This window comes from Bubalus kerabau, chromosome 9 (assembly GCF_029407905.1).
Source record: "Bubalus kerabau isolate K-KA32 ecotype Philippines breed swamp buffalo chromosome 9, PCC_UOA_SB_1v2, whole genome shotgun sequence".
Classification (NCBI taxonomy): domain Eukaryota; kingdom Metazoa; phylum Chordata; class Mammalia; order Artiodactyla; family Bovidae; genus Bubalus; species Bubalus kerabau.
The window spans coordinates 109,562,643-110,134,621 of record NC_073632.1 but is presented as its reverse complement, the minus strand read 5'-3'; the positions used below and the strand labels follow the sequence as shown (position 1 = coordinate 110,134,621).

Here is a 571,979-nt window from a genome sequence, read left to right as displayed (position 1 = left end):
AGAGGGGGACAGGGAGGGGGCGTGGGGTTCGGGTTAGGGTGGCGGGGGCAGGCTGTACGAGGCTCCAGGAAAGCCGGCGGGTCTAGGGGGAGCAGGGAGGTGAGGCAGCCTCCTCAGGGATGCTGGAGCGTCTGGAATCCTCTCCTCCTGGCCGCTGACTTCGGAGCTCCTCAAGAAGGAAGAGACCCCATCACCCAGACACACACACTGGTGCCCTGCGAGGGTCGCAGATGCCGGTCACAGCCACTATTTTAAAAACAACTTCGCTAGAACCAACATTCACTCTCTTTCTAAAGCCTGGTGTCTCTAAAGTGGGGGAGGAGAGGAAGGTTTTCAAGGTTGTGGGTTGACCCCATGAGAAGAGAGACTTCTTTGCAAAAATTTTATATGGTGCCCCAACTTTTAAAGTTCTAACCCTGAGCATGATATTCTAGATCAGCCTTATTCTTACCAAAGCTTCTAAGCAAAAATAGGGACAGGACAAAACTGTAAAGCTACGTTACAGTCCTCCCGGAACACAGGGTGGGGCAGAAATACACTGAAATGGTAACAGCGGGGGCTCAGGAGGTAGAGACACAGAAGAGTAACTTTGTTTCTGCGTCTTTGCCTTTCCACGTGCTTAGTAAGGAGATAGGTGGTTGTACAACTAACCCGTCTCCGAGAACAGGAAAGGGCCAGCTGCAGTAACTGGCGCAGCATCACTCAGGTGAACCGCCGGGAAAGTACACCTGCTAGATGGCTGCTGGCACTCGCCTCGCTCTGAGGGCCCCTGCGGGCACAGCTTTTCACACCGGTTTCCTTCATGCTGTTTTCCTTCAAATCAGATCCAGGAAATGGTGAAAGGAGTTGTTGCATACGACCCCCGGTTCAGAACAGGGAAAGCCATGCAAGATTATTATGACCAAGGAAAGAGCTCCAAGTAGCATTAAAGCTACCTTCCAGTGGGACTGGCTTTTCTCAGACTTACTTTGAAACTCTTCATCGAGGGCATGACTAATTTTACCAGAACGGATAGAATTAGGTCACAGAGTGGGGAAGACAGAAAGACCCCCGTTTCACATCAAGAGGGCGCAGGGGGCTTTACTGGTGGTCCAGCGGTAAAGAATCCAGTGCAGGGGACACGCGTTCCATCCCTGATCCAGGAAGATCCCACGTGACTCAGAGCAACTAAGTCCAAGAGCCACAGCTCCCGCGGCTGGGTGCCCCTGAGGCCGAGCCCCACGGCGAGAGAAGCAAGGAGACGCTCAAGCACAGCTAGAGAGAGAGACTGAGCGGCAGTGAAGACCCAGGATGGCCAAGGAAATAAAATTTTTAAAAAAATAGATGGCTGACATTTGCACACCATTCTCAAAGAAAAACAGAGCGGGAAGGCTCTGTGCCGGCCTCAGTGCTGGCCCCTGCAGACCCCCATCCGAGGCCAGGGAGCCCCCCACCTCACGGCTGGGGGGCAGAGGCCACCGCCAGCCAGATAGGGGAGGAAGGGTGTGAACGGTGCAGCCTGTGTTAGAGAGTCCGGAAAGCGACAGAAAGGCCGAAGGAGGCCAAGCCGCTTCATGGCATTTCATTTAATTACACACACAAGACCATGACTTTCCGTTTCCTAAACCTCTGTTTATCTGCCAGAAGCAAACCTGAAAACCACACATCCTTTTGTGCGGGGACCTCCACGCGAATAATTCTGGTGTCAGATAAACCCACAAGTAACATCGACAGCCTCCTTCCTCGAGCCTGTAAGGACCTCCAGCCTTAGTTCCCGACGGTGCCCGCTGGGGCGCGGTGGGGGCCGAGCAAGGAGTCTGGGGCCACCACTGATTCATCGCGCTCCTCAGTGACCCAGATTCAAGCCTCCGTTCTCAGTTTGTCTGACGGGAACCGCCAGGCTGACTTATAACGCCAGGCTGACTTATAACGCTGCTACAGAAATGAGAAAGTCCCGGGTTGTGATGCGCCGGCTGCTCCCCGGTTCTCACAGCACCAGTCACCAAGACGGCCGGCGGCCACCACGGCCTCCTCTGCCTTGACCAGCCTTCAGGTCCAAGATTCCTCTGCTGGTGAGAGGGGCTTCCAAGCACGTGGGCTGAGTGTCCTGATGACCTCTCCAGACCCTGACCGAACAAACCCCGGGTGGTCCCGCAGCTCCTGACAGCCCCGGCATGGCTGGGCAGGAAAAACCAGAGGGCGCACGCAGTCTGCAACCGGTCATCCCTTCACCCCGAGGATTTCCGGCGCTTGGTGTGATGAAGGGGAGACGGAGCACGGGGAGGAAGTGCCTGTGATTCCATCCAGGAGAAGGACGCTGAGGAAGGTCATGCAGAGGCCTGGCCCCACCCCAACCCTGGGGACCCCCGATGGCGGCGGGCGACCCTGCCCCGCGTCTGCCTCCCCAGGACCCTCCCTGGTCCCATGTGCCTGCGCCCCCCAGGCCCACGGCCGCTGCTCCCTGTCTCAGCACTGCTCCGCTGTGTCCCTCCTCACCTTCCGCCCAGACCGCTCCCTCCTCGACACCCCCATCTCTTCTTTGTTACCTGGTCTCTTTCTCAGGCCTCCAGCTCCTCACTCGACTCCCAAAGCTCCTGTAAAAAGCACAAAGGACTGTGCATCCTAGACCTTGGTCCTCCCCAGTAAAGCCTCCTCTTTGGATCCTGTGGCCTCGTCTGCCGCCGTGAGCCCCGCAGGCCGAGTGGACCTGATGAAGGAACACGACGGTGTCTGACTCACCTTGCTCTTGGGGGAAGGTAATTCTGAATTCTCTTTCAACTGAGGTCGATCAGTTTCAGGACTAAGTGTTCTAAAATTTCAGATCTGATTTATAAGGTTCTTGCTCTAACGCTCCTTCTAGTAAAATCTCCGTCGTCCAGCCCTGCCTCTGAATTCCTTTGTGGTCACCCCTGTGGATGTGATTTTCTCCTCTGCAGGGGTCACACAGATGCCTGGGGCTGTCTGCTGTGCGTTATATGGCCCCAAAGTTTAGCACACTGAGTTGTCCTCTGTGTGTTCTAGGGTGTTCCCACCCAACCTCATCCTCTCCCCTGCCTCGTTCCTCCCAGGGTCTCACTCAGCAGTGACCTTCCCACTTGGAAACATTTTGCTTCTCTGAGCTCTGCCCTGGAAAACCAAACAGTGTTACTTATCAGAACAGCACCTAAAATAAGAGTCAGCGCATCTTGGTGTGCCCCTGAGGGTCTCCCCTGGGAGAAAAGCTGTGGGGGATGGGCTCTGTGGTATCTATTTTAGCTGCAGAGGCTCTTTTTTGTTAATTTCCTCTTTCTCAGTTTGTCTTAGAGGATTGATGCTATTCGATAAGCGACCTCCAGGTAAGTGAGGGCTCAGGAGGTTTGATGTGTTTGATAAGAGAAGACCGAGCCAAAGATTAAGGCAAATGCCTCGGTGTTGTCATATGAACGGAATGGCAGTATTTTTTAATGACTTAAATGCATGAACCCACAGCAGAGTGAAACTCATCACCACCTATTTGTCACTTTCACTTGAAAGATGGTTGTGTCATGAGAACGTCTTCCCGTGAAGGGCAGCACTGTGCAGCCCCTTGAAGCAGACCCACGAGCACGTCCGCCCATAGGCGCACACCCACCGCGGGCCCTGCTCTCCTGTGGAGCTGGCTCCAGGCCGCCTGGCCTTCTGCCCGTCTCCCTGCCCCGTCCCTAAGCGCCCCCTCTGTGTGGGAGCAGCTCTGCCCCGTCCCCTCACCTAGACACCACCCTGAGCTCTAGGGCAGTTCCTACCATGGGTCACCCAGTCCAGCACCCTCCCCTCCACCAGGCCTGCGCCCCATCTGCATTTTGACCCACCAGCACCCCATTCTGTGCATGATGCAGCCCAGCACGGGTGCAAAGAGTAAGTTAAGGAGACCGCATCTGGTTTGGGTCTGTAGAGTCTGTTTCTCCTTCACAGTCAAGGCTTAACTGTGAGATTGCTCATTCAAAGGTGGCGGTGGCTTATTAGGTTCTTTGCCAGTGTTTCCACAGCCTTTTCACAAGGGCTGGTCAGCATCAGCAGGTCCCAGAGGCTTGAAGGGACTCCGCTCCCTCCACGCTAGCTAGATGGAGTGGCTTTTTCTAACTCTTTAATCACACCTGCTCCCAGGACTGCAGTTAGAATACAACGTAAGATTGCTGCTGCTGCTAAGTCGCTTCAGTCATGTCTGACTCTGTGCGACCCCATAGATGGCAGCCCGTTAGGCTCCCCTGTCCCTGGGATTCTGCAGGCAAGAACACTGGAGTGAGATTACATAAGCAATAACGGTGAGATCTCTGGAACAGCGGCCAGCACGTCGTGGACTCAACAGTCAGTGTCTCTCCTTCTCTCCCCAGGGCGTGACTAAGAGGTCTAAGTGAGGACCAGTGTCTGACGGGATGATACAGAGTTTCTCAACACCGTTTTACCTTCAACACACTAACCAGTTGAGACAATAGGGATACAACGTTTTCTAAATTCCGAGATGAAATAAAAACTTACCGGCAGAGGAGTAGCTTCTTATTCCACAAATGAAGGGCCGCAGAGCTGTCCCTCGTGAAGCTCGGGTCTCTTAAACCTTCAGACTCCTCTTCGCCAGGGTAAACCCCCGGGCTTTGTACTGACGGAAGCGGCCCGGAGGCTGAATTTTTAGTGCCTGCTCCTCGGGTGTCCTGGCGCTCATTCTGTGCCCACGTGCTGGGCGGTGTGGTAAGCGCCTCACCACAAACTTTATTCCTCCAGTACATACCTCAGGTCATAGAAAGGCAGAAAATAAGACGGGGGAAGAAAGGCAAGCTTATGCAACTAGGTCACTTAATAATTTCAATTTTAGAGAAAAATTTTTTTTTCTTGTTTCAGAATTATTGGTCTGTGGAATATTTTTTATTCTTCTTGGAAATTACAAATTAATCAGAATGATTATAAAGTTCTCTGAAAAGTTCCACATAATACCTAATGAACTTTATAGACAACTACTCACATTCTGGACTGTAAAGAACAAAAAGCATAAAAAAAAAAAAAAAACCACATGACTATGATATGATAAATAGAGAATCAGCACATTGCAAATAAAGTGGGTCAGTGATCAGCTCCAAAAGAAGGCGTAACCCAGCTGTAAAGGAGGAATGCCATCATGGTCTACAGTTTGCAGCCGTGATGTCGTAACCTGACCTATGAGCATCTGTACCCCCAGAGCAACTGTTCAGTCTGGGGACAGTCCTGTAATTTGAGGGGAATCTGGGGTACCTTCTCTGAAACCTAGAATAGAATGAGTCGAGCCACAAACCCCTCTGTGGAAAGTCCTAAACTGGCCCTTGAGAGAAACACTGGTGACCCTGATGGGCAAGAAATGAGAACCTTCCTCCTTGGTTTGTCCAGCCGTCTGCTTTCTTTTCCACATGACTATATGTAGTATTGTTAATGTCAATTAACATGTCTAATAAAAGTAGAAGCAACTTTTCATATTTATCCTTTTGCTTAATCCTGACAAATGACTTTGGCAAAGCATTTTCCTGAGGGAAAGAAACAAGCACGCAAGGATGTTTTCGTAGTTTTCTCCAGAGCCTATAAATCAGGAGCAGTGGATTTGAAAATTAAACCACAATTCATTTATGCTTTCAGCAAATACTTACTGAGCTCCATTATGTGCTGAGAAGCTTTCTAGGCCAAAGTGTTGTAGCTGTGACTGAAACAGATAAAATCCTTCACTTTATGGGGTTTACATTCCAGTCGTGAGACATGGGCATGAACAAAATAAATAAATAAAACGGTATACAATACAGTAGATGGTGATAAGTGCCTTGGGGAAAATCAGGCAGACGGGTCAGCTAGTGATCACCCATCAGGAAAGGTGTCCCTGGGAGAGGGGCGTTTCAGGACACGTTGTCCCCGATGCAAACAGACGTCCACCCGACACGTTCAGGGGAAACCTAGGAGGCGGTGTGACGGGAGTGAGCCTGGGAAGTGGGGGGAGTGTTGGGGTCCAAGTGGCCGAGGGGGCCAGGTTCTGGAGCCTTCCAGTCTGCTGCCATGACCTCACCTTCTCCTCGGGGGTGATGGGAAACTTCCGGAAGGTTTTGAGTGACACTACGTGTTAAGGGCTGTCTGACTTACACTTCAAGAAGATGACTCTGGGGGCAATGCGAAATGTAGATGAAGGGAACCTAGATGGAATTAGGAGGAACATCCCACTAAGATATGTTGTGCCTATATCGGAGATATAGTCAGTAAGATTTACTGACAGACTGGATGTAGGATTTGAAAGAAATAGAAGCACAGAAGGTGAGTCCAGGCTGCCTGACCTCAACAGCAGAACCATTGTTGCCCTTCTGTCACTAAGTCATGTCCAGCCCCAAGGACGGCAGCGCGCCAGGCCTCCCTGTCCATCACCAACTCCAGGAGCTTGCTCAGACTCGTGTCCATCGAGTCGGTGATGCCATCCAGCCATCTCATCCTCTGTCTTCCCCTTCTCCTCCTGCCTTCAACCTTTCCCATCATCGGGGTCTTTTCCAATGAGTCAGTTCTTCGAATCAGGTGGCCAGAGTATTGGAGTTTCCGTTTCAGCATCAGTCCTTCCAATGAACACCCAGGACTGATTTCCTTTAGGATGGACTGGTTGGATCTCCTTGCAGTCCAAGGGACTCTCAAGAGTCTTCCCCAGCACCACAGTTTGAAAGCATCAATTGTTCAGCACTCAACCTTCTTTATGGATTTGTTGCTGTTCAGTCGCTCAGTCATGTCCGACTCTTTGTGACCTCATGGACTGCAGCCCAGCAGGCCTCCCTGTCCTTCACCATCTCCCAGAGTTTGCTCAAACTCATATCCATTGAGTGGGTGATACCATCCAACCATCTCATCCTCTATCACGCTCTTCTCCTCCTGCCCTCAATCTTCTCCAGCATCATGGTCTTTTCCAAAGACTTGGCTCTTTGCATCAGGTGGCCAAAGTACTGGTGCTTCCGCTTCAGCATCAGTCCTTCCAATGAATATTCAGAGTTGATTTCCTTTAGGGTTGACTGGTTTGATCCCCTTTCTGTCCAAGGAACGCTCAAGAGTCTTCTCCAATACCACAGTTCAAAAGCATCCATGGTTGGATTTGATTATATAAAATTGCAGAAGAAGCAGGTTGAGGGTGGAGGAGAATGTCAGGAAACTCATTAGGAGCTTGAGAAGTGAGAGATGCCTATTAGACTATTCCAGCGGAAACATCAATACAACAAATAATTGCTTACCTGAATATAAAGCTCCGAGGACAGCGCTGGCTGGAGAGGTAAATTTAGGAGCCATGAGCTCTTGGGTGGATGAGATCACCAAGGGAGAGGGCACAGATGGATAAGAGAAGAGGTCCGGGGCCTGAGACCTGGAGGCCAAACACACAGGTATTTCAAGAAGGGGAAATGAATCAGCTGTGTCAACCCTGCCAGCAGACCAAGCAGTACCGAACAGAGAGGAGTGAGCACTAGATTCAGCACCGATCGCTGCAAGCGTGACAGTGTTTGTTGAGCTGTTCAGTTCAGTTCAGTTCAGTTCAGTCGCTCAGTCGTGTCCGACTCTTTTCAACCCCATGAATCACAGCACGCCAGGCCTCCCTGTCCATAACCAACTCCCGGAGTTCACTCAGACTCATGTCCATCGAGTCAGTGATGCCATCCAGCCATCTCATCCTCTGTCGTCCCCTTCTCCTCCTGCCCCCAATCCCTCCCAGCATCAGAGTCTTTTCCAATGAGTCAACTCTTCGCATGAGGTGGCCAAAGTACTGGAGTTTCAGCTTTAACATCATTCCTTCCAAAGAAATCCCAGGGCTGATCTCCTTCAGAATGGACTGGTTGCTTCTCCTTGCAGTCCAAGGGACTCTCAAGAGTCTTCTCCAACACCACAGTTCAAAAGCATCAATTCTTCGGCGCTCAGCTTTCTTCATAGTCCAACTCTCACATCGATACATGACCACAGGAAAAACCATAGCCTCGGCTAGACGGACCTTGTTGGCAAAGTAAGGTCTCTGAGCGGTAGGGGAGCCTAACTGGAAGAGAGTGGGAGACAGGAGAGAATGCAAACCCTCGCTTCAGGGAGCTTGCCCAAGGGGAACGAGAGAAATGGGCAGGAGCTGGAGATGACGCTGGAATCCAAACATCTATTGTTAAGATGGGAGAGATGAGCGGTCATTACATACTGGTGGGCATGATTCACTGAGGAGGGAGATGTCATTGCTGCAAGGAGGAGAAGGGAGGAGCACTCCCCTCCACTTTGTGTGGACAGAGGAGGCTGGGGGCCGGCAAGGGACTTCCTCAGCAGCGCCCACGAGCACCACACGCAGGCGATGTGGCCGTGGGCACTCATGCCGGTTCTTTTCTGATTGTTCCTTTGTTCACAGTGCAAAAGGAAACCAGGTCGTCGGCTGAGACTGAAGATGGAAAAAGAGGCATCAGAGCTTTGACAAGAGAGGAAGACGAGTGAACAGCCATCCAGGGGCAAGGAGAACAGACGGGGTAGAGAATGACGTGACCGCCAGACAGCACATGTGAGCAGCCGTGAATTTCAAGTGAGACCAGTAACGACACGTCCTTTTCTAGGCACAGTCATCGTGTGGGCACAAGAGCTGCAGAGAGCCGAGCTCAGCCGGAGCTGTGGTTCAGCCAGCTGAGTAAGACAGAGGGCCAGTGGGCTGTGCAATAGAAGCGTCCCATCGCCTTCTAACCATCTAAGATCACTCCAGCCTGACATGGTCCAGGGATGGCCCTAGACAGATTCCTTGAAATGGAGCCTAGTGGTCACCATCGAGTTTCAGACATAGGTTTGCTGAACCACACGGTTGACATTGGTCTCTGTGCTCAGTGTCTCTGACATTGGTACCCAGGAGACATTCTGGTGGGTTGTTAATTGCCCTCTTTGATGTCAAGTGCAAATTTAACAACGTGGTTAATTAAAACCCTCGTATCCTTTAAAAATTGATGGTGGTTTTTAACATCTAAAACCTATTTAAATTGTATTTTTCTCTATAAACTAACTTTGCCCCTGCAAATCTCAGGGCAATAAATTATTGACTTTGGCCACCATCAAGAGAAGCCACACTATCTTTTCTATCACGACTTACTCTTCTCGTGTGCCTTTTAGGTTCAAAGGGCTTCTACGTTCTAACAGCTTCCCTGATAGCTCAGGTGGTAAAGAATCAGCCTGCAATGTGGGAGACCTGGGTTCTATCCCTGGGTTGGGAAGATGCACTGGAGAAGGGAGAGGCTACCCACTCCAGTATTCTGGCCTGGAGAATTCCATGGACTATATACAGTCCATGGGGTCACAAAGAATCAGACACAATAGAGTGACTTTCATTTTCACTACGCCATGTGTGAGAGGCCACACAGAGTGGGGCCTTCCTCCCTGGGGTGAGGAATTTCAACCCAGATGCCTGGGTGCCCAGGAACATCGCGGAGAACACAGCCCTTCTGATGGCGGAAGACTCGCCTCCCACCCTCCGACTCCTTTGTGTCTTTTCAAAGCCATGCAGCTGCCTGCGCTCTGAGTGCCCTTGGCCATGAAAGCACCCATGGAGAGGACCCGGGTGCTCTCTGAAGGGCTGTAAGGAACTCAAGCTGCTATGAGAAGCGACTTCCTAACTCCAGAGCCGTCCTCAGGGGGCCCTCAGAGACCCTCTGCCTGGCTCCTGGGCGCGCACCTGGCTGCCTCCATACTGGGCAGGTCCATGGGCCCGCCCACTGGAAGGGAGTCGGTCAGCCTCAGAGCCCACATCAGGGCCCAGGGAGAGGGCGGTGCTTCCCCGTGCCCCTGCAGCCCTGAGTTCTCATTCTGAACTCTCTTTCTCAGGACAGTTAAGGGTGGCAACTTCCACTGCACTCAGGAGCCCTGAGCATCACCACTTCATCCAGGACCCCCGGGAATCTGCCCCACCCCTTCCCGGGAACAGCCACCTCTCAGCATCAAGCCCAGCTCACAGGGTGACACGTCCCTCTCAAACGTTACACTTCCTGGACAACCTCGCCCACCCAGCCCGGGCCAGCTGCCCCATCCAGGGTCCGGCACAAACTCCTCCAGCTCCAGGTGAAGGTCCCACGGCACGTCTGTCTTTCAGCCATATCTCCTAAAAACTCTCCCCAGAGAATCAATAACCCTCCCACCAAGCAGGAAGCAAGGAGTCCTACTAAGATAGACTGCAAGCTCAGGCGTTCCTCTCAGGAAGCATCCAATTCTGCAGAGACATCCTGTGACACACACCTGTCTGCATGACACCCACACTCATGAAGCTCAGAAGGTCCTGCATTCGCATTCCTCACATCCTTCCAGAAGTAACGGCGTGGGTTCACTGATGAACCCGCTGGTGGGGAGGCTGTTTCAATGCATGTTCAAGTCTCCTTCTCTTTAAAACCAAAATTCACTCAAACTTCAAAATTTTTCATCAGGGTAAAATGATGCATGTTAGAACTGGGACAGCCTGCACAGGTGGTAACTGGGTTATCTATTAGGCACTTGCTGTATGCACACGGTTTATACGTCATCTCTAGTGCTCAGTCTCCTGAGAGGTCCCCATGACTGTGCTCCTTTACTGATGAGCACACACTGATTCAGAAAAAACAGACCTTTTGTTCTGATTCCCACTCCACCCCCTCCAAGAGGACTGAGAATTGTACAGCGTAGGAATATCCCTTCCAAGGAGGTCTCAAGGTCATCTTTCACTATCATAAACTTGTAAGTTATCTTTTGACAATATCTGCCATTGCTGAAAAAAAATTAGTAAGAGCCAAAAAAGACATTCAGCTTGAAAGAAGACAGCAAGACTGGTACGTTTAAGAATCACATTTCATCACCAATAAAACATTCATTCAGCCAGAGGACGAAGAGATGCTCTAGCAAGTGACATGATTTCCCCCACGTTCTTGTATGACTGACTTTACATTCACTACTTCTCCCCACCAGGCTGTAGAACACCTCCACTAGAATCAGAGGGTGCTCCTAAGGAGCCCCAGACCAAGGCAGAACTTAGGAGATACATAAACATTGTCACAACTTCATTTTGGGATAAACGTATCCTTCTGCCTTAATAAATATTTTTTTAATACTTTCGAAACATACTTTACAATTAAATGTTTTCTTCTTGTTTGTTGAAATACACAATTTCAAGGATGCCAGTGGGATCCTAGCACAGTACACAGAAAAGCCACTTGGAAATAAGGCTTTTTGCATGTTTGTGAAAAACCAGTGCTAATCACAAATTCATTTATTCTGAAAGAGTAAAGTAGATCTACTTTCTCCCCGCTAGAGCAAAACAGAACAATATTGTAGAATTGGTGATATTTTAATAAGAACCATCAACTATTATAGAAAAAAAAAGTACATTTGAATTGGGAAGGTGAGTATGTGAAGCCAGATGCCAGGAGTTCGGAGATTCAGTGTGAATACGCTAACAAAGATTTATTCATGGCAATTACTTCCGTTAATACATACCGAGATCCAATTATTTAGAAATATTGCCTGCTGGCATCTAATATCACGTATTGGATTGCCAGAGTTATTAATTAAAAGCAGAGTTTCAATTGTTAGAAAGAAGGGCTGAATCTTTTTTTTCTTTTTTTTTTTTTTAATTTCAGGGCTGAACCTTTCATCCGCTTGCTTTCTCTCCCACCTTCCTAAGAAAAGGTGCCGGTTTGAGGTCTTGACTCTGAGTAAGCTGACCACTCCCACACTTAACCTTATTATTTCTTGTAATTAAATTTCTAAGCAGCGGTCACATTAGGGCATTCAATAGGAGCTGTCAAGAACAAGGTTTTCAGTGGTTTTGCTTGTTTCTGTATGTTAGTGCTTCAGAACCAGTGTATGTCAAATATTAAAATTTTAAAAAATAAAAATAAAAGGTTAATCAAGGTAATGTCTGACATTAAACGGACAGTGATGATAAAAATAAAATATTGATTCCACTGGCTGTACCATTCAGCCAACAAACGTATGTCTCTCATCTCCTATTCTCATTAAATAATTTCTTCCAAACCCTCTTTTATGTTTCTCTCGTTTACGAACATACTATTTTACCATTTTCCTTATCATCATCATGTCTTACCTCTCTAAGTGGGCAGAAAATGTGAAGAAACTTTCTGTGGCCAATTTGCGCTCTTAGGAAGCAGTGGCAGGGGATGGATGGAATGCCAAGGCAGGGAGACTCAGAACCTGTGCACTTCACCCAGATCCATGCCCACCTTCTAATCCTCGAGTGTTACCACTTGCCTGTAAGGTCGTTCAGAGCAAAACGGGTCAGCTCCAGAGTCACAGGCCGCGCTCACGTCCCCAGTCTCCTTCACCTTCAGTTAGCATCTCAGTCTTCCCCTTGACACTCATGACTGCAGATTGAGGACTGTTCCTGGGTCTGGGTTTCTCTGGTGTTCCCTCGTGTCCACACACAGATGCTCAGATGACTGCAGACTGTGGACTGTTCCTGGATCTGGGTTTCTCTGGTGTTTCCTCCTGTCCACATAGACGCTCAGATGACTGCAGACTGTGGACTGTTCCTGGATCTGGGTTTCTCTGGTGTTCCCTCCTGTCCACATAGATGCTCAGATGACTGTAGATTGAGGACTGTTCCTGGGTTTGGGTTTCTCTGGTGTTCCCTCGTGTCCACACACAGATGCTCAGATGACTGCAGACTGTGGACTGTTCCTGGATCTGGGTTCTCTGGTGTTCCCTCCTGTCCACATAGACGCTCAGATGACTGTAGATTGAGGACTGTTCCTGGGTTTGGTTTTCTCCAGTGTTCCCCCCTGTTCACATAGACGCTCAGACGACTGTAGATATTGGACTGTTTCTGGGTCTGGGTTTCTCTGGTGTTCCCTCCTGTCTACACACAGAGGCTCAGATGACTGTAGATTGTGGACTGTTCCTGGGTTTGGTTTTCTCTGGTGTTTCCTTGTGTCCACACAGATGCTCAGATGACTGCAGATTGAGGACTGTTCCTGGGTCTGGGTTTCTCTGCTGTTCCCTTGTGTCCACACACAGACGCTCAGATGACTGTAGATTGAGGACTGTTCCTGGGTTTGGGTTTCTCTGCTGTTCCCTTGTGTCCACACACAGACGCTCAGATGACTGCAGACTGCGGACTGTTCCTGGATCTGGGTATCTCCGGTGTTCCCTTGTGTCCACACACAGACGCTCAGATGACTGTAGATTGAGGACTGTTCCTGGATCTGGGTTTCTCTGGTGTTCCCTCCTGTCCACATAGATGCTCAGATGACTGTAGATTGAGGACTGTTCCTGGATCTGGGTTTCTCCAGTGTTCCCTCCTGTCCACATAGACGCTCAGATGACTGTAGATTGAGGACTGTTCCTGGATCTGGGTTTCTCCGGTGTTCCCTCCTGTCCACATAGACGCTCAGATGACTGTAGATTGAGGACTGTTCCTGGATCTGGGTTTCTCTGGTGTTCCCTCCTGTCCACATAGATGCTCAGATGACTGTAGACTGTGGACTGTTCCTGGGTTTGGTTTTCTCCGGTGTTTCCTCGTGTCCACACAGATGCTCAGATGACTGTAGACTGTGGACTGTTACTGGGTCTGGGTTTCTCCGGTGTTTCCTCATGTCCACACACAGATGCTCAGATGACTGTAGACTGTGGACTGTTCTGGGTTTGGGTTTCTCTGGTGTTCCCCTGTGTCCACACCGAGACGCTCAGATGACTTAGTTTTCAGTTCAGGTTGAGAACTATTTTGCGTTTGGGTTTCTCTGGGTTCCCTCGTGTCCAAACACAGGACATGCATTTCTGGCAGAAGCATCACAGAGATGACGCTGTGCCTCCCCCGAACAGGTGCCCCATCCCTTGGCTTGTACTCACTGTGATCATGTGATGGAGGTGGTATCAGCCAGACTTCCCCACTGCCAGGTCATTCTTTGCCCTTTTGTAATGAGTGAGAATTTTATGAGGGGACACTCTGAGACTGTAAGAGTCTACCCTCATCAGACCCTGAGCCGGTTCCCACGTACACGGGTATTTCCTGGATTACTTTTTACTGTGAGGGCCCCCGATGGTCACGCTGCCATCCACCTGTCTGCTGTTCTTCCTCCAGAAGCATTCTCATCTCCCTGTTTATTTATGTCGGAACAGGCTCATGGATTCCTATTTTATTCAGTGGGTTGTTGAATAACCTATTATTATTTTCATTAATAGTAACATCATTACATTGTAAAGCAATCTTCCTCCAATTAAAGAATAAAAATAATAACATATTTGTTTTCATGTAAAAGTCTCTTCAGGTTTGACCAACTTGAGCCCTTGCAAGCTGAGCCTATACCCTTTTGACATTATATCATTGTTTGAGCATTTCTTCACTTTCTGTTCTCAGCCCATTCTGCAACTTCCCAACTCCAGCCCTGGGATCTGCCATTTCTCCAAGCTTGGCTTCTTGTGGTGGAGAATGCTACCTGGAAACTAACACATGGGCTTGCAACACCACTGCCTTTCCTGGTGGCTCAGATGATAAAGAATCTGCCTGCAGTGCAGGAGACCTGGGTTCGATCCCTGGGTTGGAAAGATCCCCTGGAGAAGGGAATGTCAACCCACTCCAGTATTCTTGCCTGGGAAATCGCATGGGCAGAGGAGCCTGTCAGGCTACAGTCCATGGAGTCGCAAAGAGTTGGATATGACTGAGCACAGACCCATGCACAACACTCACATCTACGTCTATCTGCATATGTTGAAACCATGACTGCCACCAATATCTTCAATTTTAAATCAGCACTGAATGGTTCATTCTAGTCTTCTCTCTTTCCACATTCATAAATTCCTTATTCGACCTGTGAAACGGGGATTCCAATAATGTCAGGTTGTTCACCAGTTTGATCTGTCCTCTCTCTGTGTGACAAGCCTCCCATCACCACTGCTGCTCTCCTGAGCAGCTACCCTCACCGTGCTTTGGTTCTGATACTCCACTCTGGGTTGCCATCCACACCCCACATAGACACCTTCCTTAACCCATTTGAGTTCTGTACCAGGTGTCCACAGACACAACTCCCTACGGCTCTTGAATACTAACTCAGACATAAGTGACTCTGTACAGATTGCTGTGCACAGTTGCACAGGATGTACACTGCACAACTCCAGGGATCACAGTCTCTGTTTTTCAACCTGCCACCTTGGACCATAGTTTCCTTTCCAGGCTTCTTGACTTTCTTCAGATATTTACTAACATAGCAGCACTTATGAAGAGATATCTAAAACAGTGAACTTATGAGCTGTTTTGTTCTCAACCATCTGATAAAATTTTTAAATTAATAAAATTGTCCTCAAATCTTTTTCTTTCACTTACTTGGCCAATACTTACCAGGTAGCTGCTTTCCACTAAAATATGAGTTTTTTAATTAAGATTTATTAGGCTTTTTCCAAGTCCAGACTTGGCATGCTTCATTCATTCCCTGGAATTAAAACGTCTTCCAGGGTCAAGAGCTTCAGTTTCTGGGGTATTTCCCTGACCGTACAAAAGTGGGAGAAATGGCTTTTGTCCACAACTAGTCATTCTGGTTGTTACCAGTAAAAGTCATTGTCTACATACTTTCTCTAAGCAGCCAGTAAACAAAGTCTGTTCTTCTTTTTTTTTTTTTTTTTTTCACAAAAGCTTTTGTCTCTTATTTACTTTCCAAGTCACCCCACTCACTTCCTGGGGGTCGTGGTTTTAACCAACCAAACCCCTGCATGCTGGTTGCCACCACTGACGGGAGGGCCCTACACCACAGGCCCTTCTGGGTCGTCCTTCTCCCAGGCTGGCTTCCTCTGCCCACACTGCTCTTGGTGGCAGACGCAGAGCCCATCCCAGCTGCCCGAGTCTCTGTGTCGCAGCCCCGTTTGCAGGACACGTCTAGGATGGTAACTGCTTCCCCCCAGCCCCGCGACCTGCTCACAGGTTCATTCTCTGTTTCTGAACTGGCTGCACCTGCAGCCTCTGCAGGAGGAGTGGAGGCAGCACACTTACCCGGGGCTCAAGGGGGAGGGTGCGGTCACGGCATTTTTAGTTCTAACCATTTTTCTTTATTTTGGCAGACTCTTGTAGGTTTTCTCTGTCTAATATCATGTTATCTGCAAGTGGAAACAATTTTACTTCCTCTTTTCTGATTTGGATGTCTTCTCTTTCTTTTTCTTGCCTAATTGCTCTGACCAGGGCTTCCAGTACCATGTTGAATAAAAGTGGTGAGAATGGACATCCTTTGTGCTCCTGGTCTTTGAGATAAAGCTTTCAGTGTTTCACCCGTGAGTACGATGTTAGCTGTAGGCTTTTCATACCTGGCCTTTATTATTGAGATACATTACCTCTGTACCTAGTTCGATGAGAATTTTTGTTGTAAAAGTATGTTGAATTTTGTCAAATGTTTGCTCTGCATCAATTGAGGTAACAATATTATCTTTATCATTCATTTCTGCTAATGTGATGATTCACAGTAATTAACCTGTCAATGTTTAGCCATTGTTGCATTACTGAAAAAAATCCCACTTGATCATGGTGTGTAATCTATTCAAAGTATTCTTTAAATGAATTTGCTTGTATTTTACTGAGGATTTTTGCATCTATGTTAAGCAAGGATATTGGCCTGTGATTCTTTTCTTGTAATGCCTTTTTCTGGTTTTGGTATCAGGGTAATGTTGGCCTCATAAAATCAATTTGGAAGCATTTCTTCCTGTTTCTATTTTTTTGGAAGAGTTTGAGGAGGATTGGTGTTAATTCTTCTCTGAATGTCTGGTAGAATTCATCAATGAAGCTATCTGATCTTTGTAGTCTCTATTTAATTCGAGTCTGGTCTGATCTTTATTTCCTTCCTTCTACTAAAATTTGGGCTTAGTTTATTCAGCTTGAGATGTAAAGTTCCTTGAGGTGTAAAGTTCTTTGAGGTGTAAATTTAGTTGTTTACTTTTTTCTTTTTTTAATATTTTAAGTTATGAAAGTATGGTAACACATTTACAGGAGACTTGGAAAACACAGAACAAAGTTACATATAATTTCACTACATATTACGATTTTTAAAAATTTATTTATTTTTAATTGGAGGATAATTGCCTTATAATGTTGTATTAGTTTCTGCCATATATCAACATGAATTGGCCAGAGGTATACATATTTTTTCCAGTGGTCATGTATGGATGTGAGAGTTGGACTATAAAGAAAGCTGAGCACTGAAGAATTGATGCTTTTGAACTGTGGTGTTGGAGAAGACTCTTGAGAGTCCCTTGGACTGCAAGGAGATCCAACCCGTCCATTCTGAAGATCAGCCTGAATGTTTATTGGAGGGACTGATGTTGAAACTGAAACTCCAATACTTTGGCCACCTGATGCGAAGAGCTAACTCATTTGAAAACACCCTGGTGCTGGGAAAGATTGAGGGCAGGAGGAGAAGGGGACGACAGAGGATGAGATGGTTGGATGGCATCACCGACTCAATGGACATGGGTTTGGGTGGACTCTGGGAGTTGGTGATGGACAGGGAGGCCTGGTGTGCTGAGGTTCATGGGGTTGCAAAGAGTCGGACACGACTGAGGGACTGAACTGAACTGATACATACGTCCCCTCCCTCTGGAACCTCCCTCCCACCTCCCACCCCAGCCTACCCCTCTAGGTTGTCACAGAGCACCGGATCTGAATTCCCTGCATCAGGCAGCAGATCCCCACCAGCTGTCTGTCTTACGAGCGGCGGTGCACGGCTCGCGTGCCGCTTCCTCAGGCGGCCCCGCCCTCTCCTCCCGCCCTCCGGGTCCGCAGGCCTGTCGTCTGTGTCCGCGCCTCCACTGGTGCCCTGCACGTAGGCACATCAGTACCATCTTTCTAGATTCCACATATATGTGTGTGTTAATGTATAACACTTGTCTTTCTCTTTCTGATTTACTTCACTCATGTAATAGGCTCTAGGTCCATCCACCTCGTTAGAACTGAGTCAAATGCAGTCCTTTTTATGGCTGGGTAATATTCCATCATGTATATGTACCACAGCTTTCTTATCCATTTGTCTGTTGATAGACATCTGGGTACAATTATTTTTAAAGTAGATAAATTAAGATTTTTAGTTGGAGTTTCAATATCAAGGGCTCAAAAATTAATAGAATAAATATACAGAGAAGTAGAAGGATATAACAAACCTGAGACGCACTATGAACCAATTCGACATAATTAAGATTTATACAATTTTCATGCAGCAGTAGGATACAAATTCTATTCGAGTTCCCATAGACTATAAACTAGGAGACACTGAAACATATCCAGGGACATAAAGCTAGGTGCAAAAAGCTCATGGTCTAAAGACTGAAATCATACAGAGTCTGTTCTCTTATTGCTGCGAAATTATGTCTTTTTTCTTAATGCACATTCTTATTGCTATAAACTCCCCTCTTAGAACTACGCTTGCAAATCATGGGCATTTTAGAATGCTGTGCTTCCATTTTCATTTTTCTCTAAACACTTTAAAATGTCTTTTTTTAATTCTCCTTTGACCCATTTCTTGCTCAGTAGCCTGCTATTTAATCTCCATATATTTGTGAATCCTCCATTTTCTTCTTGTAATTGATTTATGGTTTCATTTCACTGTGGTTGGAGAAGACACTTGATGCAACTTCAATCTGCTTATCTTGCTGGCTTTTCTTGTTGATTTATCTGTCCTGAAGCACGCTCCGTGCATACTTGAGAAGAATGTGCATTCTGTTGCCGTTGGATGAGGTGTTCTAGTGATATATATGTCCTTTGGGTCCACTAGGTCTAATGTGTAGTTTAAGTACAATATTTATTGATTGATTTTCTGTCTGGGTGATCTATTTGTTGTTAAAAGTGAGGCATCGCTAATATTAATATTATTAGTATTGCATGCTATTATTGTATTGTTCTCCATTTCTCCTTTCAGATCTGTTAATATCTGCTTTATATATTTAGTTGTTCCAATGTCAGATGCATAAATATTTACAACTGTTATATCCTCTTGATAAACTGACTCCTTTATCATTATATAATGACTTTTTTATCTCACTGAAGTCTTTGGATTGATGTCTATTTTTTCTGACATATGCATACATAAAACCCTCTAAGTTTCCATTCGCTTGTAATATCTTTTTCTGTCCCTTCACTTTCACCCTACTTCTGTCCTTAAAGCCAAGATGAGTCTCTTGGAAGCAACATAGAGTTGGACGTTATTTTTTTTAATCCATTCAGTCACTCTGTCTTTTGATTGAAGAATTTAATCCATTTATATTTAAAGTAATCATTAATGAATATGGACTTACTGCTGTCATTCGTTAATTATTTCATGGTTGTTTTTTATTCCCTTGTGTCTTTACTCCTCTCTTGATCTCTGTGCTCAGCCCAGGTGAACAGCCAGGTGAGTCCTTGCTCACCCGTTAAGAATTGCTTCTCTGTTCACTATAGTTCTGTGGGTCTCAAGGGCACAGGTCCTGTTGACTTTCAAAGGTAGTTGATTTGGGGGCCTGGCCCTCCGGTGGGAGTGTTGAAAGCTGGGGCACTAGATGTGGAATCTAAACCTTTTGCTCCTCGTGGGGAAGGTGGGAGGTGGGAGCTCCCTCCAGAGCATATGGCCCAGGACCAAAGGCCAGAGGCTCTTGCCTTTCCTCCAAAATTAGAAGTGGGCATGTTCTCATTTACCTAAAGAATAGGCGTCCCTTAACCAGTCTCTGTACCTGTTTCCAAGGGAACTGCCCCCCAAGTAGCTGTGTGTCTGCTATGCCTACGAGAGGACAGGAGTCGGGAGTCTCCAACGTTTCCGCCTGCTCTGGCTCCTGCTCTGTTGTCCTCTCTACCCGCTCCTGTGCTAGGGGCGCCAGGAAACGCTCCTGCGCAGGCGCATCAGGAAACGCTCCTGCGCTGGGGCGCCAGGAAACTCTCCTGCGCTGGGGCGCCAGGAATCGCTCCTGTGCTGGGGCTCCAGGAAACGCTCCTGTGCTGGGGCTCCAGGAATCGCTCCTGTGCTGGGGCTCCAGGAAACGCTCCTGTGCTGGGGCGCCAGGAAACGCTCCTGTGCCGGTGCGTCAGGAAACACCTCCCACTCTGCAGACCTTGATCTTACTTCGTGCACATCCTGATTTTCTCAAATAGACCTTGATGTTAGCAAAACGTTTGAATATCCTTCTGAATGAACTGGTCAAACGTAGGCTGAACGCATACCACTCTCAGGCAGATTGTTGGCTGATTGAATCACCACGTACACCTAGAAAGAGGGAATCGTTTTTTTCAGTGTGGAAACAATTGATTAGTGACATGTTACAGGGGTACACTGATCTTTCACTCAGCATTATTTTCAATCAATGACTTGGATCGGGTAGGAAAGAAACACACCGAATTTGCTGAATTGTAAGATCTGAGATGCGTAACTGCGAGTGTAGATAATGCTCAAGACTTTATATTATTTCATGTGGTTGGAATTCCACACTGAAAGCAACAAGACACAGAGGAAAATGATGAACACGTGGGCTGCAGGCCACAGTCCTCAGTGGTATCTGGTAGCGATACGACGTGAGTCACATATGTAATTTAAATCTATCTAGTAGTCACCCTTAAAAAGGTCAAAGGAAACTGGGAAAAGCAATCTTAAAACGTTTTAACTCAAGGGACTTCCCTAGTGGTCCAGTGGTTAGGGCTCTGCCGTCCACTGCATTGAGTGTGTCAGCTCAATCCCTGGTTGAGAAACGAAGCTCTCACATGCCTTGTGGCCAAAAAACCAAACTATAAAAGAGAAGCGATAGTGTAACAAATTCAACAAAGCCTTAAAAAATGGCCCACATCAAAAAAATATTTTAAAAAATTTACAACTCAGTATATCCAAAATATAATTATCCCAACATGTAACCAATATAAAAATTAATGGAATATTTTATCATTTTTGTACTAAGTCTTGAAAAGCATATGTTCATTGGGTATTTATAGCACATCTCGATTCAGACTAACCACACTTCAGATGTTCCACTGCAAGTCAAGAAACCAATGTATGTAAAAGTTATCAAATAAATGTAACTGCTCATGTAAAGCAATTATCCTCCAATTAAAAATTGTTATTCAGTCGCTAAGTCGTGTCCAACTCTTTGAGACCCTATGGACTGCAGCACACCAGGCTTCTCTGTCCTTCACTATCTCCCAGAATTTGTTCAAACTCATGTCCATTGAGTCAGTGATGCCATCCAGTCGTCTCGTCCTCAGTCACCCCTTCTCCTCCCGCCTTCGATCTTTCCCAGCATCTGCGTTTTTTTCAATGAGTCAGCTCTTTGAATCAGGTGGCCAAAGTACTGGAGCTTCAGCTTCAGCATCAGTCCTTCCAATGAATATTAAGGGTTGATTTCCTTTAGGATGGACTGATTTGACCTCCTTGCTGCCCAAGGGACTCTCAAGAGTCTTCTCCAATACCAGTTTGAAAGCATCAATTCTTCAGCACTCAGCCTTCTTTACTATCCAACTCTCTGTTGGATAGTAACTCTCTCACCAAATTTACTATCCAACATCTGTACATGACTACTGGAAAAAACATAGCTTTGGCTAGACGGACCTTAAAAATAAATAAATTTTTAAAAATAATGATAAAAAATCATGAAAATCTGAAATCTAAAAAAATACATGAAAGTCACTCAGTCATGTCCAACTCTTTGCAACCCCAGGGACTGTACAGTCTGTGGAATTCTCCAGGCCAGAATACTAGAGTGGGAAGCCGTTCCCTCCTCCAGGGGAATTTTCCCAACCCAGGGGTCGAACTCAGGTCTCCCACGTTGCCGGCAGATTCTTTACCAGCTGAGCCACAAGGTCAGCCCAAGGGAAAACACATGTGACCGATCGCATGTTTAATGTAAGCCACTATGATAGGTCATCCAATCCTGGGTGATGCTAGTCAGACGGTGTGTTAACTACGTCTTGCCAAAATAACACTAAAACCTCAGCACTGGAGCCTCAGTGGGCTGCAACACTGCCCGTTTATTGCTCCCAGGCCTGCAGGTGAGCCAGGCGGCTCCTGACCGGCCAGACAGCCGAGGTGCCTAAGCCACTCGTGCACCGGCCAGGAGGTCAGCCACGCTGACCAGTGCAGAATGGCCTCGGCCGGGACAGCCCGTCCGTATGTATGCCGCGTGTTCTCTCGTCCTCCCCAGCGAGGCCCAAGCCGCCCCCTCGGAGAGGGGCACTGCCAACAGGGCATCTCAGGCGCTGGGCTCAGAACCGCACTCCGTCCCTTCGCCTCGTGCGCCAAGGCAGGCTCACCGGCCAGGAAGCCGAGTCTGCCTTCTGGTGGGGAGTGTGTGAGACCACATCACATCACATCACTCCAGGGAAGCTGGAGCCTGATCTCTGGGGGTGCTGATGCCATCAGGCCCCATCGGGCGCTGCATCACGGGTGTGTGTGCCGAGCAGACAGGGGTCACTCCTTCCAGGCCTGGGCACTGTGTCTTAGAAGTGCCCGGTGGTGCGGTCAGGAAGGGCACATTGGGCTGGGCCCTTCCGTCAGGACTTACGGGAACGCTCTGTGTTCAGTTCCAAAGAGAGAAGACTGAGGACGACCCGAGAGCTGCCTTCAAACTGTAAAGGGCAAACCTGGGGAAGGCAGTCTTGTTCTCAGTTCCCCAAAGAGTTTCTGAGGGTTAATTCTATGCCAGGAACCGGGCCGGATGCAGAGACAGAAGTAGAAGAAGGGAAGTTTCCGTAGATACCGGCTCACCCAGGAGAACTTTCTAATGAATAGAAAGAATCATTACAGTCGGATAACTCGCCTGCCGCAGGTGAGCGCTGAAGCTGGAGGCCGCGTCAGGGGAGTCCCGTCCCGGTGCAGGCCCCATGGCTGCTGTGGGAGGGGCCCTCGGCTCTCAGCTCTCGAGGTCAGCCACGCGTTTTGGCTGTTTGATTCGCAGGGACCCTGCGGAACATGCTTCGTGCCCATACACACATGCAGAGGGCTCCAACCAGAGACGGAGTTGTTAGAGGCAGCCCCACGTTGCACGGTGTCTGGTCCTTTGTTCTGTGGTAGGAAAGGGTGAAAAGGCACCGGAGGTCACATGGGACGACGAGACAAACTGGAGGTGAGGTGGCTGCGGGTGCTGACCCGTGCAGTTCGCCCAGCCCCCAGACTGCAGCCCCGAGACACCGTCGCACGTGCTGGGCTCCCGGCACAGTCACCGTGCTCCTGCGGCCGTGGAGGGCTTTGCGGGAGCAGCAAGAGCATTGCGCCAACCTGCTCCTGTTTCCTGCAGATGCAAACGCCGGGAACCTGGGAGGAATTCACAGGACCTGCTGCGGATCCAAGGTGACTACGGCGGATGCCAGAGGAGGAACCAAGCTGGAGATGGTCACTTCACGTTGGACCGTCTCCTTCTGTCTCAGCAGAAAGAGTAAGGAGCCCTGAAGCAGACCTCCTTGGTTCTTGGAAGCCATGTAAATGCAGGCCACGCTGGCAAGCTCGGGAGACCTTGCCAGGGTGGCTCACCAAGGCTTCTCTTGGACTCTGGGTTTCCAGAACTCTGAAGCTCTGGGGAGAAGGGGCAGAAATCGGTCTCAGGCAGGGGCGCCCCTCACCGAGGAGTGGCTACAGCCTCACAGCCCCCCACCAGACGAGTCCACAGGTCCCCACCTGCTCAGTGCCCTGGGGACAGTCAAGCCTGCAGGAGCTCAGGGAGTGCCCCACGCTCGGTGAGGGCATCGCATCCTTTGACGAGCCCTCTGGCTTGGGCGCAGTCCTAGACCAACACGGCAGGGCACCAGCTCTGCCCCACCTTGAGGCCCACTCTCCAAGGCACAGAAGCAGTGACAACAGAAAATGCCCCTGCCCTTCCTGGGGAGGAGATGTATCCAAGCCCCCTTTTCTCCTCAGCAGCATCTCTGGGAGCAGGACAGGCCATCACAGATGAGCTCCCAGGGTTCTCCCAGGGTGGGCAGGGAGGGTCAGGGGCAGCAGTGGACGCTGGGCTTCCTGACAGCGTCCGGGAGACTGACCGGGACGTAGCTCTGACTATTAACCAGCATGCAGATGGCAGACCCTTAAGCGTTTGTCAGCAGCCCCCCAGGATTAAAGGAACCCTGATGAGTAGGTCTGCCCACTCCTGTGGAGTGAACGATCCCACTCTGGCCAGTGTCCAGCAGCCAAGCTGATGTCACTGAACGTGGGCCCGGGAAGAGAGCTGCAGCGCCTCCAGGTCAGCCGGGTGCAAGGCCACTGCCCACGGGGACTCAGAGAGCAACAGGCAGGAAGAGGACGCCCTGGGCGACTTCACGGACACGAGCTCAGGGGAAAACGATCAGCTGGGACTCAGCGACAGCTGGTGGGTCAGCAGTCAGGCAGAGGGGCATGGGGCAGAGACGGACAGGAAAGGACTCCGGGAACCTTTAGAGGGTGGGAACAGTTTCTGTTCTCATCGTGGTTGTGAATACGCTGGTGTAAATTTGCCAAAACTCACTGAAACGGCCCCGACCATGAATGCTTTCTGTTGTGTATAAATCTGTTGTTGTTGTTCAGTCACCAGGACGTGATGGACTCTATGTGACCCCATGGACGGCAGCACACCAGGCCTCCCTGTCCCTCACCGTCTCCCGGAGTTTCTCCAGGCTCGTGTCCGTTGAATCCGTGATGCTATCCAACCATCTCATCCTCTGTCGCCCTCAGAAGGTGTGTAAATTATACCTCAAAGTTGGCTTTTTAAAACATGATGCCCCTCCCAAGCAGGAAAGGTGTGTGCGGGCTGATTCCAAGGTCTGGGCCAGGGGTGGGGTTGAGACCTAATGCCCGTCGTTCCGAGGCCGGAACGTCTGTCAGAGCGACTTAGCAAACTTGTCCCAGGCTCTCCCTGCCAGTTTCCAGTATTATTACTTCTAAGATCTGCTGATGAAAGACTTTATCTTTTTGGGCTCCAAAATCACTGCAGATGGTGACTGCAGCCATGAAATTAAAAGACGCTTGCTCCTTGGAAGAAAAGCTATGACCAACCTAGACAGCATATTAAAAAGCAGAGACATTACTTTGCCAACAAAGGTCTGTCTAGTCAAAGCTATGGTTTTTCCAGTAGTCATGTATGGATGTGAGAGTTGGACCATAGAGAAAGCTGAGCGCCAAAGAATTGATGCTTTTGAACTGTGGTGTTGGACAAGACTCTTGAGAGTGCCTTGGACTGCAAGGAGATCCAACCAGTCCATCCTAAAGGAAATCAATGCTAAATATTCATTAGAAGGACTGATGCTGAAGCTGAAACTCCAATACTTTGGCCACCTGATGTGAAGAACTGACTCATTAGAAAAGACCCTGATGCTGGGAAAGATTGAAGGCAGGAGGAGAAGGGGACGACAGAGGATGAGATGGTTGGATGGTACCACCAACTCAATGGGCATGAGTTTGAGTAAGCTCCAGGAGTTAGTGATGGACAGGGACGCCTGGCATGCTGCAGTCCGTGGGGTGTCAGAGTTGGACACGATGGAGTGACTGAACTGAACTGAACTGAAGGTCTGCTGGAATGATGAGAGGAGAGATGGGTCAGGCTCCTGTACTGGGCCCCTCAACTGCCCTCCCTGGACATCAGGCTGCCCTGGGAGGGGCCTCCGTGACTCACCTGGACCTCACCTCAGCTCTGTCTCTGCCCTGAAGCCCTGCGTTAGTGTCCTGGGGATGTCCAAAGTTCCACAAACCCAAGGACTTAATCTACAGGTATCTAACCTCTCACGGTTGGGGAGATCAGAAGTGCAGGATGGGATCGGGGCTGGGTCCTCTGTAGGTCTGAATACAAACCACCTCAGGGCCCTTCCCAGCTGTGGGCGGTGCTTGCAGCCCCTGGGGGGCTTTGTCCTACAGACGCACCACTCTGCTCTCTGTCTGACCTTCGCATCACCTCTCTGCACCTGAATCCTCTCCTCTTACAGGGGTGTTGATGCGGGGTAGGGCGGGCACCTATCTCACCCTCACGCCAAGATGATCTGAGGCCCTTAACTTGGTTATTAATCTGTACAGACAGGGGCTTTCCAGATGGCACTAGTCGTAAAGAGCCTGCCTGCCAATGCAGGAGACACGAGAGACGAGGGTTCAATCCCTCGGCCAGAAACATCCCCTGAAGAGGGCATGGCAACCCACCCCAGAGAATCCTATGGACAGAGGAGCCTGGCAGGCTGCAACCATAGGGCTGCAAAGAGTCAGGCACGACTGAAACAACTTAGCATGCACGCTGCAGAGACCATGTCCAGATGAGGTCACGTGCTAAGGTTCCGGCGGACCTGAGTTTGGGCGAGACTATATTCAACTAACTACACCGTGAAAGTCTGTCTCCAGCCCAGACCCTTCTCTGGAACCCCAGACACCAGACCTGCACTCAGAACTTTCACAAGGATCTCAAGTAGTTCCTGTCTAAAATTAAACTGTTTGCCTTCCATAAAGTTGCTCATCCACAAGCTCATTTCAGCACCAGGCAACCAAACCCCTTCAACTCCTGTGGCTCAGGCCACAGACCTTGGTTCAGTTCCGTTCAGTCGCTCAGTCATTCTCGTCTCTTTGCCACCCCATGGACTGCAGCACGCCAGGCCTCCTTGTCCATTGCCAACTCCAGGAACTTGCTCAAACTTATATCCATCGAGTTGGTGATGCCATCCAACCGTCTCATCCTCACCCATGGAATCCTCCAGGCAGGAATACTGGAGTGGGTTGCCATTTCCTTGTTCAGAGGCTCTTCCTGACCCAGGGAGAGAACCCAGGTCTCCTGCATTGCAGGTGGATTCTTTACCATCTGAGCTTCGGGGAAATCACAGACCTTGGAGGCGCCCCAATTCTCTCTTGCTCCCCAACAAGCACATCAGCGAATCCCCTTGGCTCTGTCCTCGGGATTAACCTGAACCCTGTATCCCGAATCCCATGGCCTGACTCCTTCCCTGCCGACCACTGATCACCAGGACCTCCACTTGCATCTTCCAGGTGGCCCTGCCCCACTCCTGTCTCCACTCGGCAGGCCCAGTGGGACTTTGACGACTGTTCAAATCAGGTCTGGATTCTGTTTGAAACCCTCCAGGGTGCCCCCGGCCCCAGCCTGCATCCTGACCGGAACCTACAGGGCTCACACGGGCCCCCACCCCCGCCTCCCCCTCCAGGCTTTACCTCCCCGCATTGTTAACACCCAGGACCCTGACATCTGGCCTTTTCCTGGAGTTTGCTCAGCACATTCCTCAGCCTTTGTCCTCAGACTTCTCTGCAAGGATGTGCCCCTCCAGACAACTTGGGGCGGGCGCTCTCCACTGAGGTGCCCACTCCAGGGAGAGACCACCTGCCTCCCTGACCACCCACAGGGCTCTCGCCATGGCTCCAGCCCTGCTTCCTCTCCCCACAGGCCGCGTTTCCTGTCTGTGACCACCAGCGTGCTCGCCCCGCAGAGACGGAGCTGCTGTTTGGCTCCCGTGAACGCCTCCCCAGCGGGCAGGTGCTCCAGAAAGGCCTACGGGCCTGGTGAGTGAACGAGCAAGGGTAGTGACGGGCGTGGAAAATCTGAGGAGTGTGGGCTTCCAAAGCTTATCTCCTCAGGCATCCATCTTCAGACCTGATCATCATCTGCCTCTCGCCGCTGTACAGACGGGGGGACTCACCGCAATCTGGGGCGTGACAACCTTGTGATTTGTCATCTCTAAAGGGGAAGAGGTTTCGACTTGAAAGAGAAATAAAAGCAGGCAGCCTTTATGTGGGACACTCACCCGAAGCACACGGGGCCCGGCCACTTCCCTCAGGCCTTCTCCATCTGGACCCCTCGCCTACCACCCTGCCGGAGGGGATGCCAAAGCATCCTACCGGATGGAGCTCCTTGCTCCGATGGGACACACGGATGCTCTGGCCAGTGGACAAACACCCCTCGAGGGGATGTTTGGAGCCTCACACTGGGCTATGCTGCAGATGCATTCGTGTGTATTCCCGGCTGCGCTGGGCCTCCGCCGCAGCCTGCGGGCTTTCTCTGGCTGCAGTGAGCAGGCGCTCCCGGCTAACGGCCGCGTGCGGGCGTCTCATCGCTGGTTTCTCTCCTCGCAGAGCGTGGGCACCAGGCACGTGGCCTTCAGCAGGTGCGGCTCCTGGGGTAGTTGTGGCTCATAGACTAGCTCTCCCCGGGCCGGGCACTGAACCTGTGTCTCCTACCTTCGCAGGTGATTCTTTCCCACTGGGCCACCAGGGAAGCCCGGGCTGCACGACCCATGCTTTTGCATTGCCTTTTAAGCCTGAAATTCTCCCCTGGTCAAACTATCAAAGACTACGAGCCTAGGACGTGAGAGAAGGTAAAGGACCAGCGGAACCCTGGAGGATGGGACTGCAGTGAGCGGGGCCACTGGAGGCAGAGACGCCAGGGCACAGGCTTTTTTTTTTTATTTATTTTTTACTGAAGGATAATCATCTTACAGAATTTTGCTGTTTTCTGTCAAACCTCAACACGAATCAGCCATAGGTATACATATATCCCCTCCCTTTTGAACCTCCCTCCCATCTGCCCGGACGAGAATGTAATAGAGCTTACTAGACCGTGGATTTAGACCAGTATCTGAAGCTGGGCTCAGCTGGGAGCCCTGTGTAAGTCACGTCATCTCCCTGAGTGTGTGACGGAGGGCGGGGCAGCCGCCTTGCTGGAGAGCATTTGACAAGTGGTGCATTTTATCAAGGGAAGGGCTCAGGGGAGGAGGGACAGGTAGGTGATGCCCAGGCTATCGTAAGAGATGGATGGCAGGTCTAGTCTTCTGCTGGTCCAACCTGTCCCGGGACTGTAAAAGCCTCCCACTGAGCCCCCGAACCTCAGCCCCTGGCCGGCCGACCACGCCTCCTGGGAACCCCCCCTGGTAGAAGGTTCGGAGGAAGACGACTCAGCCAGGTGTGAGGGCTGCAGAGATGTCTGTCCCTGCTTTACATACAGGAACCCCCAAGGTGGAGGAAGTGGGCTTGGAGGACCAGAAAAGAAGGGAAAAACAAAACAGCCGCAGAGGCGGGGTGGCCGCTCCCCTTCCTGTCACCTGGAGGAAATAAAGGCTAATTAAGGAGACGCCGGAGTTTCCACGCTTCTGATTCCTTTATTGCATGTTGTTCAGTCACTCAGTTGTGTCCGACTCTTTGTGACCCTGTGGACAGCAGCACGCCAGGCCTCCCTGTCCGTCACCGTCTCCCGGAGCGTGCGTCCCGGGAGAGGAAGGAAGACCCTCCCCTGCCAGTCCCAACCCTGCTCCCACCCGAGGTCCAGGTGGGGGACCCACCCCGCCGTCCTGTCCGAGCGGCTCCCCCTCAGCAGCGCAGCTGCAACGCTGTCCTCCCCCTGAGGACTGGGAGGCCAGTCCTGCTTCTTGCTGATTTGACCCATCTTTGATGGCAGCTCCATCCTCCTCTTCGCCTTCAGACCAAAGCCACAGCCGACTCAGGAACCCTGGCCCCAGGGAACACGCCGCACATGAGCCCAGGCCACCCTGGGTCCCCGGGGAGACCCCGCTGACCTGTGACCTCTGCCTGCAGAGGGAAGGCAGGGCTCACGTGACCCAGCGCCTTGTATTCTGAGCCCCAGGGAGCCCCACACCGAGAGGCTGGCCCACAATTTCTGTGGCCTCCAAGATCCTGGAGTGGGAGGTCAGGCATTTACCGAGGACGCCCCGCTGTCCCCAGGGGTTCTGATTTCTGCTCACTGACCGCTGCAAGAACACAGCTCCTCGCGGGAAGGAGGGGGCTTTGTGGAATTCGCCCCAGCTGCAGCCTCTCAGCAGCGAGGACCTCCACTTACCCGATTGAATCTGGCCCACCCGCCTCGGCTCTGTGACCGAGGACGCGGCACCTCCTCCCCCCGAGGGTCGCCTCCGTGGGCTGCGGGGGGCGTGGGCCAGGAGGGGCCCCGTGAAATGGGCGGCCGCGCCTCGGGCGGTCTGCAGCGCCCGCAGCACCAGGCGCTTAGGGACAGTGCCCAGGAAGCTCCATCCTCAGCGCTCCCAGGTGCTGCTGCTGTCGGTGAGCCCAGACCCGCTGAACTAAAGAGCAAGCTTTCTCCCCTTCAAAATTTAAGCTTCAGATTAGCCCGTGTGTCCTATGCTTCTTCATGTACAACAATGGTCCCTGATACTAGCAACTAATCTGAACTAATTAATCTGAGCTGACCAATCTGAAATTGCTTCTTTAAACTGTTTTTAATTCCAAAATATTGTCTTAGAAGTTTATTTATGATAAGTCCAGGTGGATTTTTTCCTTCAGTTTTGGAGTTTATTTTTGTATTTACACTGTTGGGAGTTCCCTGAACTTGGTGGACCTGGAGTTTATCTTGCCCTATTTTTGGAAAATTCTTAGCCACTATCTGTTTAGATACTTGAGAGTTCCTTGGACAGCAAGATCAAACCGGTCACTCCTAAAGGAAATCAACCCTGAATATTCATTGGAAGGACTGAAGCTGAAGCTGTAATACTTGGGCCACCTGATGCGAAGAGCTGACTCATTGGGAAAGACCCTGATGCTGGGAAAGATTGAAGGCAGGGGGAGAAGGGGACAACAGAGGATGAGATGGTTGGATGGCATCACCGACTCAATGAACATGGTCTGAGCAGACTCCCGGAGCTGGTGATGGACAGGGAAGCCTGGCGTGCTGCAGTCCACGAGTTCGCAAAGAATCGGACGTGACAGCGATGAACAACGATGACAATCTGTTCAGATATTTGTTCTGCTCTATTCTTTCACTTTTATTCTAGGAATCCAATTGAATGTGTTAGATTATATGATGTTGTCCCAAGGATCTTAGGTTCTGTGTTGTGGTTTTTTTCAGCCTTTTATTCTTTTTCTGTGTATCATTTTTTATGATTTCTGATCTACCTGCAAGTTCATTAGCTTTCCTCAGCTGAGACTAGTCTACTGACAAGCCCGCTAAAAGAACCCTTTCCTGTCACTTACCATGGTTGTTTTCAAGTCCCGATCTCAGCCTTCCAACATCTGGGTCCTAGTCCCGGTCCTGCTGATTGCTTTATCTGCTGGCAATGATTTGGTTTTGTTTTGCTTTGCTTTTTAAAGTATCAGCTTTGGATTGACTGCTGAAAATTATGCATAAAGAAATAGTAGAGACCACAGTAAGTAGCTTTTATGTTCATAAAACAATCATTTAACATGTGCTTCCAGGAGCAAGGAGGTCATCTGTCTAATCAGGGCTTGAGCTGGGTTTCAGGGTGTCTGTCTTCAGTCGTGACTTTCAATGCCCCACAGTGGGCAAAGTGCCGCTGGGTTCTTCTCCGTGTTCCTGCCCATCTTCTCGTTCCAAAGTTTCTCTCTTCTGCAGAAACAGGCAGCTGCTGTTGCTCAGCTCCTGGCGGTGGAATGAGGGATTCTCTGCTGCCCCAAGGCTTGTGTCAGCCTATGAATCTGGGCTTTTACGCAAGGTTTTCAAAGCACTCCTGCCCCTCTTCCCACGGAAGCCCCGCTCTGCCTCGTGGCCGGGGTTTGTCCCGGATGGGAGACAGTTTCCTGTTCTGTCCCGAGCTGCAGTGGGTCATTGTTTGTCCTTGGTTGAGAGGCTGGACTGCTCTTCTGTCTGTAGCCTAAGGCTTTTACTAACTGGCAGGAAAGGGTAACGGGGGGAGGAGAGAGAGCTGTGTCTGCCTCCCAGAGCCCGAGGGCCCCATGGAGGACCGTCCACAGAGGAGCTCGCCCCAGAGTCCTGCCCCCAGACACCCCTGCCATCTCCTGGGGAGGCTGCAGAGAAGAGCCCCTGGTGAGGGTGCTAGGGAACCTGCCTGTGTCCCAGGCCCCGCTGTTTGCACCTGACCCCCAGCCCATCCTTGGCCTTCAGCTTCCTTACCGCCAGCCTCTCTTCGCCATGGTCTGGCAGCCGCCTCTCCCCTCCTCTGCCAAGTCTGGCGTGGTTCGTGCCAGCTCACCCCGCCCAACGGGCTCTCCTCTCTGTGGGGCTCAGCTGCAGAGCTGTCCTGCACATGGAGCTCTTCGACGGCTTGAGAAGTGCTGTGACTTTATAAACGACCCGGGGTCTCCTTGCTGCTCCGGTGGGAATGAGCCCCTCCTGAGGCTTCCTGTGTTGTGAGAGGAAGTGGATTCTAACAGCTGGCATTTACTATAGCACACCGTGTGATTCCAGAGGCTGAGACACACACATTCAGCCACTTCACATGTGAAGAACAGGTCCAATTTCCCCCACTTAGGGCTCCAGGCAAAATGCAGAACAGCCCTAACCAGACTGAGGCGGCAACGCACCCCATCAAAGCCCAGTGGAGCTCTGGGCACCTAGAGTCACCTGACAAGAGTGAGCAGAGGCTAGGGTCCAGACGGGCAGAAGGTGAGACTGGGGACTGACTCTCCAGGGCAGGGCCGAAGGCATGGGAAAAAGCCAAGAGAGCAGATGGGGAGGTAGATACATACGCCACTCCATGACGTGAATACACACACACACACACAGACACACACACACACTGTGCTTATGCTCAGCTGATCAATCGTGTCTGACTCTCTGACCCCATGGACTGTAGCCCCCCAGGCTCCTCTGGTCCGTGGGATTCTCCAGGCCAGAATACTAGAATAGGTTGCCCTTCCCTCCTCCAGGGGATCTTCCCGACCCAGGAATCGAATCCACGTCTCCTGCACTGGTAGGTGGATTCTTTACCACTGCACCACCTGGGAAGCCCCTATATATACATATATGTATGTATGTATGTTATGCACATACATGCAATGGAATGCTATTTGGCCATAAAAAAAGACAGAAATTTTGCCATTTGCAGCAGTATGAATGCACTTGGAGGGTATTATGCTGGGGAAATAGCTGAAACAGAGAAAGACAAATATTAATACCATATGATATCATATTATGTGGAATCTAAAAAAACTACAACAAACTAGTGAATATTTATTTTAAAAAGAAGCAGATCCACAGCTGTAGAGAACAAACCAATGACTGCCAGTGGGAAGAGGGGAACAGGGAGGCGCAAAGTAGGAGCAGGGGATTAAGACATTTAAAAATATTTGCATAAAGCGGGAAAACAAAACAGAGAGCAACACCCCAGAGCAGAGGGTTAGAGGAAGGGCACGTCCTCAGGCTGGACTCCCTCTCACTGCTTCTGCAGGCAGGCACAGCCCCTGCCTTACTCAGGCGGGACCCTGAGCCAGGACGCAGTCAGGACGGCAGCGCAGGAGGCTCCAGACACGCCCCAGCAGCAGAGACAAGGGCATCTCATGTGGGTGTCTCGGGCCATCTCTGTCCCACAAGCAGTCCTGGCTGCGTCTTTAGTGATCAAAGCGAGGAAGAAAGCAGGCCATTTCCCCTCCCAGCAGAAGATCCACGCTCAAGGCTCGTGAAGCAGTCTGTATCGAGTAGCTGTGTAACGGCCTGTTCTTAACTGAGAGTCCAGAAGACCAGTGTTTCTCATTCTGAACGTCCAGCGCTTCTCAGCCTCTAGTGAGCACGTAAATCCCCTGAAGTCTTGCGAGGCACAGACACGGGTGCGGCGGCCCCGCGTGGGCCCGAGAGTCAGCACTCCTGATGCGTCTGGCTGACACGGCCTGACAGCGTACAGGGACCACTCGCTGGGCAACGTTCCGGAACACGGACCCGGAGCTGATCCGGACCCCCCGGGCACGCCGGGAGGGGCGGCCGCCCACAGCTCTCACCACGCATTAAGCTCTGGCAGGGGCAGGAGGGCGTAATTAGAAACCCCACAGGTTGACTGAGATGATGTCTCAACGTGAGGACCTGAAACTGAGCCTTTTGAGAAGGGGCTCGCTGCCACGGCTGGGACTTCCCCGGGTTTCCAGGACAGCGGGAACGCGCTGCAAGAGCTCTGAGGGCAGCTCCATCAGGCGTTTATCAAGCACCCACTCCAGAGCCAGACACCAAGCTAAGCACTTTTAGCTATGTTACTACCCCAGGGTTCATTTTTTACTTACTTCTCTGCACCAATGCACCCTGAATAAGTGAATGTATTACCATAAGCCTGGGGCATAATTCAAACCCACTGTTCATTATTCAAACCTACTCCTCCAAGCCAGGCTTCAACAGTATGTGAACCAAGAACTTCCAGATGTTCAAGCTGAATTTAGAAAAGGCAGAGGAACCAGAAATCAAATGGCCAACATCTGATGGATCATCGGAAAAGAGAATTCCAGAAAAACATCTCTTTCAGTTTCATTGACTACCCTAAAAGCTTTGACTGTGTGGATCACAACAGACTGTGGAAAATTCTTAAAGAGATGGGAATAGCAGACCACCTTGCCTGTCTCCTGAGAAACCTGTATTCAGGTCAAGAAGCAACACGTAGAACCGGACATGGAACAACAGACTGGTTCAAGATTGGGAAAGGAGTACATCAAGGCTGTACATTATCACCCTGCTTATTTAACTTATATGCAGAGTACATCATGTGAAATGCTGGGCTGGATGAAGCACAAGCTGGGATTAAGATTGCCAGGAGAAATATCAATAACCTCAGATATGTAGATGACACCATCCTTATGGCAGAAAGTGAAGAGGAACTAAAGAGCCTCTTGATGAAGATGAGAGTGAAAAAGCTGGCTTAAAACTCAACTTTCAAAAAACAAAGATCATGGCATCCAGTCCCATCACTTCATGGCATGTGGAGGGGAAACAATGGAATCAGTGAAAGACTTTATTTTCCTGGGCTCCAAAATCACTGCAGATGGTGACTGCAGCCATGAAATCAAAAGATGCTTGCTCCTTGGAAGAAAAGCTATGACCAACCTAGACAGCATATTGAAAGGCAGAGACATTACTTTGCCAAAAATGGTCCATCTAGTCAAAGCTCTGATTTTTCCAGTAGTCAGGTGTGGATGTGAGAGTTAGACCATAAAGAAAGCTGAGCGCCAAAGAATTGATACTTTTGAACTGTAGCGTTGGAGAAGACTCTTGAGAGTGTCTTGGACTGCAAGGAGATCCAACCAGTCCATCCTAAAGGAAATCAATCCTAAATATTCATTGGAAGAACTGATGCTAAAATTGAAGCTCCAATACTCTGGCCACCTGATGTGAAGAGCTGACTCATTAGAAAAGATCCTGATTCTGGGAAAGATTGAGGCCAGGAGAAGAAGGGGATGGCAGAAGATGAGATGGTTGGATGGCATCACCAACTCAATGGACATGAGTTTGAGCAAGCTCCGGGAGACAGTGAAGGACAGGGAGGCCTGGCGTGCTGCGGTCCATGGGGTCACAAAGAGTCGGACACAACTGAGTGACTGAACAACAACTATTCATAACCCTCAATCTGCTTTGTCTGCACACATAACCCTTCCCCTAACGCCTGGAACCTACCCTGCCAGCAGGAGGGCACGCCCTCGTCACCCCGTTACTCACGATGCCCAAGGGCTTCTGCTGCGTGCGTGCCTCTGTTACGTGACATCTCACCAGGGGACACAGTTTATGCTAAAACCAACATAACATACGCTGCTACCAGTGAGGTCTCCCAGGTTCCCACTTCCTTGAAGACGCGCACACAGGGGACACGTGATGTATTTAAGGAAGATCTTAAGAAAGACCAACTCCCCAACAGAACGCATGAGGTCTTACTTAGTCATAGATCTCTCAGCATGAAAAGGGAAAGTGAAAGCCGCTCAGTTGTGTTTGACTCTTTGCAACCCCAATGATTATATGGTCCATGGAGTTCTCCAGGCCAGAATACTGGAATGGGTAGCCTTTCCCTTCTCCAGTGAATCTTCCCAACCTAGGAATTGAACTGGGGTCTCCTGTATTGCAAGTGGGTTCTATACCAACTCAGCTATCAGGGAAGCCCGATAAACATGAAAGTTGTCACCAAAAAAATGTTCCTGCTGATGCTTTAAATGGGGATGTGGTTCACATGAACCTGATGTCTTTTCCTTAGAAATTTTGTTATCAGAACTCCAGTGACAAAAATTATCTATTAAACACTTAACTTCTATTGTTGTTCAGTTGTATCCAACTCTCTGCAACCCCATGGACTGCAGCATGCCAGGCTTCCCTGTCCTTCACTGCCTCCCGGAGCTTGCTCAAACTCGTGTCCATTGAGTTGGTGATGCCATCCAACCATCTCATCCTCTGTCGTCCCCTTTTCTTCTTGCCCTCAATCTTTCCCAGCATCAGGGTCTTTCCCAATGAGTCAGCTCTTCACATCAGGTGGCTGAAGTATTAGGTGATTATAATATAATAATATTATACTCATCTATTTCTATTTCTGTCCAACTCTGTCCAACATCCATGCATCTCTTTCTGCTTTATTGACTATGCCAAAGCCATTGACTGTATGGATCACAATAAACTGTGGAAAATTCTTCAAGAGATGGGAATACCCGACCACCTGACTTGCCTCTTGAGAAATCTGTATGCAGGTCAGGAAGCAACAGTTAGAACTGGACATGGAACAGCATACTGGTTCCAAATAGGGAAAGGAGTACATCAAGGCTGTATATTGTCACCCTGCTTATTTAACTCATATGCAGAGTACATCATGAGAAACGCTGGCCTGGAAGAAGCACAAGCTGGACTCAAGATTGCCAGGAGAAACATCAATAACCTCAGATATGCAGATGACACCACCTTTATGGCAGGCAGAAAGTGAAAAAGAACTAAAGAGCCTCTTGATGAAAATGAAAGAGTGAAAAAGCTGGCTTAATATTCAACACTCGGAAAACTAAGATCATGGCATCTGGTCCCATCACTTCATGGCAAATAGATGGGGAAACAGTGGAAACAGTGTCAGACTTTATTTTGGGGGGCTCCAAAATCACTGCAGATGGTGATTGCAGCCATGAAATTAAAAGATGTTTGTTCCTTGGAAGAAAAGTTATGACCAACCTAGACAGCATATTAAAAAGCAGAGATATTCCTTTGCCAACAAGGTCCGTCTAGTCAAGGCTATGGTTTTTCCAGTGGTCATGTATGGATGTGAGAGTTGGACCATAAAGAAAGATGAGCACTGAAGAATTGATACTTTTGAACTATGGTGTTGGAGAAGACTCTTGAGAGTCCCTTGGACTGCAAGGAGATCCAATCAGTCCATCCTAAAGGAAATCAGCCCTGAATATTCATTGGAAGGACTGATGTTGAAGCTGAAACTCCAATACTCTGGCTACCTGATGCAAAGAAGTGACTCATTTGAAAAGACCCTGATGCTGGGAAAGATTGAAGGCGGGAGGGGAAGGGAACGACAGAGGATGAGATGGCTGGATGGCATCACTGACTCGATGGACGTGAGTTTGGGTAAACTCCGGGAGTTGGTGATGGACAGGGAGGCCTGGCGTGCTGCAGTCCATGGGGTCGCAAAGAGTAGGACACGACTGAGTGACTGAACTGATATAATAATATAATAATTTCTATTAGGAGCAATGATATGCAGGTTTTCCTTTTAGATAAAACCACAGGCTCTGAGTCTATAGGGTGTCAAATCCATCTTTATCTGACTATGAGTTCCTAGAGAAAGCTGTTCCTATAAATCACTTGAGATTCGACTCTGAAATGGTAGGTCTTATCTGGAGTTTTCCTCTGGGAAATGGAGAGCACCACGTTCCCTCCCCCCACAGGGCATTGTGGCTGGGTGGGCAGCGTCCTTCACGGGTCAGACGGGACTGGCTGCTCGGACGCTCTGCTCGGGCTCACGGCGGCTCACGTGGCCAGAGCAGATGCCAAGTCTCCACCAAGCTGGTGTCAGGGCAAGCCTTGCCTCAGTTAGCGCGCGGAGGCTGGAGATCCGTGGCACTTCCAGACGAGACTTTTAAGGTCTGGTGTGCAGGTTCTCCAAACTGGGGGGAGGCGGTCAGCTCCCTCCCTGAGTGGGGGTGCTGTGGGGCAGGCCTGGGACGGACACGGGTCTGGGAAAAACAAGAGACACAGCAGAATCTTGCCTACCCTGCGTGATCCGGCTGGTTGACCATAGTGACAGGTTTCGAAAACTTGAAAGGCAAGCAAAGATTTCCCTAAAGAGAAGCGGTATGAACTTTTACGTTCTTAGAACCGTTCTTCAAGGGGCGTGTTTCGATGGCGCTAAAAACAGGGCCGTTTCAGTCCTCTTGCCTTTTGAAGAGAGTGGGCTCCACTTCTCAGAGCGTGTGGGAGGCTGCCCTCTCACTTCCGGGCCTCACGTCTGGGTGCCGACCTCTGCACCAGCAGTGTGCTGGAAACACTTCGCATGGGTCCTGCGCTGAGATCCGCACACACCTGGGAGGAGGAAGAGTCACAAAGGAGAACAGACAGGAGCCCCACGGTTACCCAGCCAGGAAGCGATGGAACGAGATCGGACCCCAGGACTCCTGTATGCGCTTAGTAAACGGAGTCCTCGCAGCATAAAGCCCTAACTCCAGCCCCACACCGTGTCTGGAAGATGCACTGCCCAGAGCTGCTGGCTTCACGGCGGCAACCCCAGAGACCTCCGTTACCACCCACACACGCTGCTTGGGGACACTGAGCCCAGGAAACAGAGGTGAGGAGGAAGATGATGATTAGTATTGAGACCCTAACCGGGCGCTGCATGCCGCTTTCCCGCTTAGCATTCCCAACCTTTCTGCCAGCGAGGTGCTGCCCTGATTTTACAGATGCACAGACTGAGGCTCGGGGGGAGATTAATCTTGGCCCTAATACATGCCGTGCATATGAGGATTAGATTTCAGCTCAAATGTGCCCTTCAAGTGACCCATGCTCTTCCCCTGTGCGACCATACCAAGAGGTCTCAGAATGGGACTACAGGCAAGGCAAGCCTTTTTGGGGTTGCTGGAAAGATCCGGAGCCTAGCCAGCTGTCCATGAGGAATATGGCGGTGGGACACTAGGGAGGAGAATCACTAGAGAGAGAGTTGGAAGGAAGCTGCCTGCTTTGTCATTCTGTCCAAGGCCAGGCCTAGGCTGGAGCAAAGCTGCTTTGTCTCCTTCTCAGATCTGACTGAAGTCAGAGTGTTTAGGTATTTTTAAGGAGAAATTAGAAATTTAACTGCTTTTCTGGATAAACTGGCGAAGTTTTATTTACCCAGGTGGCTCAGTGGTAAAGAATCTGCCTGCCAATGTAGGAGATGCAGGTTGCACCCCTGGGTTGGGAAGATTCCCTGGAGGGGGAAATGGCACCCCCCTCCAACAGTCTTGCCTGGAGAATTCCATGGACAGAGGAGCCTGGCGGGCTCTAGTCCACGGGGTCACAGAGTCGGATATGACTTAGCAACTAAACAACAACTAGTTTTCCCACCAATTCTGTTCTCCCTGTCTTTCTGAACACAAGGTCACTCAGCTGGAGAATAAACTTTCAAAAATGGGGGCTCAAATTGATTTTTATCGTGGTTACTTTTAACTAAGAATCAAGAAATCATTTAGTTTGGACAAAACCTAAACCCTTGCTCAGTTTTAGCATCCACATTCACAGGAGGCGTCGGTCGGTCGTTTCCGTATCCGTATGTTGTGAGAGCTTCGTCTGGCTCCCGTGTCAGCAAATTGGCCTCACGGGGTGAGCTGGAAAGTGTTCTTGCCTCTTTTCTTTCTTTAGAAGTTTGTGAAGAATTGTTATTAATTTTAAAACGATGCGGTAGAATTCAGTGGTGAAGCCACCTGACGATTTTTCTCTTGAGTACTCTTTTAAATTAATAATTCATTCCCTTCATTTTTTACAGGTCTATTCAGACTTTCTATTCTTGAGTCAGTCTTGTGAATGTTTTTCTAGGAAACCTCCCACTTAATTGAGGTCACCTAATTTGTTGGCATACAGTTGTTCATAATGTTTGCTTACAATCCTTTTTTTCCCTATAAATCAGAAGTAATGTCCTTTCTTGCATTTCTGATCTAATAATTTGAATATTCTCTTTTCCTTTGTCAACCTAGCTAAATTTGTCAATTTGGTTTTTTTTTAGCACTTAAAGTTGCGTGGAGAAAGCTAGTGGCCACAGAGGTGCCTTTACCCCGGCCTGTATGTTATTATGCCTCTGTGTACATCACATACACTAAAACCCCAACAGACTTTATTTTTTGTTTTTAATCATAAACATTTTAAAACCTCAAAAAGACTAGTCTATTATATTACTTATACAACTGCCTTTTCTGACATTTCTTTTACTCCTGGTTTTTCATGTTTTCCTCCGGTATCCTGTATCTTTTTTGTCTGAAAAGCTTCCTTCAGCGAGTGTTTCAGAGCAGGTCTCCTGCCAGCACATCTTGTTTGTCCTTCATCTGAGGTGATCTTCCTTTCGCCTTTCTTCCTGAAAGACACTGTCGCTGTGTGTGGCATCGCTTCTATTGAGATCTGCGCGCATGTGAACCTCTGATCCACGACAAGGACTGCTTTCTGTGGCTGCTCTCGAGGCTTCTTTCGTGTAGTTCTCAGTAGTTTGATCCTCACGTGTCTAGAATATGAATTTGGTGTGAGGTGCAGGCTGTCCTGTCTGAAGTTTCCTGAGGTTCTTGAACCTGTAGGTGTCCACGTTCTGCCAGGTTTGGTCAGCTTTTGCCATTCTTTCTTCAAATGTTTCCGTGCTCTTTCTCGTCTCTCTGGTCTGCCCGTGATACAGATTGTGCTGACGTCCCCAGTCCCCGACTTTGTTCCTGGTTTTCGGTGTCTTTTCTCTGTCGTTCAAACCAGACAATTTTGTAGGACTGTTTGCGAGTTCAGTGACTGCCTCTGTTATCCTTGTTCTGCTACTGAACGCATTCAGTGAGTCTTTTGTTTCCTTTTTTGAAGTTTTCAGCTCTGACTTTCATTTACTTTTCCTTGGTGCCTCTCTTTCCTTGCTGATAATTTCCATCTTTCCACTCAAGAAGCATTATTATAGTGGCCACTTTGACGTCTTAGTCTGAACATTAAGATTACTAACTAGTGGATCTATACTTTAGACGTTTTCTATGTTAAAGTTTCCATATCTTTTTTATAAAGGTAAACTTAATTAACAAGAGCCCTCCACCTCTGAATCATCTTACCAAGTGGGTTTTTACCTCAAACAAGTTTGGCTGAATAAAGGTCGATGGACAAGGACACCTACACCGTGACTGCTGTTACATAACTGAACACACGCTCGGCGTGTAAATAATTTCTAAAACCACAGAGGCCAAACCACAGTGGAAAATTCAGCTACTCTGGAGAGAAATAGCAAAATTATCTTCTGCAAAGTTTCCTATTCAGGTATGCATTCGAAGGTGGCCTATATTTCTAATGCTTCTTAAAGTTCACACAATTAAAGAGCTAGTCTCTATGAAAAAAAAAAATTGTACATTTTTGTAAAGAGTTTGCCTCTTTGGCTCTGGATTCAATATCACAGACAGGCTTTAAATACTAATGAGATATTTAAAATATTTACAGGAGTATAGATTTCACTTCTTTTTCAATACACAAACATAGACCTCTGAGAATTTTGAAGATTTTTTTTTAATCAACTCATTTTTTGAGAATTACTTAGGGTGAGGAGTGGCCATCACTGGTAAAAACAACCTGATACCTTAATACACCCCTCCCTCCCTGCCTTTCGTATTCTAGTAACCTCAGAACTGGAGCAGGGAAAATGTGCTGGAAGCCAGCAGCTTAGGAGACTAATGTGTCCACCCCACAGCAGTCGAGGACATTTCTTCCCAGGAAGCTTCCGTGGCCAGTTGATCCAGAAACGTCAGTCACCAATAGAAAAGAGAACTCTGAGTGGTGGTCACGGCCGACACGTGAACCCCAGCTGACCATCCATCCGCTTCCGAGGAGAGGCCAGAGGCCAGCGGCACAGTGAGCACAGCTCTTCCACCGTGCAGTCACCGCCCCCCGACGTCCAGCCCTCCCAGCCCTCGCCCTCCCTGCCCTGCCCCCTCCCTCTCCTCTTCACACCTTCTCCTGACCCGCTTCTCTTTCCACTTTCTCCCTCGTCTCTCCCCTGCTCCCCCTTACTTGACCACAATGAATCAACTGGATATGTATTTCTCTGTTCTTAGAAAGTTGGCCATTTTACAGACTTTTAAATTTTGCAAAATAATGTTTGTAAATAAGCAGAAATAATGTTTGCTTTAACACTCTATTTCCAAGTTTTCTGCATCCTCCATTTGCTCAGAAAAAAAAATTTTTTTACACGTTCTCTGCTGTTTCTGAGGAGATCCATTGCCAAATATTTTTATAAGCCCATGGCAATTGTTTTTACCTTTTTCAAAGAAATGGAAATAGCGGCAGACCTCCTGCTCCAGCGGTAAGACTTCAAAACGCACAATGGGTGAGTGACCCAGTTTGACTGGGTGCCGCTGCCGGCGTATCACACAGACAGTGCTGCTTATCACACAGACACGAACAGGAAAACGCGACTCAGGTTTAGGTGGGTGGGCTTTTTAAGCAGAAGCCTGCTTTTAACACATTGATTTCAGTAATTCTTCTCAGTAACTCTGAGCAAGACTCGCTAGGCTAGTGTGCACCCCTGATGTGCCCTCAGAGCACGTCAGCTGATGGCAGAGATGGCCCCTCTGCTTTCTTTACAAAGCGTGGCTTTCCTGTGCCGGGTGGTTACACCTTCTGGGCAGCATGCTGACCCCAACAACAGAGGCGTCCAGGCCAGCAGCTCCCCACAAGGGAGGTGTTAAAGGAAAATTGTTCAAATTTCAGAACTTGATTGTATATTAGGGGGGGTGGGGGAAGCGGCTTTCCACTGCCCCCTCCTCAGCCCACTGATACAGAGTACAACCAAATAAAATTACTGAAGCTTCCACTCATGAAAGACATTTCAAAACCATCACAGGTCAGAGGGTTGGCATTCATCTTCCTGTAGAAACATGTGTCCAGAGGCGTAGGGAGCAAGGGACCAAGCTCCAAAAGTCTCCTCACCACCCAACTCTCTGTTTCAACGCTGCCGCCTGCTCCGAGCCTTTGCAGCACACGCCCCAGACCACTTCATCATATTTTGGACATTTCATGGTTTCTTGAACAATCACAGACAGCTATACAAGGTTGCCACCTACGCTATATTTAAATTTGAGTGGAGGAGTCCGAGTTGTGAGAACTAAGTACAGAGCACAGTGTGTGACCGTGTCAGCTCAGCAGAAGCTAGCGCGCCCTGAGCCATTCTGCGACACTGCCCCGGAACAAGCGCCTGGTAACGAACGGGCTGAGCAGGACACGCTGCCGGCTAGCAGAGGCGGGCAGCGGTGCCGTTCGCTGCAGAGTCGCCCAGCGGAAGCTCGTAGAGCCCCCTCTAGCAACAGTTCCGGGGACTCTGTCCACTCAGAGGCACAGCTCCCTGTTCATATGCTTTTTCTGAATCCCCACCTCACTTTATGGCCATGGGTGATCTAAAAGACATAAAATGATATAAAGTAAAAATTATAATAGGTAATTCTTGGATTTGTAACAGGCACAGAGGTAATAACAGTAACAGAACAAAAACAAGGGGGGAGGTAATAAAACTATACAGGAGAGCTATCTCAATGGAAATAATTTAGGATAAACCCAAAAAAGAAGCTTATAAGTTAAGAAGTACATTTAAGCCCTAGAGCAACCACTTAAGAAAATAACTTTCAAAAGATACTGACAATGCATAGGAAGGTTGTTGGGTAGATCCTAAGAGTAATTCATCACAGGAAGAATTTTCTTTTTATTGTATCTATATAAGAGGATGGATGTTTCCTAAATCTACTGTGGTAATCATTATTCTATGATACATGACATAAATCAAACCATCATGCTGATCACCTGAGACTCACATAGTGACGTGTGTGGAAAAGACACCCACACACACAGTGAGCAAACAAGGAGTTAAATTATTATACTAGGAAAGAATCACTTGATGCAAGAGAAAGCAAAAGAAAGAACAGAAAAACAAAAAGCTCGTGACATATAAAAAACAAAAAAGGGCAACTTGTAGCCATAAATCAAATTATATCATAATACTAAATGTGAACGGATTAAATAACTCAAGCAAAAGTTAGAGGTTACTTAGATTCAGAGATACAAACAGGCTGAAAGGAAAAGGTATATCATGCAAACAGCCATAAGAACAAGAAAGTTTATACTGGTATCAGGCAAAATGATTTTAAAACAAACAAAGACAAAGTGCAAGAGATGAAGGACATTTTATGATGAAAGGGCATCCATTCCGGAAGATGTACAACCACCTCACAGAAGAATTCTGGCTCACAGGCGATTGGACCGAATGAGAGAACGGAAGGAAGAAACGGATAACTAAACAGTGATAGCTGGAGATTTCAAGACCCTGTTTCCAGTAATGGACAGAAAACCTAAGATCAAGGGAACAAAAAACCTGAACAGCACCATTAACCAACTAGCCCTAAAGGACGGAGGCACAGCGGCAGCAGGACACACCTTCCTAGGGGGGCACGGGCCACGCTCCGAACGCGAGCCCAAACCACAGTGCAGGACGGCCCCGCGTCCACCCGAGCGGCTACGTTTAGACGGAGAGATACTGATGAGCGCTGGAGAGCATGTGGAGAAACCACTGGCAGGGACGTCAAACGGTGCAGCTACTTAGAATACAGTTTAGCAGTTCCTCAAAATACGAAGCGTGGGCTTATTATACGACCCAGAAATTCCACTTCCACGTATGTCCTCAGGAGAAAACATATGTCCTCACGAAAACTTGCGTGTGCATAGTGTGTGAATACTCCTAGCGGTATTATTCGTAACAGCCACAAGTGGGAACAACTCAAATGTCCATCAACTTACAAACTAACATATCAGACATGGTATATCCATCTATCCATACAGCAGAATATTATTTCACAATAAAAAGAAGGTAGGTAGATGCTACCACATGGACAAACCTTGAGAACATTATGCTAAGTGAAATGAGTCAATCACGCACACAAAAAATTAACATATTGTTTAATTCCACTTATTAAAAAAAAAGGCCCAGAGTAGGCAACTCTAGAGACAGGAAGTGAGTTGTCTTGGGGGAAGGCTGGAGGGGTGCGTAAAAGGGCACATGACTGCCAGTGGGTGTGAGGGTCTTTTTGGCGGGGATGGAAATGTTTCTGAGCTGATCATGGTGGCGGTGGTGCAGCTCCGTGAGTGGATGGCTGACGTGCACGGTGTGTAAGCGTCCCGACCCCGGGGAGGGCCAGGACCTGCATTACGGCGTGTTCTGGCCTGAGGTGCACACCCCACCCTTCCTCTGGCCCAAAGTTTGTCTCAGCTGTTCCAGCCCACTGCTTGCCAGCTTCTTCTTGGCTGAGTTATGCCAGTGACTGGGCATCAGACTGTAGGCTTCAGAGAAAATATTTTTCTATTTTGCATGGTTAGGGCTCTCTGAACAATTTTTACTGGGACCTTGGACAAAGTGCCTTAGAAGTTAATGCATAGAGATTTGCCTTTCTTGTGGTCTGTGCTTATATTTCAAAAGAGTTTGAGACCCAGGAGCCATGAAGATATTCCAGGGGTCTCTCCTCCTGGAGACATTTAATTACATTCCAAAGAACAAGAACTCAGGAGTCTTTCCCCCTTTCTTCCTGAGAATTTATTTATATTGAGGGAATCAAATTCCTTTCCCTCTCTCAGGGGAGAGGTCCATGTTCATAAAGCATGCAGATCCTCATTTGGGGGGTTTCTCACCTACAACTCCCGAGTGGCAAAAAGGAATTGGAGAATTCTTCAGGTTGTCCCCTAAAGATTTAGAAAAAGAGATTAGGGTTCCTGAGGAGGCAGGAAGCAGTGGCTTGGGAAAAGCAAGGAGAAAAGCATGTCCTTTCCACCTGATCACACAGATGACGAGAAAGAACAGAACTTTCTTACTCATCCTTGACTGACATCTCCTGTTTTTTCTGGTATTCTAGGATGTAAATTTGCATAAATGTATTTGTTCCAATTAGTTTTGCTGAGTAGGCATTTAATTTAAAAAATGAGGCTTACATTTAGTTATTCAAAAACAAGCAATTATGATATTGGAAAGTTTGTAAGATTAATTACAGTTCACACAGTCATTTGATTTCCTTTACCTATTATTAAGCTTTTTCTCGCTAAAATTATTTCATGATATTCTAATTATGAATCTGATGTATTTTAGATTTGCTTAGCTCTTTGCACTGTTGCCATTTTATTGGCATTTGATTACTGGAATGATGCCATATTTTTCCTTTTATTTGCTTTAAAAAAAAAAAGCAGAGGTACATTTTTGCACAATTAAAAAGTCGGTGTTAATTAAACTGAACCTATATCTTTTTTAAGAAAGGGGGCCAAAGATGCAATGCTGCAAAAATCTGGACGGCTGTCTACCTTCTCCTTAGAAAAATTTAAGCGCAGTTTGGTCCTAAGGGTTTAAAGGGTCAAATACAGCTTCTGAAAACAACAAAATATATATATAAAATACTAGTAGAATCAGGCAGGAAAACTCCACAGACGATAGGGCTTCCCTGGTGGCTCAGCTAGTAAAGAATCCGCCTGCAATGTGGGACACCTGGGTTCGACCCCTGAGTTGGGAAGAGCCCCTGGAGAAGGGAATGGATACCCACTCCAGTATTCCGGTCTAGAGAATCCCACGGATTGTATAGTCCATGGTGTTGCAAAGAGTTGGACATGACTGAGCAACTTGTACTTCACTTCACCTACAATACAGCCCCCCAAAATGGGTTTGGTGATGGCAATTTGGCCCTGAGCACACCAATGCAGGAAGAGGAGAGCTAGAATAAAGGAAACCAAGCTGGTAACTGTCCTCAGAAACCATTGGTCCCTGCCCAGGAAACACACGTGCACTTCCAGGACGACATGGCAGACATGGGTGTGGAAAGACTGCGGGCGTGTCCACTCCCGCCCTGGCCCCTCAGAGCCCCGCAGACATGGGTGTGGAAAGACTGCGGGCGTGTCCACTCCCGCCCTGGCCCCTCAGAGCCCCGCAGACATGGGTGTGGAAAGACTGCGGGCGTGTCCACTCCCGCCCTGGCCCCTCAGAGCCCCGCAGACATGGGTGTGGAAAGACTGCGGGTGTGTCCACTCCTGCCCTGGCCCCTCAGAGTCCCGGCTAGGCCACTACACAGAGTTCAACCAAACCTTCAGTGCAAAGTTACTACCTGACCTGTCCGCAGCGAGCAGTCCCACTTCTCAGTCTGCACAACCTGCTCTCTGAAGTACACCCCGGTTCTGCTGGTGTATAGAAGCCATACATTCTGCACGTCTTGTCTGAAAGGCTGAGGTCCCACTCTGCAACTTACACAGTCTTACCTGTAAGGGAGGAATGTGCCATTTCCCCCGAGCTGCTGGGTGCATCACACAGAGAACGGTTGTCTCTGACGGAAGGACACAGCAGTGAGAAAAAGTACCTGCCTTACGGAGCTTATGTCTCCTGGGAGAACCCTCTGTGAGAACCGAGAAGGTTGTGGTCACAAACAACTGCTACTATGAATTGCAGTTATTTTAGTAACAGTTCCCAATGCAGGTTATTTTTTTAAGAGGCAAGGTAAAAACAAATGAGAATACATCTATTGTTCCTTAAATTTCTCTGATATGTACTGAACAGTCTTGCTGGCAGAGAGACTTTAGGGGAGGGTTCTTTATAAAGTTTAATACAAGTTTAATACAATCTGATTTCTGACGAAGGAATAAAGGCAATTCAGTGTAGAAGGGGCAGTTCTTTCTCCAATGGTGCTGAACCACTAAACAGCCACACGTAAACAGGTAAATCTAGCCACAGATCTCACACCTTTCATAAAAATAAGCTCAAAACGCATCACAGAGCTACATGTAAATCGCAGGATCTCAAATCGTGTAAAGAAAAACTGGAGAAAAATCTAGATGAACGTTGCGTTTGGTGATGAGTCTTTAGATATAAAACCAAAAGCACAACCCATACAAATAAAAGAAAAATCTCATAATCTGAACTTAATTCAAATTTAAAACATCTTTTCTGAGAAAGACTCATAGAATAAAACGGCAAGCCACAAGTGGGGAGAAAATATTTGCAAAATACCTGATAAAGGACTTGAATCCATTAACATCCAATTTGGTCACGCAAGGGCCACTTTTTACAGACTGCGGTGGTCCCTTGTGCTAAGTGCCCAGGGTGGTGACCGACTGAGTTCTCAGCAGTGTTTCTGGCTCAGCCCCCAACCCCCACCCCTGCATGCAGAGAAGTGCCTTCAGTCCCCCTGCAGTCCAGCAGGTCCCCAGTGGGGTCCGGTCAACAGGAGATGCTGTGGGTGCTGCGGCGTGGGTGGGTGCAGGACACCTGCTGAGGCACCGAGCCAAGACAGAGCCGCCAGCAGCCTGCAGCCACCGAGGAGCGGACCCACTACTGGGTGCCTGGAAGCCGGGCTGACCTGCCCCACGGGAGATGGCCACCCAGGGCCACGGTGGACTTAACATCAGTGAAAAATCAACCTGCAATGGGCTTAGACACAAGATATTACATCATCAACTTACTGATCCGGGCGCAGCACAGAATCAGCTGACACATGGTAAGGCGGGGCATTCTCCCCTCAGTTGTTCACTTCAGTTCAGTTGCTCAGTTGTGTCCGACTCTTTGCGACCCCATGAATCGCAGCACATCAGGCCTTCCTGTCCATCACCAACTCCCGGAGTTCACCCAAATTCATGTCCATTGAGTCGGTGATGCCATCCAGCCATCTCATCCTCTGTCGTCCCCTTCTCCTCCTGCCCCTAATCCCTCCCAGCATCAGAATCCTTTCCAATGAGTCAACTCTTCGCATGAGGTGGCCAAAGTATAAGAGTTTCAGTTTTAGCATCAGTCCTTCCAAAGAACACCCAGGACTGATCTCCTTTAGAATGGACTGGTTGGATCTCCTTGCAGTCCATGGGACTCTTAAGAGTCTTCTCCAACACCACAGTTCAATAGCATCAATTCTTCGGTGCTCAGCTTTCTTCACAGTCCAACTTTCACATCCATACATGACCACTGGAAAAACCATAGCCTTGACTAGACGGACCTTTGTTGGCTAAGTAATGTCTCTGCTTTTCAATATGCTGTCTAGGTTGGTCATAACTTTCCTTCCAAGGAGTAAGCGTCTTTTAATTTCATGGCTGCAATCACCATCTGCAGTGATTTTGGAGCCCAAAAAAATAAAGTCTGACACTGTTTCCCCATCTATTTGCCATGAAGTGATAGGACCAGATGGCATGATCTTAGTTTTCTGAATGTTGAGCTTTAAGCCAACTTTTTCACTCTCCACTTTCACTTTCATCAAGAGGCTTTTGAGTTCCTCTTCACTTTCTGCCATAAGGGTGGTGTCATCTGCATATCTGAGGTTATTGAGATTTCTCCCAGCAATCTTGATTCCAGCTTGTGCTTCTTCCAGCCCAGCGTTTCTCATGATGTACTCTGCATAGAAGTTAAATAAGCAGGGTGATAATATACAGCCTTGACGTACTCCTTTTCCTATTTGGAACCAGTCTGTTGTTTCATGTCCAGTTCTAACTGTTGCTTCCTGACCTGTATACAGGCTTCTTAAGAGGCAGGTTGGGTGGTCTGGTATGCCCATCTCTTTCAGAATTTCCCACAGTTTATTGTGATCCACACAGTCACAGTAAAATAAAGCAGAAATAGATGTTTTTCTGGAACTCTCTTGCTTTTTCGATGATCCAGCGGATGTTGGCAATTTGATCTCTGGTTCTTCTGCCTTTTCTAAAACCAGCTTGAACATTTGGAAGTTCATGGTTCAGGTATTGCTGAAGCCTAGCTTGGAGAATTTTGAGCATTACTTTACTAGCGTGTGAGATGAGTGCAATTGTGCGGTAGTTTGAGCATTCTTTTTCCCCTCAAGAGGACCGGAAGTGCAGGTCCGAGAGGAGCGCCTGTGCGGCCACCAGCCACGCTCTCACCTTTGTCCAGCGGGCTGCTGAGCTTACCACCACGAACTCTGGACACCGGCCCAGGGCGGAGGGCAGGAGGCCCTGCCGCCGGGGCTCCGCGTGGGAGGGGCCAGGGCCAGGCGCTTGGGGCTGGCGTCTGGGTCGGGGGTGCTGCGGGAGCACCTGGGGCCCCTTCTCTACCTGCCTCCCTAGGTTCCTGCCTGTCTTTTACCCGTGATTCTCCCCTCTGGGTCTTTCTAAGAAACTGCATCTCTGTCTAAGTTGGGGAGAGGCTGAGTCTGCAGCTTGTAACCAGGACGCGCGGCATCCAACGACAGAGGCCAAGGCAGCGGCGGACGGCAGCGGGCCGGGGGCCTCCGCGCCGTGAAGCCCCTGCAGCAGGCTGGAGCCGGAGGGGCACTGGGCTCAGCATTTGATGAGCGCCTGCAGGCCGCACGCCCACCGCCCGCAGGCTGGCGGGGACCCAGAAGGAGACAGGCGGCATCGGACACGTAGACCCCCGTCACAGGTCCTCAGGACCCCGAGTCTCGCGGGGAAACTCGCAGTGGGCCTCAGCTGTCGGAGCTTCCGAATCTGCTCACGTTTCAGACGCCGACGTCCTCTCAATGACCAGTGCTGCCTGGTAACAGATTTAAACTGTTTTTCCATCTCCACTGTTTTCATAAGACTCCTAGCCTACGGACTAAGGCAGGGCCTTGTTTAGTGGCCTGTAACGTTTGGGAGTACCTTTTTAGCGAAGGGACACCGAAATTACTTATGCAAAACTAGCTATAAATATACATACTCTGAATAGAAACAAAATCACAGCAAATTACAAAATTTAACAATCTGATGAATACCACAAACATCACAAAATATAGGAAAATATTTTCATTGACTGCTTGACGTATTTTCACATTTTTCCTACATTACTTTCACAGCATACTTGCTGATATCACCTCTTCATATCAGAATGACTTTTTAAAATCTCTCTCTATGGAGATGATAAAATAATTCTACTCTAGGATGACTGATCAAAGTGTTTTTTCAACTACTAATGTATTTTAAGAGTTTCATTGATGAGTTACAATTCATTTTGGAAATGACATGCGTGTTGAGACCTGCCATCTTTTGGAAACCGTTTTCAAGTTCTTTTTTACGTAGGAGTTTGGAATTTATAGCATTTCAGTGCTCTCAACTATATTCATTCACCAGTTTTTCATTAATGGTCTTGTCATAAACGGCATATCACAGTATTCTATGGTCTTCAATAATGTCAAATCAGTAGTGAATCTAAATAGTTTTAGTGTGTTTATGATTCACTCCTCTTCATTAATTGGATTATCAAACAATACAATAGCCTAGTGATTTATTTGTATTCAAAATCTAATTCATGAATTACCACTTTGGTATAATCTGAAAAAGTATTTTGTTACAGTAAGTACCTTTTAATGTCAGGATAACTTCTGATGTTTCATCCTCAGGTTCGTCATGCAGACCTTAGCAGCAGGACTGAATACAGAGGCTCGCCCTGTAAATTTGAGCTTGAGCCCCAGCCCTGGACAGCTCAGCTTGTACTGCACTAGGAGCGGACAGCTTTTCGCCCTGTGCTTCTCTTGGGAAGGGAATCCCAGTGCTTTGGGGTTACAGTCCCATCTGATGTGGGTCTTTATGGCACACCATGACTTTGCAGTCCTGGTGGTTTTCGTTCCGCTACCACTCCAGGGCTCCTGCGAGTGGTGGTGAAGCCAGTTAAACCCACGTCAGGGCACCACAGACGGGGACCTGAGGAAAGGGCAGACCGTGAACGCGCCCCCCTGGAGTAGCTCACGGGGTGGGAGTGACCTCTAAACCAGGCCACGGAGGAGGCATGGAAATTCACCTGCCGTCACCCAAGATCCTCTCTTCTCCTCTCCCTCAACATCCAAGTTCAACCACGTCCTGTGACTCTTACCTTCCCAGTTAATAATCACAGTTTCATGTTTACTGAGTACTTAGGATTTGCCAAGGATGCTGCCGCGCTCTCTGCAAGTGCCACCCTGCTTACACAGCAGCTGTCCTGTGAGGTCAGGAGGCAGGCGCTTGCCCCGCGCAGGGGAGCACACTGAGCGCTGGTAGCCGGCAACCCGCCCGCCAGCACTCAGCCAGGAAGGAGGCGCCCAGGGTCCGGACCTGTGTGGTGGCTTCAACGAGGGCCTTCAACCCCGCCCCACCGCCCCCCGGTACTGCAGCCCCCGGCATCGCGCATGCGCACGTGACCTTGCCGGGGACACATTCCTCAGGGGGGCCTTCTGCTCACTCCAAGTCCGGCCATCCTGGGCAGACCCCATCAGCCCGCCAGTTTCCAGGGAACCCAAGATCATCTCAAGCTCCATCCTTCTGGTGGTCCCGCGGGACGCTGTCTCAGGGCCCAGGAGCAGGACGCCCCTGTGGCAGCCCTTAGCATGCAGCAGCACAGACGTGTTTCCCAGTCTCCGTCACTGACTGCAGAGACCTGTGCATGCCTGGCACCCAGCACGATCGGTATCTACAGGAATACTGGTTGGTTTCCCCTGCAACAGGGCATGCAGGGAGTACACACTGGTATACTGAGCAAACGCTGACTTCCTCTAACTGGGCCTTGAGACAGGAGAAAGGGTAGGAGAGGCCCTGGTGTGTGCGATGGGGAAGCGGAGTCGGGGAAGGTGGTGCTCCCAGCCAAAGCACCAACACGCTGGGGCTGCAGGAGCTCCTGCCATCAAGGCCCAACACCAGACTCAGTGTGGTGGGTGCAGCACAGCACTCTCCCTACCAAAAATTTAAACTTACAGTCAGATAAAAACATTTACACCACATGGATTGAGAGGAGGGAGAGAGAGATGCTAAATGCTTCAAGTGAAAAGGGTACTCATTCAAGAAAACATCCCATTTTAGAAGAGCTACCACTCGGTTTTACAAACTACTTAAAAGAAAGGTTAGTATCCATATCCAGTAGCTAACTGATAAAACAAACTGGCCTTTGCAGGAACTCAGTGTTTGAAAATTAACATTCACAGGAAAACTAACTTCACCATCAAATCTGAAGATTTCATAAACTGCCGAAACAACGAGCTCGGGTTAACCTATCAGAAACGAGCCCCATAGGCGAGGTGGGGTCCCACCTCTGCCATCCTGATGCTCCCCGTCCCTCTTCCTCTCCACCCGCCCTGAGCTGCAGGCCAGGGACCCCCCGGCCCTCTCTTCTTCCCATTTCTGGGGAAGCAGGCTGACTTTACCCAGCGCCACCATCTGCAGAGGCGAAGCCGTGGCAAGGGCACCGCGTGCTCCACAAGGTGGGGCGGGCCCCCAGGTCCTCTCCCACTGCCGGGAGCAGCGCACACCACCCCGGGGGCACGAGACCGAGACTCCAGGCCCACTCACACCTGGCCGTGGGAGCTATTTCCTACAGGCAGAAGGCTCCTTTTTTTCAATCAGGGTGGAAAGTCTATATTCAAAATTCACCTTGCCTCCTCACTTTGCAGTCATTGCTCTATTACTTCCAGCATGCAGTCAGGCAAATCATTCTCGCTCCTTTCAAATGATCTCGGCAGAGCCTTTTCTCCACACTAATCAGGGTCCATGTGGCCATGGGCCTGGCCCCACTCACACACACTCACGAGTCTCTGAACAGAAGCACACTTCTGCCAACGTCTCCTGCCTCAGCTGCAGCCCTGTGGACGGACACGACCGTCCTGCTTCTTCCTTGGTCGCCTCTGCTACACATGCAAAGAGCTCTTTGTCTTTCAGGCTACTCCTCTTTTTGTTGGAGTTATCCCATCATTCAGCCGAATGATTTGACCCAACAAGCTTTTAATCAAAAATCATTGATTGTTCCTTTTCCACACCAGTTTTTTAGGTACAAATGGTCTCAAATCTCCAATCGAGTTTTTACCATTTCTTTGTTCTTTGAATTGTGTCCCCTATGATGAGCCGTTTTGTCAGTTCATCTCAGCCTCTGTCCCACACTGCTCATTTCCTCCCCGCCAGGGACCCGGGTCCAGTGTGGATGGTCCGTGGAGGCGCTGCCCTCCCTTCCTCTGCGCTGCTTCCCCAGACAGGCCCCTTCCTTCAGCGGGGGCCGGCATGCACACGTGTCAGCTGAGGTGGTGGAGGCGTAGGGAGAGACCAGGTGGGGCCCAGCAAGCCCCGGGCCGGACCCTGCAGGGTGAGCGTTGCCCGGCAGGGTGCACGCCCCTCCAGCGAGCACTGTCCTCCATGCCTGTTCTCCTGGCACGGCCAGCGGGCAGTCAGTCAGGCCACCTCGAGCCCTGCTTCTCTTCTGCCAGTGTCCACGCTGAGCCACAGACAGAACGGCTGTCTGTTTCTTTCGAGAGCACCTTGGAGGCGGGAGGGGCAGCCAGGGCCCACTGTCCAGGAGACCACCTCTACTGAACATGAGCACACTCCTCAGATTTGAGGCTGGCCGCCCCTGCAGGTCTGGGGGAAGGACAGCTGCCCCCCCCAAACCACGCAGTGCTGTCCTCGGGCAGCAGCTGCCCAACCACACACTGCCCGCTCCGCCCCTGCTCCGAGCTGGGAGAGCCTGCTCCTGCCACCCTGGCCTCGTACTGAGCACAGTCTGCAGACTCAACGCGGCTCCAGGGACCGCGGGTGCATGCTGATTAGCAGGCCAGCTCCCACGGAGCTTACAGACGCCCACTCAGCACAGCTCAGGCAGCACTGAGGCGGCACCCAGGGCAGACAGGAAGTGACAGGGCAGCAGGGAAAATGGCCTCCCCTCCAAGCGGGAGCTTCTCTGAGACCAGGACAGAGACAAGGCAGCGGGGCAGGGCTCCGGGGGAACGAGGCAAGGACCCCCCGAAGCAGGACCACCGGGCAGCCGGCAGCGGCACACAGGCTCGGGCGGCAGGTGCCGGGGCGAGAACAGGGTGAAGCGGCCAGAGGTGGGAGGGGGCCAGATCGGGACAAGGGCCACGTGGGGATGGGGTGCCTGGCCACTGTCACTGCAGAATATGCAAGTGTGAGCTCGCACTTTCATCATCAGTGAAGCAAGACTTTTATTGGCATCTGACAAAAAACACTTGAAAAACTCCATTGTAAAATACAAGTTTTATGGTAAAAATGCTATTTCCTGGCTTAGTATTTCAATGTGTATTTCTTGCTGTTTAGTCACTACGTTGGGCCCAATCATTCTGCGACCCCACGGACTGTAGCCCACCAGGCTCCTCTATCCATGGAATTCTCCCATGTATTTCTTAACAAAAAGAAAATGCTAATCACAAGCAAAACTTTCTGTCTAAACAAGGAACACACACGGAAACAAGCTTTTTCAGAGCGGAGTTTGAAGCTACTAAATCTCCTGGCTCAGACAGACGCAGCGCGTGATGACAGTCTCCTACTTAGCATCTTTCTCCCCATCCCCCCAGAAGATCAGACTCTAGGGGTAACAGAAAAATGACGAATCCCACGTGGTCCATCCAGACGCCTCCCAGAGGGTGAGAGACACACCCTAATGCCCATTCCACTGAAATGCTTTTAAATCATTTAATGATTTAATAAATGACTTTAATCATTTAAATCACAGAAATCTACCTCCTATCGAACAATACAAAAAATACATCGCATATCTGAAAGATTCCAGAGGGCCAGAACAGAATTATTATCTTTACAGAAAGTGACTGTTTACAGAGGTGACATCCAAGAGACACATTTTATAAAGCACACCGGGGGACTTCTAACAGCAGACTGATCTTCATGCAGCACTATTTTCCTCACAGGGACCGCGGTGAGCCAGGCAGCGCCCACAGCTGGGGGTTGACAGAGGGGCTCCCAGGCCGCCCTGGCCCTCATTCTGCCTTGCTTCCTCTTGGGGTTCATGGCTCAGCTTCTCTGAAATTTTATAAAATCAGATTCTAATGTCGTATAACCTAAATACTTACATTATCATCTCCCTTCGCATCTCAGAGCCCAGTAAGCACGTGTGAAGTCTGTAGACTCATGAAATGAAAACCTGGTATACAAAACCACAAAGTCTATTCATGTCTTGAGATCAGTAAGTTCTAATTTGCTCCTTTTATTAACAAAGGCGACTCTTAATAAAAAGTTTGAATTGAAATTAAAAAGTACAGAATTTAACCGTCGGTCACAGCTGTGCTTACCAACAAGCATACCTCACCTCCCGCAGCTCTTTTTAACACTCAGGACCACGGGTGTCAGCACCTGTACAGACAGCAGCACAGCGGGCAGACACACACCAGACTGCCCCAAACTCCATCCCCGGCTCGACCCTGAAGGGCCCCAGTGAGACTGCAGTGTGTAAAACTGGTCATCTGGGTCTGGTCTTAGGCCATGACCACCGTTCCAGTCCAATGTGGATTTAAATTAACCAGCTTACAGATCTGAAATGAAAGCACTGCTTCATGGTTTCAGATGCATTTTGGTATTTAATATGTTTCAAAGCATCGTTACAAATAATAAATTATAACTGCAATGACGAGAACCTGTGAACAAAACTGCTTACATGGAACCAGGGTGGTGACCTCAAATGCATCAGGGACAATTCCACGAATTGATTCCACAAATAAAAAATCACAAGCACCTCCAGATTTCAATCTTTAAAATAAGCAAAACTAAGGACACACACGAGGATTTTAATATAACCTTAATGGTCTAACAGACCTCCCAAACGGAAGGAAATGCAAAGCCGAGTCAACCTATCAAGTGTAACTTACAGTGACGGGCTCCAGGCTGCAGATCTTCCGGGCCACAGGCCAGCCCCCTGCGGAACCACCCACCGCCGCACCCTCTGACTGCAGGCGCCCCTCCTGCTGCCGCCTCGCCCGAGCCCCGGCGCCGGCAGCACGCGGAGCCGGGAACCAACAGCTTTACTGGCGCGTGGCGATGCGCTGATACCGGCACCGCACCGGCTCCCTCCTTGTGGTGAATGTGCGCCTCATCAGCTCTCATAGGGAAACATGCACCTACACCAAACTAGGAATATTAAATCTTCCACACATGGGCTCAAATAGGAATTATTGTGTTTAGTATAATGAAAGGTTAATTTTTAAAAATATCTGTAATCTTTTGCAACACAAGGCACCACCAGGGAGCAGACATTCCAGCAAAGAGTGATTGTCTGGAGGAAAAAAGGAACTGATCAGAGTCCTGTCCTTTGCTGACCAGCGCGCTTGCCTCTCGCGGGCCTAGGCGACGTCTTCCAGGTAATCGGCGACGTCACTGAGCTGGGACACGGTCAGGTCCTGCGTCAGGTCGTCCAGCTGGTCGTTCAGAAGAAAGAAGAGAATCAGTGTCAGCAAGAAAACAGTCGTAAATGATTCGTAGCATACTGCTGTAACTTAAAATAGCATCTTACACTGACTCACTTGTCCTGGCGTGGAAACACATACATTACCACACGTAAGATACAAGCCAGTGGGAATCTGCTCTATGACCAGGGAGCACAGCTCAGGCTCCGTGATGACCTACAGGGGTGGGAGCGGGGGGGAGGCGGGAGCGAGGGGACATATTTATACCTACAGCTGATTCACAGCAGAAAACAACACTGTAAAGCAATTATCCTCCAAGTATATATATATTTTTTAAAGTCCTCTTCCTCACTTTCTTCTTCCTGTTTTGAAATTGGCAACGATAACAGAAGCTGAGCAGCCGGGTGAACTCGACATTAACAAGATGACTGACTGCTAAAATCACCCATTTGTAGTTCTTTTGGTAACTTTAAAGCAGTCTTTTCAGGACTCGTTAGGATGACATAAGGTGAAACGGTAAGAGAACTTAGTACATGGCATCAGGAACCAGAGAAGGCGCCTCACATACTATCACTCAACCTTCAGAACAGCCCTGTAAGGGCGGCATTAACACCCCCATCTCAGGAATGAAGAAACGGAGGGTCACAGGCTAGAGCTTGCAGAAGCAAACACACAGCAAAGAACAAGAAGGCAGGCCCAGAGTCGTTACACAGTGCAGCCTGGTTGAAGGCCTTTCCCCGTGGTAGTGGGTGACAGCCAGTCCTACCTCACTCTGCAAAGCAAGCTCCACCTCCAGTGGGAGCCACCCTGACCGAGAGGCAGCCGCCCTCAGGTCACCGTGGGCACCCGATCCTGAGATGCCACCTGGCATCTCACACCCGGCACACACCTGAGCACTCTGCTCTCTGCCGACAGACAGCTCAGGTGTGCATCTGCAAAACCAAGTCCTGACTTTACCCCCGAGTGCCTGTTAGCGCGGTCTCTTCCCCTGGCCTGCTCAGGGCTCGCCGACACCCTGCAGCCAGGCTCTGCTTCAGCTCCAGCACTCACGGGACTCCTCTGCGGCCACCTCCTCCCCCAGGGACTTCTCTGACGAGGACCCCTTGCCTACACTGTCTACACCCTGAGGCAGTGGGCTCTGACTCCAGTCCTGACCCACTGGAGCGGCCCTACACCCACAGCAATGAAGTCCCAGTAATAACACGCAGGCATTTCACAAGCAAAACGGGCCATAACTGAAAACATTCATGACAGGTGTTGTTCTCAGATCTGGAGCAGGAAACCCCACCATAAACCTTTGCTAATTTTCAACTGCTCTTCTCCCAGCCTCTGAAGCTTCCCAGCGACTCGAGGCAACAGGCACAGACGGCGGGCCCCGGGGGAGGGGCGGCCTCGTACCTTATCACTGGTGTTGGCATCATCCACGTCCACAGAGAGGTCCTCCTCGATCTCTTCCCCAATACTCAGCTCACTCTTCTCTGAGCGATGGCTGGTACTAATTTCAGGGAAAAATAAAAATAAGAACTCTGATTACAAGCATTGAGAAAGAGTAACTACCATTCTTTCATGTTTCGGGTGTCTTAATTCTTTAAATAAAATACAATAAAATATTACATGTCATTCATTCCATACATCCCATCTCACTTGATCCTAAGCTGCCTTAGCAGCGGCAGCAGGCCCAGTCCCACCCATTTAACAGATGAGAAAACTAAGGTCACAGTGGTGACTGTAGTCACACGGCTTCAAAGAAGAAAACCCGGATTTTTAACTTTCATCTCTCAGAATACTGTACGTTACAAAGTAAACATGAGTCCTAAACTGGAAGAAAAACTATCAATTGCATAAAATCCGCACACTGATTTAAAATTCCTAATCATATCTACAACAAATATTACTTCCCAATTATTAACCAAGTCATAGATTATGTTTTTTTTACATTTATAAAAAAGTTATTTGAAACAAAATATCAAGAACTGTCATCTCAATCAGAAAAACAATCTGAGAGGGCACTCTGTTGACGCCAATTGTAGACAATTCCCACCAGTGAGATGGGAAAAGGGCCAGAGCCCCGACAACCGTGCCCACACTGCTCCTGCGGCCTGAGTCACCCTCCAACGCTGCTTCCTCTTCTGATTCTCATTAAGCTCCCTGAACATGAGGAAGATGTTCTTATTCTAAAGTGACATCAAAAACATGCTTCAAAGTCTAGGGCCAGTTCTTGATTAACTCTCTTTAACTCACGTGCAATCAACACAAAAAAGAGCAGACAGACACTAAATAAGCACAAATGTGATTCTGTCATACTGTCCTGTTCGGACATTGTTGACAATTTATATATTTCTTGTCCAACCATTTTTCTTACCTATTAAAATCATCAACATAGTCATCTTCTTCTCCAGTCCCTGATAAGTTTAAGAAAACATACATATGTATTTATAATAAACACACCTCATAATATCTACAATTAGACATACATGTTTCCTTCAAAAACTACCCCACGGCAGACAGAGTGAAGAGTGAAAACCCAGCTAACACAGTGGGGACAGCTGGGCTGCACTTGGATTTGGGGAAACTAACCACCCCCTCACTCGCCTCCAGCTTCCGCAGCCAATTCCAGGACAAAACAGCCACCACATACTGTGCTGGAGCCGGCCATCAGCTGCTGACCTCCTGGTTCTACGGACAGCTCACCCCCAGGCCAAATCTGCCACAACCTGTTCCGTGCAGCCTGTGAGCTGAGAGTGACTTCTACAGTTTTCAGTGACTGTAAAACACCAACTCTTGACACACTCTACACGTGGCCACAAGGCCTAAAGCGCCTGCTCTGTCCCACCGCAGAGTTTGCCGGCTTGTGCTTTAAACGTGCCCAGTGCCCGTCTGTGAACCCGAGCACCTTTGTCTAATATAAGGAGCTCCGGATAGGCTGACTGGCCCTTCACTGAAGATTTTAGTCTAAAAAACAATCACCTGAAAGCAATCAATACTGAAACTGGAAATTCAGTTACCTAATCCAAGTGATCCAATTTTATCATTGACCAATTTAAGATCTTTTAGAATTGTGTTTCCCCTTTTACCTGTGAACAGGAAAAAATATGCACATTAAATTGTCTGTTACAATACAACAGTCTCTAAACCATGTCAACTTTTTTTTTTTTTCAGGGTCTGTTGACACATGATAACTGAACACTAATAAATTACGAATTGACTATAAATTACGAATAAATTATGAATTACACTGCATTATTCATTATACAATACAATATGCTTACATTATGTATCACACACCCATTTTAACCACACACTACCATAGTATACAGACCTTTTGTAGCCATACTATATTCTTTTTTGGAACTTGGAAATCGAAACCATTTTTACCTGCTTCAATTTAATGGCTATTTTGCTTACTAAGCTCATCTCCTCGCCGGTTTCGCTTTTCAGCCCTTGTTCTCAATGCCCTCTCTCAGTCACTACTCCTGAATCAGTGTCAAGAGCGGCACGATCATGGCATTCTGGACTCCTTCCCTGGGGGTGACAAGGCCACAGGAAAGGAGAAAAGGAGGGGAACTGGCGTGGCAGTCTGACAGACACGTGGTGAGTTTACTAGATGCTGCGAGAAGCCACAGACCGCCTCCTGTGCGTGCCCTGGGGAATCCATCTACAGTGGAGCCGCGCCTCACGAAAGCTCAGCAGCACTCCGTGCGTGCTCAGTCGTGTCTGACTCTGTGCCACCCCGTGGACTGTAGCCCGCGAGGCTCCTGAGTCCAGGGGCTTCTCCAGGCATGAATGCTGGAGTGGGTTGCCATTTCCTTCTCCAGGGGTTCTTCCTGATCCAGGGATCGAACCTGCATCTGTTACGTCACCTGCATTGGCAAGCACGTTCTTTACCTCTAGCGCCACCTGGGGAGCTTAGGCGCACTACAAGATTGTGCAAAATCCCAGAGCAATTTCTTAATAAAGATCTACTCAGAGGCACACTTATGCTCTAAACACTGGCAGTTAAACCCTGTATCTACTCTGATGCAGCACACAAAGCCCATCTATCTGCACTCCAACTGCACGTTTGAGGCTGTGCCTTTAAATCCTGGGTCTCATCGCCATCTGTGCGCAGCAAGGCCACTCCAATTCGAGCTAACAATCCCCATCTTGGCTACATACAAAAACATACAGCTGATCCAGATCTCCAAAGGCAGAGGAGTATTTTAACATTCTTACAACGATTACTGTGGTATGTACAGAATCTCTAACACAAACTTTAAAAAATTAATTGTACTTAAATCCTACATAAGTCATTTTAAATGTCCAGCAAAAGAGAGATGGCTTAAAATTATGTCTATTTATTATATAAGACAGCTAAAAACTCAATTTTCTGAAAGTATTTTCATGGCACAGGAAAAGCAGAATACAAAACAGTACAGAAGATATGACCAGACTCAAATTTTAACAGTAACAAAATATTAACAGAAAATATCACTGAGTAGCAAAATTATAGGCTATTCTTATGATTTTACATATATTTTCTGAAAAAATAAATGATCATACACAATTAGAGGAAAAATATCAGCAGCCTACCAAGTACATGTCTTCAATCAGCAAATCTAGAACTTTCACTCACTTTCAGACTCTTTCAATGAAGGGGCTCCAGCAAGGGAGCTGAGTCCACTTTTTAGGGGGGGTGCATCAGAGAGCGACGCAAGGCTTCCTGCTTGCTTACTGGGTTCACTTCTCCTGACGGGAAACAAGCACACAGTTAACGCGGTTCTTACACGCTGCCCGTAACGCATAAGCACCTTGAATCCATCTCATAGGCAATGCAGGGGCTGGGAACTAAAGAATATACATGTCACAGGTTGAAGCCAAAATCTATACCTGCAAGGCAAAGCAGACCAAGAATCACTGCAAATTCATGCAAGGCATTATCGCCTATCTCCAGAATTTTCTCCCCTAAACGCACCTGCCCCTCTCACCAGCCTCACCGTCTGTGCTTTCACTGGGAGCCGCTTCAGGGGCCCAGAGATGCAGGCAAGGAACAGCCCAGGAGCCAACGAGCACAGCACGACACTCCAGTCATGGCCCTGCCGGCCGGGCCATGGACGACCCCGCCAGCTGACCCCTGCTCAGAGCCAGGACTGCCCGCCTCCCGGGGACGTCTGACAACACGCCTGGCCCGCCTGCTCGCACTCACACCACGGCCTCTCACCCCTCCAGCACTCCAGGAGTCCCGTCCCTCTCTGACCTCGTTTCCAATTTCCCTCTTTAACATTTGGTTCTTCTCAGCAACATACAGGCGTGCTGCTGTCTCCCACCTTGACGCTTCTCACCCCATGTCCCCTCCAGCCGCCGCCGCATGCTCCGCGCCCCCTACAGTCAACTCAGCAGGAAACCAGTTGCCCCCACAGCCCCACCCTCGGGCTCTTAAGCCCAGCCTGACCTGCCCCGGCCCGGCCACCCTCGAGCAGACTGCCCGGGAAGGTCCCGAGCGGCCTGCAGGCGCTGAGCGCGGTGTGGCGCTCAGCCGCCTGCCCTGGCCTGTCTCCCCGTCCCCCGGGTTCCCTTTCCGCCGCAGCGCCCTTCCTCAGGGGCCCTTCAGCTCCCCCACTGGGCCTTTAGCTCAGAGGGATGAGTCTTTCCTGTCTCCTCCAGCCCAGACCTCTGCCTTCACACCCACACTCACACCCGAAAACACACTTCTTCGTGTCGGCAACCTTCTTAAATTAGCGGGTGGGAAGTGCGGTCTGGACGGTCACACGGCCCCGTGCAGCCAGCCTTGCTCTCTCCACCCTTCACCTCCGTGACGGCAGTGCCAGCCTTCCAGTCCCTCAGCCCGGAGCCCCTGGAGGTGCCCTGACGCTGCTCTGCCTCCCGCACACTTACCAGCAAACCCCTTTGGATCCACATTCAGAACACATCCCTAACCAACTTTCCTCAGCACTTCCACCTGGCTCACCCCACAGCTTCCGTCTGCAGACGCAGCAGCCAGATCCCGCCACAGCGCAGGTCTGTCCCGGTCACTGCTGCTCAGACCCCGGGCTTCCGGGACCCTCACAGCGGGGCCAGGCCTGGCCGTGTCGCTTCCCCGGCTCACGTCCACCTCCGACAGGCACCTTGGCCCAGGGCCTCGGGCCCGCCACACCGTGACCCGCGCGGCCTCCTCTCCCCTCCGCGAGCCCACCCTGGGGCTGAGGCCAGCTCCGACACCTCGAGGCCCAGCGGCCTCCACACTCGCACTCCTGCCCTCACGGCTCAGCTCCCGAAGGCGGCTGCGCCCCGACACGGCGCCTGACGGGCCCTCGCTGATGCTGCCATCCGAGTGTGAGTTCCCAGAGGCAGAGCCTGCCTGCCTCATCACTGCTGTGCCTGGCACGTGGCCGGCACGCACCACACACCTACCTGCTGAAATCGTTAATGTCCAGGTCTTTCAAAACCTGGACTCTTTAAGCCCTAAAAGGCTTTAAGGACACAAAATCAGACTTATGAATTCAATAATTACAGACCATTGGTGCTCATTTTCTTAAACACAAAATAAAACATGTAGAAACTCCATTTCTAAGCCTCGGGTCTGATAACATAAAAGCACAGGTTACTCACCAACCGTACGCTGCTTCTGGTTTAGGAACGGGGTCATCAAAGAAAGAATCCCCTTCCAGGTCATCATCTTCTGGACCGGGACCCGCTTTGGCATTGACATCGAGACTGTTGTTGCTCAACAAGGACCCGATCTTAGTTTCATGGGCCAGTAAGTGAAGACCACTTCTGCTCTTCGGTTCTGATGATGAGATACTGGTGTCGCTGTGACTAGCATCATTGCTGGCCTTCTAGAAGACAGAGGAAGAGACAAAAGTTCTTGGTGACATGAGAGTTAGTTTATAACTAACTTCTGAAGGGGAAAATGTCAAACCTGTTTATACCATTCCTCTCCTCCCCTGCTCCATGTACCATTCCTCTCCTCCCCCACTCCGTGGAATACCTTTACCCAGCCCATTCATGAACAAACTCTCCCATTTCCTCCTGCATTATGTATCACTGCTTCACAAATTACTTTAATATGTTTTCAAATGGCAAATGGAGAGCATAATGAAGAGGCAAGGAAGAGCATCATCATCAGCATATCACATAAATGAACCCAGGAGAAACACAGAGAACATATCAGGAAAATGCACAATTTTCTACTCAGTGCCAAATACCAAGGGCATCAAGATCAAAGTTTTGTGAGTGAAATCACTCTTCATTCAGACTTTCAGTGACTCCCTAATCCACACCTTCCTTGTACACCCATGGACGCATGTATATGTATGTTACTATGTGAAAGTTAAAGTGTTAGTCACTCAGCCACGTCTGACTCTGCGACTCCATGGACTGCAGCTCACCAGGCTCCTGTGTCCGTGGAATTATCCAGGCAGGAATACTGGAGTGGATGGCCATTCCATTCTCCAGGGGATCTTCCCCACTCAGAGATGGAACTCGAGAGTCCGCACTGCAGGCAGATTCTTTACCATCTCAGCCACAAGCAGAGTCCCAGGTTTCCACAGCCTTAAAGCCACGCACGACTCTGCCAAGCATTCATTCTTACTCTTGTCCTACTGACCTGGTGACGTTAGCACAAAACGTGCTTCTTGTTTTCAGTCAGCCTATCCTTCGCAACCAAATTTTATTCTATCCTTGGTCAGATTTCTTTTTGCCTTTAGACGTGTCTATGTCAACAACAATAAAAATAATAATGAAACCAAAAAGCCAGGTTAGCAATAATAAAAGGAGCTATCATTTATGGAAAGCCTTCAAATGTCTCCCACGGTTGCCTGATTTTAATCCTCAAAGTAACTCTATGGTATGCGGACAGGTTCTGTCTTCCCTGCCGACAAGGAAAGGGAGATGCAGAGGCATCTCAGTCACTTGCCCAGGCCTCTGGGGGGCTCAGGGGCCTGCTATCAGAGTCTGATTCCAGAGGTTACGCGAAAGGCCTATGCTCTCTGTTCAGCCGAGTCACAGGAAACTGCAGTTCTTATGGGTCAGATTCAGCCCTCCCACTGCAGAGAGCAGCACTGAGTAAGCTCCAGGTGTGTGAGCAGAGTGCTCTCCTGAAGCACGAATACGCAACACAGTCTCCGCTCTGTGTGTGCTCAGTCATGCCCAACACTGCAACCCCATGGATCCCATGTAACCTGCCAGGCTCCTCTGTCCATGGAATTCTCCAGGCGGGAATCTGGAGTGGGCTGCCATTCTCTTCTCCAGGGGATCTTCCTGACCCAGGGATTGAACCCGGGGTCTCCTGCATTGCAGGCAGATTCTTTACCATCTGAGCCACCAGGGAAGGCCCCGTACTCTACTACTAACTATGTAATTTTAAGAAATTTAACGTTTTCAGGCATGAATTCTCTCAAAAACTGAACCAGAGTAGTCTTTTCCAAGCCAAGTTACCACAAGGAGTGAAGAAAAAAAGGGATAAGCGGTTGGGGAAAAGCTGCTGACTACTGAAGCAGGGTAGTAACAGCATGTGTTATAACTGATTCCACGAGACACCAGGATGACTGCACTTTTAACACGGGTGTGGCAGGGGACTGAGCAGTAACATACTCGCTGACATTTTCACACTCACTAGAAGGCATGATTAGGCAACAGCAGGTAAGACACACGCTATGCATTCCATATGTTATTAATGTAGAGAAATAAGTGGTTGTATAAAGAGATGTCTGGAGAGATAAACACCAAGTTATCTCCCTTTCAGACAACATAGGATATTTTCAAAGAAGCACACAATTTTTCAAATTTCCTCACAACCTTCCTGAGGTTTTCCTGTTATTATTAGTTACAGAGACACACCAACCACTTATTTATTTCTTAATAAGATTTATGCCCATTATAATTTCTGATTTACAAATGTTTTAAAAGATTTGTGTATTTTCAAAGGAATATACATTAGGAAATAAATACCCTGAATTATTCTGCTATTTAAACACATTTATGACTATAGATACTGAGATAGTATCTCCTTCAAAACACCCCTGAGAAAACTCAAAAGGATGCCTGACCTGAAACAGACAAACACAAACGTAAAGCACATTACAAAAAACAATCGTCATTTCAAAGTCTCACATCATCAACATAACTTAAGTTCATACAATGAATTATCTGAACTGAGTAACTAATATGTCCATGATTATTTTTGACAGGTTTTAGCAACATTCTTGCTATGAAACAAAAGACTAGTTTTAGGAAGACAACTTTCATGGCATAGCACATTATGATGTTCAACATAATACAAACATACTTTTAAAAAATAAATTATAGTTCTATTTATCTATGGAGTAAAAATTAAACTTCAAAAACACTGAAACTTCTTTGGAAGTGTTCCCAACATCAATTTCTAAATCACACAGGAATGTGTCATTACTTTATACCTGGCTCTTTTTTTTTTTTTTTTACCAAAGACCATTATCTAACTGGGTTACTAATGAATTCATTAAACTTAATTCCACCTATTTTTTACTACTAAACAAAAAAAGAAATCCACATTAACAGGAGAAACATTAATCAAAACATTTTTTAGATTAAAACAAAAGTACTGCAAAAGTGTGACCAGAAAAAAAATCCTCTGACAATGGTTTAGAATTCACAGCAGGACCACCCTAGAGGCCCTGGAGTTATTATGAGTTTAATTGTGTTCCCACAGAAGGTTCAGTTCAGTTCAATCGCTCAGTCGTGTCCGACTCTTTGCGACGCCGTGTACTGCAGCGCACCAGGCCTCCCTGTCCATCAGCAGCTCCCGGAGTTCATGAAACCCACGTCCATCGAGTCGGTGATGCCATCCAACCATCTCATCCTCTGTCGTCCCCTTCTCCTCCTGCGTTCAATCTTTCCCAGCATCAGGGTCTTTTCCAATGAGTCAGCTTTTCGCATCAGGTGGCCAAAGTATTAGAGCTTCAGCTTCAGCATCAACCGTTTCAATGAATATTCAAGACTGATTTCCTTTGCGATGGACTGGTTGGATCTCCTTGCAGTCCAAGGGACTCTCAAGGGTCTTCTCCAACACCACAGTTCAAAAGTATCAATTCTTCTGTGCTCAGCTTTATAGTCCAACTCTCACATCCATACATGACCACTGGAAAAACCATAGCCTCGACTAGGTGGACCTTTGTTGGCAAAGTAATGTCTCTGCTTTTTAATACGCTCTCTAGGTTGGTCATAACTTTCTTTCCAAGGAGTAACTGTCTTTTAATTTCATGGCTGCAGTCACCATCTGCAGTGATTTTGGAGCCCAAAAAAATAGTCAGCCACTGTTTCCCCATCTATTTCCTATGAAGTGATGGGACCAGATGCCATGATCTCAGTTTTCTGAATGCTGAGCTTTAAGCCAACTTTTTCACTCTCCTCTTTCACTTTCATCAAGAGGCTCTTTAGTTCTTCTTCACTTCCTGCCGTAAGGGTGGTGTCATCTGCATATCTGAAGCTATTGATATTTCTCTCAGCAATCTTGATTCCAGCTTGTGCTTCTTCTAGCCCAGAGTTTTTCATGATGTACTCTGCATATAAATTAAATAAGCAGGGTGACAATATACAGCCTTGACGGACTCCTTTCCTGATTTGTAACCAGTCTGTTGGTCCATGTCCAGTTCTAACTGTTGCTTCCGGACCTGCATATAGGTTTCTCAAGAGGCAGGTCAAGTGGTCTGGTATTCCCATCTTTTTCAGAATTTTCCAGTTTATTGTGATCCACACAGTCTAAACGCTTTGGCATAGTCAATAAAGCAGCAATAGATGTTTTTCTGGAATTCTTGCTTTTTCCATGATCCAGCGGATGTTGGCAATTTGATCTCTGATTCCTCTGCCTTTTCTAAACCCAGCTTGAACATCTGGAAGTTCACGGTTCACATATTGCTGAGGCTTGGAAAATTTTGAGCATTACTTTACTAGCGTGTGAGATGAGTGCAACTGTGCAGTAGTTTGAGCATTCTTTGGCATTGCCTTTCTTTGGGATTGGAATGAAAACCAACCTTTTCCAGTCCTGTGGCCACTGCCGAGTTTTCCAAATTTATTTGCTGGCATATTGAGTGCAGCACTTTCACAGCATCATCTTCCAAGATTTGAAATAGCTCAACTGGAGTTCCCCAGGGACGGGGGAGCCTGGTGGGCTGCTGTTCATGGGGCCGCGCAGTCGGACATGCCTGCAGCAGCAGCAGCTGGAACCCCGTCACCCCACTGGCTTTGTGCATAGCGATGCTTCCTAAGGCCCACCTGACTTCACATTCCAGGATGTCTGGTCTAGGTGAGCGATCACACCATCGTGATTATCTGGGTCGTGAAGATCTTTTTTGTACAGTTCTTCTGTGTATTCTTGCCACCTCTTTTTAATATCTTCTGTTTCTGTTAGGTCCATACCATTTCTGTCCTTTATTGAGCCCATCTTTGCATGAAATGTTCCCTTGGTATCTCTAATTTTCTTGAAGACATCTCTAGTCTTTCCCATTCTATTGTTTTCTTCTATTTCTCTGCACCGATTGCTGAGGAAAGCTTTCTTATCTCTCCTTGCTATTCTTTGGAACTCTATTCAAATGGGTATATTTTTCCTTTTCTCCTTTGCTTTTTGCTTCTCTTCTTTTCACAGCTATTTGTAAGGCCTCCTCAGACAGCCATTTTGCTTTTATGCACTTCTTTTTCTTGGGGATGGTCTTGATCCCTGTCTCCTGTACCATGTCACGAACCTCTGTCCATAGTTCATCAGGCACTCTATCTATCAGATCTAGTCCCTTAAATCTATTTCTCACTTCCACTGTATAATCATAAGGGATTTGATTTAGGTCATACCTGAACGGTCTAGTGGTTTTCCCCACTTTCTTCAATTTCAGTCTGAATTTGGCAATAAGGAGTTCATGGTCTGAGCCACAGTCAGCTTCTGGTCTTGTTTTTGCTGACTATATAGAGCTTCTCCATCTTTGGCTGCAAAGAATATAATCTGATTTTGGTATTGACCATCTGGTGATGTCCATGTGTAGAATCTTCTCTTGCGTTGTGGGAAGAGGGTATTTGCTATGACCAGTGCATTCTCTTGGCAAAACTCTATTAGCCTTTGCCCTGCTTCATTCTGTACTCCAAGGCCAAATTTGCCTGTTACTCCAGGTGTTTCTTGACTTCCTACTTTTGAATTTAGTTCCCTATAATGAAAAGGACATCTTTTGGGGGTGTTAGTTCTAGAAGGTCTTGTAGGTCTTCATAGAACTGTTCAACTTCAGCTTCTTTAGCGTTACTAGTCGGGGCACAGACTTGGATTACCATGATACTGAATGGTTTGCGCTGGAAATGAACAAAGATCATTCTGTCGCTTTTGAGACTGTATCTGAGTACTGCATTTCAGACTCTTTTGTTGACTATGATGGCTACTCCACTTCTTCTAAGGGATTCCTGCCCACAGTAGTAGATATAATGGTCATCTGAGTTAAATTCACCCATTCAGTCTGCTGATTCCTAGAATGTTGACGTTCACTCTTGCCATCTCCTGTCTGAGCATTTCCAATTTGCCTTGATTCATGGACCCAGCATTCCAGGTTCCTATGCAATATTGCTCTTTACAGCATCAGACCTTGCTTCTATCATCAGTCACATCTACAACTGGGTGTTGTTTTTGCTTTGGCTCTATCCCTTCATTCCTTCTGGAGTTATTTTTCCACTGATTCTCCACTGTCCCCCAAAAAGGGACACTGTAAGCCTAAAGCACAGGCCTCGAGAATGTGCCCTCATTCACAAACAGGGTCACTACAGATGTAACCAGCTATGAGGGGGCCATGGAGGAGGAGGGTCGGCCCCTAACACAATACCCCTGGTGTCCTGATGAGAGAGGACAGGTGAACACAGGGAGACGGCCCATGAACACGACAGCAGAGACATGGGTGACGTGTCTACACGCCAAAGGGCATGCAGGAGGGCCAGGAGCCATGAGAAGCTGCCGAGAGGCAGGCAAGGACTCTCCTTCCCACCTCAGAAGGAGCCAATCCTGAGACACCCTGATCTCAGCCTCCAGCCTCCAGCCTCCAGAGCCGGGGACAATGCATGTCCACTGCTCTGAGCTACCACGTCTGAGGGACTTTGTTAGAGCAGCCCTGGGAACTAAGAGGTATTTATAATAAACATCTGAAACATAACGAAGCTGTGTCTTTTCTTAACAGAGAGGCCTACTGCCCAGCACCACGGCAGTCACGAAGTGCCCTTCGTGAATGTCAGGACTCATACACTTGAAGGTAAACTACAGCAAAACTGAAAGAAAACTCCAGTGGATGATCCATTTTCTCTAACACTTACACAGTCAAGACTTTAATCCTTTCTACATTAACAGAGAATTAGCACCATAGAGAAGTTTCACAGAGAAATTACTGTTTTCCCAGTAGCTGAAAACTCAATTATTAGACTGTCTTAAAAACCTGGAAGAAAACAAACTTACTCTTCTACACTAAAGGCTTAATCTGCACTGTTCTTAAGAGAGAAACATAAAAGCCAAAGGAATATCCCAGCTCTGCAAAAGCATTTCAAAGTATCTGTCCAGTTTTAATTCCCCTCTGTGCCAGGCCTCCGCTCCCCTCCCCTACTCTCGCGTCTCCTGCTCCTGCGCCAGCAGGCGGACTCTTCACCACTGAGCCACCTGGGAAGGCACACAACTTAAGGCTGGGCTTATCCCAGAATTCCAAAAATAAGGAACAAATTAAGAAATGTCATTTATTAAGAACTTGAGGCCAAAAAAAAAAAAAAAAAAACTCAACAAAAATTAGTTTTAAAACACCTGAAAACAATTATCAACAGAAAGGATAACCTTTGATGCACCATTTAATGTGATGATTGAAACTGCTTAATGTTGAAAACAAACCATCCATCTAACATCTTACTCAGTTTTTTCATCTGAATGGTAAAAACCTTTGTGGAGCCTACCAAGTCTGTTGTGATTTTTTATATATTTTCCAGACAACTAGCACCATGCTTGGTACAACAAAACAGTTTACAATTAAACAGATTATTACAAATGCATTGCAAATGTTAATACACATTGAAAATGTCTGAGTAAAGAAACACCTTCTCATCCAGTATTTTTGCACCTTGTATTTCTCCTCTACTATCCATCCTTCACTGTCTTACAATAACAAAACCAGGAATGTAACTTTTATTTCTACTAAATTAGTCCAAAACCTTAGATTTTGCTATGTATATTAACAGGTTTACAACAGTAGTAAGTACAAACTAGTTATCCATATAACTGATTTTTTAAAGTTTATTTCTGATATGAATATAGCTTCTCTGAAAATAGCCAAGTTTCTGAATGAGTAATGAATACTTATGCCTTACCACAGGCAAAGCAAACAGTAAGGCAGGGCAGCTTTTTCTGCTGGGCGCCCGGGGCTTGGGCTCTTCACGGCCGGGGTGGCACTCCCCGATGAAGGTGCCACTGCCTCCGGTGTGAAGGGCTCCCCCTGGAGCCCGGCTGCGGGCCACCCCAGACCAGAGGCAGCTCACTATCTTGGTTGTTAGGATGTGGAGAGTGTCGGGCTACTTCAGGGTACTGGGCACCTGCTGTGTGCACAGGGCAGAGCAGAAAGGCGGGGACGGGAGAGGAACAGGCTCGTCTCTCAGGCTGGAAGCAGGCAACATGGGGACAGCACAGGCTCCTCGTAAAAGCGACTCAGAGACGTGAGCAGGAGGGAGAGGGGAAAACTGTTTCCAAGTGACTGAGCAAGTGCTCTGGGCTCAGGAGTACAATCACGAAACAAGAGGGGCGAACTTGCAGCCTGCAACTCCAGCGTCCGGGCAGACAGACTCTCCAGTCACCCCTCAGAGCACGCGAGCCCTGCTTGGAGCAGAGGAAGCGGGACATCTGGGCCCCAAGGCTGCGACCAGCGCACAAAGTGAAGCACGTCTCCCGGGGGCTCTGGTTCTACATATCAACTTCTTTCAAATGTTCTAGCGTCTTTAAAACTCATGACACCAACAAGAGTTTAAAATGCAATACTACAAAATATACTTTAAAAAAAGGGTGAGAAGTTGATTTAGGACATCTATGAAAAAATTCCAATTTATACTTTCAATTATTTTCCTTAAGGTCTGTCTCACCTCTGCCATTTGACCATAAGCTGCTTCAGGGAGGATCTGTGTTAAATTCGTCTTGCTCTCAGCACTTAACACTGAAGACTTTCACTATGTAAATATACTCCAATACATTTTAAAACATCTTCTCATGTAATAGTGCACAAAGAGCAGTATGAACAAATATAATAACAGGAACTTACCATGGAAACCACTAGAACTAAAGCCAGCTAACATAGCAAACACAATTTTTCAAAATGCTTAAATTTTGGAAGTCTTGAACTCAGTGAAAAAAATCTGTACATAAACTAAGACTCAACAAGGATTAGCGACTCTCACAGAACTAAACATTAAATAACTTGATTTTATTCTAAATAAGTGTAAGAACTACATTAGCAATTGATAATTACTCCTGAGAATTCTAATATTTAAATATTATAAGCAGCACATCTACAAACTTATTCAAAGTCTGAGACCTTTTGGGGAGGAAAAAAAGCAGCCCCTTAGGCAGTGACACAGTGGGTCCCCGAGTCCACTGTGGGCAGGCGCTTGGAGGGCCAGGGCTTAGAGAAAGGCTAACGGACGCACAGGGCTGACAGCTGTCCAACACGAGTCGAGTGTCCTGAAGGATACCAGGGCTGGCCTTTCGGTTACCAATTGCTGCTGCTGCTGCTAAGTCGCTTCAGTCATGTCCGACTGTGTGCGACCCCACAGATGGCAGCCCACCAGGCTCCACAGTCCCTGGGATCCTCCAGGCAAGAACACTGGAATGGGTTGCCATTTCCTTCTCCAATGCATGAAAGTGAAAAGTCAAAGTGAAGTTGCTCAGCAGTGTCAGACTCTTTGCGACCCCATGGACTGCAGCCCACCAGGCTCCTCCGTCCATGGGATTTTTCCAGGCAAGAGTACTGGAGTGGGGTGCCATTGCCTTCTCCTCGGTTACCAACTAGAGCTTATCCAAAAAGTAGTCTGATGTTCTAATTACCTCAGATAAAAATCAGAAGGTTAAGAAAACACAGGTGACCATCCACTTAAGAGAAAAGTAAAGTAAGAGGAAGGTATTTTCAACTTTTTCTGTTGCCAACAAATTAAGGAATTTTCGAGGCCAAACTGAGAGCAGAGTTTTAAAATACAATAATATGATTTTCACTGGGTAAAAACTGGAAGTCAAACTACTTTTTATTTTATGTCGCCATGACTTTGGCATATTCTGCTCGTAGATAAAGAAAGCGGTATTTCAAAAGGAAACACAGCCCTAGGCCAGGGGGAACTGGGCACCCGGGGAGGCCCGCAGGGGCTGGCGGTGTGCCCGGCCAGCCGCTCTCCTCCCCGCCCTCCCGCGTGTTACCTTGGCACCAGGCTGCTGCCCGCTTGTCTTCTTGTTACCTTGTCCTTTATACCTTGGTATCTGAGCATGAGAATGAAATGACATTTTACCACAAAATAGAAACCTTTAAAAGTAAACTAATTCATACCAAACTAAAAAAGATTCCTATCAGAAAATGTCTTAAAATTGGAAAGTCTAATATATTCTAAACATTTTTTTAGCCTTTTCTTGACACTCTTCCTAAACTCACGCTACAGTTCATGTCCAGCAGTCACAGGGTCACACACAGGGCCCACAACCTCACCCCACCCCGCTCCCCGCGTGAGACTCACTCCTTCCCACTCTGGCCAGAGGCACCCCGAGAAAGCCAGCCTTCCATCCTCGCAGCTTCCTTTAGGAACCGCCTTTCTCGGGGGGAAGCAGAGTGAGCTCGTCCGGGCCAGGCTGGCCCTGGGCCTGGCCACAGCTTCCCAGGACTCCTAGAGCTCTCCAGGCTGATGAGGTGCCCTTCTTAGAGCCCCAGACATTCAGAGACCTCAGAGAGAGAAGGAAGCTGACCAGAAAGGGGTGGGCGAAGTACTGGGATCCTGAATCACGACCCTGTAGGACTAGAGAGGAACTGCATTTTAATTGCCAACAGAATGCCTTGTCTCCAAACAGCCCCACTAGAGATGAGCTACGGTGTCCGAAGTGCCCACTGCCCCCACAGGCCTAGGTGCTGACGGAGAGCCCCAGGCAAAGCTGAAGACCGTCAGAGGGTTGATGGGGACCACTGGAAACAATCAAGTGTCTCCAGGTTCACCTTAAAAATTACCATCACTTCTCTGTACTTACAGCAACATTTCCTGACTTAAAAGTTAAGTCTCATGATCATTCTCATGATCGAGCTTAAAACATTTTTATGTAGAGAGAATAGAAATACGTAACAGACATTAATATTTCATCCTGAAGACATACAATATGTGGAAAGTCCATATTGCTAACATGCTTTAAGAAAAAATATCTAAAAAGAGAACTTCCAAATAACTCAGTGCTACAGGTACTACTAAGTATTTAGGAATATGCATTAATTTAAATACCACTAAAGCCAGATATTGTCACAGAAAGCAAAGCTTTTTTCTCCTGTGGCTCTCTGTGTGGCACTTCATCTGAAGACAGCATCAGACTGACTCACAACCTCACTCTCCCTGCACAGAAGTTCCAGCCTGATGAGCATCGTAGGAGAATCCTTCCTAGACCAACACCTGCCCACCCCCCTACCAGGAAAGGCTAACTGGACCTCAGGAAGCAGGACAGCTACCAACAGCATGATGGCCTCATTTCTGGTTGGGAATAATGCACAACATTCCTCTGACTCCCAAATTTAAAAAATAAAAAGGAGCCACAAAATCAAAGAACCAGCAACAAACAACTGGAAGCATTCACGGGTGCCTACTCCCAGGCCTCTGGAAAAGAAAGGAACCTAGCAGTGTAACCGCTGCTCTCTCGACGATCACCTGATTCAGAAAGACACAGCAACGGAGCCGTCGGGGCGGGGGGACGCGCTCCACCAGAGGCGCTCACGCGGCACCAGCAGACCCACGCCCCGTGGACAGCACCCGCGGGCTCGCCCACCGCGCGCAGCGCCACCCGGTGCAGGGGAGGACACCCTTCCTGACCGTCACCCTTCCATCCACCCCACTAGGATGGGCAGCCCTGATTCTAAATTCCAGCAGCAGTCCCACTCCATTTCTTCTCCATTATCCAAATCCCTGAAGTCAGAAGGCCTTAACTTGAACTCACACACACACACACACAACTCATACACACGTGCACGCAGACACACACAACTCATACGCATGCACACACAGAGACACACACACCTCATGTGCATGTGCGCGCACACACACACTTCATACACATGCACGCACGCAGACACACAACTCATACATACATGCGTGTGCAGACACACATGCACACACACGCACACACACAACACACATACTACTCATACACACGTGCACGTACAGACAACACACAACTCACACACGTACAGACACACCCCTCATACACACACACGTGCAGCGACACACACGACTCATACACATACGCATGCACACCACACAAAGATAACCAGAGTACATAAACGTTCTTTTAAGCTCTCAAAATAGCTCATCAGTATAAAAAAATCATCATAATGCACAATTCCAAATCTGAGCACCTGTCTACAGTATTTAACCAACACTTTTATATTCTGGAACTTAATATTCTGAAATTATAGGAATTTAAAAGTGAAAAATAAGTAAACTTCTTCTGTCAATTGGACAAAATGTTCACAGTATGAAATGAATGCAAATATCCTACAATTCTGTCATTTAACAGCACATTTCTATGGTACAATACTCAAAACACTATCAACAAAGCAAAAGAATTAATTTAAAAAATTTTTTATTAGAAAAAGTAAATTTAGTATTTTAAAAATGCATAGTACTAAGATACAAATCTCATGTGGCTCGGCATATAAATCACTGATGAAACAATTTAAGAACATATTTACATGGCATTTCCTACTGACTTGTATAATGGTCCCAAAGGGGCTTATTAAAGTTTCAGAAGATTCCCATAAATAAAGACTTCAACCAAAGATAAAAAGCACCTTCAACAACAACAACACTCGTACCAAGACTAGAGACAGGAGCCTTGGCCCGCTCACCTTACTGGGAGGAGTGTGTGCACCTGTTTTTCCTTCCGGTGACTTTGGTGGAGAATGTACATCAGACAGGTCCAGTGCGCCCTGAAATATTACATGGTTGAAAATTAAGACACATTTAAAAACAAAGCATAAAATACTAGTTATACCTCAACAGAATTTAAACACTTAAAACCACTACACAATGTTGCCATTTTTATTTCTTCCTATTAATATAAACATCCTTAGATTTTCTCCAAATTTTACCACAACCACAAATAAACAGACTTAGGATTCTAATTACCTGCTGAGTGTTTCCCTCAAGCACTTGAACAGGCTCCTCAGGCCACAGGTATTAATAAATACGCCCCTAGCGTTCTTTCCAAGTGAAGCTTCTCACTTTGCTTTCCCTGCTCACCACAAAAACACTGTCCTCTGAGTCTCAAAGATCATCTCTTTCTTCCCTCCCTGGACTTCTTTACTTCATTTGGTCTCAAAAAAAAAAAACACAAACCCTCATAAAAACAAGTAACTATTTCAAAAATGCGGGATGAGGCCCTCAGTTACAGGGGCTGCCAGGAGTGAGAGAGGAAGGAGAGAGAAGGTGCAGGGCAACACTGCAGAGCTGGGTGGGGGAGAGGATCACTTCAGGCGAAAAGAAGAGAAAAAGGACAGGGCAAGGAAGCAAAGGCCACTCTGGGGTGCGCTCTGTCTGGAGCTTCCAGATTCAAAACCAGGCATGGGGCTAGAAAGCCAGGTTGGGACCACATCATGCAGGATCTTATAGCTGAGGAAGTGAGAGTTGCTCAGGCGTGTCTGACTCTTTGAGACCTCATGGACTCCCCTGTCCAAGGAACGTCCAGGCAAGAATACTGGAGTGGGTAGCTGTTCCCTTCTCCAGGGGATCTTCCCAACCCAGGGATCGAACCCAGGTATCCCGCATTGCAGGCAGATTCTTTACCAGCTGAGCCACCAGGGAAGCCCACCGCTGAGGAACCTGGAGATTATTCAGTGTCATTCCATACTCACTGCAACGTTTAAAGAGGGAAGAAATAGACAAAGGGCTGAATTTTAGAATTAATTCAGCAATCATGAACAGAAAAGACTGAAAAGATGTGGCTCCAGCAACCTGGTTTTAAGGAAGGTTTAAAACGCACGTTCTGAGGCTTCCCAGGTGGCGTTAGTGGTAAGGAACCTGCCTGCATTTCAGGAGGGATAAGAGGCATAGGTCCCATCCCTGGGTTGGGAGGATCCCCTGGAGGAGGGCAGGGCAGCCCACTCCAGTCCTCTTGCTGGAGAACCCCATGGACAGAGGACCCAGCAGTCTATGGTCCACAGGGTCGCAGAGGCGACTGAAGCAACTTCGCATGCACACACACAGAATCACTTGGGGTGAAAGCCTCTCTGAGTTCAGTGGGCTAATCCACAGCTAGTTTTCTTCTCCAGCATCAAAAGTCAAAATGAGGTCAATTAAATCTACAATTTTTTATTTCATTATAAAAATCACAGAATGTTTGCCCTCTAAGTGATAAGGACTAGTAAATGACAAAAGGGCCCATGCAGACACCGTGAGCTCCCTACTTCAAGTATCAATCCACTGCGTGTGTGTGCGTGTACATACACGAACTACTAAAATGAGACACCCGGGCATGAAGGGTGGAAAACCAGCACAAAGCAGAGAGACACGTCCAGCCTAACGGGTCTGCATCCTGAGGGAGGAAACGATCACATTCTGGAGCTACTGAGACCCCAGGCCGGGTCCACGTGACAGACCTCACCTACGAACCAGGCAAACTGAGTGGGAAGCTTTGGACCCATCTGTGAAGAGTCACAGACTGAAAACGCATTTACTGAGTCTCGATTCCAAATCAAACCTACTGGACAGGAAAACTACTGTGTCTGTGTTTGAGGCAGACATCCTGCCAAGGAGGGCATAGAGAGCTCCCAGGAAGCAGCCTTTCTTTCAGGAGCTACTGCCAAACCCCCAGGGCCCAGGAGGCACAGCGACAACTCTCACTGACAAACGGGGCCAGGGCGAGCCGAGCCACAGGGACAGAACCTATGCAGACTGAGACGGGACGTGCAGGAGGGGCCGGGCGGGTGTGGGGTGGGGACCACAGGGACAGAACCTATGCAAACTGAGACGGGACGTGCAGGAGGGGCCGGGCGGGTGTGGGGTGGGGGGACGTGCAGGAGGGGCCGGGCGGGGGTGGGCTGGGGACCACTTCTGGTCTGGTGCAGCTTTCACTGTCAGAAGTAAAGACAACAAAGTCAGTTTTCTTTCACAAAGATTCAAACGTGCCAGTGAGTTAACCAGGTGAAAGGCTGGAAATTCTGGTCTCAAGCCTGTGAAAACGATTGGACTGGGCTTGGGAATCCTGTGTTCAGTCCTAACAGCAAAGGATGGAACAGGAACAGTGGTCATGGCCTGCCCGGCATGGCTCCCAGAGCTCCGTGATGCGGCAGCCTCTAGTCCTCGATGCGACCACCGACACACCCGAGTCTCTCCATCTCACAGGTGCTGGGCCTGAGGCACGTGGAGGGTAAGTGGCCAAAGAGGGTCACACACAGGGTGGAGCAGAGCCTGGGTGTCACCCAAGCAGTCTGGCCCCCGAGTCCAGGTCACTACTAGGATGCTAAGGCAGGGAGCGCAGACCAGAGAGACAGAGGGCAGCCACCACTGCGCGAGGGGAATCCCAGAGCAGAGAGCAACAGACACAAGGGGCAAGCGGAGAGACAGCAATCTGGGCCCCAGAAGCCGAAAGACGTGTCACCTCCACCCACAGACTGAGGCCCAGGAGACAGCAGGGACCAAGGCCACCTTTTCATTCACTAGAAGCTAGCACAACGGCCTCATGGAGTAAGTTCACACCAAAAAGTGCTCGAATATTACAAATGACTGAGCCCCAGTGCATGAGCTGCAGTGAGGGCTCACCGCCTTCTCCAATGCCCTTCCCACACTCTCCCCCAGCCTCACACTGAGATGGAGCTCAACAAAATTCCAACCTGAAACAACTACTGCTCTCTAACTAAAAACTGCTGCCCCTAAAAAGTGCAGAGCTGACCATGGACTACAGTGCCCGTCCTCCATGACGGCTGTGTGTGAGCTCGGCGGCTCAGTAGTGTCTCTTTGCGACCCCATGAACTGCAGCCCGCCAGGCTCCTCTGTGCGTGAGATTCTCCAGGCAAGAAAACTGGACTGGGTTGCCACTGCCTTCTCCAGGGGATCCTTCCGACCCAGGATTGGGACCCGCGTCTCCTCCCTCTCCTGCGCTGTAGGTGGATCCGGGCCAGCACGGCAGCCCTAATTGCAATGTGCACTGCCTTATGTGAGCACACCGTGACTAGCTCCCAACTCCTCTAGAACAGACGGCTTGCTTATATTTTATCTTTTAATTAAACAATCTATTTAGTATGCCTTTGATGCTATAGGTACTCAGTCACGCTTTAATGATTTTCAAAGATTCTAATGGGAAACACACTCTGAGACTCCGAATGGAGTAACGGCAGCCCATAGCCTCCCAGGCTCCTACCTGCCCACCTCTATGCAACAAGATACCTGAGACAATTACAGTGCTGTCTGTCTGTGAAACAGCATCTTGATGGGAAATGATTGTAAAGGAAACCAGACCATTAATCTCATTAGCATGATTTCTAAAAAGAAAGGCTAAGAATCAGAAATACAATGGCTAATTTAAACTATCAAATTGTTTAGAAACTGCAAAATCAACAGTTCAAAGTTTTAAGCCTAGTTTTAAAAAGACTTTAAGTTCAAAAAATTTTTAACAAGCCTACAGTTCAGCCCGTCTATGTTTAGAAGCAATAATAAAAATAACGACCAGCGATCCGTTGGGTGTCCTCAGTCTCCCACATGCACCAACTCGTGCATGTGAGCCTCCCGGTGCCTGAGTGGACGTCCACCATCCCCGTCCACAGAGGAGGAGCCGGGCAGGGAGTCGCGTGAACAAGGCAGAACTCGGCTGGTGGGGGAGCCGGCAGGGGCTCCACACACCTGGTCTGAACCCCGCGCTTTGAGGGTCCCTCCCCAGAAAAGGCACAGCAGCAGCCTCAGAGCTTCTGTGTCTACAGTTTTCATCAAATCGTGCATTTATACAATCTCTGAGTATGTCTGGTTTGATTTGAAGGAATGGCCTCTTTTTATTTCAAGCTGACTGACTCAACACGTGTCAACTAATCCGCACGGCCGCCCTAGATATGCAATGACTGGAAAACAGGAACAGATAACAAAGGACAGGACCGTACTCACTTCCCCACTGGTCAGCCCTTTTTCTTTTTGTTGACAGCGTCTGATCACTTCTAATAATAAGGGTCCACCCACAGTACCTTCGGCTTCAATAATTCCTAAATCTCGGGCTAAATTCTCTCGACCTTCAAGACCTTGAAACTGGGCAAGAAATAAGATGTAAGAAAGTAAAACAGAAATGCACAAAAATATAGCAAAACTATTTTCAGAGGTGAAAGAAAACTATTTTCCAACTTAAAGGCATCTCTAAACTCAAAGACACCATTTTTCTAATGAATGAAATCTCCATTTTTAAGATTACACATCTCCATGTTTAAAGTCCCCACTAGCAGGCGCAGGCTAACACCAGAACACACTCACTTTGCAAGAACAATTCTGGCAAGTTTTGTGAAGCAGGGACATTGGTGCCAGCTGTCTAACAGCTCAGATGGCTTTTAAGAAACTAAGACATATCAACTATAAAAACAATCTTTATGCAAGACACTCTACATTGTCAAATTTTGTTAATTTTCAACTTGTAATGAACGCATCTGTGTCAAAGGCAGCTTCAAGGACAGACATTAAAAAGCATCATTCTTACTGTGCTAGTTTCAGGTTGAAAAACTGCCAAGGTAAAGTCAAGATTAAAAAACTGAAGAAATTCGGCAACGAGACTGGCCACCAGCCGGCCTGCAAAGAGCAAAAGAGAAAGTGGGAGAGGATCTTTAGGAACCGAAGCCTCATCATCGACACTGGAAGTAAGATAGCTAAAGGGAATAAAGTTTCTCAAGGTTTTAAATTACAATTTCTTCTCTCTGAATAATACAATTAAGGGATAAATGTCTCAGTCTCCCTCATTAGGATTGTCAGTCTGAAACAATAAGACAATATGATGTTCCATAAATGGATTAGACTAATTTGCTTATAACTTTTTACAGTAAGTCAGCTTTCTGTAATAAAACTGTCTTTAACCAATAATGTTCCATAGCCAAGGATGTTCAATAGCAAATCAACAGCTGTCCAATCATATACAATTTAAAACGAGAACTTCTAATATTTGAAATTTCAAAAAATAATCTGAAATTCCTGACTTCTCTCAAATGGAGTCAGGATTCGAAAATTCAGAGACAGACAAAATAAACAACAAACATCTTACCGTCCTTTGTATTTAAAAACTTTTTCAGGCTCTCATTGACTAAAGGAGTTTTGTTCTGTTAAAAAAACGAAATATCATTAAACGTTACATGTTCGTCCCCACTACAAAATGTAGACCAAAGTTTAATTTTTTTGCAAGATATTAAGTAAAATACTGTTACACAAAAAATTATGGTTAAATCCATTCTGTAACTACTGAATATTACAGGAACGGTTTTTTTGTTAAGGTGAGGACTGAGACAGGTAAGGGAGTAGTTAGGAGATTGCTCCTGACAGCAGCAAAAGAAATTTTTAGGTGTAATTTAGGTGTAATAGTAATGGATTTTAAATGTTAATGAATTAAAGGATCCCTGGAGCATAAAGGACTATGAAACCATTTCTTCAAGTGTTTCCAATTTCCCCTAAGGAAAGGGATCTATGAGATTTAGTACTGACTTCAGAGTTCCTGTGATAACTTTCTTTAGGTTACTCCAAAAGTCTAAAGCATACATGAAAAGAGAACGACCTTAACTCTCCCCTAACAGTAAAGAAGCATAATCTTTAGTTCAAAATTATCCCTGGCTATACACTACTATAAACAGCATCTCAGAATGGCTTTTAAGTAATTAGAACTTAAACATAAATGAATATGGTCGTTAAAGTTTGTAGATTTCATACCTCTACTTTTTCTTGCTCCTCTAGTGCTAAAAACACAGCTGCTCGGAGTTCAGCCTTTAAAAAGCGGGGTGGAGAGGAGGAAAAGAACAAAAATTATCTCCAGACAATTTTCATGGCAAGAAGCACAAACACCCAAATTTCCAAACTCAAAACGAAAACCAGCAAGATGACAATGCTTAGGAGGCAGGTGCAGAGAGAGGTCAGAGGGCACCCTGACACCCTCTGAAGAAAATGACCCAGGCTCTCAAGTCCACTGTTCGTGCCCCTGGCACTGTCTCTCTCGGCACCCATCTCTCTGGTTTAAGCTGGGACCTCCAGTCCTTAATCATGCCCACCAGTCGTGTGAATGAATGAGAAACACACTCCAAGAAACAAGCCGTTGGACACCCGCATCCCGCTTGTTACAGAAAGCTGGAGGGGCTGGCCAAGGAGTGGGGAGCAACTCGACCACCGGACTGTGGGCGACTGTACGATCGGAGGCGGGGCGGGGACCGGGGGGAGCAGTGGACAAATGAGCCCCAAACGTGCAGTGGGGATCAGAGGGGACAGTGAGCAACTGGACCCCAAACGTGCAGTGGGGACCAGAGGGGGCTGCGGAGACTGGACCCCAAACGTGCAGTGGGGACCAGAGGGGGCTGCGGAGACTGGACCCCGGACGCCGAGGTCGGCCTCCTCCGACTAAAGCCGGCTGGGCCCCTTCGTCCGCTCACTGCCGCACCGCCCGGGGCTCCCCGTGACTGACCCCGGACCCCTGCGCGGGCCGCCCCCGAGGTGGCCGGCGGCTCGGACCCCAGCCCGGGCGGCCCCTCCATCGCGCCCCGCGCCCCTTTGTGACGCCCGCGTGCACACGGGCCCTGCGGCCCGCGAGCGCGGCCCGCCGCCCGCCCGTCAGCTCCTAGTCCCCCGCCTCACCTTGATGCGGTTCAGGACCCCGCTGTTCTCCAGCGTCTGCACCAGCAGGTCCCGCAGCTCCGTGTCCTCCTCCGCCACCACCGCGGCCGCCGTCGCCGCCATCTTGCTTCTCCAAGACAACCGCCCAAGCCGCGCCAACGGCCGCGGTCGCCTCAGCCCGCAGGGCGCGCGGCCGAGACCACACCCCCGGCGTCGGCGCGCAGCCCGCCGTCACGTCGGGGCGGGGCCTCGGGGGCGCGGGGAGGCGGGGCGGGGGGGGCCGCGGGCGGGGCGGGGTGGGAGGGGCGCCGCGGTCCGCAGTGGCCAGAGGCTTGGTGGGGCCCGGGTGGAAAGTGGGGTTAGGCCGGGAGGCAGGCGGAAATAGCGGCGTTTGGAAGGTGTCAGGTGCACGCTGCTGTGGAAGACGGGCTGAAGTCCTGGGTCCCCCAGTGGCTTCCCAAGGTGCGGCCGAAGTGTGCGTGCAGGGCAGCTGTGCGTGCACGCTCGCCGGGAGCGCACACCTCCCCGCGCCGTGCACTGCAGGGTGTGTGGACGTGCAAACGCGGCGTTGCTGTGTTTTCCACCCTGCGTGTTCACACAGCTCTTATGTCACGTGTGGAGGAAGGTGATCCCAAACCACTAGCACTTCCAGGGGAAAGCTGTAGATTCTAGGATCTCCCGACGCCCGCTCGACGAGTCTGCAGCCCATTCTCACAGTCGATTTTCTCCAGGAGCCGGGGCTCCAACGCGCTGGCCTGCAGGTGACCATCTGGGTTACAAATGAGTGAGAAAGGAAAAGGCACGGTTTCCTGGCAGGTCTGTTCAAACTGACATATGCCTTTCCAGACAGCCTTACACGTGGGTATGTTACAGACACACAGTACTTTTTTCACTTCCCTAATTTGGATGCTATGCTTACTACTTTTTAATTTACTAACTTCACTCAATAAATCCTGATCATTTTTTTGACGGGTACATATATATTCTGCCTCTCTCTTTTAACTCCTATGTAATATTCTTTTTAAGGATGTTTCACAGCTATTCTTTGTAATAGGCTCTGATTTATTTGCATTTGTTTTGTCTGTTATGAAAGTTACTCATACCAGTGGTTTAAAATCAAAAGAAAGCGGAAAATGCTAAAAGTATCTGCATCCTCCCTACTCACCTAGGTCTCACCTGTTACCATACCCTAGTGAAAGTGAAAGTCACTCGGTTGTGTCTGACTCTTTGTGACCCCATGGACTATACAGTCCATGGAGTTCTCCAGGCCAGAATACTAAAGCGGGTAGCCTTTCCTTTCTCCAGGGGATCTTCTCAACGCAGGAATCGAACCCAGGTCTCCCCCAGCTATTAATACAATTAAGTTTGTTTTTAGTTCTTTTTTAGTTCTTCTGGTTCTTTTTAAGTCTAAATAACATATATCCTGACCCATCAACCATAAAAAACATCTTTTCAAAGAATAAAAATTTATCTTTTAAAAATTACATACTTTTAACAGTGGAAGATTTTGTGAGTTTTAAATTATTTACCTAAGTCATTATTTATAAATTTACATATTACCTATTGGCTCCCTGCAAAGGGAGATGAGGAAGTTAGTGTATCTATAGTCTCTTGCACCCATGTTATTAGTTCAAGTTTTATTTTTATACTATCAAGAACTTGCATTCCCTTCTGTACTTATAATTACATTTCAGACTTGGTCCGTAATTGATGGAAAACAGTCAGCAGCATTCACAGTATTCAGGGCGCGTCAGGTCTGTAGGCAGAGCCCATATGCCCTCAGCTGAACCTTTTCTGCCCCCGGGCCAGCCTCCAGCTTTGGCTTTTTTCGCCACCAGAGCCTGGTCTACCTGCTTTGGGGGAAGACCTGGGGTGCCAGGGGATTTGTACCTCCTGAGAGCGTCTGCAATCGCAGACAGTGAGTAGGTGAGGACCCCCAGCTCTGTCACCCCTGGGGCAGCAGGTTCATCTCAGGTGTGCCCACTAGCTTCCAGTGTTCGGGTTCAAGTTCTAGTTAAATGGAAACAGGCTTTATGAGGTCCAGTTTCCCTGCTCACACTGGTGTTTCCTGGGATCCCCTCCCAAGACCCTCAAACCAAGACAGTCCCCCCAGACTGAGTCATGTGAAGCAGACACAGGGATGGGGTCTGGAATTTGGTTCCTAATCAGTCAGATGGCAGCAAGGACCCACTGTGGTGGTAAGCGGGGTGGTGGTAACCCTGGAAAGGTGCCACAGCTTTGTGGCTGTGACCAAGCGGGAAGTGGGTGCATGTTGGGGGTGCGACTTGTGCAATCCCTCCAACATTTGGGGAAGTGGGGGTGATAGTAATTTTAAAGATTGTGGAGTCAGTTTTTTTTTTTTTTTTAATGATAGAAAAATGCTGAAGGAAGAATATGACAGCCAACCCTCAGCCCAGAGTGTGTGCCCATGAGATCACTGTGGTGGCTTGAAGCCCACTGTGGTGGGAAACACTGCGGAAACGGGCGAGTGCTCTAAGTTAGAGCTCGGGGGGAGCAGCTGTCCAGCACTTCCGAGCACGTCCCCTCACTTCACTGGGTTTCCTGAGTCTGAGGATTTATTGTGGTTGTTGTCGTAAAGCTGCAAAGTCGTGTCCCACTCTTTGCAACCCAGTGGACTGCAGCACGCCAGGCTGCCCTGTCCCTCACCATCTCCCAGAGTTTTCTCAAACTCTTGTCCGTTGAGTCGGTGATGCCATCCAACCATCTCATCCTCTGCTGCCCGCTTCTCCTCCTCCTTTTCCTGAGGATTTCTACCACTTGTTAATTCTCTAGGCCTCCTGGCCTTGCTAAGCCTCCGTTTCCTCAGCTATGGAGCATTAACCTACCTCACAGATTTCTGTCATTTAAAATACTGTAGACGAAGATCTGACCTGTTGGCAGGGGCGAGATGAACGAGGGCAGAGGGGGCTTTCAGGCAGGCAGGCAGTCGGCCACAATGCACATCTTTATTTGGCCCTGGCTAGGTCAGCCCTTGGGGTTCTTGTTTCAGCTGAGCTGTGCTTCTCCATTTTGATTCTTTGAGCAGCTTTGCAAGGTAACTTTCTAAATTACCTTCAATTTCGATTACTACTCTAACAAAAAAGTTAATATAACTCCTCACTTGCTCCCAGAGAGTCATTTATTCAGTGGGGGAATTTGCCTTAAAATGCACGTGTGTTTCCTATTGTAAAGTCCACAGAGTGAAAGTTCTGTTAAAATATTCATTTCCTTCAGCACTTTAATGCTGAGAATGTCTCTATTTATAATTTGTGAATGTGGGATTTTTAATAATGCTGTTGTTCAGTCGCTAAGTTGTGCCGACTTTTTGCGACCCCATGAACTACAGTACTCCAGGCTTCACTGCTTCAAGTTCATTTTCATAATTGAAGGAAACATACTATTACGTTTTTAAATATCCCAAATAAGCCTTAAATTAAGGTCAAAGAAATGGGAAATGCATTCTTACTTGACTTGGGAGCTAAGAGAGCTATTCATGTGTTAATTTTCATATCCCCAAAATTGATGGATAAAAGGCTAAAAAATATTTGAAATGATAAAAAAGATTCCCTTAGATGTGGTAATTATGTGCTCACATTTAGCTTGTTCTTGTACTTACTCATTTAGCCTCCATGTTTTATTTAAGAAAACCAGTGCACAGTTGATGAATTTGCATTGTTTAATTCACCTCCTTATAAGAGTTATTCAATTTATCATTATTTTTCACAGCTTTATTGAGAAATAATTCACATGTCATACCCTCATCCATTTAAATCATACAAGTCAATGCTTTTAGTACATTTGCAGAGTTGTGCAACATCCCCACCTCCTAATTTTAGAATATTTCTGTCCTCCCTGAAGGAAACCCCTTATCCATTAGCAGTCACTCTCCACCCTACCCCACAGCCCCAGGCAACCGCTAATCTACTTCAGGCTTCTGAATTTAGCCTATTCTGGTCAATTTGTACAGACGGAGTCATCTTTTGTAACAGGCTTGTTGCTCTTAGCGTGATGTTCTCAAGGTTCATCCATGCTGTGGCTTGAATCTGTACTCCACTTCCTATTACTGTTAATATGCAGTAATATTGCCTTGTATGGTCATAACTCATTTATCTCTTCATCAGTCAGGGGACGTTGAGATTGCTTCCTAGTTCGGGCTATTATGAAAAACACCACTATAAACACTCATGTATAAGTCTTTGTGTGAGCATATATTATTCACTGTATTTCTTACTGACACCTAAAAGTAAAGACAATGTGACCAAAAAAGTGAGAAAGGACCTTGGGCTCAGAAGTGCAGAGGTGAGGGTACAGAGGGACTTCCCTGGTGGTTCACTGGTTAAAACTTTGGGCTTCCACTGCAGGAGGCACGGGTTCAATCCCTGGTCACGGAAGTTCCACCTGCAGCGATACAGCCAAAACAAACAAACAAACAAACAAACTGAGCCTGCAGAAAAGAAGGACTTGAGAGATGTGAATATGTTATAGAAACAAACCCCTTAATTAGATTCTGATAATAAATTCAGGAGGCTGGACTAGGGGAAATGCCTTCTGACTTCCTACTTGCAAATTCTTGGCATAGAAAGTCCCTGTTTCTTTAATATTAAAACATTGAAAATGTATATTGGCTCATGGGGATCCTCTTTCCGTCTGCACTTGGGAGCATTCATGCTTTCTTTCTCAGGGTCAGCCATCCTGTGCTTGAAAGAGTTGGGATAGTTTAGACAGAGGTGGGGGGTGAGTACGGTGCTTCGTGACCTGTCAGCTCTCATAAATGGTTCATAGATTGTGCAAAAGACACTGACATTCTGGGAAAGGAAAACCCAGGCTTCCCTCCTGGCATGTTCGTCACGTTACTGAAGTGACTTCATTCGGTATTTCAATGAGGATTTAGTAACCGGTTTTGCGTCATAGTTAAAAGTATGGACTTTTAAGTCACGTCGAGTTCAAATCTCTTACTAGTTGAGCTAACTGGGGCGTTCCTTAATCTCTCTGTGCCTTGATCTCTGATTTGTAAACAGGGTCAAAGTCTTCATGTGTGGGCATATGTGTAGTTAGAAGGATTGCTTAGATCATACTGAAGGTCTGAAACACAGAAATCACGATAAGAATATGAACTATTATTAGTGGTTATATACAGCCTCATGGCATTTTTATTTCCATGATTTATTATTGTTTAGCCACGAAGTCATGTCTGACTCTTTGTGACCCCATGGACTTAGCCCACCAGGCTCCTCCTTCCGTGGGATTTCCCAGGCAAGAATACTGGAGTGGGTTCCCATTTCCTTCTGCAGGGGTTCTTCCCAGCCCAGGGATCGGACCCACGTCTCCTGCATTAGCAGGTGGATTCTATAGCACGGAGCCACCAGGGAGGCCCCCTTGTCCCTGATCCCCTGAGCTAATTTTTGTGTTTGTTTTAGCTCATTTTATGAATGAGACAAGTAATACTCAAGAGAAGGTAAGCAGCTTGCCCACAGTCATATGTCAGCAAAGATGAACGATTAAAGTATACCTGGTTTGCACGATATTTTATGAAAATACTCCTCTCGATGTTTACATAACAGAACTTAAGTAAATCAAATGGAATTAAAGAAATAGAAGGAAAATAGTTGGATGAAGAAGACAAGAGAGCGCAGGGAATAGGAAAGGTGCTCTACCACTCACAGCCACTAGGGGGAGGCGTGCGCCAGAACAACCTGCGAGGATCCCGTTTCCACGTTCATTAATCACTCAAAGATATGATAGCTAAGCCTATCACGGGGAGTTAATGGACTCCCCACTTAGCTGATGGCTTCTAATTAGATATCCTTCAGTACTGAGAACAATAGGAAAGTGGTTTTCTTCTACCCCAGGACTTCTCTCAGGTTTTTTAATTTAGCTTTATAATGCTTAGCCCTCTTTATGAATTTAATTATCTTGTTGCTAAGTGCGTGTCTGCGCATAAGTGGTTGATACAAAAAGCCATCGCTATGGTACCCAATCAGTGTACAGTACATTCAAACCTTGGAAACTTGCATTCTTTGTGTTTCAGAAGCCTCTTGAAGAATTGAGATTTTTAAAAATTACTGTTAATTGTTGTTACTATTGTGATTCATTATTTTAACCCATTAGTTAAATACCTTTGATGCCGAAGTTCAGAATTTGATCACTATATCAGAGCTAAGATTAACTAATTAAAACCATTAGATGTAACTGAAGGAAACAGAATTTAATACTATTATAGAAATTAGGTGTCACTAATGGTAAAGAGAAATCTGTATGCAGGGCAAGAAGCAAAAGTTAAAACTGGACATGGAACAACGGACTGGTTCCAAACTGGGAAAGGAGTACATCAAGGCTGCATATATTGTCACCCTGCTTATTTAACTTACATGCAGAGCACATCATGCAAAATGCCAGGCTGGATGAAACACAAGCAGGAATCAAGATTGCAGGGAGAAATATCAATAACCTCAGATATGCAGAAAGTGAAGAGGAACTAGAGAGCCTCTTGATGAAAGTGAAAGAGTAGAGTGGAAAAGCTGGCTTAAAACTCAACATCATGGCATCTGTTCCCATCACTTCATGGCAAACAGATGGGTAAATAGTGGAAACAGTGAGAGACTTTCGTGAGCTCCAAAATCACTGCAGATGGTGACTGCAACCCTGAAATTAATAGACACATGCTCCTTGGAAGAAAAGCTATGACCAACCCAGACAGCATACTAAAAAGCAGAGACATTACTTTATCGACAAAGGCCATATAGTCAAAACTATGGTTTTTCCAGTAGTCATATATGGATGTGAGAATTGGACATAAAGAAAGCTGAGTGCTGAAGAATTGATGCTTTTGAACTGTGGTGCTGGAGAAGACTCTTGAGAGTCCCTTGGACGGCAAGGAGATCAAACCAGTCCATCCTAAAGGAAATCAGTCCTGAATATTCATTGGAAGGACTGGTGCTGAAGCTGAAACTCCAATACTTTGGCCACCTGATGCAAAGAACTGACTCATTGGAAAAGACCCAGATGCTGGGAAAAGATTGAAGGCAGGAGGAGAAGGGGATGACGGAGGATGGGATGGTTGGATGGCATCACTGACTGGATGGACATGAGTTTGAGCAAGCTGTGGGAGATGGTGATGGACAGGGAGGCCTGGTGTGCAGCAGTCCATGGGATCACAGAGTTGGACACGACTGAGCGACTGAACTGAACTGAGTGTTAAAGAACCCACCTACCAATGCAGGAGACATAAGAGATCCTGGTTCAATTCCTGGGTCAGGAAGATCCCCTGGAGGAGGAAAGGGCCACCCACTCCAGTATTCTTACTTGGAGAATCCCATGGACAGAGAAGCCCAGCAGGTTACAGTCTGTGGGGTCACAAAGGGTCAGACGTGACTGAGTGTATGTGTGTGTGTGCGCGCACACACTGATAGGATTATAAGTCCAAAATGGATGTGAATTTACTCTCTAAACGTGGGTGAGAGAGAGAATTAGGCTGATTAAATTGGTGAATCTAAAAATTACACAAGAAGAATAACGTATAACAACATACAAAGATCAGGATATATTCACTGAAAGAAATCCTAGCCCCTTAAAATATCTTTCATATATATGTGTGTCTATATACATACACCAGCCTCTTCTTTTCGCTTTTGCCTTTTCTTATACTTCTGACGCTAAAATAGTGGTTCTCAGCTGGCGGTTTTGCCCTCCTCGGGGACATCTGCAAACATTCTGGTTGATGGGAAGAGGGCTCCCCGCTCCTGGGGTCCCGTGGGTGGAGGCCAGGGATGCTGCGAGACATCCTTTAGTGCCCAGAGCACCCCACAGCAAAGTGTTGTCAGGCTCAGAGCATCAGTCAAAGCCGTGTTGAGAAATCTCATCGTAGAACAACACCCTGACCTCAGTATGATATGAGTGCGAGTGACCGACCTTGTGGCCCACCCTTTATAAGGCTTTCGGTCCAGGTTAAATTCCTTTCGCCTCTTAACACAAGACCTCTTTCTCACCTGCTGAAGCCACTGCCAGCTCTTAGTAGCTTTGTGTTCAGAACCCAATGAAACTTTGCCCAATGAAACTCTAAAGCCAAAAGGAAGCAAAATAATTTTGCTTTTGACAGAAAAATGCATGTGGAACAAGTCATTTTTAAAATAGAAAGCTATCACACATTCATTTTATTATAAGAAATTTTGAGGGAAATGTTAAATCTTTAAGAAAGGCCACTTCAAGTTGCTCTGAGAGCCTTAGACGGAAGATGTACTTCCTCTGTGACCTTGGTAAGTCAGCCATGTATCTGAGACTTAACAGCCCACAGCACATGAAGTGCTAGAGGGTTCTGGTTTCGGTTTTCAACTTAAAACTTACAGAATGTGACAGACCTATTTACCCAGATTTACCAATGGTCACCATCTTGTATTAACTGTATCATTGATCTATCACCTATCAGGGTATATCTATATATTGATCAGTTCATTGATCTGTTCGGAACCATTTGAGAGTGAATGGCAGACACTGGGTCCCTTTACCCTCAAACATTTCACTGTGGACTTCCTGAGAATAAGAACTTTGCCCCACACAGTAGAGAGATTCTGATCAGGAAACTGACCGTTGTTACCATACGACTGTCGGCTGGCTTGCTGGTGGGGTGAGGGGTGGGCCGCCCTAATCCCCAACGTTTGCCGATTTCCGTGGTGTATGGCTCACAGAGGCTGACTTTAAGTTACCAACAGCAACAACCAGTTTTCAGGATTCCTCCGAGTTCCACGATGAGCCGTGAGCAAGGCAGGCCCCTCCTCTACCGTTGACGGTCAAACTTTCCAGCTGCTCCGAACATATCCCCAACAGCAGACATTGTTCCCAGCTCAGGATTCAGTCCGCAGTCATCACTGCTCAAGTCCCCTCGTTCTCCCATTATCCAGAGTGGCTCCAGCCTTTCTGGTCGGTCATGACATTGCTGTGTTTGAAGAGTACCGGTTAGGTCTTCTGTAGAACGTCCTTTAATTAGAATTCATGACGTCTTAGGTTTAGATTATGTTTTATGCATTTTTGGCAAGAACACCACGTAATTCGTCATGTTAAAAGCGTGTAGTGTCAGATTGTCCCATTCCTGGTGATGCAGAGTTTGGTCACTTGGTGCGGTGGTCTGAGTGTTCGTGTCTTCCCCCCAGATTCATACATTGTAATCCTGACCTCCACCGTGATGGGGTTGCGGGTGGGCCTTTGGGAGGTAATGGGAGCCATGCCTTACGGGAGCCCTGAGGGAGCTCTCCAGTTCTCTTCCCGCCCTGCGCGGATGGCTGGGAGACACTCGCAGTCCACCAGGCGTGCAAGAGGATCTCACCGGGCGCTGACCCTGCTGCCCTCGTCCCGAGAAAGGCAACGACGTTGATGAGCAGCCAGTCGATGGGACTTTGTCGCAGCTGCCTGACCTGACCAGGGCTCTTGGTTTAGTGGTGTTTATGAGCTTCTCCATTGTCAAACTATTGTGTTTGCCCTTGTAACTAATAAGCATTTTATGAGGCTACACAGTACAAATGTCTTCATTCAACTTTTTAAAATGTATGTATTTTTAGTTGGAGGATCACTGCTTTATGATAATCGTTGGTTTCTGCCACACGTCAACGTGGATCATCCGTGGGTGGACGCACACCCGCTCCTCCGGAGCCTCTGGCCCGCTAGGTTCTCGCGGAGCACCAGGGCTGCACTCGCTGTCACAGAGCGAGTCCCCCGGCTGTCTGTTTCACGTGTGGTAACGTGTGCTCTTCTTTCCGTTCGTCCCACCCTGTCCTTCCCCCCACCCCCACATCCACAAGTCTGGTCTCTGTGTCTGCATCTCCACTGCGGCCCTGCAGATACATTCATCACATTCATTCTAGATTCCAGATAGATGCGCTAATATACAATCCTTGTTTTTCTCTTTCTGACTTACTTCACTCTGTATAAGAGGCTCTAGGTTCGTCCACCTCATTAGAACTGGCTCAAATGCGTTTCCTTTTTATGGCTGAGCAACATTCCATTGTATGTAGGTACCACGGCTTCTTTATCCATCACTTCATTACACGTTTCCTAATCCTAGCATCTGGGCGCCATCCTCCAGAATGGCCCCACGGACCCCACCTCCGGCCCTAATGTCATCCTCCCACACTGAGCAGGAAGGATGTGGGCGTGCAGCCGAGGTGCTGGGGGCCCGGGACGTTTGACCTTGGGGCTGGGCTCTAGAGGAGGGCGCTGTCTCCTACCTTCCTCTCTGGGGTCTCTGGCTCCACAGAAGCCAGAAAGTCGTGCCCCCAAAATAGGTGAGAATGATAATCTGATATTTTTAAAGAAATGAACGTGAAAATTAGGGGAAACCACACCACCTCACGTGTAGGGTGCCAGAGGAGGAGCTCTCATGCACACACCACTCAAGGGCAACACAGGCTCCAACAGGAAGAGACGCTCCTGCCATCTCCCTCAGGCATCGGTGAGGAAGGAGGAAGAGTTCTCCCCTTGCCTGGCAACAGCTCAGCCAATGAGAGACTCGCACGACTCAGCCAATGAGAGGCTCGCACGACTCAGCCAATGAGCAGCCACTCTCCTCCAGCTAACTTCCTCCTGGGGACTTTTTGTCTACTCCAGTCCCCACTTCCCTTTCCCTCGAAAAGCGATCTCTCTCCTTTGCTTTCCTGGGCTTGCATGTGGTTCACCATAGCTGCCTGTCTCAAATAGCAAGTCTTTGCTGCTCTTGAATAAACTGGTTTTGTTGGTAAAATAATTGGCTGTTTTATTGTTTTAGATTAACAGCAGACATAAAGAATGGCATAAGATATAGAAAGCAACATGTGTCAGATTTAGAAAACTCAGAAAGGAAGTGACAAACTCAGTGAAGAATTAAACATTTGTATGTGTTAAAAAAAAAAAAAAAAAACCCGAGAGCAAATGAACAGAACTAATTATGCATTAAGAGAAAGAAGTGATAAAAAATAGATACTAAAAGATATGTAAGGTGGCCAGGATAGTGGGTACCCGAAGTCATCCACAAACTAAACCCCCAGGGCCTGTGTATGTTTCCTTGTCTAGCAAAGGTGATGAAACTAGAAATCTCGCAACATCCTGAATCAGCTGGGTGAGTTTAATCTGATCACTAGGCTTCCCAGGTGGTTCAGTGATAAACAATCTGCCTGCAACGCAGGAGATGTGGGTTTGATCCCTGGGTCGGGAAGATCCCCTGGAGGAGGAAATGGCAACCAACTCCAGGATTCTTGCCTGGAGAATTCCATGGACAGAGGAGCCTGGTGGGCTACACAGTCCATGGAGTCACAAAAGACATGGTCACAACTTCACTCTGAGTAGCTGAGCACAGTCTAATCACACAGATCCTTAAAAGTGGAGAATTTTTCCTGGCTGTAGTGAGAAAGATGCGAGTATGGCAGAAGTGAGAAGTAAACAGAAGTCAGGAGAACAGGTGCACAGAAGGGTGAAGAAGATACCTATTTATCCTGGAACAGAATGATAAGGTGATTCCAGAAAGCCTAACATAATAACCATCCAATATGCTGATAGGCTTGGCCATTTGGAAACAGCAGTTGGTCTTGTTTTTAAACATAATTCTTTTGGTGAGCCTAAGAAGAAATGACAGAAGACTACTAAATTCTTAACTCTAGGAAAAGCAGACATTGGACAAGAAAGAAAGAAGAAACAGAATCATGGTATGCAACTTGCCTCACAGGGAAAATACTTGTATTTTTGTATAAAGTAAATTAGCATTGCTTTTATTTTTACTGCATGGCAGAGAAGAGGAAAATTTGGGAAGATGATTAAATAAGCCATTAAATCTTTATCTTTCATTATTGGGTGACCATGGAGAACATCTTAGAGTGACCCAGAGACAGATGTAAGTATAAACACAGTCAGAATGAGGAAGATAACGATCTGCGGAAACAGCAAGAGAAGTTGAAAGAGGCAATTTCTGGAAACTATTCATGAGTCACTTAGGAAAAAATTAAAAATAACTTTAAAAAATTATAAGTAAAAGAAATCTTAAAGATGAGTATTTTTATTAGACAAAATATGTTGTAAGTTAAAGTTTTCATTTTACTTTAAAAGTATTTTGTATTAAATGAAGCTATTGCAATGCAAGAAATAAGTGTTATACTTTTCAATTTGCTAACTTCTTACGTTTAGTATATATTCTATAGGAAATTTCATGTGGCAGACACTGACCTCCAAATGTTACTTTTTTTAGAGTATTAGTCTGGCACATAATCATTCATTTCATGCAGCTCAAAAGATTTTAATTTGGGGGGTTGATTTAACATTTTTGTATAGGCTACCCAGGCAGCTCAGTGGTAAAGAATCCACCTGCTAATCAGGAGATGCAGGTTCGATCCCTGGGTCAGAAGATCCCCTGGAGGAGGAAATGGCAACCCACGCCAGTATTCTTGCATGGGAAACCCCATGGACAGAGGAATCTGGTGGGCTACAGTCCATAGGTCACAAAGAGTCGGACCTGACTTAGCGACTAAACAAGGCAAGAAGAGATTATTCTTCTACTTTGGGTGAGAAGTCTATGCCTGATCTTCAGCACTGTGCCCAGTATTCTAGGAGAGCTAAGACGTGTGAATTTAATTATGTTGACAAAAAAAAAATACAAAAGATAAAATTTCGTATTTCTAGATTTTAATTTTTAATTGTATTTCTGTTTACTAAAGTAGCATGTGGTAATTATAAAACATTCAAAAATAAATAAAATAATTTTTTCAGAGTTTTCACTAGGCTTTTTCTCAATACATGTATATTATGTATACAAATATATGTTTACACCTATATTTAAAACATTATTATTTAAGGCAAAGCATTCTTAATAAGAGAACCTCTGGAATATCATTTATATTTGGTCAACCCCACTATAAAGGGACATAAGGTTGCAAAGGAAAAACTTAATTTGCCTGAACCTGGGTTTGATATTTATGGCTTCTGATATTAGATCAAGGGCTACATGCTACATACACCTAGATGCAGATAGACTTCATGGGGTCCTACGTTTTCCCAAACCTAAAACTAATTGCCAACTGTTGGGTTTTCTTGAGCTAGTTTGCTATTGCCAAAACTGAATTTCAAATTTCTCTCTTAGATCCAAACCTCTATGTGTTTACTCAACAATAACAACCCCCACCCAAGTTTATGGGAATAACTGGATGACATGGCTTTCAAGGCCTTAAAAGAAAGTTTGATGAACCTACCCACCCTTCAGTTCAGTCCAGTTCAGTTCAGTTCAGTTGCTCAGTCGTGTCTGACGCTTTGCAACTCCATGGACTGCAGCATGCCAGGCTTTCCTGTCCATCATCAACTCCTGGAGCTTGTTCAAACTCATGTCCATTGAGTCGGTGATGCCATCCAGCCATCTCATCCTCTGTCGCCCCCTTCTCTTCCTGCCTTCAATCTTTCCCAGCATCAGGGTCTTTTCCAATGAGTCTGTTCTTTACATCAGGTGACCAAAGTATTGAAGCTTCAACATCAGTCCTTCCAATGAGTATTCAGGATTGATTTCCTTTAGGATTGACGGATTTGATCTCCTTGCAGTCCAAGGGACTCTCAAGAGTCTTCTCCAACACCACAGTTCAAAAGCATCAATTCTTTGGTGCTCAGCTTTCTTTATGGTCCAACTCTCACATCCATACATGACTACTGGAAAAACCATAGCTTTGAGTATACAGACCTTTGTCAGCAAAGTAATGCCTCTGCTTTTTAAAATGTTGTCTAGGTTGGTCATAGCTTTTCTTTCAAGGAGCAAGTGTCTTTTAATTTCATGGCTGCAGTCAGCATCTACTGTGATTTTGGACCCCAAAAAAATAGAGTCTGTCACTGTTTCCATTGTTTCCCATCTATTTGCCATCAAGTGATGGGACCAGATGTCATGATCTTAGTTTTTCTAATTTTGGGTTTTAAGCCAGCTTTTTCACTCTCCTCTTTCAGTTTCATCAAGAAGCTCTTTAGTTCCTCTTTGTTTTCTGTCATAAGGGTAGGGTCATCTGTATATCTGAGGTTACTGATATTTCTCCCAGCAATCTTGATTCCAGTTTGTGCCTCATCCAGCCCAGCATTTCTCATGATGTACTCTGCATATAAGTTAAATAAGCAGGGTGACAATACACAGCCTTGACGTACTCCTTTCCCAATTTTGAACCAGTCAGTCCATTGTTCTATGCCGGGTTCTAACTGTTGCTTCTTGACCTGCATACAGATTTCTCAGGAAGCAGGTCAGGTGGTCTGGTAGTCCCATTTCTTTCAGAATTTTCCACAGTTTGTTGTCATCCACACAGTCAATTATCACATTCCTTATTGCACATGAAAAGGAAGGGAATGCCCTTGGGTAATTACTGAGAACACGGGGACCATCACTTGACTCAGAATATTATTACAGCCTCAAACTAGAGCCTCTGGAACGGAAATATCTCCTTGCCTTACAGCCACCGTTGCCTTCACCTTGTGGTAAAGGCCACTGAAAAAACCCCAGTGGATTCCCTTTAACCATTGTTGTACCCCATGTCGCAGAAGCCCTCTTGAATTCTCACCCTACTCAACATTTTTCAGCCCTCACCTCTTAAGGAGTCATATTGTTAACTACCCCACATATGATTCTTTGTCAAAGTAACCTTAACCGAGCTACTTCTCTCCCCTCCTACACGGACAAAGTACCTCATGAGCATTCAGTGCTAATAGACTACCTCCTGAGTCCTTGTGATAATGCACAGGAAATTCACCCGAGTGCCAGTTAGCGTCCCCTCGCTCTGGATGGCTCTTACTTAAAGGTGATAAAGGCAGATTCTGTGGTCTATGTGTTGTTACAGGTGCTGTTGATGTTGTTTGTGGCAAGAGCAAGTGCCTGTGGCTGCTTCAGCCTCACAAGCTGAATTGTACTTTAGCCAAGGACAAAACTGCAACGTCTACACTGATAAAAGTAGTACTTTTGAAGTAGGTCATGATTTCGGATGGTGTGAAAGGCATGTGGCTCCTTACTTAAGTGGCAGTGAAGTTAAAGATGGCCCCTATGTAGAGGAATTATTAAGTACGATACTTTAACCTACCACTTGAGGTATTATTAAGATTCCAGGGCATTCTACACCTCACCGTCCGGAAGCTAGAGGACATCTCCTTGTTAATATTTCTGCAAGGAATGCTTCCCTTAAAAGGACACAGACGCCAAACCTCAGTCATGACCTAAAAGGCTGCTTCTCCAAATGACAACTTAGGAAAACTGGCTAGAGAAGACCCATAAGTGGCCTTAGGAAAGGAAAAATAAGATTGGAAATTAAATAGTTGTTCATTTGCTAAAGAAAGGTCTGGTTTGGACCAAATAAAGCAGTCCTACCAGAGACTCTAAAATTCTCACTCCTCACCACTGGGCATGCATCAAAGCATTGGCCTACTGGCAAAGTGGTGTCTGTTATAATCTAGGTGGGGAAACATTAAAAAGGTCTTGAAAACTACCTCCCCGCCCTGTCCCACTTGTCCAAAGTACAATGCAAGGGAAGCCATTCACACTGCCCCTGGACGTTTAAAACTGCCTAATGACCATTCAAGGGCTGGCGAGTGGGTCTCATACGACTTCTTTTGTCTCTTGGATATAAGTGTGTTTAGTCATAGTCTGTGTTTTCACACTGGACTGGAGTCTTCCCTTGCAGACAGGCTGCTGCCTCTTCTGTTGCTAAAACCCTTTCAGAAAAGATTGTCCCTACCAGGGGCCTCCTCTCAGACCAGGGGCCTCCTCTCAGACCAGGGGCCTCCTCTCAGACTATACAGTGGTGGAGGAGCCCCTTTTCCTGGACAGGTGCTTGGACAAGTCTGTGTTGTGCAGCTGGTTTTGCACCCAGCCTCAGTCCTCTGGTTTAATAGACAGTGCTAATGGCATCACTAAGACTAAATTAGCAAAGTTTGCCACTGGTCCTTCCAAATCTCAGATCCCTTCTTTTTGGAATTCATAACCTCTCAGCCTCTGAGATAGTCACAGGAACCCAGCACACTTGATGCTTCTTTTGACCCACAGATGATAAAAGGAGAGATACTTCAATATCGCAAAGGCCTAATTGCTTCTAATACCATGTTTTGGTAAAGCAGTCTTCACAGTATACTCTCAAAAAACAAAGATTTTAAGCATCACATGTTGCAACCTGGAGCTTCTGTCTGTTGGAAAAGATACCTCCAGAAGAACTCTTTTCCCCCTCACTGGAGAGGTCCCTATCAAGTATTGTTAATCAACACTTGTGCCACCAAACTTCAAAGAACAGACACTTGAGTTCATGCGGCTCACCTAAACAGAAGCACTGAACACTGCCAGAGCCGCACAGCATCAGAGGACCTGAAGGCAGAGATTCCCAGAACGGAAGCAGGCGTCTGGCGAGGCAGGCTTCCCAAGATGTGTGGACCATGCCTGTTGGAAGTTCATCTCCAAACCTCTGATGAGGACATGATGCTACAGATGACCTCCAGGGCCTATGACCTTGACGACAGACAGACTTTGATAAAAAGCGTCTGAGAGTTCTCGCTCCCTCCAGCCGTCTTTGTCACTCAGTTGTGACCTCAATACATTTCTAGTCTCTGCAACTTTCCCTCCGACCTGGGACCCGACACCCTGAAAGGTGCTTTCTGATAAAAAATTTACTCAGCGGCTAAAAATCCACTGAGACTAGAACACCTGGCTTTTGACCCGTGACGCTTTCAGAAAAAGATCTTCATCAAATGAGGGAAATGTAAAAGACTAATACTCAGAAACCTCAGTTTGTTGGTCGGGAGACGAGAAGGAGGAGCTCTTACTTCCTGCAAGGACTGATGGCTGAGCCCAAGAGGGAGAGAAAGATTCCTTCTCTTCCTGGAGAGGATTCAGCCAAGAAAAAGCCACAGGCTCTCTGTGTACTGTGCAGCTTCCCACCCCCGGCCCTGCAGCACCAGCTTCCTCCTCTCTGGAAGCTGTGCAGGGACTTGCATGTGGCTGCAACTCACATCATGGCTGCAGATCCCAAACTACAAATCTCTGCTGGTCTTGAACAAACCCGTCTTTGCTGGAGAGACTTCTGGCAGTCTATTTGTTTCAGGTCAACAGCCCCTTTCCACCTAATTTCTCTTCATTCTCAGTGTGAATTCCGCTCTCAGCCATGCTGAGCTGTCACTCAAGTGCCCTGATTACAGCATGATTTTTCAGTCCTCTCTGTCCCCTCCACTCAGAACACCCTTATGTTACCCGCCTAGAAACTTCTCCTTGGAAGATTCAGCTCAAAGGCTGTCTACTCTGAGAAGCCATCTATGTCTCATAGGGAACTCAGCCATCTCTTGTTTCTGTGTCCTCATAGCGCTTAATCCACACTTTTATTATAACCTTTACTGCATCCTACAATTATTTATTATTCATAAATAATTTACAAATGTTTGTCTCTTAGTAGGCCATGAACACTTTCAGGAAAGAGAGCACTGTCTTTTTGTATTTATTTCCCCAAAATGGATACCTGGCAGAGTAGGGAATACATTTGTTGAGCAAATAGGTGAGTGAGATGACTGCAATGTCATAACGTTTAGAATGGGTATTTTCCGATCAGCACACACAGGGGTGCATGTGCATGTATGTGTGAGCATATGCATATACGTGTGAGTGTGTGCATATATGTATGAGCGTGTGCATATATGTGTGAGCGTGTGCACATATGTATGAGCGTGTGCATATATGTGTGAGCGTGTGCATATATGTGTGAGCGTGTGCACATATGTGTGAGCATGTGCATGTGTATATCTCATAGGCAAGGTTTGGTGAGAAAAACCGGATAAAAAACGGAAAAATCTGTGAATTTTTTTCATTCTTGGTCATTTTTATAGCTTTCCTTTCTACTTCTGTTCCAGTTTGCTTAGACATTTGAGTGACTTTTAGGACAGTTACCTTGACCAACAGAGAGAAAATTGAGTTCTCTGCACCTTATGGTTTGTATCAATTTTATGTAATTTAATTAATTCAGAGCTGTATTTCCCAGCTCATCATTAGGGTTTTAAAAGCTTATATAAGGCTGCTTTTTGAAAGAGAATTACTTAGGTTAAGAAGCAAATATGGACAGAAGCATTTTAGCTGCTGTCAAAAGATACTACTTTGTGTGTGTGTGTGTGTGAACGTGTGCATAAACCTCTCATGAAGACTGACATTACTTCCAAATGAAATCACATGACTGTAGCTTCTTGAAATTTAACCAAAAAGAATGTGTTAAAAACGCAGAAGGAAAGACGCATTCTACTTAGTGATTAACTCTGCAGTTAATTTCACTGGATAAAATTAAAATATTCTGAGGCAAGATTGTGCTAATTCATAAATCAGTTGTGGGAGAACATTCTTGTGGAAGCAATTGAGCCTTTTCACCCTCAATTTAATATTTAAAAATCTGGCCACTTACATTTTTGACATTTAATTCTTGCATAGCTCACTGCTCCACACAATAAATGTTCAATACACGAAACTGATGCAGTATATATTGCTTCTCATGCTATTCTTGTTTTAAATATGAGAACGTTGCTGGACATAGTTGGAAATTCATAAAATATTTTCAACACTGCTGTATTTCTGTTAGTTTTAACTTGTTTTCTAGTCTGAAATCAAGCCATCTCCCTTTTGCAGAGAAATAGGAAGTGACTCAAACATATAGCTCGAATACAGATGTGATTAAACCTCAAAGCTTTGGCAGGAGGATGCTTTTTACAGGGCGGCTTTAGAAAGAGATCAAAGATGCAAAGCATCCACGTATTACAACACAGGAGAACCCTAGGGAACTTCATATCATCCAGATCAGCCTGCGGAATTTGTGAGAAATAGGAAGGATTCTCAGTAAAACTCTCCATAAAACTCTCAACTTTTTTACTGAGTAAAAAAACTCATTAAAACTCTCAGTAAAATGCCTCAAAAAAAAGAGGCATTATTGTCCAGGCAAATTGTTTTTCTTCCTGATTGAAGGCCAAAAGGCACTGGCTAGCTTCATCAGCTGGAATTCTAAAGAATGTGCTATGTAATCAGTTACAGAAGAGAACGTCCTTCCATTGGGAATGGATGTTGTAACACATGAGGGTTAGAAATAGCAGAGCGTCGAGGGATAGTAATGTTTATGGCTCGGAGGTCCTGGATAAGCCTCCGCCCTTAGCCTTTAGGTTTTCTCATGGTAAAATGGGAGTTTCAGGAGCTCGGGCAAGGGATAATGAGACCTTGAGCCTAGCAATCTTCTGCAGGCTGCATGCCTTGAAGGGCCTCTTTCCTTCTAGGGTGTTGGTTGATTCTTGGGAGAGATTCTGAGGGATCTGTTGGAACCTCAGTGTGAGGAGTGCAGCTAACTTTGCTGGAGGACCCTGGAAAGGCTGGTTGGAGAGCTGAAGGCACCTCTCACACTTACATTTGTGACCATCGCTTTTCCAATGTCTTGGCTCTTGCAGTAACAGCAGAAACTAGGAGGGTTTGGGTTTTGTTTAGGAGCCTTCATTTGCTGGAGTTGAAGGTCTATTAATAGAATTCTGGTGGTCTTCCTTGGTGGTGACTCACCCATAATACGGGAGGGCTGACTTGTCAGATGGACTAAATCTGGAGTGGACGAGGCCTCCTGTTCTACCTTGGTCCTTTGTACTAGAAAGGTCTTGGCTCAGCCTATTAATAAACAGAATTAAAACTACCCAGGTGGAGTCAACATCTGAAGAAAGACCAGAGTTTTCTTTAGAAACATTCTGAAGTCAATTATAATAATCATGAACAGTCCATCAGATTTTTGTGTGCAAGCTTAAACTTGGTCCCAATCTACAGGCTTTGAAAAAGTCTTAAGAATTGCTTGGCGAAGTCGCCTAGAGATTGCTTGAACTGGATCATACAGTAAGTCAGGGGGCTGGTCTCCCAATTCTAGACACCTTTCAGGATTTTCCCAATTAGCAGTTTTCATCAAATGCTGGGCCTGACCTTCACTGACAAGCATCTGAACTAGCCGATCTAAGTCAGGGAAACCTTGTTGATCAGTTTGCATGACTATATTAAATACTTCTGCGAATCTGTGAGGCTCTTCAGTTACTTTGGGAAAATATTTTGCTACTACTCATAATTCAGCTTTATCCCAGGGAATATGAAAAATTAAGAGTTTGGCCCCTGGATGCTCAGAAGGCTTAATTTTATTATATTTTTAGCTTTTTATTTTATACTGGAGTTGAGCCTATTAACAATGTTGTGATATTTTCAGATAGAGAGCAGAGGGACTCAACCATGCATATACATGTATCCCTTCTCCTCCAAACTCCCCTCCCATCCAGGCTGCCACGTAACATTGAGCAGAGCTCCCTGTGCTGGACAGTAGGTCCTTGTTGATTATCCTTTTTAAATATAGCAGTGTGTACATGACCTTCCCAAACTCCCTTTTTCCCTGTCCTTTCCCTAGGTAACCGTAAATGCATTCTTTAAGTCTGTGAGTCTGTCAGAAGGCCTCATTTTAAAGAGAAGGGTTCTGACAAGTTCAGAGGGAGGAAAATGAGAAAAGAGGAAGTCTGGTGGGAAATTCGGGTGAGGGAGTGGAGGGTGTAGTGGAGAATGTGGGCAGGAGGAAGGGAGGCAGGTGGCGTCAGAGCCTGAGGCAAAGAAGAGCCTGAGGCTCGAGGAGCCACCGTGTCTTCCTTTGTTCCCTTCAATTAATCCAGCTGGAGCCCCATTTACTTTCTGCAAGAACCACCGAGAGACAAGCTGGCTGTTCAGACTTCAGTATTTAGAAGACATTTTTCAAAAGCGCATGAAGTAAGTCTGTCACTTCAAGGGAAGCAGCTGACAACATTTGTTGCCAATGGTAAAATAAGGGTTTTCAAGTTGAAATTTTGGATAGCTGCTCTGAGTACTAGAAAGCTTCCTAATAATTGAAGAGTTTTCTGACAAAGTCAGCATGATATTAATGACAATGGCTCTTTGGGGCTGTGTAAGGAAGCATGTTGACATTTGAAAAATGTGCACGTAACCCAGGGAACCATCATTTTCCAAATGACCGGCACGCAGCACGACAAAGTCTACATGGAGCTTCCTGTTGCTGCGGCGACAAACCACCGCAGACCCAGGGGCGTATACAGCAAGCTCGTGAGCCCGCGTTTCTGCGGGTCTGAGGTCTGACATGGCCTCCCTGTGCTCCTCTCTGGAGGCTCCAGGGGAGAAACTGCATCCTTGTCTTTCCCGCCTCGAGCCAACCATGTGTGTGCTCAGTCGTGTCCAACTCGTTGCCATCCTTTGGACTGTAGCCCACCAGCCTCCTCCGTCCATGGGATTTTTCAGGCAAGAGTACTGGAGCGGGTTGCCATTTCCTTCTGCAGGGGATCTTCCCCACTCAGGGATCGAACCCGGGTCTCCTGGGTCTCCTGCGTTGCAGGTGGGCTCTCTGCCCGCTGAGCCACCAGGGAAGCCCTCTAGCCTTGAGGGGCCCACATTTCCTGGCTCATGGGCTCTTCTTCCGTCTTTGCAGCCAGCTGTGCTGGGCAGAGCCCTGTTCCTAGGGCGTCTGTCTGCCTCCCTCTCTTCTGTCCTGCCTCCCTCTCTTCTGTCCTGCCTCCTCTCTTCTGTCCTGCCTCCCTCTCTTCTGTCCTGCCTCCCTTTCAGTGTTCCCAACAGTGGCATCGGCAAGTATCCCTTTTACCACATTTCCCGGGTTCAGGGAAGTAGGGCAAGAATGCCTTCTGGGGTCATTATTCTGCCTCCCGCACGTGGACAAAAGATGCCTCCAACGTTCCAGAAAGAGCAGTGAATTCCGAGGTAGTAGAGTGCAAGAAGTTCATGGATCGAGCTTCAGGTTCCACCTTGCAGCTCACCTTTTAGAATTTTAGAATTTTTGTTCAGCTTTAAAAGGCGATTAAAATACCCCTCCCCTGTCCAGTTACATATCTACGTGGGTCTGGACTTTCTTTATCCAAGCAACTTTTCACGAGAGGCTGAATCCACGGGCAACTGTGAGGACCCAAGTTTCTTCCATTAAGCCAGGCATGAGGGAGTTTTGCAAAAATGTACAAACAGTGCCACTTTTCTCACTACATTGGTTTTGTTTTGGGAAAATGGTAATTTTAATTAAAAATATTTTTTAATACATAGTAGGTTTGCCATTATTTTAAAAATCAACACATTTTTTAATGCCCTCAGTTTTAATGTCAAATAAGGTAAATATTGGTTACTGTAACTCGTATTTACCAAAGGTCTTTATTTAAAAAGTCCTCAATAATTGTTAAAGGTATGAGGGATTCTGAGACCAGAAAGCTTAGGATCTGTTGCAGAGAAAAGAGCGTCCTTGGGGGTCTGTGAGGTGGTGTTCCTGGAGGACACTGGAAGGCCCTGGAATCATCCGTTTGCATTATTGCCAAGTTTTGGGTAACCTTCCCGACACACTTTCTGGAACTGCCAGGGAACAGGAGGAAGAAAAGCCTCCGGGGATTCCCCCCCACCCCCAGCTCCACCCTTGGCTCACCCACCAGGGAGCTGTGTCTCCTTCATCACCCGCTGAGCACCTCAGGACTCACTCTCCCTCTCTGAGAAAAGGGCATGAACAACGGCTCTGCCCACCATCAGAGCTGTTACAGAACTGAATGAGCCGATGAAAGTAAGATGCTTTCTCATCCAGAAAGCGCTGTGTAAGTATAAGATGGATTTGGAGGGTTTTTTGTTTTTTTGCCTTTTTTTTTTTTTTTTTTTTTTAGCACATATAGGGGCACATCTGTGTACAACGTGCTTTTGGGTAAATGCGACTAAAGTAATTTAGCCAGTGTCTATTAAAAGTTTGTTCTGTCACAGCACAGTGGCGACATCTCAAGATTGTAAGATCCGGCTCTGTCCCGAAGAGTTTATAATTCTTCAGTTCAGCTCAGTTCAGTTTGCGACCCCATGAATCTCAGCACCTCCCTGTCCATCACCAACTCCCGGAGTTCACTCAGACTCACATCCATCGAGTCAGTGATGCCATCCAGCCATCTCATCCTCTGTCGTCCCCTTCTCCTCCTGCCCCCAATCCCTCCCAGCATCAGAGTCTTTTCCAGTGAGTCAACTCTTCGCATGAGGTGGCCAAAGTACTGGAGTTTCAGCTTCAGCATCATTCCTTCCAAAGAAATCCCAGGGCTGATCTCCTTCAGAATGGACTGGTTGGATCTCCTTGCAGTCCAAGGACTTTCAAGAGTCTTCTCCAACACCACAGTTCAAAAGTATCAATTCTTTGGCACTCAGCCTTCTTCACAGTCCAACTCTCATATCCGTACGTGACCACAGGAAAAACCATAGCCTTGACTAGATGAACCTTTGTTGGCAAAGTAATGTCTCTGCTTTTGAATATGCTATCTAGGTTGGTCATAACTTTCCTTCCAAGGAGTAAGTGTCTTTTAATTTCATGGCTGCAGTCACCAACTGCAGTGATTTTGGAGCCCAGAAAAATAAAGTCTGACACTGTTTCCACTGTTTCCCCATCTATTTCCCATGAAGTGATGGGACCAGATGCCATGATCTTCATTTTCTGAATGTTGAGCTTTAAGCCAACTTTTTCACTCTCCTCTTTCACTTTCATCAAGAGGCTTTTTAGTTCCTCTTCACTATCTGCCATAAGGGTGGTGTGATTATAATTCTTGGAGAGGGATAAATCAATCTACAAGAGTATATTTTCAAAGGCTTTAGACTACAAGAGAAAGGAGAAATCAGGACTGGGAGACATTAGATGAAGGAGGTCGACTTTCAGGAAAAGGATTGAGTTGTGTTTTGAGGAAAAGAGAGGATCTGTGGGGCAGGAGGAGCCTCAGGTCCCAGCAGAGATACTAAAATGAAACACAGGAGGAGCTGAAGAGGAGGGGGAAGGGGTGACTTCGGGTGCGCTGAGCCCACACATCACGGCTGCCTTTGAGACCAGGGCTCTCCCAGGCTCTAATTCTACGCCTGGTCTAGCAGGAAGCAGCCTCCACTGCCTTCCTGGGACCTGCTTTTAACTCTTTCCCCTGCTGTGTTTGATGTTAACAGACCTGTAAGAAGGGTTAATAGCAATGATGTGTCAAAGGACCCCCCTTTTTAAGACCGTGATGAAAGCCACTGGAGGAGGAAATCAGGTTTACTCTGAGCAAGTTGGGACAGGTTAGCAGTCACCATCTGAATCTGGTCCAGGTAAACTGCTTTGTGATTTAATCAGCGTCCCAGGCCAAAATCAGCCCTAAGGGAGAGGCACAGTACTTTAATGACTAGCTATATTTTTAGAAAGCAAGATAGCATTTAGACTGAGTTCCCTGTTTAAGCTGTGGCCAAATAAATGCTTGGTAAAGACTCTGCCTGCCAGGGCAGGAGACCTGGGTTCAATCCCTGAGCCAGGAAGATTCCCCTGGAGAAGGAAATGACAACCCACTCCAGTATCCTTGCCTGGAAAAATCCCATGGACTGAGGAGCGTGGTGGGCTACAGCCAATGGAGTTCCAAAGAGCTGGACACGACTGAGCAACTAAACAGCAACAAGCAAAGGCCTGAAAGAGATGAAAAGGAGGCGCAAACAAGAAAGCTCTTTCACCCTGAATTTGATTCATAAATGTCAGAATGAACTGTTGATCTATTTTCTTTAATACAAACAAAAACCAAAGGGCAAACAAAAGTTACTTCTGAGCCCTGGGCACTGGAAGGCAGCGGGTCCAGTGACTAACCCAGTGGGAACAGCAGGACTGTGGCCTCAAAATTCACATTTCCCCTGAAAAGCAGCAGGGTTCCTTTTAACAGTAAAGCAGGAGTGGTGACATGTACATTACTAAGGAGATCAGCCCGGGTGTTCTTTGGAAGGAATGATGCTAAAGCTGAAACTCCAATACTTTGGCCACCTCATGCGAAGAGTTAACTCATTGGAAAAGACCCTGATGCTGGGAGGGATTGAGGGCAGGAGGAGAAGGGGACGACAGAGGATGAGATGACTGGATGGCATCACTGACTCGATGGACATGAGTTTGAGTGAACTGCGGGAGTTGGTGATGGACAGGGAGGCCTGGTGTGCTGTGATTCATGGGGTCGCAAAGAGTCGGACACGACTGAGCGACTGAACTGAACTGAACTGAATGTGGAATTTGAGGCAAACATATTATGATACAAAAAAGGACTTTTTTTTTAATGATAAAAGGGAAGTTGCATAAAGAAAACCTGAGTTTATAGAACCGAGTAACCTACAAGTATTCTGGCGGGCTACAGGCCAGCAGACTGTAGCAAAATGTCAGACACGACTGAGCGACTAATACTAACGCTGCTGCTGCTGCTGCTGCTGCTGCTGCTAAGTCGCTTCAGTCGTGTCCGACTCTGTGCGACCCCATAGACGGCAGCCCACCAGGCTCCCCCGTCCCTGGGATTCTCCAGGCAAGAACACTGCAGTGGGTTGCCATGTCCTTCTCCAGTTCATGAAAGGAAAAGTGAAAGTGAAGTCCCTCAGTCGTGTCCGACTCTTAGCGACCCCATGGACTGCAGCCCACCAGGCTCCTCCATCCATGGGGTTTTCCAGGCAAGAGTACTGGAGTGGGGTGCCGTCGCCTTTTCCGATTAACCTAAAAGTAAAGCACACAGAAATGCTAGTGTGGGGCGTGGCTGCTCTGCAGGTGGTGAGGCGGGTTCCCTTCGCTTCAAATCAGGACGTCTCCTCTGCTTGACTCCATGACTTGTTAGTGCTGACCGTGGCTCCTGACGACCTTGGACGGATCCTTCCACTATAAACTTCCCTCTCAGCTTCCCTCTGTTGTTTTAGCTTCTGTTGATGATCACTGCCTGGATTGGTTGTTTTACTTGGAGTTGCAAAATAATAATATTCCAATGCGATTATTCTCTCTTCATTTTTCGCCCCGAATTCTATAAAGGAGACTATTCCTCCTCAATTGTCTGACTACTCTGAGGTGCTTGTCAGGATGTTTCAGTGGGCAGAGCTAAGTAGCAAGGCCCGCGGGAGGCCCACGCTTCTCAGTTACCCTGGGGGAAAGAGGAATGCCATGTGGATAAGTTGGGATTTTTTTTCCTTGCAATTGACTTGTCAGTGCTTCTACATAAGGGGTAGTTATTATCTGGGATTTATAGTCACAGCAAGCCCAAGCTTGCACAAGCTTTTCTCTGTGTGGCAGCCTCCTATAGAATGCCTTGGGCCCCTGTAGCCCACCTCACTCAGAGGAGGGATGAAGGTGGGGTGCCTGGCCCTCTCCCAGGCACAGCTCAAAACCTCAGTGGCACTTGTTTGAGGTCGCACAGTAGCTTTAGGGCCACTCAATGCCTGACTTCAGAGCTCTTTCTACTATGTTCAAGCATTAGTTCTGTGAGTTATATTAGCTTCCCAGGTGCTGCTCGTGGTAAAGAACCTGCCTGTCAGTGCAAGAGATGTAAGAGGCGAGGGTCCAATCCCAGGGTTGGGAAGGTCCCCTGGAGGAGGGCATGGCAGCCCACTCCAGTACTCTTGCCTGGAGAGTCCCCATGGACAGAGGAGCCTGATGGGCTCCAGTGCATTGGGTCGCAAAGAATCGGACACGACTGAAGTGGCTTAGCACAGAACACTGTTGATCAAGACTACATACTGTTAGAAAGTCCACTACATTAACTGTTAATGAATATTCAACTATCATTTATATGGCAGAAATGCTGATCTAAAGGGAAATAGCTCAATTATGTCATAAAACTTCTGAAGTTTGCTCCATTTTTTGTTTTTCTTGCAGTTTTATTGAGATATAACTGACAATAGCCCTGAGTACATCTAAGGCATTCAGCATAATGATTTGACTCTTGTAACATTCTGAAATGATTACCATGGTGAGTTTGGTGAAGACCCATAAACTCACATAGATACAAAGTTAAAGAAAGAGAAAAACCTGTTTTTCTTGTTGTGAGAACTCAGCATTACTCTCTTAACTTTCATATATATATCAGATCAGTCACTCAGCCGTGTCCGACTCTCTGCGACCCCATGAACTACAGCACACCAGGCCTCCCTGTCCATCACCAACTCCTGGAGTTCACTCGAACTCACGTCCATCCAGTCGGTGATGCCATCCAGCCATCTCATCCTCTGTCGTCCCCTTCTCCTCCTGCCCCCAATCCCTCCCAGCATCAGAGTCTTTTCCAATGAGTCCAACGACTGAGCGACTGATCTGAGATAGATATATATATATATATATATATATATATATATAAAACCAGCGTTCACTACAACTACATTTACCATGTTGCACACTACAGCCTTACTACTTTATCTTAGGACTAGAAGTTTGTACCTTTTGACAACCTTCATTCAATCCCCCTTCCCTTTTTTTAAAAAAGATAAACAATTTTTAGAAACATCCAAGTAAACAGTCTCTCCTAATATCCACATAGGTGTGTGTCTGTGTGTGTGTTGGGGGGGAGATCTGTGCACAGGTGTGTATGTGTGTGTCAGCGAGCTCACTTTTTTCTTTCTTTTTTAGGCAGGAAGTGATACATTCCCGTATTTCACATTTAGAATATTATGTTGTTTGACTTGATTTAGCCTTATTCTCGCTTCCAAAACTTTCTTCCTTATAGCTCCAAGTATCAGAGTGAATCTTCAGGGAAAATGACACCGCGAGGGCACGTGCCCGTCTTCTTCTGCTCCTTTCCTGTTCCTGTTTTGTCATCACCACAGCTCAGAATAAAGCAGTTCCACCAAACAGGACCCACAGTAGCCGGGCTGGCCACACGTATCGGTCCCGTGAGAATCGGAGAAAGGTCAGAGGCAAAACAGTAAGTATCAGTAATTTAGGGTGTAACGGACTTTTTAAGGGAAGCGTCCCCAAAGTGTGACAGAGCTATTTCGAGTCTGAGAGTCCTAAAAGGTTACAACAGAGCCTGGGGACACGGCTTTAACACACAAGGGCTAAAACCGTGCCCACCAGCGCCAAGCTCGGGACTAAGGCAGGATTGCCAAGCCCCCCAGGAGCCCTTGGGATCCTTCCCTTCAGGGTGAACGTCCACAGGCTCTGTTGCGAAAGATAAAGCGGCCCCAAGCTCCTGATACAGCCTGGCACAGGGGGCTCATGCTAACCACTGGGGACACTTTTTAAATCATCATGCCAAGTTGCTAGAGCTTGTTCCTTTCCTGTTTCACAAATGAAGAAGCTGAGGCTTCTGGAAACCAGTTAGCTGATCAAGGTCACACAGGTCATAAGTGGAGAGTCTGAACTTGCCCTCAGACAGGCCTGCTCCCAACCCCTGGACACGCCTGACCTGGAGCTCCCCTCTTACCTGCCTTCTGCCTCCCCTTCAGCTGAGCCTACCCTGGCCTGGACTGAGGGGGTGGGGCAGGGCGTGATTTGACCACCCCGGTAAAGGTGACCTCTGACCCCACCTAGCAGGAACCCCGGGGTGTCTCCAGCCACCACGGCCCTCCGGCTCCCCAGGTCTGCTCCTGGAAGAGCCTGTGCAGCCCTCAAGGATCACACGGTCTACCGCGTGGCTCTCCATCTTCGGCACATTGCTTCAGCAGCCAAGTGCTCATGCTTGTCGGTTTCCCTCTGACAACTCCCCACCAGCAGAACTGCACCCAGTCAAACTCCTGCAGCTCCCTGGTTCCGCCCACAGCCCCCCACCCCACACCGAGGCGCAGCCCGCCCCTCCTCCCCCTCCAGTCACCTGCCTGGCTTCTCCAGGCCTTCCTTCTGCCTCCCCACTGACGGTGGGAACCTTGCCCCAGTTATTTGCTGACATTCTCACATGTTCTCCATTTGCTCTGTGCCCTCATGCCCTCCCCTGTGGGAGGTGTGTATTTCCTTCCTCCCTGTCATGGACTTGGCCATGGGACTGGCTCCAGTCCAGAGCATCTGAATAGAGGAGCAGACATCAGACACCGAGTGGCCAGAGCTGGGATGTGGCCCTGCCCCTGCTGGTTGAAGGGCAGAGGCCAGCACTGACCCTTCCTGCAGCCTGGGTCCCAGAGTGAAAATCACCTGATCCGCGGCCGGCGTGGGGCACGGCAGAGATGGGCTCTTGCGGACATAGTCAGTGAAGCCCTGAGATTTGGGAGGTGTTCGCAGTGTAACATGCGGTGTTTCTAGACGGGAACAGGACAGCGGAGGGAGTTACATCAGCGAAGCTGAGCAACAAGAGGTCCTTAGTGTTGGAGGCTGGAGCACTGATTCCAGGATGCTCGTTCACTGAAACGGCTGTGATCATCTCCTCCCCTGCCTCGTGCAGACACGCTTCTTCACAAGCCAACGCCATCTCTTAAACCACAAGATCTCTACTATTTTACACTGCACTGTGGGAGCTGAGAAACTTACCTCTCGGGTCCCCCACCTCCTGCGGCGACAGCCACCCCCACTTGCCCTGTGAGGGCTCGCCAGCTTCCACAGCTGCAGTTTGGCCTAGACCTCAGCTGTCCCTACACTATTTCATTTTCACTTTTTAAAAAAATTGAAGTATAGTTGATTCGGGCTTCCCAGACAACTTTACACATGGACATCACCAGATGGTCAATACCGAAATCAGATTAATCATATTCTTTGCAGACAAAGATGGAGAACAGTCAGCAAAAACAAGACCTGGAGCTGACTGTGGCTCAGATCATCAGCCCCTTATTGCAAAATTCAGGCTTAAATTGAAAAAAGTAGGGAAAACCACTTTCAGATATGACCTTAATCAAATCCCTTATGAGTATATAGTGGAAGTGACAAATAGATTCAAGGGATTACATATGGTAGAGAATGTCCCTGAAGAACTATGGACAGAGGTTCATAACATTGTACAGGAGGTGATGACCAAAACCATGCCAAAGAAAAAGAAGTGCAAGAAGGCAAAGTGATTGTCTGAGGAGGACTTGCAAATAGCTGTGAAAAGAAGTGAAAGGCAAAGGAGAAAAGAAAAGATATACCCATCTGAATGCAAAGACAGATAAGAAAGTTTTCTTAAGTGAACAAAGCAAAGAAATAGAGGAAAACAATAGAATGGGAAAGACTAGAGGTCTCTTCAAGAAAATTGGAGACACCAAGGGGACATTTCATGCAAAAATGGGAACACTTTATGGGGACATAAAGGACAGAAACAGTAAGAACCTAATGAAGCAGAAGAGATTAGAAAAAGAAGTGGCAAGAACACACAGAACTATACAAAAAGGATTTTAATGTCTTGGCTAACCATGATGGTGTGGTCACTCAGACTCAGACATCCTGGAATGCCAAGTCAAATGGGCCTTAGGAAGCATCTCTATGAACAAAGCTAGTGGAGGTGATGGAATTCCAGCTGAGCTATTTCAAATCCTGAAAGATGATGCTGTGAAAGTGCTGCACCCAATATGCCAGAAAATTTGGAAAACTCAGCAGTGGCCACAGGACTGGAAAAGGTTAGTTTCCATTCCAATCCCAAAGAAAGGCAATGCCAAAGAATGTTCAAACTACCACGCAATTGCACTCATCTCACACACTAGCAAGGTGTTCCTCAAAATCCTTCAAGCTAGGCTTTAGTAGTATGTGAACTGAGAACTTCCAGATGTACAAGCTGGATTTAGCATAGGCAGAGGAACCAGAGATCAAATTGCCAACATCTGTTGGATCATCGAAAAACCAAGAGAGTTCCAGAAAAACATCTATTTCTGCTTTATTGACTATGTCAAAGCTTTTGACTGTGTGGATCACAATAAACTGTGGAAAATTCTGGAAGAGATGGGAATACCAGACCCCCTGACCTGCCTCTTGAGAAACCTATATGCAGGTCAGGAAGCAACAGTTAGAACTGGACATGGAACAACAAACTGGTCCCAAATAGGAAAAGGAGTCTGTCAAGGCTGTATATTGTCACCCTGCTTATTTAACTTCTATGCAGAGTACATCATGAGAAACACTGGGCTGGAAGAAGCACAAGCTGGAATCAAGATTACTGGGAGAAATATCAATAACCTCAGATATCCAGATGATATCACCCTTATGGCAAAAAGTGAAGAGGAACTAAAAAGCCTCTTGATGAAAGTGAAAGAGGAGAGTCAAAAAGTTGGCTTAAAGCTCAACATTCAGAAAATGAAGATCATGGCATCTGGTCCCATCACTTCATGGGAAATAGATGGGGAAACAGTGGAAACAGTGTCAGACTTTATTTTTCTGGGCTCCAAAATCACTGCAGATGGTGACTGCAGCCATGAAATTAAAAGACACTTACTCCTTGGAAGGACAGTTATGACCAACCTAGATAGCATATTCAAAAGCAGAGACATTACTTTGCTGATAAATGTCCGTCTAGTTGAGGCTATGGTTTTTCCAGTAGTCATGCATCGATTTGAGAGTTGGACTGTGAAGAAAGCTGAGCACCAAAGAATTGATGCTTTTGAACTGTGGTGTTGGAGGAGACTCTTGAGAGTCCCTTGGACTGCAAGGAGATCCAACCAGTCCATTCTGAAGGAGATCAGCCCTGGGATTTCTTTGGAAGGAATGATGCTAAAGCTGAAACTCCAGTACTTTGGCCACCTCATGCAAAGAGTTGACTCATTGGAAAAGACTCTGATGCTGGGAGGGATTGGGGACAGGAGGAGAAGGGGACGACAGAAGATGAGATGGCTGGATGGCATCACTGACTCGATGGACATGAGTTTGAGAGAACTCCGGGAGTTGGTGATGGACAGGGAGGCCTGGTGTGCTGTGATTCATGGGGTCACAAAGAGTTGGACACGACTGAGCAACTGAACTGAACTGAACTGATATTAATAAACAAGAAATGTCAGCCATCAGCGATTTCCAACTCCAAATGTGAATGAAGGCTCCCCAGATTGAGATCCAGTGGGTGCTGCCAACCCCTATGGCTTCTCTGTCCTTCACCATCTCCCAGAGTTTGCTCAAACTCATGTCCATTGAGTTGGTGATGCCATCTAACTGTCGACCCCTTCTCCTCCTGCCCTCAATCTTCCCCAGCATCAGGGTCTTTTCCAATATGTTGATTCTCCGCATCAGGTGGCCAAACTATTGGAGCTTCAGTTTCAGCGTCAGTCCTTCCTATGAATATGCAGGCTTGATTTCCTTTAGGATTGTCTGGGTCAACTAAAAAATATAGTCACAACCTGAAAGTAGACAGTTAATTTATTTGGTGGGAACTTTTAGGACTCTGAGTCCAGGAGACAACATCTCAGTAGCTCTGAGAAAACTGCTCCAAGGTGGCAGGAGGGAAAGTCAGGCTATATACAAGTTTGCAACAAAGGGAGCAGGCAGTCTGAACATCCATGGGGTGGCAAAGGGTTGGATGTAACTTAGTGACTGAAAAACAACAACAGAAAGGTGGACAGCACTGAACAAGATGACGTCCCAGGTCCAGATCCAGGTTTAGGTTTGAAAACTTGCACGATTTGGAAGTCTCTCACTGAGAACCAGAACAAAAACCCACAAAGGCAAAATGAGAGACAGGGACTTGGAGCCCCATGTATTACGGAAGGCAGGTAGCTAGGTCAGATTAGAGAAATAGGGCAGGGGCCAGGTGGCAGGAAGTCATGCCTCTTGTAAACAGCGGGGGTCCTTGGGCAGACAAAGGAAAGCAAGAACCTTCAGACCCAGAGGAAACAGGGTGATAAGGGTCTGAGTAGCAGACAAAGAGAAATTGAGGGAGAAATATCCATAACCTCAGTTACGCAGATGACACCACTCTTATGGCAGAAAACTAAGAGGAACTAAAAAGCCTCTGGATGAGGGTTAAAGAGGAGAATGCAAAAACTGGCTTAAAACTGAACATTAAGAAAAAAAGATCATGACCTCTGCTCCCATGACTTTATGACAAATAGATGGGGAAACAATGGAAACAATGACAGAATTTATTTCTTGGGCTCCAAAACCACTGCAGATGGTGACTGCAGCCATGAAATTAAAAGACGCTTGCTCCTTAAAAGAAAAACTATGACCAACCTAGACAGCATATTGAAAAACAGACACATTGCTTTGATGACAAAGCTTTGTCCAGTCAGAGCTATGGTTTTTCCAGCAGTCATGTATGGATGTGAGAACTGGACCATAAAGAAGGCTGAGCGCCATAAAGAATTGACGCTTTTGAACTGTGGTGTTGTAAAAGACTCTTGAGAGTCTCTTGGACAGCAAGGAGATCAAACCAGTCAATCCTAAAGGAAATCAGTCCTGAATATTCATTGGAAGGACTGATGCTGAAGCTGAAGTTCCAAAACTTTGGCCACCTGATGTGAAGAACTGACTCATTGGAAAAGACCCTGATGCTGGGAAAGACTGAAGGCAGGACGAGAAGGGGACGACAGAGGATGAGATGGTTGGATGGCATCACTGACTCAACGGACATGAGTTTGAGCAAGCTCTGGGAGGTGGTGACAGGGAGGCATGGCGTGCTGCAGTCCTTGGGGTCGCAAAGAGTGGGGCACGACTGAGTGACTGAACAACAACAGCAAGCAGACGAAGAAAGGTGGGGAAAGGCGGGGATCACCGGAGTCCAGCAGTAACCTTTGGCTCATTGTGCTCTCATTATAATAAGACTCAGTTCAGTTCAGTTCAGTCGCTCAGCCGTGTCCGACTCTGTGACCCCATGAACCGCAGCACACCAGGCCTCCCTGTCCATCACCAACTCCCAAAGTCCACCCAAATGCCGGGAGCCGGTGAGAGACATTCCACTCGTGACAAAGGTCATGAGGAAGGAGGCTCGGCATACGCAAAGGCGGGATCGAGCCTCAGGAGTGCCCCCGGATACTCTCGAGCATCTACCCCCAAAAACCAGAGTCTGCCTACTTTATTGCTTTGTGCTCTCACCTCTGACTTTACTGGGGGCTGTCCCCCACCACCATCTCGCTCGCTCTGTCAAAGAGTTAACTTACAGCTCCAATTAATAAAGTTCCTGGGCAATTAGGAGTGTTTAAATCCAAACCCCTCAGATGGCTCTCTAACTCGCCTGACAAGTTTACCCGGACACCTACAGCTATGCATACGATTGTTTACAGTCTCCCAGCCTCGAGAGGCACGGGAAGCTTAAGATATTCAAATAGCTTAGAGCCTCTCAGAGAGTTAGAAACTGTCAGAATAAAACTAGTAAAAGACTTCATTGATGAGCCAATGCTTGTTGCCAAGTTTTCACATCCCCTGAATTGTATCCTTGAATATGTATTAATTAATATAGTTGGTATATAGAAAAAATAAGTAGTGGCCTTGGTGTTAGTAACTTTAGACCCTTAAGGTAATAAATTCTTTCCTTTGTTGTAAACCCATTACACATCCGCCCTATAGGAATGTAATTTTATCTTCGAAAGATGGCGCCAAACCTTAAAATAATTACTCTTAGAGAAAATAAGTCTTTGTTGATAAGTCCTTGTCAAGAGTCATAAAATGTTAATAGGCCTTCTGGCCAGAAGATGATGTAAATCCTAAACCATTTGTATATGATAAATTTGCAGGAAAGAAACCCTGGTTTTTTGATAAGGATCAAAAACTGCTGATTTTGCATCCCCTATTATCCTCTATGTGTAACTCAGGGTATAAAAACCCCTGTTGAAAATAAAGCTACGGGCCTTGCTCACCAACGCTTGGTCTCCCCATGTCATTCTTCCCTTTAACTTCCAGCTGAGTGTCCATATGGAGCGCGGATATCCTCTGCGACCATTTATTTGCCTGGGCTTCTAAGACCCACTCGAGAAGGTGTCTAAGGTGGGGCACCTTCCGCTATTCAAGAGGGCGCCTGCGGCCTCCGTGGTCAGAGCTAACCTGGTGTCACGGGTTATATTGATTTTCCGCATAAACCAAGCTACTCAGCTTCTTTTCTCCACTGAATTTTCCTACTGAGCTATCCTCTTTTTATTACTCTTTATATCTCTAATTAACATTTGAATAGGTCACCTAGCCGTCTCTCCTTCGAATACCCTGGATCAGCCGGGGCTGGACCTCAGCACCCAAACCCATGTCCATTGAGTCGGTGATACCATCCAACCGTTAGGGGAAGCACACTGATCGAAACCGCCCACCCTGGCCAGGCACCATAGTAACCATGTGCATGAGTTGCTTTATGACAGGAGATCCTGATAAGAAATACGGAACTAATAAGCCACCACCAACCGGAAGAGTTCCGGAAAGGTCGAAAGGAGACACCGCGTGTCCTTCCACTTCCCAGAATCCCTCTCACCAGCATCCATCTTGGCTGAGTGATGCGTGCACCACCAGGAAAGACTCTGAATTAGAGTGATTGGCCAAAGACCACCCGGAAACTAATCCCATCACCATAACACCGGAGATTGCAAGCCACGCGGCAGAGCAGTTCACCTGGGTTCCCTTACTCTACTGCTCTCCACCTGGGTGCCCTTTCCAATAAAATCTCTTGCTTTGTCAGCACGTGTCTCCTTGGACAATTCTTTTCTGAGTATTAGACAAGAGCCCAGTTTCGGGCCCTGGAAGGGGTCCCCCTTCCTGCAACACAACCATCTCATCCTCTGCCGTCACCCTCTCCTCCTGCCCTCAATCTTTCCCAGCATCAGGGTCTTTTCCAATGAGTCAGATCTTTGTATCAGGTGGCCAAAGTATTGGAGTTTCAGCTTCAGTATCAGTCCCTCCAATGATCACCCAGGACTGATCTCCTTTAGGATGGACTAGTCTTGAAGATAAGAAGACCCTTCATGCTGTGACGCCATGATACTTCTGATCTAGGCTAAATGGGGACGGAAATCCCTGCTCTCATTGGAAAAATGGAGCAGGGATGAAAATCAGGGAAGACAAGCCCCAAACTCCTCCTTCCGCAGTAACTGTACGCCCCTTCCTTTGCAAATCCCTTATAACAGGCTTCCTAAGAAGCCTGGTGTGCTGCCCCACCTCACCTGCCTGCTTGCTCTCCATCTGAGACTGTATCGTTGCTTAAATAAACTCCCATGTTACTTTCTTAACCTCTCTGCTTTGTCTCCGAATGCTTTCATGATGCAAAAAGAATCACTGGTAAGGCATGTAAGTGAGGGGCTGAGCCCTCATCAGCTTCCTGGTCTACACACCTGGGAGAGGGGGTGGGGGTGGGGGTGGAGAGCAGTGAGCAGTAAGCTCAGAGGCGATGAAGGGAGCCTTGCTGAAAATGAACCGGGCGAGGCAGTGGCAAGTTGCCAGTGGTGACGATGCTGAATTTTATCTAAGCCTGTGGTCCTGGAGCACAGCAGAGGTTAAAAAGTCCCCCTGCTGGTTCCTGGATACCCCCGCCCCCCCCCACCCCCCAACCTTACCTGGGACAAGGCCAGACAGGGATCCTCCGAATCCCCGTTCTTGGCCTCACCTTAGTTCTTTCACCGGTCACTGGGAGCAGGAAGCTTATTCACCAAACTTAATTTCAGCTTCTCTGCTTCCTTCAGCCTCACACAGAACAGGCAGGCACCCCTGTCCTGACCTCAGGCGCCTCCGGGAAGAACATTCTCTGACCGCCTGGCCTACAAAGCCACCCTCTCAGCCCACTGCCCACCGCGGTGGTTTCTAGCTGTGTTTACTCCTCTCTGTAAAGAAACCTCTCTTGCCCAACCCTGGAGAATCTTGCAGCTCCTCAAGTCAGCGCTTTTTCCTGTTACTAGACTCCCTCCCCGCTCACCACCCCCTCCCCCCCCCATCGCCCACAGGGTCCTCAAGAATAAAATTCTGTCTAAATCAGATTCTCTTCTTATCCAGCTGTGGTCAGGAAAGGCCTCCCTGAGGAGCAGAGACTTACACAGATGGACTGTGGTTTGAGGGAGAACCAGGAATCATGGGATTCAGGTTTGTTTTAAGAAATGGATCTTTTTAGCCTAAAAGAGAAGCAGGAGGACAGAATGGTGGGGTTTACTTAGGTTGTTTAGAGGAGGTGGTTGAAGGAGCCCAGAAAACGTAAGAAGTTGGAGAAATGGGGGAGACCAGAAAGACACGACGCTGCTTCAGACCACAGAGGAGCCCACGCATTCCTCCCACAGATGCTGTTTGTCAATCACCTACTGTTTGCCATCTACCGTGGCAGGCAGTGGGGACTCAGCGGTGACTAAACTAGATATGGGTGTTGACTTACAATCTACAGGGGAAGCCAGACATGAGCAGAGTAATCACACCCGCTCTATTTCAAACAGTGTGAGTGCTCTGTGGGTGAGTGGCAGGCAGCAGGACATATTACCCTGCACCTAGGCCATCATGCCAAAATCACTGCAGATGGTGATGCAGCCATGAAATTAAGATGCTTACTCCTTGGAAGGAAAGTTATGACCAACCTAGACAGCATATTAAAAAGCAGAGATGTTACTTTGTCAACAAAGGTCCACCTAGTCAAGGCTATGGTTTTTCCAGTAGTCATGTATGGATGTGAGAGTTGAACTATAAAGAAAGCTGAGCGCCGAAGAACTGATGCTTTTGAACTGTGGTGTTGGACAAGACTCTTGAGAGTCCCTTGGACTGCAAGGAGATGCAACCAGTCCATCCTAAAGGAGATCAGTCCTGGGTGTTCATTGGAAGGACTGATGTTGAAGCTGATACTCCAATACTTCGGCCACCTAATGCGAAGAGCTGACTCATTGGAAAAGACCCTGATGCTGGGAAAGACTGAAGGCAGGAGGAGAAGGGGATGACAGAGGATGAGATGGTTGGATGGCATCACCAACTCAATGGACATGCATTGGGTAAACTCTGGGAGTTGGTGATGGACAGGGAGGCCTGGTGTGCTGTGATTCATGGGGTCGCAAAGAGTTGGACACGACTGAGCGACTGAACTGAACAGAACTGAGACCATCACGTGTGGCAGAGGACCCTGAGGAAGCTGCAGTCTCACTCACAAGGTAAATACAAAAGGGCATTATCTAGGGTGGGATGTGGGGAGGGGACAGAAGGAGTGCAGCACCTTGGGAGAGACCGTGGCTGAGGAAGGACAAGGCCAGTGTTAGCAGGGCGGAGCCAGGGCCTCTGGACTAGATGTGCACCGTGAGCTAGTCCATAGAGTGGCTGAGGCCTGAGCAGACTAAGAATTCTGCTGCTCATTCAGAGATGAATGGGGAGGCCTTCTCTGGGGTCCCATGATTAAAACTCCACGCTCACAACGCAGGAAGCACAGGTTCGACCCCTGGTCAGGGAACTTCCACTTGCTGTCAAGAAAAACTGTCCTGCAAACGCTGATGGTGCTTGTGTAAGAGTGATAGGGTGACTCATTCCCCCTTTATTTCTAGGGGTTTCCGTGGACCTCCAATCCTTTGGCCACTTAATGCGAAGAGCCAACTCATTGGAAAACACCCTGATGCTAGCAAAGACTGAAGGCAGGAGGAGAGGGGGAGCACAGAGGATGAGATGGTTGGATGGCATCACCGACTCGATGGACATGAGTTTGAGCAAGCTCTGGGAGTTGGTGATGGACAGGGAGGCCTGGCGTGCTACAGCAAACAAAGATCAACCAGAAGGCCCGTGAAGTTTCCCAGGGGAGCGGCCCGGTTAGACCCACACCTAAGTGCAGAGTCAGTGTTGTCAAATTCGAGGCCTGGCGCAGTGAGGCCAAACAAACCCAAACACGGGAGTTTGGAACAGAGAAATATTTATTGCAGAACCAAGAAAGGAGTACAGGTTTTTGGCTTGGGCTCAAAAACCCCAAACTCTCCAGTGGTTTTTGGAGAAGAATTTTTACAGGCAAATGTATAGACTTCAGAGTGTGTGAGCTCTTGTCTTTGGTTGTTGGTGAGGTAACAGGCTGGTGCGCCAAGGACTGTGTGCTCAGCCTGAAGTTACCATCCTCCACCTGGGTGGGGGCCTTAATTCCTGCAGAAGATATATCAATATATATGTCTCCCTTGAGGCTGGGCTAGGACTGCTTTATCGCTGCCCTTCTCTTTCTTGACTGCTTTCCCTTTGTTCTGCACTCCCTCAGTTCCCTGGTGACTGCTTCAATCTGCCCTTTGGAGCTCAGGGAAGGTCTAGGAGGCTGGAGCTTTAGCTACAAGCAAGAAATGGAAACGTTATTGTGGCTGGGAGGGCCTCCCGCGGCCCCACATGTTTTGACCACTTCTTGGCAGCAGAGTGGAGAGAGAAGATGGACAGAGCCACAGAGGACCGGGGACCAAGCACTGTCTGCGGTTAGGAGGTCACTGGCCATCTTTGAGGATGTAGTTCCTGAGGACACAGGGGGAAGGAAGGTGGACTGAAGGCCTGAGCTGCAGGGGGCAGAGGCGGGAAGGTCGTCGTTTGGGAGTCTGCTGCCTCCTCCACCACCTCCCTGCCTCCCTCTCTCCATCGCCCACTGACTTGGGCACTGCATTGTGGATCTTCACCTCCCAGGTTCTTAGGACGAAGGACACAGGCTGTCTGGCTGGTGGTGGGTGCACAGCCACAGCCTTGATTTGCTATTTGTCTGATCTCAAGGAAGGCTGATGGTCCTGGTGGCAGGCTTAGCTCCAAAGGTCCTGCTGTTCCGTGTCCCAGAAGAGTTGCAAACGGTGGAGATCATGGGAATGGGGCAGAGACAAATGGAATCAAGTGGGGTTACCTAGGGGTGCCCTGTGCGGTCTTGGCGCTGGACAGACAGGACTCTCTGGGGGTCAGGGGCTGCCCCTAAGGGGCCCTGTGGTGGGGAGGACACGCGACACGAGTCTCTCCGCCTGCCCCAGGGTCCCAGCTACTTGAATACAACCCGGCCTCGAGGGAGCAGCCTTCTCTCAGCCCTTTCCTGCGGCCCCATGGCGCTGTCTCCGCACGCCTGTCACACACCTTGACGGACTGGCTACTGGGCCCCGAAAGCCCCGTCTCCCGCGTAGCTCGACGCGGAGACGAGGAGCCGGGGCTCCCAGGACATTAGAGAAGGTGGCTTTCAAGTCGACCTCCCGGGTCTGGGCGGAAGTGAAGCGCAAAGAGCCTAAGGGGAAGACGGACAGACCGGGGGCGGGGCGTGCCCGCTGGGCGAGGCGTGTCCTCCAGAAGGGGCGTGGCGTCGGGCTTCTCCAGGGCTTCTCGCCAGCCCGGCGCCAGCCTGTCGCCCAGGGGCGTGGCCCGGGCCGGGGGCGTGGCCGAAACGGGGGCCTGTCCCGGGCGGGGGCGTGGCGTTGGGGCATCTGGGCGGAAATGCGCGGGTTAGGGTTAGCGGGATTCGCCGGGCAGCGAGGGTCGCGGTGTTAGCCGACCGGCCGTCGTGTGCGCCTGGCGGACCTGGTGAGGCGGCAGGGCCCCAGGGTTCCGGGTGGTCGGTGGGCGGGGTGCGAGTCCACTGTGTTGCGGGGATCTGGGCTCCCGGGCCTCCGGGCCTCCGCAGGGGCCTCGGCGGTGGGCCGGCGCACGGTCAGCTTAGCGACGTCTGTTCCTTTTTCAGGGAAGCGCAGGGCCTGGCGCCGGACGCGGCCTCGCGCCCTCGGGAGACTGAGCCTTGGCGACCCCGCAGGGTCCTCCCCGGTGCGGCGGATGAATTCTCCGGCCTTCCTGGGCGCCTTGTGCCTGGCGCTGAGCTGTTTGGGCGGCGCGCATGGGCTCTGGAGGAGGTGAGCCGCCGAAGGGGCGCGGGGCGCGGGTCTGCAGAGGAACGGGGGATAGGCCGGGTGGGGGAACACGGGTGCCCGAGCTTCGGGGTGGCTCCGGGGCGGCGCGCGCGGGCTCTGGAGGACGTGAGCAGCTGGCGGGGCGAGGGGCGCGGGTCTGCGGGGGAACGGGGGTGGACCCGGGCGCCCGAACTTGGGAGCGGCTCTAGGGACGGCGGGCGCGCGCATTCCGACCAGGGTCAGTGCGATTCTGGTAAAGTGGTCGTGGTTCCTCTTTCCTAGTTTCTTTCTCTCGCCCTCCCTCCCCTCCCCCTCGTTCCCTCTTTCCATTCTTTCCTATGCAACTGACGAATTAGGGGTAAACAGGGGCTCTGGGAGAGGATTCACATTATACTTCTGTAGAGGAGACAGAGATCTGAGTACCAGATTTGAATTTTCTTCTATTTTATTTGGGTAATGATCTTGTTAATAGAAGGAGTTCATACTTCACTTGTAGGTGTGGGAAAAGTTCAGTTTTCCTTTTTAATGAACCATGGTTGTTGTTTTATCATTTACTTTAAAAGGTAACATTAAATTTCAGTTTTCCAAGAAAGTGTTATTTTCTGAAAACGGGCTGCATTAAATAACTAAGCATTGCCCTCAAGTTAAGAGCGGTTCACCAGAGAGGTAGTGTGGTGTGCGGATTGAGTGTGAACTGCTAGCTCAGATCCAGATGTGTGATCCAGAGCTGTGCACCAAGGTCGTTCAACCCAAAGTCCCCAGAGTGATGGCACCTGCCTCCTAGCGCCAATGCCAGGAGGCATCAGTTAAAGTACCGACCGTGCTCCGAGCCACTCCTGGCCTACAGCGATCAATGCAGCAGGCCCCCTCCATAGGGATCTGCAAGTTGCGGACTTCCAAAGATGCAAACGTGTTCACATATCCATTTAGGTAACTTAGTCCATGTGTCTGGCGTACTTGTCACGCACAACTGAGATACTTGGTGAGCAAGGCAAGGGTTCGAGACCACGAGGGTGACTCAGAGCCTGAGGGCCTCGCAGGTCAGCGGGGTTTTCCCAGGCCCTCTGCCTCTGCTTGGGAGGCCTTTCTCCCTACAGGGCAGTCAGCATCTCCACTGATTGGAGAGGATCTCTCTCTTACACTCACAGCACTCTTTAGCTGGGGTGGTATGTGGTAACTGTATTACAGACATTGTTGAGTCTTGAGTTTTATTGTAAACTCCATGCTGTTGGTCTAGTTTTCCTGGTGTCTGCCTACTCTTCCAGCCTCGGTTTCCCCCTTTGTGAAATAAGGTTTTCATACCTAGGGGAAAAAAGCATTTCTAACGCTTCTCCCAGCACTTATGCTCAGCATGAGCATGAGTAAGCTCACGAGTACTAATGCTCATGCTCTTGTACTGAGCATTTGCTTATTAGTTCAGTCTGAGAAAAGTTTTCAAATATTGTGAATTCTCTGCTTTTTAAACAGTACTCAATTATTTACAAAACGGTTATGTAAGAACTTATTTCTGTTTGGCTTTTGCTTCTTCTAAAATTTCATCTATCCTAATAAAATAAAATTTCATCTATCCTGAATGACATGCCTGCTTGAGTTATATGCCCTGTTGCTACTGATGTTTTCCATCTGGAAAGTGAGTATTTCCACAAGCCAGCCTTTCTGCCCCCATCTCTGTGTGTGCCAAGCCTTGCCAGCCTGGTGGAAGGGCTTCTGCTGAGGGATGTGTGAATGCTACTCCACAGCCCCTTATGGAACGTCTTAGGGTCAGATGTGTTTCATGGGGACATTGGAAGAAGTCCTTAGGCTCCCAAGTCACGCATCCTGCAGAGAACAAGATCCCAGTGGCTAGGGTGGTGCCAAGCCCTATGCAGCTCTGGGTGCTGTTCTGTGGTGCAATGAGCTATAGGAACCATTGTATTTCCAGGCTTGTGGGTGTCACACGTGCTGCTAAGGGCTCATTGGTCTGTGTCTGCACCGCCTGAGCCTCTGAGGAGAAAGGGGCTTTCTGGCCAGTCCTTCACTGCAGAGCCTTCCCGGCTGCCTGGTCTAGAATCCTAAGCCCCTCCCCGCCTGCCAGGCTTCCCAGGTGGCACGGTGGTGAACAGTCTTCCAGCCAGTGTGGGAGGTACAAGAGATGTGGGTTCGATCCCTGGGTCAGGAGGATCCCCTGGAGAAGGAAATGGCAACCCACTCCAGTCATGTCCAGTTGGACATGACTGACATGCCCCCCACCGGACAGGCCTGTTACCACTTGTTCCCGGGCCATGCTGTCTGCGTTTTCTCAGCCACCATAGTCAATGTCTCCCTCACTGGCTGCTGCGCTGCACGAGAGTAAGGACTCGGCCCCCCAGTCCTCTCAGCGACCCCCTCCCCGCCGCACCTGGGGAGCTGGCCGCCCATTCCTGCCCACAGCAGAGCCTGGGGACCCGGCTGCCCACTCCTGCCCACAGCAGTGCCTAGGGACATGGACCCCTCCCCACAGCAATGTCTGGGGACGCGGACCCCTCCCCGCAGCAGTGCCTGCAGATGTGGACCCCTCCCCGCAGCAGTGCCTGCAGATGTGGACCCCTCCCCGAAGCAGCAGCAGCAGCGCCTGGCCTGCAGCAGGCACCCTGTGTTTATTGAGTGATCCATGGATGGATTAATTTTTCTGTAACTCAAGTTACAGAGTGAGCCCCTTGTCTTTTTGCAGTGATGACCTCGAGTGGAGCAAACTAATCATGGTTCACCACTGGCCTGCGACCGTGTGCCAGGTGAGTTCTGCAGGGACCCGTGACGCCCACGGAGAGGAGGTCCCGTGCAGGCTGCTCCCCAGCGCCTCTCACTGACCTAGCCCCCGGCCTGCCCGCCCCTCGAGGCCGAGCCCTCCCAAGCGGAGACTGTGCCTCCAGGAGGCCCTGTGTGAGGGGCCAGGGTGGGCATCACAGATGCCAGAGCAGGTCTGTCCTCTGCTCAGGGGCCCTCGGGCTCATGCCCCCTTGAAAAGCTGCCCCTTGACTCCAGTTTCCCCCCACCGAAGGATCATCCAAGATGCTGGGTGAAGAGCTGGGGTAGAAAAGCCCCCGTGGGCGCTTGGCTTTGCTCTCCACTGCCTCGCGCTGCGGGAAAGCCTGCCTGCTTTGGATTGTGTTTCCTTGGGGATGGGAGCAGGGCACAGGTGGTCATCCTGCCCTCTGCCCCCTAGTCTGAGCCTTCTGACGTCAGACATTGCCGTCACCTAAACCAGGCCTGCCCTCATTTCCAGACCAGCCATACAGAGGAGCGCCTCCCACGTCAGAAGGGGTCTAAGCAGGAGGGCTTGCGGGTGAGCCGGCTCCTCACCACACCCAACGCGTACTGTTCCCTCGCTTGTCCACTGCAGGCACTGGGCCCAAGTTCTGACACCACCGCCTGGTAGTCGAGGTGTATTTCTTAATGGTTATTTATTTCGGAAAAGATCCATTTTTGCGAAACAATTTGGAGGTTCCCGTAAAGTGTTACACTGAAGATTTTTAACTCCATGATAATTATTTTACTCTGATCTTGCGTTTTTGTTGGCTCCAGATTCTCAGTACTTATTATTGCACTATTGCATTTTAATCTGGTACCTGAACAGATCTGAATACGACTGGGTGCCATGTCAGCCTCTGGTTCTCATTTTTTGATTGCATGACAAGAAAATTATTCATGGGTAACTATGAGTGCATCCATCAGATAGACTTAATTTTCAGGCACATAAAGAAAAAAAAAATAGCTGTTAAATTCTGTTTTCCAAAGTTTTGGTTCACCTTTTACAAAGAAAACATCCAGCCCCCGCCCCATGTGGTACCGTCATGAACATTGTTTATCGTAAATTACCACAGAATTTATTTTGTGTTAGGATTTCATTGATGTTTGTCGAAAGAAAGGAAGGTTGCTTAGTGTATTTAATAAACAAGAAACCCCTTGTCTCCTTAGGAAGTTGCGAGCCATTGCAAAGACCCTCCGAATTACTGGACGATACACGGATTATGGCAAGTACTTCCTGCATTTAAAACTTCAGTAGCCGCAGAACCTGGCTTCACTCTGTCCAGACGTGTATTCTGGTGATTTCTGTTAGTTTACTGAGCAGGCCAGAAGCTGGTTGAGAAACATCTTTAGCCTTTCTAACATGACCTGCCTTCTGTTGCCCTTGAGTTCTGTTTTGGTAGAATGATAACAGTCTAGTTTAAATATGCATTTAAGGGTTTTGGGTACATTTTCGATCACTGAGTTTTAATTTTCTTTTTCTTCTTTTGGAACCAATAAGTAAATGCATAAAAATAAATGTATGTACATTATACATATGTGATTTGTGTCTACAGTATACATACTTCACAGACACCCGGATTTTTCCTTCCGGTTTTGCCTGTAGTTCGCTTACGTTGGTTTTTGTGGTGTGCACGTGTATTCATGACGTTAAACTGTGTGCGTTTGTTTGCCCAGAGGGAGCGACCGGTCTCCCCCTCCCTTGAGAGGCGGGCAGTCCTGGCTCCTGCTGGCCCCAGTGTCCCTCAGGGACAGGGTCAGGGGCATGCTGGTCAAACAGGGGCCTGAGGACCGAGCCTCATCCCACCTCTGGTTTTCTGTGACTTCACTGGTGCCCTCGGCCGCCCTCCGGCTGGAGGAGCAGCACCCAGCTCTGTGGGGAACTGGGCTGGTTTCGGGGGCTGGGCCAGGCCTGTCCACCCTGGAGAAAGCAGGTTTGGTCCCTCGTGATCTAAGCCGCACGTGGAGATGGAGCGTGGACCCGTCCAGAACTGGACGCGTGAGGACAGAATCAGGCTCAAGTGGAGGGACACGTGCTCCGCGCTAGAACATTCCCGCTGCCCACCCTGAGTCGTCACCAGGCGCATCCTGAGCACGACGGGCACCTTGTATCAATGGTCCTCATCGCCTTTAAAGAGGTGGGACCTCTTGCTATGCCTGTTGAATGGAGGTTTGCAAGTAACTCAAAAAGTGTTGGTTGCTCAGTCGTGTCCAACTCTTTGCAACCCTATGGACTGTAGCCCTCCAGGCTCCTCTGTTCATGGGACTCTCCAGGCAAGAATACTGGAGGGGGTTGCCGTGGCCTTCTCCAGGGTATCTTCCCAATCCAGGGGTTGAACCTGGGTCTCCTGCATTGCAGACAGACTCTGATCACAGAACCACCAGGGAAGCGCCAGAACTTGGCCAGATATCTCCACCAACCCAGCTCTGGGTCGCCCCCTACTGGGCTGTCTATTTGCTTCCTGAGCTGGAAAGCCTGTTTGCACTGTGCCTGAAGTTTCGGACAGCTTACCGCTTTGAAGGCAACTTTAGTATTGCCCGCTTGTGCCCAAGCGTGATTCACCCCCTTTCATTCTCTCCAGACCACAACTCGAGTGTTTTCTCATACCATTTGGAACCAGCCTGCCCAAGACTAATTTCTCTTTATTTTTTCAACTCTAATTTCAAGGCCCGATAAAAGTGAAGCATGTAACCGATCCTGGCCCTTTAATCCAAAGGAGATCCAGGTACTAACTTTAATAATGTTCCCACCGCAGAGTCTCCCAAAAGATTCGCTGCTCCTCTAGGTGTGCCCTCAAAGCTGTGTCTAAAGTGTGTTCACCACGTTTATGGGTATCTAAAGCAGCCCCATGGATTGAGGATGATCTGTGTTTCAGTAAGTCCTCTGCCCTGGGCCCGATGGACTGCAGTGATGTGTGAGAGGCAGCAGGGGTGAGCAGGCCGGCCCTGGCTCTAGCCCGTGGCCCATGCTTCCTAGTCTGAGACCTCTGCCCGCTGGGCATGAACTCAGGCATGTGTGCCGCCCTGGATTGCAGGAGTGCCGTGGCCCCCAGGGTGTCCTTTCTGGCTGTGGATGGGTTTCTCAGTGGGGCCAGTGAGCAAGGAAGACAGGATGGGTCTTTCCAGGACAAAGAACTTGTATTGCAGAGTAACTCTGGGTGCTGAGGTTACGAGAGCTGGTAGCAGACACACACACACACACACACACACACACACACACACGTGAGCACAGCTTTCCACGGGGTTCTGACAACCCCTCGTGTGTGATGCCCAACTGTCAGGGACTCGTGACTCCATACCTGGACTTACCGGGCAGGGTCTGCGAGTTCCTGAGACCTCTCTGAAAACGTGGGGCAGACTTGGGATTTGCCTGAATTATGGGCCCTTCCCAGGATTGCACGGCCCCCAGAAGCACAAGGTAATTGCATACAAACCAGTCACAGGTTCTCGTGCCAGCCGTGCATCGGGCACTGTGCTGGGGGCCAGGGCAGAACCAGGTGTGATCTCCAGCCCACCCTGCCTGCAGCCGGGAGCCAGGACAGACGTCCCCTCTGGGTGCCTGGAGGGGAGGGTAGTCAGAGCTGAGGACGGTAGGCCTGGGCCCGGCTCTCCTGAGGAGGTAGTGGTGAGCTGGGATCCAGCTTAACCAGAGACAGGAGAGGCAGCAGCGTGGGCAAAGGCCCCAGGGTAGGACGGAGCTTTGGAGCAGCTGGGAGGAAGCCAGTGTGGCTGGGGGTGAGCCGTGGGCCCGGGCAGTGTTCCTCAGAGTCCTGTGTGCTGGTTAAGGCTTGTGTGTCTGAGTAAGACGCAGACGTAGTCGTTGGAAACATTCAAGCTGGAGAGAGAAGGAAGCCAGTGTCATGGCTTGATAATTTTGTGGTTTTTTTTAATGCTGAATAGTACTCCATTGTGTGGGTGGACATGATTTGTCTAGCCATTCACCCGTCAGAGCTTATATTTTCACATAGGCTTTCACGATTCCCCAGACTTCACTTTTACGTGTGTCTTAAGAAACATGTCATGCAGAATAAACTGAGTCATTTTACTCACCTGAGTGCTATTAACTCACAGAGCTCGGTTTCGTTTTGTTTTTTAATGTGTTCGTTTATCAGATCTGCCTTCTAGGTTTGAGTTGTCAAGCCTAACGTGGATTTATTATCATTGCTGTCTTTACGTGCAGGACCTTTTGCCAGACATGAAGATGTACTGGCCCGATCTGCTCCATCCGTCCAACTGCAGCCTCCGGTTCTGGTGAGTCTGAGTTCGCAGGCCCGTCTCGGGCCCCAGAGCCCAGGTATGAGGTGGGACCACGGGTGCAGGGGTGACGGAGAGCCTGGCTCCTGAGGCTGTGGAGCTGGAGCGGCCTTACATGTGCCGCACCCTCTTGGAGCAGTCCTCCAGTGGATAAAAAATGAGGGCAAGGGGAAGTGACTTTGTGAACTTGCTTTTTAATCCATTATATCTTTCACTTTGTGTGTGTCCTAAGTCACTTCGATTGTGTCTGACTCTTTGTGACTCTATGGACTGCAGCCCGCCAGGCTCCTCTGTCCATGGGATTCTCCGGGCAAGAATACTGGAGTGGGCGGCCATGCCCTCCTGCAGGGGATCTTCTGGACCCAGAGATTAAACCCGGGTGTCCTGCATCAGCAGGTGGATTCTTTACCACTGATGCCACCTGGGAAGCCCTCCCTCACTGCACGATGGCAATTTATAATTCATCTCACAGTGAATCAGGTTTTGGCCAAAGTGATTCACTTAACTTGGAAGTATATTTGTGTAGACTCTTCAGTCACTGAGTTCAGTTCAGTGGCTCAGTTGTGTCCGACTCTTTGCGATCCCGTGAACTACCGCCCGCCGGGCCTCCCTGTCCATCACCAACTCCTGGAATTCACTCAAACTCATATCCATCGAGTCGGTGATGCCATCCAGCCATCTCATCCTCTGTCGTCCCCTTCTCCTCCTGCCCCCAATCCCTCCCAGCATCAGGGTCTTTTCCAATGAGTTAACTCTTTGCATGAAGTGGCCAAAGTATTGGAGCTTCAGCTTTAGCATCTGTCCTTTCAATGAACACCCAGGACTGATCTCCTTTAGGATGGACAGGTTGGACCTCCTTGCAGTCCAAACAACTCTCAAGAGTCTTCTGGAGGAGTTAAATTTGGAGAAAAGCTTTTTGAAACAAAGCAGAGTGACAGTGACATGTGTGCTCCTGGTTCGTGGGTGTTCGCTTTGCAAGGTTCACTAGAGGGTGCGTGGCTGGGAGGTGGTTCACTCACGGCTCTGGGTCCGGACGCTGTAAAAGTTTGGGAGACGAACAGTCCACGTCTCCAGTGCTGGCTCTGAGCAACCTGAGGTCTGGAACGTGGTTTCAGAACAGACTGTGGCCTACATGAGTTGAAATAGTGAAAAACAATTAAAAAAACTTCTAGCACTTCATGGTATACTTAAAAATAAAAACTCTTTGGTGACTAAACAGAAGAGATTTCAGTATTTAGAATATTCCAGATAGAATCAGTCAGGTTTTTGCCAAAGCTTAAAAATATACCACTAAACACACACAAAGCATCTCCCCAGGTGGCACAGCGGTAAAGAACCCACCTGCCAATGCAGGAACAAAAAGAGACACAGGTGTGATCCCTGGGTCAGGAAGATCCCCTGGAGGAGGGCATGGAAACCCACTCCAGTATTCTTGCCTGGAGAATCCCATGGACAGAGGAGCCTGGTGGGCTCCAGTCCATGGGGTTGCAAAGAGTCGGACACGAATGAGCGACTGTACACACAGAGCATAACACAAAGATGGCCTTCGGTGGGTGAGTCCTTCAGCGTCTGATGAGATGATGTGGGCAGAACATGCACTCGGCTTTGTGTCTAATAAGGGCAAAATGATTCACCTTTCAGCTTAGGAGTTTAAATGACACACTTAGAAACTCGTTCTAAATGACTAAGGTAGCGTTCGTGCCTGTGGATGTGGAGATGGTGCTCATGTGGCCGGGCGCTTACCGGCTCGCTGGTTACTACCGGCTCGCTGGTTACTACCGGCTCCCTGGTTACTACCAGCTCCCTGGTTATTGCCCGTGGGTGGCTGTTGCCCAGGTCGCCTTGCTAAAAGGGGAGGATTATGTCAGAAAACTTTTCTCTTTAATCTCAAATGGGAATCGCGTATGCAAAGGAGAGGGTCCTGGTATCGGTTGGTGCTCAAGATAGTTCCCTAAGATTAAATCTGTAAACAAAACCAGCCATCCTGAAAAATACTGTGCACATGACCATCTGCAAAACAGGGGTGTTATTGGTTTCTGATTCTTGTAAGAAAAAGAAGGACTTCCCAGGAGGTTAAGTGGTAAAGAATCGGCCTGCTAATGCGCGAGATGTGGGTTTGACCCCTGGGTTGGGAAGATCCCCTGGAGGAGGAGATGGCTACCCATTCCAGTATTCTTGCCCTGCAGAATCCCATGAACAGAGGAGCCTGGTGGGCTCCCGTCCATGGGGTTGCAAAGAGTTGGACACAGCTGAGCATCTAAACAACAAGAAAAAGGATGAGAGTTTGGTCATCTCTAACATCTGTTGAGTTAACTTGCTCCAGGAACAACAGTGGACGTTTCTTGACTATTACATGCCAGGAGCTGTTTGGGCGTGTGTGACTGCTCCCGCCCCTGATTTCTCCAGCTCCTTCTGTGGGAGATTCTAGAATGACTGTCCCTGTTGTGCAGAAACTGAGGCCCCCGTAATTCAGTGCACGTTCAGCTAGTTGAAAAGAGTCTCCTTTTTCTACTTCATAGAATTTAGAAAGTTAAGAGATAATTCACTGTGGGTGCTATTGTAGATGAAGAACGTTAATTATTCATCTGTTTTTAATCTCTCCTCATGGTTTTCTCACAGCTCAGCTCATAAAGAATCCTCCTGCAATGCAGGAGACCCTGGTTTGATTCCTGGGTCAGGAAGATCTGCTAGAGAACGCATACCCACTCCAGTATTCTGTCCTGGAGAATTCCATGGACTGTACAGTCCATGGGGTCATAAAGAGTCAGACACGACTGAGCGACTTTCACTTTCACGTTTCTCTTTCATGGTTGTCCTGGGCCCGGGAGACTGGTGACTCACAGCCGTTGCCCTCACTCAGGACTGCTCCCTGGGGATGCTACTGAAGAATCAGTGCACGTTTAGGCTGTGCTTCCGTGAGACTGCATGTGGGTTCCTTCTGAGAGCTTGCATGACTGTTGTTATTAAATCTTGGTGAATTAATCGTTGATAAAGCCAATGCCCGTGTGGTTTTTCCATGCTAACCATGGTTAGCTTCTGAGTTGACAAGTTGTCAATCATTCTAAATCAATCCATCCATGTTTGGCAGTTGATTGGTTGGCAGCGCGGGGCATTGGAAGGGCCCCGAGCATGGGTTGAGGCAGGCCGGGGTCACCTGGCTCGGCGGCCACTGGCCCCTGTGAGCCTCAGTGTCCCCACTTGTAAACCAGCAATTGTGTTTCTATTTGCAGCATTGTGAGACACAAGTGACGGACATGTGAACATTGTGCAGAACTTCATTGCATGTATGTGTGCTCAGTCGTGTCTGACTCTTTTTCAACCCCACGGCCTGTAACCTGCCTATCCTCCGTCCGTGGAATTCTCCAGCAAGAATACTAGAGTGGGTTGCCATTCCCATCTCCAGGGGATCTTCCCGACCCAGGGATTGAACCCACGTCTCCTGCACTGGGAGGCGGATTCTTTACCACCGACCACCTAGTTTCAGTTCAGTTCAGTTCAGTCACTCAGTCGTGTCCGACTCTTTGCGACCCCATGAATCGCAGCACGCCAGGCCTCCCTGTCCATCACCAACTCCCGGAGTTCACTCAAACTCACGTCTATTGAGTCGCTGATGCCATCCAGCCATCTCATCCTCTGTCCTTCTCCTCCTGCCCACAATCCCTCCCAGCGTTACGGTCTTTTCCAATGAGTCATCTCTTCCCATCAGGTGGCCAAAGTGCTGGAGTTTCAGCTTCAGCATCAGTCCTTCTAATGAACACCCAGGACTGATCTCCTTTAGGATGGACTGGTTGGATCTCCTTGCAGTCCAAGGGACTCTCAAGAGTCTTCTCCAACACCACAGTTCAAAAGTATCAGTTCTTCAGCTCTCAGCTTTCTTCACCATCCAACTCTCACATCCATACATGACCACTGGAAAAGCCATAGCCTTGACTAGACAGACCTTTGTTGGCAAAGTAATATCTCTGCTTTTCAATATACTATCTAGGTTGGTTATAACTTTCCTTCCAAGGAGTAAGTGTCTTTTAATTTTATGGCTGCAGTCACCATCTGCAGTGATTTTGGAGCCCAGAAAAATAAAATCTGACACTATTTCCACTGTTTCCCCATCTATTTCCCATGAAGTGCTGGGACCAGATGCCATGATCTTCATTTTCTGAATGTTGAGCTTTAAGCCAACTTTTTCACTCTCCTCTTTCACGTTCATCAAGAGGCTTTTTAGTTCCTCTTCACTGTCTTGCATAAGGGTGGTGTCATCTGCATATCTGATGTTATTGATATTTCTTCCAGCAATCTTGATTCCAGCTTGTGCTTCTTCCAGCCCAGCATTTCTCATGATGTACTCTGCATAGAAGTTAAATAAGCAGGGTGACAATATACAGCCTTGATGTACTCCTTTTCCTATTTGGAACCAGTCTGTTGTTCCATGTCCAGTTCTAACTGTTGCTTCCTGACCTGCATATAGATTTCTCAAGAGGCAGGTCAGGTGGTCTGGAATTCCCATCTCTTTCAGAATTTTCCACAGTTTATTGTGATCCACACAGTCAAAGGCTTTGGCATAGTCACTAAAACAGAAATAGATGTTTTTCTGGAACTCTGGTTTTTTGATGATCCAGCAGATGGTGGCAATTTGATCTCTGGTTCCTCTGCCTTTTCTAAAACCAGCTTGAACATCTGGAAGTTCACGGTTCACATACTGCTGAAGCCTGGCTTGGAGAATTTTGAGCATTACTTTACTAGTGTGTGAGATGAGTGCAATTGTGCGGTAGTTTGAGCATTCTTTGCTATTGCCTTTCTTTGGGATTGGAATGAAAACTGACCTTTTCCAGTCCTGTGGCCACTGCTGAGTTTTCCAAATTTGCTGGCATATTGAGTGCAGCACTTTCACAGCATCATCTTTCAGGATTTGAAATAGCTCAACTGGAATTCCATCACCTCCACTAGCTTTGTTCATAGTGATGCTTTCTAAGGCCCACTTGACTTCACATTCCAGAATGTCTGGCTCTAGGTGAGTGATCACATCATCGTGATTATCTGAGTCGTGAAGCTCTTTTTTATACACTTCTTCTGTGTATTCTTGCCACCTCTTCTGAATATCTTCTGCTTCTGTTAGGTCCATACCATTTCTGTCCTTTATTGAGCCCATCTTTGCATGAAATATTCCCTTGGTATCTCTAATTTTCTTGAAGAGATCCCTAGTCTTTCCCATTCTGTTGTTTTCCTGTATTTCTTTGCATTGATTGCTGAGGAAGGCTTTCTTATCTCTCCTTGCTATTCTTTGAAACTCTTCATTCAGATCCTTATATCTTTCCTTTTCTCCTTTGCTTTTCGCATCTCTTCTTTTCACAGCCACCTGGTTTAATCTTCAATAAAACGCGAGCAATTATTATCAGTAGTGGTGTTTTTCTTCAGTACAAATCGCTGCTTGTTTGCGGGCATTTGGCTGGGTTGTTGCTTCCTTGCAGTCGTCTCTGTAGATGACGTCTACGCTGCAATGAGCATGGGGAACCGGCTCAGGCCGTCCTGGTGATGAGTGAGCCTGCGTTTTCTCGCCAGTGGCTGAGGTGTGGCCATCCAGCCGCGGCCGTCACGTCCCCTGCTGTCCAGCCGGGGCTCCCCCGGAGGACACCCAGAGCCGTGTCATCCTGTGAGGCCTGAACGACAGCGTTCGCTTCTTTCTCAGTTTGGTTTGCTGTTAGTCTCAAAAGTGAGTTGGAGCTTCCTGGTGGAGGAAGGCCTGAAGAAAACTGACAAGGGCTGGCGGTGCTCGACTGGGTCCGGCGGGGCCTGGGGCCCGTGCTGAGAGGAGGACATCTGTCCTTCCCACTTTGTGAAAACGACAGTCTGCCTCCTGCCCGGATGCCCTGCACGAGCAGCCGTGCAGGTGGTTTATTGGGAGGTGGTGTCATTACCTTTTAAAATGAAAAGTGAAGTTGCTCAGTCATGTCCAACTCTGCGATGCCGTGGACTATAGCCCACCAGGCTCCTCCATCCATGGGATTTTCCAGGCAAGAGTACTGGAGTGGGGTGCCATTTCCTTCTCCAACATTACCTTTTAACCAGTTTTTTTGTTTTTTTTTTAACACACCCTTACAGGAGCCACGAGTGGAAGAAGCACGGGACCTGTGCTGCTCAGCTGGATGCCCTCAATTCCCAGAGGAAGTACTTTGGCAAGAGTCTGGATCTGTATAAGGCACTGGCCCTGACCAGGTGGGAGACCCAGGCCTGTAGACTCGCCTCCTGCACCCCACTCTCCCAAGTCACCGCACACCCACACCCTAGTCCTGGGGATGAACGGGACTGCAAGTTGCCTGGCGCAGCATCCCTGACTCGGGTACCACGGTCCCAGGAACTGGGCAGCAGAGTCGTGCTGAGAAACACACAGCTCCTCCCATAAGCCTTTCCAGACTCCTGGGGGCCTGACTGCATGGAGCGGACTCAGAGACTCAAGGGGCTCATCACGCAGGTCCTGGGAGAAGTCGCCTGCACAGGAGACCCCTGGGCACCTCCCTCTTATCAGACTCCGGGGAGGAAGGCACCCCCCGTTCACCAGCGCAGACCTCACGGTCCTGGCTCACAAGCAGCGTGAGTCTAGCCGACTCTGCAGCCCAGGTTTTATTGAATCCAGCAGCAAAAGGAGAATATGTGGTTACACTGAAAGTTTTAAGGTCAAATATTTGAATAATTCGTCCCTTCAGCCAACAACTACTTACTTACTAAGGACCTCCTGGTTACTCTTCCTGAATCTGTGTGGCTTTCCATACACATGCCCAAGTGCAGAGTTGCTGAATTCTGGGACCCCTGGAGCATCAGCCAGGCCCACGGGGGTGGACAGGCTGAGTCCTGTCCTCCCCGGGGTGCATTCCCTGGGGCCTGCCGAGGAAGGGCGCTCCTGCCCACCGAGTGTCTGATGGAGACTACGTAGAACCGCTGTAGAGAAGTCATATAGTCTCCCAGCTTCTCCAAGGAAAATCCAAAATCTCTGTGCTCACAAAATTAAGGCGTCAAAACACGTCCTTTCTATTTGGCCCTGTGTTATAAACCACTGGGCTTCCCAGGCGGCACAGGGGAGGGGACCCGCCTGCCAGTACAGGAGACATGAGACGCAGGTTCAGTCCCTGGGTTGGGAAGATCCCCTGGAAGAGGGCATGGCAAGCCACTCCAGTGTTCTTGCCTGGAGAATCTCATGGACAGAGGAGCCTGGAGGGCTACACTCCATAGGGTCACAAAGAGCAGGTTAAAACCACGTGCTTTAGAAAGTGATTCAAGGCATTGAAAGTATTTTAAAATTGGTCTAATTTGGGGTTGTTAGGATCAGCCTAGGATCCAGAATCAGCTGCTAGCTGTCCTTTAGGACAGGCATGGCGGGTAGGTGGTTGTGTGGTGCCTACTCCAGCTGGCAGCAGCCACCAGGGCTGGCGCTGAGGTTCCGGTGCTGGAAAGGGGCCCAGATGACGCACTCGTGTGCCACGGTGAGGGGAGGTCGGGCGGCCTGGGTTTCACCCGTGTTCCCTGTGTCAGCAGACTTACGGCCCCAGGTAGTGAGACTGCACACTTCCCTTTAAGAGGGTCTTCATTTTTATTATGAAATGTGATAGCAACAAGAAAGGAAATCAGACCTTCATTATACAGCTTTTTTTTTTTTTTTTTGCTCTAAAATTTAGCATGCTCCAAAAATTGGGGATAGAACCATCTACCGATCACTACTACCAGGTAAGTCTTGCTTCTGGCTTCTCATCAAACGCGTATCCGCCAACTGGGGACGCCTGGCCACCACCAGCTGTCACCTCAGCCGTGATCTATGCTCTGCTTTCAAAGAACCCAAACCAGCCCCTCCCACTTGGCTATTACGTTTCTAAATAGATTTCATTTAAATTTTGTCTTCCTGTATATTTTGTGTAAACTCAAGGCTACTGAAACGTGATCTTGGAGCAGGTTTGTGGTTTCCTAGTGAGGAGTATATTCCAGGCTCTTAAGAGACTGGTATTAATAGAATGTGCAGTTGGACAGCACAGTTCTATGAACCTGAAGAAGAAAATGAAGATTTGTTTTTATGATGTAATCGTGCTTTGTTTCATGATAAAAGTGTAGAAATTGGAACCTGGCAGAGCCTGTTGGCAGGTGGCCTGTACAGAAGGGCTCACCCTGGTGTGAGCACAGTTGTGGGCGGACAGCCTGGCCCCCAGGCAGCGGTCACTACCCGCCTGGGCCTGAAGCCTCTGCTCTTGGGCCCTTAACGGCGTGAGTCAGCTGACCCTCCTCTGGAGACAGGTTTTGTATTTTTTCCATATATGAATGTGAAAACACCCGAAAGTCACTGTCTTCAGCAATTCTGAGTTCCGGTGCCTCGGCGGGTCCCAAACCCTCAGTCTGGTGACCTGGTGTGATAAGTCAGCACTTGGGTCTCCCTCTGTGGATCCGCCGTTTTCCTCTGTCCATGGAGAGTAGGGGCGGGCGGGGCAGTGCCCTTCCGGAGGGACTGCAAGCTGCCCTCTGTCCATCTGCCCAGGAGGCAGGGGATTTGCAGGACTCACATTTAAGTGCATAAGTGGAATTTTCTTGCCCAGAACGTGACGTTCAGAGAACAGACTTCAATTCCAAGCCAGAGCAACAGCCACAGTGCGTGTTTTCTGAGCTCCTTTGTGCTGGAGGCACGAGGCGGGGCATCAGAACAGGCAGGGCCTGGCCTCCCGTCTCCTGGCAGGAGAGTTTCTGCTTTTGTACCCGGCATGCAGGCCCTGGATCAGGGCCGAGAGGAGAAGGGAGACCCACATAGCGCCACTTGTGTGGACTCCAGTCTGGAGGGGGACCTATGGGGCCGCTCTGTCTCCTTCAGGGTCCGGGGCGGTTCATCCCCAGCGTCTCCGCGCTGTGTCCGTGAGCCGGGGCTCTGGGAGAGCACGGGCGGTTCATCCCCAGCGTCTCCGAGCTGTGTCCATGAGCCTGGGCGCTCTGGGAGAGCACGGGCGGTTCATCCCCAGCGTCTCCGAGCTGTGTCCATGAGCCGGGGGCGCGCTGGGAGAGCACGGGCGGTTGATCCCCAGCGTCTCCGCGCTGTGTCCATGAGCCAGGGGCGCTCTGGGAGAGCACGGGCGGTTCATCCCCAGCGTCTCCGAGCTGTGTCCATGAGCCTGGGCGCTCTGGGACAGCACGGGCGGTTCATCCCCAGCGTCTCCACGCTGTGTCCGTGAGCCGGGGCGCTCTGGGAGAGCACGGGCGGTTGATCCCCAGCGTCTCCGAGCTGTGTCCATGAGCCGGGGGCGCTCTGGGAGAGCACGGGCGGTTCATCCCCAGCGTCTCCGCGCTGTGTCCGTGAGCCGGGGCGCTCTGGGAGAGCACGGGCGGTTGATCCCCAGCGTCTCCGAGCTGTGTCCATGAGCCGGGGGCGCTCTGGGAGAGCACGGGCGGTTGATCCCCAGCGTCTCCGAGCTGTGTCCATGAGCCGGGGGCGCTCTGGGAGAGCACGGGCGGTTGATCCCCAGCGTCTCCGAGCTGTGTCCATGAGCCGGGGGCGCTCTGGGAGAGCACGGGCGGTTGATCCCCAGCGTCTCCGAGCTGTGTCCATGAGCCGGGGGTGCTCTGGGAGAGCACGGGCGGTTCATCCCCAGCGTCTCCACGCTGTGTCTGTGAGCCGGGGCTGGGAGAGCACGGGCGGTTCATCCCCAGCGCCTCGGAGCTGTGTCCATGAGCCGGGGGCGCGCTGGGAGAGCACGGGCGGTTGATCCCCAGCGTCTCCGCCAGCCGGGGGCGCTCTGGGAGAGCACGGGCGGTTCATCCCCAGCGTCTCCGAGCTGTGTCCGTGAGCTGGGCGCTCTGGGAGAGCACGGGCGGTTCATCCCCAGCGTCTCCGCGCTGTGTCCGTGAGCCGGGCGCTCTAGGAGAGCACGGGCGGTTCATCCCCAGCGTCTCCGCGCTGTATCCGTGAGCCGGGCGCTCTGGGAGAGCATGCCGCTGCCGGATGTTTGCATCCACACGCGTGTACACCAGTGTCGCTTCTGACCATGACAGAACTGTTTGTTTCTTCTTTTGACATTTCATTTCTAATGCAGTTTATCCAATTTCAGGTGTCGGACATCAGAGATGCGCTTGTCACCGTGTACAAAGTTGTGCCCAAAGTCCAGTGTTTTCTGCTAGAGAAGGTCAGATATGCTGTGCTCTGTCATCCCCTCTGTCTCTACCAAGACCACCCGTGCAGCCTTCTGAGAGCTTGTGCTCTCCGTGGAGTTCCCAGGGGCAGCGTTGTGTGTGTGTGGGGGGGAGGGCGGTGAGGGGGGAGGGTGCGTGCAGGTGTACAAATGCGTATGTCCACGTGTGTGTGTGTGTGTGTGTGCTTTGAAATAACAGGCTGTTGTTTGACACCGTGCTGGGCGGGCTGCTGTTCTGGCAGCTTCTCCCTAACGGGGGCTCCTGTTCCAGAAGGCGATGAGGCAGGGACGGGGCCTGTGGGCGTATCATGCGGCATCCACGTCGTTAGTCTCGTCAGCTGTCGTTTTCTGTCGCACTTCCAGATGAGTCGTCCTTTCCTCTGTCAGCTGTTGAAGTCTTAAATTCATCTACCGATAGGGTGCCGTTTACCTGTTTATCGATTGTGATGCAGACATGGTGTGTGTGGGTGTGACTGCACACACCTCTGTCCAAGTGTACATTTCTAAGCTGAAAGTGGGGTCTCCTCCCTGGCCACGTCCAGGCTGGCTCAGGGGCGGGGCTGGAGGGGACCACCTCCAGAATGCTCCGACTTGCATTCTGAAGCGTCTTCGCTCTTCCCTTCAGGGCCAGGAGGTGCAGCTCCTCGGGCAGGTGGAGCTGTGCTTCTCCAAGGACCTGCAGCTGCAGAACTGCTCGCATGCTGCGGAGCCGGCGGCTCGCAGGCAGGAAGCCTGGCCGAACCTGGGCCTGCATGTCTGCAATGACGGCCTGGTCCTATACCCTCCGCTCAACGAGACCAAACTCTGATGCTGCAGTTTGTAAATCTCCACTTTGAAAAGCAAGAGAAACTGACAGACGACTTCTTTTTAAAAAGCAACTCACAACCGCCTTCACCTGAGCCTGTTCTGTTTGTCGTGCTTTGCACCTCGTGTCTGGGAGTTGAGTCTTGTGGTCCCTGTAAAGGTGGGGTGAGCAGGGGGTGCACCGGAAGGGAGGGGTTATCCCCACCTCTTGGCTGCCTTGTGGTTGGAGTGAAGCTCTGGTTTCCTTTTTCTCTCCTTTGGCAATCTCTGCGACCCCCTTGGAAAATAAGGCAGGCCCGCTTGGAGCCTGGGCCAATGGTGCAGACTCAGGAGAACTCATCCCTGTGTCTCTCAGCTCTGAGGACACGTTGGGGGCTGTCAGGACCAGCCCTCAAGCAGGAGCTCAGGCTGCAAACAGATGGGGGGATGCGGTGCTGGAGGCAGTCTCTGCCTCGGGCCTCAGGGCTGTTGGCTCCTGTTCTGCGGTCACCTGCCAGTGTCTCCCTTGGGGGGCTGGTGCGGATGGCCCAGTGTCCCCTGAGGGCCCTGGTGCTGGCAGGCAAGATGCTCTGTGTGTGCGTGGGTTGGGGCGGGGGGAATCTGGGTGTGTGCCGAGTGCCAGCCCACACCCCCACGGCATAGGTGCTCCTCCCTGCAGACTGAAAGGCCCGCAGGGCAGTCAGTCCAGCAGCTCCCCCTTCCTCTCTGGGAAGGCGGCATCGGTCCTCGGGCACTGGGACTGAGGAGGCCCCCGGGGGTGGGTCCGTGTCCCCCGAGGTGCTGCCTGGAGGTGTGGCCCCTCTCGGCGATGAAGCGCGTCCAGGCTCAGGCGGCTCTGAAGACAGACACGCCCAGTGATGGGCGAAGCTTCGTCCAGAGGGAGCCGAGTGGCGCGTCAGAAACCGAGTCAGATTTTGGCGTGTCTCTTTCCCTAAGGGAGGGAGAGACACCCTGCTCTCCACGTCCAGGCTGGGGCCACATGCGGCCCCTGCCGGGCTCCCCTGCGCCCCAGGCTCACACGCGCCGCGATCCGCCCACCTCTGTCTCCTGAGTTTCCCTGTTGCTCAGTGGCCGAGGGCATCTGCTTCTCCCTCTGCTCTTTTGCGTCTGGCTCCTCAGCTAAGGGGAAGGAGGAAACGTGACAGGCTTCATCTGAGCCCAGGCCCCGACGCCTGCTCCACCGGGCCTCCCTGGGGCGGGCCTCTGGCCCTTGGAGAGACATTCAAAAGGCGGCTGTTGTTTCTTCTGACTCATTTTGCAAATACATGGCTCAAGGCTAGGGTTTCTACTTCATTATTTCCGGATGAGCTGGTAAATTTAAATAAAGCTTCATATTTGAATTGAATTTATTTTAAAGCTTTGGAGAATCAAGAAAAGCAGTGGTCTGCTGATACTCCTCGGACACCAGTCTTTCTAAAATCTGCCTGCGTGCTTTTTAAATAGGCTATAATTTTTTTAATAAAATATGTTTATTATTATACAGTCTGAGCATTTCTTGAGGGTAGGCTGAAACTTGAGCAGGATGGTGTAACAGTGAAGGGCAGCTGAAGAGTGAAATGAAGCAAAATGTTGGCGGTCCTAAGAGTTCAGACGTGGACTGAATGGGATAAAATCAGGAGCAGGCTTAGCAGTTCCTAACAGGATCATCGTCCAGTCAATGCTCGTGGCTTTTTATTAACATTTCTGTGTGGCCTCGAGTGCAGAATCAGCAGTGATGACATGGCTGATAACCTGAGTCCAATCTGGTAAGTATCAGGCGACGGGCTGTGGGTGACCAGAGAAGAATGGAAGTCTGTTCAGAGCCCGAACCTCAGAGAAGGAGCCAGGGTCTTCTGGGCAGGCATCACTGAATATGATTTTGAATGAGGACTTGAAGGAAATGAGGCTGCAATCCATGGAGGAAGAACCTTCCTGGTGATGGAAGCAACCAGAGCAGAGGCCAGGGCGGCAGCAGGCCTGTGAGAGCAGCCGGAAGGCAGGCGTGGGAGGCCCACGGGCACGGAGCAGCGCCCTCGTGCTTCACCTCCACCTGTAGAGGCAGCTGTGCCGCTGGAGTCCCTGAGCATCCGCAGGGGCGTCAGCTCCACACCAGTGTTCTTCAGCCGTCGTGTGAATGAATGATCAGACTAACGAGGGAAGAGACGCGTGTGTGTCCTAGGCCTCTGCAGCCAGAGCATCCGCAGGGGCGTCAGCTCCAGACCAGTGTTCTCCAGCCGTCGTGTGAATGAATGATCGGACTAACGAGGGAAGAGACGCGTGTGTGTCCTAGGCCTCTGCGGCCAGAGCATCCACAGGGGCGTCAGCTCCAGACCAGTGTTCTCCAGCCGTCGTGTGAATGAATGATCAGACTAACGAGGGAAGAGACGTGTGTCTCCTAGGCCTGTGCAGGGCATGTCAGCTTGCATCCTGCCCAGACAAGGACACACACGTGGTCTAATTATCTGTTTTATCCTTCTGGGTGTTTTGTGAACTCTCAACCAGGAATGAAAATTTAATCCAGGTCCTAAGGCAATTGAAATTGTACTGTAAATGTTTTTGCACAATTTAACTCTGTTGGCTAAATTCATCACTGCAGAGGACTGAAAAACCCTTCTGTGAGCATAAGAAAAAAACTTTCCCTGGAAAGCTCTGGCTCAGGAAATGAAATTAGCAGGACACAGTCCCAGGTTTTAAATAAACTTTGGTGCTTCTGTAGAAAGATAAATCTATTGTGTTGTCTGTGGGATGAGCTGTTTCCTGTAGAAGGGAGGCGGCAGTAACTAGGGTTTCCTTGTCCTGACAAAACCTTTAACAGTGAGAAATGCTGCAATTTTACATAAATTTTGTGACGGAAATTCTGTTTTTCTGAGTGACTATAATGAGTGTAGTCAAAGCTCTGGTTTTTCCAGTAGTCATGTACGGATGTGAGAGTTGGATCATAAAGAAGACTGAGCACCCAAGAACTCATGTTTCAAATTGTGGTGCTGGACAAGGCTCTTGAGAGTCCCTGGGAGTTCAGGGAGATCAAACTAGTCAGTCCTGAAGGAAATCAACCCTGAATATTCATTGAAAGGACTGACGCGAAGCTGAAGCTCCAATACTTTGGCCACCTGATGCGAAGAGCAGACTCAATGGAAAAGACCCTGATGCTGGGAAAGATTGAAGGTGGGAGGAGAAGGGGACGACGGGGCGAGATGGATGGCATCACTGACTGGGTGGACATGAGTTTGAGCAAACTCTGGGAGATAGTGAAGGACAGGGGAGGCTGTGGGCCAAGACTTAGCAACTGAGCAGCAGCATAATGAGCCTTGCACTTACTGCTGACAGGAAGGAGAGGATTCGCATCCCAGGCTCAGATGATGGGAGGTGGTTAGAGGTTGGCGTGTGTGGGTTTAGAAGCTGTGAACTGCAGCGAGCGCGCATAGGTTTGCCTGGAACGTTTCATACCCATGCAGCTGTCAAACGTTCACAGTCCCTTTTTATGGAAAAAAATTATGCAATAACTTTTCCTATTCGTTTTTGATGTTGAGTCCACAGAGAAACACAGACTCACTTTTACCAGCAAAGATGTCGACCAGCACAGTTGTGGGGGTCCAGTCACCACTTGTTCTGCTCTTCTGGCCACTGGGGTACGTCTGGCCCTCCACGCCCAGCCCCACCCCCACCCCCTCAACGAGATGTGAGCTCCTCCTGCTGCCATGGTGATATGGTTCCTGGGGTACATCAGCTCCCCCACCGCCCCCCCAGCCCAGGAGATGTGAGGTCCCCCTGCAGCCATGGTGACCTGACAGCTTGGACGTGGTACGTATTTAGTAAGTCCAAGAATCCGGGAAAGACAGCAATGGATCAAAGATGACCACGTTCATCAGTGGCCACCTAGCAGCTGAGAGCAGGAATTCAGCCCATGCCCGCCACGCTCCCCATACTCAGACATATGGTGCCCCTCAGTCAGAGGCTTGACCGCCACCTGGATTGTTTTCTCAGATGGAAAATGGCCACATCAAGAACTATTTGAGTGTTCCATCCAGGACGGGTTTGTCAGGTGGCTCGGTGGCAAAGAACCTGCTGGCCAGTGCAGAAGGTGAAAGAAAGGAGGGTTCAGTCCCTGGGGTGGGAAGATCCCCTGGAGCAGGAAATGCTGACCCACTCCAGTATTCTTGCCTGGGAAACCTCATGCACAGAGGAGCCTGGCGGGCTATAGTCCATGGGGTCGCAAGAGACGGACACAACTGAGGGACTCGGCATGCCCACATCCAGGGTGCTATGCATCTCCCTGAGAGGGTGCTCCATTTAAATCGATGAACATAATTTAATGTTGCTATAACTGGGGATCTAGTCTATGACAACACCTAGAAACCCAGTGATTTGGAAATGTGGGGGACAGTGGGGTGCCACCTCCTGCAGCTGTGAGATCTGAGATGTAGAAGATCACTGAAGTGCGGAAATCAGCTCTCGAGTGTGTGAGTAATCCACGGTCACGTTTATAGGTGTTTCTTTCACGTCCATGTCTCAACAGCACAAATACAAACATACCGTCACAGAAGCTTGATATGCACATATGCTTATCAGTTATGGCCCTTACAGTTACAAATACCAACAACAACAAAAAGGGAAGCTCTCTTTAAAATGAAGGGAGTTAATTAGCTTGAGTAACTGAAACGGCAGCTGCAGGTCTAGTTTGACCTGGGGCCCAGCTCAGTCACTGCGTTGCTGGCTGGGCTCTGTCCTCCACGTGGCCCCTTTGCCCTGAGCCTCGTGTGACAAAACATCACGTCACGCTTTCCACCGCTGGAACCAGCCTTACCTCGAAAGAAAAAGCGCCTTTCTACCATTGACATCTGCGCATGTTTCTGTATTGATCCACTTCAGTTCAGTTCAGTCGCTCAGTCGTGTCCGACTCTTTGCGGCCCCATGGACTGCAGCACGCCAGGCCTCCCTGTCCATCGCCGACTCCCGGAGTTCACCCAAACTCATGTCATCGAGTTGGTGATGCCATCCAGCCATCTCATCCTCTGTCATCCCCTTCTCCTCCCACCTTCAATCTTTCCCAGCATCAGGGTCTTTTCAAATGAGTCGGCTCTTCACATCAGGTGGCCAAAGTATTGGAACTTCAGCTTCAGTATTGATCCGTATATATTGCAAATCATGAGTTCACACCGACACTTCTGATTCCAGCTGAATGCTGGAGAGCTTACGGCAGCTTTCTCCTTTTCCAACTTTCTCTGATGTCCACAAACCCGGCTCCCGTGACCCTCAGCATCTTTGCCGGTATGATCGCTCCACCTCCCGACCCTGACGCTGCCCCCACACGAGCGCTGGCACCCCAGGCCTCGGTGGGCCTCCCATCCCCTCCCCCCTCCCAGTCCTCATCACCGGATCCCCAGCACTTCCGAGGGAAGAGCGGGGAACGAGAGGGAGGGAAGTCTTACCACCTTGGCAAGCATCGGGGTGCAGTTTTACAGTCCGTGCCCTCCGTGCATGTGCACGTTCTTGTACTGAAATTCTCACGGAAGACACAAAATGCGAGCATAAGATGGAAGAGGATGATGTGTGTTCAGTAACAAAAGTGTTCCAACGGGACGCTCAGCAGTCCTATCCCGGTTACCTGCCATGTGCTCCCGCCCAGAGGACAGTCCCCAGCTTGGCTGAGGGGTGAAGTGACCGCACGCTGTCTCAGGTGTGTCCCCAGGGAGCTGAGGTCCAGCCCAGCAACACAGCTGCGGTCAGCGAGCCCTCTGAGTCCACGGAGCGCCCCTTGCTGCGGGTGGGCGGGCGTCTCTAGTTCGGGGTTCTGTGAAGCTGTGATAACACCTGTGTAAACAGCTCGCGTTGCCGCACCTCCTGCTTTGGTGCTGACACAGCTGGCGGGACCAGGACGCTTCTCTGAGCTGGGCCTCCTCGGGCTGGACAGACAGGGCTCTGGAAGCCTCTGTGAGAGGCAGCTTGCCGCCTGAGGAAGCGGGCGGGAACCAGTTCAGGGTCCAGGGAAGGCTGGAGGAGCAGGCGGTCCCTTCTGGGAGAGCAGGAGGGAGCGAAAGTCCTTGATCCAGCAGGAGAGAGTGCCCATTGCTGCACCCACAGCTCTGCCTTAGATGCGCTCAGGCCGGCCAGAGAAGCCCGCAGCGTGTCCAGCCGAGGGTGGCTCTGTATCGGGGAGGGTCCACACCCCCCACGCATGTCTCAGCCAGTGCCGTCTCCCCCGAAGGTGTCGGGCGGCAGGCAGAGTTGGTTTTCAAGCCTCCCCCATCCCCTCTCTGAGGGACCACAGGAGCCCCCGTGAGCAGGAGGCACAGGGAGAATTTCTGGGAATGAAAAGTTCTATGTGTCAGCACAATGGACCTCAGAGCCCACTGGGTATCACCTTCTGATGGTTTTGCCCCAGTGAGATGCCAATCGGAGGAGGGGCTGCTGTATTTGTGAATCTTGAGAGAGAAAACAGGGAACCTGCAACACGCCAGAGGCCCCGTGAGGCCGTGGCCAGCCCGCCACCAAGACCCATCCTTGACTTCAGCGTCCTCCCCACCGCCAAGGCCCTGCGGGCCATTCAGTGGGCAAGGAGCAGGTGTGGAAAGAGGCCCCCGTGCCTGTGCTTCTCCACCCGGGGCACCCCAACATCCTGGGGTGGCTGCCCAGGGCTCCTTGTTGAACCACAGGACAAATGAAGCAGAAGAGGCTCCAAGCAAACAGGCCTCATCTAAATGTCTGTGTCCACCTTAACCGGCAGTGATGTTATCTATTCAGAATCTTTTACTAACTGCAGAGAGACCTGTGATCTGCCTCTTTAACCCTTTGTTTATTTAATCAATGATATTTTTGCCCTGATACATCCAGGGAATGCTTCATAGTATCCTCATGATAAAATAATCTAGTAGGCCATCGTCTTAAGGGACTGGAAAGGAACTTAAGGGACTGGTACAAGGGAAAATAAGATACGGTCCCAGACTTCTAGGAGCTTAATACATGTTTGGGTGAATAGTGCATTCAGGAGAAAAGTCCGAGCTGCACAGGCAGGGAGTGAGAAACGCCCTCCACGGTACAGACGATGAGCAAGGAGAGACCCCCGGCCGGCACGTGAGCTGGTTGGGAGGGTGCCAGAGAAGCAAGGTGGGGCCTCCATGCCCAGCTGAGAAGTGGGGCAACCACACAGAGTGGGAAGTGCACGGGGAGAGGAAGTCACCGCAGGCGGGGTGAGAGGCGTGAGCTGGCCCGGCATGGGGACCAGAGGCCTTGACTGGACACGGCTGGTCCTGGGGTTTCAGCAGGGAGTGGTGTCATCCAAGCCAGGTTTCCAGCATGAGGGCTTGCAATCCTCCTGGACACAGGCTGCAGAGATGGCTGGGTGGTGGGATGCCTGGCAGGAGGTGGGGGCTGGCAGCCTCTCAGGGACCAGGCGACACAGAGGCGAGGTGACGAGGAAGAGACGGGAGGCCCATGCCTGGGGGCTTGGGGGGCTCGGGCCAGGCGGGGCTGGACTTGGTGCTGGGGTGGATGGCTGTCCACGGTGGGGAATCTGAGCCATTCAGGGAGCCTGCGGAGCAGGGGGAGAGAGTGTGGCCACGGGCGGGCGGGTGTCCGGGGCCAGGGCGCCTTCTGTTGGGAATGACCGAGCAGCTGTGGAGCTGAGAGTTGCTGGGACGCCCAGTTAATTCCTGGGTGAGTTATCTTACCAGTGTCCCGTCTGTCCTAAAGAAAAGAACACACGAATTCAGCTGTGGGAGATGTGTGTGGCGTACACATGGAGTGCTCTACATTTCTGTGATGTGTGGGCTGTGGGCGTGTTGTTTATGGTGATGGATGTTTTCCCGGGGAGAGTCTGTCACCCTGTCCTCTGCCACTCTGCACTTCCCACCTAGTGTGGTTTTCGCTTGTTAATTCATGTATTCAACAGTGGTTCACCAAGCGGCCTGCTCGGGTGAGGGGCAGTGAGCCCAGGGCTGCAGACACACGTGAGCAGAAGCCCAGCCCCTCCGTCTTCCTGCTCCTCAGAGGAGGAGGCGGGGGCCCTCAGGAGCCGTCCCCGGCCACAGCGATGTCTCCCCGCCACCCGTCTCTCTGTGTCCACACGGCATCTCATTCCTTCAAGAGAGAGTCCCCCCTCCTATCCCTGTGGCTTCCAGAACAGAACAGAATCCAATCTCTCTCCAGACCTCCCTGAAGACTCTCAGAAGGTCAAGGCCACCGGGAGGTCCTTGGCCCCTCTGCAGCGGGGGTTATATAACGTGCTCTCACAGGGGTCCAGAGCTGAGCACTCCGAGCGGGTCACTTCCATGGAAACCCGGCTCAGCCTGGGACCTTCCCCAGCTGTGGCTGGAGCAGAGGGAGGAGGCACCAGGATGTGGAAACTTGGAGACACGAACCAGGCGTTTTCATCTCGGCACGGGGATCTGTGACCCGAGGGCAATGCCCACATCTGGCTGGGCTGAGGCTACAATGTGGCGTTTTCCCCCCAGACAGTCAGCACACTGCATCCTTGCACCGGGTCCTGGTCCTGCCCCTGCTGCTCCCTGCCGGCTGTGTGGTCACTGGGAGCCATGTGGCTGGGTAGACCAGGAGGCCTGGCTGATGCTAGGCATTGTTTCCTCGGCTGGGACCTATGGGCAGGTGTTCAGGGGCTCTGACACGCATTTGACGTTATAACCTTCAAGGAGCAAGGGAGAGACCCCACATGACACACCTGTTTCATCCTGAAATCTCACGCCGGCCGAGCGGCTCGCCCGGGACTCACCGGCATCGTGCCGCCCTGTGGGGCGCTTACGAGGGCTCCGTCAGCTGGGAGTCGTGTCTCGAGGGTGCGTCCTCCCCTCTAGCTCCTGCCGTCTGAGTAGCTTCCTCCCTGGCGGCCAGCCAGTCCCTGCTGCCAGCCTCTCAGAGCTAAGATCTCCTCTCTGATTCCTCGGGGGACTGACGGCAGGGACCCAGACATGCCCTGCAGCAACACATCACTGAGGCGTGTGCAGCGCTTTGTGACTCCACGTTTCCTGCTGCTGTTACACAGCGGGCCTCCGAGCAGCCCTCGGGGGGGAGCAGAGCAGGGCACTCGTCTCACGTTAAATGATGTGAAAACAGCTCCTGGAGGTCCTGTCGCTCCAGGGTGAGCCTCGCTCTGGTTAGAAATGCAGAGTCTCAGGCCCCACGTAGACCTGCTGGTCTGAGTCTGCATCTTCACAGGGTCCCGGGTGATGTCTCCGCTCGGTGGCAAGTGAGAAGATGCACCAGTGGGGGACCCGGAGCAGTGCGGTCTCACAGCCTGGGTGACCCCACTCCAGCCTTCCCAGGGGGGCCAGCAGTCCCCTCTCTGCCCCACACTCCTCCGGTCAGGGAGATGTAGGACTCGGTCTAGATCCAGGACCCAGACCTGCGTCCACTCACAACCACCAAGACGGCGATGAAGAGGCCGTGTCGAGCTGGCAGCGCAGACGGGGCCGGGCTGGCGAGAGCAGCAACAGGCCCAGGGCGGGGCCCGCGGTCGTGAGTGTCCAGGAGAGACAGAGAACCTGGCCCGCATCCCAGCGGCACTGTGTCCCCAACTCGCTTGCCTCGCTGCGAGGCGGACACGGGCAGGTGCGGCAGGGATGAACGGCTTGGACGGCGTCTGGCACAAGGTGGGGGCCTGGTGGCCGGGGGAGCAGCCCAGTCCTCCCCCGAGACCCCCTCCCCACGCCCTCCTGCCCCGAGTTTCCGTGCTTTCTGCATTCCCTGGACGTGTCTGTGTTCCAGCTTGGATGCGGCTGCCCACCTGCCCTGGTGGGACGAGAGTGGCAGATTACACAGCGCTCCGAGGTCTGTTACACAGCATCCCTCTGCAGAAAAGGGTGTCGTTCTACAGCCGTTTCAATACCTCCTTAACCTTCGCGATGTCAGTGCCCCACGTGACCTGTGGCCTTGTTTCCAAGGCCCGAGTGAGGATGACCTAACCTCGCGGGCAGTGAGTCTCACCAGGAGAAGGGTGGGCTGGGCGGAGCTCTGCAGACCCGCTGGAGGAGCAGTCCGTCAGCCTGACTCGGGCTGGCGCAGAGCCGCCTCTCCCGCAGGACGGTGCTGTGGGCCAGGGGAGGGGAGCCGGACCGCAAGGTCCATGGGTGCGTGAAGCAGGCCCTCCGCCTTGCAGACCTGTCTGCTCCCGTGCTCCGTCTGCTGTGTCCTGCGCTCTCCCGTGCTCCGTCTGCGGTGTCCTGGCGCTCGCTGCCGTCTGCGGTGTCCTGCGCTCGCTGCCGTCTGCGGTGTCCTGCGCTCTCCCGTGCTCCGTCTGCGGTGTCCTGCGCTCTCCCGTGCTCCGTCTGCGGTGTCCTGCGCTCGCTGCCGTCTGCGGTGTCCTGCGCTCGCTGCCGTCTGCGGTGTCCTGCGCTCGCTGCCGTCTGCGGTGTCCTGCGCTCGCTGCCGTCTGCGGTGTCCTGCGCTCGCTGGACGATCTAGCTGCTGTAACAACAAGCGCAGCATTTCAGGGGCTCTCCCGCCCCCGGCACGTTTGCTCCTCTCTCTTGGGACGTCCAGCACCATGCGTTTCTTGTTGGGCAGGTTCCCCACGGTGACTCGGGGGCCAGGCTCCTGGCGTGCTGGCTCCGGGGGCCCACTTTCACCTCATTGCTGGGCTTCACCTTTTATTTATGCCATGGACCCACTTTTGGTGGTCTGGTGAATGGGCTTTTTCTCAGAATAATGGTTTTAAATACATTTTTAAAAGTACATAGGATAACAAAGAATGTAATGTGAAAATGTAATTTCTTTTTACTTTAAAGATTTTTGTTTTGATGCAGACCATTTTTAAAGTGTATATTGAATTTGCTACAGTATTGTTTCTGTTTTCTGTTTTTTTTTTGGAGGGGGTTGGGGTTTGCAAGGCATGTGGGATCTTAGCTTCCTGACCAGGGATCAAACCTGCACACCTTGCATCAGAAGACGGAGTCTTAACCACTGCATCACCAGAGACGTCCCCCAAACGTGATTTCTATTAATACAAAATCACCATCCTGGTGCAGCTGTATTTCTTCCCTGTACTCATAACTGAAGGAAATGCTAAAGACTGGCTAGACTTTGCAAATAAAGATGTAACTTTCTTCTGGCATTTGAGTTCACAGACGCTCTTGACTTCTGACTCCGGTTCAGACCTGTGGGCAGCAGTCAGTGTGGAAGAGGCAGTGAAGGGAGAGCCTCTTCTCAGGCCTCTGCTGGGAGGGACACTGACCCTCTCACGTCCATCAGCCAGAGCCAGGGCAGGGCCACGTCCAGCAAGCGTGCGTGGGAAATCCTGTCTGTCTGACCATAAGTCTCTGGCTTCAGTATCTCGTGTCTCTTGTGTCCTGAAACACAGATGCTCAGTAATGGACCCAGCATACGCTCTCTAAACGCTGGAAGGGAAAATTAAACTGGGGGACTTGGGGCTTCCCTGGTGGTCCAGTGGCTAAGACTGTACACTCCCAATGCAAGGGGCCTGGCTTCCATCCCTGGTCATGGAACTGGATCCTGGATGCCACAACTAAGGCCCGGAGCAGCCAAACAAATAAGTAAATCCTGCAAAAAAACAAACTGGAGGACCTGCTCAGGTCTGTCCATGAATCCACCCAAAGCTGCTACTACTGCGTGATACGTGGCAAAGGTCCGCTCAGTTCTGGGCAGTTCAGTCTTCAGCGGGGACCAGCCAGAGACGCTGCGGAGGGAAAAAAGCTGTGTATTTTCTCTGCTCAGGAAACACAGACCCAGAGATGGTTCCTGTGTCCCAACTCTGGGAGCCTGTGCAACAGACCGCAGCAGGCCCAGGGAAGAGAAGGAGCGTCTTCTGGCCTTTCTAGAACATCAGTCCCCCACTGCAGGCCCCCACGACCACTGTCTGTCCCTGCTCCCTCCACACAGGGGCGATGCCAGCTCAAACTTGCTGACATTCAGGAGTCGCTGCAGAAGAATCGGGTTGGTCCTTGGGCAACAGACTGTCTTCCAGCCTGTCATCTGCTCGAGAAACACGGCCAGATGTCCAGCTCTGCCTGCGTGGGGAGGAGCTATGGTCACAGTGCCAGGGATGCAGGAAGGCTGCGGGAACCTGCCCGGGGCTGGGCTCCGGCTGTGGCTCCGTCTCGTCGCCTGCTGGGATGGCAGGTCTGGCGGTCCGCGGAGGATGGAGGGGGAGCGAGAGTGACAAGTCTTGCTTTATTCCTTTCCTGGGGCTGCCGCAGCAAGTCAACACAGTCTGGGCAGCTGAAAATATCAGCAGTTTGTTCTCTCCCAGCCCGGAGGCCGGAAGTCCACAATCAGAGCGTGGGCAGAGCCGTGGCTTTTCTCGGGGCCGTGGGGAGGACGCTTCCTGCTCCTCTGGGCATTTCTTGGCCGGCGTCCGTGTCACCCTGGTCTCTGCCTCCATCCTCACCTCACTCTGGGCCCCTCCCCAGAGTGCCTGTGTCCACATTTCTCTCTTCTTGTAAGGACAGCAGTCACTGATTAAAGTGAAAGTGAAAGTCGCTCAGTTGTGTCCGACTCTGTGACCCCATGGACTCCACAGTCCATGGAACTCTCCAGGTCAGAATACTGGAGTGGGTAGCCGTTCCCTTCTCCAGGGGATCTTCCCAACCCAGGGATCAAACTGGGTCTCCAGCATTGCAGGTGGATTCTTTACCAGCTGAGCCACCAGGAAAGTCCATAAGCTGTCACCGTTCTGAGAACCAGCCCTAAAGAAATGAGAACAAATCATTAAATCTGTAATGGAAGAATCTGTAAAAGAAGATTGCTGCTGCTGCTGCTGCTAAGTCGCTTCAGTCGTGTCCGACTCTGTGCGACCCCATAGACGGCAGCCCACAAGGCTCCCCCGTCCCTGGGATTCTCCAGGCAAGAACACTGGAGTGGGTTGCCATTGCCTTCTCCAATGCAGGAAAGTGAAAAGTCAAAGTGAAGTCGCTGAGTCTTGTCCGACTCTTAGCGACCCCATGGACTGCGGCCCACCAGGCTCCTCCATCCATGGGATTTTCCAGGCAAGAGTACTGGAGTGGGGTGCCATTGATTAGCTGTACTTAAAACCACCAGCACGATGATGGTCAGACAATCGATGACAGAGTTCAAGACCACTGCCAGAAATGAATGTGCTGTTTCTGCGTGTAGCCCCCTCCCTCTGCTTATAAAAGCTCTTTTTCTGATTGTGAGTGGCAGGGAGAAAGCCGTTGGACAGGAGTTTACCCTCCCACTATGCTGCTGGCCTCTGAAATGAAGCAAGTTTTCCTTTCCACCAGCCTTGCCTGTTTATTGGCTTTCGAGCCGCCAAGCCCCACTTTTGGTAACCGTACTCCACCCCTTCCTCCATGTTCAAATCCAGCCCTGGCCAATCGAGTGTTCATGTCCCAGCACTCTTTTTTGCCTCCCTCTTGACTTTTAAAGACCCCGTTGATTTCACTGGGCCCACCTGGATAATTCAGGAGAATTGCCCTGTTTAAGATCAGCTGGTCTTTGCCAAGGGCCCTGACATGCTCACAGGTTCAGAGACTTCCCATCGGGTGTCTTCAGGGGCACTGTTCTGTCTGCCCACATCTGCATGACAATCTTGAGATTCCCTGTGTTCTTTGTATCAGTGTTTCCTTCCTTTCCGAGGCTGAGCAGAATTTCATTATATCAAAACTGTTTGTTCACCTGTTCTGTTGATGGACAGTGGGGATTTCCCCCATTGTTGGCTATTACGAATAAAACCATTTTGATTATTGTTCAAGTCTGCTGATGGGCATATATGCTGTTTCTCTTGAGTAAATACCTAGTATTGTAACTGCTGGGCCAGAGAATAGGTATATGTTTAATTTTTTTAAATTGCAAGCCTTTTCCCAAAGTGGTTAGGCTATTTTACACTCCTGCCAATGACGTGTAAGAGTCCTGGTTGCTCCACGTTTTTGCAAACATTCAGTGGTACTTTAAAAGAAAAAAATTATTTATTTTTAATTGGAAGATACTTGCTTTACAATATTGTGTGGGTTTCTGCCACACATCAACATGAATCAGCCATAGACATATGTATGTCCCTTCCCTCTTGAACCTCCCTCCAACCTCCCAGCCTATCCCACGCCTCTGTGTTGTCATAGAGCACTTGGCTCGAGCTCTCTGCATCATACAGGCAACTCTCACTAGCTATCTGCTTCACCTGTGGTAACGTGCATGTTTCAGCACTACTTTCTCAGTTCATCCCACCCTCTCCTTCCCCACTGTATCTGCAAGTCTGTTCTGTCTGTGTCTCCACTGTTGCCCTGCAAATAGGTTCATCAGTACCGTCTTCCTGCATTAATAAATGATATTTGTCTTTCTCTTTCTGACTTGCCTTGCTTGTATAATAGCCTCTAGTTTTTTTCCCCTTATTAGAACTGAGTCAAATGTGTCCCTTTTTATGGCTGAGTAATATTCCATTGAATATATTTACCACAGCTTCTTTATCCATTCATCTGTCAATGGACATCTAGTTCTAGCAACTGTAAATAGTTGTATGATGAACACTGGGGTGTACGTATCTTTTTCAACTGTGGTTTCCTCAGGGTATATGCCCAGTAGCGGGACTGCTGGGTCCTCTAATAGTTTTAGTCCTAGAATTAACTGTCCTCTGTAGTGGCTGTATTAATTTGCATTCCCAAACAGTGCAAGAGGGTTCCATTTTTCCACCCACTCTCCAGCATTGTTTGTAGACTTTCTGATGATGGCCATCCTGACTGGTGTGAGGTGATACCTCATTGTAGTTTTGACTTGCATTTCTGTAATAATGAGCAGCGCTGAGCATCTTTTCGTGTGTTTTCCAGCCATCTGTATGTGTTCTCTGAATGTCTATTTAGGTCTTCTGATCACTTTTTGATTGAGTTGTTTGTTTTCCTGGTGTTTTGCTGAATGAGCTGCTTGTATATTTTGGAGATTAATCCTTTGTCAGTTGTTTGATTTGCTATTATTTTCTCCCATTCTGAGGGCTGTCTTTTCACCTTGTTTATAGTTTATTTTGCTGTTCAAAATCTTGTAACTATGTCCCATTTGTTTATTTTTGTTTTTATTTTCATTACTCTGGGAGGTGGGTCATAGAGGATCCTGCTGTGATTTATGTCAAAGAGTGTTCTGTCTGTTTTCCTCTAAGAGTTTTATAGTTTTCCGGGCTTATATTTAGGTCTTTAATCCATTTTGAGCTTATTTTATATATATTTTTGTATTTTTTAAAAGTTGCAGCTTGCCTAGTTATTTCCTTGATGATATGCTTTGACGAGGAGTTTTTATTTGGATTTTTCGTGGGGACCGTTTATTCACTTATTTTTGGCGGTGCCGGGTCTTTGCCGCTGTGCGCCGGCTCTCTCTAGTTGTGGTGAGCGGGCCTTATTCTTAGTTGTGGTGTGCGGGCTTCTCATCTCAGTGACCTCTCCTGCTGTGGAGCACAGGCTCGGGACGCGTGGAGTTGCGGCTCCTGGGCTCCGGAGCACGGGTCTAACAGCTGCGGCTCATGGGCTCAGTTGCCGTGCAGCGTACGGAAGCTTTTTGGACCAGGGATCAAACTCGTGTCCCCTGCACTGGCAGGCAGATTCTTAACCACTAGGCCACTAAAGTCTGAGAAGCTTTCATTTGAATAAAATCTTTTTTTTTTTAATGGTTATTTCCTTCTGTGACCTATTTAGGAGATATTTGATTACTCTTAAGTCACAAACATTTTCTCTTATATTTTCTTTTAAAAGTCTTACAGTTTTCAGTTCAGTTCAGTTCAGTTGCTCAGTCATGTCTGACTCTTTGCAACCCCATGAATTGCAGCATGCCAGGCCTCCCTGTCCATCACCAACTCCTGGAGTTCACTCAAACTCACATCTCTCATCCTCTGTCATCCCCTTCTTCTCCTGCCCCCAATCCCTCCCAGCATCAGAGTCTTTTCCAATGAGCCAACTCTTCGCATGAGGTAGTCAAAGTGCTGGAGTTTCAGCTTTAGCATCATTCCTTTCAAAGAACACCCAGGACCGATCTCCTTTAGAATGGACTGGTTGGATCTCCTTGCAGTCCAAGGGACTCTCAAGAGTCTTCTCCAACACCACAGTTCAAAAGCATCAATTCTTTGGTGCTCAGCTTTCTTCACAGTCCAACTCTCACATCCATCCATGACCACTGGAAAAACCATAGCCTTGACTAGACGGACCTTTGTTGGCAAAGTGATGTCTCTGCTTTTGAATATGCTATCTAGGTTGGTCATAACTTTCCTTCCAAGGAGTAAGCATCTTTGAATTTCATGGCTGCAATCACCATCTGAAGTGATTTTGGAGCCAAAAAAAAAAAAGTCTGACACTGTTTCCACTGTTTCCCCATCTATTTGCCATGAAGTGATGGGACCAGGTGCCATGATCTTCGTTTTCTGAATGTTGAGCTTTAAGCCAACTTTTTCACTCTCCTCTTTCACTTTCATCAAGAGGCTTTTTAGTTTCTCTTCTCTTTCTGCCATAAGGGTGGTGTCATCTGCATATCTGAGGTTATTGATATTTCTCCGGGCAATCTTGATTCCAGCTTGTGCTTCTTCCAGCCCAGCGTTTCTCATGATGTACTCTGCATATAAGTTAAATAAGCAGGGTGACAATATCCAGCCTTGACGTCCTCCTTTTCCTATTTGGAAGCAGTCTGTTGTTCCATGTCCAGTTCTAACTGTTGGTTCTTGAGCTGCATATAGGTTTCTCAAGAGGCAGGTCAGGTGGTCTGGTATTCCCATCTCTTTCAGAATTTTCCACAGTTTATTGTGATCCACACAATCAAAGGCTTTGGCATAGTCAATAAAGCAGAAATTGTGGTTTTAGGGGTGATCTAAAGCAAATCACTGCAGTGTAGGTATGAGAAGGAGTCAAGATCTCTTTTCTCACCAAATGGTCATCTAGCTATTTCAACACTATCTGCTGAAAGGATTGTCCTTTCTTGTTGTTTCTTTGGTGTCTTTGCTGAAAATCAGGTGATGAGGTCAGTGAGGCTTTGTTACTGGGGTCTCCACAGCCTCCATCAATCTGTCCACGCTTCTGCTGAATCACACTTCATCCTGTGTCTTGATTTCTGTAGTTTTTGACAAATCCTAAATATCAGGTAGTTTAACATCTCCAACTTGGTTTTCCTCTGAAGGGATTTCTTTAGATAGTGTAGGTTCTTTGAATTTCCACACAAGCGTTAGAATCTGCTTGCCAGTTTTTATTTGAAAAATCTGCTGAGACTTTGATTGTGGCTGCGTTACCGACTTGAAAATGCAGATCAGCTTGAGAAGAACTGTCATCCTGACAGGACTGAGTGTTCCAACCAGTGGCTGCGCCTCTGCATTACTTAGAATTTCTTTAATTTCTCCTGACAAACTACTGTATTTTTCAGTGTAGAGGTTTGTGCATCTTGTTCAATCTGTTCTTAAATATTTTATGTTTCTGATGGAATTGTAAATGAGGTTGTTTTAAATTTATATATATTTATATTCTTTTTCAGATTATTTTCCCTTGTAGGTTATTAAAAACTATTGAGTATAGTTCCCTGTGCTGTACAGTAGGGCCTCGTTGGTCACCCGTTTTATACAGAGGAACATGTATACGTTAATCCCAAACTCCTAATTTATCCCTGCCCCATTTCCCCTTTGGTAACCATAAGTTTGTTTTCTATGCCTGTGGATCTGTTTCTGCTTTGTATATCAGTTCATTTGTATTCTTTTTAAAGAGTCCATATATAAGTGACACGTGATACTTGTCTTTGTCTGGCTTGTTTCATTTAGTATGGCAGTCTCACAGTCTCTAGATTCATCCATGCTGCTGCAAATGCATTATTTCATTCTTTTCTTAAGGCTGAATATTTACATATATATACACATTCATTGGTTTTATTATATTTATTGCAGGATCTTCGTTCCCCTGACCAGGGATTGAACCAGTGACCCCTACAATGAATGTGTGGAGTTCTAACCACTAGACCACCAGGGAATTCCCTTCATTGGTTTTAAAACCAGAAATTCTAGCTACTGTGATCTTCCCAAATCCCAAATATCTCCTCAATTCATGGGGACCACCAGACTCTATTTGGACTCTATTTCTTGCTCTGTCACCAGGAAACTCTTCCCAGGCAGTGATATGGGGAAGTCCTAGCACTCACTTTATCTAAAATATTTCTCATCTCTCAAGTGATCAGTGGGATCAGTCAAGTGGTCAGTGGGATCTGTGTCCTGAGCTGAAATTTAATACGTCCAGTGTCCAGTCCAGGTGACCAGCCAAACAGGAGAATATGATTCATATCTATTGTTTCACATATTTAAAAAACTATAATTGTTTCATATCTTTCTATTCAAGTAACAGAGGGCAAAGCAGCCCCTGTTACTTCATCCTGGCTGAAAACAGAAGTTTCCCTGGGTTTTGATCAGTCTTTAGCTGAGCTATACTGTGACTATGGCTAAGAACCATAAAACAAGAAACTCACCATGTGTTATTTTCTTCCAAATTTTGTCTTCCTTCCAAAATCTGCCTGCGTTAGCTTGCTCTCAGAATTTTCAGGTAGTTGCTTTTATATTTTGTCTACAGTCAGTGACTGTTACTCTCAGGAGGTTGGTTTGTTGGGGGACAAACCAAAGTTTGTGTGCATACTCAGTTGCGAGTGACTATTTTCGCCCCCATGGACTGTCTCCCGCCAGGCTCCTCCGTCCATGGGATTGTCCAGGTGAGAATACAGGAGGGGGTTACCATTGCCTCCTCCAGGGGATCTTCCTGACCCAGGGATTGAACCCATGTCTCCTGCACTGGCAGGCGAATCCCTTACCACAATACCACCTGGGAAGCCTAACCAAAGTTTATCTTCTCTCAAAAAACAAAGCATTTTACTTAACCCTTAGACACTATCCCTTCAATACTGTCAACCCATGTAAAAACATCCTCATGTCTTGGCTCTTCTTGGCTGGGCCCTGGCTCAGTCCGACCTGTAAGGTTCCCAGGAAATCCATGCAGCTGTCTGGCCTGTTCTCTGACCTCTGCTAGTCCTTGGACCACCTGACACAGCCCTGGCTGAAGTGAGGCTTGAGCACCCCATGATGGAAGCAGCTTTTGATAATTATTCATTTTACTAATACGGTAAGCAAAATGCCAGGCACTCTTTAGGTGTCAGAGACAAAGTTAAAAAATCAAGGCCTCAAAGCATTTGATTCTAGGTCAAAAGAGTGAACGGGTGGGCACGGAGCATCAGGGAACACTTAGGTCATGGTAGTAAAGGTCTTGGAGAAGGAAATGGCAACCCACTCCAGTGTCCTTGCCTGGAGAATCCCAGAGACGGCGGAGCCTGGTGGGCTGCCGTCTATGGGGTCACACAAAGTCGGACACGACTGAAGTGACTCAGCAGCAGTAAAGGTCTTGTAACGAAGTCCAGTGTGGATTTAAGACAAGGACTGGGGGCAGCAGCTGGGAGCAGGGACACGCGCCCAGGGGTGCAGGCACGAGACAGGATTCGTGGCCCCCTGACCCTGCGCCCCACCACCTCCGAGCAATGCAGCCAGCCCCCGCCCAGCGGCACAGTGGGCTCGGAAGGATGCAGGAAAGCCTCAGGGAGATGTTTGAAGCAAGACTTGAAGTTTGAGTAATCATTTGCCCACAATGATAGAGGACACTAATATCTGTGAAGCTGATTGTGACGGATAACACCTCCACAAGCATTTATACATGTGATCCCCCGACAACTCGGGGAAGCTGATGCAGGCGAAAGGTTCCTGCCCTCCAAGCCCAGCTGCTGCTCCCTTCAGGAGGTGGCGGCCGGCACATGGAGGCGTGAAGACCAGCCGCCTAAGGCACCGCTTTCCCGGCCCAGCAGGACCACTGTCCCCCTTTATTCCAGACACTCCCTCACCGTCTGACCCAGGGACAGCTTTTGGGGATGGCCCTTCCTCCTGGGCCTGGGTTCGCGCTGCTCTGTAACATAAGTGGGAGGAGCTCTTGGCAGCCTGGGCCGGGAGGCTGGCTGGTCTGCCTGGTGTGAGCATGGTGTCCAGAAGGCATGGTTGCCTTGCTGGCATTTGTAAGACCACTGTTGTTCTTGCTGTGGAGGCACTGAAGCTCAGAGAAGCGGAGCCCTCCACCAGGTCACGGCATGGTCAAACAGCGGAGCCAGGGCGCGGACTTCAGGCGTGGGCTTCGACTCTGGTCTTGTCAGCCCAAACTCACGTTCTCTCCACAGTGGGTTCAGCACCTTCCCTTCACCCGCACTCAGGTCACAAATGCGCCATCTGCTCAAGGGGCTGTTGCTTTCCCAGCTTCCTGATTTCTGTATTTTATGTCTGCTCAAGGGGCTGTTGCTTTCCCAGCTTCCTGATTTCTGTATTTCATGTTCTGACTGCTTTGCACCGCTCTTCTTCCCCTGATCTGGCCCAAAGGAATATAGCTTTGTGTTTTCGTTTGGTTTAGTTTGAATCCACTTGGAAACCTTCCTTAAGGCTTCTCGGTGATGTATGTGTACATCTCGGTCCTAGGAAAGAGCGCGGTGATCTTCAGGACACGCGTTAACTTCACCTGACTCTCTGCAGCCGCCTGTCTGGGGTCCTATTTTTAAAGGTGCAATTGCCTCTTCATCACTCGGAGCATTTAGATCAGATGGTACCTGCTAAATCACCTCCAAGACTGTAAGCATAAACAAGTCTATAATTTGTCCAACTGCTAATTTTTCAATTTTTGAAAATAATTTTTGGACAGATGGTTCCTTAAAATGTAGTAGAAAACATCAAAAGTGTTATAGACATGTATTAAAATATATGGATAATGCTTCAATTTCATGTTTGAAGAGATGCCCCCCCAAATAGGGAGAAAGGCAGAAATTTTTGTTCCTAAGAAAAAAATGAGAAGGCAGATTTCATATACATGTTCATGTTAACAAAGGTGTGAGTTTGCTCATCTGTTTCAGATGTAATTGCATGAATTAGGAAATGGTGGTTGTGGAAAACCTGTACCATCCACTTTGGGATATGAAATGTAGTCTTTAAATTTTATGTGGGCAAATCTGTTAGTCTATCTCTTTGTGATTCACTCCATTTTTATGCTTAAAAAGCTATTTCCCAACCAAGTCACATATATATTCACCTATAGTTTCTTTTTGTTGTTATGATTTCCTATTTCACAATGATTTTAATTATCCCTAACTAATTTTGTGTACTTGGGAAGTGAGACTTTAACTTTTCCCCCAAACGGTTGATTTCCCCACAAGAGCCTCAAATAATCTATCCCTCTATAGTCGAAGTTCAGTATTTTTCTATCATATTTTAAGTCCCTGTATATTTTCTGCACCTACTAACTGAACTGTTCTCATCCACGGTTTATGCATATATTTTTGACCCATTCACCACTCTGCTTAATTAATGTGCCTTCAGAGTATATGTTGTATCTGATATAGCAAGGGTTGTTCTTTTTTTGTTTAAACTCTTGTTTATTTTCTTAAATTATAAATCACAACTGGCTTTTTGACTATAATCACAATACAGTTAAAATTAATTTTTGAAGAATATACCTGTGCACATTTTTCAGTTTTCCTAGTCAGGAACATAGCATATGACTTTATTGATTCATGTTAGTAAGTCCGTCTTTTTAAGGTTCCCATATCTGCTTTCATGAAAATTGGCCAAGATGGCAACTATGTTTAAGTCGTAAAGATATTTTAGGATGCTTTTAAAATCACTCACAGAAGCAAAGCTGATCTTTCCTGCGGTAAGACAGACCTGGAGCAAAAACGCTCCCCTGTGGGGAACCATTCCACAGATTAAAGTTTGTGAACATAATGGAACGTTGCATAGAAATTTCAGATGATCTTGAGGATGTAATAATGTTGGAAAGCACTTTTAATGTGCCGTGCATGACGGCAGGACGGAATGTCTGCTGTCAGCCTTCCCCATTTCCCCTCCTGCCCCCGCCACTGCCCAGACCCCTCCTGGCTGTTCTCACACATGCACGCCCAGCACATGAGCCTCAGGCCTCCACCACCCTGGCCCAGACAGCGCACGGCCCTGCCTGCCGTCTCCAAGCCTTTGCACAGCCTCCCCTCCTGCGGTACCTTCCAGACCGTTCCCTCTGGGGTTTCAGCCCCTGCCGGGCTCCCCACCCGCCCCCTCATGGCACTGATGCAGGGGCTTAGTTACGTGTCTCTTGTCACCCTGCTCCAGCTAAACTGTGACCCCGACCTGGAGCAGTGTCTCCCTTGTTCGGGTGTGGGCATCCGTGCCGCATGGAGAGGCGCCGGGCTCAGAAACGACCCTGTGAGCGAATCTGCAGCGACGGGGCCTGGGGTCGTCGTGCTGGTGATCCTCTCTTACTGGGGCTTTGTCAGCTGCCAGTAGGATAGAAAGGCTATCTCGGCTCCTGCTCGATGCAGCTTTGCACATCTGTGTTCATGCCTGAGGATCCGACAGATACAAAAGAAACTGGGAGGGGGACGGGTCCTGACCCAAAAGGCCCACAGCGCCGGCCGCTTCCTGAGGGCGGCCTCTGAAACCCTGCAAGGCCCTGCTTCTCTGGGCGAGTTCGGTGGGAAGGGTCTCGCTGCAGAAAGACAGCCCCTCCTCACACCCGACACCCCTCCCCATGCCCCCCACCCTCCCCATGCCCCCCACACTCCCCACACCTTCCCCATGACCCTCCCCACGCCCCTCGCACGCCCCACACCTTCCCCAGGCCCCTCTCGCCCTCCCTGTGGACAGGCCTGCAAAGGCTCCTGCATTCCAGCAGGTGGAATGCATACCTATGAGAGTGGTCCCCGCTGTCACACTTCTGGTCCCCCCAGCGTCTCATGAGTCTGTTCATGGGAAGGGAGAAGGCAGATAGAGAGAGGGTCAGGGAGCCATGCTGTGGGCATCACACTGGTCTCCTTGGACACGTGCCCTGCAGACTCACGCCGACGTCTCAGCCCCCCTGCTGCCCTTCGGGGGGAAGGCCTGGCTGACAGCTGCCCATCACGTCCTCCCCACCCCAGTGCGTCTACCGGACAACCACTGACACAGGATCTACAGATCCTGAAGTTGGCCTCTCTCTTCCTGCTTCTCAAAAAAGTCACTTAGAAACTATTTCTTAAGAGACAGTAAAGACTTATATTGATGAGTGATCAGCGTGTGACAATGCAGAGAAAATTCCATACGCTCCAATCAGAAAACATCTATTTTTACTGAGGAAGAAAAAAAGTCTAGCTGAGCTTTCTCAGCTGACAGAAGTGCCATCTAAAAAGGCTGCAGTAATCAGCTGCATAGAAGAAAAACCTATTCAAAACACGAGACAAAAGGCTGTTTTTAAAGAAAATCAAGCCAGACAACAACAAAAAGCTGGATGAAATAAATCAGAAGGCTATTTGGTTTGCTTTTAATAGCCCAGACTTCAGTATTTGTATATGACAGGAAGCCAAGACATGAAGACACTTGATGATGTCGCCAGCAGAAAGTGTGGATGTTCACGTGCCGCTGTTCGGCCCCCGGGTGGGTCCAGCAGGTCCCCAAAGAGGCGGGACGTGGACTGGAATAAGCACTTTGGATTTCAGCTACATTGAGGACGTGGTGTGCTGGGGATCAAATAGTATAGCTGGAAAGAGCAGCACTAAGTAATTGTCTTTCATTGTCAAGGGTGTTCAGGTTTGCCCAGCTCCACACCCGATTATGTTGTTCAATAGCCCAGAAGTCTAACTGCTGTAGGATAACGTCCAAGGCAAGACCGACTCTCCGGCCCCCACCACCCATCACAGGGAAAACGTAACTCATGCTGGGAAACCCGTCTGTAAACGGTTGTGCAGAAACAATCACATTTCTCTTCTGCAAATCGAATGCATTCTGAGGTCAAATCCCAATCACCCCAGACCCCGGGGGCAACTCCCGAGGTCTCCCCCAGTTGTTCGATGACTGAATAGCACTGGGGTCCACTCTGGTCACCCACTGCTCCGTGGATAGAAAGGATGTCTCGGGTCCCTCTGGGTCCAGCTGCTTCCCTGGGCATCTGTGCTCATCCATGGGGAACCTGGGAGCCTGGTGGGGGGTAGGTTGGGAGCAGAAGGCAGGGTGTGCTGGGGCAAATGGCTTCTTAAAGCCGTGGGTGCTTGACCCGAGCCTCTGCTTGGGCGGAGAGTCTCCATCGCCGGCTGAGTGTCCCAGCCCATTGCAGGAGCTCTGTCTGCCATCACCGGAGAGGTCGGCCTCCTGGGACTTGGGGTGGGGGAGAACACGAATCAGCTTTTCTTCAGACTTTTTTTTGTCCTTATAAGAAATACATGCTACTTCATTCCCCGCGTGAGTCTGCGAATTCAAGGTTACATTGAACTATTCTCAAGAAATACCTAGTAATACTAAAGGGACACTTGCATTAAAAAAAAGATGTCCTGCTGTGATCATTCCTTTACCAGTGCTTTCACTAAGGCATTAAATATTCACTGTGAAGAATCTGCATTTAAAACCCGGGAAAAGACCTCTTCTACCCTATAAAACTTGAGCAAAATCAATAGTCAATGCACGCATCCTGGGAGACAGATCTTGATGGGCCCTATTCATGGTTTTTACGTCCTCCTCCAAGGCCCAGATATCTCTTTGTTCAGCAGCTTCTGCTGCTGCTGCTAAGTCGCATCAGTCGTGTCCGACTCTGTGCAGAGACTTGAGCAAAGATGAAATGTGGATCCAGGGTTGTGCTTGTCTGCTGAGACGTCACGGGCTAAGCGAGGGTCCTGCCCTCGGGGAGGGGCCGCAGAGGAGTCACAGGGTTTTGCTCGGAAGATTGAAGAGCCAGTTAAAAGGAGTAGAGAGTGCCAGGCAGTCCTGGAGCTTCATTGTTTTCCAGGAAACCCATGGGTTACATGTGCACATATTCACACACAAACAATTCTGTTGATACCTGAAAAAAATCCCCTTAGCAACCAATCAATTATCATTTGTAAAGCAAGAACGTGTGTTTGGTGCTGCATTGGGTGCTTTGGTGAGCGCAGATTAACTTGACCAACTCTAGGGTTTACTAACGCTTTGCTTTATGTGAATAAACAGAAACCTTGTTCCTGAAGGAGGGACAGAGCCCTCCTGCAGCTGAGACTGAGGCTTCTGTGTCCACACACACGACACCTCCAGCCTTGACCAGGGAAGACTGTCCCTGGGTCATCATCTCGCGGACTCCGGGCCCTCCCAACCTGCAAGTGCACCCCTCTGGTTTGGGGGAACTTTACGGCATCTTTTGAGATGGGTCAGGGCACGGCTGAGCATGGCATCGGACATGCTGGTGGTGAGAGTCCTCTGGCTTTGGTAGCTTATTAGCCAAGGATATCTTTCCATGCTTCTACCTTGCAGGATTCTTTTCAGATCTCAAACACTGATGGAGAAATGGCCTTTCATTTTCAAGGCAGAAGATGCCCTTCATTTTTACTGGTCCAGTCGTCCCTTAAGCTAAACACTTCAAAGAAAATCTTTCTTCTTGTAAGACCTGTGTCAAGGTTAGCTTGTTCATTGCGTTCTGACATTTTCCTAACGAGATAAGCATATGTTAATCTTTTTAAAAAAATCAGATGTAGAAGTGAAAGTCGAGAGCACGGAGACAAACAAATCCGTGCAAACAGAGGAGCCAGAGTTGGGCTTGTGGCCCCTGGCTTTGTGTTCTTGCGATCGGAAAAGTGCGTCTCATGCTGGAAACACTCCTGCCCTTGGGCTGTGTCTCAAGGAGTCTAATTCAGTTGTGGATTCAAATGCCTCTTCTGACTACCACTTTCTCCAATAAAAGAGAATTCTGTACCACTACAGTGATTATTCTATAACCGTATGATCATGCACTTCAAATGCTTTCACCAGGACTGGACACTTGATTCCAAACATTATTTGGAAGATCCCTACGTTTTTACTGGTTGTTTATATTGTAAGAAAGTAACTATCACATTTTAATAACTTACCAAATACCATTTGTACATATGCTTAATTTTCTAACGTCAGTAAAAATTATGACTGGTTCCAATTCTTTCTGGAGGAGGAAATGGCAACCCACTCCAGTATTCTTGCCTGGAGAATCCCATGGACAGAGGACTTGGTGACTCAACCACCACCACTTCCTTCCAAAATCTAGTAAAGAGTCTGGGGCAGCATGGTCTTCTAAGTTTCACTATTTATGGCTTCTAGTCATTTTTATTGTTTCTTGCCTTCTCAACATTCAGAAAACAAAGATCATGGCATCCGGTCCCACCACTTCATGGGAAATAGATGGGGAAACAGTGGAAACAGTGTCAGACTTTATTTTTCTGGGCTCCAAAATCACTACAGATGGTGACTGCAGCCATGAAATTAAAAGATGCTTACTCCTTGGAAGGAAAGTTATGACCAACCTAGATAGCATATTCAAAAGCAGAGACATGACTTTGCCAACAAAGGTCCGTCTAGTCAAGGCTATGGTTTTTCCTGTGGTCATGTATGGATGTGAGAGTTGGACTGTAAAGAAGGCTGAGCGCCAAAGAATTGATGCTTTTGAACTGTGGTGTTGGAGAAGACTCTTGAGAGTCCCTTGGACTGCAAGGAGATCCAACTAGTCCATTCTGAAGGAGATCAGCCCTGGGATTTCTTTGGAGGGAATGATGCTGAAGCTGAAACTCCAGTACTTTGGCCACCTCATGCGAAGAGTTGACTCATTGGAAAAGACTCTGATGCTGGGGGGGATTGGGGGCAGGAGGAGAAGGGGATGACAGAGGATGAGATGGCTGGATGGCATCACTGACTCGATGGACGTGAGTCTGGGTGAACTCTGGGAGTTGGTGATGGACAGGGAGGCCCAGCGTGCTGCGATTCACGGGGTCGCAAAGAGTCGGACACGACTGAGCGACTGATCTGATCTGATCCATTCTTAACTGAGTAACTGATAGTCATTTCTTTCTTGGTAAAGTGACTCAACTATCATTAAAGCTGTGTGCTGTGCGTGCTCAATTGCTCAGTCGTTCCCTGGGGATGAGGGAAGGGAAGGAATAAACTGGGAGACTGGGATTGACATACACACACTGCTATATATAAGGTGGGTAACTAATAAGGACCTCTTGCCTGGAGAATCCCATGGATGGAGGAGCCTGGTAGGCTACAATCCATGGGGTCACTAAGAGTCGGGCACGACTGAGCGACTTCACTTTCACTTTTCACTTTCATGCATTGGAGAAGGAAATGGCAACCTACTCCAGTGTTCTTGCCTGGAGAATCCCAGGGACGGCGGAGCCTGGTGGGCTGCTGTCTATAGGGTCGCACAGAGTCGGACACAACTGAAGCAACTTAGCAGCAGCATATAGCCCAGGGGACGCTACTCAGGACTCTGTAATAGCCTACATGGGAGGGGGATCTAAAAAAGGAGTGAGTATATGTGTGTGTGTGTGTGTGTGTGTAACTGATTCATTTTGCTGTATACTTGACGCAAACACAAGACTGTAAAGCAATTATACCCCGATAAAAATGTTCAGAAAGCTTAAGTGAACAGTGATAATGACAACAGCCAACACCTGTAGGTCATCAGCCACAGGAGGACGGGCGAGGGCTTCTGAATCAGCCACAGGAGGATGGGCGAGGGGTTCTGAATCAGCCACAGGAGGACGGGCGAGGGCTTCTGAATCAGCCTCCCGGGCTGGGTCCTGACCCTCTTCGCTTCTCCTCGAGGCCGGACACTGTGTCTACAGGCTCCTTAGATGTCACACTGTCTTTTAAAAAGGCATGCCATGTGTTCAGCTTATAGATATCAACGTTGTTATTTTTGTTTTCAGAAGGAACTTGAGTTGGTCCAACAGGGAATGCTTTTTTTAAAAAAAAAAAATCTAGAAATATATTTATTTTCCTTTACCTTTCCTTCTTGAAGGCCACGGTCACTCCCGTGAATCTCAGCAGAAATGCCCGGTGATGCCGGGATCTTCCACATGAGGCCTGGCTGAGGGGCGACGGCACAGGACCCATCTTCACGTGATGTTTCGTTGCTGCGGATGCGCTCTGTGGCTAGCCTTACGAAAGTTGGAATAAATTTTGGAAGCCCAATTAAATACATCCCTGAAAATTACTTAATTGACAATTGCTGCAGAGTATGCTGAATTAGCGGAGAAGGCGATGGCACCCACTCCAGTGCTTGTGCCTGGAAAATCCCATGGGCGGAGGAGCCTGGTGGGCTGCAGTCCATGGGGTCACGAAGAGTCAGACACGACTGAACGACTTCACTTTCACTTTTCACTTATACGCATTGGAGAAGGAAATGGCAACCCACTCCAGTGTTCTTGCCTGGAGAATCCCAGGGACAGCGGAGCCTGGTGGGCTGCCGTCTATGGGGTCGCCCAGAGTCGTACACGACTGAAGTGATTTAGCAGCAGCAGCAGCAGCGTGCTGAATTAGCAGATTAGTAAGAATCCCGACAGGGAAGCCTGGTAACCAGCAGCTAGTATTTTTACAAGCCTGTGCTAACTTCTGCGAAGCGTTACTTATGGGCGAAGGGGGAAGCGGAATGAAAAGGTCCATGTCGATTTTCATCATTTTTACCATCCTCTGTGTTTGGCGTGTGCGTGTTCTTTCTTACAAATGACATTCACGCTACTGGAGTCAGCAGGTGTCTGTCCAGGGCTGTGTTTCTGTCCAGAAGGGCCGAGGCCTCTCTGGGATGAGCAGAGCTCCCGCCGTTGGGATCCCATGCACTTTCCCCAGCAGAGATGGAATGTTAGTTGGGAAGCCTGCAGTAATTTACTTTTCATAATACAGAGACGCTGTTTATTTTGTACTCAGCCAGTTTTTTCTTCCTTGTGAATAACTTCTGGTGAAAAGAAGCCGCCCTTCTGGTGCGGTGACACGGCTCTGTAGTACTGGAGATAGGACTTGGCTGGTTTGGGTTCTGAAGACCTTTCGTGTCTTTCTGGACCAAACTGCAGGATGTTAGTACATAAAGAGGGTTCTGGAAGCCTCTCTGGAGGTCTGAAGCTTATGAGTCTCCATCTGAAATGCTGTCCCCTGTGCCCCGGCCCCTCCCTGAAGAAGGAAGGTGTGGACCAGGGTCTCCTGGCACCAGTCTCCCTGGACCTCTGGGTCCCGGTGGGCGTGGACCCTCTCTGGGTCCCGGTGGCTGGGGTCCCTATCTGGGTCCCGATGGCATGAGGGCCCTCTCTGGGTCCCAGTAGCATGGGCCCTCTCTGGGTTCCGGTGCCTGGGGACCTCCGGATTCATCGTTAGACTCTCCCCGGTCCCCTGGGGGTGTGCTAGCTTCACTGCCACACAGACGACCACAGATGGGGGCCTTAGACAGTGGAAATGTCTCATCTGACCGTTCTGGGGGCTGGGGTCTGAGGTCCAGGTGTCGGCAGGGCCCCAGAGAGGGTCTGTCCCAGGCTGTTCTCTGGTCCCGCCGGTTCCCTGGCTGTGGCCGCAGGACCAAGCGTCCACGGGCCTTCTCCCCAGGCCCATATGTGTCCACATCTACCCCCCCTTTACAACTTTTAAAAAAATGTTTATTTTTACTTATTTGGCTGTATTGGGTCTTAGCTGTGGCAGGTGGGATCTAGTTCCCTGACCAGGGATCGAACTCGGGCCCCCTGCGTTGGAAGCACAGAGTCCTAGCACCTGGAGCACCAGGGAAGCCCCCCACATCTCCGCCTTTTGTAAGGATGTTGGATTAGGGCCACCCTACTCCCCCTGCGAACTCATCTTCACCCATGACAACTAGAAAGGTCCTCCTTCCGGCCAAGGTCGCATTCGCACTTCAGTGTGTGAGCCGCGTGGCGGAGGGGGCTGCGGAAAGGACACTTCAGCCTGTGACAATGGAAACGGTGCCCGTTTGTTAAAATGAAAACGGATTTGGTTTTGGTGTGTTTGGAGAAATGCGTGAAACCTGCAGAGTGAAATACCAAGGCTGGTGGTCACTTCCCTAGAAATGAGTAATTCTCTTCAATTTCCCGAATCCTCTGGTCACGGCAACCAGCCAGACAGAACAGCCCAGGGTAAACCGTCGGGTCGTTTCTCCAGGGAGTCAAGCGCGTCTTGTCATCTCAAGCACCGGGTGACTCGGCATCAGCCGCGGGCCCTCCCCTCGGGTCACAAGACACCCTTACACCCACGTTCCCAGTCTTGCTCAGAGAAGAAACCCATTTCAAGATTTGCGGGGCAGCGAGGGGTTTGGCTGGGGCTGGCTTCCGGGACTCTGAGATCAGCTCGCACGCCTCCGGTCACAGTGTCCGTGACCAAGAGTGACGGTGCCTCTGGGGACGCTCCCGCTGGTTTCCATCTGCAGGGTTTGCTTCATTACAGAACCATTTCTGCAAGGATATGCCAACGGCTTTTTCTCCTTGGAAACTGATGCTTGTGTTCTTGTTGAAAAAGTCGTACAAGTCTTCTGGGACTGAGGACACGGTTTCTTTTCCCTCTGTGTGGGCCTTTATCCTCTTAGGTATCTGGATGGGATCATCACTTCCTTTAGGCTTCCCCAGTGGCTCAGCGGTAAAGAATCCACCTGCAATACAGCAGCCACAGGAGACGTGGGTCAATCCCTGAGTCAGGAAGATCCCCTGGAGGAGGGCATGGCAACCCACTCCAGTATTCTTGCCTGGGAGAATCCCAAGGACAGAGAAATCTGGTGAGCTACAGTCCATGGGGCCGTAACGAGTCAGACACCATCCAAGTGACTTAGCATCACTTCTTTTTTGGAGAACTAGTCCGTGTCTAATTGTTTGCATTTCCTAATTTGAGATTTACAAGTGGGGTGATCTTGTCCTGGACCAATACATCTGTTTGAAAGTTGTCTTTTAAACTTTATTTTACATTTTGGTTTCCTAGGGAGTCTGTTCTTTCCTTTCCATCCAGCACGCCAGGTACCATGTCTGGGCAGGTGGCATCCATGAAGGTGATGGCGGCGGGGAGAGAATTCAGCGAGGTGGTTGGTTGTCTTTCAGGAACAATCTTTTTGTGTTTCAGAGGCAGGGGTGCAGAGTGTGGCGGGCATGGACACAGGGTCCCAGGTGCAGAACCTGGTCGCGCCCCCTCGATCCATCACTTCCCTCCTCCCTGCTCCTCTGCTTCACCTGCGAAGCCACTGAATAGACTTCAGTCTCTGTATTAGTGTCCCATTTGCATAGTTTAAAAGGAGACGTCATCTAAATGATGAGCATATTTTCAGCATTCACCCATCAGACTCCTAGCTGTGCCTGTAATACGAGCTCCTCTGTGTCTGCAGACAGCTGGTCTGACCTGTGTGGTTCCAGCCCCTCGCCCCAGGATGCAGGTGGCTGGTCCCTCACCAGACGTCCCACCCCCTGTCCTTTTCTTTCTTGTTCCTCTCCCAGGTGAAAAGACCAGCGCTTCCCTTCTGTCTGCCCCATCTCAGAATACGCATGGAAAATTCCAGAAAGTGGAGGTTTTATGAACTCCCAGTAAGGAACCCCACTTCATTTTTTCCCCCCAACCCGGCTTCCAGAGCTTGCTGTGCTCAGTCCTTCAGACGGAAAAGCCCCGACATGTGTTCAGCACTACTTTTTATACCAATGATTTCCTTTTCTTTATTACACAAAACCCATTTCGGTTCACCTGTTATTAATCTTGAATATAAAAAAATCTTGACCTATTAAAACACCGAGACATCACTTTGCTGACAAAGGTCTGTCTAGTCAAAGCTATGGGTTTTTCCAGTAGTCATGTATGGATATGAGAGTTGGACCATAAAGAAGGCTAAGCGCCAAAGAACTGATGCTTTTGAACTGTGGTGTTGGAGAAGACTCTTGAGAGTCCCTTGGACTGCAAGGAGATCCAACCAGTCCATCCAAAAGGAGATCAGTCCTGAGTGTTCATTGGAAGCACTGATGTTGAAGCTGAAACTCCAATACTTTGTCCACCTCATGAGAAGAGTCAACTCATTGGAAAAGACCCTGATGCTGGGAAAGATTGAGGGCAGGAGGAGAAGGGGATGACAGAGGATGAGATGGCTGGATGGCATCACTGACTCAATGGATATGAATCTCAGCAAACTCTTGGAGATAGTGGAGGACAGGGAGCCTGGCATGCTGCAGTCCACCGGGTCGCAAAGAGTTGGACATGGTTTAGCGACTGAGCAACAACAACCTTGACCTTTTAAGTTATGCCCCAAATTACCTTAACTGGTGAACACGTTGGAAGCCTTCACTCTGCTCCATCAATCAGTGAATGTCACCTTTGAAAACAAACAATACTGCTATTATTTTTATTTTGAATAAAAATACTTACTGGCCCCATTATGAAGAAAGATAAAGTGACTTTTGTAAATTCACACTAAGAATGGAAACTTTTCTGTTAATTCTGACTATATTTTCCCTCTGAAACATGCAGTGTCTGGAATTTGAGCTAGTTTGCGGTTATTGTTGGGGCTTCCCTAGTGGTTCAAATGGTAAACACTCTGCCTTCAGTGCAGGAGACGTGGGTTCAACCCCTGGGTCGGGGAGATCCCCTGGAAAAGGGAACGGCAACCCACTCCAGTGCTCTTGCCTGGAGAATCCCATGGACAGAGGAGCCTGGTGGGCTACAGTCCAGAATTTGCAGAGTCAGACACAACTGAGTGAGTGGTTATTGTTGGTTTTTTGTTTTTCTAATGAATTGGATTTCTTTGTGATTTTTATAATGATGAAAAGGACAAAGATATTATTGGTAAGTTTTGGAAGCAGTAAGGCATTTCTTAGATTTTTTTTCCCCAGAGATAAAGGAATTTGCTATAGAAACGAATACTTATTCCAGAAGCAACATTAAATTGTATTAGACTTTACCACCATTTCCCAAAGGAGGAAACCAAAAATCACATTAGCCTTAGAAATCTGGAGAGATGAATGTATTTCCACGTGCTGACATCTTTTATTCTAAGACAGAGACGGTGTGAGGAAAAGTACAAAGACCAAAATGAGAAAAAAAGAGAGACCCAAAGGAGGGAAATATTCCTTAGAAAATCGCACTCCTGGCTTCCCTTCTGCAGGAAACGGGGATCACAGAGCCCCAGCTGACTCAGCCGGACTTCACTTCCGGTTCTGCCACTGGGGGCCGTGTGACTCTGGGCTCGGTCCTTCTCTCTGAGCCTCAGGGTTTTCTCGTCTACCAGACGGGATGGTGAAATCCGCATCACATGGGACATTAAACAAGACGCTGTTCTCGGTGCACAGAGCGTCCTCCCTGCAACTTAGCAAACGTCTGATGTGCGTGACCGCCCCTCTCCCCAGTCCTTGTTCCGAGTCCAGCAGGATCCTTGTTCTGAGCCCCTCGCCTGGGAGTTGACCCGCCCAGCACTTCTCATCCTGTCTCCCAAGACCAGCAGGGCTGCCAGCTCCTGAGGTGCGGAGGCCGCCGGCCTGCCCCAGGACGGCCTTGGCTGGAGCAGGACTAGCCGCAAGCCGCGGCCCCGGCCCCCCCAGCCCCACCTCCTTTCCTTTTCCCTGGAGAGGGAGTGCTTCCCTGATGCTTTGGGGGGTCGGGGGTGGGGGGAACACCCAGGCCGAGGTGCTGCCCCAGTTGCCCCTCCAGCGGCAGTTCTCTAATGCAGTGTCTCTGAAACGATGGTGCAGGAGAAGCAGCTCACGAGCACCTGGCCTCTGGCCTTGGACTCCCCTAGCGTCCCCGCTGGCTGCAGGTGGTCGTAGGGGGCTCAGCGCAGTCCTTGGCGAAGGGAGGGGTGTGTGCACGCGTGTGCACGCGCGCGTGCGAGGGGAGGGAGAGGGCAGAACCTGCCGCACGGCCCCCTCCTCGCCACCCCTCCTCCCCCAGCCCTCGGTTGCTATGCGGTTTCTATGGCAGCAGCATCCTCAGACCCAACTTTCACCCGTCGTTTAGAGCCAATTAAGGTAAAATAGTGGGGGGAGGGGGAGTGGCCGCTCAGGGGAGGGGGCGAGGCAGCGAGTCCAATCTGAGGCCGAGCCGGCGCGCACTCCGGGAAAGTCGCAGCGCGCATCCCGAGGCTGCAGCCTGCCTCCTCCTCCGGCTCGCAGCGCCGGCCAGCGCGAAGCGGCCGAGCCCCTGGAGCAGCCCAGGGGTGGCGTGACGACCGTCGGGGGCGAGGACACGCCGGCGGAGCAGCCACACTGAAGACCCCCGGCTCCCTCCCCAGCCCCCGGGCCCGAGGACCGGGACCGGCGCCCGCGGCCGTCCCAGCAGGACTGCGTCCTCGCCGGCTCCCTTCCTCCAGCGCCGCCCGCCTCTGCCTGCGCTCCGACATCCTGTCTGGATCTCTGTACTGCTTGGTGCCTCCGGTCATTTGCTTCCTCCCTGTCCATACTTGATCTTGATCGGAGGGAAAGTTTTCAAACATGCCCATTGCACAGTTGCTGGAGCTATGGAAAAAGATAGAGGTGGAGCCCATGGAAATAGAGGTGAGTTCAGAGAAGGAAAGTGTGGTACTTTTTCTACAGTATCCTTAAAAACCCTAACTCTGCGGCCAGTGGGCAGTCTGTGTACTATAAAGAAATCGTATTTATTGAGCGACTACTATGTGGTAGAGTCTGGGATTTTTGATTAGTATAGGTGTGTGTGCTGTGTTTATATACACATATAAACTGTACATATGTGTGTGCACACACACCCACACAAGGCGTTGTGTGTGGTGTAAATACATGAATGAAAATGAATGAAGAAAAAAATGGCTGCTCTTCAGCCAAACTTCAGGATGCATCTTAGAGTGTGTGCCTTAAAAGAGTCTCCCTGCTTTCAGACTAAGCTACATCAGTTTATTTCCTTCAACAAGTGGCTTTAAATTATAAGCCCTCCAATTACTGCAGTGAAGGATGAAACCAGAAGGCGAAGCAAGTGATGAGCTCTGCTTTAAAACACAAGGCGTAGCGATGATGCAACCTTAACCGGGTGCGTGTTTGAATAAAGAGGAGAGACTGAAGATGAAAAGATAATGAAATGCACGTCAGCGGCCCACCCACGGGGCTGCCTGGCGGGTGGGAGGCAGGTGTGATTCTGCTTGACTTGTGCTACCCTAGGGACGCAGAGCTCTCCTTTCTTGGAATTTCGTTTGTTTAGTTTGAATTCTAGAACATCAACGTATATTTTTCCTGGAAGAGAAAGTTCCCCAAAGTTATTAAGTCTATTGAATTATTTAATATACCTGTGCTGTGTTTACAGCAACTCAAATCACATTTATAAATGGCAAATTTTAGTAACTGACCAAACCTTTACAAAATCCAGCCTTTAACTTTTGCCTTATCTCGTACATCCTGCATCGTAACTGTAAGTTCAATTCTTCCTGGTTTTCATGTTTTATAGATATATTATTTATATATATATATATATATATATATATATATACACTATGTATTGAGACAGTCACGTAATTTTGAACAGAAGGAGAGATTCTGTTTCAGAAGAGAATTTAGTTAATATTTTATATTTAATGCTTTTTTGGAAGCCACACGAACTTATTAATGCCTGGGGTGTGTATATTGGTCAGAGGAGCTTGTCAAGCCTGGCACAGATATGAAGGCCAGTTCTTCGATGGAGCACCTGAGTGGGAGGCGATGACCCCACAGGTCAAGGCTATTGATTATTCTGTCTGCACACGAGGCTGTTCTGGGCAGTGAAAAGCAACACCTTAGAAAGAACCTCTCACTCAGCAGGCTGCCAAATCAAGTTTATTTTTTCTTTTGAGAAAGGTTTCGGTTTTTAACAAGTTGAACTAAGGACTTGAATTAATGATGGACCAAAAGGCCCATTCCTATGTCTGGTTGCTTTCTGAGCCCCTCCTGGTGACCTGAACTCTGCTGGTGGTGGTGGGGGGCCCAGCTGGTGCCCCTCAACATCCGAGCCCCACGGAGGAAGCCTTTCTGTCGGGGGAGGGTTGGTCGGGGGGCTTAGAAAGGAGTGAGGAGTGGAGGAGGTTTGGAGCATGTCTTCTGGGACTCTGGACACTGTGTCGTGGCCAGTGACCCAAGCTCTGGACAGCAGCTTGTGCTTTAGATGTTTCTAAAATTGAAAATACACCAGCAATAAATATACTCACATTATTAGAAATATATATAACATGATCTTAGAAAAAGCTTACAATCTGGAATAATCTGTTGGCTGAGAGACTGCATGGCCTCGCCACCCCACAGAGAGGGCACCTTTATAGAAGTCTTTGAGGTTCATGTATATGCAACAACAAATAATAAAAATTGGATAAATTTAAAGGTCCTGAAGCAAAAGAAATTTTCTTCAGGCTTCCTGGGTGAATGTCTTGGGATTGTAAACCCTGAGGAAGTTAAGACAGAGCATTCAATCTCTGTTTATTTGGGACCCAGAAGTGAGAGCTCTTTCTACAGAAAGATTAAACCTGAAATATTAACCCTGAGATATTTCACGGTGTCAGGAAAATGTGAGATCTATTTTGGAACCCAGAGGCTGATTTTGTTTCCCAGTTTGGCACATGTTTTATGTTGTGTGATACTAAAATAACTCCCACATCAAGGAATTGGGCAAAACTAGATGGAGTCCATTTGACCTCTGAACTCCAAGTGTCACAAAATCCTTGCATAAAAGGTGTGATTTTCTATGAGAAAATTTCTATATGATGCTAGTGCTTGCGTTGTTTGCTTTTACACACATTTAACAGAACCAGATGTTGGTTTTCCGGGGGTAGTGATCAATGCTCTAGGTTTTGATTCTAGGTTTTTCCTGCCTTCATGAGTTACTTCCCCTCTAATCTCTTTTCTCATCTGCAGTGAGAGGGAACTGAACTAAGTTGGATTTGAGGGTCACTGGACTAGAGAATCTTTATAAAAATCCTTATGTAGAATCCCTATACGTCCTTATAAAAATCGACCCTGCTTCAGCACACAAACCAGGGAAAGTTCATTTGACTGTCTAAGGAAACTGTTTGTGGTTTATGAATTGTTTTGAGGTATTTGGAAGGCGTGTTTTGCCCATGAATGAGGCGTGTTAACAAGGAAACATGTGCTAGTTAAAAAACTGGGCCCTCTATAAAACCCCAGAAGATGCTGGCCCCAAGATAAGCACCAAGTATTGTGTGAACAGGAGGAGAGGGGACGACGGAGGGTGAGATGGCTGGATGGCATCACCGCCTCCATGCACATGGATTTGGGTGGACTCCGGCAGTGGGTGATGGACAGGGAGACCTGGCGTGTGGCGGTTCATGGGGTCGCAGAGAGTCGGACACGACTGAGCGACTGGACTGAGCGATTGTGTGAACAGCATGTCAGCAGGCTGGACGCACACACATCTTCAGAGCAGGACTGTTCCCCACTGCTGTCAGCGGGGGTGCCGCGCCCAGGGTGGGCTCCCGTGCGGGGGTGCGGCTGCGGAGTGGGGACTTGGGTGCGGTGGGGAAGGCAGGGCAGCACCAGCCCAGCAGGCCCAGCTGCCCCATCTGGTTTGTCCTTCAGAGGACCCAACGAGATTTTTCCTTCCGCGGTGTCATCACGCGTTAGAGAGAGGAGAAACCCTGTTTTTAAGCAATGCAGATCAAACACGACTCCTGAAGTTCCCAGCCTAGCTCGTACAGTGACGATGATCTCATGGCTGCTGGGCTGGAAATGAAACTAGAAATGGTTTGACAGCAGCCAACTCTGAGCGCCCGCCGCACGCCAGAGCCGGGGCGGACTGCTGTGAGGTCTTATTTCCCTGAATTCTGTCTGTGTCTCCAAGAGGCAGATATACTTATGTCCCTGATTTTCTGTGTGGGGAAACTGAGGTTTGGGTTAAGCAATTTGCCTGACGTCATTAAGTGGGAGGCAAAGCTCAGACACAGTCCTTTCTGTTCAAGGCCTACCCTGCAGAAACATAACACTATGATTTTATGATTTGGGACTTGGCTCTCTCTGGTTTAATTCGCTCTCTGAGCTTTGGCTCGAGACTGTGGTTTTGTTCCACTCTCACGGGCTGGCTACAAAGCCTCCCTGTGAACTGTTTCTGCCCTCACGCCTGAGACTTTTGGGGCCGTGTAAGTCCACACCCTCGCCGTACTGATCAGGGAGTTATATAAACCACCTGCTTCTCCTTTCGGTTGTGGTGTCAGACGTGCACAGTTGGCTGATCTGGTGATTTGTCATTGTGGATATAAACACTCACTGCCTTATTTGCCTCCTGTTACATAAAGGGTCTGTCTCTGGCATGAAGCCTCGTAGAGTTTCAATTAAATTCAGGTGGAGAGGGGCCCTGATGCCCTTTCCGGGTCCTAGGGCCCAGTACCGAGCATCTAGTGCGTCCTCTGCATTGATTGCCTGCACGATGCTGTTTACAAGAACACTGGCCTTAACTGCACTTCACGTGTCTCTTTTGTTGTCAGACCACCGAGGAGGACCTGCACCTAGACTCAGAGCCCGCAGAAGGCGCTGTGGGAGAAGTGACTGTGAGTGCTTTACTACTTGGGGAGGAGGGTGGGTGGAGGGAGGAAATGAAAGATTGAAATTACTGGTATTTTAGTGAAATGTGTGTATATACATACATGTACACACACACACACGTACCCGTATGGATTGTGTACATATAGTCAATAATTTCCCACAAAAGGGATACTTAGAACACAGGAAGAAAAATTACCACCCAAGGTGAGATTTAGAGTCTTCTCGTGTGGACTTTTTAAAGGAGAAATGACAAGTCATTATCAATTAAGACACGCAGGGAAAATAGAGAAGTGAGGGATCACTCTCACCTGCCAGAGGTCCGGTCACATAGCCTCTTAGAACGTCTGGGAGGTGTTGTTTGGGAGGTGTTGTTGGGGCCACGGGAGGAGGTGGATCCCTCTGCAGCCGGGAGGGAGCAGGTGGGGGAAGCCTGGGCTGAGGGTCGATTGGGTCCTGGGGCAGAGCGATGGTCCTGGGGCGATGGGGTGCTGGGCGGGGCTGGGGGCGGAGCAATGGGGTGCTGGGCGGGGTCAGGGGAGGAGCGATGGAGAGCTGGGCGGGGCCAGGGGAGGAGCGATTGGGGTGCTGGGGGGTTGGGGAGGAGTGATGGGCGCTGGGTGGGGTGGGACAGGGCAGAGTGATGGGGTGCTGGGCTGGGGCGCTGGGGGGAGCGGAGAGGAGCGATGGGGTACTGGGTGGGGCCGGGGCAGAGTGATGGGGTGCTGAAAGGTGGGGGCGGAGCCATGGGGTGCTGGGGGGTTGGGGAGGAGCAATGGGCGCTGTGTGGGGTGGGGCAGGGCGGGGCAGAGCCATGGGGCGCTGGGCTGAGGTGCTGGGGGGAGCGGAGAGGAGCAATGGGGCACTGGGTGGGGCCGGGGCGGAGTGATGGGGTGCTGGGGGCGCCTGGACTCTGACGTCCAAGGAATCTTTGGTGTATTTCCGGCAGGGAGATTGCTGAGGCCCTTCAGTCGTCAGCTTCAGAAGACAGGCTCCAGGGTGCTCACGGTGGCAGCCAAACTGGCACCACGACTGACTGTGCACCAGGATCCCCTCGAAGGGCTTGGTAACTCACAGAACCTGTTACATCACTAACTGTAGCTACTTCCTAAGGTCTCCTGGTCTCAAATTGTCTTATCCTCAGCACTTCCGCGGAGAAGGCAATGGCACCCCACTCCAGTACTCTTGCCTGGAAAATCCCATGGACGGAGGAGCCTGGTAGGCTGCAGTCCATGGGGTCGCTAAGAGTCGGACACGACTGAGCGACTGCCCTTTCACTTTTCACTTTCATGCATTGGAGAAGGAAGTGGCAACCCACTCCAGTGTTCTTGCCTGGAGAGTTCCAGGGGCGGGGGAGCCTGGTGGGCTGCCGTCTCTGGGGTCACACAGAGTCGGACACGACTGAAGCGACTTAGCAGCAGCAGTAGCAGCATTTCTGATGCAAATGTAGGTGCTAAGTTGTTGCAGGAGTACAGGAAAGTTGACTGAGCTCTTGAAGTTACTTTTGATAACAGAACATGAGGTAGAGGAATGTTTCCTGTTTCCCGGTGTCACCTTGTCCAAATGACAGAAAGGCAGCCTGCCTTTGACTCTTGGTAAATGAAGAGTGGTTAGGAGTGTCTGCCTCCTTGAAGCCCCTGTGGCTCAGATGGTAAAGCATCTGTCTACAACATGGGAGACCTGGGTTCGGTCCCTAGATTGGGAGGATTCCCTAGAGAAGGAAATGGCAACCCACTCCAGTAGTCTTGCCTAGAAAGTCCCATGGATGGAGGAGTCTGGTGCAGGCTACTGTCCATGGGGTCGCAAAGAGTTGGGCACGACTGAGTGACTTCACTTCACTGGGAGTGTCTGCAGGACACAGGCTGATGTGTGGATGCATTTGTAAAGTTTGTGGGGAAACGGAAAGACACTGGGCCCAGCCTGTCAGTGGCTGCTTCTGAGAGATGATGCTGAAAACCCCAGGCTCCAATCCAGCAGCGGGGAAGTGACTCAGGGGTCTTGAGCAGGTGTCTGACTTTTTCTGGGGCCAGGTTTCCTGCGTACGTCCTCCTCAGCCTTCAGAGCAAAAGATCCTTGGCTCAGATAAATGAAATCAGATGGCAACAGAGTTGGGCATGAGGGCTTCACACTCCTTGCCAGTCTGAACGTGTGTGATGACTAAAAAAGTCTTATTTCGGAAAAAATATCCACCTCCACAACAGTTTGTTCATTCAGTCAGTCAAGAATGTTTACTGGTGGCCTGTGGGTAAGACCTCATGCCTTGCATGGAAGGAGGAACAGATGAGCAGGACTGTCTGTGATGGTCCCAGCCTTGTTGCTCCTTTTACTGATACAGTTCTTACATGTAGAATGTTCTTCACATGTGTGTGTGTGTATGTGTGTGTGTGTATAAAGTGTAGGACATTTTATGCAAAAATTTGGGAAATTTTATGCAAAAGTCCATCTAGTCAAAACTATGGTTTTTCCAGTGGTCATGTATGTATGTGAGAGCTTGACCATAAAGAAGGCTGAGCACCAAAGAATTGACGCTTTTGAACTGTGGTGTTGGAGAAGACTCTTGAGAGTCCTTTGGACTGCAAGGAGACCCAACCAGTCCATCCTAAAGGAGATCAGTCCTGGGTGTTCACTGGAAGGACGGATGCTGAAGCTGGAAGCTCCAATACTTTGGCCACCTGATTTGAAGAGCCAACTCATTGGAAAAGACCCTGTTGCTGGGAAAGATTGAAGCTAGGAGAAGAAGGGAATGAAAGAGGATGAGATGGTTGAATGGCATCCCTGACTCTATGGACATGAATGTGAGCAAGCTCCAGGAGTTGGTGAAGGACAGAGAAGCCTGGAGTGCTGCAGTCCATGGGGTTGCAGAGTCGGACACAACTGAGTGGCTGAACAACAGCAACAAATGCATAGGTGTCTTCAGAGGTGACTCTTGTCCAGTTGTACCTCACGCTGTGGTTCCATCCAACCTCTGGAAAAAGGGCTCTGGTGAAGGTCGAGATTAAAGATTGAAATCAAGACAGGGAGTCGGCATCAGAAGCTGGGAGCGTCTGCAACCTACCTTCTCCTCAGCTCTGCCGAGGGAAGGCTTCCTGTCTCAGAGGTCTTGCGGGGGCTCTGTATAAACTCAAAGGAAGGTGACTCTTCATGAGAGTCCGTGTGACACATCAGAGGCCATCACCCTTTGTGTTCCTGGAGAAAAACAAAAGAAAAACGAAACCAAACTGCCTCAGCAGATCCCATTAGGAAATATCCCGTCAGCTGCTGTTTGAGGGGTTCCTGGAAGGGGCTTGTCAGAAAGAACATATCTGAGGCCCCAGTGAAATACACTCCGGGAGTTGGTGATGGACAGGGAGGCCTGGTGTGCTGCCTACCGCCCAAGGGGTTGCAAAGACTTGGACACAACTGAACTGAACCGAGGCCCCTGCTCTTCGGGGTTTGGTGGTCCTGTGCCTTGCTCCTTTTGGCCCGGTGTGTGTAGCAGAACTAGTGGAAATGCTGGGAAATGAGGACACCAGAGAGAGTTAGGGCTTAAGGAAGAAGCACGTGCCTCGCTGGGCTGGGCACTGTGGTACGGAGCGGGGGCCTCTGGAGGGTGAGACCAGGGGTGACCGCAGCCTCCTGACCTGCACGCAGGCCCCATCAGTCATCTGGGGGAAGGACGTGGGGACAGGGGGTGGGGCAAGTCTGGGGAGCAGGGGTCCCTCCGGGAGTATCCAGGATGAGCCTCTGAGCCGAGGTCAGCAGCAGCCCCTGTATCCCTGCTCCATCCCTGACCTCCGTGTCCAGGTGCTGCAGACACACGGGGTGGCGCTTTAGGCGAGTTTCTGATTTCACAGAATGCCCTGTGGAAAACACTAGAACGTGTATATATTTTTTAAAGTGCTTTGATTTCAGGGTTCTGTTTATTAATAACGGTCATTTTCTTGTCTGGTCGATCTTAGAAACCAGGTCCAGAGAAGCCACCCCCAGCATTATCGTGGTTTCCCCTTATTTCCTTGTGACTCTTGGGGTGTTCGCCTCTCCTGCTGAAACTGGGCTGGGTTTTCACAGCAGAGATGATTCTGGCACCTCTGAAGCAGAACAGAGCCAGGAGGGCGGCAGTCCCGCTGCCAGCCTCAGTTGGCAGGAGAGCACTCTGCAGGGAGCACAGAGACCTGCCCTGAGGGATCGGCGGGGGGATGACAGGTCTCGGCCGAGTGAGGATGCTGGAAGATGGGGCACCAGCGGCCCGGCCCCGGCATCTCCCCAGGAGCCAGGGGACCAACGGGACCACCTCCAGGCAGGTGTTCTTCGAATCCCTAGCATCTGTCAATGTGAACTCCTTCAGTGACCAGCCTCCTGATTTCCCAACAGCTGTAGCTTGGATGTCCCCAGTTCTCAGCCAGGGGCGAGGGGTGAGAAGCAGGGCAGGGGTGAAATTTCGGGAAGCCCTTCAATCTCGAAGGAGAGAACAAGCCAAGAGTGTTTTCAGAGCCCTCGGGACTAAGTCACGGTAGCAGCAGGCTCTTGCCCAGGTCAGGGTTCAGCCACCTACACCCAGGTGACCTGCAGACGTCTACAGATGGCCTCTTACCTCTTGTCCTGCCCTGGGAATCTAGACAGTTTCACTGTCCCTTAAAAAAAGACAGAAAAAACAATCCAAACTGGATTGAATAGAAGGGAGACAAGAAGAACAATGAAGGCTCAGAACTGATAAAGCAATTACAAGCCGTGCAATCACAGCTTGAAAAGATAGCTGGGAGTTTGAAAAGAGACGGATGAGTCGATCTTCCCAGCCTGCTTGTTACCTGCCATCAATGTGTCTTTACAGAACCCACCTGTCTCCGAAGCTGGAGTTGGCGATGGCACGTTGGCTATGTCACCATTCAGATTTGTCCAGAAGAAGGCAGGAACTCTCATCCTTACGGGAATTCTAGAGAAGAGCAGCATAAGCATAATGCATTTGGAAGAAAGGCTAACGTGACTAAGCCTCTGCAGTTCCCATGGGCGTTTAAATGCCTTGCGCAGTGGTAACAGTAACGTTGGCTTCAAGCGTCAGCACCTACTGGGGCAGACACGAAAGAAACGGCGAGAACTGGGGATGAACGTTGGTAGAGCGTGTTTGATGTATCGGTGGTAATTATTTGCAAGGATCGACACGAGACAAGAAGCCCAGCTCCCATCGTCAGCAGCCACGGGTCCCTTCGGTTATCACATCATCTCTGAAGCATTTGCCGCGATCTCTGTCGGACACAGAGGACAGCTTGCAGCTATTTTCGGTTTCTACGATCCTCGTCTTTCTGCTTCTGTAGCAAAGTCAGCAGGAGCGCGCTTCCGAGTACTGCCTCTCTGGGAATAAACTGATTACTTAGTTCGTGCTGACGTCGTCTAGAACCCTGGGCACGCATGGGGCCCTGTTCTGCTGTCTGAGAACAGTGGATTGGTGGGGTACACAGTCCTGCAAAGCAAATTGTTCACACCGTTCAGGGCGCAGGCTCTGGCCCTGTGAACCAGCCAGCCATCTGCAGCTTCCTGACCGCCCAGGGGGCAGGGTATTTCCTGCCAGCACAGTGACTTCACGGGTGGTCTCACCAGGAAAAGGTGCCCACTCGGTCATGTGTTGAGATGGTTGCTGAATCATGAAGCAAAAGCGAAGTCACTCAGTCGTGTCCTACTCTTTGTGACCCCATGGACTGTAGCCCACTAGGCTCCTCTGTCCATGGGATCTTCCAGAGAGTACTGGAGTGGGTTGCCACTCCCTTCTCCAGGGGATCTTCCCGACCCAGGGATTGAGCCTGGGTCTCCTGCATTGCAGGCAGACACTTTACCATCTGAGCTACCGGGGAAGTCAAAGCCGCCCTCTCCATGTGGTTGAACACACAGCAGTGGGGCTGGAGGAAGCTCTGGGGTCGCCTTAGGGTGTCCTTTAGGGCCTCCTGCGTCTGACCCCCTGAGGAATGATGGTGCACCTCTGCCTGCAGAGGAAACCCGAGGATGTGCTGAAATAAGAGCCCTGCTTTTGGTGTGTCTGACTGATGTCATCTTCCATCTTCCTAAGACCAAGAAGTGGGTGGCAAGTCTGTTATTTTCCCCGTTTTTCAGGTGGTGAAATTGAGGTATCAGAGATGATGTAATTTGCTAATTATAGCAGAGAACCAATGAAAAAGGGAATTTCAAACCAAAGCTCTTTCTGCTGACTTATTTTCTCTTCCTAAATCTCAGAGGTTAGGTGGTGGGTTTTTGGCTGATGGACTAAGGGCCCGGGGTCAAAGGCTTTGCTCCGTCCTGTCCTCTGGGTTTAAAGCAAGGTTACAGGTGCATTGGGAACCCTGCCCGCGTCTCTTTTCTGTGGCCACACTGGGGTCAGAAACTGCGTCACCATGGCCCCGTCCGTCCCCAGGGGAAGTGTGGAGCCCGCCCACCCTGCGGTGTCACTGGGCTTCTCTCTCTTTTTCTCTTTTTAAAATTCTCTCTCCTCCCTTCAATTTGTTGCTGTTGCTCATTTGCTCACTTGTGCCCGACTCTCTGCGACCCCATGGACTGCAGCACGCCAGGCTTCCCTGTCCTTCACCATCTCCCAGAGCTTGCTCAAACTCCTGTCCATTGAGTCAGGGATGCCATCCAACCATCTCATCCTCTGTGGTCCCCTTCTTCTCCTGCCCTCAATCTATCCATGAATCTGCTTTTTGCATTTGGCCACGTTGGCCAAAATATTAGACCTTCCAAATCTCTTCAAACTAGGAAAATACAAAACTTGTTCTTTTTTTGTGTGCATGAAAAGCATGGGGGAACTCGAGCCAGAGGTGCTGTTGAAAGATACACACCCTATCTCTGCTTTTTTGGCTGATATCTCTGTCATGGATGGGATGCGTTACTGACTTAATGAATCACAGAAGTTTCTTGTACTTTATTGATATCAAATGGATCGTTTAAATAATTACAGTAAGAGAGGATATATATATGGAGAGAGAGTGAATTTTCCTCCTTGATAATGCTGTACATGTGTGGGTAAGATTCAAAGTATCAGAGAGAAAATCATGTAGCTTCTTATCCTTTGGATATTTTGAAGAAATAAAAAGTCAAACAAATCCCCCAAAACGCTTACTCTTGTAACACAGATGCAGCTGGGAACTGGGTGTGGAGACACAGACTGCAATTCGTGTGAGTCATAAAAATCTCCAGGGAATCATTAAGACCATTTTTTTCTGAGATGTGGTACCAAAACAGCCCACAGTGCCAAGTGAATATTGAGTGAGCGCCTGGCTCCTTGCGGGAGACTCCTCCCCCACAGTCCCTCTTCCCGGCTCCTGGGAGGGAGGGTGGGGAGGACTCCCCCAGGGTCCGACGACCCTGAGTCAGGTCTCACCTTCCGTCTCCGGCAGAATGAACGGAGCGACGGCACGTAACGTAAGCAGAGAAGACGAAAGGATTTTGAGTCTCGATTTGAAGATGCAGACACACAGATGCCTGTTTTCACAACAACGGGATAAATACAAGGGGGTGCTTTCTAGCGTCCTCCTGGGAAGATGGGAGGTCTCAGGCGTACCCATGCGGGCAGCGCAGGCCGCCTCCGGCATCACAGCCCCCGGGATACTCACCCGGCCAGCCCCCGCCCCCACCCCGCTCCTCCCCCATCGCGGTCATCTCAGCGAGCGTCTGCTGAGCAACAGCTCTGTGTCTGGCGCCTGGCCGGCTCCAATGATTCAGGGACTCACATGAGCGAGGCAGACGAGCATCTCTGCACCTTACGCTCTAGTGTTCCTGCAAGTAAACAGCTAGCTAACGAGGCCGTTCCGCGTGGCGGCGGGGGCTGTGGAGAACCGAAGCAGACGGACAGAGCGCCGGGGTGGGAGCACGGGTTAGGGAGGACCTCACCCAGCAGGTGGGGTTGAGGTTAGGAGGTAAATGGCGTTAGAGACCAGCCCCCTACCCGAACCCGAAGGCAGATGATTCAAGGCCGAGGAGGTCTGGGCGGACAGGGGCCGAGGGAGCAGGCGGTGCTGGGAGGGGACGCGGAGGCCTGCAGGTCTCCGGACTTTATTCCAGTTTCTCTGGGACGGTACTGGTGCCTCCTGAGCAGGAAAGTGGTGCGTTGGCATTGAGGTTTTTCAAGCACACTCTCTGGTTGTTGGGTCAGGAAGCAGGGAGTTTGGGGGAAAGAGTGAGGTCAGGGAGCCGCGTTAGGAGGCGGCAGGGGCCCCGTGAGAGGTGGTGGTGTCTGGGCGCAGGGCCCACGGGTGGCACCGAGTTCCTGCTGAGCCTCCTCTGCCCGCTGTATCGCAGGCTCCTCTCTTGGGCCGCGGGGGAAGTTCCACGGATGCTGCAGCTTACACAACTGATGTTTAGTTTCCTGCAGTTTGGGGGGCTGGAAATCAGGTCAGGGTATCAGCAGGCTGGTTTCTCCAGAGGCGGGGAGGGCGAATTCCCCCAGGCCTCTGCCCCAGACCCTGTGGGCTGCCCCAGTCCTTGGGGTCCTGGGACTCGTGGACGCATCTCAGGTCTCTGCCTCAGTCTTCACGTGGCCGCTCCCTGTGGGCATCTCACTTGGCCGTCTTCTCCTGAGGACACCAATCATTTCAGATCTGGGCCCACCCTGATGACTCTTGTCCCATCTAGTGACACCCACAGAGACCCTGTTTCCACACAAGGGCACGTCTTAAGTCACTGGGGTTTGGGCTTTAACAGGTCTCTGGGCAACAAGTTTCAACCCATAATAAATATACTCGGGACACTCAGTTTCGTTGGTCTGCTGCGTCCAGTCCAAGTCTTTGCCAGAAACCCTGCTTTTTCAATCAAGACATAAACACACAAAATGCACGTGGACTGGATTTCTGTAGCTGTCTCCGCTGCTCAGACCCTGGCCAGGCCATGTGCTGAGTCCCCATCTACTGTGCTCTGCCTCCACACGCTTCCATGCAGGGGACTCTGGGTTGCTTCTGAGACTCGCTGTCCAAGGGCACCAGAGCCCCCAAGACTTGGGCCACCCTGACCTCGCAGTGCTGGGGGCGCCTAGTTTGGGAGCAGAGAACACTTTGCTGTGGTTTTGCTTGTTTAGGAGAATTGATAACCACAATACAGAATATACAGTGATATATTGATGAAAACGATGCAGAAAGTTACTGTAAACGTAACTACTGAGTCACGGGAATAAAAAATAAAGACACAAGTGAAAGAACGCTGGGACTTGGCGCTCAAGCAGCTCCGGCAGATGGCTGTGTCAGCTTCCGGTTGCTGCGGTAACAAGTGACCACAAACTTGGTGGCTGAAAGCAGCATGGATTTATTACTGTACCATTCTGGAGGTCAGAAGTCCTATAGTCTAGCTGTTGGCAGGGCCGTGTTCCATTTCCAGAATCAGTGTCCTTGCTTTTTCTCGCCTCTGCTCGTTGTGTAGTTGCTCAGTTGTGTCCGACCCTTTGCGACCCCAAGGACGGCAGGACGCCGGGCCTCCCTGGCCTTCACTGTCTCCCAGAGTTTGCTCAGACTCATGTCCGTGGAGTCAGTGATGCCATCCCACCTTCTCTTCTAGCCTCTGGAGACACCTGAGTTCCTTGGCATGTTGCCCCTCAGCAATGGCATCACTCCTTCTCTGACCTGACCCTCCCACCACCTCACAAGGACCCTTGTGATGGTATAAACCATTCATATGATCCAAGGTACTCACCCCACTTCAGGATCCTCGATTTAAACACATCTTCAAAGTCCCTTTTGCCTGGAAGGGCACATGTCTAGCTCTGGGGCTTACCTCATGGGAATCTTGGGGTACCATTGTTCTGGCCACCCTGGTGGCACCCCTGTGGGACAGCTGGCCTGGTCGCCCCCAGATCTGAAACAGAAGCCTGTGGGTCTACATAAGGGATGTAGCAATGGATGTAATGCACACTTCTAGCTTGGGTCCTGATTTGAAGAGACCAACTCTAAAACATATTTCTTGGGACAATTAGGTGATTTTGAATGTGGACTAGGTAACAATTCTGTTAATTTTTTTCCTTTTTTTGGTTAATTTTTTTGTTACTCTTTTTTGCTAAAGTGTTTTTAGGTGAAGTATGTAAACCATGCATTTCACTCAAATATTTCAATATGCCTCTCTCAAGAATAAGAATGTTTTCCTATGTAAACACATCACCCATTGTGACTGGCAGGTTGATGCTTTCATCCTGCCTTCCCCAAAACCATTGATTTAGGAAGGTCAAAAGCACTTCATTTTATAAGTTAAAAGCTACCCACCCCTCTCTCCATGTGATTTTGCTTCCTTGAAAAAATCAATCTAGCTAAATTGTACCTCTGTTGGACAGGGCATTGATTTCTACCTGTTAATTTTAACAAAGAGGGTTAGCTGCTGACCTCATAGGGGGCTTTTTAAGACAGAGCTGCCCAGCCCATGAATCAGGCCTTCCGTGTTTACCGCGTAGGAAGTTGGGGTTTGTGACCTAAAGCCTTTGCCCAAGAGTTCCTGCTCTTGCAGAATCAGCGCTGGTTTGTGTGCCTTGAAAGCAAAAGTAAAACCTAGCTCTTGATCTAACTGTGAAGTCGGACAAATTCTGCTTTTCGACCGTCATTTCTTACATGCAAGGTTTATTTAATTCTGAAGGGAGAATCACTTGGATAGATTATTGGTAAAAGGCAAGCAAGCCAAAAATCAACAGTGAAGGGCTTGGACCTTCTCATTCCACCTAAGATGTAGAAAAGCATAGAGGACATTGCCGACAATGAGGGAAAGCTAGGTAACCTGCAAAGTCCTGGCTTTCCTTGAACCCATCAGAGCGCAAGGCAGCCAGATGGACTTTACCCGAAGGATGACAAGCCCATTCCAGGACGGTGGGGGCATGATCTGCTACCTATTCTACCTACCCGGAATAGGTAGAAGATGCAGCAGCAGCCACTGTGAAAATGGGTGAAAACAAACAGCTGAGTATGGGCTCATGCGCCAGCCTGAGGTCAGGGTGCCCACTCTGCGCATGCATCCTCCCCAGGGCCTTCCCTGGAGGTGTGTGAGGGCCCGGGAGCCCGCTCTGTGCTTGCATCCTCCCCAGGGCCTTCGCTGGAGGTGTGTGAAGGTCAGGGCGCCCACTCTGCACTCGCGTCCTCCCCAGGGCCTTTGCTGGAGGTGTGTGAGGGCCCGGGAGCCCACTCTGCACTCGCGTCCTCCCCAGGGCCTTCCCTGGAGGTGTGTGAGGGTCAGGGCGCCCACTCTGCGTGCGCATCCTCCCCAGGCCTTCCCTGGAGGTATGTCAGGGTCTAGGAGCCCACTCTGTGCTTGTGTCCTCCCCAGGGCCTTCACTGGAGGTGTGTGAGGGTCCAGGCCTGCCTTCAGGGAGCCCCTCAGTGTGCACAGCACAACCCCCCACCCAGCTTCTGATGCAGGAGCCTCAGCCCCTGGGAGTGGGAAGGAAGTCCTCCTACACCCCGGCCCTGGCAGGACCTGCATGTGGGAAAACACAGAAGCAGTAGCCAGCAGCTCTGTGAGAGGGTCAGGAGCTCCTCCCTACTCCAACTTCAGTACACTGGCAATAAAAATTGGATAGAAATTAAAATTATATATCATGCATCCCAACCCTATAACACAGAGGGATAAATCTAGCAAGATATATGCAGGGTTTGTATGTGCACGCTAAGTCACTTCAGTTGTGTCCAACTCTTTGCAACCCTGTGGGCTGTACCCCGCCAGGCTCCATGGGATTTCCCAGGCAAGGATACTGGAGTTGCCATTTTTTCCTCCAAGTGTTCTTCCTGACCCAGGGATCTAACCTGCATCCTTTATGTCTCCTGCATTGGCAGGCAGATTCTTTACTACTAGGTGTCGGAAGGCCCTGAGAACAATAAAACACTGTTGAGAGATTAAATAAACCTAAAATAATGAGGGGGTATACTACATTCATGGACAAGAAGATTCCGTATTAAGGTGTTCATTTTCCAAAGTGATTTTGAGACGCAATGCAATACCAACTGAAATCCCAGGTTTTTCCTCTTTTAAATAAAATTTATTTTTTAGAGCAGTTTTAGGATCACAGCAAAAGTGAGCACAGAGTGCAGCATCCCTAAATACCTCTTCCCCCACCCACATGCACAGCGCCCCCACTATCAACACCCCCCATCAGAGGGGGACATTGTTACAGTGATGAACCTACTTGGGCATGTCACAATTACCCCAAATCCAGTTTGCATTAGGGCTCACTTTTGGTGTTTACGTTCTGTGGATTTGGAATGTAATGTGAAGTGTAAAGTGAGACATATTCATCCCTATATCACACAGAGTGTTTTCACGGCCCTGATGATCCTGTGTGCTCTGACTACCCATCCCTCCCTCTCCACTCACCCCTGGCCACTATCTATTTTTTATTGTCTCCATCAGTTCAGTTCAGTCGCTCAGTCGTGTCCAACTCTTTGCGACCCCATGAACTGCAGCACGCCAGGCCTTCCTGCCCATCACCAGCTCCCAGAGTCCACCCAAACCCATGTCCATTGAGTCGGTGATGCCATGCAGCCATCTCATCCTCTGTCGATCCCTTCTCCTCCTACCCTCAATCTTTCCCAGCATCAGAGTCTTTTCTAATGAGTCAGCTCTTCGCATCAGGTGGCCAAAGTATTGGAGTTTCAGCTTTAGCATCATTCCTTCCAATGAACACCCAGGACTGGTCTCCTTTAGGATGGACTGGTTGGATCTCCTTGCAGTCCAAGGGGCTCTCAAGAGTCTTCTCCAACACCACAGTTCAAAAGCATCAATTCTTCAGCCTTCAGCTTTCTTTATAGTCCAACTCTCATATCTAGCCTTGACTAGATGGACCTTTGTTGACAAAGTAATGTCTCTGCTTTTTAATGCTTTTTCTCTGCTTTTTAATATGTTGTCTAGGTTGGTCATAACTTTCCTTCCAAGGAGTAAGTCTCCATAGTGTTCCCTTTTCCAGAATGTCATGTAGTTGGAATCACACAGAAAGCAGCCTTTTCAGGTTGGCTTGTTTCACTCAGTAATATACATGCAAGCCTCCTCCACATCTTTGCATGACTTGATGGTTTGTTTTTGGCACTGAATAATATTCCATTGTCTGGATGGGCCACAGTTCACTTACCCATTCACCTACTGAAGGACACCTTGGATGCTTCCAAATTCTGGCCATTATGAATAAAGTTGCCATAAACATGGTGTGTGGAGTTTGTGTGGATCTAAATTTTCAACTGGGCTTCCCTGGTGGTTCAGCGATAAAGAATCCACCTACCAATGCAGGAGACGTGGATATGAACCTTAGTTCGAGAAGATCCCCTGGAGAAGGAAATGGCAACCCACTCCAGTATTCTTGCTGGAGAATCCCATGGATGGAGGAGCCTGGCGGGCTATGGTCCATGGGGTCACGAAGAGTCAGATGCGACTGCGTGCACATACACTGTCTGTCTGTCCATCTATCTATGTGTCTCTCCATCAATCTATCCATCCATCTGTTATCTATCTGTGTATCTATTATTTATCTCTCCATCCATTATCTATATATTATCTTCACTTGAGTATCTATCTACCCATCCTTTCATCCATCCACCTATTTATCTATATATCAATCTATCATCTACCGCACCACCCACAGGTAACCACATAATTATGAGGCTGTGTCTTCATGTGTATGTGTAGATGGTGGAATACAGTTTGCTTGAAATGTTTTCTGTTGCAGTTGCCATTCTCAGTTTTGGAGTTTCTCTCTATGGCCTTTAGCTACTTGACTAGGCACGGGAAGACGAGGGTGAACATCGCAGGGAAAGAGCAAAGAGAATGCGTGCTCCGAGGGGGCTCCCACCGGGAAGGATGACGCTTCTTCTGTTGGAGGAACCCCCCCACCACCGTCAGGAGACACAGAGAAAAGCAAGGGGGTCAGTTCAAGGGGTTTTGCTCTCATTTTGTGTAAAGTTGATCCCTTTTCTTCTGTCAGTGGGCGTGGCAGTGGGGGGAAGGGGAGGCGTCTACACCTCATTAACCTGAAACTAACAACCAGATCGAGGTGATGGGGAAATGACAGCAGAGAGAGAAACAAAAGATAAATATGTACCAGCCCGTCTTCCCAACTCTGAAAGGTGGGCTTGGAATTCAGCGCTGAGCTTCCTGCAAAATGCACTAGTTGCTTAGTCGTGTCCGACTCTTTGCGGCCCCATGGACTACAGCCCACCAGGCTCCTCTGTCCAGGGGATTCTCCAGGCAAGAATGTTGGAGCCGGTTGCCATTTCCTACTCCAGGGGATCTCCCCGACCCAGGGATTGAACTGGGGTCTCCTACATTGCGGGCAGATTCTTTACTGTCTGAGCCACCAGGGAAGGCTGGAGGTTGAGGCAAAAAGGGAGACACGATCAGTGATGCAATTCACAGCATCTACACATCAAAACACAGGTGTGGGCAAGAACACAGCCTTGCTCAGAGCCATGGCTGAGGGTAACTCTTCCTTCTCACGCCCATCAAGGGTGTCCTGCGTAAGGCAGCGGAGGTCATGCTCAGAGATAAACCCCCACAGTGAAGATAGTGTTGAATTCTCTATACATCCTTCCTTCAGTATCTATAGATATGATCTGAGAACGTATAGAGAAACAGAGGTCAGTGAACAGTTTCATGGGGTCAGGCCTGTAGTATTAATAATGCCAACCGAATTCAGGGGCAACTTCATATCTTGTGGAACAGTGCATGGCTGGAACACATTTCCGGCCATCTCTGAGGAATGGGACTTACCCGATAAGCTTCTGTAAGAGCCAGAGTTCCGTGCGTGCGGGAGGGTGGCAGAGTCCTCGCTGAATCGTGCACACCCGACTCGAATCCTTGACCTTCCTTTCTGAGGACGTGGGCTCAGGTTGCCCACGGTGTTAGCACCTTGCTCAGGACACAGTAACCACAGCAATATAAGTTCTATTTGTCTTTATGGAATGTTGTAATATTATATGGACTGAGCATCCTGAGTGTATCAGAGCTGTGGCGACTGTCAACAGGTCCTTGACAAAAACTAGTTTTTTCTGTTTCCGCAGAATAGACAGAAACCTTCCCATCAGGTTCTAGATCACAAAGATAAATACAGATTGACATGGAGTTGATTTGGAGCAAACAAGAGAAAAATGGGCCACACTCCACTTATTCCAGCCACTTAATAGCATTTACATCTGTTTTCCTCATTAAAACTTAAAATACCCAGCAACCTAGAACATTTGCCAAAGACAGCATCTATTTATGTCCAAAGTGTTATTATTGACTCATTGTTGTATTTGCCTTGATTCAGTCTTTCAGGTTAATTTAATTCTGTTTTCTTTGTTTTCTACTCAAGATTGTTAAAGGCAGGACAAGAGGGTGGCAGCCGCGCCCAGGGCTCTGGCCCTTCTTGCTGGAAGGCTTCCTTTGCAGGGTCTGGGGTGCCTCCCCCCACACCAAGGTGAAGTCTGACTGAGTCCAGGGCTGGGGGGTCTCTTCACCCACACTCCACCTGAAATAGGAGTTCCAGGTCACCTCCTTGTGCAAAACTCTGCCTTCTGCACGTTGCTGGCTCCCTGGACTCAGGGGTGGGGGGCCGTGCAGAAAGCAGGGGGCTCGCCTCGGCTTCTGTTCCCTGGGTCTGGGCTCCTCCCTTCCCAGGTCAGCAGGTGCGCACAGCTTCCCGGGGTCCACCCAGGTCCTCCAGCGCAGGCTTCCCCACCCACTTGGAAGTGCAGCAGGTCGGCAGGCTGCGAGGGCCCGGGGCGCGGGGACCACCAGGCAGCTATGGTGCTAACACGAGTGCTGCTCTGGTTTATCCCTGTGGAAACGGGGCAGGTTCACAGGCACACACAGGCGCACACACACACCCCCAGAGAGACTGGACTTGAAACCAGATTAAGTAAGTTCTATTTCAAGTGCGGTCAGGAAATATGTCCCTGTAGCATCTTCGGTTCAGTTCAATTCAGTCGCTCAGTCATGTCCGACTCTTTGTGACCCCATGAACTGCAGCACGCCAGGCCTCCCTATCCATCACTCCCAGAGTCCACCCAAACCCATGTCCATCGAGGCGATGATGCCATCCAGCCATCTCATCCTTTGTGGTCCCCTTCTCCTCCTGCCCTCATTCTTTCCCAGCATCAGGGTCTTTTCCAATGAGTCAACTCTTCGCATCAGGTGGACAAAATATTGGAGTTTCAGTTTCAACATCAGTCCTTCCAATGAACACCCAGGACTGGTCTCCTTTAGGATGGACTGGTTGGCTCTCCTTGCAGTCCAAGGGACTTTCAAGAGTCTTCTCCAACACCACAGTTCAAAAGCATCAATTCGTTGGTGCTCAGCTTTCTTTATAGTCCAACTCTCACATCCATACATGACCACTGGAAAAACCATAGCCTTGACTAGACACACCTTTGTTGGCAAAGTAATGTCTCTGCTTTTTAATATGCTGTCTAGGTTGGTCATAACTTTCCTTCCAAGGAGCAAGCATCTTTTAATTTCATGGCTGCAATCACCATCCGCAGTGATTTTGGAGCCCAGAAAAATAAAGTCTGACACTGTTTCCCCATCTATTTGCCATAAAGTGATGGGACCGGATGCCATGATCTTCGTTTTCTGAAGGTTGAGCTTTAAGCCAACTTTTTCACTCTCCACTTTCACCTTCATCAAGAGGCTCTTTAGTTCTTTACTTTCTGCCATAAGGGTGGTGTCATCTGCATATCTGAGGTTATTGATATTTATCCTGGCAATCTTGATTCCAGTCTTCCAGCCCAGCGTTTCTCATGATGTACTCTGCATATAACTTAAATAAGTAGGGTGACAATATACAACCTTGATGTACTCCTTTTCCTATTTGGAATCAGTCTGTTGTTCCATGTCCAGCTTTAACTGTTGCTTCCTAATCTGTACACAGGTGTCTCAAGAGGCAGGTCAGGTGGTCTGGTATGCCCATCTCAGAATTTTCCACAGTTTATTGTGATCCACACAGTCAAAGGCTTTGGCATAGTCAGTAAAGCAGAAATAGATGTTTTTCTGGAACTCTCTTGCTTTTTCGATGATCCAGCGGATGTTGGCAATTTGATCTCTGGTTCCTCTGCCTTTTCTAAAACCAGCTTGAACATCTGGAAGTTCATGGTTCACGTATTGCTGAGGCCTGGCTTGGAGAATTTTCAGCATTACTATACTAGCGTGTGAGATGAGTGCAGTTGTGCAGCAGTTTGAGCATTCTTTGGCATTGCCTTTCTTTGGGATTGGAATGAAAACTGATCTTACAGAGTGAAATTCTGGTTCTTCCTGCTGACGCAGCCCAGGGCTCCCTGGCTGGATGGGCTGTGGGCTCATCCACTTAGTGGCAGAGGCGGCCCTTGTTCCAAAGCAGGTTTTGTTTTGGCTGAAGCTGCACTTCCGTCACTGGTCCATGCACAGCACTTGTGACTTATTTATCCATTTATTTATTTTCTATAAACATTCTGTACACAACTCCCAGAGCTTCTGCACAAAAGTTTCTCCTGGATCTGTTGATGTGTGTGTGCAAGTACATGGGTGCACACACACACACACACACACTCACACACACACACACTCTACCTGAGGTGAAATTACTGGACAGCGTGTACATGAAGAATGCAGTTGTTCATCTTTAGTACAAACACCACACCATCTTCCAAGCCCCCTGTGCTGGTCTATACACCAAGAGCAAGGCACAGGAGATACTGGGGCTCTTCACACTCTCCCATACTTGGTATAGTCAGACTTCTAATTTTTTTTTGCCAATTAGATGGGTAGAAATTGCATTTCTCAGTCAAACAAAGTTCACCTCGCTCTGTATTTTTAGTGGCCACAAAAGTCTCTCTGGTGAGATGCCTCTTGTCCTCTGTGCTGTGTAGTTTCTCTTTTTATATAGAAATTTACTCAGAAAGATTTTAAGCAATTGCAAAGTCAGGGGACCAGCATAGTGGACTTCTCTGACCTTCTGCCCAGCTTCAAGAAACATGACTCGTAGGAGACCTTGTTGACGCCCCACCCCGCTCCTGAGCCCAGCTTCTTCAGGTTGTTTTGAACAGATTCACTGCCACATCATTTCCTCTACAGCTGTTCCAGGAAGTGTCTCTAAACATAAGGTCACTCTTTAAAAACACTCACACACGTGTGCATATAACCACAAGACCAGCCTAGCGAATGAAAACTTATAATTTGTAAGTATCATCAAATGTCAAGTCTTCAGCTTTTCCCGGTTATCTGGCTTTTAACAGCTTGCTTGGGTTAGGGTTCAGGTGAGGTCGCAGCTTGTGACCGGCTGACGGTCTCTTGCTGTCGTTGTTGTTCAGTCGCTCAGTCGTGTTCGACTCTTTGCCACCCCGTGGGCTGCAGCACGCCAGGCTTCCCTGTCCTCACCTTCTCCTGGAGTCTGCTCAGACTCATGTCCGTTGAGCGGGTGATGCCACCCAGCCATCTTGTGCTCTGTCGCCCCTTCTCCTCCTGCCTTCAGTCGTCCCAGCATCCTTTCTGGACTCTTAGCAGGTGTCCTCCACTCTCCCCCAGTAGCTTATCAGATACCTCCAACCTGGGGGACTCATCTTTCGGTGTCATATTTTTTTGTCTTTTTACAGTTCATGAGGGTCTCCCGGCAAGCATACTGGGTGTTTTGCATCCCCTCCTCCAGTGGATCACGTTTTGTCTGACCTCTGCACTGTGACCTGTCCGTTTTGGGTGGCCCTATGGGGCATGGCTCATAGCTTCACCGAGTTACACAAGCCCCTTCGCCACCACGAGGCAGTGATCCATGAAGGGGACCGGTCTCTCAAGTCTCACTTAATTTGTAATCTCTTTCCCATCTGTTGTTTTTCTTGTCTGCTTCTTTGCTAGAGAATCTGGATCACTTGCCCTGTTTCCAAGGTTCTGAATCTTGCTCATGATGGTGCCCTTGAACGTGTGCCTCTGTCCCCCGTATTTTCTGTAATTTGTAAGTTGGATCATGAATCTCACTGATATCCTGGTTTGATTTTCTCATCTGTTGTGAAGACCTCACAAGTGGGGGGTCTGTGTTCTTATCGCGGGTGCTTGACAACTGGTCGTCTCTCTTTTCGTGATTTTTATGCTTTATTATCAAGTACTGCCTAGATCCAGACATCCAGTAGGAAATGTAAAATAGTGAAACCTTGATCCTAGCACTTTTTTCTTCATTTACCAGCTAGAAGACTCAAAGGAAATTTAAAATTCTGCCAAGAAAAATGGCGTTAGTCACCCAGCAAAGGGGGCTGTTCTGCCTGTAGCTGTTTAAGAACCATACCTTTGGCTTAAATACACAGTTCCTTTTTTTTTTATTTTATTTTATTTTATTTTTAAATTTTACATAATTGTATTAGTTTTGCCAAATATCAAAATGAATCCGCCACAGGTATACATGTGTTCCCCATCCTGAACCCTCCTCCCTCCTCCCTCCCCATACCATCCCTCTGGGTCGTCCCAGTGCACGAGCCCCAAGCATCCAGTATCATGCATTGAATCTGGACTGGCAACTCGTTTCATACATGATATTTTACATGTTTCAATGCCATTCTCCCAAATCTTCCCACCCTCTCCCTCTCCCACAGAGTCCATAAGACTGTTCTATACATCAGTGTCTCTTTTGCTGTCTCGTACACAGGGTTATTGTTACCCTCTTTCTAAATTCCATATATGTGCGTTAGTATACTGTATTGGTGTTTTTCTTTCTGGCTTACTTCACTCTGTATAATAGGCTCCAGTTTCATCCACCTCATTAGAACTGATTCAAATGTATTCTTTTTAATGGCTGCGTAATACTCCATTGTGTATATGTACCACAGCTTTCTTATCCATTCATCTGCTGATGGACATCTAGGTTGCTTCCATGTCCTGGCTATTATAAACAGTGCTGCGATGAACATTGGGGTACACGTGTCTCTTTCCCTTCTGGTTTCCTCAGTGTGTATGCCCAGCAGTGGGATTGCTGGATCATAAGGCAGTTCTATTTCCAGTTTTTTAAGGAATCTCCACACTGTTCTCCATAGTGGCTGTACTAGTTTGCATTCCCACCAACAGGGTAAGAGGGTTCCCTTTTCTCCACACCCTCTCCAGCATTTATTGCTTGTAGACTTTTGGATTGCAGCCATTCTGACTGGTGTGAAATGGTACCTCATAGTGGTTTTGATTTGCATTTCTCTGATAATGAGTGATGTTGAGCATCTTTTCATGTGTTTGTTAGCCATCTGTATGTCTTCTTTGGAGAAATGTCTATTTAGTTCTTTGGCCCAGTTTTTGAATGGGTCATTTATTTTTCTGGAGTTGAGCTGTAGGAGTTGCTTGTATATTCTCGAGATTAGTTGTTTGTCAGTTGCTTCATTTGCTATTATCTTCTGCCATTCTGAAGGCCGTCTTTTCACCTTGCTAATAGTTTCCTTTGATGTGCAGAAGCTTTTAAGGTTAATTAGGTCCCATTTGTTTATTTTTGCTTTTATTTCCAATATTCTGGGAGGTGGGTCATAGAGGATCCTGCTGTGATGTATGTCAGAGAGTGTTTTGCCTATGTTCTCCTCTAGAAGTTTTATAGTTTCTGGTCTTACGTTTAGATCTTTAATCCATTTTGAGTTTATTTTTGATACACAGTTCCTTTTGGAAAGTTGTGAGATCTGGCGGCATGGGGCCTGCCATTCTTCCGAAAATACCCCCGAGTCCCTGCGAGCTCAGGGCTGCCTCCGGGGCGGGGACACAGGTGAGCAGGCAGACAAAGGATGCTGTTGCTCTGAGCTCCTCGTGGGCAGCTCGAAGGCGTGGTGGGGGCCGCGCTGGGACCTCCACGGGCCCAGAAAGGGAGCCCAGGACCCGGCGCGGGATGCAGGCTGGCGGCCCTGCAAGCCGTCTGTAGGGTGTGCTCCAGCTCCACAGACACGCGTCACCATCTGGGCAGAGGCTGAGCAGCAGAAGCCCACCTCTCCCGGGTCTCAGGGCCAGGGCGCCGGCAGGTGGGGCTCCAGGAGCCTCTCTGCCCAGGTGTGGGCACGGGCGTCCTCTGCATGCAGGGTGCCCGTGTCTCTCTCAGTCTGTCCTCGCCTCCTCCTCCCCTAAGGACTCCAGCCCCTCCGGATCGGACTGCTCTCACGACACCATTCGGCCTGAACCACCCATTGAAGACTCTTATTTCCAAATCCGCGCACATTCTGAGGTCTGGGGAGTTAGGACCTCGATCTGGGGACACAGTTCAGCCCCGAAGACCAGAGGAAATGTCGAGCAGGGGACAGCTATGATCCGCTTTGCTCTACAACTGACAAGTCCGAGGCCGGCCGGGAGCTCCCTGCGGCTCCACGGGGAAGGAGGTCCGGTCCGGGCGGCGGGAGACGGTGGGCCCCGGCCTGGCGGGTGCTCCGATGGACGAAGAGCGGGGCCCAGGCCGGCGCCCACGCTGTGGGCAGAGAAGGGGACAGAGGGGTGAGGTCTGTTTGCGAGGAGTCTTCCAGAGCTGCGGCTTGACCACGCCGAGTTCAAGATGCCCATCATGAGCGGGCGGAGAGCCCGGGGATGCGCCCAGAGGGAGGGCTCCGGAAGGGGAGCGTGTTGCAGACCCTCAGCGGAAACGCCTCCTCGTGGTTTGCACCCCTCCGGTCCCCTTCTGTCTGCCCCTCTGGTCTGAGCCCCGTGCCCCTCCTCTGCGCTCCAGGGCCGGTCTTGCCGCCCAGCCTGCCTCCAGACCCCGCCGTGCCCGGCCATGCGCGTGGTGGGTTTTCCTGATTCCTTCTTGAGAGAGTGCATCACCCGTGGGAAAGGGCGGCCTGTCAAGCGTTCACAGCAGCATCGCAGGCCTGCTCTCCCCTTCTGAGAAGGAGAATTTCACAGAGACCACGTGGCCTGTCTTGTCGACTCGGGGCTGATGTGACAAACCCTTTCCTGGTTTGTAGGGAAAAAAGAGACAGACAGCTTCTAAATATAAACATACCAAGTCGTTTGAAGGATTTAGGAGCCCTGCTGGGGTTGATTTGATCGTTGTCTAGCAAATCGGCCTGAATTCATCAGCTTGTCTTCAGCTGCAGAGACGTGCCATCTTGTTCCTTCCCTAGGACTTACAAATGATTTCCTTTACTTTTCACACTAGGGTGGATTCAGGGTCGTCAGCATAATAGGAGACATTCTCAGTTCACTCCAACCCAGTCTTCCTTGAATCCATGTCATGTGGCTGTCACTTGTCATTTCTAGGTGTTTCTGGTGGAAACAGGGCTTAAGAAATGCCTGTCTAGGTGTTCTGTGGTCACATCTATGCTTTAAAAAATGAAATCATTTAACGGTTTGAATAACACTGCACATGTCCTCAGTTGACACCATTTCATCTTAATCAATACATAGAACTCATACATCTTAGCTTAGCTGGCCTGTGACTACAGATAAAGTTCTCTCATTGAAGACGCTTAAATCTTAATAGCTCTGGGCCCCAGCTCCCTCTGTGATAATGTACTGTTTTGTGCTATGTCTAAAATTTATCTGTTCGTGACACTTAACTGACTTTCGCTTGCATAGAATTTAGGCAGGGAGGAGCGGCTTCAAGGAATGCTTCTAAACTAGCAATTAACAGGACTTTTAAAGCAGCAATCACTTCATTATAATTAAACAAAAATAATTTAGGGCTATCATAAGTGGCTTAATTATTTTTCGTTAAGGAGGCAATTAACTCTCTTATGACAAATACAGTTTAAAACTTCACAAGCACAATTCTTTACAACAAATCTGAGCAGTGTGGTTTCCTATAACACGTGTACAAGTCTAGGGTACAAGTCGGCTGTTATTGGAATCACGGAGCAAACCTTTCAATATATATATATATATAAGAAGGGCTCTTGTTCTCGCAGCAGAGGGAAACACAGCCCTTACAGCAGCAAAACAGAGGCCTTGCTCTGACCCTAACAGGCATGTGAATGTCCTCTGTCTTTGACCAGCCCGGGGTTTCATGCTCCTGAGGCAAAGCTCTGCTGCTCAGGCGTCTCTTTAAACCCACTGACACAGCCTGAGCATCCAAACATAGTTCCAACCAAGTCCCAACCGATCGCAGGGGCTCCAGGGGGAGGCACTGAACGCACTGTCAGGTCGGGAGGGAGGAAGGAAATCCGGAAAATCCTTCATGAGGAAAGATGACGCCTCGCGCAGTCGTTTGGGTGGCCAGTCACTGCAAGCAGCCTAACTGCCCTCTGTAGGTGACCTGCTGAATAAACCGTGGGCATCCACAGACCAGGGTGCTGCGCAGCCTGCAAAAGAATGGGAACGATCTCTGGGAAATGTTGTGGGCCTGAGCTCCAAGGCTGACTTTTTAAGTGTTTCACTAAAAGACTTTATAAAGTAGCATCTGTATATGGCATGTTATAGACATGCCTTTTGTGTAAGAAGTGAGGGAAACTTAAGATATACATGTTTCTTTAGAATATTCATAAGTATTAAGCATAAAGATAAATAGTTGCTTATTTGGTGAAAACAAACACCACCCAGATGATATGCAGCAAAAGTGAATCTAGAGTAGGGATGGGACAGGAAGGGTGAGGACTAGAGTCAGGCTTCTCAGATGCTTTCAATATAGGTAATTTTCAAATTCCTTTTAAACAGTGTGTTTATGTATCAGCAACCATAAATTCCTGACTTTGTCCAAGGACAGGGCTTTCCAGGAGGACACCGCAGAAGGCATGAGAAGACCTGCACCCCGTCCTGTTTCTGAGTCGTGTCCTCCCTGAGGGGTCAGAGGACGCTTGGAGCCGTGGATGGTTCCAGGGCTGGAGCAGGCAGAGCGCAGGTGAGCCTGGGCATTCTGTCCATGTGCTCAGATGCTGGTGGGACATGGAGCCTTTCAAAGAGGCCTTCTTAGCCAAATTCTGAAAATTGCACAACAAAACAAGCCACAGTGGCAACAGGTTATCAAACTTAGAATTTTAAAAATTGATGAATCTATTGTGACATGAAAAGGAAAAAAAAATAGTGAGCTCTTTTCCCCCAATTTTTAAAGATAGGAGTATAGTTGATTTACAATGTTATGGTAGTTTCAAGTACACAGCAAAGTGATGTGCTTTTTCAGATTCTTTTCCCTTATAGGTAGTTATAAAATGTTATAGTTCCCTGTGCTGTAGGCTCTTGATGTTTATTTTACACATGTAAAGTGTGTAAAGTGAAGTCGTGCAGTCGTGTCCGACTCTTTGCCCATGGACAAAGAATACCCCGTGGACGGTAGCCTACGAGGCTCTTCCATCCATGGACTTCTCCAGGCAAGAGTACTGGAATGGGTTGCCATTTCCTTCTCCTGGGGATCTTCCCGACCCAGGGATCAAACCCGGGTCTCCTGCGTTGCAGGCAGACGCTTTCACCGTCTGGGCCACAGCAATACGTGTCTATGTTAATCTCCAACTCCTAATTTATCCCTCCCCACCCTTCCCCTTTGGTAATCATAAGGTTGCTTTCTATGTCTGTGTGTCTGTTTTGTTTTGTAAATAAATTCTTTCGTATCATTTTTTACAGATGTCACATATAAGTGATATCATAAGGTATTTGTCTTTCTCTGTCTGGCTAACTTCACTTAATATGAACATCTCTAGGTCCATCCACGTACTGCAAATGCCATTATTTCATTCTTTTTCTGGCTGAGTAGTATTCCATTCTATATAGACACTACACGTCTTTATTCATTCATCTGTTGATGGATACTTAGGTTGCTTCCGTGTCTTGGCTATTGTAAACAGTGCTGCTCTGAACATTAGGATGTATGTATCTTTTCAAATTATGGGTTTTTTAATGCCCAAATTGGGGTTACTGGATCACATGATAGTCCGATTTTTCGTTTTTTAAGGCAGCTCCATGCTGCTGTCCGTATTGCTGCACCCGTTTGCATTCCCTTCTTTTCTTAATAGAAGGAAGTTATTTAATAAATGATAAAGGAGTGGAAGAATTAGGAAATCACCATTTCAACTTCCAGCTACTCGGGAATACAGGCAAGGCTCTCGGGTGGACACTGAAACCGTTGGGTGAGAAGCTGGGGGTAGGGCAGCCACACAAACCTCTGGTGCCCGGGACTCGGGAAGGCGGCTCAGCAGGGAGAAGCCTGGCGTGCACCTCCTTAACCAGCTGATCAAACACGGCGGCAGCGGTAACATCCTCCAGGTGTGAGGCTGAGGAAAATGCCACTGCACCACGTCTGCAGGCTCTTGCCAAGGGGTCTGGTCTGATTCCAACAAGAGCAAACAGAAGACTTGAGGTTGTGGAGGAGCCTGCAATATAACTAGCCTGGGCTCTTCAGAGATGAAAGGTGAGGGTTTTTCTAGATTTAATCGGACTAAAGAGGTGTGACAACAGAGTGCCGTATAATCGACACTTTGATCCTGGCTTAAAACAATGCTGCCAAGACATATTAGGGACAGTTAGAGAAATTTAAATATTTAGTAATATCATTACATTAATTTTAAATTTCTCAGCTTTGATAGTATTTTTGTGACCATAGAGAACAACCTGGACCTTTGAAGAATGTGCTGAAATATTGAGAAGTGAAATGTCAACTCACTTGGAAGTTACTTTTGAGAAGTTTGGCCAAAAACGTTGTATAAATTATATAGAGAGAAATGAAAGAAATATTGCAAAAAGGTAGACATTGGTGAACTCAAGCAAAGAACTCATGATATTTGTTGTCCTGTCCACCTTTCTATAGGTTTGTAGTTGTTTAATGTAGAACATTTGGAGGAATAGGTGACTGCATGCTAGACTCTCAGCAGATCTCAAAGGGGGTCACAGTAGCCAGAGGGCAGCGTAAACGTGTTTTATTTTGCTGTACCTCATCTTGGTTGTGGCATGCGGGATCTTTAGCTGTGGCATGTGGGGTGTAGCTGCCTGACCAGGACTGAACCTGTGCCCCTACACTGGGAGCTCCCCTCTGACCACAGAGCAGTGGTCTGTGCATGGCCGCCCTCTCCAGGAGTGGCCCTGAATTTTGTGGTTGGTTATTATCACAGCCCCTGGTGACGTTTTTGGTTTTGGTGCTTAAATCATGGTGCTAAGACAGAGGCACAGGAAAAGGAAGTGTGCAGCTTTTTGATGTTCAGGTTAAATTTGTGACTTTTATTAGACGCTGCTAGATGCTTTTCTCCCAACAGCTGACATATTTCATCCTATTCCTGAACAAATAAGAGGCTGCCTTCTCTGTTGGAATCCTGGGCTAGGTTACTGCAGCCCCACCCAGAGGGAGGCTGTGTGTTTGTGTTCTGGGTGTGGACCCCTGGGTGTGTGAGGCCCAGTGATCCTGACATGTGTCCCACCCAGTGTTTGTCAGAGCATCACCGCTCTGCAGAGCAGCGCCTTGTGGCTTCTTTTTTTTTTTTTAAACAATTAATCTGTCTGGGAGAGAAGTATGTGAGTATGTATGAAATTAAAGCTTTGCTTTTGTTCCCCCTTGTTGCCCATCTGATAACCTCCTGAGAGATATTTTGACTCTAATTTGCTTCGTACTTGCACTAAGTTTCACCAAGTAACACATACAAGAAATTCTGGTCTCAAATATTTTGGAATCAGACTGAGTCATTTTATACCCACTTATCGCTTATTTTCCTCAGAGAACAAGTAACGGGGGAGGCGTTCCTACCATTTTCCAATTCGGCTCACTTCAATAGTGTCTCACAGTGAGCACTGGGGTCCCTGAGAAATCGTAGACCCTGTAAGACCTGGACACGGAGACGCGGTGTGTGGCTGCGGAACGCGAAGCAGGATTTTCCATGTAATGTTGTAGGAGTCTTACCTGATTTAACATCTCAGCGCAGTCTTTCAAATATCTGTCATCCATATTCATGTTTTAAAAATCACGGCATAATTTTTACACTTTTTCGTTTTTGACATCTTCAGATGAGGCATCCATATCAGCAGCATTATTTTTTAAAAACTACTGAAAGCCCTCTTAACGGCTCGGAGCTATGGAGAAACAAGCAGTGCCCTCTGTGAGCTTCACTCTGGTTTTTATTCCCTCCTCGAGTTTGCAGAACGAATTAGTGCAGATGAGACACTGGGAAGTAGGGCCAGGTCCCTGTCCGTGGTGCTGAAGCCTCCTCACTCGCGCTATAAACTTCTGCGATATTGCCTGCATAGTCACTCAGCCATTCCGTTGAGCTTTGCTTTTTCCTGTCTCTTCCAGTCTGATTCTGTTGCCATGGATACATCTCAGACCCTCACTGCCTCCCTGAAACGCCTGTCCCAGTGGTTGAAGGGGGAGGAGAGATGGGAATGGACCATCTAAGGCAACATCAGTTCTCAGTGGGAATTTTTCCAAGCACTGCACTGTCTCCTAAATTCATTAGAATCTGTAGGTCTTAAGTTGCAGGCTAGATGATACAATTTTGGAAAAGGATATTAGTTTGAATTAGGTTTCCATAGTAGGTAGGTTGTCAGGATATTGTATGTTAGCAAATAGGAATCGAGAAAGGCTGAAAAGTGGCAAACTACCCTAGTAGCTCGGCAGTTGGAGGAAGTGTGTGTCTCTCCCCACATCACACCCAGTGAGGCGTTTGGTGGGCGGTCTTCACAGGCAGTGAGCCGGGACCAAACCTGTCAGTCAGGCAACCCCCCATACGTGGTGCGCCTGGCAGACCACAGTCAGAGGGGGAGATGGAAGTGATGGAAGTCCTGGTCTATGTGGGATGGGGCTGCAGAATCATTCATAATCTCAGGTCTCACAGTCAGAAGAAGTGAATTTTGATCACTGTCCCTTTCATAGGTCGTGCCCAAGAAAAGGCACATCTCTTGGAGCTCTCTCAGATGCTGGGCTCAGATATTTCCAGCTTTAAAGGCTTCCTCAGAAAGCACTGGCACATGTCGCCAAGATATTTTCCTTGCGCTTCAGTGAATAATAATTAGAAATTGGAAAGGAAGATATTTATCTCTGCTCTACCATGCCTTAAATAAAAGAGCTCATATGATTTTTAGATTAGATTCTTGAAATATTTTATCTGTGTTCTTTACTGGTTAGCATAGCCAACATTTGAAAATGGTTCTTGATTATAATTGGTATTACAGATAATCTTTTAAAAAAATATGATGTGGTATCCCAGTAGGGATGATCCGGGTGCAATGAGAAGGCTTAGGGATGAAGCCACTCAGTGTCTGTGGGAAGCTTTAAGCATATTCTGTGTTTATTATTCCAAGATGTGTGCACACCAGGAACACGGAGTCGATCAGTAACTATCAACCTACTGATCAGTGTTTATTTAGTGCCTGCTGTGGGCCAGGCACACCACGTCTTGGGAGCCAGAAGAGATGAGGAATGATGCTCCCTGGAGCTTTCAGAGGGGTGGGGCCCTGCCGGCACATTGACCTCAGACTCCCTGCCTCCAGACTGTGAGACAGGAGCGTGTCTTGTTTTCGGTCACCGAGTTTGTGAGCTCTGCTATGGCAGCCCTCAGAGACTAATAAATCTACAAATAGAAGACGAGGTACCACTAATCCCTATGCTTTTGAGGCACAAGGCAATTCAACTTAAATACCCACCATACATGTGTTGGTGGAAGGTGAAATATTGATAAAACTCTAGTCTATCTCCCATGTTATTACTCCATAATGTACTCTAAATTCAGCCATAATTTAATACACTTCCTTTAGAAAAATATTTCCCAAAGGGTTTTCTTTATAATGAAGGTGAGTGTTCCAGTACAGTCACAGGTTGACTTGAGCCATCTTGGGGAGAGCTGTAGGAGGTCTGTGAACAGGACCCTACATGGAAACACAGACTCTGCAGAAGTGAACAGGAAGTGAGGTCTTCAGGGTGGGCCCTGATCCAGTGTGACTGGTGTCCTTACATAGAGAGGAGAAGAGACACAGATGTACTTGTGATGATGGAGGAGGGTCTGGGTGACCATCTGCAAGCCAAGGGACAAATGCCAAGGAGAGAAAAGACACAGACGTACTTGTGATGATGGAGGAGGGTCTGGGTGACTGTCCTCAAGCCAAGGGACACCACATCTTGCCAGCCACGCCGGGAGCCAGAAGAGATGAGGAATGATGCTCCCTGGAGCTTTCAGAGGGTTGGGGCCCTGCCGGCACATTGACCTCAGACTCCCCGCCTCCAGGCTGTGAGACAGGAGGGTGTCTTGCTTTCGGTCACCGAGTTTGTGAGCTCTGCTATGGCAGCCCTCAGAGACTAATAAATCTACTACAAATACACTCAGAAAATGAATTATAGAATATAGAATAAATTCCCTTTAATCTTATCAGCGCTCAGTATAGTCAAGCCTAGTTTCAGCAGAATCACTTTCCAGGTTTGACTGGTTGTAGCAAACTGGTCGGGAGGTGATGCGGGTCTGGTCGGCAAGAGCGGGGAGGGGGCTTCTCGGGGGGGGCTCCTCGTCCCTGCTCTGAAACTCTCCACATCCCCTCAGCCCCTGGAGGGTGGAGAGCACAGAACGGGACCCAGAGAACACAGGGATGCCCGCGCCAGGGCCTCATCCTTTGGTTTCAGTCGTTTGAAAGTCCAGCCTATGAAACTGTTTTTCCTCTGAATTGTCTACAGTTATTTTCTGTAGGAAAGGAGAGTTTTTTGACATATAGGGCAGGACTCTTTATCCAGGTGCTGTTTAATTTTGAACAGGATCACTGAACTTATAACCCCCGAAACGCTTCTTGGCCTATTTCTTGGCACAGTGGTAGCGCTGAGAGGCAGAAAACACGTGATGCTGTTAAACCACTCTGCTCACTAGACGGCTCGAAAACAGGCAGCTGGGCAGGTGGGGGCTCTGAAGGTGTTGAAGTTTGTACTTTAAAATTGTTCCTAAACCGAGGGGTTGCAGCTACTGGAATGGGGCAGTGCCTCCCCGGGGGGTTCTGGGAGCAGGTCCCCTGAACTCCTCCCTGTCCACCATCGAGCACGGCGAGGGAGCCAGGTGTTAAACACACATGGCATTGGGGTTTCCCTCATGAAAAGAGATGCAGAGGATGCTGCAGGCCTGGCAGGACGTCATAGGAACTGGCGACCCCCCTCCACCACGCTGTCTTGGGGAGCTCTCTTAAAGGGCCATTTGAACTGAAGGCAGAGGGGGCTGTGGGCTTGGAGGGCAGGGGCTGCAGGTGGGTGGCCCCCTGTGAGACTCTGACACCTGCTTTCATCCCCCCCATCTTCCAAGATGCGGTGTGATGAGGGTTTATAAAACGTGTGTGTGCTCAGTCATGTCCAGCTCTGCAACCCCACAGACTGTAGCCCGCTGGGCTCCTCTGTCCATGGGGTTCTTCAGGCAAGAATACTGGAGTGGATTGCCATTTCCTCCTCCGGGAGATCTTCCTGACCCAGGGATCGGACCTGTGTCTCTTGCATTGGCAAGCAGGTTCTTTACCACTAGCACCACCTAGGAAGCCCTTGTAAGACATTCCCTCTGCACAATTCAAAGTCTACAGTGAACTGGTGACTATTGTTCAGCTTCATAATTAACATCCTGAAACAGGTACTGAAATATCAGAGATGACTTTGGAATCCCTGAGAAAGAAAGACTGCATTATGTTCCAGGCAATTTTCTTGTTAAGTGAATTTTAATCTTTGAGAGCAATTATATATATGATAATTATATATATGATAACTTGATTCAGAAGAACAATTAGCCAAGACTTTTCATTGCTTGATGATGTAATGGTAGCTTGCAGGCTGGATTCAGATTTCCAAAACTGCTATTCTGGATTTATTTTGAAAAGTCAGGGGATGCCTGCCTTTGATCCAAGGATTAAGGAGAATTTTTGAACATGTAAGCTATCTTTCTAAATTAGTAAGCATTGATTTTAGAGTAAATATTGATTCAGTACATCCTCAGAGTGTTCTGCTTTTAGGGGGTCAAAAGTTCGTGCAAACGTCCCCCAATATGAGCTTCAGGCACTGTGGGTTTTGATCTGGGGCCATTAACAGACGCCCTGGGGCCCCATCGGGGCTGTCTAGGTGCACACTGGAGACGAGGCGTCGGGAAATTCCCACGGCTGTTTCTCTCCATTTACAACGGGAGCAAGGGGAGCCTCGTACCCGCTCAGCACGCCCCATTCCCCGCGCTGGAGTGAGCCCAGCCCTCCTGGTGCGTGTGGCCCCCCCATCTGTTGCTCATCGCCGTGCACGCAGTGTGAGGCTTCCTCCCCTGAACAAGCGCCCCCACAGCTGGTGGGCACACTGGTTTATTTCACAACCAACGTCAGGTATATTTAGACATTTGTATGGAATCCCAACGGAGAGGACATCCCTGGGTGGCCACCGATAGCAGCTGGACCCCGCTGTGCCCGTCTGCAGCCCTGCCGTGCATGGAGCCCTCCCCATGACTGTGGGCACTGCCAGCATCCAGCCTCACCAGGCCGCGTACAGGGGAATCGTGTTGACCTAACTTGCACATCTATAATTAATAACAATTTAAGCTTCATCATAAGCTTGGTATCCACTTGGGTTTTCTCTTCTGAGAATCACTCGTTCATACTGTTTGCCCATTTCTGGGTTTGAATTTTTGTCTTTTTCTTTGGATTTGGTGAAATCCGTGTCCGACTCTTCGCAACCCTGTGGCCTATACATACAGTCCATGGACTTCTCCAGCCCATGATACTGGAGTGGGTAGCCTTTCCCTTCTCCAGGGGATCTTTCCAAACTAGGGATCGAACCCAGGTCTTCTGCATTGCAGGCGGATTCTTGGCCAGCTGAGCCACACGGGAAGCCCCTGTCCTTATTTATTCCTGATGTTTGTTCCTTGTAAGTTAAAAACCTGTTTCATGTTCTGATATATCCACTGTACAGTAACTCTGTCCTTTAGTGGATCAAAATAATAAAGGTGTTATTTTCAAATCCACTTTCCGTTAAGGCCTTATGGTTTGAGCCTTGGGGGATCTCTTTCGTTTAAACCTCTTTATCCATTCTGGAGTCACAGAAGTTTACTCCTTCTCTGTTCACCTTCTACAAGCTTATGGTTTAATCTTCCACTTTCAGCTCTTTGATTTTTGGTGATTCTGTCACTACCTGTAGTGATGCTAGGAATCTGACTTCACCTTTCCTTCTGTGTTGATCCAGATTTCCCAAACCACTGATGAAAGGAGAGATTAGAGCTGACCCGGAGACAGGGTTAGACATGCAACAGATTTACAGGGAGGGAGTGCAGAGACCACAGAGTGGGTGAGGAGAGAGTGGCTAAGGACTGGACATGTTCCCAGTGGAAACCAGCTGGCCATGGCCCAGTGTGCCTGCAGCAGGAGGTGAGAGCCCAGCACGAACGTGGCTGCCACGTCGGTGGAAGGTAGCCAGGGCTGAGGATGGGGGAGGGAACTGGGAGCCGGAAGTGAGCCAGTGTGGCTGGTGTGGTCAGGGTGGGCCTCGTGAATAAAGGTGGGGAGGACGAGGGCCTGGCAGTGGCTCAGCAAACAGGAGGGCGCCGGCCGTGCAGAGACAGTGCCAAACAGTGGGGTGGCCGGGAGGTGATGCAGAGCGAGTGTGGGGAGGATGTGGGGGGCGTGCAGGGGAGGGTCCTTCCAGAATCTTGGTAAGGACGGAGCTCTGAGATTCAGCTGGTGGAAACCTCTGGGGTCTCGTGACATGTACCTCGAGTGCCCACTGGTCACCCTGGCTGCTGTGTTGGACAATTCTGCACTTGTCCAAGTGAGAGCCCATGACTGCTTGGACCAGAGCAAAGGTTAGGCAGGGAAGTTGTAAGACGAGGTCCTGCTGTGGCCACACATGGAAGGCAGACAGAGCTGACGACGTTTTCTGAGATACTGGGTGTGGCTGAGGAGGAGTTTGTGGTGCTGAAACCTGAGTGAGGAGGGTTTCGGGAAGAGAAGGATCCAGGTGTCGAGGCAGTGGAGACTTAGCAGGGCCTGCTGAGCTCAGCACCATGGAGAGCGGCCGGGGCGTGACTTTCAGAGGCTGGGAGAGGGCTTGGTGATGAGACGCAGCAGAGCGGGACTGGAAAGCAGCGCAGGCCGCGGAAGAAGCGTCCTGGCTCAGTTCCGACGCTCCAGTGGGAAGAGGGGCCACGGGAACTGAGTACCCTTGCCCGGGACCCTGGGTCCCGGCCCTGCCCTGGGGTTCCTATGGGCCTGCGCACCCTCTGCTCAGTCAGGGCCTGGAGGTCGTGCTTTTGGTGGCTTCGAAGGAGGACTTCTTGTCACCGTATTTGCAGCTGGGTTAGAGACGTGTGGTTTATTTTTATGAGAACTCAGCTCGGGCAGCCTTACTTACCTGTCACGCGGTGCTGCGCTCAGTCATGTCTGGCTCTTTGCAAACCCAAGGACTGTAGCCCGCCAGGTTCCTCTGTCCGTGGGGTTCTCCAGGCAAGAATACTGGAGTGGATTGCCATTTCCTCCTCAGGGGATCTTCCTGGCCCAGGGATTGGACCCCAGCCTCCTGTGTCTCCTGCATTGGCAGGCGGGTTTTTACCACTGAGGCACCGGGGGATCCCCTACCTGTCATGGGGCCCCTGAATTAGCCTGTGAGTCCATCAGTGTCTCCACAAGAAAGGTCACATCCTGTGCGGGTGACATGGCGTCCGGTCAGTGTGGTCGTCCTGTGGGCGGGCCTGGAAGTGTTGGCTTCACACCGGTTCATATGCATTTCTGCAGAGTTCTCCTCTGGATTTTAATTTCCTCCTTGCGACCACTCCCACACTTTGAGGGTGGTGAGCCCGGGGCCTCTGGGTTCACTGACCGAGGTGGCCCTGACTGAGTAGGGGATGAGTCGACACCACAGGGCTCTCCCAAACCGCAGCTGGGGTGGCTCTCTCGGGAGAAGAGCCTTTGATGGGACCAGGGAGAAATGAAATTGCTAGACAGGATTTCTGTGCATTTCCCCGAGCAACAGAAGGAAGCCCAGTGCTAGATTCAGGAAGGGAGCCAGGCCATGGCTCGGGCCCACAGCCCACAGGCCGTGCCCCTGTGACGGTGCGCGGTGGGCCGCGCAGCTGAGGAAGCCGGTGACGCTGGGGGCCAGCCAGCGGCTCTGCGCCGACGCGTGGGGCAGGCTGGGGAGCCAGGAGGTGCCAGACACAGCTGACCCGGGGCCCAAGAATCCACTAGACTGTAAACTGGCTGCGTTTATGGCGGCCACGCTGCAGCAGGGAGGCGCATTTCTTGTTCTTGTTGATGAGGACGCGGTCTCAGGAGCACAGGGGAAGGGTCAGACCGCTGCCGGGCGGGCCGGTGCACTGTTCGCTCCTGCACATGCACTGCGTCCGTTATCTCTGATGGAAGCCTGAGGACCGGGCGCTTCTTGCCTCCCAGCCGCACATCAGCCTCCTGTCGGTGCAGATGCTCAGATCACAGACGGCCAGAGGGAGAGCAGCTTCGCCGTCCCCCACAGAGAACATCAGTGCATGGAATGCTTACATCTTTGACAGAATTTGTAAGACTAATGAGTAATAACAAAGAAGAGGATAAAACACACAAATAGAGGATCCTTACATGTAAATATAAAATTCTCCCAGTAATGCCTGGACCTTTCATCAAGCTCTGAGGGGCATAATTTATCTCAAGATGGCAAACTTTAGTGCCAGCTGCAGCTTATTCACTGGCTTACTTTCATGTCCATGTGTATCTTCCTGTTGTTGCTCAGTCATGTCCGACTTTGTGACCCCATGAATCACAGCACGCCAGGCCTCCCTGTCCATCACCAGCTCCTGGAGTTCACTCAAACCCATGTCCATTGAGTCGGTGATGCCATCGAACCATCTCATCCTCTGTCGTCCCCTTCTCCTCCTGCATTCAACCTTTCCCAGCATCAAGGGCTTTTCAAATAAGTCAGCCCTTCACACCAGACGGCCAAAGTATTGGACTTTCAGCTTCAACATCAGTCCTTCCAATGAATATTCAGGACTGATTTCCTTTAGGATGAACTGGTTGTATCTCCTTGCTGTCCAAGGGACTCTCAGGAGTCTTCTCCAACACCACAGTTCAAAAGCATCAATTCTTCGGTGCTCAGCTTTCTTTATAGTCCAGCTCTCACATCCATACACGACCACTGGAAAAACCACAGCCTTGACTAGATGGACCTTTGTTGGCACAGTGACGTCCCCGCTTTTTAATATGCTGTCTGGGTTTTAGTCGTATTTAATATTTTTCATTGTAGCGCTTAACTCTTGAAAACCAATTATGGAGATCAGAAGCATGATCAAAACCATCACCAAAATCCTCAGAGACTTCATCAACCTGAGAGAATTTCAAGAGGAAAATTCTCAGAGGCTCCTGTGTGCACAACGTGGGATCCACAAGCCCAGACTGGAAATGCCAGCAGCGGTTTCAGAGGCAGTTTTCAGCAGCCTTGTGTTTAGTCATCCTCAAACATCTTAGAAGCAATTTTCAGCCTTGTTTGCTCATCCCCATGGGAGTTTCAATGTTTGAATTTGAGAAGATGGCTTAGAAATGCAGCTGGAAAATTCAAGGATGTTTTCTAGATTTTATGCAAAGTGAAACATCCCTCGCCTCCCAGCTTCTCGCTCTGCCGTGACTGCAGCAGAGGGGAGCAGAACCCCTCCCTGCGGGTCTGAGACCCAGATCCCGGGAAAGTCCGAGTGTGGGACGTGGTTTCAAGGAAGTCCAGGCAATTCAGGAGCATTTGGCTCCTGGTGGGCCTGGCTGGATCTGTGGTTCAGGGCTCGTTGCCTGACTTGTTGGGATGACCCCTGCCCTGGGATCCACGTGACTCAGACCTTGAGGGGTCCCTGCAGTGTGGGGCTCAGGACCCAGAGGCCTTCTTTCTCTTGCTCCCTTAGCACCTCCTTTCTTTTCTGTGAGTGCTGGCGCCCAGCCCCAGTTCTCTTGGGGTTCAGGAGGGCCCAGGACCCTGTGCTGGGGCAGGGCACCGCCCCCCAACAGGAGGCTTTCCCTTCTTATCGGATTTTCACCTGTGCCCCCTCCCATGTCTCTGACCTCCAGTGTGACCAGATCCAGGGTGAAGGGCAGGCACACCCCAGCTGGTCCGGCACCTCACAGACCGACCAGGAGCGCAGGGCTTAAGGGCCCATACCTGTGATGTCACCCAAACAAAACCATGTCCAAAGCAGAAGGCTGTCACTTGGCCCTCGCGTCCACATCTCAGCGTGGTGGGGGTGCATTTGTGAACTGTGGGTGACCAGGTACTCACTGCCTTTTGTTACACTTGGGCTGCAAATGCAAACACATCTTATTAAAACCTGTCCAGGTAACACTCACCGGGTTTAAAAACAGCTTGCCCCCCATATACTTCACCAGGGGCTTCCCAGGTGGCCCCAGTGGTAAAGAAGCCGCCTGCTAATGCAGGCGACATCAGAGACCCAGGTTTGATCCCTGGGTTGGGAAGATGCCCTGGAAGAGGGCATGGTAGCCCACTCCAGTACTCTTGCCTAGAGAATCCCATGGACAGAGGAGCCTGACAGGCTACAGTCCGCGGGGTCACAAAGGGTTGGACACGACTGAGTGACTTAGCATGCCCACACACACGCTTCATCAGTGGAAGCTTGTTTCTCAAATACTTTTGATTTTCCTTTTGGAGAATATTTAGTGAAGCTGCTCAATAATTTCTGGGTCTCCTTTCTGGATATTCTTTTTTTTTTAAGGCGCTAATTAGTTTGTACAAAGCCTCAGGGTCAAAGAGACAGACTTAGTATGCAGTATTTAAGGAGTACTGGTTAAAAGGAATGACATAAAATCAATGCAGGCTTTAAAAATTGTCTCACTTGCTCTTATTTTGTCATTTTATAAACATGTTATGGACTGTCTGTCACTGGATCGCAGAGACGATCACTTTGAAAGTAGTAACTATAAGTGCATTTTAACCTTATGGTCACCCTTGAGTAAATTGTTTTGTTTTTATTAATAAGGTGGCTTGTCTGATTTTCTCTATTTCTTAGTAAAGCTTCCAACCACTAGTTGAACTTCAGTGTAATTTAGTCCAGGGAATATTCTGGCTCACTGGTGGGCTGAGTGCACCTGGAAAGTTCTCCCAATTCTTGTGCCTCAGTTTCTCCATCTGGGGGTTGGGGATGTCTGCTGTAGCCCCTCCCCACTGAGGGGTGACCTGAAAACACCCACTTCCTGCCTGGCACCTTGTGTCACTCAGCGGAGGTGGTGGCTTTGCTGTGGGACTGCCCCCATGCCCTGGTGTCAGAATTCTATTTTATTATGTAGTCTATTTTCCAGTATGTCCATGAATAAGTTAACATAAGAGTCCCTGTAACTGACCAGAAGTCATTCACTTCTCTTTTGTATTTGCTGAGGTCTAGGGAGGGATTTAAAAAAATATTTTGTAAAATCCCCCTGACCCCACGCACCCTGGCTTTTTGCAACTGCACACCTTTAAGACTATTTAATTATTCCTCCTAATCCTTTTCCTCCAATCAGTCATAAACTCTTTATATAGTTAAGTGATAGGACATAAATTTAAATGTGATTTCTCAAAATAGTAACCATTTGCATCCACATATACTCATCGATTTAAAATTATGTGTATATGTATGTGAAACATTTTTAATATAAAATATTTTTAGAGCTTAAAAGTTTCAAATAATTATAAAAATAAAATGCTTTGTCAAGGGTCATACAAACCTTTCTTTTCCCTTTACTTCCCCCTCTGCCAGCCCCTTCTATTTTATTTTTGTTTTCTCTGGGTTCTCTATGTTTTTCCTTTGGATCCATAACTATCAATTATGCTTTCCAAAAGTCGAGCATATCAGATCCTTCTGAACACTTTAAATTTCTTTAAAAGCACATGATTAGCGTCCTTTAAAGATACACAGGGAAGTTATTACCAAACTGATGCCAACAGCTCTGAGACACCTCGTGGACGGGGCAGTGCCACGGCTCACAGCGCTCTCCCTGTCTGCTTCTACAGGAACGCTGAGTTCACGAGAGGCTCGACAACGCTCCCTCTCACTCTCCTTTCCGGTGTATCTAAACTCTTGGCATTTATCCAGATCCTTTTGTAGAGTCCAAGTTTCATTCCTTCTGGATTCTTCCTGATTTGAAAGCTAAAATGAGGCATCGTATGTCAGTTGCTTTACATTGTAAATGTTCTTTGCGATTAAGGGCAAACCGAAGCCTTGCCTTTCCAGTGCCTCTCATGAAATAAAATCGTTTCCCTGGGACAGACGATGAAGTGAAAGCCAGTGGGATTTGAAATCATCTCCAGTGAAGGAATGCCCACCACACTGATACATACAAGCTCAGTTAGGCTGGTTAGCTCCTTCATACCCTCCCCAACCCCTTCTTTTAAAGACCTCATCCAGACAGGGGACCAGGGCGTGGAGAAGGACCAAGTCACAGACCTGCATCTCACCCCGGCCTGTGATCTGTGCGCCTGAGGGCAGATGCTGGCACGGACGTGTCAGAATCACAGAAGACTCTCTGCCTCGACTCCTGCTCTGTGGGCCTGATGGCCCCAGGGTTCACTGTCATCTGGGACTCAGAGAACTAACTGACTTACTCTTCTAGACTTCCCGAGGAGCTGGCCTAATTGAAACAGTGTTTTCCGGAATGTAAATAAGTTCATCTCACCAGGGACTGACTGCCAGACTGCAAGAAGCAGAACAAGTGCCTGATTTGTAACAGGGAGCCGCCCCCTCATCCCTGTGGCTGCTTCCCTGCCCCCCAAAACAGACACAGGGGTCTTCTCAGCAGGGGTGAGGGGCAGGGCCCCCAGACAGCTAATGCCTTTTTGCATCAAAGCTTTTTTAATTACAAAGGGGAAGTCCTGTAGCATTTAAACATGTTGACATTTCAAAATAAAGCTACTGTAACACTCTGAAATGTTTCCCCTGGAATCTAAATACTGTAGCAATTGGATAACCCACCAGCATTTTGCTGAAAAAATACATGAAAATGCTTTTTGCTGAACATGCATAAATTTTTGTGACTCTCTGATCCTTGAATTCGGCTTTCCCTTCCACTTGTCCCTTAGGATGTTATCCTAATGTGATAAACATGGGTATTTGATAAAAAGTTGTCCATTCATCACCTTATTGGAGAAGGGAATGGCAACCCACTCCAGTATTCTTGCCTGGAGAATCCCACGGACAGAGGACCCTGTAGGGCTACGGTCCATGGGGTCGAAGAGAGTTGGGCATGACTGAGCACATCACCTTATATATTCTTGCAGGAAAAAAAAAATCTGTTCATAAATTGAAATTGATCTTTAAATTTAATTTTATGTAACCACAAGACTAACGTTTCCTTTGAATTATTGCAATTTTTGGTATACAGTTGATTAAAACAAAATATTTTTATTTGATAATTGTTAAATATAAGAAGGTGATGGGAAAGTCAGTGTGTGAGTGACAGGGACAGCGCCCCAGGTTCATATGTGGGGTTAGTGCCCTTAAATGAGACCCCAGAGCACGCCCTCGCCCTCTTCCTACCACGTGAGGGCACAGCAAGAGGACAGCTCGCCGCAAGCCTCCTGAGCGCTCCCGTTTATGTCTCCGCAGGCGGCTCGTCTCCTCCTGGGCCCACCCCGAGCGAGACCTTCCAGTCCGAACACTGGAGGCTTCAGCCCAAGACGGGGAGTTTTAATCAACTCTTCCTTTGATTCTTGCTTCTGAAATGCTTTTTACCCTACACTGCATCTCATGAACTATCCATGAGAGTTTCTTTTTTCCCCACAGTTATTTTCATGTCTTTATTCTTTTTGTCTGAATTCTAGGGAAATTTTCTTTACTTTTTAAAAAAATTTGATTTTATGTATTTGGCTGCATCGAGCCTCAGTTGCGGTACCCGGGGTCTTTGCTGCATCATGGGAGGCTGCTGCCGCGCATGGATGCGCTGATTGTGGCCTGGGAGCTCGGTAGTTGTGGCAGGTGGGCTGAGTTGAGCTTCCCAGGTGGTTCTAGTGGTAAAGAACCTGCCTGCCAACTCAGGAGAAGTCAGAGATGTGGCTTCGATCCCTGTGTCAGGAAGATCCCGTGGAGGAGGCCATGGCAACCCACTCCAGTATTCTTGCCTGGAGAATCCCATGGACAGAGGAGTCTGGTGGGCTACAGTCCATAGAGTCAGAAAGAGTCAGACATGACTGAGCGACTTGGCGTGCACACACATGTGTGAGATCTTAGCTCCCAGACCAGAGATTGAACCCATGTCCTCTGCATTCAAGGTGGATTCTTCTTTTTTTTTTTCAGAGTGGATTCCCAGGGAAGACCCTCTTTACTCTTTAAATTTGATTTTCCAAAGCAATGAATCAGTGTTTTGCCCCCGCTGGGAAGTTAAATGTGGCAAGCACGTTCTTCTTCACATAGACTTAAAGCTCTCAGCTTATTTATTTCACTGAGCGCTCTAGCTTTGTCTCCAGTTTAGTGCTGTGTGTGTGATTAAAAATTAGAGCTTTAGAATGAAAATTAAAGACATGCGAGTGGTGTTGCTGTTTGCTCTTCGCCCTGGTGCGTTTGACGAGACCAGGCAGCTATGTGAGGTCCCCTGACTGGGGTGCCTTCTCTTGAAGCATCTCTGTGGTGACTGCGTGGTCCTGAGCACCCACTTTTACAGCTGCCCCTGTGGCTGGCACACGAGCGTGGGTCCCCGGCTCAGAAGGTCCAGGTGCCCAGCTCTGACCGGCATGCTGGGCTAGCTGGACCGCTGGAAGAGTCTGTGCCGGGAAAGCTCCTCAGGCCGGCCTGGGTGTCAGTTGCCACACGCTTGATCCATCGCTCGGTTCCTGAGGCTGTGCCCCCGGACACACGCTCAGCAGTATCACTGCTCCAGCCTCCTCCCACACTGGACGGTTTCCATAAGGTGAGGCGCAGCTAAAGTCAGGAAGTGCTAAGAGCCACGTGGAGGACAGGCTCAGGCGGGTGGGATGTGGACTCACTGGGGGGTCGCCAGAGACAGCCATGCTTAGAGAGGGGCTGGAGACCACCCCACGACCCCCGGCAACGCAAACCCTCCCGCCCCAGGGGGCGTGGGGGAGCCAGCAACCGCATCCCACGGCCACTCACGTGTTCTTATCTTGTCCTGGCCCACATGCATGCATGTTAAGACGTTTCAGTCGTGACCCCGTGGACTGCAGCCCACGAGGCTCTTCTGTCCATGGAGTTCTCCAGGCAAGCATACTGGAGTGGGTTGCCATTCCCTTCTCCAGGGGATCTTCCCCACCCAGGGGTCGAACCTGGGTCTCTTACATTTCCTGCATTTGGCAGGTGGGCTCTTTACCACTAGCGCCACCTCGGAAGCCCTGGTCCACAGTGACTAACAACAGAAATGGAGATGCTTTGCCATGGGAAGTAGAAGTTAGCAGTGACATCAGCTTTCCTCGCTGCTGAATGGATCAGGGTGACGATGGTATACATTCTGGTTTCCTCAGATCATACAAAGTGCTCATCAGGGATTATTGGGGAAGAAACTTTGCATATTTTTCTGGTCACATTGGTCAAAATTCTTTTGGTCTGAGAGCTAAAAAGCAAGACAACTTTTATGTGCTCAGTCATTAACTGATATTACTATTCTGTCAGATTATTGACCTTCTCGAACAAAGGGGAAGAGAGATAGACTTCTCTTGGCAAAATATCTAACACATTCTAGAAACACATTTGAGTGACTGAAATCTCTTATACACAAAATTGAGGGAGTAAAACCGTAAGTACTTTTTTCCCCCCTTTTTCATAAGTGCTTTTAAAAAGCAAAATGATTGGAAGCAAATTATGGTTAAGAACATAGGCTTTGGATTTCAGTTTCAATCCCGGCTCTATCAGGCATGCGATTTTGGGAAACTTCCCGACCCTCTGCCTTTGTTAGTCTCGTCATAAGAAGCATGGAGCTTGTGCCTCATGGAGTTACTGTGCGGACCGAGGGAGGCAGGCGTCTAAACTGCTGTTCTTCAGATGTTTTCTGGAACACTGTGTACAGAAGGTAATTACTTCAGAAACAGTCAACCTGTAGTAAGTAGGAGAAAAGAGCCATAGCTCCCAGAAACCAGCAGAGCAATTCCTGTTTCTCTGTCCGCAGGCCCCCAGAGTCGGGCTGAGCTGCCCAGGCAGCCTTGAGGGTGGCGCCACATGGAGTGTTGAAGAGAAAAGGCCCAGGTCCCACCCCTGAAGGGTGGGCAGGGAGAGGCTTTACATCAAACGGGAAGGTTTCAGTATTACAAGGACTGGGAGACTCTCCTGTCTTCAGAAGTGAGAGCCACCATTATGAACGAAAGGGCCTGAACTGGTCAGGGTTCTCCAGTGAGACAGACCAGCAGGGCGTGCTGTGCTAAGTCATGTCCGACTCTTTGTGACCCCATGGACTGTAGCCCACCAGGCTCCTCTGTCCATGGATTCTCCAGACAAGGATACTGGAGTGGGTTGCCATGCCCTCCTCCAGGGGATCTTCCTGACCCAGGGATCAAACCCAGGTCTCTTAGACAGACAGACAGGCTGAGTGAGAAAGGACAGATGTTTATCCTAAGGACCTGGCTCACACGGCTGGGGGAGCTGGCAGGTCTGTGATGTGTCTCAGCTGTGTAGCCCCTTTCCTCTGACCTGCAGATCAGGCCTGGAGGGACCCAGCCTGTGCTGGGGGTGGAGGGGGGTCAAGGCAGCCGGCCCTGCTCCCTGGGACTGGGAACCAGTCCCGCTTTATTCTGGTGGCCTTCTTAAATGGAGGCAGAGAGGAAGGAACGAGATGGTTAGTGTTCCCTCTGAACTGTGGTCCGCCATACTGCTTATTTAGACAGAGTTCTGGTCCTCAAAGGTTGGGAGAGGACCTTGACGTTCTGCTTGGATTCAGTTGTCATTTGGACAAGATGGCCGCAGGCCACATGTGTTACTGCCTGAGCTGGGTCCACAGCTTGGCACAGAGAGTTTCACAGTCCGGAAAAGGGTCCAGCCTGGGTTTGCTGACCACACTGGACTGATTTGCTTTGCAATGTTGAGGACACTCGAGTCTCAATTTAAGATAAGTGCGTATTTTCTGCAGGTGCAGAGAAAGGCATAAGTAGTGTGTAAAAATGTCCATAAAGTAACCCAGTGGACTCTTCAGTGTCTGGGGTTGGCTTATATTTCAAGTCTAATTACTGCGATTGTTTAAACACTCTATGGCTATTTTGATCTGGTTCCCTGTCTGTTCTGGGCGGACCCACAAAGGAATGCTCTGGCTTCCAAGGCTGTTCAGTCAGCCTGAAGTGCTGTGACAAAGACCTTTACTGGGCAGCTGGAAAAGCAGAAACTTAGTTCCTCTCCGTTCTGGAGGCTGGAAGCCCGAGATCAAGGTGTCGGCAGAATGGTTTCTTCTAAGACGTGTCTCCCAGCCTTGCAGACGGCTGGCATCTCCCTGTGTCCGCAGGCAGGCGTCCCTAGTCTCCCCTGATATGTGACTTGGGCAGCCGCGGGACCTCATTTGCCACAATCGCCTCCGTGAAGACCACATGGCCCCTGAGGTCACCTTCTAAGGTCCCAGGGCTAGAGCTTCAGTCTCCGAGGGAGCTCGATTCAGCCCACAACAGTTCGTGTTTATCAATGATGTTAGTAGGTGTGTTTTTAATCTGCATGGATGGAATCAGTGTATGCGTCCTTCTGAAACTTTTTAATTTTTGAGATTTATTCCTGTCAATTATGTAGTTCTATTGCATTCTTTTTGAGTGCTATGTAGTATTTCACGATATGAAAAATATCAGCTTATTTTTCTGTTCCTTTACCAAGAAGCCAAGTTAGATGACTTGCATTTTTTTGTTCTTTAAAGTGGTGCTCAATGTCTCATGAACATATGCTAGGATTTTTCTCCCTAGTCTAGATACCTAACAGTGAAATTTTTGACCACAAGATACGTGCATTTTCAGATTAAGTGGTATTGAGATGTCCTCTCCACAGTGGTTAATTCATTTATTTCCCCTCTGGCAGCCCATCAGACCTCCTGTTTCTCAAAATAAGCACCAGCTGCCACTGGATACAATTTTCTACTATCCTGCTGTTTGTTCAGTTCAGTTCAGTCGCTCAGTCGTGTCCAGCTCTCAGCGACCCCATGCACGCCAGGCCTCCCTGTCCATCACCAACTCCCAGAGTCCACCCAAACTCATGTTCATTGAGTCAGTGATGCCATCCAGCCATCTCATCCTCTGTCGTCCCTTTCTCCTCCTGCTCCCAATTCCTCCCAGCATCAGAGTCTTTTCCAATGAGTCAACTCTTCGCATCAGGTGGCCAAAGTACTGGAGTTTCAGCTTTAGCATCATTCCTTCCAATGAGCACCCAGGACTGGTCTCCTTTAGGATGGACTGGTTGGATCTCCTTGCAGTCCAAGGGACTCTCAAGAGTCTTCTCCAACACCACAGTTCAGAGGCATCAATTCTTCGGTGCTCAGCTTTCTTCACAGTCCAACTCTCACATCCATACATGACTACTGTTTGCAGGAGCAAAGAAATTCTAGTCCTAGATATATACGCAGGGACTCAAATACATTCATGCACATGCATGTTCATACATGTACACACATGTTCACAGCAGCACTGTTCACAATTCCCAATAGCTGGCAACAGCCGGAGTGTCCGCCCACAGAGGAATAGAAAAAGAGACTGGGAGTGTACAAACAAGGCAATCAGGTCCTGACACAGGGAAACCAGACACAAAAATCCACACATCGTCCTGTCAACCTTAGAGCAAAGAGAAGTTCTGTGTGAGCAAAAATGAGTTTGTTTGGGGAGAGGAGAGGAACTGCAGCTTGAGACAAGCCGGCCGGAGTATCCGCGGCCGCGGCCAAAGGGCCGGGGGGCGGGGGCGGGGAGGCGTGTGTGTTAGGTCTCGGGGGAAGCTGGGGAGGGTCGATCTGAACCAACGGTAATTGGAGAAGAGCTGGAGTTTCTCACTGGCTGCAAGCCCTGTCACCGTCCTTCTTTTCTCAAAGCCAGAGGTGACATCCCCAGGTGAAAAGTGTCCTCCGTCGTGAAAATGTCCAAGTGAGTCTCATACCCCCGTCTTCCCGCTGGTGACGCAAGGCTGGCGCGAGGGAGAGCGCCCCCTGCAGGGCCCCATGTGCAGTGAGCCTTCCTTTACGGATTTCTGCATTTTGACTCCCCTGATGAGAAGCTTCCAGAGGGGACATCCACAGAGACAGAGTGTAGACTGCATTGCCAGGGCCTGGGCCAGGTTGGGGCTGGGGGAGAGTGGGGAGCGGCTGCCTAACGTATACGGGGTGTTCTGCCAAAGTGATGAACTTATTTTGGGGTAGACAGTGGCGATGCTTACGCAGCACTGCATGCTGTGACCGCTCAGTCCTGTCCGGCTCTTTGTCACCCTGTGGACTGCAGCCCGCCAGGCTCCTCTGTCCATGGGATTCTCCAGGCAAGAATACTGCAGTGGGTTGCCATGCCCTCCTCCAGGGGATCTTCCCAACCCAGGGATTGCAGGCGGATTCTTTACCACTGGGCCGCCTGGGAAGCCCTACCCAACACCATGAATGTGGTAAATACCATCGAATTAGACGTTCTAAATGCTTAATCCCCTGCTATGCGCACCCTCCCCAGTGGTGGTCCACCCCTGGCCCCGCTTTTAGCCCCTGGGGGTTTTCGCCTCCTTCCTTCCTCCTCACAGTTCATTTATTCACTGAGCCACCTGTCTCCCCGTCCCCTCTGAGCGTGCGCGGTGGGACAGTCCTCAGGTGCCTTTATCTGCAGCCTAGTTGGGGGGAGATGTGCTCTGAGCTGCTCTCGTCCCAGTTATCACGGCCCAGCCCGGCCCCGGGGGCAGAGGAGAAGGAGCGGTGACCCGCTAGGAGGGGCACCCGTTCAGAACAGGAGTGGCCTCCCCTGGGACCGGCCACACATGCCTTGGCTCCTTTTATCTGGAAAGGACACAAGGCGCAGCCCCGAAACCAGCAACCACCGAAGAGGGCGGGCTTCTCGGTGGCTGAGGCTGTGACATGCCTATGAGCCCCCTGCGCTGTGCTTAGTCGCTCAGTCCTGTCCGGCTCTGAATGACCCCCTGGACTGCAGCCCGCCAGGCTCCTCTGCCCATGGGATTCTCCAGGCAAGGATACTGGAGTGGGCTGCCATGCCCTCCTCCAGGGGATCTTCCCAACCCAGGGATCGAACCTGGGTTTCCCGTGTTTCAGGTGGATTCTTTACTGTGTGAGCTACATCAGGGAAGCATTAACCCACTGGAGTCTATGAAAAGCCCGACAGCCCATGGACCTCTGGAGCTTTGGGTCTCCAGGGGAGGGGGAGAGCAGAGTCTGGAAAGGGGAGGCTGTGAAGAACAAGTCTGCCTTCCTCCAGTCGGTCTCCGCGTGAAGGCAGCGCCTTATTCCCAGGGGCGCATCAGTGAGGCCTCCGGAGCGGACTGTCCAGCGCACGTGTCCGGGGCGGGGGGCGGCCTCTCCCAGGCTGCGTCGTCTGCTGCCCCCTGGTGGGTAATTCAGGTTGGGCGGGGACGCCGCTGCAGCGCGGGCAGGAGGGCAGACTGACCATCTGCAGCCGCCCCGCGGCAGGGCCATGGGAGGTGGGGATGGCGGTGGGCGTCCACGCCGCCACCATCCGAAGACGTTTATGACTCAGTACAGCAGAGGGTCTGCTGGATAAGCCCAACAGGGTCAGGGCGCTGTTTTGGTAATCTCTAAATGTTTCCAAATGACAGACCTTTAAAGAAGACCTATGGCTTCTTTATAAGGAGTAGAATTCGGGTGGCGTCCAGTGTGGTCTTTGGGTCAAGCCGGATAGCCCTGCGTGCCAGTGTCTCTGCTGCCCTCTGCTGTCTCTGCTCTGCTCTCCCACCCTCATGAGCTGGCAGGTAGAATAAAGGACCTTTCAGTTCAGTTCAGTTCAGTTGCTCAGTAGTGTCCGACTCTTTGCAACCCCGTGGACAGCAGCACACCAGGCCTCCCTGTCCATCACCAACTCCCAGAGTTCACCCAAACTCATGTCCACTGAGTCAGTGATGCCACCCAGCCATCTCGTCCTCTGTTGTCCCCTTCTCCTCTTGCCCTCAATCTTTCCCAGCATCAGAGTCTTTTCCAATGAGTCAACTCTTCGCATCAGGTGGCCAAAGTCTTGGAATTTCAGCTTCAGTATCAGTCCTTCCAATGAATATTCAGGACTGATTTCCTTTAGGATGGACTGGTTGGATCTCCTTGCAGTCCAAGGGACTCTCAAGAGTATTCTCCAACACCACAGTTCAAAAGCATCAATTCTTCTGCGCTCAGCTTTCTTTATAGTCCAACTCTCACATCCATACATGACCACTGGAAAAACCATAGCCTTGACTAGATGGACCTTTTTTAATATGCTGTCTAGGTTGGTCATAACTTTCCTTCCAAGGAGTATGTGTCTTTTAATTTCATGGCTGCAGTCACCATCTGCACTGATTTTGGAGCCCCCCAAAATAAAGTTAGCTACTGTTTCCACTGTTTCCCCATCTATTTGCCATGAAATGATGGGACTGGATGCCATGATCTTAGTTTTCTGAATGTTGAGCTTTAAGTCAGCTTTTTAGATCTAGTCAAGCCCCTGGAGGTCGACTCCTGGGGATCACAAACGCATGGCCAGTGCTCTCAGAGCAGGGTGGGCTGTCTTGGGGCTCCTCTTTACTGCTCCACTTGGGGGACCCCTTCCTCTTCCTGCCTCATCCCCAAGCTCAACTCTGCTCGAGGCTCCTGCATGCCAGACGTCTAACATGTACAGCTCATTTCTCTGGGCTCCCCGACACCACCTCACCTCATCTTTGCAAACGCAGAAGCCCAGGTACAGTGGTTGAGTGCCTTGCCCAGCGCCTGGTGCCTGGAACCGCACTCTGGCCTGCTGTCCCACAGCCTGGGTGCCAGCCCTCGGCGGCTGCCTCTCCAGGAAGGTCAGCAGGGGCGGCTGGGGAGGGCAGGCGGGAGCGGGAGCCCCAGCTTTCTACGAGACCGGCAGCCATCACTTCTGTGCACATCTGTGAATTTAGGACACCAGTGACCCTCCAGGCAAACCCTGGCTTTCCAAGAATCAACCCCATGAACTAATTTCATTTGGGAATTAAGAGCGTATTCAATCAACTGCTTGCCTGTCTAAACTCAGCATCTAAGGACTGTGCACAAAGTCTTCCAGGAAACAGGGACTCTGGGAATGAGCCTGACCTTCTTACATTATAAAATTGGACTGTCAGCTTTATATACTTAAAGCCGGATATTGAGAAGACCTTCAAGCATCAAAGGAAGCTTCACCACCCAGACCAGAAACCCCAGCGCTGAACACAGAGCACATGCCCCTCGTGTGTGTCCGGTGGCACACGACTGCTTTCTGGGGCTTTATGAAGATATTCAAGCCACAGTTCTCCCCAAATGGTCATTGATCCTTGGCTTTAGAAAATGCTGGTATTTTATTTCAAATCCACAAAGCACAAGATATTTGCTTGCCCCAGTTTGTTTGACCAGTTTGCTCTTCATGAGATACACCTGGAGTTCAGTCTGCTCTGAGAGGGGTCTTACAGCGTCTCCCCTCTGGCTTGTTCTGCCTCGTGGGCTAGCGTGACGGCCTTGAAATCACGCGGAGGCACTGTGATGAGAGCGAGGTGGCGACGGGAGGGGCTGGGGAGTATGGAGGATGGAGAGGGGCCGACTTAGAGGCAGGACTTCCTGCCGGACCAGAGGAGCGGCCTGTCTGCCCCCTGCCCTCTCTGGCTCCTCCGCACCTGCCCCCAGCTCTCCTGCTCAGGCAGAGGCGGGATGGGGAGGGCACCCTATGCTGTCCAGCATCCCAGGGATGGGGCCGGAGTAGGAGGACCCCGGGCTTCACTCTGCAGTTGGAAAAGCCCCTGCCCCACGTGCCCGCGCTTGGGTCTGGCTGCCCGTGGAGTGGGGGGACCGACTTGGGGGCAGCCGGAGGGAGAGAAGGGGACGACGGGGGCTGATGTGTCTGCAGAATGACGAGAGTCGTCGCTTCATCTTCAGTCATCGCTGGTTTCCCTCTCCATTCTCTGAATCTTATCTGCAAACTGGAGACCAAGAAAAGGAGACGGAAAGAGGACCGATGACTCTAAAGGAGGACTATGCAAAATTTAGCAAATCTTTTTCAGGGAGAGTCCCAGATATCGCGGGCTCCGTGTGCACAGTCCCTGGGTTTCCAGATGGCCAGGCCAGGAGACTCTGCAGGGTGAATCCCGCATGAGAAGGTGTTCCTTTGGGGGTTGGCTGTGAGTTGAGAAAGGTAGTGGGTGGACGCATGGGGTTGTGGGGCTTTGGGGGCCCCCATTTGTCGCTATTAGGCATTATTTGTAAACGCACCACTTCCATGTCCTTAGGGTTCCTTTTCAAGTTGCAGAAACCAGCTCAGACTGGCTGAAGCTCAGTCTGGCTGCTCAGACTGGCAGTTTATCTCCTCCTGTCATTGAAAAGAGATGGCTTCTGGCAGCTTTGAATCCAACGGTCCTCAAACTGTCAGCAGGACGCTGACTCTGTTTCCCTCTTTGATCCCAGGCCCATTTCCGGGCCAACAAACTCCGTAGCATCTGTGGAGTGGCCCCGTGGCTCCTGCCTGGACAGGCCTTCCCTGGCCTGGGTTCCATGCCGGGCACTGCACCCGACGAATGACGGGGCCCTAGTCACACCCCTGCCCGTGGTGGGGGATTGCAGCGGTGGGGTCGCTTTCACCAGACTGCATGGAATCTGCTTCCCACAGGAGGAAAGGGGACATTTGCCAAGGAGGGAGAAACGGGGGGAGAGAGACACAGACGTTTGCCCCTAATGCCATGTGCAGCGAAGGCTGGTGTAGGAGCTGCAGAAACAAGCAGTCACGTAGAAGGAAGCGTGTTCCTGCCGTTCAATGTTCACCGTCCAGCTGGGGGTCGGAGAGCAAGGACAGGCGGACGTGGCGCAGGGCTCATGGCCTTGGCTGCTCCTGGAGGCGATGCCGGCGCTGATGGGCTGGGGTTCTGTGTCCAGATGCTCTGTGTTACCGGATCTGGGAGTCTGTAAAACTTCATCCACCATGGAGAGGCAGGGACGTAAGGGAACTAGAGATCTGGCCGGTACCTGCCCTGTCACCGGTGTGGAGACACGCCAGTGGTGCGGGTGAACTTGCGGTGCTGGTGACCGCGGATTTCTCTCGAGCTGTGGTCCCCACGGGGGCCCCCTTCCTACAGCCAGTTAAGTCGTGGTGCGGGGAATCCAGCCCCTCTGTCTTCTGGCCCGTGAGCCACAGTTACTAGTCAAGGGTGAGAGAGACGTTTGCCCACTTTCTCCAGCTCATGTTTCAGTGGATTTGAGCCTTGGAACAGAGAACAGAGGAGAAATGAGGCCTACAGCAGAAAATGACAAGCGTGCCCCCAGGATGCCGTGTGCAGAAGCAGGCAGAGCTGTGGTTTCTGTTCTCGAGACCTCAAGTCGTGGTGCTAAGTAAAGTCTTCAGGTTATGGGAGTTTTGAGTCCAGACAAGGGGAGGCAGGGAGCTGTGTGCGTCTCCAGGCTGAACCCCTATGGCCTAATGTGATTGGAATTTTAATCAGGTGTCCGTTAGCCTATTTACAGGTTAGAAGTCTTGCCTGCTGCAGCTGAATGAGCACCTTCCGTAGAGGGCCTCAAGGTCACCCTAAGACGCTGGCCGGCCCCCAGTGATAACCACAGCTGCTTAGCCGAAGGCTGTGTGTCTGGAGATTAATGAGTGACTTTTTTTTTTTTGGTTACATTTTGAGGTTGGGGATGGGACATCACTTCCTTTGGCTGAATGTAAAAGTTGCACAAAAGTTTGCAAGTTCCCTTCTTTCGGTGTTAATACTGACGGGCTTTCTGAGAGCTAGGGAAACTCCTCAAGTTATTGACAGCCATGTGGAGACTCATGTTCAGAAACAAAAAGCCGCCAGCCTTGGTGAGTGTCTGTGTAGCCGTTCTCCCCGAGCAGCGACCGCCCAGGACATCCTGTGACTTAGAGAACTTTTCTTCACTCTCTGCCCCCACAGGACAAGGGTGACCCGCCCTCACTCGAGACGAAGACAGCTGCGTCGGCCGAGGTAAGTGACACCGCCGTGGCTTGGTTTTCTCCACGTGAATATCAGTTACATTTTAAAAAAAACGTTTAACGTGAAGTCTTTTTCACTTTGGGATTACTTTACGCTGCCCGAAGGCCAGCAGAGCCAGCTGTGGTGTGCTTTTGAAAGAGCGGAAACCTCCCCGCAGTACGATTTGAATTCTCTGATGCTCTGGGTGAGACCCAGAGCTGCCTGGAGTTGTGTAATAACGTCTTTGTACAGCAGGGGTCTGTCTTGCACGTCACCCTGGGAATGTCACCCAGCGATCCAGGAAGACTGAGTTTTATTCCGAATCCAAGGCCACTGGGGAGGTGATGCGTGTGACCTCATGCACAGCACCTCTTTGAAATCTCCTTTCTCTGCCTTCACAACGAGCAGATGAGACATCAGAGCTGGGCAGGGCTGCGACGCCGGGCAGCCAGCGCTGTCCACCCCAGGGGCCAGCGGGCTGGCGGCCAGCCGGCTTCAGCATTCCACTGTGTGCGGAGTTCAGGGTCCGCTGGAAGCTTTTCCAGGAATCTGGCCTAAAATGAATCGTTTTAGGTGGAGGTAGATTTCTTGTAGGATTTTGAGCAGCTGTCTGGTTGAAATACTGACATTATAGATAAGCGATGTTATAAGATGGACTTACAGCTTTTTTGTGTCTCCCAGCAATAATAACTCGACTTGTGCCCGCGGAACAGGGGCAGATTTCATTGTCTGGCCTATAGATTCTCCACGGGCTTGGCAGGTACAATGGCCCAATCCCTGTGGGTTCCAAACAGGTCACAGGAGCCTGGGTGTGGGTCAGGCTTATTTAATTTACGTGAATGCATCAAACCATGTTCTGTTCATACTAGACAGAACTGCTCCTGGTTGTCGGCATGTTGGACTCTCATAAGAGTCCTGCTTTCCTGGCCCTATCAAGGTGGCGGGCCATCAGAACCCATGCAGTTCGGGAGCTGCTCTGAGAAGTGACGTCTTCTCGGTGACTCACTGTGGGACTGGGGCCCAGGGCCCTGCGGAGGCCCTGTGTTCCAGGACCTGTAATCTTGGAGCAGAGGAACCTGGGGCCATGAGTGGCCAGTCCTGCATTTGTTTGCTGACATAAACAATGCTTATCACTGAATGCCAACGTTTTACTTTTCGCATACTTAGGGTTTTCCTCTCTGAGTCTCACTGTATTTTTATTAACAGCCTAATCTGAAGAATTTGGTTGGAAAAAAAGTCCTCAATACCATCATCTCGTGTGAATTAGATTTCCTTACTAGACATAAAAATTGTGTAAGTAGAATGAAAAGTGAATGATCAATGATCTCTGGCTATATAAAATCTCAAGATGGTTCTAATTCTTTCAGCCTAGTGACTAGACAGATGTCTATACCGTTTCGAGTTGCACCCTCATGTCAGTAAACTCAGAAAATGAGATGTGTTGTGGTGGCAGGAAGTTGGCCTTTCATACTTTCTTCATCACCTTTTCTCAGTCTATTTTATAACCTCTTCAAGAAAAGAATTCCCTGGTGGCTCAGATGGTGAAGAATCTGCCTGCCACGTGGAAGACCCAGCTTTGATCCCCGGGTCAGGAAGATCCCCTGGAGAAGGGAACAGCCACCCACTCCAGTATTCTTGTCTGGGGAATCCCATGGACAGAGTAGTCTGGCGGGCTACAGTCCACGTGGTCTCAGAGAGTCAGACACGACTGAGCAACTTTCACTTTTCACTTTCAGCTGATGATTCTTAGCAAAACTTTTATTCGGCTTTATAGGGAAGCCCAGGGACGCACGGGGAAGTGTGTGTCTGCTGGAAAACCGAGCTCATTGTTCACACTTTATCACGCTCCACGTTTAGACCTGTACACCGAACAGCAGTGATTCTTCTCGCTCGTAGAAATGAACGAAGGCAAAGAAAAGGAGCCTGGTGGGTGACAGATGGAGTCCTGGAGTTCAGGCTCCAGACAGACGGAGGTGCGGGGCCCTTTGTGAACCGTTCCCTCAGCAGTCAGCGGCCAGGCCCATGAGGTGTGACCTGCAAGAGCCAAAGACAGGACCCGAACGCTCTTCAAGGAGGCTGTTTCTATCAGGCCTGGATTGCATCCAAAGTCGAGGCTCCCGGGAGCCTAGGAGCGGCTTTCCGGGTGGCCGGGGCCCCCCTGGGACTCTTGGCCCCTGAGTGGGTGAAAACAGTTGGCTGTGTTTTCAGATCCACTCTGGGCATGATGAGCAGGAATTCCTTCTTATATTGAGGACTGTTGTTTAGTTGCTAAGTCATATTCAGTTGCAACCCATGGAGTAGCCCGCCAGCCTTCTCTGTCCATGAAATTCTTCAGGCTAGAATAATGGAGTGGGTTACCATTCCCTTCTCCAGGGGATCTTCCCGACCCAGGGATCATACCCACGTCTCCTGCATTGGCAAGTGGGTTCTTTACCACTGCACCACCTGGGAAGCCCCATTGAAGATAGAACCCACAAATCAGAGCTCACACAGCATCCCCCAGGCACACCCCGAGAGTATGGAGAAAGCGCACGGACAGCCTGCCTTTCCCTTCTCTCCCCCTCTCCACGTGTACTCTTGATAAGACCTCCCAAAACTTTACATTAGATTGTTACCCAAACTGGGAGCATTATGGGGTGTCCTGTTTAAAACTCTAACGCGGATTCAGCTGTCGGACCGTGAGCAGGTGCCGCTCGTGACTTCGACAGGAAGCATGATATTTTACCAGGCGGGTCAGGGAAATGCTGATGGGCACAGAGCCGCTCATCCTTCATGTGTTTCACGGGATAAACCTACTCGTGGCCTCCAGCGTGATGGCCGATTGAATTTCCTCCTTTTCTATTACAGTTTCACTCTTCATTTGATTGCATAGGAAGCTCTTCATTGATTGAGTTATGGCCGAGCTGGGTCTTCCTGGCTGTTTGTTTCTCTAGTTACGACGAGGAGGGCTGCTCTCCAGCTGCGGGGCGCGGGCTTCTCACTGCGCTGGCGTCTCTGGTCAGGGAGCAGGGCCCGAGGTGTGCGGGGCTCTCGGGTTCTAGGTGTGTGGGCCTCCGTGGTTGTGGCTCCCGAGCTCAGGACTCCCGGGTTCTAGGTGTGTAGGCCTCCGTGGTTGTGGATCCCGGGCTCTAGAGCACAGTAGCTGTGGGGCACGGGCTTCGTTGTCCCGAGACACGTGGAATCTTCCTGGCCCAGGAACTGAACCCATGTCTCCTGCATTGACAAGAGGATTATAGGAAGCAATTTAAAAACAGAAGACAGAGGAGGTTAAAATTCCAGAGCAGGGAGGCTTCTTTGGGCCAGCACTCACCCTTCACGGGACAGAAGGGCGTTTAGAGTGGCTTCTGCCCCTGCAAGGGCTGTCTGGGGTCCTTCCCTCTTCTTTCTGTTTTTTTTTTTTTTTTTTTTTCATTGCTTTGGAATGAACCAAATGCCCTTTTCAGACAGTGGCGTTGTTCAGTGAGCCTCTGATTCAGGGGAACTTTACAAATAAAGAGAAGTGACTGCTCCGACGGGTGCCCTGCTGTTGCAGCCGAGGAGCGAAGCCTCTCCGGGGGCACCGGGCAGGACTTGAGGCTGGGCGAGTCCCGGGGGGAAGACGAGGCTGACGGTGGAGGGTGAGGCAGAGGCGGACCGAGCGCAGACCGCGCCCTGCGCGCACCTCCGCCAGCGGCCGGACTGCACGGGGCGTGGGTGTCGTGTCTATTTTGTGTTGATTCTTAATAATTTGAGAAACAATCCATTCTCTTGTCAGATACCTCCACATTAAATGAATTAAATAAGGGAATGACTCAAACTTAATCCTCTGAAAAGGAACTTTTCAAAGCGCCGCTGGGTGTGCGCGGAACTCAGCGGCCGTGGTGAACACTGGTCGGCATTAACCGGCCGCTCTCTTTTCCGGAGTTCCTGGCGAGCGGGGCGCCCGAGAGAGACCGCAGTGTGGCAGGCGGCCCCCAGCGGAGTCACAAAACCTGTTCTCGGACTGGAGCTTGAAGGAGGAGCCCGAGCTGGCTTCTCTTCTCCATCTTGCCTTGTGTGACCATGCTTGGATCTGCTCATCCAGGACCAGATGGATCCTCTGAGGGTTTGAAGCCTTGGAATAAGGGTGATATTTTTCTGTTTGACTGTCTTTTTCATCAGTCTTTCCTTGCCTCCGCCTTGAATCCTGAGGCACTTGATAAAGTATTCACAGAAGTACTTTGCATCTTGTTCACGGTGTTGATAAGGTGAAGGTGCTGCTGCTGCTGCTAAGTCGCTTCAGTCGTGTCCGACTCTGTGCGACCCCATAGATGGCAGCCCACCGGGTCCCCCATCCCTGGGATTCTCCAGGCAAGAACACTGGAGTGGGTTGCCATTTCCTTCTCCAATGCATGAAAATGAAAAGTCAAAGTGAAGTCGCTCAGACGTGTCCAACTCTTAGCAACTTCATGGACTGCAGACCACCAGGCTCCTCCGTCCATGGGATTTTCCAGGCAAGAGTACTGGAGTAGGGTGCCACCTTCTCCGAAGGTGAAGGCGACAGGTGACGTTAACAGATGGGTGAGGCAGAGGGGATCCCAAGTGGAAATCTGGGTTTTCAGTCTGTTTTCAGGGGCAGAAGTTCTGTGGGGCTGAGCTGCCCCCACCTTCGCTAACTCAGCTCCTGGTTAAGGCTTTTCACTCATTCCGGCCGCAGTGGATGTGTGGACATCTGTGTGGGGCCAGGGTTATCTCCCCTGCCCACCAGCAGACCTGGGGCAGATAAGGAGGGCAGGCCCAGACTGCAGAGTGGGTGCAGACATCTTCTCGAGGCCCACAGGGTCCCTATGGAAGGCTCCAGAACAGCAGGGGAGAACAGGTTCCAGAACAGCATCTAAAAAGCAGCACAGTGCAACCTCTGCACTTGTCTCCATTCCCTTCTTGAGTCAAATACAGTCTCATGCCTATATTTCTGTAATTGTTGGTCTTTCCCAGTCTGCATGTAGTGCTTCAGTGGCAACTACTCAGAGGCAAATGTGGAGCTAAGAAAATCCTTTGATCGAGGTCATAACTGTAAATTTCCTTTTGGGGTATCTGGAGAAAAATTAAGCATTAACCTTAGGGGGAAAAAGCTGACCCCAAATTTTAGCATAGCTTACTTCTCTCTCCCCAGCCAAAACAGAAAAGATTTATAGGGAAAAAAAAATCCCAAAATTCTTAGGGATTTTCATTCAGTTCTAGGATCCAAGGTGATTTTTTTTCTTCATACTTTTCTATAATTTCTAAAGAAATCTAAGCTACTAATCAATAATCACATTTTAAGAAATAGTTAAGGCTCAAGTCATCCTAAAATATTAAAATAACTGTAATCATTGGGTGATTATATTACAGATGTCTGCAATTTAATAACAGATAGATAACTCTAATGTCTTAGATTCAGAAAACTAAGATCATGGCATCTGGTCCCATCACTTCATGGGAAATAGATGGGGAAACAGTGGAAACAGTGTCAGACTTTATTTTTGGGGGGTTCCAAAATCACTGCAGATGGTGATTGCAGCCATGAAATTAAAAGACGCTTACTCCATGGAAGGAAGGTTATGACCAACCTAGATAGCATATTAAAAAGCAGAGATATTACTTTGCCAGCCAAGGTCCATCTAGTCAAGGCTATGGTTCTTCCAGTGGTCATGTATGGATGTGAGAGTTGGACTGTCAAGAAAGCTGAGCACCAAAGAATTGATGCTTTAGAACTGTGGTGTTGGAGAAGACTCTTGAGAGTCCCTTGGACTGCAAGGAGATCCAACCAGTCCATCCTAAAGGAGATCAGTCCTGGGTGTTCATTGGAAGGACTGATGCTAAAGCTGAAACTCCAATATTTTGGCCACCTCATGAGAAGAGTTGACTCATTGGAAAAGACCCTGATGCTGGGAGGGATTGGGGGCAGGAGGAGAAAGGGACGACAGAGGATGAGATGGCTGGATGGCATCACCGACTTGATGGACATGCGTTTGGGTGAACTCCGGGAGTTGGTGAAGGACAGGGAGGCCTGGCGTGCTGCGGTTCATGGGGTTGCAAACAGTTGGACACGAATGAGCGACTGAACTGAACAGAACTGAATGTCTTAGATAATTTCACCAACCGAAGGGGGCATTTAATGGCCTGTAGTGACAAGTAGCGTGAAAAGAAGTAGTCAATTCATTAACTGACAAGTCATTGCAATTTGCAATGCAGCATGAGAGATGTCACCTTAATTATACACCCAAGAAACCCAAAAGGTTTGAGATTTGTTTGGCGTTTGTAGCTCACCTTGTAAACGTCTCAGTCATAATCATGGCCACCGTGACACTGACCTCCAGGGAACTGGAGAAGCGGGAAGTGCTCTATTTTTAACAGGCCGAGGTGACGGCCAGCACCCTCGCTTCCCACTTGCTCCCTCCACGTATCAGAGCTGAGCACCTGCCCTTGGCCAGCCAGTTCCCCGGGGTCACTGTTCCTTCCTGTCATCACTGCTCTCGTAGACAAGAAACTGAAGGTAGAAAGAAACGAAGCCCTTCACTCTGGCATGCAGCAGAAGGTGATGCATAGTCCCGTGTCTTTCAAGCAAGCAGAAGGCTTTTCAATTCTCTCTTATGAGCTCCAGCTCGCTGTCGCACACCTTCTACTGCAGTTTAGGGCAGCATCTTCTAAACCATGGGAAGCTGTGGCCTTCATAGTCTACAAAACGTTAAACAAAGCTGCTATTTTTTGTTACTATTCCTACTATGAGTTGGCCTCATGTGAGACTCCATGTTAACGCGTCTGCTCCCACCCAGGACCTAAAGATGCAGTCAGGAGTGCTGTTTCATCTCCACGAGGGGGGATTAAAGTGTCAGAGGGGGAGTTGCTTGGCTGACCAATCCCACCCGGGAGCTGCCCCCGGCTCTCTGCGGCCCACGGCCTGGGAACATGGCCGGCCGGTCTAGGGACACCCCAGCCTTCACGGGGCCGGCGCCCACCGCCGCTTCCACAGGACGAGGCCTCCGTGCTCCTCTCTCGTAGACGTAATGCCGCCCTCGTACTGGGATCCCTCTCACGTGACTTCACTTGGGGCTGTCTTCCTCCCTGAGAACACAGTGGCCGTCTTGTATGCCGTCTGCGCCAGCACTGACTGGGACTGGGAGGGCAGTCGTGTGCTGGGACCAAAAGAGGGCAGACCAGGAGCCTGCAGGCCGGGGCTGAGGCCCTCCCCGTGCCCACCTGACCACTCGGTGGGCATGACCTCGGTTAGGCCAGGTCACCCGGCTGGGCGGCTGCTGAAAGGATGGGACTGTCATCCTTTATCGGAGATAAACCATCAGATCGTCTCAGCAGATTTTTTTTCCTTATATATGTTTATACATACATATAAACACACAAACATACGATGTATAAATATACACATGTGTAGCATATACATATACATTCATAAGAATATAGATGGATTTGTTACTTGTGATCTCCAGATTCTTTTCACAGACTTTTCCCTCATGTTATTAAAAGGGGCTCATTCATGATCAAGGGTTTCCACTACATTTTTCAAAATATAATGACCCTCCAGCCGGGGTGCTTAGGGAGCCCCCTGGCCCGATTTGATCCCGTGGTGCAAGACCATCACCCAAGACCCACCCCGGCTCCAAGCACCTGCTGCTCGTGAGCTGGACACATCGGATGCTTTCGGACACTTCAGCTCTGAGATGGTCTCTCTGATCCCACGGGGGGCCCAGAGGAGTGGAATTCCAGGTTTTACAGAGGAAGACAGGGCCTAATGCTGCAAAGCTGACATTATGGTGTCGCTGAAACAGGAAACGGCTGCTCTGTAGAGGTGCTGGCGGTGGTTTATTTCCTGGGCCTGATCGTCCCCGCATTTTGGCTTTGCTGCTGAAAGATAGAGGCCCGTCTGACAATTCCTTCCAAGCAGGGACCAGCAAACAGTGATAGCTCTTTTTCAAAATAATTTCTTTTAAGAATATATTTGGAAGATAAGTAAGCCAAGACTGTCATGACAATCTTCCATGGCACAAAATAAAAGGCAATTCATTGCCCCAGTCACCATGACAACATTCAGCTCACGTACTTACATATACCTGCAATGAAATTCTATCAACAATGAAAGCTTTGTATTGAAACAAGCCACTGGATCTAACATGACCGTGACTGAGCCACAGATCAAAGACCCTATCTTTTTGTTAACGTATTTCCAAAGGACTAAGCCTGAGATAATTACCTTTTAATTCCCGTGGAAGTTTGAATTGAATGGCAGTTGGGATACCCCAAAATACTGTCACGAAAAGCCTGATGGTTTTAGGTGGGGAGAGTTTAGACAGGCCCTCAGCTTCCTTCCTCCTGCCCCGTCCTCTCTCTCTCAGTACCTGGGCACGCTGCCCCCAGAGACAACAGGGAGCGAGGCTTGTCCACAAGCGCACTGTGTCAGGCGTTTCGGGGAAAGTGTGTGGTGCAGGAAAGATGACATTTTCTCATTGGGCTGTTTCCCTGCACCGCTGTGGCTTAACTTCATCTAACCTGGGCTTGATTCCTCCTCCCAGGAGACCCAAGGCAGACCTCATGCTTCGTGTCATCAGCGACCAGAGCGGGCACTGAGCAGCCACTCTGTCATCCTTGGGCTTCCCAGGTGGCGCTGGTGGTAAAGAACCCGCCTGCCAATGCAGGAGACCTAAGAGACGCGGATTTGATCCCTGGGTCAGGAAGATCCCCTGGAGGAGGGCATGGCAACCCACTGCAGTGTTCTTGCCTGGAGAATCCCATGGACAGAGGTGCCTGGAGGGCTGCAGTCCAGGCAGTCGCAGAGTCGGACACGACTGAGCAACTGAGCGCATGTCAGCATGGAGGAGCTCTGGTGGGCTGGTTTTCATGCTGTTGAGGTGCTTCTTGTTTAACTCTTGGGGTGTCTACTTTCAGGTAATACACCAGATAGATGTACCCTTAGAAGCAGATGTTTACACATTTCTTAAGCCTTTAATCTTATTCTGCACAGAAAATAATCTGAGAACGTTCTGTGCCTCAAATGAGCTCACTTTTCTTTCTCCAGATAACCACACCCAGGTGACCCTGATGTTGGCTATGCTGAATACACTCTCATGTGAGATAAGCATCTTTTTCGAGGGCTTGGATAGGATGCAGACACTGAAAATTAGTTTTCCAGTTGTAGTCCGATGTGTTTGAGATAACACTGGAGCCTCACACACCCCCACACGAAAATTCAGTAACAATTTCTAAGTTCCAATCAAGCCTGGTTGTTAAAAAGCAAAGGACTATTACAAACATCTAAACAAAATGTTAATGAAGGACCAGAGAGTCGGGTTTAATTTCCTCCTTCACCATCCCCAAACGCCAGGCAGGAGGGTTTGACGACGCCTAACCTTCTCTTTCCCCTGTTCTTGGGGGGGCCGCAGTGGCCACCGCAAGGGCCAGGGCTGGGCGGTGGGTCTTCTCGGCCGTGTGAGCTGGGTCTTCTGTTAGTGAAGAGTAACTTCACTTTCTTGTACCTCCCAAGAAAAATCGCTGATTCCTGTGAGCGATGGCAAGTAGATGTCAAGATCCAGGACTTTTCCAAGGGGTGAGATGCGGATTGATTTTAGGGAAAAGGCATACAACGGGATTTCTTTTAAATTTCTGACAATTTGACAAAAGGAGAATTCAAGACTGAAATGTGAGGGGTTGCCTAGTCCCATAAAAATAAGAGACAAAAAATTTGGTGAGAATAGGAAGAACGCCAGTTTCTATTAATTCCCCTATTTTGTGCCCACGTTCAGGGGCAAACCACTGATTGAGAGTTTTAAAAAGCGGCCTTTTCCTCTGTTGCCATGATGAGCTCAGGAAACCAGCCCTGCTTTGCTCCCAAAGTCACAGCTCAATATGTGATTCCCGCCCCCCCCCTTAGACTGCATTAATGGCCGCTGGCTCCAGAATAGGAAAGATGCACGTATCATGGCAGGTGTATGACGTGCCTTTTTCAAAATCCTGTTTTATCAGTTCTAACAGTTTTTCTAATGGAAGGTATGATTAATAAATATCACATCTTAGAATGCCCCTCCAGAGGACTGACCTAGTGGTTACTCTCCCAAAACTCTCTTCTATGTTGTTTATCTGAAATAAATATGTATGTGTATACACACTTCTGCACACTTACACATAAATATGACATTTACATGGATAAATGCATGTTAATTTATTCAAGAAAAAGAACATACAGCTCCAGAAGCCATGAAATAAATGCAAAATTGTTTTGGAAAAACAAATTTTTCTGGAATAGTAACTTCTTGAGAAACAGCAACTGTACTTCAACTATTTTCATTTATTGGAAAAGACATGTTTAGCATTTTAGAGAAGGGAAAAGATGGACAGGACTATATCATGCGGGCTGTCCCAAATCGGGCAATTTTGGTCCATTTCAGTCTTGAATTTCCTTGTTGTCTTTGATTCCTTCTTTTCATGCCCTATAATTTTATACCAATATATTTCCATATCCACATCCTTAACCATGACATCTATTATCTGTCACATAAAGCTTCCCTGGTGGCTCAGATGGTAAAGACTCTGCCTGCAATGCAGGAGACCTGGGTTCTATCCCTGGGTCAGGAAGATCCCCTGGAGAAGGAAATGGCAACCCACTCCAGTATCCTTGCCTGAAAAATCCCATGGACAGAAAAGCCTGGTGGGCTACCATCCACGGGGTCCCAAAGAGTCGGACACGACTGAGTGACTAACACTTGACTTTTAAAAAAGCTATTTGTTAGTTGGTGGATTTTTTCATATTGCATGTTTAGGTCTTCAGAGGAGGAGCCTGTTTATGTATTAAAAAGAAGCTCAAAAAGGAAACTCTTAACCCGCAAAGGTGCACCTCTGACCAGCTGCCCTGCCCTCCAAAGCGGCTCTAATGCTGGACTGGGCTTGCTTCCTGACGCCAGCCACAAAGGGCTGATTCTTCGGGGGGAAGCTGGGGACTCAGTTTGCAGAGACAGCAGAGCAGGTTTTCCTGTTTCTCAGATGGGACGTACTCCAAGCTGGCCTGCAGTAGGTGGGGAGAGAAAGTGGGTGTGCATGGGAGAGTGTGCACCTGTGGAGCTGTGTGCACCGGTACATACGTGAGTGTTGTGTACGTGCGTGTGTGTGTGTGCATGTGTGTGCCCATGTGTGTCTGTGCGTGCATGTGGAGGGATTACTCAAAGGACTAAAACCAGATAAGGTGATTCTTGCATAATCAGTGCATATAGTTGACCTGGGGCCACGTGAAAAGATAAGGCATCATTTCTAGCCCCCTAGCGGCCCCCCATATCTCCCCCTCTCAGTGTAAATGACAGACGGCCCTGGGGGGTGGGAGCAGGTGTGCTGCGGAGAGGGTCACAGCCCACCCTCGGGGCTCCTCTGACTCTTAGGGCAGTGTTGAACACTTGACTCGGTCCACGTGGACTCTGGCCGGATCCCGCGAACCGCCTGCTGGGGCTCCGAGCGCCGCGGGTGACTCTGCGGGGACTGACCGCACGGCCGGCGCTGGTCCTCCGCGCCCCTCCCGCGGTGGGCGAGTGCGGCGGGCGGAGGACCGAGGCCGGCCCGGACCGAGCCCGGCCCGCCCCGCGGGGGGCGTGGTCCCGAGAGCCGCGGGAGGAGGAGGTGGCCCGGCTGCGCAGCGCGCGATGGCCCCGGACGCGGGTCGGAGGATGCTCGGGCTGCAGCGCCAGAGGCTGCAGAAACTGTTTCTCGGAAAGGTAGGCAAGCCCTCGCGCTGGAACGGGGCGGGTTCCAGTTCCAGGAGAGAATCAGCGTTTTCTGTTTGCTGCTGGGAACCTGCTTCGGTGACAGATCTTTGCCGGGAAACGGCAAGTGGGCTCTGTTTTCCGGGACAGAATGAAATTCTGTGAAAGGGTCACAGGTCACGGGTGGACGCAAAGAGCAGGTCAGAAGCTGGAGTGAAAGCTGTTGGCGTTTTCAGTTCGTCCTGTTTCTGCGGTCGCGTTACAGCCGGAATGGATTCAACACCGCTCTTCAGTGTGTGTTCACAGTCAAGGGGAACCGGGGCCACTCAGTCGTTTTCCTGCAGTTTTAGAAATGAAGGGGAGAAAAATGTGACAAAGTTGATGTTTATCGCAAATGTAACTGAAAGGTAAAGTTTTAGGTGAAGAGAATCAGATTTAGCAGTTTGCTCTTAAAACATTTTTTTTTAGAACTTTTAAAAGTTCTAGTAAAATATGTATAACATAGAGCTTCTCTAGCGGAGAAGGCAGTGGCACCCCACTCCAGTACTGTCGCCTGGAAAATCCCATGGACGGAGGAGCCTGGTGAGCTGCAGTCCATGGGGTCGCTAAGAGTCGGACACGACTGAGCGACTTCACTTTCACTTTTCACGTTCATGCATTGGAGAAGGACATGGCAACCCACTCCGGTGTTCTTGCCTGGAGGATCCCAGGGACGGGGGAGCCTGGTGGGCTGCCGTCTATGGGGCGCACAGAGTCGGACACGACTGAAGCGACTTAGCAGCGGCAGCAGTGGTTCAGACAGTAAAAAAAACTCTGCCTGCAATTCAGGTGGTCTGGGTTCGATCCTTGGGTCGGGAAGACCCCTTGGAGAAGGGAATGTTAACCCACTCCAGTATTCTAGCCTGGAGAATCCCATAGATGGAGGAGCCTGGCGGGCTACCATCCATGGGGTTGCAGAGAGCCCTATACGACTGAGCGACTAACGCATGCGCGCACACACATGACGGGAGGCTTACCATTTTAACCACTTTCGGCAGCATTGCGTGTTTCCTCCACATTGCTGTGCAGTCGTTACCACTGCCCATCTCCAGAAGGCTTTCATCTCCCCAAACTGAAACTCTGTCCCCTTTAAATGACTCCCCAAGTCTCCTGCCCCCTGCTGAGCTTGCCCATTTTAAAGTGAAATAATGCACACACACAATAGTCCTGTGTGATAAGCATGCATCAGACTGCAGTCCAAACCGGGTCACGCAGAACAGCTCCTGCAGTCTGTCCTTTGGACTTCTTAGAGAGGTTGCTTTCAATTGTATCTCACATACTGCCTTTACAAAAGGGTTTTATAAATCACTGACATACCAGGGATATTAGGACTGTGAGTCATAGCACTTTTTTGAAGAGAATCTGTGAGTTTCCAACAATGTGCATATAATTTTGTTTAATTTGGACAAGAAATATTCTGATTCTCTTGTTTTAGTGAACATCTCTACATGTGTATGCATATGCATGATATGCAAATTTGCTGTTGATAAATGTTTTTTATTTGTAGCTCTAAATGCATGAAAATGTATGTTTCACTTTAAAGTCACTCCTAAAAGAGTATTTCTAATGATTTTACACTGGGAACGAAAGTCATCTCCTTCTACTTTTGGAATTAAGAGAACTGAGACTTTAGGGAACCAGGCACGGGTCCGCTTTCAGAAGCCTGGACAGATCCACACGTGAAAGCCGCAGCCCCCGGTCGCAGCCTCTCACCGGCTGCAGCCCTTAGGTCTGCAATGGCCTCATTGTCATTCCCGTGTGGGCTTTTGCTCTGAACCTCACATTTCTGGGAGTATTCCCTTCTTGATACCCCGTCTTATTTCCGAAGATGTCAATAAGGTTGGCAAATATTTTCAATATGAGATTTAAAAATGAGTAAGTGCCAATGTGGAGGCAAAGCAAAGAAGGTAGAAACTGGACGTGAAGGCAGAGGCGAGGTTGGAAGGCAAGGCAGGCTGGTGGCCAGCTAGAACTTGCTGGCTGCCCAGGGGGGTGGGCTCAGCGTAAGCTCAAACCACAGACAAAAGCCCATGCCCTGTTGTTCAGACAGACACTTTTCTTTCTGTCCCTGAGCCCAGAGAGAAGTCTCCCGCAGGTCCTCCTAAAGCGGGCACCACGTGGGAGCAGTGAGCAGTATACCCAAGGGCAGCCTCTGTTAAGTGCAGTGCGTTTCTCACTGATGCCTTTTGTGATGCTGTGGATTGCAGGCGGAGGCAGTCAGACCAAAATACAAAGCAGAAAATCACTTCCATCCAGAGTCTGCTTGTGTGGTCCTTGTGAACGGCCCTCTGAGAGCTGCCCTGGGCAGGGATGTTGGAAGGCATCTGGGTATCATAGCACAGTTCTCTGTGACTTTGGGTAGGAAATTCATAAGTTTCGTTAGGATTTAATTTGGGTTCCTTGACATGTACAGGAATGCAGATTCTCTATATTACAGGTTACAAGGAGGGAGTCATAACATTTGGGCGCTGGAAGAGCTCTCAGAAACCACACAGCCAGTATCCGTCACCTTTTAGATGAAGAGACCAAGGGTCTGAGGAGCTGACATGTCCAAGATCGTAAAATGGGCGAGTGGCAGAGCTGGGGCCAGACTGGAAGCTCCGGACACCCACCCGGAGCTCTGCGCTTTATCCCACGGTGGGGCGGGCTCAGCAGGGCCGCCGGAGGTGTGACTCTGTGTCCCCACCCACCTGCGTTGGCTCTGTCGAGGGGCTGCTGACTCCAGAGCGATGCCCCTCACTCCCAGCTAGCTAATGCTAATTCCATGTCACTTACTCAGGAGGGTACTTCCCTGTATACAAACCAGCACACCCAGGGACCCCTCCCTCTGTGGGGTTGTTTTTTTTTAAACTCTTTTATTGGGATATAGTTGCCTTACAAGGTCATGTCAGTTTCTGCCGTACAGCAAAGTGAACCAGCCACACATGTGCACATTCGGTTCAGTTCAGTCGCTCAGTCCTGTCCGACTCTTTGCAACCCCAAGAACCGCAGCATGCCAGGCCTCCCTGTCCATCACCAACTCCTGGAGTCCACCCAAACTCATGTCCATCGAGTCGGTGATGCCATCCAATCATCTCATCCTCTGTCGTCACCTTCTCCTCCCACCTTCAATCTTTCCCAGGATCAGGGTCTTTTCCAGTGAGTCAGTTTTTTGCATCAGGTGGCCACAGTATACATACATCCCCTCTTTTTTGGATTTCCTTCCCATTTAGGTCACACAGAGCACTGAGTGGAGTTTCCTGATCTATACAGAAGGTTCTCGTTATAAGGGCTACCCTGGTGGTTCAGCTGGTAAAGAATCTGCCTGCAGTGCAGGAGACCCGGGTTCAACCCCTGGGTTGGGAAGATCCCCTGGAGGAGGGCGTGGCAACCCACTCCAGTATCCTTGCCTGGAAAATGCCATAAACAGAGGAGCCTGGTGGGCTGCAGTCCACGGGGTTGCAAAGAGTTGGGCACGACTGAGCGACGAACACTTTAGACACACTCATTAGTTATCTCCTTTATACTATCAATAGTGTGTATATGGCAACCCTGGTCCCCAATTCACCCTGCCTGCCTCCCTCCCCCAACCCCCGGGTATCCGTAGGTGTGTTCTCTATGTCTGTGTCTCTCTTTCTGCTGTGTACATAAGATTGTCTTCAGATTCCACGTTTATGAGTTACTGTGCAGTATCTGTCTTTCTCTTTCTGACTCACTTCACCCTGTATGACAGTCTCTGGGTCCATCTACACCTCGACAAATGACCCAATTTTGTTCCCTTTCATGGCTGAGTAATTTTCTATTGAGCATATGTACCACATCTTCTTTATCCAGCGTCAGCGTTTTAACCCCTGAGAGCCCTCGGCAAGCAGTCCTGATGTTTTCTCAGTTTTGTAGATGCTGAGGCCCATTTAACAGCCACACCGCCTGCCATAATCACAGGAGCCTTGTGAAAACCACACGCACATTAACGCAGACTGAATAAGTAGCAGTCCAAGTGGGTCTCTAACGACATGATGAACTCCCGTAGCGACAGCAGTTTCTGTTTCCCTGTGATATTTTCTAATCTGTGATGTGACCTTATTATTGAAGCCACCTGAGCCTATATGTTTTGTGTTTTTACAATATGAGAAAAACCACTGTGGAAGGGTGATTAATAGTCAACCCAGAGATGGTGATTTTTATATAAGTATAGGACATTCTGTGTTTAATATAGGATGAGAGGAAAACTTCTGATGGCATTATACATGGCTGTTTGGTGATATAAAGTGTAAGCAACAAAGTTTTGACTTGCTCAGATTAGCAAGGAGAAATGTAATTGTATTGTTTTCAAAACATAAAATTGCAACAGATTTCCACCACATTTAAGAGCCATGAACATAAAGGAGTTTTAAAAAGCAGTTTGTATTAAAGATTATGTGAAGACAGCCAATCCCAAACATTTGCTGTTAGAATTGTAACAAAGGGTCTGCAGAAATATAAATGGACCATGTCAAGGGCCAAGGAGAGAGGGGGGTCTGAAAATGTGTTCAGGAAACATTCACCACTTTATTGATCCTCTCTCCCCTGTTATCAATGAGAACTTAAGTTCCCAGGAAACTGATGGCAGAGAAATTGAAGCTGCAGAGAAATTGAGGAGAGTGGGTTAAGCGTGTCAGCAGCTAGAATCTCAGGGAAGAAACTGCCAGTTCTTCCCGTGTGTGTGGCTCCAACAGCTTCAAGCCCTTAAAAACCCCCCGTTTGTGGCTTTTTGAAAACAGAGTAGAAAGAACCATGGATCCACTTTCTGTCATGCAGGGCGGTATCAGTACCAAGACGGCCCCTGCACTGGAACATATAACAGAGATTTTCATGTATATTATAGGTTCTTTACAGAGATTTATTTTGTAAGTTATGACTAAAGTTTTAGTTGCAAGAGATTTACTTTGAAATGGACTGAGAAGATCAGCAGAGTCCTGCTACAAACCGTAAGACATCTCTTTGGTTTTCCTGAGGATGACGTCATAAATATTTTCAGGGCTCTTGATTTGCACCTGCTGGGGGCTCAGGGTGCGGCCCTAGATGGGTGGGCTTACCTTTAGTAGCTTGCGGTCTGGCAGGAGAGTCAGTCCCTTTACCCTAGATAAAGGATGCTCAGAAACAGGATACAGAAGTAGCATAACTGCAGGGGAGAGGAGTTTGCTTTTAATGCCAGGTACAAGGGAAATAGCATCTTGTTTCTGCCTTCTGCGGCGACTACACCCACGGAATAAACTCCAGGAACAGGCCCCGTGTGTCAGGGCAGGTAGGCCAGGTGCAGTGGCTGGATGGAAATGTGTAGCTCCCAGCAGAACACGCACCACTCACTGCGGGGTCAGGGATGGGGCCTCGGCAACCCCCAAGTAAAGCATCCCCAGGAGCATCCAGCCGTCTGGTCCAGAGTTCACCGAGAAATGAACCAGCGCCAGCACACTGCTGTGGGAGGATGTGGGGGTGGGTAATCACAACAGACAGTAAGTGATCCCCAAGGCCAGAGGTTCCCAACCTCCAGGCTGGACTGGTACCTCCTGTCAGATCAGTGGTAACATTAGATATCACCCTGAAACCATCCCCTGCAACCCTGGTCCTTGGAAAAAGTTGTCTTCCTCCAAATCAGTCCTTGATGCCAAAACGGTTGGGGACCGCTGCTCAAGGCCGAGAATCATCGTCTCCTACAGTGGCGCCACTCACTGTGGCCCCAGCGTCCTTGAGTTAATATAAATACTTGATAACTCTTCAGTATTCTAAATCAGTGGTAGCTTTTGAAGTAGCCATCTCCTTACAGTTTTGCTATCTGCTTCATAAAATAAGATTTATGTCCCTTTGTTCTAAATTGTCTTCTTAAATGTCTCCTTCCATTCTTGAACTTGAGGTTGAGGTCTTCAAAGACAGTCTGTGCTTGAGTTTCCCTTACAACACAGTGGGTAGGCGCCAGACCCAGCACTCAGAGCCTGTGCCCGGCGGGTGGTCTGCATCCTGTGAACAGAGGGGCCTTAGGTGGTGATGGTACTGCCCAGGTTACTAGGCTAGCCCTGTCTGGAGGGTCACAGCTTATTAAGAAGTATGAATAAAACAAAAACCCACTTCAGTACTCTTGCCTGGGAAATCCCATGGACAGAGGAGCCTGGTGGGCTACAGTCCACGGGGTCTCAAAGAGTCAGACAGGATTGAGTGACTGAGCAATAAAACAAAAGCAAAGTATTTAAACTGATAGTCATCGGTTTGATCTAGATTCTCATAAAGGCACATTGATATAGCTTCTGAGCAAGATTTTTAACATATCAACACCCAGGTACAGACTAAGTGCCCTTTGACTGTACAGGAGAGAACTGGTGACCCGTGACGTGCCCAGACCCTGCCTGGTCCTGCCCTCTGCTCCTCGCGGTCTCTTTTTCATGAGAAGACAAGCTTCTGGCTTTCAGGATTCTCCTTGCTCCTTGTCTATGATTGTTTTGTAGAGTAGCGTACACTCTGCTTGTTCTATGGATTTCCAGGAGTCTGTGCATTCGTTTGGCTTTGCATAAAACCCCCAAATTGGCTGTTAGAATCCACTACTGATACAAAAGCCACTGTAACTGGCTCGAGAAAAAAAAGTAGAAATTTATGGGGCCCGCCCGTGAATTGAAAATGCAGGCGTCCTCAGATCAGAGCTCAGAGACACTCACCTCCCTCCAGGCGCCTGGCCAGGCGGATCCTTCCCAAGCTCTGCCCAGGGGCCACCGCTGTTTCAGACTCACGTCGGCACACACTCGGAAGCTGTCGGCATCTGGGGTCTGTCACCAGGTGGGGATGGGCCCTGAGGCGGCAGGCCCATGGCGGCTGCAGGCTCTCCTTTAGGGCTCGAGCGTGTGCTGAGCATCCCCTGCAGGGCAGTAGAAATGGGGACCCAGTGAGGGGAGGGAGGGATGTGAGTGACGGTCACCCCATGGGCCCCGCGTCCCCACTTCTGTAGAGACAAGGGGTTGTAATGTCCACTTTATGTTAGGTCATTCTAGACAGTGACATACCAGAGAGTCTGGGAAAGATTGAAGGCGGGAGGAGAAGGGGACGACAGAGGATGAGATGGTTGGATGGCATCACCGATGTGATGGACATGAGTTTGAGTAAACTCTGGGAGTTGGTGATGGACAGGGAGGCCTGGCGGGCCGACAGGACTGAGGGACTGAGCTGAACTGAGAGAGTCTGCCAGGCCAGGAGCCCCCAGGGTGAGGTAGCTGGAGCAGGCTGCCCAGGCAGCCCTGCTGAACGATGGCCCTGTAGAGACCCAGCACACAGCTGGGTCCACGTGTGAGGACCCTGATCGCCCGGGGCTCAGAATGTGACCGTATTTGCAGAAGCGGCCTCCACAGACGTGATTAGATGACACAGACATCGTTAGGGTGGGCCCTGATCCTGGATGAGTCGCGTCCTTATGAGAAAGGTGACCAGGGCACGGACATGCGCAGAGGAATGGAGTGCGCGGACCAGGGGGAGGGGCAAGGAGAGGGGCCGGAGAGACCGGCCCTGGAGGACTTCTGGGCCCAGCCCGTGAGAGCGGACGTCTGCTGTCTGAGCCCTTGGACTGGGTGCTGTTACTTGGTCCTCACTGACTCAGGCACTGAAGCGGGCTGAGCCGGAAGGCACAGTGGAGGTGGCGTGGGGCTGGCCCCTGTCCCCAGGGTGCTGTGTGCCGAGTCTGTGCTGGACTCCGGTCACTGAGCGCACTGCATCGACGTCCCCGCGGCCTCCCATAAGTGGGGACCACACGCTGCTGGCCGGACCCCGCCCTCCCCATGTTCGTGGCCTCGCCCTTGAGGACTGCAGAGTCCTGGCCATCGCGTGTGCCGGCCGGTCCGTCACCCGGGCGCTCTCTACCCGCTCCCTGTGCCTGTGGCTCTGGGTACCCACGGGCAGCGAGGCCGCCCTGCCCTTTCTCCTGCCTGTTGTCCTGGAGGCACGTGTTTTGAAAGGCAGGGAAACCCCCAGGGACCCTGATCACTCCAGGGGCCTCCCTGGGCACCTTGCCAATCTTGGTTGCCAAGCGGCTGTGCGTTCGCATCAGCGGCCCCCATGGCCCACGACCGGCCGGCCGGCCTGCCCTGCGGAGGGCGAGGGGCCCCAGCCGGGCCCGCAGAGACCACCGCAGCTGCAGCCGCGCGCGTCCTCAGGGACTTGGTAAAGAGGAAACTGCAGGTCAGTGGCCGGTGTTCCCTGAGCTCGGGGGTCTGCAGGCCAGGGAGCAGCCGCGTCTACTCCTGGACGGCGGGGCAGGGACCATATGGAGAAATCGGGTGTCGGGGACAGGTCCAGATGCCCAGGCTTGCGATGCTGTGACGTCTAAGGGCCCCAGTGCAACGGGCGCGCTAACAGGGCAGGAGCTTGTGGAAGGAGAGTATTCCAAGCTCTCCTGTCCTTTGAAGGTCTGCTTTCTCACTGGGGATTTCCGCCACGATTTCTGATGGGTGGTGGAGGCCAGCATGGTGTAGGCCTGGTTTGTATCGATCCCGCAGTGGGAAGGTGAGGAGGGGCAGGGAGAGAACCCCCTGCAGTGTCCGTGTACGCGGACAGTACACAAATCAGCCCGATGACCAAAACCTCATCAGATCCTCCAGCGGGTCTCGGGGTCTCCTTGCCCCGAGGGTCCCCAGGGAGCAGGACGTCCCCTGGGTGCCAGGGGCACAGTGATGCTCTCTGCAGAGTAGCAGGCCCAGCAGGGCCGCTGCTATGGCAACCGGGGGCCTCCGCCTTCTGCTGTGTGTTCAGTTATCACATGCCTTAGGACGGGGGTGCAGCGAAGCCCTGAAATTCAGGAGGCGCTTGGCTTCAGGCCTGTTCTGCGCTCCGCCTGGGCGTCTGGCCCTGTGGTTCCCCCCCGGGGACTGCTCTCCAGGTCCTCCCTGCCGGGCCGATCCTGCCCCATGGACTGAGGCTGCCCGCGGAGGGTGCTGGAAGGTCCTCGCCCGCTGTGTACCTGTGATCTGAGATGCTGCGACATCAGCTCTCCTGGGCACCTTCCTGGAGCTGGTGGCTCGGTCCTCAGACCTGCCTCCAGGTTCCTTGTGCCTCCGATGTGGGACTAATGGCATAGACCCTCACAAAAGGGTGCTTGTAGTTGGCTCAGGCTCTGGGGCCAGCCTGCCTTCTCAGAGAAATAGGCAGAAATAAAGCACAGAAAAGCTAGCATGGGTGGCACTGCACATGGATCTTTCTCGTCTTCTTTCCTTATCAGAATGGTCTTTGGGGAAATGTATCGGCTTTCCTTTACGGCAGTCCTCTGCTCCATACTAAATGTCATGGGGAGAATTCAGGGCCGTGGAGGGTCTCCGTCCGTCCCAACACTTTCTAAATGACTGGGTTGCCACTTGCTTCTCCTAGGGATCTTCCCAACCCAGGGATCGAACCAGGGTCTCCCTCATTGTAGGCAGATTCTTTAGCATCCGAGCCACCGGGAAGCCCTTTCTAAATGACAGGAGGGTTCTAATTATCCTGAATCAGTTGGGTGGTGTGCTCATTAGGAGCTGCTGAGTTATTCACTAAAGTGCCAGCTTCTGTTTGTGTTTGTGTGTTTCCTTTTTCAATTGGGAGGAAATTGAATTTAGGGACGGATAAAAGATGATTGAACATTCAGCATCCAAGCTTGGAGATAACGCTTGAGTAGCCACCACGCCAGAATAACACAGAGTATCTTTGCTTCAGATCATGTTGAAACCAACCAGTGCCTCCTTTGAAAACCTCCTCAATCCCACCCACTACCTCTTCCCCGCCAGAGGCAGTTGCTACCCTGAATCTGACACATAGTCTCCCTTTTCGTCTTCACATTTTAAACTCAAGTGAAAGCAGTCTGTGTACAGACAGCATGTCGAGCTGTTCTGTGTGTTTTCAGAGTTTCGTCAGTAGAATCACAGAGCACATGTTTTTCTGCAACTGCCCTGTTCCTTCAATGTGTTACTGATTTTTTGTTCTTTCCCTCGCTGATGGACACCCACATTATTCCCAAATTTTGGCTGGTAGACACCACTGCAGTGGCATCTTGAGTTTCTTGCAGTTACAGCCACAGAAGTGCAATTGCGGCTAGAAGTCTGTACATTTTCAGTTTTATTAGGTGTTGGTAATTGCTCTCTATTTCAATTTCTAGTAAGTGGGAGGATGTTTTCAGACTCTTTAAACATTTTGCCAAACTAGTGCATGACATATTTTGTGTTTCTCTGTTACTGCTGAGGTTGGACATTTAATGAAATATTTAGTTGACGATTTTGGTTTCCACGTGAATTGTCTCTTCATGTTGTTGTTCAGTCGCTAGTCGTGTCTGACTCTTTGCGATCCATGGGCTGCAGCACACCAGGCTTCCCTGTCCTTCACTACTTCCTGGAGCTTGCTCAAACTCATGTCCATCCAGTCGGTGATGCCATCCAACCATCTCATCCTCTGCCACCCCCTTCTCCTTTTTCCTTCAATCTTTCCCAGCATCACAGTCTTTTCCAGTGATTTGGCTCTTCCCATTAGGAGGCTGAAGTATTGAAGCTTCAGCTTCAGCATCACTCCTTCCAATGAATATTCAGGACTGATTTCCTTTAGGATAGACTGACTGGATCTCCCTGAAGTCCAAGGGACTCTCAAGAGTCTTCTCCAACACCACAGTTCAAAACCATCAATTCATTAGCACTCAGCTTTCTTTATAGTCCAACTCTCACATCCATACATGGCTACTGGAAAAACCATAGCCTTGACTAGATGGACCTTTCTTGGCAAAGTAATGTCTCTGCTTTTTAATATGCTGTCTAGGTTGGTCATAACTTTCCTTCCAAAGACTAAGTGTCTTTTAATTTCATGGCTGCAATCATCATCTGCAGTGATTTTGGAGCCCCCCCCCCCCAAAAAATAAAGTCAGCTACTGTTTCCATTGTTTTCCCATCTATTTGCCATGAAGTGATGGGATTGGATGCCATGATCTTAGTTTTCTGAATGTTGAGCTTTAAGCCAGCTTTTTCACTCTCCTCTTTCATTTTCATCAAGAGGCTCTTTAGTTCTTCTTCACTTTCTGCCATAAGGATGGTGTCACCTGCATATCTGAGGTTATTGATATTTCTCCCGGCAATCTTGATTCCAGCTTGTGCTTCATCCAGCCTGGCATTTTGCATGATGTACTCTGCATATAAGTTAAATAAGCAGGGTGACAATATACAGCCTTGACATACTCCTTTCCCAATTTTGAACCAGTCCCTTGTTCCTTGTCTGGTTCTAACTGTTGCTACCTGACCTGCATACAGGTTTCTCAGGAGGCTGGTGAGGTGATCTGGTATTCCCATCTCTTTCAGAATTTTCCACACTTTGTTGTGATCCACACAGTCAAAGGCTTTAGTGTAGTCAATGAAGCAGAGGTAAATGTTTTTCTGGAATTTTCTTTTTTTTTTTCCTATGATCCAATGGATGTTGGCAATTAGATCTCTGGTTCCTCTGCCTTTTCTAAGTCCAGCTTGAATATCTGGAAGTTCTCAGTTTGCAGACTGTTGAAGCCTAGCTTGGAGAATTTTGAGCATTATTTTGCTAGCATGTGAGATGAGTGCAATTGTGCAGTAGTTTGAACATTCTTTGGGATTGGAATGAAAACTGACCTTTTCCAGTCCTGTGGTCACTGCTGAGTTTTCCAGATTTGCTGGCATACTGATTGCGGCACTTTCACAGCATCCTCTTTTAGGATTTGAAATAGCTCAGCGGGAATTCCATCACCTCCACTAGCTTTGTTCACAGTGATGCTTTCTAAGGCCCACTTGACTTCGCATTCCAGGATGTCTGGCTCTAGTGAGTGATCACACTGTCGTGGGCTGATCTGAAGGGCAGGGCCAGTTTTCAGAGAAAAGCTCTAATAAAGATGTCTCTGATTGGAAACTGGAGTATTTTCATAAATGCGTAGGATTATGCTTCTGACTTAACAATTGTGTCCAAGTAATCCATTTAGGATCTTTATTCCTAGCGAGTTTTGTGGAGTTCGTAACTCTAAGTTTATCTGATCAAAGATTTGTTTTGCATCACAGCTTTAAGTGCCCTGTGGGTTTCGAGCTATTTAAATATGAAATAGCACCGTGAATAACATTAAGGAAAAGAGGAAATGTTAAAGTCAGTGAAGACATGAGTTTAGACAAGTTAAATCTGAGTGACTCAGTACAGACACTGAGCTTGTCATGCATTTTATAAATATCTGCAAATGCTTGTAAATTTTATTTCTGATGTTAGGATTTTTTCCCTCTCTGTTTAAAAATAACTCTTGATTTCTTCTACAGTCTCCACTGAAGCAGTATTGCTGGCGTTTGTATGAGACGGTTCACATTTCCAGAGCCTATGTGTTTTCACAAATACTTATCTAGCAAACATACAAATCAGTGTATTGGGTCTGTAATCACTCCCCTGTTGTGTGAGGTTTGTGTTGGGGCTTCCCTGGTGGCTCAGATGGTAAAGAATCTGCCTACAGTGCAGGAGATCCAGGTTCAATTCCTGGTTTGGGAAGATCCCCTGGAGGAGGGCATGGCAACCCACTCCGGTATTCTTCCCTGGAAAATTCCATGGACAGAGGAGACTGGCAGGCTACTGTCCTTGGGGTCATGAAGAGTCAGACACGACTGAGCAACTAACATCCCTCCCTGTGTGAGGCTCAGGAGTGTCACGTGGGACCGTTGGCAGGAAAGGAATGAATAACGTTTGAAGCCTCTGGGTATTTTCTTTTTGACTGATCCCATTGCTGGAATCAGACATTTCTCCTTCAGGACTTTTCTTCTGAAACCCCACAGTTGGGACCACCCAAGTTCTGGGTAAAAGTTTGCCATCTCCCTGCCTGATCCCGTTGCATCCAATTATGTTGACTTTTTTTTAACCCAAGAAGGCCATGTTCTCTTTGTGTGTCAAATGGAACCAGTACTGGTTCATATAGCTTCTAGGGCCCAGGAGACCAGCTTGGAAGACAGTTAACTATGCCAGATTATGAGGCAGCACCTGCCCAAAGGCGCCACGGAGACTCCCGTGTTAGCGCTGCTGGGACCGCTCTCTGCCCTTGGCCGTCACGGCGGAGCCCTCTGTGTCTGAGATCTGCCTTGGTCTCCTTCCAGCCCGGTATCTGACTCCGGTCTTGAGTGGCCTTGGCCTCTGGCCCTTCCCCTTCCCCTGCACAAAGTCCTCCTTCCAAGCTGGCCTCCACTGCCTCCCGGCAGTAAGAAATGTGTTTGGAAGACTGAGCTATGAAGTTTTCTGGAAGGGTTTCTAAAATGTTGGGAGACTTCCTCCCAAAACAGTAGTTTTTAGGATTGTTGATTTGTAATGTTCCTGTCAGTTTAATTATAACAATAGTGAACTGGAAACAGCCAGTATTAATACAGGGTTATATAAATGCATTCATGTATCCTGTACATCAATACACAATTGGAATATTCAACAGTAAGACAGACACTGAGATATTAATTGATAAGAAAAAGTATCCATATGTATGAAATGTGAAAGGCAAATTATGAAACAGTGATATAGCAAAAAATATATTTTTAATTTAAAATGAGTATTGTCCAAGCATGGGGCTTCCCTGGTAGCTCAGCTGGTAAAGAATCCGCCTGCAATGCAGGAGATGCAGGAGTTGCGGGTTCTATCCCTGGGTCAGGTTGATCTCCTGGAGGAGGGCATGGCAACCCACTCCAGTATTCTTGTTTGGAGAGAGGAGCCTGGTGGGCTACAGTCCATGGGGTCGCAAAGAGTTGGACACTACTGAGTGACTTAGCATAACGACCTTCCCCACTACAGGCAACCTGAATATTTTGTGCTTCTGTTTTGTATTTGCACGAATTTTACTGGACAAATGACGAGGCGTGAGAAGAAAAGGACAGGGAGAAAATTACAAGGTCTGTTCTGTTGACTGAGATGGCCGTGGTGGAAGAAATGAAATTTTAATTTGGGACTCATCTGAGAATAGTGAGCAAGCAATACACAATTACAGCGCTCTTCCTGTAGAAAATGATTTCATGTGACTCTTCAGAAGAAATCTCAGCAGATCACTGCTTTGAAATAACATCCAAAACAGAGCAGAGCAGCATGAGGCAGAGGACTGAGTAAGTTTTGAGAGCAGTGGTTTAAGCCCTGTGGTGCTGGCTGTGTAACAGCAATGCGTGCAGCTCCCTGAGTCTCACGAGCTTTCTGAAGGCAGCAGATAGTGTCACATATGCAGAGGTAGCTCCCAAATGATCTGTATGTGTTTCGTGCCACTTCAGGGGTAAGCAACTGGAAAATGGGTTGTTCTGCATTTGTTGACGGGTCTGGCTGTTTCCGGGAGTTTTACTGTGAACTTTATCATTTGGGAACCTACAGAACATATTTTTAGTAAAACAATCAGTACATTATACAGTGGGATTCAGTTTGTACCCATAAACCATACATTATACTGTCTCTATTTTTTTGGCCATGTGGCATGTGGGATCTAACTCGTCCCCCTTGCATTGGAAGGTGGATTCTTAACCACTGGACCATCAGGAAAGCCCCAACTGCCTCTTTCTTACTTAACTTCCTTGAGCTCTCTGTTGCAATGTCCCTGGAAATGCAGACCAGTCCATCATGAGGGTATTATAATCAGTTCTCTCACCTGTACAGATTCAAGGTTTTTCCCGTTTTTGGTGTTAGTATTATTTTGCTTTGCAGATCATTGCTGGACGAACATTTCCTCGTGCGTCTGTGGCGTGTGCCTAGAGGTGGGGTGGCTGGGGGCAGAGAAGAGCCATTGCCAGCCCTGGTTACGCTACCGATGGTCTCCTGTGTGGACCAGCCAAAGGGCTTCTCAGACTTCTTTCAGATTAGACGGAAATTTAATCCAAGGTCACCTTACTGTGAACCAAGACTCAGCCTGAAGCTGAAGTTGCACAAGGATAATGGCACAGAGTTTGGGAGTCTGTAAACTGAGACTGTTTTCTGTTTAAATAAGGCTCTGCTGAGTGTGCTAACCAGAAGATGGGAACTTCTCAAATCTGTGCTATTTTATCATTCTGTGTATGACAAGACATATCCCATGACATTCTGTCATGGGAAAGGTGAAGTTGTTTAATACTTCATGGGGCAAACTGATGAAATATTTAAATACCCCCGAAGGAGGAACTGCTGTATAAATAGACGATGGCTTTGCTCAGCGTGGCTCAGCGTTCGTCCCAGCATCTGGCCCGGGTGCCCGTCACCCAGCAGCACGTGCTCTCGTTGTGGCCGAGCAAATGTGAAGACGCACCACCATCGGCCGCTGCGGCCCTGCGCTCGGGCCCCGAGTACCTGTGTGTCAGTCTGTTAGGTCTCTTAACGCCTTTCTGGAATGACTGAGTTTTAATCGGCAGGTAGACGAGCGAATGGCTGGATCCTCCTAATTGCTCACAGCTCGGCACGGCTCATGAGAGCAGGGCAGTCGTCTTCCTGCAGCGTGAGGAGCTGTGTTGTGTTTAGGTCCGGACTCTGAACTGGGGAAGGAGAACCCGGTTACCCGCCCCGGCAGTGGGCGGCGCTTAGGGAGGAAAGGCCGTGTTCCATCTCGGTTTAACCTGGAAGGGACAGGGGTGGGCTGAGGTCCGGGGCCGGCCGCAGAGTCAGAAGGAGCCAGAGGGGTGAAGCAGCGGGCAGGGCGAGCCCGGGAGCCGGAAGGCTCGGGACGGGTTGGGTAATGAGAGACTCGCGCCTCCCGCCGGCCCCTGCCTGTGGACCCTGAGCCCGCCCTGCTGAGAGCCCCGCAGACCCCGGTCAGCTCTCGGCACCAGGAGGACCAGCGCGGGAGGAGGCTCCTCCCAGCAGGGTTCAGGGATGTTTGAGCCCAGATAACGGAAGGGACCGTCCTCCCCAGCGCCAGCCTGCGTCCTGCGGGACAGCCCATGGTCTGGCCGCCTTCTGTCTCCAGGGTCGACCCCTGGCCCCTCAGCCAGCACTCCCGCCGCTTTGCGGGATGTTGTCACCAGCTAGCTGTCCCGCGGGAGCCGGCCTTTTGCCTTTAACTCTCCTGATTCAGCTGCTCAACAGCAGAAGAGCAGAGCTCTTGCATTCTGAGCTTGTAGAAAAACTTGACACTTGCAAGGACAATTCGTAGAAAAGCAAACCCCGACTCCTCCGTTGAGACAGACACACCCGTCCCAACCAAGCTCATCACGCTAGCAGGACACACTCTCTCAGAAAGCAGAGCTTCCTTTCCAGGCTCTGCTCACGCGCTTTGATGGAGCCTTGACTGTCCTCGGTTGTGTTTTACTCAGAACGGTTACCTGAATTCTGTGATGAGACCTTCAAAGTGATTGTAACGTAGTCAGACATAAAAGGCAATTTTAGCAACTAAAAAATAGGATCTAGGTCTTAAGAAAGCTAAGACAAATTTCTATCATAATTGGACACTGAAGCACATCAAGCATTGATCATGTTCACCATCATTTTTTTCAATTAAATGCAAGTTTGAATATTTGTCTTTTGATGTAGAAGATTCTTAAACCACTGTCTGAATGTCCAGGTTGCCTCAGATGATTTTCAGTCATGATTTTCAACAAGTTGTTCATCTTCAGTTCAGTTCAGTTCAGTCGCTCAGTCGTGTCTGACTCTTCGCAACCCCATGAATCATAGCACACCAGACCTCCCTGTCCATCACCAACTCCTGGAGTTCACCCAAACTCATGTCCATTGAGTCGGTGATGCCATCCAGCCATCTCATCCTCTGTCGTCCCCTTCTCCTCCTGCCCCCAATCCCTCCCAGCATCAGAGTCTTTTCCAATGAGTCAACTCTTCGCATGAGGTGGGCAAATTGTTCATCTTAATATATTATAAATAAAGATTAAAAATGTAAGTTGTAGACCTTAAGACCAGAGAAGGCAATGGCACCCCACTCCAGTACTCTTGCCTGGAAAATCCCATGGACGGAGGAGCCTGGTGGGCTGCAGTCCATGGGGTCACTAAGAGTGGGACACGACTGAGCGACTTCACTTTCACTCTTCACTTTCATGCATTGGAGAAGGAAATGGCAACCCACTCCAGTGTTCTTGCCTGGAGAATCCCAGGGATGGAGGAGCCTGGTGGGCTGCCGTCTATTGGGTCACACAGAGTTGCTGCTGCTGATAAGTCACTTCAGTCGTGTCCGACTCTGTGCGACCCCATAGACGGCAGCTCACCAGGCTCTCCCGTCCCTGGGATTCTCCAGGCAAGAACACTGGAGTGGGTTGCCATTTCCTTCTCCAATGCATGAAAGTGAAAAGTGAAAGTGAAGTCGCTCAGTCGTGTCCGACACTTAGCGACCCCATGGACTGCAGCCCACCAAGCTCCTCCATCCATGGGATTTTCCAGGCAAGAGTGCTGGAGTGGGGTGCCATTGCCTTGGACACGACTAAAGCGACTTAGCAGCAGCAGCAGCAGCAGACCTTAAGACACTACAATACATACAGGTTTTTCCAAATGTACTGGTTAAAAAAGAAAGCATCTTGTAACATGACACGTGAAAATTTACTACAGAGCCACAGTTTTGTTCAAAGATAAGGAAAATTGAGACATGTTTTAAATAAAGGAGAAACCAGATAATGAAACAATGTTAAGCCTTTCTTTAATTTTTTTAAAAAATTAAGTCCAGCAAGCCAAGGGATAAAAAAAAAAGCCATGGAAAATAGAAAATATTGCATCTATTTAAATATAGTAATGAAGCCAAGTAACTGTGGGATTTTGCAGAAGAGAATGAAATGTCACTGACTCCAACCATGTAAAATCAGAAAAGACAGAGGAAGGGGAAGATGAGGTGCTAAAAGCCTGCCCCCTATCCTAACTCTGCCCCCCCCAACTCTCAGAGCAGTGAGTCAAGAGAAAGGATTCCAACTTGATAAATCAAGAGACAAGTTATTGAATTACTGGAAAAATTAAATATTGTGATTTAATAAGCCAGAAATGGAAAGTAAAGGGGAGATGCAGGAAGGAGGCAAAATATTTGTCTTTCAAACTAGGTTACTGAGAAAGTCTGCCTAAAGGTGCTGAATCAGGAGTGAGTGTTGACTTTTATCATAAAATCATTAAATTAAAGTGAGTTATAGTTGGTCCAAGGTAACAGAATAGGGTCACACAAAACACAAAACTCAGAAAACAGACCAGATGGCAAAAACAGAAAACAAGGGAGACAGGCAAATGGAGAGACACAGTGTGAAATATAACAGCAAGACTAGGGCCTCGTGTAGTTTTCATTTCAAAAATATAAATGGTTAAACATATTTAAAACAGTGTCAGACTGAGTAGAAGAGCAAAACCTACCTATTTGTATTTTTTAAATGCCCCTAAATAATGTATCTGGGAAAGACTGAAAGTCTGAACTATATAGATTTCAAATTGAAAGGGAAGCAGAATTTGCAAAAGATGCATAACAAACCAGGTTCAATTGAAGGAAAAAAAGCATTAAAGGACATGCATTATGGAAAGACCTTGATGCTGGGAAAGATTGAGGGCAGGAGGAGAAGCGGATGACAGAGGATGAGATGGTTGGATGGCATCACTGACTCCACGGACATGAGTTTGAGCAAACTCCAGGAGATAGTGAAGGACAGGGAAGCCTGGCGTGCTGCAGCCCATGGGGTCGCAGAGAGTCGGACACGACTAAGTGAACAACAATTATAACAACACAAGTACAATCTACAGTGCAGTTCTGACTGACAGGAAGCCATAAATCAAAGAGCAGCATCAAAGTTCATGAAGGAAAAACTGCAGAAAATCCAAGGAGCAAAGACTCCCTGAGTCAGGACTCGGTGGCATTTCACCTGGCCTCTGTTGGGGCCCATGCGTCTCCCCAGCACCTTCCTCACCCCCAGAGCAAGTCAGATCCACCTGTCTTCACCCTGTGCCCAGGGCACTGCCAGCAGTCCCCACGGGACTGGCTTCTGTGCTGCAAGGAGGCCGCTGGAATAAACGAAGAAAGAGGCAGGGCGTTACTTGTGATCAGAGAACCCACTGTGACTGGAGACTAATGATCTGAACCGGAGCTCTTTTCAGGAACTGACTGAGCTTTTCTTTGAGGACAAAATCTGAAAACATTTCCCTAATCTGCTTTGTGGATGCTTGAGAGGCAGGTAGGTCTGTTTTCCAGTGTGGATTTCTCTGTCCGTCTATCCCTTCGCATCTGTGTTGTACACGCGTGTGTGTGCTGGTAGGTGTGTATATACCCATGTGGTGTCTCATTGGTCCTGAGGAGTTAGGGTGTTGCTTTTCAGAAGGAGGACCTTGGGGATTCTGCAAGGGGCCAGGGACAGGACCCTCGACGGCGGCCAGGCTCTTAACTCCAGGCGGGTCCTCCTGGAGGGGAAAAGTGAAAGTGTTAGTCACTCAGTTGTGTCCCACGCTTGTGACACCATGGACTGTAGCCCACGAGGCACCTCTGTCCATGGGATTCTCCAGGCAAGGATACTGAAGTGGGTTGCCATGCCCTTCTTCAGGGGCTCTTTGACCCAGGGATCGAACCCACGTCTCCTGCACTGATGGTGGGTTTTTCACCGTCTGAGCCACCAGGGAAGGTGCACCTGCCCTAACTCACGTATGCTTTCTGTACAGCTTTATCCGGTCCCTACTCACCCAGTATTCTAGGCCCTTGTGCTGTTCATCTTGCAGCCCCTCTCCCTAATCCCCCTGGGAGCCCAGGCCCAGAAGGTCACAATCAGCATAGAGACCTTCCCGAGGCGCCCAAAACCCAGGGATGTACAGTCAGGGGAGGAGCTGGTGCCACATGGAGTCGTGAGGAGTCACGTGGGCCTCAGGCGACCCCGCTGAGAGCCACCCTGGCGTTTTTCTTCTGGAACTCAGGAGAAAGGATGATAAAAGAGCACGGGGAGCCCAAAGCCGAAGGAGCATTTCCTCCCCTCGATGGTTGACAGACGGTGCTGAGCTCAGCAGTGAGACCCGGGGGTCGCTGGTCCCTTGGGGTGTGGCGACGTGTTTTAGAACCAAGGCCCGTCTGTCCTCAGGAGCACAAGGTCACGAGGCTTCCTATGAACTTTGCCTGGGCCTCCCCCTCCCCACTGCTCCTCCATTTCTTCATCCTCTTTATCTACTTGGTGGAATGTTTGCCAGACCCTCCGAAACACTCCTCCACCTAAATCTGTTTTCAGCCCTTCCTTCCCTGTGAAGAAGGCAGCGGGCTCTCTGACCTCCCGGTGCACATGCGTCCTGACAAGACTTTGAAAAGAGGTGAGAACACAGAGGCGGAATTCAGAATGAACCGTGTGGATCTCTGAACTGTTCCCTGCTTCCATGTAACTGATTCCCAACATGGAAATCACTCTTCTGGGCAATCCAGTGTTTCAAAACCAGGCTCTGAAATAATCTGCATCTACTGATTTTTTCTGCTTCATTTTTCTGGGGTTTTTTTTTTCGGATTATATTTTGTCTCAATTATATTTTCCTGCTGTATTTTATGTTTACTCAACTATGACAGTCCAAATAAAATGGACTGTGGAAATGGACTTCTAGCTATTTCAGGGGCGCCCTCGCAGGAAGCCGTGTGGGAGAAACAGGGCTATTTTTGTGGAAGAACCTGGCCCTGTGGCTCTCAGCTCCCTCCTCTGAGCCGGCTGCCCCTGAAGGCGAATGGCTCAGCTGAGGGACCAAAGGTGCTAAAGAAGTGGGTTCAGTGGAACTCCCATTTCCACTAATTCTGTCGCCAGCCAGGGAAATATCCCCAAGAAGCCCAGCGAGCTGGGCTTTCCACGGGGCTCTGTTCTGGGGATCAGCCAGCACTACCAGTTTTTAAGAAACTCTAGCATGTTCTTCTGTGATTTCTGCTCAGAAAACCTAGCCTGTTGTTTTAAGAAAGAGCCGTATGTTAAAAGATAGATCTTCTGGAAGGTTGTTTTTTTTTTTTTTTTTCTTTAAACAAAACAGAAAAACACTTAAAAACATTCCTGGTGAGAGAAGGACTGGAGGAAGGAGAGATGCATGAGGGGCCCTGTGCACGTCCTGCAGGGGAGGGAGGCGGGCCTGGGGTACCAGACTGTTGGTGACTGTCTTCACTGGATGATGAAGGCAGAGCTGGAAACTGGTGCTGCCGAGTGCAAACCAATCACGTTCTCCTGAAAGAGGGGGAGAGAGATTTGACAAAGGGAGGGCGTACAGCACTATAATATTAATATCTGCCCAATGACCTAGCGCCTTTCTGCATCATCGACACCGTGGAAACCACACAGCAATGTCCCTGGAGGCCTGGTGGTTAGGACTGTGCTCTCAGGGCAGAGGGCTCGGGTTCAATCCCTGGTCAGGGAACTAAGATCCCGCAAAACCGAGCAACCAAGAAGAAAGAAGACGGCTGTAACTGCCACCGCTTTCTGTCCTCTGCAGCTCCCCGCAAAGAGCCTCACAATGGTGGATGCATGAATGAATGCTCTCACAAGGCATTAAAACTCAGCCTTACTCAGTACTGGACGCCCGTGCAGTCAGCGGGGAAACACAAGTAGCACAGGCTGCCATGGGATGCGGCATGTAGATGCACTTCATTAGCTGCAGGGCACCGTGGACACATACGAGGAAGACCAGACCGTCTCCGTAGTGGGCATCCCGATGGCCAAAGAGAACATAGAGGAAGACCAGTCCATCTCCGTAGTGGGCATCCCGATGGCGGGCGCGAAGACCCGCGTTTTGTCCTGTTTCTCTGTTTCACAGACAACTATTCGGTACTTGCTTCCTGCCAGGCTGTTCTAAGTATATCCTCGCTATGAACTCATCAACCCTCAAAACGACCTATGAGGTGAGCTTATCACTGTATTTTACAGAGGAAGCAGCTACAGCACAGAGGGGTTAAGCGACTTGCTCGAGGTCACACAGCTGGTAACTGTGGGTGTGGAGCTGGACCCTGAGCATCTGGCTGCAGCCTGTGCTCTCTTGCCCACTGCGAGCAGTTGCCTGCGTGTCATGATGGAGACTGTGGGAGATTTTCATTGGCTGCGAGACCGTTGGTTTAGCTCTTTGATACCCGCCCGGCTCCACTGTTTCTCCTGTAATCCTGGCGGACTCACGTGGGCGTTGGCCTCATCTGCTAGCTCTCTTCTTGTTGGCTTCCCTTTTCTCTGCAGTGACCATGCTGGGGTCTTTAGGGGAAGTCAGTGTATCGTTGCAGATGTGCAGTTAGACCCTGTGTAGTCTACAGCTGATCTTCCTGTCTCGTTGGTTCCCAGACCTACCAGATAAAGGACAGACGCGGGCATGACTGTCCATGTTTTCCAGGTTCGGATACTGGCACTCAGAGAGCCCATGCCATGTACCCTCCAGTAACTGGGGGGGCTCAGGCTGGTGTCCTCACTCCAGACCTGAAGGCCTACCCTGCAGTGCCTTCTGCCCCGGTCAGCACGCTCTCCCAGCCTCAGGGTCCCTAATTGATGGTGACCCAGGTTCTGTCCCTCCCCAGGGACTCCCTGCTGGCCAGAGCAGGTCCTCTGGGCTGGGTCCCTGCAGTTGGGCTCCACTTCCTCTCCTGGCTCCATCTCCATGAGGAGAAGCTGCTCCAGACCCTGAGTGCCCAACGGGAGGCCTCCTCCTCGGGACCAGCTACCAGATAACCCGGACCACTGCAGCCCAAGGGCGGCTCGGATCACGGGGTGAATGCCCTTTGCTGTTGTTCGGTCGTCAAGTCCTGTCCGACTCTTTGAGACCCCATGGGCTACAGTGCACTGGGGTCCTCTGCCCTCCACTATTTCCTGGAGTTTGCTCAAATTTATGCTCATTGATGCAATTTATTTTTCATGATAATTTGAATATTGCGTCCTTGTAAAAATATAAACATTACAGATAAGGCGATAAAGGCTACTAGACCATGGAGTGTCCTCCTGCCCTAAAACCCTTGTCCTGCCAAGCGCACCCATTTCTAGAGTGGGTTTTCTCCTTATTGCAGAAACATCTGTTTGGTGGCGTAAAATATACAGCAGGACTTTGAGAGGGCTCATATAATTATTGTAACTGGAACTTGCGTTTTCCCTCATCAGCCTGTCTTGGAGGCAGCTCTCCACTAGCCTTTTCTACAACAGTAAGCAAGCATCGTCGTGTGTCAAGTCCTTTCCTTGTAGGTGGGTATTTAGAGTTTGGGTTTTTTCTATTATAAAAGATGGCATATCTTTTATATCTCAGGACTGTTGTTCCACCAGCAGCGAGGCCCAAACGAGTCCCCTGCCATGCCTTAGAGCTGACAGCATGGGGAATTCAGAGTTGGGAAGGACCCCACCCCATGTGTGGGCTCCAACTTCCTCATTTTAAAGATGAGGAAACTCACAGAGTGACTGCTTCTGTCCGCACAGAAGCAGATTGGCTTCCGGAAGTTCCCCTGAGCCCCACCTGGAACCCATGGTGTTGGTTCAGCTTCCCTGGCCACCATTCTCCTTTCATACCAGCTCCACGGTGTGGAATCCCGTGTGTGAACTCAGGTGTTATAAAACATGCAAGCTGGGAAAGTCACTTCCTTTTTCTGTGAAATTTTTATAACAGAACTTTACCCTTTATTATAACAGAGAAATTACGCTTTATTATTAAACAGGCAATTTCTTAAAAAATGTCTTCTCAAATATCTTTTATTGAGTTCTCTTGTTTTATTGAGTTAATGTATTCATCCATTCGTTGTAAGGATTAGAAACCTACTCTTTGTAGTGAGCCTGAAAGATGGAAATTGTGGTGAATAGCCGGCTCCCAGGCCAAGGGCCTGTGATGTGCCTTTTGTGCTCCTGGCGCGTATTAGGAGCTCGCTGAGCGGTGGGGGCTGTTATGCAGGAGTCGCCAAACATCAGAGTACTTGCACCAAAAATAAAACATCAACAGATATGCAATGGGAAAATGCCTATATTTTGTTATATTCAGTGTATATTTTAAAATATACTTAGAGTTCTTAACAACATGAAGTGTTTATATAGGTGAAAGCCTTATAGATGTTAGTGATAAGGCCTGGGGGGCGTGAAGACTTCTAAACTGGGAATTTAACAGCCAAGCGTGTCCACCTGCCGTCCTTCTCCCACACGCCCTGCAGCTGTCAGAAAGTTCAGACGTTTGGCACGAATTCCCTTGTGCAGGTCATGGGTGAGTGTTGGTGTGCAGAATTTCCAAATTATAGTATGAGCACACGTCTTCAGATCTCCGAGGTCCGCCCTAGTCAGCATTACTAGGATGATGTTTATTGAGAAGAATGGAAGATGAATAATTATGCTCCTTTGAAATTACTGACCAGAAATTACTGACCCATCTGAAAAGCGGTAAGACTGATGATCTCTTCTTTGATGAGTGTTTTTTTCTTTTTATCTTTTTTGTCCTTTTTTGAAGTATACTTGATGTACAATAATTATATAAGTTATAGGCGTGCAATACAGTGATTCACAATTTTTAAAGGCTTTCCCCCAGTTAGATCTATTATAAACTATCGGCTACATTCCCTGTGTCGTGTGTTACCCGTGATAGCTTCTCCTAATCCGCTGCCCCCATGCTGCGGCTCCCTGCTCTCCTCATCCCGCTGGTAGCCGCCAGTTTGTTCCCTGTATCTGTGAGTCTGCTTCTTTTTGTTATAGTCACCAGTTTGTTGTATTTTTTAGATTCCACATATGTGGTATCGAGCAGTATTTGTCTTTCTCTATCTGACTTATTTCACTTAGCATCATACCCTCCAAATCTGCCCATGTTGTTGCAAATGACAAAGTCTCATTTTTTATGGCTGAGTATAATTCCCTTGTGTATATGGTCCACGTTTTTAAAATCCATTCATCTGTTGATGGACACTTAGGTTGCTTCCATATCTTGGCAGCTGTAGATAATTGCTATGAACATTGGGATGCATGTGTCTTTTCAAATTAGTGTTTTTGTTTTTCCCAGGCATTTGCCCGGGCTGGGATTGCTAGGTCATATGCTGGTAATTCTGCCTCCAGTTTTCTGAGGAAGGCTCATTCTGTTTCCCACAGTGGCTGTGCCGATACATGTGTGCGCTAACAGTGTACATGGGTTCCCCTTTCCTGACATCTGCACCAACGCTTGTTGCTTGTGTTCTTTTTGACGATGGCCATTCTAATAGATGTGAGGTGATGTCTCATTGTGGTTTTGGTTTTTGTATTTCCTTGATGATTAGCGATGTTGAGCATCTTTTCATGTGCCTGTTGGCCATCTGCTACTTAATGAGTGTTTTGAGGATAAGTGAGCAGATTTTGAGATGCATCATTTAATCATTCCTTCATCTGATATATTTAACAATGTATTATCGATCAGTGGATTGGATCCAGAATATCTATTGTGGGGTTTAAGAAAACCTTTCAAAACAGAAGTAATACACGAGGAAATGAGACAAGGTGTTGTTCAAGTGAAGGTATTAATGGGATAGGAGGCAGAGTGAGACAGCAGATCGGTGACATTGAAACAAGCATCGATTTGCTCAAGGTTCTCCCTGATATCAAAGGTCACCTCCATTCTGGTCGCGTGCCGTTTGGAGAAGGAAGAAGCCTCTGAGAGTGCCTGGGGCCATTTTAAGAGGTGTCAGAGAGGGATCAGAAAGAACGAAGACCTAACCAGAAAGGGACCAGCGCTGGAGGCCACCCCAGAGCTGAGCAGAGGGGCACGGGGTGGGGCAAGGGCTGCATTCCCTCCAGGAGGGACAGGACCCTGCTCTTGGTCTCCCTGGAGTTCCTCACGCAGGTTGCCCGCCGTTCACTCCCGGTTTCATCACTGAAATGCTCACCCTTTGTTGGTCCTCAAGGGATGGAGGTGCCACGGCCACGTTGTCAAGCCGCTGCCCACCACCTGTCTGTGTGGTCTTTAAATTAAGAAAGAGTTTTACATTTTTACATGGCTGGGGAAAAAATGAAAAGAATATTTCATGACCCATAAAATAATGTGAAATTCAAAATCCAGCGACCACAAGGAAAGCATTATCAGAACCAGCTTCTCTCACTAATGCACCTGTTGTCTCTCCGTGGTGGTTTCCCCTAGCGGTGACAGAGCTGAGTGGTTGTGACAGAGGCCACGTGGCTTCTGCAGTATTTACCGTCTGCCTGCTGCAGGAAGACTGCCGCCTGCTGCCGCTCTCTACCGGCTCTCAGCGTCAGCCTTGCGCGAGACGTTGAGGGTTTCGTCCCTGCGGTTATTAGGCAATTCTCAGTTTTTGGGTTCCCACAATTCTTAGTAACTTTCGAATGTCCAATTATTTATCAATACACATATGCACATACAGACATACATGCAAATAAGAAAAATATCTAACGACTGGACTTTTAACCTGGCTAACCTTTTATTCACCCCTCTAACCAGTTTTTTTATGTACAAGCCAAAGGACTCTTCAGTGTGTCTAGAAATATTAGGATCTCACTTTTCATAAACCAGAGGTCAGTTACTGAGACATAACTGATCTCGCGGCGTTTGCCAAGTTCACGCTGCCTGTGTGTGTGAGAGGGTGAAGGTGTCTTAGAACAGTGGGTGAGATTCTGAGATACGTCTGTGTTGAAATATCTATTAGCTACTTTCTTGGAAACACGTACTCATTAATCCATGTTTTGTGACCTTTTTAAAAGGAATGTATGTCCAAACTCTTTTGTCTTGTATTTTCAGATATGTTAATGTAGGATTAAAAAGTCAGTATGTATGGTTTAGATTTTGATACAGTCTTAAGATGATTAGCTATTCAAAAGAACACAGAATGCTTAGTTTTCTTAAAGGGAAAATTATTTTCAAAGGCTTTTAGCGTCTCCTGATGAGTTGGTTTAGATGTCCTCTTGTAAACTGGAGTTCAGCCTGACAAATAAGACTGAGCTCTGTTCTCTAAGGAACCATCCGGCTGTGACTTCCTCCCGAGGCCAGCCTGTGATAACTGCTGTCTGCCCGCAGACTGGCAGCCCCTGGCAGATACAATCTTCACTGTTCCCCTTTGTGCCTGTAACTAAGGGAGCTCTTTAAGGGGAAGTGAAGGTACACTCACAAAGCTATTTTTGTCTTTGTGGAAAAATGCCCAATAAAACCATCCCCAGTGAAAAATCTGTCGAAGGCACCTGCCCCAAGCACAGGTTAGTTACGGGAGGCAGTGCTGACGGGCCGGCTGCGGCCGTTCCAGGGTGCGAGCTGGCACCACGTGCACCTTCTGGAACGTACACAGACCCGTTCCGTGCCCCCACGCCCACCCCTCCTCCACCCTCTGCCTGAACTTTCACCTTTGTACCCCTGGTCTCTCCTCCCAGACTTTGTCCATCCACCCATTTCTGTCCCTCCCACTCACTGGGCCCTTCTCAGCTTATAAACAGGTTCATTGTTCTCTGACTAATTTGCACAAACTCCTTAGATGGCACATTAACCCTTTGTTATACATGCTGTGAAATTTTTTGCAGTTTGTTTCAATTTTAGCTATGGTGTTTCGATACCCCAAAGTTTGCAATTTAGTCTTGATTTCATTTGAAAGTCTGCATCCATCAAAAGATGACATAAATGTTCACTCTTGTTTTATTTTAGTATTTTGGTTGACATTTTTCACGTTTAGACGTACGATTTTTCTGGCATTTTAGATTGTGAGTTGTATCCTGGGGATTTAACTAATTTTTTCCAAACTGCTGACCTGTTCCTCTCCAGTCACTTATTATTATAACCTTTGCTTTTTGTTCGGACTGCAAATATCACTTAAATCCTAAACTCGTGTGTGTGTGTGTGTGCGCGTGCGCTCGGTCGTGTCCAACTCTTTGCGACCCCGTGGACTGCAGCCCGCCAGGCTCCTCTGTCCATGGGATTTTCCAGGCAAGAATACTGCAGTGGATTGTCATTCCCTTCTCCAGGGGATCTTCCCGACCCAGGGATCAAACCCATGTCTCTGTGTCTCCTGCCATTACAGGCAAGCTCTTTACCACTGAGCCACCTGGGCTTCCCACTTGCCAAGTAGGAGATGTGGGTTCAATTTCTGAGTCAGGAAGATCCCCTGGAGAAGGAAATGGCAGCCCACTCTGGCATTCTTCCCTGGGAAATCCCACGGACAGAGGAGCCTGGTGGGCTACAGTCCACGGGATTGCAAAGAGTCGGACAACTAAACAGCAATGACGACCGCCCGTTCTCCTTTAATTAATAAGAGGCAGCTGGTGGGGCCGTGGGGCTCCCTGGGCCGAGCTCTCATGCCCACCCGCAGCCGTGCCAGTGGCAGGGCTATGGGTCAGGAGTGTCTCACGCCCCAGTGCCCCCCTCCAGAAGCGGAGTCCTGCCAGCTTACCTGAGCGCAGCTGGGGTGCAGGCACTGAGGAGGGTGGGTAGGGGTCTGCTCGCAGGACCCCCTCCCGAGAGCCCTGCTGCCAGCTTCTCGCTGTCCCCACGCGGAGGTCCCTCCGGGCTCCTCAGGAGCCGATGTGTGGATGTAGTTTTGTGTTCATGTCACCGTGTCCCTCGGCTAGACCCACAGCCAGAGAAGCACATGGCAGGACTCAAGGCCAGGTAGGGGGGCCGCTCCACGCCTGCCCAGGGCAGGGGAAGGCCTGGGCCCTCTGACCTCGCAGAACAGTCTGGAACATGGGGCTCCACGCTTGGTGCTGAAGTCAAATTGGGCCTTTTGACAAAAATTTGCGCAGGTACAGCTAATAGCGTCCTGGGTCTGGCATCACGAAGAACTACAGACTAGGTGACTTAGCAGAAATGGATTCTCCCGCAGGCCTGAATTGCTGCTTTTGAACTGTGGTGTTGGACAAGACTCTTGAGGGTCCCTTGGACCACAAGGAGATTAAACTAGTCAATCCTAAAGATCAACCCTAAATATTCATTGGAGGGATTGATGCTGAAGCTGAAACTCCAATACTTTGGCCACCTGCTGTGAAGAGCCAACTAATTGGAAAAGACCCTGATGCTGGAAAAGACTGAAGGCAGGAGGAGAAGGGGACGACAGAGAATGAAATGGTTGGATGGCATCACCGACTCAATGGACATGTTCAGTTCAGTTCAGTCGCTTAGTCGTGTCTGACTCTTTGCGACCCCATGGACTGCAGCACGCCAGGCTTCCCTGTCCATCACCAACTCCTGGAGCTTGTTCAAACACATATCCATCGAGTTTGAGTAAATTCTAGGAGATAGTGAAGCACAGGGAAGCCTGGCAGCTTGCACTCCATGGGGTCACAAAGAATCGGACACGACCTAGAACTGAGCAACAAACACAAGTCTGAGGCCAGAAGCGTGAGTATCACGGAGCTGGTTCTTCTAAGAGTCAGAGAAGAATCCCGTCTGTGCTTTTCTCTTAGCTTCTGCAGCTGTGGAGAGTCCTTGGCGCCCCTGGCTTCTAGTCGCATCACCCGTTTCTGTGTTGACCTTCCTTTCTCTGTGCTGATCTTCCTTTCTCTGTGCATCTCTGTCTTCTCATCTTATGAGGACACCAGTCCTTTTGGATGACAACCTCTAATGACCTCATCCTAACTGCTTACAACCGCAGAGACCCTCTTTCCGAGGCAGGTCACACTCAGAGGTTCTGGAGGCTGGGATGGTCGCATACATTTTGGGGACGCAAGGGGACCCACAGTTTCTTTCTCATCCTCCAGCCTCCATCTCATGGCTGTGTATTCTCGAGACCTGGTCCTGCAGTGCAGGGCTCAGCTCTGAGTCAAAGGCTTTTCTGTGATTTATCACCAGAACCAAACACAGTCCAAAGTGTTGTTTCCATGTGAGTGTGCATCTGTGTTTCAAGCCAGCGACACACAAACAGAACTTGAATACAGCCCCCCCACACCCGCCCCTGCCGGAGGCTGGGGATACCTGTATAGCCATGTGGGGCTGGAATGACTGGATGGGTCAGGAAGAAAGGATGCCAGGGGCATGGACGCAGTTGGGCCGCTGTCTGGAGGATAGCCCAGTAGGGCTCTTGAGATGTCGGGAGGGAGAGGCAGGCTCAGACCAGCTCAGGCGGGGCTGAGGCAGGAGGGCGTGATGAGGCTCAGGACAGGGTGATGGCCGCAGGGATGGGGTTAATGTGGTGACAGCGGAGTGACCTGGTAGAAGCACCAAGAGGACGTGGGGACTGCTTGGCTGTGACGGACGTGCTGACCCACCGGCCAAGTGCCTCTGTGTTTAGAGCATCGCACCGTGACACCCATCGCCGGCACAAGTGACATGGCCGAAACTCATCTCTTGGATGTCGCAGGAGAGTCTCATTTATTTTTTGCCTCTGGTTTCACTCTGAATCTTTCGTGAAAGTCGGTGTCGTGGTTTTCACTTGCTACTGTAGTGAATCTGAACAAATGACTCATTGGGTCGGAAATAATCCCAAATCTAGAACTTCTCATCCATTCCTGTGTTTTCAGCCACTCCTAGATATTCCTATTCTTTGTTTTCCCCACATATCATGCATGAATGTTTTTATATTTCTGCCCAGGGCTGTGACCCAGATTTCTGCTGCTGCTGCTGCTAAGTCGCTTCAGTCGTGTCTGACTCTGTGCGACCCCATAGACGGTAGCCCACCAGGCTTCCCCGTCCCTGGGACTCTCCAGGCAAGAACACTGGAGTGGGTTGCCATTTCCTTCTCCAATGCATGAAAGTGAGAAGTGAAAGTGAAGTCGCTCAGTCGTGTCCGACTCTTAGCGACCCAGATTTCTAGACATCGGTTATTTAAAATGACAGAGCAAAAGGCAGTCGCTGTTTTCTGTATTTTCCTTGCACAATCCATCTGCACAGATTGCACCAATTTTTCATAAAATTCTTCTCTTTCATTACTGTCAGTATCCCTTAGATGTATTTTTCTCCTCATTTTATTCAGTCAAGTATGATTTTTTAAAAGCTCTCACACTTATGTTCTCTTGTTGTGTTCTTTTGATTTACAGGAACCCAACTGGCCACAAAGTCAGTCTGTGGATACAGGGTTCCTACAGTTTGAAAAGAAAGAGCGCTTATCCTTAGACTGGGGTGGTGAGTAGAAGGCAGTGGTAGGGAAGTGGAGGTGGTGAGGCGGAGTGTCTGCAGCGAGATGTGACGGTCGAGAGCTCAGGGAAAGGATGGAAACTCATCAGAAACTAAATCTAGGAATGAGCCCTGGAGACTGTGGCCAATGATACAGCTTCAGAAAAAGACAGATGATTTCTAGTGATTTTATGACTTGTTTTTTTGATCTGTTCCTGTGGTTTTTGGCTTAATTTCTAAGCAAGCTGTCACAACTCCAGACCTCATTCACCGAGGGGCCTCCCCTTCCCAGCAGCACCTGGACTCCCCCTGAGGGCAGAGGAGTGAATAATTAAATGCAAACAGCTGTTACAGAGATACCTCCAGGTGAAGACCTCAGACTGCCCGCTCCCAATCTGCCGGTTGAGTGTTCTAATTAACCCACCCCAGTGAGAATGCTTCTTTACCAATAAAAAGGAACTTGGGATAAACTTTATGTGTTAGCAGCCAATCAGGTGATGTTTGTCCATCCACGGGAACAGGACAGCGTATAGGATGAGCAGTTGCGAAGGCAGAGCCCTTGGGCTACAGCACTTTTCTAGGCACGCAGGAGACAGCACAGCCGGGACCTAGGTGGGCCCACACGGAGCTGGAGGCGGGGCGGCAGGGGCCTCCCCAGGGTGCGTGGAGCTCACGCCAGCCCTGCAGGCCGCATTCTCTCTACAGGCTCTTGTGGTCCCTCCAGGGTCTCTTTCTACCACCAGACCATGGTAGCCCAGCTCCTGCAATGATCCACAAATGCTTACCAAATGATGAACTAGTTTTCTAGTAGGGAAAGCCACTAGACCATTCAGGTATGACCTAAATCAAATCCCTTATGATTATACAGTGGGAGTGACAAATAGACTCAATCTGATAGACAGAGTGCCTGAAGAACTATGAACAGAGGTTCGTGACATTGTACAGGAGACAGGGATCAAGACCATCCCCATGAAAAAGAAATGCAAAAAGGCAAAATGGCCTGAGGAGGCCTTACACATAGCTGAAAAGAGAAAAGAAGAGAGGCTAAAGGCAAAGGAGAAAAGGAAAGATATACTCATTTGAATGCAGAGTTCTAAAGGAGAGATAAGAAAGCCTTCCTCAGTGATCAATGCAAAGAAATTGAGGAAAACAATAGAATGGGGAAGACTAGAGATCTCTTCAAGAAAATTAGAGATACCAAGGGAACATTTCATACAAAGATGGGCTCAATAAAGGACAAAAATGGTATGGACCTAACAGAAGCAGAAGATACTAAGAAGAGGTGGCAAGAATACACAGAGGAACTATATAAAAAAGATCTTCATGACTCAGATAACCTTGATGGTGTGATCACTCACCTAGAGCCAGACATCCTGGAATGTGAAGTCAAGTGGTCCTTAGGAAGCATCACTATGAACAAAGCTAGTGGAGGTGATGGAATTCCAGTTGAGCTATTTCAAATTCTAAAAGATGATGCTGTGAAAGTGCTGCACTCAATATGCCAGCAAATTTGGAAAACTCAGCAGTGGCCACAGGACTGGAAAAGGTCAGTTTTCATTCCAATCCCAAAGAAAGGCAATGCCAAAGAATGCTCAAACTACCGCAAAATTGCACTCATCTCACATCCAAGCAAAGTAATGCTCAAAATTCTCCATGCCAGGCTTCAACAGTATGTGAACTGTGAATTTCCAGATATTCAAGCTGATTTTAGAAAAGGCAGAGAAACCAGAGATCAAATTGCCAACATCCGTTGGATCATCGAAAAATCAAGAGAGTTCCAGGAAAACATCTATTTCTGCTTTATTGACTATGCCAAAGCCTTTGACTGTGTGGATCACAATAAACTGGAAAATTCTGAAAGAGATGGGAAACCAGACCACCTGACCTGCCTCCTGAGAAATCTGTATGCAGGTCAAGAAGCAAGAGTTAGAACTGGACACAGAACAACAGACTCATTCCAAATCAGGAAAGGAGTACATCAAGGCTGTATATTGTCACCCTGTTTATTTAACTTATATGCAGAGTACATCATGAGAAACGCTGGGCTGGAAAAAGCACAAGCTGGAATCAAGATTGCTGGGAGAAATATCAATAACCTCAGATATGCAGATGACACCACCCTTATGGCAGAAAGCAAAGAACTAAAGAGCCTCTTAGTGAAAGAAGAGAGTGAAAAAGCTGGCTTAAAACTCAACATTCAGAAAACTAAGATCATGGTATCTGGTCGCATCACTTCATGGCAAATAGATGGGGAAATAGTGAGTGACTCAATTTTTGGGGGCTCCAAAATCACTGCAAATGGTGACTGCAGCTATGAAATTAAAAGATGGTTGCTCCTTGGAAGAAAAGCTATGTCCAACCTAGACAGCATATTAAAAAGCAGAGACATTACTTTGCCAACAAAGGTCCATCTAGTCAAAGCTACGGTTTTTCCAGGAGTCATGTATGGATGTGAGAGTTGGACTATAAAGAAAGCTGACTGCCAAAGAATTGCTGCTTTTGAACTGTGGTGTTGGAGAAGTCTCTTCAGAGTCCCTTGAACTGCAATGAGATCCAACCAGTCAATCCTAAAGGAGATCAGTCCTGAATATTCATTGGAAGGACGGATGCTGAAGCTGAAACTCCAATACTTTGACCACCTGATGTGAAGAACTGACTCATTTGAAAAGACCCTGATGCTGGGAAAGATTGAGGGCAGGAGAAGAAGGGGATGACGGAGGATGAGATGGTTGGATGGCATCACTGACTCGATGGACATGAGTTTGAATAGGCTCCCGGAGTTGGTGATGGACAGGGAGGCCTGGTGTGCTGCAGTCCATGGGGTTGCAAAGAGTCGGACACGAATGAGCGACTGAACTGAACTGAACTGAAATAATGAACAGTGTATCTGCAAAGCTGCATATAAACCTACATGATGGGTGTTAACTCTAGCCCCAAGTACCTGGTAGTCTTCCTTGTGGTCTGACTCACAGTCATCCCCTCACAGCAGCATGAAAAATGTCTTCCATCAGTACAGTCTTTAGACCTAGACAAGAGGAGGCCCGTCTGGGCCCTGGGTGCTGGGAGGCCCGTCCGGACTGTATTGGCTGGCCTTGCCCTTCCCTAGGCGTGTGCACCCTCCCTTCTAGACCATGCTCAGGTGCCTGGGACCCAGAATTCCCTGCACTGGTGACCCCAAGCCTCCTTCTTGAGCCTCTGTGGGCCTCAGGGGGGCATCCACCCCGTGCAGACCCTGCCAGGAGTGTGTGCACCCCATGTCCAGTCCGTCTGTGCTGTCAAGTCTGTGTCTGCCGAGTTGTCCCTACGATCCCCCAGTTATTCTCTCCTTGTCTACAGGGTCTGTAGTGATGTCCCTCATCATTCCCAGTATTGGTCATCTGTGTGGTCCCTTTCTTCTCTTATTTTTTGTGGTGTTGTCGGAGGTTTGTCAATTTTATTGATCCTTTAAAAAACACAGCTGTTTTCTCATTGATTACCTCTGTTGCTTTTCTGTCTTAAATTCCAATTATTTCTTTTCTCTATATTTATTCATATACTAATTGCTTTCTTTGTATGTGCACATGTGTGACCATTTGATTAATGCTTTTCTTCCCAATGGACTTCCTGGTGGCTCACATGGTAAAGAATATGCCTGCAATGCAGGAGACTCGGGTTCGATCCCTGGGTTGGGAAGATCCCTTGGAGAAGGGAATGACAACCCACTCCAGGGTTCCTCCCATGGACAGAGGAGCCTGGTGAGCTACAGTCCATGGGGTCACAGAGTCAGACACGACTGAGTGACTGAGTAACAGCAACAAGTGGGAGGAAAAGAGACAGGAACATGTGTTCAGTCTTCCCGGAAGTCTAAGATGTAGTATATGTACTTCCAGGAAGCAATAAAGAGGCTGCGTGTGACTGTGCACACACACATACACACACGTGCACGCGCACACACACACACACACGTGCACACTCACCAGAGGCTATGTGCATGTTGTTTTAGAAGAATGTGTATGAAGAGAACAGAACGAAGTGTGTGCTGTTGGGGGAACAGCCACAGTGCTGAGGCCGGTGTCTAAGGCCATCTGTCCCTCACTGCTGATTTAAAGCCCCAGCAAGCCTCAGGGATCTCGGCTAAAGTCTTACCTTTAATTCTCCAGATTTGAAACAAGGCTGAACATTAGAAGCAAAATTGGACTGGATCTTTCAGATGTTCAGAGATTCAAGTTATACATTTTTCAGTTGGCATGCCCATGCTGGTCCCAACACCGTATCTTTAAGCAATAAATCAAGAGGTTGGTAAGGAAAGGAGAAATAGACACGGCGTGGTCATGGTGATTTTAGACATAAACATGATTAAAGTTAAGTTGCACTGATTTCATTAGTATTCCATGGGTATTTTGAACATTACACTGTCAAATCTGGTTAAATATAGAATATGGCATATATGAAAATTGAAGAGCTCTCAAATGTTTAAAGATATCCCTCCATTTAGAAAATCAGGGTTGTTGTGCGCACGATATGGACCTTTTTAACCCCTAATTTGCTTTCCGCTGTGATGAGTCAGAGGCAGATGCAGAAACTGAAGTGTTTACTTGAAGAAAGCTGCTTGATGGTAATTCAGTCCGTTCTGGAGAAGAGGGGGACGTCTGTGCATCTGTGGATCCAGGCTGGTGGGGACCAGAAAGGCTCCATGCAACTCACCAAGGACCGGCCGGGATGGGATTCATCCTTTCTTCTCTTGTGTTCTTTGACATTTACTGACCCTCTTAACCCACCTGCACGTCAGGCTCTTAAGTTTCATTTGAGATTCTTACTTTCGTGAGAACAAGGTGATGTAAAGAGTAGCCGTGATTGGAAATGGAAATGTGATTGGAGATCAAGGTAGAATACAGAGCAGCCTCAAGCAGCTTCCCCTTCTCTGTCATGTGTTTATCCCTAAGTACCTGCCCGTCTTGATTTCCGGCTTCTAGGACCATTGCTCCTATTCCTGCATTTAATGACAGGAGAGCTTTGTCACACTTGTAGCCAGCTTGACAGGCGCCCTGCAGGCAACATCCCATTGTGCCCTGATGATAACCAAGGAGGCCTGTGTCTGATGTGTGCCCAAGTTTAAGTAAGAGGTGACAGCCTTCATCGGGATCGCTGACGTCCAGCTGGCAGGTTCGGGGGTGACCCCAGTCCAGGCTCCCGGCTTCCACATGCGTAACCCCAGCCCCTCCTCTTCTCAATGAAGGCTGCAGACCGAGTGGCTCAGGACTGTCTCTTATTTCCCCAAGTTGTCCACATTATTAGCTTGACTTAAGCTGCAGAACTCAACACATTTTAATTTGGTGGTACGATTGATCCTGTCTTCTTTATTTGCTTATAAACATCAGTGGTGGGGACTTCGGTTCAGAAGTTGCCTATTCCAATTTGTAGTGAAAGTTGAAAACGTAAAGATTTCAGTTGTTTTGGAAAGGAAGCCCTTGTGGTGAAACCGTAGAGCAAGTTAACAACTGCTAATCATTGAAGCAGGGGCTTTCCTGGTGGCTCAGATGGTAAAGAATCTGCCTGCAATGCAGGACACCCAGGTTCAATCCCCGGATCAGGAAGATCCCCTGGAAAACAGAATGGCAACCCACTCCAGTATTCTTGCCCGGCAGCAGCACAGGTCTGCCTGGGTTCCCAGAGCACACAGCGGAACACTGGCACTTCTAGTGAGAACGTCACAATGTTCCGTCTGGAGAATGTCACCCAACATCCTCTGTATTCCCGGCTTTGTGCCAAAACAGCAAGACGGGAAAATAGGAGCTGTGAGCAAGAGAGTCTTTGTTCACACGGAATCTATATATATTTTTAGCATCCTAACATCTTTTTAACATCCTATGTACAGCATCCTAATAAAGGAGATCGGAGAAGGTGATGGCACCCCACTCCACTACTCTTGCCTGGAAAATCCCATGGGTGGAGGAGCCTGGTAAGCTGCAGTCCATGGGGTCGCTAAGAGTCGGACACGACTGAGCGACTTCACTTTCACTTTTCACTTTCCTGCATTGGAGAAGGAAATGGCAACCCACTCCAGTGTTCTTGCCGTCTATGGGGTTGCACAGAGTAGGACATGACTGAAGCGATTTAGCAGCAGCAGCAGCAATAAAGGAGATTACTGGGTACAGCTAAGCTTTTTGAGAGATGGAAATTTTCTGTGTAAAATCCAACTGAGTGAGTGAAGTCGCTCAGTCATGTCCGACTCTTTGGGACCCCCATGGACTGTAGCCTACCAGGCTCCTCTACCCATGGGATTTTTCAGGCAAGAATACTGGAGTGGGTAGCCATTTCCTTCTCGAGGAGATCTTCCCGACCCAGGGATTGAACCTGGGTCTCCTGCATTATAGGCAGACGCTTTACTGTCTGAGCCACCAGGGAAGTCCAAAATCCAAATAACTATTCTTAAAAGTGATTCATCTCTGTTATTTGATATCATGTTTAATCCTATTATGTTTCCAATAGAATTAGTCATGACCAAAAAGAATACTGAGTTAAATTAGCTTTTTTCCAGATCCAATAAAGAACACAAACATTTTTACTGAACTAAACATGAATTTAACTGTAAATATGTAGATGTAATTGCCCTAGGGAATATTGTCCTTTTTTTTTTCTCTGTGGTTGTGCAATATTAGCAAGAAAAATTATCTTCTTTAAAGATACTGAGCAATAATAATAATTAGATAGTTCTTTAGTCCACTTAATTCTTCTTTGTCTTTCTAGTTGCCCTTTTTCTGTTAACATATTTATTCTGTATTTTCCAATCATTTTGAATGTGTGCAGACATTCACTAACCTGTAATGTAAGTCAAGATAATTTGAATTCTCTTGTCACCTCTTCATCACACTCTACCCATCGCCCAGCTTTGTCCCTTACCACTCCACTGAAATTATGTCTAGAAGCTACTGTTTACGTTTTTCGCAGTAAATCATCAACATGTCCGTATCAAGAATAATGCTGCATTTTGGAAACTGCTTCTTCTCTTTTTCCTGAGCTGTAGCTATCTGAGTGAGACAGAACTGGGCTCCAGTCCTGCTCTCTGGTTTCAGAGAAGCCCCCTCTCCATCTATGTAGAGAGATGACACAGCCTGCTTGTTGCAAACATTTTATGAGACGATAGATGTCAAGACCTAGCATCCTCACTCTTTTCCTACCAATTCTCTTTCCTGAGCATCGTTTATCCTCAACTTTTCTGGATAATTTCCTTGTTCCTGAACACTAGTCGCAGATCTCTTAGGCTTTGTTCTACTTTGAGCAACACTCAATCCCTAAATTAAACGTAGGCATTTGAATGGCTATCGTCACTCCTTCAATAATTCTACAGATTGCCAGTTAATCTTTCAGCTATTTTGAAGAACTTCATATGCAGAGTTTCACTACTACGATTCAAGGCTCTCTCCCATCAAGCCCATTAAGGGTTTGATGTGATTTTCCAAGTTTTCCCAGAACTGCCCTGGTGGCTCAGAATCTGCCTGCAATGGAGGAGACCCAGGTTCAATCCCTGAAGATCCCCTGGAGGAGGGAATGGCTATCCACTCCAGTATTCTTGCCTGGAGAATCCCCTGGACAGAGGAGCCTTGTGGGCTACAGTCCCTGGGGTTGCAAAGAATCAGACACAACTGCGCGCCTTTCGCCGTTTCTCCCCCGACCTGAGCCCCTGCTGACCGTGGGCACACACTCTTCGGCACCCTCGTTTTTCCCCCGACCTGAGCCCCTGCTGACCCTGGGCGCACACTCTTCGGCACCCTCGTTTCTCCCCCGACCTGAGCCCCTGCTGATCCTGGGCGCACACTCTTCGGCACCCTCTGTTCCTCGGCGTGCGCCTGTCGTTCCTGCCCGTAGGTGTCACAGGGTTTTGCTTTCCCTTCCGCCTACGTAGGCAGCTGACCCCTTCCCCTGTATCCTGTCCTTAGGCATTCGGGGAGGGTCTCCAGGCGGCACAGCGTGGGCTGGGTGGGCCATACGTAGTACTAATGCTTACCTTTCTTTACTGCTAGAATGTTCTCCAGAGATGGTATAGCAGTATACCAGAAAAGCTGCATGAAGTTCTTTATTTATCCCCATATTCACAAACTTTTTTTTTTTAATTGGCTTAAAACAAAAGAAATTTATTGTCTCGCAGGTCTGGAGCTTAGGTCCAAAGTCAAGGTGTTGGTAGGTCCAAGCTTCCTGAGCCACCTGTAGGGGGATCTTTCTGGCATCCTCCAGCTTCTGTCCCTATGATCCTTGGCCCCCATGTTCCAGGCATCCCTGGGGTCTCTGCCCCTGTGGTCGCATGGGCGTCCTCCTCCTGTGTCTCTCTGCTTGTAAGAAGGACTCCAGTCCAGGGATTCCCTGGTGGTCCAGTGGTTAAGAATTCGCCTTGCAATGCAGGGGACACGGGTTCCATTCCTGGTTGGGGAACTAAGATCCCACATGTCAGGGAGCAGCTAAGGCCGTGCACTGTGGCCGCTGAAACCGTGGGCCACAGTGAGAGTGCCCGTGAGCCACGGTGAAAGATCCCGCGTGACGCAGTGAGGGTCCCAGGTGCTGCAGCTCAGACCCGACGGAGCCAAGGGAGGAAGAAAACATTCAGAAAGAGGCTCCAGTCCTGTTGGATCAGGACCCACCCTGAGGACCTCACCCTCACTCGATAAGGTCCAGTTCACAGGCCCTGGTGACGTGGGGATGTGTGCATGGCCATGACGGGTTATCTGCTCACCCACTCTTGGTGCAGTTACGCTTAAGTTTATATGATGGTTGTAAAGTGACATCTCCTTATTTTTTTCCTGATTTTTTTTTCTCCTTTCCCTATTTTTTCTCATGACAAGAAATGTCATACTTTCTGTATAGTGAGTGGAGGATGTCTTTAATTCATGAGAATGTCATGCTTTCTAGTCATGTAGAGTTCTCTTGCTCCAAACTGTTTTCATAATTTTTCTGTTTCCTGATTGATTTCTGTCTTTTACATTAAGTAAAATAACATTAAGTAGGATAAGTACATCATGTGATTACTGACACGGAAAAAGTAATTGATAAAATTTTGACATATAAGTTTGGTAAAGACTTTGTTTATTGTAGGCATAGAAAAATGCTATTGATGTTTAAGCAGATTTTATATCCCTCAATCTTTTCGGACTTTCATTAGTTTTAAGCCCCTCTGTTCTATCGGGATTTCTGTGGTTAGGACCGTGTCATCTGCCCATAAGAATCTGCGAATTCTTTCAACTACCCCAGTCCAAACCAGAATGAGTCTGCCACTCGTGTCTTTTCTGCCTCCCTCCCCTCTCCAGCTCCTTGCCCCACCCACCCCTCCCCTTTTGTCTCACTGTGTTGTAAGGACCTTTGTTAAACAGTTGTCATGTTAATGAGAATGCTTGCTTCTGATTTTAAGTTTTTTCCACCAAGTGTGAAATCTGCTCAAAGTTTTGGGAATGTGGCCACATTGAAGATGTTTTCTTCCACTCTGAGTTTTCTGAAAGAGCTTAGGTGGAGGGTGTTGCAGGAAGGGGGACCCCTTCAGGGCCCGAAACTGGGCTCTTGTCTAACACTCGGAAATGAATTGTCCAAGGAGACACACGTGCTTAAAAAGCAAGAGACTTTATTGGGAAAGGGCGCCCGGGTGGAGAGCAGGAGAGTGAGGGAACCCAGGAGGACTGCTCTGCCACGTGGCTCGCAGTCTCGGGTTTTATAGTGATGGGATTAGTTTCCGGGTTGTCCTTAGCCAATCATTCTGACTCAGAGTCCTTCCTGGTGGCACATGCCTTGTTCAGCCAAGATGGATGCCAGCGAGAAGGATTCTGGGAGGTGGTTGGCATGTGGTGTCTCCTTTTGACTTTTCCTGAACTCTTCCGGTTGGTGGAGGATTATTACTTCCGTGTTCCTTTCCAGGACCTTCTGTCGTAAAACAACTCATGCAAATGGTGACCATGGTGCCTGGCCAGGGTGGGCAGTTTCAGTCAGTGTGCGTCCCCTAACAGTGACGTGCTCAGAGGGCCATTTCTTTGGGGTGGCTCTGGCCACTGCATCTGGAAGCTCCAGTGAGGGTTTTCTGCAGGGGCCCACGTCCTAGAGGCAGCAGCCTGTGTCAGGAGGGTGGGTGGTGGTGGAGACAAAGGGCGGTGAGTCATTGGAGAACAGCTTAAAGGGAGACTGGTGGGGGTTGGTGATAGACGGGGCAGGATGAGGATGGCCAGGAAGGTCCAGGATGTCTGCTCGCTCTTGGTTTGCATGGCTGGATGGACACCACTGTTGGGGCAGGGGACACGGTAAGAGGTGCTGACTGCCCTAAGTCACACTGACATGCTTTCCAGATGCTCAGCATAGGATGCTGCATAGACGCCACACAGAGGCACCCGAAGCAGAGGAGGATGTGGCTCAGTCTAGACTCGGGCTTCAGTGAAAGTGGATGGGTAGGGACCCCTGGGAAGCCTGTGTGAACTTCAGGATTTTAGATGTTCTAGGGGGAAGGGAATAGAACAGCAGAAACAGCCGTGATCAGACACAGTGAGAAATGACCAGAAAAGATCAGAATACCCAGTTTTCAGAGGTGATGGTCTTGCAGGGGAAACTGAAGCGGCTCCCATTCAGGCAGAAAAGTGTTTTCCTAAGGCTAAACAGAGCATCAGAAGCGTAGCGGTTGTACTAAGTGTCTAGATAAGTGAATCATTACAAACTCCTCAGAGTTTAGTAACAAACACAAACTATTAAGAAGTGAATATATTTTAGGCACTTGAATTATGACTCCACGCATCCACCACCGTAACTGGAGTCAGAGAGCCACTGAATGCAACGAGCTATTTTGCCTTTGAAGTTTTCCAGAATGGATTATGTCTCTGCAAAGTAACACGTGTTCTTGAGAAACCTTGAATCGTGCAAAATCATCTGCTGAAAATAGCAAGGATTTGGGGAAATGGAGTGTTGGGATCGAATACTCAAAACCTTGGAATCTTTGTAACCAGAGCACGAGGTGCTCAGTCACTCAGTCATGTCCGACTCTCTGTGACCCTACGGACTGTAGCCCGCCAGGCTCCTCTGTCCATGGGATTCTCCAGACAAGAGTACCGGAGTCGGTTGCCATGCCCTCCTCCAGGGGACCTTCCTGACCCAGGGATTGAGCCTGCATCTCTTATGTCTCCTGCATTGGCAGACAGGTTCTTTACCACTAGCACCATCTGGGAAGCCCAGAGCACTAACCCCTCACAACCGCTCCGCCCAAACTCAATCCTAGTAAAGATACCCTTGTGTGGAGAAACGCGTGTTAAATTCCTAATACATGAAACGCTGTGGTGTGCACGGAACGTCACTGTAAAGAAGAGAAAGGCGACGGCAGACTGGTGGGCGAGCAGGGGGGTGGAGTGGGGAGACTGGCCCTGCAGGCGGGGACAGAGGTGGGTGGCCTCGGGGTGGCGTGTGGGGCCGTCTCTGCCCATTTCCTCTGACAAAGATCCAGGAGGCCCCTGTGACGTAGACTCTTTCACGACTGAACACATGACCAAACAGGACCAAGAGGGACCGCTTGGGGTCAGAGGGCGTCGTTTACAGAGGAGCGCGCCTCTGTGTTCTGCCCTGCTCTCCTGGGTCCGTGTCCAGCGTGGGGACTTGGAACCGCCATGTGCTGGGGACGTTTGCCCGGGCCCACTGCAGCTTTTACGTTACGTTCCCACGTCATCAGTCCCAGCTCCATGGGAGAACCTGCATTTTATAAAACATGTGCCCCCAGCAAACCCGCTGTGTTTCACAGGCAGCTTGCAAGTGTCGAGACGCCGTTTGCTTGTGTAGAGGCCAGGTGGTGGGGGGTGCTGGCAGCGTGTCTTCTGGAAAGAGAAGCTGACCTTGACCCACCCTGCCTGCAGACTGTGCATGAGCAACACCCGCTCTGGCTCCTCTAGCTATAGATCTTCTTGTAAGTGTGAGGGGCATTTGTGTCTGTTATTTATGATCCGGTTGAGTTTATCCTAATTATTTGAGAGATGCGTGTGGTTCTATCCAGACACAGTGCTCATCTCTTATGTAAAATCAACTTCCGATTCCTCGATCGTGACAAACATGAGCCAAAATTCTTCCAAAAGCTGAAAATAATATCCAGAATTAAAGTTCTTCTGAAGACAGCAGTTAGAAGAATGGAAAGTAGATCCCTAAAACAAACGTTCCCTGAGAAAGAGATGCCAAGCTCTTCCATTTTTTAATCAGGTGCATTTCCTAGTCTTGTAATTTATTTCCTCCTCCTTTTGTTTTTCCTTGAGTGGAAAAAATTAACACCTTAAAGCAGAAAGGTATGCTGTAGGTTAATTGAATTATAGCAAAGAAATCAGAAGCTGCCAGCTTTTCTGAATTGTAATCACAGGAAATAAGCTTTGCATCCTTCTACACAAAACCCGGGTTCTTTGATTTCCCCTGCCGCGTGTCACTTTTTCTTCTTCTTTGTGTTTCTTCCGTGAAGACGTTTTGAGCAACTGAGGGGGATAGTTGAGAAGAAAAGGTGTGCTGTGTATGACGCGGGGTCTGAGACTGATGGCCCCTCCGGAGGACAGCCTTCCTCCTGTGACACGGAGTTGACCTGTCTCAGCTCTGACGGTAGACTCACTCCCCTCCGAGGCTGTGCCACTGAAGAGCGTGTTGTCTGCAGTCTGGTCGCTAAGCTCCGTCCGCAGCTCGGTAAATTCATGTTCTTTACTTCCTCAGGAAGTTAATACTTACAGTCTTGGGATTTATAAGTATTGGTCTCAGTTCATGTGAATTGAACCCTGTGTGCAAGATAAGGGTGTCAGTCGGGTCCGTGGCCCGACCCCGGGGCCCACAGCGTAGCACAGGAAGATGAGCAACCCTCAGAATGTCTGGGCATTCCTGCAGTGACAAATCGGGAAAGGGGGTTTTAATAAGCACGCAGAACGCAGAGCCATGACATCTGCCCGCAGACAGGCGCTCCGAGGGCAGTAAACCGAGGCCGGTAACATAGGTGATAACAGGGCTTTGCCCATTTTGCGTGGCGCAGTGAGTTGTGGTTAGAAAGCACCTGTGGACGTTTAGCAGATTCAGAGAGACGCGCTTATCGGGGAGACAGAGCCGAGGGCCTGCGGCTGCACGAAGCTCCATGAGTCGTCGAGGGGAAGCTGATGGGGGGGTGGGAGGGGTCCCTCCGAGCAGAGGTTGGGGGAGACGGTGTGTTGAGGACGAGCCTTGAGGTCAGACGCTTCCAGGGCTTATGAAGTGGTTAGGGTGACAGAGTCCAAGGGAAGTAGCTCCCAGGAGGCATTCTCAGTGCACAGCTTAGGCGCTGCGGCTTCCTGTGGTCCTAATGAGAAGGAAAAGAGAGAATTGTTTCTGAAACTCCTATCTGGGGACTTCCCCGATGATCCAGTGGTTACGACTCTGTGCTCCCAATGCAGGGGGCGCAGGTTTGATCCTTGCTGGGGGAACTAGATCCAACACGGCACACAGCTTGACCTAAAAAAAAAAAAAAATTCCAGTCTGCTCCCACCAGTGGCTTTCCCAGGGAAGTTTGGGAAAGAGCAGTTGGGGAAGGCTGGAAGCAGACACCCAGGGGAGTGACACAAATCCCTTACCGTGGCATCAGGGGCAATTATTGAATTCCTTTATTGTTTCTTTTAAATTTCTTTATTTTTTAACTGAAGGATAATTGCTTTACAGAATCGTGTTAGTTTCTGCCAAATACCAACAGGAATCAGCCATAGGTATACATATGTCCCCTCCCTCTCAAATTGCTTTTATTTTGCTGCTTTCTCCTGAAATTGCTGCACCGATTAAGCTGTTCTTGGCAAAGCACAGCGGCTGTGGCTAAGATTTCAAATTGGTGGCCGTGCTGTGCTAACCAGGAAACAGACGCCGTGAGGTTGAGTTAGCCCACCATGTCCCATGCTAATGGTATAGGTTTGGGTTTTTTTAAACCATATCATTACAAAACTGCTGGGGATGCTTTGTGAACAATTAGATGCTTGTGGCCACAGATCTGGAAAGAGGCTGTGCTCTCGGAGACTCAGGAGGGCAGCCTGGATGCGAGGAACAGGGAATCCTCCATGGCTTTGTGGTCGAGCTGTGTGGCCTCTTGGCTGAGTCCTCGCCGTGTTACATTTCTTCGGGGGAGGCACTCCCCAGGGTGCAAGGAGGTCGGTTTCAAAATGACAAGAGTAGCGTCTCCAAGAAAAAGATGCCTAGAAACAGTATCAACAGCGACATTAAGAATCCCTTTCTTAGCAGCCGCTTTGCAGCCTCCCGGGTGAGAGGAGGGACCAGGACACTGGATGTGGTGGTGGAACCAGTGCCCACCGGCCCGAGCTGCCCGCCCCCTTGGCTGCACGCCAGTGGCTCGCTCAGGACGGACAGGCTGGCAGCAGAGCAGGTGGCCAGCCTTGGCGAGCTGGCCACCCCGTGGAAAGAGCAGGCCCTATATTAAGCAAATGACCCCAGGGCGCTCGATTAAGTCAGTTACTAAACGCGGTTCTGACTTACCCTTGCCCCGAGGAAGCAGGGCCATGCCCTCGCTACCTCCCATCTTTGGGGTGATGCCCGCTGAGAACTGGCCTGAATGTTTACAAATGTCTCTTGGAGGTTCACTCTGTGCCACGTGGAGGAGTCAGAGCCTGCATGCCTGAGGGGAAAGCTGCGTGGCTCCCCGGCACAGCTGACCTCCCTTCCCAAGAGGGGACATGCTCTCCCGCCTGCGGCAAGCCTTCTCCAGAGTCTACGGGGCATTGCTAGTAAGTACCCTGGCTTGCGTCATGAAGGAGCTCTCGGGAGGGGCCACGGCTCTCTTTTCAAAACGATGCCCGGTCCTATATGGGAGCCAAACCAGCCGGTCACTTACGGTGATGGATTTTCAAAGGCATGCATGACATTTGTAAGCCTTTTTGCCACCTCTTCTTATTTTATCTGACGTGAAACTGAAAGCCTGATTTCTGAAACAGTCACTTTTATCATTTTATCTCCGTTTGGGCCCAGTCTCATTCCCTGTTATTTCTGCTCGCCTTTCCAAAACCTTCCCTCGCCGGAGCGTCCTGTCCTGCAGAGCGTTTGCCCTCTGTCCCGTTACTTGATCTTGTTCGTGACCTCGCTCACGCCCGGGTGCTCCCGTGTGCCTGCTCCCCAGCTGCGTGCTTGCAGGGGGCGTCCCGTGGTGTCACTCCAGTGAGGGTGACTTCAGTCTGTCTGGAGCTTGAGCATCTGGTCGGGGGAGCTGTGTTCACTCCTCTGTTTCTCCTGTATTTCTCTCCACTTTCCTGTTTTATCCTACTTTTCTCCTCTCCTCCCTGCGCTCCCTTCCCTAAGACGGCAGGTCCTGGGGTGTGACGGTCGGCTGATCTGGGCCTGGTCTGGGGGCTTGGTCTCCAGGACCCTCACGCCTGCCTCTCCAGCTCCTCCTCTCACATGCCATTTGCTGTAAGTGCCTCTCGGCTCACTTGTGGTTCTCTGTCCCGTTACTTGTCCCAGATCAAGGGGATGGTTTCACTGGTCAGCACAGCTTCCTGGAGCTTCTTGAATGCTGCAGGGTCCTGTGGCCTGGGCCGCTTCCTCCCGGCCTCCCGTGGTGGCCTGGGCGGCTTCCTCCCCGCCTCCCGTGGTGGCCTGGGCACTTCCTCCCCGCCTCCCGTGGTGGCCTGGGCGGCTTCCTCCCCGCCTCCCGTGGTGGCCTGGGCGCTTCCTCCCCACCTCCCATGGCTCTTGCTCTTCTAGTCTGTGGATAAGTGGACTTTCCTGGTGGCTCAGCAGTAATGAATCCACCTGCCCGTGCAGGAGATGCAGGTTCAATCCCTGGGTCAGAGAGATCCCCCGGAGAAGGAAATGACCACCCACTCCAGTATTCTTGCCTGGGAAATCTCATGGACAGAGGAGCCTGGTAGGCTACCGTCCATGGGGTCGCAAAGAGTCAGACATGACTTAGCATGCAAAACGCAAAACACACATGACTGTCACATGTCAGAGCTGCATACACGCCTATCACGACAGATGACAGGCTTCCCACTGGCGACGCCTGGAACTTATTTGTAAAGCCACCAAGAAAACACATAAACGACGCTGTTGATAATCATCGATACTGAACACTGTTTATAACCAAGTGAACCCCTATTTATTTAATGTTTTCAATTAATTTATTTAATGTTTTCAACGAATGTTCTTTATAAAACACAGCCATGGAGATGGGCAAGTCAAGTGGGAAGGCTTGTGAGCATCCGTCCACAGCAGGAATGTTCAGAGAGCAGGGAAAGGGCCACTCGTGTCTCCCCACGCCACGTGTAGTATGTCTTCACACGTCCGAGATGAGGAGTGGCCGTGGAGAGGAGCAGTGTCTGCTCTGTAGGGCCTGTGCTCCCATTTTACAGATGAAAAGGTGGAGGTTTCTCCAGAGGAGGTGAGTCGCTCGGTTACCCAGATGGTGGTGAAACCGGAGTGCAGCCCACGCAGGGCAACTGCAGGGCAGAGGTCCCACCCCTGCCCAGGCAGCCCAGCCCCAGTGACAAGCCCCCACCTCCCACAGAGAGGGGAGCCATGCCCACAAGCCCAGTGACACTGCCCCCAGGGGTGGGGCGCCGGGGTGCCTGCGCCTCTGATGCTGGGCAGGTGTCTGTCTTTAGAGGGTCTGAGGCCGTCAGAGCCGTCCACGGCCGTCACCACATAATACAGCATCCGGGCTCGTCAGCATCTGCTTCCCCCACACAGCGGGGGCCCCGGTGGCCTTCTGCGCCGGCAGATCTGTCTGCATGTTAGCCCTGCGGCTGGGGTGGGCCGGGTCCCGGAGCAGACCCCGTGGAAGGGCGAGGCTCTGCTCTGGGTGCTTCCTGTACGCGTGTGGGAGCCTCTGGGCAGGGCCTCCAGCAGTGGAACTGACGACGGGCCCGGGGTGTGAGGTGGCCATGGGCGGGAGGGTCCCTGACCCGGGCCGTCGCGTGCATGGGCAGGGCTGTCCGGCGTCTCACCTTTATCCTCCCCCTCCACTCGGGCCTTCCCCAGACTGGGCACCTCCCAGGACCCAGAGAGGGGCCTGCTCAGGACTCCAGGCTCTGCCAGCCAGACCAGGGCTGCAGAGGTGCTGGTGGGCCCGCCCCAACTACCCGTCAGTCAGCCTGGAGGCTCAGGACCAACTTGGCAGTGGCTTCCCCGGTCCCCACCTTTCTCTGCAGCAGAGGGCGTCTTCCAGAGCAGATGGACACCCACCATCCCAGCACCCTGCCCTGGGCCTGGGCTCAGCACCTGCCAGTGAGGGCCTGGAAGGTACCGGCTCCCTGAGCTATGAGTGGATGGTTCCTTTAGAGGTACCAAATATGTGTTTAGGAATTATGCGGGGAGCTCATTTAAATGAACTTATTTATAAAACATGTATGGATGTGAGAGTTGGACTGTGAAGAAAGATGAGCGCTGAAGAATTGATGCTTTTGAACTGTGGTGTTGGAGAAGACTCTTGAGAGTCCCTTGGACTGCAAGGAGATCCAACCAGTCCATTCTGAAGGAGATCAGCCCTGGGTGTTCATTGGAAGGAATGATGCTAAAGCTGAAACTCCAGTACTTTGGCCACCTCATGCGAAGAGTTGACTCATTGGAAAAGACTCTGAAGCTGGGAGGGATTGGGGGCAGGAGGAGAAGGGGACGACAGAGGATGAGATGGCTGGATGGCATCACTGACTCAATGGACGTGAATCTGAGTGAACTCCGGGAGTTGGTGATGGACAGGGAGGCCTGGCATGCTGCGATTCATGGGGTCGCAAAGAGTTGAACACGACTGAGCAACTGAACTGAACTGAACTGATTTATAAAACAGACCTACAGACATGGAAAACAAGCTTACAGTTGTCGAAGGGGAAAGGAGCAGAGGGGGATAAATTAGGAGGTTGGGATTAATATCAGTGCTGTGCTCAGTCACTCAGTTGTGTCTGACTCTGCGACCCCATGGACTGTAGCCTGCCAGGCTCCTCTGTCCATGGGATTTCCCAGGCAAGAATACTGCAGTGGGTTGCCATTCCGTTCTCCAGGGGATCTTCCTGACCCAGGGATCGAACTGGCATCTCTTGTGTCTCCTGCATTGGCAGGCGGGTGGTTTACCACTGAGCTTCCTGGGAAGCCCATAACATACACACAGTACTATATATACGATGGGCTTCCCTGGCAGCTCAGCTGGTGAAGAACCTGCCTGCCCATGCAGGAGACACTAGAGATGCAGGTTCGATCCCTGGGTCAGGAAGACCCCCTGGAGAAGGGATAGGCTACCCACTCCAGTATTCTTGGGCTTTCCTGGTGGCTCAGCTGGTGAAGAATCTGCCTGCAATGTGGAAGACCTGGGTTCGATCCCTGGGTCAGGAAGATCCCCTGGAGGAAGACATGACAGCCCACTCCAGTATTCTTGCCTGGAGACTCCCATGGACAGAAGTGCCTGGCGGTCACAAAGAGTCAAACATGACTGCGCGACTGAGCACGTATATAAGATAGATGACCAACAAAGACCTATTGTATAGCACAGGGAACTCCACTCACTATTTTGTAATAACCTACAAGGGAAAAAAATCTGACGAAGAATAAGTACATATGTATGTATAGCTGAATCACAGTGCCGTGTGTCTGAGACTGAGGTAATATTGTAAATCAAGGGTGCTTCAGTTTTTAAAAATGGATGTTGGATGTTGTCCGACGCCTTTTAGCCCCCAAGAATATGGGGATAAGGGAATGCACGCGGCTCCTGGCAGCTGAAGCGGTCGTATCTGCCACCAGCAGCTCTCCCGCAGGGTCTGGGGGCGAGGGCACAGCGGGAAGGGCCTGCCCGGGAGGCGCCCTGGGGAACTGCCATGACACTGGCCGGGCTCAGCCTCCTCTGCATCCTCTGCTTTACCTGCTCATCCAAGTAGAGGGTGGGGGGTGTTCCCACGGCGCCCATTTGTGTTGCCCTTTTCCTCATCAGACGGAGGGGACACACGCAGTCTGTGTCGGAGGTCTGAATCGGAGATTTCCCTGAAAACCTCATGATCTCTGTTCTCAACCCTAGGCGCCGGAGTCTGAGCATCTCTTCCTCTGAATTCAGGTGTGAGTTCTGTTTGCAGAAGGGGAACCACTCCTCCCGCAGCAGGAGAAATGGTGTAAATGCACACAGAGGCGGGAGGGACCGGGGTGGGGAGACCAGCGGGTTTGTGGCATGAAGCCTTAGGAGTGGCCGCCTTTCTGCCCAGAGTGGAGTCTGGGGACGGCTCTGATGCCGGCAGGTCTTGGGAGGAGCACAGAGGAAGATGCTGCCCTCGGGTGGAGCCGGCTTCCCTTGCAGTGGTTCCGGGCGTTAGGACCGAAGAAGGTGAGAGCTGCGTCTGCTTACCTGAAGCGCTCGTCTCCATCCTGACGCCCCCGTGGAAGCCGGCCGGGCAGAGCCCCTTTCTCAGGAAACGTGGGTCGTTGGACAGGAACGGCCGAGGTGAGCAGCAGCCCGTTTGGCAGCTGCTTCTTGGAGAAACAGGGATCGGGGATGCTGGGAGTGTGAGCCACAGGATGCTGGGAGATGCTGCCCCGTGGGCAGAGGGGCCCTGTCTGCTCAGAAAGAGCTGAGCCCCGTGAATGCTGGGGGATTGCACCCCGAGCTGGCGATGGAGAGTGACAGAGCGCGGTGGCGTCTGGAAGCACTGGCGCCCATGGGGGCCTCCTCGATGTTCCCAGAGCCTTAGCTCCCCGACCCACAAGCTCTTCTTCAGGAAGACATGCAGAGGAGGGGGGCGGAAAGGGTCTGGGCCTGGGGAGGCGGGGACTCTCTGTGCAGGAGGTTGGGGTCTGCGGGGGGACAGGATGCCCTCAGGACCCCTGGGACTGTCCCAGGGGCTGGACTGGGCGCTTGGCCTGGGGTCCCTCCTTCCTGGAGTGGCAAGACCAGTGACGTCCTTGCCCTTCTCACCGCACATCTCTGTCCACCTGACGGGTCGGGACATCTTCCTTGGCCTTTGGCCTCCACCTCGAAGGGGTTCCCTCTGCATCATGAGCCCTTAGCTGCTTCCTCAGGCCCAGGTTCTCTCAATGACTGTGACTTCCTGGGACTCATGTGTGCATGGGTGTGCAGGTGTGTGCAGCTGTGTCCATTCAGGTGTGCAGGGGGTACCCACAGCTCACGCTCCCTGGACCCCTGATCCCCGTGCTGGTCCACGCCCTCACCACATTTCACTTCCAACCTCTCTCTTGCTGCTTTCATGACAAATACCTTCTCACCCCAGTGCGTGCTGCTGCGTGCTAAGAAGCTTTGGTCGTGTCCGACTCTTGGCAACCCTGTGGACTGCAGCCTGCCAGGCTCCTCTGTTCATGGGGATTCTCCGGGCAAGAACACTGGAGTGGGCTGCCATGCCCTCCTCCAGGGGATCTTCCTGAGCCAGGGATCCAACCCGAGTCTCTTACGTCTACCTGCATTGGCAGGTGGGTTCTTTACCACTAGCGCCTCCTGGGATGCCTTCACCCCAGGTCTTTCCCTAACTCACTGACTCTGTGATGTTAGCAGAGCCAGTTAGTCTCTTTGGACCTTAGATTTTGTATCTGGAAAGTGAAGTTGAGGTAAAATCCAAGGTTCTTTTTTTTGAATTGATGGATAGTTGATTTAGAATATTGTGTTAGTTCCAGGGCTATATAAAAGCAAATTGGGGTTTTTGCAGATTATATTCCATTTTAGGTTATTACAACATATCAGGTATAAACCCCTGTGTTTTACAGTAAATCCTCGTTGCTCAGAGATCTAAAATTCTGATTCCTCGCTTAAAAGACAGGCGGTAGCCGTGCGCCAGGCACTGTCCTGACTGCATTCCACACGATGATTCGTTTATTCCTCCTAATTCTCAGGAGGGCGGCACAATTACTCTCCCGTTTCACAGATAAGGAAACCGAGGCGAGTGTGTCGGTGGCTGTAAGCTCATTCCCAAGCTCACCTCGAGTACAGGATCGTGTTGGGCAGCTGACCCGGGCATTTCCTCTGCCACCCCAGCTGCACTCTGCCAGCCTCTCCTGAACCGCCCCCCCAACCCGTCCAGGTGCCATGTCACCACCTGCCCCTTGATCAGCCGTCTTTCTTCCCTTCAAAACCCGGTGGTGAATAATCACTTCTGCCCGTTGCCGAGGGGCCACGAGTGGGCGTGGTGGGCATCCCTGAGCACTGACTTCGGACCAGGGGTCACCGCCAGCCTCTCCAGGAGGCCCTGCCCTCCGCAGGGGCGAGGCTCGCCAGTGGGAATGCGGTGTCCTGGCGGGGACCATGGGGGGAGGGCGCAGCCTGCCCTGGGCTGGTCCCGGGTCCCCCCGGTGCAGCGGCTCCAGCAGACTCAGGGTCCTTCCCGCCCCCAGACGCCCTGGTGCACAGCCCTGGGGAGCAGGGAGACACCGGTGGCTCTGAAGGTGGGCAGAAAAGGAGAGGGATCGCTCCTCCACCTGGCGCATAGTTCCCTCCTCAGCCTGGAGCCGCGCCCTCCTCTCCTGCATTCAGTGCCCCCCACCTCCTTCCATCCCCCCGCCGGATCGTCCCAAGCTGGGAGGTCTGGACCAGGGATGAACCCCTCCCGCTAACGGGACCCTCAGGTGCAGGCTGGCATCCTTGGTGGTGAGCGCACATGTAGTCCACACTCCCAAGATGATGCTGGGAACATGGTTTCGCGGCTGCGCTTACACAGACCCAGACAGTCTTTCACGCCGGGCGGCGTCACGAGCCTCCTGCCGCGTGCTGAGACGCTGCTTGCCCTCTTCCAACAGTCCCAGATTTAGTTTCTGTGAGTGTGCTGTGTTCGCTTCTTAGCACAGAAAAATCAAAGTCTGAGAAGCCACATCTGAGCAAATAAAAGTGATTGGGCTTCATGCAAATCAAACAATCCCGCAAACTAACTCCCCGGGAAAACAAACACGGTGACGTCAGCTGGACATCAGCAGTTTTATCAAAGTTTTTGAGAAACTCCCTCTAAACCACCTCCATCTTTTCAGTTTAGAGGCAGGAAATCCCACGGCCTCTGAGAGTCTGGCACTGAATCCCGCAGCAGCAGGGGGCATGCCCAGGTCGGGACGGGGCTACTGGGCTTTCAGGAATGGTCTGTCAAGAACCCCTAGTTACCCTTCGTAAGAGTGGCTTATACTGGGTAAACTGCTGAGCGTGTGGCTGTGCGGTGGGGTCCACAGCGTCATGGCCCTTGTCTGAGAGCCAGGCGTGAAGAGGGCACCCACCTCTCAGCCTGAGGGCTCCGCCGAGATAAGCCAGTTGCCCTGGCCACCCTGCTCCAGCTGCAGCAGGTGCCCAGCAGGCAGGGCTGTCATGATGGAGGCCTTCACAGGGTCAGAGCCGGCGGCGGGGCTGCTCTGAGAGGTGACCTGCAGTGGCCTCTCGGTCCTTCCCCGCTCTATGTACACATGGTGGAAACACAGACGAGAGACATAGTCTCCAGCAGTCCAGGCAGACTTCCTGGAAGAAGTGGTGTGTCTCACGGGAGATATGGGACGGGCCAGCAGGGAGCAGGCAGGAGCACAGGAGGAGGCAGGCTGGGGCGCCAGGAGCCGTGGGTGTGCCTGGGTCTGTATGTGGGGGCCAGGCTGCATGCTGGGGGTGGCGGTGCTCCAGCATGACCCGAGGGCAGGGGGGAGACGGGGCTGGGGTCTGTCCTCTCTGGCTCTAGCAGGGAGGGAGGAGGGGCAGGAGCATATGGTGGTGGTGACCAGGGCACCATCACCTCCGTGGCCCTCAGGGTCCCCTGTCTTCCTGTCCGTGCGTTAAAGCCTCCGTGGGCATCTTCCCAGGGGCTGAGCAGCAGGCCCTGCAGGGCGGGGGCCGCTGCCCCACGCCGACGTCTCCTCTCCCCCAGGACCCCTCTGGGGAAACCGATGGAGCTGTTTCCATGCCCTCCTCCAGGGGATCTTCCCGACCCAGGGATCGAACTTGGGTCTCCTGCATTGCAGACAGATTCTTTACAGTCCAAGCTACCACGGTAAATTCAAAACTAATCATTCACACTGAGACAGTCTGAAGCGCTTCCCATCTCTGGAGCGCAGGGAGCCAGGACTGTAGATTGTGACGGACTCTGTGAGCAGACGTCTGTACCCTGTTCACTCCTTGCTGGATCTGGAGCATGGTGTTACCTTTCCTGCTTTGTCAATGCTTTCTCCTAATTAAAAGGATTTATACATGGAAATCCCCTGAGGCTCTAGACCATGATCTGCAGTAGTGTATTTGTATAGAGACACGGTGGCATCACCGACTCGATGGACATGAGTTTGAGGAAACTCCGGGAGCTGGTGATGGACAGGAGGCCTGGCGTGCTGCAGTCCACAGGGTCGCACAGAGTCGGACACTACTGAGCGGCATGACTGACTGATGGTGTTAGTGGTGGCAGGGGATGTGCTGGCTTCCGTGTTCAGCCTCGCCTGCGAGGCTGGTGCCAACAGAGGCCCTCAGGGAGCCCCCAGTGGGTGAGAGACACGGGGCTGCGGTGAGCGGGGGGGCCCCCCTGCAGGAGGGCGGCTGGATGACTTCAGGGCGGGCCTCGTCAGACCAGCGGCTGGGCTGAGTGTCCACCCACTGCCAGGCCTTCCTTCCCCCCGATCCCTCATTGAATTTTCTCATTTGTCTGTTCACATTTTAAATAGAGCCATGTGGCTCTGAAGCCCACAATAAAAGGGACTTCCCCAGGGGTCCAGTGGTTGGGAGTCTGCGTGTCCACTGCAGGGGGCACGTGTTCCATCGCGGGTCCGGGAACTCAGATCCCACATGCCTTGCCGTGCAGCAAAGAAAGAAAGCTCCCGATAAAGTCCTTTCAGGAGCGTCGGTTACAGAAGGCCGAGTCTTAGGACATGGTGGAACCACAGCTGTGTTTCTTCTTGAAGTAGAAGGTCAAAGAACATTCTGAGGACAGACCCACAGGGGGGCTTATTTCTGGTTTCTGATTTCACTTTGGAGCGTCTGATAGAGTATCTTGTTCTAGGTGTCAAACGACCCCAGTGTCTTTCATGTCAACTCTATTTTTCTCAGTGTGCCCCACCTGGCTTAATCTCGGGGTCCCGTTTATTCCCCAGCTGATCATTGAGACCCGCTCTCTCTCTCTCTCACTGAGACAGACTCCGGGGGAGCCCCAGGGCCCTGTGCTCTGGCCCTGCCTCCGGAGCCCGCCTTCCCTGCCCGCGGTCGCCGGCTCTCCTGGCCTCATCCATGCAGGGCTGGCACTCGGGTGGGGGCTGCAGAGCCCTGAGCTCCAGCGGAGGGGAGATGATGCGCTGGCTCTGATGATGTGAGCTGAGGGTCAGCCATGGGCAGCGATGCTCATGGTCGTCTGGCGGCCTCTCGGCCGCAGTGCGTCATTAAATTAACGGGGCTGAAAGAAGGACAAGGCGGTGATGCGCCTTTACGTTTATTTGTGCTTTTATGTTCTCCAGTTCGTTACTGAAGAAAGAGGAGAAGCTGCACATTTTATTGCCTGTGTTTGTTCAGTGGAGGTTTACTCTGGAACGTATTCCGGGGGTAAATAGCCCACAGGTTATACGTAAGTCAGCATCTGAAAGTGCTTAGAACTTTACTTAAGGATGAGCAGAATCTCATAATTAAACAGTACACTGCATAGGCCATTTTTCTTCTATGGTCTTATTTATCATCTAAGATTTAAACCTGAGCCCCAACCTGAGAGAATGGCCTGGTGGGGCGAGAGGCACGCAGCAGGAACTGGGTGCAGAGTCCCTCCCCGGACCTCTAGCCAGGGGCCCTGGAGCAGTGTTAGGTGTCGGGGGTGTCAGAGCCCCAGCTCCTGGGGGTCAGGATGGAACTTTTGTCTCTGAGACAAAGGAGCAACCCTGGGGCAGAAGCTGAGTGGCAGCGACCTGGAGTCTCGTGAGGAGGGGCCGGGAGCCACGCAGCATGGGTCCCTCTTGGGTGCCCAGGATCCCAGGTGTAAACAGCAGCAAGAAGGCCAGGGCAGCGCCAGGGGGCAGGTGAGAGTGAGGAATTGAGCGCAGCCCCACCGGGCGGGGGACGGGCAGGTTGATGGGGGCTTGGCGCCTACGTCAAGACAGAGCCTGGACGGGGGCCTGGCTTCCGAGGACTCGGCCTACATCACTGCCGCCCAGGCTGCCAGGCACACCTCGCTCTGCTGGGCAAAGAGGGGGCATGTGGGGCCATGGAATCTTCTTGTCTTGGAATGTGATGTCTATTTCTTGTCCTCAGATGATTCTTTCAACTGCAGGACCCTGAGCTGCAGAGTCTTGCTTGTACATGTTCAGGTTTCTCTGAATCTGGTAGCTATTTTGTGGAATAGATTCTTTTGTTGTTGTGTTAGTCAGTAAACAACTGCTGTTGTAAGCCGTGTCTGACTCTTTGTGACCCCAGGGACTGTAGCCCGCCAGGCTCCTCTGTCCATGGGATTCTCCAGGCAAGAGTACTGGAGTGGGGTGCCATGTCCTGACCCAGGGACTGAGCCCAGGTCTCCTGCATTGGCAGGTGGCTTCCTTACCGCTGAGCCACCTGGGAAGCCCACAGATTCTTGTGTTCTTGCTCTGTGCTCACTTCTGGCTTTTCTCTTTCACTCCTCTCCCGTCTTTAGTCTTAACTGTGGAACAAAGACTTACTTAGAGCAGCGACAGGTAAGAAGAGACAGAGGAGACAAGTAACCGACAGGGGAGGAGAACACTCCTGGTTCCAGAACTGCTGAGTCGGCCCAGACGAGCCTCCCATAATTAGGGACAGGAGGAAAGTGCCCCAAGGCTGGAGCATTTCTGATTTTCTGCTGGAGAAGCTTGGCCAGCATGCCGGTTGCAGAGTGTCCCGTGTTACTTTTTCACTCTCTTTTTGGCTCTGTCCTGCACATTGTCTCAGATTTTCTAGGTTTGCATTGTCTTAGATGGCAAGTCTAGGTGAAAATATTTATAGTCGTCTCTCCATCTCTGTAGGAGATTGTTTCCACAACCCCTGCTCACACCAAAGTTGGTGGATGCTCAAATCTGTTATCTAAAAGGGTGTAAGATTTGCATATAACCTACATACATCCTGCCATATACTTTAAGTCACCTCTAGATTACTCATAATACTTAATACAATGTAAATGCGAAGTAAATAGTTGCCAACACTCTGCAAATCCAAGTTTTCGTTTTGGGAACTTTCTGTAATTTTTTTTTTTTTTTTTTTTTTTTTTTAGTATTTTTAATCCACAGTCGGCTGGCTGAATCCAAGGATGCACAATGCATGGATAAGAGGGTAGAGCATACTACATTTTTGTTGTGTTATGATTTTAAAAGCAATGTCTCCCACTTGATTGTCTTTTTGTTTGCAGTTTTATTCTCCAGACTTACTCTTTTGTTAGCTGTTTGTGCTGGTAGTTGCTCAGCCAAGGTTTATAATATGAACTAAATCCTATAGAATTAATATTTTTGGTAAAAAAAAAATTATGCCTTTATGTACTAATGGCAATGATCCAAAAATTTATTCTAATGAATAATAAACTCACTTGTGGAAAAGACCTCCAAATGTACGCAGTTCCTAGAGTTTCAAGCTGTTTTGCCACACTTGAGAGATTCATTTGCCGTTACCCAACATTTCCCAGGCACTTGTGTGTTGCATGTGGCGACCACGGTGGGCAGGGGCTGCAGCAGCAGACACAGGGAGCTGGGGTGAAAGACCACACTCTGATGGCTGGTCAAAAGGCCCTCCTGCCAGCACCGAGAACTGCACTCACTGTTTCCTTTAACGTTTATTTTTATTTATCTGTTTTTCGCTCTGCTGGGTCTTCACTGCCGCGAGGGCTTTTCACTGGTTGTGGCGAGCAGGGGCTTCTCTCTAGTTGCCGAGCTCGAGCTCCTTATCACGGTGGCTTCTCTTACCGCAGAGCATGGGCTCAGTGGTTACAACTCTCAGGCCCTAGAGCACAGGCTCCGTACTTGTAGCCCTTGGGCTTGCTGGCCCTTCGGCATGTGGGATCTTCCTGAATCAGAGATCCAAGCCACGTCTCCTGCACCCGCAGGCGGACTCTGTACCGCTGAGCACCAGGGAAGCCAGCACCTACTCAAGGTTAGTAAACGAGAGTGATGTGGACAGGTTCATTGTTTTAAACTTCTCTCTGATGAGACCTCGTCCCTCCTCCTGTGCGTCCCTCCTGCGGGTCCCCGTCTCTCTGCTCACGGAGGTCCTGCCCGCTGTGTGTAAAATCCAGCCAGGCACGAGGTGGTTCTCCAGTGAGGGCAGCTGGTGCCGACTGTGCCCAACCTCGGCACTGACCCGCTCCCCGGGGAAGCAGCTGTTGAGATTCCCAGGAGTCCTGTCTGCAGCAGGTTATACATTCTCACCCTAGGCAAGCAACCATGTGGAAATTCCCCCGAGTTCGGGAGAATTGAGTCCGTTTGTGAGAGGAGAGCTTTTCCCCAAGTTAATTAAAGTTCCACTAGAAGTTCTAGCTCCGTTTTCTCATGTGCTGGACTGGGGAAGAAGCCCACCAGGGTTCTAGGGTCTGTCCCACCCTATGACCCAAAGGTGGAGGCGATGGGAGAAATAGTTGCATCGTGGTGATCAGCCTTGGCCTTGATTGTGCTCAGGGGTGCAGGGGACCTGCAAAGGTATGCACTGAAGGAGCTTGAATCTGATTGGGAGTAGCCATGTAGACTCTCAGCGGTGTTCACACCCCAAGGCCACAGGTGGTGAGTAGGTGAGGATGAGGAATCAGGAAGTGTGATACAGGCAGAGAGACACCGAAGATTCGAGGAGAAGAAGGACCAGGATCAAACTGCACTTCAGGAGACTCGTCTGCCCCATTCCACAGACCAGGGACGGCTGTTTGAAAACCTCTGGAGAGAAGACGCGGAGGAGGACTGTCTGAAGCTGGCCCACCCTGGAGGTGTCCTCTGTGAGCAGTGAATTCCCTGATGGAGGGGGAGCCAGTTTGCACTCAGCTTTCTGTCCTTTCCTGGAAAGAAAACCAAACAGGGACCTCAGAGAAGCAGATGGGCTCAGGGAACAGATGAGGCCTTGAAACCAGAGAGATTTGAGGAAATGTGGCACCAAAGGCATAACTAAATGGGATGGAATGAAGAAGGACTAATTGAGGGAGGAAAAAGCCTTCTTTTAGACTTAAAACATTTGCTGGGGGGGGAAAAAACACAGAAAAAATAGGACAATGCTGAGGAGTTCACCTACCATCAAGAAAAGAAAGACAGAAAAGTGTGATTGAAGGGAGAAGAAAGTTCATTACATCTTCCTCTGCCATGTCGGTGAGTCCATGGCATTCTTGACTCACCGAGAAGGAAGGGACCTGTCCACATCTGTAGAGGGAATTGCCCAGCAGGGCTGAAACCAGAGCCTGGTGACGCAGGCCCAGGGGAGGTGCTGGGGCGTATGGGCAGAGTGGGGAAGCACGGGGTGACCTTGGAGCAGGGCTGGGAGGCGAGGCTGGGGGGCTCAGGGCTACAGGTGCTGGGCGGGTGGAGCTGGGTCCCCGTCCCTGGGTATAGTGAGGGGCCAGGCTCCCCGGGCCGGCCCGGGAGTTGGGGCGCTGTGTTTCTTCCCGAGTCCTTTCCCAAGGAGGAGGTGGGTGCTGACCCCAGGGAGCTGAGAGGGGCTGGGGTCCAGGAGCAGAGGAGGAGCTCTGGCCCCCCGGGGCTGGCTTCTCTGTTAGCCGGAGGCTCTTTCCCTGTGTCTGTTTGTGTCAGAGTGCTTTGCAGAAACTCAAGTTCCAGCAGTCTTCTTTGGGGGTACGGTGCTCATTCCTGGTTCACGGCCTGCTTCTCTAGAGGGGGAGCTCTGCTTCCCTAAATAACTCCTGAGCGGCCCCTAGACTGCTCACGCGGCATTTCCTAACTCCCAGCCCCTCTCCTCCGCCACCTCCTGCTCCCCCCACGGCCCGCCGTCCTGTGCCCGGTGGGCTCCACGGCCGCTGTCCCCTCAGACTCGGCATACGGACAGCTGGCATCTCCCTGCCTCCCTGGAAGGGATGGAAGTGAGGTGTCTATCCCTCCACCAGCCGCCCCCCGGGGCCTGGCCGGGCAAGGGTCCCCCCCGAGAGCCCACGCTCCTGTGTGTTCAAAGCACCGTTGTCCCTGATCAGAGGCAACACATCTTCAATAAAGAGCTTTCCTGCTCCCCAGAAAGAATTCCCTGAACACATGACGTTGTTTTCTTTAAAAAAAAAAAAAAAAAAGCAATCTCTTTATTGACCTGGATGCTATAAAAGGTTGTCTTGGAGAGGAACTCTCGACATTTCTGGTTTTGGACTCAGGGCTGTGAGAGCTCTGGTGCCCGATTTTCTTTATCAGAAAGAAGACCTGGGGTTGACCAGTGCTCTGTCCCCGAGAGGCACCTCTGCTTGGTGCCCCCAGGCACCCCTTGTGCACAGGAGGCTGCAGCACGCGGCGTCCAGGGCGAGGACCCTCGGGGTGGTTTTCTTGACCTCGTGGCGACCTTTTAGGACAAGCACATTAGGTCCCAGTGGGCCAATCAAGGCTATTTTCAGCACAAACAGAAAGGAAACAGTGCTGCCTGCCTCAGAAGCCTGCTCGAGCCTCACACCCTCTGCTTGTGTGCTAGGCCAGCGTGCACCCTGCCCAGCGGCCCTGCAGGTGCCCAGAAAGTAGGGGCGGCAGACCCGAGCGGAGGGGCCAGGAATGTGGGGAGTCCCTCCAGAGGCGCGAGTCCAGGGTCCCTGTCGGGGGGTCAGGCGGCCAGGGAACAGTAGGGAGCGGGTTCCCTGTGCTGCCCCCCTGGTTTGGCGAAAGGGGACAAGGCTCAAGCACCAGGGACGGTGTTTCCCAGGGCCTTTCCCAGCCCAGCGTCCAGCTCTCAGGGCGACTCCCAGAGGTCCTAAGTATGAGGGAGGCGGAGCACAGGCTGGTGAAGAGGGGTCCTGGGGCCCAGGACCCACGTGGCCAAGGCCCCACGGGAGCCCTGATAGTAAGTGCGTCTGACAGCTGATGGGAGGTGGGAGGAGGTGGGGAGAGGGGCTGTCTGGTGCCACCCCCCCCCGCCCCTTTCCGAGGGTGCCTCTCCCCCCCCCGCCCCTTTCAGAGGGTGCCGCCCCCCCCGCCCCCCGCCCCTTTCCGAGAGTTCCCAAAGCTGGGGCGCAGGAGAGCAGGGGCCTGCTTCTGCAGAGCCTTCAGCTCAAGGTGAGCATTCCTCTCTTGCCAAGATGTCTTCTCTCGTGAGGGACAAGGCCTCCCTGCCTCCACATGCAGAGGCCACCCCCTTCTCCAGACTGAAGGGGGACCGCATGTCCTGAGATGCCCCGACATCCACCAAGCTGACCCTGTGTGAGCCCGGGGCCTGGTAACATGCTCGCTCCCCTCACAATCACAACAGATCATTGACAGGAGCGAGCAGTTTCCACTTCTCTTATCTAGGATCAAGGAAAAGATGTGGGGAGATCCCGTTGGAATCATTGTCCGAAAATGAAAGGTCACTCTCACTCCACCACCCTCAGAGAACCACAGCTCGGTGCTCACAGAGGGGGAATTCAGGAAATATGGGGATTTGGTCTCTTACTATTTAGATCCTGTGGGTTAATCAACAATGCTTATTGTCTGGTATGAAACTGTTAATAACAGACGAGGGTTATCAGCTGACTTTCCTTCCCTGCTCTGAATGCGGGAGAAATCTCGCTTGGGTTCGGGATTCCTGCAGGGTTTGCACAGGGCGTGTCTCCTCTTCCATCCTGCCCTGATCCCCAGGCTCCAGATCCCCAGGCCCCCGATCCCCAGGCCCCGATCCCTAGGCCCCTGATCCTCAGTATCAACCTCTGCCCTGAGGATCGACCTTCCTGATTCTGCCACATCTTCTTGTAAATCTGAGCCTTGGAGAACTCTTACCCCGGCTCAGACTTTGGGGGCTGCTGGCTCACACATGTGAAGTTAGAAAACCCAGCTTGCCCCTGAGGTTCCCACATGGGCAGGTCCAGCTCTGATTCTGCCTTTGCTGGGCAGCGTCTCCCGTTCAGCCTGTGTCTTCCCCCAGACTTCCCATTTCTCCCTTCACTCAGTTGACCTCAGACCCCAGAGACGAAGGCAGATGCTGCTGATGCTGACGTAGCATCCTGAGGCTGGGGGATGCCTTTTCTCCACTGTGACAGCTCGGCTGGGCTGGTACAATCCAGCGTGAAGGTCTGTCTTTCCATGTTGAGGAGCCTTGTGCTCTGGGGTGGTCGTTTCTCCACCGTCCACACGCCACTGGGAGCAATACTGCCTGCCTCAGGATTTCACACCCAGAAACTGAAGTTGTTAATAAAAAAAGCTTTCTACCTCACGCAGCTGCAGATCAGTGTGTTGTGTCCAACTTTATGTAGAGATGGTTACCAGACACAGAAGCTTCAATGTGGCACGGATAGAGCGGATGAGTGATGGATAGAGAGGATAGAGGGGATAGAGTGATGGGTGAGCTGTGTTCCCTCTGCCTGAGTTTTACCAGCTGAGTTGCTCAGAGTCTCATAGGCGTCACTGTACTTGATTCAAACCTCTGTGACATTTCACTCAGCAGCGTCTCTCAAAAAAGGAAACAGGATGTTTTCATTTAAGTAACACTTTGGACCCTTAGTGAAACTGTAGAGAAATGCCTTTCATTACTATCATCTTTAGGAACTATAAGTTGCCACATTTCAAAAGTGCAGGTAAAATCGTGAATAGAAGGCTCTCAGAGCTCACATCTCTGAGCTTTTACATGGTACACAATTGCCTTCTTTCCTTGGGCAATCTTGATTGCCTTAAGGTGTTAAGATTATTCTTATGCTTAAAGAGGAATAAGCATTAAGAACTAATCATCTCAAAATTTGGGAGTTGTTATCTCAGCTTTTTACCCTCTGTATTAATTACCTTTTGATGGTTAGCAATTTACCCCAAAACTTATTGGAGTAAAAAAAAAAATGAACATTTACTGTCTAAGAGTTGCTGTGAGTCAGTAAGGGGGCTGCAGCTTAGCTGGGTACCTGTGGTCAGGACTGCGTGGTCTCACCTGAAGGCCTGCCCGGTGGGGAACTAACTCTTTCTGAAGTTGCTCAGGAGACTGTTGGCCTTGGTCCCTCAACATGGGGGCTGGTCTCCAGGCCTGAGTTACAGCCTGGGAGCCGCCTCTGCCCCCAGGGAGCCGCCTGAGGGTAGCGAGGAGGCAGCAGGATGGAAGCCGTGGTCTTTCTGCGATTCACACCCCGTCACTTCTGCTGTGTTCTCTGCGCTGGCTCCTATCTGTTGAAGGCACCTCACTAGGTCCAGCCGGAAGCACGGGGAGGGGCTTATATGAGCAGGTAAGTGCCGAGGGACAGCGATCATTGGAGGCCCCTCAGAGGCTGCCCGGGGAACTCCTGCTTAAGACGGGAATTAATAATTTCATGGGGAAAGAGGAGAGGAAGAAAGATCACAGCTGACATCTTCCTTAGAAATCATGTTTCCATGGTTTTTTTTTTTTTTTTTTTTTTTTTTGATGGGGAGTGAGATTATTGCTATTGTGTCAGTGTTGTGAAAATTTAGGGGCATGAGACTGGAAAAGATGCTTTTTTAGACCATTCCTGAATCACAGATTCTATAAGCAAATTTCAGATTTTATGGAGGGTTAATATTCACCATTGCCTGGATCTTTCTGTAGTAGGCATGGATTTTTTTTTTTTTTTACAATAATAGTGTGGATGTAAGAAATGTCATTTTAGGAAATTCCTTTAAACCAGTTTAGTCTGCTCTGAGTCTGTTCCTCCCGAGTTAGCAAGGGCTGCCCACAAATTCAGTCCCCACAATTCACTGTTTTCCTCTTCGCATTCCCATCCCAAATCCCCTCAGGAAACTCCGTGGCATCTTGATCTAGCCAGAACATGTGGGGAGGGCTTTCCTCTCCAGTCAGACCTGGAGGGGAAGGTACACGGCTCACCCCCCAGCACAGACAGAGTGAGTGAGGGAGGAGGTGACGGAGAAGCCCCGTCCCACGAGCGCCAGGTCTGCCAGCGGCCCACTGACTCCGCGTGGACGGGTGGGCTGCAGGGGATGTGGCCACGTGCAGGCCTCGGGGAAGAACCGGGCAAGTCACCCTTCCAGGCGGTGAGCCTAGGACTCGAGTCTCCTGGGAGCGTGTGTTCTCCATTGCACATCAAGGTGCTTGTGCCTCGGTCTGCCTGTCCGTGGGCTTGGCACGTGTGAGCCGCCCAGAAGGCTGAGGTTCAGCCGGCAGGCGTGAGGGGGGGCCCAGACTGGGCCATGCCCCCGGAGGCAGGTGCCCCTGGGAGCAGAGTCCCAGGAATGTTCACTGGAAGGAGCAGGTCAGTCCCTATCGTAAACACGTTCTGTTAGACTAGCTGGTGTGATTTCTAGTGTCCTGGGTGGCCCAGCGGCGTCCAGATGCCCAGACTGCGCCCAGCGTGAGATGGCTCGTGTTCGGACACTTAGTGACCTAGGGTGAAAACAGCCACGGGCAGGCTGGGAACAGTGGCTTCTCGGGGCTGAGCCAGCCTGCGAACCTGGGGCGAAGTTCGAGGGGCCCATAGGCAGGAGGAAACTGGGGGGGATTTGTGTCGCTATTTTCTGTCCCGGGCTGTGGGCGGCCTCCTCTCTCTCTGTCTTCTGCAGTTTGTCCAGCTGCTCCAGGAGCCCTTCATGGTGGACTGTGGTCTCACGTTCCGGGATCCGTCCTCCAAATCTGTCTGTGTCCCTCTGGCTCTCTGGGGCCCCACCTCCCGAGTGCCGTCTGCGTCTGTCTGTCAGTGTTCAGTGGGTTGGTCACTCATGTCCCAGACATCTCCCCGACTCCCACGGAAGATCCTGCGGGGTTCACACCAAGTGCTCTGGATTCCGCAACAGGACCTTCTGAAGGTCATGACATTCACCAAAGGAGTGGAAGGTGTGGTTCCCCCAAGAGCTGTTTGTGACGAGCTGCTAAGTCGGCCTCTCTCTTGAGCACATGCTTCTGCATTTTCACAGTGGCAGGACTGCAGTGAGCTCTTCTTGACCCACCCATAAAGTACTGTGCATTCCTCTGATATATTTGGTTGACTCAGTGATGTGAGATCTGACCTGTGTGCTATTCTGTGAAGAGGTCTGAGGGTTTTAGATTTTACACAAATGCACGCACTGCAAAAGTTAATATAAATATAATATAAAGTTAAATATAATATATATAATACATATAAAATATAATATAGTTATATATAAAAATATAATATAAAGTTATATATAAAATATAATATAAAGTTAATATATATTATTAACAAATTCAACTTGTATTAAAATTTTAATATATATCATTAATAGTGTATAGTGATAGTCTTAGTCACTCCGTCGTGTCCGACTCTTTGTGACCCCATGGACTGTAGCCCGCCAGGCTCCTCTGTCCATGGGATTCTCCAGGCAAGAATGCTGGAGTGGGTTGCCATTTCCTCCTCCAGGACATCTTTCCCAAGCCAGGGATCAAACACAGCTCTCCCACACTGCAGGCAGACTCTTTACCTATTGAGCCACCAGGGAAACCCATATTATTAATAAATTCAACTTATTTTATTAAAACAAAATAACAGGACAACAAGCTATTTTCCTTGAGTGTGTATCTTTAGCAGTTTTTAATCTTCATATTAAAAACTTTTAATGTGGTAAAATACACATAACATAAAATTTGACAATGCTTTGGCCACCTGATACAAAGTCGACTCACTGGATAAGACCTTGATGCTGGGAAAGATTGTGGGCAGGAAGAGAAGGGGGACGCAGAAATGAGATGGTTGGATGGCATCACCAACTCAATAGACATGGGTTTAAATGAACTCTGGGAGATAGTGGAGGACAGAGATGCCCGGCGTGCTGCAGTCCATGGGGTCACAGAAAGACTGACACAACTTAGCAACTAAACAACGAACAACAAAATTTACTGTCTTAACCATTTTTAAGTATAGAATTCAGTGGCATTCAGTTGAGTTCAGTCATTCAGACGTGTCTGACTCTTTGCAACCCCATGGACTGCAGCATGCCAGGCCTCCCTGTCCATCACCGACTCCCAGAGTTTACTCAAACTCATATCCTTCGAGTCAGTGATGCTGTCCAACCAACTCATCCTTTGTCCTCCCCTTCTTCTCCTGCCTTCAATCTTTCCCAGCATCAGGGGCTTTTCCGGTGAGTCAGCTCTCCGCATCAGGTGGCCAAAGTATTGGAGCTTCAGCTTCAGCATCAGTCTTTCCAATGAACACCCAGGACTGATTTCCTTTAGAATGGACTGGTTGGATCTCCTTGCAGTCCAAGGGACTTTCAAGAGTGTTCTCCAACACCACAGTTCAAAAGCATCAATTCTTTGGTGCTTAGCCTTCTTTATGGTCCAACTCTCACATCCATACATGACTAATGGAAAAACCATAGCTTTGACTAGACAGATATTTGTTGGCAAAGTAATGTCTCTGCTTGTTAATATGCTGTCTAGGTTGATCATAACTTTTCTTCCAAGGAGTGAGCGTCTTTTATTTTCATGGCTGCAGTCACCATCTGCAGTGATTTTGGAGCCCCCCAAAATAAAATTTGTCGCTGTTTCCACTGTTTCCCCATCTATTTGCCATGAAGTGATGGGACCGCATGGCATGATCTTAGTTTTCTGAATGTTGAGCTTTAAGCCAACTTTTTCACTCTCCTCTTTCACTTTCATCAAGAGGCTCTTTAGTTCTTCCCTTTCTGCCATAAAAGTGGTATCATCTGCATATCTGAAGTTACTGATATTTCTCCCGGCAATCTTGATTCCAGCTTGTGCTTCATCCATCCTGGCATTTGCCATGATGTACTCTGCATATAAGTTAAATAAGCAGGGTGACAATATACAGCCTTGACGTAGTCCTTTCCCGATTTGGAACGAGTCTGTTGTTCCATGTCCAGTTCTGTTGCTTCTTGACCTGCATACAGGTTTCTCATGAGGCAGGTCAGGTGGTCTGGTATCCCCATCTCTTGAAGAATTTTCCACAGTTCGTTGTGATCCACACAGTCAAAGGCTTTCAAGTAGTCCATAAAGCAGAAGTAAATGTTCTTCTGAAATTCTCTTGCTTTATCAATGATCCAGCAGATGATGGCAATTTGATCTCTTGTTCCTCTGCCTTTTCTAAATCCAGCTTGAACATCTGGAAGTTCACGGTTCACATATTGCTGAAGCCTGGCTTGGAGAATTTTGAGCGTTACTTTTCTAGCATGTGAGATGAGTGCAATTGTGCGGCAGTTTGAACATTCTTTGGCATTGCCTTTCTTTGGGACTGGAATGAAGACTGACCTTTTCCAGTCCTGTGGCCACTGCTGAGTTAGTGGTATCCATACGGCTGTACAACCATGGTCCCCGCCCCTTCCTCGGGCATCCTTTCCTCAGGCATCCTTTCCTTGGGCACCCTTTCCTCAGGCATCCTTTCCTCGGGCATCCTTTCCGCAGGCAGAACTGAACCTCTGCACCTTTTAAACCATTCCCCCATCCCCCTCCCCCAGGCCCGGCAGCACCCTCTGTTTGTGTCTCTGAAGCTGACGGCTCTTCACACAGGGGGGGCCACAGGGTATCTGTCCTTCTGTGATGGATTGCCTTCACTGAGAGTAACGTCCCCGGTGGTCATCCATGTTGCAACAGGTGTCAGAATTTCCTTCCTTTTTGAGGCTGCATAACAGCCCACTGGATGCACTTTTGTTCATCCGCCCCCCCTCCCCCGTCCGTGGGCATGCGTGGCTTCCCCCTTTTGACTATTGTAAATAACTGCTATGAACGTGGGCGAGCAGATGTCTCTTTGAACTGAACTCTGCTTTCAGTTCTTTGGGGATATATATCCAGAAGTGGGATTTCTGGATCGTATAATAATTCTGCGTTTCACTTTTCTTGGCACCTTCCATGCCGTCCCCAGGGCAGCTGGAGCGCTTTCCGCCCCCGGCTCTGCGCGGGGCTCCAGCTCCTCTCGCCGTTGCCAGCGCTGTACTTGCCTGTTCTTTTCACAGCCATCCCGGCAGGTGTGACGCGGGGCTTCCAGTGCGGCTTTGACTAGCATTTCTCTAATGATTAATGACGTCGAGCATCTTTTTATGCTCTTGTTTAGCCGTTTCTAGGTCTTCTTTAGAAAATTTATCCTCATATCTCATAAACAAAAACAAAACCTACTGGCATTTTAAAATAGTATATTCTAGCGTTTCTAGAGATCTGACAAATGTCAGATTCAGATACTTGACCGGCCACTAAATGGAACATTACTGACGTCAGCAGGAAGGTGGGTTGGTTCGGAAACCGTGGGCAGCATTTAAAGAGTGCCCTCTTGGCCCCTGTCCCCGGGAGGATGCCCCATGACCTTCTGTCTCTGACTCACAGGAGACCATGCTGAGCTGTAGTGGATGAGGGTGACCCAGGCGTGCCTTATGGAGTGAGTCTGCAATTTTAGACATGAACCTCTGACCAGAGTCCGGCCTTTTCCTTCTGTTGTTTCTGGATCAATCAGCCGGAAGAAGATTACCTTTCAATAACTTTTCTATTTTGGGATCACTAATCACTGCTCTTTCCAGCTCACAGGCCCATGGGAGGATGCAGTGGACAATGAGACCTCGTGAAGCGTCTCACTCTGATTTAAGCCATACGCGTGCAGTCAGGCGCAGCACCCTGACACAAGGCAGATCCTCAGGACTGGGTATTTCGTCTCCGAGTTTTCCCCAGCAGCGGCCAGGCTGCCCCAGCTGCGCGGACTCACTGGCTCTATTATACTCGCTCTGCTTCTGCAGAGGCCCCTTCCTTCTCCCTCACTCAGCTTCCTCTGCTGACCTGGGGACAAAACCAACTTAGTCCCCGAGCGAGGCTGGGAACAGGGCTTCCTTGGTGGCTCAAATGGTGAAGAATCTGCCTGCAATGCAGGAGACCTGGGTTTGACCCCTGGGTTGGGAAGCTCCCCTGGAGAAGGGAATGGCAACCCACTCCAGATTCCTGCCTGGAGAATCCCATGGACAGAGGAGCCTAGCAGGCCCCAGTCCAAGGGGCTGCAGAGTCAGGCGCGACTGAGCAACTAACAAACCAGCACTTTCACCTTCAAGGCTGGGAACGCGTTCTGAGGGAGGCACTTTTCACGTCATTCTGCATGCCTCCAGCTGACCGGGTGAGTTTTGAAAGGAACTTCATGTCTCTGGCCTTGTTCTGAATGCGAGCTGGGCCAGTCCTGGGGTCTACAGTGTAAATGTGGTTCTGAATGCGTCTGTGCTTCTGCTTGGTTTCAGCACTCATTTCTTCCCACATGTTTAGTCTGATTCTCTCCTGGATGAGGATGGCTACCTGGAGGCCTTCTCAGAGGAGAGGCAGGACTGAGGTCCTGGAGTTTTTGCTGGAGGTTTTGTTTGGAGTGTTCTTTAGGTTTGATAATCGTGGGTGTAGATGCATAAGAAAAAGCCCAGTGCCGCTGCAAAGGGTTTTATAATACACTTTGAGTCTTTTAACCCTTTACTTTGTATGTTTTTGTTTAGTCACTTGGTCGTGTCCGACTCTTTGCAACCCCATGGACTGCAGCTTGCCAGGCCTCCCTGTCCCTCACCATCTCCCGCAGTTTGCCCAAGTTCATGTCCTTTGAGTCGGTGATGCCATATCCAGCCATCTCATCCTCTGTCGTCCCCTTCTCCTCCTGCCTTCAATCTTTCCCAGCATCAGGGTCTTTTCCAATGAGTCAGCTCTTGGCATCAAGTGGCCAAAGTATTAGAGTTTCAGTTTCAGCATCAGTCCTTCCAATGAATATTCAGGGTTGACTGCCTTTAGGATGGACTGGTTGGATCTCCTTGCAGTCCAAGGGACTCTCAAGAGTCTTCTCCAGCACCTGTGGATGCCCTGACTTGAGTGCCCCATAAACGTGCCCACGGCGTGTGTGCCTGAGGACAGACCTCAGGGATCTGCTTCACCTGCCGGTCTCGTCGGGGCCGGTTTCTCTGTGCCCCTGGTGTGGCTGTGTCAGGAGACCCACGGGACAGCACATGTGAGGGCACGAGCAGGGCCTGGAGGCTGAGGAGAGCGGGCCTCGGAGACGTGCACCGGCTGTGGTTGGGAGAGGCTGTGCCAAAAACAGAAGCTAGAATGTCAGACGAAATAATATGCACTAAGTGCCACGTCGGGCGAGCATGTCTGAGCCTGCGGGCTCCGGTTCTTGCAGATGGGGCGGGGGATGATGTTATAATGAGGGCTTTGTGCTCCTCAGGGAAGGGCTGCTGAGGAATGTGGATGAAGAGCGCCAGGCGTCTAGGGGTGGTAACGTTATACCGTTGTCATGAAAGAGTGGGCGCTCTGGCTTAGGTTTGTTCCACTGAGGATTAAAATGGAGCCTTTGTTCCCTGTCGGATGTGGAATCCCATAGCTTGTGAGTCAGGAATGACCCCAGCCCTACAGGGAGGACATGAAGACCCAGAGAAGTCCGGGTTTGTCAAGGTCACACTGCTGTGTGGCTGGACCGTGACTAGACCTTGGTAACAGTCCATGATTTCTATTCATTTACTGCCTTTTTTAGTACACCTGCTATTTGCTATCAGATCAGATCAGATCAGATCAGTCGCTCAGCCGTGTCCAACTCTTTGTGACCCCATGAATCACAGCACACCAGGCCTCCCTGTCCCTTACCAACTTCCGGAGTTCACTCAGACTCACATCCATCAAGTCAGTGATGCCATCCAGCCATCTCATCCTCTGTCGTCCCCTTCTCCTCCTGCCCCCAATGCCTCCCAGCATCAGAGTCTTTTCCAATGAGTCAATTCTTCGCATGAGGTGACCAAAGTACTGGAGTTTCAGCTTCAGCATCATTCCTTCCAAAGAAATCCCAGGGCTGATCTCCTTCAGAATGGACTGGTTGGATCTCCTTGCAGTCCAAGGGACTCTCAAGAGTCTTCTCCAACACCACAGGTCAAAAGCATCAATTCTTCGGCGCTCAGCCTTCTTCACAGTCCAACTCTCACATCCATACATGACCACAGGAAAAACCATAGCCTTGACTAGACGAACCTTTGTTGCCAAAGTAATGTCTCTGCTTTTGAATATGCTATCTAGGTTGGTCATAACTTTCCTTCCAAGGAGTAAGTGTCTTTTAATTTCATGGCTGCAGTCACCATCTGCAGTGATTTCGGAGCCCAGAAAAATAAAGTCTGACACTGTTTCCACTGTTTCCCCATCTATTTCCCATGAAGTGGTGGGACCGGATGCCATGATCTTCGTTTTCTGAATGTTGAGCTTTAAGCCAACTTTTGCACTCTCCACTTTCACTTTCATCAAGAGGCTTTTGAGTTCCTCTTCACTTTCTGCCATAAGGGTGGTGTCATCTGCATATCTGAGGTTATTGAGATTTCTCCCGGCAATCTTGATTCCAGCTTGTGCTTCTTCCAGTCCAGTGTTTCTCATGATGCACTCTGCATATAAGTTAAATAAACAGGGTGACAATATACAGCTATAGAAGAAGCCAAAAAAGCTAGACTTCACTGAGTTTTTTTATGTGGATAGTAGGGTTCTGGGGATGAAGGGGGAGTCCATGCTCCAGACGTCCACAGGCGTGGAAAGGTCTGTTGGAAACTGATGGGCACACGCCTTAGCCAGAGGGGACCGGGCCACAGCCTTGAGTGCAAGGTTGACTTGCCACGTTGGACACGGCTTGCCTGCGTCGATGACCAACCCGGGATCCGCGCGGTGTTTTAAGCACAGACGTGTTTGCTCTGTGCCGCTTTGCTGCTGTGTTGGCCCAGTGCTGCTCCCAGACCGTCTGGTTCCCTCCGGGTCTGAGCCGAGCAAGCTCTCTTGTATTAAGGAGCTCCCTGAGGCTGCTGGCCTGGACCTTCGCAGCCAGCACCCGGTCACTGGGTGGCCGTGAGGCGGTGACCCTTTGGCCCTGCCTTCCTCGGCCAAGCGCAGCCAGCGAGGTGCGTGTGGCCCAGAGGAAGCAGAAATGCCGGGACGAGCCAGGTGCCCCCGTGCCCACCACAACCCTGGGCACCCGGGGCTCTGGGAAGTGTTGTCCCAGCCCAGCTGGGGGATCAGAGGCCTCGCGGTCCAGCCCAGTGGCAGGAGAGTGGGCCGTGAACACCCCACAGCATGCTTGGCGGAGAGAGGGGAGATGCTTGCCCTGAGACCCGTCAGGAGGAGCATCCTTGCTGGAACCCAGCGCTCTCTGGGTCCTGGGGGCAACGTGAGCGGGTCCCAGCCCCGCAGGCTGCTCTGCGAGGCTGTGAAGGTCGGTGAAGCCTGTGACCTGAGCTCCCGTCCGTGGCAGGACAGATGTGACGCTGCAGCAGCGAAGGGAAACCCTCTTTGCCAGGCGAGTCCGTGACCAAACCCGGCATCGCTCCTGTACCTGACGACCCTCCCAACCCCACCGGTTCAAAGTCTTGGATCTTCAGCCGAAATCTGGCTTTAGAATCAGATCGGCATTTGAGTCCTGACTTTGTATTTACTAACTGTGAAGTGACTCACTTTCTCTTAGTCTCCACTTCCTGCTCTGGGAAGTGAAGCCTCCGACCCTGGGGCGGGCATGAGGATTCTGTGGTTTAAGGAGAGAGGAGCCTGCCATGTGCCCCCCGCATCTGGCATGTGCTGTCAGCGGGAATGTTTTCTCTTTTTCTAGCCCAGCCGCCACGGGAATAACCTCCCACAAATACCACGGAACAGGCTTATTTCCTTATTCTGGGGCTCTAGTATAATACACAAAATTATAATTTTTATTTAGAAATAGTCAAACTTTGGGGAATTTAATGTGACTCAGCCTGATAATTTTTATCCCGTTCAAAATTACCTACAGCCTTGCAATTCCTGTTCTTAAATAAACAAATAAAACACAATGAAACAAAATAAACAGAAGTGGGTGGGTGTGTGCATAAATATTTGAGTGTGTGTGTTTGTGTATGTGTGTGTGTGTGTGTGTGCGCATGTGAGTGCATGTGTGTGTGTGTGTGTGTGCATGTGTGAGTGTGTGTGAGTGTGAGTGTATGTGTGAGTGTGTGTGTGCGTGTGTGTTTGTGTATGTGTGTGAGTGTGTGTGTGAGTGTATGTGATTGTGTGTGTGTCCTCAATATCTCGAGGACAGGCCTGGAAACTGTTTTAAAGCTCACTTTTGATCCTGAACATCTGTATGAGTGGTTCTAACAACATTTCATTCTTGAGTGAACACTCCAAACACTGGCCATGACCAACTTCTTCTAAATTATGTTTATTTTCCATTTTCTTGAGGCACTAGACTTGGTAGGAAGAGCACGATGCTTCTTTGTTGCCAGAGTTTACTCAGAGTAACAGCAGGTAGAGATGAAAACCGAAGCATCGTGATGTTCACTGCGGCCTCGGAAGCTGAGCGAACAAGGGAACTTGAATGCAGTTCAAGCGCGATGCTAAAGGGCATCCTGGACCATGTGCTGCGCGCAGATGGACAAGTGAGATGCCAAGAGTCCTAACAAGTTTAGTCCACAAAGTTTACAAGGCATTTTCAACCATTACTGAACTTTCCAGAAAATCTGTGAGTTGGATGGAGCTTGTTCTGCTTTACAGGCAATAAAACTGCCTCATCACTCATCCAAGCGGTGCATTTAAAGACCCACCGCTCACGGACCACCAGCTCAGAGTTTAAATGCAGGCCAGGACACAGAATTTCCGGCCACTCTTCTGGCGCCAGATTCTTCCCTCCAGCAGCGACTGTGCCCACCCGCTGGTTTCCTGGGCCCTCAAGCCTGTCGCCTGGCCATGTCCCTGCCCTGTCTGCGGCACCCTCCGCCCTGGGCCTGCCCTTCAAAGTCCTTCCAGGAGGAGGTGAGGACCCCCAGCACCGGCTTCTCCACCAGATGCTACTCTGGGTGACCCAGGTTCCTCGAGGGACCATGGGAATCATTATTCTAACCGCCCAGAGAGGAGGTTCCCATTTTGGAGCAGCTGTGGCGAGGGGTGTGCCCCTTTCATGCCTCTCATTCTCCAGGGCACCCCTGGAGCGCCCCTCAATGTGGTGGGGAAGCTGCCTTGCCTCTGCGTCTGCAGGGATGACCTCGAGTTTGGAGGGGTGAGTGGCAGGGCCTCTGAGCATCGCGGCTGCAGACCCAGAGGTGCCTCCTGCCCCCAGTAGCTCCCCGGCGAATCCTCGCATCCCAGAGTGAAGACTTCAGTCTTGCAGGCGAGTCCAGAGAGGGTGGTGGTCCGTGGGTTTTCGTTTCTTGACAGTGTTTCGGTTCAGATGCCTGGAAGGAAGCGGTGGACACGGTGCCTTTCTGTTAATGTGCTGAATTCTACTCTCCTCGGGCTGCCATAGCAGAATGCCTTCGACTGGGTGGATAAAACAGCAGGTTTTATTTTCTCCAGTTCTAGGGGCTGCGAGTCCAAGACTGAGATGTCAGCGGGTGGGTTTCTTCTGAGGCCTCTCTCCTCGGCGTGCGCACGGCCGTCTTCTCGCTGACTCTTCACACACGTGTCCCTCGATGCGCCAGCATCCCTAGTGTCTGGGCCCAAATTCCCTCTTCCTCTAAGGACACCGGGCAGGTGGGGTCAGGCCCGCCCTAGGGGCCTCATTTTAACTCAGTCACCTCTTTAAAGACTCGGTCTCCAAATATACTCACATTCTGAGGACCTGAGAGTTAGAACCTTACCATGTGAATTTGAGGGATGGGCACAATTAAGCCCATAACAGTTAATTTCGTTTAACGCGTTTGATGAAATGTTGGATTTATATGCTAAATCAGAGCGCCCAGGTATGCTACCCAAGTCACATTTATGTGCCCCTGACACGGTGTCTGGTTACATGCACTTGCACTCAATGATGCCCGATGTTACCCCAATTTCCTATTTGTCTTCACATTTATACTGAGTCCAGCGAGTCGGGCAGCTCAGGTGGTTCTGCACAGGGATGGGCGGGCTCCAGATGGAATAGTTATTCACCAGTTGCCTTCCATTAAGAACTCAGTCTTCTCTTTTGTATTTCACGTTTGGATCTTTCCATATTTCTGCATCCTCAGAACTAGTGTTAATTAATTGATGTTGATACATAAACAACTCACAATGCTGAGGTAACCTTTCTCAACATGGAAACATGGGGTTGGGCTTGCAGGCAGAGCCGTGCCGACAACCCCAGAAGGCAGACAACCCACTGGAGCCCTGCCACTTGCAATCTGACGCGTCTCCGTACCTCCAGTGCAAACCACCTCTCACCTGCCCTGCATCCGACGTGCCCCTTGCCTGCCAACTGAAGGCTACATTACGTCTCCCAAAGGCTATCGCTCCACCTTTGCAGCACATGTTAGAGTGTCCCCTCCCAGAAAGAGGAGGACCAAAGAATTAAATTCACGTGAAGCAATGACTCGTACGCCTCTGATAATCTTAAAAGAGAAAAAAGTAATCTGGTAAGACCTAAGGCATTTCTGATTTTTAGATAGCAAATACTTTGAAACAGAGAATTATCCGTAAGATGATAAAGAAAGTCTACCTCTACTCACTTAAGCAGCACTTATATTCAGTCAGGAACGAGGCTGATGGCCACCTGCCCCGTTAAGGATTCCTGCTGGTGAGATGTTGCAGGAGGAAAACAGCCTGAAGGAGTGCTTTAATCCTTACTTAGTGCGCAGTCAAGGAATCTTCAAAACTGGGGGCGATGTGTACAATCAAGTCATGCTGGAAGCGGGGGATGAGTCATGAAGACCCTCAGTTTACGATGTGCTCCAAAACCAACTCCAGGCAGGCTGAGGTTAAATAGAAATGACCGAGTCATAAAGAGATGGAAGAAGATATAGTTAAATATTTAACCAATATTTCAGAATGGGAAAAGGCTTTCTAAGCCCGTAAGTCAAGGAAAGAATAATCTCACAAAAAGAAGTCATTTAATTTGACTTACTAGAATATTGAGAACTGAATAATTTGACGTGCTATGCATGCTAAGTTGCTTCAGTTGTGCCTGACTTTGCGACCCTACACACTGTAGTCCCTCAGGTCCTCTGTCCCTGGGAGTCTCCAGGCAAGAACACTGGGGTGGGCTGCCATGCCCTCCTCCAGGGCATCAGGTCCTCCGTCCAATGGAGTCTCCAGGCAAGAACACTGGGGTGGGCTGCCATGCCCTCCTCCAGGGGATCTTCCCGACCCAGGGATGGAACCCACATCTCTTATGTGTCCTGCATCGGCAGGTGGGTTCTTTACCACTAGCACCACCTGGGATTCCTGAATAATTTGATATTATATGTTACATTTTATAAATAAAATGATAAAGCAGTAGCCTAGGAAAATATACATACATAAACTTTAATAAAGGGATAGTTCCTTAATATATAAGGGACTCTTGGAAAATAATAGGCAAATACTAACTCTCCAATAGAAAAAAAATGGCCCAATGGTATGCATATACTTTAAAAAATTACAAACCACCACATTTTTTAAGCACCAGTAATACTGATACTACTGATACACCAGGCTTCCCTGGGTGGCTCAGATGCTAAAGAATTTGGCTGCAGTGAGGGAGACATGGGTTTGATCCCTGGGTTGGGAAGATCCCCTGGAGAAGGAAATGGCAACCCACTCCAGTATTCTTGCCTGGAGAATTCCTTGGACAGAGGAGCCTGGAGAGTTATAGTTCATGGGGTTGCAAAGAGTTGGACACAACTGAATGACTAACACTTTTTCGCTTTCAATACTGAAATAAATGCAAATTAAAACGGTAAGTGATTCTGATAGGGCAAATTGGCCCCTTTTTAAGGGCAATACTTCCTACTAGTAGGTGCTCACTGACTGATGGGCTTTCACTCTACTAGGGAGTGGAACTGATTCTGCTTTGGGAAAATGACTTGAGATGCATTATTAACCTCAAAGTTTTTGTGACTCTTAAGTCAGTATTCCAACTTGTAGGAACATATTCACAGGAAATAAGACATTTGTTAATGGTCTATGTTTGAGAATACTCCTTACAGTATTATTTTTTAACTTAAGAAATATAACAATGGGGAAATGATCAAACTACCCCATACCACGAGGCTATGCAACGATCAGATGCAACCATTAGAAAGCCTGTGGAAATGCCTGTTACACCATCGGGTTTAGCTCTGAACATCCTGCAAATTCTCAGTTTGGTGAGTGTTCTCCTATTATACACTCATGTCATCCAAATTAATCTTTGCAATACTTACTCTTTTGTGATGAAACCATCAATAGAGAAAATAATTGTTCATGCTTCTCCTACAGAATGTATGTTCTTGAGCTAGGGACTGTGTTTATTTTACTTGTACCCCCAGTAAGGATACTCCCAGCATGCTCTATTGTGTGTTAGGCAGACACAAGTATTTGTTCAGTGATCTCTCTCTTTCTTTCTCTCTGACAGACACACACACATACACACACAGTGAGATGTAGGCAGACTTACTCCCACACATTGGAAGAGAATAAACCAAAATAATAGTACTAGTTATGTAAGTAAGATTCTTTACTTTAAAAAAAATGGCATTATGATTTTACCTACGGGAGTGGGTAGCTGTTGCCTTCTCCAGTAGATCTTCTGACCCAGGAATCAAACTGGGGTCTCCTGCACTGCAGGCGGATTCTTTACCAGCTGAGCTACCGGAGAAGCCCACATTCTGTTTACATCCAACTTATGAAACAATTTACCCATTATCAGTCCTGTAAAGGAGCTGAGAGTGAAGTTCCTGGATGCTCCCAGTGGCAGATATTAACCCACTGCCCTTATCTAGTGCTTCCCAGTGTATAAAACTAACTTCTGAATACTCTTCATCCCCTGATTCCTTTGATTCAGTCTCTAAGATGAGAGCACAGCCCCCCTCCCCCGACATGTTCCCATGAAGGAGCTGGGATCCAGGAAGACCCTGGTCTTGAGCCCTGGTCACAGAGTTGGTATAAGAGCCGGGGTCGGGGGCGGGCAGCAGGACCCAGACAGGGAGCTCAGTCTGGGTGCTCACCCCAGAGCGGTCCCACCCTGCCTTGGACCCGCAGTGCCGGCCCACCCTCCTGCTTCCACCCACAGCCCTGGAACTAAGAACCCACAGCACTGGCAGGAAGTGAGATGCTATCCATGGCCCTAGTGCCCATTTAGGAAAGAAGACAAAGCCTGGCCCAGGACTTGGTCTCCAGGGTGGTGAAGACAGAGAAATAAATGCGTCGCCTCTGAAGGAGCTCAGCTCTGCCCTTCTGCGAGCTTTGTGCTGACGGCATCTCCGGGAGACAGCCCCTGACGGTGCAGGGCGGCGGGAGCCAGTGGGGGAGGTTTCCAGTGCGATTAGTCTTGTCGGCCTGTGTTTAAAACAAAGGCTTCATGACTGGTCTGACTTAATTTCAATTTTGGTTTTTAATTAATAGGGCTGAAATTGGGAAATGGCACTTTTGGTCCTAATATATTCGGCATATCTGACTTGTTTCCTTCCTGCGTCATTAGCGCTTCGTCTCCGACGTCTGTCCAGTCTATATCTTCAGCTGATGACGCCGTGGTCCCCACAAAGGGCTTTGGTGGTGAGGTTGTTATGGTCACGTGCGGTGGGGGTGAGGAGGGAACACAGATGCTCACGTGAAGGGGTGGGGCTTCACGGGAGACTCGCCCGTGATCCTAGAAGGGCCCGGCGGCGCGATGCTGGCCAAGGGCGCGGGTCTGCATATCTTCTTTCCAGGAGGTTTAACTGTTTGGTTCAACGTCAGGGATGTAACATCGGGGCTACGAGGTCTGTTTCCAGCCATTCCTGTCTTCGTCTGAGCGCGCCTGCATCGCGTGCTGACCAGTGTTCGGGACGGGAAGACGGGGAAAAGGGGCGGAGCTGGCTGAGCTGACGCGGCCCCCACCCCACGTGGATGCCTCACTGCTTCTCCGTCCTAGGGGCAGCCTCCACTCCAGAGCACGCGGCGGGTCCACGTCCAAGGGCGCAGGGGGTCCGAGTCTGTCCCCTCCAGTCCCCAAGGACAAGTTCTGACCACAGCTCTACGCTGGTGTCTTCTCCCCTGCTGTGGGGATGGGGAGACTTAGAGCCTTGCGTTGAGGGGCTCAACAAACCCCCTGAGATGCTGGAGGTCAGGATCAGCCACATGAAAGCCACAGCCGCTCCCAAACCATGTGGGGAAGCCCCGCGGCTCCTGCTCAGGAAGGCTTCCCAGCGTTGTCCGCTGCCAGAGCCCCTGGGTGGTTCTGTCAGGTTTTCAAGGCACAGCCTCAGGTTGATGGCGCTTCTCTTAAGCAGTTTGCCCTTTGTCTAGACCACCTTCAGCTCATCACTTTAAAGCAGGCTCTGACAGCTCATCACTTTAAAGCAGACTCTGAGTCACAGAGACGAGTCTTGTCTGGAGCAGGAGTATCGTGATCGGTCCCTGAGACACAGTGAGTGTGATGATGCCTGGATGGTGCTGGGAGGGGGCCTGGTCCCCAAGTCTTCAGCTTAAACCCCCGAGGCCTCGGTCCCCTGTGTGCCATGGCCTGTTGGGAGAATTGGTGAGACTCTACATGAGCTGTTAGCAGAGTGATGGACACAGAGCAGATACCCAGTGTTGCTACATGTGGTTCATCTGAGACGGGTTAATATGATGCTGGGAAAGGTTGAGGACAGGAGGAGAAGAGGGCAACGGAGGATGAGATGGGTGGATGGCATCACCGACTCAATGGACATAGGTTTGGGTGGACTCCGGGAGTTGGTGACCCACAGGGAGGCCTGGCGTGCTGCAGTCCATGGGGTCGCAAAGAGCTGGACACGACCGAGCAACAGAACAACAAATCTGGGGCAACCTTCTTTGTTGCTCCTTGTCTGTCACAAATTACACTCGAGTCAGAAATCAGCCTTGGTGAGAGGAGTCAGTTCTTCCCAGCCGGCCTTTGGCTGAACTGCTTCCCGGTTCTGGCGTTCTCTGTTGTAAGAGATCTCGTAGGAGTCTGCGTGACTTCTTGCCTCAAAACCTGCCTTTCCCCGTGTCCTTTAGGGATGGAATCTGCTTAAAGATCCGTTTCTTCCTCCTGAGCCCCGTGTGCACACCCTTTTCCGACAGGACGCAGCTCTGTGTGTGGTTCCCAACCCAGGGTCCCTTGCTGTGAGCTCCCAGGGCCTTCCTACAGCTCCCAGGGTGCAGCCTTTTGGCACAGGAAATGAAGACTAGTATCGTTATGCATACTGGAGCCTCATCTATGCCATCACTTGGTAAACTGACATTTTTTACTGTTGAAATGTATTTGTCTCTCCTAGTATATATTTAAAGCTTCCCTAGAGTTGTTTTTTCCAGAAAATCTGCAGTTGTGGGACAGACTGTTTCTCATCAGGCATTGCCCGTTGCAGAGCCCCGCTCCTTGTTCTGTTTCTCTAAACTGGAGGTGACACCCTCGCCCATGCGGTGCGTTTCACATCCCATGATGACTTTTTTAAAAATTATATTCAAGTGTAGTTGATTAACAATGTTGTGTTTAATTTCTGCTGTAAGAGAAGTGATTCAATTATGTATATACACTCTTTTTCATATCCTTCTCCATCGTGGTTCATCACAGGGTATTGAAAATAGATTCCATGCTATAGAGTAGGAGCTTGTTGTTTATCCATCCTATATGTAATACTTTGCGTCTGCTAATCCCAAACTCCCAACACCCTCTCCTCTCCACATTTCCCCTGTGGCAACCACGAGTCTGTGAATCTGTTTTATAGATACATTCGTTTGTGCCGTTATCTCAGATTGCACCTATAAGTGATATCATAAGACATTTGTCTTTCTGAATGACTTCACTTAGAATGATCTCGAGGTCCACCCTCGTCGCTGCAGATGGCATTGTCTCATCCCTTTTAGTGACTGAGTAATAGTCCATTGTGTGTATATATCCCACATCTTTATCCATTCATCTGTTGAGGGACATTTAGGTTGTTTTTTTTGCCTTGGCTATTGTGAATAGTGCTTCTATATATGTGTATCTTTTCAAATTATAGTTTTTTCTGGATATATGCCTGGGAGTGTTATTGCTGGATCATAAGGCAACTCTATTTTTAGTTTTTTAAGGAACCAAGGAACCTCCGTGTCGTTTTCCTTAGTGATGGCATCAATTTACATTCCCACCAACAGAGTAAAGTGAAATTGAAAGTGGCTCAGTTGTGTTCAAGTCTTTTTGACCCCGTGGACTGTAGCCCGCCAGGCTCTTCTGTCCATGGGATTTCCCAGGCAAGAATACTGGAATGGGTTGCCATGCCCTCCTCCAGGGGATTTTCCCAACCCAGGGATCAAGCTCCTGTCTCCCACATTGCAGGCAGGTTCTTTACTGTCTTAGCCACCAGAAAGGGTTCCCTTTTCTCCACATCCTCTCCAGCATTTATTGTTTGTAGACTTTTTTGATTCTGGCCATTCTGACTGGTGGGAGGTGATACCTCGTAGTTTTTATTTGCATTTCTCTAATAATTAGCGACATTGAGCATCTTTTTGTGTGCCTACTGGCCACCAGTCTGCCTTCTTTGGAGAAATGTCTATTTAGGCCTTCTGCCGGGCAGTGATGACTCCTGAGGCCCAGGGCCCTGCAGCCTCGAGCCCCACGTCCGTCTGTGTTCTCAGTGGCTCACCCCTCCCACTACGAGGCGATTATCCCCATGGTGAGAAAGCAGGAACTCGAAGCTTTGAGACTCTTGCCAGAAGTCATGGAAGGAGTTAGTGACTCAGAGCCTGGTCCTAAGAGCAGAGCAGCTGTCCCATCCTCTTTCTTTACTCAGTCAAGGTCTCACCAAGCACAGATGCTCACAAGAGGAGCTCTGAGCACCATCTGTTACCAGGGCATTTACCCACACCATTGGATATCGGTCAGCAGCTCTTGGGAGGGGCTGTATCTTCTTGGACAAAGAGGGTTGTGAGGTTCTGGAATGTTCCAGCCTATGCCAGAGCCTGTGTTCTGGGTCAGGACCGCCCTCCCGCACATCCTTCCTGGCTCCACACTGAGCTGCATCCAGGGACAAGCAGAGGTGATGTTCTCTGCGGCCTGTTCTGGACATCATGGTATGCTGGCCTTCAGCTGGGGGTGCAAATGGCTTGTTCTCCTCTCAGCCTAAATCCAGAGCTCTGTGAAATCAAGCATCACACTACTGTCTCCCAACCTTTCTCCTGATCACCAAGCCAGGGTGCTGGGCCTAGGGCACATTACGTGAGCACTGATTGAACTGCTCTGTTCTGTGCCGATCAATACACATTTGCTGAGTTCAGCCTCCTGTGCGCGGCTCTATTTTAAGCAACTTGCAGCCTCTAATTCAGGAAGCACATAATCAGGGGACACACACCATGTCTGAGTCACACCTTGGAAGGTGTGGGGTGAGCGAGTTGCACCTGGGCTCACCGCACTGTGGACCATGGAGGAGCCACCTATGCTGGGAAGAAGAGCGTCTCTTGTTAGGTTGAAATAGAGGGCACCTGGAGGACAAGCATACTGATGAAGAAAGGATGAGACACCCCACTCAGGCCGGCCAGCCCCCCTCCACTCCCACAGGCCATGGACACCCTGAGCACTGAGTGCCCTAAAGCAAGAAGTGTTCCACCTGTTTCTGGAGTTCATGTCAGTAGAGACCACCTGAGCCCTTGCTGTGAGATCTCTCTTCTCTTGCTTATCCTTACATTCAGGAGGGTCTCCGGGTCACTGTGCCTGGTTGATGCTTCCTGTTCCCTCTGTTGCTCTCCTGTCTGCTTTGCCCCGGGGTGTATGCTCCTTGTTCCTTCCACCATGACAGGTCGTTTCCAGCACCAGGCGACTTTCCGAGCTTGTCTCTGAGCGTCACATTCTATATGGCGGACGTGGTCCACGGTCCTGAGCCACGGAGTGCTTGCTTTCCAGACTTGTCATGCCAGTTGACTGTCTTATTGGCCAGTTGTTCAGCATTCTTGCCAACCCTGAGTGCAAGCAGGATATGAATAGCTGTGAGCAGTTTTAAATTATAGTAAGAAAGAAATATGGATTGTTTGGAGAGTTTTGATTTTTTACATGCTCACTTGTGTGAAGTTAATAACAAACAGAATCTCTCTTGTCCAACCTCCCATCACCCGCCCAGCAGTCTAACCAGAGCTCGGTCCTGGCCCTTCTGCAGGGCGTGGAGTCAGTCCACAGCTCCAGGCTGCACGGCCAGGGCCAGGGCCAGGGTGGAATCGTCCTGCAGGCTGGCGTGGCTCAGCCCCGCCAGTGAACTGACCAGCTTCCCGAAAGCCGCCCGCACTGGCTCCCTAACCTGTCAGCGCGGCTCACGCACTCGGCTTTGTTTACTGTAGGTGTGAACACTGTCCCTGAAATCTGACGCTTCTTACAGTAACGCGGTGTCACATTGAGTGGGCAGCACGTTTCCGTTCATGGTGGGCTGGAAGTAACAGTGCCCCGTGCAATCAGTGTTACCTGAGGTTCATGAGCTGTGATAGTTGATTACTACAAACGAGTGAACTTGGAGTAGAGAGACAAGAAAGCCTTGTCTATGGAAGGTAAATTGAATACTCTGGAAACAGTCAACACGAATGAACAGAAATGAGAACTGCTCCTGAGAGGGTTGAGTGAGACACCTGTAAAATCTGGGGAGGAGAACTGCAATTTGCCCTGGGGGTGCTTTGCAAAGTTAAATTCTCCGCCATTCTGTTCTTGGGGAGAATGAATACGTGTAGATATACGGCTGAGTCCCTTTGCTGTCCACCTGAAGCTGCCAAGGATTTGGAAATCTGCTGTGATGTATGCTCAGCCACTCAGTCATATCCATCTCTTTGCGACCCCATGGACTATTGTCCTCCAGGCTCCTCTGTCCATAGGATTTTCCAGCCAAGATTACTGGAATGGGTTGCCATTTCCTACTCCAATAAAATAAAACATTAAGAAAAACTCCCCCCCTCTTCTACTTTGAGAATCATACCTGGAGATCTCTGGGTGCTGGAAACTACTGGGGAAAGCACACTCATCTCCCAGGACGCTGGCTTCACTCGTGTTCTCCTCTCATCTCTCCACCCTCCTGTTCCAGAAGAGTGGGACTTGAGCCCAACCCAGACCCCATGCTGAGCCCTGCTCCCCGCTCTGTGGGGGGCAGCAGCTAGGTGGCCCCTGACTTTCTCTTACAGTTGTTGGTCCAGGGATGAGCCTGTGACCTAAACTGGCTTATTAAACTGAGGGTAAAATTCCCCTGTGTGTACTCCGTGCTGAGATGCACATTTTTTACACGTTAAGACCATTGAAGGTGGAACGTATCTTAGGGTGGGTAGCATCTTCCAGGAGATGAGGCACAGGACTCCATAATGGGGGCAAGTTCCCACTTTTCACATTGACGGATAGAGCCCTGGTTCACTTAGGACTCTCAGGAGAGACACCTTTACATTGGGCAGATCTTGTAGATTCCCTGAGAGAGTGGGAAGGAGCCAAGACCTTGAACTGCAGACCTGCTGGCCACAAGTTGAAGCAACATTAACCCTTGGAGCCCCAGTTACTCAAAATAAGGGACCTGTTATTGCTTAAGTCAGCTTGAATGGCTCACAACTGGAAATACCCTGTCACGGTCCAGTGTGTGGGGGATGGTTTAGCCAAAGAGAAAAATGGACCCACATTCACTAGTCTACCTGGGTCAAAGTCGCTCAGTCGTGTCCGACTCTTGCGACCCCATGGACTATGCAGTCCATGGAATTCTCCAGACCAGAATACTGGAGTGGGTAGCCTTTCCATTCTCCAGGGGATCTTTCCAACCCAGGGATCGAACGCAAGTCTTCCGCATTGCAGGTGGATTCTTTACCAGCTGAGTCACCGGGGAAGCCCAAGAGTACTGGAGTGGGTAGCCTCTCCCTTCTCCAGGGGATCTTCCCGACCCAGGAATCTAACTGGGGTCTCTTGCATTGCAGGTGGATTCTTTACCAACTGAGCTCTCGGGGAAGCCCTAGTCTACCTAAAATGATTAGCAAATAAATATATACTTTATATTAAAATAACATATTTGGGGATTTTATCTCATTTTTTTCTCTCTTAATTTCCTTTATTTAACCTAATTAAAGGTTTTAAGTTTTTCAGAATAAAAGATGAGTAAAAAGAAAAAAAAAATGCAGTGGCAAAGTAACAGCCCTTGAAGGACAAAGAGGCATTTTATTTTTTTTAATTTTATTTTTTAACTTTACAATATTGTATTGGTTTTGCCATATATCAACATACACAATGGAGTATTACTCAGCCATTAAAAAGAACACATTTGAATCAGTTCTAATGAGGTGGATGAAACTGGAGCCTATTATACAGAGTGAAGTAAGCCAGAAAGAAAAACACCAATACAGTATACTAACGCATATATATGGAATTTAGAAAGATGGTAACAAAGAGGCATTTTAAATGAGATCTAACGAGAGCAGTGTTGGCTGGGGGAAATAAGTGACGCCACCCCTGGACTTGCTCTCTTCTGGGAGGGACTGCCTCTCCAGCCCTGCGATGACCCCCCTGCAGGCGGATGGCCTGGAGGGACTGGGCTCTGTCGCTCGTAGGTCTGAGGGTCTCTGACCACATGTCCAAGTCACAGGGCAACAGACGCAGAGCAGAAGGTGTGAAGCCTGCCCCTGCGCTCCGCGCCCCGCGGTGTCAGCGTCCGCCGCAGCTCTGCCCGCCCTCCTACCTCTGCACGCGGCTCTCGGCGACGTGGAGAGGAAAAGCCATGCGGAAGAAGGTCCATCGGGGAAACATCCTGAAGGACCGCACTTCACCAATTCCCGGTGATTTCCTCTCTTAAGAAAATGAGATTCTTTGGTCATGATGTGTGCAGAAATGATCTCTGAGCTCATCCAGTAAAACACCGTGACTTCACAGAGGCTGCAAGGCCGCGCGTGACGAAGCGAGCCGTCTAAGGTCCTAAACACAGAACCCGGCTGCTGGTCCCACCCTAACCTCAGCCTCACCGCCGCACCTCTTCCCACCTCCTGTGTCCATGAGGTCTGTGAGTGTGCAAAGGCCTGCATCTGCACGAAGGCGTACTGTGACTCCCAGGGCTCACAGACGGGACCCGGCTCTGTCACGCTTCGCACAGCCAGCAAGGGTGCCGCTCCCACGTTCAGCACGCGGTGTGAAGCTTGTGGCGATCCTCATTGCAGTTCTGTAACATCTGCAGAAAAACATCTAGTTTTCAGAAGAGTGAAATACAGTAGTGGGTGCGTTATTTTCTATGATTAACTCTTTTTTCCCTTTTAGTAGTTTGGAGGCAAACACTTGCTAAATTAGAGGGTATTTAGAACCTTTTTACCCCTGAGTATGGGGAAGTGTTTTTGAAAACTTGACTAATATGGTTGAAGAATAATTCAATTTATAAAAATACAACCTCATTTCACAATAGATTTTTTCCTACGAGGGTTCTGCTCAGTGTCCCAGTGACTGGTGGGGAGGATGTCTGTGTGACACAGATTGAGACTATTCATGAATTTGGCAGAGCATTACAATCCACAATAGTAAGCATTTGAAAATGTGTTTCTGTTTGGTGCCACTCCATTTGTTTCTGTTCTTACTATAAACGAGGAAGTTGCATAGCGCCTCTTAGATCTAATGTCATTTATCATTTCTTTCTTCATTTAGTTCATAAATATGAACCAAGAGTCACAAATAAAATGCCATTAGCTATTTTCATCAAGCCATAGGAAATCTGTGCAAGGTTGGGTCGTTCTATATTCTGCACGCCTGGCTATTAATAGGAAATCCGGGAAAACATCTGTGTTTCTCTAGGAAGAGAAGGTGGTTGATGCAAGGGCTTCCAGCCTTTCCGGTGCTGATGACACCATGGATTCTGTTCTCTTGCCTGATTCTGGAACAGAGGGGCCTGGCTGGATTGGAGCTCAGACCAGACTGGGCCTGGTGATTTGATGGGAATGACTTACCTCCTCAGAAAAGCCTTTGGAGAAAAGAGTGGAGAGTGAACACCATGGTGGCAGGTTCTGGGGACTGGAGCCCCACTGCCCACTGTCCTGGCCACACACAGCCCTGTGGGGGCAGGTGTGACCGAGGCCTTGGAGGCCTGTGTATCCTTGGGGAGGCTGGTGTACCGCGAGTGCCTCGTGTGGCCCACGGAAGGAGAGTGTAAGCACAGTGCTTACCTGTTTAATCAAAGGCAGTGACCATGGTCTACACTGACCACGACAGGGACCACGACGGGGCTGGAAAACCCCAGAGCAGCTCCCAGGCACTAGCGGGCCATGCTCTGACCCCAAGCTGAGCAGCCGCTCCAGGGTTTTAGAACAAGGTGCCTAGTGCATTATTGGGTGACCACCTTCCGCCACGGGGGCGGGCTGTTTATCAAGGACGTGAAGCAGGTCGTCAGGAGCAGAGAGGGGAGAACTCGGTTAAGTCAAGAAACGGTGTCGGGATCATGGCTGCACTGTCTGAAAGCCATCTCCGGGTGCCTTTGGCCAAGTTCCTCAAAGATCACAAGGTGAAGAGGGTTAAACTCCATCTGGTTATGTTGAAAGGAAAGCAAACTAATGTCTCATATGTTGAAGACCAAGCCTTTCAACCGTCCTTCGAGTAACCCCAGTTGGTGTGAATTTCCCAAGATGAGTTAGCTGTAAAACATTCTTGAAGTTGGGAAGAAAATTGGAATGTAAAATGCACATAATAATAAGTTTCTGGCCAGACGGTTTTTTAAAAATAGCAAGTAGAGATGAAAGGATGTAATACTCCAAATGGCCTTTGCTACCAGCACTTTTCAGAGTTTCTCTCTGGGGCAATCCGCAGCGCTCGCTAGCCCTCCAACTTCTATGTTCCGTGTAGAGAAGGTGTTCCAAGGGCAGTATTCTTCTGGAGTCTCTATCGTAACCTTTAACCATTCTTAAATTCTTTTACCATCAGTGGTCTTGAAAACCCAACAGCAGCAATTAACGAAAATCTGGTGAAAGTGGGCCCTCGCAGGCGGCGCTAGTGGTGAAGAGCCCGCCTGCCTGTGCGGAGGCAGTGAGACGCAAGCGCGATCCCTGGGCTGGGAAGACCCCTGGAGGCGGGCACAGCACCCCCTCCAGTGTTCTTACATGGCATTCCATGGACAGAGGAGCCTGGCGGGCTGCCGTCCTTTGGGTTGCAAAGAGTCTGACACGACTGAAGCGACTTAGCGTACACGCACGCTAGTGAAAGTGTAGCAGTCATGAGAACACGCTTTCAAAAGGCCTCCTGCCCCTGAAATCGGCGCCTTGTCAGCACTCGGAGCAGGACGGTGAGGACTGGTCTGGCCCGAGGTAACGCGGGCGCCCGAGATAACACAGAGCATCAGCTCACACGTGGGTTCCTCGGGAGAGAGTGCTTTCCAATAGGACCAGGGAGAAAGTTCTCAGGATGTACTCACCTGCAGACAGCCACACTTTCACGCCCCTGAAACCACACATCCCTGCATACACAACATCATCATTCCACCGGCCAGTAAGACGTGAGCTTTAAGAACCCTGAGTAAGGGCCGTCGGCATCTCTACGGATTCTAAGCGAGCTCAGCGACTGCTGCCACATCTGCTGTCAGCTGGATTTCAGAGTGACAGTGTGAAGGGCCTCGAGGACGACATTTGTCTTCTCCCTTCCGTAAGATTAAAGCATTCATACTTTTCCTTGGATTCCTTTTGTCATTCTGGGAAGAACTGTCTCCTATTGATAAAGGGTTCTCACTGAGCAGAGAAGTAGCCTAGCGGGCACCACAACTCCCCCCGAAGGTTCAGAAATACGACGGCAGTGAATCAAGCGCACATCTCTCGTTTTATTGCTTGCAAAGGCCCATTTTTCAGGTCCACTTACATAAGGCTGCGCATTGAGATAATTGCATAATCTGGTTTAAAAAAAAATCTTTGAATCACTGCCCACACGATACAACACTTTTCTGTGCTTGCTGAGCTGCGCAAATGGCTGCAGATGGTCTATTAGAAGGAGACATGGTCTGCTGTTCACCAAGAAAATAAGAAGATGTAGCTCTGAGACAGAGCAGAGAAAGGAATAGAGTGAGCCAAGAGGTCTGGGTTCTAACCCAAAACGTGATCCTGAGCAAAGCACTGATGCTTCCTGGGAGGCAGGTGTCCACAGCTCTCGGAGGAGGTGTGGGTGAAGGTCTGTAATGGGGTCTCAGCAGGGGCAGTTCCTGCAGGCAGGGGACCTTTGCACGGAGCCAGCCGTGGGACTTGGTTTTAGGTGTTGGAAACAGACAAACAAATGACCTGTCAAGGGATTGAAAGTCAAAGTGTTAGTCACTTGGTCCTGTCAGATTCTTTGGGACCTTATGGACTGTAGCCCACCAGGGTCCTCTGTCCATGGAGTTCTCCAGGCAGAAATACTGAAGTGAGTCACAATTTCCTCCTCCAGGGTTAGCCACAAACCAACCTGACCCTCCCCAGCTTATGTACCTCCTCATACCTCAAGAAGCCACCCAGTGCAGATGAGTCCTGCCGTACCGTCTCTAGTCCTGAGGGGGACGGTGGCCCTCTCTATAGATTGATCTGAGGGTCAGCATCATTTAGAATTTTAGCTGAGACATCAGAGAGAGAGAAAGAGAAGGAAGGAGAGAAAGAGGGAGGGAATTGGGTGAGTATGTGGCCAACACATTCCACTTCCCCGACCCATGGGCTATCACCCATGCTCACATGCCTGGGTCAGTTTCCCCTGACACCCAGCTCTACAGGAGCACTGATGTGTTAAGACTCTGTGTCTGCGGCAAGCAGGTGGGCGTGCGGGACACAGGTGCAGAAGAAGTCATCTTGTCTTGATCCTCGGGGCATGATGACAGAAGGGGGACAATCACACTGACCCTTCCCCCCACCTTGACCCCCCAGCGCCTCTGGGCAGCAGGGGAATCTCCCTTCTTGTCGGGCTCCTGGTCCCTGCTGCAAAGTGGGTGTTGTGTTGATTCAGTGTCTGTGAGTAGGGATACAGTGATGGAAGACTTCCTGCGGAGACCCCAAAATAGAAAGCCCAGGGGAACCTGTCTCATTCCCACAGAGGAGAAAGGAAATCTGGCTTGGCTGCCTGGGGAGTGAGTAAATCATGCATTTTTGGTAATTCCAAGCAAAACAAACGAGCATGATGTTGAGGGAATCTTCCTTGTAGAATATAAATCTGCCATCGTGCTAGTCCGAATTATGTTTCAGCCTTGAGGCTGATATTCTTTCAAGGGTAACAGAGATCTTTTTAAAACAAGACTAGTTTAAAGACCATCATCTTTCTGCCCTCATGGTGACCACTACCTGTCAACATGGGCCTGACAAACAGTTCTGAACCCTGTTCTGGGGGCCTGTTGTTGGGGAAGTTGGCAGGAACACAGGCCTCCTGTGTGCTTAGATCAGGGATTGAACCAGCGCCCCCGGCATTGGAAGCAGAGTCCTAACCACTGGACCCCCAGGGAATTCCCACCCCAAGTTTCTGGGAGCACCAATCACCGGGGACGTCCCCCTGGCCCTGACTTCCCCTCGACCTGGGCCTACGAGCCTGATCAGGGGTGGGGACTCCGCCAGCATCACCCCACCCCAGCGTCTGCAGTCCAGCCCTGAGCCCTAATCCCTTACTCGCCACCTGCTTCACACAGGATGCTGTCCTCAAAGTGGAGCTGCTGGAGGAGTTCCGTAAGGCTCCCCCCGACGTATGTGACATGAGAAGCGTACAATCATCTCGGGAAGGGTCACGCAGGAGCCCCACAGACACTCCGCGTCTGGGTGCAGTGAAAGTGAAAGTCGCTCAGTCGTGTCCGACTTGTCTGCGACCCCATAGACTATACTGTCCATGGAGTTCTCCAGGCCAGAATATGGAGTGGGGAGCTGTTCCCCTCTCCGGGGATCTTCCCGACCCAGGGATCGAACCCAGGTCTCTTGCACTGCAGGCAGATTCTTTACCAGCTGAGCCACCAGGGAAGCCCAACCACCGCAATAAAGCCAGAGTCCTGCAAAGCCAGTGGTGTGCGTTGTTTGGTTCCCAGCGCTCAGAAAAGTTGCGTTTACGCTACACTGTAGTCTATTAAGCGTGCCGTAGCATTATGTCTTTAAAAAGTACGCATCTTAATTAAAAATACTGTATGGCTAAAAACAGCCAGCCATCATCTGAGCCTTCAGCTAGTCTTAGTAATGACGTCAGAGATCAGAGATCACCAGAACAAATGCAATGACAATGAAAAGCTCGAGGAAGTTGTGAGAACGACCCAAAGGTGGCACGGGGACCTGAAAGTGAGCAAACGCGGTGAGGGAAATGCACTGGCAGCCTCGCTGGGCGTGGGGCGGTCACGGACCGCGGTGTGTGAGAACCGCGGGGTCTGCCAAGCGCAGTCAGCGGAGGTCTGCCTGGAACTAGAGCACAAGCTAGAACATCAGATGATGTGAGAGTCACAAAGCGCTGAGGGTTTCCGAGAAGAAAGACGTCTTCTCCACCGTGGAAAGCAAACCCGTGAACAAGAGGTTCTGTTTGAGTTTGGCCTTGACAGACAGAGGTGGACGAGTACACCCGAGCTTTGCACGGCCTTGGTTTCTAATCCTGGCCGGTGACCACATGAGTGCTCACCTGTGCTTTGAGCGTTTTCCTAGGAGCAAAGGGAAGCTCATTTATGTATTTTGAACGTGTAAAATCAGGGGCAAAGTTCACATCAGAAACTCACATACACACACACACACGAATGAATGGTGTGCACTGATTTTATAAGTGTTGAATTTGATCAGTAAAATAGACCAGCACTGAAAAACGGTGTTGGGAATGCTTGCAGGCAGAGATGCAGGAGAGGGAAGGGGAGCAGCCCCAGGCCTGAGGGCAGCTGTGGAGAGGCTGGCTGGTCCAGGTGGGCTGGACGGGAGAGGGGAGACCGTGGCTGGGGGGACAGGGGCTTGAGGGCTGATGGAGACACGTGGTGGCTGTCCTGAGAGGCAGCGTGGAGCTGGTTCCATCAGCACTGGTGCCCCAGGAGGTGGGGGGCTGAGCAGTGTGAGGCCCGAGTCTGTTAGTGAAGGATGGCTGGGGGTGAAGCTGGCGAAGGAGGTGGAAAGGAGCGCTTAGACCCGGGGGCAGAGATGGTCAAGGGGCAAGTGAACCTTTGCACCGTGGCACAGGCAAATCCCGAAGGCCTGGCTGTTGATGGGATGCCAAGGTGTGGTGCAGAGGAAAGAGTGAACGTGTGCCGGTGCCTGGCACCCCCGTCCTGAGTCCGTGCTTTGTGAGCCGGAGAGGGGTGATGCCATCACAAAGGTAAGGGCCCCGAGGAGAGGCAGGGGTGGGTTCGTTAGTGTTAGTCGCTCAGTCGTGTCCAACTCTTTGTGACCCCACAGACTGTAGCCCTCCAGGCTCCTCTGTCCATGGGATTCTCCAGACAAGAATACTGGAGTGGGTTGCCATGCCCTTCTCCAGGGGATCTTCCCCACACAGGGATCAAACTCAGGTCTCCCACATTGCTGGCAGATTCGTTACCATCTGAGCCACCAAGGAAGCCCCTGATGCGGGAGTAAGTCTTATAAACACAGATTGGAGAGTCCAGATGGAGCCATCCAGCAGACAGTTATAAATATGAGATCAGGGCTACTGAGAGCTATCAGAGCTGGGAAAACAGGTTTGGAAATTAGCTGTGTTAAGGTGATAGATGGTAGAAAGTGAAGAACTAAAGAGCCTCTTGATGAAAGTGAAAGAGGAGAGTGAAAAAGTTGCCTTAAAACTCAACATTGAGAAAACTAAGTTCATGGCATCTGGTCCCATCACTTCATTGCAAATAGATGGGGAAACAGTGGAAACAGTGACAGACTTTATTTTGGGGGGCTCCAAAATCACTGCAGATGGTGACTGCAGCCATGAAATTAAAAGACACTTGCTCCTTGGAAGAAAAGCTAGGACCAACCTAGATAGCATATTAAAAAGCAGAGACATTATTTTACCAACAAAGGTCTGTCTAGTCAAAGCTTTGGTTTTTCCAGTAGTCATGTATGGATATGAGAGTTAGACTATAAAGAAAGCTGAGCACCGAAGACTTGATGCTTTTGAACTGTGGTGTTGGAGAAGACTCTTGAGAGTCCCTTGGACTGCAAGGAGATCCAACCAGTCCATCCTAAAGGAAATCAGTCCTGAATATTAATTGGAAGGACTGATGTTGAAGCTGAAGCTCCAATATTTTGGTCATCTGATACGAACAGCTGACTCACCGGAAAAGCCCCTGATGCTGGGAAAGATTGAGGGCAGGAGGAGAAGGGGACGACAGAAGATGAAATGGTTGGATGGCATCACTGACTCAATGGACATGAGTTTGAGTCAACTCCGGGAGGTGGCAATGGACAAGGAGGCAAAGAATCGAACATGACTGAGCGACTGAACTAAACCGAAGGTGATAGATGAAAATGCTCAAACGCTGAGCCCCTGAGTGAGAATCACTGGTTCACACCCTCCTGGCTCACCAGCAGTACCAGGGAGGGTGGGGTCGCCTGGGACTCAGTGCTGCTCTCAGGGATCCTAATTCTGCCTCCAGGGAGGCTTCTTGTACCAGAGCTTGTACCAAAGAAGTGACCCCAAAGCCCCCAGCGCTCATGGTGCCCCCGAGCCCCTCCACAGCTGTGGCAGGGCTCTGCTCTCTGAAGGCTCTGGTGAACCCATCTCCACCGCCTGGTGCTGGCGAGCCTTGGCGTCCCTTGGAGTCTAGACGCACCACTCCAGTCCCTGTCTCCATCACAGCACGGTGTTCTTCTCTGACAGTGTGTCTTTTACAAGGATACCCGACACTGGATTTAGGGGCAACCTTCATCCAGCTGTGCCTGCATCTTGACCTCATTGCACTTGCAAAGACCCTATCTCCAAATAAAGTCTCATTCATAGCTCTGCGGGTTGGGACTTCAAACGACCTTTTGGCGGACACAAACCACACCCCCAGTCAGGTTAATCCTCCATGAAAATGACAGATTCCTAGGTTTTTCACATTTCCAGACCGCCGTTTAAAATATTCCCAAGTGATAATGCTTTGGCAATATGCTTTCATGCTTGCAACTTCAGTCTAATCCTTCCTGAGAAGTCGGGGAGATGAGCTGAAGCAGTTGCTCCCGGGGAAGGGTGGCAGGATCAGAGAGACTCAGACTTCCTGAAAAGTCACCAGCCTGCCTCCTCGCCGCTATCCCAGGAAGGAAGCACGGTCACAAGAATAACCGGAAGCAGTGATGTCATGGGCTGGGGGTAGGGGTGGCAGGCACAGGAGATGGGGGTGGGGCTTGGCTCAGGAGTGTGGTCTGTGCACAGCTTTGAACTTCAGGATGTACCATTGTGAACCTAACATCTGTTCCCTGCTAAAGAATTCTCTTTTTTGGGAAAGTGGATGTCATATTCCTCAGCATATAACTGATTGGCCCCTAGTTTCGGGAGGTGATGTGCTAATTACTGGATCAAAGAGAGGAAGCGGGAGGGAGAGGAGGGGGTGGGCAGCTGATCTCTCCGAGTCCACTCATCCTTCCCTCTGTCCCACATCACAAAGCACATTGTGCTGAAAAGCCACGGTGGCTCCCTGCCTGGCAATCCACTGGCCGATTCACGCGTCTATCCACTCAGCAAATTTTTGCTTTGCATGTTCAGGCATCACGACAGGCACTGAGGCTAGTGGTTTGCAAAACAGGCACAGTTCCTGCCCTTGTGGAGTCTACAGTCCATCAGGAAGAAAAGCATTAATCAAAGGGTCACCCACATACACCTGGGTGCATAAGCGTGCGTGCTCAGTCACTTCAGTCGTGTCTGACTCTCCGCAACCCTATAGACTGTAGCCCGCTAGGCTCCTTTGTCCATGGAATTTCTCCAGGCAAGAATACTGGAGCGCATGCCATTTCCAGGGGATCTTCCTGACCCAGGGATCAAACTCCGGTCTCCTGTGTCTCTCACAGCAGCAGGCAGATTCTTTACTGTCTGAGCCCCCAGGGAAGCCCATCGGGAAGAAAAGCATTAATCGAATGGTCACACGCGTACAGCTGAGTATTCCAATCTAAATAATTTAGATAACTGCCATTGCCTTGAGAGCATCTCATCGGGGGCCTGACTGCTTCTCGGGTTCGTGGAAAGCGTCTTGAAGCACTGGTGTTGGGTATGAGAGCTGCAGGTGGACTCTAACCTTGTGAGGGGGGGAGGTCACCGTGTGGCCCAGATGGGGATTAGCGGCTGTGCACTGGCTTCAAGACACTCAGGAGTGGGGCCCACCTAGGAGCTCAGAGAAGGGTGTGTGGCTGGAGCCCAGGAGCAGGAGGGGGAGTGTGGGGAGACTGTCGGAAGGACCGAGCTCAGTTCAGGTGTTTACAACAGCCTGTTTCCACAGATCTGCGTGAGGACCAGCAAACTCACTTGGCTTTGTAGGAAAAGAAAGACAGCCCAAGACACTGATCTGGGAATAGCTTTGAGGTGTTTGTCAAAACATGGCTGTTTCACAAAGCCTCTGATAGATCATCAGTTTCTATACATGGGAATACTATTTAAATTGTATTTTAAAAATTTTCCAATTTTATGGGGTTATTACTGAAATAAAATTGATGCTTGTGGTATGGTAAGAAAAATCAATCTATATGGTAACAAGCACTTGTGAAATTAATTTTCACTTTATTTTTTGGAAATTAATTCTTAGTTAATTACTGCTTTATACTTTGTGCCTAGATTATAATGTGGTCAATTTTTTGTAAATATTTCATGTGAACTTGTAAAGAATGCACAGTCTAAAGTGGCTGGATATATGTACTTGTTCCTTAAGTCAACTTTCTTAAATGTATTGTTTAATTATTCAAATATTTACAGATTTTTGTTCCTCTGCTTGATTTTTCATTTATTGAGACATGTGTTGGGCATTCCTCCAAATGATAATGCACTTGTCTATTTCTTTTCTTGATCCTGCCAAATTTTGATGAATATATTTTTAAGCTTTATTATGTGGTACATGCAAGTTTGGAATTATTATGTCTTCCTGGTGAACTGGAACTTCTGAATATATAGTGACTTTTTTATATCTTCACATGCTTGTCATTTGTATGACATTAATGTTGCTTCATCATCTTTCCCTTTATTAGTGTTTGCATGACATATCTTTCCCATTCTTTTATTTCAAGTTTTCTGTGTCTCTTGTTTTAGAAATATCTCTGTAACTAAATCCATTTTAAAACAATTTGGCTTTTTTTGTCTTTTGACTGGAGAGTTCAGCCCATTTACATTGATTGCAATTTTTGATATGTATTCATTTCTTTCTACACTTTTAGTTTATGCAAAAGGTATAGGTTTTGACTTTGCCTACTTAGAATCTAATAATTAGCATGTTCCTATTTCAGGGATGTTGGAGGAAGACACAAGCTTCCAGATCAGAGAGAAGGGACTTCCTCACTCAAGTGACATGAGTACCATATTTCTGGTTTCCTTTGCCCCTGAGTACACAAAGGGGCATTGCAAGGGGCCAGATGGATGCTGTGCTCACAGTGAACCCGCATCCCAGGCAAGGGTCACTGAGCTTGGGGACCTTGTGTTTATAACAAGGGGTCAGCAAGCCTGCTCTTTGTCCTAGAGGAAAACGGTACCTCATCCCCCAACACTGCTCACTGCAAACAGAACCCTGAGAAATGGGTTAAGAGTGTGGCCAGCATGAATGGATGCGTAACGCAGAGACGTTCTGGTCAGTGGTGGCTGCCACTCCCACCAGCTTCTGCTTTCCATTCATTCTGCTTTTTCTGAATTCCTGTATTTCCTTCTGGAATATTTTCTTGTTCTGTACTTTTGACTCTATTAGTTTAGCAGTTACAGTTGGCTCTCCCACATCCCTGGGTTCCACACCCTTGGATTCAACCAACCTTGGATCCACCAGTGGTAACACTGCATTTTATATACGAGATGGAGCATCTGTGGATTCTGGTATCCGAGGGGTTCTTGGAGCTGGTTCATGGATAGCAACGGACAACTGGACACAGTGAATTTTTACTTTTTTATTGGTTACTCTAGAAATTTTAGCATGTATGTTTAATTTAGTCTAAAAGTAATCTGCGTCTTTACTGACATACAGAAAAAGTACAAGGACATTAAAAGGCTGTAATTGACCACCCTCCTTCTGCTGTGCTATTTTTTCAATCAAGACTTCATTTCTAACTTGATTTTTATTTCTTTGCTGGCCATGAGTGTTCAGCTCTCCCTGTGATATTTTCACTGGTCGTGAACTTTCTCAGGTTCTTGATCTAGAAGTGTCTCTGATTTGCACTCTGTCAATTTTCAGCAGATCTAACTTTTCCTTTATCACCTCTCTATTGGACTTTGTCTACTATTGTTTAATCTTATTGTTGTTGCTGTTCAATCACTAAGTTATGTCCAAGTCTTTGCGACCCCATGGACTGCAGCACCCCAGGCTTCCCTGTCCTTCACCATCTCCTGGAGTTTGCTCAAACTCATGTCCATTGAGTCAGTGATGCCATCCAACTATCTCATCCTCTGCTGCCCTCTTCTCCTGCCTTCAATCTTTCCCAGCATCAGGGTCTTTTCCAATGAGTCAGCTCCTCTCATTGGGTGGCCAAAATATTGGAGCTTCAGTATCAGTCCTTCCATGAATATTCAAGGATGATTTCCTTTAGGATTGACTGATTTGATCTCCGTGCAGTCCAGGGAACTCTCAAGAGTCTTCTCCAACACCACAGTTTAAAAGCATCAATTCTTCGGCACTCAGTTTTCTTTATATTCCAACTCTCACATCCGTACATGACTACTGGAAAAGCCATAGCTTTGACTAGATGGACCTTTGTTGATAAAGTGACGCCTCTGCTTTTTAACACATCGTCGAGGTTTGTCATAGCTTTCTTTCCAAGGAGCAAGCGTCTTTTAATTTCATGGCTGCAGCCAGTGTACACAGTGACTTTGGAGCCCAGGAAAATAAAATCTGTTGTAAATTTACATTATTATAGTTCTATTTGCAAAGTTCTACTTTTGTTTACAAATCTGCCTTATCATTTTATAATCTGTAATTTCCTTGTAATGCCTTCAATCCCCCTTTTGTTTTTTAAACATATTAAGCAAACACACTTAAAGGCTTCAGTTCCTGTAGTCTCTATACTGTCCGATTCTGCAGCTTGTTATCTCTACTCCCTCTTGCTCCTGGTGACCTATCTCCTCGTGAATTTAGCAACTGATGACTGCGAGCTCATATTCCTCACAATTTTCTCTGTGATTAAGCTTTGAGACATGTTTGAAGAATGTTCCTCCAGAAAACTTACATTTGCTTCCGCATGGCCCTTTCGCTGCTATGAACTGGGATCTTTAAGAAGGAGGTTTCTGGCTTGGAGTTTTTCAGGTCGCGCTCGGCGTGTAAGTTTTGTCCTCAGCTGTCATGTGTGGGAGCTTCAGAAACCAGAGAGGAGAGTTCTTTTCTCTTCCTCTTTCCAGCGCTCACACCTGTAAAAGCATCTCTCCTCCTGCAGGGAGAGAATTTCCCAGCTCACCTTACAGTCTGCCCCAATGGGGTCCTGACTTCGGGCGGGTCTGATCTGCCCTGCATGGCGCAGGCTTTCTGCAGTCCGCACCCTCCGCCGCCCTCCGAGTCCCACGCATTCTCCAGATTCTCCAGATCCTGTGAAGACCTCAGGTCTAGACCCCAGGAACTGTCACAGGTCCAGGACAAAGGCTGCCCATAACAACACTTACCTTGGGAGAACATTTTCTTATTCTTGGTCTGAATTTGTTTTCCCCTGCTCACTGTTGGCTCAGCCATGCTCTGAAAAAAAAAAATAAGGGGAATTTCCCTTTGTTTTCTGTGTCTCAGGAAATCCCCTCTGTATATGTAACCCACCATATTGCCAAGAACGCCCTCCCCTACCGCCCAGCCTGGTCCTGTGTCCTTCTGATGAAGAGGGTGAGGGATGGACCACAGGACACGACACACCGTGCAGCCTAAAGCCCTGTTGTTCTGTTTTCAGTGCCCTTGCGTATTTTTGATGTGCCTGTCTAGTTCTCATTGCTAATATAAATGTTTCGTGCCTGAAAGGCTGTAGAGGGGTGGAATGTGGGGGGAGGAGGGGGGGAGGTTCAACAGGGAGGGGAGATACATGCACCTGTGGCTGAGTCAGGCTGATGTACAGTAGAAACCAGCACAGCTTTGTAAGGCAATTATCCTCCAGTTAAAAATAAAAAAAATTTTTAAGTAAAAAAAAAAAGGATTTCTTGCTAAAAAACATTCTGGCAAGGAATTTGCATTCTCCTTTGTACCCAACCCAGGTCTTGAGAAACTTTTCTATTATTAGAGGGTGGTGTTTTGTTTTTTTTTTTTCCTTTTTAAGTTACAAAAATCCTTCCTGCTATAGTTTTAACCTGTTTCCTCTTTCCTTTGAGCTCCCTTCCTTTCAAAGTTCCTCTCTAGTTTATGTATGGGCTTGGGTTGACAAGAAAAAGCCCCTTATTTCTCTGTTCACAGCCCAGTCTCCTCATACACCGTTTCTGTCCAAATTCTCCGTTTGGTCGTGAGTCTCCCTACTGACCGTCTTCGTCAGAAAGTCACTGCACATCTGTGGGATGGGGAGTGTGTTTGCCTCCATAACAAAGAGTGACAAACACAGAGCCCCACAAACCAGAGCTTCCAACGGCAGACACGTACTGTCTGACGGGCCCGAAGGCCTGAAGGCCAAGGTCGGGGTGCAGGGCCCAGCTGCTCGGAACCTCCCCGCCTCTTCTCACTCCCGGCTGGGACCGCCCCGCTCCGGCCTCCGCCTCCGCGTCCCTGCGGCCTCCTCCGCTGTCCCTGCGTCCACGCGGCCCTTCTTTTGAGGCCCTCCCTGCTCCAGCACGACCTCGTCTTCCCAATTACGCCTGCTGTGACCCTATTCTCCAAACAAAGCCACAGTCTGAGGTTCTGGGGGTCAGACTTTTAACGGACGTTTTTAGAGGGGACACGACCCAACCCATAGCAACGTGGAAACAGCAGCGAAGCGCAAACCCGGAGGTCCTACAGATGCCGGCCCCGCCCAGTGAACGCAAGGCCGCCCCTCCCCGCTTTAAAACTGACAATCAGAGAAGACCCAGTGAGCGCATGGACGTTAATGATTTCGCGCACGTGGTCAGAGCCTCGCCCTGGCGTCCCTCCACGGCCTCAGGAGTAAGCTGGCTTCTCACAAGGACACCTGGCCTCCCTGCTCCCAGGGCACGCGTCCTGCCGCCAAGGACGCACGTGCGGTGTGTCCCCAAGGCCGTAAGGAAGTCCCTGGGGGCCGCCACCAAAGCTGGGCTGGGAGACGCTCTGACACCGGAATCTCGGCCCCAGGGGCGTTCCTCGGTTAAGGGCAGATGTCCAGGGAAAGGAGGACCCTGGCCTGTCTCCCCTGGCGGCCAGCCCTTCCTGTGGCTTCTTCTGACACCCAGCTAGTGTAGTGCTGTGAATCTGTGAGGACCTGCACACACAGACCTTGTCTGAATTCTTCTTGTCCTGTTGTATAAGTTTAGATGGTCGGTTCACCTCCCTGGGCCTCAGTGTCTCTACCTCGTAAATGGGTTCGCTGTGTCTGGTTCATAGCGTTCACAGTGTATCACAGAGATGGAATGATAATGCAGGCCCAGATCTTCAGAACCAACAGGCATCACCAAATCCCTTTAGGCCAGTGTGTCAGAGTGCTGTGCCCAGTGGCCATCCCGAGTGTGTCCACGTGGATGTGAGAGGCTAACAGAGCCCAGCAGTGGTTATCTAGCAGGTAAGGAAAACGAGAACCCTGGCGAGGGCGCCCTGGCACCGTCTGTGGGGCACAGATTTTCAGTAGGCCTCCCGGAGCAATGCTGAATCTTGAGGAGGTGGGAAGGGCAGGAAGGATGGCCTGGCAGTGGCTGTGGCCCCACGGAGGCTGGACGCTCCCATCCACCCAGGTGTGAGCGCGGCGGGCCCAGGAGGAGAGGTGCTGCGTGCAGGAGAATACACTCCCCACCCCTCGGGCTCTGCTTCTAAAAAGTTCACATTGGTCGGCAGACTGCAGATGACTTGTGGGGCATGGCCTTGAGCCCGGAAGCACCACACTCTGGTGAGAAAAGCTGGAAAAGAGGGAGACAGGAACACTGTGGAGATGGTATCATGGCAAGTCGGAGTCACTGCACACGGAACCCACACGTGACACAGTGCTGGTGGGCTCATCTTCTGGTTCGGGTGATGGGGTGACTGGCCGTGCCCTACACCGGATGACACAGACCGATGGAGCAAGCTTCCAGATTAGTATTCTAGAACATGGAGTGGGGGGCTACTCCTTTCCCGGGCATGTCATTGATCTTCCTGGGTGGAACTCTAGGATTTTAAACAAATAACATCTTTATTGAGCACTTTACAGTTTACAGAGCACTTTCTCATTTTGGTTTCCCGTGTGGATTGCCGGTTTTGCAGTGATGAGCTTGTGAGGAAGGTAGACAGTGTCACAGAGGGGTCTTTCTCACCTCGGCACTGGTGAGTTCTGCATGGGGTCGTCCTCTGTGGGGGTGTCCTGGGTGCTGCAGAGATTCACCAGCACCCCCAGCCTCTGCCCTCGAGATGCCAGCAGCAGCCTTCCTGTCACCCCCAGTTGTGAGACTCCAGAATGTCCCCAGACATTGCCAGCTATACCCCTTGACAAAGTCAGCCCCAGTTCTAGAGGCTCAGAGGATTTTGACAATTGGAAGAGCGAGTAGGAACGTCATTCCAGATGTTTCCCTTTCTGATGTACACTCCACAATGCAGCGCTTCTCACCGCGGCATCTTTAGATCACGCACACCTCGCCACAGCCACGTTGAATTTGGTCTCTGATAAAGAGGATGTTTATATTCAGCTGTACCTGTTTGGTGTCCAGGACTGCATCATCTCATTTCCAGAAGTACTTTGTTCATTTTTAGAGTCTCTCGCTTGTTAATCATATTTTCTTTTTAAAAATATATATTTACGTATTTATTTAATTTTGGGCTGTGCTGGATCTTCACTGCTTCCTGTAGCCTTTCTTTAGTTGTGGCAAGCCTTTCTTTAGTTGCGGCAAGCGGGGGCTACTCTCTAGGTGCGGTGCCCAGGCTTCTTATTGCAGCGGCTTCTCTTGTTGGGGAGAGTGGGCTCCAGAGAACAGGCTCAGTGGTTGTATGGCACACGGGCTCAGCTGCCTTGCAGCATGTGGGATCTTCTCAGACCAGGGATCGAACCCGTGTCCCCTGAACTGGCAGGCAGATTCTCAACCACTGGACTACCAGGGAAGTCCTGTTGATCATATTTTCATTTATTTTATTTCCTTAAACTTATTAGATTTAATTGTATATCCGACACCTGGCAAAGTCCAAGAGCCGAAGTCCGCACGGCTGATTCTGTAGTCGGCTGTCTTGCTGACTTTGCTGACCCCGCCGTGTCCCTGTTCAGTGGCTGTGAGCTCCTGGAAACTGCATGCAAAGAATTCTTTGAATCCTGGGTTTAATGTGGATTTCTCTAGAGAGCATTTCTGAGGTTTCTGTTAGGCCCCTGGGCTAAGAACCGCCTGTGTGCGCTCAGTTGCCCAGTTGTGTCTGACTCTTTGTGACCACATGGACTACAGCCTGCCAGGCTCCTCAGTCCATGGAGTTTTCCAGGCAAGAATACCGGTGGTGGTAACTTAGTCACTAAGTTATGTCCAACTCGTGACCCCATGAACTGTAGCCCACCAGGCTCCTCTGTCCATGGGATTCTCCAGGCAAGAATACTGGAGTGGGTTGCTATTTCCTCCTTCAGGGGATCTTCCTGACCCAGGAATCAAACCTGCATCTCCTGCGTTGGAAGGCAGATTCCTTACCACAGCAAAGAACCATTTGAGACCACTTTATTTATTTTTTTGCTTCTGAACTGTATTAACTGTAAATGAGGATAATAAAAGAAATCTTATGATTATTCATAATAAATACATAATCCATGACAATCTCTTGGTACCTCGTAAGCACTGTATAGTGAGTGAAGTCGCTCAGTCCTGTCCAACTCTTAGTGGCCCCATGGACTGTAGCCTACCAGGCTCCTTCGTCCATGGGATTTTCCAGGAAAGAGTACTGGATAAATGGTGGTGGTTTACTTGCTAAGTCGTGTCTGACTCTTTGTGACCCCCTGGACTGTAGCCCACCAGGCGCCTCTGTCCATGGGATTCTCCAGGCAAGTGAGTGAGTTGTCATTTCCTTCTCCATGAGACCACTTTAAGTTATCACCTTGAATTTTCATTGCTGTTTTTAGGTTACACAGAGAGTGAATTAGGGCCACAGCCTATGTCAGAGATGGCTGTGCTCATAATGTCTAAGGGGAGACTGTCCTTCCCTGTCCTCCTTGTCTGTAAGGTAGAGGTATTTAGTCCACTTCAGAGTGAAGGCAGAGCCCTGCCACCTCCCACCCTGGATGGGTGGGCTTCTGACTTCCATGGTGCTCACAGGTCAAATCTGAATCTCGGAGTTCGACCCTGAATTGCTGACTCGGCTCTGAGCAGACCCCTTGTAGCTGGTCTGTTGCACAGACCTGGCTTGTGCTTGGGCCATCACACCCCTTCCATTCTTTGTTCAAAAAGTGAACAGTGGAAGGCGGCTGGCAGGTTTCATGGCTTTTCTTCCCCTTCTTGAACAAGAGACAACGATGTTCACTTTAGGTTTTAGACCTGACGAAGAAGTTAGTGTCTCGCGTCCTAAGGGCCGAACAAACTCAGACCTTCTCTTTGCCTGGCTTGAGTGTCCCACTGGAAGCCACAGAGTCCCTTTCAGGGTCAGAGCAGGAGGAGAGGAGAGACAAAGGTATACTTAAACTGCTCCTGGCCCAGCTGACCTTGCTCTCTGGACCTGGCCTGGCCCCTTCTCTCATGGACAGCCATCTTGTCTTCTGAGGTTACTATGGCCAGAGAACCCCAGTCCACCAGGCTGCAGCCCACTCACAGGACAGCAGCCTCTTGTTTTGGGGGTACTTAGAGATTTCATGCTGGCCACCCCAATCTGTTGTTGTTTTCAGTCCCGTTCGACTCTTTGTGACCCCAACGACTGTAGCCTGCCAGGCAGGTCTGTCCATGGAATTCTCCAGGCAAGAGTACTGGAGTGGGTTGTCATTTCCTCCTCCAGAGGATCTTCCCAGCTCAGGAATCAAACGCACATCTCCTGAGTTGGCAGGCGGGTTCTTCACCGTTGGGGCACCATGTGTAGGAGACATCGCTACATCCTTTCTGCTCGGCGCCCTGGGACGCAGGCCACTCTGTGAACAGCCCCTCCTGGGGCCTCCCTGTGGCTGGGGCTGCCCTGCTCCCTCCTGTAGAATCCTGACCCCCAGACGTCACAGCTCTCATGGCGGGGCTTGAAATAAAGGAGGGGGTATCCTCCCAATCCCTGAAAGCCCTCTGGGTGGAGGGAAAGCAAGGTGGGAGGGCACAGACTTTGCCAGTTACCTTCCTGACAAAAGCCTGCCTCGCCTTCCTGCCCAGGGCGAGAAGGACAGCTCCCTCTTATCATCCTTGGGATTCTCAAATCCTTTGCCTTCTGTGTTTTCGGGACTTGGTACAAACTTTAGTTTTCATTAATCAATCATGAGTTTGTATTTGTTCCAAGTTCCCAATAACCTTATTCTTCCACAGCCTTGGACCCCACCTCCTCTGTCTGCACAGAACACGTCTCCTCGTCCCCAGAGTTCACCCCAAAGCTCCCTCCTCCTCGGCTTCTCCAGTTAGGGTCGACTCTTCATTCATCTCTGTTCATGGAGCATTTTTTTTACATGTTTCTTCCACATTAGATAAAACGTACATCAGATTTGCCTATTCACTTTGCTTCTCTAGCACACAGCTGTGAACTTCTGGAGGTCAGGGGCCATGTTGTAATCATGTTGTGCTCCTGCATGCCACGCACAGGGCCAGGTACTCAGAGGAGCTCTGTAATCCTGTGTTCAACCCATTTGAATGCACATCGACCAGTCTGGTCCTCTTTTAGAAGCAGCAGTAGCCATTGAATTCAGTCCCAGATGGACCGTGCTTAAGTCAGGAAGAAACTCAGGATAATCAGGGGTCTCTGAGTTCTTGGTCTTCTCTCCAAGCCTCCCCACTCTATCATCTGGGCACCAGCCTTTATTAAGCTCATCTTTTCTTTCCCAATATTTGCTAGGGATCATTTGGAGTCAGGTTAAAGTGGGCCCTGATACCTACCCAAGATTTGCTGATCTGGAGGGCTTGGTTGCATTAGCACACACAGTGGTGGAGGGATTGCTAGAGATCTTGATATGTCTCTGTTTTACCAGGACAAAAGCAGACAGACTTATTCTAGCAATGAAATAAGGTCCTCAGCTGAAATATGAAAGCTACTTGTATTTTTCTTTTGAGATGTCCAAGTTCAACAGAGCCATTGTGTAGCATTCGAACATGGGGGATCCTGAACGTCCCATAGACAATGTCTTTCCTGTCTTGTTACAACAGGTCAAATGCTCTTGTTGGTGAAACACAAGCCTTGATCTGGACCTACCCTAAGGTGTTTGTCTTGCACAGGGTGCCCTTGAGCTAGCATCGCTGGCAAGCCATAATCCCGTGTCTGACTAGTTGCATCATCTACCCACAGCCGGCCCCTTCCTCACTGCTGGAGCTGGTGACCAGCCTGATGTCTGCTGTCCATCAGGTGCTCTCTTTGCCAGAGCAGCCACATGGCACAGCCCTGGCCTATCTTTGTTTGTTTAGAGCTGGGGTGCCTGAGTGGTGCTGGCAGGGGATACTGGGTGGTAGGAAGCTCCTCTGCAGAGCAGGGATACTGGCCCTGAGCAGAATCCTTGCAGGAAGCAGGACCCGGTTCAGGGCCTATTTTCATCTTAGAGATGCACAGTGGGAACACAGAACATGCAAGTGTGCTCGGGCTCATCGGCAAGGAAACAGCAGCGCCAGCATCTTGATGCTAAACTGACTGTGCTTATCCCCGTTAAACCCCAGAGAGTGTCTGACCTCACCTGCTGACCCAGATGCAGCATGAACTTACCAGTTCTTTTCTGGGAGCCTCCGCTGTTTACTCGCTGTAGCAAATGATAGCTTGACATCAGTATTAATGCAGCCTTTGATTAAGCCAGGGCCTCATATGACAGGTAGATTTTTCACAATCTGCCTGGCAAAGCAGTACTCGTCACACAGCGCAGCGAGCACGGATGCTTCTGGACTTTTCAGGGCGTGGTGGTAGTTTGTTAATGAGATTGTCTGGTCCGTGTTTTAAACAAAAATACGTGGACAATGCACAAAAAGAAAACAGAAAAGGCTGCACAAAGTCCAAAGGTCACAAATCTGGCCCGGACTCCAGCCCACTGACGAGCGTTTCTGGGGCGGGGGGGGGGGGGGGGGGGGGGGTTGGGGGGCGGGAAACTGTGTTCCCCTTTAGGGCAAATCCCCTGCAGCCCTACAGCCAGCAGCTGGTTTCTGAGGGCCCTGAGTCAGGACACTCAGGACACCCGGTAAATCTAACGTTTGGGTAATTTTCTATATATGGAGTCGGAGGTCATGGAAAACGGATGTGTGTCTTTGTTCTCCAAACACAGCCGCGGAGGCTTCCCCAGCTGGGTGCGGCCGCCCTGGGCTGCGCTGGGGTCCACTCATCACCGGGCAAAGACTGGCGCACCCCCAGGTCGGGCGCCCGGGCTGCGGGGACGCGCTCAAGGGGAGGGCCGCTGGGGCTAAGGGGAGAAGAGCGGTGTAGAGCTCACTTGTGCAGGCTCTTGGCGCACCCTCCACCCCGTTTTGTTCCGTTTTCTAGAAGTGTTTGCTAATCAGCAAAGTTTTGTCCTGCACAGAAACGCATGAAGGCCAAGTCTTTATATGGATGCTTTAAGGAAAGAAAACATAATGACATCCCAAGCTAGGAAAACAGCCCAGCAGGCCAACCAAAGAGAGAGAGACAGCGACAGTCGCTGCCGAGCAGCCGCACAGCTCGCCCCGCGCGGCGCCGCGGTCCCCTCCGCGGGCTCATTAGGGATGCGCCGTCGAGGGCGCTGATTGGTGGAAGGGGCGGTGGGGGCGGAGCCACAGCGAGCGCGTACGCGGAAGGACGGGGCGGGGAGAAGAAGCGAGAGCCTGGGGCAGTGGGGCGCTGGGCGCTGATTGGTGGTAGTGGCGGGGAACGAGGGGAGGGGCTGTCCGGGGCTGGTTCTCCCGGGCTGGAGGAGGAGGAGGAGTAGAAGGAGGGGGAGGGGAGAGCCCGGGGCGGCAGGCTCTGATTGGCCGTAGTAGCGGAGGGCCGGGCGTTGCGGCGGGCTATGATTGGCAGTAGTGGCTGTGGGCGGGGCACAGAGGGGCGGGGCCCCCCGGGGCTGGTCCTCGCAGGCTGGACCAGGAGGAGGAGGAGGAGGAGGAGGAGAGGGAGGGGAGAGCCCGGGGCAGCAGGCTCTGATTGGTCGTAGTGGCGGAGGCCGGGCGGAGCGACGGGCGCTGATTGGCAGTAGTGGCCATGGGCGGGGCGCGGAGGGGCGGGGCTGCCCGGGGCTGGTCCTCGCAGGCTGGACCAGGAGGAGAAGGAGGAGGAGGAGGGAGGAGGCGGGAGCGCTGGGCCCCCGGCCGCTGTGGCCGGCTCGGCCTGCCCTTTGTGCCCGCCGCCCGCGCCCCGCGCCGATGGCCGCCGTGCCGGGCTCCCCGGCCGCTCGCGCCCATGAGAGGACCTGACCCCGCGCGCCTGGGATGCGTCGGGGATGCGCGTCCTCCGGCCCTGCGGCTCCTCGCGGCTGGGCTCCGGGCGATGGAGCTGAGCATGAAGAAGTTCACGGTGCGCAGGTTCTTCTCCGTGTACCTGCGCAAGAAGTCGCGCTCCAAGAGCTCCAGTCTTAGCCGACTCGAGGTAAATGCCCTCGCCTCTGAGCGCGCAAGTACTCCGGTCCCCGCCGCGCCCTGGAGGAGGCTGCGGGTCTTGGGGCAGTCGCGAGCCTTTCCGATTGTCAGATGCGCGGTCACCCTGCGACCTGTGTCAGGGAGCTAAAGTTGAGAGCCTCTCCGATCTTCCTAAAACCGAATGTTATTGTCGGGACTTAGTAAATCCTTGGACGAGTCTTCGGATCCTCAGCGGGAACTAAGCTCTGCCCGCGTTGAATCTCTAACCAGTTTTGTTCACGCTCTGTGCAGGATTTGGGGTAGTCACCCTGGGTGCCCACAGGGCGCTCTGGGTGGAGAGGGTTTCAGCTTGTGCCGTTCGGTGTGGCACCTCAGAAGTCCCAAGTACACAGCTTCCTCAGCCCCACCCTGGGCTGGTGTTGATCACGTTTATTTTACAGAGACCAAAGCCACACAGATACTACCGTGTAGTGTAGATTGTTCGTGAATTTGAAATCAGTGTAGAACTGACAAAAGGGAATTTTTTTTTTTTTTTTTTTAGGGCAGCACCACAATCCACCTGGACTAGTCTGAAATGGTGCTCCGTAGTAAAGTGCCTGATGCAATAGCCCTGTGCCTCTGGGTGTGATATGGATTCATTCTGAACCCCAGAGGACCCTTTTCTCTGGTCCTGCATCTTGTCATCTTCGGGTTTCCAAGTGGTCTGTGCACGGTTCTCTAATGTGTTTTGTATTTCAACAATCACATCTTATTCTTTGCATTCCAGTGTCCAAACTACATGGTTGAATATATAGATGACCAAACTGTGAAGCATGTTTAAGTGAAAAAAAGAGACATTGTGGGGGTTTTCATTTGGGGGGGGGCGTCGAGCTAGTGGACACAACCTAGAGATTTCTTTTGACATTGTCCTCGCCTTTGCCACAAGGCTGGCACCTATGGAGGTTTTGGTGCGTTTGCTTCTAAATGAAGTCACATCAGTGGGAACAATGTCACATTTTTCATCTTGGGTTTCTTTGTCCTGGCTGCCATGATATTAGATACAGGCATGGGTTCTGTAACAAGAGATCTTTAAGCGAAGCTCAGGAGTCGACATGAAAGCAACAGAGAAGTACTTGTTTTAAAAGTTTCTGTTATGAAATCACTAAATCAGAATTTTAAGGACTAGGTAGGATCTTTGTGACTGGTTTCCGCGGATAAAACATATCTTTCAAATACAACTATTCATTCAATAATTCAATAATGGAGGAGGGCTTCCTTTAAACCTCATGAAGCATAAGTTCATTGGGATAAGTCATCTTCCTGGACGTCAGGCTTTTAAAAAACACCAAAGTAGACAAGAATAGAAACTCAGAAGAGTATTTACCTTCATACCTAAATACCAAGTTTATTATACAGCTTCTTGTCTCCCTCCATTCGTGTCCTTGCCAAGGGGAGGCAGTGAACTCCGGTGTTATTTAGGTAAAGGAGCCTAAACACTGGCCCTCCTGGATGTCAGGAATCCTGTGGGCATGATACATTTACCACTGGTGTTCTGGCCTCAAAAAAGAATACAATAGGAATCAAGTGGGGAGTGGGGACAGAGAAGTGATGTTGCTTCAGTGTGAAAATAAAATTTCTGTACACAAAATAAAACTATAAATAAACCATCAGACATGCAGAAGGTCAAGCGGATGAGGAAGAAATGTAGTGTGTCAGCATGTGATCAGTGAGCAGTTCGTGTGACCCAGGTGCCCTGTCTGGAGGTGGACAGAAGTGCTGATAAAGATGCCCAGCGCTGATTCAGTGCTCCGGTCTCTGCAGACGCTCTCAGCCGCTGCTTATAGTTGATCCCTGTGAAAATCCAGGTAGACGTGTGTTACTGCCCTCACTGTACTGCTAGGGAGGAAAAACCATGAGAGCAAAACCTGAGAATCCTGCTGAAAACTTAACCAAATCATTCTGCAAGTGTTAACTGAGATCCTGCTGTGTGCACACACAGCCTTGTTCTGGGCATTGTAGATCCAAAATACCCAGGACGTAGCCGTCCTGGCCTCATGGTGCCTCCGCCTGGTGGGGGATCTGTTGAGTGCTGACCTGTGCTTCAGTCCAGTAAATCCCATATTCCTGCCCGACTGCCTTCCAGTGTTCCCCAAAGGATCCTGTCTATTCAGTAGCTCAGTCGGTAAAGAATCTGCCTGCAGTGCAGGAGACCTGGGGTTGATTCCTGGGTTGGGAAGATCCCCTGGAGAAGGAAATGGCAACCCACTCCAGTATTCTTGTCTGGAGAATCCCATGGATTGGGGAGCCTGGTGAGCTATATTCCCTGGGGTTGCAGGAGTCGGACATGATTTAGTGACTAAATCACCACCACCATTCATTCATTCATTCAATTACAGATTAGAGACCAAGGACCACTCACCAAAAAAACGTGAAATTTGAGAAGGAGGTTTGTCAATTATTTGAGGTTGAGAAAGAGGACGTATAAAGTACTTAACACGGATGTGTATTTCCTCTGTTTGGACTAATGAAAAAAATAGCTCATTTTGTAAAAAAAAAAAAAACTTACTTTTTAATTCTTTCAGTGAAATTTATATTTTAAAATAGACACAGAGACTGAAAAGTTTGTTTTGTTTAAATTAAGTATCTAGTGATATTAACAGGAAAGTAACAGTATTTATTATATTTGGAGATTGAAACAGTATCATCTTTATCAAAAAGGCTCCTGGGGAGAGACTTGGTGTTTCATACTTGCTTTTACATTTGACTTGACTTTTAGGTTTAGAACTCAGCATTTGGTAAACTCTAACGAATAGAGAAGCCAGGTTGCTTAATATAAGATTTGGAATCAGTTTATAAATTACAGCTTCAATGTTTTTAGAGTGTGTCAGCACTGTGCCAGCTGAGTTGGCTAAATCATTGACTGGCAAGGATGATTTTGGGGGCTTCTAAATGGAACTTGGAGATCTTGAATGTATTTCTGTGTGCATACCCTAGAAAGGCTTCAGGGCTCAGCATCTGCCAGACCCTCAACCCCAAGAAAGCTCTGATCTGAGGCCACTGGCAGTGGCCATTGCCTTAGAGCCACAGCACTTCTAGAAGGTGTGACTATTGCCTCGTCTAACTGTCCATTTTATAGTTGAGAAAATGGGGCCCAGGGAAGCAGAATGACTTGCTTGTGCGTCTAACATGTTTGACAGGAAGTTCTTACTATGAGAGCATGTGCTGTCTCTTATTAATTTTAGCCATTTCTGGTTGTGTGTTTTTTTGGAGTTTACCATGGATTAGAAGATGCACAGATGAAGGCTATTTTCATTTTTAAAAAGAAAGCTACTCTAGGGGATATTTTTGGAATGTGCTCCATAACCTAAAATTATCCTAGAGAACCTTTTCTGGAAGTTGGGAAGTTCTCGGTGGGCTTCGCAGTAGCGCCACTGAAATTAGAGTCTCACTTTTACCTCTCATAGCAGGGCAGTTCCTTCAACTCTCCCAGCCTCGTTTTTCTCCTCTGTGAAATGGGGATGATGGTGACTCCTACCTCATGGCTTTATATGATGATTCTGAGCTACTGTACATAAAGGTTTAACATGGAGCCTGGAAGATCAAATCAGTAATCAATCATTGTTAGCTATGGGTATTGATAAAGTATCTCCCAGGCTTGTTGATGTTTTTCATATTGTTGAATGTCTACCGGTTCTGTCTGAACCTGAGATTGGACACCCCCCTCACCACCGTCTCCCCCGAGGCCTACAGATCCCATGGCTTCTGCTATGTCCCAGCCTGGTAATTAATTAATCATTGAGATGCCGTCCTGAGCACCCTGGGGAAGGAAAGGCAGAGATCAGTTCTCGCAGACTGTATTCCAGCCTGATTCATTCGATAACAGTGGCCCCACTGGCTAAGATGGAGCTCCCGTCGTCTGGCCGGGATGCCGCTGTTCCTCGTCCTTATCTTGCCTGTCACCTGGGGTCCAGGAATGCATTACAGCGCAGGTCCTGAAGCCAAGGCACCCAGAGCTCAGGCGGGTTCTAGATCAGAAACCGCCCTGCCATTGCTGCGCTGACCTAGCAGATCTTGGGGAAAGAAGCCTGCCCAGCACCCCTCGGTACCCTAGGAAACCTTCCAAGTGTGTGCAGAGCATGGTTCAGGGCTCGGTCAGGTTCAGAAAGGTTGGCCAGGAAACGTTCTGGAAAGAATACTGGGCTTTGATTAATGAAAAGGGATATTGTTTACTCGGGGTAACATTTATCTACCAGTTTGCTAAATGGATCAGTATTCAAGGTTGGTTCATTTAGGGAACACTTCTTTTGCTTGGGGTTAGCAAAGCCAGGAATTTGGTTCTCTTTGTCATTTCACCTGACTTTGACATTTTTACTGAAAGACAGTTGGGGATGAATGAGAAGGACAAAAGGCAAGTCCTCTCCCTGGGGTGGGGCTTCGCAAGTGGCACTAGTGATAAAGAACCTGCCTGCCAAAGCAGGAGACGTCAGAGAGGCAAGTGTGATCCCTGGGTCAGGAAGATCCTCTGGAGGAGGGCGTGGCAACCCACTCCAGTAGTCTTGCCTGGAGAATCCCATGGACAGAGGAGCCTGGCAGGCTGCAGTCCGTAGGGTCCCACAGAGTCGGACACGACTGAAGTGACTTAGCACGCACACACGCACTCCCTGGGGTATTGATAGTGGTAAACTCGAGTGGAGAAGAGCTTCATTCACTTACTTATTTGCTCAATTATCTACATATTCCATGTGCCCCTTGCTAAGCAGTTGAGAGATGAACGTCTAATCCCTGCCCTCAGTGAATGTAACATCCGGTGAGAGAGGCAAAGATACATATGGAAACTGCTGTGTAGGGTGTAAGTCCTGTGAAATCACTGGCGTCTTTGGAGTTCAGTGGTCTAATTACATCAATTGTCAATGTGTTCCCATTTCCAACGCTCACAGATAATCAATCATTATCCATGTGCACATATGGATACATTTTACTTACCCTTTTTAAAGGAAACCTGGTATCCTCATAAAGTAAAAGTTAAGGGACTGTTAGCAACTATAGCAATGTTGTCTCCATTCTGGGGAAAAAAAAAGAAAACTTCCTGGAAAGTTAAAGCATTCAAACTTATTCTTGATCCTTGATTGGTAAGCTCTTCTTGATATTGGGAGGTTTCCAGGAAAACCATTTGTAATTAAAATAATTGTCAGGTAGTTTCAGTAAATGCACCCAAAGAAATCCTATGTTAATCTTTATTTTATTGGGCTTTTGGACAGCAGCAACAGCAGGTCAGTGGGACCACAGAAGTAGTTCATTTTCAGCCTCAGCCCGTGCCTTGGCCTGTCCGACTCTTTGGGACCCTATAGACGGTAACTTCCCAGGCTCCTCTTTTGATAGGATTTTCCAGGCAAGAATACTGGAGTGGAATGCCATTTCCTTCTCCAGAGGATCTTCCCCCCACCCAGGGATAGAACCTGTATCTCCTGGGTCTCCTGCATTGCAGGCAGATTCCTTAACTGCTGAGCCATTGGGGAAGTCTGTTTTAGTGAATACTTAATTTGCTTATTGTTTTACTTATTTATGCTTTGTTCCATTTTGAAGACACTAGACTTAATTCCTTATTTGTGGTCGGCTTATCTTTGCAATTTCATTACACACTTTCTTTCCTTACATCCAGGAAAATACCCCCCAAAGTATTGATTCTTATTCAAAAATATGTGAAAAGACAACTAAAAATATTGAGATTTCACCCCTTAAAAAAAATTGTTTGATTGAAGTATAGTTGGCTTGGGCTTCCCAGGGGGCTCAGCAGTAAAGAATTTGCCTGCCAAACAGGAGGTGAGGGTTCAATCCCTGGGGCAGGAAGCTCCCCTGGAGAAGGAAATGGCCAGTGTACTTGCCTGGAGAGTCCCATCGACAAAGGAGCCTGCAGGGCTACAGTCCATGGGGTCACAGAAGAGTCGGACACGACTCCGCGACTAAACAATAATAGTTGGCTTACGGTGTTGTGTTAATTTCTACTGTACAGCAGAGATTCAGCTCTGCATATATATATATATATATATACACACACACACATTCATTTTCATATTCTTTTCCATTGTGGTTTATCTCAGGATATTGAATACAATTCCCCGTGCTTTACAGTCGGACCTTGTTGTTTATCCACCCTGTATATAAGAGTTTGCGTGGCCCATCCATCCCTCCCCCGCTCTCCGCCCGCTTGGCGGTAGTTACAAGGCTGTTTCTGCGTCTGTGAGTCCGCTTTGTAGATTCACTCCTTTTTTTCCACCTCTTTGACCTATTCAATGAGCGTCCTCCACCACCCTGATGTAGCCAAGACTTGTGTGTTAGTCACTCAGCTGTGCCCACCTCTTTGTGACCCCATGGACTGTAGCCCACCAGGCTCCTCTGTCCATTGGATTCTCCAGGCAAGGATACTGGAATGGGTTGCCATTTCGTCCTCCAGGATAATCTTCCCGACCCAGGGATCGAAGCTGGGTGTCCTGCATTGCAGGTGGATGCTTTACAATCTGAGCTACTGGGGGAGCCCTCGCCAAGACTATTTCTGTATATTTTTCACGCATTTAGAAGTGCAGGAATGAAATAAAACACACTAAGCAAAAAAACGGCATATCTGTCCACGTCAACTGCTTTGCCGATTACCCTGGATTGCATGCTGTTTCTTGCATGTCAGGTGGACAGTTTCTTAGATGAGGCAAGTTAATAAGTGGGTTGGAGGTGCTGGCACTCTGAGACAGGGGCTGGAGCAGGAGATAAAGAGTGATGTCCGCGCAAGAGCCCAGGTGTGGACTAGTCCCTACAGGGCTCCAGTGGGCAGTGCCCTTTCAGATATGCGGAGACTGGGGGTGACCGTGTTCTGTGTGAGTCCAGCTGGGAACCAGTAGTTTAGCCAGAAAGCCTCTTCACCTTTGGTCCAAGCTTCCGTGTGTGTTAAGTAAGCAAGCCAGTGTAGCTAAAAGCATTCTCTAGAATGCACTGCTATTATTTCCAATGACGCTGGCTTGTGTTGTATTTTTCCCCCAGCAGCATCACGTGTCAGCTGATGTATTTTCACTGGTAAAAGCTAGTAAATTAAACTCAAGTAGGAATTACCAGCAGATAGTCTGTAAAGCTACAGTGTGATTTAATCAAGCAAGCGGCTCAGATACATTCAGTATAAAATATTGTTCGTCATATCTGACTTGCAGCGGGGTAGGAAGCCTTCCCTGCCAGTGAGTTGGCTAAGGAGCTGTCCTGGTGGTGCAGGTGTAATTACACCCCAGGAGCCTGCACCCCGGGGGTAGAGGTGACTGTGGCGGCCGTGAGTCTGTTTCTCACAGTCTGATCGCTGTGGCTGATCCCCAGGCGGGCAAGGGGCAGAGTTTGGAACCACGTGCCGACAAGAGCTCTCCCCCTTCAGACTTGAGCCCGGCTCTCCCAGCCCTTCTTTCCCACTGGCCAGACCTTGGGCTCCTGTGTCGTCCTTGGTGGGCCCACCGCGCCTGGTTTCAGCAAGAATCCTGCTGTGTCGATTCAGAGAGGACCCTCGGCTAGCCTCAGTGTTTGACCACCCTTGGCCCGTGGTCCAGCTCCTCACCCCCACGACCCCAGGCAAGGTGTGGCGACCCTGACCCGCCTTCAGCTCAGTTTACAAAGAATTGCCCTGCCCCCACCGGCCGCCCACCTGCCCCTGGGCTGCAGATCACCCCCCGCCCTCCTCTTAAGGAACGGGAGCTCCATCTCGGTCCCCTGCGGCAAACCCATGACAGTGGTCCCTTGAATAACGTCTTCCTCATTGTCTCTAGCAAGTGCCAGAATCATTTTTCTTGAGCGGTACCTGTTATTGTTAGAAATCTGCTTGTGTGCCTTGATATCCCTTAAAGGGGGTCCCAGGAACACCACTGATCAGACAGCCCTGACCTAATCCAGCCAGCACACACTCAGTACCCGATCTTTTCCACAAGCTTTGGTTTGCCGGCTCCCAAGGCTGCCCTGATAGCTCAGTTGGTAAGGAATCTGCCTGTAATGCAGGAGACCCCCGGTTCGATTCCTGGATTGGGAAGATCCAATGGAGAAGGGATAGGCTACCCACTCCAGTGTTCTTGGGCTTCCCTGGTGGCTTAGCCGATAAAGAATCCGCCTGCAAAGCAGGAGACCTGGGTTTGATCCCTGGGTTGGGAAAATCCCCTGGAGGAGGGATAGGCTACCCACTCCAGTATTCTGGCCTGGAGAATTCCATGGACTGTATAGTCCCTGGGGTCACAAAGAGTGGACATGACTGAGTGAACTTCACTTTCACTCCAAGGGTCTGCAGGCTGCCCCACCCTGAGAGCCCCAGAACTCGGCTCCTGTGCCCTTCAGGGACAGGAGAGGGTGGCAGGGGTGACAGAGAGCAAGGCAGGGGTGACAGAGAGCAAGGCAGGGGTGCCGTCCCCCCGCCCTGACCCCCTCCCTGACCAGAGGTCCCCTGCTCCCCCCGCTGGCTGCGCTGGGTCTTGCCGGCCTGGGCATGTCCCTCTCCCTCCCGCTGTCGGCCGCATGGGTGGCAAGGCTGCCCTCCAGTTATTAAATGCCCGGCAGGTTGGATGTGCCTGGTGAGGGAAGAGTCTGCCCTCGGGCTCTGTGGCGTTGCCCACAACTGGCTGTGATGGACCCCGTCTGGAAGGGGGTCAGCGTGTCGTTGTGGGGAGGAGAGGTTGTCCTCCTGAGCCAGCCTCTCCTCCCTGCCCTTCTGAGGACTTGCCCGCTCCCAGTCAGCCCTGTCCCCACGAAGCCCGCTTCCCTGGGCCGAGCTGCGCGAGGCTGCTGGCAGCTGGCCCGGGGCAGCAACGCTCTCGGCCCGGTCGCTGTCATTTTGAACGTGATTCAGGGAAGTAGCGGCTCTGGCAGAGCAGAGAGACGCCCACCATTCCTGGCGTCAGCTCGCTAGCGTGGGGCTCAGGAGCCAGTGGAGATGGTCTGACTTCTCAGGAACAAGAACTGCTTTTTCTTTTGGCTCTTCTGCCCTCCTGTATTAAATTAGGGAGATTCAAAGACACAGATCAGAGGACTTCCTGGTGGGCCAGTGGCTAAGACTCCCCGCTTCCACTGCAGGGGACTCGGGTTCGATCCCTGGAGTGGGAACTTGAGATCCCACATGCCACTTGGCGTGACCGAAAGAAAACCCACACGTTAGAGGAGGATTGGTCGGCTTGGGTGTCTGCGTGAGCAGTCAGCGTGAGCCGTGACATTCTGTGTTGGGACACCCGGCCACACTGTCTGCCCGGAGGCAGCTTTTACTTGTTAAAACGCACGGTTATTAAAACATATGGCTGTTAAAATGTGCAGGGGAATCTTTAAGGAACAGGGATGGAGGGATTTTACTTTGAAAGACTCCCTTTTGGAGTAGTTGTGTTGGAAATGCGCTAGTGACTATTGAGCAGATTGCTCGGTCAGGTCTCAGTTTTAACACTTTTGGCCCAGGATAGTTGCAAAGTTTCTGCAGCTAGGTTTAGATATGTCGTTTCAAATATATGTTTTACATCCAAAGGATAGTGTGGATGATCTCTAAGGATGGAAAACGGAGAAAGCTTCTTATTGTGAGCTGTGAGTAGAACATGCACTGGGGAGGGCGCTCTGTGGACAGCTTGCACAGGAAGGGGGAGTGTGGGAGGGGGGCACCTGCTGGGAGGAGGCTGAGGGGCCAGGTGGGGCGGGCAGCCGAGGTGGGGCGGGCAGCCGAGCCTCCTCACGGGCAGTGTGGGAAGGGGCCAAACATGGAGACACTGTTGCCGTATGCCTTGCTGCTCTGTTTGGTTGACTTTGAAGATTAAGTAAAGGAAAAACAAAAACAGATAAAGCAGAAAAGAACACATTTTTAGAACATCCTCGGCTTCTGGCTTTCTGCTTTAGTTTGCAGCTCAGGAAGAGGGCAGGTGGGCTGCCGGAATAAGGGAGCGATGCTTGCTACCTGCCTTCATCCCAGAGAACCCCAAGAAACAGCGTGAGGCTGGGCGTGACTTTTGTGTTTCTAGATCTCAGCAGAGAGAACACATGGATTTGGATGTGTGAGGCACTCAAGACTTTGCAGAATTCACTCCAACAGAGATGTGAATAAAAACGCTGAGGCTGGTGGGCTATGCTGAAGCCGGTCTGCGGAGGCTGGGCGTGCCCTCGGCTGGGCACTCAGACCCCCGCCGGAGGGCTCCCTCAGCACGTTGCTGTGTTTCCTTTGACTCGACGTTGCGGTTGACGACCACGGAATGCCAACAATCGGCGTAAGAAAGTGACAGTGATTTGTCGAAACGAACCAACTGTAGCCACTGTGACTGCGTTCGTGCGCGCGGGAGGGGGAGGAGGGGCGCATCTGAGAGCGGCCCACGCCGTGGTGAGGCGACTCAGCAGGGGTGACGGACACTTGCCCAGAGCATCTCGGGAGTCTGGGAGCTTAGCAGAGGCCTCTCACCTGCTCTGGGATCCACGTCCCTCCTCCCGGCCCCGCCCCCAGCCTGCTCCATCTGCGGTCGGTCCTCCCTCCAGTCCTTCCCTCCTGTGCCGTCGGCCACGCCCTCCCACCCCCACCCGGGCCCGGCCTCCCCCAGGGAAGCTGACCCGTGGCTGCGATTCAGGGCCAGCACTTTCTCGCGAGGACTCTGTCCCTGGAGAGCTTGCGTTTGGTCAGGGACAGCCTGTGGGAGCCAGGGAAAGGAGTCATTGCCGTGTGATGGAGGGTGGCATGGAGCGCGCTGCCCAAGTGCCAGTCTGCAGCGGTGGTCCCTGCTCAGAGCCACGCCCCATCTCAGGAGGAGGGTGCTGGATGGACAAGCCATGAGCAGAGCCCCTCCCTGTGGTTTGGGCTCTGCCTCCCATTCCTGAGGAGTTCTCGGTTTCGGCAAAGTTCACCGGATCACCGACTCTCCTGCAGGGTCAGCAGGGCCTGGGGAAATGGTGCTCCCTCGGCTGGTAGGGAGACCCCCCATCCCCTCTGATGGCGTCCTCCAGGTGGGCCCCGCTCTGTGCGAGCTCTGGGCCTCCCGGCTGTGCGTGAATTTGCATAAAACCTTGAACCCACTTGTGTCTCATCTGGGACCCATGGAGCTGTGCTCTGGGGGCTCTGTGTCCAGGAACAGCCAAGAGTGGCTGTCAGGACCACTGTCCTGCTGTGTCCCACACACGTGTTCTCTGTGGCCTGCATCTCCTGCGACACATGTGAAGTCCATGGAGGTCTTTTTGGAAGGTCTCTCTTAGGTATTGGGCTTCCTCAGTGGATCGATTAGTAGTAAAGAATCCGCCTGCCAATGCAGGAGATGCCGGTTCCATCCCTGAATTGGGAAGATCCCCTGGAGAAGGGAATGGCTGCCCGTATTCTTGCCTGGAGAATCCCGTGGACGGAGGAGCCTGGTGGGCTACAGTCCCTGGGGTTGCAAGAGTCAGACATGACTGACCAATTAAAACAACAAACAACAAAACAGTCTCGGGTATTAACTGAACGTTCACCACGTGCCTAGAAATGATCTGTAGGACTTGGGCTCAGAGGGTTTAAATGTAGGAAAAAATGGCCGTGACCTGAGACGAATAATGTGGGGAAGGTTAAAACCACTCAGAAAACACGGCAAAGCCACACATCTGCTTGAGGAGGACCCAAACTGTCGGTCCTTCCTTGTAGGTCCAGCTTACGAACTGGCGCTTGGCGCTTCAGAATCTTCCACAGGCAAAGCGTCTAATCTGCATTCGCAGCGTAGCTGGTCGAGTGTCATCCGCAGTAAAAAGTATGGAAAAGCCGAACGTTGTCATCACTTACAATGTCTTAAAGCAGTAAAATGTCTTTAAAGGGTTGTGAAACTGCCAACATTTTAAAAGCAAATTCAGAAATTTCAAAATGTTTTAACGCTAGCAATTTTTAAAAACTAAAATGATGAAAGTTGAATGGGCTTTTATTTTAAAAGCCAGTACTTACCAAGGAATAGGTTTAATTCCAGGGAGGTGGCTTGTGTGATGTCTTAAAGCAATTTCTAGTCCCATTTGAAGGCTTTTGAACTCCGAGTGTGGTTGTGATACATCATTCCACTTCAGAGCCTACAAGTCCTCTGTCTGACTCAGGACAAGCGGGTTGCCCTCCTCTTCCTTCCCTTCTCAGGAGCAGCATGGTTCTCTGAAGGAATCCCTCTGTGCTTCTGACCTCTGGCACCTTTCTCAGGGGCACAGTGGCCGGCTGGGTTGGCTGGGTGCTCCCCACCCGAGCCCCACACCTGGGCTCAAAGTCCGTGGAGCTCATGCCTGCACTGCTGTTGAAAGACCACCACTTGAGGGCCCCAGCCCTCCTGTACCTGGTGGGCCCGATCCCTGGGCTCACCTTCCCCCCGCACCTTTCCCCCAGGGGGACATCCCTGACCACTGGTGGGGTCTGATGCATTTTAGAAACTCTTTAAAGCATTATGGAAATGTAGGACTTCCCTGGTGGCTCAGAAAGTAAAAAATCTGCCTGCAATGCAGGAGACCCGGGTTTGATCCCTGGGTCAGTAAGATCCCTTGGAGCAGGGCATGGTAACCCTCTCCAGTATTCTTGCCTTGAGAATCCCATGGACAGAGGAGCCTGGCAGGCTGCAGTCCATGGGGTCGCACAGAGTCTGACATGACCTGGGGACTGAACAAGCGTATTGTCATTCACACGACAGTGGAAATGCTTGTGAGGAGCCCGCAAGACTGACTTCATAGTTTTCAGTGTCTATGAGGAAAGACTCCAGAATGGAAATTACAAGGATCTGTTTTGCTCCCCTGAATCCTTTGTAACCAACATAATCTATGAATTTCACTCTTCTACAGTATTATGTCAGCATCAGCAGCTCACCTTTGAGTTTGAAAGACGTGGTTATCTGTGGCTACCCTTCATGTGCATTTCATATTTCCAGATACACGTCTGTCACTGAAAGAGTGACAGGTGGTCTCACTCCCAGAGCTTCTCCACCTGGGAGGAAAACAGTAGAGACAAAACCAGGGTTGAAGTGACTATTATTTTTCCAGCCAGCAGGTCTTTCTTGCATTTTATAAGTTTTAAGGTGAAGGGGCCTGAACTATTTGAAAACTAAACAACACGAGTTTCCTTTCTCAGCAAAGGCCAGTGTGAAATACTCACTTTGACAATCTGGAGATTAAAATGATCAGATCTCTATAAATATTTAAGTTTATATGTACATGTAACTACATGTGTGTGTGTATGTGCACACACTACATGTGGTGTTTTCCTGGCCATGGTGATTAGCTCAGAGTTGAGCATGTGGTCTAAGACAGTCAAAATGGATTGTAACTTGGGACCTTTGTTTATTGGCTCTGGAGGAACAAGGAGGCATGGAGCCTGGCAGCTTTCTGAGAGCAGGAGGTTACCCATTCTCCAGGGGAACCAACACACAGAGCCATAGAGAAATGAGGTTGAGCCTTGATCAGCCCATGCCTGAAGTCCTCACTGCCTTAGAACGTTTTGGTTATGTGACCCAACCAGTTTCCCTTATTGTTTAAGCCAGTTTGACTTGGGTTTTTTTAATGCAAGTAAAACCTGACATACTTATATCTAATTAACTCTTTACTAGAATCCTAAAATAAGTATAATTATATCCTTTTCATAGATGAAGAAACTGTATTAAAAAGCTAAAGGGTTTCAGACCCAGAGAGCTGGTCATCCCATTAAAACACAGTGCTGTTGATTTTTATAATTACACAAGAGGGGTGTCTCCTCCATCTCGCTTTCCCTCCCTGCTCGCTTTGCGTGCCACAGAGGCAAAGCTTCTGGCGAGAGCCGAAGGAAGCTGGCAAGCACAGGTGAGGCGGAGAGACCCCAGGGGCAGTTACAGCCTGTCGGCATCTCTGAAGCGGGGAGCGGCTGGATCCGGCTGATGCTCTTATGGTTGTTTGTCCATTTGGATGAAGGGACATATGCAGTGTATCCAACAGTTTTGCAAATGTTGATAGAATTCTGCCAAATGGCTACTTGTAAAGAACAGGGACGTGTCTTAATAGGCTATTAAGGGCATGTCTTAATAGGATGATAATGTATATTATTTGGAGAATATAATAATACCTTTAAATTTATGTTTCAAAACATAGTAGAAACTTTTTTTTCAGGTTTTCCAGTTTAACTGAGATGGGAAATGGAGAAAATTACTTTTTTATTCATTTAAAACCTTGATGCGTTTTTAAAGGTTTATTTCATTGCCGTATAGTTGGTTTACAATGTTGTCCATTTCTACTGTTCAGCAAAGTGATTCGATTGTCCGTATACGTGTCTGCATTCTTTTTCGTATTTTTCTCCATTATGGTTTATCACGGGATATTGCATATAGTTCTTGGTGCGAAAAACTGAACCACATTATGTTCGCATTCGTTCCTCGGTGTTTAGTGACGCTAAGAACCCTTTTGTTCCTTTTCTGTCTACTTTTATTTCTCATAAGTCTCCAGTCTAAAATCTAGACTATGTAAATAATAATTTAAATAAATAGGGTTTCAAAACAATATAGCAGTGGGTATTGACTCTAGAAAGAGTATTGTATTTATTGTACTTAGCTTCCTACTTCATAAAATTATCCAGCATTATAATTCTATGTAAAAATGAATATGCGTATATTCATTTTATAGAATACGCTTTGTGAAAACATTGTAACATTGTTTTCTTTGCATTATTTTCTTACACTTTTGTGCCCAAATTTCTGCCAGCAGTCCCTGTTTACTGCAGTGATTGTGTTTTGATAAATTACTAGAAGGAATTTGTCACATAAAGCAAAAGATTATAAAACTATGATACCCCTGATAAGACTCCTGAGCGAGCAGCTGTTTCTACCCTGAAAGTATCCACAGACTTTGTCCTCAAAGCATTTCTAAGTGTTTGGCGTCACGGGTCATGTAATGTGATTGCCTCAGATTTCATCTGCTTCAACCGTCATGAGTTCATTCCTTTAAATTGTGTCCTTGATTTTTGCTTATAGGTGATGGGCAGAACTCAGGAAATTCACGTTAATTTTCTGTCCCTTGTTCTGCCACCGCTGTCTGTGTTGGTTTGATTATCTTTCCATTCACAGGGACGAGAGAGAGCTTTTTGCATTGACTTCCGTGGTGATGTCATGCTTAATTGGAGAAAAATTACTTGCTTTCATACATTTATTAAATAATAAGTCACGCTCTGTAGTAAATGCCTTCATGCTCCCAGAGCCATTTCAGAATACCTTTTTCATGTATATTTACCAGTATTTCTATCTCTAGCAAGCTCGTGCATGTGTGTGCTCAGCCACGTCAGTTGTGTCTGACTCTGTGTGACCCCATGGACTGTAGCCCATCAGGCTCGTCTGTCCATGGGATTCTCCAGGCAAGAATACTGGAGTGGGTTGTCATTCCCTTCTCAGGGGATCGTCTTGACCCAGGGATCGAACTCACGTCTGCCTTCATCTCTTGCATTGCAGGCGGATTCTTTACCCCCTGAACCACCTGGGAAGCCCCTCTAGAAAGCTGCTGCTGCTGCGTCTTGGTAGCAAAATATATTGTGTTGAAATAAATAGCAAGAGATATAAAGAGGAGATGGGAGTACAGAAATAAATTGAAAACAAGAAAATAAGAGTAAGAAGAGTGAGTGATTCAAAGCTAATAAATGTCCTTTATCTTGAAATAGGGCAGACAGGTATTTTCTGATTACATGAATATTCCAGTTTGTTAATTCCCCATTTCCAAATAAGTACAGATTCATAAAATATGCTGCTGTATTCAGTTGCTCAATCGTATCCGACTCTTTGTGACCCCATGGACTGTAGCCCGCCAGGCTCCTTTGTCCGTGAGATTTTTCAGGCAAGAATACCAGAGTGGGTTGCCATGCCCTCCTCCAGGGGACCTTCTCAACCCAGGGATCAGACCCGTGTCACCTGTGTCTCCTGTATTGCAGGAGGATTCTTTACCTGCTGAGCCATCAGGGAAGCCCCCAATTAACAAAATATGCTTGACACTAAAGCTTTTCTAAATAAAATTAAGCTTTTGATAATTCAGAATATACAATGTTTTAATATTTCTAGTTCAATATAAAAATCCAACCTTGTGGTTCAGCACCATAGCTATAGCAATATTCTATCATAGAAAAATGATGGAATCATTTAATCTAATGGGTCCTGTCTCTCAGTTCTGTTCAGTCACTCAGTCATGTCCGACTCTTTGCAACCCCATGGACTGCAGCACACCAGGCCTCCCTGTCCATCACCAACTCCCAGAGTTTGCTCAAACTCATGTGCATCGAGTCAGTGATGCCATCCAACTATCTCATCCTCTGTCATCCCCTTCTCCTCCTGCCTTCAATCTTTCCCAGCATCAGGGTCTTTTCCAATGAGTCAGTTCTTCATATCAGGTGGCCACAGTATTGGGGCTTCAGCTTCAGCATCAATCCTTCCAATAAATATTCAGGACTGATTTCCTTTAGGATTGACTGGTTTGGCCTCCTTGCAGTCCAAGGGACTCTAAAGAGCCTTCTCCAGCACTGCAGTTCAAAAGCAGCAATTCTTCAGTGCTCAGCTTTCTTTATAGTCCAACTCTCACATCCATGTGTGACTACTGGAAAAACCATTGCTTTGACTAGATGGACCTTTGTCAGCAAAGTAATGTCTCTGCTTTTTAATATGCTGTCTAGGCTGGTCATAGCTTTTCTTCCAAGGAGCAAGCATCTTTTAATTTCATGGCTGCAGTCACCATCTGCAGAGATTTTGGAGCCCCCAAAAATAAAGTCTGTCACTGTTTCCATCGTTTCACTTTCATCAAGAGGCTCTTTAGTTCTTCTTCGCTTTCTGCCGTAAGGGTGATGTCATCTGCATATCAGAGGTTATTGATATTTCTCCCAGCAATCTTGATTCCAGCTTGTGCTTCATTCAGTCTATAGTAACCCTGAAAGTAAACCCAAATCAAGGTTTGTCCATGTGTCTATTACACAGGCACCCTATTTCAAACATCTCATGCAGAGCTGCAGTATGTGAAACAGATTTTGCAGAAGAGCCAGTTTGCTTGCTAGGGGATGAGAGGGTCTCCCAGTGGCCTTCCTGTCCCCTATGGGTCTGTGGCCAGATCACAGGACCCCAGGATCCCAGAGAACCCCAGTTTGAAAGCCAAATCACTCTAGAAAAAAGACTAAGTAACACCTTCATTATCTTTATCTACAGGTTAATCCTCCAGGCAAGTTGACAAACCCCCCTCTATTCCCTCTCCAAATGTCAGCAGAGACCAGGTTGAATTTGGGCTGACCCTACCGTTGGTATATATTCCGGAACTTATGCTTCAGAGTAAATCTCCAATCTTAAATTGTTTAGTTATTCATGGTTAGTTCATTTTTCTCTTTCGTAAGAGTTCTGTTTTTAAACCAGATCCTTAGCTTCCTGGTTGTTTGGATCTGGGAATAAACATGACTCTGTGTCCAACTGTGTATCAGCTGTGGAAGATACAGAGCAAACACCTACAGCCCAGAGCCGCCGAGACTGAAAAAGCCTTTGCTCCTAGAACAGGGCTGGAAAGAGAGTTGGGAGCTTTCTGAGCCACTCACAGGGAGAAGTCATCAGGCCCTGTTACCACGCTCTGCAGAGTTGCGTCTATCTGCACCATATCCAGGGAGATTGCTTTCACATGCCTTGTAGGTCCAAACGGTAGCCAAAATGGTATAGTTTCCCCAAGACTCAAAAGTGACTCCGGATTTTGTCTCCCTCACAGACAGAAATAATCCTGAAGTCTGTAACTAAAATCTACAGGTATTTTTTTTTCTTCCATACACTGCTGCTGCTGCTGCTGCTAAGTCACTTCAGTCGTGTCCAACTCTGTGCGACCCCAGAGACAGCAGCCCACCAGGGTCCCCCGTCCCCAGGATTCTGATAGATTGTCAAATTAAATGTGAAGATGTTGAGCCAAACGTTTTTCTATTTTTGTAGTACCAAATTGAGTTCAGTTTACATGGGTATAGGGATACTTGTTAGCAATGCAGTTAAAGTTATCCAACTTCTAAGTCCTGTGTGGTTGCTTTATACCTTTGCTAAGCGAGCATTGTTTATACCCCCAGAAACTTCCATTTTCCATATATGTTAAATGCCCATCCTAAATTCTCTTGCATTGTCAGGAAGCAAATATCCTGGGCTATTGTCTGTCATACATTCTGCTAGTGTCTTTGGGGGGGTCGGGCGGAGGGGTGTCTTTGAAAAATTCCAAAATTTCCCTGACAACTGACACAGAATTAAAATCAGACACATGAGAAGCATGTACGCTGCTTCATTCTTTAAAGTACATTTTCATGAAAAGCACCAAGAAGGTTCTTTGAATCACCTGTGTGAGTAGCTGTTTTGTCCTAAGTTCCCTTGAATATTATGACTTTTTTTTCCTGTTTTTTCAGAGTTTTATGAGATCTAGTTCACATACCATTCAGTTCACCCCTTCACAGAATACAGTGAGTGCCGGGGTTTTTAGTATATTCACAGAGCTGTATGACCGTCACCACAATCTAGACCTTTTCATCACCCCAAAAAGAAACCCATTTCCTGTGACCCTCCATTTCTCTATCCATTGCCCCCCACAACAGCCTGAGTTAATGGCTAATCACTTTTAGTCATTATAGATTGGTCTGCTCTGCACATTTTTTATAAATGCAGTCACAGAATACAAGATGTTTTGTGACTGCCTTCATTCATTTATCATAATGTGTTCATGTTCATCTGTGTTGTAGCAGATATTTCTCTTAATCACCAGATACTCTATTGCATGGACATAGCACATATTATTATCCATGGATCAGCTGACAGACATTTAGGTGGTCTCTTGGTTCAATTCAGTTCAATCGCTCAGTCATGTCTGACTCTTTGCAACTCCATGGACCGCAGCACACCAGGCTTCCCTGTCCACCACCAACTCCCACAGCTTGCTTAAACTCATGTCCATCGAGTTGATGATGCCATCCAACCATCTCATCCTCTGTCATCTCCTTCTCCTCCTGCCTTCAGTCTTTCCTAGCATCAGGGTCTTTTCCAAGGTGTTAGTTCTTTGCATTAGGTGGCCAAAGTATTGGAGTTTCAGCTTTAGTATCAGTCTTTCCAATAAATATTCAGGACTGATTTCCTTTAGAATTGACTGGTTTGACCTCTTTGCAGTCCAAGGGACTCTCTAGAGTCTTCTCCAACACCACAGTTCAAAAGCATCAATTCTTCGGGGCTCAGCTTTCTTTATGGTCTAACTCTCACATCCATACATGACCACTGGAAAAACCATAGCTTTGACTACACGGACCTTTGTCTGCAAAGTAATTTCTCTGCTTTTCAATATGCTTTCTAGGTTGGTCATAGCTTTTCTTCCAAGGAGCAAATGTCTTTTAATTTCATGGCTACAGTCACCATCTGCAGTGATTTTGGAGCCTCCCAAAATAAAGTCTGTCACTGTTTCCATTGTTTCCCATCTATTTGCCATGAAGTGATAGGACCAGATGCCATGAACTTCGTTTTTTGAATGTTGAGTTTTAAGCCAATTTTTTCACTCTCCTCTTTCACTTTCATCAAGAGGCTCTTTAGTTCTTCACTTTCTGCCATAAAGGTGATGTTATCTGTGTATCTGAGGTTATTGATATTTCTCCCAGCAATCTTGATTCCAGCTTGTGCTTCATCCAGCCCAGGGTTTCTCATGATGTACTCTGCATATAAGTTAAATAAGCAGGGTGACAATATACAGCCTTGATGTCCTCCTTTCCCAATTTGGAACCAGCCTGTTGTTCCATGTCTGGTTCCAGTTATTGCTTCTTGACCTGCATACACATTTCTCAGGAGGCAGGTGAGGTGGTCTGGTATTCCCGTCTCTTGAAGAATTTTTGCACGGTTTGTTGTGCTCCACAGTGAAAGCTTTGGCGTGGGCGGCCTCTACTTTTCGACGGTTGTGACTAGCGCTGCTGTGAGCCTTTGTGAACGGGCTTTTGTGCGGCTGTGTTTTCACTTCTCTTGGGTGGACACCCGGGACTGAAATTGCTGGGTCACATGCTAACACTATGTTTAAGTTTTTGAGAAACTTCCAGGCTGTTTTCCCAAGTGGCTGCAGATTTTACATTCCCACCAGCAGAGACCAAGGGGTGCAATTTCTCAGCAAGACGTGCTGCTGCTCCAGAGCCATCCTATGGGGTGTGAAGTCATGTCTGTCTCACTGCGCTTTGGGCTGTTTCCTGACTAGTGGTACTGGACACCTTTACATGTGTTTATTGGCCCTATCTTCCTCAGAGAAACCCCTATTCAGGTCATTTGTCGTTTTTCTTAAATATTACGTGGTTGTTTAAATTATCAAGTTGTGAGCATTATGTATATGCTCTGAATACAAGCCACCTACCAGATATATCATTTGCAGGGACTTCCCCCATTTTCTCGGTCATCTTTTCATTTTCTTGATGGTATCATTTGCGGCACAAATGCGGTGACCTCTGTCCACCCTGCCATCCTACCGTGACTTGCAGTCACTCTGAAGACCCTTTCCAGCCCTGCTTGGACACCCAGATTCCCAGGTGGGGCGTGTCTGGGCTATGTCTCTGCAGAGTTGAAGTCCCAGGGTCACTCGCTTTTCTCGTGTAATAGAGCCAGGAAGGCAGGGGTTTTCCCACTGTGAACAGGCAGGCATGTTTCAAAGGAATCCATTTTAACTTCCTACAAGCACTCAGATCTATGGGTCTCAATATAAATAGGGTACAGTTGGTTGAAATCTAATCTATTTAAATAATCTTCTCCCGGGGCCACCATCTTATTTTCTAATGGGCAGGAATTGCTGAAACCATACCTCCGGGCTGTAGCTCTAACAGAAAGGACTGAAGAACCTCGCGTGTGGAGCCCCCACGCTCCCCTTCTCGAGGTGGCCTTGCACTGGTTTTTGCTTTCTGTGAACACTCACCAAGGTTTTGCACATGCAGTAGGAACCAGGACCCCGAGTCCACTAATCTGATAACAGGTGGTGATTTTGTGCCTTAGGCTAAATTAGAATCAGCCTGCAAAGTAAAAAAAGGTTTTTTATTTGGGTTGTCATGTTTTGGGCAAGATAGAACCTTTATATCTCAAGCATTGATCTCATATTTTCATTTCAGGCCTTATTACCACAGAAAGCAATCTTTGACTTTGCTCTTTTCAATAAAATGTGTATGCTATTTTTATGTCACCTTTGGAACATCGCAGCTGAATACATAATAGGGAAAATGTACGGGTGTTCCTGAGTGCATTTCTGTCTAAAACAGCTACCCCCACAGCCCTTTCACAGTTAGAATCAGAGCCTGTATGTTCATTTGTTCCTATAATGTCATATCAAATTTTAAGTGCCTAGAGAGAAAGCATGATATTTTAAAATTTAAATAGGACTATCTACTAGAAATTTACAAAGATAAATTCTGATATCTTAATTGGATTAAGCCTCAACAAACAAATTTTAATTCCAAGCGAGAAATTTAGGACCTTGTATTTCATCTCATTTTTTAGGCTAAGTGATGACCCAAGGGTTGCTTTTTAGGGCTTCCCTGGTAACTCACCTGGTAAAGAATCCGCCTGCAATGCAGGAGACCCTGGTTCGATTCCTGGGTGGGGAAGATTTGCTGGAGAAGAGATAGGTTACCCACACAAGTATTCTTGGGCTTCCCTGGCGGCTCAGCTGGTAAAGAATCTGCCTGCAATGCAGGAGACCTGAGTTCAGTCCCTGCATTGGGAAGATCCCCTGGAGAAGGGAACAGCTACCCATTCCAGTTTTCTGGCCTAGAGAATTCCATGGACTACAGTCCATGGGGTTGCAAAGACTCAGACACAACTGAGCAACTTTCACTTCACTTCACTTCAATCTCATTAAGGAGAAAAGAGTAATATTCTTGCATTAATTATGAATGCTGTAAGATTTTGTCGCATGCGTGGCATAAATTACAGATTTGTCTCTCATCCATCCACTGTGAGACCAGGTGGCCTTCCAAGAAAGCAAAGTCTCTGAGGGTGGAGCACATTGTTGCCGTAAGGAACGTGTTTTGACCCCTCCCACAGCCCCTGGGACCCAGAACCCAGGCAGGGGACTTGGTGGCAAGTTGTAAATCTGAAGATATCTGGCCAGAATCTTTGGAGACAGTCTGACCGGAGATGGTTCTAGGAGAGGTAGAGCGGGTAGGATGTGAACGCGGGAGTGGAAGAGTGCTCCAAATGAGCGTGGAGCCAGGGAAGAGGGTGACAGAGCCATGGGGCGCGTGGGGAGCCCGTGGTCACAGCCCCTGCCTGCGCTCAGTAGGTGGGGCGGGCGTGCCCCAGCTTGTCTGCGGTCTGGAGGGATGTGAACAGTGACTCTGTCATGAAATCTCTATGTCTCTTGGTGGTTTTGCGTCCCCACACCCCAGGTTCAAGCTGTGTTCCAAGCAGGCTCCATATTTATGTCTCATCCTCCAGACAGCCCTCGGCGGAAGGGCTGTGATTAACTCGCTCTGCAGGAGAGGCCGTGAAGGGAGGCACCAGGCTGATGACATGACTGGTGGGAGGTCCAGGGGCCACAGGTGCCCACCAGCCCTCCCCCCAGCCCAGAAGGGCCTCCCGTCCTCTCTGACAGCAGCCTGCTGTGCACACGCTCACTGAATCAGCTTAGGACGATCTCATTCACCCCTCATAGGGAGCCCCAGTCACACTGCACATTATTAAATGTGGAGTTCATTCCTTTATTTGCTTCTGGCTCCTCTCTCTCTCTCTACTTGTGAGTTTTCCACAAGGTCATTCCAAACCTGCCACGGGTCACATGAGCAAACCTGTGTTGAGGGAGAGTTTTAAGAAGAAAGGAAGACACTTGCCCTGTTTTTTACGAGGGCACTCTGGTGTTCCCACTTGGGGAAGCTCTGACTTCCAAACACCTATTTTAAAGAAATTATTTCCTAGACCATTTGTCCCCATCACGTCTCAACGCCTGAGGGTCTGAGAGGGGAAAGTGTGAGTACCCTTTAAAAGTGTTAGTCCTTTAAACAGCATTGCTCACAGTTAAAAACTTTTGACAGTCTCCTCCTTGGGAATGTTTTCATGGAGGATGAGTAAGAACAGAGCTTTTAAAAGTGTTTTTTCATCATCGCTTCATTTTAAATATTTCAGCATTCCATTCCTTTTTGTTGAGCTTCTCCTTTTTCCTTCAGTTCAGTTCAGTACTCAGTTGTGTCCGACTCTTTGCAACCCCATGCTCTTGACCTAGCAGGTTCCTTTCCCACTGAGCCACCGGGGAAGCCTGGTAATAAACACCTCAGTTCAGTTCAGTTCAGTTCACTCAGTCGTGTCCCACTCTTTGCGACCCCATGAATCACAGCACGCCAGGCCTGCCTGTCCATCACCAACTCCAGGAGTTCACTCAAACTCATATCCATCGAGTCAGTGATAACATCCAGCCATCTCATCCTCTGACGTCCCCTTCTCCTCTTGCCCCCAATCCCTCCCAGCATCAGAGTCTTTTTCAATGAGTCAACTCTCCGCATGAGGTGGCCTGCTGCTGCTAAGTCACTTCAGTCGTGTCCGACTCTGTGCAACCCCATAGACGGCAGCCCACCAGGCTCCTCTGTCCCTGGGATTCTCCAGGCAAGAACACTGGAGTGGGTTGCCATTTCCCTCTCCATTCAATATACTATGTACCCGTAATTCGGCTTAATGAGATAAGCATTTTCAATACAGCTGAATTTTGTTTGCAGCTCCCCAGCCTCATTCCTGTCCTTCTCCTCCAGTAGTTACCATTCCTGGATGCGACATCACCATCCCTCTGTACGTCTTATTTTTCCTGGGTGAACAGAAACACGGCCACGTTTCCCGCAGTGTACGAGCTTTACAAACGGAATCACTGCGTGTATTCTAATGCAGCTTGTACAGTGTGATATTGCTGGGATCCGTTCATGTCGATCCGGTAGCTTGTTTCCTTGTGTCTGCGTCCCTGTGGTGTTTGCCGTCTACCCTCTGAATATTCATGATCAGTTCTCCCGTGGGTGGGCGCTTGCAGTCTCCTGGCTTTACCGGGCGCGGTGCTGTTTGAGCATGCGCGGGAGGGCGTTTCCTTGGGTGTGAGGTTGCTGGGCTGGGGAGCACAAGATCTCCAAGTTTACCGAATATTACAAAACTTCCCTCCTTCCCCACACCCCCACTAGCAATGGGCGCGTGTCCCAGTCTTCATCCTTACGGTCAGCAGGGTGTGGGGAGTTAGGGTCTGCCGTGGGATGCACGTGAAGGGTCATCTCCCCGTGGTTCTTACTGCTCTGCCCGTGACCCGTGTGCCTGACCCTCTCTGACTCACGGGGGGTCGTCTGTGTTTCTACCTGCATTGCCCATTTGTGTAGCTTTTTAAATTTCCCTTTTCTCTGGTTCTTTCGTTGCTTTCTGAGAGTTGTTTATGTATTCTGAATAATAATCCTTCATCAGCTAGATGTCCTGTTAGTAGCTCAGTCGTGTCCGACTCTTTGCGACCCCATGGACTGTAGCCCGCCAGGCTCCTCTGTCCATAGGATTTTCCAGGCAAGAATACTGGACTGGGTTGCCTTGCCCTCCTCCAGGGGATCTTCCTGGAGAGATTGAACCCGGGTCTCCTGCATCGTGGGCAGTTTCTTTACTGTCTGAGCCACCTGAGAGATTAGATGTACTGTCGAGAGCATCTAGTGTGCGACCTACCTATTAACCTCTTTATGCAGAAGTTTTACATTTTTATGTAGCTGAATTTATTAGTCGTTTTCTTTATGGTTGCTGCTTTCTTTGTTAAATCCGTCCTTCCTCTGAAGTCATAGAGAGAGTCTGTTTCCATTTAAAAGTTATAAAGTTTTATTTTGGCCTTTAACTACTGGACATGAATTCATTTTATAGCCTTTGTATAGAAAACTAATTTTGTTTCCTGTCTTTGTAAATAATACTACCATTTTCTCAGCCCAACCTGTTGAAGTGAACTTCTTTTCTCCACGGCATGGCCACCGGGCCACATCACAGGATCCCCGGGGAGGACTGGGTCCATTTCTGTCCGGTTTGTCTAACCTGTGCCAAGCCCTCACTCATTTTGTGCTGATTTAGTGTCTTGATGTCGAGGTCAGCGAGTGCTTCCTGGCTTCACGCTGTCTTCCTCAGGACGAGCCTTGATGACAGTTTGTCCTTGACATAAATCTTTAACCTCAGTGGAGTCACTTATTTCCTGGTTAAATAAGATGTTTTACAAGCAGTGGAGCGCTACACATATTTAATTTGTGAGCATTCACACTATGAAAATGCTGTGACTTCTATGGATTTAAGAAAATTGTATGTATTCCATGTTTCAGCTAGGATGTAACTGGCTTACAAGTAAAGATATGTGCCTGGTCTCTGCTGTTTTCTCTATATATATATGTCAAATAGCTTGTGGGTGTTCAGTACATATCATCTAAGTGGATACGTCAGTCAGTCAGGCTCGAGGCAGACCAGTTAGCTGTCTGTCTCATGTTTCTAACTCTTCTTTTTTTTGTTGCCATCTTTTTGAGGTGAGGGCAATGGGTTTTTTGCTTTTTTTCTCTTAAGAAGTGCTAGATGCATGAAGCATTTTAATAAGTTGCTCCCTGTGTCTACAGGCAAAAGCGGAACAGATTTCAACAGGAATAATGTAATAAAAGTGGCTTCTGCTTTAAATATTAATTTCCTACTGATTTTGATAAGACCATTTTCAAAATGCGGGAGTACCCTGTTTGCCGTTTGTTTTCACTTTGTGAACTAAGGAGCTTTTTTCACTGATTTCTACACATTTGAAATGTCATTTCACTTAAAAAAGAAAAACCCTACATTCAGCTTTATCATTTAGTCTGAAAATGGGGTGGGTACAGCAGCTTTTATGTTAAAAGAATGATGGTTTATTCAGCCAGGCTTTGGGTTGAACGTACCTTTCTGAAAGCTTTTGCCTATTTTCAGTCCTTCCTATCAACTCATCTTCTTCAAAACTCAACAAGAGTAGATCTTCGCGTCCCAGGGACAGGGCTGTGATGCAGTCACACACCTGGGTTCGCGGTTACAGTACCTTAGCGATCCGGGTGGCCTGGCCGTGTCTGTACCCCTGCTCTCCAACCATCCGTCTCCCCCGGCCCGGGTGATCAATCTGGTCATCCGAGGGTGGGCAAGGAGGTATCTAACGGGGCTGAGTCCCAGTCCATGGGGCAGGGGGACAAGGATGGAGGAAAAAGAAAGGAGACAGAAAAGAGAGATGCTGGCTGCTCAGAGGAAACCTTTTTGTTTCCTGGACCACAACAGAATCTAACAGAGTCGGGATTGCTCTTCCGTGCCTCCGTCCTCCACCAGAAAGCAGGCATCCTTTTCATGACGCAAGAGGAAAGAATGTCATATAAACAGAGCCACTTAGAACCGAAATGTTTGGAGCCTTTACCCACACAAACCACCCAGGATGTAGTTCGTGGTAAGCAGACTCCAGGTTGTTTAACCAAAAGTCCTGACGTTCAGAGGGTCATCTGGTTCCAACTTCTCTGCCCAGAGTTGGCCCTGAAGTCGCATCAATCCTGAGCGTGTGCCGACTTCTCCACGCCTTTGTCTGCCCCGCCAGTCTCCACTGTGGGGAGGCCGGCCTTGATTCTGCAGCCCGTTATCCATCCATAAGCTAACTTGTTCCTGTAAGAGCATACATGCCTACGAGAAAATAAAACGAGGTGTGTCTGCCCCCGCTGTTTGTGTTGGGGACCCTCGCCCACCAGGCTGGGAGTGGGGAGGGGGGCAGGCGGGTGAGGCCCTGGGAAGCTGGAGCCTGCAGCAAGCGCAGCTCCTGGTCAGGAGCCCCTGAACAGAGCAGGACTGGAGGTGCCTCCTGAGCCCCCTGCCTGGGGACACAGTGGCGCGCTTCCCAAGAGGCCGAAGAATGCCATTCGCACCAATGCTCTGCTGCGCGACCGCGGTGCTCCCAGTCCAGCAGGAGAGGCGCTGGTGGAGACGGGCCCCCCAGGGCCACCCCAGCCCAGGCGGTGCACCGCCGCTGATGCCCCCGAGAGAAGGGCCGGCCCGCTGGACCGCTTTCCCCGTCTGCAGACTCTGAACCTGTTTCTCCTCTGCTCTGTCCTCCACGGGGCCTTGCCCCTGGGTACCGCTTGTCTTTATCTCTCTCTTTGTTTGCTTGTCTCTTTGGGTTTAATTATTTGAAAGGCCCATTTTGATGTCACTGTTAAATCCAAAGGAAAAACCCATGAAGAATTTGCTTTAGCCTGTGTTATTGATTAGAGCTACGGTTTTGTATATCCTCAAAATCTTTGCATTTCCTTTCTAAAACCTCTGGTGTCTTCATTGAACTTTCCCTTGTATATTGAATAGCTTTATCTGCACACCGATCTCTCCCTCTCTTTCTGGAAGGAGAGAGAGTCTTCATTCTCTCCTTGCAAGTTTCCCCTTAGCTTCCCAGCCACTGGGGGTCTCCCTCCCTTCGCATTGCCCCTCCTCCTGCATCACCAGCCGCCCCTGCAGTGGGCGGGGTCTCTAGGTGGTCCCGGATGCCAGCGTGTGTCTGTCTGTCTTCTTACTCTGCCCCTTCTCGGACCAGGGCCTCCTCACCTGCTCCTCCCAGCCCCCTTCCCCCTCACCATCCGCATTCCAGCTTCAGCCGTGCACCGCCGGGCTGTGATTTCTAGAGCCCCCTCTGAAGACCCCCTCTTTTCTTGACTGTTGCAGCGTCCTTATCTGGAACCACCTCCACTCCCCGGCTCCTCCCTGCCTGTCTTGTTTCCCCTCCTTTCTGTCTGAGATGCGGTGGAGAACGCACTGGGCCAGGTCTGCACGGATCTCTCCCTTCCCTGGCCAGCGCGGGCAGATGCCTCAGTTAGGCTCCTATAGTCCGCTTACGTCCTCTCTCCGCCCCAGCCATGCAGCCCCCACCAGGCCCCCCTCCTGAGCTGCCCAGCTGTGGAGGCAGGCTACGTTCCCCCCGAAGCCCTCTTCCCCCATGTCTCTGTGCGCTGGTGGGGCAGCCACGCTCCTGGTCACAGGGAAAGCCTCGGTGTTGGAAACCTTCCAGCCTTCCTCTCCCATGGCCCAGTCACTTTCTACATACTTCCCTCTGGCCCTCACCTTGTCCGCTCCCCACGGTGACTGGTGACCAAGCCTTCATACGCACCTGCAGAGCAGTGGCCCTGGCATCAGGGTGCCGTTCATGGATTTTAACCTCGTTAAGAGGCTTTCCCTTTCTCCAGGGTCAGGTACTAGTAACCGTTCAGAGATTTCTGTATCCAGACCCCACTCTAGACTTCCAAGTTTATCTTATTTTAAGCTGGCCAAAATGGGAATACCATTTCCATCAATTGTGAGAAACATTCCACGTCTAGAGGTCTTGATCTGTTGGGTTGATCATCAGGTCAGCCAGTAAGGGATCCCGTTTGTTGATTTGGTAATAATCAGTTGAATTAGGTATAAGCGCTTCCGTCCTTCTTTCTTTCTTCCCGTCTTTGTCAATGAGCAGATCCCGTCACCACAGAACGTCTCGTCAATGCACATTAGATGGGCCTCTGGACCACGTGGGGTGGGCTTCCTGAGGAGACAGCTTCTTAGCAGTGTGACTCTCAGTGTCCTTAGGTGTTTTGTGACGTTATTACAATCCCCAGAGGTTACTAACGTATAAAAATGTGTGCTGACGTCTCAGTGGCAAAACTGACTCAGCTGTGACCATCTCAACTTTCTGTTTTTCAGAGTGGAAGAGGGGCTTTTGATTACAAAGTTACCTGAAGGTACAGCGCAGGCCTGATGCACAAGGTCATGCTGACCAGTTAGTGCACGTGGAGCTCTGAGGGCCTGGCCCGTGGCGGCCCTTGAGGATCAGCTGGCACGTGGGGGCCCCTGAGGGTCAGCTGGCATGTGGAGGCCACTGAGGGTTAGCTGGCACCACCGGTGGGCACAGTGCCCACACCATGCCCCGCTCTCCCCGGGGAGCAGTCCTTGGGCTTTTTAAAAGAGCTCTACTGGGGTTCAGCTGCTGACAGCCTTGTGTTAGTCTCCGCTGCACGGAGAAGTGAGTCAGCTGCACGATACACGTATCTCCTCTTGTTTGGAATGCCTGCCCATTTAGGTCACCATAGAGCATTGAATAGAAGTCCTTGTGGTATACGGCAGGTTCTTATTAGTTATCTCTTTAGATGCTCAGCGTCACTAATTATTAGAGAAATGCAAACCAAAGCTGCAACAAGCTACCGCCTTACGCCGGTCAGAATGGCTACCATCAAAAGTTCTACCAACAGTAAATGCTGGAGAGGGTGGGGAGAAAAGAGAGCCCTCCTACATTGCTGATAGGAATGTAAATGGGTATAGCCATTATGGAGAATCCTTAAGAAATTAGGAATTAAACTAGCATATGACCCAGAAATCCCACTCCTAGGCATATGCGCAGAGAAAGTGATAATTCAAAAAGATGCACGCACGCGGGGCTCACTGCAGCACTGTTCACAGCAGGTGAGATGCGGCGCAGCCTAAATGTCCGTCAGCAGAGGGGTGGATAAAGAAGGTGCGGCACACTCACAACGGAATATTACTCAGCCAGAAAAAGAACAAAATCGTGCCATCTGCAGAGACGGGGGCGGGCCTAGACTGTGTGGCAGAGCCTCCGGGTTCACTGGAGGCAGCACCCAGCTGAGGCCCTGAAAGCCGGCTCTTCCTTGCACAACGCTCATCAGTTATCCTGTTGATTTCCCCATGGCCCTCACCTACTATTTGTAATTTCTGATCCTGCTGTTCCCTTGTGAGATCTGCTGAGTTGTAATATCAGCAGAGATATTTGCTGTAAAAAGTTTCCTCTTTTCAGCCTTTCAGGGTTTCTGCAGGCTTTTCCATCCATTGCTGCACCCTGACAAGTTGTCCAGCAAAGGCTTGAGAGTGATTCTTTTCTATTAAATGAATCTTCCATCACATTCTTGTTTTCTAGGCTCTGATGTAGTCCTCTGTCACAGATGTTCTCCATCCGCGAGGGCTTTGGGTTTGGGCTGGCTTGGGTTTGGTCACGGCACGACGTAGGCAGACGTGGATGTGGTCGCAGTGGTCCGTGTGGGACATCAGTGTCCTGCGATGGTTTAGGAGGAGTCACCGTGCTGGCTGCATGCTGGGTCCGTTCCCTGTGGCTCTCAGGACACACTGGGAACCCGAGTGTGGACTTCTGTGGGTGAATCATCAGAGATCCACCCTCGCAGCTCTGGAGACCAGAGGCCTGAACTCGCAGTGTGAGCAGGGCTGAGCTCTCTACAGCCCGGGTGGGGAGGGGTCCCGCCTGCCTCCTCCAGGCTCTGGTGGCTCCAGGCACCCCTGGGCTTGGAGACCTGTCACCCTGACCTCTGCCCCCGTCATCACCTGCTCTCCTCTGTGTGTCTGTCCCCACACGGCCGTCTCACAAGGACCTACTGGACCTGGCCACCCTCGTGCAGCCTGACTCCTCTTAGCTAAGGACCTATGCAGTGACCCCATTTCCAGACGAGAGCACTTTCTCTGGGGCTGGGGGCCAGGTCTTCAGTCCATTTTTGGAAGGGACGCAGTTCCACTCGCAGCACGTGCCGATGACCCTTGGACCACAGCACCAGCCCCACCGTGGCCCGTCTGAAAGCGTTCTGCTAACACACACGGAGGTTTTCCATCCTCGAGCGTTTCGCTTGGTTCCATGTCTTGATGTCTCCTGATAGGCTTTCAGTCCTTTCTGGAAGAAGAGGGCCAGTTGGTGTGTTTGCTGAGCCCTCGAGATCAGCGGGCTGATCTCTTTCCGTCCCCTCTGTCTATTAAAGATGAAAGCCGTTTATCGGGTGCGCCATGGACTGAAACGGGATCGTCTCTCCCCCAAATCACCGAGGTCACGTCATGGAATCTGTAAACTAATCTTAAGTTGATGTTGTACCTGCCAGACCCTCGTGCATCTCATTCCTACCACTTCTTGCTCCTCAAGGCCCGTTGAAGTGGAAACTGGTAACTTATGTTCTGATCTCATTTCCCTCTGTTTCCAAGTTGTGCACAAAAAAGTAAAAAAGAAACAATGACAAAGAAGCCCGTTCTCACTAGAGAGATGTCGTCTCTGTTGTCTGAACAGTGCCAGCTCCAGCCTTCGGGTCTTCCGCCTGAGTTGCTCTAGCCTGCCTGGAATGCCATCTCCCCGTGACCTTCCGTCCCTCCTGTAAGCCGGCCCAGCCCCACCAGCCCATCATCCCTCCTCTGACGTCTCCAGCTCTCCTGTCCCCGCGTCTCACATTGCACGTCCATGACCGTGGATGTCTGTGTTTGGGGATAGATGATCCTGTCTCTCCACTTAGATTACAAGTTTCTTTCCATTCTGTTCGCATGACTAGAGTTTAGTTGGCATGGTATACAAAGTGGGGGAGTTAGACATTTTCAGAATATTTCTAACAAATACCCTGTTGGCCTGAACATTCCATGAGAGTCTTTTATGAGCCTGACATTGCACTCCCTGTTTTAATGAAAAGACGTGTGTCTAAGCCACAGCCCGCTGTTGACTGCGTTTCCTCTAGAAGTCGGCACTGGAGCGGAGCTGCCCGTCGAGGCGTCCCGGGCCCCTAAGGCACCTTCGGGCGCTTATCCCCATGACTTAAAAAACAAAGATGAAACAGAAGCCCTAAGGGCAGGACGGCATCGTGAATGCAGTTTGTCCACAAATCATGGCTCGTTTCATCGGATTCCAGTCTGAAGTCACAGCCCCTCCTGCCAGAAAGAGTCGACTCTGATCACGTGGGGCCAGTGAGTCACACTGGCTGAGCCCCGGTTCCAGGGTGGGTCGTTAGGTGATAATTTGGAACATGTGTTTGCAGAACCACATGCTTCATCCAGTAGTTCTGCAGACAAATCCATCCCTTGTCTCTCTTCCCGTGAAACTGAGCAAAGATGCCCACAGTGGACTTTTGGCTTTACGGGTGGTAGGTGGTGACTGGCCCCGCGGCCAGTATTTTCATTTTCAGTCTGACCATCTGTTTCTAGAAGACCTGGCCTCCTTTTTTAAAGCACTTAACTTTTGAAAGAGGAGCAACAGCCCGATGTCCTTGGGAGGGACGTTACTAATTTCAGCCGTGATTCATCCAAGCCTGAGAGCTTTTTTCCTCCTGTTCTGCAGCGGCTGACCCTGGCCACCCACCTCCTGGATGTCCTTACCCACTCACACCTTCTTGCCTGTGGATAAACACACCCTGCTGAAGCGACCCCACCCCTTCCGTAGCGGGTGGGGGACCCTGAGGTTCTGTGCAGGGCCTCCTGGTCCTGTGGACACAGAGTAAGGGCCTGTGACTGGCCCTGGGCTGGATGCACAGCCGTGTTTCCCGAGCATGGCTGCCTGCCTGTGCTCTGGGAGCCCTGGGTCCGTCATCAGGGCCAGAGTCAGAACCCCGGGCTGCAGGTATTCCTCAGGCATCTGAGCTGCCAAGTGGACAGCTGTGGGATCTGGGGTCAGGGTCCAGGCTGCCTCTGATGGCTTTTCTGTAGGAATATGAGCCATGCTCGTGCAGAGCTGAAATCAGCCTTGGGTGCTGGCTCCCGGGATAAGCGCCATCAGCCTGGCCACGGCGAGGGCTGGAGGCTGCAGAGCTTCCTCACCCTGGGCCGGGGGGCCCTCCCTGGGAAGAAAGAAGTGAGGGGTGTCTGAGCCAACAGGGGAGTGGGGTCCCTTCAGGCCCAGGGTCCCAGGAGCCCCGTGACCTGGATCCACCCCTGCCCGAGCTCCCTGCCTACCCACTCTGCTGCAGCAACCTGCTCCTTCCTCATCTGAAAATAGCAACTCAACTTTTTTTGAGCAGCTTCCATGTGGGAAGTCTTATAAATTGTGCTTTGAATATTTCTTTAAAACTTGCCTTTTTTTTAATCCTCTTAACAGTCTTACTGTAAATAAATTATCTTCCATATTGTCCTGTTGAGGAAGAAAGTAGACTCTGAGGGTGGAGGGTAACGATTTACCCAAAGGTCCACGGCTGGTTAATGGGGCGCGTGCTGGGTTGTAGATTCATTTGGTGCAGAGACCGGTGCACATGCACACACACACACACACGCGTGTGCGCTATCTCCACCAAGAGATCTGACTATGCTGCCCTCATCCCTCTGAATGTGGAGCAGACTTTGGAGGTCTATGAACCTCTTTTCAAACCTCATCCCAAAAGCGGTTGGAGGCTGGCGGTGCTGTGGGATGGGGCTGAGTTCCCGCCTTCTCCTCTGGGACCCCTGGGTGACTTCACGCCTTGACGTGGGCTTTTAAACTGGGGAGCAGAACGGAAGAGCCTCCTGTTTCTTTAGGAGAAGTCCAGGTTTAGTTCCTGGTCCTAAAATTCTCGACCCGTCATGAATTAGGGGACCTGACAGATTCCCTCTCACACCTTCAGGACACTCACCCGCGGCGGTGGGGGGGAGGGGATGGTGGGTGCCCCCAGCCCTACCGGAGACAAGTATTGGTGAAACCATGGCATATTCACCCTGTCACCACCATGAGAGCCGGGAGGTCACACTGCTGAAAATTTCAGCAAGAGCAAACTTCCCGCTTTGTCATCTCAAGATGGTCTTTTTTTTCAGAGATTCAGGCTTTTCATCTTACGCTTCCAAGTTTGTTTATATATTATGTTTATTTCATGATGACTTGCTTTGTTGATCTTCTCCTATAGAAGTGCAAACGTTTTCAAGGAAGACGCTATGTCATTGTATCAGATACTCAGGATCATGATAAGTTATATTTTGAGGGCCTACCACCTGCCGGGTACTGTGGCGAATGCTTTACGTGTGTTACTGCCTTTATTTCTTATCATAAGCGATAAAGGTGGTATCGTCCCATTCCACGGAGGAGGGGACAGGAAGTGAGTGTAAAGTGCTGGCCGAGGATGGCGGTGATTGTCACGGGCTGGGGTGGGGCGGCACCCCAGCTGGTGCTCGTTTATCCTCCAGTGGTTTCTTCTTGACCCGCAGCGTGCGAGCCCACAGGGTGTCAGCTATCCCAGCATTTATCGGGCTGCATGGTTACCCAGGGGCTCTGAACTTTGGTGAGTGTTGGTGCCAGGCCCTGTGTGATCCTGCAGTGAGTTAACAAAAGCAGGATTCACTTCTCAGTCAAGTATCCACCAAATGTCCTTGTTCCTGGTCAGTGGGCAGGCCTCTTCTACGTGGTGAGTTATTAGTAGGACTCCAGGCACCTTGTCTTATGGGCTCACCCCTTCCAGGGCCCGGGAAGGCTCTGCCTCCCCAGGAGACTGATGAAGGAGGCAGCTGCTTCTTAAGGGGCCACCCTTGCTTCCCTCCCATTGGCTGGAGCAAGTCACATGTCCACACCTGGCCACAGGGAAGGCTGGGAAGTGTAGTCCTGGGCTGGGTGGCCCTTGCCGATGCAGCCCTGTGATGGGAGAAGAAGGATTTCTGTGACGATGGTATCTGGGACACAGGCCTCCACGTGTAGTTCATTTACACTAAATTCGTCAATACTTCAGAATAAACCTTGGTAATTCTGCAGAGTAGTTCCTCAGTGTTTGCATGCTCAGTCGTGTCTGACTCTCTGTGACCCACCAGGCTCCTCTGTCCGTGGAATTTTTCAGGCGAGAATACTGGAGTGGGCTGCCATCTCCAACTCCAAGGGATCTTCCCAACCCAGGGATCAAACCTGCATCTCTTGTGTCTCCTGCATTGGCAGGCAGGTTCTTTACCTCTAGTGTCATCTGGAAAGCCTGAAGTTCCTGAGCATTATTAAAAGTCTTTGGAGATCATGTTTGACTTTTTCTCTGTAATGGCATAAAATTACTGTGGACAATCGCACACAGTTATAACTGAGTTTCAGAATCAGGTCTGGACGTGGGTTGACAGCCAGCCGCAGTGGAGACCTGTAACTAAGCAGTGCAGATATGCCAGTGCTTCTCAAGCTCCCGCTCCTGCGGAAGCACTCATTATTAAGAATCTGTAGTTGAATGTGAGAGGGAAATAATATCCGTGGACTCTAGTCCACCAAGCTCCTCTCTCCATGGAATAGTCCAGGCGAGGACACTGGAGTGAGTTGAACTTCGTACTTACTACCATCCTCACGTAGCCAGGGTCCTGTCAACTTGTATCTGTTTCAGAACATTCTGGGTCGAAAGAAAAATGTGGAAAGAACCTGGGCATCCAGAGCCCCTGCTCTTGTAGACACCTGTCTGCCTGAGGCTGGCACTCGGGGCAGAGACGGCGAAGGAGCTGCAGCTCCCCACATCCTTCAGTTGCCATCATAGAAATCTGCTCCGTCTCTAAGACTCTCTGACACGCCACCCCCTCCAATGCTCTTAAAATATCTGCAGATGAATCTTTAGTCACTGTTGTTGGGGTAAACCCCTGAGTTCCGCCAAGTGTTTCTGAGTTTCTTGGACCAACATCACATTGCAGATAGATCATCCATGATCTGCTCAATGGGAGACGAGTCCTGTTGTCGTGAATTCTGTCTTTGCAGCTCTTTCCTGAATTTATTTACTGAAAACTTGGCATGGCAGCCTAACTGCTTTGGCTCATATAAACTTTCAGTTGGAACCACTGTAAATTAAGGTGGAAAAGACTGAAAGCTGTGATCACAGTCACAGATAAAAATGAGCAAATTGGGTGCACCATGTGCCGTCGCGGGGCTTTCCAGGTGGCTCAGTGGTAAAGAATCTGCCTGCCAACGCAGGAGATGTGGGTTCGATCCCTGGGTTGGGAAAACCCCCTGGAGAAGGAAATGGCAACTCACTCCAGTATTCTTGCCTGGACTATTCCATGGAGGCAGGAGGTTGGGGGACTACAGTCCATGGCGTTGCAGAGTCAGACATGACTTATCCACCAAACAACAGCAACAATACGACATACGTTGCGTGCTAGAGGGCTCTGCGGTGCCCACAGAATGCCTAGCTTATTTTTCATTTATTGACAGTGTTTCATGGCGTAACAGTATGGTGTATCTTGGTTATAAAATAGATTTTAAAGTATAAGCTTTTATTGGCCCCTAATTGGAGCGTCTCTCTCACCAATGGGTTGACCTTATGAAATTACTCTAAATAAAATACATGTATTGATTGTCTAAGTGTAAAGTTATGTCACCGTTAAATAGACCCTGTAGAAATAAAATGCCATAAGTAGAAATAAAATAGAAATAAAATGCTATAAAAGAATATGAGAACCAGCAACCATGCACATTTCTTTACGAACAGATTAATTTTTGCCCAGTGCTTCCCAGGTGGAAATGAACCTAGACAGGAACATCCGCAGCCACCCAGAGTGGGGAGCCAGGAATCCGAGGATATTTGTCGTTTCCTTTAGTTTTAGTAAACATCCGAAAGGAGTTTGACAAGCTTCGCCTGCGTCCCGCAGGGCATCTGTCACATGCAGCCCTTCCTCGGGGGTGTGAGGTGTAGTCGCCTGAGTGGGAGACAAACTCAAGGACGTCGTCGTCACAGGGCAGAGGCGACCGCATGATGGTCCCGCCGGAACGTGGACATGTACACCTGGTCCCTGACGTCGGGCAGCCCACGGAGGAGAGCCGCCTGCTTTCTGCGGGCGTGCTCCGTCGTGTCTGACATGTTGTGACCCCACGGACTGTAGCCCGCCAGGCTCCTCTGTCCATGGGATTCCCCAGGCAAGAACACTGGAGTGGGTTGCCATTTCCTTCTCCAGGGGGATCTTCCCAACCCAGGGATCAAACCCACGTCTCTTGTGTCTCCTGCAGGCGGGTTCTTTACCAGTAGTACCACCTGGGAAGTCCCATGTGCCTTCTAAAGAAGCACATTTTCAGTGCTTTTAGCTCATAAGTAGTAATTTGGTAATTGCCAGGAACTAATTTATGTAATATGATACTTTGAAAAACACGAGAAGTTAAAGTAAAACTTAAACAATTGAAAGAGAAATAAAATAATCCCACTTACAGTTGCATCAAAAAGAGCAAAATACCCATAAATAAGTTAACCAAGGAAGTGAAAGACCTGTGTATTAAAAACGCTAAGACACTAGTGAAAGAAACTGAAGATACAAATAAATGGAAGGATACGCTGTGTTTGTGGACTGCAAGGCCAGCTTGCAGACAGAACGCAGAGTGGCAGTTGCCAGCCACAGAGGGTGGGGGATGGGAGAAGTGGATGGAGAAGCTGCTGCATCTTAACTAGAATTGACATTTGGAATCACTTATCTTTCTCTAAGGTCAGTATCTGTGTGTGGTGTCAGTTGCTCAGTCGTGTCCGACTCTTGCGACCCCATGGACTGTAGCCCACCAGGCTCCTCTGTCCAAGGGATTCTCCAGGCATAGAGAGGGTTGCCATTTCCTTCTCCAGGGGATCTTCCCGACATAGGGATTGAACCCACATTTCCTGCACTGCAGGTGGGTTCTTTACTATCTGAGCCACCAGGGAAGTCCCCTCAGTTTTCAGATATTGTAAAAATCCCATTGTCGTTGGGGAGGAAACTGAGGCACATTGACCCCCACCCCAGGCCCCTATTTGCCAGTCCAAGGTCTCGCGTACATCCTCCCGCTCTCCACCCCCAGCAAAATGAGCCGCACACAGGCAGCCTTTTGCCGTGGAGTTGGGGAGGGAGGGCTCAGGAGCCCATCTGGTGGCCTATGTGGGGGGAGGCTGGCCAGGGTCAAGGGCTGCGGGTTGGAGAGCAGGAGGAGGGGTGTGGTTGGAGGAGCAGCTGCTGTGTGTGTGGGGGGGTGGGCGCACAGATATAATATTGTATTGTACATACACAATATCTGTATATGCTTTAATTCTGTTTTCCCCAAATTAATTTTTGTGAATAAACACAATCAACAATCAAATTAAACTGAATGAATTTGAAAGTAGGCTCTAAGAAAGCATGGAGAACAAAAATATATTGAGGTGTTTTTCCTTCAAATTACTCCCCACATCAAATTACACAGAATATTTATAGCTTTTACTGTTTAAAAGGGTTTTTTTCCCCTACTTGGTAAACGATGCATAATGATGTTGTTTACATAAGAATTCTAAAAGGTGCTTTCAAAGTATTTTGGCTTTTCCAGTTAAGATGGCAATCACGTCTAGCATTTTTCATAGTGGAAATTTTATTATTGTCTGTTTATTTTTTGGCACTTTTTTCCATAGAGAAAAATAAAAGCCTATTAAATTTTGTATGTGTTTCTGTTATAAAAGACCCTGATGCTGGGAAAGATTGAAGGTGGGAGGAGAAGGGGATGACAGAGGATGAGATGGCTGGATGGCATCACCGACTCAATGGACATGAGTTTGAGTAAACTTCAGGAGTTGGCGAAGGACAGGGAGGCCTGGCGTGGTGCAGTCCATGGGGTCGCAAAGAGTCGGACACGACTGAGCGACTGAACTGAACTGAATTGATGAATTTGGCAAAAACTCATTGTATGAGTTTTGTATGATGAGACTTGTTCCATGACACATTTAGTTATGAAATAGAAGTTGTGTTAGTAGGACCACTGCACGTTCACCGACTCCAGTGAATAAGGCCACTGGTGCCAAGCTGCTGGGAATGGTCCATGCGATGGGTTAGTAGATTTAGACATCTTTCACTCCCCTTAGACAGTTGGTTTTATTGTATGTGTCCCTGTTCAAATAAAAAGAGTTTATTTCACAAAGCCCACATCCCTAGAAGCCAGCCTAGCAGCTCCAGGTAGCCCTTGATGGCCCCGGGTGGAGCTGGACACTGTCCACTTTCTCCCGGCTCGTGTGTGTGGACCCTCTCACCCCAGCTGCACCTGCTCAGTCAAGGTGAGATTCTAGTGATGGTTTCTAAGGGCTTTTCAAGCCTACACTCTATGCCCTGCTGCTGCTGCTAAGTCACTTCAGTCGTGTCCGACTCTGTGCGACCCCACAGACGGCAGCCCACCAGGCTCCACAGTCCCTGGGATTCTCCAGGCAAGAACACTGGAGTGGGTTGCCATTTCCTTCTCCAATGCATGAAAGTGAATAGTGAAAGGGAAGTCGCTCAGTTGTGTCCAACTCTTAGCGACCCCATGGACTGCAGCCCACCAGGCTCCTCCATCCATGGGAGTTTCCAGGCAAGAGTACTGGAGTGGGGTGCCATTGCCTTCTCCGATGCTCTATGCCCACTTCCATGCAATTCCCTGTGAAGAATATGGTGGAGGAGAGGGTCTCAGTGATGCTAGCCACCCCACCAGCTGGAGGCTGACCTCTCTCGTTCACGGCTTGACCTGCTCAGCTCTCTTCCTGGGTTTGTGGGAAATCCTGAATTTCCCCTTAAGGGAGGAAAAGTGCCAAGAGGAGACCTCGGCGCCCTCGCTGTGGGCAGGGTGGCGGGGATGGGTCAGAGTGGACCCAGGCGTCCTGGTGGGTGTGGTGGGGCTGGGCCAGGGCTGGTGGAGAAGGCCCCGAGGCCGGGGAGGCCCGGGGCCTCCAGACAGGACCCTCAGGGACGGCTTGGCCTCTGATGTCCATGCTCATGGTACATGTGTCCCAGGGAAAGTTCTTGTAGAGAGAAAAGTTGTTGTTGTTCAGTCACTCAGTCATGTCTGACTCTTTGTGACCCCACGGACTGCAGCACGCGGGGCCTCCCTGTCCATCACCAACTCCCAGAGTCCACCCAAACCCATGTCCATCGAGTCAGTGATGCCGTCCAGCCATCTCATCCTCTGTCACCCGCCTTCTCCTCCTGCCCTCAGCCTTTCCCAGCATTAGAGTTTTTTCCAAAGTAGATGCTATCAAAACTAGAGTAGATACTGGAGTGAATTTTCACACAAATTGCAGGCTGTGTGAGTACGCAACAGGGTGATTTACATGCTGTGATTTGTGTCCTTCACCCTCAAAATTTTCATATCCCCACTTGATCTGCCGCCATCAGACACAGCAGCCAGCCCTCCCTCCCCAGGGGCTTGGGCCCCCCAGGGCCAGGGAGCCCCAGATCCAGGAGCCCCAGGGCCAGGGAGCTGGGCTGTTTTCTCTCCCTGGAATGGTGGTTGGTGTGCTGTCCTTGGTGGGAATTTTTCACGGAACTAATGAATAAACAATCTGTAGGTGGAATAGAACAGAGTTTTATTTGAGCCAAACAGCAAGAGACTCCTGGGGGAAGTCCATATAGCTGAAGCCAGGAACCAATTCACCAGGCTGGGCTAGAGGTGGGCAGGGTGCCATTGGCGGGGGGGGGGGGGGGGGGCAGGGGGGGACACCCTGTATTTCAGGAAACACCCCTGCAGATTCAGATGCCGTCTGCCCCCAGAGAAGAGTTGTGCAAAACCTCACCTCTAAACATTCGCACCCAGGGGCCAATGGGTGCGCTAAGGGCAACGCTCCTTAGAGCGTGTCTAAGCCAGAAGTTTCTGGAGAGAAGCGAGGAGTGTGTTAGAGCGGGAGCCAAGATTCCTCACGCACTTGCTTTGCTCTAAATGATCTAACACAGTCAGCCTTCAGTGTTGCAGTCCTGGTCGCCGCTCTGCAGAAAATTAAGGTGCAGGACGGCCAGGATGCTTGCCCGGGTCACGCAGCTCGGGCTACCGGCCTGGACCCAGGCGGGCGCCCATCCTCCAGCATCGTCGGGGCTCCGTGCTTGTGGGCGGCTTCCCTCTCCTAAGGTGTGTCTTTCAGACCCACTGTTTCAGGAGTGTCTTATATTCCAAGATTTCCAAGTATGAACTCCTTTCATGCAGGGTCTGTGTGTTGCGGCGGGGATGAAGGGCCAGGGCACTACCTTCCTCGTAGAAGGAGCGCTGGGTGGACGCCGGGGTCGGGACCCTGGCTTCCTGCCCTGCCTTGTCAGCTTTGTGACTTCTCGTCCTCTCCCTCTTGGCTTGAGGATCATGTCTTCATCCGAAATGACTGATGCCCTGATGTGGTCCCTTTTGCCTGAAAAGTTTATTCTTCCAAGTCAGTCGATGGAGGGATTTCTATTTTAAAAAGAGATGGTGATCCTTATTGATAAAGAGAACAACAAACCATCAGATTTTTTTTTTTTTTTTTGGTTCATCCAGGGGATGGGTGTTATTCTGAGCTCTTATCTCTCTTTAGATAAATGGTTTAGTAACCAAAAAAAAAAAAAAAAAAAGCCTAAAAAGAAGTTACATGCTGACATATTTCCAGAGGTAGAGAGAAAAAGCAAAAAGTTAACACCAAACTCATTGGCCAGTCAGTGCATAAAAACAGAAATTGGCTTTCTTCTCTGGGAGGTGCCTCCTCGTGCTGGATTTGGCAAGTCTGGACTCTGTGCCGAAGCCGGTGCTGGGGATGGCTCTTCTCCGAGCGTTTGGGAGGGTCCCCACCTGCTTCCCCAGCCCCCACCAGGCACTAACCTGGAGTCACGGGTCTGACTTTTTGATGCAAAGTGAAAAAATTCACAGAAGTCATTGTAAGTCTTCAGATTTTAACTTCACTCTTTAATTTATTAAAAAATCTTCCCTCCAGCGTGGTTTGAGAAGTTGCGCAGCCTTTACTGAAGGGCAGCTTGTGGAAGCAGAAGCCGTGTGCACAGCCCGTGATTCGCGGTCATGGTCTCGGCTCCGGCAGCACCTCTGCTTGCTGGGGAGTGAGCGACGCTGGCGCAGAAAGCGTCGGTGTTTTAAGTATTTGCTCCATCTTGGTTTGTTAGGTTAAAATCATTCTTGTCTGTTGTTAAAATATATATACAGGATCACTTCAGAAGTCTTTCTGATCATCTGAATAAGATTGTTATATTTTAAAATGGGGCTTCCCCGATGGCTCAGCGGGTAAAGAATCTGCCTTCAATGCAGGAGGCAGATGAGACGTGGGTTCAATCCTTGGAAGAAGATCCCCTGGAGTAAGAAATGGCAACCCACTCCAGTATTTTTGCCTGGAGAATCCTATGGACAGAGGAGCCTGGCAGGCTACAGTCTATGGGGTGGCAAAAAGTTGCACACGACTGAGTGACTGAGCACGCACAGTCCCACGTTTTAAAGTAATAGCTTTATTTTTATAGAGGCCATGACTTGGATATTTTACAACTTTAGAAAGTCCAGCTTTTCAAGCTGCTTGCTGAATTTACGTGGTTTTCCTGCAGTTATTTGTATGGTACTTGTCTCCATTTTTCCATCATGCTTACGTAGTTATATTTGAAATACTCTTGCGGGCCCCTGGGGGTTGCTGTGTCGGGACACCTGGAGAGCATGGGGAGTCTGTGTGTTACCTGTGTGATCATGAGATGTGTTATTACCTGTGATGTTGCCTAACTGCATCAATCAGACTGAATAGAAATTATTTTCTTTGAGTTTAATGGAACTGAAAATCATTTGCCTTTGAACTCTTGATTAAAATTTTTAAGATATCTTAAATTTTATTTCCGAGTTGGCAAAATCCCAGACCACTTCCCTGCCCAGCTTATTGATTCTGGGTCGGTCTCCCTCCCTCTGCGACTCTCCAAGAACTTGAGTGTTTATGGTCATGACCAGGGGAATCTCAGGAAGAACTTCCACCAGAACAGTCAATACAGCAAACCCATGTGAGCTTCAGGGGACGCGCTCACTCTGTAAACACCTGGCCCTCGGTGGTGCTTCCGAAGCAGGCCCTCAGAGGCACCTGCTGCCTCCCTGGCAGGCGTCTGCTGCTGCACCGTCTGGGTGAGGAGCTACCCACCCCCAGCGCTAGGGGCCGTGCACACGGCAGGCTGGCCTCAACCCCGAGAAGGCCAGGTGCCCGCTGCACGGCTTGCCATCTCCCCTGCAGCGGATCGCGGGGCGATGCTCTGCGTCCATGCACACAGAGCGTGCAGCTCCAAGGCACGGGCCAGGGTCAGGGCGGCGTCTCCAGGGCATGTACGGCCAGTAGCCGGTGACTTGCAGCTGGCCTTTGCAGGGCCGGCCTCTTCCCCGGAGCAGACTTTGTGTGTCTGGGGCAGCTTTATGGGCGGAGGATAAGGGAGATTGCCCCCGCCAGAGACGGGAGGCACTTGCTAGTGGTCCCTGACAGCCCCAGGCACCAGGGGCACCGCTGTCCCCTGGGCGGGGGGCCGTGCGTGCAGAAGCCGCCTGCCCTCGCCCACCCCCCAGCCTCTGCCCTGAGCCCCAGAGCACTCCCCTCCCCATGTTCCTCCTCCAGACTGGAGGGGCTCTGGGGCCCTGGGGGCTCCGCTCTGCATCCTCTGTGTGGGGGACACCCGTGGAGTCCTTAGAGAGCAGCCGTGCCGCTCCTTGGGCACCGGGCAGCCAGAGGGACGGGAGGTCCGGCTCCGTACCCCGCGGCCCAGGCACAAAAGCCCACCTGGGGTCCAGGGGCTCAGGCGAGGGGACAGGCCCCCAGGACAGCCCATCAGGGAGGCCCTCGCCATGATGCTCCATTGCAGAGCTGGAGGAGTCCTTCCTGTGACTCCCACTGAGGGGCCCCCCTCTGCCCTCCCGACTGCCCGCCTCTGCGGCCACGCCATCACGCTGCCCGAGGACGGGCCTCTTACGCTGACCGTGTTCCCATTGATTTAGCTCTGTGAGACGTCTGTATTTTTTTCCTAATTAAAATGAGTCATTGTGCATGCTTGTGTCAGAAGTTGCGACACTTTTTTACCAATATTTATTAACTAATATGTGGAAGACACTACCTGGAAATTCAGAAAACTATCTAGAAAGTTAGAATCCTCATAAATCCCACCACTCAGGCTTAAATATTTGACATCTGGGGACATTTTCATTCTTTCAGAAGTGTATCTCTGCATAATCTTGCCATCATTCTGAACACGGAACTTGGTATCCTTTAAAATGACTAAACCTTATGAGTCATGTCATTAAATATCATCATAAATGGATTTTATTCTACATATAGAGATCTGTTGTCTCTCTTTATTTAAACATTAGGTGTTTAAATTAGATGTTTCTCCCCTAATGTGTCTCATTGTGCGTGCATAAATGCTAAGTCACTCAGTCGTGTCCAGCTCTGTGCGACCTCATGGACTGTAGCCCACCAGGCCCCTCTGACCGCAGGATTCTCCAGGCAAGAATCCTGGAGTGGGTTGCCATTTCCTTCTCCAAGGGATCTTCCCAATCCAGGGATCGAAGTCGTGGCTCCTGCATCGCACTTGGGTTCTCAACCACTGAGCCACTGGGGAGGCCTTGTCTCACTGCAGTTCATGCTGAAACAGCATCCTTAGAGGTGAATATCTATCTTCCTCTGATTTCTCCCCCAAATTTTGGAAACGAAATCACTTGTTTCACGATTAAGGCTTTTGGTCAAAGGTGCCAAGTTGCATCCAGAACAAGCATTACATCTTAGTTTACCCCGACGGTTGCCAGTAGGTGATCACTACAGTTTGGCAAATATTGGATATTTTTATTTTCAGCATCTTGGCTGACTAGATAGACCAAAAAAAAAAAAAAAAGATCTCATCTGTTTAATTGTATCTCTGTGACGGCTGGTGAGGTACTTGAAAAAAATAAATTTCTTGGATATTTAGTTTCCTTACATGTCAACCGTCTTCTCTCTCCACTGACCAGTTTTAATTTGGGGGTGCCAGTCCCCACACACAGACACACACATAGGTCACACCACAGATACATCACACAGACACACATAGGAATTATAGACCACACATAGACATACAGACACACCTCACATCACAGACATGCACACCATAGACACACACATCACACACACACGTCATACCCACACACACACACACACACACATACACGTTAACTTTTCCTTTGGCTCCAGGTCTTTTCCTGGTTTGTCCCCTGCCTTTTAGTTTCTTTTATGGGCTTCCCCTGTGGCTCAGCGGTAAAGAATTCTCCTACAATGCAGAAGACACAGGAGAGGAAGGTTCAATCCCTGGGTTGGGAAGATCCCCTGGAGGAGGGCATGGCAACCCACTGCAACGTTCTTACCTGGAGAATCCCATGGACAGAGGAGCCTGGCAGCCTGCAGTATACAGGGTCACAAAGAGTGGGACAGAACTGAAGCGACTTTGCACACACGCGTGCCTTTTCCCATACTTGAATCCTTTCTGCTTTGCCCCCTCCTCTTCCTTCCATCTTCCCATCCTGAAACAGGACGTCTCCGTGATACTAAAAAGTATTAACCACACCCAGGCTCCCAGCATTTCTTTCTCTTCCAAATCCACTGTGTGTCTCTGTAACATTTTGGTCTACTTTTCTGCATACCATTGAGTTGTTATTTTTAATATTTTATTCCTCCTGTGAATGTTACCTGGTTTCCCCGTTGCATTCTTGGTTTTAAGGATGAAATTGAGTTTTGTGTTTTGCTTTGCATCCAAACCTTCTATTATTGGATCTAATATATTTATTTTGGTTTATGCTTTTAGTATGCTAAATATACTCTCACACTGCCTTTGACCTACATTTGTAGTGCTTATTTCTATTTCTGTGCTTATTGCATTTTCTAGAATTTCCAAGAGAGTGTTAAACAGTAATGGTAATTACATGTGCTTTTGTAAGCCGTATAGTTTGGGGTAGGAGTGTTTCTGTTTTTGCAGATGAAATACAAGAAAGAAAGATTAAGGCATTTGTCACTGGTGACATTAATTTCTGCCTGTTGAACAGTTAGACCTGTCCGGGTACCTTCCTGTCTCGGATCAGCGGACAGAAGGCAGCGGAGACCAGATGGCTGACCCCTTTGTATGCTCGGACAGTCTCGGGAATTCAGGACATTCTGAGACACGATTCCCATGTGTGCACGTTTGCATGATTTTCTGGGGAGAGGAGGGCAAAGTTTCATCACGTTCTCAAGGATTTCTGTCACCCAGGAAAGTTGAGATTGGCCGCCTGCAACCAGGTTGGCTTTGGAGGTTACAGGGGATGGAGAGCGACCATGGGGGGTGGTGTGGTTCCTGGAGCGCAGGTGGAGGTGCGCTGGGCAGTGGGCCCGTGACCTCAGCCCCAGACCGGTGATGAGACCCCCCCCGGGGGTTCCTGGAGCGAGCCTGCCCCAGCGCGGACACCGCAGCTCGAGGAATTCCCTGTGCTGCTCTTTCCCCAGAAAAGTTGGCTTTTAGATTAAGACAATGGAAAGAGGTTTCCCTGGGCCAGTTTTTAGCACACCCTTGGTGAATTTCAGTCGCTCACAGCTTGCCTGAGAAAGGTGTACCTTCTGTGCTCCGTGGTCTGAGCTGGTCCCTGTGTCCCTTTGGGACCCCCGTACCTGACGTTACAGTCACCTGCAAACGCCCCTCTCTGCTTGGAGCCAGCCTCCTGGTCAGAAGTGGCTTCCTGGGAGACCTGGTACGGTCAGCATGTCAGCATTTCTGCGTAGTTCATCTGCCCAAGTCTGTTGTTTGTCGTTCAGTCACTAAGTTCTATCTGACTCTTCGTGACCCCACGGACGGCAACATGCCAGGCTTCCCTATCCTTCACTGCCTCCCTGAGTTTGCTCAAATGTATGTCCATCGAGTTGCTGATGCCGTCCAACCATCTCCTCCTCTGTCGTTCCCTTCTCCTGCCCCCAGTCTTTCCCAGCATCAGTCTTTTCCAATGAGTCAGCTCTTCCCATCAGGTCACCAAAGTATTGGAGCTTCAGCTTCAGCATCAGTCCTTTCAATGAATATTCCAGGTTGAAGTCCTTTAGGATAGACTGGTTTGATCGCCTTACAGTCCAAGACCCTCAAGAGTCTTCTCTAGCAGCACAATTCAAAAGCATCAATTCTTTGGCGCTCAGCCTTCTTTATGGCCCAGCTCTCACATCCACACGTGACTACTGGAAAAACCATAGCTTTGACTATATGGACCTTTGTTGGCAAAGTGATGTCTCTGCTTTTTAACATGCTGTGTAGGTTTGTCACAGGTTTCCTTCCAAGGAGCAGGCGTCTTAGTTTCGTGGCCGCAGTCACCATCCACAGTGATTTTGGAGCCGAAAGAAATAAAATCTGCCACTGTCTCCAGTTTACCCCTTCTCGCATTGGCTGGAGCGCCGGGCGACGGACCAGGGCTATGTCTCCGTTTCCCATTTCCCCTCCGGGTGTTGCTTGTCTCTAACTTGGGCACCGTGTTTTGCTCTGGTTTTTGAGTCACCACTACAAATCTTCTGGTTGCAGCTTCTATTAATCTCGCATACTCAGGCCGTGTGTGGAGGACACAGACTGAGGTCTTGTCCGAGTTGCAGACTGGTGGCCAGGGACGCAAGGTGTCACCAGCAAGTCCCGGAGCATCACCTCTCAAGTCCTGCTTCAGCAAGAGCATCAGATCTGCCATGGTGGGCTTGGCCCTGAGTCGACCCAGTCTAAGAATCAGAGTGAAGAGTGTTCAGAGGCCCACTGAATCTTAAATGCCTTCCTAACTGGCCTGAGAAGCTCATCATGGATCTCTTTATCCATTAATCCATCTGACCCTGTTCTAATAGCTGTTTTCATCATACCCCCAGCTCTTTGGGCCAGTAAGTCCCTGCAAACTTTGCATTTGCCGTGTGCTGCGGAGACAAGACTGCCTGTGAGTCAGCGCCGCCTGAGGGAAAGCCCCTCTGACCCCGTCCACCTCCGTGGTGTCGCCGCCTGTGCGCCGCTGGCCCTGACCCCTGAGCGGCCGCCTTGCGCCGTCACTGCCCTTCTCCAGGCCCAGGTGGGCGCAGGGGGAGGACGGAGCGCTGTCCTTCCGGCCTCTCAGGGGGTGGAGCCCCTCGCCCAGAGGCCTGAGGGCTGGAAGTGCCCCGACGGGCTGGAAGAGACTCCAGGCCAGTGCCGGGCGATGCCCCGAAGCTGAGGAGACGGGACGCAGGGAAGGCCTTGGGGCAGAGGAGACAGAGTGTTGCACAAGGGCCATGGCCCCTGCCTGGCGAGCTCTGCTTCACAGGGACCAAGGGCTGCTGCTTCTGCATCATCCAGAGACGGGGCCTCCGGCTGGACCTGAGACACATGCTCTGCATCCACAGGGGCGTTGTTGAGGCCACAGAGGGGAGGGAGCATCACTGACCCCTGGGGGGTCGGGTGAGGTAGGGGAGCAGGGGCTGCGCATGCTGGCACGTGGGCGGGTCCCTTTGCAGATGCTCAGAAACAAGGTGAACACGCCCCAGGGGAACATTCCTGAAACGGTGCTGATGTGTAGTTGATCAATCGTGTCTGACTCTGAGACCCCACAGACGGTAGCCCTCCCGGCTCCTCTGTCCATGGGATTCTCCAGGCAAGAATACTGGGGTGGCATTTCCTCCTCCAGGGGATCTTCTCGACCCAGGGATCAAAACCACACCTCCTGCGTTGGCCAGTGGACTCCTACCCCTGAGCCCCCAGGGAAGCTGCACGAGTCTCCAAGCTCTCTGTCTTTGGGAATATTTGGGGGGCAGGGGGCGGGAGTCCACCCTGGTCTGAGCTGGATCCCCCCAGGCCGTTACACCACCTGTCCGGCCAATGATGCACAGGCTCAGGGCATCCCCCGTGGATTCCAGCCTAAACCCCCTGGGCCTGACTCTTCCCCGGCAAAATCCCAGTACAGGTGGGGAGCAGGGAGCCGGCCACACTCGGGGACCAGCCAGGCCTGCGTGGGGAGCAGTTGTTGTTGGGTGGCACATGCACACGGGAGAGCCCCTCTGGATGGGCTAGAAGGCCCCGGTGGGGCGGGACCACCACGACCCTGATGGCCACCCACATCACCCGGGTCAGTGCCAGCTCCGGCCAGGTGAGCCAGAGTAAAGCGCACACACCAGCCTTCCGGGGCAGGCTGGGGAAAAGGCAGACGTGTGATGCAAAAGAGAGAATCAGCAACTTTGACTTTGAAAGGCAGTTTCCTTCTTGTCGTCTTGGCGGTCTTTCAGGTTAAAGAGTGGACCTGTCCCCTGGGATGAATGCTTTGAAATTGGCTGTAAATTAAATTATTTGGAGGTTGGAGGCACAGGGGAGCCAGAAAGTCCCCCCGCAGGTGGCCAAGCAGAGTGTCCTTCTAACCCACCTTCATGTCCCGGCCCAGGACGAGCGGGGCCCTCTTAGGATCGTTAAGCCTTTATAAGAGCCCCGTGCGAGCGGTTAACCCAGATTCATTGCTTGGAATCACTTTGGTGGGAGCATAAAGTCAGCTTCTCTGAAGCTCGACTGCACTGCTTAAAGGTTTTTTACGTAGGATGTGAAGTGTGGCTTTGGCGAGATTGTGTTAGAAATCCCGTGTTCCTTTTCCCTTTTAAACGTTAGGGGTTCACTCCAGGAGCCCCTGGGAGGAGTAAAGCCAGCTCCTTGTTGCACGAGGGGCTGCTTCTGGGTCGTATTAGTAAAACCCTGTGGTATTGAAGTCTTGATGGGCGAGGAGGCTCCTGTGACTTGGGCAGTGTTCAGCCGGCAAGAGGGTGAACTCTTCTAGAAGCGACCCTCCCCACTTCATCCGGCAGCCGCTGGTTTTCTGCTGCAGCCTCTTCCTGGGTGACTCAGTCACCGCCTCTGTCGTCGCGGCCGTGTCATGGAGGGCTTGGACGTGGGGAAGCACATGTCCCAAGGCCTCTGTCCACTGCGGGCCCCCCGGCTCTGCAGAGAGGAGGGCTGGCCACTCGGGGCTGCCAAGGAGAGGCCATCCACAGCCACAGGGGTGGACACTCTAGTGCAGGGCCCCCAGCCTCTGGGATCGAATGCCTGGTGATCCGAGGTGGAGCTGATGTAATAATAGAAATAAAATGCACAATAATTATGTGTGTTAATCGCTCAGTCGTGTCCAACTCTTGGCGACCCCGTGGACTGTAGCCCACCAGGCTCCTCTGTCCGTGGGATTCCCCAGGCAAAAGTACTGGAGTGGGTAAGCCAGACTTGCCCTTCTCCAGGGGATCTTCCCGACCCAGGGATCGAACCCGAGTCTCATGCACTGCAGGTGGATTCTTTACCATCTGAGCCACCAGGGCAGCTCCTGAAATACGTGCTTTACGTTCCAGGAACTGGACGGTACCTAGCGACCCTCCCCCCAGATCCACAGGGCACATGTGTGTGTCGGTGTGCTCACCGACAGCCTGCGTCCAGATGTGATGGCGGGTGTGGAGGCGTCCGAAGTCCGAGCTGAGCACAGGTCAGTCTGAGTGACTCCTCTGCACCCTGCAGCCCAGCGACTAGAAGGACCCCTGTGGCTTGATGCCATGTCAGCTCATGCCCACACCTCTTCTACTTTCTAATCAGACTCCATTGGAAGAAACTGTTGACAGTTCTTGGAAAATATGGCTCGTTTGTCCAGGCACAAATTTCCTCTGTTTGGTAACCTTTAGGAGAACTCGGTTGTCATTTAACTCGGACACATCACCAAAGCTCAGCAAAGTCTTTTAGCGACAGGTTTAGACATGGGATGTGCTTACTGACTACAGTGTAGTTATTAGCTAGTGTTTAATAAGAAAAGTGTTCTCACTTAGGTACTTTTTCAGCAGCTATAGGAATGGTCTTTCCCATAATCCTGGGTATTAAGAGGAAAGCCTTCAGGGACTCACAAGTCAAGCAAAATGAAAATGCAATCATGATGACAGAAAGGAGCCCATGTGGTGAATTTAGCACCTCCTAAGCAGGGCAGAGTTCCTCAAGCAGCCCTCCTCATCAGGCCAGGCAGGTGACACCGAGTCCTGGGGGCTGGGGTGGGCTCCCCTGTGGAGGGGAGGTACCGCTGGTGTACTGTAGGCCTACAATGCAGGAGGAGAAGAGAGGAGCCCCCACAGAACAGACAGCTCCAGGAGCCCCCGGGAGGCTCGCTCTGGATGGAGGACGCACCGATGTTTCCTGGAGTGCCAGAGAAAGAAGACCCGAGATCACCTCCTTTCCCCCCAGATTTCCGGACTCGGCCCCTCCTCCTGCATTGGCCGTCCGCAACAGCTGTCCCTCGAGAGCCCCAGGCACACAGTCTCACGTCTGTGCTACTCCATCCAGGCTCCCGTTACTAGACTCCACAGACTGGGCGGTTTGAATACTGCAGAGATGTATTTCCGGAGGCTCTGGAGGTGGACATCCAGGGTCACGATGCTGGCCGGTCCTCTGCGGTGAGGACCCAGTTGGTAGAAGGCGTCTTCTCCCCACGTCCTCATGTGGCAGGAGGAGCTCTGGGCCCCTTTTGTGGGGGCGTTCATCCCAGTGGGGCCCCACCCTCCTGACCCGTCGCCTCCCAGAGGCCCAGCTCCTAACACCGTCACACTGGGATTAGGGCTTCGGTCTCTGCATTAGGGGGAGACGCATTCAGCTCAAGGCGGCGTCTCTGTGACCTTCACCCTCCGTGGCCCCTTATCCAGAGGCCAGCGTCCTTCAGTCGCTTTCTTTTTCTCTAAGAGGATGCTTTCGCTCCGTGAGGAGGCTTTGCCCTCAGTCAGAGTGGAGAAAGCTCAGGTCCTGAAGGTGATGGAGCGTCTCATAAAGAAAGGCGTGGAAACCACAAGGGCAGGGAAGGACCCCCCCACCTGTCCATCATGGATCCCACCACACGCCTGTGAGGAAAGAAGATTTGTGTGCTTAGGCGGACTGTTTCTGCCTCAAGCTATTTCAGAGCATTTGAGTCCGAATTGCTGAAAAAATGGATCGTTACGCGATGTCTGCTGATGGGCGTTTTCTTTCATCACTTGGGCAGTAGTCTAGCTACACAGCGAAAAGGTCGAGGAATGAAAAATCACCAAGTTCATTTCAAAATCAAGTCTTTAAAGTTACCAAATCTTTGTGAAACTCATGACTGCCTTCCATCTGATGGGCCCCGAGTATACATGCAATTTGTGTATTTTTAAGACTTTCAACAGAGGTGCTGGCGGTGCGGTCCGAGCTTCCCCTCAGCTTCATCCAGGGTGGAAGGTCACGCTGTTATCTTAAAAGAGCAGCCAAAACCCGTGAGCCTGCATTTCTTCCCGACCGCGCTGTGGTTTGGGTGCTTGATTTCATGTCCTGTGGGCCAGCGTGTGTATGTGACCGCGGCGGGGGGAGGCCTGTCCTCTTGACCGCGCACGCCCGTCCCTCCTCACGCGCTGCAGCCTCTGTCCGCCTCGTCCAGCCAGCACACGTCAGGAGGAGGAGGGCCCAGAAACCCCTCTGGGATTTGTGTTGAGTCAGCAGCTCCCGGTCCAGTCATGAGTTCTTTGTATCCGGTTTTCACAACAGAAGAGACAGGTTAAGCTTCCTCTCACATGCAGCCTTATAAAGCAGGCCTGGCAACCGGGGAATATTGCAGTCTTGAGGCTTGAGACAGATGTTCAGATGTGCAGAAACCAGTGAAAATTCACAGAGCTCTTGCTTAAGGAAAGGGGCAGTCATTGTTTCCCGGGGAATCATTATTTGAAAAGTTTGAGGGATAACGAGAACAGTATGTCACCTGGTGGGAAGAAGAATGTGAAAGCCGAACTTGGGCGCTGTAGCTGCTTCCGTGATCATTCTAAGAGCTCCTCACTCCAGGAGCTGCCCGAGGTCATTCCCTGGAGCCACTCTGTGTGCCTGTGCACACACACACACATCACACACACGTGCGTGCGCACATCACACACACGTGCACACACATCACACGCGTGCACACACGTGTGCACACACACCACACGTGCACACGCGCGTGCACACACGCACGTGCACATACAGAGGACGGGGTGCAGTTCGGGGCAGCCTGCTGGTGAGAGCCCCTTCCTGGACACAGACGCCCTTTTCCAGGAGCAGGCTCTGACCTCAGCCTGTCCGGCGGCTCGGCTCCGGCCATTCCAACAGGACGATGTGCGTCTCAGTGGATTCGCATGGCTGTTGCAGAGGCATCATCCTGGGAAAGGAGAGCAGTTTGGAAACATTCGAAAACAGATGCTAATCGGTGGGTGTCTTTCTTAAATAGCTCGGTGTATAAGTGCTGGCAGAAATTAGCCAAGTCCATGTAAAGCTGTGCCCTGTGTTTGGCTCAGGAATAATGTCGTCCATCGACAGGGAGACAAGCCACACGTGTGGAGGTTGACTCAGGGCGGGGCCCAGAGGGGAACGCAGAGGGGAGGGCTGTCCCCGGGGGAGGGGCCTTGCTCCGGAGCCCAGGGTGATGCCCGTCACCTGTGAGTGCCATTCTGTTTAAATGAATCTTGGTCCTTCCAAACGTGGTTTGTATCAAGCAGTTCAAGCAAAAACAAATGTGTGAGTAAATGTGAGTAAGTGGCCAAGGTCCTGGATGCCTGCGGCCTTGAGTTCCTCCTGCCAAGAGGGTTTTAAATTCAGCAGTTTTGTGTGAGTGAGTCCGTGTGTTAATGACGATAGAACATCATCATCGGAAGCTGCTGACCTCGCTGGTAGGCGGCAGGACCACAGAACTCACAGAACGCCTGCCCCCGCTGCCAGGCCTCCGGCCTGACTCCTAGTTCAGGGCTTAGGTGCAGTGGCTGGTCCATCACTGCTGAATCCCCAGATAGACAATTACTCATCCTCATTTGTAGGAGATGAGAGAACTTCTACTCAGCAGCTCAGAACAATAGCCTCAGCTGAAGGGGTTTTCTAAACAAGTCTTCAGATCACCCTTCCTGGTGTAAAGAGTGAACTTCTGACGTATTCTGCCAGAGCCTCAGAAATGTCTGGGGCTTTTCTCCAGCGTCACTTCAGCCTGTTGTAGACAAAGTGTGTGATCCTGAAGTACGAGATATCTGGATTTGCTGGATGGGGCTGAAGCATTCTGGCAAAACCCCAAGCTAGGTTAGACTTCTGCAAGTGTTTATAATATGCTTTATTTGAATTTAAAAATTGTATATAATGCAAATCATACTCCTTAAATGTGGAGAATGTGAAAAGTCCCCCAGCCTGTCTTACACCACGAATGAGATTGGATCTCAGCAGTTTGGCTCAGTCATGCTACAAGCCCTGTTCTACAGACATACTCTGGGCGTTCCATACACCTTTCTTAAACCATGTGCAAGGTGTTCATTTATCCCTGTGCAAATGCTTATTGAGTAAATGCTATGCGCGGGTCGCTTTGAGGGCGGAGGGTACCACCGGGAACAGAACGGTGTCCACAGAGCGGGTTAAACTGGGAAAGAAAAAGATGTTGCTTTCACCCTGTGCAGAATCTCTCATTTCTCCAAGAAGTGTTTCCGCGGCAGCCGCTTCTCAGGATCAGGCTCGCAGGTCGTTAGATAACAAGCCCTTGAGGCCGAGGAAACCCATCTAAGCGGAGGAAACGTGTAATTGCCCGGATTCCTCTGTGGTCCTACAGCAGACCCTGAGGTCATCAGTCTTTGGTGTTTTGTAAACCTCAGCCATGCTGATTGCAGGGTTCAGGCGACAAGGCCCCTATCCTGGGTGAATCAACTCAGTGCATCAGTTCACTAGAAATGCTTCATCTGTGCTCATGACTGTCTGGAAATCTGTGGCTTTTAACTCATATTGGCAAAAGCTGAGATATGTGTAGAGCTCACCAGTTAGCTTTTTGAGGGGGTCATTTGGGGCGGAGTTTGGACAACTCTGCCCTCGGGGGTGGAGGGTAGTGTGATGTGGGTGGGCTGGTGGGGGCATTTGAAAACATTTAGCAGAATGTTTTGTACTTATTTTTAATGTCAACTAAGTTGGTTACAAAGGAAGAGGGATGATTATTCAGCTGATTTCTTTGAATGAGGTTTTGGCCCAAAGTTTCACCCTTTCAAAAATTTTGAAACCTAATGAAAGCACATTGTCACTGAAATTGTTTAAGCTTAATTCTGAAGTTCATGAATGTTTTCTGTTTGGATTTGGTTTGTAAGAATCTCCAGGATAAGGGACCACAGCCGGGACTGGTGACGGTCGCCTGCACTCTGAGGCTCTGATGACGGATGGCGGTCTTCTCTAAGGATACTGGGACGATCCTTTAGGGGGAAATGACTGGGGCCAGGGTGGTTCTCATGTATTGCCCTGAGTGTCACCTTCGTGCATTGGCCTTGTATGGGGGACACCGCTCATGCAGAATCTTCCCTAGATTTAGGGATTGATAATCCAATCACTTTGCCAACAAAGGTCCATGTAGTCAAAACTATAGTTTTTCCAGTAGTTGTGTATGGATGTGAGAATTAGACCATAAAGAAGTCTGAGCACCTAAGAACTGATGCTTTTGAATTTGGTGTTGGAGAAGACTCTTGAGAGTCCCTTGGACAAGCAAGGGGATCAAACCAGTCAGTCCTAAAAATAAATGAATCCTGAATATTCATCGGAAGGACTGATGCTAAAGCTGAGCAGAAGCTCCATTACTTTGAACACCCGCTTCGAAGAACTGACTCGGAAAAGACCCTGATGCTGGGAAGGATTGGGGGCAGGAGGAGAAGGGGATGACAGAGGATGAGACGGTTGGATGACATCACAGACTCCATGGGCATGAGTGTGGCAAGCTCTGGGAGTTGGTGATGGACAGGGAAGCCTGGCATGCTGCAGTCCATGGGGCCGCAAAGAGTCAGACATGACTGAGTGACTGAACAGCAACAATCTAACACACACACACAGCTTACAGAAGTGACTACAGTTGATTCTGTTTACTACTCGTGACCATTGAAGAAAAAAACGTAAACCCTTTATATGTATATCTACAAAGCTATTAAGAGGGATAAATTTATCACACAAGTCATTTTGTCTAATATTTCATAGCAGACAGTCATCTCTAATTTCACTTTTAAATTTTTTTCTAATTTTTCAGTTTCAGGTAAATTCATACCAGCCACCCCCAAACAGCCCACTTCTCTGGAAAACTTCTATTCACTCCCTGGCCACCTGCCAGGCTGGGAAATTTTTATTGGTCTTTGCATTGCACGTTCTTACGTTTACCATCTGTGCCCTGATTGGAAAAGCCATGTTCGTCCACAAGATGAATCTCGCATGTTGAGTTTAAAAATTCTAATAGCTTTAAAAATATTGAGCCTTTCTTTTCCACAAAATGGTAGGTTTATTCTTCACATCCAGAAATGGCATCCAAATTGTTTCATATTGGCTTCCATCTTTTTGTTTTCTTGCGACAAGTTATTTGATCTTATCTGCTTTTCAAAACTCACAGTTCATTTTGCATAAATTCTCTGTTGTATTTCAGTATTGGATACATAGCAGTGGGTGAATATAGGAATCCCACGTAGACTGTTAGCAAGATGATTTTATTGATTTAAATTTCCTGTTATAGATGCCAGCATCTTCTTGCTCATTTTTATATTTGTGTATAAAAAAATTCAGAAAGCAAAGGAAAGAAAATTAGTCATTTTTATTTCTCTGACACTATCACTGCTAACATCTTGATGTATTTCCCGTAAATGTTTTTCCTACAAATCTTTTAAATGTGAATATAACCCTCATGGACAGAAAATTTATTTACTGCCTTTTTAGTTTAAAATCTTAAGTCTCTTTCAACATTGTAAGTAGACTTCAAAGTCACTTTTTAAAAGTATTTTATTCTGAAATAGTTATGGAGCAACAGAAAGTTATGGAAACTAGTGCAGAGGTCTGTCTGCCCTTTACCCCGTTCCTCCCCTGGGAATAGCTTTTAGAACCACGTTGTGTGCTTAGCCACTGTGTCGTGTCCGACTCTGCGAGCCCGTGGACGGTAGCCCACCAGGCTCCTCTGTCCGTGGGATTCCCCAGGCAAGGATACGGGACTGGGTCGCTGTGCCCTCCTGACCCAGGAAGGTTCCCTGGAGGCTCCCTCCTGCTGCTTCTTCCCACATCTACTCACACTGTGACAACCGTTGACCTTATAGGACTATATGTGTGATCAGTCATTTCAAGTCACCTGATCATCATTCATCTTATCAGAGACTCAGTCACAGATTTGGTAATGCAGGAACCAATACTTTTGTAAAATAGGCAGATGGCAAGTAATATCGCTGGGAACCCTAATTCATAGGTGGCGCTGGTGGTAAAGAATTCACCTGCATGTGCAGGAGACATAAGAGACCGGAGTTGAGTCCCTGAGCTGGAGCGCTCCCCTGGAGGAGGCCATGGCGACTCTCTCCAGTGTTCTTGCCAGGAGAAGCCCATCAGAGGAGCCATGGCTACAGCCCACGGAGTCGCAGAGTCAGACACTACGGAAGCAACTCAGCACGCACCGCATACAAGTGACTGGTTACACTAAGGACTTCCGTTAGGTGGGGTCCAGTGTCTCGTAGGTCATCTGACCCTTTGGCTCTGCATCAATCACCATGTTCAAAGGAAGTGATGTGTTGGCTTTGGACATAAAGTCCATCAAAAACATCTGCACATACAAGGCTAGTGGGGGTGACCCCTCACAGGACTGAGCAAGGCCTGCTCTGTCTGACACAGGAGACCCCTTGGTCTCTGTGGCTGAGCCAGCATTTCTGCTGTTGGGGAGGTCTGGTTAATGCAAAAGGCAGACGCACAGAGCAAACTCGAGGGGAGGGAGGAGGCCCTAATGGGCAGAGAAAATGCTTTATGTTTACATTTTTCTTGGCTTGCCTTAACATTGGAGTTTATGTTTTCAGCATCAGTGTGATCTTTCGGGACTGGCTTTTGTACTGAGCGTCCTTCTGTGGGGCTCACTCCTGTCGTGCGGTGTATCAGTGGTTTGTCTTTTTATTGCCGCCGGATGATGAATCCCAGTTTGCTGAAGCATTTACGTTGGAGGACGTCTGGGTTGTTTCCTGTTTGGGAGGAAAGCTGCTGTGAAATATGCTCAGGTTTCTGTGCGGACCTCGTCTTCGTTTCTCTGGGATGAAGCTGCGAGGATGCGGTTGCTGGGCTGTAGGGTAAGTTCACGTCTCATTTCATAGGATGCCACCTGGTTGTTTTCCAGCGGCTGGGCCATTTTCCATCCCCGCCAGCAATGGAGGGGAGACCCATTTCCTCTGCGTGCTTGCCAGCATTTGATGTTATTGCTGTATTTTTTCTGTTTTAAGAACTGATAGGTGTGCAGTGATGCCTTGCCGTGGTTTGGCCTTTCTCTCGCGGCTACCGATGTTGAATGTGTTTTCACATGCTGGTTTGCCATCTGTAGATCCTCTTAGGTGAAATGACCGTTTCTCTCTTTTGCCCACTTTCTGATTGGATTCTTTGTTTTATTTTGCTGTTGCGTTTTGAGAATCCTTTATCTGTTATAGATACGACACCACGGTTGCGTAAGAGGTTTGTAGATGTTTTCTCCTGATGTGTAGCTGGTCTTTTCATCTTCTTGGCAGCGTCTTTGCAGAGCAAAAGTTTTAAGTTCAGTGTAATAATTTTTCCTCCTTTGGATCAAGCTTTGGAGATCATCTCTAAGAATTTTTACCCTAGACCTGGGTCTTGAAGCTTCTTCCCTAAAAATTTTATAGTTTTATGTTTTGCATTTAAGTCTGTGATCCATTTTCAGTTCATTGTATAAAACAGGGGATTTGAGGCCTTTTTTTTGCCTCAGAGGTCCAGTGCCCCAACACTGTTTATTGAAAATACTCCTCTTCTTCTGCTGAGTCTCTCCTTGAGACCTAAGAATCCACTGGGTGTGTCTGAATGGGTTCACTCCAGGGCTTTCGGTTCTGTTCCATTAGTCTGGGTGTCTGTCGTTCCCTCGGTCCCTCACTGTAGCTGCGTTGTAAGCCTTAACAGTAGAGTGATTCCTCCCACTTTATTATTTATTTTGAAAATGGGTTTTCGTGACTTCGGGTCATTTGCATTTCCATGTAAATTTTAGAATGACGTTGTCTGTGTATAGGGAGCCCTGCTCAGGTTTTGATGGGAACTGCATTGTCCTGCAGGCCAATATTGGGAGAATCACGCTCCATCCATCTGCTGAGTTTTCCAGTCTGTGAACAAGAGTGTTTCCCATGCGTTTAGCTCTTCTTTGGTTGCGTTCAGGCACATCTGTAGTTTTCAGCACACACACACCGTATGTGTTTCGGTAGTTTTCACCTACATGTCTCATTATTCTGGGAGTTTAGCTCTTCCTTGCTTGCGTTCGGGCACATCTGTGTTTTCAGCACGCAGACGCCGTATGTGTCGGTAGTTTTCACCTACATGTCTCATTATTCTGGGAGTTTAGCTCTTCCTTGCTTGCGTTCGGGCACATCTGTGTTTTCAGCACGCAGACGCCGTATGTGTCGGTAGTTTTCACCTACATGTCTCATTATTCTGGGAGCTTAGCTCTTCCTTGGCTGCGTTCGGGCACATCTGTGTTTTCAGCACGCAGACGCCGTATGTGTCGGTAGTTTTCACCTACATGTCTCATTATTCTGGGAGTTTAGCTCTTCCTTGCTTGCGTTCGGGCACATCTGTGTTTTCAGCACGCAGACGCCGTGTGTCGGTAGTTTTCACCTGCATGTCTCATTCCCCTGGGAGCAACTGTAAATGCCATAACCACTTTCGATGCCTTTGTAAAATGCCATCTGGCGGATGTCGTCATCACTTAATTCTTCCGCGCTTTTTTGGACATTCACAGCGTTTCTCATTTTTTCACTCATAAAGAAAATCATTGTGACAAGCAGCTTTCCGTGTTCAGATGCTTTTTCTTACTGAAGGGGAGTGGTGATGCGCTGTCGTGACGGTGCTCTGAGTCTGAGGACAAAAGGGAGACGGTGCTGGGTCTGTGTTTGGCGCACGGCATGCGTGACGCCTGCTGTCACCGTATCCCCCTCCGCACTCGGCGCTGTCTTTAAAGTCGTGCTAAAGAATAAAGACTGAGCAGCCCCGTCCTCACACCTGCAGCCGCCCTGGGGTGGACACTGCCCAGCTGTCCACTGCTGCAGACGTCTCTGCTGCAGGACCTGTTGCCACCCTGTCCACCCACGGTTTGGGGCTCTTTACAGATTCCTCAGGGCATCTTGACAAACCCAAGTCAGTAGTAACAACTTTCTCATCCATGTGAGAAACGACTTTTTGCAAAGCACCTCCTTAAAGGTAACTTTCAAGATGAGATGAAGCGCGTCAACAGGCCCCAATAGAACCTGCGCTTGAAACACGGCATCCAGACACTGGGGCCTCGGACCATTGTCAGCTCGCAGGCAACGTTCCACAGAACATTGCCTCTCAGGGGGCTCGAGGGTTGATGGGACTGACTAGAGTGAACCCACCCGAGGGACGTCGAGTTGTCAGAGCCGGGGAGCCTGCAGCCTGCGTGTTGGTGGGATGCCCGCGTGCTCTGCCGTCCGCAGGGAAACCCCTGCAGGGACACTGCTCCATCTGCCCGGCACCATTTATAATAGAAGCTTCCAGGGTGCGATCTGCATAGGCTGTGATTTATAAAAACACCAGCAGACTGAGAGTCTTCCAGAAGGAAGGAACGGAAGATAATTTGAGGGGGTGGCCGGCAGTGGGGGTGAAGAAAAACAGAAGCCATGGGCGGGAGGCACTTTCATTTTAAAACAGAAGGAAACACCCATCTTACCTTAATAAGCAAACTTAATACAAGTTTGGGTGGGGGGAGCAGAGCGCAGAGGCCTGGGTGGGAGGGCAAAGGAAGGAAATGAACGGGAGACACATCTCAGCCGCTTCTCCTCCCCTCTCCTCTGACCTCTTCCCTTGCGCTGCTCTGATGCAGGAGCCCCATTGTGGCCCCATGCAGACCCTGAGGGGCTTGCGGGGCAGCTCATGGTTGCCTTCTGAAGGTGGAGGTGGCCCTCAGCTGCCAGCCACATCTGGCTGCTGGCCCCGGGGTGTGGGTTAGTCCTGTGATTGCCTTGGGTGCTGGGTCCCTTTCTTGGGTCAAAAAAAAGGAAAAATGCCATTCCAGGGTGGATGAGAAAAGAGAGCCCTGTGTGGACCGTGTGACCTGTCCCTTGGGGAGTTTGGGCGGCCGGTGGGCATTGGCCAGGCGGGTCTGTGGGCAGCGCCCCGTGGGAAGCACACCTCGGACACCAGGCGGCCTTCTCCCTGCATCTCAGGGCCCCTGCCTCCCACCTCTGGTCTCCCTTCTTGTCCCCTCGCTCCTGTGACTTCAGGGGGGTGTGCTCTTCTTCAGGCGGGTGTCCTCACTCTGTCTGGAGGCCCGCGAGCGCCCGAAAGGCCAGCTGGAGTCCCACTCTTGCTGGAGAAGTGTTGCCATCCTAAATGGCGCAGCTTATATTTAGCCTTTGGAAGCGAAGTGGAGGCTTTCTGTAGAAGTATTTTCCCAGTGCAGCTGGTCCTGTAATTTCATCTCACACTTGCTCACGCCAGCGGGCGCAGACACGGTGGCGGAGACGTGAAAAGGGCGACGTAAAGGGCAGAGGAGACTGCGATGCATCAGCCGTTTGTCTCAGGAGCCTCCTTGGGCGGGTCAGGGAGGAGGCAGGCTGCCTGGAGTCCACCTCCCACCCGGGCGCCCTGGGAGGTCAGATGCACTCGAGGCTCGAGGCTCGGCCCCTGGTTACCTGGGAAGCTGCGAGACCTGCCTAAAAGGAGCGGGTTCCTTCTGGCTGGGAGTCTGGGGCTCACGCCCCGTCCTTCCCTCCTTGTGTTATGACGTGTGCACAGCCACAGCCTCCTGGGGGCTTTGTCATGAGCAGTCTGTGTCGTTAGTTCTGGCTGTTTTGGGGGGAGGGTTATGCTCCCCAGAGAGCTTCCCAGGTGGCCCTAGCAGTAAAGAATCCGACTGCCAATGCAGGAGATGCAGGAGGTGTGGGTTCGATCCCTGGGTTGGGAAGATCCCGTGGAGGAGGGCATGGCAACCCACTCCAGTATTCTTGCCCGGAGAACCCCATGACAGAGGAGCCTGGCAGGCTACAGCCCATGGGTTCACAAAGAGTCGGACCAAACTAATCGACTGAGCAGACACTCACGTGCCCCCTAGAGGGACTCTTCAAGGGTCCTCCGTCTTCCCTCCCTGGAGGAAGCAGAAAGCTACACAGTGACTTCTGTCTGCTTTCAAAGCATTTCTGAACTTCCTTCCTAGCAGTATGTTGGGCTAGGTGTGGGGAGTCCTCTTCCTGAAAATGAAAGTCTGGATGAAATATCTTTTTAAAACAGTTAAATGCACTGATGATCTGGGAGGCAGAGCAGATGCTCAGGGCCCGTGCCGTGTGTCAGAGCAGGTCACAGTTCAGGGAGCCTCCTCTCACCCCCACATCAGGCTAAGACCCCAGGGAGGAGCGCGCGCAGCCCCTAAGGTCTCCTCAGGCACACCCAGGAAGCCGCCTGTGCCGGTCCCGGGGGGAGATCCAGTCCTGAGCATCAGCATTTAGATGGTGACACGGAACCCCCAGATGGGATGAAGTCCCAAGGAGGTGATGACATGGGAGAAAAGGCTGGGACCAAGTTGGGGGGGATGTTGGGAGACAGATAAAGGAAGAGCCCTCCGGAAGGTGGGAGAGGTGTAGGGGGACCCAGGGCACCTGATGTCCCCAAATCCAAGTGAGGAAGCTGGGGTGATGGCTGGTGCCCAGCGCTGGAGACACTGAAGCCTGACCACTGGGTTCAGCCCCACAGAGGGCATTGATGAGCAATCGGTGAGCCGTGTTGGGTGGGGCAGGTGGCCAGGGGAGGGTGGCACAAAGTCTGTGTTTGCTGAGAAGGATGCAGACAGGACAGTCTATTTGCGTGTAGCTGGAAGCCAGTGGTAGGTAGGTAGGATGGCACTGGGGAGGGCAGACTTGAGCAGGATTTCCCCCGAGGAGCCCTGACCTTCAACCTTCTCAGAGATTACAGGTCCTGAAGCCCCAGCCTGGCATCTGGAATCTGCATTTGTAACAGGTTCCCTGGCGGGTCTGATACTGGGGCACCGTGGCTACACTGAGAGCGTCTGCAGCAGGGTGTCACTCCTGGGTGAGCACGCCTGGTTTGGGGTCTGGGGGAAGGACCACGGTGCCCCACGGGGATTCCCGGGGGTGTCAGCCTCTGCAGACCCAAGGTCTCAGCGGGCCCCTGAGAGCCAGGCCGTGGTTCCCCGGCCCCCTCCCCACCCCCCTGCTCCGTTATCAGCCACAGGGGTGGGGTGGGCTGGCCTAGCAGGACTTGTTGGGAGTGAGTCAGAGTTAGCTAATTTCCTTCTTCTTTTCTGCATTTTCATAAGCCACCTGTTTAATTATTTACTCTCGGCCCTTTCTGGGAATTAATATCCTGTGCAGGAATCAGTGATTTCTAGAATGGCCCGCCCGCTTTGGTGGAAACCCAGCTCACACTTGCCCGGTTTTTCTTTTCTACGTTTTTGTCATGACTATTTCACCGCTTTTCATCTGCATTTACTTCCCATAAATCGCCTCCCTTTAATGACGTGGAAATCGGATGATTCAGAAGGGAGGAAATTACCTGCCAAGGTGACTTTGGTGCGGGGCGGGGCTCGGAGGACACCTCAGCGGTCCCCTCTGGCCCGAGTCCAGGCCCCTTGGCTGTCTGTCTGACACCCGTGGGGGAATGTCTTCCATCGGTCAGGAGTCCAGGTCCCTTCGCCGTGTGTCTGCCTCGACACCCGTGGGGGAATGTCCTCCATCGGTCATGAGTCCAGGTCCCTTCGCCGTCTGTCTGCCTCGACACCCGTTGGGGAATGTCCTCCATCGGTCAGAATTCAAGCCCAGCTGGACAGGGATTCTGGAATCCTCAGTCACAGTTACTTTGTCACATACTAACGTCATTTCAACAACTCATACTCTGGTTTTTCTCTCTCCCATTGGATCAGTTTTGAAGTCCTTTCTGGCAGAGCACACACCTGGCCATGATACCAGGCTCTCCCCCAAAATTGTCAGGTTATTTGTGAAAAAAACATGCTTCATAGGAGTTATGCTAGAAACCAAATGTTAGTGCTATCTGTAGAGCGTTCAGGACCAGACTTTATGTCCTTAAGGGAACAGTGTTAAAATCCACATAGAATTCTAGAAAAAGTGACCTTCCTGATAAGAGGGGAAAGATGTTTATTTCTAAATGAGGCATAAATAATATGTTAAATCTGGGTGCCCTTTAAGGCAGTAATCACAAAATGATTCAGAAAATACGCCTGTCCGGTCTGGACATGGTTAGAAGCAGACAAGCCCAGACATGTTTCCCCAGCTCCCGTCTGGGTGTTTCCTGAGCACACAGCACTTAGCACAGGTCTCCAGACCTTGACTCTTTTTTTTTTTTTTCCCTTTAAGTTCTTGGGAAAGAGGGAAACAAAATACCTCAAGCAAGTTCAGGTCAAAATGTTGCTATGAGTGCAGAATGCTAAAATCTAAAATGTGGGACTCTTGGTTCCTTTTTCAATGGATGGTTGAGATTCTTTGCTGTTCAAGACCTCCCTGGTGTTAATTGAAACATCACAGTACTATCAGGGAGCCGCCTGGGGTTTTAAGGCCATTTTCCCGAGGAGGAAGTTAGCTGTGTGCTTTGAGTGCATTTGCTCTAAGGACTTTGACAGAGAAAATCCCCACAAAATGAAATGTTACAGAGAGATTTGCTTCTAAGCCTTCAGCTGCAATGTCAGGGCGGTAACGATGCCGGAAGGTGAAATCTGGCCGCTGGTGCCTTTGCTGGGCGGGGGAGAGCTGGTTGCTTGGGGCTGCTGGTTCCTGGGGGGTGGGGGAAGCAGGGCCCTGGGGGGGATCCTCCAGGTATGCTGAGGGGGCTCCGGGGGGCTGAGTGACGTCATGCTCCTCTGAGCGGAGGCCCGGACTCAGAGGGATGACCTGGAGACCCTGGAGGAGCACAGCACAGTCGTTTGTGACGTGCACTCGGAAGGGCCTGGGAGTGGGGCCACGGGGTCAGCGGTCACCTGCCTCCTGGGCGTCTCACCGAGGCCCCAGCCTCGTCCCCAGCCGGCACGCCCCCCCGGAGTTGAGGGTGACCTTCTCTTCAGCTGCGTGCACGCTGGTGTGCTCAGGCACCAAAACGAAGTCACAGAGGATGGCGCTCGGTGAGCCCTGCTGACCCGCGGGAGTGGCATTAGCTTGGCTGCAGGACTGAGCCATATTCGGGGGGCCGGGGACACTGGATGGCTCGGTGCCGTCCTGCCTGCCGGACGGGAGGTGCTGTGTGTTAATGGAAAAGTCAAGTGCGGTGAAAGTCGCTCAGTCGTGTCAGACTCTTTGGGACCCTACGGACTGTACAGTCCACGGAATTCTCCAGGCCAGAAGACTGGAGTGGGCAGCCTTTCCCTTCTTCAGGGGATCTTCCCAACCCAGGGATCGAACCCAGGTCTCCCTCATTGCAGGCGGATTCTTTACCGGCTGAGCCACCAGGGAAGCCTGTTAACAGAACGGGGGTGTTTTATTCTTCCTTCAGTGACCAGTGACCGTCAGGTTCTTTCTTGGTCGATAAGTCAGTAGAGGTGGAGATAGCATCTGTGCAGCATCAGTCATCAGGACTTGGCGAGCACTTTGAACTGCAGCTTCGTCTTCCCAGTGGGCATCGGTCTGCACGCACCACCCAGATGAGTACGGTCTTCTTGGGGAAGACACAGGTGCTGCCCTGCAACCCGAGGCACCCCTTTCCCTCTTTCCTCCCTGGTGGCTCAGCTGGTAAAGAGTCTGCCTACAATGCGGGAGACCTGGGTTCAGTCCCTGGGTCAGGAAGATCCCCTGGAGAAGGAATTGGTTACCCGCTCCAGTATTCTTTCCTGGAGAATCCCATGGACAGAGGCGCCTGGTGGGCTACCCGGTCCATGGGGTCGCAAAGAGCTGGACATGACTGAGTGACTAACACTTTCCACTTTTTCCCTGTCATAAATGGAATAATTTCCCTACAGAAGAAGCTGTGCCCCTTTCTGTAGCTAAAGGAGTCCTGGGATTCCAGCGGGACTCAGAGGTCATCTCCACTCATGGGGGGAGGACCATGCCCTCAGGGTCCTCTCTCTCTGACATATTCAAGGAATGCCGGTGGTTTAGTTGCTAAGCCTGTCCGACTCTTGTGACCCCTGGACTGTAGCCCGCCAGGCTCCTCTGTCCATGGGATTCTCCAGACAAGAATACTGGAGTGGGTAGCCATTTCCTTCTCCATATTCAAGGAGTAGTTACCTTAAAATTCTTTGTGTTCTAACTGCACACATACAAGCTTTGTGAACTGACCCCAAAAGAATCCATTTGGGGTATAGCCATTGCTTGTTTTCACAAACAGAAACATGATTATTTTTACAAAAATGGAAAAGAATCCTTGAAGATGTGAAGATTGAAGGGTTTCTTTAACCACTGGAATAGAAAGAAATGAGAAACAATTGTCTTGCAGCCCAGACGACCTTCCTCTGCTTTCTCTAGGTGTCCTGCGTTGGCTACATGGAAATAATAGTCACAAAGTTTATAACTCTGAGAAACTGTTTTCCATCCATCTCTGAGAGGGACCACTGTCCTGTGGATTACTACGGTTGCGATTTGATTTGCCCGAGGCTTTAACCTCACTCTTGACTAGAAACCCGGCTCTCATACGTCCAGCTGGGCAACCTTAGGATAACATCTCACTTGATAGCTTTTTAAGAAATGGAAGAAATAATGTACGGAAAGACTGAGTGCCTGAGCACTCTATGCGTGCGATGACTGTGGCGGTTTGCAGATGTGCTTTGCAGTCGGCCCAGCCTGCTGGTTTTCAGTATGTAGCCAAGGCCGAAACCGTAGTAGTGGATGAAGCATCAGAAGGATGGATGGATTGGAAAGGGTGTCTCGGAGAAGCACAGAAATCAGTTCAGGAAAGCCCCTCCTTTCCAGCTTCCCCGTCTCCCATGGCTGGTGGTGGCAGGGCAGCCTCGCCCCTGACAGGTGGGCAGTGCGTCTCCGGGACAGGAAGCTCTCTGATGAGCATTGGGAGTGATTCCTGTCAGGGCTTTAACTTCAAGATCAAGGACTTTTTTCCCTACTGGGAAAGCTTCTGAACTGGCAGAAAATCTTATCTGGCTGCTTCTTCTGAAATATAATCTCTGGGATGGAGATGAACCATCAGCTCTGGCAAGAATATAAGGGGGAGCAGAGTAATAAGAAGGAGAAGGAGAAAAGAAATCCCCATTTCACAGACGACTGTTGCCTGTGGATGGCCCTTCAGGCCACAGAAGGGTAGACACTCAGACACACACTCAGAGGCTCGTTCGGTTCTGTGGTCCCCACCTTCCTCCCTGTCCAGAATTTGGCCCAAATTGTTAAGAAGGAGGATGGATTTCATTGAGATATTGGTAAGACCACACAACACAAGTCCATGGAGAAAAGACACAATTTAAGGCTCACAAACAGAATCACTGGTACAAATAAGCAAGCAAATTATGCAAAGTGCTGTGATGTCATAGCTCGTAACTCCAATCCTGAAAATCCACAACCTGCCCAACTCGTGGTAACTTGAGAGGAGGACGAATCCAGAGGAGCCCCTTGATACGCATTTCTGTCGTTCTTCTCTTGCAGGAAGAAGGCATTGTGAAGGAGATTGACATCAGTCACCATGTCAAAGCGGGCTTTGAGAAGGCCGACCCTTCCCAGTTTGAACTGTTGAAAGTTTTGGGACAAGGCTCCTATGGAAAGGTAAGTTGAGTCCATGCTTCCCTCCAAGTGGGCCTCATTCTGCTGCAGCTGGTCCCCCACGTCAGGGCGAAGGAGAGATGGCAGAGGTGCCCCCTGAGCCCAGGGGAAGTGTGGGCCCACACTAATGGAGTGAGGTAGTGCCCACTTGGCAGGCCCCATGGTAACAGGGGCCGTGGCCTCACTGCGTGGCCAGAAGCCTGAGACAGTGGAGCCGGGCTTGGGAACGCTGCACACACCTCCCCACTTGTAGCTTCCATGAGCCTTTTTTGTATCTCCGTGCTGCAGAGGGTCCTTGAACTTGAGCCATACATCTTTGGGAAGTATGCACTCCACAGGTATTTTTCAAAAAGAAAGAAAAATAAGAGAACAGGGAAGAAAGCAGTGGAGAAGGCGGTGCCCTTTGGGACCCACTCATGTAACTGTCACCCAGGGTGGCAGGGAGACAGGGCCTGCAGCCTGGGTCCCCTCCCACCCTCCTTGTAAACCGTGTGGTTATTCTGCTTCTCCAAGCCTCAATTTCCCCACCTGTAAAATGGACATAATAGGAACTACTTTCTGTAATTCTTCTGTGGATTAAATAGCACATGACTCCCATCTAGCAATTGGCTGCAGTGAATCTGTGTACTAGAATTGTTCATTTCAGGACATCCCTGGGGATCCAGTGGTTAAGAATCCACCTTCCAACGCAGGGGACACATGCTCGATCTCTGGGCAGGGGACTAAGGTCCCACAGGCCTCGGAGCAACTAAGCCTGCCTGTCTCAAGGACTGAGCCCTCACTCTAAAGCCTGTGCTCTGCAGTGGGAGAGGCCCCTGCCCCACAACTAAAGCAAACCCAAGCGCCAAAGACCCAGCGCAGCCAAGAAGAAGAATTGTTCATTTCTTTTCTTTTTCACCTTCAAATTAAAACGAATACTGATTTCTCTCAGGAAATAAGAAATAGTTGTCTGTTCACATAGGACTACATCCATATGCAGTAGGATATCAGTAGATCTCTCACGAGACTGGGCAGGTTGTTCCAGGGCCATGCTAATTTCTCTACATCCTTGGTGTATCTGTTAGAAATTACACAGACTTACAGTTTCTAGAACGTGAGGCCCTGAGATAAACCAGGAGGCCAGCCTTTCCCAGAGTTTAAGCAGGACAGGGTCCTGGCTTTTTGAAGTCACTGTTTCTTCCTGTATGGTATGTGGATAGTCATCAGATTTCCCCTTTTTTCCTAGGACTTGGTGCCAAGATGAAATCTGGCCCATGTTGATTTCATGTAGGATTAATAGTATGTTGATGTTGTTCTAGATAATGTCTTGCAGACCACGGAAATTTGCTTGTTTGTGAAATCTCCCTTTTGGCATTCTTAAAAGGTAGAATATTTTTATTTTTCTTTTCCACATGGCAATGTAGTAGCAACATGTATTTGTATTAATACTAGTATATCTACAAACATGTTCGCTTGAACCATATGAAATTACCAGTATTCAAAATGCAGTGACCTTCAAAAATGGCAATTTCAAATGGTTTTTAGGCATTTAGTGAAGTAAGAACGTGAAGATTTCAGTCTCTCAGGGTCAAAAGTTACCAACACATGGAGGCAGACCTGCTTGTGTGGTTGTGCTTTGTCTTCCCATTAATTAGAAAGGTTGGGAAAGGGGTGTGTGTGTGTGAGAGTGTGTGTGAGAGTCTGTGAGAGTGTGTGTGTGAGTCAGTTGCTTCAGTCACGTCCAGCTCTTTGCAACGCCACGGTGTGTAGCCCGCCAGGCTCCTCTGTCCATGGGATTCTCCAGGCAAGGATACTGGAGAGGATTGCCATTCCCTTCTCCAGGGGATCTTCCCGACCCAGGGATCAAACCCAGGTCTCCTGAATTGCAGGCAGACTTTACGGTCTGAGCCACCAGGGGGAAGGGGAGTAAAGAACCATGACAGGGAAACGGACAGGCACGGAGCCCGCCGCTCCCATCACACACGCCGCCCACCACTTGCTTCCCGAGGATGCTCAGTGTCAGCTGCATCAGCTCCATCCTCTCTCCTCGGTGATGGAGACCTGGACGCCCTCGCAGGCAAGCCCAGGGCTGCTGGGCAGGTGGTGGTTGACTGTCTGGGCTGTTGTGTGACCCTGACTTCACTGAGCACCCCTCCGCCAATTCTCAAGGTGTCTAGAAGCAGAAGAGATGGAAGATGCTTTCTGAGGTCAAGGAAAATGGATCTGAGCCCGTCCTTTCAATACTCGACTGAACAAAAGCTACGTTGACAATGCCTTCCTCAGAAAAAACACCTTTTCCAATTTCCTGCAAATTTTTATTTTAAAAACATTCTTTGGGAAACAAGTAAAATCCTGGTATTAGGCAGAATCCCCTTGGAATGATAATCTTTGTAACACTGAACTCTTTTCCTTCCCAGCTATGATTATGTTGTTGCTATTGTTCGGTCACCAAGTTGTGTTCAACTCTGCAACCCCATGGACTGCAGCACTCCAGGCTTCCTTGTCCTTCACTATCTCCCAGAGTTTGTTCAAACTCATGTCCATTGAGTCGGTGATGCCATCCAACCATCTCATCCTCTGTCGTTCCCTTCTCCTGCCTTCAGTCTTCCCCAGCAACAGGGTCTTTTTCAGTGAGTCAGTTCTTTGCATCAGGTGGCCAAAGTATGAGAGCTCCATCTTTAGCATCAGTCCTTCCAGTGAGTTTTCAGGGTTATTTCCTTTAGTATTGATTGGTTTGATCTCTTTGCAGTGAAAGGGATTCTCAAGAGTCTTCTCCAGCACCACGGTTTGAAAGCAATCAGTTCTTTGGTGCTTAGTCTTCTGTATGGTTCAGGTCTCACATCCATACATGACCACTGGAGAAACCACAGCCTTGACTATACGGACCTTTGTCAGCAAAGTGATGTCTCTGCTTTTTAACACGCAAATCTGTCTGGATTTGTCAGAGCTTTCCTACCAAGGAGCAAGCGTCTTTGAATTTCATGGCTGCAGTCACTGTCCACAGTGATTTTGGAGCCCAAGTAAATAAAGTCTGTCACTGTTTCCATTGTTTCCCCATCTATTTGCCATGACGTGATGGGACCAGATGCCATGATCTTACTTTTTTGAATGCTGAGTTTCAAGCCAGCTTTTTCACTCTCCTCTTTCACCCTTGAGAGGCTCTTTAGTTCCTCTTGGCTTTCTGCCATTAGAGTTGACATCATCTGTATATCTGAGGTTATTGATATTTCTCCCAGCAGTCTTGATTCCAGCTTGTGCTTCATCCAGCCCAGTATTTTGCATGATGTACTCTGCACATAAGTTAAATAAGCAGGGTGACAATATGCACCCTTGTTGTACTCCTTCACAGCCTTGTCATAGCAGAGGGGCTTGCATAACTCAATGAAGCTATTAGCTATGCTATGGAGGACCACCGGAGACAGAGGAGTCATAGTGGAGAGTTCTGACAAAGCGTGGTCCCCTGGAGGAGGGAATGGCAAACCACTCTAGTGTTCTTGCAGTGAGAACCCCATGAACAGTATGAAAAAAAGCCATGATTATACGAAACATAAAAAAGTAAAGCATAGAAGATTAATATCTTCTGATATCAATAAATAAAGAGATAAATGGATTAAAATTAAAGCAAGTAAATGGAGGGAAATAAAAGGAAAAGGCAGTGGCATCTCCTGCTGCTGCTGCTGCTAAGTCACTTCAGTCGTGTCCGACTCTGTGAGACCCCATAGACAGCAGCCCATCAGGCCCTACCGTCCCTGGGATTCTCCAGGCAAGAACACTGGAGTGGGTTGCCATTTCCTTCTCCAATGCATGAAAGTGAAAAGTGAAAGTGAAGTCTCTCAGTCGTGTCTGACTCTTAGCGACCCCATGGACTGTAGCCTACCAGGCTCCTCCGTCCATGGGATTTTCCAGGCAAGAGTACTGGAGTGGGGTGCCACTGCCTTCTCTGAGTGGCATCTCCTACAGATGCTTAACCTTCATCCGCTACAGATTCCCCAGCTCAGCCAGTGCCTGTGCGTCTGCCTCAGGGGGAGGTGGCTGTGTCTCTACGTGGCTCGAGGAAGGGCTTTGCAGAGTCGCAGCTGAGCTGCTGGAGAGGGGTTCTAAAAATAAAAGGAGGGAGGTCGTGAAGAGTCACCTGGATAAAGTGCTAGAGATTCCGCCTCCGTCTTCGCTGAGATTGACGGGTTGTTTGGGAACTTGTTTTCCTGCGTCAGAATGTGTTCCTGAATCAGGAAGGAGGGAAGAGGCGAGAGGTCCGGGATGCTGCGGACAAAAGAGCTCTCCCTGAGCGGACAGAGCCCACATCTTCACTGTTACTTCCACCTTTTAAGTCGATCGTTACTGTCTTTTGCTGTTTCTCTCGAGGTTTGTCTCCTGGTAGCTACTCTGCTGGCCATAGGGCTGTTCCTGCTGCATTTCTTCTAGGACCTGGTGTGTGGCAGGAGCCTGACAAATATTGGGAGAATAAGATTTTTTCCTTGTCTTTTGAAGTCTTCTTAAAAATAGATAATTATGAACAGCCATTTTTGTGTTTGTGATTTAGTCACTAAATTGTGTCCAACTCTTTGCAGCCCCCTGGATTGCAGCCCTCCAGGTTCCTCTGTCCATGGGATTCCCCAAGCAAGAATACTTGAGTGGGTTGCCATTTCCTTCTCCAGAGGATCTTCCCAACCCAGGGATCCAACCCAGATCCCTTGCTTTGCAGGCAGATTCTTTACCATATGAGCCATTAGGGAAGCCCTATAAATAGCCATTCAGTTTAGTCACTCAGTGGTGTCCGACTCTTTGTGACCCCATGAATCACAGCACACCAGGCCTCCCTGTCCATCACCAACTCCCAGAGTTCACTCAGACTCACTTCCATTGAGTCAGTGATGCCATCCAGCCATCTCATCCTCTGTTTTCCCCTTCTCCTCCTGCCCCCAATCCCTCCCAGCATCAGAGTCTTTTCCAATGAGTCAACTCTTCGCATGAGGTGGCCAAAGTATTGGAGTTTCAGCTTCAGCATCATTCCCTCCAAAGAAATCCCAGGGCTGATCTCCTTCAGAATGGACTGGTTGGATCTCCTTGCAGTCCAAGGGACTCTCAAGAGTCTTCTCCAACACCACACTTCAAAAGCATCAATTCTTGGGTGCTCAGCCTTCTTCACAGTCCAACTCTCACATCCATACATGACCACAGGAAAAACCATAGCCTTGACTAGACAGACCTTTGTTGGCAAAGTAATGTCTCTGCTTTTCAATATGCTATCTAGGTTGGTCATAACTTTTCCTCCAAGGAGTAAGCGTCTTTTAATTTCATGACTGCAATCACATCACCATCTGCAGTGATTTTGGAGCCCAGAAAAATAAATAGCCATTACCATCCATCATCTCATTTTTAAAACCTGAAATGCAATAAACAAAGGTTTATGTGGCGAGGTCTCTGCAAGCTTTGACATCTTGTAAATTGAATCTATGGCTCAGACTGTAAAGAATCTGCCCACAATGCGGAAGGCCTGAGTAGGATCCCTGGGTCAGGAAGATCCCCCGGAGAAGGAAATGGCAACCCACTGCAGGACTCTTGCCTGGAGAATCCCATGGACAGAGGAGCCTTTCGAGCTGCAGTCTGCGAGGTCACAGAGAGTCGGAGATGACTCACACACAAACTGAATCGTAGTGGTCAGCTGCCATGTGAATGTGGTTCAGCATGGATTTAAGTAGACGGTATTCTCTACTCCTCTGGAGAAGGAAGTGGCAACCCACTCCAGTATTCTTGCCTGGGAGTGGGAATGCTCTGGTTTCTCCGCACGGCCCACGTAGGAATGCTCTGGTTTCTCCGCTCGGCCCCCTGGGCACTCCTGCCACAGCTCTGACCACCTGTCGGGAGGCTCCTCACCAGCTCCCAGACAGAACTCTCTGGGCTGGGACAGGAGGCCCGGTGCCCAGAGAGGCCCAGGTCCCCGCGGCCAAGCAAACACTTGTGTGATGCACACGTGCACAGAGGCACGGCCCAGGCCTCCCATGGTAAAGATTCCCAGGGACGCTGTCGTCCAGAACCCGGGAGAGTAGCGTGCCTGCTTCTCGCTGCCCGAGATTTGCTAGAATCCCAGCCCCAGGGGCAGCGTCTGTCCCGGGAGCGACACTGTCCTGCCCGCCTCTGCTCTTCTTTCTGCTGGGCAGAGGGCAAGGGGTGCTCCTGCTGGCCTGAGTGCCCCCTGGGCCCTGGGTGACAGTGGTCACGAAGGGGCAGGTTGGGGAGTTCCGGGTCCGGAGGCAGCTGATGCTCCCAACGGCAGGCAGTGACCCCAGGAGCTGATGCGAAGAGGCCATCCCGGTGCTGTGCCCGACGCCGACCTCCTGAAATGCCTCATCTCCCCGGGGCGGGGTGTGTCTCACGTGGGCGGGGCCGAGTCTCCCATGGGCGGGGCCGTTTGTCTCCCAAGGGCGGGGTCGCTCCTCCCGGGGGCGGGGGTGTCTCCCATGGGCGGGGCCGTCTCTCCCGGGGCGGGGCGTGCCTCCCAGGGGCGGGGCCGCGCCTCCCGGGGGCGGGGTGTCTCCCGTGGGCGGGGCCTAGTCTCCCATGGGCGGGGCCGTTTGTCTCCCAAGGGCGGGGTCGCTCCTCCCGGGGGCGGGGGTGTCTCCCGTGGGCGGGGCCGCGTCTCCCATGGGCGGGGCGTGCCTCCCAGGGGCGGGGCCGCGCCTCCCGGGGGCGGGGTGTCTCCCGTGGGCGGGGCCGCGTCTCCCATGGGCGGGGTCACGTCTCCCGGGGGCGGGACCGCGTCTCCCAGGGGCGGGGCCGTCTCTCCCGGGGGCGGGGCCGCGTCTCCCATGGGCGGGGCCGCGTCTCCCAGGGGCGGGGCCGTCTCTCCCGGGGCGGGCCGCGTCTCCCAGGGGCAGGGCCGTGTCTCCCGTGGGCCGGGCCGTGTCTCCCGTGGGCGGGGCAGACTGGTCTGCGCGGCCGTCAGGCCCCTGCTCCCCCACCTTCGTCCCCGTGTCCTGAGTCTGCCTCGGGTTGGGGGTGAGGATGCAGCCCCTCCTACAGCCCCACACTTGGGCGTGACTCCTGGAGCCGGAACCCCGTGTCTGTGAGGACGGGTCTTCTCGTCTCAGAAGGCTGGTGAGGGCCCCCGTCGGGGACACGTGGGCAGCACCCCTGCCTCCTGGACACACGTCCTCTGTGCGGGTGTCGGTCATTCCCGCAGCTTTTTCATCTGTTGGGAAGTTCTGTTAGAAAAATTGGACACTGTTGTTTCTCTCTGCGCAGAAGGTACTTTTCTTTCCTACTGGATACCCTAGGTTGGTTGGTTGGTTTTTCACTAACCTCATTCAACAATTATGAATGTGACTCTTAAGCTTAGCCTCTCAAACAGTTGTCTTTTCTTCTTGGTTTTCCCTCAACAAAACATGTCAAAATGTGTTCCAGAAAATGTTGTTAAGTGTCCACATGAGAATATATAAAAGCCATTTAGAACCAGCTCTGTCTGTAAACTTCAGCTACTCAAAGCTAAAACATGGATGAGGAAAGCTAGAGAACCTAGCTTCTGGAGGGTCAGAGTCTGGCCTGTGTTGTCTGGCAGGGACTCTCAGGGTAGCTTCACTATGAATATTTACAGGGCATATTTACAATAAACCAAGTGATCTATCTCCCTGAAAACTTCTGAAGAGACTTTGGTTTTCTGAACAAGTGTTCTGTTTTTACAAAGGAAGGTGCTATTCTCGTTCAAAATTGGCAAAGGAGTGCATCAAGGCTGTATATTGTCACCCTGCTTATGTAACCTCCATACAGAGTACATCATAGGAAATGCCAGACTGGATGAATCACAAGCTGGAATCAAGATTGCTGGGAGAAATATCAACAACCTCAGATATGCAGATGAAACCAACTCTAATGGCAGAAAGTGAAGAGGAACTGAAGAGCCTCTTGATGAGGGTGAAAGAAGAGAGTGAAAAAGCTAGCTTAAAACTCAACATTCAGGAAATTAAGATCGTGGCATCCGGTCCCATCATTTCATGGCAAATAGATGGGGAACAATGAAAACAGTGACATACTTTGTTTGCTTGGGCTCCAAAATCACTGCAGATGACTGCAGCCATGAAATTTAAAAACACTCACTCCTTGGAAGGGAAGCTCTGACAAAGCCAGACGGTGCATTAAAAAGCAGAGACCTCACTTTGCTGACAAAGTTTCATGTAGTCAAAGCTGTGGTTTTTCCAATAGTTGTGTACAGATGTGAGAGTTGGACCATGAAGAAGACTGAGTGCCAAAGAACTGATTGCTGTCAAACTGTGCTGGAGAAGACTCTTGAGAGTCCCTTGGACAGCACGGTGATGAAACCAGTCAATCCTAAAGATCAACCCTGAATATTCACTTGAAGGACTGATGCTGAAGCTGAAGCTCCAGTACTTTGCCACCTGATGCAAAGAGCTGACTCATTGGAAAAGACCCTGATGCTTGGAAAGATCGAGGGTAGGAGGAGAACGGGATGACAGAGGATGAGATGGTTAGATGGCATCACCGACTCAATGGACATGAGTTTGAGCAAGCTCCAGGAGCTAGTGATGGACATGGAGGCCTGGCGTGCTGCAGTCCATGGAACTGCAAAAAGTCGGACACAACTTAACAACTGAACAACAGCAGCAATTACCTCTGATGTAGTGTTTCATAGAAAGAGAATGGTGCCCAAAACAAATATAATTGTTAAGATGAGCACATAGCATGGGTCCTCATAGGGTTGTACTAAATTAGATGAAACTTTTTTAGATGTTGGAGGAGATGTTACATTTAAGTTTTTCCTATAGCATATTTATTTTATTGGGATTTCCCACACTCCCTAGTATGTCCCCTTGTCAGATCAAATAAGGAAAATGAGTCTGCCATCTTTAACAGCTGCAGATGTCCTGTGTTCTCTTCCTTAGGTGTTCTTGGTGAGGAAGGTCAAGGGGTCAGATGCTGGACAGCTCTACGCAATGAAGGTTCTTAAGAAGGCCACCTTGAAAGGTGAGGGGTTGCAGAGGGCAAGACGCGCCTCACTGTGGTTGACCCTCTGCTTGTTATGAGGGGGTACAGCCCCCCCCCTTTTAGTGTTGCTTGGCTTCTGTATGTTGACACATTACTCTCTGATTGATAATACACAATACAAACATGTCCCTGAGTATTCAACGTCTCCCTAAAAAACGTGCACAGTCTTCGGAGGGAAAGCCACACTGTGTAAATACCACCCTCCACATATGCTTGGCTGTGACGTGCCATTTGTGGGAAGGAGCCCAGAGGAGGAGAGCAGAAGCAGGTTGCTTCGGCTGTATTGGGCGACAAAGCAGCCTGAATCCATCCATCAGGCTGGATTGCTCAGTTTTAAACAGAATGTGACTCACAACAGTTTTATTTCTCTTTCATCCCCCGGACTGGGTTTTAGAAGTTCAGTCCACCTGATTCCCTCCCTCTGAACTCCTCCCACCCCACCTCCCAGCCCAGAGTGTGCACATAACACAGGTCAAAATAAGCTGTTATTGGAAACCTGTGTTCCAAGTGCGTGGTCATGTAGGCAGCAACACGCAGACGGAGCACCAACGCCATCTGCTCTGGTCTCCTCCTGGGGTGAGGGAGGGGTCCCAGGTCCTCAACGGTGAGAGAAGGCTGAGCACACAGCACCTGGTCTGGACAGGTGAGGTGACGGGGTCTGTACTCACCTGTGCTCTTCACAGGGCAGGAGGGCGCCCACCACGTGGGACCTCACTCACCTGTGCTCTTCACGGGGGCAGGAAGGCGCACACCACGTGGGACCTCATTCACCCGTGCTCTTCACAGGGCAGGAGGGCGCCCACCACGTGGGACCACACGGGGCTCCCGGCAGGCGTGGAGCAGGTCTCAGGGGCTGTGAGATGCAGGCTGCATAACAAATAACAAGAGGGCAGGGTGACCCCTGGTTCCAGGGAGAATGTGGGGGGCTTGTTAGAACATTCTGTGGGCTGGCAGGGCACTGAGCCCGTTAGGCTGAAGACCATATGGGGCACATCAATCCGGCTCATGGGGAATCCCAGGGCTGGGAGCCTTTTCCTGTGGTGCGTGCAGAGTCACTCAGCCGTTCCCAGCTCTGTGTGAACCTGTGGACCGCAGCCCGCCAGGCTCCTCTGTCCATGGGACTCTCCAGGCAAGAACGCTGGAGGGGGTTGCCATGCCCTCCTCCAGGGATCTTCCCGACCCAGGGATCGAACCCGTGTTTCTTACGTTTCCTTCATTGGCAGGCAGGTTCTTTATCACTAGCACCACCTGGGAAGCTTTCCAGTAGGGTGGGGGGCACATTGGACAAAGGCAGGAGAAGTTGTAATTAGGACTTTGGGGCCTACGAAACTCACAGATGTCAAAGCAGGTCTTTCTTGAATTTTTAGGTCTTATATCACAATGTCCTCAGCGCCTGCATGCAGGAGGCAGTACAAAAATAGTATCATTCTCTACCTTCAGGGCGGGGCTTCCCCGGTGGCTCAGACGGTAAAGTGTCTGCCTGTAATGTGGAAGAACTGGGTTCGATCCCTGGGTCCGGGAGATCCCCTGGAGAAGGAAATGGCAACCCACTCCAGTATTCTTGCCTGGGAAATCCCATGGATGGAGGAGCCTGGTGGGCTACAGTCTTTGGGGTCACAAAGAGTTGGACACAACTGAGCGACTTCAATGGTTCGCTGGTTCACCTTCAGGGCACTTCCTGTCTAGCTGGTAAATAAGATATATTTTTGAACTACATATAACCTAAGATAAGACAGGAAATGCATAGATCAAATTATATATATATATATATTTATATATATATATATATATATAAAATGTCTTAGGTAGAAAGAAAGAAAAGAGTTTTTCGAAATTCTTCATTCAAGAAGGATTTAGAAGGTGGGTGAGACTTAATATATTAAAAAGTATTTTATAGGAAACAGGAATCAGGGTGACATTGTCAGCACAGCCCATGAAGAAAATATGGAAACTGCACACTTTGGCCAGACTAGAGCCTGCATCAGAATCGTCTGTGCGTATTTGAGGAATGTTGTTAAAAGTAATTCCTAGTCCCCACTCCTGACCCACTAGATCATAATCTCTTAGGGGCAGAGCCTAGAATTTGACTTTTCTAACAAATTGTCCCAGTAGTTCTTTTGTCCACAGAAGTTTTGGGGTCTGTGATGTAGGCATTCGAGTTTATTTTAGACACTGGAGTTTTTAATTCAGCCACATAATTTAAGCCATGCTACTTATAGTGAACATTTTTTATTGTAGCAGTAATAACTGCCGAGGTCCAGCCCCGGCTGATCCAGGGTATTCGAAGGAGAGACGGCTAGGCGACCTATTCAGATGTTAATTAGAGATATAAAGAGTAATAAAATGAGGATAGCTCAGTAGGAAAATTCAGTGGAGAAAAGAAGCTGAGTGGCTTGGTTTACGCGGAAAATCAATATAACCCGTCACACCAGGTTAGCTCTGACCACGGAGGCCGCAGGCGCCCTCTCGAATGGCGGAAGGTGCCCCACCTTAGACACCTTCTCGAGTGGGTCTTAGAAGCCCAGGCAAATAAATGGTCGCAGAGGATATCTGCACTCCAGATGGATACTCAGCTGGAAGTTAAAGGGAAGAATGACATGGGGAGACCAAGTGTTGGTGAGCAAGGCCCGTAGCTTTAATTTCAACAGGGGCTTTTATACCCTAAGTTACACATAGAGGATAATAGGGGATGCAAAGTCAGCAGTCTTTGATGCTTATCAAAAACCAGGGTTTCTTTCCTGCAAATTTATGGTATACAAATGGTTTAGGTGATTTACATCATCTTCTGGCCAGAAGGCCTATTAACATTTTATGACTCTTGACAAGGACTTATCAACAAAGACTTATTTTCTCTAAGAGTAATTATTTTAAGGTTTGGCGCCATTTTTCAAAGATAAAATTACATTCCTATAGGGCGGATGTGTAATGGGTTTACAAAGGAAAGAATTTATTACCTTAAGGGTCTAAAGTTACTAACACCAAAGCCACTACTTATTTTTTCTACATACCAACTATATTAATTAATACACATTCAAGGATACAATACAGGGGATGTGGAAACTTGGCAACAAACATTGGCTCATCAATGAAATCTTTTACTAGTTTTATTCTGACAGTTTCTAACTCTCTGAGAGGCTCTAAGCTATTTGAATATCTTAAGCTTCCCGTGCCTCTGGAGGCTGGGAGACTGTAAACAATCGTATGCATAGCTGTAGGTGTCCGGGTAAACTTGTCAGGCGAGTTAGAGAGCCATCTGAGGGGTTTGGATTTAAACACTCCTAATTGCCCAGGAACTTTATTAATTGGAGCTGTAAGTTAACTCTTTGACAGAGAGAGCGAGATGGTGGTGGGGGACAGCCCCCAGCAAAGTCAGAGGTGAGAGCACAAAGCAATAAAGTAGGCAGACTCTGGTTTTTTGGGGGTAGATGCTCGAGAGTATCCGGGGGCACTCCCGAGGCTCGATCCCGCCTTTGCGTATGCCGAGCCCCCTTCCTCATGACCTTTGTCACGAGTGGAATGTCTCTCGCCGGCTCCCGGCAAATAACATTTCTAAAATTGTTTGTCAGTTGAACTTGGCCAAGATCTCCATAATAATATAATTTTAAAGAATCATTCATTGTCAATAAAAGATGTATAGGAAAATAAAGCAGCTTTTGAGTTTCTATCCCTCACTTAAAATAATCTCATCACTAAACAGTAGTTTCATAGGAGTAGAAAGTCAAATTAGACTTTTGTTAATTCCAGATCATCAGAATGTCTAGAAAATGAACAGCTTCTCTGGCACTTCCACAAAAGTTAACTGAGTTAGCATATGACTCAACTATTCCAATCCTTTGTATATAACCAACAGAAATGAAAACATACGTCGACACAAAAACTTGTACATGAATGTTCATAGCAGCATCAGTCAATTCACAGTAGACAAAAAGTGGACAAATGCCCAATATCCATCCACTGGTGGATAAATAAAGTATGGTATGTCCATATAGTGGAGTATTATTTAGCAATCCAAAGAAATGAAATACCGATGCATCGTTGGCCCAGATGAGCCTTGAAAACAAGGTTCTGGGTAAAAAGAAGTCAGCCACAACGTTGCTCGTGTTGCAGGATTCTATTTAGATGAAAATCCCGCAGAGGCGAATCCGCAGGGACGGAAAGTGGCTGAATCGTTGCTGGGGGCTGGGCGGTTAGGGAGACAAGGATGACTGACTGGCGTGGGTCTCTTTTAGGGCTGATGAAAGTGTGTTATGACTGAGTGTGGTGATGGCTGCACAGCTCCGAATATTCCGGAAACCACTGAGCTGCACGCTGCAGCTGGAGGGATCGAGTGGTGTATGCTCCCAGTAAAGCTGCTGTTTTTGGAAATGTCAGCTGCTGCATGACACGGCCATTTGCTAAAACCCACACTTTCATCCTCAACGCATAGAGGTGCACTCTCTCAGACACAGAGCGGGCAGCTCCCTGTGGTTGAAGACACGGGGCAGGTCGAAGCAGGCGCCTTGTTAGGTCATCCTCTGGTCGAGTATTCCCAGTGGTCCCCTGCCATCTCCCCTCCATCCACAGATCCCATTAACCTCAGCAGCAGGCACTCAGCACCTGACCTTGCTCCCCGCTCTCTCAGGTGGTGACTGCTCCTTCTTCCCATCACATCCTTCCTCCTGCCCCCAAGGAAACAGGAAGGAGCCGGAGCCACGGGGACCTGTGTGTACAGCCTGCTTGTCCTTGTTCCGTCCGCCCGTTGATCTCAGCCTCGACCCCTTGGCTCCTGTGCAAACACTCATCTCAGTGATTTTAGCCTCATGGGTACGCGTGCCTCCACATTTGTTTATAATCCGATTCATTGTCCTTGAGAAAGTGCTCCTGATCCAAGGTTACACAGGTTAGGCAGGATATGAGATGGTGTTACAGAACAATCGAGACGTTGTTATTAATAAAAGCGTGAGTGTCTCCACGAGTACAGGTAGATGCCTGTGTGTTACAAATAGCGAGTATATGTCATACAGGTAGGAAATGAGCCAAAACAGAAGCAGCCGTAGCAGCATTGAGAGCTCCTATTTTCATCTCTGTATTCTGTATTCCAACTTGTCAACAAACATACAGCATGTTTCACTTTGTATAACATGAAGTGTTTTTTTGCATAATATTCCAGAACAATATGCTTGACTATGTGAAATCCTTTTTACATTGTGAGAATGGGCCACGTAAGCATAAAGTCAGAAAAACTTCCCACTTTCTTGTGCTCCTTTCAAAGCCAGCTTCCAAGTCAAACATTAATTTTACGTCATCTATTTCGACTTTTCATAATGATGCATCACTAAAGAACGGATTTTTTTTCCCCCAGAAATGCAGTCAGAACTTGTTTTCCTAAGAGAAAATATAGAAGTTTTACAAAACAGTCCTTTGTGTGAGGTGGTGATTGGACACGTCAAAGGGGGACCAGGTACACGTCCTAAACGTGGCCAAGTCCTCTGAGCCACCGAGGGGGCTTCTGACCTTCCCAGAACTTCCTTTCCCCTCACGTGTGGAAGAAGAGGGCTGTTGAGGTTTGTTTTGGCTCCAACACCTCTGCATCTGTCAGCCTGAGAGATTCAAGTATTCACAAGCCATTCTCCATCCTCAAAGCATCCCCGGTTTGCAGGCTCGTTAGTGAGTCAGAAGAACGTGTTGGAAAAGCAACATGTGTGACAGGGCCCCCCTCCAGGGTGCAGACAGCACCCCAGGAAAATGCACCTGAAGAGTGAAACTGTTTTGAGAGGGGGGAAACAGAAGGAGGCCAGGAAACTCGTAGAAATGATTGTAAAGCCCCCGATCGTGTCTCAGGCACACGGGTGACCGTTCCGTGTGCACGGCGGAGCGTGGCTGTCATTTGGGTTCTGAGTAACCTGACAAGCGGAGAATAGTCTCTGACAACTCTGTTTCATCTTTAAATGAGTTTGGAGGTGTCGGGCGCCTGCCCCCCCCCTTTCTGTAACGAGGCAGCACGCCATTTCTGAGGGAAATGTCAACTGCTGAAGCAGCTGACGGGTGACAAGCCTGTGGGAGAGCCGCCCCGTCCCGTCCACACCCCCAGCCCCCGCAGGCCCCGCCAGCGGATGGTGCTGCTCGCACCCCGGCTGCTAAAGGAGCCTTTCAAAGTGTTCGGCGTCTCTAATTGACAGCGTGTCTGTGTTCGTGACTCAACATTGACTTACTGCAGGTGACAGCTCTAAGTAACGAATCCCTAAGGGCGACACCCTGCCTGGTGTGGCAGGGGAATTTGATTTAAAAGACCACGTGCTCCCAAGCCTGAGCCCAGAATGAAGCAGGATGGATCTCCGTCCCCTGTGTAGTGACCAGCCAGCAGGGATGTCACCCACGTTAACAAGGTGGTTAACAGGTTAACAGGCTGGAGTGCCCTGAGGGACGCTTACAGAGCGCTGGAGTCATGTCGGGTCTGGACGTGGTCTGGGCATGAGAATACGGGTGTCCCCTGTGCCCCGCCAGTGAGGGGACACTTATGCGATGGCTGGGAGCGCAAACGCTGGACCCTGGGGTTCCGTCTGGCTGTGCCACCTCGGGTACCCTCTCCGGGCCGCCGCTGGCTTCTGCTTAACTGAGGCAACGGCAGCGATAGCACCTCCCTTACAGCGCTGCTGATGTGAGGGTTACACTCGTCCACGCGCGTGAAGCGCGGCCTGCACAAGGTTCCGAGCCCCTCCCTTCATTTCTGAGCCTCTTCTCCTTGGAGACTGGCTTTGGAGGTGTTTCTCTTCTTGTCTAGGCTTGCTTTAGGTCTGATGGAGTGCAGGAAGGAAGAGGCGGGTCCTTCATCACCATCTGGTTAGAAAGACGTACGTCTGGGTTCAGTCCTGGTTCCTGCAGCTCCGTGACGAGCCTGTGAGTCTGCTGGTCGCCACCAGTCACGTCAGTTGCCAAGGATGCCCGGCGCGTGCTGGGGACCACAAGCTCCCACCCCAGGACACTCCTGTAGAATTCTCATTTTACTGACAGCTGATGAGTTTGAGTAAACTCTGGGAGTTGGTGATGGACAGGGAGGCCTGGCGTGCTGCAGTCCATGGGGTCACTGAGCGACTGAACTGAACTGAACTGAAACATCTCTCCGTAACGTGGAGACAGCTTTTATTATGCGGTATGTCTTTACCGTGGTAGTCTTCCGACAGGACTTCACTGTGTTCTCACACCTAACTTTTCAGCTGTTTTCTCTATAAGTCAACTTTCTAAGCCCAGAGGAGATACACATTTCCTACTTTGAAGGAAATGGCTGGTGACCTGTTGATTCTAAAGGAAAAAGTATCATGGCAAAATCTCGATGTTAGCAAGTAACTGATAGACCGTCCTGGGCACCTCGTGGGTTTCCTGGCAGCTGCGGGTAGGTTCCAGCAAAAGCCTGGCCAGGAGAGAAGAGGGCGGGTCCCAGCGGCGCCTTCTGAGCCTCTCGGGCTGTCTCTCGGACCGCAGGGCTGGCCCTCCTCTATCCTTTCGTCAAGGAGAGCTCTGACTCCATCCCTGGAGCGTCAGCAGGTACAGGACAGAAATGCATGGATCCTGTTCACAATGACTACATCACGAAACCTAGCCTACTCAGTTTCAAGCCTCAGAATGTGTTTCGGGCACCATTCTATTTCCTTTTCTCTTACACTAAGATGCTTTGTTTTAAAAGCACTGCCTTAGAAACTGAGCTCAGTCAGTGCCTGAGTCTGAACAGATGTTATATTCATGCTAATTCCTTTCTGTCATTTCATTCACCTCGTCGGGGGGTGGGGTGCACGGGGGAGGGAGGTAGTAGGCAGATTCCAAGTCCCCGAGTTCAGTGCCCTTGCTGATAGTGTTAGCTGCATTTTATGATGAGGAAATCGAGGCGCACGGCAGTGAAGCCGCACACTCAGAACCGCGTGATTTGGGGCTGGTGGCATCTGGGTTCCACGTTCATCCCCTCCCAGGTGAGGGGCACCTGGGACCAGCCTTGCCCCCACCCACAGGGTATCGTTTCCCCATCAGGAAGCCTCACCGCGCTGCCCCTGGGGTGTTCCCTGTCCAGGGGACCTGTTTCCCAACGGGTGACCTAAGACACAAAGCGCTTCAGTTTGGGACACGCCTTGGTGTCCTGATATGTGCTTTTCTACCAGAGCTGTATCTCTCACATTGTAGATAAAAAGTAGGGAATACATTTTTCATTTGCTTGCATCTTTAGTGCCTGTAAACGTGAAAGCATAACGGACTGAAGACTTAACGCTCAGGGTCTCTGGCAAAGAAGTTAGTTAAGTAACCGTGGCGGTCTTGGCTCCACGATCTAGATTGCTTTAGAGAAATGGAAAGGCAAATCTTGAGGAGTGCTGCCTGATATGATCATCAGCATGGCTGACACTTTAATTTGCATCATTTCGGGTCTTCTCCCTTTTTTCTCTGGTGTGATGAGCAGCACAGCTTCCCCTGGGAAGCCCCTCTGTGCTGTGAACTTGACCTTTGAAGGCTAAAGGATCCTGTGTGAAGATGGACTTTATTCTGCATTCAGGGTCTGCTCAGGGCAGAATTTCAGATCCAGCAGGATTTTGAGGACAGAGCTGGGAGGTGGTCACTGTGGTCACTCAGCCGGGCAGAGGCTGAGTTCATCGCCAGCCGGGTGTCCGGCTCCAGTTAAAAGGCTCGGGCCTCCCTGTGAGCGCGGGAGACGCGGGTTTGCGTGCCCTGTGCCCCCAGGTGCTGCTGTACGTTTACACGTCCCTGCCACCCGGGCCTTCCTGAGGTCGCCTCCCCCCTGGTCATTTGCCATCTTCACCTTGACTGAAGAGACCACACTTGTTTCTATCTCAGCCGTCCTTTTCTTTTGAAACACAGTGTCTGTATAATAGAATACAATGTGACATAATGATACCATAGGACAGGATGTATAATGTAGCGTAAAAACAGTGTAATTAACGGAGGTTGGTTACAAAAGCAGCCATGGAAACCACGTCTTAATCGTCCACGGGGGTGGTCTGAAGTATGGAAGATGCTCATCTCTCCCCAGTGTCTGCTGTTTGTGGCGTGTGTGCGCGTGCTCAGTCACATGTCCGACTCTTTGCGACCCCATGGACTGTAGCCCGCCAGGCCCTTCTGTCCATGGGGTTCTCCAGGCAAAAATACTGGAGTGGGTTGCCGTTTCCTCCTCCAGGGGATCTTCCTGACCCAGGGACTGAACCCACATCTCCTGCATTGCAGGCGGATTCTTTACCACTAGAGCCCCTGGGAAGGCCCTACGATTTATTAGTGAATCTCAAAATAGCCTAGAACATGAGGATTTTTTGCATCTACAGTGTCAAGCCCCACTCAATTCTGGACTCACATGTGGGATACCAGAGAGTAGGCATCTCAGGGAGGTGCTGGCCTGGCTCCAGGCGCTGAGCTGGTCTGGATCCACCCAGCAGGAGATGGTTGGGTGACATTTCGTCTCAGGCTGTGTGAGTGTTTCATCATTTCTGTAACCCGCAGATCCGGTAACAGTGGAAGGATGGAGGAAGCACCTCTCTGGGCTCCTTTCTTTTCTTCTGCATCTCAGTCTTAGGACTGAAAATCCCTTGGAATCCTAAGCCTCCAGAGGCAGCATCAGAAACAAGGCCTTTGCTGTCATGTCAGTTTCTTTCTTAGTGGAGGGACGGCTCTGCAGCTGCCCGTCAGGTGGCCAAGGCAGCATTCCAGGCCTTTCGCTCCATCACCGATGGCCCGAGTGACAGCCACCACCCTGAGCGGGCGGGCTGTGGGCCCTGCAGGGCTAAGCCTGCACGTGCAGCCCCAGGTCCCTCATCGCCTTCGGAGGGCTGGCCTCCCACCCGCGGTCTCACCTCTGAAGGGCCATCCGTGGCACAGCTGTCCTTCCCCGTGGTGTCAGCCCGACCCAGTCGCCCCCCTCGTCAGCCGCCTGCAGTGACCCAGTCCTGCCGTGGGCGCGCCCAGCCTTTCCGTGGTCCTGCCGCCTTGGAGCCCGTGGGTTGTGTTTCACCAGTTGATGCCCTGGGGCCAGTCTCACAAACCTGTTTGTGAAAGCGTGATCCCCAGACGGGCGTGTTTATCAGCGCTGCGTTAAGTTCACTGTTGGGGCTGGCGTCTTGGTTTCTCCTCTGTTTCTTTAAGCACAGTAAGTATTATGTTTAGTATGATGTATTTAGGCTCCTGGCCCTTTTGCCGTCTGTTTCAGATAATCTCGAAGTTTTTTGTTAGCCTTTTAATTTTTTATGACCTTTTGGATGGGAAACTTGTTTTGTAACTGAATCTATCACTCTTTCCTATGTTATTTCTTTCATTGCTTTTATTTAAAAATAAAGAAATCCCCACCCAAACCTCAGATAAGTATTTGATTCATCTTTTTTGTCATTTTCATGGCTTTTAAAAGCACTTACCTCTCTAATAGACCTGGGATTTATTGTGTAAAATGTAGAGAGGGAATATATATTCATTTTTCCACTTTCACTGGACAAACCTTAGAAATCTGAATATAAGGTGTCTTTTTCTGATTCTGTCCCCAGGCTTGTTACGACCTTTGGTTTCCATTACGAACACCATCATCAGCTGTGTGACTAAGCAGTGCTCCTCATTCCAGAGAGATCTGAGCTCAATGATAATAGCATCAACCCTATTTAGAGAATGTTTCGATTTTCCTATCCGGAGTCATAGAGTGAGCTTTGCGAGGAGATGGCAGGGAGGGTGTAGGAACACAGCATCCCCTCTCCCTGGCCGCTTGCTCCTCTGGATCGCATCATTGGTGGGGGGGCTTCTCCCGGAGGAGGACTTCCCGGGGTGGGGGGGGCAGACAGCAGTCTCCCGCGGCCCCTCCCCAGGAGCCTGAGTGCCTCGGACGAGGCTCCCCCGAGGAGCTGCCCGGAGAGGCGTCCTGCCTGCCCTCGTTGGGGAGCGGGCAGCCCCTGGCCCCCGGCACTGCTGTGGCCCCCCGTCCTTCCACGTGTCTCGTCCAGGGTCTCCTGCTCAGATGGGGAGGGTGTTTGGAGGGGCATCGTCCTGATCCCACCGCTTATGTGCCCCTTCAGGGTCTGCAGCCGTCCTCCTCTGCGTCTTCTACTGAAGGAAGGGATTCAGGGTCTGTTTCCTCCCCCGAAACCCTTTCTTTGGTGTTGCCACTGGCGGAGCCACCGGAGCCTGTAACCCGGGACAGGCAGGAAATGGAGCGACTCCTTGTACCGTCTCCCTGGGGATTGTCTTGCTTGTCCCCTCGTTGGTTCTCCTGAGCGGCGGCAGAGCCGGGGTCAGAACTATTAGGGATTCAGCTAGACACACACACACATTCTTTTTTATGTTCTTTTTTGCTATGGCCTATCTCGGGATTCGACTCCGGCTGCCTGTGCTCCCCAGCAGGACCTTGCTGTGCGTCCATCCTGGATGTAGCAGTCTGTTTGCATCTTCTAACCCCAGGCTCCGAGTCCATCCCTCCCCACCACCCCCCACCTCTTGGCAACCATACTTTCATAAAACTAAATAAATAAGAAAGAACTACCGGGTGACGAATGAGCTTGGGCTGGGGGTGCATCCTGATAGAGCCGTTTGGACTCTGCCGCAGGGCGTCCTCTCTTGCAGCTGCAGTCCTGTGTGAGTAGGATCGTGTGGCGCTTCTCCTTTTGTGTCTGGCCGACTTTGCTTAGCCTAGTGTTTCTAGGGCTTATCCCTGCTGTAGTGTGTGTCCGAGTTTTATCTTTCAGGGCTGAGTAATACTCCACTGTGTGGCCACGCCCCCTTTTGTTTATTCAGCCATCCATCAGTAGGCACGTGGGTGGCCTCTGTCTCTTTCGCTCTTGTGACTAACACCGCTGTGGATCTGGGTGTGCGCGATCTGCTGGAACCTCTGCTTCGGTTCTTGGGGAGTGGGTGCGCTGGGTCCTGTGGCATTTCTGTGTTTAACTTTGTGAGGAGCTGCCAGGAGGTTCTCCACAGGGGCTGCACCGTTTTACCCTCCCACCAGCTTCTCCACATCCTCACTCATGCTTGTTATTTTCCATTTTTTGTGGGTTTTTTCCCCCTATTATAGCCATCCTTTGGGAAGGACTTCTTAAATAAAGGGCTTCCCTGGTGGCTCAGAGGGTAAAGAATCTGCCTGCAGTGCAGGAGACCCAGGTTTAAGTATATGTCAAAAGGCCAAAGAATGAATGACTTAAATACCCGATTCTGAGGGTGATATTCATCATACTTGCCACACTTAGGAATTCCTGAGGGAAGTTTCTGCCTTCACACACGCGGGGCCGTAGGAGGTCACCTGGACACTGCCCTGGGTGTACCAGTTTGCTCGTGGGAATCTTGGCGTTGTTCTTACTCTCAAGCAGTGACTTTGTTTTTCATTTATTTTTGCCTCAAAACTTATTCCGTCTGTGTTCCCAGACGACTACACGTTGGACAGTGTCAGCACTGAGAAGAATGATACTGTGATTTGTTAGAACAGACTCATGTTTTAAAATCCATAGCTCACAGTTATCCCCAGGAGGAGTGAGAGAAGGGGTGTTCCTCTTGATTCCTAGTCCCATCAGAAATGAGAAAATGGCCGTTTTGTGACCCTAAATGACCCAAGCAAGGACCGTATGCGAGGTAACCAATGAAGAATCATAAGGGACCCACAGGCCGTCCGGCACTAAAACGTCACCCCTCAGGCTATTGCTTACTTACAAAGCAACTGTGCGTCTTTCCAATGGGAGGCAGAGGACCTGCCGCCTTGACCCAGTGGAGTTCAGAGCCCTGAGCAGGGGTAGCACAGCACCCCTGCCCCGCCCACTGCCCCTGGGGCCTGCAGCATCACCCAGGAGGTGTTTTTGCCAAAAATGTTTGCCGTCAACCTTAAAAAGCCTCCAGATCTAACCTTGGTTCATAAGAAATATAGGAGTTAGAGCAACCAGTAAGGCAACAATCAGTCACAACTGGAGACAGGCTACAAGAAAACTGGACTTAACCCTAAAAGCCCACAGAAAGCGCAAGGAGAAAAAGATAAGCAAAAGGAATAAGGAAATGCAACCATCAGAGGTGCTGTGTGAACCTTGAGCGAACCCTGTGCTGGAAAACAGCAGCTGTGACTGACCTAGGGCAGGACCGGGATGTGGACGGGGAGCTGGATGATGTTATGGAATGAGGGTTAGTTTCCTTAGGGCTGGCAGTCGTGTTCGGGTTATGTAAGAGACTGTCCTCTTCTTAGGAGATGCTGCGTGTGTTATAAATGCACTTGGGGTGGAAGGTCATGGTGTCGATGATTTATTATCAGACTTTTGGCTAAAACGTGTGTATGTGTGGGGAAGAGAGGGCAAGAGAAAATGTGTCCAAATGTGAGCAGTTGTTGAATCCAGGTGGAGGCTTCAGGAGTGGCCATTCAGCCTGCTCTTTAAACTTCTGTATCTGTTTGAGAAGTTTGTGACAAAAAAAAAAAGTGGGAAATTATCTATATCTAAAGTTTTGTGTTCCACATTCTCCAGAACCTGACTCCTGCCTTTGAAAGTCTTCATTTTTTTCTGTCTTGCAGTTCGGGACCGAGTCAGGTCAAAGATGGAGAGAGACATCCTGGCAGAAGTGAATCACCCTTTCATCGTAAAGCTTCATTATGGTCTGTGTGTGCTCAGTCATGTCCGACTCTTTGCGACCCCATGGAGTGTAGCCCACCCGGCTCCTCTGTCCATAGGTTTCTCCAGGAAAGAATACTGGAGCGGGTTGCCATTTCCTACTCCAGGGGATCTTCCCAACCCAGGGATGGAACCCAGATCTCCCACACTGCGGGCAGATTCTTCACCAGCTGAGCCACCAGGGAAGCCCTGCGTTTCTAAAACCCCAACATTATAAGTTTCTGGCCTTGACGTTCAGTAAATGAAGTTTCCGAGTGTGTGGGGGTGTCAGCGCCCCCTCCAGCCAGACCCTCTGTGTATGACACAGATGCCACGTGACGGGCCAGCGGTAGCATTGGACTGACCGTCCGGTGGCTGCAGGCATTACTTTCTCTTGACCCTCACATGCCCGCAGACCCCTCTGACCGAGGCATGCCCTTGCTCGTGGTGGGTGGGGGCGGAACCGTGGACCGCACGCCCCCACCTGTGGCCCTCGGGCCAAACCGAGGACACGAGCCCATGGCCGCCAGGTGCAGTAGCCAGGCTGTCCCATCCCCAGTGCGGTCCCCAAAGGAGGGACGGGCGGCGGGTGTCCTTGAACCCTGAGCTGCACCGAAGCAGCGCCATAGAAGGGCAGGGTGGTTCCGGACGGTCCAGTCGCCCAGCCCCTCCCCAGGCAGCTCACAGCGAAGCCGACTCTCCGACGAGACCCAGTTGGCCCGGTGTTCACAGGGGTGGTGAGAGCACGGGGACCCACTGACACTTTTCCCTGCGTGTCGTTCAATCCCCTTAGTGATTGAGAAAGAAAGAAGGGGAGGGAGGGGGTAGGAGAGGATGAGAAATAGTCTCCGGACTGTTCGTGAGAAGCGCAGGCAGAGCTCTTTGCCGTGGGCCCCCTCTCCCCGAGCGCTGCCCCCCACACTGTCCACCCTGCCCCAGGCCTGCGTCTGAAATGACTCGGCGTTATAGACCACACGGTGCTGTCTGAGCCAAATACAGACGGGCTCCTAGCGCTCAGCGCTGGCCCCAAGGGATGACGGCCACCCCAGGCACTGTGAAAAACGCTCTCACCTCTCTCTGTCTGCAGCCTTCCAGACCGAGGGGAAACTCTACCTGATTCTGGACTTCCTGCGCGGAGGGGACCTCTTCACCCGGCTCTCCAAAGAGGTACACGGTGTGGGCCAGGGGGCTCTGGGTGGCTGCCTAGAGTCTGGGAGACACAGAGGGGTGGCAGGAGGGGGCTGTGTGTGAGTGTGTGTGTCCATACATGCACATGTGTGTGTGCTCGGTGGCATGTGTATGTGTGAGTGTGCAGTATACATGTGCACGTGTGGTGGTGGGGTGTGTATGATGTGTGTATAGGTATGTTACTTGTTTTAAAGAAGTCTTGCAAGTCACACGGAGAAGAAATCTGTTGTCCTCGAAGAAAGTGTTCGTCACTCGGTCGTGTCCGACTCTTGGCGACCCCATGACTGTAGGCCGCCAGGCTCCTCTGTCCATGGATTTCCCAGGCAAGGGTACTGGATTGGGTTGCCATGCCCTTCTCCAGGAGATCTTCCTGACCCAGGGATCGAACCCAGGTCTCCTGTCTTGCAGGCAGATTATTTACTGACTGAGCCACCAGGGAAGGATCTTCAGAAAAGAGACTTCCCATGACCCCCGTGGAGTTCTCGAACCACCCTTGTGTAGAGCAGATGGAAACCTGGTTATGTTACATGGCAAAGACTATTTCACGGGATCTCAGTTTCCACTGTAGGAAGATGCTGTTAACACGAGGACCACACTTCCTGGGAGGGGCGTCTGGGGCGTCCAGTTAGGTCTGCACACGGGAGACCTGCATGACCCCCAGCCACTTCACAGCCCTGGGGCTTATCCTTGCCCCCAGTACCTGACTTGGGAACTTTCTAGAATGTCTTGCGGCTCAACGTGGAAGCTCTCTGGCTCCTGCTTCATGGGATGGAAAACCCAGTCTCCTGCTCCAGGCAGGGGTGACTCTGGACTTTTCGTCCTGATGATTCCGTGCGGTTTCCCTTACTCAGAAGAGAGGGCAGCAGCGTTTGTCACGACGCACCAGCAGGTTTGCGACCCTCTGATGCAGCCTCCCCCCGGCCGCGGGGTTCCTCTTGGCCATAACAGAGGGTTCAGCTGCCCGCTCCCTTTCCTCACCGCCCACTGGCACAGCAGGAGAGCTGTCCACCCTGCGTGACACTCCAAAGTGAGCAGTCAGTCACGGTGGGGCAGGGTGGGGTCCCCGAGACCTCAGGCTGCCCTGTCTCTCCATCTCCCACCAGACCGCCAGGTCACAGCACAACAGATGTATCGGGCTCTTTGCATACAGACTGAAAGCATGGCTTGGAGAATCAGGTCCAAGTTCTCCAAAAACCCTCTGAGAGCAGGTCTCTGGTCCCTCAACCTGCCTCCCAGCTGAGCTCAGTTTCCAGAGAGGCTGGATCGTTGAGGCTGGCGTTTCTCGCCTGGCGCCTCTTGGTCTGCTCCCCGACCTTGTCTACAAGAGTCAGGCTGCATCCACTGTGACACACACTGTTGTTGGGCTTCTGGACCAAAAAGGCAACAACGGTTAGCAAAAAACCCTACCGTGGCTCCCAGTGGGAACACGTAAGGTTCCTGTAAGACCCTCTATTTCAGAGCTGAAGTGAAGTTGTCCAGTGTGGGCTCAACAGGGTCTCAGAGTTCACAGACACACGGGAAATGAGCGTTACCCTAACCCTACGTGAAAAAGTATTTTCTTCCCATTGTTCTCCCCGAGTCCACTGGATGGCATCCTGTGAGTGTCGGTCTCAGCACTGACTCCTTCGAGAACTCACATCCGTGGATGTTTCATTCCCGAAGAGAAACTCGGTCATTTGAACTTGGAGGCTGTCCTGAGCTGAGTCCTAAGAACAGCCAAGAAGAGGAAACGGTGGCTGTAGCCTGGACTGCAGGCACGCCCGTGTGCTTATGTCCAGAGGTGGGGACGGTCAGGCGAAGGGGAACCCAACAGCCAGCAGCATCTGACGGCAGAGAAGCCCCCTGAGCATGTTGGCCAATTTAGGGAAGAAAGACCCAGCCAGGGAAGGAGGTGCTGGTCAAGCATGGAGACGGAACAAGTGATTCCAGAGGCCGGAGGGGCGGCGAGGGTTGGCGGGACCCTGATGCTTTCCTCCAGGACTTGGGGCGCATGTCCCGGCCCCACTGGGAGGCACCCCCTTTGTGAAGGGGACCAGCTCCACCTGCACCAGCCTGATGTCATCACGTTCGTTTCCCCAGACGACCCTTATCCTGGCCCCAGCTTCCCACGCAGCCTTCTGATGACGTGTTGATTTTCAGAGGGAGTTCAGCCATGACACGGGTTTCTGCTGTCTGTGACGCTGACTTCTCACGGTGCAGGTAGAGAACGCTTTCTGGTAGCATCTGGCTTGCTGGTGAGGTGACTACAGAATTGCATGCTGGTTCTCACAGCCGCCATGGACAAGGAGACCATGGGAGGCAATGACCTGGAGTTCTCCTGGGCGCCGTGGCCTCAAGTGTGTTTCAGCTGAGCCAGGATCCCTCTCCCACTGGCCTCCCCGAGAGGGGCACCTGCCGACGCCACACGAGTGGGTCATGTTAGTGGACTCGTCCGCTTCGGAGAGACAGCGGCTCCTCGTCCGTAACCCGAGGAGGGAAGATGTGAGGTCTGAAGGAGGAGAAATGAGATTCAAGACGTGGTCTCAGGAAACCTTTCAGGCCTATTTATGTCGACCTTCACAGCATGGTTTAGCTGGTTGTATTATAATAAAATGGTACATCCCAGGCAGAGACGACATCTTGAGAGTCCCTTGGATTACAAGGAAATCCAACCAATCCATCCTAAAGGAAATCAGCCCCGAATATTCATTGGAAGGACTGATGCTGAAGATGAAATTCCAATACTTTGGCCACCTGATGCGAAGAGCTGACTCATTTGAAAAGACCCTGATGCTGGGAAAGATTGAAGGCAGGAGGAGAAGGGGATGACAGAGGATGAGATAGCTGGATGGCATCACTGACTCAATGGACATGAGTCTAAGTAAACTCCGGGAGTTGATGATGGACAGGGAGGCCTAGCATGCTGTGGTTCATGGGGTCACAAAGAGTCAGACACAACTCAGCGACTGAACTGAACTGAACTGAACATCCCAGGCACTTGTATTAAAACATAAACCCAGAAACACACTCCCAAGCCACATGGTTTGAGGGGCAAGAGAAGCTTGCCCAGAGGAGAGAACCCAGCCCGGTGTTCCACCCACAAGCCGAGTCACTTTGTGAGAAGAGCCCCCAGATTCACTGGTCCTGAAACTGCGACGAGAACTCATGCTTCTGTTGTAGGAGCCGGAAGAGCCTGGTCAGGGCCATGGTCTGCAGAGCGGAGCTGTGCTCAGGGCTTGGGGCTCAGTGCTCAGGACTCAGGGCTCAGTGCTCAGTGCTCAGGGCTCAGTGCTTGGGCCTCAGTGCTCAGGGCTCGGGGCTCAGGGCTCAGTGCTTGGGGCTCGGGGTTCAGGGCTCAGGGCTCAGTGCTCACTACTCAGTGCTTGGGGCTCAGGGATCAGGGCTCAGTGCTCAGTGCTCAGGGCTCAGTGGTCAGTGCTCGGGGCACAGGGCTCAGTGCTTGGGCTTAGTGCTCGGGACTCAGGGCTCAGTGCTCAGGGCTCGGATCTCAGTGCTTGGGGCTCGGGGCTCAGTGCTCAGTACTCAGGGCTTGGGGCACAGGGCTCAGTGCTTGGGGCTCAGGGCTCAGGGCTCAGTGCTTGGGGCTCAGTGGTCAGTGCTCAGGGCACAGGGCTCAGTGCTTGGGGCTCAGGGATCAGGGCTCAGTGCTCGGGGCTCATTACTCAGTGCTTGGGGCACAGGGCTCAGTGCTTGGGCTCAGTGCTCGGGGCTCAGTGCTCAGTGCTCAGGGCTTGGGGCTCAGTGCTCAGGACTCGGGTCTCAGTGCTCAGGGCTCAGTGCTCAGTGCTTGGGGCATAAGGCTCAGTGCTCGGGGCTCAGGGCTCAGTGCTCAGGGCTCTGTGCTCGGGACTCAGGGCTCAGCACTCAGGACTTGGGGCTCAGGGCTCAGTGCTTGGGACTCTGGGCTCAGTGCTTGGGACTCAGGGCTTAGGGCTCAGTGCTCAGCACTCCGTGCTCAGGGCTCAGGGCTCAGTGCTCAGGACTCGGGGCTCAGTGCTCAGGGCTCAGTGCTTGGGACTCGGGGCTCAGTGCTCGGGGCTCAGTGCTCAGGGCTCAGTGCTTGGGACTCAGGGCTCAGTGCTCAGGACTCGGGGCTCAGGGCTCAGTGCTTGGGACTCGGGGCTCAGTGCTCGGGACTCAGGGCTTAGGGCTCAATGCTCGGCACTCAGGGCTCAGTGCTCAGGACTCGGGGCTCAGTGTTTGGGGCTCAGGGCTCAGTGCTTGGGGCTCAGTGCTCAGGGCTTAGTGCTTGGGACTCAGGGCTCAGTGCTCAGCGCTCAGTGCTCGGGGCTCAGTGCTCAGGGCTCAGTGCTCTGGGCTTGGGGCTCAGTGCTCAGCGCTCAGTGCTCAGGACTTGGGGTTCAGTATTAAGGACTCGGGGCTCAGTGCTCAGGGCTCAGTGCTCGGGGCTCAGTGCTCAGGGCTTAGTGCTTGGGACTCAGGGCTCAGTGCTCAGCGCTCAGTGCTCGGGGCTCAGTGCTCAGGGCTCAGTGCTCTGGGCTTGGGGCTCAGTGCTCAGTGCTCAGGGCTCAGTGCTCAGGACTCGGGGTTCAGTATTAAGGACTCGGGGCTCAGTGCTCAGGGCTCAGTGCTCAGGGCTCAGGGCTCAGTGCTTGGGGCTCAGTGCTCAGCGCTCAGTGCTCGGGGCTCAGTGCTCAGTGCTCAGGGCTTAGTGCTTGGGACTCAGGGCTCAGTGCTCAGGGCTCAGCGCTCAGTGCTCGGGGCTCAGTGCTCTGGGCTTGGGGCTCAGGGCTCAGTGCTTGGGACTCGGGGCTCGGCACTCAGGACTCAGGGCTCAGTGCTCAGTACTCGGGGCTCAGGGCCCAGGGCTCAGGGATCAGTACTCGGGACTTGGGGCTCAGTGCTCGGGGCTCAGGACTCAGGGGTCAGGACTCGGGGCTCAGCGCTTGGGACTGGGGGCTCAGGGCTCAGTGCTCAGGGCTCACGGCTAGTCCTCGGGGGCTCAGTGCTCAAGACTCAGGGCTTAGTGCTCAGGGCTCATGGCTAGTCCTCGGGGCTCAGCGCTCAAGACTCGGGGCTTAGTGCTCAGTGCTCAGGGCTCAGTGCTCGGGGCTCAGGGCTCAGTGCTTGGGGCTCAGTGCTCAGGGCTCAGTGCTTGGGACTCAGGGCTCAGTGCTCAGGGCTCAGTGCTCGGGGCTCAGTGCTCGGGGCTCAGGGCTCAGTGCTCGGGGCTCAGGGCTCAGTGCTCAGGGCTCAGGGCTCAGTGCTCAGGGCTCAGTGCTTGGGACTTGGGGCTCAGTGCTCGGGGCTCAGTGCTCAGGGCTCAGTGCTTGGGACTCAGGGCTTAGCACTCAGGACTCGGGGCTCAGGGCTCAGTGCTTGGGACTCGGGGCTCAGTGCTCGGGACTCAGGGCTTAGGGCTCAGTGCTCAGCACTCAGGGCTCAGTGCTCAGGACTCGGGGCTCAGTATTCAGGACTCGGGGCTCAGTGCTCGGGGCTCAGTGCTCTGGGCTTGGGGCTCAGTGCTCAGCGCTCAGGGCTCAGTGCTCAGGACTCGGGGTTCAGTATTAAGGACTCGGGGCTCAGTGCTCAGGGCTCAGTGCTTGGGGCTCAGTGCTCAGCGCTCAGTGCTCGGGGCTCAGTGCTCAGTGCTCAGGGCTTAGTGCTTGGGACTCAGGGCTCAGGGCTCAGCGCTCAGTGCTCGGGGCTCAGTGCTCTGGGCTTGGGGCTCAGGGCTCAGTGCTTGAGACTCGGGGCTCGGCACTCAGGACTCAGGGCTCAGTGCTCAGTGCTTGGGGCTCAGGGCCCAGGGCTCAGGGATCAGTACTTGGGACTTGGGGCTCAGTGCTTGGGGCTCAGGACTCTGGGGTCAGGACTCGGGGCTCAGCGCTCGGGACTGGGGGCTCAGGGCTCAGTGCTCAGGGCTCACGGCTAGTCCTCGGGGGCTCAGTGCTCAAGACTCAGGGCTTAGTGCTCAGGGCTCATGGCTAGTCCTCGGGGGCTCAGTGCTCAAGACTCGGGGCTTAGTGCTCAGGCCTCAGGGCTCAGTGCTCGGGGTTCAGTGCTCAGTGCTCAGGGCTCAGTGCTCGGGGCTCAGGGCTCAGTGCTTGGGACTTGGGGCTCAGTGCTTGGGGCTCAGGACTCTGGGGTCAGGACTCGGGGCTCAGCGCTCGGGACTGGGGGCTCAGGGCTCAGTGCTCAGGGCTCACGGCTAGTCCTCAGGGGCTCAGTGCTCAAGACTCGGGGCTTAGTGCTCAGGCCTCAGGGCTCAGTGCTCGGGGTTCAGTGCTCAGTGCTCAGGGCTCAGTGCTCGGGGCTCAGGGCTCAGTGCTTGGGGCTCAGTGCTTGGGGCTCAGTGCTCAGTGCTCAGGGCTTAGTGCTTAGGACTCAGGGCTCAGTGCTCAGGGCTCAGTGCTCGGGGCTCAGTGCTCGGGGCTCAGGGCTCAGTGCTTGGGGTTCAGTGCTCAGCGCTCAGTGCTCGGGGCTCAGGGCTCAGTGCTCAGGGCTCAGGGCTCAATGCTCGTGATTTGGGGCTCAGTGCTCAGGACTCAGGGCTCAGGGCCCAGGGCTCAGGGCTCAGGGCAGGCCTCAGGAGCAGTGTCCCGCTCTACACCCAGTGGACCGAGCAGGCTGAGTCTCCTCTATCTCCTGCAGGTGATGTTCACGGAGGAGGACGTCAAGTTCTACCTGGCGGAACTGGCCTTGGCCTTGGACCACCTGCACGGCCTGGGCATCATCTACAGAGACCTGAAGCCAGAGAAGTGAGCAGCCCCCCGCCCCGCCGAGACCTCACTCTGTCCCTGTTCCCCTGTGCGCACACGCCAGGCCGGAGGCCGGGGACGTCCCGGTGCCACCCCCGCACACGGGAATTCCACCTGCCTGCCCCCCGGAAGGGGCCAGATGCAGGTGTGGCTTGTGCTGAGACGTGTGGGATGGCCCCGCTCCCCCCCCCGACCCTCCGAACACCTCCCGCCCAGGAGACAGGCCAGGCCGCACCCCTGCAGTTCAGGGGAGGCTGGGCAGGCTGGAGGCAGCCCTCCGCCCTTCCAACCACACCTGCTGTCTCCTTTCTTAGGTGGGGCCCATCCTGCAGGGGGCACATTCCCCACACACCTCCTCCTCCAGGCTGGCCTCCGGCCCACCTCCACCTCCAGGTTCTGGAAGCCCTTCATCTGCCTCAGTGGGCCCGTTTCTAGGTGACGAGTCAGTTGAGCTGCTCCAAGGTTTTCTAAAAGACAGTGGACCAGATTCCCAGCCCAGATCCCAACTAGATTCCTGTATCTTTGGCAACGATCATCTGTAATGTTGTTTCTAGGATATTTTGCTAATCCAGTCTAAATTTTTTTAAAGTCCCCCCACAGAGTAATGTTCTTATTTCAGGTGTTTTCCTGCTATTTTCTGTGCAGAGCTGACAGTCTAGGAGGGACCCACTTGGAAAGGAGGGGTCTACAGGGTGCTGTTTTAAGTTCAGTGGTCTCTGCTGCAGAGTTGGTGATTTCTCAACCCTCTGAAGTGGTTGACAATATCCCCACCCCACCCCCCTCCCCCCATAGATTGAGGTCCATGCCTCCCGCTGGATAGGGTGGGGCCTGGAGGGACCCCGAGGCTTGGGGCGCAAGGCAACCCAGGCCCCGAGGGCACAGGAAGTGAATCTTCCCGCCTTATTCTCCGTCCCTTACTCCTTCACCTGCCGTGACCTGAGAAAAGCACACACTCTGCTCTGAGATGCAGCCGCCACTGACGGAAGCACCCGGGTTTGCCCGGGGGCCAGGAATGTTGGCAACGCCTCTGACACAAAGCACGTTTGCCTGACACCCACGCCCGGCAGCAGCCTGAGCGCCCGCTGGGCAGAGCATCTCTGGCCACACGTGTAAATGATGAATGTGTGAATAACCGTGAAAGGCCCTCTCCTGAGTGTCCCCGCGCCCTGCAAACGCCGCCTTCAGGCCGCGGGCACTGGGCCACCGTCACCCCTGCCCTGAGCCCTGGGCCCCCGGAGGGCAGCACCCCGAGTCTCCCTCTGGTTAAGGGTCAGAGAGATCCGGACAGTTAGACGTGGTAATACGTCATTGCAGGCCGAAGAACAAGGATTTTTGTTGTCAACGAGAATTAGGAGTTAATCTTGAAAGTTGCTCACTTCTGGGGCAAAGGTGAAGTGTACCCGAGAAGCAAAGATGAGAACGTTTGCTTCTTTCATTATAAATTGTCACCTCAAATACATGCTGTAAATTTTTCCTGCCCTTTTCCATGAAATAGTGGGTATTACTTTTAATCCCATGGCCGATTTTTTTTAATTGTGGCGAGGTGAGAATAACATAAAATGGACCATCTTGGCCATCTCCAGCGGCTCAGGGTAGTCGTGTCAGGAGCGCTGACACTGTTGCACATCGCCCCCTCCACCCCCAAACTCTCCATCCTGCAAAACCGACGCTCTGTCCCCATGGAAACACCACCTCCCACCCCCCACTCCCCATCTCCACGGACCTGACCGCTCTGGGTCCCCACGCGAGTGGGATCACACGGCATCCGTCCTGCTGTGACCAACACTGCCCTCCGCCTAGTGTCCTCCTGGTGACCCGTGTCCCAGCTCCCTCCCTTTCCCAAATGTGTTTAAGGATCCACGTGTTAATCCTCACAGTGTACATCCCAGTCTCTTTGAAGCTGGGCTGACACCTCCCAGGAGCTGGGGGAGCAGGGTTTAGTTACAGCGAAGAGCGAGACGGGGTGACCAGAAGCCCCCCAGGAGCTGTGGGCTGCAGCCTGGAGCAGGGCCTCGCAGGGCACTGGCCTGCCTCCAGCCCTGCCATGCCCCCCGCAGGAGCAAGCCCGGCCCCACGGCAGAGAGCCGGGGGCGGCAGGACAGGGCTCCTGGTGGGGCTCCCAGGTGGCCCGCACCGGCGACGAGGGCCGGGGTCAGGTGACCAGCCTGAGATCTCACGGGTTTCCCTGGAGCTCAGGGCTGGTCCCGAGAGCCAGGACGGGGCTCCCAGGGAGATCCAGGGAGAGGGAGTGGGCTCCAGCCAGCCAGCGCCCGCCTGGGGACAGGAGATCCCTGAGGGGCTCTGTGTCTGCACAGCTCAGGCGCTCCTGGCCCATCCCAGCCCTGTTCTCACAGGGTAGGCAGGCAGTCCTGGGGGCGAGGGGAAAACCGTCCCCCCGGGCTTGAGAAGGTCTCAGACCTGCCATCCCCCGCGGGCCTGGTGAACAGGCACAAGGACACAGGGGTGCCCCCTGCCCCATACACCGAGGGTCTGTGCGCGCCCGACCCAGCGGAAGCTGCTGACCAGAGACGCAGCGGCCGGGGGCCAGCAGGCACCCCCTATCTGGCATGGAGACTGCTCCCCGGGGCCTGGGTGGGTACCCTGGTGTCCGCGTGCCCTCTCCCGTGTCTCTTCTCAAAGCATCTGTTTTCCTCCCCTTTCTTCCAGCATCCTCCTGGACGAAGAGGGGCATATTAAGATCACAGGTGTGTAAGTCTCCCCCACCCCCCACTGTTGACTTCGTCCCGTCCCTGGTACCCGGGGCACCAGCCCAGGGCCCCCGTCAGCAGCGCGTGCACACGTGTCCCCGTGGCTGCGGCTCCTTCTGGTCTCCCTGAGGCCCCTTCTGTCCTCTGGGCTGGCTCACCCCACTCCTGATGCCCCACCATGTCCCAGCGCAGAGTACAGAGTAACTGACAATAACTTCTCTCTAATGTCAAACAGTTAGACTTTTTAAGTTTCTCGTGAATTATGCATGAGAACGTGGCACTAATGTGACAAACCCTTCAGGAGGCACCCTAGAGGCAGGGGGCCACAGGTTGGAGGGCGCCTGCAGTGTCCACTGGTGTGGTTGCTGCTGAGCCCACTCTGACCTGATGGTGCCTCTGTGCTGCCCACGGAGGGCAGCTCATTAGAAGAGACTAATGCTCACAAGCTGGAACCTAAATCTGACTCTGCACCAGGGTAAAACAGTTCCGAAGTGCCAGCCAGGCATTTCATGGAGATTTTAGGTTCTGGTAACACGTTTCCGGGTTTCTCTGCTGAGTGAGGAACTGTGCACATGTGTTATATAAACCCACGTGTACACACGTGTACAGAGGTAGCTGGAATAAGCATGAGCAGTCACATTAAATGTATGTGTCATATCATAGGGTTTTCTTTTGGTGTTAGTTCTACAAGGTCTTGTCGGTCTTCATAGAACTGAACGGTTCAGAACTTCAGCTTCTTCAGCATCAGCAGTCGGGGCACAGACTTGGATTACTGTGATGTTGAATGGTTTGCCTTGGAAACGAACAGAGATCATTCTGTTATTTTTGAGATTGCACCCTAAAACTGCATTTCAGACCCTTTTGTTGACCATGATGGCTACTCCATTTCTTCTAAGGGATTCTTGCCCACGGTAGTAGATATAATGGTCACCTGAGTTAAATTCACCCATTCTGGTCCATTTTAGTTCTCTGATTCCTAAAATGTTGATGTTCACACTTGCCATCTCCTGCTTGACCACTTCCAATTTGCCTTGGTTCATGGACCTAACGTTCCGGTTCCCTATTCAATGCTGTTCTTTGTAGCCTCGGACTTTACTTTCACCTCCAGCCACGTCCACAACTGGCATCGCTCCCGCTCTGGCCCAGCCGCTTCGCTCTTTCTGGGGCTGTTTCTCTGCTCTCTCCCCGCAGCACACTGGACACCTGCCGACCTGCGGGGCTCATCAGAGGATTTTGGCTTCCTCTGATGCAATCATTGCCGTCTCTGTTATTTATTAGTGACCCCGAGTTAGTCATTTGTCATGATTTGTCATTTTGGCACAAATGACAGACAAGCCCCCGAGACTCTGATGAGCAAGTTGCTTCGGCTGTGAGTGTCAGACCCACGGGGGTGGTGGGGAGGCTGTCTTAGCCGCGGGCTCTCTTGGTCCTCACTCGGCCTGGGAGGAGGTGACGTAACCTGAAGTTCACAGATGATGAACTGGAGGGGTCTGTAGTCTCAGGGCCGGCGGGCTCACTGTGTCCCCCACCCCCTGGGTGCAGTAACAGGAGCACGGCAGGCCAGCCCCCTTGGCTGGCTTTGAGGATGAGATCTGGGGACGGTGACCCACGGCAGGAGCCCCAAAGCCCCGTCAGACTTGTCTGTCTTCTGCTTCTTGCCTCACCAGTGCGGGCCGCCTTCCTGAGCACCCTTCTGCCCGTGACCCCTTTCTGGTCCCTTCCTTTGGAACAGGGGTCCTCTCCCTGCCCATCCATCAGAGCAACTCCAGAGCCTCTCCCCAGGCCGCCGACATCCAGGGTGTCCTGCCAAAAACGGCCTCTGGGGAAGTGGCGTTGGGCATCAGAACACAGGCTCTGGGTACCCTTGCGAGCACTCCTGGACGTGTTCATCCCGACAGAATCTCACGGGGAGGCGCGGGGCCTGGCTCAGCCTCTGCAGGCCACATGGCCCCGGGAGGGAGGCGGGGGGAGGGCTGGCTGGGCAGCCAGGGGTCTGAGCACCGCGCAGAGGACTGAGCGCTGTGTGCTGTGTCCCTGTAGATTTCGGGCTGAGTAAAGAGGCCATCGACCACGACAAGAGAGCCTACTCCTTCTGCGGGACGATCGAGTACATGGCGCCTGAGGTGGTGAACCGGCGGGGCCACACGCAGAGTGCGGACTGGTGGTCCTTCGGCGTGCTCATGGTAGGGAATGCGCACGGTGGGGCGTGCTCATGGTAGGGCGCGCGCGTGGTGGGGCGTGCTCATGGTACGGCATGCACACGGTGTGGCACCCACAGTCTACAGGCGCTCGGGACACTGTGCCCTGTGCGCCTGCCCACCCCTGGAGCGCAGAGATCCGGGAACAACCCAGGAAAACAATGCCCGATGTGTGACTCATCCATCCCTGAGCCTGGCATTTCCTGGCAGCCTCCCCTCCATCCTCCCCAGGCTCCCAGCATCGGGAAACAGAGTTGGGATTCAGCTAAGTATACAGATGTGTGAAGAGTCAGACCTTCTTTATCCTTAACGCTCTTAATGTTATTTTAAAGGGTGCGGTCATTTCCAGATTAAAGATGCTTTTCTTACTTCAATCACAGAATCCCTCCACTTAGTCATAAAAGTCACCATGAACCAAAATACACAAGTGGAGCATTTTTACATCTACGTGTAGAAATGTGGATTTTCTTCGGATCTTGCGTTCGCAGAGCATGCAGCAAACACCTTCTAGACGGGATGTCCTGTAGTCACGACAGAAGTGGTGCTGGCCCACGCGGTCCTCCCGTCCTCAGCCTTCCTCGTCCTCTGCCCCCGTCCAGCCCCCCTGCACGCTTTCGAGTCCTCAGCAGGAACCAGACCTCTGAGGTTCTTGGGTCTGACACTGGATGGGAGAAGCATCGTGGCCTCTCCGGGTTGTCCAGCCCCCTCCTCCTTGTGCGTCTAACGAACAAGGAGACCGAGTGACGGGAGTTCTCGGAGATTCCACGGAGGTTGTTCGGCTGCCTCTTTCCAGCAGACGCCTCCCACCCTGGCCACAGCACCTCTGGCCTCTGTCCTGCAGGGTGTCACCCATGTGCCTTCCGGCTGGCACCCAGGAGGCTCACTTGGTCTCTAGCTTCTGGTCCTTGGCCCCGCAGACTCAGAAGTGCAGGCTGATTGGACTTGTCAGTGCAGACCCCTGACCTCTGTCTGTAGGGCAGACACATCGAACCAGCTCAGGGGGCAGGGGGCAGTTCCCACGGCCTCAGCCAAGATGCAAGCGCACGGGTTTCCAGAAGAGACCGCCCGCCGTGCTGGGCAGCGCCCCTACCTCCAGAGTCAGTGTGATCTCTCCCCTCCAGCCACTCACAAGGAAGTCAAACTGTGATGAGAAGGCTGCTCCCCAAACAGAGTCACAGCAAATGAAGCAGGTTAATCCAGGCAAGGTGATCGGCACAAGCCGCTGACCTCACGCTGCCCCATGAGTGCTGGCTGCCAGGGGCTGCATTCTTGGTTATTTAGACCGTGAGTGGCCTCAGCTGAGACTCAGTCCGTCTTCACGGCGGAGGCCCCTGAGATGGGACGTCCAGCTGTCCCTTCCGACCGGCCGTCTCTCTTTAGACACATCAGTGAGACCATCAGGTTAGCTTCTCCCCGAAAGGTAACCGCCTCCTCGCCTCTGCTCCCGTCCATGTGGGTGCTCGCCTGTCACCCTGTCTGGAGGGTGTGCGGTGGGGTGGGTGCGGGCCGGCAGCACCCTCACTGCACATCTTACCAGAAGTTTGGTCTCACCTTCCTGACACGGGCTTCCCGGTCCCAGGTCACAGCTCTGCATCTTCAGAAGCGATTCCGGTTCTTCAGCCTCCGTCCCCCTCTGTCCCCCTCCATCCCCCTGAGAAGCACGGGGTGGGGCGGGCTCCCTGAGGGCCCCCGGCTTGCCCCTGTCCCTGGACCCCGTCCCTACACTCTCCAAGCCCTTAGGGTGCACACTGGGCTCACCGGAGACCACACAGCGGTTCCCCAGGGAGCCCGTGCCCGAAGCTCTGAAGTCACAAATGCCACGTGTGTCTCTGTGTACCTGATGTTCATCAGTGGCAGAGCAGGAGGCCGGCCTGAGCCTGGGGAGAAGGACCGTCTTAGCGGCCAGCACAGCACAGAAAATTGCACGCAAAACCACGTGCGGCAGAGCCACGTGGAGTTAGCACTGTGAGGTTTCTGGGGGAGCGGGGCCATGCTGTCCACCTCGTCCACGTCTCGATATATTAAAACAACAGACACAAAATCTACCCCATGAAGATAAAATATGCCTTACGTGCTGCTTTCTGGTCAAAGTCATTGCATGTTTAATAAATGGAGAGACTGAAAGGGGAAAAAAAGGAACCGTGAAGACACAAGAAGAAAGATGAAATGAAAAGCAGCCGAGGGAGAAGAGACGTGAAAGGCAGACGAGAAGAGAGGAGGGCGGGAACAGCGCTCGGGCTCTGTGTCTTCTTGGCGCTTTGCCTCATCTTGGCTCATGAACCCAAGTGTCTCATCTTGTGTCATGAACACCTGTCTCTGTGAGGGTCTCCCGGGCACAGGGGAGACCTTCACGGGTCCCCAGCCCAGGAAGGTCTGGGCCCCGAGGGTCCACAGGCAGTGAGTGCAGAGCGGGCCTGGGCTCCCCGGCCCCCCCGTCTCTGCGCCCCAGGAAATGGCCCAGAATTTTGCAGACAGTGGCCCAGAGAGGCTGGCCTCTCACCCCTGCTGTCTGCCGCGGTCCTCACTGCAGGGACTGTCCGGCCACCCTGCTCTTGGGCGCAGGACACTCTGTCCTGAATTACCCACTTAGGGGCCAGTCTGCTCCACATTCAGTGTCTCATGACCACTGGGCTGGGGGATCACAGTAGGGTGAAGGAGGAGGGTTGTCCTGATGATGATGAGTCTGCACGGCTCTCAGAGTCCACAGTGCATCCTCGCATTCGATCTGGACCGAGAGATCTCCCTCCCCGCCCCTCCCCCCTTGCTGAGCTGCTCCACTGCACCCTCCAGGGAAGGACGGGTCCTCAGTCGCCCCCATGGAGGGTGTGTGGCCATGTCCTGCCATCCCTGCAGGTCCCCGTCCCGGCACTGACCCCCGCTCCCTGCCATGGAGCTGAGTTGGTGACTGTCGATCGCCCACCCATCCATCTTTGCACTGAACGCTGAGGCCCACCATGCAGCTCTGTTCCAAGCAAGCACGTGGGCTGGCGCCCGCAAGTAATTGACCAGGACTTTGAATGGTCACGTGAACTCGGGCGCACGCTGCCTGTCTGGGTCTCTCCTCTGGGCAGTGGGGTTGGTCTGAACACTTGCTCCCGTTCTCTGTTGCTCTGCAGTTCGAGATGCTCACGGGGTCACTGCCGTTCCAGGGGAAGGACAGGAAGGAGACCATGGCCCTCATCCTCAAGTGAGTCAAACTCCCACCTTGGGATCCACCCCAGCACTTGCTCGCCCCTTCTGATAGCAAGAGCTTCCATCTTCGAAACCAGGAGTGTCCAGTAGGCAATGATGGTAGTGAGCACCCGTGGCATTTCTCTGTCAGTGGATAAAGTGAGTGGGGTGTGATTCTGATGAAATCTTCTATTGAAGATTCTGTTTCCCATTTGTGAAGCTCATCAAAGTTGTCCCGTGGCAGGGTCTTTAGACATGATGGCAGATGACCTTCAGAAACACAGACTCAGGGGCAGAGGGCGCAGGAGCTCCCGAGAGAGCCTCCCTGCTTGGCCTGTTGCCCGCTCATGCAGGGGCCTCCGCTCTCCTGCCTGACATGGGCAGGAGTCGTGTGTCCCTTGTAACTGAGTGTGTGCATGCTAAGTCGCTTCAGTCGTGTCTGACTCTTTGCAACCCCATGGACTATAGCCCACCAGGCTCCTCTGTCCATGGGATTTCCCAGGTAAGAATACTGGAGGGGGTTGCCATTTCTTCCTCCAGGGGATCTTGCCAACCCAGGGATCAAACCCTTGTCTCATGTCTTCTGCGTTGGCAGGTGGGTTCTTTCCCACTAGTGGCGTCGGGGACGCATGTGACTCAGTGTGAACATAACTTTCTCCTTAATGTTCATGCAGAATATTTTACCATGAAAATACGTTTTGCATTTAGAACCCTAGAAAGAGATCTAAACACAGAGCCCTGTCTTTCTGTAATATCTTTTTTTAAAACATCATTTTATTTTATTGGCTTCACTGCATGGCTCCTGGGATTCACCAGAGTTCCCCAATCAGGGATTGAACCCACGCTCCCTGCAGTGGAAACGCCAGGTCCTAACAGCTGGACCAGCAGGGAAGTCCCTTGCTGTAACTCCTTAAATGTGAACAGGCTTCATCTGAGCCAGATGTCAGATAGTAATCCGTGGGAGAGAGAGAAGCAGGTGGAGGGCAGACGCGAGTGGGCGAGTGGCCCCTGGAACAGGTGGACTCCAAGTCACTCCCGCTCTCCCTGCTCGGGGGGTGGGGGGGCGGAGGGGGGGCGCTCACCACACCTGCAGGAGAAGCCGTGAAGCTGCTTGGCCTCATGACCAGCTCTCTCAAACTCTGCTTGCAGGTGAACACACCACTTTTGTAAAACCGAGAGGCACCTACAAACCCTGCATTTTTGTAGATCACGTCATTTTATAAATAAGAGGCATCCCATAATAAGAGGCATCCCATGCCACAATGTTTTCTGATTCAGGGGACCTTGTATTGTGATGATGGGCGTAACTGCAATCTGCTGTTTCTATTGGTGGTCTCTGCTCCTTTTCATTCTAAGGGGGCACAAGACCTTTTTCTGGAGCTAGAATAATTTCCTCCCAGCAAATCCCAGGTGTGAACTTGCAGCCTGTCACTTGGGAGTGACAGCATTTCTGAAGGGGCAGCACCAGACTGTGGTCACGTGGCTCCTGAAGGTAGGGGGTGTCCAGGACCCCAGGGGCCTGCGAGGCCCTCCTTTCCCAGATGTGGCCACAGACTAAACTGGAGGCTCATGGGAGAATCCAGCTGCCTCATCAAACCAAGAGAGATTCCCAAAATGTCAGCAACGCCACTCGTCTCTCCAAAGCCTTTGACGGCGTTGTCTCAGAAAACATAGTTAATTTCCATTTAAAATGTTACTTATGTTCATGGGAGCATTGCTGTTTATTTTTAGGGGCTTTATTGTTTTCAATGAATTATTAAACAGCTGCTGTGAATAGCTGCTTTGGTCACGTTGGTTTGATTCGATTTCTCTGTGGATGCTGACTGCAGAAACCCAGAGCACTGGAGCAAACTCTGGCCCACCTTGGGCTCGTCCTTCTTCCCCTAAAATATGACTGTGCTTTTCAGAGCCAAGCTAGGCATGCCGCAGTTCCTCAGCGTGGAGGCCCAGAGTCTGCTGAGAGCGCTCTTCAAACGGAACCCCTGCAACCGGCTGGGTAAGCCCCCCTGACCCCTGAGCCACCCGGGGCTGCCCGGGGGGTGATTGGAACGTGGAAGACGTGCAGGTGTGAACCAGGGGGAGCGGAGCTCAGGAGGAGCCCTGCATGGCAGAACAGGTGGGGGGCTGAAATACCAGGACCCCGTCCCACCTGGCACTTCCTTGCTGTGCAACCTTCGGCAGAGGGCTGCCCCTCTCTGCGCCTGGGTTCCCGACCTGTGAAGCGAGGGTCATAGCAGAGCTTCTTCACAGGGTTGTGAGGAAGACCTCCAGAGCCAGCATGGCACCTGACACATAGGAAGCACGCAGTGTGTTGGACAAAGGAACGTGTGAAAGCAGAGATAATCGGAGTGCACAGGTCTGGGGGGTGGGGAGGGCATCTTTCTTTCCCTGCCGCTTGGACAGATAGAGTTGTCCAAGGCTCAGTTACTGGCAGAAGAAACCATCGTCCTGTGCAGTGCATTTTAACAGGTCTTATTAAACTGTCTCCTGAGATCACTGCAAAAAGGCAGAGTGGGCAAGGGACTGTTGGGCTGTCTCTAGAAGGGCCGGCAGCACCAGACAAAGAAGAATGAAGCGCCCGGCTGGGTCCTGAGTTCACGCCAGAAGCAGAACAAGAGAGAACCAGCTGTGGAGAAGAGGGACCGCTCTGGTCTGTCACCCTGAGAAGTCATCACGCAGCCTCCCACCAGTAGATCTGCTGATGGTCGAAACTTTGATTTCAGTGCTGAGGTTTTGTTATGAGAATCCGCCCAGTCTCTGCCTTGTCATTTGTCAGTGCCATAAAACTCCGAACACCTGTTCTGTTAGGGATGCATATGTGAGCATGTGTGCAAAGCACTTGCCTCCTAGGTAGAGGCACACCACTCCACTCCCCACTGCTCTGCCATTGGGCAGTGCCCAGGTATGGTCTCACCTGCCTAACCTCCCCAGAGGCAGAAACTGGAGTCAGGAACTAGAAATGAAGACATTAGCTCATTTATCCACTGAAGCACACAGAACAAACAGTTCAGTCTCAGCTCTTGCAGTGATTGAAGAATTTTGTTTTGGGAGTCCCTCTTTCCTTTCAAATATCATGGTATTTGGTGGGGAGAATTCATGGCATTGGTGGGTGACTGTGACCAAACTAAAGGGAGGGGAAATGTATTTGTTCTTCCTTTGTTTTGGAAAAAGGAAAGAATTTTCTAAATTGACTTTTGTCTTAGACTTTAACATCACAAAAATCATAGTTCTCTAACCCAGAATATTGTCCTGTTATTTAGTTTGCATACCTGCTGAGAGAGAAAGATGGATTGATCTCATTTAGGTGGATAATCATCAAATTATACTAGCCTAGTGAAGCCTGTAGCAGCTTGGAAGACAGCCCATCCATGGCCAGAGAATGCCCTCCTGATAATCTCTAAAGTGAATTATTGTAAAGGTCCAGGAGTTATGGACCATCCTGCGAGACCACTTCATATTAATGTCATAGGATGTGCAGACTCACATAAAGAGGAAATTGTAGTCGGAATTATTACTCACCCAACTTGACCCAGGTCGGCTGCTAAATTTAATTGCCTTAAATCTTTGGCCTATAAAGCGAAAATTATGTTGTGTAGATTAATTTTGCTCTACACAGGCAGCTCAATTAGAAGGCTGGGATTTCTTCCCCCTTTTGAGTGCCTTGAGCCTTATTCTTGACCCACCCCCCAAAGTCCCCTGGCCGTTTGGTGAGTTTGTCAACATCAGAAGATCTCACCTAAGCCGTGGGTCCTCTCGTCAATCTGTGGTTTGACCGCATCACCTTCAAGTCAGCCCAGATCTCTGTCCATTGATCCTTGAACTGTAGAGGGGTCCCCTCTGCCCAAACTTCTGCTCTTCATCTATGACCAACCTGCTGCTGCTGCTGCTAAATCGCTTCAGTCGTGTCCGACTCTGTGTGACCCCAGAGACTAGACAGCATATTAAAAAGCAGAGATATTACTTCGCCAACAAAGGTCCGTCTAGTCAAAGCTATGGTTTTTCCTGTGGTCATGTATGGATGTGAGAGTTGGACTATAAAGAAAGCTGAGTGCTGAAGAATTGATGCTTTTGAACTGTGGTGTTGAAGAAGACTCTTGAGAGTCCCTTGAACTGCAAGGAGATCCAACCAGTCCATCCTAAAGGAGATCAGTCCTGAATAGTCATTGGAAGGACTGATGCTAAAGCTGAAACTCCAATATTTTGGCCACCTGATGCAAAGAACTGACTCATTGGAAAAGACCCTGATGCTGGGAAAGATTGAAGGCAGGAGGAGAAGGGGACAACAGAGGATGAGATGGCTGGATGGCATCACCGACTCGATGGACATGAGTTTGAGCAAGCTCCGGGAGTTGGCGATGGACAGGGAGGCCTGGCGTGCTGCAGTCCATGGGGTCACAAAAAGTTGGACACGACTGAGCGACTGAACTGAACTGATCAGGACCCTAGCCATATGGGATCAGGGGCCAGCTTACCCCGGGGTGAACTCATCCCAACTCATCACATTTCCAAATAAGGTTTCCCATGAAGTTCTGGGGTTAGGACTTGGCCACATGAATTTGGAGGAACACAGCTCAGTACCTCCAAGAGTGAGTCCATAGCATCCGCAGTGGAAGAATCGGCGGAGGTTCACCTGGTTGGTGTCACACACCTGGCAGGTGACGAGACCGAGGCCCTTGCCCCAGATCGCCTGCTGGAGGTGGCTGCTGAGCCTGGAGATGGTGTTTCCACCCCGTCGTCCCCTGAAGGCACGACATCCTCACCCAGAGAGTCCGAGTCTAGGTCCCCCGGCCACTGCTGGCCGCGGGCATGCACTGTTCGGTGAAGGGCCCCGCATACCTGTGGCAGGTGCTGGGCACACAGGTCAGTGATGCTGCCCAGGAAGCCCGGTCATGTGGGTGAAGAGGCCAGAAATCTCGGGTGGATTTCACCCCTGCCTTTTCCCTGCAGACCTGAGAAGGCTGAGGAGCCAGCAGAGGGAGCCCCCTCCCCTGGTGGGATACAGTACCTGAGAGGCAAGGGGCAGGGGCGAGGCGGGGCTGGGGGGACAGGCAGATGGAGGGGGCAGGCAGGCCCCCAGCCAGGCCTGGCAGAGGCTCGGTGGCCAGTGGGTGGGACAGCAGGAAAAGGGTTGTTTTCTGTGCCATAAGTGGAGAGATTTTACTTTTATATTTCTCCAAAATGGAGTCAAATTTGTGTCTATTTCAACCACGGTGCGAGTGGACCCAGCAGCTGGAAGACTGGGTCATTTGGGCTTCACCTTGCGTATTACGCACTGTGGTTTGTTCAGTGATGGAAGCAAGCGCAAAATATACTGGCTGCTGCAGTCAGGAGGGCCCCCCAGCAGGGCTACCTGAGGACCTGGGGTGCATCTCCAAGCCTTGTGTGTGTATTAGCCTGGGGGGGCAGTGGGGGGCGTGGGTTCTGGGCCAGAGAAACACTGCACACAGAGCCATGGAGGATCCTGTAGCACGTGAGAACATGTGTGACCTCAGGTGGCCTAGGGGAGGCCCGGGAAGGCCATGCAGGCTGAGCAGTCCCCAGAGTGGGACTCTCTGAGGACGCAGCGAGGGGGATCTGGTTTTTCTACTGATCATTCTGGTCGTGAATTAGAGAAGGACCCTCCCGGGCTCCTGGAAGACCAGGCAGCAGGATCTGGAGTCAGACGTGCCGCTGAGCATAAAACAGCATGGCCAGTAAGCTACCACCGACTGCCCAGGGAACACAGGGGCAGGGCCATCTGCTCACGAGGGTTCTGCTCTTCCGGTTTCCGTCTCCTTTCCAGAGTCCATCTCCAGGGGCTGTGCTCTTCTGATCTGGCTTCATACACTGGCCACCCCGCTGTCCTGTCATCTCCTCCAGCCCTGCTGGCACCACCGAGACCTCGCGTGCGGGGCTGGCCCTTGATGGCTTGGTCATGATGAACACCCTGCCCCTCGAGGGGAGCTGACAGTTCCACACCAGCCCTGAGGATCTTCGGGGGCCCCGCCCTCAGTCGACAGGGCCCTGGGAGATACAGCCAGGGCTGAGCAAAGATTCTAAGCATCAAATGAAGTATCAAGCTGACCGAAGATACTTCAAAGCCATAACAGTGATGTGTAGATGATCTGTGGGTGATGAAGACGTAAAAAGGAGACCTAGAGTTCAAATCCTGGGCGGTTGCAGACTGGCCTTCAGGAGTGTGCGGGTTTGATGGAACGCAAAGTACGTGAGGAAAATAGCGGACGTGAGCGGATTGTGAACATGCCCGAAAGAACTAGAGAGCGACTCTGTGACTCAGACAACAAAGCCAGCACCAAATAAATGGTTCAGCAGTCACGAAGGGCCCAGGATAAACATTCCCCGAACTTTCTATGGCCAGGAAGATTGAAGGAAAACATTTTTGGCAGATCCTCAGAACTTTTGAGGGATGATTTACTGAGAATGTGGGAGCTTGTTGATGATTAAGTCCAGGAGGAAATGAACAGGGTCGCCTTGTTAAAAAACGTGCAGGGGAAGGCTCCAGGTGACCAGGTTCAGAAAGAGTCAGGTCCCAGCCACAGGCCCAGCGCTGCGTCTACAGCCGCACCCAATGGAGGTCGGTTCCCATGGATGTAATATCACCACTGGACCAGCACGGAGAAATCCAGACGTGGTCCAAAGAGCCACGTTCGGGAAGACGGCCCTCGAGTGATCACAACAGAAGTAATTAAATGTGGTACTTACTCGTGCTGCAGAGAATAAGCGTGAATTCTTGAATCTGCATATTTGGCTGGCATCAGGGATCTTAGTGAAGACTCGCTAAACTGCCTAGAGATTGCTCTTCTGTTCTTAATGTTTCCATCCATGCGCACCTGCCTTTGTGTCTTCTTCTTGCCTCTGGGGACAGAGTGAGACTTGAGTGCGTTTGGTGACGACTCCATGCAAGTCAGCCGAGATTCAGCGACGAGCACAGACTCCCCCGGACTCTCCCAGGACGGATCTCTGCTCACTGCGTGTTTAAACAAAAAGAGTTGTCAAGTGCAGTAGACTATGTTAACGTGTTTCAGGAGAGGATAAATAGAACTGGAATCCAAAATAATCACCCCACTTCCCCGAGGAAGGTTGACACAGGCTTCAGAGAGCTGCGTGCAGAAACTCTCTGATTTACATTTCCCTGCTTTGGATACTTGTAATTTTTGAGTCATAACCAAAGTGTCAGTTCACCGTCGAGTGTTTACTGAGGCCTAGAAGCACAAACATGGTGCAGAATCTCACTGCAGTGGAAGAAGAAGGTGCAGATAAAAATGTGCCCAAGGAAACCCAGCTGGTGCAACAGAGACTTGTAGTTATACCAACACCTGTATTTCCTGTCTGTCTTGTTCTGTTTGGGTTCCGGCGGCGTGTACTTGCAGATAATGAATGAGCATGAAATGCAATGGGTAAAACATGCAAAAAAGACCGGTGAAAGCATTTATCACTCAGTTTTGTCCAGCTCTTTGCAACCCCGCAAAGGCTGTAGATTGTAGCCCGCCAGGCTCCCCTGTCCATGGGGATTCTCCAGGCAGGAATCCTGGAGTGGGTTGCCATTTCCTCCTTCAGGGGATCTTCCCGACCCAGGGATCGAATCTGGGTCTCTTGCATCGCAGGAGGATTCTTTACCATCTGAGTCACCAGGGAAGCCCCCCCAAAAAGCTGAAAGAGTACAGATCAGAGGTGATTTTTCATTTTGCTTTACTCATGGTGGCCAAAGTCTTTTTCAATCCTGAATCCTGGGCCTCAGCAAAGGAGGCCTGCGTGCAGGTGGGCACAAAGCCAGAACGTTCATTGTCGACACATTCCTGCAGCTGCCTGGGCACCTGGGAGGACTGCCAGGTGCTGGGGACGCCCAGGCTGGGCCAGCTCTCCGGACACAGGTCAGGGGTTTCTCTGGAGATCGGCACGGACTTGCAGAGGGTCCTCAAACAATGCTGTTTCTCTCCACTACTGACAACGCTCCTGACACTAGACGCTCGGCGTTTCCACATGGACGGACTCTCCCTGTCTCCGCGGACACCCACTGGGTCCTAGGATTCAGCGCAGTTCTGACCGCCCGACGTGCATCCTGAACCCCAGAGGGTCATGGTCACTCCCATCAGACCCCCCGCCTCAGACACCAGCCGAGGTCCCAGGTCGTCACTGTGCTTCCTGCTGACCAGGTGTAAAGCCAGGGTTCCCTGGACCTCCCCCGCCACCAGCTGTGGTAATTTAGAGAACAGATCCCAGACCTCAGGAAGGTGCTCCTGTGACTGTTACTGATTTATTGCACAGGATGCTCTAAAAGATTAGATGAGGGACTTCCCTGGTGGTCCAGGGGTGCAGTGTCTCACTTAGTGGGAAAGCCCTCTGATGTGTCTGCCTCCCGGGGTCCCTGGAGGGGAGCATTCCAGGTCTGACCCCTCCCTCCTGTCTATGATCATCTGCACATCAAAGGGCTGATCCGCAGGTCCTGGAGGCTAGTGTGGTGACGGGCAGGGGCTCTTTCCCACCGTGCTGGCCTGGCCAGGCTTCCCGGCCGAGGTGGGAGCCGGCTGGACCCTCACCCACCTAGAGATGACCTGATTCCATGAGCAGCGTCCCAGGGGAGAGTCCCCCAGCTCCTCAGGCTGGATGGTGAGGCTGGGCCGGGGGCTCCACAGGGACCACAGCGGCTTGAGGTGGCCACGTGCCATCTGTCCTCCACATCTTCCTGCCTCCCTCCCGAGGACGAGACCTCAGGTTGGGTTGGGGGCCGGCTGAGTGGGGCTGGACCTGGACGAGGTTCTGCATGGGGGCAGGGCTGGGCCTCTGGAGCTTGGGGTGCCTCCCGCACGGCCTGTTCCTTCGAGCTGGAAAGCCTTTTTCCCCTCGATGTGCAGCAGGAGCTGGACTGGCCCACTGGAGGCGGCCCGCCACCCCTTCCCGCATCCGTGGCGAATCCCGCCTTCATTAGTCTTGATGATCAGCACGTATTCACTCCCTGAGACATGGAGGTCCCGGCAGGGTTCACTCTGGGAGGTGTGGGATCCGTGACAACGTGCGTCCGCTGCCAGGGGCCAGACGGTCCCGCTGCCCTAAAGTCCTCCATGCACCCCCTCCCTCGGGCCTCGGGATATAACGTCAGCAGCAAAGCGGGCAGAGGTGAAGCAGCAACAAGCAACAGGCAGCTCTGTCGTATTCAGTGTGCAGTGCTCGCGGGGTGGACACAGCTCCCTGCTGGCCTGTCTCCAGGCTGCCGTCCTGCAGGACACCGTGTCCTCTCATCCTTCAGGAAGATCCGGCCCACTGCTGGTTCTGATGGAGGCTGGGCCGGGCCTCCACGTCCTCGCCCAGCTGCCAGGGCAGCTCACAGCCACCGCTCAGGGCGTCCAGTCTGCCCCGCCCCCACCCCCTCTCAGCTGGTCACAGCCCCGCAGGGTGGCGTGGTGGCCTCTGCAGGCTGTGAGGTGGGCAAGGCGGGGGCTGGCAGGAGAGGGGGCAGCTGGGGCTGCTTCTCCCTGGAGGTCGTCAGGACCACCCTGCACGTGCCCCCAGCGCTCACCTCACTGCTGCATCAGAGGGCGTGCAGTCACGGCTCTGCTGTGACATCAGAGGGCATGCAGTCACGTCTCTGCTCTGACGCTCTCTGCTCTCTGGCCCCCCAGGTGCTGGGCTGGACGGCGTGGAGGAGATCAAGCGCCACCCTTTCTTCGTCACCATCGACTGGAACGTAAGTTGCTGGCCCGGGTCCCTTCTGCACGGAAACCACAGGGAGATGGGGCTGGGGCAGGGGGCGTGGCAGGTGCTGGGTACAGGCCAGCAGTCAGCATAGACCTGTTCCCTGAAGGAGGGTGCTCCCTCGGGGCGTTTCCCAGGCACAGGCCACGGACCCGGCAGCCCTCCCCTGTGGCTCTAGGCCTGGAATCCGACCAGCCCTTTGCCGGTTGAAGACCCTGGGCCCCCATGGCCCTGTAGCCCTCCCGCCTCCCTGAGGACCGAGCCGAGGCCACCCTGGGCTGCTCCCGGCTGCCCGGAGCATTGGGTCTGGGGCCTATTGGCCCAGACTAGGGGCAGCTTCCTGCCTGGAGTCGGGGTCCCGCCCGCAGTCAGCTCTCACTGCTGTAGAAGCTGTTACAGAAAACCGTTCCCCCGACCGGGGAAGACAGGTGTCTGTGATGCTTGTTAAAGATGTAAGGAGGACTTGTTCGGGGGGCCGTCACAATAGTGTGGGACCACTTCGGGGGTGGGGTCCTGCCTTCGGGAGGGAGGAGGGGCACGGACTGGGGGTCGGCGGGCAGAAGGTGATTAAGGGGAATCACCAGGTGGGGGTTCCGGCTAAACCCACCCGCCAGGACTCACGCTGGGGCGGGTGTCGTGATCGAGCCGGGTCAGTGTCCAAAGTGATGAGATGTGGAGGGCAGAGGTTGGTCAGACTGACTCGGGACTCCTGCGGGAACTGGACAGAGCAAGAGGAGGCCCCTGTAGCTCCCCTCCGCCCCGCGAGAGCCCTAGAACACTCGGCCAGGGGGACTGGGGGTTCCAGACCTGGAGCTGGGACTCTGGTGAGACACGGCACAGTTAGACCTGGTTTCCGAGGTGGAAGCAGAGAGGAGCCTTGACTCCTTGGCAATGAGGTGCCTGGGGAACCCGGGCCTCCCTGCCGGGGTAGGGACTGTGCTGGGAGGCGACCAGCGGCCACCCCACGCGAGCCTGGCCGGGACTGCGGGCAGACAGGCTCACCTCCTGCCAGGGTGAGGAAGGGGCTTGCCCTGGGAAGGGGGCCAAGTCAGCATCTCGGGGTACGTGGCATTTTCGCAGCACGATGGCCGGGGATGTTGCAGGCTGGGCTCCATGCATCCCCAAGAGCACAAGTCTGTGCGAGCCCTGGGCAAGGCCAAGGTGCCCGGCTGGCCGTGGCCCTGCGCTCGGAGCAGAGTCCCCAGACTCCTGTGCCAATAAGGTGGCACTTCTGTGTTCCGTCAAAGCAAACTGGGCTGCAGTTAGGTTGGCAGGCTTCTGCTGCTGCTTTTGGTGTTTCGTTTCACTTGGGTTTGCTTTGGTTTTTGAGAAAGGCCCTCCAATGCATTCAGACAAGCTTCCCTGCCATCATCTCATGTCTTGGGGGGTGGATGGGGGTGTGACCAGCAGGAGCCAGAGCAGCAGAGAGGCCTCCCTGAGCCCCCCGCTCTGAGACCCCGCTTGGTGCAGGCGGCCGTGTTTCATGACCACTGGGTGCTCCCCCGTGTCCAGGTGAGCAGGTGCCCAGCATACAGTTATGGGAAGACACCGCCGCCCTCCAGCTGCTCCGAGCCCCAGGGGGACCGCCGTCCATCGTCCAGCCAGAGGCGGCTGTGGCAGGGTGCCCCGTCGGGGAGGGGGCGGTGATGCTGCAGAGGGGGGCTGACGAGCGGGGCGGGGGCGGAGGAAGAGGGAGGGAGTCCCGGCGAAGACCTCCCACCTCCGGGGGCCACGGCCTCAGTCCAGCCTCCCAGATCCTCCCCGGGACGAGGAGCCGGCAGCCTCAGTCCAGCCTCCCAGATCCTCCCCGGGACGAGGAGCCGGCAGCCTCAGTCCAGCCTCCCAGGTCCTCCCAGGACGAGGAGCCGCGGTCCTCTCCAGCCTCCGCGGCACTGGGTCAGCCGGGCAGGGGCCGCGGTGTGCTGGCCAGCCTCGGGCCCAGCCACACCCCCAGGCCAGGGACCGGCCCCGCCTCCAGGAAGACATGCACAGGTCCCAGCGGGCGGCAGGACAGGTCTGTCCGGTGGTCCGTGCTCTGCTTCCAGCAGCCTCGGTAACTGGAAACTGCAGTGGTGGCCCCTCTGCAAAAACTGTTAAAACCGAGAGGCCATCCCGCTGCCAGACAGACGCTCAGAATGACAATGGCAAGGCCTCACCTTGACTGGTCGGTGACTTTACCCAGAGCCCACCTCGGCACCCAGCCTGGGAAATAGAAAGATATGATTTCACCTCTGCTTCCTTCTCTGACCCAAAACTGCCAGCAGAAGTTCTTGGTTGTTTTTTTTTGTTTTTTTTTTTAAGTAAACGCCTGTCGTCCCACACGTCTTCTCCCCGGGGGTCTTTGGTTTCCTGGCAGGACCGAGTGAGTCCGTGATCTCTGCCCTTAGGGGTCACTGCCCCGTTTGTCCTGCTTTGCCGCCAACTCACCCCCAGAGCCTGGCAACTAACACCTGCCCAGGCTCACTCCCCGTGTCAGAAGAAATGAAAAATTACGCGTTGATGACGGACCATGCGCCTCTGTGGACGGGGATGGGAGCGTGGACACAGGAGCTGCGTCTACTTTGCCTGCTGGCTGGAGCCGCGCTGAGAACAGAAATGAGCAGAAGCCCCAGATAAGCTTAGTCAGAGCAAACGGCCTCGGGCCCTTGAGTCCTCCAGCCCCACCAGGCTCCTCTGGGGCGGGATGAAGCATCCACCCCAGGACCCTCCCTGTAACGTGAAACCTTGTGATTGCAGCTGCGCCCGACAGGGCTGGAGTCAGGCTTCTTTCTGAAACCCTTCGAAGCACATCGCCAGAGTCATGCGTGAGGTGGGAGGCACTCCTGGGGGAGACTGAGGCTGGGGGGCGTGAGAGGTGCACCCTCGGACCCGGGGAGCCCGGCAGCACATGGAGCGGCAGCTGCGGAGTGGGGCTCCGGGCGCCGTGGGCTTATGCACAGGGGCAGGCCCCAGGGGTCTGGGTACCGGGAGCTCGCAGCTGCCACTCAGCATCTCGCCGTACCGGGGTCCCCTCCACGGCCCTCTGGGACATTTCTCTAGATCTGCCCCCATGTTAAATATCCTAGAAGGACCCACCCTTCCAAGGAGCCGACAGGTGTCTGTTCAAGGACTGATCACCCTCTGGCTCAGCAGTTTTGTAAACCCAGACACTGGGGTTCTAACGCTCCCGGTGGGATCTCCCATGGAGGCAGAGCTGTGTGCCGCGTGGACCAGACACCCCAGACCCGCCCACATTGCGCTGGAGCCCTTGGGCTGCTTCCTGTTCCCCCTCCCGTCCCGTCTGCTCTTTCAGGAAGCATCTCTCACGGTGCCCTTTGCCTAATTGGAGCGTGTTAATGTTGAAATGCCTGGAGCCAGAAGTGCTTGCAGAAACAGATGTTCTGTCTGTGACCCCGAACTGCAATCAGTTTTCCCTTCCATTATCGAGTTGCTATTTTTGTTTCGCTCGCTCTGTCCTTCCCTAGTCACCTTTTAGATATAAATAGAATTCAGATGCAGCTGCCCAGAGCACCCCAGTCTGTACATATGATGTGGAATCCACTCCATCGTTGCTACAGCTCCTGTCATCTCAAGATCCCGGGATGAGCTCTGAGACTGAAAGTGACGCCTGGTGAACTTGGTCTTAAGACCCCACTGTCTTCCCATCAGTGTGAGGTGAATTGTCCCAGAGGCTCAGAGAGGGGCGTCCAGGTCAGAATTAGGAAGCTCAAAGAGAAAGTGAAAGTGAAATCTCAGTCGTGTCCGACTCTTTGCGACCCCGTGGACTGTAGCCCACCAGGCTCCTCCGTCCATGGGATTTTCCAGGCAAGAGTACTGCAGTGGGGTGCCATTTCCTTCTCCAGGAGATCTTCCTGACCCAGGGATTGAACTCTGGTCTCCCGCAGTGCAGGCAGACGCTTTAACCTCTGAACCACCAGGAAGCTCAAAGGCCTCCACAAAATTGTGTGCCCGTCCACTCTCCGTCTGACCCTGCGTTCAGCCGTGGATGTCACAGAATGAGGAGCAAGTTCCACTTTTCTCTAAATCTTCAAACCCACTCCAAGGTCTGGACACAGGGAAAGAAAAGACATGTATAAGAATGACACTTACTAGTGCTTTCCAGGCCTCCCTAGTGGCTCAGTGGTAAAGAATCCACCTGCAAATGCAGGAGACTCAGGCTTGGTCCCCGGGTCGGGAAGATGCCCTGGAGTAAGCAGTGACTCCCCACTCCGGTGTTCTTGCCTGGAGCATTCCATGGACAGAGGAGCCGGGCGGGCTACAGTCCTTGGGGTCACAAAGAGTCAAACACGACTCAGCGACTAAACGACAACAAAGCACTTTCCAAAATGTTTATCCAGGGACAGGAAGACATTTAAGACTGCAGCAAACACCAGGGGGCCTCGGAAGGGCAGGATGACCAAATACCCCTGGTGGCTTTGAGGCTTTTTGCTGCCCTCATCCTGATAAGGCTGCACCAAGCCCCCGAGACGGGGGGTCTGGGGCATATTTCACTGACAGGCTCCGTCTCTGCAGGTCCCAGTGTCGGGGGAAGAGGAGTCTTGGGGGGACTTCCTACTGCCTCCCCAGCAAGCCTCAGGGAGCTTTTTCCCACACTGTGTCTCGGGTCAGTCAGGCTCTCCGCAGCTGAGGCACAAGCTTACAGAGGCCGTTCAGAAAGTGCATGGGAACACGGCCACGCTTGCACACGCTGCCGCATGAAGCCCAAGGGTGCACAGGCTGCAGACCCATTTCTGGGACCTGTGCGGTGGGTGCTGGAGCTGGGATTCTGCCCCAGGGCAGAGCAGGGGCAAGTGTGAGCCAAGCACCGTCCCGGAGCAGGGACCCCTGGGGGCCGTGTCCCCTCTGGATCCCCGAGTTATCACCCAATGTTTCCATGTAAAATACGCGCTGCTCTCCACGCGGACGAAGTTGCAGCAGCTCACTGCTGGGGGCCGTCTGATTGCAATGAGCTCTTCTCCTTATACGTGAGGACTTGCCAGTGTGGGTCTGCGTCTCCTCCCAAGGGGTCAGCCTCCCGGCCAGGACCACCTCCCGGCTCCCAGCGGAGGCAGGTGAAGACTTGGCCTGGGTGTTGAGTGAGGGGAGGAGCTGAAATGGTTGGGCTTCAGCCTCCAGGTGCAAGAGCTCTCCTCCTGATGAAATGACGACCTGTTCTGCGTGTGTGTGTTCACTGACACGGTTGACATTGTTATTATTATGACATTATTATACAGTATTAGCTTCAGCGTTACAGCGTCACAGTTTGCTCTTTGTCCGTGTTGTGACGTGATCACCACAATGAGTCAACTTGCAATCTGTCGCCACACGTAGTTGTGAGCTTTTTCCTTCGGATGAGAACTCTCAGGATCTCCTCTTTCAGCAACTTTCACACATGCACCAGTCTTCTGATCCATAGTCAGTACGCGGTACAGAACCTCCCCAGGACGTATCCATTGTAAACTGGAGATCCGTGCCTTTAACCCCCTCGCCCATTTCAGCCTCCTGCCCCGGCCACCACGCATGTGGTTCTCTTTCGTGGAAATCTCTTGTGTAAACAAATGCCCCCCATCGTGGAAGTGGGAGACCGGGCTCTGCTGGAGGCCCCTCCCTCCCCGCCCTCCTCCCCGTCCTCTGGGAAGCAGCAGGAGGACAAATATTTGGTGACTGGCCCAGCACAGACACCCCAGGGAGAACAGCCGGTGTGGGGGGCGGCCAGGCTGGGCGGCCGGCAGGCTTGGTAACGGTGCGTGTTTTAACCAGAGCGCAGAGCTCGCCCTGCATATTAGATTTCCCCTGACCAGCGCCTGCATCAGGGAAGCACACACACACACACACACACACCCGCCAGTGCATTAGCACAGAGAGCAGCATCTTTCCATTTCTGGAAAGGGTAACTCAGTTCCTAATGAAATCTCTTCACCCAGGGCTGGAAACGAGCAAGTAATGGGAGGCTGGATTAGCTCACTTCTCCTCCGAGGGCTCCCGAGTGCACACCCCAGCTCCACGTGTGCACGCGGCCAAGGCCGCACTGAACCCGAGAGGGAGCCCAGCAGCCAGCGCATCTGTGTGGACAGCACCATCTGCAGGGTGTGCTCCAGCGGGGTCTCCGCTGAGGCGGGAAGAGTCTGGAGACGCAGGCCCACCCCCCGCCTGTGCCTTCGTCACCCTTGACCCTGGAGGGGGTTGTACCTAACCTATTATAGCTTCAGTTTTCTCATCTGTAAAATTGGTGATAAAATCTGCTTTCTCGACTCCTTGAGAGACTGGAAGCAGATCCAGACAGGCCACTGCATCCGTGAGTCCAGGCGTAGTGACCCCAGAGCCCCGGGAAGGGCCCCGTGTTCCAGCCAGGGCCTGGGGGCCTGCCGGTGAGGGAGGCTGGGTAGAACGCGAGCTGATGGATTGCAGCCAGACACACTCCTCCTGGTTCCCACACCCTGCCGCGGGGTGCACGGCTCCCCACAATTGACACCAGCTGCTGCCTGTTCCCAGGGCGAGCTGACTCAACCCAGGCCTCCCATTCCCAAATCCGCCTGGGTGGAAGCCCTGGCCCGCACCTGGCATCACCAGGCCGTGCTGGTCCGGTGCCCACTTCCCTTCTCAGATGAGCATCCCGGGCCCTGGGGCCGCCCGCTTCCGTCTCCCTACCTCCCCCCGCACCTCAGCATCATCATCATGTTGTTCCGCCCGGCTTTGAACGCCCTTGTGTTGCTCCTTGAAAGGAATCGGGGAGAAGTCAGGCTTGGAACAGCGTACGTGAGGGTGTGCCCTTGAACCCTGTCCAAGGCAGTCACCGTGAGACTGAGTCAGACCCCAGAAGCGGCCGGCTCTCTAACAGGTGCTCCGAGCGCCTGTTCAAGAGCACAAAAACGTGTATATCAACCGCAAAGCCCGACTCAGCCCCTGGGCTTGAACAGAGAGGTCTGGAGGCCCGAATCTGGGAGCAGCCGGAATAGGTGCCCTGGGAGGTTCAAAGACCTTGCAGTGTGGGTGAGGGGACGCGGGTGAGGTTGGTGTCCCCGGCAACCAGCAGCATCTGAGCTGCTGGCTCCCAGTCCTGGGGACAGGGGCGACAGTGCAGAGGAGCAGGGCTCTTGCTGCTGGTACCTGGGGGGGCAGACGTGACTGACCTGTCAGATGCTACTTGAAGCAGATTCTACTGCATAGAAATGATCGAGACTGTCGCGCTAAAATCAGAGTGTTTAGATATCCCCAAAGCCTTTTCCCTGGAGCCGCGGCTTCGACGTCTGCTTGTAGACGACACAGCTGTGTGCTGTCCTCAGCGTAACTTTATCGGGGTGCTCCTGCATGTGTCAGAGCTGGGGGCGGGGCCGCGGTGCCCTGGCAGAGGGGGGAGGGGGCATGGGGGGCCCCTCCCCTGCATCCCCCTGCTGGCCCTCAGCCCCCGCTCCGTCCTGCCTCCCTGCAGAAGCTGTACAGGAAGGAGATCAAGCCGCCCTTCAAGCCAGCGGTGGGCAGGCCGGAGGACACCTTCCACTTCGACCCTGAGTTCACGGCGAGGACGCCCACAGGTGTGTGCAGGCAGGGGTGGGGTGGCCTGGGCTACTTTCCCACGGGGGTCCTCTAGCATGGCCAGGTAGGGCCAGGCACCCCAGATTCAGAGAGCCCCATGTTCAAGGGCGCCTCCAGGGGAAGTCACCCTCAGGGCTGTTTGTTCTAGTTTCTCTGCTCCTCTGTGATGGAGCAGCCTCCCAGCCACCCCGGGGGCGCCTGGCCTGCAGATCTCCCTGGCACTCCTGCTCCTCCTGCTCACTCTGGGCCTGAGTTGCCAGGGACTCACCCTTGAAAATTCGAGAAAAGAAGCTCGAGGCAATGAGTCTCATTTAATTAGCGGTTTTATGGGAAGAGGGAGGTTGTCAGCTAAGTCTGTAAATGCATGAACTGTGGGTCTTATTCATGCAAAAAAACCAAACAGCTGTTTGAAAAGTTGCATCAGCTCCTGTAGCTCAGCACAGAAGATGGACTCCTGAGTTTAGCTTCCACGATGCATCTTGAATTACTCCTAAGGTCTACCAAATTCAGTCAGAACTGGTCAGTTCAGTTCAGTTCAGTCTCTCAGTCGTGTCCGACTCTTTGCGACCCCACGAATCGCAGCACACCAGGCCTCCCTGTCCATCACCAACTCCTGGAGTCTACTCAAACTCACGTCCATCGAGTCAGTGATGCCATCCAGCCACCTCATCCTCTGTCGTCCCCTTCTCCTCCTGCCCCCAATCTTTCCCAGCATCAGGGTCTTTTCCAATGAGTCAACTCTTCGCACGAGGTAGCCAAAGTATTGGAGTTTCAGCTTCAGCATCAGTCCTTCCAATGAACACCCAGGACTGATCTCCTTTAGAATGGACTGGTTGGACCTCCTTGCAGTCCAAGGGACTCTCAAGAGTCTTCTCCAACACCACAGTTCAAAAGCATCAAGTCTTCGGTGCTCAGCTTTCTTTACAGTCCAACTCTCAGCTCCCTTTAAAAGTTGTCATTCTGTGGTATTAGTAGCAAGCCCCTCCAGTATTCTGCCTGGGAAATCCCATGGACACATGAGCCTGGTGGGCTACAGTCCATGGGGTCTCAAAGATTCTGATGGAACTGAGCGACTGAGCACGGATTAACTTTGTAAAAATATGGTGATTGTCTTTGTCTGCCCAGGTGGCCTTAACAAAATACCGCAGACTGGGCAGCTTCAACTACAGAAATTTATCTTGGTTTCCCATGAGAGCCCTATCCTGGGCTGCAGACGGCCGCCTTCCCTCTGTCTTCACATGGACTCACTCTGTATCCAAGAAGAGAGAGAGAGGTCCCTGGGGTCCTCCTCCTCTTGTAAAGACAGCAGTCTGTTGAATCAGAGCCCCACCCTTACGACCTCACTTACACCCTCGAGACCCCTTCTCCCAGTACAGTCACTCTGGCCTTCAGCATGGGAATTCTGTGGGACACAGTCCAGTTCATCACGGTAAAGGCACGGTGGTTTTGTCTAAAAAAACCGTGACAAGCCCCTTCTGGAGATTGTGCCCACTCTTTAGGTGGCTCAGTGGTAAAGAATTCGTCTGCAATGCAGGAGACACGAGTTTGAGCCCTGGGTCAGGAAGATTCCCTGGAGGAGGAAGTGGCAGCCACTCCAGAAAGCCTGGCAGGCTACAGTCCGCGGGGTCGCAGTCGGACACGTCTGAGCGACCGAGCACGCCTTATTCTGGAGATTGGATGGGACACGTGCAGCCCGTTGGTAGCTACGGGGCTGCGTGCTGTGCGAATGGGGTTTCCCACGCTTTGCTCACTGTTGTTGCTCAGTCGTGTCTGACTCTTTTGTGACCCCATGGACTGCAGCCCGCCAGGCTCCATCTGTCCATGGGATTTCCCCAGCAGGAATACTGGAGTGGGTTGCCGTTTCCTGCTCCTCTCTCACTGTTACTGAATCTGAAATTGCCTATGATTAAAAAAGACAATCGTAAAATAAATAGATGGTCAAATATGACATGTCAAGTGGATAATGTTACAACAGAGAATCCACTTGGATTTCCACACCACAGTGGGGCCCTTTCGGGATGTGAGCCCTGTGCAAACACAGAGGTGGGGAGGGGGCGTCCTTGGGGCCTGGAAGGCGCCTGTGGATCCCCGCAGCAGAGGCTCTAGGACCCAAAAGGAAGCGGATGCTGGACGCTATGCATTAGGGAGTCGAGGCACAGACACTCACTGGTCTCTTCTGGGTCCTCCTAGAGCCCCCAGATAAAACCAAGACTGTCCTCAGGGCCAGAGCCCTAGTGAGGCCTGCGGCCGTGGTCAGAGTGACCAGTTGCTGCTGCGAGATTCGCGTGGCTGCTCAGGAGGAGGTGGAGACCCGGGGGGTCCTCTAGGAAAGGTGGCTGGGCGCTCACCCAGCTCTCAGTGGCCTCGGGAAGTCCTTGTATGTTGGAGGTGAGGGGCGGCCAGTCGTTCGCTTGGCCGCACTGACCCGGGTTCACAGACTCGGGTGGACTCATTAGCCCCAGAGGTTGGAAAGACGGAGCAGGAAGGGGGATTCCATCCTGGCTGTGCCCCCAGCTCACCTGAGCAGGTCACTGTCTGCCCCCTCCATGGCTTACCCAAATGCCACGGAACCCAGAAAGGGTTAACTCCAGCAGAGAGCTCCGCCTGTGACGAGCACCCTCACAACCTCCAGGTCCTTAATGAAAGGTGCGCAGTTTCACCAAGGGTTTCCATCATTGGGAACTGTGTTTAAAATCCTGAAATAAAGACCGGATTTGTGTTGCCTGGCAAGAAAATGCTAATGCGGTCAACTCTGAATTATTCACCTGTGCACGCTTTTTGTATTATCCATGAAGAATTTAAACCCCAACCTAATTGGCCCGTATTGTTAGCAGGCTTCTTTTTAAGCACATCATATATCTTTTGTGCAGAGAATTCAAGTTTATTTTATTATTAGCTAAAGGAAAACATTATTAGACACAGTGCATTTTAATACTGTCCAGAAATAGCTCTTTTTACCCCTTACTGTTTGGATTTCTCCAATCAATTGTACTTACTGCAGGACCCAATTTGCCTTTGAGGGGATAGTAATTGAAATGCCAAGACATAGAAAAATAACCCTCTCTCCTCAAAAGAGACCAGACTGTTCTGAGCACATGATTCGAGTTCATGACTGAAAGGGCAGCAGACGCGGCGTAACCCTGGAGCCGCGGGTGATCCACGCCCTGTGTCAGACTTGGACGCAGCGTCGGAATTTTTTGTCGCAGTCTTAAAGTCTTTCATTTTTAGCTTAAGCTGATGCCAAAGCTGGTGGACTTTCCCTGCCGACACACCAGCTGCCCTTCAGAGTCTGCTGACCCGCAGGAGATGCCAGCCTAAGATTTAAAAGCACAACAAACATTGCAACAAGTCAGAAATCACTCCTAGGATCAATGAAGGTTGACTGTACTCAGCTTTAAATTTCCTTTCATCTAACTCACACGTTTGCCCTTCTTCTGGTACTGAGCTAGAAGTCGGTGTCCCCTAGCCGACTGTAAAGCCTGTTAAAAGTCACGGCTGCCGCTACCGTGTGGTCACATGTAGCCGCCCGGACCAGAGTTGGCTGTGATAACGTCCCGTGAGGTCCGTGTGAACCTCAGCTGGTCTCTCCTGGGTCTGAGCAGGGAGAGGCACCCCGAGCGTTAGAAGGCATGGCCCTGGGCTTCACACCTCTTTGACGGTTGAAGTCCTAGCTTACTTGATCCACAGACTTTCTCCATTTGCCCAGGAAGGTACTGTATCCGTTCAAATTCGCAGGAAGCTACATCCCACCCACACAGACTCCCAGTTGCTGTAACTGAGCCTGTATCCGTTCGGCCCTCAGCCTGTACGTGGCTCACCCGAGATCCTGCGTGGGCTCGAGTTCCTCCATCCAAGCTGCTCCTCTGGGCTTGACCTTGGCTGAACCGACACCGTGCCCCTATGCCTGGTGCAGACCCAGCGCAGGACACGTCGCCTGGGGGACTTTAGGAGCAGGCAGACCTCGAAGCCAGAGTTCTCTGCAGGGAAAAAACAGTCAAAGCCAGCCCGGGAACAAAACCTCTTTGGAAGGCGCTTGCTGCCTCTGCCGTCTCGGTGCATAATTTCCAAATTCTAGAAACTACACAGGCGAGTCTTGTGCTTTTTAATTAAGCTTCTCCAGTCTAGCACGTTAGCACCTTGCTTCCAAGTGCAGTCAGCTTTGATCTCAGTCACTCGGGTGACTCTGGAGCCCTTTGACAGGTAGACGTCAGGGGCTGAGACCCGCATCCTCGTGGTCAGAGGTGCTGAAAGGGGATGGGGCAAATCCGAGAAGCCCTGTCACCTTGCGAGGTCTCCCTGGAAGAGCCGTGTGGGCTGCCCGGTTGCAGCTTGTGGTTTAGCCCCGGGTATGGAAGGAACACCCCTGCAAGGGTCCAGCCCCGGTGGATCCAGGGAATTCGAAGCGGGGACGGCGTCGGGGAGGATTAGGAAACAATTGCTTAATTAAACGTTAATTAAGGATATAAAGAGTTGTTAAATAAGGATAGCTCAGTGAGGAAATTCAGTGGAGAAAAGAGGCTGAATAATTCAGCCAGAAGGTGAGAGAAAGAACGTCATGAGGAGACCAAGTTTCGGTGAACAAGGCCCGCACTTTATTTTCCAAAGTAGTTTTTATACCTTAAGTTATGCATAGAGGATAATGGGGGAAGGGGTAGAGTCATGCAGTAAGCCAGGCTTTCTTCCTGCAAACTTATCATATGCAAAAGTTTAGGTGATTTGCATCATCTTCTGGCCCGGAGGCCTGTTAACATTTTAAGACCCTTTCTTCAGAAAACTTATTTTTCTCTAAAGGTGATTAGTCAGGCGCCACCCTCCAAAAGCATTAGATAAAGTTGCATTCCTAAAGGTCAAAGGTGTGGTGGGCTATAACAAGAAAAAGAATTAACTCAAGGGTCCAAGGTTACAAACATTAAAGCTACTACTTACACCATTATATTAATCAATACACTGCCAGGGACACAGCAGGTAAGGGATATGGAAACTTAGCAGCAAACATTGGCCCAACAAGTGAAAAACCCTTCACCAATACAATTTCTAATCAATCTTTTAACTGCTCAAAGGAATCTGTATTTAGACAGTTTAGAACATCTCATGCCTCTCACAGTTGGGAGGTCTGAGCAATCACATGTGGCTGGAGAAACCTATTCAGGCAGGCTCTAGAGGACTTCCAAAGGAGTTTGTAGGTTGAAACACTATCACACCCAGGAACTTTATTAACTGGAGCTGTTAAGTTAACTCTTTTTTCAGAGAGAGGTAGTGGGGGACAGCCCCCCGTAAAGTCAGAGGTGTAGGTGAGAGCACAAAGCAGAAAGTAGGCAGACTCTGGTTTTGGGAGTAGATGCTCGAGAACTTCCGGGGGAACTCCTGAAGCTCGATCCTGCCTTTGCCTATGCCGAGCCTCCTTCCTCATGACCTTTGCCACGGGTGGAGCTCCTGCTCCCGGCACACCCCAATTGCCTTTCCCCCAAAATAAAATGCTCAGGAGGAAAATGCACATTCCTGCAGCAGCTGACCCCCACCCACCCCCCGGCTCCACCAGGAAAGCCTTCGTTTATATATTATTTCCACTTCAAAATAAAGTATTCAAACCAAGTCAAAGGTGTGCTCAAGTCGTGTCGACTCTGTGCGACCCCATGGACTGTAGCCCGCCAGGCTCCTCTGTCCACGGGATTCTCCAGGCAAGAATACTGGAGGGGGTTGCCATCCCCTTCTCCAGGGGATCTTCCCAACCCAGGGATCAAACCCAGGTCTCTAACGTCTCCTACACTGGCAGGAGGTTCTTTACCACCAGCACCGCCTGGGAAGCCCCCAGTGCACGACAGGACTCATTGTTTTTTATTGCTTATGGCTTTATAGTAATGTGCTTTAGAATGTATTAAGATACATATTTTTGAGTTTTTCTCCCGGTGGGAATGTTCCACAGCGTATTTTCTCTTTTTCCACTTGACCAGCTGCTTTGTCAGTTGACGCAGCCGTGTCTCATCCTGGGCCTCGTCGTCTTCCTCGTGTCCCTGCACCCAGACCAAGCGTCCTGACGATGTGGGCACAGCTCCGTTGGTTGCAGCAACACTTCTGCAACACGGACGCAGCTTGGTTTCCTTGATGATAAATATCCAGGTTGTCGCCAGGGTGTTTTTTTGCCGTTACAAATGTTGCTAAGACCAACGTTTTCCACATTTATTTCTAATCACCTTAAAGTAATTCTGTGGGGTACGAGTATCACCGCTGCTCTTCAGAAGGCACGTGGATTTATGCTTAGGTAGACACTCCATGTCAGCCTTGCAAAGATTCTGCCGACTTGGGCTCCCACCCACCACTGCAGTGCCAGCCCTGACCAAACCCGCACGTGCCTGGTTAGCTTTTGCAGATTTGTCGGGCAGCGCGTTACCCCGGTCACCGTGCCCCTATTAGAGGGACCGAGCGCCTTCTCAGGTAGCAGCCCGTCCATGCCCTCCCCCATTTTTCTCCTGGACCTTTCCCCTTTTTCTCACTGGTCTCCGGGAGCTTTTTGCATGATGGAGAGTTTTGTCTGTTACATACGATGCAGATCTTTTCTCTCTGCCCGTCTTTTATCCTTTTGTTTTCCTTAATGGTGAACTTGGAACAGAACCCATCTCAGCAGCAGTCAAGCCTTAGAGCACGTGCACAGAGCTTAGCGGGGTCAGCGCTGAAGGGCTCCCTGAGGGTCCGGGAGCAGAGCGCCCTGTGTGCTGCAGGCGGGCCCCTGGGGACCCTCGGGGAACAGAAGGGTCACCCTGCTGGACCTGCATCCCTGCGCCCAGTTCCACTGAACTGAGACACTCGGAGTGTGGCTCCCCGGGCCCCGCCCGCAGTGACAGCTGACCCGAGGTTGCTGGTGGCCCTGGGCTCCGTCTCCTCTGTCTCAAGTGGGCAGGGCAAAGGGCTGTGGCTCGGAATGAATATCGAATATGTTATTATCAATGATCGTCCTGAAGTTTTTGTTGAGTATTTTTGCTGTAGTGAAAGTGAAAATTGCTCAGTCATGTCTGACTCTTTGTGACCCCATGGACTGTGTAGTCCATGGAATTCTCCAGGCCAGAATACTGGAGTGGGTGGCTGTTCCCTTCTCCATGGGATCTTCCCAACCCAGGGATCGAACCTGAGTCTCCGGCATTGCAAGCAGATTATTTACCAGCTGAGCCACAAAATAAAGTGTGGTTTCTTAGGGCTCAGCTTCTCTGATCTCGGTTTTACCTCCTCATCTAACACACACACACACACCCCTGTGCACACACACACACCTCATACCTACGCACACACACTCACAGGGTTTCTGCACCACGTCGTGGCTCAGCTCCCCTGGAAGGCTGATTCTCTGGTTGTTACCTGCAGACTCGCCCGGCGTACCCCCCAGCGCCAACGCCCATCATCTGTTTAGAGGATTCAGTTTCGTGGCCTCCAGCCTGGTCCAGGAGCCCTCGCAGCAAGATCTGCACAAAGCCACGGTTCACCCTATCGTGCAGGTAACCTGCCATTGTCCAGGCCGTCCCCTGCATCCAGGCTGTCCCCCATGTCCAGGCGGTCCCCCGCATCCAGGCTGTCCCCCACGTGCAGGCTGTCCCCCATTGTCCAGGCGGTCCCCCGCATCCAGGCTGTCCCCCACGTGCAGGCTGTCCCCCATTGTCCAGGCGGTCCCCCGCATCCAGGTGGTCCCCCATGTCCAGGTTGTCCCCCATCATGCAGGAGATCCTGTAGAGCCCCTTGGTCCGCTCCCCCACCTCCCCAGGGACATGAGTGTCCACGCTGGTGGATATCCCAACTGCCATCATGAAATGTAGTTTTAGGGGGTCAGTGAAAGTGCCATTTTCATAAGGAGGTTTGCACTGTGTAAAGGTGAGCACTGTAGAGACTCCCACAAGGCATCAGGGCTACTTTTCCTTTAAGAACCGAGTCTGGGTGTGGTGGATGGTCTTGGAAGGCCATGTTTCTCTCCCCAAGGCCCTTTGGGAAAACACAGCTTGTGTAAAGTGGACCGCGCTGCGGCCGTGTCACCGTAATGGGTGACTTTTTCTACATCCTGAAGCAGCAGGTGGGGCTGGGGAGGGGCGTCGGGGGTGGGATTTCCATCAGACAGTGACATCCAGATCCTGCTCTGGACGCAAGCACCAGAACCGCCGCCTGTGTCTCAGGGCATCTGACCTCCCCCCTCCGGATCCTCACTCCCTGGGGTCTTTGGGGGAAGCAGGTGGGGCAGCCAACCCAGGGTCCTGACCCGAAAGATGGGGACGCTGGGGTTGAGATCTGGAACCACCACCAGCCAGCCCTGCAACTGTGGTCTGAGCCGCCGCGCCTTCCTGGCCTCGGTGTCCCCACATGTGCAGGCTGGAGCCCCCTTTGCGCCTGCGTTCGGGGGCACTTGAACCAGAGCCCCCGACCCCACTCTCCGCCGCTGTCTCTGCAGCAGCTGCACGGGAACAACATCCACTTCACTGACGGCTATGAGATCAAGGAGGACATCGGGGTGGGCTCCTACTCCGTGTGCAAGCGCTGTGTGCACAAGGCCACGGATACCGAGTACGCCGTGAAGGTAAGAGCAGGGCGCCCGGGCACGCGTCCGCAGCGCCGGGCCCCCGCAGGCACGTCCGGCTTCGTGAACACCCTCTCACGCATCTTTCCCCAGGCTCTGATGTGGGCAGTTCCGTTTGCCTTGATATCAGGTCACTTCTTAAAAAGCTATTTTGCAAATCATGAGTGTGTTCTTCTCCAGTCAACATGTAGGTGGGTAATAAGCGCCTTTAGTAACTTTCCACCTGAAACACATTGGGACAAAAGCTTTGGGTGCTCGGTATTTTGGAAAATATAGAGTTGGGAGATAGGCAGCGCATCTGGGGAAGGAGGGGAGGAAGGGGGGAGGGATGAGGAAGGAAGTTACAGTCACCAAACTTAAAGAGATAAACAGAAGCAGATATTTTGTAACATTTGCAAAAGCTTCAGCAGAGAGCTGGCAGTTTTACCCTCAACATCAGGCCCAGTAAACAGTGATCACTGTCTACCACCCAGTTTGGCACTCTCTCCATCCTGCCTTTTGCTTCTGTAATTGTTGCTAAATTCAATATTTGATCTGGAAATCCAAAATATCAGTTTCTTGCATTTTCTGGTTGGTAAAATGTGGATAGTCAAAGCTATGGTTTTTCCAGTAGTCATGTGTGGATGTGAGAGTTGGACCATAAAGAAAGCTGAGCACCAAGGAATTGATGCTTTCTGAGAGTCCCTTGGACTTCAGGGAGATCCAACCAGTCCATCCTAAAGGAGATCAGTCCTGAATATTCATTGGAAGGACTGATGCTGAAGCTGAAGCTCCAATATTTTGGCCACCTGATTTGAAGAACTGACTCATCTGAAAAGACCCTGATGCTGAGAAAGATTGAAGGTGGGAGAAGGGGACGACAGAGGATGAGATGGTTGGATGGCATCACCGACTCAATGGACGTGAGTTTGAGCAAACTCCAAGAATTAGTGAAGGATAGGGAAGGCTGGCGTGCTGCAGTCCATGGGGTCACAAGGAGTCAGACATAACCAAGCAACTGAACAACAATAACAAAAATGTGGATGAAAGCTAAAACTTTCTGCTAAAGTCATAATCTATTTTTTGCAAAAAGCATGACTCGTGCGCTCTCCCTCCTCGAGGGTGAGAGCTGGTCTGTCCACCACTCGCCCACTCAGCTGGCCGGGAGGCGCTTGAGGACCCAGGTCCAGCGGATGGTGTCGTGGTGATCAGGGCGCCCTGGCTTACCCCAGGATGGTGCACGTGACGTTCCCCTGCTCTTCAAGGAGCCTCTAGGGACAGATGGAGCCCGTGCAGCAGGCAGTGGAGTGAGAGGAGGCGTACCAGCCCCTGGGATCTCCTGAGCTCCAAGAAGATTGTTCCGAGCGATGGCTGCGATGCCTCGGCCTCATTCCACCCCACCCCCAGCTCCCCGGCCACTCCTGGGATCAGATGATCCTAGTGTCCAGCGGGACGTCTGCCCACGGCCTCGCACCCTGAGGACACGCTCAGCCCTGTCGGAGATACCAGCCCCAAGCATCGCACGTCCTTGGTTTAACTGGGGCTGGGAATTTATGGCTTTGTGACAAATACATCCTGAATTCCTCAAACAACACAGAGTGTTTACACTGGAGGAAGACTCAGTCTGTGCATTCCGCGGGTCTGGGGTCGTCAGCCTACCCAGTGTCTTGACCACGTCGAGGAGTGGTTGACGGAAGGAAATACCACACGATTTAAAATCCCTGGGTGGGTGGGGTTGCGGCTGCAGAGGGGCCACCCCGCATGTCGGTCTGATGCGTTTCTGGATTTGGCTCAATGAGGAGTTTCATTTTTCCTTGTCTTCGGGAGGATTTAACGGGATCTTGGATGATGCTGTTCCTATGTCCAGACAAGCTGATGGGAAGCGGAGAACCAAGTCCAGCCTCGACAAGAGGACTTCAGTTTTACTTAACATGTTTCACATGCTTCGTAAGCGTGCAGGGCCTTCTTAAAATCTTCCTGCGTGGCTCACTCCTCACAGGATTTCTTTAGACACTGTGTCGGGTGGCCAGCACCAGTCCTAGGGACAATCGAGGCTTCTGCTGAGCGCAGAGAAACGCGTCTTTTGTTCAGCGGGCGCCCAACACTGGTGCCCTTCCAGAGTGCAGCCTGACAAGGGAAGTTTCTGAAAATAAGCCTCCACTGACAAAGGCAACGGAGTCTTTCCCCCAGCGTCCCCGTATCCAGCTCTCACCAAAAAGACACTGTCTGAATTCAGCTTTGTTAGCAACTGGCTTCTAACTCCGTCCCCAAAGATTGGACCCCACGATTGGCATTTCCGGGGATTCCAGCCCCAGCTTCTTGGGCACTGAAGCCAGGAACTGTGGCTGCAGCTGATGGTGCGAGTCCGAGCTGAAGTTGAAGATCCTTGAAGTCAAATCCTCGGGGTTCCCTGGACAGACTGGGCAGGTGGGCGTCGCAGGGACTGCCCTCATGGTCTCCGAGCCCCTGGTGGGTCGTGATTCGGCTGGAACTTGGATTAGGCGAGGAAGGAGGGGCGCCTCCCAGCGAGACGCACGCCCGCGACCGAGGCGGCACGGTTACCCGCTCGCCGAGCGTCGGCTCCTCCATCGGGGGGCAGACGCCCCGTCTGGATTTCCTTCCGAGACGAAAGCCGGCGGGAGTCCCACAGCAGAGAGCATTTAGGACGAGCCCATCTGCTCCCAAAGCTGCCCGGCCCCACTGCGGCTCCCCGTTCTGTTCCCTCTCCAGCGTTTCCAGGTAGAACACAGCGGAAGCGTGCGTTGGCTCTTCCGTGCTCTGCTGACCTGACGGGCAGCAGCACCGCACTCGCTGGCGGTGGAGCCGAGAAGCTGCCCGGCTCGGCGTGCTCTCGAACGTGACGCGGTTCAGCGACTCGGCTGCGAGTGGGTCCCAGCTCCGCACTCGCCCTGTTGAACTCCGGCGACACCTCTTCAGGCCACCACAGTGTGCAGACCCCACGCTGCAGACTGTTGGACGGAGAATGGGGTTGGTTTCATTCGGAGACAATCCAGTCGTGTCCTCTGTGCGGCTACTGGGAGGAGGCGGGAACGTCCCCTCTGCGTGCAGAGCCGCAGGAGGAAACCGCGGTCTCCCTGGACAGAAGGGCTATGGGCGGAATACGCGGGCCTTGCCTGAGGCCATCACACAGGGGTGATTTTGCCCCCCGGGGGAACATGTGTGGGGCAGGAGCTGCTCCTGGCGTGTGGTGCCCAGAGGTCAGGGTGTTTCCCCGAATCCCACGCAGGACAGCCCCCACCCTAGTGCCCCAGAGACTCAACCCCACAAGGTCAGGCGAGGTTGGGAACCCCAGCCTAAAGCATAAAGATAAAGGAGTGTTGGGTAAACAAATCCGGCAGCTGGTGTCTGGAGATGAGGGCGGTTTCCTTCTCTGCGGAGCCTCTGCTTGCTGTCCTGGTAGCTGGATGCCTATGCACCAGGAACACGCTTCGTGCAGGGCAGGACACCCCCTCTCTGCCCAGAGCCGGGGTCCAGGTGCGGCCCTTCTGAGGGGCCTCGGGGCCAGTCCCAAACCATCAGCCTCCAAGCTCAGAGTTCAGCGTGCAGCGGCTCTCACATTCTTGGAAATATCACTGTGTTTTGCTTTCAGTTTATGTCAGCCTTATAAATACCTACTTTGTATCGTAAATACTCTGTCGTCACATTCACTGCAATTTTAATTAAACTGCAATTTCAGTTCGAGGTCTTTATACCAATATACTGAAACCAACCTACCCAGGTATACACCCAGAAAACAAAATTGCTGGTTTTGCACTTGTTCTCAGCTGCATTTTTATACTCGGGTCCTGAATTAGTGAGACCACATGGAATAGCGACTCTCTCAGTGACTCTGGGAGGCAGTGGAGGACAGGGGAGCCTGGTGTGCTGCAGTCCATGGGGTCACAAAGAGCCGGACATGACCTGGTGACTGAACAACAGGAGTCTGGTCCCTGGGCTTGGGCCCTGCCCCCTGCTGAAGCAAACCCCACCAGGTGCCCGGGGCCCCCCACCGGGAGAGTCTGACCTGGGAGGACACGTCGCTGACCCCCCACCTCAGCTTCATCTGGTGGGGTGTCCCCCCGTGCACCTGCCTCAGGCTAGGACGGCTGAAGGGGAAGAACCATGGCGTTGTCTCAGGCATGTTGCAGTGAACAGATGTGCCCTGCTTGCTGAGACCTCGGAGCTGTTCTCACGGGCGTCTGATGTGAGACTCAGGTCCACCTCTGTGTTCCCAGCCAGCCCCAGAGGCTAGTGGGAGGGGATGAAATTGTGTAAGACTTGGAAATAACACAACACACAAACTGCACAGATGCCAGAGCGTTAATGCACCTTCCATTTTAAATAAGATTGAAATGGAATCGTGATGAACTGCAGAAGGTAACTATGATTCACTAGGATTCAAAGGTGAGAGGTATATTTGGAAGGAAAAGATAATTCATATTCTTATTTCATGAGAGGTTCTGTGCTCACTTTGTACAAGTTGCATGCAGTTTTGCTTTCATTCAGTTTTAGGTCTTTGTGGCTTGACGTGACCGGGTGCGTATTTTAGTCTATGCCAGTTTCCACACCATTCCCACCACCCGCAACCCCACCGCCCCGACCCACTGCCCACAGCGGTTTCCTCACTCAGTTCAGTTCAGTTCAGCCGCTCAGTTGGGTCTGACTCTGCAACCCCATGGACTGCACATGCCAGGCTTCCCTGTCCATCACCAACTCCCAGAGCTTTCTCAAACTCATATCCATTGAGTCAGTGATGCCATCCAACCATCTCATCCTCTGCCATATCCTTCTCCTCCTGCCTTCAGTCTTTCCCAGCATCAGGGTCTTTTCCAATGAGTCAGTTCTTCACATCACATGGCCAAGGTATTGGAGCTCCAGCTTCAGCATCAGTCCTTCCAATGAGCATTCAGGACTGATTTCCTTTAGGATGGACTGGTTGGATCTCCTTCCTGTCCAAGAGACTCTCAAGAGACTTCTCCAACACCGCAGTTCAGAAGTATCCATTCTTCACTGCTCAGCTTTCTTTAGAGTCCAACTCTCACATCCATACATGACCACTGGAAAAACCATAGCCTTGGCTAGACGGACCTTTGTTGGCAAAGTAATGTCTCTGCTTCTGAATATGCTCTCTAGGTTGGTCATAACTTTCCTTTCAAGGAGTAAGCGTCTTTTAATTTCATGGCTGCAATCACCATCTGCAGTGATTTTGGAGCCCAAGAAAATAAAGTCAGCCACTGTTTCCCTTGTTTCCCCATCTATTTGCCATGAAGTGATGGGACCACATTCCATGATCCTCATTTTCTGAATGTTGAGCTTTAAGCCAACTTTTTCACTCTCCTCTTTCACTTTCTTCAAAAGGTTCTTTAGTTCCTCTTCACTTTCTGCCATAAGAGGGGTGTCATCTGCGTATCTGAGGTTATTGATATTTCTCCCGGCAATCTTGATCCCAGCTTGTGCTTCCTCCAGCCCAGCGTTTCTCATGATGTACTCTGCATATAAGTTAAATCAGCAGGGTGACAATATACAGCCTTGATGTACTCCTTTTCCTATTTGGAACCAGTCCATTGTTTGATGTCTAGTTCTGTTTTTCTTGTCCTGCATACAGATTTCTCAAGAGGCAGATCAGGTGGTTTTGTATTCCCATCTCTCGAAGAATTTTCCACAGTTTGTTGTGATCCACACAGTCAAAGGCTTTGGCATAGTCAATAGAGCAGAAATAGATGTTTTTCTGGAACTCTCTTGCTTTTTCGATGATCCAACGGATGTTGGCAATTTGATCTCTGGTTCCTCTGCCTTTTCTAAAACAGGCTTGAACATCTGGAAGTTCTCAATTCACGTACTGTGGAAGCCTAGCCTGGAGCAATTTGAGCATTACTTTGCTAGTGTGTGAGATGAGTGCAATTGTGTGGTAGTTTGAGCATTCTTTGGCATTGTCTTTCTTTGGGATTGGAATGAAAACTGACCTTTTCCTGTCCCGTGGCCACTGCTGAGTTTTCCATATTTGCTGGCATATTGAATGCAGCACTTTCACAGCATCATCTTTTAGGACTTGAAATAGCTCAACGGGAATTCCATCACCTCCACTAGCTTTATTCATAGTGATGCTTCCTAAGGCCCATTTGACTTCACATTCCAGGATGTCTGGCTCTAGGTGAGTGATCACACCATCATGGTTATCTGGGTTATGAAGATCTTTTTTGTATAGTTCTGTGTATTCTTGCCACCTGTTCTTAGTCTCTTCTGCTTCTGTTAGGTCCATACCCTATCTTTCCTTTATTGTGCCCATCTTTGCATGAAATGTTCCCTTGGTATCTCTTTTTCTTGAAGAGATCTCTAGTCTTTCCCATTCTATTGTTTTTCTCGATTTCTTTGCACTGATCACTGAGGAAGGCTTTCTTATCTCTCCTTGCTATTCTTTGGAACTCTGCATTCAGATGAGTATATCTTTCCTTTTCTCCCTTGCCTTTTGCTTCTCTTCTTTTCTCAGCTATTTGTAAGGCTTCCTCATACAGCCATTTTGCTTTTTTGCATTTCTTTCTCTTAGGGATGGTTTTCATGAACACCTCCTAAACAATATCAAGAACCTCCATCCATAGTTCTTCAGGCACTCTGTCTATCAGATCTAATCCCTTGAATCTATTTGTCACTTTCACGGTATAATCATAAGGAATTTAATTTAGGTCTAGTGGTTTTCCCTACTGTCTTCAATTTAAGTCTGAATTTGGCCATAAGGAGTTCATGATCTGAGCCACAGTCAGCTCCCAGTCTTGTTTTTGCTGACTATATAGAGCTTCTCCATCTTTGGCTGCAAAGAATATAATCAATCTGATTTCGGTGTTGACCATCTGGTGATGTCCATGTGTAGAGTCTTCTCTTCTATTGTTGGAAGAGAGTGTTTGCTATGACCAGTGCATTCTGTTGGCAAAACTTTGTTAGCCTTTGTCCTCCAAGGTCAAACTTGCCTGTTGCTCCAGGTATCTCTTGACTTCCTACTTCTGCATTCCAGACCCCTGTGATGAAAAGGACACCTGTTTTTGGTGTTAGTTCTAGAAGGTAGTGTAGGTCTTCATGGAATCATTCAACTGCAGCTTCTTCAGCGTTACTGGTTGGGGCATAGACTTGGATTACTGTGATATTGAATGGTTTGCCTTGGAAATGAACAGAGATCATTCTGTCATTTTTGAGATTGCATCCAAGTACTGTATTTCAGACTCTTTTGTTGACTATGATGGCTACTCCATTTCTTCTAATGGATTCTTGCCCACAGTCGTAGATATAATGATCATCTGAGTTAAATTCACCCATTCCAGTCCATTTTAGTTCACTGACTGCTAAAATGTTGACATTCACTCTTGCCATCTCCTGTTTGACCACTTCCAATTTGCCTTGATTCTTGGACCTAACATTCCAGGTTCCTAGGCAATATTGCTCTTTACAGCATCGGACCTTGCTTCTATCACCAGTCACATTCACAGCTGGGTGTTGTTTTTCTTTGGCTCCACCCCTTCATTCTTTCTGGAATTATTTCCCCACTGATCTCCAGTAGCATATTGGGCACCTACTGACTTGGGGAGTTCATCTTTCAGTGTCCTATCTTTTTACCTTTTCATACTGTTCATGGGGTTCTCAAGGTAAGAATGCTGAAGTGGTTTGCCATTGCCTTCTCCAGTGGACCATGTTTTGTCAGAACTCTCCACCATGACCCATCTGTCTTGCGTGGCCCTCCATGGCATGGCTCATAGTTTCACTGATTTAGACAAGGCTGTGGTCCATGTGATCAGTTTGGTTAGTCTTCTGTGATTGTGGTTTTCATTCTATCTGCCCTCTGATGGATAAGGGTCAGAGCTTGTGGAAGCTTCCTGATGGGAAGGACTGGTTGTGGAGGAATCTGGGTCTTGTTCTCACTCAGGTGGAACCCAGATTCTTGCAGTGGCCAGCAGGCCTGCACTGCCCTGTTCCCGGAGCTCCTCCGGCCCCTCCTCACCCCATCCTTAGCCCACTCCCACGGGAGCAGCGCCCCTCCCTGAACCCAGAACCCCTCTCCCCTGCTGGGCGTCAGTCTCTCTGACCACGGTGTGGTCCCCGCCTGTCCCCGTCCTCCCGGCCTGCAGTGCCTGTTTCAGGGCTCTTAGAATCCAGCGTGCTTCCCAGCTCGCTTCCTGTCCACACCCCGTCACGATGCTTGGTGGTAGCAAGGACGGATGGTGAGAGAGAAAAGTCCCAGAAGTTCCCTGGTGGCCCAGTGGTGGGGACTCTGCTGTCACTCTTGGGGCCTGGGTGCAACCCCTTGTCAAGGAGCTAAGATTCCACAAGCCGCGTGGTGTGACCGAAAGAGGGAGAGAGAGAGAGAGAGATAGCAATCCGGGGCTTTTCTTCAAATTCAGAATCACTGCATCCCTTCCTTTGGCTTGTTTATTGTCAGAGTGGGCAGGACGCCTGGTCCACCCAACACTTCTTGTCTCTAGATCGCATTTCCTTCTGCACGCATCTCCTTACTGAACCCCTCTGTTCAGTAACCAGTTACTTTCATTCATTTTTTACAATTTTGTATTAACTATTTTTCCCAGGCAGACACAGTGCTAGGTTCCAGGCAAAAGCAAACCTGTTCTCGGGAAACTCACAGTCCAGCCAGGTAGGGCTTTACTGATCACAGAACCAGAGCCCAGAGCCAAACGGGGATATCGCTGATGAATCGAAAACTAAGGGAGCCCTCTGTGGCTGCAGCCTCTCTGGTTGGCCTGTTTCCTCTGCAGACACACAGACACAGGCTCCTCTCACCCAAGGCGCCGCTCGCCCGTTTCCTTGTGTGTCTGCGAGGCTCACACGGGTCTGAGCGGACGTCAGCAGCCATGGCCACGTTGTCCCGAAGGGCAGCACAGCTGGGAGTCCTTTCAGGCGCAGATTCTTGTGTTCTTAAAATAGCAATGGAGTCAGGTAAAAATAAAGCTCCATCCTTGAAACTGTGCCAGAGTCAGCGTCTCCCGATTTGTAATTCTAGTTAAGTGTGGCCAACACACTCGGGGCTGAAGCTGGCCTGACTGTCCACCCCATTTGTATTCACAACAGACTGCTGACAGTTACACCGTGTTTCTGGGCCCATTTTCATGCTGCGTATGTAATTTGTCAACCAGAAAAGCAGTGGAATTAAGACAGATGGCTGACGTGAATAGAGCTTATTTTTAGAAGGAAAATTAATTGGCATGGAAATTTAATTTTTTCCGGCAGGAAAACTTGGAGCCCTTTATCTGTGTCATTTGTTTAAGTTAATTGAACAAGAGAAGGTATCTGTTCAATTTTACAAGGGACTCCACGCTCTGCTAGTCTCGTTTCAAATATGGTATTAATCCTCTCGACAAGTCAGAGGAAACACTCTGCCTCGGGAGGGGGTGTGGCGGGCCTGGGCGTTCTCCCCGCGTCTTGTGCACCTCGAGGCCCTGTATTATTCAGCCTCTGGGAGGGGGCCCATGCCGAACAGAGGTGAGGAAGAGGAAGATGGGGAAATGCAGAGACCAAAAGGAAGAGGAACAAGCATGTGGATGCTGGAACGTCTGGACCAGTCTCGTCCCCGCCTTCAGCCAGCAGGAGTAAGACGTGCTGATACCTACCTGTGCTTAGGAGAATCCTGTCCTCTGCCTCTTTTGCTGGGGCTGGACTCGCTTCGTGGGCTGTGGAAGCATACAGCTGCTCAGACAGCAGCTCCTGGAGAGTCTGGTTTGCTAGCCTCTCTGGGCGCTGACCGCCGGGTGGCGTCTGCGCCAGGAGAGGACAGACCCTCTGCTCCTCCCCACCTGTGGTCTGTCCACAGCCTCTGAGTGTCCGCACGGAGAAGGGAGGCCTTGCATGTGGACCTGTTTACTGAGAATTCTCCCCTCACTTTTGTTGCATAAGGAACATTATAAAGCAACATTGTTCTCAAAATAAGGGACTCGATTGACCAGGGCTCGCTTGAACGAGAAGCCAGTCCCACAATCATCATCCCAAGAAACTGACCCCCACGGAGAAAAGTTCCTTCCTGGACACTTCCGAACAGTGTCCTCGACCCCCAGCTGTCCGCCACAAACCTGGGCTTTGCGCTCAGGCAGAGGGGCCAGTCGTCACGCCTCTGTGTGCCCTTCCTGAGCTTTCTGCAAACAACCGCAGGAAAACATCTGTGGATAAACGCAGCCAGCCCTCGCTGACGACAGTCAGGATCAGGACTCTGGGTCTGAACAGAACTCGCCGCTGTGTGCTGGCCCCCCATCGCCCAGACTGGGTGGGAGGCAGCAGCCAGCAGGGCAGGTGCGGGAGCCTGAGCCCGCCTCCGCTCCCCGGGGACCCCCTCCAGGCATTGCCCACTCCCCAACTCCAGGCCCACTAGGGACCCCACCACGGTGCCCTGCCCGCCCCCTGGCTTCTGGTTGGTGCCACCTGGGGAGACACCCCAGGAGGGAGGAGGGCAGCATGCCCAGGCCTGGGGGCCCTGTCCATGCAGCTGCCACCTCTGGTCCCGTGACGGTTCCCTCACCCTGCCCCGCACCATCAGCATGGTAAAAAAAGTGTCTTCTTTCTTGTTCAGCCTGCGTCCTGTCCCATCGTGATTTGTCTGTCTAGTCAAAGCTATGGTTTTTCCAGTAGTCATGTTATCAGTGTGAGAGCTGGACCATAAAGAAGACTGAGCACTGAAGAACTGGTGCTTTTGAACTGTGGTGTTGGAGAAGACTCTTGAGAGTCCCTTGCACTGCAAGGAGACCAACCAGTCCATCCTAAAGGAGATCAGTCCTGGGTGTTCATTGGAAGGATTGATGCTGAAGCTGAAACTCAAATACTTTGGCCACCTGATGCGAAGAGCTGACTCATTGGAAAAGACCCTGATGCTGGGAAAGATTGAAGGCAGGAGGAGAAGGGGCCGACAGAGGTTGAGATGGTTGGATAGCACCACCGACTCAATAGACATGAGTTTGAGCAAGCTCTGTGAGTTGGTGATGGACAGGGAAGCCAGGCGTACTGCAGTCCATGGGGTCGCAAAGAGATGGACACGACTTCGTGACTGAACAACAACAAAAATCCTAAAGTTTCATTTGCAAAAAAAAAAAAAAAGAATATACTATTAACTTTTAAAAAAAACCACCACTAATGATTTTAATCTTCTCAAGTTGCAAAGGGTTCACAGCCCAGGAACTGCATGGCCAGCAGGCAGCTGGGGCAGAGAGGGTCCTAGAACCTTGCTGGCCAGCGTGGGACCCACGCAGCATAAAGACCACACCGCGGGCAGCTAAGCATCCTCATGTTAAGGCTTCCCCTTCACCAGCTGCTGAAGGAGCCTTTAGACGGACGCTCTGTGTGTTGACTTCCTTCAGTAACAGAAGTCACCCTGGTGTCCGAGCTAGAACCTCAGTAACAAGAGGAGGAAGGTGCTGGGTCAAGAAAGGATGCGTGACGTTTCACTTGACACTGAGCCCGTGTGCCGTGGGGCTCACGGTCCCGGTGTGATGTCAGCAGGGCCTGGCGGCGGGTTTAAAACCGAGCCAGGGAGAAGCACAGACTCCGTGACCATCTTCCTCGGCGGTGAAGGGGCAGCGGTGTGGGGGCTGGCAGAGCACTCACTCTGGGTCCTCCTCCACCCCCCGGGCATTTTGCTTACCTGAATAAGAGAGTGGGTTTATGCTGAGCTCTGCTTGGAGCCTTGGATGCGATGGGGAGTGAAAGCGAGTTTTCCTTCCTCTGAAATGCGTGTCCTCCCCGTGGCGAATGTTTTGAAATTGGGTGAAGCTGATGTGCAGGGAAGAGCACTGCTTCTGAGTGTCGAATCCCACCAGGTGCTGTAGACTGCATGCTCAGGGTCCCCTCCCCAGCCCGCTCCATCCCCACAGAAAGCAGGACCAGGGCACAGGAAGCTGCCTCCGGAGGAGCCCGTGGTAATCCACCCACAGTGACAAGGCATGAATGAACGCCTGCCTGGATCAAGGTCTGCGTTCATCCATGACACCTGTGGCTGGAAGCTGGAGAAGGAGATGGCCCCACTCCAGTGTTCTTGCCTGGAGAATCCTGTGGACGGAGGAGCCTGGTGGGCTGCTGTCCATAGGGTCGCACAGAGTCGGACATGACTGAAGCAAATTAGCGTGCATCCATGCATGCTTGGAAAAGGAAATAGCAACCCACTCCAGTGTTCTTGCCTGGAGAATCCCAGGGACAGGGGAGCCTGGTGGGCTGCCGTCTATGGGGTCACACAGAGTCGGTCACGACTGAAGTGACTTAGCAGCAGCAGCAGTGGTTGGAAGCCATCTGTCTTCACGGAGGAAAGGATATTCCTGCCATCCTAAGATCTGGGCTACACTTGCCAGGAAGAGGAGGGAGGTTAGAAACCTGAAAGAGCATCCGTTCAGATAAGCCATGGCACAGCCTCAGCGCCACATCAACCCAACATCTTTCGGTCAGAACCGCACTGGGTCTCCCCCGGTGTCTCCCGGTCCAAACCATGCTGAGTCTCCCTTTGTGCCTCATGTGTAGCTTCCCAAGAAGGCAAGAGACACACAGCAGCTGGAGGCCCGCTTTGGACAGAGAGTTGGCACAGCCCTGCCCCTCCCAGAGCCTGATGAGTGTAGAAAAAAACACCTTCTGCTTTTGGGGTGCCTGTGTGAGCTCCCCAAACTCTCCCTTCTTCATCCAGCTGTGTAACGGCCTAAAATTTAATGTCTGGAGGCGAGTGCCCTCTTTTTTTTTTTTTTTTAATGTCAGTCTGTTGCTCACTAGTAAAGAAAGGATGGCCATGCGTTTCTGGGCAGTGTTGGGTTATCTTGGCTGAGCTCAAGCTAGAGAGGGGAGGGGGAGGGCGCAGAAGGGGTCCCAGCCGCCGGCGCCCGCTGGACGCGGAATGTCACACACCCTGTCTGTTTCAGATCATCGACAAGAGTAAAAGGGACCCCTCGGAGGAGATCGAGATTCTCCTGCGGTACGGCCAGCACCCTAACATCATCACCCTCAAAGACGTAAGTGCCCTCGGGCGGCGGCGCCGCTGTCGCCGAGCTGTGCCTGTGCCCCGCCCCCGGAAGCCCCGTAGACGTGGAGCCTCAGAGGCCGAGGCCGCTGCTGCCCGGGACCCTCGGGGTCACCCGGCAGCCGGGGGCCCAACCTTCCTGGCCGTTCATCACGTCCCATTGACGGCCCCCCACCTCCTCCCGGATCCCCGTAACGGGCGTGCCGTGGGGGAGGGAAGAGAGAACCCGCGAGGGTTCTAACCCGGCCGTGCTGTCTCTCACCGTCGTGGAGAGCGTGGAGCCCGTGAAGCGGGGCTTCAGCTCTGAGGCTCCAGGTTTGCGGCCCCGGCCACCTTCCCTCTGTCCGTGCTGAGTGATGCGGGGTCCTTGTCCCTGGAAGAAGGACAGGGAGGGGGTGACCTGGCGCACTGGAGCCAGTCGAGTGCTCCAGGCAGCGTCCATCCCGGCCGGGGAGTCAGAACGGGGAGCGCGCTGGCCTCTCCTCTCCGCCCCTGCCCTCCACCCCAGCGGACCCCAGGGTCGTCAACCCGAACCTCAAGATACTATGACCCGCCCCTCGGTCTCCCCAGGGCCCTGTGAACGCCGGGCGTAAGAGGCCTTCCTGACGCTGGCTCAGTTCTGAGGACAGGCCTATGTGAACAAAGCTTAAAGGGAAGCCCCGCCCCCAGCCCCCAGGCGGCGCCGCTGGCCTGCCCCCTGTGCCCCCGGCTGCCGGCGGGGTCCCTGAGCCTGGCGCGCGCTCTCGCCCCCCAGGTCTACGACGACGGGAAGTTCGTGTACCTGGTGACGGAGCTGATGCGCGGCGGCGAGCTGCTGGACCGCATCCTGCGGCAGCGGTACTTCTCGGAGCGGGAGGCCAGCGCAGTGCTGTGCACCATCACCAAGACCATGGACTACCTCCACTCGCAGGGGGTAAGGCGCCCCCGGGGCGGACCGCGGGAGGCGCGGGAAGCCGGCTCCCCCAGGCCGCGGGCTCAGCACTTGGGAACCAGGCGTCCCCGCCTTCCTCCCCTACCCCAGCTGTTCCTCATTGGGCCTGCGTGATTTCAGACACACACAGCCTGCATCCAGGAGCTGGGTCAGATTTAAATTCACTGGGACCGATTATAGTGAAAACGTACTTCGGACTTGATGGTGGGGTGCTCGTCACTGTCCCATCCCCACTGCCCAGGAGGCCGGTGATGAAATGACCGTGAGAGCCAAGATTGCAGCCCTCACTGGGGTCCAGCACGGCTCTGAGCCCTCGTCTGGTCGGTTCTAGGCTCCAGATCAGACCCATTTCACAGACCAGGAGACTGGAGCACAGAAGGGTTGAGGGTCTGGCCCAAAGCTGCACGCAAAGCCGGTTCCCTCCCAGCACGGTGCCTCCAGGCCCGTCCCCCTCCCCAGCCCCAGATTCCCTGCCTGGTCAGCACCCCCCGGGAAGCCTGCACTGTTCCTCAGCCAGCCGCATACATGTGCCCTCTGAACAGGGCACTCCTCTGGGCCCACACGGCGGTCGCTGGTTCCGGGATTAGTAAACCCTTCCCAGGACAGTCAGACTCCAGGGGTGGCCCTTCAGAGAGTGGTTTGGCAGACTGGCCTCCATTGCAAGAAGGGAGCTGGCACCGAGGTCTTTAGTCTCCCAGCCTCGCAGCCTCTGAAGCCCCACCGGCTGCCTGCCAAGGCCTTTTTTCATCTGCCTCCCCCATCCTCTGTCTGGGTGTAAGCAGGACAATGGAGACACGTGGGCCCCACGTGGGGTGCGGGCACGCCACACATTCTCACAATGGGCCTCTGTCCCCTTCAGAAGAAGCTGCTCTGTGCCCTGAAGAGCTAAGCAGCCTCTGTGCTTTGAGGCGCTGCTGGCTCTGTCCCTGGTGCTCAGAGCGCCCGGCCGCTCCCCGGGCACAGATGCAGCCTCGGGTTTCTGCCCCCTGGCCGTGAGCACAGGATGGAGGCTCCTTGTCTGCACACCCGCTGGGGTGCCCGGCACCTGCCCACGCTGGAACATGGCTGCACACGGCTGGCCTGTATCATCAGAAATCCACATTCCTGAGCACCAGCGGCGTCCCCGAGTGATGGCCAAGGGGCCCTCCTGATCCTGGACAGCTGCCTACTTATTTATTCATCCAAACACTTGCCATCTGAGGGGCTGGGGCGGTTGGTTGGTCCTTGGTTTTGAGCATCCGTGTAAGAGAAAGAGGAGGGGGAAGGACCCGCAGAGTTTGTAGCATCCCAGCCAATGGCTTCCGCCAGACCCACCCAGGGTAAACGGCTCCAAATGATCGCTTATCTCACGAGGGGACCCCCCTTCCCCCCACCCACTTCTCGCCCCTGCTCCATCCTGGCCCCCGAGTTAGGCATGGCTCCTCCTGCTTCTCCAGGTTGTTCACCGGGACCTAAAGCCGAGCAATATCCTGTATGTGGACGAGTCTGGAAACCCCGAATCCATCCGCATCTGTGACTTCGGGTTTGCCAAGCAGCTGCGAGCCGAGAACGGGTTGCTTATGACCCCCTGCTACACGGCCAACTTCGTGGCCCCGGAGGTGAGAGGACCTCTGGGCCGGCGGGGGTCGGCCCTCGGCCGCTGCCGGAGCGGCCGCCCACGTGGGCCGCTGGAGTGGGCAGGGGCGCCAGCCAGCAGGAAAGAGAAGCTTCGGTCTGTTGGGTCAGCCGCTGATCGTGCTCAGAAACCACTATTTTAACATTTTCATTTCCTATTTGTAAAACCTGTAATGTGGAATTGTCGTTGTGCTATAGGCAGTTTTGACCAAATGTGCTTACTTGTTAAGACTTGCAGTGAGAAGTGGGCATCTCAGGTCACCCCAGTGGTAAAGAACCCACCTGCCCATGCGGGAGGCATAGAAGACTTGGGTTCCATCGCTGGGCCCGGAAGCTCCCCTGGAGGAGGAAATGGCAACCCATTCCAGGATTCTCACCTGGAGAATCCCATGGACGGGAGGAGCCCAGCAGGCTACAGTCCATGGGGTCACCAAGTCGGACATGACCGAAGCAACTTAGCACGCACGCACACAGAGTGAGAACTAATGCGTTGTCTCTCCTCAACTGGGAGGGGAGCCAGTGGATCACCTGGGATCAGAAATCCACCCGCAGCTGCACTGGGAGAGCGTGCGCGTGTGTGCACAGACCTTGTGCCAGAATTCCAGCTCCAGACTGTCTTCCACGACAGGCGCGCTAGGGGCCGTGGGGTAGAACGTCATGGTTCTGCAGAGATTTGGGGATAAGGACCCGCGTGGATCCTGAGGGCCCTCCTCCGCCCTCAGCTCGGGGCCTCAGAGAACCCCAGCAGCGCACCTTATAAGCACATTTTCCCCTTTGCATGCTGCCGGGGGTCGTGCCCCGTAGGTCCTGGAGTCCCTGATGCGTTCGTTTATGAAGAAAAATCCAGCTTCTTGCTCTTTAGGAAACAGCCACACCAGGGGCGCTGGCGAGAGCAGGACTAGTGCAGAGGAGGCTGACGATGCTGGGGAGTGAGGGCGTGGGGGCCGTCAGGAATGGAAACAAACCTCGGGTTCCGTGTGGATCCAGGTTGCAGGTGAAGCTGCCCCAGAGCGGTTCTAGCGGCGCGGTGGCGGGTACCGCGCGTCCTAAGAGGGCCATGCTGACCCCTAGTGGTCAGGCTGTGAACTGTCCGAGAGGCGGTGCGGGCAGGGTCTGCAAGGTGACCCCGGGGCAGTGGTCCCGGAGAAGGATGTCTGCTTGCCTGCCAGGATAGGGATGGACGCGAAGCCTGGGCTGGCCTGTGGGGCCGGTATTAGACTGTCCAGATGATACCTGCGGCCCCTTTAAAAACAATCTGGCTCTATTTGATCAACATTACTGTGTTATTTGGTCGATGCTAATAATAATATTAATGGTTTTAGTGATTATAGACTACCACTGATCTGTTACTTTACCATTTGCCAAGCACTTTACCAGTATTTTTTGCTTTTATCCTCATATGCCATATGGAATGGATGGGGTAGATACTATTAGCCACATTTCACAGATTCAAAACAAAAAAAGAGAAACTGCCTCCATGGAAGGGACGTTGAAGATACTCAGCTAGTGGAGATGAGAAGAGCTTGAACACCGACCCCTGGGTGTGTCGACACAGCTCAGTGACCTACCTACGGTGCTGGAGGCGCTGTGCCCCAAGTACGGAGAACCTGGCCCTTGTGTCTAAGGAAATTGTACACAGCTCTCCTGACGCCACATTCAGCATAAAACCAATGACCTGCAATTTCCAGGAGCATCTGTGCTCTTTCTTTATTGTTATTCTCAACTGTGAGCATAGCAGAGGATTGCTGTCTTCTGAACTGGGTGATCCTGAGACACATGAAAATTCTCCCATCCTAACTAGTCCTCAGAAAATCAAACACAGACTTACCCAGTGACCAAGCAATTCCACTTCTGAGTGTAAACCCAAAAGAGTTGAAAGCAAAGGTAGGAATGGAAATCTGGCTGCGTGTTGACAGCAGCGTTATTCACAGCGGCCACAAGGTGGCGCCAGCGCAAGAGCCCACGGACGGGAGAGCGGCCGAGCGGGGTGCTAGCCGCCTTTACAAGCCGGGCGGGCTTCCCAGTGCCCATGGATGGGAGAACGGCGGAGCGGGGTGCTAGCCGCCTTTACAAGCCGGGCGGGCTTCCCAGTGCCCATGGATGGGAGAACGGCGGAGCGGGGTGCTAGCCGCCTTTACAAGCCGGGCGGGCTTCCCAGTGCCCATGGATGGGAGAACGGCGGAGCGGGGTGCTAGCCGCCTTTACAAGCCGGGCGGGCTTCCCAGTGCCCATGGACGGGAGAGCGGCCGAGCGGGGTGTTAGCAGCTTGTACAAGCCGGGAGGGCTTCCCAGTGTCCACGGACGGGAGAATGGCCGAGCGGGGTGCTAGCCGCCTTTACAAGCCAGGAGGGCTTCCCAGTGTCCACAGATGGGAGAGCGGCCGAGCGGGGTGTTAGCAGCCTGTACAAGCCGGGAGGGCTTCCCAGTGTCCATGGAGGGGAGAGCGGCCGAGCGGGGTGTTAGCAGCCTGTACAAGCCGGGAGGGCTTCCCAGTGTCCATGGACGGGAGAGCGGCCGAGCGGGGCGTTAGCCGCCTTTACAAGCCGGGAGGGCTTCCCAGGTGGCGCTAGTGGTAAAGAACGTGCCTGCCAATGCAGGAGACACAAGAGACTCAGGTTCCATCCGGAAGATCCTCTGGAGAAGGAAATGGCAACCCACTCCAGTAGTCTTGCCTGGAAAATCCATGGACAGAGGAGCCTGGTGGGCTACAGTCCATGGGGCTCAAAAGACTCAGACACGACTGAGAGACTAAGCAAAAAGGACGGAAGTCCTGTCCCCTGTCACAGCCTGGATGAACCCCGAGGACACTGTGTTAAACGTGTGATAAAGAAAAACACAATGATATGATTCCTCTCACACGAGGGACCTAGAGTCATCACACTCATAGAGACAGAAAGTAAAATCGTAGTTCCCGGGGCTGGGCGAGGGGAGTAGGAGCTGTCTCTTGGGGACAGCGGTTCAGTTTTTCAAGATAAAATGAGTTCTGTGAAGGGAAGGTTCTGTGACGCCCGCCCGGTGTGTGACTGTATCTAACTCCACTCAACCACACTTAAAAGTGGGGAAGCTGGGAATGTTGTGCTAAGTGTATTTTGTGAGCTAAACCAAAACCCAGACAGCATATTAAAGGCAGAGACGTTACTTTGCTGACAAAGGTCCATCTCGTCAAAGCTCTGGTTTTTCCAGTAGTTGTGTGCAGATGTGAGAGTTGGACCATAAAGAAGGCTGAGCACCAAAAACTGATGCTTTCAAACTATAGCGTGGGAGAAGACTCTTGAAAGTCCCTTGGACTACAAGGAGGTCAAAGCAGTGAATCCTAAAGGAAATAAATCTTGAATATTCATTTGGAAGGACTCATGTTGAAGCTGAGGCTTCAATACTTTGGCCACCTGATGTGAAGAGCCAACTCATTGAAAAAGACCCTAATGCTGGGAAAGACTGAGGGCAGGAGGAGAAGGGAACGACAGAGGATGAGATAGTTGGATGCCGTCACTGACTCAATGGACAAGAGTTTGAGCAAGCTCCAGCTTGCTGGTGGTGAACATGATGAAGGACAGGGAAGCCTGGCATGCTGCAGTCCATGGGGTCACAAACAATCAGACGTGACTAAACAACTAAATGACGAACTTCAGTCGTGTCCAACTCTTGTGACCCCATGGGCGGTAGCCCACCTGCCTCCTCTGTCCATGGAATTCTCCAGGCAAGAACACTGGTGGGGGTTGCCATTTCCTTCTCCAAGGGATCATCCTGACCTAGGGGATTGATCTGCATCTCTTACGTCTCCTGCGTTGGCAGGCAGGTTCTTTACCACTAGCACCACCTGGGAAGCCCAAGTATATATTACTACACTAAAAATAATTTTGCCTTTTTCTCCCCACACCACGTGACTTGCGAGATCTCAGTTCCCCAACCAGGAATTGAATCCCGGCCACCACAGTGAAAGCCCGGGGTCCTAACCACGAGGCCACCAGGGAGCTCCCCAAGCTCTTCTTCCTCCAAAGTTAAATGTTTCCTTTTCCATCTGTCGTATATTCATCAAGAGCTGGGGCTCTCTGTGTGCGCTGGTCTTGGGGGACTCCTACTGTGGGAAATTGGGGTTGGCTTTGCAGTAGTACGCGATGGTCTCACTGAAGACTTCCCCCACACCCCACCCCCGTCTCCACCCCCATGCCGCACCCCTACCTCCACCGGCCTTATGGTCCCATCACAGCAACATGCTTTGAACTTGAACTCTGCCCAGCGCTGATCCGCATCTGCTCTCCCCGCAGGTCCTGAAGCGGCAGGGCTATGATGCGGCGTGTGACATCTGGAGCCTGGGGATCCTGCTCTACACCATGCTGGCGGGGTAATGCAGCCCGTGTGGGGGCTGCTCGGGCCCCCGCCCAGGCCCGGAGCCCAGGCCTGCCCGATGGATGGTCAGAGAGAGGGGGCAGGAAGTTTAGCACTGCCTGTCGTTGAAGGATGTCTCTGGAATTAGGGAGCTGGCGCTGCAGGGCTCAGCTCACCCACAAAACCCCAAGCCTCAGACCACGAGGCCACTCTCACCTCTGGACCACGCACCCTCTGGAAAGGTCACATCTTTGCTTAGAAACGTCTCCTCGAGCCAGGGAGTTGCCGTGTCCTGAAGCTGGCAGGCAGCCCCGGGCTCCAGCGTAGGATTCACCCTCACTCGCTCTGCTCCCAGGTGAATCCTCACCTGAGCCCCTCACTGCCCTCACTTTTGAGTGAGAGGAGCACATGGTGTAACACCGAAGGCTCCTTCCAGCCAGGAAGGCCTGGAATCCAAGGATCCCCTCGTGCCCAGTGGCTTAAACGTTGTTAAACACTTGGGTAGAGGGGCAGGCGAGATGTCTAGGTCATCCAGTCCTCTTCACTGGGCAAAATGGAGAAAAGGGCCTCACGGGAGTGACCGAGGATGGCCTGCTTCTTGTGTGGCCTCAGTGATGTGCTTCCCAGTGAGTTGGGGGTGGTGTCCAGTGGAGGGGGAGCCCGGGTGCCCTGCCGTCTCTTCCCAGTGCCCCTCTTGGTGGCCCTTCTGGGGCTCGCTTTGCCGATACTTAACGAGGAGCACGGAGCTGCCACTGAAGGGAGTGCTGTTAGAATTACTCAGTTCCTTTCCGGGGAAGGCTGCACTGACCCACCATGGTTTACGTGACGGGTGGCAGGAAACATCCATCACACGCTAGTGATGTGCAAGAAGTGTTCACACTCCATGTATCTATGCACACCGCTGCTCTAGTGTATTATGCTGCCCATTTCCAACTGAGCCTCAAAAAATTAATTTGTCAAAGAACCCACTGTTGGTAATATATCAACCATGGGTCTCTCAGACTTCAAATCCCAGGCTCCCATCCACTATACCACACTGTCACCATGGAAACCGTATCACCGGGGAAACCACTGTGCCACTCTGTCACCAGGGAAGCCAGAAATGGTCCCGAAGGGCTCACCTTTGGGTCCATGTCTTCATTTGCCCTATCAACCTTTAGCACTGGCCGAGTAAGGAAAAGAGACACAGCAGGAAGAAATAAATTACGCTCTGCCATGAATCTTGGATTTGGAACATGATGAGAAAGAAAAAAATGATTGTTTTTACTACAAAGAGGCACAATGAGCTTTATCATAGATTATAAAATGGAAGCTCATCACCACAAATCTCTCATCACACAGATTCACCCCTTTTGCAAACGGGCCGGATGACACCCCTGAGGACATCTTGGCAAGGATCAGCAGCGGAAAGTACGCCCTTTCCGGGGGAAACTGGGACTCCATCTCTGACGCGGCCAAGGTGAGCCCTCTGCCTGGTGCCCTCACGGCCCGGTGGTAGAGATTCTGCAGGAACATCTCCAAGGAAGCTAGAGGATACATTTCATGCAAATAACGTAGATATTTTGTACTCAGAGATTTTGTACGCCTTTCAGATAAAAAAAATTATTTTTGCAAAAATATTTCATAGCCCTTTTCACATTTTCCATAGTCTTATGTATTAGTTCTTCAGGGACACGGAACAGGGTGTGTATGTACAGAGAGACTGAGAAAGACGGAGGGAGGTCTGTTTCTATGGAATCGTGGAGGCTGGTAATGGTTAAGTCCCAAATCTCCAGGGCAGGCTGGAAGCCTGGAGGCTCAGGGAGGCGCAGAAGTTCCCACTCTCGTCCAAAGCTGTCTTCTGGCAGAATCTCCTCTTCCTTGGGGACGTCAGTCTTTTTTCACTTAAGACCTTCAACTGGTTGGATGAGGCCCACCCACATTATGGAGAAGTCGATGGATTTAAATGTTAATGTCACTTTCACAGAAACATCTAGGCCAGTGGGCTTGGTTTCTGTTAGGTTTTTGCCTTGCCACCTGGCTCATTGGGATCTTAGTTCTCCATCCAGGGATCAAACTGGGGCCCTCAGCAGTGAAAGCGCAGAGTCCTAACCCCTGGCCCATCAGGGAATTCCCTACTGTGAGGGTTTGTTTGTTTTTTTTTAATTAATTTTATTCAGCTGTGTTGTCACAGTGGTGGCAGTCGGGGTGTTTTGTCACGGTGCACACACTCTCCAGTTGCAGTGTGCAGGCTCCAGAGCACATGGGCTTCGGTAGTCCCATCTCGAGGGCTTACTTGCTCTGCAGCAGGTGGGGTCTTAGTTCCCTGACCAGGGATCGAACCTGGGTCCCCTGCATTGCAAGGAGGATTCTTAACCCCTGGACCACCAGGGAAGTCCCTGTGAGGTCTTGAGCAAGTCAATAAAGTTCTCCCAACTTTTCATTTTTATACCTGAAAATGGGAGGAAGAATCCTTCTAGGAGATATTTGTCTCAAGAAGTCACCAAGACTAGTGTGAGCAAGTGTAAAAAGGCTTTGGGTTTCTCTGCAGAAGGAGTTGCTTGAGGGTGTAGGTCTTTCTTCATTGTGGTTAATGACCACAAGTTCTGTTGAGTGATGCAACTTCACACTGTGCAGAGACTTTAACTGACTTCATTTCGTTTTGGAACCTGGTGGGAACACTAAGGCAGGAGAGCAGGCTGGTGGAAACCCACAGATTCTCCCCGGAGGCCCGTCCTTGGGCACGTGGTGAACAAGTGGACATGTCACATCTTCCCCTGCAACACAGGGGTGTCATATTCAGCCCCTTCCCCCAAGGACAGTCCTGATGACTCACAGGAGTAGGTGCTTCAAGTGTGTGAAAACAGTCTCATGAATTCCATGCAGATGCAAATCATAGTTGTAACCATACTTGTGTGTACATGCATTTGCCTGTATTACAACATGTTAATATAAAGACGAGCTCAGTCTTTAAACCCATTTTAGAAGTTTTTGTTGTTGTTATGTTACAATCAAAGAAGAAAATCACCTCTATGGAACATGAAACCTTTGAACACATATAATGGCAACCAGACCATTAATTCCATAGTTGACGATTATTTGCAGCAAATGCTGTACCAAATATGTGTGGCGTTGAGGACAGTAATATTTTATTACATGTCATAAAATGTAACCGAGGACATTGTGATTGGTTTGTACCTGTTGGGTAGTCCTTATTTCAGCTTCTCCCTTGGGAAGATTATCATTTTGACTCAGTATTGCAGTAACTCACATGCACTATTGAACATCTCCACATTTGGCTTCTCTTTAGATGTGAAACCTTCCCTACAACAGAAGCCTGGGGCGGGAATTCCCTGGTGGTTAGGGCTCCATGCTGCCACAACCAAGGGCTCGGGTTCTGTCCCTGATCAGGAAACTAAAATCCCGCAAGCCACTCGGCCCAGCCAAATAAATTAAAAATAAATAAACCCGGGGGCACCCACCATGTTGATGATGGTTCAAACTTGTTTTTCTAAAACTCACCTTCTTACAAACCTGACCGCAAATGTTTGACCCCAGATGCACAGAGTCACTCCCAGGACAGTGGTGAGGCTTTGCCGTGACAGGGAGGAGGGGGACGGCTCCGAGCCCGGGCAGCCCTCACCCCCGTCCCCCGCTGACCCTCCCCCGCAGGACGTCGTGTCCAAGATGCTCCACGTGGACCCTCACCAGCGCCTGACGGCAGTTCAGGTCCTCAAACACCCTTGGATCGTCAACAGGGAGCACCTGTCCCCAAACCAACTCAGCAGACAGGACGTCCACCTGGTGAAGGTACTGCCCGCGGTCCTGTCAGTGCGAGGGGGGCTTCCTGCCCGGTTAACCCCCGGGGGTCCTGGGTACAGGAGGGGAACCAGGAACCGGCACAGACAGGTGTACCCCACACCTGCAGTCACACACCAACTCTGATGAAGGCACAGCTTCTGAACAGCTTCATTACGTGTGTGTGTGTGTGTGTGTGTGTGTAAGAGACAGAGACAGACAAGGGAGAGACAGAGAGGAGAGACAGGCTGAGGGCCCTGTGCCAGGCCGGGCGCCAGGCCCGCCACTCTGGGCCTGAGCTCTGCAGGAGCCTCTGTAAACCCCAGACAGCACACAGCTGAGGGTTCACCGGATGGCTGTCACTGCCCAGCTCTGTGTCACAGCACAGAAACAACGCGGATGGCACCTGGGTGGTCAGTGAGTTCCAGGAAGAGCTACACCAGGCAGCGACAGGCTTGGGCCCCGGGCCAGGGTTTGCTGAGCCCTCTGCAGCCAGCCTTTCCTGGTAGCTCACCCACCACCACGCCCCCGCTGGCGTGGCCTCTTAGCTTAGGGCATCTTGAGACCCTGGGGGCCATGCAGGAAGCCCTGGACGATGGGTGAGCCCAGAGCAGCCGCGCCCGCGGAGCTCAGGGCGGACTGCCGAGGGGGTCCTGCTTGGGGGTCTAGAGGCCTCGCCTCATGGAGACGCTGCCCCTTCTGTCCTTGTCTTAGGACAGGCCCGCACTGCGGGGCTCTTCTGACCTTGTGGGGTGGCCATCATTTCCAGGCCACTGCACTGCGGCTGTGTGTCATTGAACCTACGTACAGCCAGGCAGTGGCTGCCGGTCACCCCGCTGGTGACGCCCCGGCCCCTGTGGTGCAGCCCGGACAGATGGCCGGCGCCCAGAGGACCCGGAGGTCCACACGGCGGGGCCAGGGGTCCCGCCCATGGGCTGTGCGCAGGGAGGGCTGAGGCCCTGGCGCTCCTGGTCGCAGGAGGAGGCTGACCCCGCCTTACCCGCGCTGCTGGTGTGATGACACGGGGCACTGCAGCCCAGTCTTGCTCCTCGGGCGGCCTGACCCTTCTCTCACGGCCTGGCCAGAGAGCCCCACGCCCCGTCAAGACGTGTGAGACCCGCACCCGTCTGCAGGGAGCCCTGCATCCCGGTGGGACCCTCCTCCGGGAAGGGTGCGCTGCCCCGGCTGCACAGGGACCGGGGCCCCTGCGAGGAGCCGCCCAGCCCGACCTTCCCGGGGCGGTTAGAGCTGCTCTAGGAGTGGCCCCGGCCCCCAAGTGGGTCCCAAACCCTGAAAACGGGCAGAGCTGGGGGCCGACAGGCTCGGTCATTGCCAGGAGGGCGCCCCAGGGACTCGGCAGGGTGGGCGTCAGGAGGCCTCACCCGGGGGCTCCGTGGGAGCCCGAGGCGTCCGTTCAGTTCACCGGACGGTGGGTCTGCGTTCCTGCGTCACTGCGCAGGCGGTGGGTGGGCGGACGCGGCGGTCAGAGCAACAGCCCTATGTCTGAGTGCGCCCGCCCGGGTCCTGATCCCTGATGGAGGGCCTGCCGGCCACCCAGGCTCAGCGAGCCCGCCTCCCCCTCGGTTTGCAGGGAGCCATGGCCGCCACCTACTTCGCTCTCAACAGAGCCCCTCAGGCCCCGCGGCTGGAGCCCGTTCTGTCATCCAACCTGGCCCAGCGCCGGGGCATGAAGAGACTCACGTCCACGCGGCTGTAGCCGAGCCCCGCGCCTTCTCCTGCAGCCCGGAGAGGATCAGACAGTGACCTCCGGACGCGCGGCCAGGCCAACCTACCCCCTCCGCCCCCACCAACCAGACGGAGTCCCTCCTGCACCCCTGACCGTGCTGAGCACCCGGGGGCTCCTCCCGGCCCGTGAGCCTTGCACATGGCTTGTGTTTCTGTGGAGAGATGCCTCCTCCAGCTGTAAAGTCAGCAACCTGGTTCCACCTCCGGCACACGCGGCCTGGATGTCACCGCGAGGAGGGGGCGGTTCCCGGCCCCTGCGCTCGGCCTGTGCCCGCGGCTGAGTGACCTGCGGGCGGCGGGCGGACGCCTGGTCCCTCCGAATGAACCAAAGAGCCCTTGTCTCCTCCAACCCCCGCCCCCCGCTTGGACCGAGACGCCGCCTTCTCTCCTGTTGCAGAGCTGGGGAGGGGCGAGGCCACCTCAGAACCAGTGGCCGCGTTTCACAAGCATCGCTGGTGTCCCCTCGCCCGGGAAGGAGCCAGCCGAAGCCTGTGCCCCCCTGACGAGGACCGGGAGCTGGCGAAGGGCTGCTCCACTCCTCTCCCGAACTTGCGAGAGGTCCCGGGCTCCCCCGAGTGCTGGCTCTCCCTTTCCTGGTCCGTGGAAGCGCCGCGGTGGCCGCCGGAAACCCCGAGCTCGGTTGGCTCCCTGCGCCCTCTCTCTGTTGCCCTGGAGACCGCTGCCGCGTCCCCGCCCCGCCCGGGGCCAGAGGCGAGCAGCAGGATGCTCGCAGAGGGCAGGGGTGCCCTTTGTGGAAGCTATGCTTTCGTGCGGTGTGTTGTGTTTCTGTCGCACAGGGCTGTCCTCAGCTGAAGCGTCAGGGATGTTTAATGTCTCTGCAGGGCGTGTGCACGGGGGAGTGGGCGTCGTCCGGCAGCGCTGGGCCCCCCTGCACTCAGGCGGGGAGGGCGCGCCTGTTCTCAGCCAGGTTTTCACCAAGAAGACAGGATTTAAAAGTCCCTCCGTCTCCACTCACTCTGGCACCCAACCCCAAAATCAATGAATGCCGCACTCTAAAACTATAGCTCCCTAGCTCTGTCTAATGGTCTTCAGACCTTAAAATACAAGCATATTGCTGAAGCTTTAATTATTCCACGAGGCTTTTTTTCCCCCTCAGAACCACACACAATGAAAAGGTGGGAACAGATCCATGTACCTGTTTTCCCACAAAACCCTTTCAGGCATTTCTCATATTTCTCAATAGAAAGTGAGGCTTTTTTTCCCCCGAGGCTCAAGAGACTTCTACCCGCAAGAGTTTTGTCTTGGGTCAGAACGGTTTCACCTGTTATTGGACACTTAGGCAAACCCGAGTGGCCCCAGGTCACAGGTTTTGCCCTCCCGGAGATGGACGATGTTCCTTTGTGTCTTGTTTACTGCACAGAGGACGTCCGGCCCACGGGCTCCTGGGCCTTTGTCCTGGGCTTGTGGGCAGGTTCGTTCATTTGCTTCGAGTCGGAGCCTTGCGATGGAGGGAGAGAGAAGGCGAAGGAGGTGCAGCGCTGGGAGGGGATCGGCGTGACCTCTGAGCGGCCCGCGGGCTCCGCTCGCCTACGTGCAGCCCTCCACTCTGACGTCTCAGAGCGCCGCGGGGACCCCGGCACTCAGCCCGCGCCCGGCTCTGCGGACCCCGCCCCCCCAGCTCTGCAGAACGCCCGACGACCTGACTGTCGGTGCAGCGCCCCCCTCCCTCACCCTCGTCGGAAACGAGGCTTTCTGCAGAAAGTCCGCCGGGAGAAGTCAAGAGCCTATTTTCAACTGAACTTGCAGAAGTCTTGAGTGAAGCGGCCCACGGCTGGGCCTTCTGACCGGCGGGCGGGGTGTGAGTGCAGGTGCGGTTGCTGTGCCTCCACCGCTCACACGCGGCTTCGCAGGGCGTGTGCGCCTCGAGTGGCCGCCAGCAGGCCAGCCGGCTGCCCCGCCCCCTCACAGAGCCAGCCCCCGCAGCCCCCGCCCCCCGCCCTTCATAGCAACCGCAGATGCCCAGCCCTGGATCGCAGGCCTCCCGCCCAGACGCGCCCTCTGGGGCGCCCCCTCTGGTCTCATCCAGCCTGCCCCCTCTGCTTTAAGAGAAGCACCCGACTCGCCCCCTCCCCAGTGAAAGCTTTGCGCCCCGTGTCAGAGCCGCGGAGAGGGGGCTTTCCCGTGTTCCCCAGGTCGGGCTGTCCGGGCTCCCAGACCCCCCTCGCTGTTAGGAAGGCCGTCGGTCTGCGAGTGGTCGCAGCACTGACGGAGCCAGTGTGTTCACCGGCTGTCGCCCCGCCCCTCGCCCGGTCCCCTCGCCTCCCCCACCCCCCCCCCCCCCAGTCCCCTCGCCTCCCCCGTCCCCTCGCCTCCCCAGCCCCGCCCCCGCAGGAGGATCTGATTTGCACTCTTCTCTGCCCACGTGGGCTGGCTCCCTGCGCCTCTCCCGAGGGCCGTGGGGTTCTAGCTTGGAGGGGGCGCTGAGCTTCTGAGGGCTCAGGCCACTCGGGAAGGGACCTGCGCTCCGCCCCACCGCCCAGCACTTTGCACCCCAGCCCGCATCCGTGTTTACAGGGGACTCGTGCTCACGCTTTATATTTTATGTTGGAGATGGGCGGCCACCCTACCGTATTTATTACGCTTTCCAGACTTTCTGAATAGGTTTTTTAATAAACACGGGTTTTATGAAGTGTACTATTCTTCTAGCACAGCTCTGACACTGGCCTTTCTGTTCTGTTAGGGTGACCGCCTGCAGGTAAGCGCCTGGCCTCCCGCCTCTCGCCCTCCTGCCAGCCTCTGGCACTGCCCCCGGCCTCCTCTCGTCCCGGGGGCCCGAGGTGTGGCTGTGTCTCTGCACGTGTGGGTGTGAGTGCTGAGTGCGTGTACGTGTGTGTTTGCGTGTGCACGCCCCAGGCAGCTGGACAGGAGACAGTGGACAGTTGTGTTGTCAGCGAAGCAGGCCTGGGGGGGGGCAGTGAGCTGCTGGTCTCCATCCCCACGGTCTCCCCGGGTGCCTCCACGGGCCACTTCACGCCCATCTTTTCTTTGTACAGAATAAAACAAGAAGCTACGCTGTTGGTCATCAGCTCTCTAACCTCATTTCTTCTTCCCTCTTGGTCAGTTCCTCACCTGCGTGTGTCAGCAGGCAGGACACACACACACCTCTCTCTGCAGGCCAGGTCACCCTCCCCGCCCCGACACGCGCACGCACACACACACATAAACACCTCTCTCCAGGCCGGGCCACCCCACCCCCGACACACACACACACACCTCTCTCAGCAGGCCAGGCCGCCTGCCCCCGACACACACACAAACATATACCTCTCTGCAGGCTGGACTGCCCCACCCCCCAACACACACACACACACATACACACACACGCACACATACACCTCTCTCTCTCTGCAGGCCAGACTGCCCCCCCACACACACATACACACACATCTCTCTTTCTGAAGGACACACCACCCCCCCAATACACACACACACACACACACACCTCTGTCTGTGGACCGGGCCGCCCCCCCCCCAACACGCACACACGCACACACACACATACATCTCTCTCTCTGCAGGCCAGGCCACTGCCCCGACACACACACACACACATTTTGGGGGCTGCTTCCCCAGCAGAGGGGTCCCTCCTGAGGGCCTTCAGGTAGGAGGCGCGCTGGCTTTCAGAGCGAGTGGTAACACACAAGGAGTTCTTTGCGGCCCTGGAGGGTGCTCAGAAAACCCCCCAGAAGAGACTGAGTTGGAGAGAGCAACTCGCATGTGTGATCTGTTGCTGCATAACAAGCCCCCATAGCCCGGGGGTGTTGAACAGTCCCTTGGGAAGTGGTTCTGGCAGTCAGAAGTCCGAGGTGGGCCCACGGAGCAAAGGCAGGGCCGCGCACCTTCTGGGGGCTCCGGGAGGCTCCAAGCCCTCCGGGGGTGTTGAACAGTCCCTTGGGAAGTGGTCAGAAGTCCGAGATGGGCCCACAGAGTGAAGGCAGGGCCGCGCACCTTCTGGGAGCTCCAGGAGGCTCCGAGCCCCATCGTGTGCAGTTTCTGAGGCGCCTGCTTCACTCCCCGGCTCCCGGTCCCTCCCTGCAGCCTCAGAGCCAAGTCCACCGTCCTCCCAGCTGCCCCCTCCTCCTCCCCGAGAACCCGGGACGTGCTCCCCACTGTGAGGCCAGCTGACAGCAGCCCGAACTCCACCTGCAGTCTCAGCCCCCGTTTGCCCGGGGACCAGCCCGTGACATCCCGACATCCTATCTGCCAGGTGGGCAAAAGTCAGCCTGTGTGTGGATCGCAGGCAACTGCGATGTTCCGGCTCTGCTTCTCAGGAGCTGACGAGTTACCTGCCACAGTGGCAGGGTCGCGGCCCGGATAGGAGGCTCGGAGTCAGGACCCCCTCCCCAGAGCCAACAGCAAGACCCGGTGTACCTCAGTCCCCGCCCCCCGCCAGGTCTCTCTGGGATGGGGGGCGTGGCCCAGGCCGAGGGTGCACACAGGTGCTGTGTGACTAACAGGCCAGACTTGGGAAAGCCCAGGCCTCCACTAAGGGCTGCAGGCCCAGGTCGGGACAGTCCTGTGCCCCTGGCTGTGTGCTGTCCGTGAGCGTCAGCTCCGTGCCTGCTCGCACGTGTGCAGATGAGCAAGGCCAGGGGTCCACCCTCCCCAACCCCGGCGGCTCCGGTCTGCACACACTGTCCTCACTTGTCACCCGTGAGACCGGGAGAGGGGCTGGGCGGGGCGGGGGCGGCCTGCGGCCTCAGCTCACCGGACCTCCCTGCGACCCTCAGCCAGCACTGCACGTACCTTCTGTAGGATGTGAAATAGGCCTGCAGACGTCTTTCCTGCAGAATATCCTGTCTATATTCTCCAATCCCACTTGTCACTTGTCCTGAGCACCACCAACCTGGCCAGTAGGTGTATCTGCTTCCCAAGACCCTGGGACCCGAGTGGGTGAGGGAGAGTTGGGCCTAGCCCCCCAGTTTCCAGGGCACACCAGGGTCACCCAGTTCTGGGCCCCAGCAGATCCTGGCATTCATCCGCTCTGAGACCTCCCAGGTGATGAGTCCCACTTGTGGACGAGGCCAGAAACCAGGCAGCGCGTGACCTGGGATCCCAGGTCAGACGCCGGGCGTGGGGGGTCCAGCTCTGCCGCTCAGGTGGCTGGCAGGCCGCAGCCCCGCCCCTGGTCTCGGCTTCCCAGGCCGGACGCCGGATGAGGGCGCCTCCCTTCCCGGGAGGGCACCCGCCCCAGCTCCCTCTGCTTGTCCGTGCTTTGACACAGTGGCGGTCATCTCATCACTGATGCACGGACATGTGGACTCAACACGTGGTCCCCCATGCAGAGTCGCTGAGTCAGAGCACATCTCCTGAGCTGGGACCGCATGCCCATCGCGGTCCTGAGAGGTTCTGAGCCACAGGGCAGGGCCTGCCTCCCGTGAAGCCGAGCTTCCAGCAGGAGAGGAACAAACTGCAACAGGAACGTAAACCAGTAACAGCACAGCACCGCAGCGGCCGTGGGGAGGCCAGCTCCGCAGACAGGGGAGCTGCGCTTTCATTCCGGAGGGGATTCAAAGCCGAGGCCTTAAGATGTGCCAGATCCTCTCAGACACAGATCTCATCAACCTTTCAGTGTCCAGCCGGTGACTTTGGAGTTTTATTTAGTTGATTTCCCAACACCCGCTCTAATTCAGGATCTAAATCAACAGCCCTCCTGCGTGACACGTGTCCAGTTCGGGTGTGTGTTTGTCACTTTACAATGATGAGGAAAACCATCACATAAACATTTGGCAGAGAAACAATTTTCAATCTGTTTTCATTGCACCTGAGCTTAGGCAAGAGAGTCACGGTTTCCAAATTGTAGGCGTGGTCTCAGCTCAGAAGCAGCCCTGCTGGCCTTGAGTTCCGTGATTTCAGTGTTTCCCACAAATCTTATCATGCAGGGTTTCTTTCCTGGGGGAATGGGAAGTCAGCTCAGCCCCTGACCCTGACCTCAGGGCTCCTGGGCTCTGCTCGGGGCTCCTGGGCTCTGCTCGGGGCTGAGGGATGGACTGTGAAGTTGGAAACTTTGATCACATGGACACGTCAAGGCCTGCAGACCTCTGCTTCTTTATCAGGTAAACCTATGGACTTGGAGACCGGATCGATCGGGTTTTGTTTTTAGTCATAAATAGCAGTTGAAAAGGTAGATGCTCAGACTGAAGAAAAGATTTTTTTTTAAGAGAAATTAAGACCAGAGTTAGGCTCTGCACATAAATTTAAAACACATTTTCAGAGCCTAAGATTTTTGCTAACAACACTCTCTGGCCTAGTCACACAAGATCCCCAGTGAGACCTAGAAAACATCCAGAGAAACCCGGAATCACGTGGGACTTGATCCAAAAGACTGACAGGAACCACAGTGGAAGCATAAAGTCTAAGCCCTTGAGAAGGTTAATGATGAAATAGTCAATGTTGGCCTCACGGCCACCAGACGAGCGACTGTCCCTGATGTGTTGGACCAAAGGAGGCCAGAGGTCAGCAGGGCCCAGACTGCGGTCCCCAGGGTCGGGACGTGGGTCCCCAGACTGTGGTCCACAGGGCGCAGGTTCCCGGGCCACAGTCCACGGGGCTGGGACACGGGTTCTCACGTCCCCAGAAAGCTCGAGTGGCTTCAGACTTCCCTTTCCTCCAACAAAGCCTTCTAGGACCCCCTGTGAAATGAGGAGGAGGCAGAGTGGCCCTGGTGACCCCGGGGCGGGGTCTCGGTCTCCTGAGGGCTGATGGAGACGCTGGAAGAGGGGTGCACGGCAGGGGAAGTCCAGTAGGAAAGGGGGTGCCCTGAGGCGCGGTCAGGAAGGTTCTCCCCAGGACAGATGGAGAGATGCTCAGTCTGCTCACAGAAACGTTTCTTCAGACCAGCTCCTCACCAGGCCCCAGAGATGCCAGCAGAACTCTGCCCTCCAACAGCTTTCTTCCTGATGAGAGAGGAAACAGAAGAAACAAGCAAATCACACAAAGGATGTGACCATCACAGGGTACCGAATGCTGTGGGGGGACACAGGGAGGCCAAGGGGGCAGTGGAGGGCAAGTTCAGACAGAGAGGGAGAGGGTCTCACGGAGAAGATGCTCTGAAAGAGCTGGAGGGCCAGGGAAGGGGGGCCCTGCGGGGCGGGGGGGAGGAACTGCAGAGCAGGGAGGGGACTGCGTGGCAGGAAGGACTGCATGAGCTCATTTCCTCTTCCCAGAGCTTCACTACAGCTACTCCCACCCCACCCCAGCCAGCCCCTCAGGCCCGCGCAGAGTAAGGGCTTCCCGCGAGTTTGCAATTCTCAGAACGTGCCACCAGAGGGCAGTGTGGGTCCTACAGGAGTTGACAGGGTCACTTCCGCCCCCTGCACCCCCCTCCCAGATCACAGGCTTGCCTTATGGGGGGACGTGTTGCGGGGAGGGCAGCTGTCCCAGATGCTACTTCTGCTCCTTGTGCCCCAGCACGAGCTGCCGACCCGAGATCTGCGCAGAGCTGGGCGTCTGTCAACATTGCACAAGCTCTGGGACGCTCATGACGCAGAAGCTCATGGACACACCCTAACCCTGACCCTGACCATAAACCTACACAGGGCCAAAGGTCAGGGTCCTTTCAGTTCTCTATTTCATGTTAGCATAGCTCTCACACACAGAATCTCTCCTTAAATGGCACCCCACTCCAGCATTCTTGCCCGGAGAACCCCATGGCCGGGAGGAGCCTGGTGGGCTGCAGTTCACGGGGTCGCAGTCGGACACGACTGACCATCTGAACATGACACTTCACTGATCCGCATCGCTGTACGGCAGAAGCCAACATAACACTGTAAAGCAACTTTCCTCCCATTAAAAAATACATTAAAAAATAAAACAAGACATTAAAAAACTCTTGTAGGGAATTCCCTGGTGGGCTGGTGACTAGGACTCAGGTTTGATTCCTTCTTAGGGAACTAAGATCCCAAAAGCCACAAATCGTGGCTTAATTAATTAATTAAAACACCCTGGTAAAGGAGCAGAAAAGTTACCCAAGTATTAGACAAAGCCTTCCTTGTAACAGGTCCGTAAGAAAAATTTCATTTCAGAATAGGTCTTCGGTGGTGCAAACGACTCAGGTAACCCCTGAAAAAGGTTCAGACAACACGCCTGTATTTCTCAAGCACCGCTGTGGTTCGGTGGACCGGCCCTGTCGGAGACGCGCAGTACCACCGGGCCTCCAAGCTCCAAACTCAGCCCAGGCCAGCCCTGACCCCCAGGCGGCCGGCCCCTGTGGGCTGCTCGTTGCCACAGGGCTCCCTGACAAGCCTCCCCGGGTCCATCAGCCCTGAGCCTCCTGCGCGCCTCTCAGCCTCCCAGCCTGGCGGCTCCTGCCCAACTCCCTAACTCAGCTGAAACTGAAGCCCTGTGACCTGCACCACCTCCCAAGGATCCGTCCGGGTATCCCTCATTCCAGGGCCTCTCCCCGGCCCTGCCAGCGTCATCCACCTCCTGTTCTGCTAGGTCACCTCTAGACCCTGGGCTTCCCTTCCTTCCCTTCCTGGACGTCGCTCTGCTCACCTGGGCACCTTCCTGGACGTCGCTCTGCTCACTTGGGCACCTTCCTGGGCGTCGCTCTGCTCACTTGGGCACCTTCCTGGGCGTCGCTCTGCTCACCTGGGCACCTTCCTGGGCGTCGCTCTGCTCACCTGGGCAGTGCTCTGACCTCCCACCTGGACTTCCTCTGCAGCGCTGCCCGCCACACCCACCGTCCGCGCTGCGGCGTATGGTTCTGTCAGCAGACCGTTGTGCTCAGATCCCTAAAGTGTGTTGAAGGGAAACCTGCCACCGCCCTGGTCCTCCTGGAGGAAGCCCGGCTCGCCCGTCTCGTCCCTGAGCCCCATGACCTTGGCCACTGAGATCTCAGCTAATCCTGAGGCGCGCCCCACCTTAATTCATATCATAGTGCGGTGCCCTCCAGGAGGGTGCCTCCAGCCACAGTCGGCTACTTAAATGTGGATGGCTTTGTTGTTGCTGTTTAGTTACCAAGTCATGCCTGACTCTCTGCGACCCCATGGACTGCAGCCCACCAGACTCCTCTGTCCCTGGGATTCTCCAGCAAGAACACTTGAGTGGGCTGCCATTTGTTTCCCCGGGTGCTCTTTCCAACCCAGGGATCGAACTTACGTCTCCTGCATTGGCAGGCAGATTCTCTACAACTGCGCCACCAGAGAAGTTAAATAAAATTTGAAATTCCGTTCTGTGGCCACACGGGCCACATATCAAGAACCCTGTGGCTGACCGAGGCCAGGGCTCCCGAGCTGGAGAGCTCAGACTCTAGAACATTTCTGTGAAGGCAGAAAGTTCCACTGGACGGCACCGTTGTAGAATATTGGTTGGGAGTCTTAGTTACAGACACAAGAACCCTCTTCAGCAAGTTTAAGCGGAAAGGGAATTATCATAGAATAGTAGGTACCTTGCAGAACTTCCGAGAGAGCTGGCGTGGAAGCCACATGGCCAGAGACAACATACCCCAGCCTCTCCTCCCCAGGCTGCTTGCAGAGTCCAGGCGGCCTCCCCGGCCGACTCCCATGTCCTCTCCCCTCACACACGTCCCAGCTGTCTGGGACTCTGTGCCCGTTTGCTCCTGGGTCTGTGTCTCGGCCTCTGGCACCCCACCTTGCAGGATCGCCTCATCTCCACCTGCAATCCCTGCACCTCTTCCCTCCCCACTGTGGCAGAACCCCCTCGTCTGGGGCCCCAGCTCATCAGGACAGGTCACCGTGTGATGATGCCTTGGCCTGCGGCTCAGGCTGGGGTGTCCTCCGGGCCAGCTTGATGGAGTCGCGTTCAAGTCCTGGAAACCCTCCCCCCGCAGGGCCCAAGAGCACAGACAAAGCCGGGAGCGTGTTGCTCATGACCCACTGGGTCCTGCCAGCACCCGCGCCCCTGAATGTCCAGCGCCTGGGACCTGGGAGAGAGAGAGACAGAAGCCCAGAACTGCAGGGGCTCCGGGCCCCCAGCCCTGCCCTGTAAGCCCTCCGCGGGCGGCCCTGCGGCCCTAACAAGGCTGAGTCCTTAAGACGTGCGGAGGGTGTCCGGAGGATCCTTCCTCCCGGCTTGATCAGCCCCGCTGGTGAGACAGAATTCTGCAGACAGTTCAGGAGGCTGCGGGTCCACCAGAGGGGCCCCACACACTCGTGCCTAGGGGGGACCCTTTTCCTGGTTCACGAAGGCCCTGGGCCCTTCATCCTGCAAGCACTCTCTCCACGTGACCACATCGAAGCCTACCCGCTTCCCGAAGGCCCCCTTCAAATGCCATCACAGCGGGGGTGAGGGTTCACCATGTGGGTTTGAGGGGACACAGTCCCGTGCACCCTGGCTCTGAGCCCCCTGGGTAGAAACAAGACCATGCGGGTCTGGGGTGGCGAGTGCTGGGTGAGCACACTTGGAAGCCTGATGGCGCCGGCTGGTCTCACGGAGCTGTCAGGAGCTGGGCTCACAGCTGGTCAGGGTGGGCTCCCTGGAGGAGGCCCCAGGGCGGGTGCCAGGGGCTGAGCCACCAGCTCGCACAGCGCCCCTGTGCTGGGCGACACCCCCCTGGCCCGACCACCCCACTCCCAAAAGAAGCCTCGTCTGCACACTGTCTCCTCTACCGGATACCCTGCCCAGTGCTGCCGTCCAGGATTCAGGCCTCAGAGTCTCAGAGGCACTTTCTCTGATGGTCCCGTCGGAGGCTGCCCTCCCCAACCCAGCCTGTCCTCATTCTCTCCCTCTCTCATCGCCTGCCTCGCCCTCCTGGCACTGGGCATAAGCATGCTGATTCACCCTCCCCGCCTGTGTCTCTGTTCCTCTCTGTCTCTCCCCCATCTCTGTCTCTGTCTGTCTCTCTCTTCTTGTCTCTCTCTCTGCTCCTCTCTGTCTCCCTCTCTCTCTCTCCCGGTCTCTCTCTCCCTGTCTCTCTCTCTCCGTGTCTCTCTCTCTGTCTCTCTCTCCCTGTCTCTGTCTCTCTGTCTCTCTCTCTGTCTCTCTCTCCCTGTCTCTGTCTCTCTGTCTCTCTCTCTGTCTCTCTCTCTCTCTCTGTCTCCCTGTCTCTCTCTCTGTCTCTCCTTCTCCTTGTCTCTCTCTGTCTGTCTCTCCCTGTCTGTCTCTCTCTCTGGTCCTCTCTGTCTCCTTCCCCGCCTGCTTCTTCTGCTGGAACGTGAGCAGAGCCCTTGCCCGCCTGTGTCTGCCTGAACCCCAGGAGCACCACCCGGAGTCCCCAGAGGTCCCTGCAGCGCCTGCAGGAGGGTGGAGGCGAGGCTGGGCCAGGGCGGGGAGCAGCGCAGAGACGGGCAGGGGCTCCCGTGAGGGCCACCTCCCCTTGGTCCTGTCCCCCTCCCCACCCCAAAGTCACTGTGTTCCACTCTGCTCACCACACAACAGGCCTGTGAATCCGGGATGAGGTGTTGAGGCAAGGAAACCGACTCGATCTGGAAAGCCAGCTGACAGAGAAGACGAGGCTAGCGCCTGGAAAGAACCATCTTATCAGGGGCTGGACGCCGGGATCTTTACAGGTCAGACATGGGGGGAGGTGAGGAAGCAAAGTAAAAAGACCAGTAACCTAGCAGACATCTCCTAGAACGGCAAGCCTCAGGCGGGGGATGTGCTAATTTCGTCCCTCCTGCCATCTACAGGTGGGCAGGGTTCTGAACAGAGGCACTGTAGTTAACAGTCAGGGAGGGGCAGGGTCCTCCGAGGCAGGCCGCTCTGTGTGATTATAATAACAAAAGCGATGGTCAGCGAGTCAAACAAACAGTTCCAACATGGAGTCAGAATTGTCTTCTCTCTACAACAACTGGAAAACTTCATTTCCACACCTGGTAGCAGCCGAGAGCAGAAAAGTGCACGCGCTCAGACACCTGGAAGCCACGGGCTCAAATCCGGGGCCCTCCTGAGCTGCAAGAGGACCTGTCCCATCCCAGGGGAAGGGACTGAGGGGTGACGTCGGGGCCGTCCTGTTCCTCCCCTCTGGGGCAGCCACGTGACACCTGGGGACCGCAGCAGGTGCCACACGGGGCCCCCTGCTCCCTCGGTGGAGGCGTCCAGTGTAGCTCTTATTACAGCTGCAGGCAGCTGCCCCTTCAGCGAAATGACCCAAGGACAGGAGCGTTTGCTCAATCAGCATCAAATTCCGTAAAGCCCCCTCTTTTCTTTTAAGCGTAGAACTAGGCCAGGGACGAGATGAGGACAACCCAAATATTAGCTTTCAGACTCGCTGCTCAGAGCTGCAATCCAGGCCATAGGGCATGGCCCACGTGGAAGTGTGTTTGAGGTCAAGTCAACAAGCCTAACCCCGCTGAATGAACCTGCTTTGTGGGTGAAAGATTTCTAAAGAAATTGATCTTACTCTGTGTTTCAGTGCTTGTGACTAACCCGTGTACCCACAGGACACTCGCAGTATACACTTCAACTCACCCGAATGCCCCGGCTACTTCGATCTCTGCCCTTCACCCCATTTAGGAGATGTGCTAGCTGAGGCCAGTCTCAGCCTTTGGAATCCAGGCTCCCAGCCCGCTGGCTTCAGGCTCCAGAGAGGCACTGCCGTGGAAAGCCGTGAGCTCACCAGCGGGTATTAGATAAAACAGGAAGAGACCCTCACGGGGCATCAGAGGCAACAATCTGTACTGTGTCTCGAAGAGGCTGGCAGCTGACACAGCAGGCTGGGGACCCCTCGTTATGATAAAGGAAATTCGTGCTCATGAAAAATGTGACAAGCTGCCAGTATTCGGTATTCAGAATACACACCTTTTTCAATTGCTTGAAACATCACTTTTCAATTGCTTAAAGCATTTAGGTTTTTAAAAAGTAATAATAAATGATCTAAAACACACCTAAGCATATGGAACAGATATGGAACAAGATATGAAATGAATGAAGAAGCGCTGAGCTGGGCTGGGGCTGAAGTTACACCCCGGGCCAACCACAGACCTGCAAACAGACAAAGTGACGTTGCCAAGCCATGGCCCAAAAAGCAGAGCCCGTGGGGACATCTTCAAGCCTTGCAGCCTGTCAGCCACCAGTGAAAAGACAGGCGAAATTTCTGTTACAACGGACAATGCTTCAACTATTTAGCCAAAAATCAAGAATTCGTGGGAATTTTAAAATAAGACGCTAGTGGTCCTGTCATCGCTCTACTCCCTTGTGTGACGCACATTGAAAACACTCACATTTAACGTTCTGAAGCAGACACGGTGAAGAGTGTCCGAGTGTTCTTTAAAATTTTTTTCATTAAATATGTATCAATATGATGACTCTTCCTGAGCTTATAGAACTATTGAAAGAAATTAAAGACAATGAATGTGATGATATTTGCCAGTGCTCACTGAAAGAGTTTCCCCAAGATTTACCCCTACTTTTCCTCTAACTCAGGAATTTCTGTAAATGGAATGTTTTCCAAATGCTCAATAATCAAAGCAACAAAGAGCAGTGTGACCTATGTTTTCTCCCCAACAGCACACCTAAGAAGGAGCTAAACCTGAAGCTTAAAGCCTTCATATAGAAAGTTCTGACCAGTCCTTCTCTGGTGGTCCAGGGGCTTAAGACTCTATGCTCCTAATGCAGGGGGCCTGGGTTCGATCCCTGGTCAGGGAACTGGATCCCACATCCCACAACTAGGTGTTTTCTGCTGCAACTAAGACCTTGATTAGCCAAATAAGTAAATACTAAAAAAAAAAAAAAAAACCTTGTGACCTAGCTATACAGATATGCAAATTTATTTCCAATTGAAATTTTTGCACTACAAATCAATAATAATGATATTACAGAGTTTCCTAACATGAATAAACAGGCAGAACATTTAAATAGTTAACCGTATTATGTATTCCACAACTGCTCCCAAGTTGAAGCTGTACTTTTCCGTTTAGGCAGTCTCTAACCTTTGATGTCAAGGTTAACACAACTGACTTGAAACAATGTAGGTGAATTCATTTAGCTTTAACTGTTGGTTTTGGGGGTTTTTTCCCTAGACTTGTGGGATCTTAGTTTCCCCGCCAGAGATTGAACCTGGGATCCCTGCAGAAGAATCATGGAGTCCTAACCACTGGACCACCAGAAAGTCCTTGATAAAACTTTGAATCTGATATGCTTTTCCTTCAAGTTCGTTTTCAAAAGTAAACTACTTTCGTTGATGAGAATGCAGATAAGGAAAATGATTTTTTTGTTTCTGTTTCTTTTTTGGTACTCAATTCAGTTCTGGAAACTTCTTCAGTACGTTTGGAACAACTTGAGTGTGTGAGTATACTTTTTTAAACTATAAATGCTATGAAATTTAAATAGAGATCAAGTATTGGCAATCAAAATTTAGCATCGAAATTGAGATGAATTGTAAGTGTAAAATACACACCAGATATTGAAGACATAGTATGAAAAAAAGAAAATAAAATACTTCTATAATATTTATTATTGAGGTTTTCCTGGTAGCTCAGCTGGTAAAGAATCCGCCCGCAATGCAGGAGACCCCAATTTGATTCCTGGGTCAGGAAGATCCACCAGAGAAGGAATAGGTTACCTGCTCCAGTATTCTCAGGCTTCCCTGTTGGCTCAGCTGGTAAAGACTTCGTCCGCAATGGGGGGCACCTGGGCCCATCTCTAGGTTGGAAAGATCCTCTGGAGCAGGGAACGGCTACCCAGTCCAGTATTCTGACCTGGAGAATTCCTTGGGCTTCCCAGGTGGCGCTAGTGGTAAAGAACCTGTTCGCCAGTGTGGGAAACATAAGGGACTCTGATTTGATCCCTGGGTTGGGAAGATCCCCTGGAGGAGGAATGACAACCCACTCCAGTATTCTTGCCTGGGAAATCCCATGGACAGAGGAGTCTGGTGGGCTACAGTCCTGGGGGTCGCAGAGAGTCAGACACGACTGAGCAGGCACCTTGTGTAGTCCATGGGGCTGCAAAGTTTTGGACACAACTGAACGACTTCCACATATATTGAAATGATATTTTAGATATATTGTGCTAAATAGACTGCATTATTTAAATTACCTTCACCTTTTTCTTTTAACATTTTTAACGTGGCTACTACAATACTCAAAGTTCAGGTTGTGGTTCCTGTTACATTTCTACTGGGAACCACTAACCCAGACTGTCTTCCTTCCAAAGGCCAGAGGTGTGTGGGAGAGGGGCATTCCATTGCCCTACTGCCCTATTAGGGCTTCCCAGGTGTTGCCAGTGGTAAAGAACCCAGCTGCCAATGCAGGAGACGTAAGAGACGCATGTTCTATCCCTGGGTTGGGAAGATCCCTTGGAATAGGAAATGGCAACCCACTCGAGTATTCGTGCCTGGAGAATCCCATGGACAAAGAAGCCTGGCAGGCTAAAGCATATAGGATCACAAAGAGTTGGACACACTGGAGTGACTTAGCACGTGTGTATTGTCCTATTAAATGTTCCACTTACTGGAGAAGGGCTTCCCTGGTGGCTCAGCTAGTAAAGAATCTGCCTGCAATGCAGGAGACCTGGGTTCGATCCTTGGGTTGGGAAGATCCCCTGGAGAAGTGAAAGGCTACCCACTCCAGTATTCTGATCTGGAGAATTCCATGGACTGTAGTCCATGGGGTCGAAAAGAGTCAGACACAACTGAGCGACTTTCACTTACTGGAGAAGCTGGGTCACTTCCTCAGAGTTTCCCTTAACCAGTCCCATTAACGGTTTCATATCCAGGGAACTGCAAGATGTGCCCACAGGCCTGACTTGACTCAGAATCAGGATCTGGGCTGGACTGTGGGCCCGGTGCTGCCAGGGGGCACGTAGAGTGAGCTGTGATGCTGAGTGGGTCCAGCTACACCCCTGACTGTAAACTGGCATTTCCCCCTTTCACACGGACCTGGGAGACCCACCCTGTGGAGACCCAGTTCCATCCCCTTACTGAATAAATCAGGTCTGCATCCTTGATGACCTTTGTCTGCATCAATATTTTACAAAGGATTACAGACCAAAAGAGAGGAAGTTGGGGGGACTTCCCTGGCAGTCCGGTGGTTAAGCCTCTGTACTTCCATTGCAGAGGGCGCAGGTTTGATCCCTGGTCTCAGGGAACTAAGTTCCCACAAGCCACCTGACAAAATAATAATTCATTAGGGATTACACACTGATGTTGTTTTAATTCTGCCGTTCCTTCATATTTATTCGCTGAGCTCATCCTAGAAAGAAGAGCTTTCCTTTGTGACTGAGGCTGTCTGAAACAACTCATACAGATAAATGCTTCTTCCTCTTTAGTTACCCAAAGAAGTGGTGCACTGATTATGGCAAACGAGTGTCCGGACTTTTGCTCTGTTTACTCCCCTCTGCATCTTATTTTTATTTACTTTATTTTTTGGCCTCGCCACACAGCTTGTGGGATCTTAATTCCCCCACGAGGGATCGAACCCGCAACCCCTGTAGTGGAAGCGCAGAGTTCTAAACACTGGACCCCCAGGGAATTCCTTTTGCATTGTTTTAAAGATATTTTTCCTCTGTCAAGTTTTTAAAGACTAACTCTGTCGGGATATAGTTCACATATCCTACAGCCGAGCCCTTTAGAGTATAAAAGCCAGTGGTTTCTAGCACAGCCACAGTTGTGCGACCATCACTACAAACAAAGTTGGACCATTTTCATCACCCCGAGGAGAGCGTGGATGCGTTAACATCCCTGTTTCCCAGCCCCAGGCAGCCACCAGGCAACTTACTGTGTCTGTGGATTTGCGCACTCTGGATGCTTCATACGAGTGGAATCAAGGATAAAGAGAAAGTGAAAGTCGCTCAGTTGTGTCCCACTCTTTTCGATCCCATGGACTATACAGTCCATGGAATTCTCCAGGCCAGAATACTGGAGTGGGTAGCCTTTCCCTTCTTCAGGGGAAATTCCCAACCCAGGGATCGAACCCAGGTCTCCTGCATTGCAGGTAGATTGTTTACCAGCTGAGCCACAGGGGAAGCCCAAGAATACTGGAGTGAGTAGCCTATCCCTTCTGCAGGGGATCTTCTCAACCCAGGAATCGAACCGGGTTCTCCTGCATTGCAGGCAGATTCTTTATCAACTGAGCTACCAGGGAAGCCCAGAATCAAGGACAGAGGGCCCTTTGTGTTGGGCTTCTTGTACTTCAGCAGTGTTTGCAAGGACCGGCCATGCAGTAGCACGGCTCAGATATTTCATATTTTCCAACTCTCAGCTGATCCGACATGAGCTGTTTTTACTTCTTCACTATTGTTTATAATGCTGCTACGAGCATTCCTGGCCAAGTTTTTCTGAGGATACATGTTTTCACTTCTCTCAGGTGTGTCCCTAGGCATGGAATTGCTGGGTCACAAGGCAACTCTGTGTTTAATCCTCTGAAGAACTGCTAGACTGTTTGCCAAAGCAGAGGCATCATTTTCCTTTCCCTCCAGCTGTGCACGAGGGTTCCTATTTCTCTGTATCCTCACCAACACCTGCTGTTTTCCATTCTCTTTGATTGTAGCTATTTTGGAGAGTGTGAAGAGGTATCTAATTACAAATTTGATTACCATTTCCCTGATGGCTAATGCTGCTGAGCATTTTTCATACGTTTATTGGCCATTTGTACCTCTTCTTTGGAGAAACGTCTATTGGATCTTTGTTTTTTTGGCCATACAGCATGGCGTGCAGGATCTTAGATCTCCAACTAGGAATTGAACCCAACCCCCCTGCACAGAGTTCTAACCACTGGACCACCAGGGAAGTCCTTCTTTGCTCATTATTTAACAGGCTTATTTGGGTTTTTTTGTCTTTGTATTATTGAGTTGTAGAAGTTCTTTAAGTATTTTAGATACAAGTCCCTTATGGATATTTGATTTCTAAAAATACCCTGTTCTGTGGACCTTCTACCTTTTTGTTTTCCCTGGAGAATCATGAATTCACAGAATTGCTCCCATGTTTCCATTGTCTAGAGTCAGTACTTTGGATACTCAGACGGTCCTGTGTTTAGCCAGGAGGAACCCCTCCAAGCATGGCTTCCTATTCTATCAGCATCCTCACAAAGGCAGAATTTCAGGTCAGCGTCAGCAGGAAATGAGAGGACTTTCCAGGCTCCAGATGACCCCCGAGCCCACCTCCACGGCTGGGACCGCTCTGCCTGCAGCACGCAGGGGTCTGAGCAGGTGGGCGGCTCCCACCGCCTGCTATGTCTGTGTGGGAGGAGGGAGCCACCGTTTCTGCAGGTCTGGTTTTCCCCCAGCCTGGTTTTCAGCACACACAGAGCCCAATGACTGTGCAGGAGTGGCGGAGATGAGGACCCAGCCAGCTCCAACACCTCCGACCTCCCTTTGAGGGCACAGATGCACACAGACACCCTCTCTCCCTGGTGGGCTGCAGTCCGTGGGGTCGCAAAGAGTAGGACACGGCTGAGCGACTGAACAACAACCTCTCTCCACCGTTGTCCTTCTGGAGAGTAGATAAAACTCAGAGGATTAAAGGGTGGTGCGAGGTACAGCCTCTCCAGAAAAAGAAAAATCAAACAAGCAACTCAGTAGCAAGACAGGTGGGCGGGCAGGATCCCAGGCCCAAGCTGTCTGAAGGGGGACGAAGAAAGCAGTGGACCTTGACGTCCTAAGGCGACGTGGGGAAGCCGGATCGGCTGCTGGTAGCGTGTCCTCCCACAGACATCACTGCTTTTCGTTCTCACAAAAGCTCAGCAACATGTATGATGTGATGTTTGTTTCTACTTTATAGGTTAAAAAATTGAGGCCTGAGGGGTTCGAGGAACTTGCCACATGTAGGCAGCTAAAGAGCAAATGGGGTGTTGGCCTGAATGGAAGGTCTGAGCTCCTCCCGCGCCCTGGCTTGGAGGGTTGGAGGCAGGAACCCGGGCCCTGGACCCCCGAGAGGGACAATCTGTAAGATGCTACTTCCCAAAGGGCTCCGTGGGGAAGGAATTTGGGGAATGCTACGCGTGTTTTATGATCCCATCATTCCCAGGACCTTAGTAAAGATTCAGAAGAGCTACAGAAGAAACTAAACTTGTCTGATTCAAGTAAGTTTTTGAATACATTTGACCGAGAAAACTGCCCTCACCATTTCCCCCCCTGAAACTCTGGACGACACAGGGCTGGGGAGGCTGCCTGTGTTCAGGTTGTGTGACTCCTGTGTCTCCCGTGACCAGCAGCACCCACTCTGGGAGACGCCAGGCACCCTGGGGGGACTCAGCCCCTCTCACCTTTCAGGGGCCAGGCTACACCCCTGGATGCTGGAGCCTGAAATGCTGCACACTTCAGCTGGAAAGGCCAGACAGTGACGGTTCTATTTTCTTTATTCCTTTGCCATTGATTCACTAGCAAATTACTGAACCACTAGGCAGAGTGAAGACTCCTTGCTGTGAAAGACTCTTTGGGATTTCTCTGTGCTGAGTAGTACCGAGTAACCGAGGAAGAACAGCGGGAACCTGGGAAGAATCTGAAAGGATTCCCCAAGCCCCGGGGGCAGTGCGGCGGATTCATTACAGGTGGGAGGGCAGGGGCTCTGCTTGGTGGAGATATTTTGCCTTTGGATTCGAAAAGCGTACTTTGGCTTTTGAATTTAAGTGTCAAGGCCCTCTCTGAACTCCAGGATTCTTTGCTTTACTCATTTACCACGTTCTTTAAATTATTATGCTAAGCTAACCAAACTGACCTGTGCCTGCCTGACCGGAACCAAACAAAGGCATATTTTATTTGGCCACAGTGAAAAATGGGCAACAGGACAAAAACACTTAATACTGAAGTATAGTTGATTTACAATGTCAATTTCCGCCGTACAGCAAAATGACTTAGTTACACGCATATACAAATGCTTTTACATATTCCTTTCCATTATGGTTTATCACAGAATATTGAAGAGCTGCTCCCTGTGCTATACGATGGGACTCTGTTGTTTATTATTTATAACACTTTTATCATCCACTAACTACTTCTTCAGAAGTTGCCTCTTTCATCATAACAACCGAAGAACAGATGATATGATTAGTAACCTGTGGAATTCAGTGCTGCTGCTGCTGCTAAGTCGCTTCAGTCGTGTCCGACTCTGTGCGACCCCATAGACGGCAGCCCGCCAGGCTCCACCAACCCTGGGATTCTCTAGGCAAGAACACTGGAGTGGGTTGCCATTGCCTTCTCCAATGCATGAAAGTGAAAAGTGAAAGTGAAGTCACTCAGTTGTGTCGGACTCTTCAAGACCCCACGGACTGCAGCTTACCAGGCTCCTCCGTCCATGGGATTTTCCAGGCAAGAGTACTGGAGTGGGTTGCCATTGGCTTCTCCGGGAATTCAGTGTGTTAGCTTGTAATTAGATCTACTGTTTGCCTTTTTTTTTTTTTTCTTTTGCTGTTTTGATAGTTAGGTAAGAAACTGCAGCTTGTTTATCCCACATGGAAGCTCTTCTACCGTACAAAGCACCGCAGAGCCACATGCCTTGAAACCCTCCAGTGGGACACGCAGACGGGGGACCCCCCACCCTCCTACAAGACAAGCACTGACACTGTACACAGTGTATGTAAACAAGCCAGCACAGCACTGGGCACGCACGTGCTCTGAATGGGGGTCAGCCTCCCCGCAACCTCGGGCTTCAGCACTCTGTCGGAGCTCGGCAGTGACTGCCTGTCCTGAACCTGGGTGGGCGTGCGAGATTCCTACAAGCTGAGAGGGCTTTGCAATTGCTTCTGCAAACCTGAGCTCCAACGTAGCCAGTGACATTAGCATCTTCACTTCATACCCGCCATCCATGCAGGGAGCTGGGGTGGGGTAGGGCCAGCCTTTCTGAAGCTTCAGGAAATAGCGTAGCTGGGGTTCTCATCTACTGCTAGGATCTCTTATACATCAGACCACAGTGCCAGCTCCATATTTAAAGCAGCAAAGGTACTCTTAACATGAAAGAAGTCCTTCTCTTTGTCCCAACATTTGAAATAGTGGACAAGGTATGATGCTCAGAGTAAAAGAACTGGGTTCAGATCGCAGGTGAGCTACTTACCAAGACACTTATATATTCCTTTATCCAGCATAGTTTTTCCAGTGGTCACGTACACATATGAGACTTGCACTATAAAGAAGGCTGAGCGCCGAAGAATTGATGCTTTTGAACTATGGTGTTGGAGAAGACTCTTGAGAGTCCCCTGGACAGCAAGGAGGTCCAACCAGTCCATCCTAAAGGAAATTAGTCCTGAATATTCACTGGAAGGACTGATGCTGAAGCTGAAACTCCAGTACTTTGGCCACCTCATGGGAAGAACTGACTCATTTGAAAAGACCCTGATGCTGGGAAAGATTGAAGACAGGAGGAGAAGGGGGTGACAGAGGATGAGATGGTTGGATGGCATCACCAACTCAATGGACATGAGTCTGAGTAAACTCCAGGAGTTGGTGATGGACAGGGAGGCCTGGCGTGCTGCAGTCCCCGGGGTCACAAAGAGTCGGACACGACTGAGCCACTGAACTGAACTTACCCAGCATATTCCTTTACTTGAATACCCCAGCTCACCCTCCTCCACACAACAGGAAGCCAAAGGAAGCTCAGAGGCCCACCTGAGGCCCTAATGGGAAGGCGAGTCTTCCGAGGCGGGCTGAGGGGACAGCGGTGACTGGGCAGGTGCCCTCGCCAGAGTCTCTTCATTCTCACCGACCCACAAAGCTCTCAGGGCTGCTCTCTGGATCTCCTGAGGCTTTGAGGCTGCAGCTCCAGGTTCCTCTAACAGCTCTTTTCAGAACCACTTCTCACGAGGGAAAGAAAAACCTTAGGGAATAAGACTGGACCACTGAGATAGGGGAGCCCAGATGCAGTTTGATTTTATTTAAAAAGGGCTTCCCAGGTGGCATTAGTGGTAAGGGACCCCCCTGCCAACGGAGGAGTTACAGAAGACCCAGCTTCGATCCCTGGGTCGGGAGGAGGAAATGGCAACCCCCTCCAGTATTCTTGCCTGGGAAATCCCACAGACAGAGGAGCCTGGTGGGGTTGCAGGGGGTTGCAAAAGAGTTGGACATGACTGAAGTGACATAGCAGCAGCAGCTGAAAGCCATTCCAATTCCTTACACTCACCTTCTGAGTTGATGAGAGGAGGAGGAGGAAATTGTTTGAAAAGTGCTTCCTGGTCAACAAATGGTTGCTCTTAATAATGATACTATGAACAATCAAGACCCCTTTGCTTCTTTTAGGTCATAGTTCCTACTACTACCATGAAGCACCAGTGGAATCTAACAACCTTCTTGGTATTATTATGCGACTGTGATATTCTGTAATAAGGTATACTTTCACAGAAGATCAAGGTTAGTGTAACCTGTAGACACCCTCAGCTCAGTCGCTCAGTTGTGTCTGACTCTTTGCGACCGCATGGACTGCAGCACCTAGGCCTCCCTGTCCATCACCAACTCCAGGAGTTCACTCAAACTCATGTCCATTGAGTCGGTGATGCCATCCAACAATCTCATCCTCTGTCGTTCCTTTCTCCTCCTGCCTTCAATCTTTCCCAACATCAGGATCTTTTCCAATGAGTCCGTTCTTTGCATCAGGTGGCCAAAGTATTGATGTTTCAGCTTCATCATCAGTCCTTCCAATGAATATTCAGGACTGATCTCCTTTAGGACGGACTGGTTGGATCTCCTTGCAGTCCACGGGACTCTCGAGAGTCTTCTCCAACACCATAGTTCAAAAGCATCAATTCTTTGGCGCTCAGCCTTCTTTATAGTGCAAGCCTCACATCCATACATGACTACTGGAAAAATCATAGCCTTGACTAGATGGACCTTTGTGGACAAACTAATGTCTCTGCTTTTTAATATGCTGTCTAGCTTGGTCATAACTTTTCTTCCAAGGAGCATGTGACTTTTAATTTCATGGCTGCAATCGCCATCTGCAGTGATTTTGGTGCCAAAAAATAAAGTCTGTCACTGTTTCCACTGTTTCCCAGTGTATTTGTCATGAAGTGATGGGACCGGATGCCATGATCTTAGTTTTCTGAATGTTGAGTTTTAAGACAACTTTTTCACTCTCCTCTTTCACTTTCATCAAGAGGCTCTTTAGTTCTTCACTCTCTGCCATAAGGGTGGTGTCATCTGCATATCTGAGGTTATTGATAGTTCTCCTGGCAATCTTGATTCCAGCTTGTGCTTCATCCAGTCCAGCATTTCTCATGATGTACTCTGCATATAAGTTAAATAAGCAAGGTGACAATATACAGTTTTGACATACTCCTTTCCCAACTTGGAACCAGTCTGTTGTTCCAAGTCCAGTTCTAACTGTTGTTTCTTGACCTGCATACAGATTTCTCAGGAGGCAGGTCAGGTGGTCTGATATTCCCATCTCTTGAAGAATTTTCCACAGTTTATTGTGATTCACACAGTCAAAGGTTTTAGCATAGTCAGTAAAGCAGAAGTAGGTGTTTTTCTGGAACTCTCATGCTTTTTTGATGATCCAACGGATGTTGGCAATTTGATCTCTGGTTCCTCTGCCTTTTCTAGACACCCTAACAGAAAATAAAATGAAATGATCAGAGAAAGCAATGGCACCCCACTCCAGTACTCTTGCCTGGAAAATCCCATGGACAGAGGAGCCTGGTAGGCTGCGGTCCACGGGGTTGCTAAGAGTCAGACACAACTGAGCGACTTCACTTTCACTTTTCACTTTCATGCATTGGAGAAGGCAATGGCAACCCACTCCAGTGTTCTTGCCTGGAGAATCCCAGGGACAGGAAGCCTGGTGGGCTGCCGTCTATGGGGTCGCACAGAGTTGGACACGACTAAAGCGACGCAGCAGCAGCAGCAATGAAATGATTGCTATTTCAATTCTCAAAGGCATTTCTTTTCTTCTTTAATATTTATTTTGAATAGATAGCATATGTTCATTGTACAAATTTCAAAAGGAACAAAGGGTACTCAGAGAATAGTTACCCTCCAACCTTCACCCCTTAACATCCTTAGAGGCAGCCATTGCCAACATTTCTCTTGATCTTTGGAAACACAAATTTATATACTTTGTCTCTATGCACAAATGACTAGCATACTACACACAGGATTCTGCACCTTTATTTTTTCCTATATATCTTAAAGATCTTTCTGTTAGCACAAGTTCCTGTGTTCCACACACTGAGGCCAAACAAACAGAAACATTGGCATTTGGAGGAGAGAAAGGTTTTCTGCAGGGCTAGGCAAGGAGTTAGGTGGCTAAAGCCTTAAAAAAATTTTAAAAACCCCGAACTTCCTGCAAGGTTTTGGCAAAGCACTTCGAAAAGCCCGGTGAGACAGGGGAATAGCAAGGTACAGTGACCACCTGGTGCACAAGCCTCTGACTGGCTGATGGTGAGGGAACAGGGTGGTGTCACAGGGGTTACCTTTATCAGTCTTTGGCTCCATGCAGCCTGGGACTATACGCTCACGGTAGTTAAATCTTCCTTGTGGTGGGGTGTTTTCATATCTATAAAGCAACTCCGGAAATGTGCATCAGATACTATTATCTGGTAAAGCAGAGAACGGGGAAGGCGGGGAGGAAGGCCGCTCCCCAGGAGGCCCCACAGGGTCCTGCGGGCTGTATTTTCATATCAGAAGGCAAGCCCCCTTACCTTTTAGGCATTCCCTGGAAAGGACGCAGGCCTATTTCTTTGACTCTCTCCCTTTGGTGGCTATGGAAATCGTTTCCCATCCTCCCATATTAAAAATAAATAATAATGGTGTTTACATTCCAGTTGATGCCTTTGCCAGAGATGCCCCAGGGCCTCTGGCCCGCAGCCCCTCCCTGCTTTCTTCCCACCAAAGGCCTTTTAATTGACTCATTCCTCCACCGTTTGGGCCAGTGTAAAACATTCACAATAAAAACAAACCAAAACTCAGAACAGCCGGGCGCTCCCACGTCTCCCTCTCCCCGCGGCTCGCCCCGCACGTGGCTCTGCGGCTCCGGCGTCGGTCCTGAGCTTGTGACCGGCTCCCCTGCCGGTACAGAGGGCGGCTTCTGGGCATGCCGCCTTTCCGGGGCCTGCGGCCGCTGCAAAAACCCACGAAAGGCGGGTAGCGAGCCCCTGCAGGCGGCGAGAACAGACCCGCGAGCCACGAAGCTGTCACTTGCCGCCCGGCGCGCGCCCGCTCGGCTGCCTAGCAACCGCTAGCCAATCGCCGCCGGGCCCCGGCCGTTTTACGGCAGCGGCCCTCCCCTTTCTCCCCAGCGCACCGCCTCTGAGGGGCGGGGCGGAGGTGTGCGGCGAGCGCCAGCCAATCGGCGCCGCCGTCTCGCGCTCAGCGCCCTCCAGTAGGCCGAGAGCCGGGCGGCGGCCGTAAGGCGGGGCCGAGCTGTCGTGACGCGCGCGGGCGGTAGGGTGCGGTGTCCGCGCTGTCCGCTTCGCCGGGTGTCATTGGGATCCGAGGAGCTGCGGCGAGGGCACCGCGGGCAGCTAGGTGTCCGGCACGGCCATGGCAGGAGCGCTGGTGCGGAAGGCGGCGGACTATGTCCGGAGCAAGGACTTCCGGGACTACCTCATGAGGTGACGAGTCCCCCCGGGGCCGGACCCTGGACGCGCAGAGGACTCCGGGCTCCGGAGCGGATGGCGCGCGTGACGAGGGGCGCCGCGGGCAGCGGGGCGGGCGGGAGTCCGGTCACTCCTGAGGTGACGAGTCCTCCGGGACCGGACCCTGGACGAGTTCCCCAGGGCCAGACCCTGGACGAGTCCCCCGGCCGGACCCTGAACCCTCAGAGGGCTCCGGGCTCCGGAGCCGATGGCGTGCGTGACTAGGGGCGCGGGGCGGGCGGGAGTGCAGTCAGCCGAACAGGGTCCCGGGGTAGCGGGCCGGCGGCTGGGGGGCCGCGGCGCAGGGGCCTCCGGACAGTGGGGCGCAGGTGGAGCCCCGGCGCGGGCGAGCGCTGAGAGCCGGCCAGGTCCGGCGAGGGGGGCCGGGGCTCCGCCTCCCGGCACCTGCCCGGCAGGTGTGCGGCGGGCGGGCGCCGAGAGGGCGCGCCCTGGAGTCGCGCGGGGCAAGCGGAGCGGCGGGGGCCAGGGCTCCTTCTCCGCCACAAGGGCACCGAGCCCGCCGGGTCGACTCGTCCTTCGCGTTTCTCAGCCTCAGGAGGTCAGGCATGGGTGGGAGGGACTCATATCCAATGCAGTTTTACAGACGAATATTCTGCCAACCAAGCGCACGCTTTTTTACATGGTATTTTCCATTGATTCTTTCCAGGTAGAAAGGGCTTTGGCGGGATGAAAGGCCTGAAGACACTTTCTGTATTTTATTTCTATCTCTAGCCTTGAGACGCCTGCTTTGTATTTCAAAATATTTCATAAAAACTTTAAAGCCGTTTTATATAGTTTATTTGGGGGCTTCCGAGGTGGCGCTCCTGGTGAAGAACCGGCTTGCCAACGCAGGAGGTTCACTCCCTGTGTGGGGAGGATCCCTTGGAGGAGGGCACGGCAACCCACTCCAGTATTCTTCCCTGGAGAATAATTTTAAATTTTAGTTTTTATTTGTGTGATTTTCTTAAACCTAGGTAAACTGAGCACTGCAGTGTTTTTCAACAGTTTAATATAGTAAAGAGGTAATGACAGCTAAAAGACTTCCCTGGTGGCTCAGACGGTAAAGCGTTTGTCTACAATGCGGGAGACCCAGGTTCAATCCCTGGGTCGGGAAGATCCCCTGGAGAAGGAAATGGCAATCCACTCCAGTACTCTTGCCTGGAAAATCCCATGGATAGATGAGCCTGGTAGGCTACAGTCCATGGGGTCGCAGAGTCGGACACGACTGAGCGACTTCACTCACTCACTCAATGACAGCTAAAAAGTGTAACGATCCATAGGGTACAGTATGAAGGCAGCTTCATTTACCAGTAGAAATATATATATAATTTTTTAAAATTCTGAATCTTATTGCAAATACTGTTTACTTCTAATTTTAAAGATCAGTAGGGTAAGAAAAATAATTTTCTGCCGTAAATTTGGGATTAAGAACTTCACTCTTGCGTTTTCTAAAAAAAAAAAAAACTTTCTGTACTTGCATAGGACTGTGGTTAATTAAGATAGATGTTTGGTACTGTGGAGTACAGTATTTATCACGTTAATGTCCTGGAAAGTCTGAGCAAAGTAGTCATGTGAGGCTGTGTGCTTAGTCCCTGCAGTTAAGTTTCCCTATGGCTTCAGATACTGCCTTAGGTTTTACTGATGTTTTCTCCTGTGGATGAGCCTTCCTAATAGTTAAGGACAACTAAGGATAAAGCTGTATGGTGTAATTAAGAATAAAATCTTACCCGCATTAGAAATATGCTGGGGATCACCTAGGAAGAGTTTGTAGAATATATGTATTTTCAAGGAGGAGAGTTAGTCCACTTTTCTAAATTTATATTTTTTCTACTAGATAGGTGTCTGAGAGCCAAGCATTTCAGTTGAATGCTTTGATGTGTGTGACCTTTTTTCAGAGGTTAAGTTCATGTAGCTTTAATGTTTGTATAACTTCTCTAGCATTGCTTTCATTGTATTAAGCTCCGACCAAATGAGGAAGAGAATCGCAGTGTCCAGGGAAGTGCTGCGAGGTTTGGCTCCCAGGTGGGATTCCAAAGAATGACTTCAGGCCAAGGGATCCCCAGCAGTCAATCCCAGTGGACTTTATTTACCCCATCTATGAAATGGGCTTAATCACAATGTCCTGTCTCACTGGGTTGTTGAGAACATTAAACCAGATGAGGGGTGTGAAAATAGTTGGAAACCCCAAATCACTGTGTATTTCTATTATATCTTGCTGTCTTTGTAGCAGAAACATTTTTAAAAGTTTCCTGTTATGGGAAAAGTTAAAATCATAAATGTGGATTTTGCTGAACAGAGCTTGAGTCTATGCACCCTATACACAGCAAAGCCAATCTCCTGACCCGGCATGGTGGGGAAGGAAAGTGCCGTGTTTATTGCAGGGTCCCTGCAAACCACGAAGGGGCGGCTCATGTTCAAAAGACCCAGCCTCCCAGATGACTCTCAAGAAAGGGTTCTTAAAGACACGAAACAGAAGAGCGAGGGCTGCAGGGTGTGTGATCAGCTTGTGGACTTCTGACTGGCGGGTGGTGACGTAACCGGGTGATTTGGGGAATCGTGATGACAACCTCCCAGCTCCAGCTTCTCGTGGTGGGGATGTAGTCACCACCCCCACCGAGGGTGGGGTCTTGCTTCCTGCAGAACAGCTCAAAGGTCTGTGTTAGACTGTGGTGTGTATCCCTTTAGGAGGAGCTAGGACTTGGTTTGTTGCTGAAATATTGTTTACTTTTTCAGTACTTTTCTTGCTGCCATTTCCTTCTTGCTGTGTTTCCTCACTTTCCCCATTAGTAACTGCCTGAATCTGCCCTTGGGAACTTCAGGAAGGCTTTGGAGACTAAAGCCCTTTTCTGTAACAAGAAGTGGGGGCATGGAGGGGCTTTTGTACCCAGAAAGCCCTTACAGGGTCTCCCTCATTTTCACAAGGTGTGAAGCTGTGTATTTTCACCTGGAAATACTTTTGTGGACTGAGCAGAGGAAGCGAGTGTCCTTCTGGGTTTGTTTGCTCTGCTGCTCTTGGCAGCAGTGGGATCTCATGCCAGCCTGCCAAGTGGTGATTGAGGACAGGTTTGAGGACTGGTATCAAAAGTTTCATCAGAAGCTCTTGTTTTAGCTTTTTTCCCTAGAAAGACAGACTTCTCTCTCCAGAACTTATTAGAGGGGTGTTTCTCCTGTTTGTTCTTCCAGTCTTCCTTACAGCCCCTGCTTTGCTTCTGGAAAAGCAAATGAAGCAATAAGAAGACAATTTCATATTCTCCTCCAATCAGAAATGGGGTTCTGTGCCTGCTCATCTCATCAGTTCTACATTCTTTGCAATCCTGGACTACTCAAGAGCTCCAGCCTTCTTACAGCCTGCCAAAGGGGTATAGAGGTTTTCCAAAGTAAAGCTGTTGTAGAGTTTTAAAGTCATCTTATTAACGACAGAGTTGACATCTGCAGCAAAAATTCAAAATCATGTTTCACATAGATTATAAACTCCTGTCAGTTACATTTTCTGAATAAGATTGAAATGCCTCTCTTACTGAAGTGAATTTTCAAGTGTATTTTAAAATGTTGATTTTTTTTTTTTTTGGTCAAGAAACCTGAGTTGAAAGAGCAGGCTCTAACCAAAGGCAGTGTGTGGATTTTGTTGGATCTGGTATGGATGAAAACAGCTCTAAAAGGCATTACTCGGACAACTGGGACATCAAAATAGGGTCTCAGTATTAAAGTATTAAGTAATTGCAATAGTTTTGCTGTGTGGCTGGCAGTATTACTGCGCCTAGTACTGAATTTGATGATGGGTTTGAATCCGAGCTCCGTTGCTTTCCAGCTGTGTCGTCTTCGACAAATTTCTTGGTTTTTGTGCTTGGGTAACTGTTTGATGACACAGCATAGTGCTGTGTATACTTACCGAAGGAAATGTTCTATTAACGTATTTTTATGAATATTCCATGCTTAGTCCCTGGGTTTCTGGTACTCTCCTTTTGGTGCCTTTCAGCTTTCCTTTCCCTGACTTCTTCTTACCTTAATGAAAATCTTGAATCAAGAACTTTCTGGATCTCTATTCTGTTATCTTTTTAAAGAAGAATAAACTATTTCCTCACATACCTTCTCAGTGGAAAGCAAAAGAAGATAGCTTTTTTGGGGGGGGCAGGGGGGTCCTCTTCTCTCATTCTCCCTCCTGAATTAAGAAAAATAAATTTGAAGGAGCAGCTAAGCTTGGAGATAGGATGTGTGTTTTGTGGTCTGTCAGTCTATGCATGTTTATACCAGAGATTTATCCCCTTCCTGGAGGAGTGAATGGATGTGTATGTGCACATACGTGCAAAGGAGGTCTTCTTAAGTAAGCCTAGATCATGAGTGTCAGAAAATCAGTTTATCAGTCAGCATGCTCTTATAAACCCCAGGTAAGTTGGGTGTTTGCAGTGAGTATTCTCCAGTTAATAAATTCTGTTAATTTTAACTTCTAAGCTTCCAGGAGAGCTTTAAGAATTTATACTTAATACCCAAGGGAGAAGTTGCAGGGGAAAACAGAAATCTTTCCAAATAGAATAGAATGTTAGAGCTGAATGGTCCTCAGACATCAGATGGTCCAGTGCTTCGCTGGCCTTATGGGAAAACTAAGACCCAAACCACGCAGAAAAGTTGAGACGTCGAGACCCTCTGGACGCCAAAGTTGTGAAGCCAAAACAGGAATGTCTATTTAAGATTTGAAGGGAAGTAGTTATGCACAAAACTGGTTTTGAAAAGAAGGTGTCAGTGCTTTCTCTGCACCCCCTTCTCCTGTGTGTGTCTCCCTTCTCTGCCACGAGCTTCTACGCCCTGCCCTTGGCTTTGCTTCCCTGTCATGTAAATGACCTGCAAACACTTTCTGAGGCTGAGTGTTGAAGCAGAACTGGCCACAAGAGTCTCTTTTCTCCCTTCCAGTTTAGTTTTGACCAATTGAATATCACACATTATGATTTGTAAAAACTCCCTGATTTTAACTTGAAGTAGAAAATCAGGTAAAAGTTGGTGAGAATAAATGAAATGGTGATCACCATTTTCAGCCTCTAAGAGAGTTGCGGTCTAGAATATCTCAGAATCTTATTTTTCTCTCAGGAGCGATACAGACAGACTATGCTAGGATCAAGTTATAAATTACCTAAATTACCCAGAGTACTTGCAGAGAAAGCTAACAATTACTGTCAGTAGTTTTAGGAAAAGGAAGCAAATTGGCAGCACCCAGGAGACTTGTTGAAAATAAAAATGGGTGTGGGACAGACCTGGGACCAGACGAGCAGCATTCAGATAAAGGAGGGACAGAAGGTAACGTTTATTTAGGGTGGTCCTGGTCCTCCTCCTCTGTCACCTCCATTATCATTCTGCTTTTTTAAAAAATTATTTATTTATTTGGCTGTGCAAGATCTTTAGTTGGGTCAGGTAGGGTCTTTAGTTGGGGCAGGTGGGATCTTAGTTGGGGCAGATGGGGTTTTGTTCCCTGACCAGGGGTCAACCCTGGGGCTCCCTGCATTGGGAGTGCAGAGCCTTAGCCACTGGACCACCAAGGAAGTCCCTCCATCAACATTCTTACCTGGTTTCTCCTTCACGAAAATTCAAGGTCAAGTGAACCAGGAAAACCTGTATCTGTTTTGAGGGTGTTTTGTTTTGTTCTGAGGTTTTTAACCTTCACGGAAGTGCAGGCGCGTCCCGAGTGGAGAGAGGGGGTGTTCTCCAGTTTACGTCCCTGTCCCCAGGCGCAGTTGGTGTGCTTTTAGGTGTATCTTTCTTTAGAACAGATACTCACACATACTGGGAGACTTTTCTTTTCTAGTTTGGCCCTGCACCAATGTCCTTTTTAGATTTTTTGACTGATAGTTGATTCACGTTTTGGACAACTCTGACGCAGAATTAAGAGACGTTGAGTTATGGATTTTTGTATTTCCCAAAGATGTTTAGAACAGTTTTATTCTCAAGGTCGTTTTATAATCATTAAACCACTATTAAAGTGATATGATCAACATTATTTTTGTGATCAGTTTCACATAGGACTTTTGTACGGAGCAGGGAATGGTGGCAGAAATTAATTCCTCCTTCACATTCCTCTATAATCTGCCCTAAGGTCACCTGTTGTAAAATAGGGTAGAGTTTGAACTATTGTAGAATCCAAGGAGAGAGTTCTGAATTGAAAACTAAATTATCAAGTTGACATTTTGGATTTTAAGAACTACATCTTGGAATATTTTTGAAATAATTTGTAGGGAAAAAAAACCAAACAGCCATTGGTCATTGATCGATGAATAAAAGGCCTGTGTTCAGACCCTGAACAGAGGAGAGCAACCCCAGAGGTGACTGCAGCCTGTAAACTGCCAGATCCTGCCCTGAGCGGCTCAGGACATTGCCCCAGTAAAGCCCTGTGCTCAGCCGGGACCTGCTTGTTCCACAGTGGAAATGCCATCTGTGAAAACAGCTCACCTACCTGTGAAAGACGGGCTCTTTCTAGGCTGCTCGTATTTCATAATGCAAGCTACTTGAAGTGTATTGTTAGCACCTTTGGCAAGTGCTTTCATGCTGAAAATTAGAACTTCCTTGAGCCCTAACTCGAAACAACTAGAGGAGGGACCTCCCTGGTGATTCAGGGGTTGAGACTCCTCTTCCAGTGCAGGGCGCGGGTTTCATTCCTGGCTGGGGGAATTGCGCGACATGCCCAAGAACAAAAGGACAAGATGAGTTCTTCGGACGTGACTGTGTGTATAAAGATTTTTATCGTTTTATTCCAGTGATTCTTTCAGTGAAAGTGAAGTCGCTCAGTTGTGTCTGACTCTTTGCGACCCCATGGACTGTAGCCTACCAGGCTCCCCTGTCCATGGGATTTTCCAGGCAATAGTACTGGAGTGGGTTGCATTTCCTTCTCCTGGGGATCTTCCCGACCCAGGGATCGAACCCGGGTCTCCCGCAGTGTAGACAGACGCTTTACCGTCTGAGCCACCAGGGAAGTAAGGTGCACTTTAATAAAAGTTTGCCTTAACAGAACTATTCAGCTATATCCTGGAAAGAAGAACTACCCTTTCAGTAATAAAAGTAACTCGACATATTTCTGAATGGCATTAGTTTTAACATTCAGGAAAACAATTCACTTAACATTGAAAGATTTTTCTCTTCATTCAGCAAACATTGTCTGAATGCCTTGTGAATGCTGGCTGTCACTTGGACCAGAATTTCAGTCTGAACAGATATAGAATTACACGCCTATTTTTAGGGGCTTATGTTCTGGTGATAGCCTGTTAGTCAGTGAGAGTGGAAAGTTCATTGTGGATAGAATTCTGCAGCACTGTGCTTCTGTCCACTAGTTGTTTCCAAATGTTCCCTTGAAGCCGTGCTGTCCAGTCAGAGCCCCCAGCCCAAGTGGCCGTGCAGCTTGTGGAGGGCGGCCGGTCCAGGCTGAGGTTTCCCGGGAGTGTTGGCGCCCACTGGATCTCAGAGACTTAGAGCCAAAAAAGAATGTAAAATGCCTCATTGTGAGGTTGTTCTTGATTACATGTCCAAATTAAAATATTTTGAAACATCGAAATAAATAAGGTTAACCCCTGTTTTTCATTTTTGTGAACACAGCTTCCAGAAATCTTGAACTTCCTTATGTGGCTCCTGTGTGTGACTTGCATTGTATTCCTATTGGATAGCCTGGCTTTAAGGATTTAGTTTATTTTTGATAAAATTAAGGTTTACTTTCGTTAGGTCAAGGTTATTGTTGGAAATATCACTAAATCATCTTTTTTAAAAATGTGCTGCTTGTGTTGTTGTTCTGTTACTGAGACGTGGACACGTGTGCCGTTAAAGAAACTGAAATGTTTCAAAGCATCTGATCTTTTTTTTTTCTTCCCTATGTCTTTCCTGTCCAAACCTCGGCGGCTCCTCACGAAATAGTACGGTAAGAGCCTATCTCTCCTTCGCTCAAGGCTTCTGCAGACTTTGTGCCGTAGCAGAGTTATGGACAGGAAATAGCACATCCTGCCTCCATCGTGCAGGCCTCGGGCCGGGGGCGCCTCCAGTGCCCCCTGGGTCCTCGGGGTCTCCTCTGGACGCTGACTTCCCTTGAGTACCAGCACTGACCTACAAGCATCTGCAGCAGAGGCCAGACGTTACTCCAGTGGACAACTGGAGTGACAACTGGAGCCTCGTACTAGATAGAAAAGATAATTTCCTAACTAGTGTTGAAATTATATTTGCCCTTTATGTTCTTTTTAAGCAATGTATCTTAGGTATATGTCAGTGCTTATAACCACAAGTGTATATACAGCCCTTGACTTGCAGAACCCTGTGTCACATGACCCTACACTCAGGCCAGTGAAACTGTGAGCACTGCCATGTGGCCGGAAGTCCCCGGCCTGCCTCAGGTTTCAGATTCACGCCGAGGCCTCCACTGTCTGGCCACAGCTGTGATGCAGACGCCTGGCATGGCCGAGCCCCGCAGGGAGCCGTGTGCGTGATGTGTAGCTCAGAGGTCGCTGAGCAGAGCAGAGTGATGGGAAACAGTTAAACAGCAAGTGATGGGAATAGACTGACATGGTAAAAAAAGGCGGAGAAGAAGATGATGTGGGATAAAGTGAGGGGCCACAAGGGAAGCACAGGCCCCTCCCTGAAGTAGGCAGGTGAGGAGGGGGGACACTGTGTCACTGGAAGACTGGAGGGCGAGGAAGAAGGGACGCAGCCAGCCCCCATCCAGACACCGGAACTAGGAAAGCTTCAGCCGTGCGCATCTAACAGAATCCAGTCTGAAAGCAGGACTAATTAGCCACCCCAGCACCCCAGAGGTTCTGTGCAGCAGCTGTGCCTAAGTCACGGGGTCCGTAACTCAGACGTGGACGCCGCAGTTCCCAGCGTGCTGGCACAGGACAGCGCTGACGCTGGGTAGCTTCCCAAGGCACGGCCTCGTGCGCGCGTCAAGTGTACCGTGCAAACATTTCAAAGTGTTAGATCATGACGGAGGTAATTCTCATTTATTTTTTTTTGCATTTCCCTTCTTTCTCATTCTTAGGAGGTTTTGAATTTTAATGAATCTTGGTCAGTATTAAAAAATGCAGATCTAGAAATGTATTCTGCAGTCTAAATTTATCTTAAATGCTGTGATAGGCAGAAATAAAGCACTGCTTAATGTTCTGATAACCAAAAAGGGTCTTTAGCCAATGACATGTGGTTTCCTTCACATTTTACTTTTATTTTTTCGGCTGTGCCGCATAGCTTGTGGGAATCTTAGTTCCCCAGCCAGGGATCAGACCTGGGCCTCCCAAGTGAGAGACTTAGGCCTAACCACTGGCGCCAGGGATTCCCTCCTTCATACTTTCAAGTATTATTTGCAAATTGTGCATAAATAAGACAAGTTTTAATTTAATAGGGAAAGCCCCTGGGCTTATTTCAGCCTCAGAAAGTAAAGTAAATTGGCTGCCACTGCTGTCCAACATGGACGACTAAGTTTTGGTGCCTGTGATGGCTGGGGTTGCAGGTGAGAAACGGTCGGTCCATTTCCTAAGTATAGGCGCTACTGCTATTTTAAAAGTATTTTTCAATCTTTATTTCATACTATCTGAGGTTCCAAGTATACATTTTTTGGTTCTCTGATCTGAATATGATCATATGAACGGAAAGCAGTTTCTTCCCTTTCTAAGTTATTTTCTTCAGAAAAAGTATGCAACTTAGGGTCTGTATTTTAAGAGATACTGACACATATCTTAATGAAAACTTGAAAAAAGAAGTTCTGATAGATTTAAACATTGCAGAGAATAGTTCTAACAAGGTTTAAGTTCAGTTGTGGCAAGATTGAATTATGCAAGAAGTTGATCTCATTTGAAAATTCTCTAAATGAGATAATCAGAGATTACTTAACTGCCATCTGGTAAAGTGCCTGCTCCCTTCAGTTTGGGGTCTCACCTGTGAGAACCGCTGGTTCATAGGCCAGCACTTGCACAGCCCAGCGCCTGCCTGCCTGGTAACCCAAGGGTTAACTGCACAGTTCGAGTTACCATCTAGAGTAGAAGTTGCAGCTGTTCATGGCTCCATCTTCACTTTTCCTCTTCTTTCTCTCCTCATTTTTTATAGCACTTCTGGGGCCCAGTAGCCAACTGGGGTCTTCCCATTGCCGCCATCAATGACATGAAGAAGTCCCCAGAGATTATCAGTGGGCGGATGACATTTGGTAAGGATGCAGATGTGAATAACTGGGAGGATTTTTATGTATAATTATAGCATGATACAGGTCCTGCGTACGTTTCAAGTTTGTTGCCCCAGATACTGCAGTCACGTTAGAAAGTACCACAGAGAGCCTGCTGGCTTCAAGAGACCTTACGTCACACAGAAGGGAGAAACTGGGCTCCTGTGTTTAGAGTATTTGTTAGGGTCCTGTCTGCCTTTCAGATTTAGTACCCCAGTTAAAGAGTGTGTCCTCTTGAGCTTCATTCAGAAAAAGTATCTTTAAGTTTACTTGAAACTCTTAATATTTGACCGTAAAACATGTTGAGGGGATTAAATGGCAGCTCTTTCAGATAACAGACTATAAACAACTCTGCTGCTGCTGCTAAGTCGCTTCAGTCGTGTCCGATTCTGTGTGACTCCATAGACAGCAGCCCACCAGGCTCCCCCGTCCCTGGAATTCTCCAGGCAAGAACACTGGAGTGGGTTGCCATTTCCTTCTCCAATGCATGAAAGTGAGAAAAGTGAAAGTGAAGTCGCTCAGTCCTGTCCAACTCTTTGCGACCCCATGGACTGCAGCCTACCAGGCTTCTCTGTCCATGGGATTTTCCAGGCAGGAGGACTGGAGTGCGGTGCCATTGCCTTCTCCATAAACACCTCTAGGGGACAGAAAAGGAGCTTAGAACTGATGTCCGCGCACTGACTTTAATAAACAACAGTGTGCCCAGCGGCGGGGCAAACCATCTCATGAGTTTCCCATTTGCGGAAGCATGCAAAGGTTGTAGCAGAAGAGGCTCTTGTGTTGAGGCAGTCGGCCCAGCAGCCCTCGATCTTGGCGGCTGTCAGTCACACTCTGTCTTTTGTGTCCTGACAGCCCTCTGCTGTTACTCCCTCACGTTCATGAGATTCGCCTACAAGGTGCAGCCTCGGAACTGGCTCCTGTTCGCCTGCCACGCCACCAACGAAGTAGCACAGCTCATCCAGGGAGGACGGCTGATCCGGCACGAGTGAGCAGACCCCTCTCACCCTTTGTGCTTTGAGGAGCTGGGCGGAGTAGAGCAGAAACCTCTAGGGTGTGGGTGTGGACAGAAGTGTGTCCGCAGCTGGGGAGACTTGATTCAGAGCAAAACTATGCCGAGAATTTGAAACAGTGATTGGGCGGTTAATACAGCACAGTGAAAAGTCACTGATTAAAACAGGAACGTTGGCATGAAGTAGGAGATCACTGTTTCTGTAAAATCCTGACTTGAAACAAGTGTACACCAAGCTCTCCATGACCTTTCTTAAAGCCCTCCTGACCTTTGAGGCTGGTGGAGAAGTTGTTTCCTCACTGGATTTTGCCTTGTGCTTCTTCCCAGGATGTCTAAAAAGGCATCAGCGTAACAACGGGAGATGAAGAACCGGCCTTTGAAGGGACTGCATCGCCAGCTGCTGTTGCCGAGTCACGGATTCCACCATCATGAATAGTCTTGCTGAGGAAAATACGCGGAATGCTATTTTTACTAACCAGACTATTTTTCTAGACATAGCAGAGTCCATAAACCAATTCTCTGCTGCCTTATGAGTACTGAATATTTTCTTCTCTTCAGAAAGAGTAGCACAAATATGCAATCAATTTAATAATTCTCAATGAAGGTTTTATCTGCAGCAATATGTGTATTATCTGTAAGAATATACTTAGTGAAAAACTGAAGAGAACAAAATTTGTAACCATTAGCATTTAAGTACTCAGAAGGCATATCCTTAATGACCATGACCCGGCTGACAGCTGGCCGCATACCGGAAAGCACATTGCCAGTGTTTGAAAAGCTATTTGTACTTCCGTGCAGTGTGTATATTGAAATGCTGTAAATTAATGACAATAAATGATTTAAATATTTGTGAAATGAGTATGATTAAATACCTTGCTGTGTTTGTTAAGAAACTGAAGAACTGTATCCCAGAAAGGACACTTACAGGTGAAAACTGGAGCTCCCTGAAAGTGGGTGAGCTGGCCGTGGGCAGTGGCAGGTCGGGGCCTGTTTCCGGAGGGCACCCCCAGTCCCTGCTGCTCATAGTGTCCTCTGCCTTGTGGGCAGGCAATGGGAAGTGGGTACCCCGGGCCTGCACCTGGACCCTGCCGAGGTGTCCTGGGCACACCCGTGCTGTTTCCGGGGAAGCCGTGGGGACTGCAGGCCCCCGGCACGCGTCAACACCGCGTGGCCAGCGCCGTGCGGGGCACTGGGAGGGGAGGCTGACCCCGGGCAGGGGCGGGGCGGCCCCAGGAGCCTGTCCTGACGCCTCGGGTCAGCACGCAGCACGGCTGGGGTTTCTAACGCTGCCCCGTAGACGGGAGCAGGTTTGCTGTGCTCTGGCAGTCATGGACGAGGGAGGCCGATGGACAGAGGAGTCCGCAGGCTCTGTGTCCCGTCTTCTCAGCCAGCCTGTCCCCGCTGAACCAGAGGCAAGGGGGCAGGGGGCCCGTGTGACTGGGGCCTCCTGCCTCGAGGCTGCATCCACCACAGAACCCCCTCGGTCAGGTTCATGCCTCCGGGCTGCCTGCAGGCGAGGGTGGTTGAAAGGAACTTTGGATCTGAGCCTGGATGGGCTTAATTAAACAGCGCCTCCTGCTGGACCGGTTGCACAGGTAACAACTTGTAAGCAACACACACCGCCCAGGAGCATATGAAGCAGCCTCACGGCCTGTCCAGTCCGGAGCCACCACTGGTAGTCTGTGCTCTGGGATCCTCCCCTCCCCCTTGCACCTTGGAGAACCTGCCCTACCCATCTCTAGTGCCAGCAAGGAGCCCGAGTAGCTCGAGGTGTCAGTTGGGAGACTGATACCATCTGCTAGCTCTCACACCTGGGGCACCTGCTGAGGAAACGCGGACAGGCCGGCAGGGCCACTTCTGCCCTGAGTGGACATGGACGACCAGGGTGTGTGCTGGGCACGGGGCTCGGGGAAGGGGCCCATGGGCCCTGCGAGGTGCACGGCCCACATCAGAGAGGGTGCTGAGGGGCCCTGGGGGCCAGCTTCCCGACGGGGTCTGTGCAGAGTCCCGGCGAGGACACACATCAGGACCCCAGAACGATGAGAAAAGCTGCGGGTGCAGCATTGCTGGCTGGAATCCAACTCCTAACACAGCTGTGTCCCAGAACCAGACTTCCTCTCTCAAAGGTTCTCGGTTCCTTTAAAATGACCCGTGAATCATTAGCAGAAAGGACACTCAGAACAAGCGGGCATTCCGTTTGTGAGTGAAAATCTCATCAAAGAGGCTGGTCAAATGGTATTAAAACTTCATTCTCCCAGCGGGCTGGACGGAACCCTCCTGGGAGCGCAGACTCCGGGCCTTCCAGCTCTGTGCTCCTCCTGTGAACGTACCAAGCCTTGTGTGGAGGCGACATGAGAAGTGAGTTATCACAGAGCGTGGTGGCTATTTGATCTGCCCTCCAGGTGCAGTGCCTGCTCCCTGCAGGGTGCCCGCAGGGCATCGCACCTGGTTATTGGGCGGAGTGTGAGTAGAGAACACCAAGCCAACATGAATATCTAAATATGTTAACCGTATATACGGTTACATGCAGAGTAATAACAACGGCAATAACTAAAACAGGAAAACACAGGGCTCGGTTTGGTGCAAATGTGATTACTCTTAAAATCCCAATGGAGCAGGACCTGATGGGCCTTCCAGGGTGGACCCCCTCCTCCAGGTCCTTCGCTGAGCCCCCCTCACAAGCCCCCAGATGACGTCTCTGGTGCTCATTCCTGAGCTGTCTCGTGGATGCTAGTTCAGTTCAGTTCAGTCACTCAGTCGTGTCCAACTCTTTGTGACTCCATGAACCGTAGCACACCAGGCCTCCCTGTCCATCACCAACTCCCGGAGTTCACTCAAACTCATGTCCATCCAGTCGGTGATGCCATCCAGCCATCTCGTCCTCTGTCGTCCCCTTCTCCTCTTGCCCCCAATCCCTCCCAGCATCAGGGTCTTTTCCAATGAGTCAACTCTTCTCTTGAGGTGGCCAAAGGATTGGAGTTTCAGCTTCAGCATCAGTCCTTCCAATGTACACGCAGGACTGATCTCCTTTGGGATGGACTGATTGGATCTCCTTGCAGTCCAAGGGACTCTCAAGAATCTTCTATAACACCACAGTTCAAAAGCATCAATTCTTCGGCGCTCAGCTTTCTTCACCGTCCAACTTTCACATCCATACATGATCACTGGAAAAACCACAGCCTTGACTAGACAGACCTTTGTTGGCAAAGTAATGTCTCTTCTTTTCAATATGCTATCTAGGTTGGTCATAACTTTCCTTCCAAGGAGTAAGTGTCTTCTAATTTCATGGCTGCAATCACCATCTTCAGTAAAATAAAGTCTGAACACTGTTTCCACTGTTTCCCCATCTATTTGCCATGAAGTGATGGGACTGGATGCCATGATCTTCGTTTTCTGAATGTTGAGCTTTAAGCCAACTTTTTCACTCTCCTCTTCCACTTTCATCAACAGGCTTTTTAGTGCCTCTTCTCTTTCTGCCATAAGGGTGGTGTCATCTGCATATCTGAGGTTATTGATATTTCTCCCGGCAGTCTTGATTCCAGCTTGCGTTTCTTCCAGCCCAGCGTTTCTCATGATGTACTCTGCATACAAGTTAAATCAGCAGGGTGACAATATACAGCCTTGACGTACTCCTTTCCCTATTTGGAACCAGTCTGTTGTTCCATGTCCAGTTCTAACTGTTGCTTCCTGACCTGCATGTAGGTGTCTCAAGAGGCAGGTCAGGTGGTCTGGTATTCCCATCTCTTTCAGAATTTTCCACAGTTGATTGTGATCCACACAGTCAAAGGCTTTGGCATAGTCAATAAAGCAGAAATAGATGTTTTTCTGGAACTCTCTTGATTTTTCGATGATCCTGTGGATGTTGGCAATTTGATATCTGGTTCCTCTGCCTTTTCTAAATCCAGCTTGAACATCTGAAATTTCACGGTTCATGTACTACTGAAGCCTGGCTTGGAGAATTTTGAGCATTACTTTACTAGCGTGTGAGATGAGTGCAATTGTGCAGTAGTTTGAGCATTCTTTGGCATTGCCTTTCTTTGGGACTGGAATGAAAACTGACCTTTTCCAGTCCTGTGGCCACTGCTGAGTTTTCCAAATTTGCTGGCATATTGAGTGCAGCACTTTCACAGCATCATCTTTCAGGATTTGAAATAGCTCAACTGGAATTCCGTCACCTCCACTAGCTTTGTTCATAGTGATGCTTTCTAAGGCCCACTTGACTTCATATTCCAGGATGTCTGGCTCTAGGTGACTGATCACACCATCGTGATTATCTGGGTCATGAAGCTCTTTTTTGTACAGTTTTTCTGTGTATTCTTGCCGCCTTTTCTTAATATTTTCTGCTTCTGTTAGGTCCATACCATTTCTGTCCTTTATCGAGCCTTTGCATGAAATGTTCCCTTGGTATCTCTAATTTTCTTGAAGAGATCTCCAGTCTTTCCCATTCTGTTGTTTTCCTCTATTTTTTTTAAACCCCATCCAAAAGGAAGAAGTCAACTACTAGACCAAGAGCACATGGTCCCCAGACATATCGGTGCCTGAGGGTTGATCATGTGAACACCTGACCCCTCCCTGTGACCTCACCATAAACCAATCAGAGAACTGATCACACTCCCTGGGACCCCCTCCCTCATCTGGCCTGTAAATGCTTTGCTGAAACCCACAGGGAGCTGGGCTGTTTGGAGCACCAGCTGTTCAGACTCCTTGCTCATCAACCTGCAGTGAACACTGCCCATTCCTTCCCCACAGCCCAGGGTCAGTGTGTTGGCTTTACTGTGCGGGCGAGGAGACCCAAGTTTGGGTTGGTAGTGTCAACTACAAATTGGCACCTGCCAAGAGCATTGCCAGTGGCAGAACAACAAAGGCCTTTGCCATCTGCCTCTATGGAGATCGAACCCCGTGCTGGTATAGCTGTGGACCTCCAACACCCCCCGAGGGAGTTCAGGGTGGAGGGAGGCACTCTGTCCTCCAGGGAATCTGGTGGGATGGGTCTTTAGATAGTTGAATGTTTTTAGGAACAGATTTTATGATCTCAATCCTGGCATATCTAGAGAAACATATTAAATCCCTGCATGGTGATGCCAGACCCTCATGACTAACAAAAACCTTTTGTAAAATGTTCACAGTAGTGAATTCCCCCTTCACCAAAACCTTCTATACTGACTTTCCCCACTGCCACTTTGGAGCAGACTCTCAGAGCTCTCTGAGATGCTGCCTCCCGGGCTGCAGGCCTCATTGTGCCCTAAATAAAACTTAACTCACAACTCTCTAGTTGTACATCTTTTTTGAGTCAACAGTAGCAACACATTTTCAATTTTTCAAACTGCCACGTATAATGTTCTGTGTGAAAATAATACTCAAGGGCTCAAAATGTTGTTCATTTCAAATAATAAAACGCGGGGCTCGAAGCCTGCACTGTGAAACTTTCATGATGAGTGACGTCGACTGTCACGTGTCAAAGGGCCACGAGGGCTTCGTCCACAGGACACTTCCTTTCTCTGACGGGTCACGGGGCAGAGGTTGGGGCCGTGACGAGTGTCCTGCACTGCCCTGGGCTGGACCTGCACGTCCCAAGCACAGACGTGGCGGCCGGGAAATCCACAGGCCCCTTTGGTGACATTCCTCCCGCCTCGCTGGCCATGCCGCCCACCTCCTCCAAAGGCTGCTCCCCCCGCCACAGGGCCACTTGGGACCTCCGGCCGGGCTCAGGGACTGTGCCTTCTTACGTTTTCATCCGGGACTTCTCAGCCATCTTCTCAGATGTGTTTGTGCAGGGGGTTTGGCTGAGGGTATCCAAAACACAAGTAGTCACACAATCTGAGGTCCCGAAACCCGAAGTTACACGGGAGCGCTTCCACAGCCTGTCACTGTCTCAGAAGAACTCGGTTTTCAGGCCTGGAGAGAGCGGATGGAGCAGAGTCACACGAGGCGTCTGTCACCCAGGCAGGGTCCTGGCCTTGGAGCCGCAGGGCGCGAGGAGGGTAGAGGCTGACCCCGGGGGCGGAAGGGTGGTACTGGCCCCAACCGGTAACTCTTACCTAGACAGTCACAAGGGCAGCTGGACAGTGGTTTTCTATGTCTAGTTATCAGAGCTTTGCTATAAGGTAGCGCTTTATTCCATTAACTAAACTATTCACTTACACCTGGACATGGGCCCCAGTGAAGAAGCAGGATAAATACTCAACTCTTTCCTTTTCTGCTCGATTTTTCGAGTATAATTGGTTCAGTAGCCATTTCAGTTGTAACAGATTATTTTGACATGTTTTTTCCGTTTTCCCTTTTGAGCAGAGCCGACTCAGGAACTGTCATAGACCGAATGTTTTCGTCAATGATGTTTACTGTTTTCGGTTCAATGGTATCATTTTGGCCTCTGGGAGCCCCTGTCCAAGTCTCTCTGCTTTGATCGCACTAAGCCCGGCACGAGCGCCCCGACTTCCCAGCCCATCGTGAAGACCCCCCTCTTCCGGTGGGGAGTGTGAAGGCAACCCACACGCCAGCCCAGCTCCCTCCTGCTGCCGGACGCACAGGGTGTCTTGGCCAGTTCAGCCCACAGCACTCAAAAGGACTTTGAAAAAAAATCATGCGCTCACACTGATATTTCCCTGTCAATTCTTGTTGAATTCAATTCAGTTCAGTTTAGTCACCCAGTCATGTCCAACTCTTTGAGACCCCATGGACTACAGCACGCCAGGCCTCCCTGTCCATCACCAACTCCCGAAGCTGACTCAAACTCATGTCCATTGAGTTGGTGATGCCATCTAACCATCTCACCCTCTGTTGTCCCCTTCTCCTCTCACCTTCAATCTTTCCCAGCATCAGGGTCTTTTCCAATGAGTCAGCTCTTCGCATCAAGTAGACAAAGTATTGGAGTTTCAACTTCAGCATCAGTCCTTCCAATGAATATTCAGGACTGATCTCCTTTTGAATGGACTGGTTGGATCTCCTTGCAGTCCAAGGGACTCTCAAGAGTCTTCTCCAACACCACAGTTCAAAAGCATCAATTCTTTGGCACTCAGCTTTCCTTTTAATCAAACTCTCACATCCATACATGACTACTGGAAAAACCATAGTGTTGACTAGATGGACCTTTGTTGGCAAAGTAATGTCTCTGCTTTTCAATATACTGTCTAGATTGGTCATAACTTTTCTTCCAAGGAGTAAGCATCTTTTAATTTCATGGCTGCAGTCACCATCTGCAGTGATTTTGGAGCCCAAAAAAATAAAGTCAGCCATTGTTTCAACTGTTTCCCCATCTATTTGCCATGAAGTGATGGGGCCAGATGCCGTGATCTTCGTTTTCTGAATGTTGAGCTTTAAGCCAACTTTTTCACTCTCCACTTTCACTTTCATCAAGAGGCTTTTGAGTTCCTCTTCTCTTTCTGCCATAAGGGTGGTGTCATCTGCGTATCTGAGGTTATTGAGATTTCTCCCAGCAATCTTGATTCCAGCTTGTGCTTCTCCCAGCCCAGCGTTTCTCATGATGTACTCTGCATAGAAGTTAAATCAGCAGGGTGACAGTATCCAGCCTTGACGTCCTCCTTTCCCTATGTGGAGCCAGTGTGTTGCCCCACGTCCAGCTCTAACTGCTGCCTCCTGAGCTGCGCGCAGGCTTCTCAGGAGGCAGCTCACGTCACTGCTTGTAGAGCACTTCTACTTAATTTCTTTCATTTTGTAATCGAATCATTTATACCGAATTGCATTATTTCTAACACAAGCATTTCATTCCTTACTTGTTTTACCCAACAATATAAAAGTAGTTTCTCAATCGTTCCATTATTACAGCAAACAATGAAACTACTGAACGCCAGCTTGGCAATTACCCTTGTTCTTTGTCCTTGGAATGCATGTCCTCAATATGTAAGTTCCAAGTAATAGTTCTAGATTCACTGGAGACAGTCTTTCCTCTCTGCTACGTGAACACTTACCCAATGTAGAGTCCAACACAGGTGTTTGCGTGCATTCTCAGTGTGAAGGGTTTTGCATTCCAGTAGCTGGTAGTTCTTAGAAGGGGAAGCTCTGGGCTCGTGTTCCCAGGACAGGAAACTGGAAATCAGGCCAAGAATCACACGACCGTCCAGCCAATTCAGTATCTATGATCTCGTCAATTCTTCAGTGTCGTCGGTGAGGTCTGTCTACACTCAAGGATTCTGGCTAAACAAATCAACTCTACCTTTTGATATTTAGTTTCTAGTAATGTTACAACCTCGGAGAAGGCAATGGCAGCCCACTCCAGTACTCCAGTACTCTTGCCTGGAAAATCCCATGGACAGAGGAGCCCAGTAGGCTGCAGTCCATGGGGTCGCCAAGAGTCGGACACGACTGAGCGACTGAACTGAACTGAACCAAATTTTCTGCACACTAGGCCCTGTATTTTCACACCAAGGTTTACATTGCACACATTCACATAATTCTCAGATGATATCCTCTAGACCTTGTGCAGTCCATTTACTTTTCTTGTAGGCAGTGTGAGGAGACAGACGGTCTCAAGATTCTGTATGATAGGCACTTCCCTGGCGGCCCAGGGACTAAGACCGTGCTGCCAATGCAGGGGGCCTGGGTTCGCTCCCTGGTTGGGGAACTGGATCCCACACGCCACAGCTGAGTTCGCATGCCACAACTAAGACCTGTTGCAGCCAAGCAAATAAAATATTTTTTTATTAGAAAGATTCCGCAGGATAAGCAAAAACAACATGTGTAAAAGCAAGCTCGCTCGCTCTCTCTCTCTCTCTTTAGGATCTGAAATCCTCTCTTCATTCAAAAGCCAAAATGCAAGCTTTGCTTCCTCTGTATATTTTCTGGGCTTCCCTGGTGGCTCATCGGGTAAAGAATCCACCTGCAATGCAGGAGACACAAGAGACACGGGTTCAATCCCTGGGTCAGGAAGATCCCCTGGAGTAGAAAATGGCAACCCACTCCAGTATTCTTGCCTGGGAAATTCCATGAACAGAGGAGCCTGGCAGGCCACAGTCCATGGGGTCACAAAGAGTCAGACACAACTGAAGTGACTGAGCTTGCATCCGCACATATATTTTCTAGCATAAGCAAATACCCGCTAAGTAGTTCACCCACCTCAAACCTTATAATAATTGTAGTTAGGTACTTAAAAACACAAACAAAACCCCAAGATCCCCTGACTGTATTTGCTGAATCTGTAACTGCAGCGCCACTCTTGGCACAAGTTCTGCCAAGAGGGAGGTAAAGGCCAGCACGAGACGGACGGAAGGCAGCGCGGGCGGCGGTCAGTTTCACTGCACTTCACTGCAGTGTCTTTGCTTCTGGCCAAGAGTGAGAGCAGAGCACGGGTGAAGCTGTTAAAGCAGGCTCCTGTCACCAGCCCTGGGCCTGCCGACATCCGTCCTCGGCGTCTGGAAAGCAGCGCTGGAGATGCAACACGATGGTGTAGGTGATAATGACGGTCTGCAGTGCCTGCATCCAGTCTTTCCAGTTTTGCTTCATTTAAACACAAGCACATTCCCCTTTCTTCTGAAAGCCTTTCTAATTAAGAATTACATGACCTCACAGTTGTTTATTACAGTTTTCAGAAGTTGCTACTTAGAGCAAAGAGTAAGTCTTTCAACACAGTTTGGGTACCTAAGCCTCCTGAGCGGGCATTGAATCTTAGCAGTTGCTTTTCCTAAACGGATGCTCTGAAAGCTCCCCTGATCAATGAGGTCATCTCTCTGTGGAACTGGCAGGCTTACAGCGTGTTTAAAATAATCTGAAGACTTCTTGAACATATGAGAGACAACTCTGCAAATTTAATTTAAAAGGCTTCCTTTTCCTGCAGATGGGAGAATTAGGCGAGCACGCGGAGAAATGTGAGCATGTTCCTGGCTGGCAGAGCTGTCTTAGGTTGGACGTAATATCTGGGGTCTGTTCCCGTCCTCCTAGGGGCAGTTCTCGGAGGTTTGCTGGTCTTCCTCCTCCATTGGCTTGTAGGCTCCTTGGGGGCTCCTGGCGAACCTCTCCTGTAACCAGAGCCCATAGGGATTCAAGCAGCCTTTGTGTATTTTAGGAAGTTCTCAAACTTCCCGTTTCCTCACAGGCCTCCCTGGCAGCCAGCAGGCAGGGGGCGAGGTTGGGGCTCCCGCTGCCCCCCCAGGCCTCCCACGTGCGCACCCCAGAAGCAGGCTCCTCACAGAACGTCCACTGCACGGGCCCGCGTGCGGGCAGCTTCGTCACTGAGAAGACGGGCTGGTTCTGGCAGCAGAGGCCCCGCCACTGATCAGGGGAACCACTTTCTCACCTTTTCACGCCCATCACACCGCCCAGGTGTTGGTCCTGGAAGCACAGTCTTAAAACACACTCCCATTCTGCACAATTCTCTGACGGATCTTGTAGCATTTACTAAATCCCTTTTCTGCTTAGACTGGTCCAAGGAGATTCTGCTGTTTGTGGTCAGGGGCTCTAGCCATCCTGAGACGAGGAACGTGGCGTCTGAGACTTCATGTCCGCAATTCCTGGAGAGACAGCAGTTAGCGCCACAGGCATCTGGAAATACCTTTAATGATCATAAAGGCGAATACCTTTCAGGAAGGCCGAGGGGTGGGGCTCCTGACTCCCCAGGCCCAGAGTGCCTACGGCTGCAGAAGCACTTGAACGTTAAAATGTGCTGGAGATAGGGGAATAAAGCAAAATGCCTTTTAAAACATTTGCGATAATAAATCCATTTCACTTGGACTGAAACAGCTCCTGTAGGCAGGATGAGTAGCTCTAGGTTTGACTACAATAAAAAGCCCAGAAGAGAGGTTACAGCAGGAGTCACAGAGACACAGACTGAGGGAAGGGAGGGAGGGAGGGAAAGAGAGGAGGAGGGTGCGGGGCAGGGAGGGAGGGAGGAAGACAGGATCACACGGAAAGAATTCATAGATGGGGGAACGACAGCAAATCCACACAAGAAGTGCTAAAACAAAACCCACGAACATCAGATGCGAGGAGAAGACTCTAAAGGCTTCCAGAGAGAGAGAATTATGCACGTGTAAGCGATTAAACAACCAGCCAGTACGTAGAGCCCGTGTCTCCATTTTGGGCTTCCCTGGTGGCTGAGCGAGTAAAGAATCTGCCTGCAATGCGGGAGACCTGGGTTCGATCCCTGAGTTGGGAAGGTCCCCCGGAGAAGGGTGTCTCCATGTACGCGAGGCCCTTCTGGTTTCCATCTGCGGCCCAAGCTTCATTCCTAGAAGTGCCCCTCCACTCGCAGAAGCTTCGTGGTTGAATTTTATCCTCACTCTACCTGCAAAGGAGTAAGAGACAGCTTGGCAGGAAAACACTACAAGAGGATACTGGTGTAATGGGTTTGGTTTTTTTTAATAATTTTATCTATTTTCAGCTGTGCTGGGTCTTCACTGCCGTGCTCCAGATTTCTCTAGCTGCAGAGAAAAATGGGGCGGCTCTCTAGTCGCGGTGTACACTGCCTTCTCCCTGCAGTGGCCCCTCTGGTTTCCGCACCCGGGCTCTAGGCTGCATGGGCTTCAGTAGTGGCGGTTTCAGGCTCCAGCACCAGGCTCAGCAGCCGTGGCGCGTGGACTCAGCTGCTCCATGCATGAGGAATCTTCCCGGACCAGGGGTCAACCCCGTGGCCCTGCATCGGCAGGTGGGTACTTGTCCACCGTGCTGCCAGGTAACACGTCCTTTAATGGGTTTAAAGTAGTAAAAGAAAAGGGCTTCGAATGTTAGCTTTTTAAAGTCTGAATTGTCATTCAGATGTGAGAATATAAACATTCTCACTCATACAAGCCTCAAAAACGTTGCCATCCACTGAAAAAGGCTCTTGGAAGCAGGATTCAGACACGAAAAGAGACAAATCCAGGGCACTGCTATACGAGACACAGAGCTGAGGGTGACGAAATGCCTAGGAAAGGTCTACGATAGGAACCAGGTGGGGAACAGACTGTGTCCACAGCAGTCCAGACTAAGGTATCAGCACCATGGGGGCTGAAGGAAGAGGGAGACCAAAACCAGGAGCAAAACGTCCTGAATTGTAAGACACAGTAAGATATTGCCAAGTTTACTACGACTGGTAAATATGCATAATTATAGGTTTTAAATTGAGGTTAGCCACGGTAAGAACAAAAATATAATCTTTAACCTTTTAAACTGGCAGAAAACTCAAAACGACCAAGAGAAAGCAGGAAAAGAGAATAAAAAGAAGCAAAAAAGAAAAAAAAGTTCAATAAAAGCAAAGCATAAGATCACAAAACCAAATCCTAACATACGGTCACTATAATCATTATAAATAGACAAAACTTATCAAATATAAAAGATAAAGACAGATTGAATATAGAAAAAATATATGCAATAATATGATGTCTAGAAGAGGCATGATTAAAACAGAAATATACTGAAAGATTACGGATGCTGCTGCTGCTGCTGCTAAGTCACTTCAGTTGTGTCCGACTCTGTGTGACCCCATAGACGGCAGCCCACCAGGCTCCCCCGTCCCTGGAATTCTCCAGGCAAGAACACTGGAGTGGGTTGCCATTTCCTTCTCCAGTGCATGAAAGTAAAAAATGAAAGTGAAGTCACTCAGTCGTGTCTGACTCTTCGCGACCCCATGGACTGCAGTTCACCAGGCTCCTCCGTCCATGGCATTTTCCAGGCAAGAGTACTGGAGTGGGGTGCCAGCGCCTTCTCCAAGATTAAGGCTAGAGGGTGACAAAAATACAAATAAAATGTTAGCAAGTAGAAGTCAATACCACATTGAGAAAATAATTTGTCATGACTAAGTGTGAGTTTTTCCAGGAAAGCAAAGTTGATTCAATATCTGAAAATCCATCAATATTATACACATTTTTACAGATCCAGGAAGACATAATTATGTCCACAGAAGCGGTAAAAGTCTTGGACAAAATTCAGAACCATTCCTGATAAAAATTACTTACTTAAGATACTTTCTTAATATAATAATAATAATAACATAGATATTCTTTGGTCCTGAAGCCAGCACCTTATTTAATGAAGAAACTTTAGAGGCATTTTTACTAACATAAAGAACAAGGTAAAAGTGTGTTAGTTGCTCAGTAGTATCTGACTTTTTTCGACCCAACGGACCATAGCCCGCTAGGCTCCTCTGTCCATGGGTTTCTCCAGGCAAAAATACTGGAGTGGGTAGCCATGCCTGCCTCCAGGGGATCTTTGTGACCCAGGGGTCAAGCCCAGGTCTCCAGCGCTGCAGGGGACTCTTTATCATCTGACCCACCAGGAAGGTCAAAGTAAGGTATGCCCGGCATTTTCTCAACCATTCCACACAGTACACGCTCAGCAATGCAGTTAGATAAAAAGTATCCAATTGTAGGTGTAAGCATCAGCAAAGAAGAAGTAAAAAGTCTCTTCACATATGATATGGAAGTACAGAAGGAAAACACCAGTGTTTCAATGTTGTTTTATTTTGATTTCATTATGAATGACTGTGAACATGTCTTTTCATTGAAATACTATTTTTTCACCTGTCAGATTGGTAAAAATAGAAATGTCCGGTGGTACACCCAACTGTCCAGGCTGTGGGCAAACACACTCTTACATGTGACTGGTGGGGATGCAAATCTGTGTGATCCACCTACCGGCACACACACACACACACACACTCTGAACTAGCAGTTCTCTTCTGAGAATGTGCCCTGAAGATACATTCTGCAGCAGGCAGGCTCTGGACGGTCCCCAGGCGCCCTGCGTCCTGGGGCTTGTGCCCCACGCTCCTTTCTTCCTTAAGTGTTACCCAGACCTGGTGAAAGTGCCAGTCACTAAGTTGTGTCCGACCTCTGGACTGTACCCTTCCAGGCTCCTCTGTCCATGGGATTCTCCAGGGAGGAATACTGGAGTGGGTTGCCATCCCCTCCTCCAGGGGATCTTCCCAACCCAGGGATCAAACCTAGGTCTCCCACATTGCAGGCAGATTCTTTACCATCTGAGTTACCGGGAGTAACGCACCTCTAATGAACAGAATGTGATGAAAGGGATAGAAGGCAACATCTGAGATTAGGTTGCAAAAAGACTGTGACTCAGGTCTTGCTCTGCCTTGCTCGCTCACGGGGATGGAAGACAGACTCAAGCCGTGAGCCACTGCAGACAACCCAGAAACTCAGGGCGGCCTCCAGCCAGGCAGGAAGTGAGGCTCTCAGCCCAGCGCTGCAGAGGGCTCACATCCCGCACACAGCCGCCCAGCGAGCTTGCACTCGGGTCCTCCTTTGAGTGAGACCACCTCCTGCTGGCACCTTAACCCAGAGCCAGGCGACCCGGCTGAGTTGTGTGTGGATTCCTGATCAGCAGATTCTGTAAAGTGATAAACAGCTGCTGTTTTAAGATACTACATTTGGAAGTGACTTGCTATACAGTAGTAGCTAACTCCTAACTCCAGATATACATCTGTATGCAAGTGTTTATGTGTATGTGGGGCTGGGTGCTCAGTTGCTCACTTGTGTCCGACTCTTTGTGACACCATGGACTGCAGCCCACCAGGCTCCTCTGTCCGTGGGATTCTCGAGGCAAGAATACTGGAGTGGGTTGCCATTTCCTTCTTCAAGGGATCTTCCCCACCCAGGGATGAAACCTGCATTTTTTAAGTCTTCTGCATTGGCAGGTGCATTGTTTATCCCTAAGCCACCAGATGTATATATGTGTACGTATAATCAAAATGTGTATGTATGTGTACATGTATGTGTGTATATGTGTGTGTACATGTGTGAGTATATGTATATATATTGTTATTCATTATAGCATTATTTGTTGTTGAAAAAATGTAGGAAGAACCTAAGTAGTCATTGAGAAAACTGTTGAACACAAAGCAGCATTATTCAGCTGTTAAAAAAATGAGGACTTCTAAGAACTGATATGGATATTCCAGGATATACTGCTAAGTGAAAAAAGTGAAATACAAGAGTATTTAGTATCCTGTCCTCCTGTAAGAGAGAAGGGAGATGGGGGAAAGAACACATCTGCTTTTTGTGCAAAAGAAATGCAGATGCATAAATCAGACAGGAGATTAGTCACCAATGAGGGAAGGGTGGGGACGGGCGGGGGAGTGAGGGGGAGGGGAGAGAGACCGCTGTGTGTCTGGAACGACTTCCCCAGAACAGCACTTAGAATCGGCCAAGATGTGGGGCGCCCGGCTGGGACACAACGGTTCCAGAGGAACCCATCACTAACCTGATACGTTTGGAAAACGGTTTACTGACCACACGGTGCAGCTCAGGACAGAGCGATCCATGCTCAAATATTTCACTGTTGTTCGGAACTGTGTTTCCCGCAGGGGTAAGGGCAACACACTCTGAAGTGCAGTGCGGTTAATCTAGGATTGAGCAACTATGTAAACACAACGCGGGGATGAAAACCAGGTTTCTCACCGTCAGGAAAAGACGCTATGATTCAGGCAAAGAGGAGGAGGGAACGATGGGAGCCGAGGGAATAAACTCAAGGGGTCCACATATTGCCCCAGCTCTGTCTGCTTGGGTAGCCTAGAGGCAAGGACACCCCCAGGACAGTGGGCACACCTGGAGGCCAGATATTTGTTTCTAAGTATGAGTCTCCAATAAAGGAAGCAAGACTCCTTGCAAAACGGTTAACTCACTGTGGTGTTGGGAAAACACACCATGAGCCTGGAACATGCTATGGTGTCACAAGTTAAGCAAGTGCTCAAAAAACGATGCGGGAACATGGACAGACCACAGGAGCCCCAGAGGCGAAATATGGGGCAATTTGAGCAACAAAATAAACAATGACAGTAATTACTATCCCATAGCATAAAATCGATACCCGTAAGTCCACAGCCATATCAATGAGGAATGAATGAATGATTGAACACATACACACGCATTCATACAGTGGAGAAGGGGCAGCTCTTCCTTATAACAGAATCACAAAGACATATGCAAATATGGAAATAGAAAATTTCCCTCAGGCTGACACCACAGTGATTATGTCTGTGAGCCAGAACCACCTACTGTTGCTAAACACGGCAGGTGTCAGCATGAGAAACCACAGTCGAGTCTCGGTACACCTCCTCTAAGTGAGTGTGTGTGTGCTAGTCACTCAGGTGTGTCAGACTCTTTGTGACCCCATAGCCCACCAGGCTCCTCTGTCCACGGAATTCTCCAGGCCAGAATACTGGAGTGGGTCGCCATTCCCTCCTGCTGGGGATCTTACTGACCCAGGGAATCCAGAGGATCTTCCCGACCAAGGGATAGAACCCGGGTCTCCTGCATTGCAGGCAGATTCTTTTTACTGTCTGAGCCACCAGGGAAGCCCATAGATGCGTACCAATGACGAAGGGAAACAGTGACTCTACAGAGAGGAAACCCCACTGACACCACCCGAATCATCAACATTAACAGAACAATCGTTCTGATTGGTTCTAATTGGTTCCAAGACCCCCCCCCTCATAAAATATCAATGTTATGTAAATAGTTTTAAGTATGATGTAAACACTATGTAAATTGCGTTGGCACCAGAAACTCTAGGTTTGCTTTTTTGCAACTTTCCAGAAAAAAAAAATTCTTTTTATTGTTTTCCTTCGACCTCCATTGGTGGAATCCACCAAATTTGAAACCCCTGGTTAGAGAGGAAGACTCTCGACACCCTGTCGTTCTCAATGGGATGCAGAGAGTTCTGCAGGATTCTTGCCCCAAACACATCAGTTCAGTGTAACTGTGAGGAAATATCAGATTATCCCAAAGCAAAAGACATTCCACGGACTCGCTTGCCAGAGACCTCCCACGTGCTCAGGTTGTGAAAGGCGCAGGAAGCCCCCCGGGGCTGGGCTGCTGGTCACTGAGGGACTGGGTCCTGACTCAAAGGAGCGTGTTAGTCAGACAGTTGGAAAGACATGAATAAAATTTCCAGCTTAGTTACTCAGTTGCATCCACATGAATTTTCTGGTTTTGATCACTGTGGTCTGGTGATGTAATATGTTAAGAGTGGGAGAAATTAGGTGAAGGATACGAGCAAAATCTTGACTTCCTTCCTTCCCACTTTTGCATTCCAGTCCCCTATAATGAAAAGGACATGTTTTGGGGGTGTTAGTTCTAAAAGGTCTTGTAGGTCTTCATAGAACCGTTCAACTTCAGCTTCTTCAGTGTTTCTGGTTGGGGCATAGACTTGGATTACTGTGATATTGAATGGTTTGCCTTGGAAACAAACAGAGATCATTCTGTCATTTTTGAGATTGTATCCAAGTACTGCATTTTGGACTCTTGTTGACCATGATGGCTACTCCATTTCTTCTAAGGGATTCCAGCCTGCAGTAGTGGATATAATGGTCATCTGAGTTAAATTCATCCATTCCAGTCCATTTTAGTTGTTTGCTGATTCCTAGAATTGTTGCAGGAAGGAGGACCCCTTCCAGGGCCCGAAACCGGGCTCTTGTCTAACGCTCGGAATGAATTGTCCGAGGAGACACATGTGCTGACAAAGCAAGAGACTTTATTGGGAAAGGGCACCCGGGCGGAGAGCAGTAGGGTAAGGGAACCCAGGAGAACTGCTCTGCCATGTGGCTCGCAGTCTCGGGTTTTATGATGATGGGATCAGTTGCCGGATTGTCTTTGGCCAATCATTCTAATTCAGAGTCTTTCCTGGTGGCGCTCACATCGCTCAGCCACTGGCTGAGCCTCACTGCTGGCGAGAGGGATTCTGGGAAGTACACGGACACGCGGTGTCTCCTTTTGACCTTTCCCGAGCTCTTCCTGTTGGTGGTGGCTCATTAGTTCCGTATTCCTTATCAGGATCTCCTGTCATAAAGCAACTCATGCACATGGTTACTATGGTGCCTGGCCGGGGTGGGCGGTTTCAGTCAGTGTGCTTCCCCTAACAACTCCCCCATGAGAGACTTCATACTCAAGATACTTCTTGGGAATTGGGGCGGAGGTCTCTTTCTTCCGTAACTTCTTCCTGCTGTGCACGGGCGTAGGCCTGCCTCGCAGAGCAGAAGTCTCTCTCTACCAGATCTAAGTCAAGGTTATTTTTTGCCTGAAACCAGCATTCACCGTTATAATAACAGCAATTTAGTCTGAAACTGTTTGCCCCTCTCAGAGATGAAATAGACAAGGGCCAAACAGGAGACATAACAGGATGGTTATCTCTGGTCCCCGGAAACAGGAGGCAACATTTGGGGTGACGGCTGCAGGGTTTGTGACCCTTTTTGATTGGTTGGTGGTGAGGCAACAGAGCTGTGCTCCAGGAATCTTGTGTTCAGTCTGAAGTCACCATCCCCACCTGGGTGGGGGCGCAAAGACATTGTTATGTATATTTCTTTGAGTAGGAACCAGGACTCTGTCTGGAGGCTGCACCAACCTTTGATTGTTTCTCCTGTTTCTGTATCCCCTCCTTTCCCTGATTAGCAATTGTTTGAATCCACGCTTTGGAACTCAGGGAAGGTCAAGGAGGCTGAATGAAGCCTATATCTTACAGACAAGAAATGGAGAACACAGAACTGATCTCTACTCCAGAGCCCCACAGAGTTCTACTCAGTTTGGCACCCCACTCCAGTACTCTTGCCTGGAAAATCCCATGGATGGAGGAGCCTGGTGGGCTGCAGTCCATGGGGTCGCTAGAGTCGGACACGACTGAGTGACTTCACTTTCAATTTTCACTTTCCACTTTGCTGCATTGGAGAAGGAAACAGCAACCCACTCCAGTGTTCTTGCCTGGAGAATCCCAGGGACGGGGGAGCCTGGTGGGCTGCCGTCTAGGGTCGCACAGAGTCGGACACGACTGAAGCAACTTAGCAGCAGCAGCAGCAGCAGGCAACTATGACTGTGATAACTTCCTGTCAAAATGGAGCATAAGACTGCCTCAGCTTGGAGTATAGACACTGAATTGGAAGTATTTCTGAGTTCCAAGTTCTAGATCTGAGTCTTATATGATTAAAATCTCAGTCCCTTGGTCTGCCATTTTGGTGTAACAGACCCAATTAGAAGTAGTTGGAGGAGTGAAAACTGGAATTTAGTAGACAAAATAAATCTCATTTCTTTTTAGAAGAATAGGCCTGAAACCCAGTCTGGACCTGCCACTTCAGGGAAACTTGTAGCCAGTTGCCTAGTTTTATAAAAAGATTGCAGTTACCAGCTTCCAGCAGACATTGTTTTGAGAATGGTGGCATCCAAGCCTGACACGGCTCAGAAAACTCAGGTGTTTAGCAATACAAGGTCTAATCGGAAAGTACACCCATAGCATCACCTAGTTAGCCAAAGCAGATTTCACCGTTAATGATGTCAGTGTTTCTCTAGGTATGAGAAGATGCAAGAACTGGGACTCATAAAATCTTCTCCTGAAAAGATATAACTATCTGAAGGCCTGTTATGCCAGTTTTTCCCAGAACACAGAGTGCCCCATACCTGGTTTTCACCCTGAACTCCTTTCAGGGGCGTTGAAAGTCAGCAGTTTCAGTGGCCATGATTTAATCTTTGTAGATGTAGATGGCAAGTGTCAGTCTTCAGTTGGCAGAGCCCTCTTTTGCTCATAAACTTGACCATGATTTTGAGGGGGGCATTTCATGACCATTTTATCCCATGGTGCTGAGAATGTCCATTCTCAGGTTTGGCAAAGATTTTGTTGACAGGCCACTCAATGTGCTGTTACTGGACTAGGCCATGAAACAGTATCCAAAACTCTCTGGACCACCTGTCTTGCTAGGCTCTTGCTAGTCCAGGAAAATATTCCCTCATGTTGCTTCTCCCCATATCTAGAGTTACACTGTTACCATTATCGATCTTATTGGCACTATATATTATTCTGTTAGAGGCCTCACACACACATTTGACGGTGTAAGAAACAGTAATTTTGTAAAACAGGTGAGATACAAATAACATAGCCAGCAGTATTAGTAAAGTCACAAGTAAGGCTTAAGAGCTTCCATTAGATGTAGCCCAGTATATCTCAGGTCATCTGACTTAGCCTGCTCTGTAGAATCTTTATCTTCCAGGGAAATTATATATTGGCACCACCATCTATAAGGCACATAGCCCAGTTTTCTAGTGTTACAAGAGTGATTATCCTTAGTATGATTTAATTGTTTCCAACACAGAGGAGACTTTAAACCTAAATTACCATAGCCTGGTGTTATCTATATAAATCCATCCCATAATTGTGGTAGATTTTTCCTCCTTTGCTGAAACTTTTCTTGTTGCTCTGATTGTGCTTGACTAATAGATAAAAGCTCAAATTTATGGCCAGAGTCAGAGCAGGCATTATTAATTGGCCCAGTGAGGGGATCCCATATAGTAACATCACAGTAACCTGAATATGACTATAATTTTTTTTTTAAGTAAATTTTCTCAGGGCCAACCAGTTAGAGTCTTGTAGTAGAGAAATTTAACAAGGTAACCCAGAACTAGACACAGGTAATTGGCCACAAACCCAACAATTGAATTGATTTTTAAAACTAGCATAGAATCAGGCCTATGATAGAAAAGGATTTGATTTATATGCAAAGGTCTAAGAAGTCAAGAAAACATAAATGATCATACGAATCAGGTCCAGCATCTTGGGCAAGCTGTCTACCTCTGATGTCGTCATCTTCTCATCCTGGTGTAGTGTAGTTTCTCCTGCTTGAGCATCATTTTAAGGTGAGATCAGGTCAGCTGTCTTCTCTATAGACCAATCCACTGTAGGGGCCTTTGAAAGTGGGAATTAATCTAAGAGTTAATTTCCTTCAGTTTCATTGTGCATGAGCTAGTTAAGAGTACCTGGTAAAAAAGTCCTTCCATCCAGGTTGGAAACAGTCCCTTAAATTATGTCTTTTTCCAGTCCTGGTTGCAGGTCATGAGGCATCTGATCTTCATCCAAAGATAGATAAGCTTCAGAAACAAACTGAGATAAGCTTCAGAAACAAACTTAGGGTGTTCTTTAAGAATTCAATTAAATTTTACATTAATATCATGTAACAGCAAAGAACTATCTAAGAGATGAGTCTTACTAGATGCAGACCTCCATTAACAAACTGGGATTTAACATTTTTTGAAATATCTTTTTCTCCCTAAAATTACCCTCATTTTAATCAAATATAACCAAATTAAGGCTAGTTTGTTTGCAAAATAGGTCTGTTCTCACTAATTTTGGTCTGATGATTTATATAACCATAATTGACTATAGACTTATTATTTTGCTGAAACATTTATAGAGTCTCAGACTGGACTTTTAAAATAAAAGAGGGCTGGGAAACTCACACCAAAGGCTTATCACAGCTTTTGCCTAACAAATCTAGGTGAATGCTTCCCTTTTTAAGGTCTCAAATATTTCTTGAGATTTTTGTACCCGTGAGATAACATTCCTAACTCATTTGATAAACTTACTGGAAACCTAAGAATTTCAAATTTCTGGAGGAGTCAGATAGAGAGAAAATATAATTGCTTTGTTTATAACGTTTAATTTTACCAAAGTTTTGTCATAATTCGTTTGAGAGGAAGGTTTTCCCTACTCCCTGAAAACCCATCATTTTTCAGATAGAAACCATAAAAGTTATAAGCATATTCGCTGGTTCATTCAGTCCTTCTGTTAACTTTTGTGAAGTCATCAGGTTTTCCATTAGAATACCAGGACATATCAGAATGTTATGAACTCCATATAATTTCTAGGATATCTGTATTAGTAATTTTACCATACATTATAACATGAGCGGATTTATTACTCATTTGATAATCTTTTTCATGTAATTTAACCAACCAAATAAACACAGTTTAATATCGCTCTTTGGGATGTTTAAGGGGCCCTCTGAAGCACCCCAAAGTTAGCTAGAGGTCAAAAGAACTTCAAAAGAATTCTGTTTAGGAAGTTTTATGGAAAAGATCAATTAAAGGGGTTTAGAACATTGGTCAGATTTAGTCAACGTTGATGGGTGTATCACTTAGCTTGTTGATAGGTCACAATGGGCCTAAATACCCAGGCTCAAGGTCTAGTGAAAGTCAGCGCCGCCATCTTGGACCCAGCTGACTCTAACCAGTTTTCTTATGGCTGTGTCATTTCTAACAAAATCTATTTATCTAATTGTAATCCAATTTTAGAAAATCCTGATCATGCATAACTCTTTTTAGTATTTTTCATACCTTTTTCTTTCTTTCTTTTTTTTTTTTTACTGAAAATACACTTCCTACTTTCATTCAGCAACCAAGAAGTTTTATATTAGCATTTTATAGATTGGTGAGCATAAATACCAGTGATAATTTCTAAAACCCTTGCTTTCTTACAACATTTTAGGATGGCACCAAATATTATTCATTTATAGTCCCACATCTCTTTAGTTTCTCTGTAAAAGGAAATTAGTGTTTAGTGGTAAATGTTTCAAAATCTTATTTGGAAATGACCCAACTACTCAATAGACTTCCCACACTTGGCACACGCGGCACAACCCTCAGAAATTTAAGTTATGCCAATCTGGAGAGACTATTTTAGACAGATATTTCTAAAGAATAATTATTCTTAATAGAGTTTATATAAAAGCTCATATCTCATTTACATTTTTTTAGAAGTTTCTTCACTCGAGGTAATTTCCTTGTTGATAAACTTGTAACAGATATAATATTTAACTTATATTAAACCTAGGTACAATGAAAATATTCTACTTAATTACTCTAAGACATGTCTATATTAGATAGGTCAACAAACAAACATTAATATCAGGTATTTAATACTGAATATTTCCCAGTTCACATGAACCTGGAATTTATTGTTTAATTTAGAATTATTTGATTTGTAAGCGCTTACCTTTTTAAGCCAAATAAACAGAGCTCATTTACAAATTAACCTCAAAATATTACCCAGAGACAAAGACATACCAAGACATATTTAGGCAGACACAGTGCAAAATGTAGCTTCATTTCCTAAGTTTAGTCATGAATTAGATATTACAATATAAAATTTACTAGTTTATAAAAAAAACAATTGAAATAAATAAAATTTTTTAAGTCTTTTTCCCCTTTTCCCTCAGTCTCAGGAGTTAGAGATGGTCTAAATAAGTGTTTCTGAGAGCCCTGGTCTCAAGGCACAGGGAAAGAAAATCAAGATCTAATACAATGGCGGCAGGTCTAAACCAAATGGTGGCCAGACAAAGCAAAATGGCCATCAAAAATCACAACACAGAACACAGAGTTAAAACACACACATGTAAACCTGGCAGTCCTCATCAAAGTGAAAGTGAAAGTGAAGTCGCTCAGTCGTGTCTGACTCTTTGTGACCTGTGGACTGTAGCCCACCAAGCTCCTCCGTCCACGGGATTCTCCAGGCAAGAATACTGGAGTGGGTTGCCATTTCCTTCTCCAGCGGATCTTCCTGACCCAGGGATCGAACCCAGGTCTCCCACATTGCAGGCAGACACTTTAACCTCTGCGCCACCAGGGAAGCCCTTAAATACAAGAATACAGTCTCACAGAAAACCTCCTATAGAGACACAGAACTTCAGATCCAAGTACTAACATCAAAGATTTCAAGGGAGGAGAGGAAGCCAGGTTGAAAGAAGAAGGGGGAGGAGGTGGGAGGCAGGTGGCGCAAGGGGTGGCCTTACAGACGTCTCCTGGCACCTACAGATACCCAGGCGTTATGGGACTTTTCCCTGGGCCTCCAGAGAAGGGAGGGCTGGAACTCGGCCCTGCCAGAAATCAGACCAGACCAGAACCAGAATTCGAGTTCTCTGCCAAGAGGAGGTGATCAGTCTCCAATCCTCAGCTCAGGCTGAAGGCCCTTCGACCAGATTCCTGCGTCCAGGACCGGAGGACTAGAAAAACGGGGAAGGATAGGAAGGGTTAAGGAGAGGAAAGAGAGGGAAGGGGAGAGAGGTCAATAAAGTCTCTTGTTCCTTGCCGGTCGGGGCACTCTGGCCAGTTGTCTGCATCAGGAGGAGACCAGGGACAAAAGGGTCCCAGTTGCAGCCGCTGAGTCTGGTCCATTGGCAGGCAAGCTGGCCCTTGAGTACCCCGAGTGGTCAGGATGTCAGTCTCAGCGAAGAAGAGTCCTCGCCAGAGTCGCCATTTGTTGCAGGAAGGAGGACCCCTTCCAGGGCCCGAAACCGGGCTCTTGTCTAACGCTCGGAAATGAATTGTCCGAGGAGACACGTGTGCTGACAAAGCAAGAGACTTTATTGGGAAAGGGCACCCGGGCGGAGAGCAGTAGGGTAAGGGAACCCAGGAGAACTGCTCTGCCATGTGGCTCACAGTCTCGGGTTTTATGGTGATGGGATCAGTTTCCAGGTGGTCTTTGGCCAATCATTCTAATTCAGAGTCTTTCCTGGTGGCACAGGCATGGCTCAGCCAAGATGGACGCTGGCGAGAGGGATTCTGGGAAGTGGACGGACACGCGGTGTCTCCTTTCGACCTTTCCCGAGCTCTTCCTGTTGGTGGTGGCTCATTAGTTCCGTATTCCTTATCAGGATCTCCTGTCATAAAACAACTCATGCACATGGTTACTATGGTGCCTGGCCAGGGTGGGCGGTTTCAATCATGTGCTTCCCCTAACAGAATGTTGGTGTTCACTCTTGCCATCTCCTGTTTGACCACTTCCAATTTGCCCTGATTCACGGACCTAACATTCCAGGTTCCTATGCAATATTGCTCTTTACAGCATCGGACCTTGCTTCAATCACCAGTCACATCCACAACTGGGTGTTGTTTTTGCTTTGGCTCCATCCCTTCATTCTTTCTGGAGTTATTTCTCCACTGATCTCCAGTAGCATATTGGGCACCTACCGACCAGGGGAACTTCAGATGTTCAAGCTGGTTTTAGAAAAGGCAGAGGAACCAGAGATCAAATTGCCAACATCCTCTGGATCATCGAAAAAGCAAGAGACTTCCAGAAAAACATCTATTTCTGCTTTATTGACTATGCCAAAGCCTTTGACTGTGTGGATCACAATAAACTGGGGAAAATTCTGAAAGAAATAGGAATACCAGACCACCTGACCTGCCTCTTGAGAAATTAGTATGCAGGTCAGGAAGCAACAGTTAGAACTGGACATAGAACAACATAGAACAACAGACTGGTTCCAAATAGGGAAAGGAATACGTCAAAGCTGTATATTGTCACCCTGCTTATTTAACTTATATGCAGAGTACATCATGAGAAACGTTGGGCTGGAAGAAACACAAGCTGGAATCAAGATTGCCGGGAGAAATCTCAATAACCTCAGATATGCAGATGACACCACCCTTATGGCAGAAAGTGAAGAGGAACTAAGAAGCCTGTTGATGAAAGTGAAAGAGGAGAGTGAAAAAGTTGGCTTAAAGCTCAACATTCAGAAAACGAAGATCATGGCATCTGGTCCCGTCACTTCATGGGAAATAGATGGGGAAACAGTGGAAACAGTGTCAGACTTCATTTTTGGGGGCTCCAAAATCACTGCAGATGGTGACTGAAGCCATGAAATTAAAAAACGCTTACTCCTTGGAAGGAAAGTTATGACCAACCTAGAGAAAATATTCAGAAGCAGAGACATTACTTTGCCAACAAAGGTCCGTCTAGTCAAGGCTATGGTTTTTCCTGTGGTCATGTATGGATGTGAGAGTTGGACTGTGAAGAAAGCTGATCACTGAAGAACTGATGCTTTTGAACTGTGGTGTTGGTGAAGACTCCTGAGAGTCCCTTGGACTGCAAGGAGATCCAACCAGTCCGTTCTGAAGGAGATCAGCCCTGGGATTTCTTTGGAAGGACTGATGCTGAAGCTGAAACTCCAGTACTTTGGCCACCTCATGCAAAGAGTTGACTCATTGGAAAAGACTCTGATGCTGGGAGGGATTGGGGGCAGGAGGAGAAGGGGACGACAGAGGATGAGATGGCTGGATGGCATCACCGACTCGATGGACATGAATTTGAGTCGACTCCGGGAGTTGGTGATGGACAGGGAGGTGTGCTGTGGTTCATGGGGTCACAAAGAGTCAGACACGACTGAGCCACTGAACTGAACTGATGAGCAAAATCTACTGTGTTTGCAACATTTTAAAGTTATTTTGAAAGGAGACATCCTGCAGGACAAAGATGAGCTACTATAAAAATTGGGACATTATCACAAGTGTGTAGGAAGCACTTAAGATGCACCTACATACCACTGTGCTCCCTCTTCCATGGATAGAGACTGGACACAAAGGGGTTAAATAGCTTGTCAGAGACCAACCATGCAGCCAAGGGGCTTGGGGTTTGAACCCAGGTCTTCAGGACCAGCACCCAGCACCCAAGCACCAAGCAACTTGGTCGATCTCCATTGCCAGTAAATGGAGCGCTCACCTAATTTCTTTAACTTTTCATTTGTATTGGGGTGCAGCTGACAGTGTAATGGTAGTTGCACGTGGAGAGTACAGACACTCGGCCACACAGACATGTGTCCATTCTCCCCCAATCCCCTCCAGCCTAGGCGCCACATAACATTGAGCAGAGCTCCCCATGCTGTGCAGCAGACTCTTGCTGGTTATCCATTGCACAAACAGTGTGGTGGCTCAGATGGCAAACAATCCGCCTGCAATGCAGGAGGCCTGGTTCAACCCCTGGGTTGGGAAGATCCCCTGCAATGCAGGAGGCCTGGGGTCAATCCCTGGGTCGGGAAGATCCCCTGCGATGCAGGAGGCCTGGGGTCAACCCCTGGGTTGGGAAGATCCCCTGAAGAAGGGAAAGGCTACCCACTCCACCATCCTTGGCTGGAGAATCCCATGGCCAGAGGAGCCTGGTGGGCTACAGCCCATGGGGTCGGACACAACTGAGAGACGAACACTTTCTTGGAGTCCCAAGAGAGACCCCAACCATGTGTACACGTCAATCCCAAACTCATTATCTATCCTTTCCCCCGCACCCCACCAGACCTCGGCAACGTTAAGTGTAAGACGACAAGTTCTGACGTGTTAAATGCCGGTAGTCGCAGCAGATAACACATCTGTCTTACCTGATCTCAGCTCAAGTTTCACAGGCAGCATGTACAGGCATCTACATCCAGCTAGAGTCTTCCTAACCGGAACTCAGACGACACACAATAGTCAGACAACAGAAACTTCATTCTGTGGACACAACACACCAGACAAGTCCTTCCAGAAAGCCCGGGGCACACACCTGCCTTCCCGGGAGGACTCTCTGCACTCTCTCCCGTTTACATTGGCACCTGTGGGCTGGTCCCCAGGCAGAACTGCAAGGTCAAGGCCAAAAGAAGTAAAGGGGAGGCTGCTGAATAAAGTGGGGGGCGGGGCATGGGAGGGATGGGAGGGAGGAAGGGAAAGGGAATTTGTCCGTATGTGAGTTTTAGCAGCCAGTTCAATATTTGGGGTTTTCAATAAAACACACAAATCACTAAGCTCCCCTAGGCCATCGGTCTGTCTGCAGGGAGGACAGTGCTCCTCCTGATTTAAGTCGTGATCCCCCAGCGGCACAGTCACCAGGCTGTACTGGAAGGACTCTGTCCCGAAGGGAGAGCCTGGAGCCCGCACACACCTGACTCTCCCAGAAGCAAGGATAGCCCAGAGCGGCTTGGCCCTCTGAGGCTCACCCCAGACTTGAGGCTCTTCTGTAGCAAAATTACGCCATCTCGTGGCCTCACGAGATTCGAACGCTGAGGTCATGTTCACGATTCTGAGGACATGAAGACAAACACAGGTGAGGCTCAGGATGGATGTCCAATCTGCTTTCTGAAGTCCAAGTGTGCATTATTCCGGAGTGAAGACTTCATGCAGCTCAGTCCGCTTGGGTAGTGGAGTACCAAGAAAGAGTGCTGGCTGCCAAGACAGACCCCAGCTCATGCATCTGCGAGGTTAATATCCTTTGTAGCAGCACGAACCAGTTCTTTCCTTTTACCCTTTGATTGTGTGTGTGCTAAGTCACTTCAGTTGTGTCCGACTCTGGGCAACCCTAGCCTGCCAGGCTCCTCTGCCCATGGAATTTCCCAGGCAAGAAGACTGCAGTGGGTTGCCGTGCCCTCCTCCAGGGGATCTTCCTGACCCAGGGGATCAAACCCATGTCTCTTACATCTCCTGCATTGGTTGGGGATCCTTTACCATTAGTGCCATCTGGGAAGCCCCATCTGAACACAAATTTGAAATTCATTTTCTTATCCAGGGAATAGAACTTGCAAAAGGTGCAACCAACCAGAAGTGCATGAACTAATATTATTTCTATGTAGAAACATGAAGAATTTAAAATAAACAGCAGAAAACCTGAACAAGTTCACAGCAACTGAGGGACCAGGCTGAGAAACAACCATTGGTTTATCTAAATAAATGATGCTAATATCCGTCAGCCATGGAGCAAGCACTCAACACATAGCAGGCAGAGGCCTAGGTCTCTGCTTGCATAATCTCATTTAATCCTTCCAACATCCCGATCGTGTCAGCACTGTTATAAGTCCCAGTTTTCAGTGAAGATAAAGGAGGCAGAGACAAACACGAAGTGAACTGGTCATTTGAAACAACAGGGTTCAAACACAGACCCAACATCGGTATAAGCGGTGCCCCGACCTGTCTGCAAGCTGACTTCCTCTGCTTCAGCCAACCCAGCTTCAAGGAGCGGGGTGTGGGTCCAACATCACTCTTTGACCCCACTGTGGTCAGGAAACCCTTCTGGATACAGCGGCTGTGCCCACTCACCCCGCCTACAGCTGGCCACGGCCACGGCTGGCCTGGGCTTGGCTCCCGACTCTCACCTTGCAGGTGGCTCCACAGTGGTGCCCACCTTTCCACGGTCCCCAGGCTGATGGCCCCTTTCTGCATAACCTTTGTTAAGCCACTCTGGTGTTGACTGGGTCCCTCTGCAGGAATGGCCACCTTGCGCCGGGTCACACCTGTGCCCCGGGCCAGCCCCCACCTAATGACAGGTGGACGCAGAAGAGGAGCCTGGACCTTTCTCCTCCACATGTTGCCCTCACCCCCCGGATGGGCCTGCAGCCCCTGCTGGGACTCTATTCCAAGGTCTGAGTGCACGGCTGCTTCTATCACCACCCACCAGGCTGGTCCTGCATCCTGCGCAGACACCTGCTGCTCCGTCTCCGTGGGGGCCCAGTTGGGGCAGATGGTAAGGACCTGACCTGTGTCTCAGGGAGCCCCACACAGGTGTGGAAGCCGAGGGGCCGTCTTCCTCGTCTCTCTTGTCAGCGGGTTGGGAGTCGAGTCAGAGACGAAGCAGAGAGGCAGGAATGCCCACCACGAGGGCACGAGGCTCGGGCTCTGCAAGAGAGAGTTGAGATGGAGAATGAAGAATGGAATCAGTATAGACCTGGGAACTGAAGTCTATGGAGTTCGGTAGCAAATCCTTGTTTTTGTGCAAGTATCCCTCCAAACCAGCCCGCTGAATAGAGCTGCCCCGGGCTTGCCCTGTCTGCCCAGTGGGGTCAGTACGTAGACACTCACTGTGTACATATGTCCTCCCAGGGGCCTGCTACCTGGAAGCTCTCACTCCAGGGCCCAAGACTCTGTGTCCCCAACAAGCTCCCTTGTGCTGCCTTCAGGGACCTCTAACGTCCAAAGTTAAAATTCACCACGCACTGTTTTGTTTATGTTCATTTCTGATTAAATATCATTTCAAAAATTCTTCATGGTGAGACAGTATATTTTTCTTTTCTGAACAAAGTACCAAGTAGAAAATAAATGCACTTTTATCCACTCATCCCTTAAAGGGGGGATTATGTTGTTTTTAATTGGACCATAAATTAATGGCACCAATACACATTCATTTCCTGTGGGTTGCATCCTGGTTGCCATGGGAACATATTTTAACATTTGTGTCATCCTGCAGTCGTGTTTCCATCAATCAGTAGGGATATAGCAAACGGAGCAGGAGAAATAGATTATCAAAATGCTGAATTTCCTTTTGCTTTTTAAAAAAATTTCAATGGGAAGATGATTGCTGTACATGGTTGTGTTGGTTTCTACCTACTTTTGCTTTTAAGCTAGCGACATCCAAAACTCATTTATAGC

General features: G+C 50.4%; 4 protein-coding genes and 2 long non-coding RNA genes across 13 annotated transcripts; 3 read left to right on the top strand and 3 right to left on the bottom strand.

Moving 5' to 3' along the window:
- Positions 1–55,971: 55,971 nt before the first annotated feature.
- CEP43 (centrosomal protein 43) lies at positions 55,972–83,037 on the bottom strand. Of its 4 annotated transcripts, none has more exons than XM_055536185.1 (13): positions 82,830–83,037; positions 81,918–81,971; positions 81,262–81,316; positions 80,707–80,795; positions 80,130–80,267; positions 75,887–75,967; positions 73,216–73,275; positions 63,402–63,625; positions 61,429–61,541; positions 59,822–59,890; positions 59,179–59,218; positions 58,215–58,311; positions 55,972–56,828 (listed from the first exon to the last, which is right to left on the bottom strand). In XM_055536185.1, the coding sequence occupies exons 1-13, from the start codon at positions 82,929–82,931 to the stop codon at positions 56,754–56,756; spliced, it is 1,197 nt and encodes a 398-aa protein (XP_055392160.1). In that variant the 5' UTR covers positions 82,932–83,037; the 3' UTR covers positions 55,972–56,753. The 4 variants fall into 4 exon arrangements, with proteins under 4 accessions (XP_055392160.1, XP_055392159.1, XP_055392163.1 ...); XM_055536184.1 differs by having other exon boundaries at positions 63,402–63,628; positions 82,830–83,036; XM_055536188.1 differs by lacking the exon at positions 73,216–73,275.
- A 39,632-nt stretch (positions 83,038–122,669) lies between these two features.
- RNASET2 (ribonuclease T2) lies at positions 122,670–141,199 on the top strand. Of its 2 annotated transcripts, XM_055536182.1 has the most exons (11): positions 122,670–122,824; positions 122,982–123,147; positions 125,834–125,894; positions 126,386–126,445; positions 127,078–127,133; positions 128,576–128,633; positions 130,088–130,158; positions 136,255–136,368; positions 137,823–137,871; positions 140,223–140,297; positions 140,929–141,199. In XM_055536182.1, the coding sequence occupies exons 2-11, from the start codon at positions 123,071–123,073 to the stop codon at positions 141,109–141,111; spliced, it is 804 nt and encodes a 267-aa protein (XP_055392157.1). In that variant the 5' UTR covers positions 122,670–122,824; positions 122,982–123,070; the 3' UTR covers positions 141,112–141,199. The 2 variants fall into 2 exon arrangements, with proteins under 2 accessions (XP_055392157.1, XP_055392158.1); XM_055536183.1 differs by lacking the exon at positions 126,386–126,445.
- Positions 141,200–174,854: 33,655 nt separating this feature from the next.
- Positions 174,855–505,612, top strand: RPS6KA2 (ribosomal protein S6 kinase A2). 3 transcript variants are annotated; one of them, XM_055536180.1, is made up of 23 exons: positions 174,855–175,313; positions 179,228–179,290; positions 229,979–230,029; positions 415,810–415,926; positions 424,797–424,878; positions 438,380–438,460; positions 439,543–439,622; positions 446,259–446,365; positions 449,033–449,070; positions 451,114–451,256; positions 454,388–454,458; positions 456,350–456,438; positions 464,060–464,124; positions 471,541–471,643; positions 478,998–479,128; positions 480,067–480,192; positions 493,047–493,136; positions 493,899–494,057; positions 495,512–495,673; positions 499,955–500,031; positions 501,357–501,474; positions 503,667–503,804; positions 505,384–505,612. In XM_055536180.1, the coding sequence occupies exons 1-23, from the start codon at positions 175,251–175,253 to the stop codon at positions 505,507–505,509; spliced, it is 2,280 nt and encodes a 759-aa protein (XP_055392155.1). In that variant the 5' UTR covers positions 174,855–175,250; the 3' UTR covers positions 505,510–505,612. The 3 variants fall into 3 exon arrangements, with proteins under 3 accessions (XP_055392155.1, XP_055392156.1, XP_055392154.1); XM_055536181.1 differs by lacking the exons at positions 174,855–175,313; positions 179,228–179,290; positions 229,979–230,029 and adding an exon at positions 287,003–287,249; XM_055536179.1 differs by lacking the exons at positions 174,855–175,313; positions 179,228–179,290; positions 229,979–230,029 and adding an exon at positions 348,682–348,987.
- Positions 474,828–476,151, bottom strand: LOC129620248 (uncharacterized). Its single transcript, XR_008698457.1, has 3 exons — positions 475,927–476,151; positions 475,463–475,621; positions 474,828–474,958 (listed from the first exon to the last, which is right to left on the bottom strand). It is a non-coding gene; the product is annotated as an uncharacterized LOC129620248 (long non-coding RNA).
- Positions 505,613–530,714: 25,102 nt separating the features above from the next.
- MPC1 (mitochondrial pyruvate carrier 1) lies at positions 530,715–542,982 on the top strand. Of its 2 annotated transcripts, XM_055536177.1 has the most exons (5): positions 530,715–530,932; positions 532,478–532,481; positions 541,007–541,103; positions 541,971–542,103; positions 542,455–542,982. In XM_055536177.1, the coding sequence occupies exons 1-5, from the start codon at positions 530,862–530,864 to the stop codon at positions 542,477–542,479; spliced, it is 330 nt and encodes a 109-aa protein (XP_055392152.1). In that variant the 5' UTR covers positions 530,715–530,861; the 3' UTR covers positions 542,480–542,982. The 2 variants fall into 2 exon arrangements, with proteins under 2 accessions (XP_055392152.1, XP_055392151.1); XM_055536176.1 differs by lacking the exon at positions 532,478–532,481 and having other exon boundaries at positions 530,719–530,932.
- A 7,782-nt stretch (positions 542,983–550,764) lies between these two features.
- On the bottom strand, positions 550,765–552,840 carry LOC129619507 (uncharacterized). Its single transcript, XR_008697917.1, has 2 exons — positions 552,374–552,840; positions 550,765–550,960 (listed from the first exon to the last, which is right to left on the bottom strand). It is a non-coding gene; the product is annotated as an uncharacterized LOC129619507 (long non-coding RNA).
- Between the last annotated feature and the right edge of the window lie 19,139 nt (positions 552,841–571,979).

What these genes read in the sequence shown, in the direction of transcription:
- CEP43 (XM_055536184.1), bottom strand. Translation starts at nt 82,931, where the DNA reads ATGGCGGCGACGGCGGCCGCGGTGGTGGCGGAGGAGGACACGGAGCTG. An exon ending in TTCAACCTGAAACTAGCACA is followed by an intron (nt 80,268 to 80,706) that starts GTAAGAATGATG and finishes TTTCTTGCCCAG; the next exon opens with TTTCAAGGTCTTGAAGGTCG. An exon ending in AATTGGATCACTTGGATTAG is followed by an intron (nt 59,219 to 59,821) that starts GTAACTGAATTT and finishes TAAACTTATCAG; the next exon opens with GGACTGGAGAAGAAGATGAC.
- RNASET2 (XM_055536182.1), top strand. Translation starts at nt 123,071, where the DNA reads ATGAATTCTCCGGCCTTCCTGGGCGCCTTGTGCCTGGCGCTGAGCTGT. An exon ending in TTAATCCAAAGGAGATCCAG is followed by an intron (nt 128,634 to 130,087) that starts GTACTAACTTTA and finishes CTTTACGTGCAG; the next exon opens with GACCTTTTGCCAGACATGAA. An exon ending in AAGGCACTGGCCCTGACCAG is followed by an intron (nt 136,369 to 137,822) that starts GTGGGAGACCCA and finishes TCTAAAATTTAG; the next exon opens with CATGCTCCAAAAATTGGGGA.
- RPS6KA2 (XM_055536179.1), top strand. Translation starts at nt 348,802, where the DNA reads ATGAGAGGACCTGACCCCGCGCGCCTGGGATGCGTCGGGGATGCGCGT. An exon ending in GACAAGGCTCCTATGGAAAG is followed by an intron (nt 415,927 to 424,796) that starts GTAAGTTGAGTC and finishes TCTCTTCCTTAG; the next exon opens with GTGTTCTTGGTGAGGAAGGT. An exon ending in GGGGCATATTAAGATCACAG is followed by an intron (nt 449,071 to 451,113) that starts GTGTGTAAGTCT and finishes GTGTCCCTGTAG; the next exon opens with ATTTCGGGCTGAGTAAAGAG.
- MPC1 (XM_055536177.1), top strand. Translation starts at nt 530,862, where the DNA reads ATGGCAGGAGCGCTGGTGCGGAAGGCGGCGGACTATGTCCGGAGCAAG. An exon ending in CAGTGGGCGGATGACATTTG is followed by an intron (nt 541,104 to 541,970) that starts GTAAGGATGCAG and finishes GTGTCCTGACAG; the next exon opens with CCCTCTGCTGTTACTCCCTC. An exon ending in GGACGGCTGATCCGGCACGA is followed by an intron (nt 542,104 to 542,454) that starts GTGAGCAGACCC and finishes GCTTCTTCCCAG; the next exon opens with GATGTCTAAAAAGGCATCAG.